Raw genomic sequence first — 524,967 nt, forward strand, 5'->3', positions numbered from 1 at the left:
TAGCAATCATAGGTTTATTTCTCTCTAGTTTTTTTTCTTGCAGTGGTTGTTTTGAAATCACAGCCTAAATCTGCAATAAATTCTTAATAATAAACATAAAAATGAAACAACTGTTAAAGGGCCACTACCTTTCCGAAATGGCTTTTAATTTTTGAAATAGGAATGTAAAACGAGATCAATAATTTTGTAGAGTCGCAGAAGTTATTAACTATGCGTTTACTAGCACACTTATCATCACCTTCAAAACTGTTTAATTAGAATAAATAAATTGTTAATTTTCATAACGCGGGTCGTTTTATGTTTCCCGCCGTCGTGCTAAATGCCGCGCGGTAGTTGACTATCACAGCGGCAGACGGCAAAACAGCGAAATGAATCTCCACTGTTATCGTACATTAGACAGGAAATCTTACATATGTTTGGTGTTATAACCTCATCTTAAGCCATCGATATATATTTTCTTTTGTTATTAATGTTTTTAAGAAACCTTTAAATTTTGCTCCGGAAAGGTAGTGGGCCTTTAAAGATGCTCCACCGCTGACAAATGTTTTTTTTACACTATCAAAAACAGGAGCAGACGATTTTGTATTTTTCTTCAGTTAAAAAAGTTACTTACTTTACACCATTACCACCATTGAAAAGTTTGAGCTTCTAATTTTACTTAAGTTAAAAATATGAAAACTAATTAATTGCAATCCGAAAAAATTCCGTGGCACTATATCTTATATAGAATGAAGTAACGATTGCGCATGCACCAAAGGCAAAACAAATTATGTTAGTTTTTGTGTTAATTAGGCATATATATACACGATTAAACACTAATTATTGTTCAAATGATGAATATCATTTATGCTCTGTCGGCGGTGGAGCATCTTTAAGTTGTAGAACTAATAAGCTTGCTTCATCTTTTCTCTTCTTCCTAACTGACTTTATCTTCCCTAATGCCTCCCTTGGCACCGCCTCACTTTTGGCCTTGAGTTGAGCGTTCGCCCCTTTGAGGAAGGCTCTGGGTTCTGTCCCCTGGCCGAGACACACCAAAGTCTATAAAAGTGGTAGTTTCAGTTTCTGCTCCTGCTTAGCGCTCAGCACACAGGGAGTGGGACGACTGGTTCGCCCGTTGTCAGTATAATGTGACCGGGTGGGGTTGCTTGGTGTCTTCGGCGGCATGCTTCAGTGATATAGCACTATAAAAAGGGCAATAGTTCCACTATACAAGAAGACACAACATGAGCATACCGCAGTCTCCCAAAACACGCACCTCGCACAACACACACGCAACACAACGCATACATGGGAGGCCGTCCTTACATGACCATAGCTGTTAATAGGACGTTAATTAATCAAACAAACAAACAAACAAAAGCTTCGAGAATTCGAGGTTCTATAGCCGAATATTCCAGCTGTTCCAGTACGAACCAGGGGTTCCATTATATGCAACTGCGTTCCACTGAAAAGTTGGAGAAATACGGCGGTTTGAAAAAGGTTTAAAATGGGCGACATCATGTTGTAGAGTATCCTAGCCTTCCACGTGTCCTTTTTACAGAAATCGCGATGGGTTTGTATAGTGTGAGACCCCGGGACTCACCCGGGATCCTTTAATATTCGGACAAAGTATATTGGTTCAGGAAAATACACAGTTAGTACGTTACAAGGATTTATACGTCCTTGGTTCGTTATGTCGAGATTGTTGGCACTTTTGGATCTCAATTTCCGTGTAAAGTCGTATTTGTAAATGGAGAGTGGACATCCGTAACGCAGATTTCATTTGCCTAACAAAATAATCCTACTTTTAATGGAACTACCAAAACAATTTCTGTCCCCATGGCACTGATTGACAAAATGGACATACACGACAAAGTGATCAAACAAAAGTCTCATAGTGATGATGGATTCAAACTCAAATTTTATTTTTGATACTTCTAGGCATCTCATTCAGTAGGTTTATCCTCATTCAACTTCGTCTATGTTTATATACCCGGTAATTCCCCGTGCTTTACTACACAATAGGATTCTGCTCTTAACGAGAACGTCTGTTAACATAAACTCCATATCCATTCGTAAACCTGTGAATTATTAACCACAGTTTAGAAGTCGAGGCGGGTAAGGTAAAAAAGATTCCCCCTCCTCTGTGGTTATGCAATGTTGTAATGACATTGAGGATGAAAACCACTTCAGTGTTTAAGTGTTCCGTTAACTCTACAGTGAGAACAATATCGATCCTTTTTGTATGTGATGCAAGTAAGCAAGAAAGCAATAAAGTTGAATTGTAATCCCTGCAATATGCACGAACATAAAGAGAGAGGGGAATAGAGAGAGAAAATAAGTATATAAGACACCCGAAATAAAATTCAAAAAATAAAATAAAAAAACATGAAGCAACTGATCATGATTTTCTTACTAATATCAGTAATTGAAATTCTGTGATAATTCAATCGACTGAATACGTAATTGGTAACTGTGTGGTGTATGGACCAAAATGAAACACATACCGTGAATTCTACCGCTCTATCGGCCTATAGGATCACAGTGGCGTAGGAAGATGAAACGTAAGGGGGGGGGGGGGGCAAAGGTCCTCAATATTTTGTACCCCCCCCCCCCCCCCCCCACCAACAGGAGGAGATTGATTAATTCAACTCCCAACCATATATGCCTTATGTGCATTTTTCATATATCATTAAATTTAATCCTTGTTATAGACAGTGGGGTCGCTAAAAGGAAATTCACGAATACGCAAACTGGCCAAATTAGCGTGTGAGCGCCGAAGGCGCGAGATTTTGGTGTTTTAGGGCTCTGAGGGTGACCCCCGTGGAAAAAATATTGTAATTTAGAATCGCTGAGATGAGTTTTACAATGTATTTTGATGATATTGCGAGCGCCTAAAGCACGAGATTTAGGTGTTTTTTGGGGGGCCGGGGCCTCCCTCGGGGAAAATATTAGAATTTAGAATAGCTTAAATGAGTTTTGATGAATTTGCGATCGCCCGAACGCGCAAGATTTTGGTGTTTTGGGGGTCCGGGGGTCTCCCCCGGAAAAAATTACGATTTAGAATGGCTTAGATGAGTTTTACGATGTATTTTAAAGATTATAAAGCGTTCTTAACATGGTAATTTTTCGATTTAAAGCTACCTGCATTTAGAAATGACAATTGTGTCGTCATAACATTATGCAACCCTACTCGATCTGAATATACTGGCTTCACACCATCGGCACATTGTTATGTAACATAAAAAATGAATTAATTGTCTCATTAAAACATAAACAAATTGATGTTTTAAGAGACATTTTATTTAAATAGTACATAGAATCCCTTGATCGACATTTTTAGTCTAGTTCGTGTGTATTGAATTTTTACTATTTAAGGTTTGACAATATGTATTAGGAAATTCGCCGCGCAGCAGAAAATTTTCTAGAATGAAGTACGAAAAATGTGCAGGAGGACCCTTTTTCTTTCAAATAGCATTTTTAGAAAATTTCAAAAAAAATTTCGGCGAAAATGGGGGGGGGGGGGGGGGGGGGGGCAAAAAGACATGTTTGCCACCCCGTCCTGCCCCCCCCCTCCTCCTCCGCTTCCTACGCCCCTGAATCATAAGCATAAAAAATATCGTTTCACTCATAAAAGGTTTGTCGAAATGGCTTGTGTTATTCGGTTTATAGAGTGAGACAAAAGCCAAATGGTCTGGTCAATGCCGTCGTGTTTAAATATTTGGGCAACGCGCTCTTCTTTACTTATATCTCTGATAGATATCAATATAGATATATCATTACAATTAGTATGTATTTAGGTAGCCAGCAGCTACTACACCAGGCTTAGCTTCATCAAAAAAATAACATGCTGTCTGTTCACATGTTGTAAGAGTTACTTCCCTTCAATCATTTTGCATATCGGTGGTAATTTTTCATCTATTTGTTTCCATACAGGCTGCTAACGATTTAATGCAATTTCCAGCAATGTGAAAAAATGCCCATGTGCTATGTCGTATAATGGAAATTCGACTATATTTTCAAAAGTAAAATGTATACATTTTTATACATATGTACATGTCCATGTAGTACATACAATGTACATTGTACATGTACGCATACAATGTTTGTGTTCTTGTTTGTTTCACTCAGTGAAAGTGTTATTATCAAATTACACTTATTCCAAATATGGTTAATGGAAATATAATCGTCAGTTGATGACAGCCTCGCCGGACTCTTCGATAGTTTAGGTGTATCGACCAGGCACGTTGCCATCAATAAAAAGTGTATTGTTTACATCGCCATTATAATAGCAACAGGAATTTAAAAGCTATAGTCAGTTTCAATTTTATTACGGGTACAGTCCGGGTCACATCTACCTATAAGTACCTGCATGGCGGTGTACACTGGGGGCAACAGGCGGGCCACATCGTTATTTTTACACTGGCGTCCTCTAAGTCTGTCCCGACCACATATGGTTTGTCAGTGAAACAATTGGCAGAACATGTATTTTTACACTTCTATGTCGCTCTCCGTACCGTCCGCTTTACGAATTTTTACACCTGGCTGGCTTAATTGTCCTCTAAGTCTGTCCCGACCACATACTGGTTTGTCAGTGTCAGTGAAACAATTCTATGTCGCAGAACTATGACATATACTATTTTAATTGATGATGTGTGTGTGTATATATATGCACTGCCCTCCAAAAGTTCTGTTACATATGATAAAATTTGCTGACAATTTATCTCTTTTAGAAAACGAGTTAGAGAAGATAAATTAGATGATAGATAGTATATACTGATGCTTGTAATAACAAGGTTTACAAATTTTCGTACTTTATGGATAGTTGTTAAAATGCATATGTAACAAAACTTTTGGAGGACAGTGTATATCAACCGCGGTTAGCCGAAAAATCGACAGAATAGTTACCGTAGGTTCATGATATCCTTGATACCCCAGGGGTTATTACTGTCGTTACCTTCCCCTGGACTATCTCATAGTAAAACCGAAGGCAGATCAGAAGAAAAAAATCTGACCAATCACTGATTCACAGGCCTGCAAAGACTGTTTTTGAAAACTATAACAGAGAGAGAGAGAGAGAGAGAGAGAGACGCCGAACTTCAAAGGCACCAAGTCAACCACATTGTACCGTCATAGGATTATGTTGATGTATATCAAAATATTACATGTTCTGTTCTGTTGCTTCCAGCTTTACTATGATATACATGTAATGAAGGGGTGGATATAACGTCAGTAATTGTAACCCCTGGAGTATCGAGGATGGTTTCATGAAAATCGAGACCGGTTCGATATTTGTTCAAGAAAGTGGGATACACACGAAAAGTAATTATTAAATCCCATTAAATCCAACATTTAAACAAACTTTATCCATTTCACAATACAAAAATAATCTATATTCGTTCTAAATCAGTTTCCTGTTTCTGTCATTATAGCAATTTGTAGGCAGACGCTCAATGTTACATCTAACAATTTTCTCGGCTTGTAGGGCGTTAGAATTGTACAGGTCTGCTGTCCCTATGTCATGGGCAGCATCGTAAATGACAACTTTTAGGGTCTCATCTTTTCTCCTTTTCCTTCTTTCTAACGTCTCTCTTGACACCGCCTTACATTTGGTTTTCAGTTGAGCGAACGCCCATGTGAAGCTCTGGGTTCTGTTCATTGGTCGAAACACACCATATAGTCTATAAAAGTGGTAGTTTCTGCTCTTGCTTATCGCCCAGCATTAGGGTGTGCCTCGCACGTTCTTTGTATGTCTTCGGCGGCATGCTTCAGTGATATATACCACAGCCTCCCAAAACACGCACCCCATATACACTTCAGACATTACATGTACGTGTAAGACAACACTGATGCACGGCCGGGAGTGCTTTCTAAATCATCACGGCATAAAGAAAAAAAAGTTTAATTGTTGATACCATTCAACACATAAAAAGGATTAATTAATGACTTAAAGTTAAGCCCAGTGATATTTAACGCTGGGTAGATTTTGCGGAGTATTTTGAAACAGACTATAACTCACCTGTATGAAATCCATGTGGACTTGTTTAGCAGACGGCTTAACTTGTCGCTGACAGTTATTTAGTGTTGTGACGAAACGGTGACAGGTTTTTATTTAACTTCTGCATGTAAACATGGGATTTTATCTTTAATTTCTTCCATCGTGACACTACAAAACCGCCATGCCGGAGGAAGGGTAAGTGCCGGAGAGGTTTATGGACATTAGGGGGTTTTCTGAGAGATATATTACTGTAATACACCCGGGGTACAGGTACTCGTATGTGGTCTGATTGTCAGTTCGATCAAGATCTACGTTATATCGTGAACGACTTGGAAGTCAAAAGGGTAGCATAGTTCTATAACTATATCCGCTTAGATTACATAAAAATGGAATAGTAAAAGATAATTTGAAACAGTAAAACCTTTATGTCTATTAACATAACGCAATTATAGAATGCCCCTTTTCGGTATTTTAAGTACAATAAGATTATGAAGACTTTCAATGTGTAATAAAAATACATAAATATCTTTTCCATATCATGTCAAGAAAATCTCAATTGACGTTTTCGTCAAATTAGTCTACATGCTCTTTGTTTTTTTGTTTTTTTTTCTATGTGAGATTTATTAAGATTCCTTATTGCCTATTTATAAGTCATTGTAAACGTCTTACCAATAAATTCTGAAAAAAACCATATCTACATGTACAATTCATGTAACATCACCTGATGACAGAAATAATCAAATGTAGATACATATACTGTATACATGTACATATACCTGGTATGTGTGTCATTTAAAATACAAAAGTTAACATTACAACAAATGTGTATGTTCAAAAAAATGTGATCTTGAAAAATGAAAGTACATTTACAAAATGTTAATCAAATAATATGTAAAACATATTGAAATGTCCTAATGATAAGTATTTAAGTATTATCAAAATAGTAGGCCTAGCTGTGTAGATTTGCCACTGTGCCCATATCATATCGACAGGGTTTTCCCTGATGCAGGTTGTCTCTGACACAAAAAGTGACTGGGGACTCCTGAAATAAAATCATGGGAGGCTGTTCGATTTGAGAGATATTTAAATTACAAAGTTATTTGTCAATCAAATGAACGAGTAACAATTACCACTTTGACATTTTTTTTCCAAAATGATATTTAGTCATTACAGTATTCTGTATAACACATTCGTGCACCAAAAATTTTATTTAGCAAAATGGACTCCTATAATATCGGGACTCTAAAATTTCAAGCGTATGAGTCCATTGGACCTCAAAGTCACAACTAGAGAGAAAACCCTGGTTGAGGTGAAAGTTTCTAGAGGTGGTAGATTATGATAATTTGATTGGAAATAGCAACTGCCCAGGTATATTGGAGTAGTGGAGTTGGAAGAATGTAGGTGATACATTGTGATATATCACGTTGGATATATGATGGAAGGATCAAATACGATTTCATCAGAGCAGGATAAGTTTCTATAGAATATGGATGGTGATGTTTACCTGCTAGTATCAGGATCCAATGATTGATCAGAGCACCTGTTCATCAAATATGGATAAGACTAAACAGCCATAATCAATTTGATTTTCACATGATAGTTTGTTCTCTGCTTGATCAGGGGTGTAGTGTATACCATTTCCTGATATCGATCCTCACTATAAAACAATGGTAAGGATATCCTCATTATTCCAAGAAACCTATGGCCATGGAACATTGGCATGTTATCGAAGTTTCAGACAGTGCTATTGAAGTTGTACTACAATGGTCAATAAAATGTCTCTTGCCTTTATAATGCAACGTTATTTCACACTTATTAATTTTCCAATGCTGCTGTTTACTCAGTAACTGTATACATGCATGGCACATTTGACCTTGAAGTTAACTTATTACAGCTATACAATATTCAATTCAAAGTATATAATTCCAGATTTTCATGCAGCTTTATGAGGTTCATGGATCTGTATCAGAATGGTTTTACATCTGTTTATAAAGATTTGATGCCAGGTTGTACAAATCTGTAATACTTATATGGTGTTATAGCCTATATTGTTGTTCGGTTACATTCTTGTGCAATGAATGAACAATTTTCTAGGAATTTTTTTTACCATCAGAAGCTAGTTATGTTGATCTCACTTAGGCAGCACCCTCAAGTCTTATTGTTAAGTGTGAGTGTAAGTTATATAGTGGCGCTATAGTCATTGGCATGGGAAATTTGGATAATTCCACTTTGTGCAAATTTCATGGCCAACTGTGCAAAAAATAAAGAAGTTTGTTAGTATACCATTTCCTGAAATTGCTATCAATGTGCAGAAGTATAGTTGTCTACTAAAACAACTATATGGCTCCTTTAATTTGGCCACCTCAGATTCAATGTCCCTTTGCGACTTGTTAGTAGCCTAGGCTATTACTTAAACCATTGTTGTTGATGGTCAACATTTCTGTTCAGTTTGAAATATATTATTAATGAGTATCTGGCTGCTGTAATTATAACCACACCTGAGCCTTGGTGTTACAGAACAATCCCCAGCACTGTATCATGCAAGATAAATCATGATTTCACTTCATGTGATAAAGAAATTATAAGAAAATTAAAGAAATCTTGGCAGGAAGCTGAAGTCATAGACTCAGTCTGTTATGCCCAATACATGTATTATATTGATGATTATGTTTTTATAAGAAGCTTAACTACCCCTACTTGTTCTGGAAACTGCTAATAGACAGTAAATGTCTTGTTTATGTGAATTACCAGTAAATGGGTGTATGGTAGTGGACGGGTATGGTAGCCACTACAGGTGCTAAAAGGGATCAATTAAACGACCAGTCAGGATGTCTCAAGGAGACACCAACGGTCAGATTACAGTCATTTTAGGATGATGTCAAGGAGACACCAACGGTCAGATTACAGTCATTTTAGGATGATGTCAAGGAGACACCAACGGTCAGATTACAGTCATTTTAGGATGATGTCAAGGAGACACCAACGGTCAGATTACAGTCATTTTAGGATGATGTCATGGAGACACTAACGGTCAATTACAGTCATTTTAGGATGATGTCAAGGAGACACAACGGTCAGATTACAGTCATTTTAGGATGATGTCAAGGAACCAATGGAGACTTGGACGTCAGATTACAGTCATTTTGGTGATCAAGGAACAAACGTCAGATTACAGCATTTTAGGATATGTCAAGGAGACACCAACGTCAGATACAACATTAGGATATGTCAAGGAGACCCAACGTCAGATTCATTTTAGGATATGTCAAGGAGACACCAACATCAGATTACAGACATTTTAGGATGATGTCAAGGAGACACCAACGGTCAGATTACAGTCATTTTAGGATGATGTCAAGGAGACACCAACGGTCAGATTACAGTCATTTTAGGATGATGTCATGGAGACTCTAACGGTCATATTACAGTCATTTTAGGATGATGTCAAGGAGACAACCAACGTCATTGATTAAGGACACAGTCATATGATGTCAAGGAGACACCAACAGTCAGATTACAGACATTTTAGGATGATGTCAAGGAGACACCAACGGTCAGATTACAGACATTTTAGGATGATGTCAAGGAGACACCAACGGTCAGATTACAGTCATTTTAGGATGATGTCAAGGAGACACCAACGGTCAGATTACAGACATTTTAGGATGATGTCAAGGAGACACCAACAGTCAGATTACAGACATTTTAGGATGATGTCAAGGAGACACCAACGGTCAGATTACAGTCATTTTAGGATGATGTCAAGGAGACACCAACGGTCAGATTACAGACATTTTAGGATGATGTCAAGGAGACACCAACGGTCAGATTACAGTCATTTTAGGATGATGTCAAGGAGACACCAACGGTCAGATTACAGTCATTTTAGGATAATGTCAAGGAGACACCAACAGTCAGATTACAGACATTTTAGGATGATGTCAAGGAGACACCAACGGTCAGATTACAGTCATTTTAGGATGATGTCAAGGAGACACCAACAGTCAGATTACAGACATTTCAGGATGATGTCAAGGAGACACCAACAGTCAGATTACAGACATTTCAGGATGATGTCAAGAGACACCAACAGTCAGATTACAGACATTTTAGGATGATGTCAAGAAGACACCAACGGTCAGATTACAGTCATTTCATGTTGTCTCAAGCAGACACTATGCATTTAAATTAAATTAGCTTTTCCTTTGGCATAGCTTTTAAGTTGGAAAGTCAAAGTTCAAGGTCATTTTAACTATATATGTTAAATATCTCATCATTTGGCCCCATGAAACTCAGTTTTCATGCAGTCCTTCCTGATTACAAATGTCTGCATTGGATTGTGTGAAGGTCAATATTAATGACTTACCATATTTTTAAATTTCCTTGTAATATTTCTGGTTTCCTTGGGCCTTTCAAACCCAAACTTCATGTAGTGTTTATTTACTGACAGTGCCTGGTGACCTCTGTTTTATACCCATCACTACCTTAGTATATACTACTGTACTCTACAATGATAAAGTACAGTTTATTTACGTATATTTTTATATTTACGTATTATTTTTTATATATTCAATTCTTATAGTTAGAAATTGTGTATATATTTGCTAATGTCACAAAATAGATTTCATTTACTAATTGTAGTATTCTTAAGTAGATAATTGATAAATATACATATATACAGTGTAGAGATATATATTAAGCATGCTATTGCTTATTTATAAGATACTAAGTATATTAATTATATCTATTTTAAAGTACCTAATGTTCATATATAAAGATACTGTCTTGTTAAAATTTTAATCTATTTTATTGAAGTATTTTATGGAGTTTATAAATATAGTCTGTATTCAACGTCTCTTAATAATTCATTAATTGAGTGGCTCTTACATGGTCTATGATATATACCTGTTTGAATGTGATGCATTGTATTTTATGTAATTGGAGTTTGAGACGTTAATAAAATAAAAAAAATGATACTTCCAGTGGATATAAAGTTGGATTGACAGAGGTTGTGAGTGGACACATCCATGGGAACCTCTGTGGAACTCTTGTTGATCGATCACTTTTGTTTTGTTTGCAGTTTATACAAATCTAGGACAAGACTCGAATATATACCATGTATACATCTGCTTGGTTTAAAGTTGAAGATTGATAATAGGTTTTCATCATGGTTGGAGTTTCTGTAGCTAGTTATTCTTTTTTTTTATATTTCAGGGTAAAGGTTGCCGTCCGGGTTCGGCCCTTCAATCAAAGGTAATTCATCTTTGGATATATTCTCTTGTCAAACGGTATTTTAGATAAATCAGTAATTCAACATTTATCCATTACATTAAAGATTCAGTCGGCATTCTTCCTGCAAGACTCATCAATTCAGGTGTCAAACTTTTAAGTTACAATTAGTCAACCCTAATTTTTCAGGGAGAAGGACCGGAAAGCCCAACTTATGATCAAAATGTCCGGTCAGATGACGACGATATCAAATCCAGAAGCCCCAAGTAAGTACATCTGTAAATACAACCCCCTACACATGTAAATAGTGTTCCCTATACATGTAAATAGTGTTCCCTATACATGTAAATAGTGTTATTTTAGACCAACAAATTTTCTTTAATTTGATTTATAAAAACAGGTAATTTAGGATTTTTTTTCTGTAAATTGATCTATAGAATGGGGTAGTTGGAGTTCAGAATTTTTATCCCCCGCCCAACGAAGTTGGATATACAAATGGGTTCCGTCCGTCCGTCCGTCTGTCCGTCTGTCTGTCCGTCTGTACGAATGGTTTCCGGAGCATAACTCTTAAACCAGTAGAGATATTTCCACGAAACTTCATACACAAATTGGTCTTATGGTCTAGTAGTGCCTTTTGCTATTTTTAGGTTTTCATTTTTTGCATTTTTTCCGTAACCATGGAAACATTGCTGAAAATATCATATTTTTGTACCAGGTTCGTTTCCAGAGCATAACTCTAAAACCAGAAGAGATATTTCCACGGAACTCCATAGGCACATTAGTCTTATGGTCTAGTAGTGCCTTTTGCTATTTTAAGGTTTTCACTTTTTGTACTTTTTTCTGTAACCATGGAAACATTGCTGAAAATGGCAGATTTTTGTGTAAGAATCGTGTCCGGAGCACAACTCTAAAACCAGCAGAGATATTTCCATGAAACTTCATAGACACATTGTTCTTATGGTCTAGTAGTGCCTTTTGCTATTTTTAGGTTTTCACTTTTTGTGCTTTTTTCTGTAACCATAGAAACATTGCTGAAAATATCATATTTTTGTAGCAGGTTCATTTCCGGAGCATAACTCTAAAACCAGCAGAGATATTTCCACTTCATAGACACATTCATTTTATGGTCTAGTAGTACCTTTTGTTATTTTTAGGTTTTCTTTTTTTGGAAATTTTTTCCTGGTTTTTTTCATACACATAAGTCTCCACAATCACACTTACTTCAGCTTTGATATGTCCATTGGCGGGGGATCTGAATGACTATGTCCTTGTGTTCTTTAAAGCTATTTAACAATTATATTAAAACATGTAGGTGCAGAGTTATTACTGGACATGAGTATCTCACCTAATTCAACAATGTTATTTATGTTATCAATATGGATCAGTAGCCTATATTTGAAGCAATTTCCATTGAGAATGTCCTTCATTGTTGTAAGGCCCACAGAAAAAACACTGACACTATTTGGGTATTGTTTGGTCTTAATTTACCTGTCAAGTCAGTCAAAACTTGTTGCTATATTTTCAATTAAAATTTGACCTATTGAACTTTTACAGCAGGGTAACTAATGATTTTAAATGGCAATTAGTTTGAGCATGAATTACAGATTATTATATATTTCTTTTTTTTATCTATCTTCAAAGATTTACTAAGGTTTACTCTTGCTGTGTGTTTTGCCCTCTCCTAATTAAATCTGAGAAAGGCTTGTTAAGGTTATCAGCCATTAACACAAGTGATAAACAGTCATATGTCATGTATTGACGTTTTCACAGCTCAAGTTCAATTTAGCTTAGTATGACACCTCTTCATACCAAGTATAAGTCTTAACATACAATCAAGTTTGAATCAACAGCTTATCTAAATCACTTACATTAAATTCCATATCTACCCAATGCTTAGCGGTTACCACCAAAACAAATATTTCTCTAGCTGTAAAATTAGCATACCAGGGACAAGTGAGTTTAAAGTCAAGCAGGAGGTTGGCCGTTAGATGGGGACTGAAAGCACTTTGGTTTATATCCACTTATACATTTATTTATCGTAGATAGCTGGTTCGAGTTATATTGGTGCCCGGGGTGGGACTAGAAAGTAATTTTGAAATTTATATGTATGAGGGATTTGACCTGGGGGCGGAGAGTCAACTGTATTTGTATAGAATGGTAAGTGTAATAGAGTGTCATCAATAATTCAACACTGTAATAAAAGTCTAGAGACAGTCGAGATAAGTCCGCAACGAAACATTACACCGGGTAGACCATAAGAGACCGCAGAACCAAATGATTTCGCTATATACGATATATTAACGTTTGCCGCTGTCAAGGTTAAATGGAGTTTTCAAGTCTGGTCACCTGTCACTAATTTTGAAGAATGGCATCTCGCATACCTGTGAATAAAAAGAAATAAAGATCTACCATCTTGCTAAACTTTTATGTGGGGGGCGCCATCTTATGTTGAATTCCACACCAAAAATTGACCAAAATATTCATGAAATTCTAATATTGATTACCTCCCCCTGTCAGACACACACTTGACAGAATTTTAAAATTTCTTTATATATTTTACATCTACATGTATTGCCCAACCCACACATTAAACATTTGAAACTGATGCACCCTGGATACCCAATCAGCAGGCTCCGAAACATTCACCTCTCTATGAAATCTTGTGCCCAAAAGGGGATTTCCAAGAATCTATTTTTGGTTTGATTCTGCGGTCCCTAATACACTATCAGAGAGGGGAATTACCACTTTTCATTAGAATTGTGCTCAGAGTGCCTTCAGAGGGGGTATTTATTAGGATAACAAATTGATATTTCTAAACAGAATTTTTTACAGGTAACATTAAAGCCATATTATATCACTATCATAAAACAAAGTGTGTAAACAAATCGAAAAATGACTAATTTTTTTACAGCATAATATATAGTACTGGAGTACTTCAGTTTTTTTTTCATGAATAAGACCGTTTAAGACCTTGACAGTTAAACCAATTATAAAATTTGTCTCTAAAGGAATTGAAAAAATATGCATTCATATGGAAATTAAGGACTGGTAATTTTGTTAACAGTATACTTATGTAAAGTTCCTGAAAAAGGACTTCAAGAACTATCTTCAATTATATGTCACAGAAGGCTAATAAGATACCCTATTCAGCAGGTTTTATCTGGTCCTCTGTATTACCAAAACATTCCTAGGTTGGCTGCATGCATGATCATAATTATCTAAGATCAAATAATTCACTGCAACAAAAATAAAATCCTGGCTGGATTTGAACCAAAGACCTCCTGATTGATCCAAATAAATCTTAGTTAAGATCTCAGAGAGAGGTGTGTTGTCTCTATAGATCTTGGGGAGATGGATGTTGTTTCCAGATCTCGGGGAGGGGGGGTACCGGTGTTGTCTCTAGATCTCGGGGAGGGGGATGTTGTCTCTATAGATCTTGATGGTGATGTTGTCTAAATATCTCAGGAAGGGAGATGTTGTCTCTATAAAGCTCGGGGAGGGGGTGTTGTCTCTAGATCTTAGGGAGGGGGATGTTAATTGTCTCTAAATCTTAGTCAGGGGATGTTGTCTCTAGATCTTAATCAGGGGAATGTTGTCTCTAGATCTTAGTCAGGGGGATGTTGTCTCTAAATCTTAGTCAGGGGATGTTGTCTCTAGATCTTAATCAGGGGAATGTTGTCTCTAGATCTTAGTCAGGGGGATGTTGTCTCTAGATCTTAGTCAGGGGGATGTTGTCTCTAGATCTCGGGGAGGGGGATGTTGTCTCTAGATCTTAGTCAGGGGGTGTTGTCTCTAGATCTTAGTCAGGGGGGTGTTGTCTCTAGATCTCGGGGAGGGGGATGTTAATTGTCTCTAGATCTTAGTCAGGGGGATGTTGTCTCTAGATCTTAGTCAGGGGGATGTTGTCTCTAGATCTTAGTCAGGGAATGTTGTCTCTAGATCTTAGTCAGGGGATGTTGTCTCTTGATCTCAGGGAGGGGGATGTTGTCTCTAGATCTTAGTCAGGGGATGTTGTCTCTAGATCTTAGTCAGGGGGTGTTGTCTCTAGATCTTAGTCAGGGGATGTTGTCTCTAGATCTTAGTCAGGGGGATGTTGTCTCTAGATCTTAGTCAGGGGGATGTTGTCTCTAGATCTTAGTCAGGGGATTTTGTCTCTAGATCTTAGTCAGGGGGATGTTGTCTCTAAATCTTAGTCAGGGGATGTTGTCTCTAGATCTTAATCAGGGGAATGTTGTCTCTAGATCTTAGTCAGGGGGATGTTGTCTCTAGATCTTAGTCAGGGGGATGTTGTCTCTAGATCTTAGTCAGGGGATGTTGTCTCTAGATCTTAGTCAGGGGGATGTTGTCTCTAGATCTTAGTCAGGGAATGTTGTCTCTAGATCTTAGTCAGGGGGTGTTGTCTCTTGATCTCGGGGAGGGGGATGTTGTCTCTAGATCTTAGTCAGGGAATGTTGTCTCTAGATCTTAGTCAGGGGGATGTTGTCTCTAGATCTCGGGGAGGGGGATGTTGTCTCTAGATCTTAGTCAGGGGGATGTTGTCTCTAGATCTTAGTCAGGGGGATGCTGTCTCTAAATCTTAGTCAGGGGGTGTTGTCTCTAGATCTTAGGGAGGGGGATGTTAATTGTCTCTAGATCTTAGTCAGGGGATGTTGTCTCTAGATCTTAGTCAGGGGGATGTTGTCTCTAGATCTTAGTCAGGGGATGTTGTCTCTAGATCTTAGTCAGGGGGATGTTGTCTCTAGATCTTAGGGAGGGGGATGTTGTCTCTAGATCTCGGGGAGGGGGATGTTGTCTATTTATCTCAGGGAGGGGATGTTGTCTCTAGATCTTAGGGAGGGGGATGTTGTCTCTAGATTTCAGGGAGGGGGATGTTGTCTCTAGATCTCAGGGCGGGGGATGTTGTCTCTAGATCTTAGGGAGGGGGATGTTGTCTCTAGATCTTAGGGAGGGGGATGTTGTCTCTAGATCTCAGGGAGGGGGATGTTGTCTCTAGATCATTGGGCGGGGGATGTTGTCTCTAGATCTTAGAGTTGAGGATGTTGTCTCTAGATCTTGGATAGGGGATGTTGTCTATATATCTCGGGGAGGGGGATGTTGTCTATTTATCTCAGGGAGGGTGGTGTTGTCCCCTTGCATAAACATAAATACATATTTATTGCGTGACCTTATGTTCAGGGGCTGATAGGTGTAGTGAATAAAGGCTAATTATCAAATTACCGAGGCTTATGGGTCTGTTATATATTACTTCACTTACTAAGTAAAGATTGATACTGATCCAAGTTACTCTTATATCTATAAGTTGCTATAATAACACTCTGTCATGACATATATCCATGTAAAAAACATTCTAAATGAGGTGGCAGCTGTATAAAAATTGAACTGGAAATATTAATAGTTTGGCAAAAACATATACATGTATATAAAATAAGTGCAGCCGGATAGTTGTAATAATTGACCACACTTTTCTGTTTGTTACAACATTTAAACAGGGAGAAGGGAACCTTAACTCAGTCCTAGCTAATGTTTATAGAGACACACAGGGTATTGTTATACACTTCAGTGCAAACTCTCTCAGTTTACCTACAATACACAAAGCCTTCCAATACATCAATACTGATGTAAAACTACCACCGAGGATCCAATGGTTCGTGGCCTTTACAACACTGTTACTGCCACTAAACATTAAGTCTATAAAGTTGTGTGGAGCACAGCCTCTTTGTGTGTAAAATAAGAGACCATACTGTACTGAAACTTCTGAAAGTCTATAACTTGCTAAAAAGGGTATTGATCCAAGATCACAATTAATCATTGTACCCATTTGAGAATGGTTCATGGAGTTTATGAAGGTATAAACTTCTCTCATGTTCTCAGAGTCACATTCAATTGTTGCATTGTATACCAGTTGTAGTTAGAAACTAGGTTACTGTTACTAAAAATAGAAATAAGCATTTTTTCCCCTTTATTGCTTCATAAATCTTACTACTGTATAATACAAATGGGTGCACTGCACATGCAGCATATCATGTAAAACTTTAGTATGGCAAGATTTTGCATATTGCAAAGAATTTGACCGTCATTTAAGGTGACAAAAGTTAATGTAAACCTCTTGCAATGCCATTGTACTTGGTAACCAAAAAGAGTTCTATTTGAGACCTGATTTATAAGGTGTTTTTAGCTCACCTGGCCCGAAGGGCCGGTGAGCTATTGCCATGGCGCGTCGTCCGTCGTCCGTCCGTCCGTCGTCCGTCCGTCAACATTTCCCTTAAATCGCTACTTGTCCTAGAGTTCTGCATGGATTTTAACCAAATTTGGTCAGAAACTTCCTTAGGGGAAGGGGATCAGATTTTGCATAAATGGTGACCCTGACCCCCCTGGGGCAGGAGGGGCGGGGCCCAATAGGGGTAATAGAGGTAAATCCTATAAATCGCTACTTGTCCTAGAGTTCTGCATGGATTGCAACCAAATTTGGCCAGAAACTTCCTTAGGGGAAGGGGATCAGATTTTGCATAAATGGTGACCCTGACCCCCCTGGGGCAGGAGGGGCGGGGCCCAATAGGGGTAATAGAGGTAAATCCTATAAATCGCTACTTGTCCTAGATTTCTGCATGGATTGCAACCAAATTTGGCCAGAAACTTCCTTAGGGGAAGGGGATCAGATTTTGCATAAATGGTGACCCTGACCCCCCTGGGGGCAGGAGGGGCGGGGCCCAATAGGGGTAATAGAGGTAAATCCTATAAATCGCTACTTGTCCTAGAGTTCAGCATGGATTGCAACCAAAATTGGCCAGAAACTTCCTTAGGGGAAGGGGATTAGATTTTGCATAAATGGTGACCCTGACTCCCTGGGGGCAGGAGGGGCGGGGCCCAATAGGGGTAATAGAGGTAAATCCTATAAATCGCTACTTGTCCTAGAGTTCAGCATGGATTGCAACCAAAATTGGCCAGAAACTTCCTTAGGGGAAGGGGATTAGATTTTGTATAAATGGTGACCCTGACCCCCCGGGGGCAGGAGGGGCGAGGCCCAATAGGGGAAATAGAAGTAAATCCTATAAATCGCTACTTATCCTAGCGTTCTGGATGGATTGTAACCAAATTTGGCCAGAAACATTCTTGGGGGAAGGGGAACAGAACTTGTATAAATTTTGGCTCTGACCCCCCTGGGGGCAGGAGGGGCGGGGCTCAATAGGGGAAATAGAGGTAAATCCTAAAAATTGCTACTTGTCCTAGAGTTCTGCATGGATTGTAACCAAATTTGGCCAGAAACATCCTTGAGGTTAACAGAATTCGTATAAATTTTGGCTTTGACCCCCTGGAGCAGAAAGAGTGGAGCCCAATAGGGGAATTAGAAGTAAATATTCAAATTCCTTTAGAAAAGAAACAATGAACTTATATTCAGAACATTACATAGCATTACAAACCAGGTGAGCGATACAGGCCCTCTGGGCCTCTTGTTTAATATAGCTTTGTCTTTAATGTAATCTTTTGGCACGATCTACTTTACACTTCAATGCCTAATGTCGACTCAAACACTCTATAACAATTAGGTAATTGAATAGATCACTGCATGGTTCCATTGGGTAATTTATAATACATGTATATAACAAAACATGGTTTGGCATTAACATTGAACTGTTATCGCGTATCAGACTTCCTGATTTGTAGTCTGAAGTAGTACCTTCCAAAAATGATTTTGCAATGTCTTGAATAGCAGTTGTTGATATTATTGTTATTTTTGCTGATGCATAATTATATCTGAAACATTGAAAGATTTGAAAGATACCTATTGTACATTCCAACTTCTTATAACTATATTTTGAATCCGAAATAGAGTATGTTAATTGGTCTAGAAGTATGTAAAGAACTAGTATTTTTATTTCATTTACTGGTCAAAGAATCTCTTGACCTAAATCAAAATCCTTTACATTAGTGTTTCACCCAAAACAAATGCCTAGTACCATGATATATCATATCCACATGCACATTCCCTCATTATTTACATTTTGTAACAACAACAGTTGGCTCTTTTTCTTGATTATGTTTATTAAAAAAAAACAAATGCTGTTTTACAGTATAAGCAATATGATATACACTAAGGATGTGAAATGGCCACAATATTTACTGGCTTTAAAACACCATTCATGAGGGTTAGCAGGGTATATGTTATCCTCAAAAGTGCCCCTTTAATACCGATTATTTAGTTGTCATGGGCACTAATTATATTGATTAGGGTATTAGATTAAGGTTTTAGATCAGCTGTATGTATCCTGTCATATCTTTTGTCCTATATATGCTCTGGCTTTAAATGGAAACCAAATAAATATAGGTAATCAATATACATATTTATTTGTATTGATTTGTTAATTGTTAATGCAATCTATTGTGTTTCAGATGAAGAGCCAAAAAAGGTAAGCACATGTTTATACCTTGATTCATTATACATAGGAGATTAAATTCATACTATGAATGAATATCAGTGTAATTTGTAAAACTGTTTCGATGAACATTTTTAATCGGGAGGCTTGCAGACCTATGTTAAATCAGATCTGTAGCCTATTGAAGTGATACTGAAATTTTAAATTTGTCATGCACTTAAAATTTAGAAGGGATATAGAAAATTAAAATTGCATTATGTGTTCCTGGTTGGTGTGTATACACATCGGTATATAACAATAAGGTGGTTATTATAGGACTGCATGTCTGATTACCCACGCAGTACAATGTTACAATGTGTATCACACTGTCACCTAGGAACAGCCTCAATACACTGCAATTAATTAATTATAAATAAACTGGTTATGAAATCTATCACTTAGACACGCTTAACCAGGTGGTATTAGTTTTATGCATCATAATGTTAGAAGATATTTTTTTAATTAACTATTGATTTTAAAGTTTGTCCTAACACGATTAGTAATTAAAATCTGATCTGGTCATCAGGTAAGTTTGTCAGTAACAGAAACATTGTAAAGTTTATTTTTATATTCATCCATGATATTTGCATGTAAATAGAGTAGTTATGCTTATTTACCAGGTGTATTGTTAGAGCCTGAGTCAGTAGCTTTGTTATAAATTAAAATTACTTTTAATTTTCCAAACCACTAAAGCAGAACAATTGACACAGATAAGGCTAGAGACTTGAACATGTTCAGTCCTCAGACCACCTTCAAACTTCTAACGCTAAGTGACCAAATCAACCACCAAAAAAAAGTCAAAGCAAACATGAGTAAAAAGTTGTAAAGTGATGAGGGGGCTTTTTAGGTCATCTGACCCGAAGGGTCAGGATGACCTATAGTCATCGTGATTCGTCCGTCGTCGTCCGCCGTCCGCCGTCCGCCATGCGCCGTGCGCAGTGCGCCGTCCGTCGTGCGTAAACTTTTTCCTTTAAAACGCTACTCCTCCTTAACGGCTAAGCGGATTTCATCCATATTTGGTGTGAAGCATCATTAGGGAAGGACAATCATATTTTATATAAATGAGCTTGGTCCAACCCCTAGGGGCTGAGGGGTGGGGCCCCAAAAGGGCAAATTTCCTTATTTTAAGCTTTAAAATCCTACTCCTCCTTCATCCTTGGGTTGATTTCATCCATATTTGGTGTGAAACATCATTAGGGAAGGACAATCATATTTTATATAAATGAGCCTGGTCCGACCCCTAGGGGCTGAGGGGTGGGGCCCCAAAAAGGGCAAATTTTCTTAATTTTAGCTTTAAAATCCTACTCCTCCTTCATCCTTGGATGGATTTCATCCATATTTGGTGTGAAACATCATTAGGGAAGAGGACAATCATATTTTATATAAATGAGCCTGGTCCGACCCCTAGGGGCTGAGGGGTGGGGCCCCAAAAAGGGCAAATTTTCTTAATTTTAGCTTTAAAATCCTACTCCTCCTTCATCCTTGGATGGATTTCATCCATATTTGGTGTGAAACATTATTGGGGAAAGACAATCATATTTTATATAAATGAGCTTGGTCCAACCCCTAGGGGCTGAGGGGTGGGGCCCCAAAAGGGCAAATTTTCTTATTTTAAGCTTTAAAATCCTACTCCTCCTTCATCCTTGGGTTGATATCATCCATATTTAGTGTGAAACATCATTAGGGAAGGACAGTCATATTTTATATAAATGAGCCTGGTCCAACCCCTAGGGTCAGAGGGGCAGGGCCCAAAAAGGCAAATTTTCTTAATTTTAGCTTTAAAATCCTACTCCTCCTTCATCCTTGAATGGATTTCATCCATATTTGGTGGGAAACATTATTGGAGAAAGACAATCATATTTTTTATAAATGAGCTTGGTCCGACCCCTAGGGGCTGAGGGGTGGGGCCCCAAAAGGGCAAATTTTCTTATTTTAAGCTTTAAAATCCTACTCCTCCTTCATCCTTGGGTTGATTTCATCCATATTTAGTATGAAACATCATTAGGGAAGGACAATCATATTTTATATAAATGAGCCTGGTCCGACATCTAGGGTCAGAGGGGCGGGGCCCCAAAAGGGCAAATTTTCTTAATTTTAGCTTTAAAATCCTACTCCTCCTTCATTCTTAGATGGATTTCATCCATTTTTGGTGTGAAACATCTTTGGGGAGGGACAATTATTTTTTATATAAATGAGCTTGGTCCGACCCCTAGGGGCTGAGGGGTGGGGCCCCAAAAGGGCAAATATTCTTAATTTAAGCTTTAAAATCCTATTCCTCCTTCATCCATGAATGGATTTCATTCATATTTGGTTTTAAAACATCATTTGAGAAGCACAATCATATTTTATATAAATGAGATAGGTCCCACCCCTAGGGTCAGAGGGGCAGGGCCCCAAAGGGGCAAATTTTCTTAATTTAAGCTTTAAAATCCTACTCCTCCTTCATCCATATTTGGTGTGAAACATCATTGGGGAAGGACAATTATTTTTTGATATAAATGAGAAAGGTCCGACCCCTAGGGGCTGAGGGGTGGGGCCCCAAAAGGGCAAATTTTCTTAATTTTAGCTTTAAAATCTTACTCCTCCTCAACTCTTGAGAGGATTTCATCCATATTTGGTGTAAAACATCATTAGGGAAGGACAATCATATTTCATATAAAGATTTTAGTATTCCAAGATGGCCACTGGCCCACTTCCTGTTTTCAGTCTTCAGTATCTGATCTCAATGAAAATTGGTCTAAAGGGGTTTTAAGGGATGGCGAACAACATACAAACATTTTTATAAAGATTTTGGTATTCCAAGATGGTCGCTGGCCCACTTCCTGTTTTCAGGTTTCAGTCTCTGATCTCAACAAAAATTAGTCTGTAGAGGTTTAAAGGGATGGCGAACAACATGCAAATATTTTCATAAAGATTTTAGTATTCCAAGATGGCTGCGAGCCCACTTCCTGTTTTCAGGTTTCAGTCTCTGATCTCAACAAAAATTAGTCTGTAGAGGTTTTAAGGGATGGCGAACAACATGCAAACATTTTGGTAAAGATTTTGGTATTCCAAGATGGCCACTGGGCCAACTTCCTGTTTTTATATTTCGGTCTCTGATTTCAATGAAATTTAGTATAAAGGGTTATAAAGGGATGCTTATCAGTATGATAAAAATTTTGAAAGATTTTTGCTGGGCAAACCTCCTGTTTTCAAATTTTCGTGCAGCAATATTAATTCATTGCATGTAAAAGTACCTCAAAATTTCTTTCAAAATGTTCATACACTGTGCAACTGCATTCTTAATTTGTTGCAGGTGGAGATGGGGAGGGGGAGGGAGAGGGTCATTTGGGGGATTATGTATTAGTGTCCATTACAATGAGTACATGTAATTGTTTTAGCTTTAAAATTCTACTCCTCCTTAACCCTTGAGTGGATTTCATCCATATTTTGTGTAAAAGAACGTAGAGGAAGGGCTGTCATATTTTATATAAACAAGTTAGGTCCGACCCCTGGGGACAGAGGGGCGGGGCTCAGAATGGGGAATTTTGATTAAATTTTGCTTTAAAAGCCTACTCCTTCCTAACCCTTGAGTGGATTAATGCATCCATATTTTGTGTGAAACATCACTGGAGAAGGACAATCATATTTAATATAAAAGAGTTAGGTCAGACCCTAGGGGACAGAGGGGTGGGGCTCAGAAGGGGGAACATATTTTATACAGGACGAGGTAAGACCCATGGGGATAGAACGTCAGGGGTCCAAAATGGGAGCTTTGCTGAAATTTGGCTTTGAAATCCGACTCCTCCTTCATCCTTGAATGGGTTAATACCATATATGGATGAAGGGCTACCAAGTTTGTTCAACAAATGACCTTTACCTATTTCAGAAACTTACATATTCAAAAAAGGAGTTCCTTGTATTGCTTATAATAATTGTTAACCACTCCATTATACTGTGACTGTTGTTTTGTGCCATGAGTCAGATGACCGTTAAGGCCCTTGGGCCTCTTGTTTACCATCAGGATCTAGTTGCAAGAGACCTGATCATGAAACAAAGAAGGACTTATAGCTTAGGCTTATTTGTCAGTCAAATAGGGTGTGAGGTATAAGACTATAGTTGTTAGGGGGTGAGTTTATGGCTAGTCTATAGCCATAGTGCACATCATTAATTTTGTCAACAATTGACTAATCTATATTACTGATAGGAATTCAGCATCCTAAACTACTGCGACCTCCACACCCCCTAAATACTGTTAATCATATGCAGAAGTGAGAATCAACTCCCTAATGTCTTTAATAGCTTTAAGGAGCTTTAAATTTGCTATGCTTGGTCACTATACGCTAATACTAGCCGATTTTGTTTACCATAACTGCATGGTAACATTGAACTTTGAACTTGCGTATGAAAATGTTCTGTGCAACGTAAAAGGACTACTTTTTTTAAAAAGAAACACATGGCTTTGTTTACATTTTGACGCAACATTACGTATATATTGTTGTTTTTCATAGGATTTGGGAAGAATGTAAACAAAATAATACATGTTTTATATTTATATATGATTCAAACAATTTTTAAATTAACAATTTTATAAAGAAACGGAAAAATATCCCGACCGGGGCGACGTGCTTTCATTTTTGTTAAAAATGATGAGTGTCAAATGTAAACATTACCTCTGTGCCTATGTTCGTCCTACGATCGAGTCTTTGAGGTAGACGGGCGTGAGACCCTCTGAAAGAGGTCAGTTATAAACATATCCTCTTGTCTTTGTTCTTTGAGAATTTAATCATGTGTATTATAAAACATGCACCGCTAATAATCCACGTGTTGACAGTTACGCGTCACCACAAATACATTGTATCCATCTAATACAAGTGAATTTGTTTCATCTATCGATGGCGATATGAGCGTAGATTATATAATCACATGGCTCCCAAGGATGTAATATCGTCAAGTCAGACGACATCTCAAACACATTGAGCTACTTGAAAATCGGTGTTTTGACAACTCCAGTGTGTAAGCGTGCGTCAGCTTCGCCTCGCTGCACAATAACGGTCTCCGAGTACACACATGTGACCGTGTACAAATTCTTTATGTTATTACGCTATATATATTAACTTTTAGCAAAATTGAATATATATTTAAAGTTCTGATCTGATTAAATCAAATTATCTCTGAAATTGACTTTGTTTGTCATGTTTATTTTACAATAAAATATTGAACTTTTTGTCGTCGCGGATGAATAATTCTACCTTATGTGAAGAGTCATCATTCGCTGTTCAATTGAGTAAGCTCCTCCCACTTTTGACCGACTTTTATTGAATAATTACGTCACATTCAAATGACGATTTTATTGCATAAAATATAAATGAAAAAAGTAATGTGAGTGTAAATATAGGGATTGGATTTCGCTTTTATGTTAACCATGCTTGTATGGAGCAATTCCTCTAAGAATATATTCAATATGGGGCGCTAACGCGCCCCATAGAATATATTCTGAGAGGAATTGCTCCATATAGGGATTGGATTTCGTTTTTATGTTAACCATGCTTGTATGGAGCAATTCCTCTAAGAATATATTCTATGGGGCGCGTTAGCGCCCCATATTGAATATATTCTTAGAGGAATTGCTCCATACAAGCATGGTTAACATAAAAACAAAATCCAATCCCTATATTTACACTCACACTACTTTTTATTTATATTTTATGCAAAAAAATCGTCATTTGAAAGTGACGTAATTATTCAATACAAGTCGGTCAAAAGTGGGAGGAGCTTACTCATTTGAACAGCGAATGGTGACGCTTCACGTAAGGTAGAATTATTCTTCCGCGACGACAAAAAAGTTCAATATTTTAGTGTAAAATAAACATGACAAACAAAGTAAATTTCAGAGATAATTTTATTTAATCAGATCAGAACTTTAAATATATATTCAATTTTGCTAAAAGTTAATATATAGCGTAATAACATAAAGAATTTGTACACGGCCACATGTGTGAACTCGGTGACCGTTATTGTGCAGCCAGGCGAAGCTGACGCACGCTTACACACTTTAGTTTGCCGAAGTTGGCAAAACACCGATTTTCAAGTAGCTCAATGTGTTTGAGATGTCGTCTGACTTGACGGTATTACATCCTTGGGAGCCATGTGATTATATAATCTACGCTTAGATCCATATCGCCATCGATAGATGAAACAAATTCACTTGTGTTCGATGGATACAATGTATTTGTGGTGACGCGGAACTGTCAACACGTGGATTATTAGCGGTGCATGTTTTATAATACACATGATTAAATACTCAAAGAACAAAGACAAGAGGATATGTTTATAACTGACCTCTATCAGAGGGTCTCTCACCCGTCCACCCATAAGGCTCGATCTTAGGACGAACATAGGCACAGAGGTAATGTTTACATTTGACACCCATCATTTTTAACAAAAATGAAAGCACGTCGCCCCGGTCGGGATATTTTTCCGTTTCTTTATACAATTGTTAATTTAAAAATTGTTTGAATCATATATAAATATAAAACATGTATATATTGTTTACATTTTTCCAAAATTTCTATGAAAAACAACAATATACACGTAATGTTGCGTCAAAATGTAAACAAAGCCATGTGTTTCTTTTTTAAAAAAGTAGTCCTTTTACGTTGCACAGAACATTTCCTTACGCAAGTTCAAAGTTCAATGTTACCATGCAGTTATGGTAAACAAAATCGGCTAGTATTAGCGTATAGTGACCAAGCCTAGCAAGTGTAAATATACAAGCATGGTTAACATAAAAACGAAATCCAATCCCTATAACATAAACAAATCCATATGCAGAAGTGAGAATCAACTCCCTAATGTCTTTAATAGCTTTAAGGAGCTTTAAATTAACATTAAAAAAAAAGTCATTATATGTTATCTTCCAATACTTCAGTTTGAAGAAGATTGTTAATCATATACTTTTTATTTGTTTGTTTTCATTACCTGCTGCTGCTGATGCTTTTCCATGCAGTTTTCGTTCGATTATTCTTATTGGTAAGTAAAAAGTAAACTGGTAATGGAATGTGTTTAATCAACTATAAGGAGTCATGTAAAAAAAAAATAAAATGATACCTTTATTGGGACCATAGTATGAATTTATAAGTAAAAAGCATAAAATTGAGATTGTCAATCAAATAATCACTATAAAAGTAATTTAATTTTCAGCGGAAATTTTATGTTTAGCATTGGTCTTTTTGCACCAGAATTTTTTGTGTTAAAAATGTGATGGCAGTAATTGCATTTTCTGTGTGGCCTTGATATGGCACGGTTGGAAATTGCCAAATTCGTTTTTGCTCTTTATGACTGTAACTGGTTTATAATTGATTTTCTGCTACTCGAGTGCCATAATATTGATCCCTTGAAGGTTCCTTGTTTTATAATGATGTAGTATAATCATAATTTAGTGCTTATTTTCACAAAAGAAATTTGAATGAAACAAAAGCATGACATTAAAGCTAATGTTTATTAGAAATTAATTCCATATCAATCAGATGTTGACCTTGATTAATGTGGATCTGAAATTGAAATTTTAAAAAAAAAAAATTTTCAGCTTTAAGGTTCAGTGATTTATTTTTTGTCTAGTGCTCTTCTTTATAATCAATATAAAGTTTATATCTTTCTACACAGGTCCCATGATGGAATGGTCGAGTCAGCAGAAGGCCTATTTGAGCCGACACCTGGATCTAACTATGCCAGTCAACGTAAAGTGTTTGAAGATCTTGGTCAGGGTGTACTTGATAATGCATTTGAAGGTAGGTTGATTACCTTAGAATTAGCCAAAGTTGAATTAGTGTGATTGCCTTTGGTTAAACTTCCTATGTTCAACTCTTTATGTTATTTGTACCAAGAATAGGAAGAACCATTTTAAGTAAAACCGATGGTTGGAGAGCGATTTCATCTCTTTGGTACACACAAATTTTTCTCAACTTTATATTTTAATATATATCTGGGAGCCTACCTATTTATTAAATGGCTATCAGGAATTTGCATCATTATTGAAAAAAAATTGGTTTTTCCTTTCAAACAGGCTTTAATAAACCCTCCCTAATAAAAAGATGATTTACTGTTTCAGTTTTCAATTATCCTGCATTGAACTTTGTATACATGAAGATGAAGTTTGCAGTATGTTATTGTTGGCTGTGAGCGGTTTACAATTGTAGGATGTGGTTAAGAGATATTAGGTAGATAGAATAGGCCTTTAATATTGAGAAACATACTGTGTAAATGGACTTATTGTGTAAGCCTAAACAATGTACCGTTATTGTGGCCAGCTAGAGGTTATCAGAATTAAATCTCAGGTAGATGTATTTGTATGGTGCCATTGTGCTTTTTATATAAGAATTGAAGGGATATTGTAAACATGATTGGTCTGACACGCCCTACGACATGTACTCCTTTACAACTTTATATAACGACTTACCAAGTGCACGTAAACCGCTGTTCAGTTTCAGTCAATAACACTATGTAATGAAAGTTGTTTATTGTAATAAAATTGTTAAGTTTATTTAGCATGATTCTTTAAATCTTTATGAACTATGGAATGTGTAACAGCAACAAATAACTGCATTGTATCCTCTGCGGTTTCCAACAGGGGGCCCTGCTACCTCTATACAGATTGATGCTCTAACCAACTAATACATGTATACAAGTTCAGACCTATAGTGCTGCCGCGGCGGAGTGGCTAAGGTGTTCTAAAGCCACAATGGCAGAGTGGACAAGGCATTCCAAAGCTGTGTGGCTGAGTGGCTAAGGTGTTCTAAGGCCGTGGTGGCAGGTGGCTTAGGTGTTTAACATAATACTGTTCACTTGCCCTTCATCTCAGAGTTGCAAATTCAAAACCCATGTAGTAAGGCAGCTAGTTGCCAGGCACTAATTGTAGGTCAGTGGTTTTTCTTGGTGTTCTCTGGCTTTTCTCAACCTCCTACACTTAAATGATTCCAACTATTCACAGAGCATAAGATATACCTAAACAATCTGGAAGGTGTGGATCTGCCCAAGTTTGACTTAAATGTATTGATGAACTAGATATGTCAATTCATTCATACTTTCACATTACATTTCAATCAATGAAAGTGTTTCTTTACACTGCCATTTGAAGCTTATATACCTGCCAGGGGCATTGTGATATATTAGGTCAAATGAGGTTGTCCTAAGGATTTATATAATGCTATAAATCAGAAAGAAAGGATTTCTTATATTGATATTTTCAAGGTCACAAATTTACCTCTTATCTTGATTTAAAATTTAGACTGTATTACCATTAAAACCTCTACAGTCATGCTGGCACACTTTGTATATCCAAATATATAGGAATTTACAGATTAAATCCTATATTTCAATAGCTACTGGTATTAATCTGATTACTTTTATCATGACATATTAGCCTTAACCCATATCTAACTTCCTACTATCAAACAGTGAAATCCTTAAATTCATAGCAATACAGGCCCTTGGTACCTCTGTTGGAATCAATGTTACATTATGTTTTTGTTCACAATCGTATAAATTATCTCCATATTGGATCTTTAGAAAATAAAATAATAAGACAGCCTCCTTATGGATTAACACTTGTATATTTGTTTATGCCTGCCAAAGTAGATTTTATTGCGGTAAATAGCATAGCATATATTTAACGATGCCAGCCGAAACCTGGCACTTTCCATTGATTTTATCGGATAGTGTGTATATTATATTTACCTGCAGCCATGGTAAAGGACAGCCTATATACTGCTATCGTCGTTGTTTGAATTAAATATTCACTGGTCCCTAGTCAACCGTGAATTATAGCTGAACAGGAATTATAATATTTCTATTGATATAAATAATGCATCAAGGACAAGGCTTTTTGGAAAATTATTGTTTCCTCATAGTCTTGAATGACAGTTTTTAAACATTTGTTTTACATTGTATGTGTGTATTATGGAAATATCTTCTGACTTTCTGCCACTAGTCTTCCACTTCTGAGTAGATATTGAAACCTACCCATACATTGGGATGGGCAGTTGTCTTAAGTACTATTTAAAACTACTTAAAAACAATATAAACTGTTTTAATCTGCAAACACATTTGATTAGACAGTCTCTATGAATGGCTCCACTAGTAATATGGCAATTTTTGTGTCATATTCAGATAAGTCTGTGTAAGAAGGAAAACGGGATGGGGGTTTCTTATTGGATCCAGTATTGTTTTGATAATTATAACAAGAGATGCAGTGATAAAACTGTTGTTCCAGCAGCATCACAATTTATCATATTTCTCTCTCATGAATACTTTCATCGTGTTTACTGTTTAACAGTAAAAACAAAGTAACTTGATTAAACTGTTCTCTTGGTGTTGTGTTTCTATAATCAAAGAATAATTGATCCATTGAAATAATCAGAACTAGATTGATTAACTACTACTGGATCGGGTAGACATGACTTTGATGTTGAGTGGATGTATATAGCTGTTAGTCTGGTGTAATTTATATATAGTACTGACGTCCGGGAGCCGACACAGTTGACGTGATATTGATGTCCTCATGGCTGTGTCACACGCAGGTCATGTGATATATGTATAAGCCCTACTCTTCCTTCATGTCTATATAATTCATAGGAATCAGGATATCAAGACTAATCAATATGGAAATAGTCACGACTGTGTCCTGGTAATTCAATAAACTTGTATTTGCTATATAAATTACTGTTTCATTTCTGAAATCATGCCTTGTCGGAGTGCTTTATTAGATAAATTATATTGTGGTTCTATTATGATTATTTCCACTGATTATGAAAATCTTACAAAAAGGCAACAGGCTTCCTGTCAATCAGTTGATCAGGTTGAATTTCTATTGATAATATGATTATAAAAAATCCTACCAATAGAATTAATTATAGACTGTTTCAGCTAATGAACTGGAAGATTCCAATACCAAACATGTTTCCAATGGTGAATGAGTCTATACAATTAATTGATTGGAAACTGATATAATTTCATGATGATAAAGAATTCATTGACATTACCGTTTTCTGGAACCCTTCTTGTTTCTGAACAAGAATCATTTAGATTTCTAGCTGCTTTAGAATTTTATTTTCAGTAAAATTCAGGAGAGAGACTTTTTTTCGAGGGTGATTATGATATATATCTGTTTTGATGTTGCTAGGACAGGTGTGACAATAGATGTGTTTCTCATCAAAGCTTATTGATTAGCTCGGTTTTACCTTGCCTAGTCTAGACATCTGGTCAATAACCTCACATTGGAACGCTATCTGGTCTGGTCTAACTAATGTGAGCTGATGTTGTTTGCAGCACACCCTAGAGTTATAAGGATACCATCATAACATAGTAGGCTTATGTCAGTGGTCCATATAATTTATATTGACTGATAGGTGGCCATATTTGATATTAACAATTGAAGTATATGATTACTTATTTCTCTAAGTACTTAACTTTTGTCCTCAAACCTCGTTTTATAAGTTTTAAACATGGCTGACTGACTGGTGATGTTCAGTTTTAAGAACTAAATTTATATTCACTGTTTCTTTCTCTAGTTTCCTATGAAGATAATAATTAAGACTTTATAGCTGTATGGGTCTCCTTTTGGAAAGTTTCAAAGATACATGTACATGGTAATTTTTTTTTTGGTTGCTATTGGTAAATATTCAATTTCAATTCTTAAACAAATGTGGCTGACATTATCAGAACACATAAATTAAGACTTTTGAGATTTGCTACCTCTATAATGAGATCATGATTAGTTTCTTCAGGTAATGATGTGGTTTTGAAGAAACAGAGAAAGAAGGGGAAAAAACCCCAGTGTTTCATTAAACTGATATTTCAATGGTAAGAGTCCGATGGGATCATCAATGTGTTATCATTCTATATGTCTGACAGTAGTGAGTTTGAGGATCAGAATTGTGAAATTATATACATGTAATCTGTTTTCAGCTAGTTAAAAACTGTTCCTCATGTTATTTTTCCAGGTTACAACTGTTCTCTATTTTATGTTTCCAGGTTACAACTGTTCTCTATTTTATGTTTCCGGGTTACAACTGTTCCCTTTGTTATGTTTCCAGGTTACATCTGTTCCCTATTTCATGTTTCCGGGTCACAACTGTTCCCTATTTTATGTTTCCAGGTTACAACTGTTCCCTATGTTATGTTTCCAGGTTACAGCTGTTCCCTATTTTATATTTCCAGGTTACAACTGTTCCCTATTTTATATTTCCAGGTTACAACTGTTCCCTATGTTATGTATCTAGGTTACAGCTGTTCCCTATTTTATGTTTCCAGGTTACAACTGTTCCCTATTTTATGTTTCCAGGTTACAACTGTTCCCTATTTGCCTATGGACAGACAGGTTCAGGGAAATCCTACTCCATGGTGGGATACGGTGCCAATCGGTAAGGCTAAAATTATTATTGGATAAATTCACCAACATATCACCCGCAAAAGGGTAATTGTTCTATCATTTAAGCTGATGCCATCATTTAATGTCCATTTCTCTGCCTTATATCAGCATTTGCAAAATACAAGCTATGTTACATTGTCAAGAACAATTCCATCATTAGTCATAAGGGATTCCATAATAATTTAGGGTATCATGGAGTTGTTCTTCAAGTGTACAATGAATGAAAATGACCTTTATATTAGTATTCTTTTGAAAGAGACATCAAAAAGTATAGGAAGCTAATTTGTACACAATATTTCAATAGAACTTGTGGGTAGCAATGAGCTTTTGTCATCGCAAAGACATGCCTGAATAGAATTTAAACAGCTTGCTTCTTTTGGTTGTAACATACACTGTATATACAATATATATGCATCAGACAATGTTAACTCAATTTATTTCCATGTGTGATATTATAATGTCTTTTTCACAGGCAAACAGAAATCAGGGAGAATTCAAAGATTACCAGGAATTTAAAGCATATGCATCAGTTCTTTTAGTGTCATTATAAAAAATCATTAGATTTATTGAAACCATTTGACAACATCTTACCTAAACAGTGTTTTGCATGAATTGCAACACATGTCGTCCTTATCATCAGACAAGATTTTGAAACAGCAGTCTGACTGAGTTTTTAAAAGTGTGGCCCTTTCATACAAGATTATCTGAGGCCTCTAACAATGGTTCCCATTAAACTTATCCTAGATAATCCCTGATATATTTGTGGTTTTTTGTTCTTTCAGGGGGATTGTACCCATTACCTGTGATGAATTATTTAAAACCATGTCTACAAATACAGATACAAATAAGGTAAGTGATGAAAGTCCATTGGTTGATAATCTTCTAATCATATTTTACTAAATTTCACTTGGTATGCCGAAACAACTAAACCAATCTTGCCATATCAATGATATTCATACATGTCTTCACTGAATCTAGTTTTGAATACCACACCTGTTGAAATTTAGATGACGATTTCTTGTTGGAAATAGTTATAACTTTTTTTGTTGTTTTTGTGTTGTAGAGATTTGAGGTGACCTTTTCTATGTTGGAGATCTACAATGAACAGGTACGAGATCTCTTGTCTCGTGAAAACCCAAAGGGGGGGCTTCAGGTCCGCCAAAATCCCAAACTAGGCTTGTTCTATGTGGAGAACCTTAAGAAAGTTCCAGTTGGCAGCTATGTTGAAATTGAAAAGAGAATGGATCAAGGTTTGTGTTGGAATTCCATTTTAGTTTATTTTATTAATATATCTGTATAACAGTATCATTATGAAAGTCTATAAAGATTTGAGATATTGGATACTGACTGTCATCTTTCAGAATTCCAACAGATACAGTGTAAGCCAAATAACCAAGTAATAAGTTTTCAAAAGCTTTATAGTTTCAATTTATTTTCTTCCAAGAAATAGTTATGAAAAGCAATTGAAAATCAAAAGTAAATTTGTTTATCCATGGACTCTGGTGATGTTATTAAGATTTTTCTGGGGTTGCTATCATATTCCTTTGATCATTGAGTTTTCGTTCTATTCACTGTTACTGAAGTGCCAAAGGTTAATTTAAGTTTGTTGTTTTATCAGGAACGGCCAATCGTACAGTGGCCTCGACAAACATGAACGCCACAAGTAGTCGGGCTCACACCGTTGTCTCTATAACCTTCGATCAGATCATCAAGAGTGATTCGGGCTCAGAGACAAAGAAGAGCAGTGTAATGAATCTTGTGGATTTAGCTGGTAAGTCGTGTAGAGGTAGCCAATACTGAATAGATAAACGTTTGTTGTATAGAATTGTTTGTTGTTTTTGTAGTTGCTAACTGACCACAAATGTAAAAAGAATGATATAAATTTCTACCTTGATAAAGGTGTTTTAACATTTTAAGAGAGAAAACAAAGTGTTTTGAGAATTCCAAAGTCCAATGGGTATATGTACTTAGTTGAGTTTTAAATAGAAAGGCTGCTATAGACAAACTTCTGTGTTTATAAACAGCTCTAGTTTGAACTTTTGGTGGTGAGTCTGAAATCTGGGCTACATTTGAAGAAAGGTAAGCAGTCAAAAACTACATCCTAATTGTAAACTTTTGTATTTCGACTATAAAATTATGTATAGGAGGTTCTATCTGATGATGGCTCTGACTAGATTTTCTGAAATGTATATTTTGTCCCTCTCAGGTTCTGAGCGAGCCGACAGTACGGGGGCGACTGGAGACAGATTGAAGGAAGGTGCTAACATTAACAAGTCCTTGTCAGCGCTGGGTAACGTCATATCAGCATTAGCAGACCTGTCCACTGGATCAAAGAAGAAAATTGTCGTCCCCTACAGAGATTCTGTACTGACAAAACTACTACAGAATGCTTTGGGAGGTAACAGGTGAGATTTCCACTGCTAAAATCATGACATTAAGTGTGGTTAATTTTTTAAAAGAACTAAGAGACATTAAGTGTGGTTAATTTTTTAAAAGAACTAGAGAAATGGATCTGATATGTTGTGCTATAAGCCCACTTAACCATAGATGTTAGAAGTAATATATCATTGGAATTTAGCTGCACCCTCCAAATGATCAGTTAACCAATGATGTTGTAACACAAATAAATGTTTCTTTTGTGTATTACATGAGAGTATAGCCATTTATTGGATTGCATGGGTTATAATTTACTCATCAAGGTCCACGTTATTTGAATACTGATTAGAACTAAACATTTCGATGTTGATTTACAGTAAAACCATTATGATAGCTGCATTATCACCGGCTGACATCAACTATGACGAGACCTTGTCAACACTACGGTATGCTGACAGAGCCAAGAAAATCAAGAACAAAGCCGTCATCAATGAGAACCCCATGGACAAACTGATCAGAGAACTTAAGGTAGGGGTTCACTTGGTAGCCATCAAGTGAATAAGACAAAACGAGTCATGTAATACATTGACCAGCTGTAAAAATCTACTGGGTTAATTGTCTATGGTTCAATGTGGATGTCACCGTAGACACTCTATTATTTGATGAGTATGATGTCATTGTTTTGGTTACCAATATCAGAATTAACTTACAATATCAATTGTTTACAGTTAGTAGTTTGGCACTATCTTAGAGAGACCACCACCAATATATACTGCAGGCCCCCAAAACACATCATTCCCAAATCACCTTGATAATGAGACTTCATCGTGTGGTTTTTAAAGAAATCTGATATTTTGCTGATTACAGGAGGAGAATGACAGGTTAAAAAAGGCCATGGAGTCCGGTGGGATGATTGAAGGATCGGCAGGAATGAGTCCAGAAGGTGTGTTCAATTCTTCCATCATCTTCTTTTGTGTTGATGTTTCGTAGTTGTCTCTGTAAACACAAGCTGAGGACAATACTGTACTGATGTTTATATTTTAGTTAATACCTCTAAAGATCTTAATGCTATACATGCTTCATGTCTATACATTTCTTATGGAAAGTTATATATCTTTTAATGTACACATTCAAATTTGGATATCACCACTTATGAGTCACCATTTCACTTGAAACTTAAAATTGATATCACTGCTTCTGTCTGGCTTCAAATTGCACAGCCAGGGAGCATGGAAATTGAAATCAGCAAGTGAAGAACCTTTAGAGAAACAGCAATAATAAACTGAAGTAAAGCTACGATAATATGATAAACCTGAATACCGTATTTTCCTATAGAGTTGGAGCGAATGAAGAAGGAAATGGAAGAAGAAATCCGTGCCCAGCTGATGGCCAACCAGGCAATGTTATCAGAAAACGACTCCAAAGAAGACTGGGATGCCAAGGTCATACATGTTTAAAATATTAAGTCTTTAGAGGCTAAATCTAAACAAAAAAAAAACCAAAGAACACAAAACAACTTCTTTGTGTGACAAAAAAAAACAAAAAAAAACCCACCTAACTGTCCTAGAGTAATGATGCATGGACCAAACTTTTTTTTTTTCAAAGTATGATGTTAAAAATTATTTAATATTAATATCATATTAGTTTTGAAATTAATGAGTTGTTGGTCTTTTGTTCCTTTCCATTGGAAGTTTAGACATTTTTTGTTATCTTTGTGAAATCACATCTAGGTAATGAAAGATTTTAATGCTGAGCATCACTAATGAGCCCTAGCCCAAACTAAGGTGTATTTGTATAATGCTTTGTTTACTCTATTTTATGACATTGTTGACAGTATATAGATCCATAGTATTATAAGATGAATGGTGTCTGTCGTAGTCATGGAAATATACATGTCTTTTGGGCCTCTTAATATTGTTGGTTTTCTTTTTCCTAAACAGTTGAGGGCTGCTCAGTCAGAGACAGATGAACTTAAGGGTGTTGGATCACAAGACAAGAGAAGATCTAAAGACCCCTACCTTATCAACCTTAACGAGGATCCTATGCTGTCTGGTGTCATCTGTCACTTCCTCGACGCAGACAAAACAACGGTGGGGCGCAAGGATGCACAGCCCCTACCCAATGTGTGCCTTAGTGGTCTTAGTATTCAGAAACTACATGCAATCCTTACCAATAAAAACGGCAACATAGAGATATCACCTGCTCCTGGGAGTGCGTCTAAAACAAAGGTCAATGGGTTGCCCCTCACTGACACCAAGGTTCTCTCACACAAAGACAGGATTCTGTTTGGTAAGCATGGCAACCAGAAACTTTTCTATCAGTTGAGATCGTTTGTTATACGTTTTGATCTTGCACTTATGTGTACTTTAACTAAATTATAATTTTGTTAAAAAAAAGCAATTGCTAGAAAGTTTTGCAGCTACCAGTATGATAATAAAACCCTGATCCAGATGAAACAAGGGCAAAGTTATAGATTTGTATATTAACTCAGTGCAAGGAAAATGGTTTCCTCCAGGGGCAAATTTAAGACACTTTTACAATGACTATAGGAATAATGAACAAGTTGTTTCTCACAACACAAAAGGAAATTAAATATTTCTTGTTGAAGACTTGACAGAGCTAGACCATAACTTTTATTTCCTCCAGGGGCAAATTTAAGACACTTTTACAATGACTATAGGAATAATGAACAAGTTGTTTCTCACAACACAAAAGGAAATTAAATATTTCTTGTTGAAGACTTGACAGAGCTAGACCATAACTTTTATCAACTGCATCTGTGGAACCAGAGTTTTATGTTTGAAAAAGTATTTATAGCTGTGCATACTTAATCAGGAATTTTGTGACCTTTATATATACTAAAATGTTCTGATTTCAGGTTCTAACCACATGTATGTGTTAATGAACCCAAAGAGGACAGATACTGCTGATAAAAGCTTGCCCAACATCATTGACTGGGACTTTGCTCAGAAGGAAATTGCTGAAATCAAAGGATTTGCTACCCACTCACTAGGATTAACCAAAGGTAGGCTACCATCTTTTAGAACTGTACTTACTAAAGGAAGATTTTTATAATAGATTATGTCGTTGTTTTCTTTTATTTTATTCCAGTGATCGTAACATCTTGAGATATGAATAATCTTGGTGTTTTTAAAATGCTGTGATTCAAATATTCATAATTAACATAAAGCAATATAGTAAATGAATGATAGTGTGCAACTTGAACTCGTCATTTCATCAAAAGCTGCAATTTTAATTAATGCTGGAAAAGAAATTTACTGTCTATGTACAAACCTAAAAGATAAATGGAAAGCTTACTAAGCAGATAGTCCAACTGAGGTTTCTCAAAGTCTGTAACTATGTTGCATGTCAAATTCTGTTACAGATCAAATGATTGCTCAGGAACAAGTGTTGGAGATGTTGCCGATGGTGTCAGAAGTAAACGCGGTGTCAGAGGAGCTGGACAAACGGAAATCATTTGAGGTTGTGTTGATATCAGCAGCGGCTCAGGAGGGAGTGGATGTTAGCTCCAACAACGGAACAAGGTACCTCTCTCTCCTCAAATCATAGTCAGTAGGGTGTATCATAAAATCATAGTCAGTCGGGTGTATCCTCAAAATCATAGTCAGTCAAGTGTATCCTCAAATCATAGTCAGTCAGGTGTATCCTCAAATCATAGTCAGTCGGGTGTATCCTCAAATCATAGTCAGTCGAGTGTATCCTCAAATCATAGTCAGTTGAGTGTATCCTCAAATCATAGTCAGTCAGGTGTATCCTCAAATCATAGTCAGTCGGGTGTATCCTCAAATCATAGTCAGTTGAGTGTATCCTCAAATCATTGTCAGTCAGGCATATCCTCAAATCATAATTAATCAAGTGTATCATAAAAACACAGAAATTTGGGTGTATAGTTTGTATTAATAGTAACAATGAATTTGATTATTCATTTTATTCTTGATTTATTGCCATTCATAGAGGATCCGACAAAATCACTCAAGAAATCATGTTCCTATGATCTCGATACTCTGTATTTCAATTTGAATAAACTAATCAAAATTTTGGGAAGAACTGGTTTTTTTTTACAATTTTTTAAGATCAGCTGAAATAACGATGACAAAACAGTTCTGGGAGATTGTCTCATATTGTGGTATGAATGTTTCAGTTGGATACCAAGGCAAGTTTGGTAACATGACAGGATGTGTTGAAACATAACTGTTTGTGTTATATAGCTGGATTGTGTTGGTCATTCTCAGACCATGGGAGATAATTAAATATTTTTCTTAATTGGGGAAAAATGATCTCTCTAAATTGGAAAACCATTATAAAAAAGGCCAACAGAAGTATGTTTTCCAACAAAAGGAAGTAACTTAAAATGTTTTTAAAGTTAACAAAATGGTCTGAAGAATTCTACAATATTTCTGAGAATGTTTACAATAATAAATATCTGTATGATCACCAACATAAATCCAGTTGTATACTTGTTTTTGTCAGTACGTCTCACAATAGTATTGTAACATACCACTCGTCATCACGATATGTGGTACATTGTATTTGTAATTTACAGGAGTGTGATTGCAATTTAATATAAATACAATAAAACACCCAGTAAATTACACTGCGTTTCTTGGGTACCTTGGATTTCAAGAACTGTTTGTGCCACAAATGCTGTAACTAACTGCTGGTCAACAGCTGAGGCAGACTACCTAATATCTCTTTCATTGTACAACAATGAAGCTGGGAAGACTTTAAGGCCTGGACTTTGGAGTTGGAGTTTTATTGTAAAATGATTAACTTAACAATATTTATATAGATGTCTGTGATCACAGTGTCAAATGTTTGAAATAACTTCACTGACTATATTGTGTAACACCACAACACAAAGTAATATGTTATATGTGGGGATGTGTTGAAAAGATTGTTTTTACTTTGTATGTATGGCAACACTGACCACTACTAAGATCTTATTTTCAAAGATAAAATAATAAGTTTAAAAGCATCAGAAATATGTCAAGCAATTAGTAAACACCAGACAAACATGCTTGTATTATGACTGTTTATAAATGAGTGATTTTTGTTAATTCATTCTAACATGTACTAGCATTGAAGTGCAATAAATACCCAATAAATATAGTCTGCATAAAATGACCATTATATATGTAAAAATATATATCAATCTTCATTAGTCCTTGATTTAATTGTAAGAAATATGTTATATTGTCAATTAGTATCACCTATGTTCTTTGAATGCCTCTCAAATATTATTTTTTACAACAAAATAAACTTGAAAAATAGCTATATTTTATTAATATATAGGTATATAGGCAAACCTCGGGTTTTACCACATTTTATGACCCCTGAGGTGGAATACCCCTATCCTCCATGTATCCATATGAAAGAATCTTATATTCATTGGCTACAATTTTTTATATTCTGTAAGATTTTGGTTTTGATTTTTTAACCTGTGAATGATTGTCAAAGGTTTATCTATTTTACACTATAAGGTGTACGTATTAAAATTGAATTGAAATAACTGAATCTTAATTACAGATATGAAGAAGGCACAGCGGTGAGGTAAAGTCTATCATTGTTAGACTCATGTTGCAATAGAAACCTATTGTTTATTTTGTTAGTTTGTGGAAATCTGACTTGTACAAAGTTCATGGTTTGTTTATTATTTTTGCACATAGATTAAGTGAAGGGAAATATGTATATATCTATTGTCTTCAGCTTGACATACCATCAAAATACAGGCCATCGAACACCACTAGGACTTTTTTTTAATTGCGCCATTTTACCTTTATGATATAAAAGTGATTGATCATAAAGGTGATTGTTTTAGCTATTGCTTTCCGTGCTGATAAGTAAATTCCAATCTCTTTAGTGTCAAATGTAATTTTATGTAAATTATGGTAAAAGGTTTAAACATGAACTCATATTCATATGACAGAATATGAAAACAATGTCAAATTCATATGCATTTGTAATTGATTTAATTCATCAATAGTAGTTTGAAAGTTTACTGTTTTTTGGTTGATGTTTTTATTCAAATTACTCTGTGCAATATTTTATCTTTAATAAGACTTAATAAATAAAAGAATTCACATTTGAATGGTTGTTGTTTAGCTAGCCTGTATAGATCAGCAAATGCCCTACTTGCCTACCAAAAATATGTTTTACATTTTGGTTTAAGTTTAAAATGATAATGTGCAAAAGTAATAAATAAGTCAGACTTTGAGCCAACATTGGTAAATATATGTGGATTTTTGTAGTAGTCAGCTACATGTTAGATGTGATTTCCTTTGACAGCTAATGTTGCTTTTTTTAAAGAAGGAAGTAAGAATTGGCAACACTGTGATGGGCTTGACATGCTCTGAGGATTGTGAGGCCGATTTCAACAAGGAAATCTTGTGTTGTTCACAAATGGACATGGATGGAATTAAAATCAGTTTTATCATGCTGCCTTAGTGATCTTTTCAGAGTAAAACTGAATTCTCAATAGCAGTGCGCTTAGTTTCATCTTAAATCAAAATTTGGTTTTCATTGTCTCTTTTCTTTGTATTTTTTTATTTCACTTCAAAATATTGAAAATTGGACAGCTACATATACCCACTTTGTCTTACTCTCACTTTGTTTTTGTCTAGCTGTGTGTGCTAGCTTAGGTCTATTTTTATGATTTCCTGAAAAGAAATAATTTGTTTAATATCAATATTTAACAACAACTATCAACAGCGAATTTCATTCCACACAAATAAAATAGGCTAAAGTCTTTAAAGTACTTCTTGTCAATACTTGGTATTTATTAAGAGACCTAAAGACCTGATATTGGACCTGGGATAATGGGCTACCATAATTTTAAGGTCTTAGAGGTCAAACATGTAGATGAAAATCTTCAGACAACTTCTCAGTAAGATAAAAGTCTACAGTATTCAGAAAGTTGACCTGTAGCATGCTGGAATAAGCACTTTAAATGTTCACTTTAATGACTTTGATCTACTATATAAAATATATAAGAATCTGACAATTTCATCAAAAGAGTTCTTCAGTATACAATGTCTCTATTGTTAATCTAGGAAAAGAAGAACACTTTAAGCCCATTTGGTGTTTTGTATTTTATCCATTGTTTTCTATGACTGTGTGCTTCTTCTATGTGTTGAATTGTATGTATTAATCGTCAGATGACTTTTAAGGCCCATTGGGCCTTTTGTTCAAACTGGTTACTCAAACACTGTAGATTTTATATCATATAAGTGTGAGTTAAAAGTTAAACATTTGGTTCATTTGGTAAAAAATCTAAAGTTTGAAAGGGAACAACCAATCGGAAATCTCCAGTTTGACGGCTTTCGACCCTTGACAGTATGATGTTGCCAACCACAAAATGAGGTTTATACGATATACATATATTGTACAGTGTTTGGCTCCATGTCTTAGATTATCTTTATTGTTTAATTAGCCTTGACTCAGTTGAATTAAAAAATCAAACTGATGCATGATTTACAAGTTGTTAAAAGAATGTGATCAGACTTAGGCTGTGAATGTAGTTCTTACTTCAAGTTTTCCTTCTGCTTGCAGAGTGATGGTGAAAATGACCAACTTGCTCAATGGCAACACATGGCTATGGCAGCGTGGTAAATTCCTTAATAGACGTTATCTCATACAGGTAAGTAAATATATAAAAACCTGTATTCAAATTAGCTAAAATGTCCAGCTATATTCCTTTCAGTGGTATTGAGTAAGGGCCAGTGTCAAACTGACTGACTTTGAGTGATGTCCATTGATTGACTTTGAGTGATGTCCTCTTCTGTCTGTTTGGGTAGGATCTCTACCAACGATTCCTTGATGGGGACGATCTGTCCAAATTGTCCAAGGAGGATGATCCATTCTGGGAGCCTCCAGAGGAAGTTCTCATTGGTACTGCCAATGTCTTTCTTCAGTCGCTGTCATATGCCCTGGACTTTGATGACCAGCTCATGATCACGGACTACAAGGGACAGGAAGAGGGCACTTTGACCGTTACCGTGGCACCATGTGATGACAAAGGCAGACCTTTAGATGAGGAATTCTTCGTTGAAGATCCTAGTGAACTGCTCGGCAAACCTTTCTATTACAAGGTAGCAAACAATTCCTCAGTCATTGTTCTGTCTAGAGGTACCTATCGCTGTTGATTAATTAAGAAATAAAATAAAGCATAAGTGATAATAATCAGGATAGTTTTAAAAATAGGTTATTTCGTTAATAACTCTTGATTATGTCTTACTATATATGAGGAGACCTGATGCCATCAGAAAAGATTTCACTGACAACCCCTACAACTTTTACTTCTTTTTACAGGTGTTAGTGAGAGAAGCTGAAATTAACAAAAGCAGATTTTCAAGAGGAATACGTGTTCAATTCACATTACCTTTTGTAAACAAAAAGGAGCCAGAAGTGGTACAAACGCCTGTTATTAAAAACACTTTAAGTCCTGCTTTTAACTTCTCAAAGGTTTTGACAATTAGCAAAGTACAGAAGAAACATTTGGAATTCTTTGATAATGGCTGTTTAACGTTCTATGTATATGGGGTACAAGAGGATACATTACCTGAACCCAGCCTGTCCAAACTCACAACCAAGGTAAGGTCATAAGGTCAAGGTGCTAACTCACAACCAAGGTAAGGTCATAAGGTCAAGGTGCTAGCTCACAACCAAGGTAAGGTCATAAGGTCAAGGTGCTAACTCACAACCAAGGTAAGGTCATAAGGTCAAGTAGCTGCAATATTGTAGCTCAAAAGACTTTAGACAGAAAATGGTGTCGTCTTTAGAGCTACATTTGGTGCCTATTAATGCGAATGGAGCAAGGAATGATTATGCAAACCATTATTAAAACGATTGTAAGCAGTTTATCATACTTGTTATATACCTTTTACCTACTAGATTATAAAACTGAACTGTATTGAATATGAAAATCTCAGGGACACATTTTTTTTACATATACATATGAAGGTCTTTCTGAAAGGATTTTATGTGATAAGTCTACAAACTGTGATTTTCACGTCTTGTGAGCGGGATGATAAATATTAAAAATTGTAATTATGTTTGTTTTTGACAAAAATTATATATAAATGCATGTATACGCATAAGTATATAAGTATTGAAAATTGTGCCCGAGTGATTCTCTGAGCCACTGTTCTACTAGGACACATAGGCACCATTTCATTCCCGGCCGAAAGGTATAGTAAGCTGGGTGCATATATATTATACCGTCGCGTAATGTCGACAAGGGCGAGCTTGTTGGACCAAGTAAGTGAATGAAAACCAACAACATGATATGAATTGAAAATGGCCGTTTATTATGATAAACGACGAGATATGACATAAACATAAAATGATTCTTTCAATCATTTTTATAAAGCATATAAGCAAACTTAAGATATAGTCCAAGGTGGGGATAAAAAGCGCCCCATCCATAGTTAACGAAAATTCTTACATAAAGTACAGTTATACCTATTAAGTAAAATATGAAAAAGAATCTTGATATGTGTCATGGTCAAAAGCAAGATACAACTTGCAAGGATGCAACTCGATACAAAGACAACATGTGGTCAAACTATAATATTATATTAAAGCTATTCCGTAACGAAACCTTTTAGCCACAGAATTGAGGAAGGTCATGGGGAGGAGGTGGGTGCTTATAAAATATTGAAAAATATCAGAAAAACTGACCTTGATCTGTGTCCATCTGGTGATAAAGTGGCTAATGAAGCTGACACACGCGCACTGGTCAGTAGATAATACTACGCGTGATAAGACCTTGACCCAATTACCTCTTACTTGCCCCTTGACCCTCCTCTCAGAAAAATAGCACAGAATATAACAACATACAAAATATTAATATGAAACACTAATATTTAAAAAAAAAAAAAAAAAACTACTTGCCTGTATAAAATACATTAAAATTGAAATTTTAATTTACCATTATACCGTCGCGTAATGTCGACAAGGGCTAGCTTGTTGGACCAAGTAAGTGAATGAAAACCAACAACATGATATGAATTGAAAATGGCCGTTTATTATGATAAACGACGAGATATGACATAAACATAAAATGATTCTTTCAATCATTTTTATAAAGCATATAAGCAAACTTAAGATATGGTCCAAGGTGGGGATAAAAAGGGCCACAATGTTTATCAGAAACTCCTTATTTACTCATGAGTCACTGATAAACATACCCCACCAAAGCCGACATTGAATATTTGATCTAGTTGATAATATGTATAATTGTATAGAAAAACCTGATGAAAAATTAGGCACAGCAAAAGAAATATTAAAACGACAGTTGAACTTTCTCTGAATGTTCACATCTACTTAATATGTTTTCTATAGACTGCCATGGTAACTATTGAAATTCAGGAATACATACATTACACTACTGCATGGTTTTGCTTCTGTCTGAATTCAATCTTATTTCAAGTATAATGCCTTTTTGATACAGGAATTACGACAGAGGAATAACATGAAGGAGAATGCTGACACTTCAGTACGTAGGAAGACCTTGTTTGGTAATGATGTTGCCTCTGACCAATCTCATCTAAAGGCTGAGGTTGTTTTACTTCAGCGAAAACATGACAGACTTGTACAGAAAGAAAGACGAATACAGGTATTGTGTCTTAAAAATGTCAAAAAAGTACTAACATAACAAGAGGCCCAAAGGGCCTTAACAACTATTATTACAATATATCACAGAACTGAATTACAATATAAGTCCTTTAAAGATTGTAACCTATTTGACACCTGTGACCTTGAATGATAGTCATCGTCATTCATTTGAACAAACTTTGTAGCTCTTCATCCCAGCATGCTACAGACAAATATTGTGTTTGTATTTATAGTCAGATGAGCGTTAAAGCCCATGGGGCCTATTTTTCACCTAGTAATTGTTTTGTAGAGAAGAAAGTTGTTTTAGGATTGACTGTCAAAGCCATTTATTTTAATATCATTTGTAATTGTTGTTATAGCTCTAGACTAAGTAGCTACAGGTCAGGTATCAAATTTCTTATAGGATATAGTTTATGTTATATACAGGAAATATGTAAGGAATGGGAGAAGAAGCAGGAATCAGAACGACAGTTTGATCCTTTCTATAGGGCAGTATCAGCAGCAGCATTTAGCACAGGGACCAGGCTCAAGACACGAGTACAAATGCTCAACCAGGTAAGACTGTCAAATAACCAACCAATCACATACAAATACACACCAGCCAATCATATTTCAATATACAATCCAGCCAATCGCATTCTTATATAAAACAGCCGATCACATTGTTATTCAAAACAGCCAATCAGATATGCAAACTGAATACATAAACCAGCCAATCACATATTAATATACAAACCAGCCAATAACATGCCAATACCATTCTGACGAACTTTGTTTTAAATCTACAAGGTGTATTTGTAATTTTGATATATTACATTGCATTATGATTTTTATTCAATCAAATTTTGCGATCTTGATCGACTTGACTTTGTCTTTTTGTTTTCAGGTTTATTTACTTATAACACAAAATTTGTTATTTATTTTTCTATTTTCTTATCTGACATTTATGAAAATTTGACTATGTGATTGTTGGGTACTTTATTTATGAAAATCTATCAAAATCCTAACAGTTCATATTGCCAATATGAAAAAACTCTTAACATTTACTTTCTTATCATTTCTTTGAATAATCAGATACCGTATATATGAAGATTGATTTTCTCATAGAATTCCCCATCAAAATGTTGGAAAAATGGACCTATGAAATTCGTCATACAGAACGTTGCACAAAGCCTTTTTGTTTTAGTATATGTTCGTATGAAAAGATGTTAATTATTTTTACTATGTGTGATGAATTTATTGTTTAATTAAAAAGTCATGTGGATAAATTCACATACATGTACAATGATGTTAAAAGTGATTTTTCTCCTTATATAACTGGGGTCAGTAAATGACCCCACTCCCAATGCCAAAGCCCCTTATTTTTTCCCCAATTACAATGAAAAAATTCCCAAATCAAACTGCTGAAAAACAAATAAAACTATCTCTCCCTTTGTTGTTTAATCTCAAAACAAATTACCAATTTGTTACAAAAAATTTCTTCCCAAAATACCCTGAAAAATCACTATTGAATAAACCAGAAGAAACTTATATTTCCACATTCTGCATACAATTTCTCATCCTGGATGTAGGCGTTACATCATGGAACTCTTATTAACGTCACCTTTATATCTGTATTAACATGTGCTAACAATTCAACTTTTATTTCAGATTTCTTTAAATCTATGAAGAATCTAATCATGAAGTTTCTAGTAATAAATCTCGTTTTTGTTCACATATAGTCCTGGAGAAATGTGCTGTAGCTGAATTCCTGTGTGACTATTATACTGTTGTTTTTACTGTATGGATAACCATTCAACCCCTCCCAACAACCCCCACCCCCAAAACAAGTTTGATATTTTAGAGTGCTATAGAGTAGGTAATGTGACAGGTAACATACTCTTTTATGGACAGTTAGGGATGCACATCACAAATTAAATATGGTCATTAAGTGTCCTTCTGGTCTGTATCAATGTCAATCCCCTGTACCCATCCACCCAGACCAACACGCATGACTATTGTTAGTTGTGTAAAGCTGTATAACATGTTTGCCATGGTTAAGAATTGTTTTGTTTTGTTTTGATTTTTCAAGATGTCTTGCTGATAGTGTGTCTGTGTAAGAATACAGAACATTGTGCACATGTATGTCCATTTTTTAAGTTTTCTCAAGAACAGTTTGTTATAACAAAATATAAACAGACATGCCTTGAAATGTGTTATCAATGTTTTTTCTTAACAAAGAGCAACAGAGAAACTTAGTGTACATTTGATATATGAGAGTACCATTCCTATTTGAATTTAAATGCTACTTTCTTTCAGATGTTACGGTTACAAAGAGCAGTTCAATTAAAGGATGACAATAGCAACCCCCCACAATTAAACTCCCCTGTTGTGCCCCCAGTAAGGACACTGTCTTTAGATGTTACACATAACTACTCAGCATTAATTATGCATTTTTTTTCTTTTTGTTGCTGTGTGTGAATGCTTCAATTTTCAAATTTTAATGTCCCGAAATTTACCTTCATCAATTGTATTACATTGTGCAGTTTACAAGTAATCTGAAGATATGATTGAACTAGCTTATACAGGCAATTCCCCAATGTCTGAAATGGTTGTACACTGGTCAATTGTGTTGTCAAAGAAGGATTGGTGCTTCTGAGAAACAAGACTTCCTTCTCAGCTTTTTTTAAAGGGTCTGACCTCTCACCGGATGGCGCTCTGTATTACTTTTGAATATAAATTTCCAGCTTTTACTATATATGCCATCTGAGCAGGACAAAATCTGCTTTAACCAGTGCTGTTCAAGCTATGACTGACTACTGAATCATTGCTGTATGAGCTGTGACTGACGACAGTATCTACTGAATCATTGCTGTATGAGCTGTGACTGACGACAGTATATACTGAATCATTGCTGTATGAGCTGTGACTGACGACAGAATATACTGAATCATTTCTGTATGAGCTGTGACTGACGACAGTATCTACTGAATCATTGCTGTATGAGCTGTGACTGACGACAGAATCTACTGAATCATTGCTGTATGAGCTGTGACTGACGACAGTATCTACTAAATCATTGCTGTATGAGCTGTCACTGACAACAGTATCTACTGAATCATTGCTGTATGAGCTGTCACTGACGACAGTATCTACTGAATCATTGCTGTATGAGCTGTGACTGACGACAGTATCTACTAAATCATTGCTGTATGAGCTGTCACTGACAACAGTATCTACTGAATCATTGCTGTATGAGCTGTGACTGACGACAGTATCTACTGAATCATTGCTGTATGAGCTGTGACTGACGACAGTATCTACTGAATCATTGCTGTATGAGCTGTGACTGACTACAACATCTACTGAATCATTGCTGTATGAGCTGTGACTGACTACAGCATCTATTGAATCATTGCGTACGATAGTGTGACTGACTACAGCATCTATGAATCTTTGCTGTATGAGCTGTGACTGACACAGTATATACTGAATCATTGCTGTATGAGCTGTGACTGACGACAGTATCTACTGAATCATTGCTGTATGAGCTGTGACTGACGACAGTATCTACTGAATCATTGCTGTATGAGCTGTGACTGACGACAGTATCTACTGAATCATTGCTGTATGAGCTGTGACTGACGACAGTATCTACTGAATCATTGCTGTATGAGCTGTGACTGACGACAGTATCTACTGAATCATTGCTGTATGAGCTGTGACTGACGACAGTATCTACTGAATCATTGCTGTATGAGCTGTGACTGACGACAGTATCTACTGAATCATTGCTGTATGAGCTGTGACTGACGACAGTATCTACTGAATCATTGCTGTATGAGCTGTGACTGACGACAGTATCTACTGAATCATTGCTGTATGAGCTGTGACTGACGACAGTATCTTCTGAATCATTGCTGTATGAGCTGTGACTGACTACAACATCTATTGAATCATTGCTGTACATGAGCTGTGACTGACTACAGCATCTTTGAATGATTGCTGTATGAGCTGTGACTGACGACAGTATCTACTGAATGATTGCTGTATGAGCTGTGACTGACGACAGTATCTTACTGAATCATTGCTGTATGAGCTGTGACTGACGACAGTATCTACTGAATCATTGCTGTATGAGCTGTGACTGACGACAGTATCTTCTGAATGATTGCTGTATGAGCTGTGACTGACTACAGTATCTCTGAATCATTGCTGTATGAGCTTACTGACACATCTTCTGAATCATTGCTGTATGAGCTGTGACTGACGACAGTATCTTCTGAATGATTGCTGTATGAGCTGTGACTGACGACAGTATCTTCTGAATGATTGCTGTATGAGCTGTGACTGACGACAGTATCTACTGAATCATTGCTGTATGAGCTGTGACTGACGACAGTATCTACTGAATCATTGCTGTATGAGCTGTGACTGACGACAGTATCTACTGAATCATTGCTGTATGAGCTATGACTGACTACAGTATCTTCTGAATCATTGCTGTATGAGCTATGACTGACTACAGTATCTTCTGAATCATTGCTGTATGAGCTATGACTGACTACAGTATCTTCTGAATCATTGCTGTATGAGCTGTGACTGACGACAGTATCTTCTGAATGATTGCTGTATGAGCTGTGACTGACTACAGTATCTACTGAATCATTGCTGTATGAGCTGTGACTGACTACAGTATCTTCTGAATGATTGCTGTATGAGCTGTGACTGACGACAGTATCTACTGAATGATTGCTGTATGAGCTGTGACTGACGACAGTATCTCTGAATCATTGCTGTATGAGCATGGACTGATACAGTATATACTGAATCATTGCTGTATGAGCTATGACTGACTACAGTATCTTCTGAATCATTGCTGTATGAGCTGTGACTGACGACAGTATCTTCTGAATGATTGCTGTATGAGCTGTGACTGACTACAGTATCTACTGAATCATTGCTGTATGAGCTATGACTGACTACAGTATCTTCTGAATCATTGCTGTATGAGCTGTGACTGACGACAGTATCTTCTGAATCATTGCTGTATGAGCTGTGACTGACTACAACATCTATTGAATCATTTCTGTACGATATGTGACTGACTACAGCATCTTTTGAATGATTGCTGTATGAGCTGTGACTGACGACAGTATCTTCTGAATCATTGCTGTATGAGCTTTGACTGACTACAGTATCTTCTGAATGATTGCTGTATGAGCTGTGACTGACGACAGTATCTTCTGAATGATTGCTGTATGAGCTGTGACTGACGACAGTATCTACTGAATCATTGCTGTATGAGCTGTGACTGACGATATTATCTGCTGGGCAACTGCTTTTATTGTCCTCTTCCTTTATTATTAGCGTTTTCTGTAAATGCACATTGTGCTACACTTGAATAAGTTTGATGGGGACCACACAAAACATACGGAGTATTTAGCTATCAACTGTACATATCAGTATGTCCTGGTATACAAGTTGCAGCGTATTCTAAGTTGAAGCATTTCACCAACAGCATAGTTTTGTGGTATTTACTGAAGCTATCTCACATCTCATACTGTGTATTATTGTTGCTTGCATTTTGATTTAACTGTTCTATTTTTCTGACTTTTCTAAACGCTTTAGACACTATGTGTGAGGCCCTGTGTCTGTAGAGAGGAGGTTTCGGTTGATTAGGTGGCTTAAAACTAAAACATTTTTAACGTGTTAGAAGAAATAAATATTGAGCATGTTGATAATTTTGTAATGTTTGCTACTAAATTGTGTATAAATAACCTTAAAATGGGAACTGTATGGTGTGTTTATAACATTTTATTGGTTTCTTTAAAAATGCCAATTTGACTTGTTGGTTGTGTGCCTGAAACGCTTAAACCAAATATAAAAGTCATCTTGTTGATGTTTATATAAAAACACATCTAAACTGTAGAAATGTCCCTTCATATTATAATGAAAAACAGAAACGCTGCTGAGATCGTGTTTGGTTTGTCCATTTTATAACAGGTATAGGAAAATGACTAAAATTAATTGTGATCTCAGAAATGTATCTGATTTGTTTAATGTATGAACACGGGAGAAGTAAATGATATATAGGCTTTGTTTAAAGGTTGTACACATTATGTAGTATTTTGGGGAATGTAATTTGTAATTCCAAGTCAGTGTTTAGATTAAAAAAGTGATGCTGATAATGACAAGAGCAAAACAATTATAGCCAGTATGTATTCAACAAAGAACATGTTTCCTTTTTCACCCTGTCTTTAATGACCAAACATGAAAATTCATTGATATCATTATGTATATTTTTTTCCCCCTTTTTCACTGCTTTGATGTATAATTTGAAATGTTGACCCTGCACTTATCAGATGTGGTCTCTTTCTGAAGCACCCTATACATGATACGTTTTGAAGGGACTATTCATTCAAAAGACTAGGACAAATATTACTAAAAGTCATAAACCTGTTGTCTAATGGTTGATGTCTAATGCCAGAAATATGGCTCTTAAAGATGCTCTACCACCAACAGAGCACATTTGAACAGTAACTGATGTATAATCGTGTTAAATGTATCTGTTTTGCTTTTCGGTGCATGTACAATCAGTACTTAATTCGATATAGGGCATGGTGTCATGGATTTTTTGGGACCTAATTAATTATTTTTGATATTTCTGTCTTTAATTGAATTAAGGATCTTAAAGGAATGGCGGTAATGAGGTAAAAAAAGTTAAGTTTTGTAACTGAAGAAAAATACTGAATTGTCTGCTCTTGGTTTTGATATAGAAAAATACCATTTGTCGGCGGTGGAGCATCTTAAATAAAACCATATAATGGACATCAATAATTTATTTTATTGCAAAAATTAATGAAGTCAATGATAATTCATTTCCCATAAAAATCTGCCTACTTCTTTTTAAACAAACTATTTATATTGAAGTAGTTTTTATTTAATATTATTTAAATCATCAATAAAGTCTAGAATCTTGATAGCTTGTTCAAAGGAAATGTAGAGCTGTAATTTTTGGGACATTGTATATATAATAAAATCACTAAATAGTCCCTTTAAAATGCTGTTTACAATTTTTAAATTTAGGTTCAAATTTTGATGTCAAAGCTCAAAATTACACGCCAAAAGCACCGGAAAAATTAAGTACTATCTGTGAACATATTTTCAATAAGTATATATTTATATGTGCTCTTTTAAATTGTTTAAATGTAGAGTATGAAAAAGGCAACATTTTCGGATGTAATATGGTTTTAATAAATCATAATACAGTATATGAGTTATTCACAGGTCACTATTTGTGAGTTTATCTATCCCTAAGAGTTATTCACAGGTAACTATTTGTGAGTTTATCTATCGCTAAGAGTTATTCACAGGTCACTATTTGTGAGTTTATCTATCGCTAAGAGTTATTCACAGGTCACTATTTGTGAGTTTATCTATCGCTAAGAGTTATTCACAGGTAACTATTTGTGAGTTTATCTATCGCTAAGAGTTATTCACAGGTAACTATTTGTGAGTTTATCTATCGCTAAGAGTTATTCACAGGTAACTATTTGTGAGTTTATCTATTGCTAAGAGTTATTCACAGGTCACTATTTGTGAGTTTATCTATTGCTAAGAGTTATTCACAGGTAACTATTTGTGAGTTTATCAATCCTAAGAGTTATTCACAGGTCACTATTTGTGAGTTTATCTATCGCTAAGAGTAATTCAAGGTCACTATTTGTGAGTTTATCTATCGCTAAGAGTTATTCACAGGTCACTATTTGTGAGTTTATCTATCGCTAAGAGTTATTCACAGGTTACTATTTGTGAGTTTATCTATCGCTAAGAGTTATTCAAAGGTAACTATTTGTGAAATTATCTATCGCTAAGAGTTATTCACAGGTAACTATTTGTGAGTTTATCTATCGCTAAGAGTTATTCACAGGTAACTATTTGTGAGTTTATCTATCGCTAAGAGTTATTCACAGGTAACTATTTGTGAGTTTATCTATCGCTAAGAGTTATTCACAGGTAACTATTTGTGAGTTTATCTATCGCTAAGAGTAATTCAAAGGTCACTATTTGTGAGTTTATCTATCGCTAAGAGTTATTCACAGGTAACTATTTGTGAGCTAGTTTATCTATCGCTAAGAGTTATTCACAGGTTACTATTTGTGAGTTTATCTATCGCTAAGAGTTATTCACAGGTAATTATTTGTGAGTTTATCTATCGCTAAGAGTTATTCACAGGTAATTATTTGTGAGTTTATCTATCGCTAAGAGTTATTCACAGGTAATTATTTGTGAGTTTATCTATCGCTAAGAGTTATTCCCAGTTAATTATTTGTGAGTTTATCTATCGCTAAGCCATGAGGTCACCTGAATGTTAAATCATTAATCATTCATAGGAAATGCATTGAAAGTTAAAAAAAATCAAAGTAGGCAAAATAAAATAAAAACCAGTATATTTTTTCTAATTTACATGTATCTATTATTTATAATTTCATGATTGTTTTTTTTTTTTACTTTTTTTTAAAGTACCTGTTTTTATTAAAAATATTATTGAGGATTTACCTCCTTGTCACAAGAAACATGCGATTCTTATCATAACAATTTATTGCCGTATTGATAGAGTGTATTTTGTTGTGATTGAGGTACTGAAAAGCTAGTCATTTAATGTTATTTTATAATTGTTTGATCAGTTGCCACTGTGTGCTTTTATGTACTTTATTTCCTTGATTTCTTCTGATTTTTATTTGTTTATGTAACCATTGTTGAATTCCTTTTTAGATTCTCCGAACAGGTGCTGCCCCAAGTGGCATATCCCGACAGAAAACAATGGACCCTTCCATCGTATGTCCCTTGAGGCTTCCTTCTCAAATCTTGTGTTGCTATTTGCACCATAACAAATGTATAACTGACAAACTGACATTGTATGCCAAAAGCTTTTTGCGTATTTTTTTTTCATTATCATTCCTACTGAAAATTGCTCATTATTTTTTTACGGATGATATTTTTGATAAAATATAGAAATCATCGGAATTTTTACTTCTGAAATTACATAATTCAAATCAGTTTCCTACATTGTCAGTTTGGTCTTTTATCTCCAAACATGAGCTCTTTTTTATTTTTGCTTTTTAAACAAATATATACCAACCTGACTAATCTGAGTGACTCACTAAAACACTGAGCTTTAACGGAGGCAAATCCAGCGTACATAGCAATACAGAGACACCTTGTCAGTAATGTCTACTTCTCAACTCTGCTGCATTAGATGAGATTTTTAATACCAGGAGAGGACTTTGTAGCTATTTAAATCGATTGAAAAGGAGTCATATCTTTGAATATCATCGAGACAAGTAGTTTGCCACCCGAACCTGCTGCTTTTTACCTGTGTTTGCTTATTAGATGTACATTGTAATTGCTTTTCCAGATATGTTTGTTTCACCAGGTTATCATCCATTAAGATAATTTTGCTTTTCACCCGTTTTCTTAGCTTACGAATTGGCACATTGCAGTAATTAAAGGAACACCCTAAATCTATGAAAAGGCAGCTTTGACAGTATTTTTTTTAACAGATTCCATAATTTTGATTTGTTCCTTAATAACACCTGTTCAAAGTTCTTGTTTCATCTGTTGATTCATTTTAACTTTGTGTGATGTGATCTTGACTACATTTTGTTACTTATTGACTAGTCCAAATATCTACATGAATTCCATTTTGTGAGATGTTATGAGTTTGTATACAGCACTATTGTACCTATTGTAGACACATGACCGCTATTGGCTAGCTGGTGAAAAAAAGGCTAACCGTCCATAAGGAGCTAAACTTTACTTTTACGTCCTAACAAGCTGACAAACAACACCATCAAATGGTGTCAGATCATGTTTATGATTTGACAAACATGGTATGTCTGTCATGTTTCAGCAGTTGTATATCTTGTACTGTTGACATTCAATGCCGAATATGAGCATCACAAAAAAGGTTGTGAAATTGATCAATTCTGCAAGCACATTTAAACAATTAAAACAATTTATCATTTGAACGAAACACATAAAGGTAAGTATGGGTAATCCAACTTCTGAAGTGGAATCTATTTAAAGACACAGAATCTACCAGATTCTGTATAATGAACACCAGGACGAACCGTTGCTTAGTGATATTAACAAAACACGTGTATTTTATGTAACCTTATAATGTCATTCTGTGTTCTGTCTTTTCTTGCACAGGTTTTACAAGGTCAAAAATTTGTGCGCTCTTTGCAAAACGGCAGTGATGTAAGAATCATTCACTCAAATTAGATTAATGACTAACGTTCACTGATCCCCAAGTAGCAACTCTAACCTAGTTTTACCAATTTAATCCCTTTAATCCCTTTTTGATGGTATCTGTGCTATCAGAATGTACTGTATTTAACATGTTTTATTTGAAGTAGGAAAACTGTTGGGAAAGTTTTTCTGTAATTAGTGTAATTTTGATGTTGTTTTAGGATTATTTTATCTTGGCTACGAAGAGGACCAAATTCATTATATCTGATCAATGACATGGTCATCTGTTGTGGTGACCATTGTTGCTTTAGCCTCATATTAAAAGTGACGTTTTCGTGTGAATAGACACCATATATTGATAGATAGCCTTAGAAAAAAAAAGAAATTAATTCCCTCAAAGTGTAAATACGTATATTTTTGCTATGACATTGCCAGCTAGAGTACTGTTTATTTTCTTCACCTGACACGATAGAAATATCAAATCTTCAATACAACAAAAACTGAGTTTGATAGAAACATATTGTAGTTATGGGGAAACTACTCTATTTTCTCATAAAGCCAATCATTACATTACTCAATAAAAATTATAAAAAGACAAAAAAATGATGATAATAATAATAATTATGGAGTGCTTTAAAGTTTAATGGTTTAACCGCTAATTGAATACAGTTACATGATAGGACAGATACCATCTCTGTTAGAGCCTAAATGGGAGTTGGATGGAATGGATTGTTATTGTGTGCAAATGACGATTACATAGATTGAAAATCAAGTAGTAAACATAAGTTTGATAAGTTTGAAAGTAAAAATGAATATAAATAAGAAATATGGAAGATTAAAAAGAACAATATCAATTTTATTCTATTACAGAAAAAAGAATGATGTACATGCATCAGCCGTTTGTGTTTCAGTTTGAACTTAAGTGCATTAACAAACAACCATTCCTTCCATACTATCAACCATGCAATAACCTACCAAATATTAGATGCTATACCGTAACTTTTTAATGCTTCATAGGTCATTGCGAACTGAACATGAAACCTCACAACAAACTGGTTAAACGTAGACATTTTCAATCTTTTGATGCGTTTAGATTCTAATGACTTCATTTGCTAATAAAATTAAATTTGATTTGACATCAACCTTAGATAATTGATTAGCTTTGACGAGTCCAGACATATCCATTTCAGTTTAGGAAAATATATCTTTGGTCATATGAAAATCACGTTCATGGCTTATTCAAATGGATGATACAGTTTCACATTAAGTTGATAATTGAACACTTGAAACACTTTCTCTTGCAACATTATAATATATTGATACAAGTAGACATTATGGAAAATGTGTTTCAAATCATTAAATAGCAATGAAACCAGTGTGTAAGGTTCCATTGAGTTTGTATGGCGGTTTTCTCTCAGGTTTTCTGGATAGTGTCAGTTGGAGCATGCTGGACTGGTACTGGAAATTAACAACGACTAAAGCTTCGCTAATCTCTAACATTGTAACTCTGTATATAGCTCTGTAACCAAGTGCATGCCTTATTTTACCTTCCAGGAACAGAACAATGTAAACAACAACAAAAATGTACATAAGAATGATGACGACACCGTCAGTTTGTTTGTGTTCGGGGAAGAAGAGAGCGAACTCGCGACTGAGGCGGACAAAAACGCAGGCGTGGTGCCATATCACAAAGTGGCTAAACATCACTATGCAGACTTACCTTTGCATAGCGGGAAATCTTATGTAAGCCCATGATACAGGTCTTTTGTCGCATGACGACTATATAGTAGCACACTGTCACCTTTTGTTTGCTGCGGCTGATCACTCTTCATTGTTGTGGCCTGCCCGGCTGTAGTACTGCTGTGTCCATAAAGCTGTGACTGTAAATGTTTAGAGTTGAAAATGTGTTAGTGTTCTTAAGTTGTGGATTGTAGAATCTAATTTACATACGTCTACTTTATGAAGTTTCCCTATTTGCCTCACTTTTACAATCAGTTGATCAAGATTAGATATTACTGTACGTTTGATTAAGAAGAATCTGCGTGAAAATTTTAAATTTTTGAATTGTTAGATAAAATAAGATAATAATAATAGATACAATAATGATAGAGGGGAGGGAGAGATTTGTTGGAAAACTACATGTACGTTATCAATAATAGATAAAATAGTAATAGAAAGGGGAGGGAGAGGATTGTTTGAATGTCAATAATAGATAAAATAGTGATCGAGGGGAGTGAAAGGGTTGTTTGAAAACGTTTGTACGTTATCAATAAAGGACATCTTTGTCTCTCGTGTGACAGATCATGCTAAATGCTTTGTCTTAATTGGTAGATTTGCTGGCTTATCATGCCAGGCACCAAGTTCGATTCATATTTGGGATACTCAGCAGGAATGCTCTACTCTATATCTGCAATTCACCTCAGCATTAGAGGCAGTTACGAGATTACAATAACGAAATTGTCTTTAGTTTTAGTTCTATATGATGTGATCTTGTTAGAGTGGCATCTAAATAACAGTACATCAGATGTGATCTTGTTAGATTGTCATCTAAATAACAGTACATCAGATGTGATCTTGTTAGAAAGTCATCTAAATGACAGTTCATCAGATGTAATCTTGTAAGAGTGCTATCTAAATAACAGTACATCAGATGTAATATTGTTAGAGTGTCATCTAAATAACAATACATCAGATATGATCTTTTTAGAGTGCTATCTAAATAACAGTACATCAGATGTGATCTTGTTAGATTGTCATCTAAATAACAATACATCAGATGTGATCTTGTTAGAGTGCCATCTAAATAACAGTACATCAGATGTGATCTTTTTAGATTGTCATCTAAATGACAGTTCATCAGATGTAATATTGTAAGACTGCTATCTAAATAACTGTACATCAGATGTAATATTGTTAGAGTGTCATCTAAATAACAGTACATCAGATGTGATCTTGTTAGAGTGCTATCTTAATAACAGTACATCAGATGTAATATTGTTAGAGTGTCATCTAAATAACAGTTCATCAGATGTAATATTGTTAGAGTGTCATCTAAATAACTGTACATCAGATGTAATATTGTTAGAGTGTCATCTAAATAACTGTACATCAGATGTAATATTGTTAGAGTGTCATCTAAATAACAGTACATCAGATGTGATCTTGTTAGAGTGTCATCTAAATAACAGTACATCAGATGTGATCTTGTTAGAGTGCTATCTAAATAACAGTACATCAGATGTGATCTTGTTAGAGTGTCATCTAAATAACTGTACATCAGATGTAATATTGTTAGAGTGTCATCTTAATAACAGTACATCAGATGTGATCTTGTTAGATTGTCATCTAAATAACAATACATCAGATGTGATCTTGTTAGAGTGCCATCTAAATAACAGTACATCAGATGTGATCTTGTTAGACTGTCATCTAAATGACAGTTCATCAGATGTAATATTGTAAGACTGCTATCTAAATAACTGTACATCAGATGTAATATTGTTAGAGTGTCATCTAAATCACAGTGCATCAGATGTGATCTTGTTTATTGTCATCTAAATGACAGTTCATCAGATGTAATATTGTAAGACTGCTATCTAAATAACTGTACATCAGATGTAATATTGTTAGAGTGTCATCTAAGTAACAGTACATCAGATGTGATCTTGTTAGAGTGTCATCTAAATAACAATACATCAGATGTGATCTTGTTAGAGTGCCATCTAAATAACAGTTCATCAGATGTGATCTGATGTCTTTACCGACCTTTGAGACAGTTGATTTAGTCTTGTGTGAATCTTTGTGCTACAAAGATGGATGTGGAATAATCTGTATGGTTAACACCATAATTAGGAGGAGCTTAATTCCCTTTTTATAATTGGATATATTTATGTTTGTTTGGTTATAAAGAGTGTCTTCCTGACTTTGAGTTACGAGTGTGCTTTTTTAGTTGCCACTTTTTAAGGAGTGTTATCCACCATATTGTTTGGCTGGTTGCTTTTCACATTGTGATACTTGTATTCTTCACTCATTTATACCTGCTGCCATTAAATTACATCAAATTCACCCTAGCAGCACTTAAATCACGTGGTTCAAATGTGATGTACTAAAGTATAATTCAATTACATCAAAGCTCATCTCAACAGCTCTTAGATCACGTGGTTCAAATGTGATGTACTAAACTATAATTTGTCTCGAGCCCACTGCAAGTCTTTCCTTATGCTCACGCATCCATCTTTCCGTGACAATGTTTGGGTTACGCCTCATTATTTATTACTGGGCTTAAATCTCGTGGGTTCAAACGCTTATTAAAATCGTTTGTCTGTGGCTTCATAAGTACCTTCCTCTGCGTTAAGATATAAAGGGTAACATAAGCCAATGATGCTAACAGATCCGAAGATATTCCAAGGCACCATAACAATAGTCGAGAATGGTCTTATAACCATCACTTTTAATTATGTATTGAAAATTACAAATGGGGGTCACTGTGACCTTTATAAGTTCGTGGAGAATTAAACATTATAGTGTTATCTCACAAAGATATTTACATAAAATTGTGTAAAATTAAAGCAGATATTAAAGCGTCTGTGACAGGGAAAAGACAGAACTTCGGAGAAAATGTATGTTGATTGGGGATGATACTTCTTCGACAATTATTTCCTTTTAGTTATAGAGGTTACAAAAATGTCACTTGTAAATGACGTAGTGTGCATTAAAGCAAGTCCTGTATATACATTCCTTCTGCCAAAATTAGTATGGTGTTGACAAGCGTGTGATGCTTTTTGTTCATTTCATTTTTTAGTTTTAATTCATTAATGCAACAATCCACTGTCTGTGTTGTTATGTTTAGATATCGGAATATATCCACTTACGATATGAATCATAAGCTGAACAATATGACAATAGATAACATTAATTTGTTCACAGTTGTTCATTGAAATCCAAATATTTCTCGTATTCAAATTTTATTTAACAAAAATAATTGATATTAATATGTTCTGGTAAATATAATTGTTAGAAAATTATGGTTTTTGTATTTTGCTAAAGGAAATATTTTATTTTACAGCACCAATTTTATGGCTTATCAAAATAACACAATTTAGTATTACTCGCCCGATCAGAAGATCAAGGATAAACAAACGTATGCCTTACCTTGGTCCGTATGTTAAAAGTCGAATTCTTCATAACCACTCATTGAAATAAATATTGACTGGAGCACCCCTACGTGAAGATAAAACATATGCAGATTATGGTAGGGGTCCTCACAGAGCATGAAAGTGGAGCTAAAGTAGGACAGTATGGTTATTTTGATATGAAAACGTAATCTAAGCAAAAGATGGTGTTCTTGTTTGATAGCAACCCTACATGATATGAACATGAACTACCGGAACTGAACATCAGTCTATGGTACGCCAAGGCTACGTTAACTAGAACAATTAAGCCATTGATATCGTTAGAATTTGCCCAAAGGAGGAGGATTCAAATTTATAAAACGGGCTGAGTGCCCTGAGTGATAGATAAAAAAAGTGCAGAATAGTATAAATATGTCAATCGGTGAAATATCTTAGTGAACAATATTGAACATCTTCTAATAAAATTGACGATTAACAATCAATTTGAAAAGTTTAATAGATTTCATAAAGTATAATAAGAAGAAGTTATCCACTGACCATGTATATAACTACCGATCTTTTCCCATAGAACTGACTTGCTGTTGTTGTCTCCTGTAGAAAGAAACCGTTATTCAGAGAGAGGCTACGCAACAGTCTTCACTCGGGGATCGCGATTCACTGGCATCTGTAGATCTTGCTCCGTATATGAACAATGCGGATAGCAAACGATCCAAATCTGACAGTTCCATCGCCAAACCCTATCATACTAACACCAAAGTGAGTTTCCTATGGCATTTGTTGTCGAAGGTGATGTCTGTACATGGTTTGTGAGCTATCCTTTGGCTAGTTGTGTGATCTCTTTTGGTTGCAAGTAGTTTACCTTTTCAACAGTAATGCACACCTGTTATAAATCGTACATTGAAGGAAAAGCAAGAATATTGTTAATTGGTAGTATTACATGTAAATGTTGAAATGTGAAAAGATTTTAATATAAAAGTTATTTTAATGAAATAATGAAAATTGTAAAATTGAAACACAAACCATTTTTTCGATACAATATTTATTTTATGCTTTTTTTATTAGATTAAGTGACTGTGTTTAGATAAACAAATGTAGTAAACATTTTAAATGGTTAATTTTTCTATGTAAGTGCTCGAAAATTTTAAAAATAAGCTCATGAGGGCTTATTTTAGGAGCTGTTTTTTATATATTAAACAATTTACTAAATAAATTTATTTTAAAACACAACAGAACCAAATAATTTCTATATTTATGAATATCGTTTTGCCTATACAATGTAGCAGTTAAATGTCTTGATATTATTTATATGAAATCCCACATTGGTTAAAACACACTATTCACCCATCAGTATACCTCATTCACACTGTAAACCAACCCTTCTTACTTTCCCTCTGTAGTTCTCTACACAAGCTACCTGTTTGTCCCTTCCCTTGTCCTGTTTAATCCTGTTTCATCCTAGTAAGTAACCTTTGTCATAAGTATATTGGAAGACATCAAGTGAGAATCCAGTATTACTTCAGAACTCATTTTTGATGAGAATAAAGCAGGGATTAAAGATGGCCAACAGGAGGCTCCTGATTGTGTGATCATTTATTGAAATACATGGTACTAATACTTCGGCGTTACTATGATGATGGCAGTTTCGCTTGAAAACAAAAACATTGAGTGAGACTTTCAAAACATGCTGGCTTAGAATTCATGGTGAGGGGTTTGTTATATGTAATCCAGAAGTTAATGAAATTTGGAAAGTTAAAGAACTTTATAGTTTAATTGGCAGTTTGCTTGATATACCCAGTGCACTAAAAGGTCAGTTCTGTTATTTTTCTTGAGAATATCTATGCACCATCCTTTATTATGTTGTTGGTATTTTCTCTCTAGTATCCCTCAGTTTGAATCTTGACAGATTTCTCTATCGTACTTATCAAACTAATGGATTTTCTATGGCATGGCCTTCATCTTACAAACGCGGAAGCTTTTTAGATTGCTTCTGCTTTTTCTGATGGTAACACTTTCTGTAGAGATTTCCTTTCCTTTCTTCTTTATCAAGTTTTCCGTTTGTCTCCTTTTCTGATGTGCATGCCTAATACAGAGATCCCCTTTGTCTTTGTTAATGTGTACACAAATTCTTATGCAATTTTAGATATACAAGACAACTTTTAAAGCTGTTCCAACCTTTTCAGGCATGAAACACACTATTTCGATATCTCGAGAACTTTATTTCTGGGTTCCAAATCATCTCTAGAGATCTTTAGAGAACAGCTTGTCACATCTGTGAGAATTCCTAATCTATACCATCTTTAAATTTGATATAAATTTACATTCCGTGTTTTAGTATGTCGTGTTACCACAATGACCTGTATCATGGTCGTAAGAATTTTCTCTGTCCCTGTATTAATTATAATGATTTCATAGTTCACTTTGTGTTTGTGAATATTTACCTGAATAAAGGTGAATGATATGTTGTTTTTTTCTATGCCGTATTAATCCACTTTAGACACATTTTACGGACATGCTGGATGTTGCTGAAATATATATTTATAGTATATGGCTGATTTAGATTGCGAGTCAACATCTTGACTAACTGTGTCCAGTGACCATTTGTCAATATTTAATTTTTCATAATTAGAAAACAGATCAGCCAAGTATTCTTGATCATTGGAATGGATGCCTTACAAGGCATGAAATATTCATGGCAATAGGGAGAATCATAGGTATCTTAATTACAAAATGTTGATCATTTTGGCAGGAAGATCACGTATTTTTGTGGAAGAAACAATGCATATCTTATTTTTATCTTTGGTTTTTGTCGCGCACTGGTAAGTTTTTAGGTCATCTGGTTTTTTTTAATTTAAAGTTGGTGAACTTTTACCTTTTGAAAAATTATTTACGACAATGAGGTGCATACCATGTCGTACAACTACCAAAATATTAAATGTTGAAATATACAAATCCTGGATGATCTATGTCAAACCCATTCCAATGTACACCGCCAGGCTGTGGCAGATCCTGCTACATATCAGTACTGTTGTGAATGACTGGTGTCTTAGCCTTTGTGTGCGATTGTCCTGTAAAAATTTCAGAATATCAGTGCCAAATTCTATAAAAAAAATTACCAAGTATGGTTTTGTTATATAAATAACTATTGTTCATATCATGTTCATGTGAATTTTAAACAAGACTTCATTTCCATACATTTATCAAAAGTAAACATGAACAAATTCAGTCAGGGAATTTAGGAAAGGCAACCTTTTTTAGGCTGCAAAATCAAACATTTTTTTTTAAATATATATAAATGATATTTCTTACCATTAATGTATGTTCAGGATTAATGTCAACATAACTGAAAGATAAAACTAAAATGCATAGCGAGTGGAATTCTCGGAGATATACATGAATTTTGTCTTAGTGGCTAGCTCTCTTTGACAGCTGTTCGAATTCTGGTAGTAGGTTCTTATAAGGTGTAACCCATTTGATGTTGTTAGTAATGATAGTTGGATTGTGGCAGGTCTCGTAAAAGAATATGCAATTCCATAGAGGTATATACCATTATTCTTAGGTAGTCTGTCCCATTATAGAGATGCATGGTGAGGGGATTAAACCAATAGGTCTCATTTATTCGTGAAAAAAATTGTGCACATTTTGATAAAAGCATGAAACTTGGCACAAATATACTTAAGCATATAGGAAACAAAATAAGGACCCGGGCCACCTCAGATTTTTTCTAAATATAGAAATAGCGGCCATTTTCCAAGATGGCCGCCAATTTATAAGAAAAATCACTATATCTCCTATGTATGACTATTTTTTGTTGGACTTTAACATATTAAGTGGTATTTTTACTGAAGTGTTTCAGCAATTTGAATTAGATCATAAATTTTTGCTTTTAATCCCATAAGTTGACTTATGGCATTATAAAAGACATTTTCCAAGATGGCCGCCAATTTATAAGAAAAATCACTATATCTCCTATATATGACTATTTTTTGTTGGACTTTTACATATTTTCTGGTATTTTCACCGAAGTGTTTCAGCAATTTGAATTAGATTTTAAATTGATGCTTTTAAAGATTTTAAATGGATGCTTTTAATCTCCATAAGTTGACTTATGGCATTATAAAAGACATTTTCCAAGATGGCCGCCGATTTATAATAAAAATCACTATATCTCCTAATATATGACTATTTTTTGGTGGACTTTGACATATTTAGTGGTATTTTTACTGAAGCATTTCAGTAATTTGAAATAGATCTTAAAATAATGCTTTTAATCCCAATAAGTTGACTTATGCAATATAAAAGACATTTTCCAAGATGGTCGCCAATTTATAAGGAATAAGGAAACATCATTATATCCTATGTAATTGAGAATATGTGTGTTGTACCTTGACACATTTGGTATTAAATTTACTAATGGACATACGCATTTATTTAAGTACAAGGCAGTCTCTAATTGACATTTTCCAAGATGGCCACTAGTTTATAAAAAAATCTGAAATTGTTATGTATATATCTATTAAAGGTTAATATCCTTCATATATATATATATATATACTAAAGGTTAATATCCAAAAATATCCAATCCAACAGGAATAGATATTTGCAAAACTTCGGAAGTGAGATTTTTATGAAAGATATTAATGATACATTTGTTCAATATGTTTCAATCGTTTAACTAGCCTCCCGAGGATGGGGGGGGGAGTAGTTATCTGTATTATTAAGTGTTTTGATAGGTAGGAACAATCATTTTAAGGAAGAAAATGCCGAATTTTGATAACTTCAAGATGTCCAATGGGTCGAAATACTAGGTTAAAGTTTTGTTGCATGTTGTGAAATGCTATACATGCATTATCTGAGCAATGATATGGATTTAAACACAGATATTGGATTATAAGTATTGTTTTCGGTATGGGCAAATATTTAAAGGTAAAAAGTAGAATTTTGAGAATTTCAAGATGCTCATGGGGCCAATCTGTACTTTACTTTTCCTCACCAACTGACATTGATTTCTGCATTGGTATATGGTCTTAGGATTACATTATATGTTGTTCTGGATATAAGCAATCATTTAAGGGATAAAACATATTATTTTTAGAATTTCAACTTCTTCTCTGAAACTAAGCATGAGATAGCACCCATAATGTAATGGTAGCTTCCTTATAAGGTGGGGATTCAAAATTGTACAAATGATGGGGCTGACCCCCTGGGGGCCTGAAGGGCGGGGTCAAAAGGGCTCAATGTGGCTTTTTCCATATAAATGACTTCTTCTCTGAAACTAAGCATGGGGTAGCAATCATAATGCAATGGTAGCATCCTTATAGGATGGGGATTCAAAGTGTACAAGTGATGGAACTGACCCATTCGGGAGCTGAGGGGCGTTGTCAAAAGGGATCAATTTGGCTGAAACGACTTCTTCTCTGCAACCAAGCATGGAAGAGCACTCATAATGCAATGGTAGCATCCTTATATGGTGGGGATTTGAAATTGTACAAATGATAGGGCTAACCCCCCGGGGCCTTAGACGCGGGACCAAAATGGTCAATTAGGCTACTATTTTCATATAAATTACTTCCTCTCTGAATCTATGTATTGGATAGCATATTTGTATGGTATCTATATCATCATTAAATGGTTATGATTCAAATGGTGTCAAAGGAGACGTTAGGAAGAAAAAAGATAAGATCCTAAATTGAGTCGCCTTTTACGGTCGTGCAATAGGGGCAGCAGGTACAATTCTAACGCCCTTCCTACAGGGCCATATTTGCGTCGTCGTATGTACTGAAACTTTATAATAATCCCTTTGGTAAGAAGCTACACCAGTGATAAGGTACCTAAACCTTCTTTGTGTTCCTATTTGGAACTGTTATCTGGTATCCACCTTTGATCCCTCTGCCGATACATCTTACCATTATGAAATACCTACAGGACGTTGGAAACCTCCGCCTTCTATTTTATTTGGGACAAAGATGGTGAAATTTTATAAAAAAAAGTTGTGATTTTTCTCCAGTGATAAGTCATTCTCTAAGAAGGGTATGCTGTCTGTACCGAAAAATTTCATTGCTTGTTATGAAAATGGATTATCCATACCATAGATCACACCTGCAAGTGCCTTGACATCTTATAAGTAGAAAACTTGATAATGTGTTGTCTTGTCGTCGGATTTTTAGTCTTTTTCAGTTTTTAAATTAATATACATGTTCCTATGATTCAGCTTCTGCCTTTCCCTTAAGGTAATTCTGATTACTACTAGGTATTTCTAATGAGCCTGATAGATGAATAAAGCATATAATTGCCTTTGTTATGTCTTCACTCTTAATTTTCTTGTCTAAGATTTTCTTCACTGAAAGATGCTGCCAAAGACCCATTAAACTGCAAATGGGGAAAACCAGTCGTCCCATTCACTTTATGCTGTGTCTTAAGCAAGAGCAGAAATATCGTTTTTATTGACTATAGTTGAATCTTCCAATGACACCAATATGTCGTATGAATAAAGAGAAATCAGTAAATAGTGTATTCTTAAGAAATGATGCAACATAAATTTGAAAGTTTGATTCCCAAAGTGATCAAGGAAAATAATCATCACATGCTTTTATGATATGAAAAATTGCATTGCTTATCAACACAATAGCTAGTGTAAGTTTTTTTTTAATTTCAGTTAGGAAGCAATGCGCAGACAATAACTTTTTGGTAATGAGTCTGCCTTCAAAGAAGGGACAAAACTTGCCTGAATAATGACATATTTTAATGAATAAATGTATTAACAATAAAAAGCTAATTTGAATCATAGTAAAAATTAAAAACTTATATGAATTCAATTAGATTAATTATTTACATATCACAAATGAGTTCTGATACTCCTGTAATAAGCAAAATGAGTGTGGCGGCCATATTGGAAAATGGTCGCCATGACGTCATAAGTTATTTTTGGAAATGACCCAGGTCCTAAAAAGTTTCCTTTGTTTGTATTCTTGATGTCAAATCAAATAAATTATAATTAAATCTTTAAATAAATTTTGATAACTATAACTTGATGCTTTTGGAATGTACATTAAAGTAATAAGTGTGGCGGCCATATTATATAAGCAAAATGAGTGTGGCGGCCATATTGGAAAATGGCAGATACGACGTCATAGGCTATTTTTGGAAAATTCTGAAAAGTTTGGTTTTGTTGTATTCTTGATGTCAAATCATAATAAAATATTTAAATCTTAAATGAATTTTGATAACTATGACTTTATGCTGTTGGAATGTACAGTAATAAGTTATATGTGTGGCGGCCATATTGAAAAATGGCCGCCATAACGTCATTGGTTATTTTTGGAAATGGCCCGGGTCCTAAAAAGTTACCTTTGGTTGTGTTCTTGATGTGAAATCAAATTAATTATATTCAAATCTTAAATAATTTTGATTACTATAACTTGATGAAAAGATATGCGATAAGTAAAATGTGTGTGGCGGCCATATTGGAAAATGGCCGCCATGACGTCATAGGCTATTTTAGGAAATGAACCGGGTCCTAAAAAGTTTCCTTTGGTTGTGTTCTTGATGTCGAATCAAATTAACTATTTTTCAATCTGAAATAAATTTTGATAACTATGACATGATGTTTTTGGAATATGATAAGTAATATGTGTGGCGGCCATATTGGAAAATGGCCGCCATGACGTCATAGGCTATTTTTGGAAATGGCCCGGGTTCTAAAAAGTTTCCTTTGGTTGTGTTCTTGATATGTGCCAAGTTTCATGCTTTTATCAAAAAGTGCACAATTTGACCAATTTTCTGCACGGTGAGGGGATTAAACCAATAGGTCTCATTTATTCAATTTCGTCTGTCCATTTGTAGAGGTACGTGGTGATGTCTTGTTGAATGGATATGTCTCTTTGTAGAGGCTCATAGTGCTAAAATTTAAAATGAAATAATGGAAAACAAAAAAGTGGGGAAAACCAACATATTTTCATGTTCATTATATATCAAAATATTTTTTTAAATTCATTTATCATATATATGTACTGTAAACCACTTTCGAGCAAACTATATTACTCGTCTTCATCATTTTCAACACATTAGCAAATCCGTAAAATAGCGATCAAGAGTTGGATGTATACTATATTTCGCGAAAAGCCTTGCTTATTGTTACATTATGCGTTGCATATATTGCGAATGCCGAATATGCAGCCAAATCGGTAACCGTCGGCACTTGCCGTAAAAGATTTCGCTCGCGTATACCATACTCACAAACACAATACAAAGCCTGTACTTGTAGACTAACCTTTAGGTATTTGACAGATTTTATACTAAGCTTTAGGTATTTGACAGATTTTACTTGATACTAAGCTTTAGGTATTTGACAGATTTTATACCAAGCTTTAGGTATTTGACAGATTTTATACTAAGCTTTAGGTATTTGACAGATTTTATACTAAGCTTTAGGTATTTGACAGATTTTGCTATTTCCAGTTAAATTAAAGCTTAACGATCATATTGTGCGTTGACAGTTAATGGTTGAAAAAGAATAGTCTTCATGCAATTATATGCGAAACATCTAGATTCGCGTTGAGTTCTCGCGAGATTACGCACAAATAGGTGGTTTACAGTATTTTTCAATATACATGGATAATCGATAACAAAACACATAGTGATGATCTTTATGTAAGAAGCACATTTCATATTTATACCTAAAAGCATATGTGGCATGAGACTATATTTTCTATTTTCAGAAGGAAATTTCCAATTTGTTGGATGCTTTCTGAATCCGTGCTGCTTATTTTGTATTGTGCTTGTGTTTCCTATCAGTATCCTGCATAGTACACGTACACATACATGTAACGATTCCTCCCGACTGTTTTAAAATAACTGACCATTAATCAATTCACAGCTCGTCGAGAGATCCTGTTCTCATAGTGTTTTTGTTTACCGGTTATCTTACAGAGATTACCCCCCCAAAATAAATGATTAATATACGTATTTCTCCTGATGCATTATGCTTTAGATTCGTTTACACATTAAGACCACCCTGTGTTTCAAACATAGCATGCTTACTTCTGGTCCACAATACATGTACTTATATTAAATGCATTTTTTTTTCTACGCGTATCTTTTTCACTTTTCTAATCGACAGTTTTGATTAAGAAACTGTATACTGAGAAAAGGTAAAGCATTTATGACAGTCACTTGCCTTGAACGTTGTATTAGATCGTGACGCCATTTCCGTTTTAACCCGCCAATGTTGCACTGATCTGACCTCCAGTTTCACACCTAATTCGTTTCTTTCTTGACATATGTATTGTTTTCATTTGTGTTGTTTTCCGTTTTTGTTTTTATTTCATTACTTTATTTTTTCAGAAGATATTGATTTATAATGATTAATTAAATACAATATATACATTTGCGTTGTAGTCTAGAACTGTCTTACATCCTGAATATGCATGCATTTTTCATATTGCATGTGCATGACGAAATACTAACAAACACATATGCATGTAACTTTTATGTTTAAAATAAGGCTAGAGCTCAAGTCATTTTAATTAAAATAAAATTGAATCTTCTGAATTCATTAAGGTTTACTGTTTTTGACATTTTCATAAAATAATCGGTATACATGAGCTGATAATTAAACATAGAAAAGTTTGAATCCATAGAAATTTATTTTCGTTCTATATTTGCATATTATTTAGATTATTTAAGAAATTATTTTATATTCATTTTTTATTCTTTTTCTCATAGCTTTCAAACAACAAGCCTACAGGAGGAGGTGGAATGAAACGACCAACTTCTGCGGGAGGCAACCGTGGTGATGGGAGCAAGGCTTGCGTAATCCAATGAGAAGCTAGATGGCAGCTTTTATAATCCAATAAAAAACTAGAAAACAATCAGCAAAATTTCATATTTATATACAACAATGTCAAAAAGATACAGCCATATGCATATTTTGTAAAGCAGATCTGTGCTGAATCTTGTTTTTTATTGTAAAATTTACAGGACAGTGGTGAAATATGGAATTTTTAAAATCATTTTGGTTAAGAGATTTTGTATTCAGTGTAACGTATTGGCTACGATCAATATGATTTTTCAGTTTAAATTTGAGTTAACGAGGGTCAAACATGTCTATATCATGTGTTAAAGAGGGTCAAACATTATGTCTCTATTCTGTGTTAACGAAGGTCAAACATTATGTCTATACCCTGCGTTAACGAGGGTCAAACATGTCTCTATCCTGTGTTAACGAGGGTCAAACATGTCTCTATCCTGTGTTAACGAGGGTCAAACATGTCTCTATCCTGTGTTAACGAGGGTCAAACATGTCTCTATCCTGTGTTAACGAGGGTCAAACATGTCTCTATCCTGTGTTAACGAGGGTCAAACATTATGTCTATACCCTGTGTTAACGAGGGTCAATCATTTTTTCTATAACATGTGTTAACGAGGGTCAAACATGTCTCTATCTATCCTGTGTTAACGAGGGTCAAACATGTCACTTGTTCCTGTGTTAACGAGGGTCAAACATGTCTCTATCCTGTGTTAACGAGGGTTCAAATTTATGTCTATACCCTGTGTTAACGAGGGTCGATCATTTTGTCTATATCCTGTGCGTTCACGAGGGTCAAACATTATGTCTATACCCTGTGTTAACGAAGGTCAAACATTATGTCTATACCCTGTGTTAACGAGCGTCAAACATTATGTCTATAACATGTGTTAACGAGGGGTAAACATTATTTCTATAACATGCGTTAACGAGGGTCAAACATTATGTCTATACCCTGCGTTAACGAGGGTCAAACATGTCTCTATCCTGTGTTAACGAGGGTTGAAATTTATGTCTATACCCTGTGTTAACGAGATTCAATCATTTTGTCTATATCCTGTGCGTTCACGAGGGTCAAACATTATGTCTATAACATGTGTCAACGAGGGTCAAAACATTATGTCTCTATCCTGTGTTAACGAAGGTCAAACATTATGTCTATACCCTGTGTTAACGAGGGTCAAACATTTTGTCTATACCCTGTGTTAACGAGGGTCAATCATTTTTTCAATAACATGTGTTAACGAGGGTTAAACATTATTTCTATATCCTGTGTTATCGAGGGTTACACGTTATGTCTGTACCCTGTGTTAACGAGGGTCAATCATTTTGTCTACATCATGCGTTAACGAGGATTAAACATTTTGTCTATACCCTGTGTTAACGAGGGTTACACATTCTGTCTATGTCCTATGTTAACGAGGGTCAATCATTGTGTCTATAACATGTGTTAACGAGGGTCAAAACATTATGTCTCTATCCTGTGTTAACGAGGGTCAAAAATTATGTCTCTATCCTGTGTTAACGAGGGTCAAACATTATGACTATACCCTGTGTTAACGAGGGATAAACATTATTTCTATATCCTGTGTTAACGAGGGATAAACATTTTATTTTCATAATGTGTTAACGAGGGTCAAACATGTCTATACCCTGTGTTAACGAGGGTTAAACATAATGTCTATACCCTGTGTTAACGAGGGTCAAACATTTTGTCTATACCCTGTGTTAACGAGGGTCATCATTTTTTTCTATAAATGTGTTAACGAGGGTTAAACATTATTTTTCTATATCCTGTGTTATCGAGGGTTACACGTTATGTCTGTACCCTGTGTTAACGAGGGTCAAAACATTATGTCTATACTCTATGTTAACGAGGGTAAATCATTTTGTCTATATCCTGTGTTAACGTGAGTCAAACATTATGTCTGTACCCTGTGTTAAGGAGGGTTAAACATTATGTCTGTACCCTGTGTTAAAGAGGGTCAAACATTATGTCTAAGTAACCCAGTGCGTGTGCTGTAGTTTTAATTATATCTGTCCTGTTCTTTCCATTATCATGTTAAATTCAATAATGAAAAATTACTGTCCAATTCATGATATATTTAACATATACATGCAATACTGCATTAATATCAATGCAGTATGAATCCACGAATCGCAATATGTACATATAATAAAAAGGGAAGATAAATGTATTTAAGAGTTTTGATTGCAGGTGTGAAAAGTGTTCATTGTTATTTTCATGGGACGATGATTGAGGTCCATGGAATGTTTCCTGACCAGTACAGTGTGTTAAATAAGATCATGTAAACTGTATGTGGAAAAGTCCTAAATCAAATGGCATTTACTTGTAAGGTATTTCGTAAGCGTTGAGTGGAAAAGAGATGACAGAAGAAATAATATTCAAATTTTTAATGAATTAACTGATCTATGTAAACTAGCTGAAGGCTTCCTGCTGAAATGTGTTGCCATTTCCATTCAACATTCACATCTATCATGCTTTAAATTTGAACTTGAAGTATAAATATAAGTATACACAAGACAGTTAAAGTACTTAAATATTAAGTATAGTAAATGTATTTATATGAGACTTTTTAAAGAGCTTTATATTGCATTTAGAACATTCTAAACATTTTTAGAACTATGTGGGTTCATTTTGTTTCTCTATTCTATACCTGTATTTTAAGTCGAACGAATAATATAAAAAAAATCTGTATTCATTTTGATACGATTGGATAGACATTGTGCTGTACGTATCTACATCTACATACCAGTATGTGAAGGTTTAAACCTTGAGGGTTTTTACTGGTGTTACTAGTAATATACGTAAAGTACTCTTACCTGTTTCATACTCTTCACTGCACAGGTGATGCAGAAGTCATTATATCGGAATAGACTAGTATTAGGTTTCATCATTTAGAGTGATATCAAGATATTTTTTAATTTCAAAATCACACGATGTACTAGTATAGTTTGTTCAAATATCCGTCCGTGTAAATTGTAGGTTATAGCATTGGCCAATTAATCAACTTTACATATTTTACATGCATGTTGCAATGTAAATTTTGTGCACATTTTACAAATATAAGCATGTTTTTTTCAAGATCTGCTGGTACAGACAAAATGATGCATTTGTACTTTGTTACTGTAATATTTATATGACAATAACTGTATATATATATATTTATATACTCATGAAGAGGCAATATTTTGTATATATTGTGTCAGTTTTCATGTTTATGACGTTTGTGATATTTGATGAGCAATATTCCTGTTACACTTTCTACATATTTAGTGGTAACATTATTTAGCCATTTTCACGTTTAATGTATTATGATGATAACTGCACTTGGTTGGATGTTTTTGAGTCATTTAACCTAATTATATTTCGATCTATTGACTCCAATTCTGAAAAGTACACATTGACAGAAATTTGTGTTACTCCTATTTGAAATGAAAAAATCTTTTGTACTATAAATAGAGAAGTGTCCTTGTCTTCAACCTATGTAGGTATTGTTATAATGCAGTTATTCCTAGGGCATTTCAATAAAAACTAATCATAATGGTTATGTTTTTTTAACCTGTATGCGATAAAATATTATATGTTCAGTGCACTGAATTAATGTAGAGAGTGAGATACAGCTTACAGATCAACCCTGGCCACCTAGATCAATCTTGAGAGAATTCATCATTCATTTAAAACATGTAGAAGTGAAAATTTTTCCTGATTTTTCCTGCTTTCAGTATTTTGGATACATTTTCACACATACATCTATATTGTTGGGAAGTAGGTTTCTTAGGGCTTTTGTAAAAAACACTTAATTTACTTATTTTTAGATTGGACACTTTTTTCACGCTATTCATGATGGAATGGAAGATAATGGTCGGGGATAGCTGTTTCTTTATTTTTTTCATATGGATTTTACTTTCAAATTTCAATTTTTTGAAGTTTGTGATAAATTGCAAATAGAATTTGTATTCATTTCTTATGAGATTTTAAAACTGAACAAGTGAAATTTTCTGCTTATCAATTCTAGCAAAATTAGAAACGTTAGAAAAATTGTTTCATTGTTTGTATAAAAAAAAACCACTCTACACACACCCTTGTAATATAAACTTGCAATATTTTCAGTTGTTTTTTGTATTTTACACACGTGTTATTGAAATTACATTGATCATGACGAATCCCAAATTAATGTATAATATAAAAACTACGTCTGTGATAATCATTGTGTCAGCCTAATTAATGTATCAGTAATCATTTTATTTCAGTGTTGTTCACTGTGTGGAAAGCAATACGCTGAAATAACATTTGTCCAACTTTTTTGATTGCAAAGTTTTTTTTCAACTTCATCACTGCATGAACTTGATTAAACAGTTTATTTGAGTGCACTTTACCAATAGCATTTCTATTATATAATGCAGATCTTGGAAACTATATATTTTGTGTTCTGTACGCTTTCACATTAAAGAGCACATCAGGATAAGTTTCCAACATACTTACCATAGTACGAAACCAGATAGACATGTTGTGTGGTGTTATTAATGGTGATTAACCCATGTTGACTGCTGACCTGAAATAAAGTCTAAATTTGTCTTCTCTTGTCTTTGTTTTATATTGAGTTATATAACAAAATTATAGCTCTAGAGACTTCTAGGAACAACCTGTGTTCGTTCTAATCCAAAATATGCAATAATCCATAACAGAACAACAGAATTCGGTTTAATGATTCGTCGAGTTTGACTGTCGAAACATTTTGTTAGAGCCTATTTTTAACTTCTCTTCAGGATTTGAAAAATAGCGATACAAAACTCAATTTTCTTTTTCTAAATTCATTATCGCCATCTTTCGGCTATTATACAATCAATCGGTAAACCAGTTCTAAAATATATAATATAAAACAATTATTAATTTAAAAATCAGCGAGTGGGGGTGAGAGGGACGCTTTTGAAAAGAACAGACCGATTTAGAAGATTGAACAAGCAACACCACTTAGCTCTGTATAGCCAAGTATATCACAGACCACAACAGCTAACTGGTAAGGAAATACCATATTGGCGACGAGGTTTATTGTTTTGGAACGGGGTGACCAGAGGGATACTCAGAGGAAAAGTTTGGACTAAAAACACCTCGCCTATATCCCTTTGAAACGATATCGTGTCGTTGTACCAGATTACGTATATGGGGATAATATATGTTCCTGGTTATCAATATCAAAAAGATCGGAATTTTCTTTCTTCAACAAATTTGTTTGATATTTTAACAAATTGATTTTTGCAAATTTAAGCGATAACGTGAAATTTGCTCAACAATTTTTGGCTTGGAGTTTTCCCGCCATACTGTCACTTGACAGCACGGGCGGTGACGTCATTGTCATTGAACTTCCGGTGTAAACAAACCGTATAACAAAACTTGGCTATTGTTTTGGAATCGATTTTCGACCAAAACGTTCCAGCACACTGTGATAACATAGTGTGGTTACAAGTTCAAAACAAATATTATATCTGCGTTAATTTCATTAAATAATTTTCAGAAGAATTTCATCACAAACCTTCAGCATTTGTTAATATTTGAGTACTGGATCCTTTGTTAATATTGGTAGTCTGTTATTTGACTGATAAGCGACATCGCTATTGGTTAACATATTATAAAGAATCATTGATAGACTGTAATGTGACTGATAAGCGACATCGCTATCTGTTAGAAGTCTTATTAACATTGTCGTTAAAAAAAAAAAAAATAAATAAATAATTGTACAATTTTCTTTGAAATAAATTTCCTTTTCATTGTTTCATCTTGTTTCTTACACACATTACAACATGGCAAAAGTTCGCATTAATTTCTGCAAGGCGACAGATTTACTAGCTCTACCTAATGTTGGAAGGAAAGTGGCAGACAATATCGTAGCGTTTCGGAGAACAATAGGAAACATTACTTTCGATAATATTTTCACAATTCCGAGACTACGAGTGGATGCAGCTTTTTTAGGCCTGGTGGATTTTACGCCAAATAGACATTTTGGGAAGCTCAAAGAATATACCGACACCCCAGCCACAGACCAGAAACAATTTGTGGAGGATGTTTTGGAATTTTTAAGGTACAAGGTCAACACCCTAATCTGCACCTGGGTTTAAATCCATGTTGAATAACCAACGAGACGATTATGACGATTGTGAGCTGGACAGCAAGGGCCAAACCGAATACGGTTATGAATCTGAGGAAGAGGAGGAGGACAGCTATAATGCGTCTTCACACCAACAACAAGGAATGACACCACGAAGAAAGCAGGTTCATAGGAGGGCAGAGGAGAGAAAGCCAGTACGCTCTCAGGGGTTTAAACCGTTGACACTTCCGAAGAATCTCCAATTTGATGGACGCTCCAGTTGGCTTTTATTTCGCCAGAAATTCACAAGTTTTGCAGATACTTGCAATTGGAGTGATGAGGAGAGGAAGCATGCACTTTGCTGGAGTTTGAGTGGTAAGGCTGGCGACTACTACAGCCTTCTGATGGAGATGAATGGGGACATACCCTATGGTAAACTAATGGCAGAGTTTGATCGACGGTTCAAAGTAGATGAACTACCCGAGACATTGCAAGCGAAATTTTCCGCAGCATGTCAGGAGGAGGGTGAACCTCTGCAAGAATGGGCGGATAGGGTACTGACCTTGGCAGTGAAAGCATACAAGGGAATGCCTGATAAATGGGTTCGAAAAACCGCTGTAATGCAGTTTTGTCTGGGATGTACGGACAAGGCGGCCGGACAACATACATGCATGAAGAAGCATAATAGTATAGAGTCGGCAATGGAGGAAATAGAATGGTTCCAGTGTATCCGACGTTCAAATAAAGGGAAGCACACCACCAAGTCTAAGGCGGATCCAATAAGTCCGTCAATATACCAAGCCAGGTGTGAACCGGACAGTGAGCTGGACTATGAGGCGGAGGAAGGCGCTCCAACATATGTTAGGGAGGTGAAGCAAAAGAAGCCTAGGGAAAGCCAGAGGTCAATATTACCTCCTATCCTTAAGAAAGGGGATGCACGAAGCAGCATGGAAAAAAGAGTGGATAATTTGGAGAATGTGGTGGATTCCTTAAAGGCAGAATTTCAGAGATCTTCTGGGAGAGTGGAGTATCAGATGGACGCATTGTCTGCCAAGATGGATAATTTGCTCACCGAAATGAGGAGCAGGAGACGATCTCCAAGCCGAAGCCAATCGCCGGATCGGACCCAACAGAGGGAGGGATGTTTCCACTGTCACCAGTCAGGACACTTTAAGAAGGATTGTCCAGCCTTGCAAGAATCAAGAAGAGTGCAGTTTAAACAAGAAGATTTAAACGACAAAGGGTTGGTATCGACGGCCGGATTACCGACCCAATAGTAGGCAACATGTCCATAGACATTAAGGCCATTTCAGAAAATCTTGACACAACCGATTACGGGGTGTCACATTCTTTGACTGTTGAGCAGGAGGAATCGGAAATTGAACAGACAGGGTCAAGTGTGGGCTCCACCACCAGCTCGGTTGTCGGTAGTGAACAGGAAGAAAGGGAAGTGGTAGACGCACCAACAGATAAGGAGAGTAATGAAGATGTGGGGACGCTTGTAATTAACCGTGTCAAGTCAAACGCACTATATCACACTACAGTACACCTAGTAAACAGAACAATTGACGCAATTGTGGATACAGCAGCGGAGTCAACTATTATCTCCGAGCAAGTTTATGAGTCATTGGATCCTAAGCCACCTACGCTATGTCAAATGAAGTTCATGACTGCAGGAAAGGACATGGTTATGCTAGGCCGCAAAATAGGACCTGTGGACGAGTTGGATCAACGGTGTTTAATGAAATTATACACGTGGCACCAATAGAGGATGACATGCTCCTAGGTTTCGATTTTTTAGTTAGGCAGGGCGCTAAGATTGATATGCAAAATCACCTGTTGACGGTTGGAAAGAACACGACGTCACTTAGAGTTGGGAACATCGACCACGAGCCCAGAGTATGTAAAGTGACCATAGCAAAACGACGAACAATACCTCCAAATTCAGTAGCCTGGGTTAATTGTCACATGCAGGGAACGTTACCGGACTATTGCATTGAGTCGAGTGGAAACCCAAATTTGATGATTCCTCGTACAGTACATTTAAGCAGAGAGGAGCCAGATATCTGTGTCCTAAATGTATCAGAAAACTTTGTAGTGGTAAAGAAGGGCCAGGAGGTAGGATCAGCTGTTGAGGCAGAAATCTTTCCTGAACCTGACCAGGAAATCGAGGTAGAACCATGTGCACAGATGGATAATCACCAAACATTCGGACCAGTGGAGATTCCTGAGCATCTGAGGAATATGCTAGAAACTTCTAAGGACCATCTTTCAGAAAGGGAGTTCGGGCTTTTGACTAATGTCATATGTGGTTTCCAAGATGTTTTTGCTTCCCATACATTTGACATTGGGTCTTTTAAAGATATTGAGCATACAATCGAAACACAGGGTAAACCGATTAAGCAACGCATGGGACGGACCCCTTTACATTTTGCGAAAGAAGAGGAGGATGAGCTCAACAAGATGCTCCAAGCTGGCGTAATTCAACCATCGGTCTCCGAGTGGGCCTCACCACCTGTTCTGGTGAGGAAGCGAGACGGTTCAGTGAGATTCTGCATCGATTATCGAGCTCTCAACAACATAACAGTTAAAGACGTTTACCCATTACCATTGGTAGAGGACTGTGTGGACACCCTATCAGGAAACAGATGGTTTTCGAAGCTAGATGCTATTTGGGGATACTGGCAGGTTAAGCTTGCGGAACAAGATCGGAAGAAGACAGCCTTTATTACCAAGTACGGCCTTTTTGAGTTTATCAAGATGCCATTTGGTCTATGTAATTCGCCATCAACATTCTCCAGAGTAATCAATTTGGTTTTAAGGGGTTTAAATTGGAAAATCGCACTTGCGTTCCTAGATGATATTGTGGTACTGGGAAAGAACTTTGAGGATCATTTGACCAATTTAGTGGAAACACTGTCGCGCTTCCGGAAGTATGGCTTGAAATTAAAGCCAAAGAAGTGCATTTTCTTCCAAAAGAAGAGTTCCTAGGAAGGATTGTGAGCGAAAACTCCCTTGAGATGTCGGAGACAGACATATTAGCCATAAAGAATTGGAGAGTCCCGTCCAACTCCAAGGATGTGGAGCGTTTTCTGGGTTTAGCAAATTATCACCGGTTATTTATTAAAGACTTTGCACACATAGCGACACCGCTGTACAACATAACAGGGAAGAAGAAATTTGTTTGGGGACCCGACCAACAACAAGCATTTGAGGCTTTGAAATGTAAGCTCACACAACCCCCAGTCCTAGCTTTACCAAACGCGACGGATGATTTCATTCTAGACACCGACGCTTCCAATGAAGCTATTGGTGGGGAGTTGCTACAGCTACAGGAGGGCAAGGAAAAAGTGGTTGCGTATGCTAGCTATGCTCTAACACCTGAGCAGCGACGTTATTGTACCACTAGGAAAGAGTTATTGGCGATTGTAAGACTATGTAGACAGTTCCGACATTACCTTTTTGGGCAGACCATTCAAAATACGAACTGATCACAGCAGTCTGACGTGGCTTCTGCGGTTTAAGCAGCCCCAAGGCCAATTAGCCCGCTGGATGGAGGAATTGAGCCAGTACAACATGATCCTAGAGCATCGGAGGGGTAAGCTACATGCGAATGCCGATGCATTATCCAGATGCTGGGCTGACCAGAGTCACTATGTACACGGTGTGCCATTAGAAAATCTACCATGTGGTGGGTGCAACTACTGCCAAAAGGCACACTCCCAATGGGCTGATTTCATTGAAACTGTGGATGACATTGTGCCGATCTCAGTGATGGACACTGATGGAAGAGAGTGGGACCCTGGAGGGACAGAAGACAGGACCCCGGTAACTGTGGAGGTATATAACCAACAACCGGCAAATGGAGAGTTTGGTATACGGAAGGTATCCATCCTGTCGGAGACTGGTTCGGTAGTGTGGATGCTACAATCAGAGAACGGCATGGAAGCATGTTGGGGGTTTTCGTGCGAGGAAATTCGTCAAGAGCAAGAGAAGGATCCAGTACTCAAACCAGTACTCAACTGGATGAACAGTCAACAGACTCCGTCCGAGAGGGAACTATTTCTTTCTAGCCCTGGAACCAAGTTTTTCTGGATAAATAGAGATCGACTTCGATTTCGGGACGGAATTATGTTCATCAAAAAGAAAAACTCAAATGCCCAGGATTTAGTACTCCCTAAAGGATTGATAGCAACGGCCCTTCATTTGCACCATGACCTACCATCGGCTGGCCATCAAGGAATATCACGAACCCGTTTAAAGTTGCGGGAGAAGTTCTTCTGGTATGGAATTACCAAGGATATTGAAAATTATGTTGGTTCCTGTGAGGTCTGCAACCGAAATAAAAAACCGACAAAACACGCTAAATATCCTCTGACGGAGTACCATGCGGGAGCACCAATGGAGAGGGTACATATAGATTTCCTTGGGCCTTTACCAAAAACAGAACGTGGAAACGAACACATATTGATGATGGTCGATCAGTTAACCAAATGGGTCGAAATAATTCCAGTCCAATCCCAGGTAGCGGAAGTAACAGCGAAAGCAGCAGTAAACAACTTCTTCTCACGCTTTGGGATGCCCTTCCAGTTATTTTCAGATCAGGGGCGCAATTTTGAGAGTAACCTGTTCGCAGCTCTTTGCGATGTGCTGCATATCCACAAGGCGAGAACGACTCCGTATCGCCCTTCCTCAAACGGACAAGTGGAAAGATACAACAGAACTCTCATGGACGCAGTAAGATGCTTCGTTGGGAAGCGACAAACTGACTGGGATATATTCCTTCCGCAACTAGCAGGAGCAATGCGATCGACGGTGAACCGGAATACTGGCCAAACACCTAACATGATGATGCTCGGCAGGGAAGTTAATCTACCAGCAGATTTGATGTTCGAACATTGCGGAAGGACAATACCTCAAGAAGTGGCACCATATGTGACCCAACTTGTTGCGTCTCTTAATAGAGCCCATGATCTTGCCCGTAAAAAGTTACAGGAGACTCAACGAAGGATGAAAAGGAATTACGACCTACGCATTCTGAAGAAATCCTACGACAAAGGGGATAAAGTGCACATCCTGGATGACAGTGCGCAGAAGGGAAAATGCAAGAAACTCTGCCCACTTTGGAAAGGACCAGGTGTTATAACAGAGAAACTTACTCCCTATCTGTTTAGGGTGAAATTACGAAATAAGGTTATGGTTTTAAATCACGATAAACTGAAACCGTGTCGCGATAGGCAATTGCCCGCGTGGCTACGTAATTTCTCTGCTGATGATATCCCTGTTCCAGACACTGTTGCCGACAACGGAACATACTGCCTGTGTAGAAAACCGTGGGATGGTCAGTTTATGATCCAGTGCGACTACTGTGAGGAGTGGTTCCATGGCTTATGTATCAACATATCACCCTCAGATGCTCTGGACATAGACAAATTTAAGTGCACGAATTGCCAACAAACAACCCCAATGTAATGTCTTTTTCTTTTACAGAAAAGATGGCAAGTAGGAAGGTGAAGCAAGGAGAGAATATCCTTGTGTAGGTGGAGCAGTCGACAGCGAAGGCTCGCCTACTGGACCCAACCACTTTATTCGGAAAGCTGTTCAACGACACAACGCTAACCACAAAGCAGTTGGAAAGTGTTATCCAAGGCCAGGATGCAATAGCAAAAGAGAAGGGGAGGAAAAGCTGGTTGAGGGAGGCAGCAGAATGTGCAAAATCCTTGTTCTCAAACAAGTGGGTGTCCGAACATATCTGGAGGCAAAAAGAGAGGTCAATTGCCCCAGTCAAGGACGATGTATTCCAGACCACCACGGACTACAGGAAGAAGCAAGACCCAACCATTCAATCTGTGACAGTGGACCTAGGGAACCAAGGAACCGCGTCTGCTAGCAAGACATTCAGTCAAGCAGTAGCAGATGGGACGGAACCACCAACGGAAACGCCTGGTTCCCCGGTAGTAACGACTCCGTCTACCGCTGAGCTTCCTGGAACCCCTCCAGTGTTGTCCACCGATAACTTAAAGATACAAATTTCGGCAAGCGACATCGCATCCGATTTTGAATCCCCAAAGACGTCGTGGTCCACAGAAAAAAAAAGAAAGGCACGGCATGACACTGATGTGGGAGCGAACCCAGAGAGAGGGTCACCGTTGCATGGACTTAGCAAAAAGCAAGACACTCAAAGGACAGTGACCTACTTTGAGCCCCAGAAGAAGCGGGTGAAGCGACAACGCGAACCTAATCAAAGAAAAAGATCATACAAGGAGACTGGGGAAAGGCATGGAGGGAGTGGAAAGAGTCGTCGAGCCATTGAATGTTTCATCGGGGGCTGTGAAGAGAGAACGACGTATCCAAAACACCATCTGGTCCAAAGACATGTCCCAGCGATTTTCGCAGACTGTCTTCCTTTGTCTCTAATGGTGAGTTGCATGCTGGACCAGATATACCTGTCTGTCTCTAATGGTGAATTGCATGCTGGGGCCGAAGACAACATTGCGCGACCTGGTTGACCACATTAACAGGAACCACCTGATGTATCCTGGATGGGAGGTAACCCCGTTGCAGCAACAGGCTATGGAGGATGTCTGCCGGGTGCAGGGATGGGAGATTCCAGGAGAATTTAGTCTGGATCCTGTGAATTCTCCAGCAGCCCTCATTCATTGGCGCTGTTTGGTGGTGGTCGCAAACGCCCTGGCAAAGTCTACCTTGGATGAGTTTCGAGCGAAATACGCAGAAGCTATCCATCAAACCACCGAAACCAGGACAGCACCTCCCGAAGAGGATGCAGGGGCGTCAGACAGTAAGGGGGAGATGGATGGTTTCCAACAGGTGATGTTCGCTTTTGACAGCCATTTCCACCTAGATCGTCTTCGGAATAAGCTTCAGCTTAACAGCAGGGCAGTGGTTAGCGACATCGTGACCAGATTGCCCGAAACATCTGCTGAGGTCAGGGTCGAAGTGGCAGGTGCAGTGGCAGTATATTGTGATCCAAGTACCTACCCTGAAGAGGAGGAGATCCAACTGTTGCGACAGGAAAATGTCAGGGTTGTCGTAGGGATTCACCCTAAAAAATATCTGACTGCAGAGGACTTAGATCGGCTGAAGGTGCTACTGACTGTACCCGGAGTTGTGGGACTTGGTGAAGTGGGAATTGATCATACAGTTCAACCACCCGAACACTGGTACTACCAGGAAAGGCAGCTTAAGTCCCTGCTTCAATTCCTACCAAGCGACAAGGTCCTGGTTCTACATATCCGAGGAACCCGGGGGGACAAGGCTGGAGTTGAGGCCTACATGAGGTGCCTGGATATTCTTGAGGCCAGGGTGGACCGCCATCAGAAGATCCAACTCCATTGTTTCACTGGGACGGCACATGTTGTGGAGTGCTGGCGTATTGGCTTTCCCAACACCCATTTCAGTTTCTCTGGCATTATGGCCCAGTTTAGCGAAGAGCAAAAAGAGGGACTCCGATCGATTCCGAAGGAGAACCTTCTGATTGAGACAGACGCACCATACTTTCCACTATGCCAGCAACATCAATGGAGTGCCCCTCATTTCCTGAACAGGACAGCTCAGGCTGTGGCAGATGTCCTTGAAGACATGACTGTTGAGGAGGTGATGGAGTTAACGGAAAGGAATGGTGTCCGATTTTTCGGTCCATGCTAGGGTGAGAACCGATTCCGGGCTCCCCTACCAAATGCGCCAATTTTACCTGGAGCGACATCGCATACCAGCTACCATTAGCAATTCCGCATATGACATTGGGAGCGACAACAACAGACCCACTCTTAGCGACATCGCAGGAAGTTCAGGGTATGTTATCCATTCTGGCCAACAAGATATTTACCACAGATCAAACTTATTGCCCCCCAGCATCCCAAAAAGAAAATTGGGGAGAGTGTGGTATAATTATGGTAAGGCCAATAGAGATCAAGCGTCCGAGTGAGAGCGAGTGGGGGTGAGAGGGACGCTTTTGAAAAGAACAGACCGATTTAGAGATTGAACAAGCAACACCACTTAGCTCTGTATAGCCAAGTATATCACAGACCACAACAGCTAACTGGTAAGGAAATACCATACTAGGTCAAAGGCACTCATATTCCCTTGTAACAAATTTTGTATGCATTCATTTCACTTTCTGGTGATATTTTCCCATTGCAAATACAAATAGGCTATCTCCGATAACGCTTTCATTAATTTAATCCAACAACTAAGCGAGGAATCACAATTTTTTTATCCAGCACTCGACTCTTGTTCGTATAATCCGCCATATTGTAATTGATGATGGGTACCATTTTAGTGTACTCGCCCTTACCCGCTACTGCACTGAAATTCTGTACCCAGACTCTGTATAAATTAAGTTTCATGGTTAAGGTTCTTAGAAGTACCTTTATTTGAAATACACGTATCATTAATTGAAGAATCTAACTTAAGTCGAGACTCTAATCTTTACTTTACCGTTACCACATTAATATTGTAGCTTTTAGTATACAGGCACTGTGTATATGGGGTTTCCAGTTCGGGTCCGGGTATGGGGTACACAATATCCACTCAAACGTGTTTAACCTAGATTTCAGTGGACAAGCAAAACGACAGCGAGGAAATCTGACTGCATTTTCTACGTTCATAGTTAAATAAAGGTATGTTAATATATCATATCGTGATTGAAGTTGTGTTTTCCATGTCGAAAATTTATTTTAGAATGTATTGGTATTGTATATGTACATATTTATCCATATTTGACGGAATACGGGCGACTTTTGTAGAGGCAGGTGTACCTCTTCCAAGCGAGTCGTTGGTTCCCTTGTCCTTTTATATAGTATATAGTACACATGTATACACAACAGACTTTCTTACAACCTACGTTACAAGTCCCTGTGGTCTAGTTAGGAATCTGACAACAGGTACGATGTTTAGGCTAGTTATCCACCCTTCCATGTGGATTTATAGTTCTTTGTTATAACTCCTACTTCACGTATTTTTACGGTCTCTTTGTTGGATGCGCGGGTTTCCCAATCGGGGGTTTGATAGTTCAGAACCAATCTTATTGATCATATATAACTTGTTTTCCTCATTCTCTAACAAGGTGCTTCTTGGGGTGGAAGTTGCTCGAAATGTCAAACTTATTTATCCGCCTCCACGTCACACATTTTCATAGCTGAGGAACGTGTAGTTCACAATTACATAAGTAACTCTTTTTCCTATTATTGTAGTATTTTTTTTATTTGAAACGTCTGTATCTTCTTACCACCTACGGCATCTGGCACTTAGGTAACAGACCAAGGAGGCTTAGTATTACATATAAGGGAGGACAATAGTCGACCAAGGTCACACCGGGGTAGTGGTATAGCTATGAACTTGACCATCGTAACTAGAGGTGGTGACTGTGAACATCACCTTAGTAATAGAGGTGGTGGCTGTGAACATCACCATGGTAATTAGAGGTGGTGGCTGTGAACATCAGCATAGTAACAAGAAGTGGTGGTTGTGAACATCACCATAGTAACTAGAGGTGGTGGCTGTGAACATCAGCATAGTAACAAGAAGTGGTGGTTGTGAACATCACCATAGTAACTAGAGGTGGTGGCTGTGAACATCACCATAGTAACTAGAGGTGGTGGCTATGAACATCATCATATTAACAAGAAGTGGTGGCTGTGAACATCACCATAGTAACTAGAGGTGGTGGCTGTGAATATCACCATAGTAATTAGAGGTGGTGGCTGTAAACATCATCAAAGAAACTATATATAGTGGCTGTGAACATCACCATAGTCACTAGATATTGTGGCTGTAGACATCATCAAAGTAACTGTATAGTGGCAGTGAACATCGCCATAGTAACTAGATATTGTGGCTGTGAACATCATCAAAGTAACTAGATATTGTGGTTGTGAACATCACCATAGTCACTAGATATTGTGGCTGTAAACATCATCAAAGTAACTATGTATAGTGGCAGTGAACATCGCCATAGTAACTAGATATTGTGGCTGTGAACATCATTAAACTATCTAGAGGTGGTGACTGTGAACATCGCCATAGTAACAAGAGGAGGTGGAAGTGAACATCGCCATAGTAACAAGGGGTGGTGGCTGTGAAAATCAACACAATAACTAGAGGTGGCGGCTGTGAACATCGCCATAATAACAAGAGGTGATGGCTGTGAACATCGCCATAGTAACTAGATATTGTAGCTGTGAACATCATTAAACTAACTAGAGGTGGTGACTGTGAACATCGCCATAGTAACAAGAGGTGGTGGCTGTGAACATCGCCATAGTAACTAGATATTGTAGCTGTGAACATCATTAAACTAATAAGAGGTGGTGACTGTGAACATCGCCATAATAACAAGAGGTGGTGGCTGTGAACATCGCCATAGTAACTAGATATTGTAGCTGTGAACATCATTAAACTAATAAGAGGTGGTGACTGTGAACATCGCCATAGTAACAAGAGGTGGTGGCTGTGAACATCGCCATAGTAACTAGATATTGTAGCTGTGAACATCATTAAACTAATAAGAGGTGGCGACTGTGAACATCGCCATAATAACAAGAGGTGGTGACTGTGAACATCGCCATAATAACAAGAGGTGGTGGCTGTGAACATCGCCATAGTAACTAGATATTGTAGCTGTGAACATCATTAAACTAATAAGAGGTGGTGACTGTGAACATCGCCATAGTAACAAGAGGTGGTGGCTGTGAACATCGCCATAGTAACAAGAGGTGGTGGCTGTGAACATCGCCATAGTAACAAGAGGTGGTGGCTGTGAACATCAACACAATAACTAGAGGTGGCGGCTGTGAACATCGCCATAGTAACAAGAGATGGTGGCTGTGAACATCTCTATAGTAACTAGATATTGTGGCTGTGAACATCATCAAAGTAACTAGATATATTGTGGCTGTGAACATCATCAAAGTAACTAGATATAGTGTGGCTGTGAACATCATCAAAGTAACTAGATATAGTGTGGCTGTGAACATCATCAAAGTAACTAGAGGTTATGGCTGTGAACATCACCATAGTAACTAGATATTGTGGCTGTGAACATCATCAAAGTAACTAGATATTGGGGCTGTGAACATCACCATAGTAACTAGATATTGTGGCTGTGAACATCGCCATAGTAACTAGATATTGTGGCTGTGAACCTCACCATAGTAACAAGAGGTGGTGGCTGTGAACATCGCCTTAGTAACTAGATATTGTGGCTGTGAACATCATCAAAGTACAATGTAACTAGATATTGTGGCTGTGAACATCATCAAAGTAACTAGATATTGTGGCTGTGAACATCACCATAGTAACTAGATATTGTGGCCGTGAACATCACCATAGTAACACGAGGTGGTGGCTGTGAACATCACCATGATAACTAGAGGTGGTGGCTGTGAACATCGCCATAGTAACTATAGGTGGTGGCTATCATAACTGAGGGCATTTTTATACGTTTGATGATATTGGCAATGAGTACCATAATTTCAGGAATTCATTGTCAAACAATTTACAAATGAATTAGAACAGAAGTACAAGGTTTAGCGATGATATCATTTTATTGTCAATATGAACAAAATGCAAAACTATGATTGTGATCTCTCAACTTTCTTCTTGTACTTTTTTCTACAACCGATACTTTGAGTCGGCTCGCGATAATGAATTAATGAGCAAAGTATGCACAAAAGTATGTGTGAATCGATTAAACCTGTTAACAGTACATAAATAAACAATGAATGTAATGTTTCTATTCTATACTGATATCATGAATATATATCTCATGACCAACTAATGATCTCATGATCTGCCAATTAAAATAATTGGAAATATTGGCATATTCACATTTCTTTGCATCTTGGAAAAAGATACAACATAGAAATATTTCACCACAGTTTTTAAATGTTTTAATATCATTATGATTTTTTTATCATGATAGTCACTACTTCTTCTAATCTAATTTATGATTGTGATAGCACCTATATATAACCTTCCAACTGCATTTCATTTTACTCACAATAAACTTGATTACCTGTATGTTTACCAAAACATTTCAGAGATAATTATGACATTACAGATATTATCAACACTTAGTTATTTATTAAGTTTATATCATCAACCCCTTAATATGGCTTTAGCAACATTTATGTGAATTTCCTATCTTTAAAGATGGCAACTGTTTGACGGACAACCACAGTATGGCACAAGTACTTATTTTACAAAATACATTCAGCATTACATATAGCTAAGCCCTGTTATAACCAGTTGAATCAACACTGCTTTATCTTAATGTAAGATATACTAGTTTTATTCAAATCGTAAAGAGAAAAATTCAGAAAATGTGTGGTTTCGACAAAAATGTAGGTTTTTGAAATTGTGTTGTTATTATCTGAAATTTCAAGGGGCTCATGTTGATAAGTTTCATTTTTAACAAGGCCTGGAAAAATAAAACTTAGAATTGTCTCAGATATTAAATCTTGAATGAAAACAACTCTTGAAAATAAAAAAAAATTAAAAAAATATTCAGCATATTTTAGATGGTTTTAGCAACATTTATGTGAATTTCCTATTTTTTAAGATGGCAATTGTTGAAGAACAACCACGGTATGGCACAAGTACTTATTTTACAAAATAAATTCAACATTACATCTAAGCCTCGTTGTAGGAAATTCACATAAATGTTGCTAAAACCATATAAAGGTCCCAACAATAAGCAGAAGAGAAAAAAACATCTGACTGCAATGCATGTGTTTAACAATGATAACAAGATAGAGACCTCATTTAACATTTTACTTAATATACATGAGTTGGTATATATAACTTGGAACAATAAATCAATAGCGTTAGCTCAATACTTTTAATGGAAGGAATGATCATTTATATACGGGCTATATTAATTTCGACTCCAGGAAATCATAACTGTTTTCTAGTGATCATTATAAAAACATGTCCGCATTTCAATACAAAATAATATCTAAACACAACAAATATAATAAATGTCTAAATTTTTTTCTCAAATTAGACACATACAGTAACAAAACAAAACAAAACTTGAATTGAAAGTGGATAATACCCTGGTATCAAATCTATTTTTCATTTACACCTCCCAGGTAGAACATAGCTACAAACAATGTCATTATAAATGTTTTTACATCAAACACAATTACCTGACTCTAAATTTGACTGCTTGCATGAAAATCATTTGAGAAACATACTGCTCATTCTTGTAAATCCATCAGGTTTGGTTACTTACAAAATACAATTTGTTGCATGAGCAAACACGAACAATAATATGCCCCTATCAAACTGTTTGCTACAACATTGTATGTCGCATGACAATTAAGACTCGGCACAATGCTGCTACTAAAATGTGATTAAAACATAGCTTTCATACGATATGATAGGACTATATTAAAATAATCTTTTATAATATATATCTGGTACATACCTATAGGTATACAATATATACCGTAACCTTTTTTTTCTGAATTATACTTTATTCTTGATTCCTTCAACAAGATCACAGTTTTAGATTTGTTGAAATAACCTCTGTATTGTCTATAATCTTACTTTTTACACTTTCTTCAATGAACACAGACACTTTTATAAATAGAGAGTCAGATAATATTAATGTTTCTTTGGAACTAATAAGGTAACAGTTAAATCAATGACCCTCGGTAGCAGGGAAGACCTTTGGAATCAAAGTCTTTCCAATTAGGGCCAATGATTTTACTCCGTTAGTACCACTGACACATTGTAGAACATTACATTCATCATTCTACTTCAAATCTAACATATCTACGCAAAACAATAGTACTAATATTATCGATATATCAAAATAATGTATATATGTACACTTTTACTTGATTTTTTTTTCTCATTATGAAACCAAAATTATATTACAATGTATTTTTCTTTATTGAAATTTTGGTCAAAAAAATAGAAAGGAAAGGTTTGGTCTTCACAATACCCTAAACTCATCATTTTCTAATTCAAATATTAAATCAAGTTTCTGTAATATAATTATAGCAAATAAAGCAAACTTTAATCAAAATGCTTTCCTGATAATTTCAACACATGAAATGTTAACAAGAATTTTTTTACCTTATTTTGAGAGAATGACTATAGCTACATAAAATAAAAATGTATGACTCAAGCTTAACTACAAAGAAGTTATCACAGTTATATAGTTCATCCACGAAAACATCGGAGTATGTTACAGTAACAAGAATAGAAAACAATGTAGGAGGCAAATACATGTTTGATCCACCAGGCCAGGGTTAACGACTCAATCTCTAATCACTGCAAATGTTATTTAAGTCTATTTAACTTAATTCAGTTCACATGACGTACAGTATTTCTCACCAAAAGCTCGAATTCTAAAGCGAGGAAGATGACAACAGACAACAGAAAGCTTAGGGCTTTTCAGAAGCGGTCTTTTATAGGCTGGCCTTGTCGCCCAATTCCTATTGTCATAGCATCAGATATTAGTAATTTTTTTTTTCCTTTTCATACCAAATCCAACTTTGATTGGCAGATTCTTTTTCTTCATATACTATATCCGAGAATGGCTCAAAAATCCAACATAATCAAGTCATCACAATAGAGACATCGATATTGCGTATTAATTTCAAAAAATAATCCATTGAAAAATCAATGAAATAGTATGTTTAAAGGTATTTTATGTTATCAAGTAGTCTGAAAAGTTAATTATAAGCATTGATGTAACTATTCTTTACCTTCATCAGGTTATGAAATAAATTTTGCTTGCAAACTTTTGTGAGAATCTGCTTTAGTTTTGCAAACAAAATAAAAAATATTAACATCAATGCTTTAAAATGAAATATTGTATTTAACCCAATAACTAAACTGTCATGTGACTCCAATGATTCTAAATATCGATAAACTATTTCATTCCCTATGATTATACATGCCCAATAACCTAGATCCTACTTGGGGTTAATTTGTACATAAAATGTAGGTTTGATTACAATACTGTGGTATTTTGTTGTAACAGAACAGTATATGTTTACCACACCAGGGTACACTCGCACCATGTAAGACTGACCAATGCCTTTAGACATTATCTATTTAGCACTTACACTGTAAATGTATTTGGGTACAAAATTAAAAACTTCACAAATATGACAGACTGGCATGCTTCCATTACTAAAGAGACATGTGTAATATTTTAATTATGGCATTTATTACACAAAAATTTGATGTCAAATTAAGGCAAATGTTTTCAAAAAGTAAATGGTCATCAACTTCTCCCATCGTTTGCAATAACAATGCTGGAATAGTTACTACGGCAAGATCTTTACACAGCAATCAACCGAAATGGAATGTTTTTGTTGTGGCTTCATGAATTAGAATGAAGTAATTAAGATTGACGTGAATAATGAGTACATTTGCATACAAAAACCTGGTGAAAACAGGCAACATTTATTTGAGCCCAAAATTTATTTAGAAATCATATTTTAACTTTCCCAGTAGCTATGATGTAATATATCAGATTTTGACAAACTTTCACAGTTCAATTGCTTGGCTCCAGCGAAAAGTTCATTGATATAAATATAGCCAGATTAGCTCCATTTGACACTGCCTCCGAGGCCCCTTGCTTCATGAAGTCTTTGATTCTCCTGTGGACAGCATAACTTAACTGGCACACTTGCTTTAGACTACACACTTGCTTTAGACTATGTCTTCAGAACCTCTTTTGTAGACAACTGTCTCATCTTGACTTAGAATACAAATCTAAGATGAGTAAAAGAACTAATGTGTGTGAGATTCGTTGTAAATATAGATGGATGATAAATCCTGTGGGTGAAAAACTGCACCAGGCTTGGCAGACGATATTATAATGACAGCATGATTGGCAGTGAAAACAAATTCTAGCACTAAAACGCGTCTCTTCGGGAGTACATATGTTAACCCACAGGACTGGAGGTTACACATCCAAATGGATAAACTTACAGAGACAGAAGCTTTGTGCACCCTCAGTCCCTTACAGTATGTTCCTGAGATATTTGAACAAGACTGGTTAGTCTGACAATAAGCTGCCATCCATCCTGGTTCACATGACCATGACTGCAGCATCCTATACAGTATCGTAACCTGCCCAAGGCACAGTGGCTTAGATCACATTGTCAGAAGGGGCACATCAAAAAGGTCACATGCTCCTTCACTATCGTCAAGGTTGAAGTAGTAATCCCGATCACTAGGTGGCGGACTTAATCTCAAAAGAGGTGCGAATGCTGTGAACAAAACAGTTTATCAAATACTGAACTTAACTGAATCTGGTTTTGAACACGTGAGCAAAAATGTTGGTCATCCTTTAGTAAGCAAATAAAAGAAACTTATTGGATTCATTATCCAGCATTATTAGATTTGGGGGCAATTTATTGTTTTCAACAATTCTAAAATGTCACTGAATTTATGATAATCTCCATATAAGTCCCTTACCTCTTACAGGGTGTAATAATTTTCTCAAAGAGGAGGGCATTAACAGGAGAATATTATATAACAACAATACTATCAACTTACCTTCAGATGACATCAACTCTTCTATCAAATCCCCTTCCATATCACCTGTTGATAAATTTAACATACTTTTTAACCTGTGGTACAAACATTATTCTACTTAACTTGTGCTACAAATATTATCAAAATGTTTCATTGCTTTAATAAAGGCAACATCTGAAGAGGACATATTCACAGTTGCCTTTTAGTGTTAATCTATATTAATGTCTCTAACCATACAGAGTGATACTGCCTTTCCAACATGCAATGATTCAGCTTCACATTGTCAGTTATGGACTTTTCCATTCTAAGACAAAAGTAGGTTTTGTTTAACCAGATGTCATACAACAATGACAATATGGTGTTCTTTTGAGTCTTCTTTATCAACTTTAATCCAAGACTTCTACATTAAAGGCAATAACTGAAAACTGCCATGTGATTACATAGATAATATTTTTACCAAAAGTATGTTTTCCTAGGTCAGAGCGGTACGGATCCAAAAGAACATCACTGGGGGGCGTATCCATTGATGGTGCTGCTGATGTTGACGCTAAAACATAACAGTTTTGTGTTAGTAATTTTAACACCAAGAATAACCTTTTCAATTTTGGCTCTTACTAGTCAGGAACACCATCTCCCCAACCCAATGACACTCAATCATAATGAAAATTCACCTCAGAAAGTAATTGAAAAAACAAAGAGCAATAACTATTGATGAAAAATACAAATACTACACACTCTAGTTTTGCAAGGTTTTAGGAAAAACATGATCTGCTTTCCTAGAATTTTCTGTTATTAAATCTACCTGTTGCTTTGTGTGGTGATGATCGTGTTGCCATTCGTGTGGTTGGAACTGTTACATCTACAACTGGCTGTGACTGTTGCAAGGGAGATTTTATAGGGGAACGCTGAAATTACAAGTAAATCATTACAACTATGGTGAACTAAAAAGATACTCACTAAAGCTCAAAATTTGAAAAATGTTGAAAAATGTTGCTAAACATGGTAGCCACATATAGCCTACATACTGTATGTATCTTACCTTTTGCAGAGATTTTCCGTTGCTAGACACTGTGGAGTGGTTTGGATCTAGATTTTGGTTTTGTGCAGCGGTGATCTGACTGGCAGCAGAATCCTCTTTTGGGGGCGGTACTTGTACCACCACAGGACTTGTGTTGTCTGTATCTTTGTTTACCAATAGCACATGAATCGGTCCTGACTGACTTTTCAAATGTATTTGATAGTTTTTCTTAAAACCAGGTCCCTGAAAAGCAACAAAGGGCATTGTTAAATAAACTGATATTAAATTCTGTCAAAATCATAATACACACAGACTTTTATGTCTCGTAAACTATTGCTTTTAAGCTTTTATTCATTGCCACCAACTATCTTGAACATGATGAATATGAATGGATATCAAAACAACTTGGAATAAATTAATATTAAGGATGCCTTGGATAAATTTAAAGTGGCAGCTAATTTCATTTTTAGAGTTATTGTCCTTTAATTTTAAAAAACAATGTATCACAAATTGAAATTAAAAGAGAGTTAAACTGAACAGACACTGACAAATGATGCTGCACTGTAGCAGTGCCATTAGGGCAAAGTGTGTACAATGAATGAAAACTTACAATTTCTGGAATGGGAACCTCAAGTTGTGTTCCTGAAGGTGCTTGGATAGCAAGCAATGTGTCACCTTTAAAACACTTGCATATATCCTCATGTGTTACATACGCTAATCTGACACAAGTTAAGGTTTCAACTCAGTAATCAGGTCTTAGTGATATTTGTAAAATAAATGTACCGTATTTTCCGGAGTATAAGCCGCTACTTTTTTACCTGAAAATCGGTAGTGCGGCTTATACATCAGTGCGGCTAATCCGTGGACGAAAACAAAAATCTGACCATGTTTTTGCATGATTACGTCGTGATTCACATGTGAAAATCTTTAGTTTTACTCGCCAGTTTTGTTAAGTTATACATCGACCAAATCACTGTAAAAAGTGTTTAAAAGATTAAATATGCAATGAAAATATATTAAAGATGAAAATAATTACGTATCATATGCATGTTCATTCGTAAAATTGTTTTAATTCATGGCAAATCGGCCGACTGAAGCGTGGTTGTCAGTCACAACACAATGGCGGTTTAGTAAAGTTATACATCGAAAAAATCACTGTAAAAGTGTTTAAACGATATAATATGTGATGAAAATATAATAAAGATAAAAATAATAACGTACCAGATACATGATCAATGGTAAAATTGTTTAATTCACGGAAAATCGGCCGACTGAAGCGTGGTTGTTTACAGTCACAACAAAATGGGGGACTGATTTCGCTATCAATTTGCTGCAGGATTGTTACCAAGAAAATAACAATTAAAACGTCAAAATCATCAAATATCAATCAATAAGTTAAATATATTATTTAAATATTATGTGTGTGCAAGAAATGTTCGCGGACAGCAAGAAAACGATCTTCTGAATGACTGCTATTGCTAACTTACACACATGTTACACTCGGTCAACATGTGTATTTCTCGGAATCCTGTCGCTGTGATTTCAATGAAATAATCAGCAATCAAGTGTATTCGCGTGTTTTGCATGTTATATAGAACATTATATCAATGATATAAGCATCAAATAGTCTATAAAACACCATTTTATCGATCTCTGTATCGGCAAACACCACGAGGTCATAATCCGGAAGTTTACAAAAATAAGGCTTCGGTGAATTGCATCATGGGATACCTAGTTTACAAACAGTGGAAGAACACTCTAAACGAAGTCGATTGATACAGTAACTCTTTTCACAAAGATATGTTTAATACATGAAATATATCAAAAAAGATATATAATCCATTCCTATGCATAACGTTACCGAAGAAAGTATTTTATCGGCGTACTGAAATATGAGCGAGAGTAAGCATGAAAACAAACTTGTACACGTGTTTCACATATGTGGGTCAACACGGGAATTTCCCAGAATCCTGTCGGCGTGATTTTAATGAAATAATCAGCAATCAAGTTTATACACGTAAATCACATGTAATTTAGAACTTTATACCGAGTGTAAAACACCACAGAGTCATATAAATATCATTTAATTGATCTCTGTAGCGGCAAACACCACGAAATAATATCCGGAAGTTTACAAAAATAAGGCTTCGGTGAATTGCATCATGGGATGGCAAATTGACCGAGAACACTCTAAACGAAGTCAGTTTCAGGTTAATGATGCAAGCCTTGATAATATAGTAATCCTTTACACATCAATATAATAAATACGCGAAATATATCAAAATAGAGATAAAATAAAATCATATCCATACTGAAGAAAGTATCTTAACTGGCATGCTGAAATATGAGAGAGAGTAAGCGTGGATTCGTACGGGCCCATGTTTGTTTACACACAAGTAGCTATAGGCTTACGTAATGGCAGAACAAACAACGAACACAAACATGACCAAGTCCATTTTGCTAAAGATATTTACACCATAGTGAGTTTTTATTTGTTATATATTTACAGTATAAGTTTACAGACAGTTTTCGTGATTATAAACATCGATAAGCATTACCGTACTTCAATTGAGATCGATCGTATCAGAAACATGAAACACAGATGGTTACGTGGGTGCATGGGCCTAACTTTTGGGTGCGGCTTATATTACGGTGCGTCTTATACGTGTACAAAACCTGAAAAAATCGTAAAAAAGGCCTCTGCGGCTTATACACAGGTGCAGTTTATTGTCCGGAAAATATGGTAAGCACAATCATCTGATCTATCTAAAATCTGTCCTCCCCTTGTTGGAAACAGATGGAGCATAGATGTGAAATTGGCGAAAGAATCAAGTTACTTGCATTAAAAATAAATTCACATTTATCTAAATTTCATAATATAAAGGCTAGTCTACTTGTGTGGTCTAGCTCATATAATGTATTTGTTCATTGCAGTGCTAAGAATGCTAAGTTCTAATACATGTCAATCAAAGAACCAAAGGATACTTTGTGTTAGTGACCTCGTCTGTGACGTTCTTTATACTCTGTTGCACCCATATCTTGTGCTGATCCAACTCGGCCTCCTGCTGCTCTAACTCAGCGATTTCATCTTTCAGATTCCCAAGCCTGTCCGCAATCTCTCTTGATCCTCTACAAGACAAATTTCCATTTAAATGATCTACAGTGGAACTCGGTTAATACGAACTCGAAGGGACCGACATAAATCTTCGAGTAATCAGAGTGTTCGAATTAAGCGAGTTTTCATGTCTATTGACTATCTTTAAGCGAGTTTTCATGTCTACTGACTATCTCTTTACTTAGTATATATTGACAAGTTCCATGTCTTAAAACAATGTGAACAAGAGAGATGTCAAAATCGTCGATGCTAGTTGCAAATTTGTTACAAGAAAACCAAGATATATATTTTGAAATGCTGTTCTACGCCAGATTTATGAAAAAGAAACTGGCATTTTGGCGATCTTGTCCAAAAAATCTCATTTCAAATAGTAAGAACATTTTATATATGATTTTTGTCATTCAGGCCAAAATTTACTTTGTATTATCCGAGTTCTTTAAACAAAGATAAGAGGGGATTCGGCTGGGACCATCCAAGTACTTCATATTAAGCGGAGTTGTCAAATTATCCGAGTTCGTATCAACCAAGCTCCATTGTATAATTAAAAGAATTGCTAAATATGGCATCTATATTTTCAGTAGACCATATTCATTTTGCATCTTGATTATCAGTTCTGAATAATGATATTTGACAGTTGAAATTACATTTTTTTCTGACAAAAATAATCTTGCTTTTGAATTTCTAAATGTTATCAAAGTTCAACTGAATTTGCAGTTATTCCAGACATCGCAAAAGTTGAAAAAAATGGCCGGACATTCCGACCTGCAAGGTCTGTAAGCCGGACCAAACAAATTTTGCTGGACCGAATATTAATGTGAGTTTTTGAAGTTAACATAACAGATTACGTTTTTGCCATGTGAGTTTTTGAAGTTAACATAACAGATTACGTTTTTGCCAGGTTCGGCACCTGCATAATACTTCAGAGATGCAGACACACAATTTCTACCGAATTTCGATTATCAATAATTGCTGGACGGTCGGCCCAGACAGGATTTTAAAATAGGCGGTCCGAGTCAAATTTTGCCGGACATGTCCAAATTTCGCGATGTCTGTTATTCACCAGCAAAATCGATGTTTGATCATACACCTGCTACCAAACAATCATATCAATAAAATAAATCTTCACCTCTCTGGAGTATTTGGTATACCATCAACTGTTGGGTACCCAGGGCATGATCCTCTGAAAAATATAAGTCGTCATATAGAAATACAATTTATAATTCAGCATTAAAAAAATATAAAATGAAGTCAATTTGCTGATTTCCTAAATTTGGCAAAACATTTTTATAAAATTTGCCATTCTTTGTGTGATTGGTGCTGTTTTTTAAGTTTCATGGTGGGAGGTTCTTAAACCAAAGGAAAATTATATCTTTGTGCATTTCTTCAGTCTTTTCTTTATACTTACTTCCATTGTATACTGTTTTTAGATTTTTTCTCTATTAGACCAATTCCTTCTAATACATTAGTTATGTCATAAATTCTTCTCTTTTGTCGTACTGCGAGGGTATCAGCAGCCTAAAACAGAAACAGTTTGTGCAGCCATTGCTGTAATCATACCAATTTTATTCAGGCCCACCCTGTGAAAACTCAAGAAAAGGATAAACAAACAAAAGGCCCATGGGCCTTAACGGTCACCTGAGTTAAAATATATAATGAAACAAATAATGAAACAAATTAAAGACATATAAACACTATATGCTGGGCCTTGAAGTTGGTCAGTGATTTATAAATTTGACTTTTTAGACTATGAAGAGTATTTGCTTCCATCAAACCTGTGAACTTAGAGGTATTTTTTGAAATTTTAATTATTTTGACCCTGTTTGGTCCTGCCCCTCTGGTCCCCCAGCAGGGGGTCTTCGAGGACGGATATGGATGTTAAAATACTATATCTTAGGCTAATAATTCTAATCAAGTTTGACTAATTTCCTACGAAAATTGGGCAAATACTGTTCACAAATATGTTTTTCCTATATAAACTAAAGTAAACTTGACCCCTCCCCAGGGGGAAACGTGAGACCCCAGGGTCATATAATTCACAATTTTTGTAAAGAACCTTAAGACCTTTCTATTTATGAAAAGTATTTGATTAAAGTAAACTTGACCCCTCCCCAGGGGGAAACGTGAGACCCCAGGGTCATATAATTCACAATTTTTGTAAAGAACCTTAAGACCTTTCTATTTATGAAAAGTATTTGATTCTACCATTTCCAGAATTTCAGAAGAAGATTTTTGAAATTTTAGCCTATTTGACCCTTTTTTTGTCCCACCCCTCTGCCCCCAAGGGGTCTGCCAGGACCAATGTGGATATGATATTAAAATGCTACCCCGCCCCTCTGCCCCCAGGGGGTCAGCCAGGACCAATGTGGATATGATATTAAAATGCTATCTCAGGCTAATAATTCTAACCAAGTTTGACTCGTTTCCAATGAAAATTGAGCAAAAAATGCTCATAAATGTGTTTTCCCTATATAAACTATAGTAAACTTGACCCCCTCCCCAGGGGGAAATGCGAGACCCCAGGGTCATATAATTCACAATTTTTGTAAAGGACCTTAAGACCTTTCTATTTAAGAAAAGTATTTGATTCTACCATTTCCAGAATTTCAGAAGAAGATTTTTGAAGTTTTAGCCTATTTGACCCCTTTTGACCCCGCCCCTAAGGCCCCTGGGGGTCAGTCATAGAAAATTTGTTAATAGGATTAAATGGCCATCTCATACTGATTATTCTGACAACATTTGACTCATTTCCTATTGCAAATGACCAAATAATGCGCAAAAATGTGTTTTCCCAATATAAACTATAGTAAACTTAACCCCCTCCAAAGGGGGAAACTAGAGACCCCAGGGTCATATAATTCACTATTTTTGTAAAGGACCTTAAGACCTTTCTATCTATGAAGAGTATTTGATTCTACCACATCTGTGAGTAGAGAAGAAGATTTTTGAAATTTTACTCAATTTTACCCCTTTTGGCCCCTCCCACAGCCCCCTGGGGGGTGGGGACCATATAATTCACAATTTTGATTGGCCTTATGCCTTAGAAGGTTTGTGCAAAATTTCATTGAAATTGCTTCTGCTCTTTTGGAGAAGAAGTCGAAAATGTAAATTGTTTACTGACATACGACGCACGACGACGGCCAAATGGCGATTAGAATGGGTCATAGATATCCCTTCGCATACTTCTGAATACCAACACTACTAACAGTTATCTCCAGGTACCAGTTATCACGAACGCATTTGTACAATTACCATACAAAATGTCAATAAAGTCGTCTTTTGATATAAGACACTATAGCTACTATGCTGATTTCTACAAAACTTATAATACAAGTACACCTGAGATGGCGAGAATGGGTACTCGGCCAGAACTGGTCGCCTGTATTGATCATAGTGAAATGAAAGGGTCGGATACTGGCGTTATCACATTCTATGACAAAAGCGGGCTAGCTGATATGTGTGAACTCATTAAAAAAATATTACATTCTGTCATTTAAAAGGCTAAATGCATGCATATATCTTTCTCAATTAAATGAATACTTAATTCAAATTTAATTATCGTTTTTTGTGTGCAACATCAACATTTTTCATCTCGGATCGGAGTAAAGTTCAAACCGAAAGCGCATTACGTATACGTCACAAACGCCCATGCAACGTACATTACACCAAATGTTTGTTAAGTCTCGCCACAGGTCTGTTGAGATCCGATTACTGCCTGAACAACTGTTGATAAAATTTATCTAAGTAATCTGCAAATAATGTGTTTTTCTACTTTCGCATAAAATTCAAAGAAAATTGAAGACATTTAAAGGCCCAATATCCGTATCTTTCTTATTTTTTTCATGATTTAGAAGAATGTTGAAAAAAAATCCTGTTGTAAATCATGCAGAGATAGGACTAAATCGATATTTTGATAAAAATCAAATAAATATTAAACATCGCTAGGTGGGTCCCACTTAGTCAAACAAGCCGAAGTTAGCCGACACTGTAATGTCGTTGCCGAGAACGTCATGTGACTACAGTAACTATGTAACGTCTGTCCAAACTCTTCCGAAAACAGATCTTGAACTTTCCGACTTCCATTCGGCAATAATCATAACTTCTATGGCAACCAGTTTAAAATGAAGGCATGTTTACATTATCGACTTTCAACAACTGCTGTACCAAAGTTATTGAAAAAAAATCATAAATATTCTTTAATAATTAATATCTTAATTTCAACTACATCTACAAATACTAACAATATCAGAGTCGAATTTAACTTGAATTTTAGTTGATAGCGTGGCTTTAATTTTGATATTTTAAATTTATTTATAAACTCCTGGTCCATTATATATATTGTAAACCCATCGCACCGAAAACTCCCATCCCCTTCTTCAACAAAAAATAATGAAAATTAACGTTACCCATATTGGCGATAATAATGTTACAGGTTTACATATTCCCTGTGGTGTGAATTTGGACAGTGTCATATTTTTTTTTAAAATATTCGATGATTGTCAATGACACAAGTGAATTTTATTATGTTTTAATATCCAATTGACGCAGTACAACACATGTATCGTTTTATGTCAGATTTGAATTAGGCTCATCCACCTATAGGGTTAGGCCTAGTTTGATGCGGTCTAAACAAAAGCATAAACATTGCGGCACGGAGTAACTTTTTGGCGTACAAAGAATGCAATGAAGAAAAGGATAACATAAAATCCTATATCACCTACCACTTTCAGATCTAGAACACCATCTTTTGCTTCTTGCAAAAGCGAAACAAATTTTGTGGTTAGGAGTCCCAAGCTTTTCTCGTGTCGACTCGGGGTGGAATGGTCGGCCATCGTGGTTTTGCAGCCGTTGGGACTGAATGCTGGGAAATATCGCGAGAGTAAAAGCGAGAGACATCCGGGCATTTAGTAACCTGGAGGCTACTGTCGTAATCATATAAATGCATTGAAATCGCAACTAACTGCATATGCAAAAGGCGGAAAGCGTTTATGTTTCAAGGTGTCATGGACGCGACTCCAGCAAAGCGTAGGTTACTGTACATGGGATATTCTAAAAAAAACAAATATGTGATAACGCACGAATTCAAACGCAATGGTAAGATGATTGATATTGATATTTAGAGATCGAACGTATATAAAATTAAAAATTACTAGATCATGTTTACGTTTGAATTATTTTAACTAACGTTACAGACCCCAAAAAGTAGGGCAGTGTCGACTCGAGGAGTCAAGCTAACTAGGCATGCTAGTGCAGAGCATAGTTTTTCTCAAACAAAAGTAGGCTAAATGCTGTGTTCACGGTTGGTTTTAATTTCACAGTCAACAAAGTCTTCTTTAAGTATCAAGGACTGGAGTAAATTTTATTGTGCTATTTAATGTCGTGGCCACGCCCCCTCCCTATGAATATGATATTGTAGGCCCAAGAAGAAATCTGAAATGTGTACCAATTCTGGCCATATGTAATTACATGATCACAGACGAATTTCGAGACAATTTTTTTGTGGAAATCAGCTTGAAAGTGTTTTATATCAGAAGAAGGCTTTATTGACTACATTTGCGTGGGAATCGTACAGATACAGATGTGTCATAGTGAGAACTGGTTGCCTGACAGTTTTCTTCCTGAATAAGGCAAAATCTCAACAAAATTTGAAAAAAGATTGATCTATAGTTATATTCACAAAATAAACAGTATGTTGCTTGAATGCACAAGGATGCTTTATTTGTGAATTATTAAGTATATGTGGTAAATAAACAATAAAACTGACAGTAAATTATACATATCATAGGCATCAAATAATGGTATTTATATTTATAATTCTTCCTCTTATTTCAGATGTGAGATAACTGCATAACCCTAACAATCAAACGTGCTACAGAGACAAGATGAAGTCTAAGTGTGACCATTACCGTCCCAACAACTCGTGCTGGGGGTATGGACAACAGATGGACAACTCGCACTCCACAATACAGAAGCTAAGTACACTTTACTGCGATCCGGAAATGAGCGACCTGCAGTTGGTCGTCAGTGATAAGGTGTTCCACACACACAAACTCATCTTGAGCATTTCCAGTGATGTGTTGAAGACCATGCTGACCAGCCCCACATGGCCTGAGTCATACAAGGACCTGATTGTGCTACAAGAAGATCCAGAGTGTGTTGAGGTGTTCGGAGATTTTTTACATTATCTCTACACCGGCCGCATACACATGAGTCATCTCACTGTCTTACCAATTTTGTCTCTTGCCGATAAATATAATATCGGAGACCTGTCATCATTATGCATAGAGTACATGTGTTCTCATTGTGTTGCTACCAAACAAAACAGTCGTGTATTGTCCTGGTACACATATGCAACTATGTGTGGACACAAACAATTGGAACATGTGTGTGAAGAGTACATTGTTTGGAACTTTCAATTTGTCATGGAAACTGAAGACTTCTTGTCAATATCAGCTGACATTCTGTTGCATTTCTTCCAGTCACCAGACATTGTTGTAAAAAATGAGCTGTCTTTATATCATGCTGTTAAGAAATGGGTTTTGAAAAAGCTTGGAATTAAGGAAGAAAGTGAAGTAGATGATGTGGTCAGAAATATAGGACAACACACACAGTTCACATTGATGAGTTATAATGAGCTGACATCACTACAAGAAGACAGCTTAGTGAAGACTTTTCCTGGTGTCTTAGAACCAGTTATAACGGCAGCTTTACATGTCCACATTGCTCAAAAAACTTGTTCTCAGCAGACTGACACTTCTTTTCATCAATCAGATGGTAGCTTATCATCGTCACCATCATCGTTATCATCAACGTCATCATTGTCGTTGCCATCATCGTTATCATCAACGTCATCATTGTCGTTGCCGTCATCATCATATCAAAGTTTGCAGCCCATCAGTTGTACGATTCCATCCAGTATCCCTTTACAATGTGAAGGAAAACCTTCAGATGGCAGCCATTTTGGATCAAGGCATCTTGATTCAATTCATAACTGTGATAGTGCTAAACCAATGTCAGTTAACATTGATGAAACAATACACACAAATAATGACAATGTCCTATTTCCTAAAGATTTTTCAAGCAACAGCGTGCAGACAGAGTTCAGTGCTTCGAAAAAACGTATTTGTCCCAGAATATATACATGTGATGCATGGTGCACAGAAATGGTTGTGTCTGAGTTAGACGAAGTAACTCCTGGTGACGTCCTTGGGGCGTTTTTCTCCACACCTGTAACAGGGTATGAAGCAGACGACAGTTGTTATTGGGACTGGCATATTGACCTTTATCCAAAAGGCGTGGCCTTTAAAAAGTTTATGATGATTGGCATGCTTGAGAACAGGGAGATTGATGAAGTGCTTTATGAAACTGTGCGACTAACAGTCACTTCAAACAGTCTGGAGACCCGGAAGGTTAAAATCAGCGTGATGGTCATCGGGGAAGAGGATGGTCTGGAGTATGTTGTGCGTGGTTTAACAAAAACTTGTATTTTTGATGGTGATCATGTTCTTCTCAATATAAGTGACATTGTTCCCTATGGTATTCTCCACAGTGACGATCCCCTCTACAAGACTGGCAAGAAGAGAGATATTTTCAAGATAACTGTCGCGATTCGGCCTGCTTTAATAGTCTAAATACATCATATACATAGATGAACATTTTATGCTGTTTAAATTACAATTACAATCATATATGCATTAGTTACTTACGGTTCATACAATCATACTGTTGCTATTACATATTATATTATACAATTATCGACCTATTTCCAGGTGGATACGGTGAGTTATCAACTTGCCCGAGTAAGTGATATATCCCGAGGCTGGAGGCCGAGGGTTATACCATTTTCGAGGGTTGATAACTCACCGTATCCACCTGAAAATAGGTCGATAACTGTTTTATTATATGTTCAAAAAGACTTACCAAAAATAAACATGATGATATTTCCAAATGTTCCTTATTTCAAAGGTAGTTTATAAATCTATTACATGTAGTAAATATATATGGTAAATATACAAATACTTCTTCTTGCTAATGTTTTAGACTAGTAATACCGGAATATTTTATCGCTGCATCAACTTCCCGTCTGGAATTCTCGAACGTTTTCCATAAATTGAAGTTTGCAGTTGAGTTTCCCTCGATCTATTTTAGACACAGGTTACTGGACTCGCGAGAGGTATATCTGGACTGAGTCCAGTAACCTCGCGTGCTTTTCGCCACCGATTTCGGGGTTGATATCGCAGTTGATGAATACTTTTGAGAAACGTATCGGCCAATCAAAATACAGCAAAAACACCAGTCATATAATAAATATGTATGTATCATATGTAACATTATAGATAAATAAGTATCAGAAAAAAATGTCAAGCTCTAGATTTATTAAGCTTAGTAATTAAACAACACAGTGTATGAAATATAAGAATGATCATTTTATGCATTTACTGAAAAGAAGTATGAACTCATCAACAAGCATCGACCAACAGATTAATCAACAGTATATATTCAGCTTTGTACAATCACCATAGCTCACATTTTAAAATACGGACATGTTGTAAATTTCCTTAGATGATAAATATACGATCAGGCAAATATTAATCTTAACAAAATTTTTGGGATTGCCAATATAAATGAATATAGGATTAAAATCTGCTCACACAAAGGATATCTTTATATAAATATTTAGAAATGCTCAGATAAAAATGAAATTTTGTAATATATGTAATGGCAAAATTGCGGATATTTATAAAATTTATCCAGAAAATATATATATCATATCATTACTTTTGTGAAAAACTTAATATTTCATCCATTGAAAACAGAATTAGAATATACATGTATATGGTGTTAAACATTTATAAATAGTAGCAACAACATGACAATTTGCAATGAAACCCACAATTTTAGCTTGGTTATTTTTGTCTTTTTGTGGCGACTATATATAGTCTATACACTTGTTTGAGAGGAATAGAAGAAAATAAAGAACATCATATCTAATATATGTATAGCTTGGTTTGTAAAAACATAATAAATTGTACAATATAAAATATTTCTAGTAGTTCTATTTTTGAAATGGAGTTGCTCCCCCTTAATCCATAGGAAGCTTGTATAATATTGAAGATGCTCCACCGCTGACAAATGGTATTTTTTGCGCTATCAAAAACAGCTGCAGGGGATTTAGTATTTTTCTTCAGTTACAAAAGTTACTTACTTTACACCATTACAACCATAGAAAAGTTTGAGCTTCTAATTTTACTTCAAGACAAAAATATTAAAAATAATTAATTGCATCCCGAAAAAACTCTGTGGCACTATGTCCTATATGGAATGAAGTACTGATTGTGCATGCGCATGCACCAAAAATAAAATAAATCATTTGATATAATTTTTTGTGTTAATTAGACATATTTATACATGATTTAACACCAATTATTGTTCAAATGATGAGTATCCTTTATGCCCTGTCGGCAATGGAGCATCTTTAAAGATGCTCCACTGCCAACAATTGGTATTTTTTCACTATAAAAAAAATAATTATAAGAAATAGTTAATAGCATCTCGAAAAAATTCCGTGTCACTATATCCTATATGGAATGAAATACTGATTGCGCATGCACCAAAGCAAAATGAATTATTTTATCATATTTTTGTGTTACACATATACATGTATAAACATGATTAAACACCAATTATGCTCCGTCAGCGGTGGAGCATCTTTAAGAAAAGAAAAAAAAAGCGCCTTATTATATAGGTAGGTTTAGCAGACTATGTTTGAATTACATGTACTTCTGTACCCCATATAACAGTTGCTATGACTATATATATTTTGTTCCATATCTTGGTATTTGGGTGGGGGGGGGGGGGGCTGCAAAAATCCTGACTACCTGTGATTATCCATTCCTATATATAACATAGTGAAACTTATTGGAAAGTTACACAGATATGGGTGAGGTCTCCAGACACGATCCTTAGTTACAACATACAGGTAACTAACAAACAGCGAAGGTCAAGTTAGATTTGACCCCAATATTGTTATTATTTGCAGATAGAGTATATCAATAATATTTATATTGATTTCATAGTAACTTTGGTCTGGGGCAGCTGTTGAAACTCCACGCTTGTAAACATGCACTTAGCTATATATGTTAAATACTTATATGAATCTTTATCAAAATTTTGCGAATCATAACAAACCATCTTTACTTCGATTTAGCTTGACCATACACGAAATTCAAGCCACGTTTTGGTCATGATGTAGTGCATACTAGAAGAATGTTATGGTCCGGCACATAACGAATATAAACTTATGTCATGATGGTAACATGTATGTAATGTTTGAAAAAAATGGGATAGAAAAATAATAACGTAAACAAAAGTTTACGATGGACGTTTACTTAAAACATTTTGGTTGGCATGCTTATGCGGGCATCAAAGAAGATAGAATGGTCAGATATTTCCAACTAAGGCGTCCCTCAACGTATCTAAGCACCGTGCACGGGAATGTCTTCCCGCGTAATAGTGAAGATGTTAGGACGAAATCAAGGAGGATCAGGAACACGACTGACCGTGGTCTTACACAAAGTATACTTGGCGGCATAATGCTGAAACGTACGTATAAAACACGTGGATATTTGGGGTAACGTTCAAACCAATTATTCCAAAATGCAATTTCTTTTTGTGTTCTTTTTGCTTTGCGACATGTAAAAGAAACATTAGTTCGTACTTTCTTTCATGGGCTGGAACTTTCAAATCAATTTGTGGATAGATTATATTCTTGGTTAGTTATTGGAAGTATGTGTTGAAAAAACTCTCTTGTTCTTCTTTTCACTTGTACCAGTTTTGTTCATAGTGATCAACAGAAAGAAATATATTCTGGAATGATTTTACAACTATCGCAATTTGTATTGTAATGTGGCATCGCCAGCGATAGTTAGATTACCAGTTGTAGTTCTACCGTATGTCCCTTTTCAAGTATGCTCAGTAGATATATCTCGATCAACCTTTGGATAATATCTAATGCCTTACCATATTTAGCATTCAAGCCTATTGTAGTCACTGGAAGGTGTTGAACGCTTCCGAGTGTATCCAAAATTAAAAGACATTTTCTATATGTAAAATTTTTCTCGTAACGGCAAATGAGTACAACCTAGAAATAAGCTAATGAATATTTTTCCGCCTTCGCGTGTAGCGTGTAAGAGAATGTATTTCTTTCTTGTCGTATGAATTCAGTTGTACTGTTTGATGTGGTGAAACCAGGAACTCTAACGAGGTTGAATATTAATTAGTGACAATCATAACAAAAAATGTTGAAGGTACACCACCGAAGTTTTATTCCGAAATTCTTTGCGAACGCGTTTTCAATGTATCCAAGTGATCGCAGGGTTTGTAAGTTATACTGCTTAGTTTTCTTCTCTTAAATCGCTACTAATAAGTGTAATACAAGAGACTGTCACATTCGACGGATACATTCAGTTCTGACTGCAGCTTTTAGTATCGTCCTCTTTTGATAATGCCAATAGCAACACAGTTTAGTATATATAACGATCTACAGTGTCCCCTTTTCCTGGGAATATATCTAGCTTCATTTTAATCGAATAAGGAGAGTATGACGTATTTTCTATTTTCAGACGACCCCCTGTTTTCGCATATATATATTGCTTTCGTATATCGAAAATGGCGGTTTTTGTTGGCTAGTACACAGGTACAGATTTCTGTTGCATTTTGACCTTCCGTTCACTTAAAAATGTGTTACCGGAAAGAGTATCTACAAAAGTTCGTGACTGCGTCTTTCAGCAAACAGGAATCCCAGCGTTCACTGTATCAATGGAATTAACTTTGGTCGTTTTTCAATAGAATACAGGTGTCTACTACAGGGTACAACAATAGCCGTAACTCAACGAAGCCACCATTGGTTCATCATACATTACTGTATTTTCCTTATCAATGAGGCTGAGTAACATGCTAGTACCGCTAAGTTAACAACGGTCTTGCAATATATGCTACAATAACCACTTCCGGTTCCTATTTCCACTCCATCAATGGAATCGCTAGCGACCGCCCATTTCTGGAACCGTTGGCGGTACCTTACTAGTATTGAGACTGCTATGAGCGAGACAACTAACAGAAAATGTAGTTTAACAGAATGTGTCAGACTCTTCAGTTAATGTCGAAACTTCTGGCGCGAAAAGGTTCTACTTAAATAATTTGCGTAATCTTATAAAAATCGTATCGGTCGCTGTACTACGTTTATGGACGTAGTGTATTATTTTAATTGGAGCGTCATATACAAACACATGATCGAAATAGGTTCGAGAAGGTACATTTAATTTTGTCTCTGTTCACTTGGCATTCATTTGGGCTATGAATGCCAACTGAAAGACGTTCAATGTTCATATTTACATTTAGTTAAAATTTTATGTTGAAATACAAATGTACATGTACTAAGGGATTTTGCATCTAGAATTAATCATTCATTATCGTCAAGGATGGAGCAGCCATTTGTGGGACTGCAGTGAAAATGTAAATATTTCAACATGAAATCTGAACTCGAGAATTTGTAACAGTTACAGTGTTTATTTTGATTCGTTTCCTCTTATCTTGTTTGGTACTTTATCTTACTATCAGATCGATAGCTGGTGTGTATTCGCACGGTGTTTGAACGGTGTTTCAACTGTAGACAGTTGACCACGCTAATCGATATAGCTGTGAGAGTCTTGTTTTACCTAGAACATTATGGTCAATAGAACAGAATGACCCAGGGATCGATGGACATCACTTCTCACAGCGGTAACAGCTTATTGATTACTGAACACTTAGAACCTTGATCACTGTGACCTAATTAACAAGCTAAACAAGTCACTTCCGGCGGGCAGTACTACAAGGTCAGCAGCCGATTTCCGGCGAATACTGAAATGAACGCCTTTGTCAATTGTTGAGATTAAGTCATAAATGCTGGCTACAACAAAGTATCTCTCTATCGATCAGCACTTGTTTTTCATCGGGTCATATATATGTACAGCTTTTACATTTTCCATATTGCAAGGTTGAGATCGAACAGAACCTACCCTAAACATAAATCACACCTATCTGTCTGGATAAGTTAGTTAATCTAGGAACTAAACGATCGATGGATTTAGAGGAAGTAGCTGACTTTAATTTATAAAACTGTAAACTGCGCCAGGTTTATCACAATTGAATACGTTTGACCTGCTCATAGATGCATACAAATTAACCTTTGCATTGGCATTCACCATAATTAATTCTTTTAAGAAGTATTTCCTAAATTAACGCCGTATCTTTTGGTATGCTCTAAATTTGAATTTTCTTTATTTTTAGGTTTCTACTAAGCTCACACCTTGATGTTTGGTATTTTTCATTGACGTCAATTATGACAGATCCTGAAAGTTGATTCCATATGTTTGCTGTTAGGACATTTCAGGAAAGAGCTGGCATTTATCACAACCCTGGTTGTTAATAGGAAGTTTATTAATCAAACAAACAAACAAACTATTCTAAAATTAAACTTGCAATCATATCACATGCCTCAGTAGAAGACAGAAATATTTGCAATGGCAAAGTGATGACGGAATAAAACATTCGGCATCCTTATGCACGTGCACAAGGATGTTACGTGTATCTAAGATAGCTGTAACGTTACGTCACATGTAAACAGCCTCGGTGCCAGTAGGACGTCTATTTCTGTACCTGTGTTTATGTTGTGTAAAGCAACATTCCTCATCCATGTTTTAATTCCGAGGCACCAAGCCAGCACCTCTACAGGTTCCACTACTACACTCATTCACTGGCGCGACTTGAGTAATACCTTCAGAATCTAGGCCAACCACATTGTTGGCAGGGACAGTGGGTACAGCATTGTAAAACATTGAGTAATGTACAATGCATGTACTACGTGCGCCAGACATTGCGCGTGCGATGTGTTATCCTGTTTATTTTGTTTTCATATCGCCTGCAGAAGAGCACAAATCAAGAACTGCAAAAATAGCTATGATCAAGAACTGCAAAAATAGTTATGTGAATAACCGACTCATAAAGTTCGTCTCAGAAATATCAAATAACTTTGTGACGCATTCCCCAAAAGTACGGAGCACGTGTACATGTGATGCATTCAGATTACTCTCAAATGTCTTTTACTGTCAACTGAATAGAGATACGTTTCTTTCTTCTTTCGTATGCAAGTTACTTTTGCGATTTTCACGATCATGAACGTTCCTAAATGTGACTGGATAAATCACTAGAGGCTTGGTCATACTAATATTGATTGTATCTTAAAGGAGAAAATTATTGTTTTATTGCTCCTTCCAGTTATCTATAATTAATTTTATTAGCTGTCGAGGCTGCTGCAGTTAATCAAACGGTTAAATCCTTGAACTTGCTAAAATCTGATATGCAAAGCACTTGGTAAGGCCTAGGTATGGTTGAGCTCTTTGTAAGTTTGTAAGTCTAATTTGACGTGTGCTTAGGTAACACAAACAAGACATCTGAAGAAAAAGTTGCAGGGCACCTTTCTCATCCATTGACAACATGATATGTGGCAGGAATTAAGTTGTTTATGTCTGCACTCATGAAGTGGGCATTCATTCTTTGCTCTTCAAACATTCATTTAGGATATCTGAAATGCTGACCTACATTGTATTTCAATAACCTTGCTGTTATTGTCCAATATAATATGTATAAAAAATAAGAGATTAGTTAACTTTGTAATACTTTTATTCACCAAATTTGTAACAATACATGAACAAGTCTTATTTGATATTTGATCAAAAGTACATCAGATAACTTTGTAATATTTTATTCATCGGATTTTTAACAATACATGAATAAATCTATGAAAGTTGAACATACTTGTAGCCTACTGTCAGCTTTTAAGTAAGTGACAAGGGAAGAAATCTAGACAGGGAGTTATCTGCCCCTGACAGCATACACCAGTGGCTTATAATATCGTGAAAATATTGGAACAAATTGAAAAATATCAAGAAAATTGCTCCTTTTATCATTATGTCTGCACAAAATATATATATATTTTTTTTTTTCTTAAATGAAATAATCAAAATGGTTGCCAGTGGAAACAAGAAAAATTTATCTGTATTTTTTGCTATTCCAATCTGGCACAGTGTGTCTGTGTTCATATAACGATGGCTACTGAATGAGACATGAGAAAACGCATAACAACGCATTTTAATGATGGAATTGGTCAACATAGTACATCACCATGACAACAGATGGAGGGGCGACACTGCCACCCCCAGTACTACATATAATGTTAGGAGGTGATAAGCTAAATATATATAATAATATATATAATTTTTGATAATTCACAAAAAATGGTATTGTTCTCTAAAATATCAGACAAATCCCATGAATCATGATATTAACCACAGTACTACAAATATAACAGTTTCACAAAATACTTGTTCTTCACGCCACAGGATGTTAAAAACATATTAAAAGTTCCTTTTTTGAGGCACTTGACACTCCACATTAAATAAATTTTGTGATGTTATTGCAAAAAATGATTACAAAGTTCGTTACTGAAGTACTGATCTGCAACAACGGCTGTGAACCCATACCCTGTTTACAATGATATACATTGGGAGAACACACCATACTCTGATTGATGTGGCTTGAGGACAATCGGTCAATACCTATCTCTTAAACCATCACTGTATATAGGCTGTTTTCTACTCTATGTTTAGAGGGTATTATAACTCTTCATTTCTACCAATCATTTCGGTAAACTTTCCGATGATTTTCAGAATCATCAGTAAAGGACTCAAACTCATTCAATTTTAACCATAAAGGTGAGGAATACTATAGGAATTATCTCCCTTTCAAAATTGGCATTCTACAATAATGAAAAATGACATGGATTTAACCGTAATCTAAATCTTAATCTAATATACGGTACATGATAATCTAGATCAAAATCATCATTTTCAAAACTACAGTTGTACAATATTTTGGAAAGGAAATTGCAAGATTGACCAGAAAAGAGAAAAATACTCAGGTATGCTTAAATTACAATCGCCTTTTCTGGATTGAATACTATTTTTTCAAGTGATTTTTTTCCCTTTTCTTGAACCATGTACATTGTCGCTGATGTGAAACAAGTGAATTCCTGAGATGTATAACTAGACGGTTACAAGCCTACACACAGTCCAACAAATGACTTGTTAGTGTAACAAGGTTAGAAAGATCCATCCAATCAAGTGTGATTTCTATAATTGTTTTATTTAGTACATCTCCAGTAATAACATAGCACTTTATGTGTAAATCTATCAGACATACTGCACACTTTACACTGTAATGAGGACCAGTCACCAACATCATCAATAACAAGGTCGTTTTATCTTGTCATTAAATCACCAGATGTATCATTAATTATTTTGTGATATTCAAAGTTCACCAAAAGGTTATTTAATTAATAAAGGTTTGATAGAGTTCCATCATTGGATCATTTAGCATTGACAATATGCTTTGTCCAATATTTATTTCCTGATCAATTCCATTATTTTGATGATTTGATCCACAGGAAATAAATTGGTGTAAGCTGATCCCCTAACTATGACAGTGTTAAGGTGTGTACAGTTAACAAAGTAGCACTTCAAGTGAGAGAAATCCTTGACATCTGAAGGAGTCTAATATATTGAATAATATGTAAGCACTTTCTGATCGCTGTATTAATGACGGCCCCACTTTGCTTGGCAAAGTTTTAACATGACCACTGTGTAGTTATAATATATATAATCACAAGATCTCTTCCTTCCTCTTTTCTAAGAAAACGCATCCACACACATAACACAATTATCAACCACACCAAGACGCACATCCAACAACAAGTTTTGAATATCTAGATTTTTAACAATCATTATTACACACACACTCTTCCAGGCACAGCAAAATTGTAGTACCTCTGTACTGCTCGTTAGATTTAGTGACAAAAACTTTGAGCAGTGTAAAATATCATTACACAGGTATATACCTCTTGAAAGTAATATTACAAGAAGAATCCCTAACTATATTAATTTCTAATTGGAAAATCACTTCATCATATTATCTAATTGTGCCATTTTTGAAGAAAATTTATTGTTGTAGTTACCATATTACACTGTTTAAAAATTGTTTAGAGACTTAAAAGATCTCAACCCCTAGATCAGGAAACAGATGGACTAAAATACCGCTCACCAGAAATATTTAAGAAACTTTTCATTTTGGCAGCTTAATGGTATTAAGCAAAACCTTGTCAACAAAACACTACCAAAATGTGCCCCTTACATTGACCCTGAACATGGAAACATTAAAAACATGTGGAGTAAAACAACTTGCTGTAAAATGCTGTGCCGTGGACTTAACAGGTAAAACAGTATCACTTTAATATTAACATATCACAGATGACAACAGGCATTAAAAATACAACAGCTGCGTCCAACATTTAAACTCTAATGGCGGATGAATCTGGGGTCGATGAGGATGCGTAAGTAACAATGTTAAAGTGACCAGATAAACCAACGAATCTGATTTCTATATACAATATATCTTTATACACGGCTCTATGCCATTCACAGATTCTAACATATCTACTGCACACAAAATCACATGCCACCAGCAACTCACTGGCATTTCTAGTTGACAACCATTACCATGGCAACACAACTTGTGTAAACCTGGCAATGCTGTCATTGCTGAACAAATGTGAGAAAGTATGTACCGTGGCTATGTATCAGGAAAGACAACATTTGAATATGTTGTCCAGGTGACTATGGGAACAGAATAAGAACATGGTAACAGTCAAACTATCACCATGGAAACTGTACATGGGGACTTTTTCGTTATTTGTTTATCATGAGAAACCCTGAGGGACATGTGTCCTTAACCTCAAGTTACATTATGTGGACAAAACAATCATCTTAACATTGGTGCATGTAAAAGGCCATCTCATGAAATTATTTTCGACACAGGTTTTTCCCAACAGGAAATAAACATTTCAACAACCAACTATATTTCTATCTTTCTCACAAGAAAAAATTAAATCATTTTGATTTTTTTCATAAATAGTGCTAAAAATAGACACGAGAACCAATACACAACAGGAAGTTGACCAAATATATCACGAGATACCAAGTCACTAGATATATAAAATAATCCATAAAAACAGCAATTCTTATATTGTCTTCTGTGTATACCAATTCATTACAATCGGATCATATCCTTCCTTCATATTGCTGCACAGAATTAGACTTTCTAGGTAATATTTTTCTCATAATTAAGACAGGGGTCCAAGCAGTATCGTAAAACTGTTAGAATTTTACCAATTTCATCCAGAGATAAACATCATGAAATAATACTGAAGAAACACAGAACTATCTACTACTCAGCCTAGCAATCAATACTCCCTACAGCTTAATTAGAAAGCATTATTTACATGTCTTTAACGAGAGTAAACAGCCAGGGATAAAGTATTGAGGATGACGAGGGATCACATTGCACTTTTTCTGATATACTTAAGCCACTAGACCTAAATGAATACATCAAAACGAGCAGAAACAAAATGACATGTTTAGGTTACAGTTTGATAACATGTAGATTGCACTACAACCAACAATAATGAACAAAGAGTTGGTAAGAAGTGAAAGGAGATTGTTGACATCCGTGAAATATCACACAGTCTGGCGTACAAAGTTTGGTTTTGATTATTGATAATATGTTGACTAATTATCGGTATATTTTACTGTAACTTTATCTCGCACCGCTTGTACAAATGTATGTTATTTCCAACAAGCCAATTTTTATCCTGGTGATGGTAATTGAGAATGGGACAAAATTGAGCTGTGACACAATGTACTTGAAAATTATACAAGATTGTAAATTTGATTGGTATGTAGTAATTAATCTTTTCTAGTCTGTAAGTCAATACAGATAATGTGTATAGAGTAAAAGAATAGAGGCCGTCACACTAAGATGTTGATACTATTGGACTTAACCAGAAATATTTGATATGTTATATATATTGTTATGTGTGTCAGATCTCCACTCCAATCCACTGATATTTGCCTGATTGATCAGCCAATTTTATCAGGGATTTTTACCAGTTAATTGTGCATTAATTCCTAATCAAACACTCAAAATAATCAAAATACTTCATAATGTTACCAGTGAGAAACCAAACTAACCACAGAATTACCTTAAAATATTTTTCTACATCAAAAGCAAATCATAATAGAAAGGTTTATATAGTTCATATGCAAATAACAGATGTATAAATGTGTGTACTTGATCAGATCTCTGGATACAGCAGTGTCAAATATACTTGTGTAAGGGAGGTAACTAGAACTGGACTGATATGGTGAGCAGGAAACACAAGTCACCGGGTTACACTCTACACACTTCCTCTGTTATCTACAGATTTCTTCATTTCTCTGTGCATGTAATTAATAGCATTTTAGCTAATTGGTTGAGTAAGATTTTTTAGAGTATGACTTATTGGCCATTTATAGCAATGATAATGAACACACTAGTAGCATGTAAGAAAATCAGGAGCAACTAAAAATGTTTAACCTAAAACATAATTGCATTGAATAATGGGAAAAGGATGAGACACAATATTTACATAGCTGACAGAAGCTAGCTTACATATTGCGTCATCATAAATCAAAGAAACTACATATACATCAATGCAAGGAGCTGAAGTAACAAGTGTCACACTGAACCCAACGTTACAAGAGTCAACCAGAGCCGGATCAATATCTGGGTCACTATAACTCTTGTTTTGGGTAGGCTGACAGCATACATCAGCTGGTAAATCTATCACTAAGCAGCCATATAAGTCTCTCACATCACAGATAATGCTTCAATCCTTATAATGCTTTTATCTATCAATCTTTTGGCAAAACAAAATATTTAATATGCACCAGGATGATGTACCCACCGGCAGTCTTGTACGACTTTTATAATTTTAAAATACATTTAGCTTGATCTATGTAAACCTAAGTTGAGTCAGGTTGTACATTGTAATCTAATCATACCCATTCAAATGGATATTATTATGTTTGTGGGAGACAGGAATGTTTAGACCCCCAAGGCCAGGGTGACACTTTTTACATCTCCAGATTAACAGAAGCAGATGAGCAGACAAAACAATTTGTGGGTAACATTCACAATGTTAAATAAAAGAATCCATATGAAAAGAAATTGTGTCGTCCTAACAATAATAAAAATTTGTTCTGATATTGATCTGGTAATTTAGGACTAAGCTTGTTTTTTTCCTGGCTCTGTGATTATGAAAAAATCTGAAACTCAGTTTCTGTTCAGCCAATCAAAAATCATACAATTTTATTTTTATGTCAACTGTGATTGGTTGAGTAAAGACCTGAATATGTTAAGATTGTTTCAAGATCTTGGGGCCGGGTCATTGTGAACACTGTCATTATTGTGGTCGGATGATGACCAGTGACGTTTTCTCGGTGGCCTACTGTCCACCATGTGCTGGTCCTGATTGGACTCTGTCGATGTGTCCATTGGAGAGTTCTGTTTGTCCACACTGTCAGCAGTTGATACACTCAGATACATTTCACTCTGACTTTGTGAACACTTGTTTATAGACCGGGGTGCTTGGAACGTCAGTGTAGGAGACTTGTTTTGCTGTAGATGTTTATTCTCTTCCTGTTGGCGTAACTGTTGCTGTGACAGCTCAGCACCACGTGCGGTGACCTCCTTGTGCGTAAGAGATATACAGATATCCCCTACAGACAGTCTATGACACTCCAAGCCGTACCGTTCCAGGGTCTTGTCGGGGTCGCAGGAGGACCAGCCTTGCCCAAACACAAAGAACGGGTGTTCCACTGTCGCTTCAACAGTTACCTAATAACAGAAACAATATAACTGTTTCACAAATCGTCAGACAGATCACATATAAAATGGAGTCGATGACTATGCCAGAGCACCTGCTGTATCCTTACATATTCTAAACCATACAATCACTTAATACAGCATACTGTATTAATTTTAATTAGTACCTTAAACTTTCTATGGATTATAAATGCCACTATTTAAAATTTTTGATATCTTTGACATAAAATTTCTTTTTATACCTGGTATTTGGATTGACACAGATGATGGTATTTGGTCTTTACACATAGTACATTACATATCAAGCAATACATTGGTACCTCAGGCACTAATTACAGTGAATACAGCTAAGCCTAATTAGTTGGACATTATGAGAGAGTCGTTAGACACCTGTGGGTAGATTACACTGGCACATCTTCAGTCACAAACTTAAAACCAAATCATTTCACTAGGATTAATACAATTCATAATTAAATGTGATTAGTGACTTGGGAAATGAAATTGAGGTTTATCGAGGAGAGAAATTGAGTGTGATAAGGTGAGCCTATGATGTGTGTGTACATCAGTCACAAGTCAGTAAATATACATTCAATTAACCAGCTAATGGGCCAAAACATGATTACTTGAAACATCCTCATACAACTGACTAGGTCTGAAATTCTGTCATCAGCACAAGTTTTATCAAATCATGGACCCTACATCTAGTGCTTTAATGTTTTTACTACATTACATCAGTATATATGGAAATGTCAGATGAAGTTTTAGTTTTATTTTACTCAACATCCTTTCAACATCTAAAGTCAATTCAAAATGGTCTCCCCTGAATATGATAGCAAAATCAGCTGAATGAGAGGACAGAGACTAGCTGAGTGGAAAAGACTAGCTTCGTGACAGAGACTAGCTGAATGACAGAGATCAGCTCAGTGACAGGACTGAGTAAAAGAGACTAGCTGAGTGATAGAGACTAGCTCAGTGACAAAGACTCGCTGAGTGAAAGAAACAAGGAGCCGCAAAGCTTGGCTGAGTGACAGAGCCTAGCTGAGTGACAGAGACTAGCTGAATGACAGAGACCAGCTGAATGACAGAGACCAGCTGAGTGAAAGAGATTAGCTAAGTGATAGAGCCTAGCTCAGTGAAAGAGATTAGCTCAGTGAGAGACTAGCTCAGTGAGAGAGACTAGCTGGATGAGAGACCAGCTGAGTGAAAGAGACTTGCTGAGTGACAGAGATTAGCTGAATGAGAGATTATATTAAGCTCAGTGATACGGACTAGCTCAGTAACAAATACCAAATTTATACCGTGTCACAAGACGAGTGCATGTACTTATAGATGAACATGAATGTAAAAGTATTAGTGCAGCAGGTGACAAGACAGACAATATGTTATTTTTGATCAATTATTGATAATTATTCAAATTGTGAATTTTTTCTTTCAGTTCATGTTTATTTAATAGTGATAATTTGGAAATAAATGAAATGGCATGAAAAATTGGCCAGTTAAAATCAGTGAATAAATCTGTCTAATTTTTCCTCAATGTATACACATGGATAACGTATCTTTGAAGACTACAATTAAACTGACATTAAAACAACAATTATATTTATACCTGAAGCTTGTGTATTATAGCTTTCACGTGGGTATCGTGTATGTCAGCATGCTAGTTTATAGATTAAACACATGTCACTTGTTTACAATCGTTTAACTAATGCTTGGCACAAAGAGACAACTGAATGCATCATTTTCTAAGTAATTGTTAACAACTTATTAAGTTAGATTTAAAAGGCAATAAAAGAATTAAGAACTTCATTTAAATTTCATCCTACTTACACTTAATGTAAGTGTAACAGTGTGGCTTGAACATTATTCACCATATGTGTATCTAACAATTATGAACATTTTTGTCATTTTTATTTACAAAAAATGTATTTACCGTACTGTAGTCACTCAACCAAGTTTTTGATATCATTTTGATGCACAAGAAAGACGGGATATGAGAAATTACTACAATCCTGAGCTAGTATGTGGGCCTTGTACATTCACTTTCACACAACCACTAAAACCAAAACCTTCAATAGTTAGCTGATATCATGTCTAACTTTTACACTACCACTAGACAAAAAGAATATCCCCTCTAACCTGTGGTAGGCAGCAAACCTCCACTTTAACACTACCACTAGACAAAAAGAATATCCCCTCTAACCTGTGGTAGGCAGCAAACCTCCACTTTTACACTACCACTAGACAAAAAGAATATCCCCTCTAACCTGTGGTGGGCAGCAAACCTCCACTTTTACACTACCACTAGACAAAAAGAATATCCCCTCTAACCTGTGGTGGGCAGCAAACCTCCACTTTAACACTACCACTAGACAAAAAGAATATCCCCTCTAACCTGTGGTAGGCAGCAAACCTCCACTTTAACACTACCACTAGACAAAAAGAATATTCCCTCTAACCTGTGGTGGGCAGCAAACCTCCACTTTAACACTACCACTAGACAAAAGGAATATTCCCTCTAACCTGTGGTGGGCAGCAAACCTCCACTTTAACACTACCACTAGACAAAAGGAATATTCCCTCTAACTTGTGGTGGGCAGCAAACCTCCACTTTAACACTACCACTAGACAAAAGGAATATTCCCTCTAACCTGTGGCGGGTAGTAAACATCCACTTTTACACTACCACTAGACAAAAGGAATATTCCCTCTTACCTGTGGTGGGCAGCAAACCTCCACTTTAACACTACCACTAGACAAAAGGAATATTCCCTCTAACTTGTGGTGGGCAACAAACCTCCACTTTTACACTACCACAGGTAAAAAGGAATATTCCCTCTTACCTGTGGTGGGAAGTAAACCTCCACTTTTACACTACCACTAGACAAAAGGAATAAAACCTCCACTTTGACACTACTACAGGTAAAAAGGAATATTCCCTCTTACCTGTGGTGGGTGGTAAACCTCCACTTTTACACTACCACTAGACAAAAAGAATATCCCCTCTAACCTGTGGTAGGCAGCAAACCTCCACTTTAACACTACCACTAGACAAAAAGAATATCCCCTCTAACCTGTGGTGGGCAGCAAACCTCCACTTTTACACTACCACTAGACAAAAGGAATATTCCCTCTAACCTGTGGTGGCAAACCTCCACTTTTACACTTCCACTAGACAAAAGGAATATTCCCTCTAACCTGTGGTGAGCAGCAAACATCCACTTTTATACTACCACTAGACAAAAGGAATATTCCCTCTAACCTGTGGTGGGCAGCAAACCTCCACTTTCACACTACCACAGGTAAAAAGGAATATTCCCTCTACCTGTGGTGGGTAGTAAACCTCCATTTTTACACTACTACTAGACAAAAGGAATATTCCCTCTAACCTGTGGTGGAGCAAACCTCCACTTTAACACTACCACTAGACAAAAAGAATATTCCCTCTAACCTGTGGTGGGCAGCAAACCTCCACTTTAACACTACCACTAGACAAAAAGAATATTCCCTCTAACCTGTGGTGGGCAGCAAACCTCCACTTTAACACTACCACTAGACAAAAGGAATATTCCCTCTAACCTGTGGTGGGCAGAAACCTCCACTTTTACACTAGGAACATACACTACCATAGACAAAAGAATATTCCCTCTAACCTGTGGTGGGCAGCAAACCTCCACTTTAACACTACCACTAGACAAAAGGAATATTCCCTCTAACCTGTGGTGGGCAGCAAACCTCCACTTTAACACTACCACTAGACAAAAAGAATATCCCCTCTAACCTGTGGTGGGCAGCAAACCTCCACTTTAACACTACCACTAGACAAAAGGAATATTCCCTCTAACCTGTGGTGGGCAGCAAACCTCCACTTTAACACTACCACTAGACAAAAGGAATATTCCCTCTAACCTGTGGTGGGCAGCAAATCCACTTACTCCACTTTAACACTACCACTAGACAAAAGGAATATTCCCTCTAACCTGTGGTGGGCAGCAAACCTCCACTTTATACACTACCACTAGACAAAAGGAATATTCCCTCTAACCTGTGGTGGGCAGCAAACCTCCACTTTAACACTACCACTAGACAAAAGGAATATTCCCTCTAACCTGTGGTGGGCAGCAAACCTCCACTTTTATACTACCACTAGACAAAAGGAATATTCCCTCTAACCTGTGGTGGGCAGCAAACCTCCACTTTAGTTACACTACCACTAGAATCTTTTGTCTTCATAGCATAATATGTATGTCTCATAAATAGTATTGATCAAACTTTCAAATTGACAGTTACATTTTTTTTCTGAAAAAGTGCTTGCTTTCTCCCTAAATACATTTTAAACAGCCGTATATTATGAATTGATGTGACACAATGAAAATACTATAAACTAAGCACCAGTGTTACTATCTGTAGATGGCCTTTGATCCATCATGAGATTACAGAGAGTAAAGTGAAAAACAGCGACAGGTGTGTAAAAGTACAACATCAATATTCATAATGTCTGAACATGAACTAACTATATTTACATAATTATTTAAACATTTAAAAAGTCAGTACAATTTCAGTACAGACAGCAGGGATATCCAAACAAATTATATGGATAGACACTGACTTCTGAGTTGTCTCTCCTTCTATTGTTTAAATTCAATGGGAAGAACAATTAAATACCATTTCATTGAGATAAATATGCTGTTCTATCATCGTAAAATAAACCAGTCCAAGAAAAAGACAATCTATCTAATGATTATTAGGCCGTTTATGACTAATATTTTTCAACTCCACACGCTAAATAGAAATACTCATTTTCAGTAAAATCAACTGCATCATGTATCTTAGTGTTCAAGGTTGCAACATCATATATAACAAGCACATACCATTAGATCATCCTACCAAGAAATATCTTAGATAACCCAATCAATCTGAAGCACTCACCTGTACTTTGTGTTCGCCCACCACAAAACCAAGGACGACGGTGCTGCTCTTTTCTTCCATGCGCACCACGGTACTGGAATCTATTTTGAGATCACTACTGATATCAGCACTTTGTCCAAAGTCATCTGTTTGCAGATCTTCTACACGTTTTAGTTCGCCATTAGCTAGTTGTATGATTGACCCTTTCATGAAATGTGGAGGGTAGTGTAGATTTGAGGAGGACTGTGGAGCGCCCGCGCCGACCTCAGCCCCACCCTGTTCCACACCATGGGGGTTAACTATGGGCAGTGACACTCCGTAGCCTGCCTTTGATCTTTTGGGGGACGGTTGATCTGATGATCTATTGCTGCTATGTGAGCCACTTTGTACGTCTATGGAGGAACTCTCTACTGCACTGTCTGATGGGCGAGTCAATATTCGGTGTTTGCGACTGCCTTCCTTCCCACTAGGCACTTTATAGTCACTCTGATCCTTACACAGAGATTCGTGACGGGGAGGCAAGTCTTTAAAGGACACCGACTTGCCCCCGCTGCCAAGTTCGATGGATGAAAGACTGTGTGTTCGTTCCTCTTTGTAATGTGGTGAATATTCACGACCCCCTGAGTGCCCCTCCAAGTCACGTTCATACTTCAGGGGGGATTTTATATCTCTAGCTGCTGAATCCCCAGAATGCTGCCCAGTCGCAGGCGAGTGACGAGGGGCTACCTGGGGGCCAGGAGAGGTGGACACAGAGAGGGATCTTTGATTGCCGCCAAGGATCGAGTACTGAGGTAACTGACCGGGTAGGTAGGAGTTTCGAGGTAGCTGGGTTTGAGAGGCATGCTGGACCTGGCTGCCCATACTCTGAAGAACAGCAGAGTAAGATTCTATGTGTGGGTAGTGGCCAGTCAACATTGAACGATGTGTGTAGCCGCTGTGGGATGGAAACTGGGGATAGAAAGCACTGTACTGAGCTGGCATGTGTGAGCCTGGTGCAGCCACCACTGCCGCTGGATGAGCCCCATGTAAGTTAGCGTAAGATAGCGGCGATGATCCTCCACCGCCTCCTCCTCCACCTCCACCTGTTGAAGAATAAAGAGTAGAAAACTGACTTCCTGTCGACAAATGCCTTTGAGTGGAATCTACATGAGTTGCAGGGGTTCGGAAAATCCCAGACAAGTTGGCCGGGGAACCTGCGGATGCTAACATGGTTGATGTGTGAGTTGAGGATTCGTGACTAGCTGGCTGGCCACTCAGCATGCCTTGGTGAGGCTGCCGAGTAGGACCCCCACCTGGACTAACTGACACATCTGATGTCCAACCGTCTGTACTGGAAGTCACAACACTGCCATTAGGTCTACTAGAATTCCTGTTATGTCCATGGCTGTTTGCATTCATTCGTTTGTCCTGTGCGTTGTCATCTCCAGGGCATGATACCCCTTCAACGTCATATGTAATATTATTGTTTTCCTCTAAAAAGAATTTGTCCGCCTTCGATGGGGACTTAGCTGGTAGCGTGGTAAAACCATTCACACCAGTAGGATGACGTTCAAGGAGCTGACACAGGGTCTTGTTTGACAGACGAGTATCTGGCCATTTACTCGGGCAGCCATTTTCTTTTTTAAAACATGCCTTGCCTGGCGAAAGCCTTCCTGTATACGGCACTTGATCTGTTTGTTCTAGTTCTGAAAAAACAAAATAAGAGCCATTAGTAGAGCAAAACACTGAACTGGATACAAAGATATAGATCACATTTCCCTTACTGTTTCAGAAATTGCACCAACAAAAAATAGCGTTTCACTAAAATCATTAACATATATTTCATAAACAGGGCAAGAAACTTATTTTGAAAACCACTTGCCCGAATTTAAGATTTCAGTCAAAGTCTACCCAAAATAGGGTAATTAACATTAAAACCGGGTAAGTTTACACCAATTTTCACTTGCCCGGAAGCATATTTTACTGGTCTCCGCCAATCGGACCTGGGATATTTCTTACCCTGATAAACCATTTATTTTAAATACCAGATTCATTTGCATCCATTATTCAAAGATAAAATTTTACAGTGTACTTGTAGAAGATGGATTTTCACTTCAATTAATCAACAAATGGAAAACCTCCATTACTACATTTTCTAACTACTTTATGAAATATATTAATAGTTAGTGATTCATATATTTTTTTTACTTGCACCAAGTAAAAGTTTAGACTACTTTGTAGTTTTAAAATGAAAGGTGACATTTTAGCCTACAGAAGATGAGACTTCCATATTGGCATAGTCATGCCATAGTTGTAGGAGAGTGAAGATCAATATTGATAGTCTTTCTAAGTGTACCTACCTCCAGGTACACACATATCATAGTAGTTACAAAAGTCACTATACATTTAATTTATTGTCATATCATTTCACCAAGATATTGATTCAATAAAAATCAACTCCATTATTGTACTTATTAGTTTTTCTATCCTTTTCACACTTCACAAAAACAAATGCCATTTCTTCCCAATAGCAAGTCATTACATAGTCTTACATACTCATGACCTTAACTATGCATACAGAACTCTGTGTAATATGAGATACACCAATCTAGACTAGATATCACACTTATTACCCTGTATGAGTTTGAATTCTTCTGGTAGTTTTTTGAGATTAGCCATTTGTTTGGAATTAAGAATGGATGAGGAAAAGGTTAGGCAACTGGGCAACACTTTGAGTACCGTTTATGCCTTCCAAATGCAAGGCAAAGGGGGCAAGAAAATGATGTGTCAACAAACAGTGCCAAAACCTGTCTAAAACAACACTTTGTGATACTAAGCCTTTAAACATGTTCAAATATAAACCAAATACCTATTAAAGGTATTAGACCTCTCAGAAGTACAAGGATAATATAACCAGGTGTTCAGGAAGACCTAGCTCTAACAGGGACACATAAATCTAGGTCAATCGCCTAACCAAGTGGCGACAACAGTTCTACATGGTACATTGATTTGGAGTAAAATACACATTGTCTGTTGACTTCCTCATAAATAACAGAAATCTTCGCCCTTTTGACAGAAATCTTAGTGTACCAGCTCAAATCACACATATTGAAATCATATTTACTAGTAAGGACCGTTCAGACCAGATCACTTTGCCATTAAAACATTCTAGTATTGATTGTTCATATACCGCTAGCATTTACTGTGTCAACAGCTTTAGGTGTACTTCAGCGTAGGGTCAGCACAAGAAAAAGCAATTTGGAACTTCATCAAACCCTGCTACATCACAAAATCTTTTATTGATTACGGAGAAGTTTCATTATCAAACAAACGATAGCACTGTGACAATGTTGGTGTGATGGTTATATTGCATTGTGTATAACTTATAAATTACCTATCATGATTCATCACATAATTTTAATGAAATCCTACTGTGTCAACAAAGCCTGTAAGACAGACATGTTCAGCCAACAGGCCCAAATATATTTCTAAATGTTCTTAAATGATGACTACAGTTGTTGACATGCTTGTCACAAATAATCACATAAATGTAGCAATAACTACTAGCTGTAATTAACATATACCTTCAAGCTGTAATGCATTTATATAGACAGGGTACCATACCTGTGTTCTGATCACACAATACACAACAATAGAGTTGCACATTCAACACATATCTGGTCCACACACACACGGATTACGAATGGAATGCCGATTCTCTGCCTGCTAATAAGATTGATGGTCATTGAACATTGCTGGCAGTGTCTGGTACAGCCTGTTAGACACATACAGTACAAACTCATGTGAGGAAACAATTACCTTCACTCCTGTATCATGTCTCCCGAGTACTAACGATCCCTCATAGGTAAACATTTCACTCATCTGTCGTTAAAATGTTGATTATATATATACATATATACTCTCCTGTGCATATAGATTGACACTGGAATACACTATAGCTACACCAGCAGTGGTGAAGGTGTGTTATCTCGTTATCACAGGTAAACTACACACAGGTACGCTGGTTATATGGTACTACAGGGCCAGGGAAACATTATGATGACATAGCAAAAGCCAGTTGAATACTACTACAACTGGGCGAGTAAGATAGAGGTCAACTCCACGAGTTCTTTGCCAAGTTTCCACCAATCACTAGAGACTTGCAATAAAATCCGACCAGGTAATACCCGACACAGGTGGATCTTTTGTCAAACAAACAAACGTCGCAGTCTCACACTGGGCCAGAAATCTCGCAGGTTTTGACAGTGACACCGTCAAACTTTTTACTCTCAAGGGAAGTTATTCAAAACATTACTATAGGGCTGAGCCAAGATTCTTTTGTTAACTTGAACCTAAAGACTTGTTAGCTGGGATGGAGAAGTTTGTGTAAATGATAATCCTCTCCTCTTGTATAACTGTGCTAATTGTAACCAGATTATGGTTATGTTTGCTTATAAAATAGATCCGAGAATGCATTGAATAGTTTAGCCAAATTCTTTTGAAGCCATTAACGATGCGACAGGTAGTCACTGTGGAGCTGGCGATAGGGGTTTCAAGTACACACGCACACGCCCACACATCACGAACACTTGGTCAGGTGACAAGACTGCCTTCCCAGTCATGTCAACCTGGTGACAAAGAAATCTATCACCAATTACCATTGTCTTTGTGGTGTAATTAATTTCATATATGTGGTGTAATTAATATCATAGGCATGCATGTCACATTTCGGAGGACCAATGAGCCTTGGGCTTGTATGTGGCCTTATCGACAGTGTCCCAGACTTGTGTATTGCCTGGCGTAGTACAAATATTCTACCTGAAAGGAATTATTATGCAAACTCTCGCCTACACCTTTATGTTTAGTGGTTGACTTTGGAGTATGGCTATAGAATTGTTGAGCTGCCTGCTTTCAATGGAAACACACAATCACATAATTACACATTACCGCCGGTGTATTTGTATAAATTCACCATTTTAGAATTGTAAGCACGTAGACAGAGAAATTCTTATCAGCAAATCTATGCAATAAACAAGAAATAGCTGGGTCTTGACTCAAACATTCTACTATAGAATTCCATGCAGATTCCACCAGATTAGATTGGCGGTTTAGTCCTACTTTGTAACACCACTCCACAGGTATGTGCAGCACTCAATATGTTTTAGTAAAATGTTCCTTTTCTAAAGCAAAAACAGAGAAATGTAGAAGTCACTTGATCCGAATGGAAACTGATACCCAGCAGAATTCCATTTTAACCAAGGATAATTTTTGTAGAAGCTGGTGGCTACATATCTGTTCTATTATATGAGAGACCCATTTACTGCATTTCAACCACAGCAATGGGTGTTGATATATATTCACATATACATCAGCAAAGACCAGTACATTTCTCAGATGGCTATTGGAAGGTAACATTCAGTAAAATTCTGCCCTGAGGTTAACATAATGTAGATGGCCAAAAACGATACTGTATATTTGGATAGTTTGTATCAAGAGTAACATTGGCTAGTAGAACCAAATTTTGGCAGATTTTGTTTAAGCTAAAATACTGATTCAAACATTCTGATAGGTAAATGATAATGAATTCAGAGAATGAAAACATCCACAACAAGCAAACAAAGTGTTTGTAAAAGCAGCATTTTGTGAATGGAAAACATGCGTGTGATAGTTGGCATTTATAACGCATAACAACACAAAAGTGATGTCAGCACAGAACTGGCTGGGCCGATTCATCCACACAACATTTCAACGTTATGTCACAAGCAAGTCGATATCTTACAAAAGATATATCAAACATATCCCACCGACACCAGGCACGGATCAATCCATTGACTGGATGAGTCATGCTGGAGCTCCAAGTATAATTACATTAGCTCTACATATCTATAGGTGTTGCGTTGCCCAGTCAGGTCACACTAAACATGTAAATATATCTAGGTTCCTCAACACCATTCACCTTTGGGTGTGGTTGCATGCATGTCCTTCAAATACCATACTGATTTATGAAAGGAGTTTTTTCATATGCTATTCCAGATTTGTTTAAACAGATTCCTTATTCAATACCAAGCAGAGTATCAAATACTAGCTCACCAGAGCTTCAGATATTTAGTCTGTAAGACAGAGTTATCCCCCTTCATGTTCTAATTAATACTCCTTGCACACATTCCTTCACACAATTAACTTGTGCATAAATGAAGTACAATTAAGTTGAAGAATGATTTCCCAGTGTTTCAGTGTTCCAGCTGCAACACCTTACACCAAAACCAATTACATTATATTATTCCTTATAACATGATGTAATTTTTCCAAAAAGAAAATTTTCTTTGATCATCAATTTTTTGCTTACAATGCAGTAAAGCATATATGCACAGGAGAGTGCAGCTTGAGGGCTAATTTGATTAAGCATGATCATTCTCAAAACCAAGGACTTGTGTACTTTCAGTCAGAGTCTATTACCTACGTGTATTAACCAAAATCCTATATGACATGACTCCAACCCTGGACCTGTGAACCCTAGACTTAGGACGTTTGAACCTTAGACTCAGGACTTGTGAACCCTAGACTCAGGACCTGTGAATCCTAGACTCAGGATCTGTGAACCCTAGACTCAGGACCTGAGTTCATGAATCCTAGACTCAGGACCTGTAAATCCTAGACTCAGGATATGTGAACTCTAGTCTCAGGACCTGTGAGAATCCATGAATTCATGAATCCTAGACTCAGGACCTGTGAATCCTAGACTCAGGATCTGTGAACCCTAGACTCAGGACCTTGGAACCCTAGACTCAGTACCAGAGTACGTTAACTCTAGTCTCAGGACCAGTGAACACAAGACTCAAGACCTGAGTTCGTGAATCATAAAAAAGACTCAGGACCTGTGAACTATAGACTCAGGACCCAAGTTCGTGACTCCCAGACTCAGGACTTGTGAACCCTGAACTAAGTACCAGAGTTCGCAAATACTAGACTGTCTGTGAACCATAGACTCAGGACCTGAATTTGTGAATCCTAGACTCAGGACCTGTGAACCTTAGACTCAGGACCTGTGAACCTAGACTCAGGACCTGTGAACCATAGACTCAGGACCTGAATTTGTGAATCCTAGACTCAGGACCTGTGAACCTTAGACTCAGGATATGTGAACCTAGACTTAGGACCTGTGAACCCAAGACTCAGGACCTGTGAACCCTAGAGAAAGACTCACTCTTTCTCTCTCAGTCAGTCTGTTCTTGTACAATTCTGCTAGAATATTCTGTATAAGATAAATTTATATTTTATATTTTGACTTAAAAAACACCCGATACATTAAACATTATTATAAACATTATTTATACATTAACAGAAAATGTCTGCAGTCATAAGATTGACTGTCCATTAAGCCATGCTCCCTAGAGAGAGTTTTTACATGTCTAATTAGCATCCAGCTTACAAAGTGGCAAATTGATATAGATATTTACATACATCAGGCAGAAAATAGCATCAACTGTACACTATATTGGTTTACACTGTGGTCACCAGAGCTGCCACGTCATTATATTGTCACCTAGTAACTCTCCCACCGTCGCCTGGTAACCCTCCCACGTATGGAGGGATATTTCTAACTATTTATGGTTTCACAATTATTTGGTGCTACCTATTCTCTGTTGGCTAATGTCAGCCAAATATAGCAAATATACCATAAAAACGTCACCATAACGTTATTGCAGGAGTTTCCAGTCTCAATGAGTTAGTTCTATAAAGGTCCAACTATTTTGGTTTAAACTGTAATGCTATCAAATGAACAGGGCAGAATTAGTACTAGAGCTTAAAATTAGCTTGAACTTAGTACCACTGAGAATAGAAGGGACTTATGTACCGTCAATCTGTTACAGCCTGTAATCTGAGCTTGAGAAGCAGACTTAACTTAGTATATCTCTTGTATTATATGGAGCAAACGAAAGGGTGACAGTAACCCATAGACTTGGTGTAGGAAATATGACAAGAATAATTTTGGGATATGATGAGAGATATGTTTAGACGCATGCTCTAGCTGTATAGTTGTATCTGTTACAGTGAGTGAGATGGACACTCCACAGCTGTACACTTAGTACACATTGATATTAACTGGGCAGATGGACAGTTGTGGCCAGAGCAGGGCCAGTTGTATCTTATAGGGTCTGACAGAACTAGTGGTGAACTTGACGAACTCACTTGGCTTCTTAGTACAGGGTAAAAAGGTCAAGGTCAATTCTCAATACAGGATATATCTACAAAGATTCAAGGTCAAAGTTCAACTGGAACTGGGGTAAAGGTGTTTAAACCTATAAAACAGTCAATGTCAAATATGTGTGTGAGTGTGTTAGAGAGCTATCTAACTGTGACATAGTAACCATTGATTACACAAATCTATATACCCTTCATCATCAGCCATTGATAGTCATATTACAATCTCCTCGCTATCATCCAGACCGGACTTCCTTTCATGCACCTCTTAACTAATACCTAACCACTGAGTATGATATATTTTTAGAATAGTCAATAGTGATTGGGATCTGAGCAGATTACATTTTGGACACACATCAGAGCTAACAGGAAAGATTTAGATCTGTCTATAAGCACAACATTACATGTGACTTAGACAGGGACTCTCAAGTGTAAATGTTGTATAAATGGTCAGGTGAAAACTCTGTACAAGCCTAGGAGAAATAAAATCCTTTATGATATTCGATTTGATTTTTGTATCCATGACCCTTAGTTTCAAATTAGAGGGAGATAATCTATAAGTACTCACACATCCCTTAGTTTCAAAGTAGAAAAAGATAATCTAGAAGTAGACTCAGGTAAAAACAATTCTTAGCAAATACATACAGTATAGTGGTTAGTATAGCTAAGCAATAAAGTCATATACATGGTCATAGAAAAAACTATACCTACTAACCGCCGAAATTAGACACATTCTGAGTTACACTTATTAACACCCAAACCTACCAATACCAATGGCTTGCTCAGATTTAATGAGACTCTGCAGGGAGAAAGAAGTATACATGCTGCTATGGTTAATTGTAAATGTTTGAGGACAATGACAGCTATCTGTGCATCCCTAATCACAGATCCACAGGTCACAAACAGCTCACAGAAATGTCAACGACTCCTACACCAAGACATTGATCGCAGCCATTACAGCCTGACAAGCCTGCTGGCCTGCTGCTTCCGAGGTTGACAAGGATGAAGCCAGAAGAAACACCAATAAGCTTACCATTAAGGTGTCAGTAATCTACTCTCTACATGACCTATATTCTCTCCAACCAACACTTTGATTACTGTCTTCTATCTACGCTTTTTCCGCCTTTGTAGATTTACTTTTGCACTCTATATATTGTAGTATTCTGATGACAAATCAAGTCTTCAGTAGAATAACCAATAAATAACTTGTACCTCGGTGACAGCTATTACTATAGTGGCTTCATTAAAAAATTCTTCTGTGTCTTCCCAAGGAATTAATAAAGAGATTTAAGGTCTATCCAATATACATGGTTACTTAAGGACGTGCAGCTGAAAATCATTTGACAGTGATGTATTTGACATTTAAGTCATCAACACTTCATCTAATATTTCCATGTAGCATGTCTTACTCACTAGGTGTCTTGAACAATTAAAATCTTGTCTTCAGAAAATGAAAAGTGTTGTCCGAGGGTGTTTTGATTCTGTTCAAATCTAATATTCAACATTCCATTTTTATGTCAAAATTATGCAACAAGTTAATTTCTTATTTTATGGAATCGTATCATTTGTTAATAATATGACACACAGTACACTGTAATGGTCAGTCGTGTACCAATAACATTGAACATCCATGTAGGCCAGTGCAGTAGGTATGGAAACCATTGTGATGATTCTGGGAGATACAACTAGAGTTCCCTGTCCTTATCATCTTGGTAATCCTGATAATACAGATATCAATAAGACTCACCAGACTAAATCTGATGTACAACCTTCCCTATATAGATCTATAAAAATAGTCAACCATCATACTAAATATCTCACAATCTGTATTGTCGACACAAGTTTCATATTTCTGTGTTTATTTTGACATTTATTATCAAGAAATGTAGGTTAAATGAGGTGTATTGGATTATGTTACCTTTCTTGCTACAGATTAGAAGACAAACTCTAGGTATAAATATCCAACAGAAAAAAAAATTCAGGGAGTGATTATCTCCCCTTGTAGTCATTAATTTATTTCATCCAGAAAGAGCTAAGATTGCCTCCCCTTGCAGTTGCCTTCCCTAAAGGACAACAAGTGTAAAACCACCATTTTCAATAAGGGATCATAAATTTATGATTACATTATACAAATTTTCATCACTATCTTTCCTGTTCTTAAAAAATCTCAGTCCTTAATTGAGACATCAAGTTTTCCTATTATCTTATTAGTGAAGAGCCTGTCTGAGAGAAATACGATCCAGCTTCAAACTTTATATCTTTTAAATCTTTAATCATGATCTAACAAACATTATGCAGGATTTTTATGACAATATTTTCCTATTCTACTCACAAACGTGATAATACTGTACGCGCTATCAACAACATCCTAATTATCCTCAAACGTTCTGGTGTCTAAGCTGTTTTTAATCCATGGAATTATGTCATTTCAAACGGTACACATTACTATATTATGAGTGATATTACATGTTTTCTGTATAACTACCCTGTCATCAATCTATAACAGGTCTGTGTGGTTTCCTGTAGATTTGTTAAAAAGAATTTTTCAAAGATGACATAACTGATTATTTTTTATGACTAGGCCAACTTTTTTAAAGTCTCTAGAAAACTGATATCTTGTTGAAGCATCATATCATATTTACATAGCATGAGTTAAAATTTAGAATTATGTACCAGATTATTAGTGAAGAAATAATTTGTGAATAATTTAGAAAAGAATGAAGTGGAGAGAATTTCCAATATGAAATGCTGAGCTAGTGGCAATGTGATTGTCCAATAAAACCTTGGCTGATACATCAGACTTAGTGTGGCCCTCAGGGAGCCAGAGCTTGGCACTACATTAATTTACATAAAGTTAGATGATTGGTGGAGCGATGGCCTTGGGCCACTGACCAGGCTATAGCCACTACTGTCTACTTCCTGGTTTTTATAGCCTTGACTGAAACTAAACTGATCTTACAACTTTCTGAATTCTAACTTACCAGAAACACCACCTTAGAATAATGTCTTTTTAACAAGATTTTCAATGTATGTGCTGTACCAGATATAGGAAATTCAGGAAGTTTTTATTCTTCATCTGTTGTTTTTATTTTTCAATCTTTTCTAGTACTCATAAAAACAAGAATATGATTAGATATTGCCAAATTGACACAAAATATCACTGATATTATAAGAATGGGATTGATTAAATAATGCTGTGAAAAATTTGCTCTATGCCAAAAACCATTGTGTGCAGGAAGCACAGAGATTTGTGAATGAACATAGACAGACAGAGTTTACAGCAATAGTTGAGAGCTAATCTATACATCTGGCCTAAACAGGAATCTGGAATTTTTGTATGATCAAAGATGATCGTTTAGGATTATCTGGACAGCTTGCTGTGTGTTTGGTAATTCTAAAACCAGACATAAAACACATAGACGCAAGAGGAGTCCGAACACAGCTGTGGCAGATTTCTGGCCCTTGTTATCAGGTGTAAACAGCCAAGAACAGCAATAGTTGTGAGACTGCCAAGCAACTTTCATCAGAGGAATTAGCCTAAATGTGTTAAACACCATGATGTGGTTTATTTATAGACAAGGGCTAACACTTCACCAAAGGAGTTCCCCCAACTCTGTATCCATGGTCTAGTTTAGGTACATTCTGGTTACTATTTGTAGACTGAGACTGACAATTCACCAAAGGAGTTCCCCAACTCTGTATCTTGGAGTGCTAACACTTCACCAAAGGAGTTCCCCCAACTCTGTATCCATGGTCTAATTTAGGTACTTACTAGTTACTATTTATAGACAAAGGCTAACACTTAATGGTCTAGTTTAGTACATACTAGTTGCTATTTATAGACTGAGTTTAACAATGCACCCTTGTTCTAGTTTTGTTAGGTAATTGGTTGTTCTGTATCTTTGAACTAATGAAGGTATTTGCTTAGACAGGATTAACATGTAAGAGGAACTCTACCACCTCCATCTACTTGGTATTTGTTAGATAAAAACATCAAATAATACATCTAATTCAAGATAACATTATCTAAAAGTCAACGACTTTCCTCTTGTACATTCACCATTTCATGATGGCTCTTCAGGAATCTGAATATATATATCTGAATATAAATATATTTTTATTTGTCTTTACTTTATTTTATGGCCAGCATCAGAAATCAATAACTGCATGTTTTAAAACCAAACATTCTAAAAAGTAACAGCACTTACCTGATTTGGAACAAGATATAATTCAGTATCTAAGACCTGAAACCTAATAATGGTGACTCCAGCAGAACATGTCACCAGGAAAAAGCCCCCTAAAACTACTCAGACATGGAACACATACAAGTGTGGCTGTTGAACTGATAAATTTGATAATTTAGGCATATAACATCACATTATAAGAAAAAAACTTCCACAAAATATGTAATGGTTGGGCAATTTTGTGAGTATACTAACTATGGCTTCTGTATAGTGCTGTAATAGCATCTATAAAGCCAAACTCTAATAAACCTAGTTAGCTTCTAATGGTTTGTCTCAGAGATTTCCTTCTGTAAAGAACACCACCTTTATTTCACCAAGTCTCTCATAACCTTCCATAATAATAACAATGAAACCGTCAACAGAATTTTTATAAAGCATTATTAATCTTACTAATATTATACTGATTTAGTCCTACATATATACCTACATATATAGTGAGACCTTGTCATCATTGTCCTCAGTTCATTTAAACCATGTTTTTCAGCATCGCTAAATTAAGTTCATAACTAACACCCCCTCCCCCCCACTATCATTAGGGGACATTGCAGAACCCTATATAGTTTACTCAACTCCCCTTTATGTCAGGGTTCTGTGAACCAAACGTTATCAAAATCTGTCCAGTAGTTTAGGAGGAGTTTGCCAGACAAAGTTGTATCTACAGACAGACACACAGACTGACAACCCGATTGTCCTCCTCCCCCCCCCCCCCTTAACTTCGTTGCAGTGGGGGTGGGGGTATAATAAAGTCAATGATGCATGTAGATGCATGTAGATCAGCCATTGTAATTTAATTTGAATGATTGCTTTTGAGCAGTGATAACAAATAACTATGTTAGTTTCTCTCTCTTTTCCTTTAGTTATTTGTAAAGAACCAAAAATTTTTAAAACCGCTTTTAGTAGTCAGGAGACAGTGCCTTTAATTGGTCTAGTAACATAGATCTATATCTACATGTTATCTGGCACTATCCAAAACCAGAACGAAAATCAGAGAAAAAACAAACAAATCCAGACACCCAGAACAGCGGAATCTGATGAAGATTGAGAAGATCGAGTGTAGCATCAATGGGTTTTGTTGTGGTGACTGGACAAGGACAAAGACATCTGACCCAGAAGGAAACCCAAACCACAGTCATTGATCTCATACATTGCATAATGAACCAGATGAACCTTGGTCTATATGTGACTGTACTTCCACCCTGGTTTTCCCAGTCGCCTGGTGTTATTGTTGATTGTGAAGGTGACAAACTACCATGTTGTGATAACCCTGATTACTAGTGTATCTGCTCCATTTCTCTTTATTCTGCATTTTTCATTGGGTTTTCCCTCATAATTTTCACACAAAAAGCAATTTTATCCCATCATCATGATCTAGGAGAGAGGATGAACATCAAAGAAGGATCAATGTGAGGTAAACATCAATTTTCTGTTCTCTAGATCTCACCGATATTCTTCAACAATGCACACAAACCCTGCGTCCAATCACGCCGTATTTCCATGCCAGAGTATAATAAATAAGAGAAAACGTATTACATATATATCCAATGTGATGTTATTGGTATACATGCATTTTTGTAATACCAATTGACGATTTGTTGAGAAGTTTCGATGATGCGGTCTCCTTGTTACTGAAGTATTATAGATCTATAACCTATTGTTAAATTCTCCAGCACGAACTCGCAGCAATCAGGCAAACCTAATTCAATATCTTGTCTGCAACTCTATATATGTCTCCTTAATACAAAACAAGTTATAGGTAAACTACAAGTCTAGGAGGAATATTTACCATATATAGATGTTTCTGAGTCATACTTATAAAACTGAAGCTACTGCCTAAATACAACACTCTGATCGCAGTTCCAAAGTGTCTAAGCAGCTCTTTTATTTGAGAAAAATGTTTTTTCTTGTAGCTTATTCTATTAAACTTCCAATGAAGGATAAATCTGACTTTTAAATTCCCTTTCATATAGCTACAGAGTGCACAATCTCTGTATCAAAAGCCTTACGCCTTTAAGAGATAATAAAATGGAATTAAATGTGTGACAAACATGTACCCGGTATGTAAACTGCTGTCAAACAGGATATAACAAGTACTGAACTGAACTTGACTTAAGTGATTGGGTTGATATTTATTATAAACATTGTCTTAAGAGCTGTAAAATACTGCTGCCACACATATGGGTTTCCCTGGTGGCTATCACACAACATGGTAGTACTGGTGGCTATCACACAAACTGATAGTATCTGGTGGCTATCAGACGACGTGATAGTATCTGGTGGCTATCACACGACCTGGTAGTATCTGGTGGCTATCACACGAACTGGTAGTATCTGGTGGCTATCACACGACGTGGTAGTATCTGGTGGCTATCACACGACCTGGTAGTACTGGTGGCTATCACACGACCTGGTAGTACTGGTGGCTATCACACGACGTGGTAGTACTGGTGGCTATCACACGAACTGGTAGTATCTGGTGGCTATTACACAACGTGGTAGTATCTGGTGGCTATCACACGACGTGGTAGTACTGGTGGCTATCACACGACGTGGTAGTACTGGTGGCTATCACACGACGTGGTAGTATCTGGTGGCTATCACACAACATGGTAGTACTGGTGGCTATCACACGAACTGGTAGTATCTGGTGGCTATCACACGACATGGTAGTATCTGGTGGCTATCACACAATGTGGATTGTACTGGTGGCTATCACACGACCTGGTAGTACTGGTGGCTATCACATGACGTGGTAGTACTGGTGGCTATCACACGACGTGGTAGTACTGGTGTCTATAACACGACGTGGTAGTATCTGGTGGCTATCACACAACATGGTAGTACTGGTGGCTATCACATGGCCTGGTAGTACTGGTGGCTATCACACGACGTGGTAGTATCTGATGGCTATCACACGACGTGGTGGCTATCACACGGCGTGGTAGTACTGGTGGCTATCACACGACGTGGTAGTATCTGGTGGCTATCACAAGACGTGGTAGTACTGGTGGCCATCACAAGACGTGGTAGTACTGGTGGCTATCACACGACGTGGTAGTATCTGGTGGCTATCACACGGCGTGGTAGTATCTGGTGGCTATCACACGAGGTAGTACTGGTGGCTATCACACATGTAGTACTGGTGGCTATCACACGACGTGGTAGTATCTGGTGGCTATCACACATGGTAGTATTGGTGGCTATCACACTGGTGGTTACTATCACACGACTGGTAGTATCTGGTGGCTATCACACGACTGGTAGTACTGGTGCTATAACATGTGGTAGTACTGGTGGCTATCACACGACTGGTAGTACTGGTGGCTATCACACGACGTGGTAGTACTGGTGGCTATCACACGACGTGGTAGTACTGGTGGCTATCACACGACGTGGTAGTACTGGTGGCATCACACGACGTGGTAGTACTGGTGGCTATCACATAGTACTGGTAGCTATCACTGATGGCTATCACACGACGTGGTGGCTATCACACGGCGTGGTAGTACTGGTGGCTATCACACGACGTGGTAGTATCTGGTGGCTATCACAAGACGTGGTAGTACTGGTGGCCATCACAAGACGTGGTAGTATCTGGTGGCTATCACACGACGTGGTAGTACTGGTGGCTATCACATGACGTGGTAGTACTGGTGGCTATCACACGACGTGGTAGTATCTGGTGGCTATCACACGACGTGGTAGTACTGGTGGCTATCACAAGACGTGGTAGTACTGGTGGCTATCACACGACGTGGTAGTACTGGTGGCTATCACACGACGTGGTAGTACTGGTGGCTATCACATGACGTGGTAGTACTGGTGGCTATCACACGACGTGGTAGTACTGGTGGCTATCACACGACGTGGTAGTACTGGTGGCTATCACACGACGTGGTAGTATCTGGTGGCTATCACACAACATGGTAGTACTGGTGGCTATCACATGGCCTGGTAGTACTGGTGGCTATCACACGACGTGGTAGTATCTGATGGCTATCACACGACGTGGTGGCTATCACACGGCGTGGTAGTACTGGTGGCTATCACACGACGTGGTAGTATCTGGTGGCTATCACAAGACGTGGTAGTACTGGTGGCCATCACAAGACGTGGTAGTATCTGGTGGCTATCACACGTGGTAGTACTGGTGGCTATCACACGATGTGGTGGTATTGGTGGCTATCACACGGCGTGGTAGTATCTGGTGGCTATCACACAACATGGTAGTACTGGTGGCTATCACACGAACTGGTATTATCTGGTGGCTATAACACGACATGGTAATATCTGGTGGCTATCACACGATGTGGATTGTACTGGTGGCTATCACACGACGTGGTAGTACTGGTGGCTATCACACGACGTGGTAGTACTGGTGGCTATCACACGACGTGGTAGTACTGGTGTCTATAACATGACCTGGTAGTATCTGGTGGCTATCACACAACATGGTAGTACTGGTGGCTATCACACGGCGTGGTAGTACTGGTGGCTATCACATGACGTGGTAGTATCTGGTGGCTATCACACGATGTGGTAGCACTGGTGGCCATCACAAGACGTGGTAGTATCTGGTTGCTATCACATGGCCTGGTAGTACTGGTGGCTATCACATGACGTGGTAGTATCTGATGGCTATCACACGACGTGGTGGCTATCACACGGCGTGGTAGTACTGGTGGCTATCACACGACGTGGTAGTATCTGGTGGCTATCACAAGACGTGGTAGTACTGGTGGCCATCACAAGACGTGGTAGTATCTGGTGGCTATCACACGTGGTAGTACTGGTGGCTATCACACGATGTGGTGGTATTGGTGGCTATCACACGGCGTGGTAGTATCTGGTGGCTATCACACGTGGTAGTACTGGTGGCTATCACACGACGTGGTAGTATCTAGTGGCTATCACACGACATCGGTGTACTGGTGGCTATCACATGGTGGCTAGTATCAGGGAGCATATTACATGGAAGCATCACATAGAACGACCCTACATACAGTAGGTCAACAGTCCCTACACAAGATTAACGATAATAAGGTGGACACATCAATGTGGACACATCAACCATAATAAGGTGGACACATCAATGTGGACACATCCAAGAAAATAAGGTGGCCACATCAATGAGGACACATCAACTACAATAAGGTGGACACATCAATGTGGACACATCAACAACAATAAGGTGGACACATCAATGTGGACACATCCAAGAAAATAAGGTGGCCACATCAATGAGGACACATCAACTACAATAAGGTGGACACATCAATGTGGACACATCCAAGAAAATAAGGTGGCCACATCAATGAGGACACATCAACTATAATAAGGTGGACACATCAATGTGGACGCATCCAAGAAAATAAGGTGGCCACATCAATGAGGACACATCAACCACAATAAGGTTGACACATCAATGTGGACACATCCAAGACAATAAGGTGGCCACATCAATGAGGACACATCAACCACAATAAGGTTGACACATCAATGTGGACACATCAACAACAATAAGGTAGACACATCAATGTGGACACATCAACAAGAGGCCCAGAGGGCCTGTATCGCTCACCTGGTTTGTAATGCCAAGTAATGTTCTGAATACAGGTTCATTGTTTCTTTTCTGAAGGAATTTTATTATTAACCTCTAAATCCCCTTATGGGCCACACCCCTCCTGCACCCAGGGGGTCAGAGCAAAAATTTATAACAAGTTCTGTTCCCCTTCCCCCAAGGATGTTTATGGCCAAATTTGGTCACAATCCAAGCAAAACTCTAGGACAAAACCTGATTTATAGGATTTACCTCTATTTCCCCTATTGGGCCCCACCTGTCCTGCCCCTGGGGGCCAGAGCCAAAATTTATACAAGTTCTGTTCCCCTTCCAAAAAGGATGTTTGTGGCCAAATTTGGTTACAATTCATGCAGAACTCTATGACAAGTAGCGATTTAAAGGATTTACTTCTATTTCCCCTATTGGGCCCCGCCCCTCCTGCCCCCGGGGGATCAGAGCCAAAATTTATACAAGTTCTGTTCCCCTTCCCCCAAGGATGTTTGTGGCCAAATTTGGTTACAATCCATGCAAACCTCTAGGACAAGTAGCGATTTATAGAATTTACCTCTATTTCCCCTATTGGCCCCCCCCCCTCCTGCCCCGGGGGGTCAGAGCCAAAATTTATACAAGTTCTGTTCCCCTTCCCCCAAGGATGTTTGTGGCCAAATTTGGTTACAATTCATGCAAAACTCTAGGACAAGTAGCGATTTATAGAATTTACCTCTAATTCCCCTATTGGGCCCCCCCCTCCTGCCCCCGGGGGTCAGAGCCAAAATTTATACAAGTTCTGTTCCCCTTCCCCCAAGGATGTTTGTGGCCAAATTTGGTTACAATCCATGCTCTAAAACTCTAGGACAAGTAGCGATTTATAGAATTTACCTCTAATTCCCCTATTGGGCCCCGCCCCTCCAGCCCCCAGGGGGGCCAGAGCCAAAATTTAGACAAGTTCTGTTCCCCTTCCCCCAAGGATGTTTGTGGCCGAATTTGGTTACAATCCATGTAGAACTCTATGACTAGTAGCGATTTAAAGGATTTACCTCTATTTCCCCTATTGGACCCCGCCCCTCCTGCCCCCGGGGGACCAGAGCCAAAATTTATACAAGTTCTGTTCCCCTTCCCCAAAGGATGTTTGTGGCCAAATTTGGTTACATTCCATTCAGAACTCTATGACAAGTAGCGATTTAAAGGATTTACCTCTATTTCCCCTATTGGGCCCCGCCCCTCCTGCCCCTGGGGGATCAGAGCCAAAATTTATACAAGTTCTGTTCCCCTTCCCCTAGGATGTTTGTGGCTAATTTTGGTTACAATCCATGCAAAACTCTGGGACAAGTAGCGATTTAAAGGATTTACCTCTATTTCCCCTATTGGGCCCCGCCCCCCCTCCTGCCCCCGGGGGGTCAGAGCCAAAATTCATACAAGTTCTGTTCCCCCTTCCCCAAAGGATGTTTGTGGCCAAATTTGGTTACAATCCATGCAGAACTCTATGACAAGTAGCGATTTAAAGGATTTACCTCTATTTCCCCTATTGGGCCCCCCCCCCCCCTCCTGCCCCCGGGGGGCAGAGCCAAAATTTATACAAGTTCTGTTCCCCTTCCCCCAAGGATGTTTGTGGCCAAATTTGGTTACATTCCATTCAGAACTCTATGACTAGTAGCGATTTAAAGGATTTACCCCTATTTCCCCTATTGGGCCCCGCCCCTCCTGCCCCCAGGGGACCAGAGCCAAAATTTATACAAGTTCTGTTCCCCTTCCCCCAAGAATGTTTGTGGCCAAATTTGGTTACAATCCATGCAGAACTCTATGACAAGTAGCGATTTAAAGGATTTACCTCTATTTCCCCTATTTGGCCCCGCCCCTCCTGCCCCGGGGGGGTCAGAGCCAAAATTTATACAAGTTCTGTTCCCCCTCCCCCAAGGATGTTTGTGGCCAAATTTGGTAACAATCAATGCAGAACTCTAGGACAAGTAGCGATTTAAAAGGATTTACCTCTATTTCCCCTAATGGGACGCCCCTCCTGCCCCCGGGGCGTCAGAGCCAAAATTTATACAAGTTCTGTTCCCCCTCCCCAAAGGATGTTTGTGGCCAAATTTGGTTTACAATCCATGCAGAACTCTAGGACAAGTAGCGATTTAAAGGATTTACCTCTATTTCCCCTTTTGGGCCCCGCCCCTCCTGCCCCTGGGGGACCAGAGCCAAAATTGATACAAGTTCTGTTCCCCTTCCCCCAAGAATGTTTGTGGCCAAATTTGGTTACATTCCATTCAGAACTCTATGACAAGTAGCGATTTAAAGGATTTACCTCTATTTCCCCTATTGGGCCCCGCCCCTCCTGCCCCTGGGGGATCAGAGCCAAAATTTATACAAGTTCTGTTCCCCTTCCCCCAAGGATGTTTGTGGCTAATTTGGTTACAATCCATGCAAAACTCTGGGACAAGTAACGATTTAAATGATTTACCTCTATTTCCCCTATTGGGCCCCGCCCCTCCTGCCCCCGGGGGACCAGAGCCAAAATCTATACAAGTTATGTTCCCCTTCCTCCAAGAATGTTTGTGGCCAAATTTGGTTACATTCCATTCAGAACTCTATGACAAGTAGCGATTTAAAGGATTTACCTCTATTTCCCCTATTGGGCCCGCCCCTCCTGCCCCTGGGGGATCAGAGCCAAAATTTATACAAGTTCTGTTCCCCTTCCCCCAAGGATGTTTGTGGCTAATTTTGGTTACAATCCATGCAAAACTCTGGGACAAGTAGCGATTTAAAGGATTTACCTCTATTTCCCCTATTGGGCCCCGCCCCTCCTGCCCCCGGAGGGTCAGAGCCAAAATTTATACAAGTTCTGTTCCCCCTCCCACAAGGATGTTTGTGGCCAAATTTGGTTACAATCCATGCAGAACTCTATGACTAGTAGCGATTTAAAGGAAATGTTGACGGACGGACGGACGGACGGACGACGGACGACGGACGCCGCGCCATGACATAAGCTCACCGGCCCTTTGGGCCAGGTGAGCTAACAACAATAAGGTGGACACATCAATGTGGACACATCAACAACAATAAGGTGGACACATCAATGTGGACACATCACAATAAGGTGGACAAAAATTTCAAACTTTCACATTTAACTGATAGGTCTGATATCTACCACCAGTTTCATACTTAAGTACCTAATCAACATATATCTAACCTAATACATCTACACCTATTTTATTTGCATAGATACAAATGAGATACAGTGTAGTTATAAACTCACTATCCATATTTTCAATACTTTATATACTGTATATATATAAGTTCTAAATCCTAAACTATCTCGAGGCTATTGATATAACAGTTAGTTCCATTAATCTGATAAAAAATACTGCATAAAATGAAATAATGGCAGATGAGTAAGTTTTGTTGTGGGTCAATTGTAATGATGTAGTTTTGTTGTTAAGTGAAACCTTGCAGTTTTTATTATGTACATAGACACACTCAAGTGATGATGATGCTAATAAGTAGGTGTGGCAACTTTGGGAACATCTGTTGTAAAACTTTACCCAAATTAAAGATGTCTGATCTATATTGACAGATATGAGCTGGCTGAAGGAAGTTTAATTACAGATTGTATAGGTAAAAGTCCAACAAACCAACAACAAATCGATGTATTAATAATATACAGATGAAGGTGAGACAGGTGTTACAAGCTGGCCCCTTAAGATGTAGGTCAATACATTGCCTCAGAATTATTTATATATATATATATATACAGTTACTTCTAGCTGCTTACGTATTTATAGGTAAATTCATCAGTTAACAAAGAATGAAAAAATAACATGCTTTAAGTTACATGTTATTACATTACATTAAAAAGCTTAAATGTACCGATGATATAACTCAAATGATCTACTTCACATATAAACCAGTCATGCATGGAATACTATGTAATAACACATGATTGTAGACTTCATTTAATATATATATAGTTCATTCCCAGGAAATTGTTATTGTCAATCTACTTTCAGGTATATGCTTTGTAATATACATATATATACATACAAGTGTTATATGTTTGTAATATATATAGATTAATTAGTCACCAACCTCTAGAATATTAAAATTGTCATTTAAAGTGAATAGTCGGGCAAAGAAAACCAGTCTAAATGCGTTCATTGGCCTTCCAAAAGTTCTCACATATTAATACGACGGTCAAGTTCTGCTTAGTTTCCCAGTTCTGACCATTAAAGTAAAGAAAAGTTAAAAGCATTGAAAGCGAGGCTGCGTGGAAATGTAACCACGGACATAGTGAGCCGGGAGGACGTTTTAGAATTTCCATACTTTAAATTAATTTCTTCGTATGCAGACATATTTTGACAAGAGATTTTATTTTTCCATTTCATAAGAAATTATACTGGATACATTCACACCATTTTTACCGACTTTAGCCATCCTTGCCCGACTGTTCACTTTAAATTTTAGCAGCGATGCAGCCTATACTGAATAGCCGATAATATCATTTCTCAATATTTTGCAAATCAAACTATCACTTCCATATCATTAAATGTCTTAGGAAACAGTGATATGTCACTGCAGAAATTGTCAGCTGTATGTTATATATGTAATACAAAAGTTACTTTATATTAAACTAGTGTCTCAAAGTCTTGCTGAGGCTTGTCTAAATATCAGGCCTTATTGCACATTCTAATAATTAACCTAGAGCCAACACCATGCAGTGATGAGAGTATATATACCCATCAAATACATGGATTTCATTTCAGCCCGCCAGACAGTCAGGTATTTAATTAATAATTATTTGGACTAAATCAATATTGATTTCTAAAATTAGCATCAGTACAATGTCCATGAGGCTTGTTGATTGATTAACAGAAATCTCGTGTTGGGTATACTGTATGGTGTGGTGTTCAGTCTGATCAAATAATATATACCTGTAATACCATCAGCTGAGGCAAACTTATAGTAGGGAATTTTTGTGATGGACAAATTCCATTCTTTGAATTGAAAATGTATGTAAAGCTGGACAGGGATTGGTGTAAGGTCAGAGTTCAGAGGACAATCATTGGTGAAAGGACAAAATTCACTAACAAAAAATTCAGAGTTCCTTGACTTCGCGACTGATATTAGGTAATGACACTAATAACATAGTATAGACAAATAAATTTTTTAATGAAAACAATGTGATGAAGATAAGGATTGTTGGTAAACAGCCAATAGAGAAATGATACTGAACATGTCTTAGGTCAATGCTTGAAAGTTGGAGGGGTCCCTGCATTATGGGCTTAGTTGATACTGGTCTCGGCTCAATTAGTATGTATTTTTATGATACAGTTCAGAGATGAAGTGTATGCTTATCTAGTAAGAGAGGGGAAATGCACAGTCACACCAAGGTTTGAACCCGAACCCTCCAAGCACAAGCCCAATGCTCTACAACTTGAGGTGCTTGTGATCGACCTGATCCAGAACTGTTATTGACTTACTATAATAAGGCTTTTACACCCAAGTATACCTAGCATAACAAACATCCAATGAGGAGGAAATCACTAAGATTGGACCAATAATTGTCTCTGGAGTTTGCGTTACCAGTGCTGAATGTTGATGCGTCACAAAACATCCATTAAGTTTTAAAGAATCAATAGAGGAGATTATTAGCTTGTTGACAACAAAATGGAGACGTTTGTGTGTACTGAACTCAACCAGACAACAATTGGTGATCAGCTTTAAAATCCTGTCAATTTTCAAACATTGTTACAATGTACCTGAAAAAATTGGCCATGCATCAATATACACAGAGAAAACAGATTGGTATGGAGTGAAGTGGACCATAATAATGCCTGCAGCTAACACAATACACTCTCACATTCTCCACAAATTACAAACTGTTCATTTTATAGCACTCTTCATGCAGACTATCCTAATACGCCCATCAGAAAGTCATAATGAAACAAGTCACACAAAGTTTAGAGAACCACATGTTTGAATAAAACATCAAATTGATTTTATGTGTGTCTACATGACAAATGTTAATTAGCAGTCTATAAATTTAATAGACATAATGTGTAAACGCAGTAAATGTTACAGTGATCAAAAATCCTTTGTACTCTCTGAATTAACAGCATATATACTCTATCTCACATGATAAATTATCATACTTAGTGTTGGTAATTTTAATTCCAAACACAACATGTTAACTAAGGTATATGACCTTGACCTTTCATCAAGGACAGTAATTCCTTCAATTTCATCTCAAATGTTAAATGGAAGCCTGACCTTAAAAGTTATTGATGGTGGTACATTTGCAAAAATCCCCTGTATCTACCAAAAGATAAAACTTAGGCTTGAGAAGCACTATACAATACATTATAGTGAAATATTTAAAGTATGGTGTGATATATTTGTATATTTTCATACAAACATGTTATAAGCAGATGTTTAAACAGGAAACAATTCCTGTTTCAGTCTCATTACAACAGTATATAACAGCATACATCCTGTAAATAACTGAATATATGTATACACATCTCCTCCATGTACCTTTCATGTATGCCAATTATGGCTATGACAGTTACATGTAAAGCACAAAATAGAAAGCTGTCACATGGCACCAAAACAACCTGGCAGATTCATTCTAAACCTGTTTCTTAATCAAGCGAAATGAAAACTTCCTTCATCTAGGACACAACCTGTTATCATTAAATGTAACTCTGAAAAACAGATCTAATTCAAAAACTTGTTTCCCAATGGCTGATGAAAAAGTCTGTCTGAAAAGTCTAAAACTTAATCACATCACTCTGTGTGCGAGTAAAAACGCAAAATTGTCACCACGTTTTCATGAGAAACTAGAGAAACATTTTAACCCAGAAAAGATTACATCTGAAACCCACCTTATCTATTAAGAACCAAATGAAAAGTTTGAACTTAATATGTAATGTATGAGAAGCCAAATATTTGGCACTCACCTCTGAGGAGAACCTAAATCCTTGTTGTTGTGCTTTATACAAATCCTACTACAGTCGCACCTAAGTTAGTAAACCAGATTTCTGAATGCTGGGCGACACCCTAGCTCTAACAATGATCATACATTCCTTCAGATAAAAAGTCATGTACTTACCACTTGAATTATCACACTGTCAGCATAAATATGCTAAATTTGGCCACCAGTAGAAATCCACTTATGGTGAGCAAACCAATCCGAGCAACATTTTTGAACTAGATTAGCACATTATAATATCCAGCTTAACCTGAAAAAATGTCAAGCCAGTTTTTCTTGGTGAAGTTCCCAAAATGTTTTAGAAGTCAGTTGCTGGTTCTTTGTGTACACCGACAAACAGTGTACACAATGTAAGATAAGTCTGAACCAGTTTGTAAAAGCCTGGTCCACAGCCCGATTTAGATCCTGTGTATAGTACCCTGAATACTTGCGTGTGACCTGAACCTTTTTATCTATATAGGTATACACAGCAGGTAATTGAGTAAAGCGTGTCAGTCACAATGTAGTGTAAGCCAACCATGTAGACTAAGCCCCCTCCATGACCCGGCAAGGTCAATTGGTACTGACAGTTATCAATCACCTACACTATTTACTTATCCACCACGGCCTCTACACACAAACTCAATGGTTCGCCTGGTAAACTTTACCTGTGCTAATTAATATTTCAGTCTGGGCCTGTAAACTATACTTGTGATTATTAATATTTCAGTCTGACAGCCGAGGTGGAGTACAGTGTCACAGCCCTATTAATATTTTACTGTCCCCCTCATCTCTCTCTCAACAACCAACCCTATTGATGTTTCCATATGTGTATATATAATACCCTCGAGTTAAATTTAGAAACTGATGTAGTATGTATGCTAATTCTCCATGAACTTTTACAAGGAATAGACTAATACATATTCTGCTTTAGTATCTTATTATGTTATCGCCCCAATAATTGTCTCGTTAAATAACTTTCAGAATCACAACCATCCGGTGAATATGGCTGCCATAAAACCAAGTTGCCATATAGCTGTGTCTGAATGATCATCAATTTAGCTCTATATTAGTATTTGGATTACTTTCATTAATTATTATCCATTATTGAATCACATAACAAATGAAATATTACTGGAGATGCAAAAGCCTTATTGTTATGAGTTGACAAGAAGTTTTATAATAGTTTTAGTTATTGATTCCTAAGGTGTGCTCATTTCATATACTATACAACTTATATATTAAATATGTCAGGTGATATCTCACTGCTGATTGGTCTACAAAGATTCATGAATGGAATAAGAACACTGCTGGTTGGCCCAGAAAGATTCTTGGTTGGTATAAGAAGGCCGCTGATTGGCCAAGATAAATTCATAGTTGATATAAGAATATCGCTTATTGTTCTACAGAGATTCATGGCTGGAATAAGAAGATTAGGCTTCTGATGGGACAATGTTACAATCAATTCCTTTGTCAAGTTTCATTTTGAAATACACAAATAGACCTTTTTACTCAGCGAAAAGTAGTAGAAAAAAGTATGACCGTAATAAAATATCTGGTAAGTAAATCTTATCAACCTTTGTAAATATGTTCAAAAGAGTAATATTCTGTATATAGTGTAAATTTCTTAAAAGATATAAACATTTATTTTAGACTGTTTAAATGAGTTGCCTGCAGAATAAACACTTCCACAAAGGAATGCTTATTTTTATAGAATAAACACTTTCACAAAGTAATGTTTATTTTTACAGAAATACAATAACAGCTGCACATTGAACAGACCTTGAGGGATGAGACATTATCACGTATAAAAAGCTGTCTTCTTTCGCTTAATTGGCATAAGTTTAATGCATCTCGTATCTACCTAAAATGTCAGTCAGTACTTATTTTAATGTGATACTTAGATCAATTTTTTCTTCAAAGTTCTCGATCATTATACTTCTGTTCACTTAACAATTAAACAATTGTTTATTTTCCCCTTGTAGTTGTATGTACCTTATCTAACACTAGCCAATCTACTGATGTGCACTCAAGCAAAATACCAAGCATACCGACCATATCAGCTGCAATCAAATCTGAAACCCTTCCAGTCAAATCAAAAAACAATTTCTCAAACATGAAAATATTGTCAGGAAAAAGATGTCAGTTCATTTGCATATACGTAAACAGTTGCTTGTATCAACCTGTTCATCAAGTGCTTGAAATCATTTAATATCTTGTACTTTAGGGCCCAGAGAAGTATGAGAAGTCGGAGTTACATGATATTAGTACAGTTTCCTGGTGCATACAGGGTCAAGCTAGTTATTTTTGTCTCCGTCCCGGACCTTGGTTCATTTCCCTTCCACTTCACATCCAAGAAAGTATTCTCTACTCATATTAGATTGAGAAATAATATACATTACTTTCTAAAAGAAACAATGATTTTAAGTATATTTGATAATAACAATGATGTCAACTTTGACAAGAGGCTACATGTAGAATTGAACAATAAAGGTCACCTACCCTAAGGTTTCTTGAGAGCAGATCAATTTACAAAATTTGGAGTGGAATATCTGGCATACTTCTCCTGCTATCTTTATGTGACACTAAAGAAAAGAAGGTAGTGTTTGTAGGTCCTTACACACACGACACACGACACAGAGAGGTCGGAAATGCTGAGGTCGGAAACACTACAAACACACAGCAATAAGATGTATTTACAGAGTGGCCAGATTAAGTGTAATATTTGTCTGGTATGCTGCCGAGACATAAACAAGAAAGCTATGGTTCCATGACATCCTGTTGAGTGACACATGATACCAAGGGTCATACATACTTCACAAATACTGCTGTATTGTCTCAACATCTACCGGATTTTCCCAGCAGCTATTATCTACCCCCTGCTGAGGCTAGGTTAATATTGTGTTTTTTATTGTAATAACAAGTATAAATGAAATGACTGATAAAAACATCATTATGTACAAAGTACATGTGAATCACTGAGACCAAGTGATTATAGCTACTACCATTGATACCTCAGCCAGTCTCCAGATCATTATCTCCCTAGTTCATACCCTTCCCACATGACAATTTTCACCGGATCTTGCAGGATTTTCTCTGGATCAATAGTATCAACACATGATGCTATGTCAGCAAGGTTAGCCCGCTATATAGCACCTATTACACAACCCTATATCCCATGCTGAAGAACCAAATATGACCTCATTGTGGTCTCAGTGACCCAGATCATTGACCTTATATTGGCTCAGTTAATGACTGACTAATCATTGTCCAAGATCAACTTAATACATTATAGTGGCCACTTGTGTGACTGGTCATGTATGTAGTAATTTGTGTAAGAGTGACCTCAGGTTTGTAGGACTCAGTTATTATGTATAACTTTGTGTGGTCAGTAACCTAGTTAATTGGGATTAATTTGTCTGAATGGCCTAATATTTGTAGCACGGTATAACTTGTCCAAACCAGCCCTTGTCTTATCTGAATCCCTCTCTATTCCAGTGTTGTAGTACATACATTTTTCTTATTAACTGATAATAACTAAAATCTTAACATCTGGAAACCATCACTATGGTTGAGACAAGTTACACTGAGCATTTGTAATTTGTTTGTGAGTGACCTAGTTTGTACTAATTTGTCTGAGAGTGAACTTGTATATAGTAATTTATGTGATCAGTGACCTAGTTTATAATAATATGTCTGAGAGTTACCTTGTATACAGTAATTTTGGTGATCAGTGACCTATTTTGTAGTAATTTATGTGATCAGTGACCTAATTTGTAATAATTTGGCTGAGAGTGACCTTGTATATAGTAATTTTTGTGATCAGTGACCTAGTTTGTAGTAATTTATGTGATCAGTGACCTAGTTTGTAGTAATTTGTCTGAAAGTGACCTTGTATATAGTAATTTATGTGATCAGTGACCTAGTTTGTAGTAATTTGTCTGAGAGTGACCTTTTATATAGTAATTTATGTGATCAGTGACCTAGTTTGTAGTAATTTATGTGATCAGTGACCTAATTTGTAGTAATTTGTCTGAGAGTTACCTTGTATATAGTAATTTATGTGATCAGTGACCTAGTTTATAATAATATGTCTGAGAGTTACCTTGTATAATTTATGTGATCAGTACCTCGTTTGTAGTAATTTGCCTTAGAGTGACCTTGTATATAGTAATTTGTCTGAGAGTTACCTTGTATATAGTAATTTATGTGATCAGTGACCTAGTTTATAATAATATGTCTGAGAGTTACCTTGTATAATTTATGTGATCAGTACCTCGTTTGTAGTAATTTGCCTTAGAGTGACCTTGTATATAGTAATTTATGTGATCAGTACCTATTTTGTAGTAATTGTGTGTAAATGCCATAATTATGCCTGCACTGCAGAGTATTCATTTTTTTAACATTCTTCAAATCAGTATCCTGTGAATGAACAAGCAATGACCATTTCCCTAATTTGGCTATTCATCTCATTAATGTGAACCACAACAGTATCACATAGGTCTTACACTGTATCTGTATGGATGAAATGAATGTTTATAACATCATCATGGAGAGGGTTTGTTTTTGTCTGGGCTGTAAACAGTTACATTCCTACTAGAGGATTTATCTGAAATGAGTCACTTCCTATAAGTTAACCAGTAAATGACAAGTTACAACAGATAAACATACTGTTCACTTCTCTATTTATCAAACCAGCATTATTGTGGATTGACAGTAGATATTCCTTAAGATAGGCTGGACGTATATAAATAATCAAAAGGCAGTTATCTACAGGACATTGTATTCAAAACTAGAAAATAGAAATTTGCAGATCTTTTTGCAAAAATGTACACACATCTATGGATTTAATGAAGCTCATTATTTGATCTTTACTTGATACCATAGCTCTATTACACCACAGCAAATAATTAGTTCCAGTTATCAGCATGTGTAAATACTGGCTTTTAATTGTCAAAATAAATTTTCAAACCTGAGGTTGTTCACTGATTGAATGTCTCTCCTTTCAGTCCTACTATCTATAGCATTAAGCCCTTAGAAATCCATTATATGTGGCGATACTATCTCCACATTTTCAATTTACAGTATAATATCTCGCCATAAATTTTTTTCTTCTGATCTTGATATGCATAATGATCAATACCGTACGTTGAACATCGTTTTTGTGGCAATGCACATGTGACCTTCACTGGAACTGACAGTCTAGCGTGACAAATCAACACTCTTATCACAGACAATCTTATGGTGTAAAGAATTTGAAATTATGTGGTTTTCAATAAAAAGAAGATTGACAATGAGAATGGCGGGAGAGATGTAGAGAATAATCTTTATTTTATCTTGTATCCGTATGTTCTTAAATCACTTGCGAAATCCTTTAAACTATGGCTAGGATCTGATTTACAATGTCACAAATGTTCAATTTACATCCATAAAACTTCACAAAATATTTCATATAAAAAGCTTATAATAATGTGCTTTATAATATGGGTTCACTTTTGCAGAATCATTTCAGTTATTCTTTTTATTTAATCTTATTTTGTTGATGCAATGTCAAAAGTTAATATTTTGAAGAAGTTGAAAAGTTTTTCATGAAATTTGATCTTTACTTGATATCATCGTTTTAATATAATCAAAACGTCATTTCATAGCAGATAAATAAAAGAAGTATAGAAATTTTCTGTCCAAATTCATCACTGTTTATTTCCCTTTTCATTAACGACTAACACTGATATTTAAGTGTAGAACAGAATATCCAAATACATATGACATAGCTTGTAAACACTGTGCACTACGAGACGTAACATCTGCTAGTCTAATTGAATCACACTTTTCTCTATTCCTTGATATGAAAACAATTAACAGGATTTGATCCTAACATCTACCGTTAGCCATCTTCTGCTTTTAATTCAGGTTTAAATTTGTTTGGCTGTTGTTGCTTATTGGCAGAAATCTTAAATATTTGCTTTCTGATGACTGGTTACAGGAATTGTGACAAAAACAGGAACAGAATATATCATTTTTTTGCATTTTAAACCTTCCATATATATATATATATATCTGCTGATGAGTACCAGGTTAATTTTTCACTGTTACGAGAGTTATAATCAGAGGACAAGTGATTACGGTATAAAGATCACTGCAACAGTACACCCACTCAAAGATGGTACCCATGACAATTACAATGACCTTCAAATATTGATTAAATTGTAAAACCATTGGAAATAAGATATTCCTCTATAAATAATACAAGTCTAAATATAACAAATCTTGTCAGAGATAGAGTGCAAATGTACCAATTTTAAGAGGAAGTTTTTTTTTTTTATTAAGCTCTGCATGGCAACCAACAAATTACATTTTCTGATTACTTTATATGCAATGACAGTAAATACTACAAAAAAAATATTTATAATAAAAAAAGTCAATTCTATAATGTTATTACCATATACAAATCAATTAACTCTTCGATAGCCTGTTGGAACATATCCTTGTCATAGCAAACTTTCATCTGTTGTCACATTTAAATCAGAATTAAATCTAAAATTAAAATCAAGGAAAAAATCCATGTCTTAATTTCTCAAAAGAATCATTTCAAGAGTGGTATAAAAATGCCTTATATATCTGAGAAAATGATTTTGAAAATAAATCCAGTCTTAATTTGCTAGAACCCTTAAAACACAGCACTTTAAGCTAAACTTCTAACTCATCTATAGGCACAATCTGAAATCACAACACTAAGATGTATTAGGGGTGTTAAAATGGTGTAGTATAGAAAGAGAGGGGGTAATTTGATGTGGTGGTTTATGGGTCTGTAACATCCTTTAGGGACTTACAGATTGTTTACCATGTCTGTACAATCTACTGAATCATTGATTTCCACAAGTAGGTAATGTCAGTCTTCATACAACATATGGTCTCACACTTAAAAACTTTACTCGATTTTCCCCATCATAAAATGCTTATATATGTAAAATCTTCAAATGTTGCTGGGTTTTTTAATGACTAGGATTTTCTGTAAAAAGTATGAAAGAATATCAGATTTGTATAATAATTTGGTTTGATTAGGGTATTTCTTTAGTGCTATACTGATTCAACAGATTTACAGACAAATCAAACATCAAAATATCATCATGCATCAATTACAAATAGCTAGTTTCAAGTGAAAAACTAAATAGTTTTGGTTGAGCTTGACCTTGATGGTGACCTCAGCCAAATCTAGTTTTTACTTGTAACATTAATGATGTGAAGGAAAACCAGACATGCTTAATTTGCCTGGCAAACTTTTCACTGATAATGTCAAGTACTCAGGCAGGCAGGGTAAAACATTAAGTCAGGGTCACCGAGTGGAAACCATGTGTGTAGTAAGTCTAGATATATTCAGTTTTAGTACTATCCCCAGGCACACACACAAGGTCCTTTGAACTGAAGGTTTCAAAACTTGGATTCAGTTCCAGAATCTGTTCTGGTGACACTATAGATTCAGTTCAAGAATCTGTTTAGGTGACACATGTACATTTCTGACAATTCAAAACTGATGGATTCATTTCAAAAATCAGTTTCAAGGGCAAATTGTACATTTCTGACAAATTATCTCCAGTGACTGCAGTGAACTATCTGGACTTGTTAGTATTGCATACAGAGCAAAAGGCCCATAGGGCTTTAGTCATATAACATTATCGCAATAGAATATAGAAGTGATGTTAATAATTAATTCCCAATTACAATCATATCACTCTTTGATCCATTTTCAATTTTTTTCATCTTTTGTTATGTTTTGTAAACCTGGAATGTTTAAATCAAGCAGGAACTATTTGTTCAACATAATGGCTGCAGCAGACACTGTATAATGTTACAAAAATTTACAAGGATATCATGTTGGTAGGGAAAAATACAACTATATTTACACAAACGGAAGGGGTAGTGTGGGGGGAGAGCTTACATACACCAAACAACTTCATCGCTAACAATATCTACCTGGTCTTTTGTTACGCATAATAATGAATACTAGTATGTAAAGGTATAAACTATCATACAAAAATTATAAACAACAGAGCATAATTAACAAACCCATGGGTATCAATTAATTAAATTGTCATGCCTACCAATCAGGAATGATTTCCCCTCAATGTTTCCCATCAAATTAACATCAGCCTTCCATTGCAGAGATACACAATGGCTATATGTCACACTTGTAAATAAGTTATAATGTTTATATCTACACAATAAATTTTCCCACTGGGATTACTCTCTCTCCTTTTTTTTTTAATTCAAATTAGTTTTTTCCCCCTGATGATTATCAATGTGGGTTATTATATTTCTAAGCTAAGCCCTATTAACCTGGTTGTCTCCCTTGATTTTAACAAATACCAAATATTTTTATCCTAACAAACATTAGCACTATGCTAATTAGTAATAACATGAATAAATATAAATCTCTACTAAAACAATATAAAATTCAATGTTTTTTATCACTGACATTGAAATTGATCTTCAAATCTATCAGACCTCAATGACACAAAGTTTTTCCTCTGATGTTTCCTGTTAAACATCCCCAGTTTTATAACCTCCCTTCAGCTGAGCTTCATATCCTTTTCAAACACTTCCTGGTATTTGTTAAACTTCCTAATAGGAACCTTTTCATTTTCTATTTAATTATGTGATTTATCATGTGAATGTCACTACTTTATCTACCTTGGTCTATAGATATAGATAATGACAAAAATATGATAAACTTGATCAAAATAATCAAATTTTGAAGCAATTAAATTAATTTCATTTTTTTTTTTACACTTTTCCGATTTTTTTCACTGTCAAATAAAAATTATTAAATTATGAAAAAATAAATTGTCTATTAAACTACTCACTGACAAAACAGAGCAAACTTATATATAATATTTACATGGTTTCTACTTATAGCGGTAAACGCCTCATAAGATACAGACAGAAAATCTGAAAATGATCATTAAAGGCAACCTGAAGAAACACGAGGTCTATAAGAAACACAGCCATATCAAGTGTACCGAAGTGACTGGTACAAGATGACTATCATTGAAATGCAAATTTAAAAGCAAGTTATGTACAAAATGCTTTTAGAATTTTAAGTATGTATGTGGCGTACTAAAACAACCGCGGCAATACATCAGTGTGTCCAGGTAACGACTTGGTCTTAGCTTTTATACATAAATCAGAGTAAAATAGAAATTACACTAGCTATCACTGAAATCTAAACAAAATTTACGCTCTTTTATTGCATTATTGAGATGAAAAGGCTAGATCTTATTTTTCCACATCAATTTAACATACATTAGCTACTTTACTGTTAATTCATTGTCCATTAGTGAATATCTGTTGTAACAAACATAGAATTATACAATTGTAATGATGCTATCAAAATTTGCTTGCTGTAAAATAAAGCTGGATTATTAAACCAAAGTTTTAAAATGATAATCAGATGACAGAGATCACACATCAGATAGAAATTTTGTTTGGATTGGGTTTTTTTTTGCTGAATGAAAATAAACTTGCTTTTAACATATATTCAAATGGAACTATAACTTAAAGTTGCTTAAATGTTCAGCAGAATGTGTCGTCCTGATCTTCCTAACACAACTGTGCCCTGTTAACAGGTCCTTCTTCATAACAGAGATCAGACAAGTTCTGCACACCACTGCAGGGCAATGTCAAACTGATATCAAAAATAAATCTTATCTGTTTGAAAATTAAAATTTAATTTTAAATCAAACAATAATTGTAAGTGTTTCCTGAAACGTTAAAACTGTCACCTAGGTACTTACTTTTAAAGCAGAGAGCAAGTCAAATGAAATTTGGCTAGTCCTCCTTCCCTGTAAAACTACACACAACACAAGAGTGGGTCTGTCCTACAAAATCGTAGTGGAATTCCAGCCTACAGCTGACTGGAGTGTGTGGAGGCGTACTAGGTGATCACTGTGGACATGTCTGGCAGTATGGCCCAATACTGTCATCACATCAGCCAGGTAAGGCACCCCAGGTATTAGTGCATCATCCCCACAGGTATCACACATCTAATAACCCGCCACAAAACCACACAACCACACTCCGCCGCTATTTTACACAGATCTTTAAACCTTTTAAATGTCACAGTTCTCCCTCTTCATTGGCCACCAGTTATGTAATGAAAACATAGACCGATAAATAAATGTTTTGCCTTAGAGACACGAACACAGGTCTTCCATTTTTGGATGATGTTACACACTATTGGGCTGTGAAAACCATGTGCTTACTCACGCTTTCACCGTTTTTTATCAGCGGGATATTTTTGGCTGAGGGTGCCCCACTCCATTCCTACAGCATATACTACTACTTAGGGCTTTACTATATAGTATATACCCCCCTTACATACACACTGCATGAATCATCATAGTCCAGAAGGCCTGTGTACTGCCTTCCACAAGCCTTGGCACACTTTGGGTACACATCTCCTACATGATTCATACTCTATAGTAACATTCCAAATTCCATTTTGCTTCATCAATACTGGAATTCTTCTTTCTCTCATCATCATCAACAACAACAAGTGGCTGCTATTTATGGGACACAGTGGCTGAGATACAAACCGCAGGATTACAACACTATAGGTAGAGCATCATTACAACACTATAGGTAGAGCATCATTACATGTTCAGATGCTCAATATAATAGGTAAAGCACTGTGATAGGTTGAGCTCAGATTCTCAACATAATAGGTAGAGCAGTGTTATAGGTAGAGCATCATTACAATATTCAGATGCTCGATATAATAGGAAGAGCATTGTAATAGGTAGATGCTGTACATTGTTATGCTTATATGACAACTGTAGGTTGTTATGTTTACATGACAACTGTAGGTTGCTATGTTTACATGACAACTGTAGGTTGCTATGTTTACATGACAACTGTAGGTTGTTATGTTTACATGACAACTGTAGGTTGATATGTTTACATGACAACTGTATGTTACTATGTTTACATGACAACTGTAGGTTGCTATGTTTACATGACAACTGTAGGTTGATATGTTTACATGACTACTGTAGGTTGATATGTTTACATGACAACTGTATGTTACTATGTTTACATGGCAACTGTAGGTGTTGACATGTTTACATGGCAACTGTAGGTTGACATGTTTACATGGCAACTGTAGGTTGTTATGTTTACATGACAACTGTATGTTACTATGTTTACATGGCAACTGTAGGTTGACATGTTTACATGGCAACTGTAAGTTATGTTTACATGACAACTGTAGGTTGCTATGTTTACACAACAACTGTAAATGTTGTTGTATTTAAATAACAACTCACTGAACTGTGGGTTACTGTTTACATGGTAACTGTAGGTTGCTATGGTGATATTGTCAGTTGTGACAATAGAAGGGTACAGAAGATTGGATGACTGTGCCCTGAGCTGTGTGAGCAAGATAATCACTATAACATGCAAAGCTGAGATAAAATGTCAACACAGAATTGATAGTTGACAGATATTACACACATCATTTAATATGTTGAGTAACTAAGCATTTTTTCCTTCCTCAGCACCCACACTTTAATGAAATCTGCACTAATCTACACCACACATATCACATGGATAAGGATGTAATTTCAAGTAGTCCGCCCCCATAGTCATGATTATCAATATTTATACAGACACAGTAACACAGTCATATTCCACATTTATAAAGCAGCCCATTGATGGTAGGGGTCCTATATCATAGATTTATTTTTCAATTAACCCAAGATAAAGAGTTATTAAGGTATATACGCTTACAAAAATGTTTTATTCACATCAAAGCAGGAATATTTGTTCTCTGGTTACCTTACATGGTTGAAACCTTATAATTATCGTAATCATGTTTGTGAAGTTTACCCCAGGGTCATTTTCTATCGGGGTCAGTCACTCATATAGCTCATGGCTACCTCATAAAAACTTGTGCAATAATATACAAAATGGTTCGGCATATCACCAGAGGACACAACCATGTCAGCACAGACTGGTCCATTGCTCATTTCCTAGAGAAATATAGTCTACCATTTGGTAGGCTATCATAAAGCTTTGTATGTTGCTATGTAGCTTGATCGACTTATCTATCATAGCCCAGGAATTTCATTTCAAAGAATGAGATAATCTCCATATGAAATTTTAGTTTTTTTCATCATTGACAAAATTTTAATATCGTGACAATCCATCCTCCACCAAGAAACATAATTCTTTATAAACCAGATTAAATGACATTGTACACATATTCACTGTATCGTTAAAGTTCAATTGATGGATATTGATTCATAAGTCAGGACTCATTAAAATCCAGATTAATGAATGAAATAGTTTGATCTGAATGGAAATATATTACTTAATTAATAATACACTAAACCTTCTCAAGTAGATCCCCACCTATTTCCACAAGATTGAAATAATCCAATAGTGAATGAAATGTTTAATATTATTGAAACTTTATTTTTAAGTTCAAATCAACTGTACATTATTGGTAGGCGAAATTAAGACAATAAGAGGAATGTTTTTCAGGATTAAGGGCACATTCAGTTGACCTTGTGAGTCCATGATAAGGTCACAGTGAGAAATGTATGAAAAACTTTAAATGGATGGTTAGCTTAATGCCTTCAATTTCTCCCTCTCATTTCACAATATCTAACAATATTATTTCTATGTAGGCTACAAACTTATTTAATTGTCCAAGGTACCAGATCCAGAAGCTTTTTTCAAAACTCTCCTTGTTGTCATCATTGTTGCTTTTTTTTTTTTTTTAATTGTAAATGATTTTAATGGATTTACCCTGACAGTGTGACGACATGATGTACTATAGAGATGAACTATTCTTTATCCTAGTGTGGGCGAGTTGTCTATAAGTAAAGATGACAGTGCAGAAAGTTGTATGTAGGAGTCCTTCACCATTAATAAACCTGTCTCATACCAGATACTAATACAGAACTGTACTCTTAATGGCACTAGAGAGATCTTAAGACCTAGCACTTGTGTGTTTTCAGTTGATCATATCCAACCATTTAAATGTGCATCATCACTGTGAAATTTTAAAAGTAATTGACAAAACCATATCACAAAAAACGTCAGAAGTTCAAATCATATTTTAAAACCCTTTAAGGAATGGAAGATTATCTTGACTAGAATCAAGAGTTTAAGATAGTGGTGGTGTTCATGCCAAGTCTTACCGACAATTGGTGTAAGTTAATAGTGTTGAGTAGAACACCTTTAGAAAGGGGTGTGAGGAGGGTGGAACATCAAGAGGTTAGAACCCTGGTATACCTTAGCATACCACCGACCTCAAGTGAACTGGTTTTTCAATGTTAATCCTATTGGGCCTCTGAGTTACTGTCATATCAAGGTTGATCCTGTACCCCTGATGTCCCCCCGTGTACCATGGACTTCTGGGTTACTTTCTTATCAAGGTTTATCCTGTACCCCTGATGTACCCCTGATGTACCCCTGTGTACCATGGACTCTGAGTTACTGTCATATCAAGGTTGATCCCGTACCCCTGATGTCCCCCTGTGTACCATGGACTCTGAGTTACTGTCATATCAAGGCTGATCCTGTACACCTGATGTACCCCTGTGTACCATGGACTCTGAGTTACTGTCATATCAAGGCTGATCCTGTACCCCTGATGTACCCCTGTGTACCATGGACTCTGAGTTACTGTCATATCAAGGTTGATCCCGTACCCCTGATGTCCCCCCGTGTACCATGGACTTCTGGGTTACTTTCTTATCAAGGTTGATCCCGTACCCCTGATGTACCCCCGTGTACCATGGACTTCTGGGTTACTTTCTTATCAAGGTTCATCCTGTACCCCTGATGTACCCCTGATGTACCATGGACTTCTGGGTTACTTTCTTATCAAGGTTTATCCTGTACCCCTGATGTACCCCTGATGTACCCCCATGTACCATGGAACTCTGGGTTACTTTCTTTATCAAGGTCTATCCTGTACCCCTGATGTACCCCTGTGTACAATGGACTCTGAGTTACTGTCATATCAAGGTTGATCCCGTACCCCTGTTGTACCCCTGTGTACTATGGACTTCTGGGTTACTTTCTTATCAAGGTTTATCCTGTACCCCTGATGTACCCCTGATGTACCCCCGTGTACCATGGAACTCTGGGTTACTTTCTTTATCAAGGTTTATCCTGTACCCCTGATGTACCCCTGTGTACAATGGACTCTGAGTTACTGTCATATCAAGGTTGATCCCGTACCCCTGTTGTACCCCTGTGTACTATGGACTTCTGGGTTACTTTCTTATGATATCAAGGTTTATCCTGTACCCCTGATGTCCCCCCCTGTACTGTGGACTTCTGGGTTACTTTCTTATCAAGGTTGATCCCATACCCCTGATGTACCCCCCTGTACTATGGACCTCTGGGTTACTGTCATATCAAGGCTGATCCTGTACCCCTGATGTACCCCTGTGTACCATGGACCTCTGGGTTACTGTCATATCAAGGCTGATCCTGTACCCCTGATGTACCCCCCTGTACTATGGACCTCTGGGTTACTGTCATATCAAGGCTGATCCTGTACCCCTGATGTCCCCCTGTGTACCATGGACTCTGAGTTACTGTCATATCAAGGCTGATCCTGTACCCCTGATGTCCCCCTGTGTACCATGGACTCTGAGTTACTGTCATATCAAGGCTGATCCTGTACCCCTGATGTCCCCCTGTGTACCATGGACTCTGAGTTACTGTCATATCAAGGCTGATCCTGTACCCCTGATGTCCCCTGTGTACCATGGACTCTGAGTTACTGTCATATCAAGGCTGATCCTGTACCCCTGATGTCCCCCTGTGTACCATGGACTCTGAGTTACTGTCATATCAAGGCTGATCCTGTACCCCTGATGTACCCCTGTGTACCATGGACTCTGAGTTACTGTCATATCAAGGTTGATCCCGTACCCCTGATGTACCCCCGTGTACCATGGACTTCTGGGTTACTTTCTTATCAAGGCTGATCCTGTACCCCTGATGTACCCCTGTGTACCATGGACCTCTGGGTTACTTTCTTATCAAGGTTTATCCTGTACCCCTGATGTACCCCTGATGTACCCCCGTGTACCATGGACCTCTAGGTTACTTTCTTATCAAGGTTTATCCCGTACCTCTGATGTACCCCCCTGCACCATGGACCTCTGGGTTACTGTAATATCAAGGTTTGTCCTGTACCCCTGATGTACCCCCGTGTACCATGGACTTCTGGGTTACTGTCATATCAAGGTTGATCCCGTACCCCTGATGTCCCCTCGTGTACCATGAACTTCTGGGTTACTTTCTTATCAAGGTTTATCCTGTACCCCTGATGTACCCCCTGCACCATGGACCTCTGGGTTACTGTAATATCAAGGTTGATCCTGTACCCCTGATGTACCCCCTGCACCATGGACCTCTGGGTTACTGTAATATCAAGGTTGATCCTGTACCCCTGATGTCCCCCTGTGTACCATGGACTCTGAGTTACTGTCATATCAAGGCTGATCCTGTACCCCTGATGTCCCCCTGTGTACCATGGACTCTGAGTTACTGTCATATCAAGGCTGATCCTGTACCCCTGATGTACCCCTGTGTACCATGGACTCTGAGTTACTGTCATATCAAGGTTGATCCCGTACCCCTGATGTACCCCCGTGTACCATGGACTTCTGGGTTACTTTCTTATCAAGGCTGATCCTGTACCCCTGATGTACCCCTGTGTACCATGGACCTCTGGGTTACTTTCTTATCAAGGTTTATCCTGTACCCCTGATGTACCCCTGATGTACCCCCGTGTACCATGGACCTCTAGGTTACTTTCTTATCAAGGTTTATCCCGTACCTCTGATGTACCCCCCTGCACCATGGACCTCTGGGTTACTGTAATATCAAGGTTTGTCCTGTACCCCTGATGTACCCCCGTGTACCATTGACTTCTGGGTTACTGTCATATCAAGGTTGATCCCGTACCCCTGATGTCCCCTCGTGTACCATGAACTTCTGGGTTACTTTCTTATCAAGGTTTATCCTGTACCCCTGATGTACCCCCTGCACCATGGACCTCTGGGTTACTGTAATATCAAGGTTGATCCTGTACCCCTGATGTATCCCCGTGTACCATGGACCTCTTGATTACTGTCATTCCTGATACACCAGTAATAATTTTGGAGGAAGGGGAGAAGGAGGTGTTAATACATGAGTCGGTCCAACAGGTACAGTGTGACATCTCCACACAAAGGCTGTTACAAGATAACACTGTCAGTCTGCTATTGTGCTCTATGAATGGGATGATGTCAGCTGTTTTTATTATTATCCAAGCTTGTTACATATCAGCTTTTCGGATCAGGACCAGAAAGACCCACACAGACATTCCATCCTGATAAAGACAGCTGATAGGGACTCCATAGAACACAGTGTGTATGAAATATCTTTTACTGGAACATGCATGTCAATTTTATTCACAGTATATCAATTTTTTATGCCTCAACAATGTTTTAAACAGAAAACTTAAATTTAGGTCTTTCAAATATACATGTATGTACAACTGCTTATACTTTTTTTCTTCTTTAAATTTCAAACTTAATGTTAAGAAATGAAATCTATCATTCATTTGACAAGTGTCCTGTATTTACACTATGCTATAATTTGGGGTGATCAGACTAAGAGTTTGACATGTGGGTATTTGATGTGAACTACAGCTACAGTGGTCCATTGTGGGTGTGGTGGTTTTAGAGGTCACAGTGCACATGTGGATCAAGGCAAAAAAAATCTGTAGTTTTGAAAGTGCTTACATAAACTCCTTTATACGGCTACTTTTTATCAGTGATTGGAAGAAGAGTGGGAACTGCTCGTGTACACTTAGGGCGTGGTTACTTAAAAGTCACAACAACCTGTAGTGGGGTAAATTTGGTCAGCAGGATTTACTTTGTTTTTTAAAGTGTTTAATCGGTGCTGTTCCTAACATTAAATAGTAATGAAGTATGAAACGTACTATGTAGACTAGAGTGTTTTAAAGGATTGATCACAGGGACCTGGCACGATTTTTTTTAACTAACAGTAAATATATTATAGTATCAAGGGTATGAACTCGGCGGTCGAGACAAATGGACTTATTTTTTTTAAAACTGTGATTATTTTAATAAATGGGTTCTATACACCATTGACGCATATCTTACCTTAAGGAGAAATAATTTATCTTTCCATCGAGTGCTTGATGAACAAAATTGGCCTAGTATTGACGAAGTAATGGCTTAATGAATCAGGAAATTTACAAAAAATATGATAGGTAGACATTTCCCTGTCCGGTCGAATTGTCGTCTCGCCTCTAATGGGTAACTAAAAATCCAAGCCAAAATCACAAAATCTACGCTTGTGGTGGTAAACAGTACCCATAACTGTGTTGATCCATAATCTCCTTTGGAGGTGTCATGACCCGTACATTGTAGAATCTCCATTTAAACATCGTGTAGCTCACTTACTTTAACCGTCACCGCCATGTTCATTTTTCTCTCGGAATGCCTCTCGATTTTGCATATCGTGACTTCATTATGCAAATTATGTAGTGTTGTGCTTGTCGGTAAAATCGATAAGTGTTCCGAAGAACAAATGAACATGGCGGTGATGGTTAAAGTAAGTGAGCTACACGATGTTTAAATGGAGCTGCAGAGTTCATACCCTTGAAACTATAATATACATATATGTATACTGTTGGTTAAAAATTTTCGTGTCAGGCCCCTGTGGAATTGATATAGTGAATATCAGGAATCCTTGAACAAGATTCTGCAATTTTCAACTTCTTGTTAACAGAAGTACAGACTGGACTGAGCACTGCCTCTAAAATATCTAATTAACTGGTCTGTATGAATACAATGTTTCAAACTTTGCCTTGGAAATTTGTTACAAACTAATTACTTGTTTTGATTTTTGTTTGGAATGACTGAATGACCTCCTGTCATTTCAATAATAAAGTCTCAATTTGCTCTATTCAAAATTGCCAAACTAATGCTATTGCACTTCATGTGGTTATTGAAATATATGTGCAGGTTTTTGCACTGCATGTTATTATTAAATTGTATGTGCAGGTTATTGAACTGTATGTAGTTATTGAATTGTATGTGCAGGTTATCATACTGTATGTGGTTATTGCACTGCATGTGGTTATTGAATTGTATGTGAAGGTTATCATACTGTATGTGGTTATTGCACTGTATGTGGTTATTGAATTGTATGTGCAGGTTATTGCACTGTATGTGGTCATTGAACTGTATGTGAAGGTTATCACACTGTATGTGGTTATTGCACTGCATGTGGCTATTGCACAGCATGTGGTTATTGCATTGTATGTGGTCATTGCACTGCATGTGGTTTTTGAATTGTATGTGCAGGTTATTGCACTGTAAGTGGTTTTTGAATTGTATGTGCAGGTTATTGCACTGTAAGTGGTTATTGAATTGTATGTGCAGGTTATCACACTGTTTATGTTTATTGCACTGTTTATGTTTATTGCACTGTAAGTGGTTATTGAATTGTATGTGCAGGTTATCACACTGTATGTGGTTATTGCACTGCATGTGGTTACTGCATTTTATTTGGTTTTGCACTGAATGTGGTTATTGCTCTGTACGTGGTTATTGCAATTTATGTGGTTATTGCATTGGATGTGGTTATTGAATTGTATGCGCAGGTTATCACACTGCATGTGGTTATTGCACTGTATCAGGTTATTGCACTGTATCAGGTGGTTATTGCACTGTATCAGGTTATTGCACTGTATGTGGTTATTGCACTGTATGTGGTTATTGCACTGTATGTGGTTATTGCACTGTATCAGGTTATTGCACTGGATGTGGTTATTGCACTGCATGTGGTTATTGCACTGTATCAGGTTATTGCACTGTATGTGGTTATTGCACTGCATGTGGTTATTGCACTGTATCAGGTTATTGCACTGTATGTGGTTATTGCACTGTATGTGGTTATTGCACTGTATCAGGTTATTGCACTGGATGTGGTTATTGCACTGCATGTGGTTATTGCACTGCATGTGGTTATTGCACTGTATCAGGTTATTGCACTGTATCAGGTTATTGCACTGTATGTGGTTATTGCACTGTATCAGGTTATTGCACTGGATGTGGTTATTGCACTGCATGTGGTTATTGCACTGTATCAGGTTATTGCACTGTATGTGGTTATTGCACTGCATGTGGTTATTGCACTGTATGTGGTTATTGCACTGTATCAGGTTATTGCACTGTATGTGTGTGGTAGTTATTTCACTATATGTGGTTATTATGGTAATGTTAATGTGACCTTCAGACCTGACCATGTGGACGGCTGGTGAGTACCCATAGGGAGGACTTAGTGCATTCTGTGCAGGGTAAAAAAATGTCCGCAACAAAGGACACATAGTCAATCAGCAATGCACTGAATTTAACCCCAAACATTATATGGGAGCTAAATCTGTCTTTCTTTTATAAGAATGAAGAAGCTCCTCAAGTAAAACAGTAGTGTATATTTCTCTTACACAATTACAGAACAATGACGATAATGAGTGTTGGGCTGAACAGACTATTGTGCACGTCAGCTTTGTCAGGAGGTGTACCTTTTGTCATCTAATCACAGCCGCCTATCTCTGGTAATCTGGACAATTTCTACACAGTTGTAATTTAGAAGAATGCATTCAAGATATGGCACTCATAACATAACATTACAAATTGGACTGTTCAAAAATTTAAACTTTGTCGACAAAAGACACCAAGGAGCTGTGAATGAATAGTATTTAGTATGTTGTAATCGACGATCAAAGAAGTTTGAGGACATTATTTATTGACATTCGACACTAGTTCCTTCAATGTGTATGAGGTCTGGTAATAGCAGCGAAGTGCTATTCTGTCAGTTGTACCTGGTATTCAAGTCTCCAAACTCATTGTAGTAGCTTGTATATTGTAGTAAAACGTGACAATCCAACAATAAAAGTTCAACAGGTCACTCCATTTAAATCTGCACCCTATAATTAAGCCATCACATTCAGAAACAAACGCTATTCTCAGTCTATAGATATTTCTAACCTTATAATGGCTACAACACACGATTTTGTGTTTGATTTTAAGGTAATGTTAAACTTTTAGCAAAACATATATTACTTGTACAGTATAAAGATTCTATTTATGAGAAATACTTTAAATCTTTATATGTCAGTTCATAGAAATGTATACCATCTTTTTATGTGCCTCACAAAGAGTTTGCTGACCATTTTTGATAGTTTTACTGTATACAAGAGATAGCAGCCATTCTGGTAACAGTTTATAAGCAAGCTGCTTATTTCCACGACAATTACAAAATGAATGTTTTCTGCTATGAAGTTATTTTCCGGTTTAATAAATATTAGTCCTAAAAACAAAACAAACTAACATCCATTCCTATGACTATGCAAATATCTACAATGCAATTCATGTTCAAAAAAAGTGTCTTAGTGGCCACAAAAAAAACACGGAAATGTTCACCACGACATCATATTGAGTATTGAGGGAAATAAAAGTCTTAACAGGAAACTCTGAATCATTAAACTCTGAAAAAGGACAAGAAAACTTTTATCTACAGAAACTGCAGCATTCTCTTAGTGTTTCTTGGTCTTCATTACTGTCCTTCTCATTATTTGTTGATGTCTCCATCATATGACAATAAAACCAAGGCGAAAATACTAATCAAAGATACCAAAATGTGATATGCATGAGGTCCAATTATGGAAAATAACCTCTTTGACAAGTTGTAGTTGTAGTAAAACGTAATTATCTATATTCTGACATTCATCAGGTTCATTAGCGGTGGGCGACATACATCTGGCTACAACTCTCTCTACTAAACAATGGGGAGATGCACCAAACATACCGCCTTTGAAATTTGATCCAAATAATTTTTTATCTAATCTAAAGCATATACAGATCTAAACATGAAGGACTCTAGAGTGAAGTTTCTGGGTTCCAACAGCTATAGGTCTACTAAAGGCAAAGAATTATATCAGAGTGGTACCAACTGTTTTAAATCAAATCTTTCAGCTAGAGCTGTCATACTTTCCAGCAAAACGGTTCACTAGTGTTCCCTTAAATGTTGTATCGTAAAAATGATGATAGTATTCAGATGTGGTAAATCTATGGCTGACCTGCAAAACTTAGTGCTTGACATCAGTGTAATAGGCAGGACTGGATTCAAGCATAAAGAATGGAATAAAAACTGGCATATGAAATCCTAAATAAAGAAACTTGAGAAAGAGATTCAGACACTGAGTGGGGCATCACATCCAAACACCAAAAAGAGTATTTATTCCACAGTATAAGGCATCATATCCACAAACAGAGTACAGATTTAGTTCCAAATTGGAGCAGGAGATCCACACATCAACTTGAGTAAGAGATCCAAGAGATAGACAACATGGAGCATCAATAATCAAATATCAGTATCAGTAAGCTAATGCCTATTTATCAAGATTAAAGTATGCTTGTGGAAAATAGCAATAATCTGTGAGGCACTACAATACAGACATTTTCTGATCTTAACCTTAAAAGTAATATAAAGAAAACATTGATAGAAACATTGATTCTTCCAGTTTCTATATACTTGGGTATATCCATGATAATCAGGTTATAATATAGTCACACTAATGCTCTTCTGGTTCCTTCTATTGTGATATGCTGCTTTATGTATCATACAGTAATAGGGCCAGCACCAGCCTATAAATAGCTAGGGCTGAATAGGTTATTGACAGATTTAGATGGACTTGAACAGGCAGGGTAGTAAATATGATTACTATATATCATATATACAAAAGGCCCTAACAAAGTTTTGTTATAATATTCAACATTCAGTTATGCATGGTGTTTAGTCTGTTACTGCAATACAAATTCAAAAGTTAAAAGCTCACAAAAGAGTGTTTACTACAAAATATTAATGTCACTGTTACAGCCATTTAGTAGTTATGTTAGTTATCAACTAAACAACAGAACCATTCCAAGACAGAATCCAAATGTAGTAGCTGATGGCTTCTTCAACAAACAACAGTTTATCTATTGCATGCCCCTTGACAATAAAGCAAACACGAAGAATAAAACCACAAAATTACTGACATTAACATGAGCAAACCGGAAAATACAGCCAGGGAGTTGTCGGTTGAATACACCGACAACAACATCAATTTGGTTGAGAATTAAAGCTACTTCATCATTCAATAACACTCTATTATTTTGGTCTGAATCATCCATCATATGATTATTAGACTAAGGAAATTTCACAGTTAATTGGTTTTAATGGAGCATTGTTGGAGGATATCTCCACTATCCCAATATCTCCATCACGCAACTTAAAAAGCATGCCACCCAATTGCTCTGTACTGTTGCTATTAATACATCATTGTAATGATGGTTAAAAATTTATGCTAGTTTGCAGTCCTGAATACTGCAGGCCTCTGTGATCACATATATTATCTTGGTTGCAAAACGAGTTCCTCTAGTTTTTGTTGTCACCGTCCATAATTTTAGAGGTGTACTTGTGTGCCTAGGATGACATTTCCAGTGCCATATCTTTTTCAAAAGTCACCCAGAAAAAGAATTCAAGTTTACAGATTTCACATTTTATTAAATGGAAAATTCTAGAGTCATTTTTCAATTTTATATGTGGGAATTGTAAGTTTGTGTAAATTAACTTGACTCCTAATATATCAATAATCAATTCCAATTAACAAAGCTTAAAGGTTAATATGGGCTCCATGTAACCTGGTCACGAGAGGTTTGTGTGGGCTCCATGTAACCTGGTAACCAGAGGTTAATGTGGGCTCCATGTAACCTGGTAACCAGAGGTTACTGTGGGCTCCATGTATACTGGTCACCAGAGGTTTGTGTGGGCTCCATGTATACTGGTCACCAGAGGTTTGTGTGGGCTCCATGTAACCTGGTCACCAGAGGATTGTGTGGGCTCCATGTAACCTGGTAACCAGAGGTTAATGTGGGCTCCATGTAACCTGGTCACCAGAGGTTTGTGTGGGCTCCATGTAACCTGGTCACCAGAGGTTTGTGTGGGCTCCGTGTAACCTGGTCACCAGAGATTAATGTGGGCTCCATGTATACTGGTCACCAGAGGTTTGTGTGGGCTCCATGTAACCTGGTCACCAGAGGTTTGTGTGGGCTCCGTGTAACCTGGTCACCAGAGATTAATGTGGGCTCCATGTATACTGGTCACCAGAGGTTTGTGTGGGCTCCATGTATACTGGTTACCAGAGGTTTGTGTGGGCTCCATGTAACCTGGTCACCAGAGGTTTGTGTGGGCTCTGTGTAACCTGGTCACCAGAGATTCATGTGGGCGCCATGTATACTGGTCACCAGAGGTTTGTGTGGGCTCCTTGTAACCTGGTCACCAGAGGTTAATGTGGGCTCCATATAACCTGGTCACCAGAGGTTAACATGGGCTCCATGTAACCTGGTCACCAGAGGTTAACATGGGCTCCATATAACCTGGTCACCAGAGATTAATGTGGGCTCCACATAACCTGGTCACCAGAGGTTAATGTGGGCTCCATGTAACCTGGTCACCTGAGGTTTGTGTGGGCTCCACATAACCTGGTCACCAGAGGTTAATGTGGGCTCCTTGTAACCTGGTCACCTGAGGTTTGTGTGGGCTCCACATAACCTGGTCACCAGAGGTTAATGTGGGCTCCATGTAACCTGGTCACCAGAGGTTTGTGTGGGCTCCATGTAACCTGGTCACCAGAGGTTAATGTGGGCTCCATGTAACCTGGTCAATAGAGGTTAATGTGGGCTATATGTAACCTGGTCACCAAAGGTTTGTGTGGGCTCCATGTATACTGGTCACCAGAGGTTAATGTGGGCTCCATGTAACCTAATCACCAGAGGATTGTGTGGGCTCCATGTAACCTGGTCACCAGAGGCTAATGTGGGCTCCATGTATACTGGTCACCAGAGGTTTGTGTGGGCTCCACATAACCTTGTCACCAGAGGTTAATGTGGGCTCCATGTAACCTGTTTACCAGAGGATTGTGATGGCTCCATGTAACCTGGTCACCAGAGGTTAATGTGGGCTCCATGTAACCTGGTCATCAGAGGATTGTCTGGGCTCCATGTAACCTGGTCACCAAAGGTTTGTGTGGGCTCCAAGTAACCTGGTCACCAGAGGTTTATGTGGGCTCCATGTAACCTGGTTGCCAGAGGTTAATATGAGTTCCACGTAACCTTGTCGTAAGAGATTTCCATATCTAAATAGCTCCAGGTTACAAGGGTCTATGGCTGAAACACACCTTCAGTATTTTTTCAAGTTATAGATTCCCCCATTAATTTAAAGAGGTCAACATTTTATGCACTCAGCTGATCTGCTATCTCCTAGTGGATATTGATTAACAATAAAAATTTGTTTTTCTTTTAACAAACTGTTATTTTCCAATGACAAATGATGTAGTCAGGATATGCCTGTGAATACCACATATGAACAAATACTGTCTGTTTTGGTATTGACTGTGGCCTTTCCTTCAAACTTTTATTCAATATGACATACAACTGCAAATATTACAAGTAATGTATGTTTGAACAAGTTGTGTATAACTCTTTGTAATTTATGGAAGATCAACCTTGCTAACTGACCACAGTGTAAACCTACTAAAGTGACTTGAGGTTAACCATTGCAGACAGGTAAAATATAGACCAACCTTTGATATTCTCATGATTGATTTGGATTAGTTTGCTTGACTAAATACACTGACTTGAGAACAAACCTAATTGAATGATTATCTGTAAGCCTCATCAACCAACATAAACTTGGCTAACACATAGTTAATCTAGGTAAAACTTCATGCAAACCTGGTTAAGGTGAACCTAGTTAAACAACTGAATTATCTAGTTTTATATATACTTACAATATTTCCTCCATATCAGAATCAAAACTTATATGGTATACTAACAAATACTAACCTTGTTATCTAACTTAAAGCTAACTGGTTAACAAACTGGTTACTTCTTGTTAAGTTACAAGATACTTATACCGTCATCTTGTGAACTGAACACAAACTGAACAAAAATCCTTGCAATGTCTAAGAAAATATCTATTCCCTGCCTCCATATGTAATCAGATAGGACTGCATCGGTAACACTCATGTTAACTGAATGTTACTGTAAAAAAATTAAGAGTAAGTTGCACTCTTTTATTTCAATAAAAGAATGTTTCAAAACACTATATTAGGCTGTGTTCTAAATGACCTTTGTTGTTTTTCAAGTCTTTAATGGTGCAGGTGTTCATACACACATGAATTAACATAATAACCTCCTCTTTTACTTACACTGACAAGTCAGTCAACAATCACAGGAGATACAGCCATCACGATTCCTGTGTATTACACCTAACAGAAAATCAAGGTTGAGAGAAAACCTGAAAGGCTGACCCTAAATGTGTGTATACATCAGTGTAATGTGGTTTTATCAGACACATTAAAGTTGATTTTAAGCCTTGTTTGCAAAAGTTTAAGATTTCTATCTTACACATGCACTTGCAATATGTAAATGTTGAAAACATTCTCAGACATCTTTGCAGAAAAAGTTGACGAGTTTTCACACAGGACAGGTGAGAATGCACCTGGAAAGGTAAGCATAAGGAACCAGCAGATATAGCCCATACACCTGCGGTACAGGTAAATACTACAAGTCCCTGGTGTGAAAATATCCTCAGATTACAGGCATAACAACCATAAATTTTACCGCAATATCAGTTTACAGACATCATAATACTGTAAAAATACTCTAATTATATGGCATTTTTATATACCGGCTCAGAGACATTTCTGGTACGGCCTCACAGAAAAGTATTCAGATATATAATATACGTTATCATTCCTAGTCTCTAAATGCTGCTGTATTTAGAGTCACACTTACTTCTGTTGGTGAAATTAAACATATTTTATTGCTGGGTATTGATTCAAGAATATTATTAGGAGCAGAGGATGAGAAAACTCCCATCTGATGGTGCTATAAAATGCTGGTTTATTTGTCCTTTATATGACCCTATTACCCAATACAGCATCAGATTTCATGGTAATCTGTCCTTTATATAACCTACCACTATCAGCAGTCATCTCACCAATACACAACTCATCTAATGCTACAGACCTTCTTCTTAAGTCCCCCTGAAGTTGTGTTTAAGTTATTTCGTCCTATGATTGAATAAATATCAAAGTTGATAGTGTACTTTGTTATGATGCTAAAGAGGCGACTGAGAAATTATTTATAGTAGATGTTAGAGAGTAGATAGTGTAGATGGTGAGAGATGATAGTAAAGGTTAGAGAGTAGATGATGAGAGATAATAGAGTAGGTTAGAGAGTAGATGGTTAGAGATAATAGTAGAGGTTAGAGAGTAGATGGTGAGAAATAGTAGTAAAGAATTAATAGAGAGTAGATAATTGGATAATAGTAGAGGTTAGAGAGTAGATGATAAATGATGATAGTAGAGGCTAGATAGTGTAGATGGTGAGAAATAATACTAGAGGTTAGATAGTAGATGGTGAGAAATAATAGTAGAGGTTAGAGAGTAGATGATGAGATTATAGTAGAGGTTAGAGAGTAGATGAAATTATAGTAGAGGTTGGAGATTAAATGGTGAGAGATAATAGTAGAGGTTAGAGAGTAGATGATAAATGATAATAGTAGAGGCTAGATAGTGTAGATGGTGAGAAATAATACTAGAGGTTAGAGAGTAGATGATGAGATTATAGTAGAGGTTAGAGAGTAGATGATGAGATTATAGTAGAGGTTAGAGAGTAGATGAAATTATAGTAGAGGTTGGAGATTAAATGGTGAGAGATAATAGTAGAGGTTAAAGAGTAGATGATGAGAGATAATAGTAGAGTAGGTTAGAAAGTAAATGGTGAGAGATAATAGTAGAGGTTAGAGAGTAGATGGTGAGAAATAATAGTAAAGAATTAACAGAGAGTAGATGATTGGATAATAGTAGAGGTTAGAGAGTAGATGGTGAGAGGAATAGTAGTAGAGGTTATATAGTAGATGGTGAGAGATTATCAACAGAAGAGGTTACAGAGGAGATGATGGAAGACTTAAGTTTATATATATATCAATAGTAGGTCAGAATAATAAAGGTTAGTTTGAAAGGAGATTGTGAGAGATTATCAATATCAAAGAGCTGATGGTAGAATATAAAGGATCCACACCATAACTGGAATAATGAAATGAACCAACTTACCTTGTGTGAGTGTCAAGCTTCTGTGGTCTTCCACCTGATGCTAGAGTTTCCAGGAAATATCAACTACACTGTAGAAATGTTTAATTCTGTAGCAGTGAGGAAAGTTGTGAAATAATGAGAGGAAGGAGGTGTGTATTATGTCCAGTTTAATCAATAGGTCAGTACTGAACCTGACAGCAGTCTGTAGAAGACAGTCCTGGTCCCCCAGCCACTTCCTCGGCACCACTGGAGCAACAGTGGGAAAAGATACTACCCCCAGTGTAAACTGGGCCAGGCTAAACACTACAGCACCAATCAGCTGTCCCTATAGTAGTGCTGTACTGTATCCTGGCTAGCTGGCAGACTGACTGACTGACTGGCTAGGTATGTAGTGAGCCAGTGTAGTAGTAACAGATTGTTGATGTGTACAGCGCCAGGTCAGAGTTCATACAGAAAGGTTAGAGTTCAGCCTAGAACGTAGAGGTCAAAGGTTGTTCACACAACTTGCTTACTCATGCTGCAAACTATAATGTGCTTACTATATTACCTATAGCCGAGAAATGAGGCCAATGCAAGGGTAACACTGGATACCAATACACCATGTAGCAAGTGTGAACCACAGCCAATACTTAATAAAACATATCTCACAACCCTGTTAGTGTGTATATATATATATATATATATATAGATCCTGATAAATAAGTAGATCAATAGATACACTATTGCATTCTGGTCTGTACAATCAATCCTATAAAAACTTTATAGTTAAAAATGTCAAAAGCTTGTCAGTGTACAAATAAGCAAACAAAAGCAATTAGAACAAACAATTAAAGAAAACTTATTTTCATTTCAGTGGCTTCATTAATATTTCACAATTATGATCAAAATGTCAAAACACAGCATAACTAACTTCATAAGTTTTAGATCTTTGAAAAAAAAAGTCAAGAAAAGCTAAATGTTCAGATCCTGTCTGATCTAAGAAATCAAGTATCTCCTTATAATCAATGATCAATGGTATAACCATCCAGATGCAAGACAATTAATTACAAAATTCAACAAACAATTAGTTGGTTCAGCAATAAATACAACAAAAGATATTTTGGCCATTTTTCCTTGTTATTACTTGTGATATTGTGAGGAAGACAAGGAGACTGTTCTGTGTGTGGATCAGGTGAGGCTGGGTTAACATGCACTACAAACACACTCACCACTTTTCAATTTTTAAATTCAAAGAGTAACCTATTGCATTTTCATCATTTTCAAACCTGTAGACAAAAACAATGCTATTTTGTTATGTAGTAATTCTTTATCACTTTTTGTGTATCTTACTATGGTAATGTCTTACAGTTTAGTTAGAACTGCATGGTCAAATATCTTCCTAGCATTACCAAAAGTAACCAAATATCTCAGGAACAGGTATGAATATCAAAGCCATTCAATGAAAACTCAAGAGATGGCTAAGAATGACAAACATTTAATTTTAAAGGATTTCCAAAAGTACAGTTCAAAAATCACCAGGGAACTTGAGGGGAAAAAAGATAGGTGTTCAGAATTATGCACAAATGTCAAACATCATCAAAAACCAATCAGTGTTTAATATATACAAAAAACTTCTAAGAATATCAATAATTGCAAAGCATGCATGTTTCTATTAAACTTTATAGGGATTCATGTTTTAAAATGCAATACATTATAATTTTGGTGAGCATATAAAAGAAATTAGATCTTTAATCTTCATCTTGAGAAATACATCTTAGCTACTTGTCCAACACATAACAGGTACAGACAAACTTTAAAGTGAACAGTCGGGCAAGGATGGCTAAAGTCGGTAAAATGGTGTGAATGTATCCAGGATAATTTCTTATGAAATGGAAAAATAAAATCTCTCGTCAAAATCCGTCTGCGTACAAAGAAATTAATTTAAAGTATGGAAATTCTAAAACGTCCTCCCGACTCACTATGTCCGTGGTTACATTTCCAAGCAGCCTCGCTTTCAATGCTTTCAACTTTTCTTTACTTTAATGGTCAGAACTGGGAAACTAAGCAGAACTTGACCGTCGTATTAATATGTGAGAACTTTTGGAAGGCTAATGAACGCATTTAGACTGGTTTTCTTTGCCCGACTATTCACTTTAACAAGTAAAACATTTTCCGTCACCGATAAATAAGCAATGATATACAAATACTTCGTGTAACATAAAGACGCCCAAAAGGAATTCCGTTAAAACTTGTCATACAAGGGTTTCTATGACAATTGAGCAGTAGAGATGAAAGTATTTCTGTACATTTGAGGAAAGCTAACATTCCAAGTTTGACGCAAATTGTGTTAGAACATGCCGTCACATTCCATTGAAAATTGTCTTATCATTTCACTTGTCACTTCAATCTAAATATAGCAAAAAAATACCTTCAGACAACTAAGTGATAATGATAGAGCTGAGGACTCTGTTTACAGTAGAAACAAATACTGAAATGTGCTGCACCAGAATTCTCTAGGGAATTGTAGGTAAGTAAAATGCTTCACCTGGAAAGATTTGGTACAAGTAATGAAACAGATATTGACAGCTAGTAGATCCTATCTCAGGCTACACTGGCACATCTCCAATATTAATGAACTGTTACAGGCAAAATACAAACAATCCATCTCAAAACCTATGTACATTACATGTTCAAAGACTTCGTCACCAGCCTGGTATGCTGCTGCAGTAATTAAACTTTATAAGGAAAGCGATATGCCACATTAATTATGCTTCATCAGCACTGTGATACTGCATTAATTGTACTTCATCTAGAAAGTGGTACCAGTATACCACATTGAATACACTTCATCAGTGGAGTGATACCACTTTAATACTTTCATCTAAAAAGTGTTAAAGTGAAGTCACAAACGAATTGATACTACGGTAATTACATTTTGAATTACATGTATAAAATAGAGCTTTATCAAGACAGTGACCTACATCATTAATTGTACTTAAATCTAGAAAGTGACATGCTCTATTAATTATGTTTCATTATTTAAATTACAACAGAATGTTATTCTTCATCTATAGGAACTCTTCATAGTTGCCATTGTAATTAGCCTATAGTAACACTGGTATAAGTAATAATTCACTAATGTTTATTTTATTTACAATCAGATTCCGTTAATGATGTAACTTTATGCATCTTAAATCCAGATTAGATCCGATTTCGTGTCTGGGTTATGCCATTACTTTGTGTGGATCAAGTCCTCCTTAAGCTATAAACTAACTTATATGACCTTTCCATTTTTATGACGGCTAAAAAATGAGGTGCATGTAAGACATCTAAGAAACATTCAGATGAAGGACTATAATACACAACGCGAGGTGTATGACTCATAGCTCCAGCATGATCAATACTCTGATACAGTACAAAATATTGATAAAGGGAGGTAACTCAATAACAAAATCATCTTATTCTTTTTATCTGATAGGAAAGAATGGTTAATTTGTTAAGGATTCCAAATAAAGAATCTTCATGAAATAAAGCCATGTTTTATTTTATAGCAATGCCTTATCCTGGCATCTCTTCGTAAGCAGTGTATCCTTAATCAATACTGAAGATATCATATCCGCACCATGAAAATATTGGGAAAATTGGTTTACCTTGCACACCAAACTTTGTGGGTATTAATTTCAAACCCCTTTTTTTTGTTATTAAATGAGACATATATTTAAGTAAGTGTGTATTAACCACAGAAATTTTGATTGATTTGACATGTCTCACAATGTAGATACTTTCTCAAAGGAACTTCCTTCTGGATTAACTGATGAAGCTGCGCATTTGTAGATTGTTCTTTAGTAAACAACAAAAGTGCTTGTGTTGCTGTATGCTGTGTAAGACTTGTTGCGAACCATTTGGGGCCAGACACTTTTTGCCAACATTTTATTATAGAAGCCACCCTTACACCACTGCCACAAAGTACAAGTATTAAATCAGTGTATGGCTGACACAAGATGTGACAGCCAGTACATCACGGCCACCTTACTTGGTGCTGCCGCGTCAGACACTGGTGGCAGGTCTCATGTCAACCTCTGTACTCGCACTCTTTTTTAACGCAGCCGCCACTAGGGTAGTGTGTACTGAATGTCCCCAGCGCTGCCCAACTAATCCACATGTATTGATCCGAATTCTCAGGCCCAACTTTACGATATAATTTTCTTTCATATATCTAAGTAACTTTTCTCCTGACAATTACCAAAATAATGCTGCAGCTGACAGGAGCAGGCAATTTCTTTGATAATGTCTCACTAATTTGGTGCCACAGCCGATTCCTTGGGTGTGCTATCAATCTCCACTCGTTACAGATTTCAATACCAGTATAATTAAAACAACATTCACATCCCTAACGATCACAGTATCATAATGTTTTTAATCTTACATCTGTGTTCTAAAGAGACAATGGCTGAATATTTTAGTGTCATAGCAACAGTCTGCATGGAAACTAGGTCACTTCAGGTTTGTGGTGTCCCCAGATTTGAGTTTGTCTGGATAAAGTTGAGGTCAAATCTGGGATTTGTCAGAACACAACAACTTGTTATTTTTTTTATAGTAGTAAAGTATAGCATTTTGATAAAAGTTGTGCTGTTGCCAATTTCATTAGACAATCACTACATGAAAGCCTGAATACGTTATAAAGGGCCTTTCTGAAGTATTAAAAAAGTAAAGTAATTTTGCATATCCTTGACATTTTAATTGTGATCCCTTGTGTAATTATTTTCATTGAGTATTGAACCTTTCAGTGTGTTCAAAGGGCTTTTTATTGTCATGTATGTTTAGAGGTACATATGTACTCAATAAAGTCAATAAGCATGCATAAGGATTTTTATTTACAAAACACAAACGAAGGCTACTCTCTACTGTGGAAGACCTTACTATCAACATTGAAATTCCCACAGACATATCGCTAATTGTTTTTATTCAAACACCAATCAAAATCCTTCAAACATCAATAATGACACACATAAATATTGCAACATAAAGTCACATTGTATAAATTCATGAGGGACTTTCTTTTAAGGAACAGTTTTCAATTACAGGAGGTTCCGAACACACTTTCATTATATATGTCCTGTTCATTTCTTGTTTATTGATACTTTGTCTCCAATATCATCATTTATTACAGATGTAAGACTTTTGTTGTGCCTAAATCTGACGGTGCTTTTTGTTAGAATCATTTTGCATTTGTTTGCTCGCAGAGAGCATACACATGTATTTGAATAAAAGTTCATTGTTTTGCAAATATAAGCATTGACCTGACCATGTGTCTACAACATAAAACTGTTTGTATTCACCATGTATAGTGTATCTTCATGGATATGGATGATTGTGAACTAGAACCACTCTACATAAAGCTCATATAAAAAACAAAGCTGTCACTGTTATTTTCCAAATATTTCATGAGCAAAGCTTTGGCATGGAAATCTCTGTCAATAAAAATCTAACCGCTGGTTTATATATCATTTTCGACACAGAAATTTCAGTCCATTTGAAAAAACAACTAATCCTTATCTATGATATTCGACATAGATATTCAATTCACACAAAAGAGCTTATATTTATATGGATGAATCTGATGTGACAAGACCATTATCATCTTTTTTATGTGGGGAGAGGGGGGGGAGCAGTCAAAATATGATTTGAGTAAATCTCATAGTGACTGAGACAGTGCCTTTTTGTTCTATTTTTCATTTCTTCTTTAACAAAAATCACTGTATCAAAAACACATTGGTTTAAGCAAGTCTGCTGATGTGACAGGGCCAGCACCTGTAAATAAATAGCATGTTGTAGACTGGGGAGGCGGTATGTGTAAGTGGTTGTTCAGCCTTACAAGGTGCTGATCCAGTATTGATCCCTTGAGCAGCATCTTACCTTCTCTGGCTTCACCCAGTATTAAATACCAGGGTTCACCACATGTAATGGTAGCCCACAGTCAACCTGACCTCATTGGAGAGAGCTAGCAGACATGTCAAAGTCATATACATTTCTCTGACAGCTATAATACAATTGGGAAGACACTTGTCTCTAACACAATACACTTACCTAACTGAAATTAAATGAACATAAACCAAGTAGTGCTACAGCAATATCTGGAAGTATGAAGGTTATGGAAATTTACAACGAAATTTTGTTTTTCTATTTTATTTCAAAATATATATGACACAAGAACAATTGAAATTTTCTTTTGCTATCTTAGATTTTGTGATAAAAGACACCCCTCTTTCACCTTATAAATTATATTACCATTTACCACCAATCCAAAATTAAATCTAGATTATAATTTCACAAAAGAATTCTACAAGGCATGTCCCTACGAGGTTTCTCTCAATAAATCTTGATGAAACACATAGCATTTTGCTTTTTAAGAATGACCCTTCTCTATTACAAAGCACTAAGTGTACTCCATCCTCTGTAACCCAGTGTCAGCAGTGTATCATTTACTCATATTAATGCTAGTGTATTTATATATCGCCTAGGTTATTGAGGATGAGTGCAATCAGAATCAAGATAACCTTTGACCGAGAAATAGCAACATTGACCTCAAGACAGTTAAAAGTTAGTTTAATTCCTGGCACTAACTTTGCTTTATTATGTCAAAGAAAGATATCTACAAAAGTATATGACCTTGGCATTTAGACGTTTGTGTTTAATGACCTTGACAATTGGTCAATTGACTCCTTATCTGTGTAATCTAGATGTCCATCATGAAATTTAAATGGTACAGAATTTATGACTTAACAAAAATTGTACAAATTGTAATTCATTGACCTTTCACATTGAGATCATGGTAAAGTTGATCTAACTGCAGTGCCTAGTATATCATCAATTGTTTAGAAAGAAGTTGCTGCTTTTTAATTCTTATCTTTAAATCAATGCTTAAATAAAGGATGAGATGAATTAATGCATAATCAGGATTTACCTGTCTAAATGCATTACACTCCTAGGTCAAGATATGATTGACAGTTCTATTATAAAATATGCACAATTAACTTGAATAATCAACCAAGCTTAATATGTGTTTGATAATCATTCAATATCAATCAAGATTCCACACTAAGTAATCATATTAAATACTGAATCATAGATTTATTTTATCATATCTAGTTACAGTCAGCTCACTTGCTACCTGGAATAATGATAAATATTCTATGCTCATTAAAGAAAATTTGAGATTTCATTTTGACAAGCTAGGAAGGTTTGAAGGTCAAGGTAATTCATAACAAAGTTGGAAGCACTTTATCCCAGCAAGTTACATGTCTCTATGCCTTGTAACTATTTACAAGAGGCCATCAAAGTATTCTAGCGTAATTGACCTTGAGTGAAGGTCAAGGTCATAATTTGAATAAACCAGGTAGCCCCGTATCACTGCATGCCACATACTCAATATAAGGTCTCTAGGCCTCATTATTGACAATCAATCGCCCAAAGATTTTAGCCAAGTTGATCTTTATAGACGTATCAACATAACTTTTTTTGAGTTATCGCCCTTTGTAAAGCGATAGTGGCGCTGGGAGTAAAGCAACTTCCGGTTTACATGGACAGAGCATTGCATGGTAGTAGATGTCAGCTGATCTTTCGCGTAAAACACTTAAATTACGAAATTTTAGAGGTACATGTATGTTATGTTTGGATTTTGAACTGCTGTTTAAACCACGTGAAAGAATATAGTTAACTGTCAAGTCATATTCACTACAAAAACTACCGACTCCAAGTCGCCGGTAACGTGATAATGGCGGTATTACACTGGTTACATATATATACACGTACCTTTCGCGTAGATACATTACTGTTGACGGTGATTTGACAGCTGTATTAAATGTACAGATATGACGTCTACATATCCTGTTTGTTTGTAAGCATCTGTGATTTAATTCTAACACTTAAAAGTACCCGTTTTCAGTGAAATAGGTCAATAAATATTGTGTCTTCGACCATAGCACATGAAGGAGTTTGACGTCTCACGATTTGTATACATCCTACAGTATCGACATAAATATACCACTCTATGCTATAAAATACCATGCTTATGCTAATTATTATTAACAAAACTTATGTTTTTAAACTGAATAAAGTATTTAATGTCACCGTAACAACATTTTGTTAATTTGTGTTATGTACTTTAATTGTATGTATGTAAATTAAAATAAACATTTCCCACTATCATAACCATATTGGAACAGACTACAAATATGAACCTGTAGACTGAATTTGTCTTCTAATAAACCATCTAAAAACATGCTTAATGTAAATAATTAAAAGAATGTTGTTACTACAGGTATGTACATCATAACATGTTTAAATGTAGATGTATACAACATTCAAAAGAGTATGTTTTTGTTTTTACAACAATTACATGTACATACAGGTATCAATCTAGCTCTGATTTAGAACCGTTAAGGTAAGTTCCCCTCAAGGATTGAATCCCCTCTAAACTTTAAAAAAATCCCATTTGAAGCTAAAACTGAACACTTTTTATGACAAAAATCCCCCTTTGTCTTATTTTTTATCACATTTTAAGCCTTTGGTTGTAAATGTCTTCATGTTTATTATACATCTGCTACATATATCTATGATGATGGAGCTTAAAAATCTGTTTACTGAATCCTGCAATAACATTCTAGGTGTTATAACACTTCAAAATGATTATTTCTACCAAAATGAGAATGGTCAAATATCCGATAATGCAGCTATTATAAATTTTTCCCAATTTTGAAAAGGACCATAGTTTTCCCCACAACCTAGATTTGATCCCTGGTGTATATACAGGAGAAAATGTAGCGGCCAGACCTGGATTCGAACCAGGGACCCTCAGAACACTAGCCGAGTCCTCTACCAACTGAGCTATCTGGTCACCGATGATCGCCCCAGTCTAATCCCGCTCCAAATATATAATGCATATTTGGTTATTACAATGTACATGTATGTTTACTTCTAAGACTTTGGTTTATACTAGTCCTAAGACAATGTCACAGCCAGCTGAAAGCAATAAAATCTTCAAACCAAGGGCTTGAACACTTATAAACTAACCTGAAAAATAATTAACCATTTCTGGAAGAAATGGGTGGGAAAATGTCACTGATTAGAAAAAGATCATAGGTTATGTCAGAAAGTGGACTTAAAAGAATCGTTTTCTCATAGATTTCTAATGTATTTTCCATCTGTATTCCAAATAAAATAAACAATTATGTCTTCAAATTCTCATACAATCATCATTATTTAGGATGTTCGTTACATAATACACATAGTGTAATTTTTTTGGCAGTTTTCCTATGTGTCGCTGTCATGGCCATATCCCTTACTAAAGAGACAATGCAGTGAGGCTAGATACACAAGATTTCTGTCAGCTTGAAAAAATAATTGCAAATATCAAGATTTGAGGATAGTTTTCTTTTGGTTTGGGCAGTTTGCTAGCATCAGTAATTTCACAAGAAATTTACAATAAAAAATCTCCTAAGATGCATATCAATCACTGAAGAAGTTTGATTAACCTGAACCTGAGTGTATTGTACATGTATTTATATCCAACAAATAAAAAATATATATACAATACATGTAACATGTGTATATAAGCCAGGTTTTCTTTCCAGTTTTTTATATATAGGATCTCCGATTCTGTGTTTCTGAAGTTTGAAGGTACCATTCTGGCTAAAATGTGATTAATGTATAGATGGATTTCTAGCATAGTTACAATGTACTATGTTCTAAAAAGTAAAAAAAAAAACAAAACTTTATTATATGCATTTTTACATCAATAGCTGCAGTATCATGCATCATCAAAGTGTATTTGTAACACAGTATGGTTTGATGTATATGAATTTATCATTTGTATATAGTTAGCATCAAATTATAAATAAATAATAATTTGCTTAATTGCTGACTATCTACTCTAATATATAACCACATAAAATGAAAGAGATAACAGTTTAACTTCTTCATGAAGGCGATGGAATACAATTCACATACACAAACGCATATAAGTACAAACATGTACATTCTTTCAGCTTCCTCATCATTTAGACAGCAACACCTACCACTGATTATGTTTTGTTGTCATCAGCTTATCAACTTTTTAAGATTTACACGTAGGTCAATTCAAATTGGTTTTATTTGAAACAATGTGCACGTACAGGATTCATACATGTATATTTAAATAAAGTGCTATGAAGTATGTGTAAAGAGTGCATGTACATTTCATTTTGAATATAAATAATAATAAATTATACATTTATCTACCTAAAGGGATCATGATATGGCATTAAATATTTCTGATTGGAATGAAAAGACTATCATCATTTACCAAGTCTTTCAGAAGAAAGCAAACATTTCAAAGTACTAGTCAAATAATCCATTTAAGATTTGTTTTCACATAAACAATTGTTTCAAACTATTCCAAGTAGCAGAAACATTGACAAAACAGTGATGGTAAGTTTTAACAGTTTTATTTCCAGATCCAAGGGTGCAGAAAAGAAATCTATGTATACACAAGTGTCATCCTATTTAGACTTTTGGATTGAAGGGTGCTGTTTATAATGAGAAAAAAATCCTTAATCTACAGTATATTCTCTCTGTGTCCACTTCAAATACAGCAACTACACAGTATTCATTTGTTTAAATGATCGACACCTACAAGATATGGACAACTTGTATTAGGTTTTGAGTAAATATAATTCCAAGTGACATAAAAGAATCCTATATTATAATAGCCATTAATTGCCTATAATCAATGAAAGGTACATGTCCATTTCTACAGTACGTTCTAAGTTGTCAGTTACTAATTTGGATCGAATTATGGTAATCCCTTAGCCATTCAATTTTGTACCCAAACAAACTCGTACCCACATTTGGCGAACTCGCAATCAATCATGGCTAACCCGTACTCATGGAATTTGGCGAACTCGTACCCATCATAAAATATATAGTTCATGTATTTGTGATTGATATATATAAGACTTAATATATTCGTGTTCGATCAGATACTACAAATAAGCTCGTATATGTACATGTTCAAAAATATATGTTTACTCCTTGGTTTATTTGACTTCCTCCTTTGATAAAAAATGATGACCTATTTGCTTCATTGGTTTTTTTGTTTACAAGAGTGTCAAACAAAATGGAAATCAGCCTTTATAATTATTGCATGTGGAGCATTTGTCGTGTAAAGTCACAACCGGCTCGGAATATGTTTTAGAATTATATTTAACTTTGACAAAATTATTACAGATGTTAAACTTTGTAAAATATACCAACTTGAAATCCATGTGTATGTAAATGTAACAAGCTGATTAATTGTTTTGTATTGTATTTGTGATCATGCACTTATGAATTACTTTTAAATGTAACCATCAACTTGCACTACATGTATAACAAAAACCAGTGACCATTGCACTGATCAATAGGCCAAAACAGTTTGCAGAGGGACATCATAATTTTCAAGTTGCTAGTGAAACCACAGAGTTCTTTTTTAACGTTGATTTTTTACAGTGATCAGTGGATATTATCACATGCTAATTTCACCATGCTTTAATACAGTCTCGAGAAAGATGGAAGACGTAGGATAGGACTCATGAAGTCGAATTGACCCTCCACTAAAACTTTTAATATCGGCCACGCCCACTTAAAAAATGAACGAAAAAGTGGGGAAACTATCCAATATTTACGAGAAAAAACACATACATATAAAAAAAATATGCAGTCCAAACAGTATTACCAACAACACGTGTCACAAATCGGGGAAAATCGTTTCAAAGTTACTCAAAAATGCAGGTAGTTGTAAGCTGTTTCTATATTGCGCAATGAAAACCGGAAGTGTCTTTACTCCGATCAAGGGGAGGATAACTCTAAAATTTCAAGATGGCGGATTGATGTTGATACGTCTATAGCCTTGGCTGAAGGTCAAAGTTATTCATTTGAACAAAATTGTAGCCCTTTATCCCTACATACTATAAATATCATGTCTTTTTAGGACTTTATTGACAAGAAGTGTCAGGTGACCTAAAGACACAGATAAATAAGTGGAAATATCTGTTAAAGTAAATCTCATGTTTTGAAGTCTATTATTTGTTTATTTAGGTTATAATATCCCATAAACTTGAAGCAGGATTTCCGTGTAGTATTAGGTGGCTACCTGACAGAACAACATACTGGAGAGTTACGTCAAAGTGGGATACTATCCAAAGTAATCAGAGTAAATTGCCTTACTCAAAGACAAAGATTGACAGCAACGACCAGTCTGTTTCTCACATTTTGAAAGGAAGGCATTGTCAAACCAGACACCTAAGATCTTACCTTGAATTAATATGGGTTGTTGTAACAACTTCCATTTAGATACACTACTATAACTTATTTATGAATAACCATAACTCACAATTGTTTGATTAAGTCATAAATATTAAAACTATACATATTTAACCCACAATTGAAATGCTAAAACTCTCAATGAAGTACACAAAGTTCATTTAAGAGAATCAGTACTTGGTACATACTACATGTCTTTATGACAACTTAAAATTTCTGTTCTTTTTTTCATTTGAATTTTTTTGTAATATCAAAAGTGATGGTGTGAGTGTTTTGAACAAAATTGCTCTGAAATATTTTCAATCATGTTCAAACTTGAAGGTTCCAATTGTTCTTCCTCTATAAAGTTTCAGAGTGGCTGTGTCATCTGTTTTCTGGCTTTGACAGGCCATTACATCAAATTGACAGCTTAATATTTGCTCCTGAGCATTTTTAATCAAAAGTGGTCTTCCCTGACACTTACATCCATTTAGAAATGTTTGTATAATCAATCAAACACTATCAAATATATGTTTTCTATCTTGTATCTATAATATTTATCTATTTTTCACATCATGGAAATCATCTTTTATTCATCATAAAATTTTTCAACAAAGTACAAGATTTTTTTTTAATCAAACAAGTAGCTGGAATAGAGTAACCATAATTTGGATTTGAGCTAACCTAGACTTAGCTCAACCATACAGTTAGATAAAATATAAAATACATTTATCAATTATAAAAACTACTATCCTAGATTTTAGAGCAAAAAGAGTTACTTCATTTTAAATTTTTCATCAAATTATAGGAAATAAAGTGAAATAACACTTGTAAATAAAGCTATGCAAAACTGCTCTTCAGGGCAAAAATATTTCATATTAGGTGGATTAGTAGGGGCTGATTATCAAAACCATCCAAGTTTCAAATGAATCAGTAGAAAACTGCAGAAGATCTGGTTTAGTTTGAAGTCTTTTCACAATTTAACATCTTATCAGGGTCATTGAAGGGCATGCCAGGTTTAGATGGTGAAAAAAAGGTAGAAAATTCATCGACCAGCGATCAGTGGTCAGAACCTGACAAAAATGCCCCACATGGGATTCCAACTTGCGACCCAGAGGTGGGGGGCTGGTGATATGCACCTCTGCCCCTCTGCTGAAATTCTATAATCAATTTATTTTGGAATATTGTATAATTACAGCATACAATGTACTTTTGAACATGAAATCTAACTATCACATAGATTAAACATTTTTTGTAGTAGTAGTAGCAGTAAAGAAAGAGAGGAAATGAAGAAAAAAAACAACCAAGTTCTTGCATTTAATTTCTATACCATACCCCAAAATATCTAGCAAAATGTCATAATTTTATATTTAGAATCAAACTGCACTTCAGGAAAAATTATCATTATAAGGAAGTCAATGAAATCAGATGAAAACTGCAGATCTTCAGACCTTTATTTTTTCTGATACAACGCTATTACATATATATATAATTTATATTGTTTAAAAATGTTAATTCTACAAAAGGTATACAAAGATGAGAATCTTTTATTAAAATGGTTTAAACATAAAGTGATTTTAAAAGTACTTAAAATCCAATGACAGAAATCATTGTTGCCTTGAAATGCAGCTCTTGTTATGGACTTTACACTGTCACAGATCAGAGTTTGGATTATTGGTACTGTCACCATGGCCATGTAAAGTTGACCTATATCAGGATTCAGCAATATGAGATTATCTGCTCTACTGTTGGTGGAGTAGCCCATTGTCAATTCATTTTCCCTCTCAATCAACACTTATCTCTAACCATCAGCAGTAATTTTACCCGGCCTGATGTTGCGCCCACACACAACACGACAAGCCAATCCAAGTGTAATAATCAATTTAGCTTTGTAGTCAATCTGTAATGATTTTTTTATTTGTCACATTAAAACCAATTACAGGGATTAGATAACATCCTATAGCTTCCATGGTCAAGGTGACTTTCACCTGTAGCTGCATATCAAAAGTTTTGTCATGGTTACCAGTATGTTACATCTATGCATGAATTGAATTCTGCAGACAAGTCATACCTAGTAGAGATCATGTAGACAGTTAAATATTATGATTTAGATATATCACTTGAACAGAGATCATTCATTTATTAATATAACACAATGAAATCACACAATTCAATCTTTATGAGAATTTTACTAAATCTGCAACAATGACATTTTTCAGGTGCCTAAGCCTTAAATCTCTGGAGAAAATTTGCTGTATTTACCCAAATTGATAGATAAATTTGACCAAATAAAAAAAAACCACAGATAGTCATATGTATTTATAGACTCATTGATAGTAACCTTTCTCTTGGTAAATAGTTGTTGAAAAAAATATACCAAAGCACTAAGCAGTGTTTCGGAAGCCTATTACCTGTAATCTGGGATATTTTTAACCAATCTGAGAGAAGAGAGACAACTCTTAGATTAGTTCACACTTTTTTGAAAACTATTCATGATAATGACCTAAAAACTCAAGTTTTAAGAAATGTGCAATTAAGGTGTACAGACTACAGAAGAGATCCACATTTCATACACTTAGTTAAAATAGACTTGTGAACTGAAATATAAAAATTCAAAATGTCAATATTTCAATTCACATTAAATGTCAATATTTCAATTCATATATAAAAACACTAAAAGTTTAAATAAAAACATCTAACAACTTACTGATTTCCATAACTGCATACAGTCTGTGTCAAATTCAGCTTAGGTGGACAGTCCTTGACAGAAACGAAGATGCCACATCACTGCTGTAAGTAAGGAAAATACTGTATTAGGTTGTTTGTTTGATTAAAGATGCTCCACCGCTGACAAGTGGTATTTTTTCACTATTAAAAACAGGAGCAGACGATTTAGTATTTTTCTTCAGTTACAAAAGTTACTTACTTGAGACCATTTCCACCATTGAAAAGTTTGAGCTTCTAATTTTACTTCACGTCAAAATTATAAAAAATAATTAATTGCATCCCGAAAAAATTCCGTGCCACTATATCCTATATGGAATGAAGTACTGATTGCGCATGCACCAAAGACGAAGTAAATTATTTTATATCATTTTTTGTGTTAATTATATATATATATATATATATACACACGATTAAACACCAATTATTGTTCAAATGATGAATATCATTTATGCTCTGTCGGCGGTGGAGCATCTTTAATTAACGTCCTATTAACAGCAATGGTCATGTAAGGACGGCCTCCCATGTATGCGAAGGAAAGTACTTTACTTTGATTGCCAGAGAAGGTGAGAATCAAATTCCAGTTGTTCTCTAATGGCCCTTCTAGCTCACAGCTTACTGACAAGTGGTTTAATCTGTTTGATATCCAACACTAACCAAATGATTGATATATACTTCAGTGCCTAAAAATATTACAGATATAAAATTACATCTTTTATTTTTATACTAATAACATTGTTATTTTTACAAATTTCAAAAATATGTTTTTAAAGGATCCTCATAAGCCATGGCAGTTGCATTTTGAATTTGGCAAGAAAATTGACAACATGTTTCCAGACAAGAAACCCCAGTTAGACTTTATAATTAATTACCAATTTGAATTGTGGTGTTATAGTTTTGTACATAAACTACATTTTTGTATATGGACTACATTTCTCAACAAATTTCCTAAGACCTAGATAATAAATCACTTATTGATAAAATCCATTCTACAGCACCAAACAAGAGGTAAAGAGGATTCGAGGTGAAAATTAAGTTTTAGATTGGTGGATATCAATGGCTATAAAGTTTTGATGATACATTGATATGGGCATTTCAGCAGCATAGTTCAATAGCTGCTCTTGAATACAATGTAACTGACCCCTAAAGTGAATGCCAGACATATTGTTTCTATAGCAGGGATTGTACAAAGTATGTGTTTTATGTGATTATATATTGTGTCATGATCCAGTGTTAGCTATTTATCACAGTCTATAAAAGTTGTAGTTTCTGCTCCTGCTTAGCACTTAGCATTGAGGGAGTGGGGCGACTGGTTTGCTAATTGTCAGTATAATGTGATAGGGTGGGGTGTCTTGGCAGCATGCTTCAGTGATATAGCATTATAAAAACTTAAAGGCAACAGTTCCACTATACAAGGAAACACTATAAAAAGGTCAAGATTTCCACTATACAAGACAAGAGTACACAACACGAATATACCGCAGTCTCCCAAAATACACACCATGCACTACATACAAGCAACACACTGCGTACATGGAAGGCCATCCTATTAATTGACCCTGGCAATCAATAGGACATCAATTCAAACAAACAAACAAACAAACAAAGTGTTAGTTGTATAAGTGTATCATATTATATCATTGTATCAAACGCCTGTGCTTTGGATTGTTTTTTTACATGTCAATCGTGCATGTATTGTTACTGTCATGTATATAGTTCTGTAGATTTATGTGTGGTGTTCTGAAAGATTAGAATTGCACCAGATAGGAATATAGAGCTGTGTAGTATTAGGGAGGATGGGGGAATGTTTGTTGATAGTATGATATGGGTCTATGTAGAGTAAAATGGGGTTGGCAGGGAATATTTTGAAAATGTATATGTTTTAGTATTGTTATTGTTGGGTCCAGTATGTATTGTCTGGTAAACCTTCCAATGTGTTCCTGTATATAAATATTGTCACATGTTGCAAGTTTCTGTCTAAAGTTTTCTTTCACCGAAAAATCCATCGAACCCGTGATGACAGTACACACACATGTAGAGGGCTGCATGTTAATTATTTGTCGTTATACAAACAATTAAAATAACTTAAATGGGTGCATACAATAATGCATTAAGAGTTGGAAAATGTGTGCTCAAATCCCAATGTGCATTATGAAAGTTACTATAAAATAGGTTTAAATCATGAAGTTTTGGTCACTTGGGTTTTTGTCAGATTCGCAGATATCTGTTTTACTTGTCAGTTCTTTTTAACTGGGAAATACAAAACTAGATGGTTAGATTGTAGAAAATAGAACAAGAAAGCCACAATGGAACTAACAAAATGTTATTGTGATAATCAGACATGGCATTGTTTATCCCTTACAGTGCAGTACTGTACTATACAGGTTTCTTAAAAAATCGTCTGCTAAACTTCGTCGAGACAAAATGTCCATTGAATTTTACATTATTTAAGCCTACTGCAAGATACCAATCAACAAATCCAATAACACTTCTTTTGCCTCAAAAACGTTGATCTTGTTGTCATTATATAATGTTAAAAAAATACATCATAAATAGATAATATCATCACTTTTCCCTTAAAATACCTTCGTTTTCCCTCTCCGAGTACCGGCTTTGTTCCGGTTCTACAGGGCGATCTAATACGCTGTTTGATTGGTCGATTTTTATTTACCGTGGGAAAATTGTCCAATCAGATACGCCCTTGCCTGTTCCTTGAGAAACCGGCTGAACGATCTACTTCCGGAACTTCATCAAGACTGTTTACGCTACTAACATTTGGAATCCTCTGACATCTGTACAAAATAAGAACATATCGAAGTTACTGAAGATGAAATCGTTTCTAGGGAACTTTTTCTTATTCTTATTACTCGTATTACCATCAACTTTGCTGCTATGTGGAAATGGTAAGTGTTTGATGATGGTTGACACTAGCCGGCTGATTAAATTTTACCTACGTGGCACCTGTTGATGTTACGATTCTGGATGATTTTACATTTATTGGTCCGTTTTCATCTTGATGCGAACTTAAATAAGCAAATCATTATCACTTGTTGGCCCAAATATCATAAAATTATTGTGATTGAATCCCTTAGATATATGTAATCCGTTGCAAACATTATATTCTAAGGAAGTTGACAAGTCAAGCTGATAGGGGAAAGTAGTCAAATTTCGGACACCTTAATTGTAAAACCTTTGTATGCTTGAAACCTATCCACATACCCCCATAACTGAGGTATGAGCAGAAAGAGAATTTTCTTTTCTTGCATTTATCACTTGAAACTCGACACAGATACTAAATTTGTGTTATATCAGGCCAAAGTAATCAGCAATGTATAACTGTTCGAATTTCAGACAGGGGTGTTCATAATTCGGACATAGGGTGTTCAAATTTCGGACAGCAATTAAAAACCAATTAAAATAAGTATGATTTTCATATAAAACATGTATATTGTTACATAATCATGAATTTCATGTGAGCAAATGTATATGCATTGAAATAAAAAGTTTGTTGAGTTTGTTTAGTTAATATAATATATATCTTTTGTAACTTTCATCATATATACCCAGATTTTGGGCTCAATGTGTAAGTACCCTTAAAGGCTTTAGCTGATAAACATGTTCCCTTGTCTACTTGCACTTTTATTTCTAGGATATAACTGGTTACCCTAGTTACTACTTTTACATTTTTATTGATTTTATGACTAAGGAAAGCTCTGAATTACTAAAATCCATTCAGAACTTTACAAATGTTATGAAAATCGAACAATATTTAAGTATTTATTGATTATTTGGACTGTTCCAAATAAGGAAATTTTCATATTAGTAATGGGTGTTCAAATTTCGGACACCAAACTTTATATAGGTATAGTGATGGTTAATTCCCACTGTATTGTTTATTTTTTACTCAAAATACAAAAAAAAGGATATGTTTAACAAAAAAAAAAAATAAAAAGTTTAATGAACACACTGAATAAGACATGTTTGACATGGAGTTCAATATTGCGTCATTTGACAAGTTCATTTTTGTATATTAAATCGCAGAAAAGGTCGCAGTCACATATTCACATTCAAACTTACCATACAAAATATAATGCTCACATATCTGTTCTTCAATCTTGTTAATTTCCAATTTGAAAGTAAAGCATAGGTCAGTTACAATGACTTTTTATTAAATATCTGGACTATTTTATGAGTTTTTAAGTATTTTTTAATTACTGTCCGAAATTTGAATCCGTCCGAAATTTGACTACTTTCCCCTAGTGATAATCCATATTGTTGGAGAAGGCGTTCCGATCAAAATACGTTTTGACATCTTCCATATGTTTTTAGTGCTCCTGTTTCCTTTGCTGCAGCTCTTGTTAAAATATGCATTTCATGTTCATAAAATCTGAGATATTTTTATCCTTATTGTACTCATATATTGTACTTGTAGAAAGAATGTTGATCAGCATTACTAATTTACTGCTAATAAAATTCTCATATCTCCACGACTTGTAAAAGCAACTCCTTAAAATTATTTAATTACACAATTGTCACTGCACAAACATATACAATGTGCATCAAAATCATAGCAAAAATACAGTTGGAACATAGATTTGATTGATAATATCTCATTAATTTGATGCTTTGATTTGAATTACTTTACTAGTCTCCTTTAATGTGGATTTGGATTCATGCAGCATAATTTGCTATTAGACAAAGCTTTCACCATGGCTGTGTATAATAAAGAACATGCCGTTTTAAACATTGCCAATCTAACTGCAGTGGTCATACCTTTCAATTCATTGATTTGATTCTGTTATCATTTCCTACAGACATGTTGAGGAAAACCATTAAGTTGTGTATCATATGCAAACTGGAGTATTGTACCCCAATTGAAGTATAGATTTGTTACTGAAATAGATAAAAATGCTTTAGAATGAACTTTTTCCATATATTTTCACAAATCACATTTATTTTACTATGAAACTATACACAAATGCAAAAATTAGATTCCTTTGCATGTCAGAAAGTATTGAAAAAAGATGCAATACTTTGAGAAAAGTTGCATCAAGATCCAAATTAACAAATGCTACTACTGCACAAAAATAAGTAAATTGCACCTTATCTTGGCATACATTAATGCGATTTTTTTTTAAAGTTTAGCAAAAGTTGAGATTTCAGTGATTTAGGCTATTTTTAGTAACAAATCCATGCTCCAATTTGGGAATAATACTCAAAATAGTTTTAGTGGTTTTCCTCGACCTGGTATAAAGAAACCTACATTTCAATACTCTTTACGCAATTGTCACTGTTTTCAGGTAATACAGGCAGTTTAGTTGCCTATGCTGAAGAAGACCAAGGAGATGCCATGGAAGGGGAAGAAGATGATGATGCTAATGTAGAAACTGAGGATGCTGGAGAAGATGATGGGGCAGCAGTAACAGAGACAGAAAAGACTGATGAAGAAGAGGAAGAGGAAGCAGAACAACTAAAACCATCTGAAGATGCTGATGCTGTTATTTTGTTCACAAAACCAGTTGATTCTACAGGTAATTTAACTGGCCTTTCTGAAAATGTAGAACATAAATCTTAATTGAAGACATATCTTGTGCATGTTATTTCAATACACACAGTTCTTCTTAGGGCTTAGATGTTTTGAAACAAGATTTTTTCCTACAATACTGCCTGATTTATAACTAGATTAGCTTTGTTAAGATTTTTTTCTAGGTAAAAAAGTACCATCACATGCAAATAAAGGTCTTCAGGAGGAATGTGTTGAAACTATTGAAATAAGTAGGCTGACATATTATGACCTTACCAATAGGTACCATGCCTGGTAGGGCTGGGTATAGAAAGAGCTAAAATGATATGACACACTATATGACAATACACTGAAACTATACACAATATGTATGGGAGGTACAGTTGGGCACTTTTTCAAAATTCAATTTACCATTATTATTTTTTTAATGTTGTGTCAGTTGGTGACAGTTAGACATTTTTGATGAAAATCCTGAAACTGGTAAAAATATAACCAAACCTTTGATCTGGTTTTTCCCATTTACGTTATCATTTGAGTTAAGCTGTCAATATTATTCTGGTGCAATTAGCGGACACAGATTCTTCCTTTTTTTTACAATTGCTCTTACCTGATGTGCATTTAGAATTGAAATCTGATTTGTACTAGTATATCAATTCATTGATCCAGTCCTTAATGCCAGGACAGCCTGACAGATATTTACTGAACACATGGCACTGAAAAGTTTTACAATTGGTAGCCTCAGAAAATGTGAGACACATGGATAATACAGACATTGTTGACTATGAAATGAACAAAAGATAGTCCTACTGTATATTATTTGAAAATTATAAACCTGTCAGATTGTATTGAAATTTTCTTAATTTATGCCCGTTTCTAAATATCCATCATTTATCTGGTGTAAGTACATTCCACATTTCCAAGATATTCAGAAGTTCATTTGTTAATATAGATTAATTTTTTTATTTATTTTTTTTTAAGATCTTCCTGCTGGTCAGTTAGTGAGATTCCTGGTCGGATTTACCAATAACGGAGAAAAGACATTCACAGTAGAAACCCTGGAAGCATCCTTCCGTTACCCACAAGATTACAGCTTCTATATCCAAAATGTAAGTAATGACTGCGATTCGTTGAACTGCCGGTATAATTCTAGGGATTTGTGTGAGCTTTGTTAGGAGCTATGATGGTTTCCAAGAGGTAAACATATTGTATTATGTAATGGTAAATTCTATATTGTTATTGGTTTAACATTACAAGAGAATTAATTTGATATTTGCTGTTTAAACTATAACCACTCACTAAAGCTATTTCCTCTGCTGAAAGGTTATTTGTTCCAAAGCTGAAACCCTGTCATGCAGATCTGCTTTCTTAACTGATAGTGTATTCTATTGGGGTGATTCATGATATGAACTTGTAACCATATCTTTCCTTTGATTAGGAAACATGTACTGAACAGCTAGTCTCAACATGCTAATAAAACTGTGCTTTTGTTTGACCTTAGTTTACCACTGCTACCTACAATGCCGAGGTGGAAGGGAGCAAACAAGCCACATTTGAATATGGATTCACACCAAGTGACACATTCGCATCTCGACCTTTTGGACTGACTATTCTTTTGAACTACAAAGACGAAGTAAGTTTGTTATAGAATCAGAGAATACTTGATATGCAAATTCCAGCAAGCAGAAGTTCATTATAACTTTTAGCTTTCCTTGATATTTGCTATATTAATTTGAAAGAAAAGTTTGAACTTTGTTTTCAATTTGTGAAATTGAAGTTTAGGATCTTTCAAACATTACTAAGTATTTTTTATCCAATTTTATATGTACCTGGTATGTAAAATGTGCCATATTTTATTAACTGAAATGTACTATCAATATCACAATGTATTATTTTTGGAAAAGTATTACTAGTAAATTTATTATGGTTGAATTTCATTACTTTGTATCTGTTTTTGACTAAAAACATCACTGTATAATGTGTATTACCAAAACTTTAGTTATCTTTCAAATAAATATAAAGATTCATGTAATATTGACAAATAAATATTAAGGATTCATGTAATATGATATATATATATATTCCCCATTGTTTCTTGCTCAACAGGCCGGAACCCAATTCCAACATGCTGTATACAACGACACAGTAAACATTATAGAACCTGATGAGGGTCTTGACGGAGAAACGTAAGCAATTAATCTAGTCCTATGATTCAATTTTAGAATCTAGAATTTTGATGGTTCATCCTTTCATCATTTACCCAATAGTCATGGTTAAAAGTAATTTCAAGTATTGATCATTTTCACTGCTCTTATATTGGATGTAGATTTGTTGTCATGGTCTTAAAATTTCTCTTGTGGAAATTTGTAAAATTGTCATTGTTGCTATTATAGAAGTGTTATAAGTAATGACATCCCAATTGCCTGTCTGATTGTTTTGTTTTCTTTGAGCAGATTCTTCATGTACCTGTTCCTTGTGGCTATAGCTATCCTCCTCATCGTTGTAGCCCAGCAGGTTTTAGGGTCTGTCACAGTAAGTTCTACAATCATCATCTTTTTTGGAATAAATCCTAATAATTTTAAAGGTGTTACAAATTTTTCATATATTATTTCCCTGCCAGTCTGAACATTTGTGAACCTTGAGTAATAAGTCAATACAATTACACATACAGTCAAACCTCGATGTTTCAAACTCACATGAATCAAATTTCTTGCTGTATCAAACTGTTTGCTCACTTACCAATTTCTTCACTATATAACATTACTTACAAACCCATGTATGAATCGAAAATTATAAATCAAAGTTCTTGATGTATCAAACTGTTTTTCATGGGCCATTCAGGGCAAGAAACTTATTTTGAAAACCACTTGCCCGAATTTAAGATTTCGGTCAAAGTCTACCCAAAATAGGGTAATTAACATTAAAACCAGGTAAGTTTACACCAATTTTCACTTGCCCGGAAGCATATTTTACTGGTCTCAGCCAATCAGCCCTGGGATATTTTCCTACCCTGCCATTTGTAATAGAATCATAGGTAATTGACACTCAATGATTTGAATAAACCTGTACAAATCAGGTGTTTGTCGATGCTCGGCAGTATGCTGTCACACCAATCTCGTGAAGGCCCTTCGCCGGACAATAGGGATTATGACAGCTTGCTCGATATCATCAGGATAATTGATATTACTGATTAGGCCAACACCCAGCATTTTGTTTTTTACAAGATACTTTATTAAATCATTAGTATAGTAAATATACTGTTCATCATTTTTGAAGTTTGCCGCTGCCATTGTTAGCAGTTTGCAGAAATTACAGAATGGTAAAATAGCAAGCCACATAATTAGAGATGTCTTTACTCATTCTCACAGTGTTACATACCAAACTTCGGCATAAATAGTGGAGCAAATTGATCATTCTAAATCTAAGCTTTTTCGAAGTTTTTCTGTTGGTCCCTTGAACTTTGATACATCGAGGTTTGACTGTATTATCTTTTTATAAAAAAAAAGTTTCAAGGAAATTGATTTTTTTCTGCCGTTGGGAAAACCTTTGGATGTTCCTACTTAGTGTCATAATACAGTGTATAACAAATTTATAGTGTCATAATACAGTGTATAACAAATTTATAGTGTCATAATACAGTGTATAACAAATTTATAGTGTCATAATACAGTGTATAACAAATTTATAGTGTCATAATACAGTGTATAACAAATTTATAGTGTCATAATACAGTGTATAACAAATTTATAGTGTCATAATACAGTGTATAACAAATTTATAGTGTCATAACACAGTGTATAACAAATTTATGTTACAAGAATGAGGAATGAGTAAAAGTCTTCTTCACTATTGTCTACCAACAACTATTTGTATTTACAGTTAATGATTTATAGTAATAATTTCGTTTTGATTTGCAGAAAAAGCGCCTTATCAAGCCTCGGCAACCAGTAGAGATGGGTACACAGAACTCCGATATCGACTTCGACTGGATCCCAAAGGAAGCACTTCAAATGAGTAAGTTCCAGTAATCAATTCCAAAGCTATTTTATGGTGTATTTATCAAGAGTATAAACTGTCCTTTCTGTACAGATACTTTTATACCGAGATCAAATTATATAGTCAATTGTACCAAGTGGAGTCAATGAGTCTGTCCTTTATAGACAAGTGTTCCTTATAGCAGATTTATCTACTTGTAAAAAATTAACCAACAAATTATTTTGATTTTCGAATTTAAAGTAGTTGATACTAATATAATAGTGCTCAAAATAAGGGATGCTATGATATAATGTGGATTTCTTAGTACAATTATCTAACAAATAAATCCCTTTTGTGATTTCATTGATGAAAATATCCCTTTGTGATGTATTTCAGACACCTCCCCAAAGCGATCCCCAAAGCAATCGCCGAGACAGAGGAGGAGCAAGAGGACCGCCGGGTCAGGCGAAGAGTAATGATAGAACTCCTCTGTCTCATGGAAGTCGCTCTCCAGTTGAGATCACTCCTACCTGTACAGCGAGAATACAACAGCTTCATCGATTGTAAAGCAGTTATAAAATTATTCACAAGAAACCATGTCTACCTTTAATTTGCTGCTAAGCTCTAGATCTCTTATAAGCATTTTCTTCAGGTGATGTAAGGGTGTGAGGAAGTAAGGTGATGATATAATAACTTGTATTTTGAAATGGATGAAGTGGTTTGGAGTTTGTGTAATGATATTGATATTAATAGTATTGTGATGAAAAATTCCAAGTCCTCATTCCAGAATGCTTTTACTTTTTGTTTTTGCTCAATCCATTGTGATGCTTTAAATTCAAAACCATTGGTCCTCACTTTTCTACTTCTGTATGTTCTATCTTAACTAGTTAAAAGTGCTATCATTTTTTCTCACCTTCATAATTTAAAAGTGTGTGCCATTTTAAAATACAATAGAATGAAAACCTGCACAGCTACAAAGCAAATTAATGTACAAAAGTAAATAAGACAATTTCATCACCAAGATGACACAAACTATGCAATGTAGCATTTCAACAGTGTCTAACAAGTGAAATAGAACATTTGTGTTTTATAAGTATTCTGTGACATTCTTTATGATGTGGGATCAGTGGTGTCTGAATCATTTGAGTGAGAGATTGTACAGTGAGTCCGTGGTTATGGGAACATGCATGTGTAAAATAGCTGTGAAAAATGGTAACAGGGATAACTTGTGTTTTGTAATTTAATCTTAACTTGTGATATATTTAACTTTATGACAGTTGTTATGTTTAGTACAGGTTTATAAAAGGAATATCCATACAAAACTGCAATATTTACTGTCTACATTGATTTGACCATCTTTTCCGATATGATGAACTACCATTTTATGAGCACTAATTTGTTTAAATTCAAATGTTGGTAGTTTGAATCCATCAGATGAAAAGATGATGAGTTTTGTATCATTTAAAGGTACATTTCATGTTTAGAAATTGCAAATGCTGGAGTTGGTTTCTTTGATGATTTTGATAACTTCTAGTCTAAAGCTGTTTATGTTGGTAAAGGAGTGACGAGAAAAAGATGCCAAGATTAAGACTTATAAAACCTAAAGCTGTAAGTCTTATAAAGTATTTTGTATTATTCCATATTTCTGGAAATAAAACATTTTTTCATAAAAAAAAACCCATTTGTTTTAATGATTAGTGAGAAATTCTTTAATTGCAAAGGGCTTCCACAAGGGCTATTTCATCACAATATAATTCCCAGTACTAAATGTCTCCTATATCGATTAAGTACCAAGGGGTAGAAATAGTACTAAATTTTGACTAACATTTCCCAAATGTATTGGACAGAGTAATCCATTAAACAATTTGCTAAAGGAAGTCAAATGGAGAAATCTTCATGGATTTCATAGTTTGTATTTAATTCAATGTAAATGAAGTTGAGGCCTCAAAAATGAAGAGGAGTGCACGTCGGTTCGAATACGGTAACTAATACAACGTACATTTCATGAAGGAGTATGTACTAGTAAGAATGACCCAAAATGTTGCCTATACAAGTTCTGGACAAAGGATTACATGTAAAGGCCATTCAAAGTTAGTATGATCATGGAGTGAGAATATCATTGCCCTTGTACCATACATGATCGGGACAATAGATCATAGGTTCTTTGAAGTCTGTGTGAACTAGGAGTGTTTGAGATAACAAGAAGTGCTTTTCAACGCTCTATGAATGAATAAAGTTGTAATGAGAGCTACATGTATCAACTTAACTGATGGTAGTGGTAATCAGTATCCTTCTACAGGCTATCTCGAGTATTTCAGGTATTATTATACCTGGCTTTCATTTAGAATGTTCTAATTGGATTAAACTTGATCACATGACATTGAATAAGTTTGATATCTCCCCAGAATTGGGAGGCAAGGGAAATAACCCCTGGGAAGCTCTGTGCACGACCGTAAGTGGACGTCGTCTTCAATGTCAACCAACAAAGACAATGCTGTTGCTTATTTTTCGCAGTTCAATGAATTTAGCAACGTTGTTGGTAAAACTTTTTTTTCGAGTTCTTTAACAGACAAATAACAAATTTATGAATTATTTTGAATTTTGTTCAGTATAAAATAAGCCCTCGAGAAAATAACTCTTTCCAGGGAGACAATTCTAGAGTATCCCTCCACAGAGAGCCATAATTGTATATTGTATACCAATATTCCATGTTGTGTATTGGGATATCAAAGGCTACTGACCGACCTTTTCAAGTTTTCAAACTAGAGTTGCTTCCCATTGTATACTGGATTTTTTGAGACCGTACATGTTCAAGCTCATTTTAATTTACGAGTTTGTGTTCTTTTCATCATCAAGTTACCCATGTTATAGCTATCAAGTCACCACTTGTCAAATTGTCCAGCTATCAAGTCACCACCAATCCAGTTGTCCAGCTATCAAGTCACCACCAATCTAGTTGTCCAGCTATCGAGTCACTACCAATCAAGTTGTCCAACTATCAAGTCACCACCAATCAAGCTGTCCAGCTAACGAGTCGGTACCAATCAAGTTGTCCAGCTATCAAGTCACCACCAATCAAGTTGTCCAGCTATCGAGTCACCACCAATGCAGTTGTCCAGCTATCTAGTCATCACCAATCCAGCTGTCCAGCTATCAAGTCACCACCAATCAAGTTGTCCAGCTATCTAGTCATCACCAGTCAAGTTGTCCGGCTATATAGTCACCACCAATCCAGTTGTCCAGCTATCAAGTCACCACCAATCAAGTTGTCCAGCTATCAAGTCACCACTAATCCATTTGTCCAGCTATCTAGTCATCACCAATCCAGTTGTCCAGCTATCAAGTCACCACTAATCCATTTGTCCAGCTATCTAGTCATCACCAATCCAGTTGTCCAGCTATCAAGTCACCACTAATCCATTTGTCCAACTATCAAGTCACCACCAATCCAGTTGTCCAGCTATCAAGTCACCACTAATCCATTTGTCCAGCTATCTAGTCATCACCAATCAAGTTGTCCGGCTATATAGTCACCACCAATCAAGTTGTCCAGCTATCAAGTCACCACCAATCAAGTTGTTCAGCTATCAAGTCACCACCAATCAAGTTGTCCAGCTATCAAGTCACCACCAATCAAGTTGTTCAGCTATCAATATTCACTTATCTAGTTGTACAGCTAACCAGTTGACCTCAAGTCAAGTAAGTTAGTCTATTTTTGGTATTTACTAGTTGAATGAAATCAAAATCTTAATTATGTTGTGGGGGCATATAGTGTTGAATACCCCACAAGATCCTCAGATGGATGTTGATAACCAAATTTAATGATTATGAATTTCAACCAATATCCTGTCACTTTGTGAGTCATGTTTTATCCTGTTACCCCTTGTTCTGTGCCATTCTGTTCTGATTCCATATGAGCGAGGCTTAGAAAATACAACAGACAAGTCAATATCTAGCCGAATATGTTTTATTTTATACTACAACTGTCAGGTCTTATACAATATGTCAAGTTCCATTTCTCATCATTAGCATCAATTTCTGGTAATTGTTTGGAAATCGAGAATCTTTGTTACATAAGTAAAGTAAGATTTTTTTTTCAAATTGAATTTCAAAAACATGGGCAATTTTTTTTTTAAATGTTTGAAGTTCATGTAATTTATATTCATAAGTAAATTGCAATTTTTAGCAGTTATCCTAAAACCACAAAAGACATCCAATTCTATTGCACATTCATAGAAATTTCTTATTTTAATCCCTTGCTCTGCATAATACAATAGTACAACTATGAATACCTGAAGTATTCTACCTACAAATATGTCATATCTGTTATTGTCTTGAATGTTAAACAACACAAATACAGCTTGTAGGATTGGAAAACTGTAAAACAAAGTTACTATACCATTGGACGCTTCAAATATATTGGAGTATTGAGAGAAACTTGTAACAATCTGACAACCAACAGAGGTATTTTAACAATACAAACTACAATCAATGGTAAATGCTACATATGTACAATACATGTATATATCTAGTTTTTGCGTCCCCTTTCAGAAATTTGTTGGACCAGCTTTGTAAAGAACCTTCCTAAACTTTTTTTCAATTGATGTAAAAACTTTGATTCCCATTTTAGATCAGAGGTGCTCAGCATGCTTAGAATCAAAGACATCAGTATATGTTTTGTATTTTGCATGTGATTAGAGTTGTCTGTTCTTGAGGTAGGGTAACTTTATGTCTGTGAGCAAAAATATTGTTTTCTCACAAGGATTCACCTACCCACAAGAGCAGATAACTTATGTACAAATACTGAACAAGTTACCACTATCCTAAATGATCCTTGACTTAAAGCATGCTAAGCACCTTGAAAATGATTAACTAGGTATATTGGTAAGTCATGTCACCACACACTTATTGTACTGGGAATTCACTACCACCACAAAAATCTGGGGTCTATAATACAAGCATAGGGTTGGAAAGTGGAATCTAATGTCAAGTATTTCACACTAATACAAGCACAATTTTAATAACTACTTGAATAAGTTTTATTATTTACAATATAGAATCTCAAACAGGAATCTGATGCCAATTTCCAACCAATGATCTATATAAATATACTGATAATACTACCCCGGTTATATATATATATATGTCAACCATAAGTGGGAAATTGTGTCAAACCCCTGTGGTTAAAAATTCATAACATGTTGTATTAATTATAGAATAGAGTTGGCAGTTGTGTCCACACTTGTACAGAAATAGGCAGGTGGATCAGGCAGATTCAAGATCATAGAAAAAGAAACATAAATGAATTAAATGCTACACTATAATGTAAAATGACAAATATGGAGGGTAAGGTAACGTGTACAAAACAAACCCGTTCTTTATCAACATAGAAAGACATACAGTACTGTTGTGTGATAAAAATAAAAATAATCCCACCACAATCCTTTTTTTTCACATTTAACTTTATAGAATATAAATATTTGCATATAGAGTAAAACACACTTATAACAAACCTCTAGAGACCAATACAAACCTCAGAGACCAACAATATCACTTTGTTATAAGCATAGTTTGTTAAACACATTACATATATCTTATATGAATTAAATTTTAGGGGAATAAAAATTACTACATTATAACCACGACTTTGTTGTAGGTGTGTACTTTAAATTACTACATTATAACCCCCACTTTGTTGTGTGTTCTTTAAATTACTACATTATAACCCCCACTTTGTTGTAAGTGTGTTCTTTAAATTACTACATTATAACCCCCACTTTGTTGTAGGTGTGTACTTTAAATTACTACATTATAACCACGACTTTGTTGTAAGTGTGTTCTTTAAATTACTACATTATAACCACGACTTTGTTGTAAGTGTGTTCTTTAAATTACTACATTATAACCACGACTTTGTTGTAAGTGTGTTCTTTAAATTACTACATTATAACCACGACTTTGTTGTAAGTGTGTTCTTTAAATTACTACATTATAACCCCCACTTTGTTGTAAGTGTGTTCTTTAAATTACTACATTATAACCCCCACTTTGTTGTAAGTGTGTTCTTTAAATTACTACATTATAACCCCCACTTTGATGTAAGTGTGTTCTTTAAATTACTTGGGGCCGCGGTGGCCGAGTGGTTAAGATGTCTCGACATATTACCACAAGCCCTCCACCTCTGGGATGCGGGTTCGAATCCCATGTGGGGCAGTTGCCAGGTACTGACCGCTGGTCGGTGGTTTTTCTCCGGGTACTCCGGCTTTCCTCCACCAACAAACCTGGCACGTCCTTACATGACCCTGGCTGTTAATAGGACGTAAAAATAAACAAACCAAACAAACCAAACTTTAAATTACTACATTATAACCACGACTTTGTTGTGTGTTCTTTATAAATGTGCTTTACTGTATATAGCTAATATACCAAGATTCTGTTTTAAATAAAAGTTAAATCCACAAAGTTTATGGTAAACATAATTCTTAAATTACAATTTGTATCAATATGTTACCAACATCTGATGAAACTCTGAATATTTTAGCTGAACTATTAAATCAACAAAACATAAACACACACTATGTTCCACAACACATTAAGATGAACTAGTTACACACTATGACTATGAAAGACGTTAACGTGGCAATATCTCTGGTAAAACAATAATACACTTATTTGCAAAACAATATTTTCATTAATCAAAAGTGTCCTCCAACAAAACATTTATGTAAATGAAACCTTGTTAATCAAGAAATTGTTTCAGGAAATCTTGTTTTCAAGCCCCAAGACCATAAAACAGCCTTGCCCAAAGTCTGAAAGACGTGATAAAAAGTTACATCATTTTTGATTGGCAATACAATAACTATTAGTTACAGATTGTTTCATGGTCCTTGAGCCTTCCTTTCAAAATGAGAAACTGCCTTTATGAGGACAACAGATAAAACTATCTTCAGATTTTGTTAACGCTAGTTAAGCTGGATAAACATAGTATCATTATATTTAACGCTAGGTAAGGTGGATAAACATTGTATTATTATATTTAACGCTAGTTAAGCTGGATAAACAAGGTATCATTTTTATAAATGGAAGGGAAAGTAAATTAAAACACATCTCATTGTGTCTATACATCATCTCAATCACTCCCAAAATACCACCAGGTACTGCTAACAAGCTGCTGAACAGACAAAATACTAATGCCACTTTTGTTTTGAAAGTTTCTACACAAGTTATATTTGGATAAAGTGTATAATGCATACCTGTAAAACCAAATCTGGCCCCAGAAAAGAACTAAAGGTTGCTTCAATGAACTCTAATGCGAAACATTTAAAATTGTTAAAAACAAATGTATATTGTTCAGTGACCAACCAAAAAACCTATAAAACTCATTTTGTTGACTTCCTTCAAAACTTTAAAATTACTTCCCCAAGCTCCTGGAAAAATAACTTATTCATATCAATAGTAAATTTTAAAACATTTAAAACTTTTTTATGTAATATATCAAAATCCTTAAAAATAACATATAAAAATCTCGTTCTCCTAAAATCCTAACTAAAACTCTTTCCTATCCATATACCCTTTTACATGTAAAACTGCTCCATTGATTTTAATCATTAAAAATTTTCTCTTAATATTTTTTTTCTCAGTAATTAATTCTTTTTTTTTTTTTCAAGGTAACGGTTCACTGGGGGCAGATATGGACTTACTGTACATAAGTGAAAATAAGAGGAATACAATGGAAGCAACATAATGAAGACAAAATGTGTGAGCAGATATTATGAGGAGCTAATTAGCACCATGATGAGTCTCATGTTAATGGTTTTAGACGCCAGCAGTTTATTACACTCCATAGAGTTGTGTATTGGCAAATTGTTATACTCTGTTTCTGGGTTTTCATTGGAAAACTCTTGACTATAAACCACTGGGTTCATCAACATCTCCCCATATGGTCCCTTGAGAGCGATGAAACTGACGTTGATCGGCTGGCTGGCCTTGCCCTTGAGGACCAGCTGATATGACATGCTACGATCTGTTGTCAGTGCGGGGTTCTTCTGGTCATTATTGATGCGTGCTTTGATCACCCACTGGTGATTAAAAGCAGAGAAGCGACTGGTCTCGTAGAATAACTTTGTGATAAAGTCATCAGTTCTATACGGCTTCAGTTGTAGATCTAAAACATAAAATTGGTAATTTTAAACAAATTTCTTAATTCAGGTAAAAACTTTGCCTTTACCAATAATTATATTCTTCTTTCTTCTTATGAGTTATCCATGCTATCAATAACGACCATTATGTTGTAATAACTTAATAAATTTCAGACCTCACTATGGAGTTATAATTCAATGAGGGGGTTCTTCACACAAGAGGAGAAACATGTTCCCACATGGGTTTGTAACATTCACACAAGAGGAGAGACATGTTCCCATATGGGCTTGTAAAATTCACACAAGAGGAAAGACATGTTCCCACATGGGCTTGTAACATTCACACAAGTGGAGAGACATGTACTCTTAGGGGCTTATAACATTCACAAAAGAGGAAAGACATGTGTCAACAGGGGCTTGTAATATTCACAAAAGAGGAAAGACATGGGCTTTTAATATTCACACCAGAGGAAAGACATGTACCCACAGGGGCTTGTAATATTCACACAACTGGAAAGACGTACCCACAGGGGCTTATAACATGAGTTTCTGGAGATGGGGATGCTATATGTATACTACATACAGGACTTGTTGAATGAAATGGTTGTCGGTGCATGTATTATAAAAGCACCCTGATCTCACAAAACCCATGTTATTCTGTATTTGCATATTTACAGATTTATCTGCTCATGAGGGTAGGTATTGATTGTGATGTCATGTGTTTGCGAGCGTAATGTCATGCTTTTCAGATGAAATGATGTACATTTTGCCCACAAAATAATGACATCACAATTGATATCTATCAACAGGGGAGGTAACTCGGTAATATGCAAAGAGAGAATATACCTTGTTTATGCTTATTACATACCATTAAAGGTGATTTTTTCACAAGACAGGAGAGAGAAGATTCTGCTATAGAGCCGGGTCTCGTCCTTGACCTGTTGATCAAGGCAGGCCACAGCCTCCATGATATCATCTCCCGACTTGTGGGGGTGGTGACAGCCCTTCTCATGCTCCTTCAACTCATGGTAGGGGCCCTTCCAGGGACAACCGATGCGTGAGTATTTACATGTTGACAGCCTAGAAAATATGCAAATGGAAAATGTACCATCTTGTTACGATTGTGGTAACAGCTGGACCTGCAAGAAAATGGTTTGTTTGGATTAGTGTACTTACCTTTATTTAATCGATGAAGCTAAAAAAATGAATACAGAATGATAAAATCCAAACGGCTGCATGACCCTGGCACGTTGTCACACACAGGTTTGGGTTAATAATCCTCTTCTTGGAGCATGTTTAGTTTTAAAACAGTTATTCTCAAGTGGTGTTATTTCACCATATAATTCCCAGTATATCCTGTTCAGAGGAGCCACAATGTATGATATACTGGCACTAGTCACCAGTACTCCAGTAGGTGGTGCCTGTTGCACCACTGATTATCACTAAATATATCCAGATTATATAGCACCACATGTGGTGCCAGGATCAGATCCCCACTAGGACACACCAACACAAAGTTATCTCCACTAGTAGGGGGTACCACATCTGGGTCAGTAACACAACCTATAGATGATGTATATACCACAACTCCGGTTCCTAAGTCTTGTAGCCACACATCATCAATTATAGGTAACAAGTTAGTGCAATAGGTTTCACATTGTTTTAATGTATCCATTTGTTCATTTTCTTAATTTAAAGGGCACACCACTATAATCTTATCATTGTATTAATCCACTTAACTTTGACTGAAAACCTTTAAAAGTCAACAATGGAAAAAACACAACAACACACACAATGCAATATATCTTTATTTTTTTTCTTTGTAAATCTCCAAATTCATGAAACTTGTAGAACAAACATATGAATTAAAACACCTGGACCAGTAGAGTTAATCTCCAAATTATACCAAAGGATGCTGTGCAGTCAAAATGTCAATATTTGATAAGGCCAAAAATTTTGACTGGTCTGAATCAACATGTACAATATTCAACATTTTGTTTTGTGAGCTTAAACTCACCATTTTATATATCAATATGCAATTTTATACAAATATCAGAATTTCCAGTCCTTTTTTAGCTTTAAACACAAATGGCCAAACCAAATGGTTGAATTTGATAATCATCCATGAACCCTGTTATTAACTGAACTTGTCTATAAAGGAATTTAAGGAGGATCGAACATGATCGGAACAGAAAACTGACACAAAAATATTGCATGCTAACTTTTACTGCACCTTGAAAGATATGAACATACTTGCCGCCTTCTGACTCAAGTCACTGTGGTCAACTTCTGAAAAAGGCACTGACCCGCTGGTACCAAAAGTGACCGTGAGGACACAACTCCATCCGTCCTGATCAGGAACAAAAGACAAAAGTGTGTTTCTAATTATTAAACATGTTAATCAACAACAAAGAAGAAAGCAGCTGGACAGTGGGGCTGCCCCATCCCCTCCATACAGATGCTTTCTCCTTTGTGTCGGTCAATAGGTGAGTTAGAGAATAACGGTGTGTGTGGGTGTGTGCGGTAGAGATCTAACTAAGCCTTAATTACGGAGGGCTTACCCGAGACCACTCGAGACCTACCTCTCCTGACACAGCTCCCTCTCGTGGTGGTGGAGTTGATTACGGGGGAGTAGACAGGAACAGAACTGGCAGGTGCTAGGAAGCTCCGAAACAGCTTTCTCCACAGCCAGGTTCCTGGTGCATGACGACTTGCTGATCTCACAACGACAGTTTGGGCAGGTGGAGGTCTCATCCTTCAGACGTCCGTCGGCAAGAAGATGGTTAAAACAACCAGCACACATCAGGTGACCATTGGTACACTACAACATATGAGTAATGAAATGAGGTTATCATATTGTGGAACAAGAGACACAATAGGCCTATATCTAAGCTGATTATGTTGTAACAGGCATTTATTATAAGGATACCTTATGGACTCATGTTAAATTACTGACATGCACTTGATTCCACTAAATTTGTAACCAGACACGTCTATTCAAAAAAATTAAGTTAAATTATTTTTCTGTGCTTGATACAAATATGAACTTTGTCAAAATTTATCTTGATACAAAAATGAACTTTGTCAAAATGTATCTAACCCTAACCCATCTGGATCTAGGATGCATTCTCTTGATGCCAAATGCAAAGTCTGATGGTTAATTAAGACCAACCTTACTATATATATATGGTATAGATTTATATAGGACATCAGTAAATCAAAAACACACTACTGCATAGACTATATAAATAACATAGTACAAACACCATACAATATGTGCTAAATTCCTCAAGTCATATTTTGAATTACATTTTTTTTATTTACACTTGATTTTGTATTTATCAATTTATTTGTTTTGTTTTGACAAGGTTAATATTACCAGCAATATACCACATTTATAAACATACATGTATTACTGTAATTTTAGAAGCTGATATCATGATTCCGAAAATAGCTCGGATGCAATTACATAGTCTATTCAACATACCAGGGACCACACATCTGTCGACTATAGTCATGTGATACGTTAATAACTAGTTGTGTATCATGTTAGCCTGCAACACTCTGGCAAACTGCCAAGTATGTTAACGGCTCTGTGACCAGTTTGTTATTGAATAAGGTCAGCTGATCGTGTTCACGTGACGCAGACATACGGATCTGTCAGCATATGTTATGATCTGTCAGTTTATGTAGGTCATGAATGCAAACCAAAGGTCACCCAATACATTGTTGTATAATAACCCTACCAGTACTGAACTGCAAAATTATCTGTAATTAAATGTTAAGATTACGATTTATGGTCGATTGAAAAAGTCACATAAATTATAATTATCTACACCTATATTTTATGATGAAATCACCAAATACGGCAGGAGATGCTCTCCCAGTTTCTGCACAAATGCAATCAGAATAATCAGTTGAAAGTCTAATGCATGAATAAATTTAGTTTTACAAATTAAAGATGCAAACGATAGTTCATATCTCGTTTAACTTTTGATTTGCGGGGAAAGTAATCAAGAAAAAAAGTTTGAAGTGACAGATTGCTGTCGGAAGAGTTCTACCTGGAAACATATTCGTGGCAGGTCCAGACAAACTGCGCAGCACAGAATTCCGCTCAGCCGATCTTCTAATCTTTGATCTTTTTCTGTCGATGGAATATCTAATTTTACTTTCTTTTTCTCTGGCTCGAATTCTATGTCCATATTTTCCTTATTTTCAACATTTTCTTGCAGGACAAGGGTCGATGGGCCAGGAATGTCAGCCATCTCGTTTGTTTACGTTCTGCATTTGTTGACGTTTTCGGGCTAACTCGACTTTGCCTTGACGTCACGGTCATCCAATCAGAATACAGCTACTATAAATAACTAACCAATCCTTATCCTTGTGCGAAGACTCGTGTAAAGGGAAGTAACTATGCACAGAGATACGACGACACGCCCACACTTGTATCAATATAAAGACCAATGTTCAGTCGAAATGGTGTCATTCAAATTGCATTATGTAATTATCTTAATAAACAGATATTGAACATTTTCCTAGATATTAAAGCATAATTTAAACAAAGAAATAGAAAACTGAGACATGTCTTGGCCCTATTTCTCATTATCTAGGAAGTCTGGTTAACTTGTAGTATATTATTTTTATGCCTAATTGCTAACCATGAACTTCAAAGATATTGCCAGAAATTATGATATTGGTACTGGATCGACATTCATACTGAAAGTCACTTGCATACAATTCGTATTATATGCAATATATCAAAAATAGTTTTAACTTATGGGCCGTGTTTTTTCAGGTGCAATAAACCAAAATTAAAATAAGACATATATTTACACATCCTCGATACTCCAGCTAGGGTTTTACTTTACTTGTAACTAATCTCATAGTAAAACTGAGAAAAAACTGATCCAATCACAGGCCTTCAAAGATTTTCTTTGAAGACTAAAGAGAGGGTGAGGTCCAACGTCAAAGCCTCATGCTCTTTTAATGAACACCAAAGGACTAGATTACATGTTCTGTTACTGATTTACTTAATAGTTTTAAAAATACATGAGAATAAATGTCATATGTTACAAAAATTCAGAAATTTTCAGAAGGTTTGAGTACAAGTTTGGAAAGAAGAAGAAAATCTTTTAGCTTTTATAAAATAAAATAGATTTCCGGTTTTGAACACAGGGACAATCCTTGTAGTTTTGAATGTCTGAGTTTCGAAAAACCAGGTAAAATTGGTAATTTTCAAGCTTTCAAAAATCATATTAAATCATATCAATCGGGACAATTAGTCAATTCAAAACATAGTATAATGTTTAAACCTTGTATTGATGGAGAAATATCACGTTTAAAAAAATACGCTTAAAAATAGTTATAGCCAAGGGGAAATGGTTATAAACTGGAGGTCCATCTGCCTGTCAACAAAGGAGTATCCAATATCTATGTATATTATATCTTTTCGAAGATAGCACTATATGTTAGTCCAGGGGTGGATATAACGTGAGTTATAGTAACCCTTGGAGTATTGAGGATGACATCCACAAGAGTGGAGTATTGAGGATGACATTCACAAGAGTGGAGTATTGAGGATGACATTCACAAGAGTGTAAACACCAATTACCATTCAAACGAGTGAACATCGTTTATGCTCTGTCGGCGATCGAGTATACCGTACATAGATATATATATATATATACGGAAACATATTAGGCCAGTGATATTAAACTGATCGGTAGATGTACCACTGTATGTGCTTAGGGGTTTTCAGATATACTCATAGTTAAATACAACCGATTAACTTTGATATGTTACAAAAGTTAAGTAGTTTTCAGATGGTTTGAGTACTATTTCGGAAAGATAAAACATTACTTATATATATACTAATAAAACAAAATGCACTTCGGTTTTAAATGTCTGATTTTCAGAAATAAAAACAGTTAAAAATTGCTTTATTTCCATACTCTGAAAAATCATTATTATCGGGGATACCGGTTACTTTATACCAAACCATTATATATAATGAATGAACAGAATACACTAAAAGTAGTCAGCCAAGGGGAAAATGCCTATAAACCGAAGGTCCTTCTGCTTCGTCATATGCTTTTACGTATTTTTGGCTGGTGTTCTTGTAAAAGTAATTTCGTCATTCATCATCAAAATTAGTAACATATTCACATTTATTGAGTTTAAAAAACCAATAATGTACAAGTTTATATAACAAAACCCAATAAATCATTATCCATAATAATAAGCACCATTTGATGTATTTATTGGAAAAGACACTGTGGTGACAATACCGTGGTGCTTTCAAATCAAATCCTTTTGGACAGGAAATCCCAATGGTGGTACCAGGGACTGAACATCCAAATGGCGGTCCCCACATACAGAACATCCAAATGGCGGTCCCCACATACAGAACATCCCAATGGTGGTCCCCAGAGACTGACCATCCTAATGGTGGTCCCCAGAGACTGAACATCTAAATGGTGGTCCCCAGAGACAGAACATCCCAATTGTGGTCCCCAGAGACTGAACATCCCAATGGTGGTCCACAGAGACTGAACATCCCAATGGTTGTCCCAAGAGACAGAACATCCCAATGGTGGTCCACAGAGACTGAACATCCAAATGGTGGTCCCCACAAACAGAACATAACAATGGTTGCACCAAGAGACTGAACATCCCAATGGTGGTCCACAGAGACTGAACATCCAAATGGTGGTCCCCAGAGACTGAACATCCAAATGGTGGTCCCCACAGACAGAACATCCCAATGGTGGTCCCCAGACACAAAACATCCCAATGGTGGTCCCCAGAGACTGAACATCCAAATGGTGGTCCCCATAGACAAAACATCCCAATGGTGGTCCCCACAGACAAAACATCCCGATGGTTGTCCCAAGAGACTTAACATCCAAATGGTGGTCCCCACAGACAGAACATCCCAATGGTGGTCCCCAGACACAAAACATCCCCATGGTGGTCCACAGAGACAAGAAATCCCAATGGTGGTCCCCACAGACAGAACATACAAATGGTGGTCCCCAGATACAAAACATCCAAATGGTGGTACACAGAGACGGAACATCCCAATGATGGTCCCCAGAGATTGAACATCCAAATGGTGGTCCCCAGAGACTGAACATCTAAATGGTGGTCCCAACACACAAAACATCCCAATGGTGGTCCCCAGAGACTGAACATCCAAATGGTGGTCCCCACAGACAGAACATCCCAATGGTGGTCCCCAGACACAAAACATCCCAATGGTGGTCCCCAGAGACTGAACATCCAAATGGTGGTCCCCAGAGACTGAACATCTAAATGGTGGTCCCCACACACAGAACATCCCAATGGTGGTCCCCAGAGACAGAACATCCCAATGGTGGTCCCCACAGACAGAACATCCCAATGGTGGTCCCCAGAGACAGAACATCCCAATGGTGGTCCCCACAGACAAAACATCCCAATGGTGGTCCCCACAGACAAAACATCCCAATGGTGGTCCCCAGAGACAGAACATCCCAATGGCGGTCCACTGAGACAGAACATCCCAATATTGGTCCCCAGAGACTGAACATCCCAATGGTGGTCCCCCCTGAGACAGAACATTCCAATGGTGGTCCCCACAGACAAAACATCCCAATGGTGGTCCCAACACACAGAACATCCCAATGTTGGTCCCCAGAGACTGAACACCCCAAATGGTGGTCCCCTCAGACAGGTGGTCCCAAGACAGAATATCCGAATGGTGGTCCCCACAAACAGAGAACATCCCAATGGTGGTCCACACAGACTGAACATCCCAATGGTGGTCCCCACAGACAGAACATCCCAATGGTGGTCCCCAGACACAAAACATCCCAATGGTGGTCCCCAGAGACTGAACATCCAAATGGTGGTCCCCATAGACAAAACATCCCAATGGTGGTCCCCACAGACAAAACATCCCGATGGTTGTCCCAAGAGACAGAATATCCCAATGGTGGTCCCTAGAGACTGCACATCCCAATGGTGGTCCCCACGCACAGAACATCCCAATGGCGGTCCCCTGAGACAGAACATCCCAATATTGGTCCCCAGAGACTGAACATCCCAATGGTGGTCAACAGAGACAGAACATCCAAATGGTGGTCCCCACACACCGAACATCCCAATGGTGGTCCACAGAGACAGAACATCCAAATGGTGGTCCCCACACACCGAACATCCCAATGGTGGTCCACAGAGACAGAACATCCCAATTGTGGTCCCCACAGACTGCACATCCCAATGGTGGTCCCCACGCACAGAACATCCCAATGGCGGTCCCCTGAGACAGAACATCCCAATATTGGTCCCCAGAGACTGAACATCCCAATGGTGGTCCCCAGAGACTGAACATCCCAATGGTGGTCCCCTGAGACAGAACATCCCAATATTGGTCCCCACAGACAAAACATCCCAATGTTGGTCCCCAGAGACTGAACACCCCAAATGGTGGTCCCCTCAGACAGGTGGTCCCAAGACAGAATACCCGAATGGTGGTCCCCACAAACAGAGAACATCCCAATGGTGGTCCCCACAGACTGAACATCCCAATGGTGGTCCCAAGACAAAACATCCCAATGGTGGTCCCCACACACAGAACATCCCCAATAGTGGACCCAACAGACAGAACATGCCAATGGTGGTCCCCATAGACAAAACATCCCAATGGTGGTCCCCACAGACAAAACATCCCAATGGTTGTCTCAAGAGACAGAATATCCAATGGTGGTCCCCAGAGACTGCACATCCCAATGGTGGTCCCCACGCACAGAACATCCCAATGGCGGTCCCCTGAGACAGAACATCCAAATGGTGGTCCCCACACACCGAACATCCCAATGGTGGTCCACAGAGACAGAACATCCAAATGGTGGTCCCCACACACAAAACATCCCAATGGTGGTCCCCAGAGACTGAACATCCCAATGGTGGTCCCCACAGACAAAACATCCCAATGGTGGTCCCCACAGACAAAACATCCCAATGGTGGTCCCCAGAGACTGCACATCCCAATGGTGGTCCCCACGCACAGAACATCCCAATGGCGGTCCACTGAGACAGAACATCCCAATATTGGTCCCCAGAGACTGAACATCCCAATGGTGGTCCCCAGAGACTGAACATCCCAATGGTGGTCCCCTGAGACAGAACATCCCAATATTGGTCCCCACAGACAAAACATCCCAATGGTGGTCCCCACAAACAAAACATCCCAATGGCGGCCCCCACAAAGAGAACATTCCAATGTTGGTCCCAAGAGACAGAACATCCCAATGGTGGTCCCCACAGACAAAACATCCCAATGGTGGTCCCCACACACAAAACATACCATTGGTGGTCCCCACAGACAAAACATCCCAATGGTGGTCCCAACACACAGAACATCCCAATAGTGGTCCCAAGAGACAGAACATCCCAATGTTGGTCCCCAGAGACTGAACACCCCAAATGGTGGTCCCCACAGACAGGTGGTCCCAAGACAGAATATCCGAATGGTGGTCCCCACAAACAGAGAACATCCCAATGGTGGTCCCCACAGACTGAACATCCCAACAGTGGTCCCCACAGACAGAACATCCCTATGGCTGTCCCCACAGACAAAACATCCAAATGGTGGTCCCCACAGACAAAACATCCAAATGGTGGTCCCCACAGACAGAGAACATCCCAAAGTGGTCCCCACAGACAGAACATCCATATGGCTGTCCCCACAGACAAAACATCCAAATGGTGGTCCCCACAAACAGAGAACATCCCAATGGTGGTCCCAACAGACTCAACATCCCAATAGTGGTCCCCACAGACAGAACATCCCTATGGCTGTCCCCACAGACAAAACATCCAAATGGTGGTCCCCACAGACAGAGAACATCCCAATGGTGGTCCCCACAAACAAACAAAACATCCCAATGGCGGTCCCCACAAAGAGAACATTCCAATGGTGGTCCTAAGAGTCAGAACATCCCAATGGTGGTCCCCACAGACAAAACATCCCAATGGTGGGACAAAACATCCCAATGGTGTCCCCACACACAAAACATACCATTGGTGGTCCCCACAGACAAAACATCCCAATGGCGGTCCCCACAAAGAGAACATTCCAATGGTGGTCCCAAGAGACAGAACATCCCAATGGTGGTCCCCACAGACAAAACATCCCAATGGTGGTCCCCACACACAAAACATACCATTGGTGGTCCCCACAGACAAAACATCCCAATGGTGGTCCCAACACACAGAACATCCCAATAGTGGTCCCAAGAGACAGAACATCCCAATGTTGGTCCCCAGAGACTGAACACCCCAAATGGTGGTCCCCTCAGACAGAACATCGCAATGGTGGTCCCAAGACAGAATATCCGAATGGTGGTCCCCACAAACAGAGAACATCCCAATGGTGGTCCCCACAGATTGAACATCCCAATAGTGGTCCCCACAGACAGAACATCCATATGGCTGTCCCCACAGACAAAACATCCAAATGGTGGTCCCCACAGACAGAACATCGCAATGGTGGTCCCAAGACAGAATATCCGAATGGTGGTCCCCACAAACAGAGAACATCCCAATGGTGGTCCCCACAGATTAAACATCCCAATAGTGGTCCCCACAGACAGAACATCCATATGGCTGTCCCCACAGACAAAACATCCAAATGGTGGTCCCCACAGACAGAACATCCCAATGGTGGTCCCCACAGACTGAACATCCCAATGGTGGTCCCCACAGACAGAACATCCCTATGGCTGTCAACACAGACAGAACAATCAAATGGTGGTCCCAAGACAGAACATCCCAATGGTGGTCCCCACAGACAGAACATCCCAATAGTGGTCCCCACAGACAGAACATCCCTATGGCTGTCCCCACAGACAAAACATCCAAATGGTGGTCCCCACAAACGGAGAACATCCCAATGGTGGTCCCCAGAGACTGAACATCCCAATGGTGGTCCCCACAGACAGAACATCCCAATGGTGGTCCCCACACACAGAACATCCCAATGGTGGTCCCCAGAGACTGAACATCCCAATGGTGGTCCCCACAGACAAAACATCCCAATGGTGGTCCCCACAGACAGAGAACATCTCAATGGTGGTCCCCCACACACAAAACATACCATTGGTGGTCCCCACAGACAAAACATCCCAATGGTGGTCCCAACACACAGAGCATCCCAATAGTGGTCCCAAGAGACAGAACATCCCAATGTTGGTCCCCAGAGACTGAACACCCCAAATGGTGGTCCCCTCAGACAGAACATCGCAATGGTGGTCCCAAGACAGAATATCCGAATGGTGGTCCCCACAAACAGAGAACATCCCAATGGTGGTCCACACAGACTGAACATCCCAATAGTGGTCCCCACAGACAGAACATCCATATGGCTGTCCCCACAGACAAAACATCCAAATGGTGGTCCCCACAAACAGAGAACATCCCAATGGTGGTCCCCACAGACTGAACATTCCAATAGTGGTCCCCACAGACAGAACATCCTTATGGCTGTCCCCTGAGACAGAACATCCCAATATTGGTCCCCAGAGACTGAACATCCCAATTGTGGTCCCCACAGACTAAACATCCCAATAGTGGTCCCCACAGACAGAACATCTTTATGGCTGTCCCCACAGACAAAACATCCAAATGGTGGTCCCCACAAACAGAGAACATCCCAATGGTGGTCCCCACAGACTGAACATCCCAATAGTGGTCCCCACAGACAGAACATCCTTATGGCTGTCCCCTGAGACAGAACATCCCAATATTGGTCCCCAGAGACTGAACATCTCAATGGTGGTCCCCACAGACTGAACATCCCAATAGTGGTCCCCACAGACAGAACATCCCTATGGCTGTCCCCACAGACAAAACATCCAAATGGTGGTCCCCACAAACAGAGAACATCTCAATGGTGGTCCCCACAGACTAAACATCCCAATAGTGGTCCCCACAGACAGAACATCCTTATGGCTGTCCCCACAGATAGAACAACCAAATGGTGGTCCTAAGACAGAACATCCAAATGGTGGTCCCAAGACAGAACATCCCAATGGTGGTCCCCACAGACAGAACATCCCAATAGTGGTCCCCACAGACAGGACATCCCTATGGCTGTCCCCACAGACAAAACATCCAAATGGTGGTCCCAAGACAGAACTTCCAAATGGTGGTCCCAAGACAGAACATCCCAATGGTGGTCCCCACAGACAGAACATCCCAATATTGGTCCCCACAGACAGGACATCCCAATGGCTGTCCCCACAGACAAAACATCCAAATGGTGGTCCCCAGTCCAAATAGTGGTATAGTGGTGCCTAGAGACAGAATATCTCAATGGTTGCTCATCTAAGATAATTGACATCCTAATCCACTTTAAGTGTCAGAAAGTCTGGGTTCCTTAGATGTAGGTCAAAGGTCATACAGGTATATGACACATTACCTTGTCAGGATAAACCTGTGATTAAAGCAAACAGTTCTGGTGATTGGTAGAAAAGAAGATGAAGCCTAGAGAAGACGATATATATAGAAGGAGGGATGGAAAAATGAAAACAAACAAAAAATGCAAAAATAGATAGTTCCCTAATATCCCATTGGACATAAAGAGTTCTTACATGTTTTGTTATTAACTTATTACAGTATATTTGATAGGCCCAGAGCTGCTGAAACTGGATACCAACACATATCTTAATGATTGACTGATCTGTAAATAGTTAAACAACAAATACTGGTACAACACCTTACAACCACTCCCAACTCATGATTATATATACAGGTAAGATATTAGTTCACAAAGACATTTTTGTGTCAGTCATTTCTCAATACTAAATACATTTTTAAAGCTTTATTAGATAATTATTCCAATTGTTACATTATATGTGATAAAGTATCGGAGCACAAACAGCAGCAACTTGAAGTTCCCAGGGTGACAGATAATTTGTCTCTGGTCATGGAGAAATATTTCAGTGTAACTAAACTTTGTAACATTCTTTTTTTATTTCGGAAAACAAACCTCAACAAGCAAATGTTTATCAAAGATCTCATATTACTTTAGGTCAATTACTTAAGTCGGTAAGACTTTTTACTCAAATATATATACATGATTATCATATTGCAATAACGAGTCAAGCTTGGTAAGAGAGGGTCGTCTAATTTGATTTGCCATCTTCTACTTCTAGGAAGTAATTTACAATCACTAAATCTGTAGCTTTTCTGATTCTGGAACCTCTTTAATCTATAAGCTAGAAAGTCTTCTGAGAAGTTAGCCTAATCAGAGAACTAATTTGATTGTCTCCCTTGTACTGTTAATTGTAAAATCCAATACAACCCTTTTAATGCTGTGATAAAATGCTTACACATGACTAGTTTCAAAATATTTTGCATTGCAATCAATTCAAAATATTAACACTAAAATCACATTTGACAAATAAGAAATAACCCAATTGATTTTATGATTCGTCAAAATCATCAAACAAAATTGATCAATTATATGCTGATAACCACAGATGTCTAGTCCATAGATGTCAACAAATTACAATCAACCAAGAAGTTAATTTAATTGGCATCTTTTTCATCAGATAAGCAGATTTTTCAATGTACTTTTAAGAATAAAACATAGCCTTTACTAGTATATTAAAATGTTGATAATGACAAGTTTTATTAGATGTTGTTTTGATCCTTTACAAAAGTTCAGCACCACAGACTTGAGGATGATATCAGTTTATCAGTTTTACTGATTTAAGCATAGAGAGTTTATGTTTGATTTTCTCAGGCACATTTGGTCTGATTCATAATTTCATTGGGCAAGTACTAAGCTTCTTGTCCAAAAAGACAAGCACTTCAAAGCGTTTTTGTCAGATCCCATGATGAAGTTTCAAAGGTGCTTAAATGTGTCAATGTTCAGCACAGCTAAAATGCCATAGTATCTGATACGAGATTTTAGTATGAAAACATAAAACTTGTATTTCATTAATCTGAATTCTGTCGCCACAAGCGAACATGTCTAATAAAAGTAGAATCACACTACTGTGTTTCATCACACCTTGTCATCTTCTCTAGAGAGCCAGTTTAAAAAGTGTATTGCCAACAATTAAAAAATAGTGTAGGAAATCTACTTTTGGAATGTCCAGTAATTTTCCATCAGAACCAAAAAGGATGCCAGCACCTGCATACACGACACAGGCTCCGAATCCAAACCAGTTTTTGTTTATAACACACAGTGTTGCCATGGTGAGGATAGAAAATCCTGACACTGCCTGAGAGCAAAGTTCTCTGTTCTTGGGTGGGAGAAACACTACAACTAACAGAATACAAACAATGAATATTGATATCTTATTGGCCAGTGCTGCAGATCCGTATTTATAACAAAACACGAGAGCAATCAGGGGGACACCAACGGCACCAGCCAACCAGGACAGGAGTTTGTGAGCTTTATAGACAAGTGTTCCCTGAGGTTGTTCCATGGCAAAACGGAAGATCCCCATGGAGGCCGCACAGCCTTGAATGAACATCCCTATCGCTGCATTGTGGTGTTTGTGTTCATACCAGTGATGGGAGACATAGAAGGCAGAGATCGCAAGCATCAAATCTGACAACGATGTACTCAGCTGGCGTGGCATTGTCTTTAAACTTTGGTCTGCAAATTACAAGGCAGAGAAAATATTTAAAAGCCATTAAACTTAAATTTATAAACATATATTCCAAAATACTTCACAGGCAGATCTAGAAAGTAAAAATCAATTAAGGAATATGTATACCAGTATAAGCTATATACATGTACTATGTTTCAATTCAAACATGTATGTGTAAAAGATACACATGTATATATTTACATTTTCACTGCAATCCCACTATGTAACTTTACCAAGCGCATTTTGCATTCATATAGTCTATGAACTTCAAACACTTTGGTATTATGACATCATTATCATTGTGACGTCAAAATTGTTGTGTCAGCAATCACGGAAAATGGCTGTTCTGAAGGCTGTTCAATCTATGACAATAACAAATACAATTAATATTCATCATTGATGCATGGGATTTCATCATAAAATTGTACCCAACAGAATGTGTTTAATCAATCTCAAAGTTTGACCAGGCAGCCATAGTGGATGGTTAGATGGTCATTAAAGTGTAGCGGGATTTGACTGGGTCGATCATCTGTGACCAGGTAGCTCAGTGGGTAGAGCACTCGGCTAGTGTTTGGAGGGTCCCTGGTTCGAATCCTGGTCTGGCCGCTACATTTTCTTCTCTCCTGTTACAAAATTTGCCCTCAAATAAATAACCCATGGTGGCGATGTATTAAAGGGTCTCGTATGTCTTTGAGGGCGAAGACTTCGAGAAAGGTCATTAAAGTGTAGCGGGATTTGACTGGGTCGATCATCTGTGACCAGGTAGCTCAGTGGGTAGAGCACTCGGCTAGTGTTTGGAGGGTCCCTGGTTCGAATCCTGGTCTGGCCGCTACATTTCCTCCTATTCTGTTACACAAGGAAAGCAGAAGTACGGGGGTGTTTGCTTTAATTGTATACATATTGGTTAACATATTAATTTGTAGTGATCTGCATGACAGAATTTGTACACAAATGGACCAGTTCCCCTATGTTATACTTCTCGTTTGGTGTCTTTTGACAATCGATTATGCTGATAATCACCATGGCGCCAAGCCACCTTTTCCTCATTAAGGATTCTACAATCGATAACGGTTGATTTAGTTGTTCAGGAAGGACTCTTCAAAGCTAAACTGACAACTGGATAATGCTGATGTATCAGAATCATTAGGCCTAATAGCGATAATCTGTCGTTGAACACGGTAGTTACAATCACACATATTCGTCCTGCTGACGATTAAAACATTCTATAATTTACACAATGTCACACTCACCCTGTTATTCTTCCTGTTACTGTTGTCCCGAGGCCTTGTACACACCTTCCTTTTCACACCACGCGCCTAACACTACAAACACAACAGTACACACACGCAAGGTCAAGGGTCATAGGTTACAAGGTGCCCTGGACTAGAGTTCGAATTATACCTTTTACAACAGTTTGTCGTTTTTTTTCCTTCTTTACAAAAACATCATCTAATGCCCCAGAAACGTGAACGCTGCTCAAGGTTGGGGAATTTACAACTAGAGTGTCTCGAGAGATATTTTTTTACACATTTTTAATGTTGCAGTAACGTTACGAAATACATGTATTGTTTCTAATCAAATGTTCTGAATGAAGTTAGCATACAACAAAATAGATACAGATCAATTTCCTTTTGTGAGTGTTAAAGTGCAAGCTAAAACGTCCTTTATCATATTTGTTTAAAAATAACTGTATATAGCATTGATGATAACGAGAGTGTTTAGTTTCGTTTTCCATCTACAATGTCACTCTTCTATACTGTAAACCATTTAATATTCACGTATGTAAATAGATCTACTTAATATGAGAATCTATTTTAAAAAAAAAATATGAAAATAAACGATTAAAAAATAAAATAAAAAAAAAATAACGACGATAGGACCTAGCGGGACATTATTTTACATACATGGATAAATAGATGAAGTTACACGTTCTACTATAGTCTGACATTGTTACATGTAAGGCAAAAATTAAGTACAATATCAAAAAACATATTTCCTATATGAAGAAAAAAAACCTAAGGCTTTCTCGCAAAATAAATAAATAAATAAATAAAATATCCTGCATATTGTTCAAAATGCACACGGGTACCACCTTATATTTGTGCCATTTTCAACTGTGGAGTGAAAAAAAGTCCAGCACAGGAAATGCTAAAGGTTTTTAGTTGATATGTAGCTCTAAAATACTATTTTGACGATAGGCCTACAATACTGTATAATTATAATCTAACAATGGTTGAACTAAGACAAGACAAACTGAATGCCCAAAAAGAAATTTATCATGAAGCACAAGCAAAGCCAATTAATCTTAACACATACACATTATTTTCATTATTATCTTTTTCATAAGATGATGATGAGTGTAGTATTAACGGTAAGTTAATAACTTTTGCGATTCTACAAAATTATCGATCTCGTTTTACATTCCCATTTTAAAAGGCAGTATGCTAAAAATTTTACAATATAAAAAAAAATAATTACAGGCTGGCGCCCTGTTCATTTTGTTAAACTTTTTGACCAAGCAAAGGGGAATTATGTAATTAAGATTTTATCATATATATATATTTAAAAGGAGGTATGACCTTTAATACGTAGATTAAAAACACACAAGTCTTTAGAAACTCTAACCAAAGTGGGTATTTACAATGTACATGTAGATCCCAGTTTAATTAACTTTTATCGTTATTATGAACTGACTTTTAAATATCATGGAACTTTGATATGAATTCCTTGACTTTAAAATGATCGCTTTACTTATAATCATATTTCAAGATTAACGACCTTATAATTTGCCAGGCGTGAAAGTGTTGAAGGCAGGAGGGGAGAGCTTGAATGAGAAATCATTTTTGACCAATCACAGCTCACTTTACATTCGTGCTCCGACACAGTTTCCGATCAAAATTGAAAATGGGCAAAAGGAGAAAATCACCAGACACGATCAACATTATGGTTACGACATGAAATCAGGCAAGTTATATGATCGAAGCGATAGCTGATATTTTTTCGTTTACTAAGAACTTGAAGCAAACGTATAGACGATATAAAACGTCAAATGTACTCGTGTTGTTAGACCAACTCCACCGATAAAAAGTGTAAACACGACACGGTGCGAGTTGATAAGTTGAAATGCGCGCGCTTAGTTGTGAAAGTGTTAGGTTGTCTACTTGCGTTTACAGTTTTGAGTTTAATGATTTTAAGTAACGACATATTCATATGCGATTAAAATAATATATTGGTTACTATTTGATTGATTTTGAAAAAAAGTTACTTTTATTACGTGCCAAAATATTAGCTGTTTAGGCCATGGTCACGGTGACCTCTCAACTCTTACTGATAGAAACAGTTTTACACAACAGCCTACTGAATATTATGCTAAAAGATATCCCAGTCTCAAATTTTGGAAACACATTCATCCCCAGTGTGACATTAAAAACATTTAAGATATACTTCAGTAGATTATAGACTATTGCATTGAATGATCAACATTAAGATAATTTCATAATTTATCTGCTTAACGTTACCTCTTTGGATTTTAAAAGATAAGATGGTAAAACATTTTAAATACAACTTCCATTGGACAGAAACCTATATGCTATGTATATTGTATCATAAAATGTTTCTGCATATAATTGTATGGATTTTGACCACTGCAATGGACATGTATAGGAAATAAATTACAACAACAAAAATACAATTTAACATGCATATGACATTAACAATACATACAGAGTACAGTAAAGAGGATTCTCCCTGAACTTGTGTTCTGTCTTCTGCTTCTTCTCCCGTTTTGAGTATCCCCAGCCAACGTTCTGACTATTTTCATACTTTGCGTGAGTGCAGACATCGCGGAAGCTGAAAAAAATGGTCGGCCCTTCGGACCGACAAGGACTGTGAGTAATCCGAACTGAGCAAGATTTTGCCGGACTGGAAATTAATGTGAATTTTTGGAATACACTACTTGTAGAAGAAGAAAAAGAAAAAGCCACATTGAAATTAATAGGGTTGAAAACATAGGGTTGATGTTTAAAGTTTAAAAGCAAAGATCGTGTTGGTTTCTAGATGGACACGTAGAGGGGAGTAATCTGTTATTAGATCAATAGCGACTAAGTTGTTTTGGATTTTGTACATCATGAATAGGCGGGCAATTTTCCTTTGGGTTTCTAAACACGGCCAATCTAAAATTTCCAGGATGTCGCTAACACTAGATCTATTCCTAGGTCAATTTAGAGTAAAACGTGCACCTCTACGTTGAACCATTTCAATTTGGGAGATGTCACTTTCGAGATGAGGGTCCCAAACGGTACATGCATATTCAACAGATGGTTTCACTAATGATTTAAATGCCTGTTCTTTCATGCATTTGGAGTTAATTTTTAAGGTTTTGTCATAAAAAGCTAAGAGTGTTGTTTGCCTAAGCCCTTGTGACTGATGTTTCCAATATGCTTCCCCCAGGTCAAGTCTGATGTTAAGGTTACACCTAGGTACTTTTCAGAGTTTACATGTTCTAGAGTGTGGCCATGTAATGTGTAAGCAAAGTTTTTTGGGGAGCGACTACATGTAATAGATAGAACATTACACTTGCTCGGATGAAGGGACATACTCCAGTCTTTTTCCCATGCCGCCAACTTATCAGGGTCAGACTGGGGACACTAAGCATCCTGCTCAGATGATATAGTCAGGTATACTATTGTATCATCAGCAAATAATTATATAATCTTACTCTAGATTTAAACCAGTAGCCAAATCATTTATATAATGTAGAAATAGACTTGGTCCTAAAACAGATACCTGGGGTACTCCGGACTCTACTGGCATGTAAGAAGAGATTTCACCTTCACCTGTACAGGGCAGCTTGTTTTTGACCTAAAAGAACACAAACTTGAAACATAATAAAACATAGTTATTGTAATTACTAGGCCTACAAGTGAAGTTTTGGTAGACAATTGCAAGTGATTAATTATAATTATAAAAAAAAATAAAAGTAGTGAAAAAACAAAATTGATATCAATAGTGGAAATGCATTTTAATAACATGCTGAATACTTTTTCCACATGAAATCCCTTTTATGCTTTGTTGAGTAGGTAAAAGATATTTGAGTTTGAGTAGATACTTGATTATGTAATGAACATTTTGATGGAAACCAATGCTTAAGTTGATCAGGTTCAACTGCTTAAGTATGCTGTAGCTACATCCAGGTGAGAAATAGGCATGACTTCTTGTTCTCCATTGATATTGATGCAGTTTTTGTTGAAATTAATATCGTAACACATCATTAAGCATTGTTTTTAATTTCAGTGTACAATGGATTCCAAATTATCAACAAGTGATGTGTTTTCAACATCAATTGAGGAGCAGCAGTTCCGTCCACTTGCTGCATCCACTGCTGCACGACAAGCGTGAGTGTAACCTAAAGATGAGACATAGAGATTTCATTCTATCCTAGTTGTCTACTTCTGGACCAATCACCACTGACCAATATGCTTTGACAGATTTATTGATGAATTTAGAACACATGCCATAGTTGGATGGTGCAGGGTTTTTTAGTCATGAAGACTAGAACATTTAGACTAAGAAAGCCAAAATTTTAGTTGAACCAAACTCTCAATCCCCTCAGATGGAAATCAGTGGATATGTACAGAAAACAGGCGGTCTACTTTTTCAATCATTGACAAATGTAACCATGAGAACATTCATTATGGTATATTACAAACAGAAATTGCATCCATAGCAAACAGATTTGAAATCAATTAACTCTTGACAGATTAGATGTAATGTTATGGTAGAATTGATAAAACTCATTGCTCATGTCTATCCCATCATGCTTTGTCCTTTACTTTGTCATTCAATAAACTCCTGTCAAGTTCCATTTTTCTGTATGGATACAAGGGCATTTGAAATAGTCTAGAAATCCAAAGTTTAAGACTAATAACTTAAATTTTATATTGGCTGTTCCAGAAAGCCACTATTGGGTCAGTCAGTTAAAGGTGGCTCCTTCTTAGACGTGGATGATTCCACTTCATTATCAACAGACTTCGATCTCCCGCCACAGGAACAGCTGAGATTATCTTTTAATCCAACTCCAAAAACATCCCCTCCGTAAGTATCTCCAATATGTCCAAAATCATCCCCTCTGTAACTCAATCTCCAATATCTTCAAAAACATCTCCTTTGTAAGTCTATAGTACATCTGTTAAAGTCTTTCCATGGTAAGTCATTTGCAGTAATAATGAAGTCCAAAAAAATCTCCTTTGGCAATATGTGATGCATGTCTCTGAAAATCTCTCCAATGTAAGCCAATGGCAGTTGTGCATCTCTGACAGTCTCTCTTTGATGAGGTTTTAAAAGTCAAAAATATGTTGAGATTTTATTAAGGATAAGGTAAGTTAAGGTATATACCATGTCAGGAGTAATAGAAATGACGAAAAAAAGGTTCAGGAACATTAATACAAGAAAGAAAAAGTGATACTGATAAAGACATTCAAAGTTAGAAAACGTGATACTGATAAAGACACTCAAAGTTAGATAATGTGATACTGATAAAGACACTCAAAGTTAGATAATGTGATACTGATAAAGACACTCAAAGTTAGAAAATGTGATACTGATAAAGACACTCAAAGTTAGATAATGTGATACTGATAAAGACACTCAAAGTTAGAAAATGTGATACTGATAAAGACACTCAAAGTTAGAAAATGTGATACTGATAAAGACACTCAAAGTTAGATAATGTGATACATGATGACACTCAAAGTTTAAAAAAGGTTCAGGAACATTAATACAAGTTAGATAATGTGATACTGATAAAGACACTCAAAGTTAGATAATGTGATACTGATAAAGACACTCAAAGTTAGAAAATGTGATACTGATAAAGACACTCAAAGTTAGATAATGTGATACTGATAAAGACACTCAAAGTTAGATAATGTGATACTGATAAAGACACTCAAAGTTAGATAATGTGATACTGATAAAGACACTCAAAGTTAGATAATGTGATACTGATAAAGACACTCAAAGTTAGATAATGTGATACTGATAAAGACACTCAAAGTTAGAAAATGTGATACTGATAAAGACACTCAAAGTTAGAAAATGTGATACTGATAAAGACACTCAAAGTTAGATAATGTGATACTGATAAAGACACTCAAAGTTAGATAATGTGATACTGATAAAGACACTCAAAGTTAGAAAATGTGATACTGATACTGATAAAGACACTCAAAGTTAGAAAATGTGATACTGATAAAGACACTCAAAGTTAGAAAACGTGATACTGATAAAGACACTCAAAGTTAGAAAATGTGATACTGATAAAGACACTCAAAGTTAGAGAAATGTGTGATACTGATAAAGACACTCAAAGTTAGAAAATGTGATACTGATAAAGACACTCAAAGTTAGAAAATGTGATACTGATAAAGACACTCAAAGTTAGAAGATGTGATACTGATAAAGACACTCAAAGTTAGATAATGTGATACTGATAAAGACACTCAAAGTTAGAAAATGTGATACTGATAAAGACACTCAAAGTTAGAAATGTGATACTGTAAAGACACTCAAAGTTAGATAATGTGATACTGATAAAGACACTCAAAGTTAGATAATGTGATACTGATAAAGACACTCAAAGTTAGAAAACGTGATACTGATAAAGACACTCAAAGTTAGAAAATGTGATACTGATAAAGACACTCAAAGTTAGAAAATGTGATACTGATAAAGACACTCAAAGTTAGAAAATGTGATACTGATAAAGACACTCAAAGTTAGAAAATGTGATACTGATAAAGACACTCAAAGTTAGATAATGTGATACTGATAAAGACACTCAAAGTTAGAAAATGTGATACTGATAAAGACACTCAAAGTTAGATAATGTGATACTGATAAAGACACTCAAAGTTAGAAAATGTGATACTGATAAAGACACTCAAAGTTAGAAAATGTGATACTGATAAAGACACTCAAAGTTAGAAATGTGATACTGATAAAGACACTCAAAGTTAGAAAATGTGATACTGATAAAGACACTCAAAGTTAGAAAATGTGATACTGATAAAGACACTCAAAGTTAGAAAATGTGATACTGATAAAGACACTCAAAGTTAGAAATGTGATACTGATAAAGACACTCAAAGTTAGAAAATGTGATACTGATAAAGACACTCAAATATAGATAATGTGATACTGATAAAGACACTCAAAGTTAGAAATGTGATACTGATAAAGACACTCAAAGTTAGAAAATGTGATACTGATAAAGACACTCAAAGTTAGAAATGAACGATAAAGACACTCAAAGTTAGAAAATGTGATACTGATAAAGACACTCAAAGTTAGAAAATGTGATACTGATAAAGACACTCAAAGTTAGATAATGTAATACTGATAAAGACACTCAAGTTAGAAAATGTGATACTGATAAAGACACTCAAAGTTAGATAATGTGATACTGATAAAGACACTCAAAGTTAGAAAATGTGATACTGATAAAGACACTCAAAGTTAGAAAATGTGATACTGATAAAGACACTCAAAGTTAGAAAATGTGATACTGATAAAGACACTCAAAGTTAGAAAATGTGATACTGATAAAGACACTCAAAGTTAGAAAATGTGATACTGATAAAGACACTCAAGTTAGAAATGTGATACTGATAAAGACACTCAAAGTTAGAAAAACTGAAAATGTGATACTGATATAAAGACACTCAAGTTAGATGTATAAAGACACTCAAGTTAGATAATGTGATACTGATAAATACACTCAAATAGATAATGTGATACTGATAAAGACACTCAAAGTTAGAAAACGTGAAAATGTGATACTGATAAAGACACTCAAATAGATAATGTGATACTGATAAAGACACTCAAAGTTAGAAAATGTGATACTGATAAAGACACTCAAAGTTAGAAAATGTGATACTGATAAAGACACTCAAAGTTAAAATTTTCATTGAGAGTTAATTCAGCATTAAAAAAAAACTGAAGAATAACCAAACATAACAATTGCTTGACAAGTTGTAGAATGTTAGCACATATCTAATACTAAAAGTCATGATTTTATGAGATCTAGTCTGCACTTGATTACAGAGAGAAGAAGGACAACTATGCTGTCAGCAGGAACTCATCTTTAGGTCTTGTACACCTGGACAGTATGACTGGTAAACACATATTTATCTTTAAACTTTTTTTTGTCCTATTTCAATTTGAAGATTTCAAGTTTTGCACAAATTTAGATTTTGAGATTTATAGGTATAAATCCATATTTATATTCCATACAAATGTAAAATTTCACTTTCATTAAAGGCATTTTGCTGTTATATCCCTCATGACATCTGCTGAAGCAATAGCTGCAATCAGATAATTGTTGGTTTTTGAACTTTTAACACTTTGTGATTCAGAATTCAAACCAAAAAAACAACAACTTTGTTTAAAGGACCACTACGCTTCCAAAACCAATGCTAATTTTTGAATTTCAACTGTGAAATGAGTGATAATTTTGTAGAGTCCCTAAAGTACTGATTACACAGTAGTTGACTATCACTACACCTGGTCTTGTATGTTTCCTGGCGTTGTACTAATTACACAGTAGTTGACTATCACTACGCCTCGTCTTGTATGTTTCCTGGCGTTGTACTAATTACACTGCATTTGACTATCACTACGCCTCATCTTATATGTTTCCTGGCGTTGTACTAATTACACAGTAGTTGACTATCACTACGCCTCGTCTTATATGTTTCCTGGTGTTGTACTAATTACACAGTAGTTGACTATCACTACGCCTCGTCTTATAGGTTTTCTTGGGCGGCGGTGGCCGAGTGGTTAAGATGTACCGACATATTACCACATGCCCTCCACCTTTGGGTCGCGAGTTCGAATCCCACATGGGGCAGTTGCCAGGTACTGACCGCTGGTCAGATGACCGTTAAGGCCCATGGGCCTCTTGTTCATGTAACATGATTGTGCAAAAGTTTGACCCACAGATTACACATGTATTTAGAAATTATAATGAATTAGTTTATGAAAGAAAGCATAATATGTCCAATAAAATTATTAGAAATCAGTCTGTATGTTTTGGTTGTTTAGTTGGAAAATAAAAAGATCCTTATTATTCTGTGTAACAAGTATATATATAACAGTTGTATGTTTATGATAACAGACTTATCGGCCAGTATGTTTAACCTGAACACATCACCACGAGAACCTGTCGCACAGCCACAACCAAGCAGCAGTCGCAGCTCACAGAGCTCTTCACAGACATGGCTTCATCCGGACATTGACACAGTGAAAAAGAAACCGACAGTGATGCCTATGTGTGAGCCAGTAGGGGAGGTGCGACAGTCACTGGTGTTTAGTGAGGCTCTCATGGGAGGTGATGCTGCTGACATTTCCGTCCCAGAGATAAAATTTATGGATGACGAGCTGAACCAACTGGATGCTGACTTCAGTTATTTTGACGAAGGCAATGTCTCCGACAGTGATGCAGAGACTCCTGGCAAGAAAAGTAAGCTTTATAGAACTAACATTCACTAATTAACATTATCAACATCACATCATTAACTGTTAATATCAACATTACCTAAACATAGTTATGTTAATGTTAATGCTGCTATTTAAGGAATATATTTTGATTTTGTAGAAGTTATGAGAGTATAATAATAATGGAGCACGTGTAAATTATGTAACCCCGGCAAAGCCGGGTTATATAAAATTTACACATGTTCCATTTTTCTCTCCTGTCATCGTCAACAAATTTGATTGTACAGCTGATCGGAATAGAGTCATTCATATGTTCCCACCAAAAGTGGGGTCATGACACCATGTTGCTACGCCAGCGACTTTTCCTGTAACAATAGAATCACCGCACATGTTGTACTATCATTATACACTGATAATGATAATACTAGAAAGCATGGTTATTGAGTCCATATCAGTGCAAACTGTAAATATAACTTTTTAACTCCAGTTAATAAAAAATCTGATTTTAAGGAAGCATATTCAAAGTATTATTTATTTATAATTGAAATCCTTTCAGTGTATTTTTGGCCTTGATTGCTAAATAGTAAAGATGTGCCGATATTCTACCATTAGCCCTTTACCTCTAAGTTCTTATTAATAGCTTGGTTACATTTTAATACAATATTTTCTGCATGAAATGCACTTGCATTATGTAATGATGAACATAACAACTTTGATGAATCACTATGTAAGATAATTTTTTAAAGCTTTTTACAATAAAATATTTAAAAGACCCATCCATGAAATTTGGGTGCATATAAAATTAGTTTATGTCTTTAAAGCAGACATATGTGATATTTTGAATAGTGCTATTTCAATTGTTTAAATCGTTTAGTTAATTTTACATGTTCAGCACATCCACAGGTGTAAGAAATTTTACAGATGAAAATGACAGTAATAATCATCTGTGATAAGGGCTATTCTATGTAAATGTTAACCCAGGACTCGAAAAAGAGCTCTTTTGTGTATGACTAAGCTTCTTTCTTCTGGTATTTCAATAATATACAGTATTGTATAGTCTACAAGTGATACTACCAGTCGGAGCGTAAAGTCCTGGGTTCGAATGGACATCTTACTGGAATAGCCCTAAGTACATACCAGGTATATGCTGTTTCAGTTTTTCATTGTTACACTAACCTGTTTATGTTTTACTAATTAACAGGAAGTTCTGTTGTTGGTGAAGGAAAACTTGACCCTAAATTCTTACAGCCTTCTTCACCTCCTCCTTGTGAAGGGGTAGCTGATGGCCGAATGGACCCTTTTCCTAGTCTGAGCAAAGTGACTTTGTTTGAGGGTACGTCAGCCAGCACTAAACATTCAGAATGGGTTGACTTGTTAAAAATAATAGGAAGTAAAGTTAAGTTCAACTTTGTTAAAAGAAATTTTGGTTTTATCCGTTACAAAACTTAACATGTATCATTGAAGAGTTTTCACATCACTATGATTATGTTTTGCAGACAAGTGAATTTTCTTGATGCTTCGAATTCTAGACTGTCTAACAAATATGACCATGTTGATTTATGCTTTTAATTTATTTAAAAAGATTATCATAGTAAATGATTATGAGTCTTCCATGTTATCTGTATCTTTGATTATAGGGTATTGCTTCAATTTTTTAGCTTTTTAATTAGATGGCCAATGGTCCCAGAGACCTGATATTTATATTGAGCATGCCGAGGGGAAATATCACCATGTTTGTTAAAATGAAATAATTCTGACCTGCATTTAATGCCTCTGATATCATTAACTCCTGTTAATCTGAGCAGCCATTGGGTTTATTTTCAGAAAGGGCAAATTTGTTAAAATGAGTAATAATGAATTTTACTCTTATTAAATTTACATTCGTCAATTATGCAAAAATATTATGAGGAAGAAAAAAAGTAAAGACTCTTGTATATATGGTATGTAAAATGTTAGGGTGAAGAATTTCTCCATAAATGACCTCAGAACCTTTGTTGAAGTATAGCGATATACTAGACTATAGAACTAGGTAGGTTACAGGCTTTATTAACCTTTTGTTGTACAGATTGTGGTAGTACAGAAGATCTAGCTCCTTTTGTGGCCAGTCATCAGACCAAGCATCTCCCGAGGATGGAGAGTCAGGACAGCTGTAGTGAGATAGATACAGAGGATGAATTGGAAATAGCAAGAAAGGTGAAAGCATAACACAATTCCAGATACCACATTTGACTCAAGTAGCACCCAGGGCAGTTGAAAAATGAAAAATGAAGGGCACTTAAAATTGGGCTTCTATTTCACAAAATTACTGCACAGAGTAGGCCATTTATCCAAAAGAATTAATACGGTATATTGAAACCTACACAGTTTTGTAGTTAAGTCAATGTTAGGATAATTTAGTCCACAAAAGGGAGAGTGGCACTTATAAGGAAAGGGATGCTTATTGGGTTGAATACGATACACAAAATGTATACCGCATTATCAGGGAAATATCGTGAATCTTGAGGCACGGGAAATATGTTTTAACATTAAGCTAATACTTCTTTATTAGCTTTGAATATGTAAAGTGAGACATTCAATTCTTTAACAAACTTATTGTGATCTTTGATAAATTTTGTGAATGTTTAATGGAACCATTTCAGGTTTTAGCAGGGATGTTGACTTGTACGTACATATTGTAGTGTATGTGTATATTGTATTGTGTATATTGTATTTTGTATATTGTTTTGTGTAGGCGATCGGTCAGGAGGAGAAGGAGCGCTCGCGTACCATGGGGCAGAGTCTGGAACAAGAGCCAAGTGAAAGTAGACCTGGTCAGTATCAAAAATCAATGATAACTTAACGTTTTATATCTTGATCAAGGAGGTGCTAGTTTTCAACAAGCCGCTATTAAAAGTAAACATGTGTTTTAGCAGTATTTAAATAGATTTCCACCCTCCTTGCCACAAAGGAACACTGCCAGTATTAGTTTTAATAGTAGAACTGTTTATATTCAGTTGTTTTTTCTGCTGTTGGTACACAGGTAGACAAGGACTACAAATTCACTTATTGAAGTTAATTCATTATGTCAGGCATTTATTATATAATGAATTGTGTCAGTAATGACATTTTAATGTGTTCAATGCAGGTCTAATGGAAGGGGAGGATCTTGCTTCAAGTCAACAGAAATTCACGATGCGTCAGTCTGCAGAGGGAGATGTAGTTACCTCCCCTGTCCCAGGAGATGGAGGAGGAGGCGGGGATGGAAGCAGTGGTTCAGACAGGTAAAAATAGAATAACACACTTTATGGTGTTGATACATGATACTTTCTTCTGCCTATGTAGCCATAACTTTATATTTACATCTTTCTATTATTCGGTTTATAGTCTGATTGTGTATACATTAGGGTAAACACAGTGTATTTAGCCTAGTTATACCATGGCTGCTGTAGTTACCAGCTTTGTTCTGTCTAAAACCTTAACAGGGATGCAAATATAAGGATTGGTCTTTATTTTGACAATGTATACAGTAGTATGAATGTTATTTAACAGGGTGCAGGATTTACAATAAATTTAATACCTGCCTCTGCCAGGAATCAAACTTGGGATCTCTGGATTACTAGTCTGATGCTCAACCGATAGCGCTAAGGAGAAGTTCTCTCTAGCCGAGCAATATATTGCGGCTTGGTTACATACATACACTTGAATTGAACATTCTCTCTTTATATATTTGTAGCGAGGATCAATCTCGACGTTGTAGATCTTCACAAGCTCAGGAATTTCTGGCACAGTTCCAACCAAGTTTTCAGTCGTCTCAAGGGAAGATGGTTACCAGTCATGATCCTGAGGTGAGCACAAGAACAAAATTATAATAATATTTCAATTCCTTTATTACTTCCGGCCTATCAGTGAATCAGTCATACAATATACATGACACTGAAATCAAGCTTACTCTTAATGGTAGCTGTTTTGGAAGCGAGGTGGTGTTGCTATGTCAAGCAGTAAAATCACTGGAAGATGCATGCATGACAACTAAAAATAGTTTGACATTAAGTAAACTTTGTGACACTAATAAAGCAGAACTCCAGTGCCGAAATTGCTGTCAGTGTTTGATATGGGCACCGTAACAAGACACAGCTCATGACATTAACCATCGAAGCTTTGTAATACGAGCTGAAATGGAGAATGCATGTTAACTGATGGCATCAGTAGACCAATAGCTAGCTATTAAACTGGGTTTGAGATAACCATATAAATGAGATGTAATAATTGCTTGGTGTCAACAGGAACAGCGAGTCCGTCCCATGGGTGATGACCTGCTGACAGAGAAAGGAATTAATCGGTATTCAACTTTCCAGGTAAATTACCTTTATATACAATGAAATAAATCAACAAAGTAAAAACAAGAAGTCAACAATTATGGGCCTCTTGTTAAAAATTATGTTAGATTTTGTATTTTTCAAGAGAGAAACATTCATGAACTTGTAAACTCTGATACACATTTGCAGCTCACTGTACACCGTCTTATCTTTTTCAGGGTACAAAACCTCAGAATGATTGTGTTTTGGAGTCAAGGTTTTTAACTGCACAGCCAACCTCGGACACCATGGCTATGGCGCCTTGTTCTGCACTTAATGACAGTACATTTGTTTTGGATGATTTACAACAGAGTCGAGCAGTCACTGGTAAAAGTCAGGGAATTACTGACCAGTCACCAGGAGATCGACTAGAAGCTTCTGGATTCAATGCTGATGATGCTAATGTAATTGTTGAATTTATAGACTGTTTAATTAGAAGATTATAATTAGAAGATAATTGTACAGTTTCAAACATGTAGACTTCTCTGTTTAATTAGCAGTGATTTATTATCCATACCAAAATTTACAATGTGTCTATAAGTACACTTGAATACATGCATAACTCAATTTTACAAAAGTCCCACTGACATTGAGTTCATTACGTTACTGGTATAAACTTTGCCTATAAGCTGGCCATCCCCATTAAGCTGCCACTACCTCCCTGTAACCTTGGAGTTCTTTTGGACCCACAGTTTACTTATGATTGTACTATTCACAGGACGATAATCATTGAACTCAAATAAAGATATAGAGGCTCAAAACTGATACAACTCTGGAAAAATAAAACAAAATGAAATGTACATTTTACATTGTGTATATATATGTCAAAAACTAATCTTGAGCTCAAATACATGGAAATCCATTTTCAGATATACAAATGATATGAATGTAATAGATGTGTTTCATTGTGTTTAGCCGAAAGATGATGACCCATTTGGAGGTTTGGCTTCCTCGTTTGGATCATTTGGGACTAGTCCAGTTCCTGATAGAGGAAGTGCAGGGAGTTCTGTGTGGAAGGAAATGCATGCTAGTCCGATGAGTCAGCGGATGAGTAACGACAGTCGAGTGCCAGGCAGTCCACAAAGGACTGGAGAAGGGGACCAGTCATCATTTAGTAAATGTGACCTCCAAGGTCAGTGACAAACATAAGATATGCAGGGCCAATACTTCTAGTCCGAATTCTAAGATAGCCAACAGACCACAGCATCCCAAATAGGTTTACTCATATTTAAGCAGAATTATCAAAAATTGATGAAACTAATTACCTTACATAGAATAAAAACATATTATGGGCAGTCATATTAAGTGAAAAATAAGAGGATTAAATATTTCAAGAGTCCCATTGGACCAAAACGGACTTGATTTTGTTAGTAAATGCAGCCAGAGGTGAGCTGTACTGTTTTTAAGCAGCTCTTGTAGGATAGATACTATATAGAGAAAAAAACAGCTTGAGAAACCATAAGGTTGATATGTAAAGGTCTGACCACATGAGACTCCAACGTGGGTTAAGGCTATATTTTATTCATAGGTGAACCTGCAGGAGGCAAGGGAACTTTATTCAGGGATGACGATTTGGAGACTCCATGTGGTATTACATTCTCTGATCAGGATTTTTTAGATGCAGGTACTTTTCTTGTTTTTTAACTCTTAAGTATGACTAAAGAATTGGCACTTAATTTAAACGTCTGTAAAAGGTTTAAAATGTACCAGTATAAAACTGATTTAGCTAGCACTTAATTTAAACGTCTGTAAAAGGTTTAAAATGTACCAGTTTTAAAATGATTTAGCAGGATGAAAGAACAGGTGAAGGTTTTTCATTGTTTCTATCAGATTGAATTGTATTTCATGACACTTTGATAAAAATAAGTAAGATATATTGTAAATTTACTTTTTAGGTGAAGTGCAAAACATGCTTGATGCAGATGAACAGGAGAATAAGAAAGAACACATCTTTATGCAGGTCAAGTATAATTCATACTGGAATGTGATAAGATACATCCTTGAACATTTTAAAGGCTTAATGATCCACATTGATCCCTGTAAAATGAATTTCGATGTGTAACCAAAAAGTGTTGAACAATATATATCAATAATCTATATAATGCTTGTAATTCTGAATGCGATATCAGATATGAATACTTATTATTTATCTCCTGCCAGTAATTCTGAATTTTGAACCTTTTGAATTGTGCCTGTTGAACCCCTCTGATTGTGTGATTTTGTGTCACAGGAGGAGGTTTTCACATCCGATGATGTCCCTGCCTCTGATGTATCATGGACTTTCCGTGATAATATGTCCATGTCCTGTCCATCATCTCTACAAGGTTCAGAGGACTTCTCTCGAATCTCTGTAGGAACTTTCATGAAAAGTCGGTCAGGGGCACTTGGGTCCATAGACGGTGTTCCCGATCAGAGAGTAAGTTTCACACTATAACTTGCAGTGTTTTACTTTCCTTGTCTAATACTAGCACTAGATGTAGTATACTTCATTTAAATAGCACTCTGTGACCACATCCTGATGGATAACATCCACTCTATAATTCACTGAAAGAACACTATATGACCTGATGGATGACTTCCGCTCTATACATCAGTGAAATAGCACTATATGACCTGATGGATGACTTCCACTCTATACTTCAGTGAAATAGCACTATATGACCTGATGGATGACTTCCACTCTATACTTCAGTGAAATAGCACTATATGACCTGATGGATGACTTCCACTCTATACTTCAGTGAAATAGCACTATATGACCTGATGGATGACTTCCCTCACTTCTATACTTCATCATGAAATAGCACTATATGACCTGATGGATGACATCCACTCTATACTTCAGTGAAATAGCACTATATGACCTGATGGATCCACTCTATACTTCATGAAATAGCACTATATGACCTGATGGATGACTTCCACTCTATACTTCACTGAAATAGCACTATATGACCTGATGGATGACATCCACTCTATACTTCACTGAAATAGCACTATATGACCTGATGGATGACTTCCACTCTATACTTCAGTGAAATAGCACTATATGACCTGATGGATGACTTCCACTCTATACTTCAGTGAAATAGCACTATATGACCTGATGGATGACATCCACTCTATACTTCACTGAAATAGCACTATATGACCTGATGGATGACTTCCACTCTATACATCAGTGAAATAGCACTATATGACCTGATGGATGACTTCCACTCTGTACTTCAGTGAAATAGCACTATATGACCTGATGGATGACTTCCACTCTATACTTCAGTGGAATAGCACTATATGACCTGATGGATGACTTCCACTCTATACTTCAGTGAAATAGCACTATATGACCTGATGGATGACTTACCACTCTATACTCAGTGAAATAGCACTATATGACCTGATGGATGACTTCCACTCTTGTACTCCAGTGAAATAGCACTATATGACCTGATGGATGACTTCCACTCTATACTTCAGTGAAATAGCACTATATGACCTGATGGATGACTTCCACTCTATACTCTCAGTGAAATAGCACTATATGACCTGATGGATGACTTCCACTCTATACTCAGTGAAATAGCACTATATGACCTGATGGATGACTTCCACTCTATACTTCAGTAAATAGCACTATATGACCTGATGGATGACTTCCACTCTATACTTCAGTGAAATAGCACTATATGACCTGATGGATATATGACCTGATGGATGACTTCCACTCTATACATCAGTGAAATAGCACTATATGACCTGATGGATGACTTCCACTCTATACTTCATGAAATAGCACTATATGACCTGATGGATGATTACTATACATCATACTATGAAATGACTGATGATGACTATGACTGATGGATGACTTCCCACTCTATACTTCAGTGAAATAGTGAAATAGACTTCCACTATATGAAATAGCACTATATGACCTGATGGATGACTTCCACTCTATACTTCAGTGAAATAGCACTATATGACCTGATGGATTGACTTCCACTCTATACTTCAGTGAAATAGCACTTTATATGAAACTGATGGATGACTTCCACTCATTCTATACTTCAGTGAAATAGCACTATATGACCTGATGGATGACTTCCACTCTATACTTCAGTGAAATAGCACTATATGACCTGATGGATGACTTCCACTCTATACTTCAGTGAAATAGCACTATATGACCTGATGGGATGACTTCCACTCTATACATCAGTGAAATAGCACTATATGACCTGATGGATGACTTCCACTCTATACTTCAGTGAAATAGCACTATATGACCTGATGGATGACTTCCACTTCTATACATCAGTGAAATAGCTATTGCCTGATGGATGGATGACCTGATGAAATAGCACTGATTGACTTCCACTCTATACTTTCAGTGAAATAGCACTATATGACCTGATGGATGACTTCCACTCTATACTTCAGTGAAATAGCACTATATGACCTGATGGATGACTTCCACTCTATACTCTCAGTGAAATAGCACTATATATGACCTGATGGATGACTTCCACTCTATACTTCAGTGAAAATAGCACTATATGACCTGATGGATTAGGACTTCCACTCTATTACATCAGTGGAAATAGCATTATATGACTGATGGATGACTTCCACTCTATATCAGATGAAATAGCACGATATGACCCTGATGGATGACTTCCACTCTATACTCAGTGAAATAGCACTATATGACCTGATGGATGACTTCCACTCTATACTTCAGTGAAATAGCACTATATGACCTGATGGATTGACTTCCACTCTATACTTCACTGAAATAGCACATATATGACCTGATGACTGATGGATGACTTCCACTCTATACATCAGTGAAATAGCACTATATGACCTGATGGATGATAGCACTGAAATAGCACTATAACTGACTGATGGAGGACTTCCACTTATACTTCAGTGAAATAGCACTATATGACCTGATGGATGACTTCCACTTTATACTTCAGTGAAATAAGCACTATATGACCTGATGGATGACTTCCACTCTATACTTCAGTGAAATAGCACTATATGACCTGATGGATGACTTCCACTCTATACTTCAGTGAAATAGCACTATATGACCTGATGGATGACTTCCACTCATATACTAATCAGTGAAATAGCACTATATGACCTGATGGATGACTTCCACTCTATACTCATCAGTGAAATAGCACTATATGACCTGATGGATGACTTCCACTCTATACTTCAGTGAAATAGCACTATATGACCTGATGGATGGACTTCCACTCTATACTTCAGTGAAATAGCACTATATGACCTGATGGATGACTTCCACTTCTATACTTCAGTGAAATAGCACTATATGACCTGATGGATGACATTCCACTCTATACTTCAGTGAAATAGCACTATATGACTGATGGATGACTTCCCACTCTATACATCAGTGAAATAGCACGATATGACCTGATGGATGGACTTCCACTCTATACTTCACTGAAATAGCACTATATGACCTGATGGATGACATCCACTCTTATACTTCACTGAAATAGCACTATATGACCTGATGGATGTCTTCCACTCTTATACATCAGTGAAATAGCACTATATGACCTGATTGATGACTTCCACTCTATACTTCAGTGGAAATAGCACGATATGTACCTGATATGACTTCCACTCTATACTTCACTGAAATAGCACTTATATGACCTGATGGAGGACTTCCACTCTATACATTCAGTGAAATAGCACTATATGACCTGATGGATGACTTCCACTCTATACATCAGTGAAATAGCACTATATGACCTGATGGATGACTTCCAACTATACTTCAGTGAAATAGCACTATATGACCTGATGGATGACTTCCACTCTATACATCAGTGAAATAGCACTATATGGACCTGATGGACTTCCACTTATAGCACTTCAGTGAAATAGCAACAATATGTCCTGATGGATGACTTCCATCACGTATACTTCAGTGAAATAGCACTATATGACCTGATGGATGACTTCCACTCTATACTTCAGTGAAATAGCACTATATGACCTGATGGATGACTTCCACTCTATACTTCAGTGAAATAGCACTATCTATGACCTGATGGATGACTTCCACTCTGGACTTCAGTGAAATAGCACTATATGACCTGATGGATGACTTCCACTCTATACTTCAGTGAAATAGCACTTATATGACCTGATGGATGACTTCCCACTCTATACTTCAGTGAAATAGCACTATATGACCTGATGGATGACTTCCACTTTATACATCAGTGAAATAGCACTATATGACCTGATGGATGACTTCCACTTTATACATCAGTGAAATAGCACTATATGACCTGATGGATGACATCCACTCTATACTTCAGTGAAATAGCACTATATGACCTGATGGATGACTTCCACTCTATACTTCAGTGAAATAGCACTATATGACCTGATGGATGACTTCCACTCTTATACTTCAGTGAAATAGCACTATATGACCTGATGGATGACTTCCACTCTATACTTCAGTGAAATAAGCACTATATGTCCTGATGGATGACTTCCACTCTATACTTCAGTGAAATAGCACTATATGACCTGATGGATGACTTCCACTCTATATACTTCAGTGAAATAGCACTATATGACCTGATGGATGACTTCCACTCTATACTTCAGTGAAATAGCAACTATATTCCTGATGGATGACTTCCACTTTATACTTCAGTGAAATAGCACTATATGACCCTGATGGATGACTTCCACTCTATACTTCAGTGAAATGACCTGATGGATGACTTCCACATTTATACACAGTGAAATAGCACTATATGTCCTGATGGAGACTTCAGTGAAATAGCACTATATGACCTGATGGATGACTTCCACTCTATACTTCAGTGAAATAGCACTATATGACCTGATGGGATGACTATTCCACTCATATACTTCACTGAAATAGCACTATATGACCTGATGGATGACTTCCACTCTATACATCAGTGAAATAGCACTATATGACCTGATGGATGATAGCACTCTATGACCTGATGGAGGACTTCCACTTTATACTTCAGTGAAATAGCACTGATGGATGACTTCCACTTTATACATCAGTGAAATAGCACTATATGACCTGATGGATGACTTCCACTCTATACTTCAGTGAAATAGCACTATATGACCTGATGGATGACTTCCACTCTATACTTCACTGAAATAGCACTATATGACCTGATGGATGACTTCCACTCTATACTTCAGTGGAATAGCACTATATGACCTGATGGATGACTTCCACTCTATACTCAGTGAAATAGCACTATATGACCTGATGGATGACTTCCACTTTATACTTCAGTGAAATAGCACTATATGACCTGATGGATGACTTCCACTCTCTATACTGGAAACATTCAGTGAAATAGCACTATATGACCTGATGGATGACTTCCACTCTATACTTCAGTGAAATAGCACTATATGACCTGATGGATGACTTCCACTCTATACTTCAGTGAAATAGCACTATATGACCTGATGGATGACTTCCACTCTATACTTCAGTGAAATAGCACTATATGACCTGATGGATGACTTCCACTCTATACTTCAGTGAAATAGCACTATATGACCTGATGGATGACTTCCACTCTATACTTCAGTGAAATAGCACTATATGACCTGATGGATGACTTCCACTCTATACTTCAGAAATAGCACTATATGACTGATGGATGACTTCCACTCTATACTTCATCAGTGAAATAGCACTATATGACCTGATGGATGACTTCCACTCTATACATCAGTGAAATAGCACTATATGACCTGATGGATGACTTCCACTCTATACTTCAGTGGAATAGCACTATATGACCTGATGGATGACTTCCACTCTATACTCAGTGGAATAGCACTATATGACCTGATGGATGACTTCCACTCTATACTCAGTGGAATAGCACTATATGACCTGATGGATGACTTCCACTCTATACTTCAGTGAAATAGCACTATATGACCTGATGGATGACTTCCACTCTATACTTCAGTGAAATAGCACTATATGACCTGATGGATGACTTCCACTCTATACTCAGTGGAATAGCACTATATGACCTGATGGATGACTTCCACTCTATACTCAGTGGAATAGCACTATATGACCTGATGGATGACTTCCACTCTATACTTCAGTGAAATAGCACTATATGACCTGATGGATGACTTCCACTCTATACATCAGTGAAATAGCACTATATGACCTGATGGATGACTTCCACTCTATACTTCAGTGAAATAGCACTATATGACCTGATGGATGACTTCCACTCTATACTTCAGTGAAATAGCACTATATGACCTGATGGATGACTTCCACTCTATACTTCAGTGGAATAGCACTATATGACCTGATGGATGACTTCCACTCTATACTTCAGTGAAATAGCACTATATGACCTGATGGATGACTTCCACTCTATACTTCAGTGAAATAGCACTATATGACCTGATGGATGACTTCCACTCTATACTTCATGAAATAGCACTATATGACCTGATGGATGACTTCCACTCTATACTTCAGTGAAATAGCACTATATGACCTGATGGATGACTTCCACTCTATACTTCAGTGAAATAGCACTATATGACCTGATGGATGACTTCCACTCTATACTCAGTGAAATAGCACTATATGACCTGATGGATGACTTCCACTCTATACTTCAGTGAAATAGCACTATATGACCTGATGGATGACTTCCACTCTATACATCAGTGAAATAGCACTATATGACCTGATGGATGACTTCCACTCTATACTTCAGTGAAATAGCACTATATGACCTGATGGATGACTTCCACTTCTATACTCAGTGAAATAGCACTATATGACCTGATGGATGACTTCCACTCTTATACTTCAGTGAAATAGCACTATATGACCTGATGGATGACTTCCACTCTATACTTCAGTGAAATAGCACTATATGACCTGATGGATGACTTCCACTCATGAATACATATTCACCTGGGAAATAGCACTATATGACCTGATGGATGATTTCCATCTATACTTCAGTGAAATAGCACTATATGACCTGATGGATGACTTCCTCTATACTCAGTGAATAGCACTATATGACCTGATGGATGACCACTCACTCAAGCACTATATGACCTGATGGATGACTCCACTCTATACTCAGTGAAATAGCACTATATGACCTGATGGATGACTTCCACTTTATACTTCAGTGAAATAGCACTATATGACCTGATGGATGACTTCCACTCTATACTTCAGTGAAATAGCACTATATGACCTGATGGATGACTTCCACTCTATACTCAGTGGAATAGCACTATATGACCTGATGGATGACTTCCATTCTATACTTCAGTGAAATAGCACTATATGACCTGATGGATGACTTCCACTCTATACTTTAGTAAAATAGCACTTAGCACTATAAAGTTCATATTAGTTTCCAATATTTGGAGTTTTATTATAAACAGCTTGTTTGTATTTCTGACAGCCGGAGTTTGGGTTTGTGTGTAAGACTCCTCCAGAGAATAGGAAACCTGTAGCCTTATTGGATGATAGGGATGAGAGCTGTGTGAACCGTACAGCAGGAGTTGGTAATGAAGAAGGTACTGTATAATCAGCTAATATTTGCAGGGTTTTGATTTTGCTAAGTTCACAGATTTATCCTAATTTGCAAAATTTGATACCTCGCAAAATTGATCAAAATTATGGTTTTACATATTACAGTCTAATGTATGAATGACGCTTTCAAAGGCTACATAAATCATTTTTGGAATAAACTCCTATGAATAAGTTTAAAAAAAGTAAATTCATAAATTTATAAAATTAAATAAATAAAAAGGAATATTTAAGATTAAACTATTTTCCTATGGCATCTATGGTCTATATAAATGCCAGAGCTTTGCAGACAATCAGCATTATGAGGTATTTAATATTGTCTGCAAGGCTCTAGCATCTATGTAGACCATAGATGCCACAGGAAGATAGATTAATGCTTATATTTACATTATCAACTCATTTTAGGGTCTCTGCATTAACAATATTTAAGCTAGACCAGGAAAACCGTTTATCAACGACGATTTAATCCACAAGATGGAACAGCCATTTTGATGGTGATCAGTTGACGTCACCACGTCAACTTTAGTGACGACATAATGGTCATGCTTTGGATGTCAGCTATACCATCATATACTTCACTTTGCCTTGGTTTAATAGTTTATATAGTAGAAGTGACAAGTAAATGTAAATATATGTATATAAGTGTTATATCTATAATATAAAATAAGTACAATTTGTAACGTATATATTTATAGGAGATACTACACTGGTTAGCCAATCAGAGATGACCATGGCTGAGTTGGCAGGGTCAAAAACTGGGGATGACACCCCGCAGGATCAGTCTGCCTCAGAATCTTCCAGTAAGTACTGAATTACAACCTCATCAAACCCTATATCTTGTTCATAAGCTAACACTGTGACAATCACCTTTAGAAAATGTTAAAATGACAGCAACAATATTCTTGACGCTTTCTGAGAACAGTATTTTCATAAATGTTTTTGTCATCCATATCATCCATTGGAAGAAATATGTAATGATATTTATCTTAAGTTTAATTATTTTGTGTCTGAGACAAATATAACGGAATACAAAGTAAGGCTGAATGTCAATTACTTATTTGGTTTTAGAGCAACTTTAATTTATTTTACAGCAACCCTCAATATCAGTCAAATCAGCAAAGCTATAGCCAGTATGAGATCATCGGCCACACCAGAAGAACTTGTTCAGATCATTATGTCTTTACCTAAGAAAAAGAGAGGTCCTTCCTCCAGTCAAGCTGAGACAATGCCAGCTTCTTCACAAAGAGAAGAGACTGAAGGTCATTCTTTGAGTAAGGCAGAAGACCGGGAGCCAAGGGTTTCAACAGAACGTAAGGAAACTGAGGGAGAATCGCAGCAAAGTCCTAGAGATCAGCTGAACAAGAGCAGGTCTAAACTTCCAGTGAGGAAAGGCTCAACAGTAGATTCAAAGCGACGATCACAGTCTTTCTCGGACTCGGCGAGAGGATCATATGATGGAGAAGAAGTAAAGCAGGATGAAATCAGCATTAAACCTTCTCAAGGAAATGACTTCCATATGGAAAAAACGATTCAGAAATCAAAGCCTGATGGTGAGGAATCAGAGGATGAGTTTTCAGTAACACATGCTAGTGCTAAAGGTAGGAGAGTGTCTGATCAAGACGAGGGAGTGGCTAGCTTACCCTCGGATACTCAGGCAGACAAGGATTTGTATCGTTCTCCAAGACTGAGCATGGCTTTCTCAAGGAGGTCAGAAACACAACAGGAATCTAGTGTTAACCCCTCCAAAAGTCTGACATTTGATGAAGATGCTCCACATCAGGGAGGCCCTATTGTGTCCCTGGAGGGCTCTCAATATCAATCTAGGGGTAAACAGCCAGCAGATGGTCAGGCCTCTCGGATGGAACTTTATGTACAGACAACTCATACCAGCTCACCCTGTCCTCTCTCCTCTGCTGGACTACCCCAAAACAACTTTAGTAAGATAACACAGCTGTCTACAGATGATGCTGCAAGTAGAGCCCCAGAGAAAAGTCCCAGGAGTAGTAGTTCTACAAGTCTAGGTTTGACGGGTCACCACATTCCTGATGGTACAGAGTACAGCTTCCAGGCAGACATCGGCAATGTGAGTAGCAGGAGCAGGTCCAGGGAGGACTTGGTTGGCACTGCTGACATCCAACTGGCAGATTCCAGGGGATTTGATCTAATCAACAATAGAGAATTACTTCATAATAACCAGAATTATAAAAAACAATCCTCTCGTCCAGACTTGTCAGGGAGTGATCAGGGAGTTGTGGTAGAGAAGCAACAGGCATATCCAGAAAGTGATGCATATCAGCAAAAAAGTTTAAGCATGCAGAGAAATAAAGGAACAGCTAATGACACAGAGGAACTTGTTGATATTCACCCGGATAGTTTTACTCAAGTCAGTGAAATGGGGCCTTTATTCAGTCAGACCAAAGACTCTTTGTTTTCCTCATTCAAAGACAGAACTAGTGACAGGGACAGACTGAATGCATCTGAAAAGCTGTCAACAGATGTGAAAGAAGACATTAGACCAACTTCTCGGCTTGACTCTCCAGTAAGGCGGTCTAATAGTCGAGGAGGAAGTGGCAGAATAGATTCGCCTGTGAGGGGGTCAAATAGCCGAGGAGTAATGGAGAGTTTGTCGCCTCCAGTTATGGATAATGTGAGTCAAGGAGCAGATCAACTGAAAACAGTTTCACAGTCAAGTAGCAGAGATTTGAGAAACCCTGCAAAGGATGAGAGTGAGAGGTGTAATCGGATGACCAGTAGTCCTGAACTCAGTAGGAATGTTTTGGATAGTATGGCCATGCCTCCTCCTGCTATACCAAGTTTTAGACATGACTTATTGTCTAAGAAACCAGTGGCACCATCAGGCAGTGGAGAAAAACCTCTCCTTCTCACCTCTCAATCACTGTCCACTACAGACTTTGCCCAAGAATATCTTCAGCGGGATATTCCCGGTCATCTCATTACAAACCCTCTGTCGTCTGGGAGTTTACACGGACGTGCTGATACTCGTGGAATTCCACGGCCACATTTTCGTGACTCTAATCTAGATGACATATCTCATCGTCACCTTCATCAACAAACACTTCATGGTTTAAGTACTCTGGATAATGGTCCAGTCTACCAGAGCACGCCATTCTCAAAGGGCAATAACTCCACACAGTTCTTCCCTATCGACGAATTGATCACGACATCAAGCAACATGACAATGAGGATGTCGACAGGCTCTATAAATGATTTTACTCCCGTTCAGCATAAAAGACAGGAATCCCATGCCAGACACTCTGACACAGACGGTAAGACAAAATGTATTCTTGTACAGTTAAGCACCCAATATACATATAGAAAATATTTTGTGGTTTAGAAATAGAAGTATAGATAAGTATTCAGAAATCAGACTTAAACTGTGTAAAACTGATCATGAAGTCAATATTGTTAAGATTCTTTGGGTAGAAAATTCCAGAATGATGCAAAATAGTTTGATTTTATCTACTTTGTCAGCAAGTTGATGATCTTTTCTTAAAAGGCAATGATATTAAATGTTGATATAGGGTAATAAATAATCAACATGTGTAAAAATCCCCATATAAATGGATCCTTGAAATAATACGATAATATAACACGATACATTAATGAATGGATGGCAGATATTACAGCGCTGTAAATGGTCTCATGCTGTAAACATTCCTATTTCATCGGTAATATTTTATTACTATTCATACTGTCTTTGTAGCCCTAATTCATGTACTGCACTCAAAGTAAAAATGGTATTTCTGATATTTAACCACTGAATTAGGCTTTTACATATCCGAGTTAATAAATCATAGTTTATCTCAACAGTTTTTCTTAGGGAAAAAAAATTGCAAAATTGACTGCGCAAAAATAAGTGCCTATTATATGTTTATGCAAATACCAATATTTTTAGTTACATTGATTTAGTAGATATTGATTATTACAGCATTTAAATTGTATAAATTCAAGGTAGTAAATACAGTTAACAGGTCCTATGGACCTCTTGTTTTTCACATTCTAATCTGTTTTGTCATTATTTTGAAGGGCTGGTGTTATCCAAGAAACTTCAGCCTGTTGAGGCCCCACTGGTCCTGAAGTTCTCCAGTGTGTGCTGTGTTGGGATATCGAATAATGCCGTCCTGCCAATGACCAACCCAACATCCAGCTGGCTGGAGTGTCACATAGAGGTCAAGTCACTCAGTTTGGATGGACATCCAGTGCCATGTGATACCAATTTTCCATTTGAAATGAAATCCAAGGTCATCATTGAACCCCACAATACAGAGGAGATGATGGTAAGACACAAACATATTGTCTCACACTCTTTCTTCACACGTAATTTTTTTTCAGCTATTTTGCTGAGATCCGCTATTGTTTACTTGAAATCTAGAAACTGTTATATATTTATTAAATGGAATTATTAAAAAATGCATTAAAGAGTTTATCCATTTTCATCAAAAGTTGAGTTAATTCTGTCATTAATGCAAAATCATGTGTGTTTCCAGGAGAATATCTCTCTACTAACAATACCTTTAAACTAAATTTAATCATCGTAAAATAGACTGAAGTTATTCTGTATCCCATTGCAGGTGATATTTATGCCCAAGTACCCCGGAGCATACAAAGCCGAGCTGAACATTTATTCACACTTGTTTTTGCGGGAAAAAGATGCCGGGGTGAATAAGGTGGAAACCTTTATTAAAATAGTGGCTGAGGCAGAGAAACCCCAGATACAGGTACGTGATAATTATCTTTAAGATACAAGTAGGATAGGAGATTTACCTTTAAGATATAGGTACAAGAGGCGATTTATCTTGAAAATTCAGGTACATCAGGACATTTATCTTTAAGATACAAGTAGGATAGGAGATTTACCTTTAAGATATAGGTACAAGAGGCGATTTACCTTGAAAATTCAGGTACATCAGGACATTTATCTTTAAGATACAAGTATGTGAGAAGATTTAACTTTAAGATACAGGTACAAGAGGCGATTTACCTTGAAAATTCAGGTACATCAGGACATTTATCTTTAAGATATAGGTACAAGAGGCGATTTACCTTGAAAATTCAGGTACATCATGACATTTATCTTTAAGATACAAGTAGGTGAGGGGATTAACCTTTAAGATATAGGTACAAGAGGTGATTTACCTTGAAAATTCAGGTACATCAGGACATTTATCTTTAAGATATAGGTACAAGAGGCGATTTACCTTGAAAATTCAGGTACATCATGACATTTATCTTTAAGATACAAGTAGGTGAGGAGATTTACCTTTAAGATATAGGTACAAGAGGCGATTTATCTTGAAAATTCAGGTACATCAGGACATTTATCTTTAAGATACAAGTAGGTGAGGAGATTTACCTTTAAGATATAGGTACAAGAGGCGATTTACCTTGAAAATTCAGGTACATCAGGACATTTATCTTTAAGATACAAGTAGGTGAGGAGATTTACCTTTAAGATATAGGTACAAGAGGCGATTTACCTTGAAAATTCAGGTACATCAGGACATTTATCTTTAAGATACAAGTATGTGAGGAGATTTACCTTTAAGATATAGGTACAAGAGGCGATTTACCTTGAAAATTCAGGTACATCAGGACATTTATCTTTAAGATACAAGTATGTGAGAAGATTTACCTTTAAGATATAGTTACAAGAGGCGATTTACCTTGAAAATTCAGGTACATCAGGACATTTATCTTTAAGATACAAGTATGTGAGAAGATTTACCTTTAAGATATAGGTACAAGAGGCGATTTATCTTGAAAATTCAGGTACATCAGGACATTTATCTTTAAGATACAAGTATGTGAGAAGATTTAATTTTAAGATACAGGAATGTGAAGACATTTATCTTTAAGATACAGGTACTTGAGGAGATTAATCTTTAAGATACAGGCACATGAGGAGATTTATCTTTAAGATACAGACACATGAGGAGATTTATCTTAAAGATACAGGCACATGAGGAGATTTAATTTTAAGATACAGTTACATGAGCAGATTTATCTTTAAAAAAAATGTCATACCCCTGCTATGAAATTAGAGCAATAGGCATATAGTGTACCCATGTCCATCCCACCACATCCTATGGTAGTTTCCTAGTCACAATACATGTGGAGATGGGGCATTTTCATGTATATTTTAGTTTTAACTTCACCCAAATATTGTTATAGTACTTATTTATGTTCAGTAAAGTTTGGCAAAAATGAGGAAAACTGTAAATTATATGATTGATTAGTGCAGATATAAAGTTGAGCAATTCAATTTGGTTCAAACCGGAAATACGCTTTAACAAAATTTAGCGCTGACCTGAATTAGCACCACTTAAAAGACAGCTGCAAAAAGTGCTTACAATATGTTGGGATACACAAAAGTTTTGGTATTAATACATTTGATGTTTTGGTATTCATACATTTGATGTTTTGGTATTCATACATTTGATGTTTTGGTATTCATACATTTGATGTTTCATACATTTGATGTTTAGGTATTCATACATTTGATGTTTTGGTATTCATACATTTGATGTTTTGGTATTCATACATTTGATGTTTTGGTATTCATACATTTGATGTTTCATACATTTGATGTTTTGGTATTCATACATTTGATGTTTCATACATTTGATGTTTTGGTATTCATACATCTGTTGTGGTATTCATACATCTGTTGTGGTCATCAACCATCTAGATAGCTTACCTTTATGTGCCTCTAAACCCTTTGTCCACAGGTGGTAGCTGATGGTCATCGACACATGGACTTCGGCCATTTGTCCTGGGGAAGCACCTGTGAGAAATATCTAAGTATTGTCAATGAAGGAAAAGCTATGGTCCCAATTCGCCTGGCCATCACCGCGGTAAGTTTGGCAGCCATCAGACTTTAACCCAATCAGAATTCTGCTTTTAAGTTTTCACAACCTTTTTGCTGATAATTATATATCCATAGCCAGAAATGTGAAGCCTTCATGTGGCTTTATCGATTCAATGGCATCTTAAAATTAAAACAATTCTTACAATCCTGGATCATATAACAATGAAAAACACTTCCGATAATGATTTATTGTCTCAATTTGATAACTAACCTATTCAAACCCATTGTGTGACAAATCATCAATAGTTTCTTAATAAGTGCTTTATAAATTAAAATTTCAAATGAAAACGGCAAAGACGATACTAGATGAAACATGACTGATCAATAAAAACACTCAAAAAGTGCAGAATCACATACTTTTGTAGTAGATTAATCAAATAATTGCCATAGTGTTTCCTCCAGTAGCTGTAATATTGATTTATGAAAATAAATGAAAGTCATGAAGAAGTTCTTACTATTTCTTGAATTTTATTTCATCTGGGTCTCTAGGGATTTGTTGATTGTCTGGCATTGTCTTGATTTCAGAGTAAGAGACCTTGGCATTGTTTTGAGTTTGATAGTAAGAACAGTGCAGCTGATGTGTCTGTGATATCTAGAACAAGTCGGCCACAGACTCAGGCCCTAGGCAAGACTGTCATTACCATGTGCCTACCAGGCAGACGGAGTGGTCAACTGAACCAGCCTTGGGATGTCAGTATTTACTGTCGACCTCCGGAGAAACACTATGACAGAGGTATACCACTTCACAGACAAAGACATGTTAAATTCTATGTATGTCATAATACAATCTATGGAGTTATATATGTATCAGGATATTATTGCCCTAAATGACCTTGGCTGTCAATGGGCTGTAAAACTCAAACTAAGCAAACAAAAGGATATTTTGGCTGAAAATGCTTGTGAAGGATGTACACTGAATTGTTATTCTCAAAAAATTTCTTGTGATATATTGAAAACATTTTGTGGTGGCAGGTACTTTATGTAGAATTCTGTGTTCTGTGGTAACACTACTCTAAGGTTTACTTAATTTAACACAAAAAGGAAAAGTAGTACTGTATTCGCCGTAATTAGCGCCAAGGGTGCTTGAAAAATTGTATTAACAAAAGGGGCGCTCATTAGTGAATGAAAATCTAAGTTGTGGACAAAAAATATTAGCTTTTTGTGGACAACAAAATATCAGGCATATTTTAGATCTTCTGTACTCATGACACCTATTAAAATATATTACTGTAAACATTCATACCGTATTTTTGACCTAATAAGTGCCCAGGGCGTTTGAAAAATTGAAAAAAAGGAAAGGTGCTTAATAAGACGCAATTATTTCAAACATATACAGTTTTGATAGTTTTGGTCTTATGCTTGGGCTTTGAAGTGAGTCCTAAATAAGGGGAGGGGTGCTTATAGGGACATAAGCATTTATTGGGTCGAATACGGTATGCAAATTTAACTTTGAGACACTTTATTATGTCATGATCACATTTAAAAGACTCGCAAATTCATGTATACAATGCTGATGTTAGAGGCATCACATGTTATAAAGGGTAGAGGCACTAATTATGATGAATACGGTAGATCTATTTAGTTCATTTCAGCAGAACAAATGCTTTTAGTAGTCAAATTAAAGTCTACTTCAAATTACAAATATAATTGAATACATTGTGAAGAGTTTAGTGGAGACTAGCAAAATACCTTGATCAGGATTGACTGTATATCTAGCAGATATAGAGATATCAGATCACTGTTATATATTTACAGCTATGGCCCAACTCCCTCCTGAAGAGATGATGGCTAGAGTGGAAATGGAAGTGGACACTCCCTCCTCTCACATGCCGCCTCTTTTTTCCATCAAACTAAGTGCTATAGTGGGAATGGCTAAACTCCACATTGATAGGAGCTTAGATGTAAGTGTTCTGTCAGGAAAGCATAGTAAGGCAACAACCATCTGTTAACAATTTGTCTTCATATGCGCAATAAGTTTTGAAACAATCTTAAAAAACGTTATGACGGAGATGCTGTTCTGACGATGACAAGCAACCATTTAGAATTCTAACTGTTGAAAGGTTGGTTGTTGAGAACAGTTTTTTAAGCCTGTTCCCTTTGATGATTTGGTATGTATGATACATTTTTAAGCTAATCTGAAAACCATATGTTGGAAAGGTTGTCCGGTTGATGGCTCCCATTGGCAAACAAGACAGCCAGAAAGTGTCGTTGAAGAATGTAGGAAACATCAACATGGAGCTAATGCTGTATACAGCGACCGATGGTGATGAACTCATTGTCACACCTAGAAGGATGATAATTCCTCCTGGAGAAAAAGTGGAATCCAACATTAAATTTCTGCCGACAAAAAACGCTCTTACTGAATTTGAGACGTATGTATTTTAAACGGAGTGGTAGTTAAACTAATTCATTAGTAATATTGATGTGTATCCTACCTGACGACTCTAGGATGATTGTAGGGTACTATTGATGTGTGTCCTACCTGACAACTCTGTATTATGATTGTAGGGTACTATTGATGTGTGTCCTACCTGACGACTCTGTATTATGATTGTAGGGTACTATTGATGTGTATCCTGACTCTGTACTATGATTGTAGGGTACTATTGATGTGTATCCTGACTCTGTACTATGATTGTAGGGTACTATTGATGTGTATCCTGACTCTAAACTATGATTGTAGAGTACTATTGATGTGTATCCTGACTCTGTACTATGATTGTAGGGTACTATTGATGTGTGTCCTACCTGATGACTCTGCATTATGATTGTAGGGTACTATTGATGTGTATCCTGACTCTGTACTATGATTGTAGGGTACTATTGATGTGTATCCTGACTCTGTATTATGATTGTAGGGTACTATTGATGTGTGTCCTGACTCTGTACTATGATTATAGGATACTATTGAAGTGTATCCTGGCCCTGTACTATGATTGTAGGGTACTATTGATGTGTATCCTGACTCTGTACTATGATTGTAGGGTACTATTGATGTGTATCCTGGCTCTGTACTATGATTGTAGGGTACTATTGATATGTATCCTGGCTCTCTAGTCTCTACTATGATTATAGGGTACTATTGAAGTGTATCCTGGCCCTGTACTATGATTGTAGGGTACTATTGATGTGTATCCTGGCCCTGTACTATGATTGTAGGGTACTATTGATGTGTATCCTGACTCTGTACTATGATTGTAGGGTACTATTGATGTGTATCCTGACTCTGTACTATGATTGTAGGGTACTATTGATGTGTATCCTGACTCTGTACTATGATTGTAGGGTACTATTGATGTGTATCCTGACTCTGTACTATGATTGTAGGGTACTATTGATGTGTATCCTGACTCTATACTATGATTATAGGGTACTATTGATGTGTATCCTGGCTCTGTATTATGATTGTAGGGTACTATTGATGTGTATCCTGGCTCTGTATTATGATTGTAGGGTACTATTGATGTGTATCCTGACTCTGTACTATGATTGTAGGGTACTATTGATGTGTATCCTGACTCTGTACTATGATTGTAGGGTACTATTGATGTGTATCCTGACTCTGTACTATGATTGTAGGGTACTATTGATGTGTATCCTGACTCTGTATTATGATTGTAGGGTACTATTGATGTGTATCATGGCTCTGTATTATGATTGTAGGGTACTATTGATGCGTGTCCTACCTGACGGCCCTGAGTATGAACTCCCAGTGGTGGTAAAAGTGGTGAAGGAACAAGTGAACAAAACACAAACACTACTGTCCGACAAACATTTCCTCTGTTATTGTGGTGTTCCTGTGGGCCAATATGTGTGAGTATGATTTATTAGATTTTATACTGTTAATATGTAAATGGTTTTGTGGTTCTCCACCAATTCATTCTTTAATCCCTGTACTATTATAACTTTTAATAACAAAATCAGTGAAGTTATAGTTAATAAAACATGATACTGCTATCTGTAGTTTGAATCACACAGGAAGAAGCTATAATGAGTTTTTGATACGTTTGAATATCAATAAAATACTAGTTGATTATTCTTTACTAGCCAAAAGAGGGTGAATGTGATGAATAAGTCAGATGAACGGTGTCGAATCAGAATGTCAATACGATCAAGTTCCCAAGATTTTCAGGTAAGTTTTTACATCACTTAAGATGAAGCCTAGCAGTACACTTGTGGTCCCCCAACTGCAAACGACGCAAGTATGTAAACCCCTACCGCTCAACAGCTGACTTGTATAGAAATACTGTTAAGAGCACTGTAGTTGTGCTATTTATAGACAGCGTTGTCACACACATGACACAAGTAAATCAGTACTGCTGTTACGCTCAGGGACCCTAACTAAACAACTAACATGACACAGGTAAATCAGTAATTATTTTCATTTTTACTATATTCTTATTACATATTAAACCTTTTAAACACTTTTACTGCAATTTTTTTATGTATAACTTTACTAAACTGACGAGTAAAATGATGATTTTCGCATGTGAATCATGATGTGATAATGCAAAAAGCATTGTCAGATATTTGTTTTCTTCCAAAGATAAGTCTCATTGGTTTATAGGTCGCGCTTCCGATTTTCAGGGCGAAAAGTCACGATTTATACTTCAGGAAATACAATACTTGCGTCATACACAGTTGGGTGAGCACGAGTGTAAAATGTGATTTAAAAAGTCTCATATCACAATTTTGTTGACACTTTGCATCTTTGGAGAATAGACCAAATCCATCTGTGCCAATTTCGATTCTCTATTTATTTGCATATTTTCTTTTGGAAACTTCAATGCCATTTAGATTGATTCCTCTGTATACCATACAACTGTTGAGCTCAGTAAATAACATTTTTTTTGTATCTAAAACAACAACAATCGATGAAATGTGGTCACCAACATGCCATCTAAAATAACAAAAGAATTGAATAACAGATTCTGATTTGTTGTTAATAAGTTTACTATTGCTGTTTGTCAATTTACTGTTGCTATTTGTTTGTTGTGGATATTTGTCTGTTTACTGTTGCTATTTGTCTGTTTACTGTGGATATTTGTCTGTTTACTGTGGATATTTGTCTGTTTACTGTGGATACTTGTCTGTTTACTGTTGCTATTTGTCTGTTTACTGTGGATATTTGTCTGTTTACTGTTGATACTTGTCTGTTTACTGTTGCTATTTGTTTACTGTTGATACTTGTCTGTTTACTGCTTTGCTGATATTTGTTTGTCTTTACTGTGGATATTTGTCTGTTTACTGTGTATTTGTCTGTTTACTGTATATTTGTCTGTTTACTGTTGATATTTGTCTGTTTACTGTTGATATTTGTCTGTTTACTGTTGATATTTGTCTGTTTACTGTTGATATTTGTCTGTTTACTGTTGATATTTGTCTGTTTACTGTTGATATTTGCCTGTTTACTGTTGCTATTTGTCTGTTTACTGTTGATATTTGTCTGTTTACTGTGGATATTTGTCTGTTTACTGTTGATATTTGTCTGTTTACTGTGGATATTTGTCTGTTTACTGTGGATATTTGTCTGTTTACTGTGGATATTTGTCTGTTTACTGTTTACTGTTGATATTTGTCTGTTTACTGTTGATATTTGTCTGTTTACTGTTGATATTTGTCTGTTTACTGTTGATATTTGTCTGTTTACTGTGGATATTTGTCTGTTTACTGTTGATATTTGTCTGTTTACTGTTGCTATTTGTCTGTTTACTGTTGATATTTGTCTGTTTACTGTTGATATTTGTCTGTTTACTGTGGCTATTTGTCTGTTTACTGTGGATATTTGTCTGTTTACTGTTGATATTTGTCTGTTTACTGTTGATATTTGTCTGTTTACTGTTGATATTTGTCTGTTTACTGTTGATATTTGTCTGTTTACTGTTGATATTTGTCTGTTTACTGTTGATATTTGTTCTGTTTACTGTTGCTATTTGTCTGTTTACTGTGGATATTTGTCTGTTTACTGTGGATATTTGTCTGTTTACTGTGGATATTTGTCTGTTTACTGTGGATATTTGTCTGTTTACTGTGGATATTTGTCTGTTTACTGTGGATATTTGTCTGTTTACTGTGGATATTTGTCTGTTTACTGTGGATATTTGTCTGTTTACTGTTGATACTTGTCTGTTTACTGTTGCTATTTGCCTGTTTACTGTTGATATTTGTCTGTTTACTGTTGATACTTGTCTGTTTACTGTTGATATTTGTCTGTTTACTGTTGATATTTGTCTGTTTACTGTTGATATTTGTCTGTTTACTGTTGATATTTGCCTGTTTACTGTTGCTATTTACTGTTGATATTTGTCTGTTTACTGTTGATATTTGTCTGTTTACTGTTGATACTTGTCTGTTTACTGTTGATATTTGTCTGTTTACTGTGGATATTTGTCTGTTTACTGTTGATATTTGTCTGTTTACTGTTGCTATTTGTCTGTTTACTGTTGATATTTGTCTGTTTACTGTGGATATTTGTCTGTTTACTGTGGATATTTGTCTGTTTACTGTTGATATTTGCCTGTTTACTGTTGATATTTGTCTGTTTACTGTTGATATTGCTGTTTACTGTTGATTGTCTGTTTACTGTTGATATTTGTCTGTTTACTGTTGATATTTGCCTGTTTACTGTTGCTATTTGTCTGTTTACTGTTGATATTTGTCTGTTTACTGTTGATATTTGCCTGTTTACTGTTGATATTTGCCTGTTTACTGTTTACTGTGGATATTTGTCTGTTTACTGTGGATATTTGTCTGTTTACTGTTGATATTTGTCTGTTTACTGTTGCTATTTGTCTGTTTACTGTTGCTATTTGTCTGTTTACTGTCTGTTTACTGTGGATATTTGTCTGTTTACTTGACTATTTGTCTGTTTACTGTGATATTTGCTGTTTATATTTTCTGTTTACTGTTGATATTTGTCTGTTTACTGTTGATATTTGTCTGTTTACTGATTTTGTATTTGTCTGTTTATGTTGACTATTTTGCTGTTTACTGTTGTATTTGCCTGTTTACTGTTTACTGTGGATATTTGTCTGTTTACTGTGGATATTTGTCTGTTTACTGTTGTCGTATGTTGTGCCTGTTTACTGTTGATATTTGTCTGTTTACTGTTGATATTTTGTTATGTTGCTTGTTTACTGTTGTTTGTTGTTGATATTTGTCTGTTTACTGTTGATATTTGCTGTTTACTGTTGATATTTGTCTGTTTACTGTTGATATTTGTCTGTTTACTGTTGATACTGTTTGTTTACTGTTGATATTTGTCTGTTTACTGTTGATATTTGTCTGTTTACTGTTGATATTTGCTGTTTACTGTTTATTTGTCTGTTTTTCTGTATATTTGTCTGTTTACTGTTGATATTTGCTGTTTACTGTTGATATTTGTCTGTTTACTATTTTCTGTTTACTGTTTACTGTTGATATTTGTTTCTGTTTACTGTGATATTTGTCTGTTTACTGTGGATATTTGTCTGTTTACTGTTGATATTGTCTGTTTACTGTTGATATTTGTCTGTTTACTGTTGATATTTGTCTGTTTACTGTTGATATTTGTCTGTTTACTGTTGATATTTGCCTGTTTACTGTGGATATTTGTCTGTTTACTGTTAATATTTGTCTGTTTACTGTGGATATTTGCCTGTTTCCTGTTGATATTTGTCTGTTTTCCGTCAATATTTGTCTGTTTACTGTTTATATTTGTCTGTTTACTCTGGATATCTGTTTGTTTACTATTAATATTTTATTTACAGCTACAGAATGGTTTTGATTCTGAACAACAACAAATGTCAAATCGTTCCCGTGATGTGATATTGCACCCCATGGAAAAGTACCCTATACACATTGTTTATGCCCCGACTTCAGTTTGTGAATCAACAGGCAAACTTTGCCTCAAGTATTCAGGTTCAGCACATACATTTTCGGTAAGGATATTTTCAAAAATGTGTATATTTGAGTAAATGCTAATTAAGTCTTTTTATCTCTTGAGAGAGTGGGAGAGCCATATAGTGCAGTTCATCACATCTGTCCACAGTTGGTTTACAGAGAGTACTCTCTACTTAATGCCCTTAGAAATCAATAGGTAGCTATCGTGGTCCCAAGAGGGGTCAGTATTATCAGATTTCAATTAATAGCAATGTAATTGGCACAGTTTCATGAACATTCCTTAAATTTATTGAATTTCTTAACTTAAAATTCTCCATAAAAAGCATTACAGATTTTAAGGAAGCTCTTCTTAACTTAAGATTTTCCTTAACTTCTGTTATGCTTTCCTATTGCGGATTTAAAGTTAAGAAATGTTCATGAAACTGGGCCCTGGAGTTCTTTGTAACACTAAATATAATGGTCATAGTTTGAAGGGGCTTGGAACATGCTTGAGTAAAGTATGATATGGCCTAGTGTCATTCACTTGCTAAGGCCTTTTCTGACAGGTCAAGATATGTCTTGTTATTGATTATAATGTTTAATGGTAATAATTTAACTGACTGTAAGATAATATAACAAGGACCCAGACAAAAGTGGATTTTATTTTCTTATCTGATGATGAGACCCTCAGGCCAGAGATAAACCTGGCAAAGTTTGTTTGTTTAAAAAGATTATTCTAATTGTTTAAGTTACAATCAATGACAATTTGATTGAAATACAGATCTTAGTCTCACTGTGTTTAATTGAGGATCTGACAACATCCCATTAGGGGTCACATTCTTGTGACCTTTTGAATTGGCCAGTCAAATTGCTATTTCTGAATTATTGACAGGGACAAAATGGTGTGTAAAGCTGTCAGAATCTTTTTTTGTGTATTTAGTCATTTCGCCCACAGATTACAATATATAGCTATGCATATATACATGCTGTAACGAAATGCTGTTTTGAATTGATTTAGTCAGATGGGGATCATATTCAAGTACAAAAGGTATAGAGGTCACCAGAATGTGACCCCTAATGGGATGTTGTCTGATTCTCTAGTGAAAGCAGTGAGACTTAGGAAGATTGAATCATTGAGTTTGATCAAATGTTATTCTCTCATACATTCATGATTGTCCTATTTTGATAGGATTTAAATAGATATCAAAAATATAAATCCTGCATTGTACCAATTTTATTGCAAATTCTTGACTTAGGAGTTGGAATTCTTGACTTTGGAGTTGAAATTCTTGTCTTAGGAGTTGACATACAGTACCTGTACTTGACTCTAAAATGTTTTTTGACTAGATCCCACTTAGAGGATATGGTGGAACAAGCAAAGTTATCATAGAAGGTGCTCAGGTATCCGAAAAGGACCACTACTTTCTCAACATGGGCGAGATGTCTGTAGGTCAACGCATTGTAAAACGGGTCACCATTCGTAACATTGGAGACAGAGCAGCATACATAAGATCAGTGTGTTGTTCTGGTAAGTGGAGGCTTATCGATGGAGTAAATTTGTCATTAATCTATAAAAAAAAAGCTGAAACTTTATTTATTCTACATTGATTGCTGTATAAGATATATAACTTACCATATTGACGCTCAAGGTATTTTCTCAGGGATATATTTTCAGGATTTCATTAGAAATTGCTATGATCACGCAAATTTAATATGCAAATTATTTAGACATGGTTCATTCATATAAAACTGAGTGCTAGATTACAAAATTTGTGTTTTACATAATCACAAAAATTTTAATCACATAAATAACCATCTATACAGTATACAAAACAGTTTCAATGGCCTGGATGTAAGTGTGGGAGAGCTCATTGAGTTCAGAGGACTCTATGGAAATTATGGAGAAATGATCGAGCAGGTGACCCCTAACCTTATCATGTCAATGCTTAGTGAAAGGGATATGACTTAACCATCACGAAACTTGACCACCGCTATTGTCAGCTTTTCTGTGAATATAATCAAAATTATAAATGGACATTAAATTAAGTTCTATAATATTTGTAAAAGTTGAATACAAGGTGTAATCCATTCGTATGTTTCAGATCTTCAATGTAAACAGTTTCTTGTTGCTGGTCGAGTTTTAGTGGATCCTAATGAATTTGTACTGGGTGTTCAGGACACACGGGTAAGTAATATAAGACTCTTTCATATGTGGATATGAAGGATAGGGATTTTCTACCCGAGGGTCACAAAATGTAGTAAAACCCGAGGCTTGCCTAGGGTTTTGCACCATTTTGTGATCCCGAGGGTAGAATATCCCTATCCTTCATATCCACTTATGAAAGAGTATTTTTCTTTCATATCTCGATGTTTTATTGCAATTTTACAACTATAATATCCTGCCATTTTGAATTAAATTCGAAGAAATCCACGACTGAAAGTCAAGTTTTTATACATGAAAAATTACGTGATATTTTCAACAAAATCCCGTTTTTTGCATCAAGTTTGTGAAAAAAAGTTAAAATTTTACCGAGTTAATAGAAATTCTGTTGACGCCGTGACGTCACAAGGCTTTATTGCATGGGTAGCCATGCAATACAGCCTCAGGCGACATGAGTGTATTTCCCTAGATCAGCCAGTATTACACCCGTAGGTATGAAAGAAAGGACATTCTTTCATACCTACGGGTGTAATACTGGCTGGTCTAGGGCAATACACTCATGCCGCCTTAGGCTGTATTGCATGGCTACCCATGCAATAAAGCTTCATGACGTCACAGCGTCAATAAATTTCTATTTCCTCGGTAAAATTTTAACATTTTTATTTTTTTTCACAAACTTGACTGGTTTTACTATAAAAGATGCAAACAACAGAATTTAAGTTGAAATATCAAGTAATTTTTTATGTATGAAAAATTGACTCTCAACTGTAGATTTCTTCAAATTTATTTCAAAATGGTGGGATATCATTGTTGTAAAATTGCAATAAAATGTCGAGGTATGAAAGAAAAATACTCTTTATATCCTTCATATCCACATATTAAAGAGTCTTATAATATCCACTCTTTTTATGCTCCTTCACGTTCTTGTTAATACCAGCCTTTCCTTTTTTGGTCTGAACCACCATTGATTCTTGCTGAATTTTGTCTGATATCTACATTACACCGGTATCTTTTTCTGTCCTAAGCTAGCACCGAGATTGACTTTTAAGGCCTCTAACTGAAATCACTTTCAAAAATATATTTTGTTCAATTTGATTTGTCATCACAAAATCCTACTGTGGGTAACAATTCAGGTTGACAATCAAACAGAGGCTTCTGATTGGTCAACTATAATTTTGATAAATACTATGGCAGCGATAGTTTTGTGGCCAAAAAAAACAAAAGGATATTTAGCAGCTTCTATTTGGTAAAATATTTGATCAAAGTTTAAATATTTTATCTATTGGAATAATTTTCACATTTGCCAAGGCGTTTATGGGGAAGAGCTATGTTTATAACAATGTGTATTTGTATTGATACAGACTGTAGTGATCATGCTGAACGCCACCCACAGAGAAAGTGCCCTGTGTCTCGACCACAAAAGTATGGTTGGAGTTGTCACCTTCTTGTATGGTGATGAAATCAGTCGACAGAAATTGAGAAGGTATGTCAAGTATTCTACTTAAAATATTGATATATCTGAGGTTCAAAGTGAGCAAACATTTCTGTAGGATCTGAGGTTCAAAGTTAGTTAACATTTCTGTAGGATCTGAGGTTCAAAGTTTGTTAACATTTCTGTAGGATCTGAGGTTAGTTAACATTTCTGTAGGATCTGAGGTTCATAGTTAGTTAACATTTCTGTAGGATCTGAGGTTAGTTAACATTTCTGTAGGATCAGAGGTTCAAAGTAAGTTAACATTTCTGTAGGATCAGAGGTTCAAAGTAAGTTAACATTTTTGTAGAATCTGAGGTTCAAAGTTAGTTAACATTTCTGTAGGATCAGAGGTTGAAAGTAAGTTAACGTTTCTGCAGGATCTGAGGTTCAAAGTAATTTAACATTTCTGTAGGATCTGAGGTTTAAAGTTAGTTAACATTTCCGTAGGATCTGAGGTTCAAAGTTAGTTTTCATTTCTGTTGGATCTGAGGTTCCATATTGGTTAACATTTCTGTTGGATCTGAGGTTCCATATTGGTGAGGTTCCATATTGGTTAACAGTCTGAGGTTCCATATTGGTTAACATTTCTGTAGGATCTGAGGTTCAAAGTTAGTTAACATTTCTGTAGGATCTGAGGTTCAAAGTTAGTTAACATTTCTGTAGGATTTAAAATTTATATTAAAGATGCTCCACCGCCGACAGAGCATAAATGATATTCATCATTCGAACAATAATTTGTGTTTTATCGTGTATATATATATGCTTAATTAACACAAAAAATAATATAAAACAATTTATTTTGCCTTTGGTGCATGCACAATCAGTACTTCATTTCATATAGGGTATATTGCCACAGATTTTTTTCGGGATGCAATTAATTATTTTTCATATTTTTAACTTAAGTAAAATTAGAAAGTAAAATTAGAAGCTCAAACTTTTCAATGGTGGTAATGGTGTAAAGTAAGTAACTTTTGTAACAGAAGAAAACTACTATATCGTCTGGTCCTGTTTTTGATAGTGAAAAAATACTATTTGTCAGCGGTGGAGCATCTTTAACCTATTCTAACTACCGCCTATGCTGTATGATGTAAAATTTGAAAAATTTGTAATCTGGATGCTTTTTTCTGGATTATTGAGGATCCAATGTATATTAAAGTAATATTTCTCTGCATTGATTCAAGTTTTGTGAGTACTTCTCTGGGCTATATACCGGTACGTTACGTTCACAAATAAACATATTTGAAACTGTAAATGCCTTAAGTAGATGTTTTAGGTAATGATTGTATTAAGTTAGAATCTACGAGTGCAGAAACGATCTGCATCAATGACGAATATCTTTGCCGATGCATATAAAAAATGACAAGCCGTACGAACACTAAAACGTGTTGAAGTGTTCATGGAAACAAATATCGGCGTATTTTGTTGAAAATAGCCTCCGATTAAATATAAGCACTGTTCACATTTCGTAGTTATTGATAATTAAATCACCCGTGAATTAACTTTAATTAAATGACAAAAATAACAAGCACACAAACAGTTCTTTACTACGTGATTTTTCTATGCCGATAAAATAAACAAAAAAGTTCCGATACAAAGTCATTTTGGTGATATTTTTAGCCCACCATCATCAGATGGTGGGCTATTCAAATCGCTTTTTGTCCGTGGTCCGTCCGTGGTCCGTCCGTCCTTCCGTCCGTCCTTCCGTCCGTCCGTCCGTTAACAATTCTTGTTATCGCTATTTCTCAGAAAGCACTGAAGGGATCTTTCTCAAATTTCATATGTAGGTTCCCCTAGGGCCCTAGTTGTGCATATTGCATTTTGGGACCAATCGGTCAACAAGATGGCCGCCAGGCAGCCATCTTGGATTTTGATACTTAAAGTTTGTTATCGCTATTTCTCAGAAAGTACTGAAGGGATCTTTCTCAAATTTCATATGTAGATTCCCCTAGGGCCCTAGGTGTGCATATTGCATTTTGGGACCAATCGGTTAACAAGATGGCCGCCAGGCAGCCATCTTGGATTTTGATACTTAAAGTTTGTTATCGCTATTTCTCAGAAAGTACTGAAGGGATCTTTCTCAAATTTCATATGTAGGTTCCCCTAGGGCCCTAGTTGTGCATATTGCATTTTGGGACCAATCGGTTAACAAGATGGCCGCCAGGCAGCCATCTTGGATTTTAATACTTAAAGTTTGTTATCGCTATTTCTCAGAAAGTACTAAAGGGATCTTTCTCAAATTTCATATGTAGGTTCCCCTAGGGCCCTAGTTGTGCATATTGCATTTTGGGACCAATCGGTTAACAAGATGGCCGCCAGGCAGCCATCTTGGATTTTAATACTTAAAGTTTGTTATCGCTATTTCTCAGAAAGTACTGAAGGGATCTTTCTCAAATTTCATATGTAGGTTCCCCTAGGGCCCTAGTTGTGCATAATGCGTTTTTTGGATCGATCGGTCAACAAAATGGCCACCAGGCAGCCATCTTGGATTTTGATAGTTAAAGATTAATATCGCTATTTCTCACAAAGTACTGAAGGGATCTTTCTCATATTTCATATGTAGGTTTCCCTAGGGCTCTTGTTGTGCATAATGCGTTTTTGGATCGATCGGTCAACAAAATGGCCGCCAGGCTGCCATCTTGGAATTTGATAGTTAAAGTTTGTTATCGCTATTTCTCACAAAGTACTGAAGGGATCTTTCTCATATTTCATATGTAGGTTTCCCTAGGGCTCTTGTTGTGCATAATGCGTTTTTGGATCGATCGGTCAACAAAATGGCCGCCAGGCTGCCATCTTGGAATTTGATAGTTAAAGTTTGTTATCACTATTTCTCAGAAAGTATTGAATGAATCTGTCTCAAATTTCATATATAGGTTCCTCTATGGCCCTAGTTGTGCATATTTCGATTTGGGACCGATCGATTTACAAGATGGCCGCCAAGGAGCCATCTTGGATTTTGATAGTTGAAGTTTGTTACTGCTATTTCTCAGAAAGTACTGAAGCGATCTGTCTCAAATTTTATATGTAGTATGTTTGCAAAAGTTTGAAAAGCAGAGAAAAGATCCCTCTTTCCATTGTCAGACATAGATCATTCTTTGGTGGGCGCCAAGATCCCTCTGGGATCTCTTGTTAATTACTCCATTGCTCAAATCCATCATCCAGAAAACTAAAAAATAGTTCGGGGGTCTTATTTGCAGACATCCCCCCTAAGTCTGAAAATGTGTCAAAATAGGTGGGGGGTCTTATTTGCGGGAGGGGTCTTATTTGCGGTGAAATACTTCTCTGGGCTATATAGATTTGGTAATGTGTATCATAGGTTCAAATTTGGTATTGTTTTCTATGAGGTGTTGACCGTGTAATATTAATTTTCCATCTTTTACCTTACAGGGCAGTGGAGCATTCCAAGCCAGTATCAACAACTGAGGATGTGGTATTGAAAACAATAAATTTCTGTAACCACTATTTGGATGAAGAGGAGTATGTACCAACAGGTAAGATTATGGGACCAAATACTTGGTGGAAATTTAGAGGGACATATATATTTACAGATGGTACTAATTTTAATGGTGGCCGGTGGAAAGTTAGAGGGACATATATATTTACAGATGGTACTAATTTTAATGGTGGCCAGTGGAAAGTTAGAGGGACATATATATTTACAGATGGTACTAATTTTAATGGTGGCCAGTGGAAAGTTAGAGGGACATATATATCTACAGATGGTACTAATTTTAATGGTGGCCACCTCTAATTTTAGTCTCTTTTAGATTATGATGGTTCTATTCAATTGGACTGTGAACAAGTTTGATAAATAATTGTACACAGAAATTAGTTGGTTTATAAATAATAAAAGGTGATATTGTATGGTAACATAGATGTGTTCATTATGATTTTCACAATGTCAAAAATTAGGAGAAATAGGGATGTTTAATTGGATATAACAATGTATAAAACATAGATGCTGTTGTAAATTAGCAACATTGTTAACAAGCCCTCCATATCCAATTCTCACAATTGATTTCATTGGTCAGATACCTAGATGACTAGTTTACGTAGTGTTACTGTTGGTTACAGATGAATTGGTAATGGCCATGCAAAAAGACACAGACCTATTCTTCTCCTCCATGCAGCGTGTAAAGGTGTCCCTTATAGGGGAACCAGCACATGTTGTAGAGACGGTGACGCCCGCGATACACAGACCATTGAGAACACTCGACCTACAATCCCTGGAGCCTCGCTATAACATCACACAGAAAAGGTATGGAAACTCTAACATTCAACTGGCTAGTTGGTGAAATGACTCTCCACTGTTATCATATATTACGCAGGAAATCCTGCATTTCTTTGGTGTTGTAGCCTCATCTTAGGCCATCGGTATATATTTTCTGATGTTATTAATGTTTTAAGAAACCTTTATGTTTTGCTAAGGAAAGGTAGTGGGCCTTTAAACTTAAGTAAAGGATAATTGTGAATAAAAATCACCATTCTGGCTTAAATAAGATATCCTGAGCTCAGCTCAATTTGCGCTCTTTTGATAACAGAAGTCTTTTCAGAAGATCTTCCACCTTATATATGGAAGATCTATCAGAAGCAGAAGAGCTTTAAATATTTGAAATCGACTGACAGGAAGTTAAAGTCTAGAAATAGAAGAGGGAAAATCATGTTAGACTCAGGCTAATCTTTTCATGTTGTTTTAAGTGTCAGCTTAACGGCTCAGTTGATCTATCTGAGTTTTCTATGTGACTTTCCAGGGACTCAACTTCCATGCGCCATACCATGCCCGAGATGCCAGCACCAGTATTTTACAGTGAGACCGACAAGGACCATTGGGCCCTACAGCCAGAACAAATCATCCTCTATGTTCCAAACAAACGTAGGAACTCATGTGAATTAATTAGGATATGTTATAAACGTTTCTAACCACTTTCATTTCATTGGTGAATTAGGATATATTATAACCATTTCTAACCACTTTCATTTCATTGGTGAATTAGGATATATTATAACCGTTTCTAACCACTTTCATTTCAATGGTGAATTAGGATATATTATAACCGTTTGAACCACTTTCATTTCAATGGTGAATTAGGATATATATTATAACCGTTTGAACCACTTTCATTTCAATGGTGAATTAGGATATATATTATAACCGTTTGAACCACTTTCATTTCAATGGTGAATTAGGATATATTATAACCATTTCCAACCAGTTTCATTTCATTGGTTAATTAGGATATATTATAAACGTTTCCAACCACTTTCATTTCATTGATGAATTAGGATATATTATAACCATTTTTAACCACTTTCATTTCATTGGTGAATTAGGATATATTATAACCGTTTCTAACCACTTTCATTTCATTGGTGAATTAGGATATATCATAACCATTTCTAACCACTTTCATTTCAATGGTGAATTAGGATATATTATAACCGTTTTCTAACCACTTTCATTTCAATGGTGAATTAGGATATATTATAACCGTTTGAACCACTTTCATTTCAATGGTGAATTAGGATATATTATAACCATTTCCAACCTCTTTCATTTCATAGATGATGTTGAATTCTACAGTTTGAAAAATCTGAAACATCTTCTAACTTATTAAAAAAAAATTGGGGAGGGTTGTGTGTGTGTGTGCTTACAGCATGTTACCTATGTCCTCTTGTTGCGCCAACTATTAGACCAACCTTCAACTTGAATACATATGAATACATGAAATATATATTATATATAACATATAATAATTATGATACTTGTTTTATTGTACAGGGGATGAAAAGCTCCAAATCCAAAAATTTGTGATTACAAACTTTCTGAACAGGAAAATGACGTAAGTACAATTGGATATGGTTTATCTAATAATTTACTATAATGATTTCAGCATATTAGGAACTGTCAGAGTTGATTGATTAATTAAGCTTAACCTCATTGTTATAACCAAGTCCTTTTATCATGTTCCATTATGACACATATTATTGTTATGACTGTATGTTTAAGTGATGATCTTTTCTTTGTTTATCATTTCCTTTCATACATCTCGATTTCCTTATAGGTATGAGCTGTCATGGCCAGCACACTGGATAAAGATAACCCCGGAAAAAGGCACAGTTGAATCAAAGTAAATAAAATCTAAGTTTATGTGATACAAAGATAAATAAATCCTTCCATTGTAAACTTTCTTGAAATCATGTAAAGGAATGTTTGAGAAATCAACATATTGAGTGTATTTATGTATGTACGGTGGTACACTACCATGAGTCTGTATGTCCAATTGGTTTTTCCAGGAGTAGCAGCACAGTGTGTCTGAGTCCTAGTGCCGCAATGTTTCAGAGCTTTGATCAACTTCCCTGGAGTGGCAAAATACTAATCAACTGTGACAACCAGTACAAGGTATGTTCTGTCAAAGGATTGTACAGGAAATTTCTATTTCCCACATAATTTATAATGTATAATGAGTTCCATTGTAAACTGGACTACACTAGCAGCAGTTTCATCTTTCTAGGACTCATCAGTGATATTAGGCAGTTTTGTCATAGGACTTGTCAATGATGTTGATCTTTCCATTTAAATGTTTATGTTTTAAGAAATATTTAATTACAAAACTATGAATATTAAGCAGTTATTTTGCTGGATGGAATGATTTGATGGTATTGTGTAAAATTCACAGGAACTTCTTGTTCAAATACGAAATGACCTTGTCCTGGATGGCAGTTCATTGGTCAGCAACAACACACTTGTGCCGCTTTCTGCTACACTGCCCACTCCATTAGCTATAAATGGGTCACATGACATGCCAGCTGGACTGCAGGCCTTGACAACAACGATAACATTCCCACCAACAAAAGTTGGAGAACAATCAGGTACACATGACTTGGCATCTTTACTTTGACAAATGTTTGGGAACAATATTCAAGAAGTTTGAGAATCAGCAAAGTAGGGGAAAAATCAAATTGCACAGTGTTAACAGTGTAAACAAGGCAAATTGTTCTATTTGAACTTATCTTGGTTGTTTTACTCAACACAACTAGCTGTACAGAAATGAAACCAAGGTTTGGTCACTTTTAATACACAAGGAATAGGTAAATAACTTTCACATTAGGCAACATGGTATCAGAGTACTATGATACAAATATGGATAATATAACAAGAAATGACCAAATGGCAGCTTCTGCTGGATAATTGTTGTAACCCATTTTGCCATTTAGACTCTTCGAAATGTAGGTTCTTGTATTTATGTGATAAAAAATTATCTTAAATTTGTTAATTTCATATCCGATTTCATGAAATCTGTAAATTTATGTTAATTTCATATCCGATTTCATGAAATCTTTAAATTTATGTTAATTTCATATCTGATTTCATGAAATAAGTCTTAAATTTTCATATGAAATGAACACTCTCCTTATGGGTAGGTATTGATTGTTATGCCTGTGTTTGTGAGTATAATGTCATGTGTCTCAAAAAAAAAGGCTTAAAATCCACTCGGACACTCATGACATAATAATTGATATCTATCCGCAAGTGTTGATAACCCTGTAATACACTGTTGGTATTAATGCAAACTTAACTTGGCTGTACATGTACTCGACAGAATCGTATATAGACCTGATCAACTACTCCAGACACACAACCAAATGGATTCTGTCTTCCTTCGCTCCACCGTACGTCAAGGTTAGTATATATTTAAATTTTAGTTGAGATATATTATCGTTTTATTCAGAGCTATTTGAATTTGTATTGTATTGAATGAAAGATATGTATGGAATAGAACGTTCTAGAGGTATATTTAGAGCTTGTTGATTTTGCATTTCAGGGAGCAGACAATTCCAAAGATGTGTTCAGAGCCACATATAAGGTGTTTGAGTTTGCTGAGAAACGTGGACAGGTTGTTGGGCATCATTTCAATATGGACCCATACTTGACCATAATTTGTATGGTGGGTGTCAACTGTGAAGCAGAGAATGTGCCAAATTCCTTTCTTGCATTTATTTTCAGAAATCTCTGTACAGATTTGATAACATGTTGGCATTTTCCTTTGTCTTATGGGTTATGGTTATTATATGCTGTTTTTAGGGTCTTTTTGCGACATGTTGGTGGCACCAGGAAGCAAAGGTATATTCTATAGTTTTACTGTAGTAACCCCAACTATATAATATTCATATTTCATACTCTACAGTAAATTTTAGGCATCATTTCAGTATGGACCCATGCTTGACCATAATTTGTATGGGTGGGTGTCAACTGTGAAGCAGAGAATGTGCCAAATTCCTTTCTTGCATTTATTTTCAGAAATCTCAGAAAAATGAACAGATTTGATAAATGTTTGGCATTTTCCTTTGTCTGTCTCTTTAGGGTCTTTTTGCGACACTTGTTGATGATGGTTTTGCACAAACATTTCAAAATTATTTCTAAAAATGTAGTGTAAATATTCAAATTCCTACATGTATCTGGATACAACCGTGATTTTTTGTAACAAAAAAAAAAAAAAAATTTCCAGGATATACTGTGAGTAAATAACGTACAACCTTTTTCATTGTTTTTGTTTCTGCTTCAGCTTCAAGTACAATTCATACCAAGATCTAAAGGGATGTTCTCTCAGCACTGGGATATTCAGTCTTCATCAGAGAAACCTAACAAATCCAACAACACTCTGCGTGTACAGCTGTGTGGGGAGGTAGGCCATGGGCAACATAACTCATCAACAACATACAATTTGCTTGACATGAAAACCATCTAGCTTGCCAAAACTTTCATCATTTGTTATTTATATAAAAAAAAGAAGAGTGAAAAAGAGAAAATAGAGAAAAGCATTTTGTCTTGCATAGAATCTGATATTAAATTGATTTGTGGCCGGATGCAACACAAATCTTATCTAGATTTTCTTGTATTGTTAAACTTTGGTTTAAGTGTAACAGTTTTACATGGATTAAAAGAAGATATAATTGTTACATTATTTGAAGGGTTTGGAGAAGGAGGGATCAGGCGTACCGGGTACTGTCAGCAGAGACATCACATCAGACACTAGAAGTATTGTGCCAACACAGAGATTTTCAGCGACTGCAGACTCATTTAAATCATTGAGTACCACAGGAAAGTCGTCTCTGTCACCAAAGATGGAATCGCGGAGCAGGAGCAGATCCACTCGTAGGTAAGTATTTATATTGAAAGGTTAACATGGTTTTATTTATTCCACTCCATCAAAGACTCTGCTTTGAACAACAACAGAGACATGCTAGCACACACACAAACTGTGTGTTCCATTTGCAGATTCGCACCAGTTGTACTAAAGTGATACGGCACAGACAAATGGAACGCGTTGGGATGTTTCCATGATGGCGGCACCCATATGAAAGATACGCATCGAATATACAAGCCAAGTGTTTCCAATGTTAACAATAGCATGGATATAAAAGTAATACCTCAACAGTTTTGGCATACATCAAAATAAATAATCCATGTAATTTCATGTAATTTTATGTATACTCTTTGATTTGTTTTTTAACAAAGAAAACATTTTGGTGACAAATGAAAAATCTCTGGTCTGCCATCTTGGATACAAGTGACACGCTTCTGAAAAGGAACCACTTGTACCAGTACAGTTCTTCTGGTACGGCGCGTTCCATTTGAGATACAGCAGATTCGTATCGATACAACTGGTATGAATCAGCAAAGAGAAAATAGAGTACACAGTACATGTACCGTAATTCGGACAACAATATCGTGTATTGAACTGAAAGGAAATATAGCATGGTTCAACTATGCCGCGGTAAACTGTATCACCCCTACTAAATGTTAATTGTAACTTTGGTTGGTACCAGCACATTCATTGAATAAGTATTGTTCTGGGTGTCAGATTTCGGGTTAATTTTGTGTTACTTTTAATGATAAACACTAATTAAGAATACTTTGTATAGATCCGACAAGGACCAGAAGCTGGATAGATCCAACAAGGACCAGAAGCCAGATAGACCTGACAAGGACCATAGGCCAGTTGTGCTGAAGGATCACGGCAGTGATATCCAGTTCCGTAGCTGTAGACCTAATGCTACTGTTGTCTGCAAAATCAATCTTAAAAACGAGTCCAACACAACACACACTGTGAGTGTTTAACTGTTTTGGTTTTGTTGTTTGATTTGAAAGTCTCGATTCAAGTTTTGATTCAAATTGCTAAGTTATTTTCTGGACCATATGTCTGTATAACGTTGCTCTTAAAATCTACTGAGGTTGCTAATGACTGACACATATATATTAGATGTCGAGTTGGTAGATCTGGAATTTTTGCCTCACCACTTAAGAATTAACAAATCCAATGCATTTATAGAAATGAACCTTGATTTCCTGCAATGTTACACAATGTAACTCATAGTTCCTTTTACATTAGGCTGTGAACCTATGTTAGTGCAGTCAAATTTTAGTCTGATTTTGAACGTGATGATGAATTTGTCATTGCTCATATACAGAAGTTGGTTTGTTAATGTCATACTGCAAAGGCCTGCAAAGATTTCCTTTGAAGACTATAGAGAGAGCGACACCCAACTTCAAAGTCACACAGCCAACCACAGTGTACCGTTATACGGCTCTTTTGATGTACATCAACCGACTAGATTACCTGTTCTGTTCTGTTGCCTCCAGTTTTACTATGAGATAGTTCAGGGTTGTAGAGATCGTAAGTCATCGGAACCCTGGAGTATCCAGGATGGAATAAGCATGACCTAGATATATACTGTTCACCACATATACATATTATATGTTAATTGTTGTTTGTTGCAGATCGAGATCAAACAGCTCTCACTACCGTTTAGTTCCAAATACACCAACATAACTGTTCGGTAGGTAACAACAGACAAAATAGTAACCAATGTTGATATGTGTTTACGCTGTGCGTACACTTTTCACATTTTGAACTTCATCTCAAGTTCTTCCAGTGTGATTTTGCTGAAACTTACCTGAAATGACCCTGACATGGTCCCGACAAATTGTTGTTATTGTCGTGTCAATTTGAAATCAAAGATGGCAACCACAGCCGCCATCTTGAAACCCATTTGAACTTCTTCTTAACTTTCAGCAGATCGATTTGGCTGAAATTTGCCTGAAATGATCCTGACATGGCTGACAAACTGTTTCGAGTTGATCCCAAATAAAAAAATGGCCAACACAACACCATATCTAATTAATTTCCTATACAACTGTTGCCAAGGTACTCAGATGACTGTTAAGACCCTTGGGGCTCTTGTTTATGTTTCCTGCTGTAGGAAATGTTTTTGAAACTCTTCAACTAATGGTATGATATAGTTATCAAATATTGGCATTATGTATGAAATGCATTTTGTTTGTACTCATTTATGAACCATTTATCAAATTTGAACCACTTTGAGATAAAATTGTGGTTTCCTGTAGAGCACATGCCTCCTCTCAATAATCAAAGGGCCCAGATATCACCAATGCTACAAGGGTAAATTCAAAACTGTTACATAACTTCTTATGTTTAGCAAATAGACCAGATAAAGAGATATGACTTGTTTATATTTTTGTTGCAGCCCCAGAAACTACCTGCGGTTTCCAGTGGAGTTCTCACCACAAAGTGTTGGTCACTATACAGAAAACCTGGTGTTAAATGTGGACTTGGGTTACAGTTTGACAATTCAGTTGAAGGGTCACTGCACGTAGTTGTTGGTGTGGTGTAGTCCTATTTATGTCTGTGATATACTAACCTACCGGATCTCTAGTGTGATATGTATGTATTTACCAGAACTCCAGTGTGATATGTACGTATTTACCAGAACTCCAGTGTGATATGTACGTATTTACCAGAACTTCAGTGTGATATGTACGTATTTACCAGAACTTCAGTGTGATATGTACGTATTTACCAGAACTCCAGTGTGATATGTACGTATTTACCAGAACTCCAGTGTGATATGTACGTATTTACCAGAACTCCAGTGTGATATGTACGTATTTACCACAACTCCAGTGTGATATACATATTTACAGGAACTCCATTGTGATATACTTGTCTAACGGAACTCCAATAAACAATTATCTGTGATCACTGAAGTAGCTCTTTACCCTTAGTGTTCATAGAATATTCCAGAAAATCATTTTTGTTGGAGAATTTTGTGTCACTGGATTTGTTGTACCTGGATACAGTGTCCTTTGATACAATATTCTTGGATCTGTTGTCCTTTGATACGATATTCTTCGATCTGTTGTCCTTGGATACAATATTCTTGGATCTGTTGTCCTTGGATACAATATTCTTGGATCTGTTGTCCTTGGATACAATGTTCTTTGATCTTTTGTCCTGGATACAATATTCTTGGATTTGTTGTACTTATGATGCGTTTATCTGTCTCAGTTTTAATGATTTAATATCTATCATTGTTTGTCTAAAACTGTTCTAAATAGTAGGGCGGGCCGTTTTCATTTATTTAAAACAAGCAGTTTGACTGTTTTTTAAAGTAAAGATCTGCAGGTTTTGATACAGGCCTATGAGGGCTTCGTCAAAGCTCGTCTGAAAACAATATTAAGATCTTCAGATTCATCTTTAATTCATAAACGAACAACTAGGTCCAACCAGTCGAACTATATAATAGTAAACTGCCTAGAACAGTCAGTGATCACGGAATGAGTGACCTCTTTTTTTTTTTTTTTACTGTAAACCAACATTCTTTTTCGTGCTATTTCAGGATCCAAGCAAATCAACGCTTCTGATAGGAAAATCTGGACAATTTTAAAAATCTGTGAATATTAATCTTCATGAACTTGTTTTTAGGTCACCTGAGACGAAGTCTCAAGTGACCTATTCTAATCGCCTTTTGTCCGTCGTCGTGTTTCGTCCGTCGTGCGTCGTATGTCCGTAAACAATTTACATTTTCGACTTCTTCTCCAAAACTGCAGAATCAATTTCAATGAAATTTTGCACAAACCTTCTAAGGTATAAGGCCAATCAAAATTGTGAATTATATGGTCCCCACCCCCCAGGGAGCTGTGGGAGGGGCCAAAAGGGGTAAATAAAATTGAGTAAAATTTCAAAAATCTTCTTCTCTACTCACAAATGTGGTAGAATCAAATCCTTTTCATAGATAGAAAGGTCTTAAAGTCCTTTACAAAAATTGTGAATTATATGACCCTGTGGTCTCTATTTTCCTCCTGGGGAGGGGGTTAAGTTTACTATAGTTTATATTGGGAAATCACATTTTTGCGCATTATTTGATCATTTGTTATAGGAAATGAGTCAAATGTTGTCAGAATTATCAGTATGAGAAGGCCATTTCATCCTATTAACGAATTTTCAATGACTGACCTCCAGGGGCCTTAGGGGTGGGGCTAAAATTGAGTCAAATAGGCTAAAACTTCAAAAATCTTCTTCTGAAATTCTGGAAATGGTAGAATCAAATACTTTTCATAAATAGAAAGGTTTTAAAGTCCTTTACAAAAATTGTGATATATGACCCTTGAATCTCACGTTTCCTCCCTGGGGAGGGGGTCAAGTTTACTATAGTCAAATAGGCTAAAACTTCAAAAATATTCTTTTAATATTCTGGAAATGGTATAATCAAATACACTTTAAAGATGAAAAGGTCTTTAAGTTTGTTTATAAAAATTGTTAATTATATGACCCTTGGGTGTCCTGTTTCCCCTTGGGGAGGGGGTCAAGTTTACTATAGTTTATATAGGAAAAACACATTAATGAACTTTTTTGCTCAATTTTCGTAGGAAATGAGTCAAACTTGGTTAGAATTATTAGCCTGAGATAGCATTTTAATATCATATCCATATTGGTCCAGGCCGACCCCCTGGGGGCAGAGAGGCGGGGCCAAAAAAGGTCAAATAGACTAAAACTTCTAAAATATTCTTTTAAAATTCTGGAAATGGTATAATCAAATACACTTTATAGATGAAAAGGTCTTAAAGTTTGTTTGTAAAAATTGTTAATTATATGACCCTGGGGTGTCCTGTTTCCCCTTGGGGAGGGGGTCATGTTTACTATAGTTTATATAGGAAAAACACATTAATGAACATTTTTTGCTCAATTTTCATAGGAAATGAGTCAAACTTGGTTAGAATTATTAGCCTGAGATAGCATTTTAATATCATATCCACTTTGGTCCTGGCCGACCTCCTGGGGGCAGAGGGGTGGGGCTAAAAAGGGGTAAAAATGATTGAAATTTCAAAAAATACCTCTAAGTTCACAGGTTTGATGGAAGCAAATACTCTTCATAGTCTAAAAAGTCAAATTTATAAATCACTGACCAACTTCAAGGCCCAGCATATGGTGTTTATATGTCTTTAATTTTTGCTACACGAAACTTTCTGTACATGTTAGGCTAGTGCTCTAGTTGTGCCTTTTGCTAATGGTAACCTTTCATTTTCGATACTTTTTCTGTTACCATGGAAACTTATTAAAAAATACCATATTATTAAAGTTTCCTTTCTATTCCGGGCAATAACTCGAAAACCGTTCAATTTGGCTACACGAAACTTTCTGTACATGTTAGGCTAGTGCTCTAGTTGTGCCTTTTTCTAATGGGAACCTTTCATTTTCAATACTTTTTCTGTTACCATGGAAACTTATTAAAAAATACCATATTATTAAAAGTTTCCTTTCTATTCCGGGCTATAACTCTAGTTGTGCCTTTTTCTAATGGGAACCTTCCAAATACCGTTCAACTTGGCTACACGAAACTTTCTGTACATGTTAGGCTAGTGCTCTAGTTGTGCCTTTTGCTAATGGTAACCTTTCATTTTCGATACTTTTTCTGTTCCCATGGAAACTTATTCAAAAATACCATATTATTAAAGTTTCCTTTCTATTCCGGGCTATAACTCGAAAACCGTTCAATTTGGCTACACGAAACTTTCTTACATGTTAGGCTAGTGCTCTAGTTGTGCCTTTTCTAATGGGAACCTTCCATTTTCATACTTTTTCTGTTACCAGAAAAATTTATTAAAAAATACAACTGGCGCGGGGGATAATGCCAAGCTTTGCGGCTCCTTGTTTGTTTCCTTATTTGTTTCATTATAAATTCTAACTCAGGTGACCGTTAAGGCCCAGGGCCTCTTGTTTAAGTAGCCACGAAAGAAAGTGGGTTACAGTAGTTTTTTCATGGGAAAAACCTGATATGATATTTTTCAGTTAACTCATTTATTTATTAAATGTTTTTGAATGCCCAAAATGTAATTTGGTGCTGAAGTCAATCATGATATTTTAGGATTTGAGTGTGGCCACTAAAAGTAAATTCCATACAAGGTGTTCATTTCCTTTAGTGCTTCTTGTGCCTTTAATTCTCAATACAAATATTAGTTTAGTGGTCTTTGAAATTCTGAGTTATTGCCCTTCATATCGTTGATATTGCATCTTTGACCCATGCGGATATAAATAGAAATTTCTCAATTTTTTTTAGAATCTGGAAACCTATGTTAATGAAAGTGTAGTGTCTCCGACAACATTATCATGATGACTGTTAAATGTGTAGTACTTTGTAACTGGTAAAATTTCTTATTTTTATCATTGGAAATTTCCTTGTTTTGGAACCCTTACAGTTATAGCATAATGTTGTGGTAATATTATTGTTTTTTCTGTGTTATTATGTAAAGAATTCAAGTCAAAAACATTTGTTACAAAGTCTTCCTCCTCAATTAAGATCTTGTCTTCCTATATTTTTTACAACCAAGATGGTCTAGTGATGTCGGTAGACATCAAACAGACATAACAGAGACGTCATGCTCAGAATGCTCTTGTTTCTGAATGGAGTGTGGAGCGAAATGTAATTCCTTGTGAAAATAAAAGTATTGTTATTTTCTGTAAATGTACCTAAGTGTTCTTACTAAGCGAGGTTGTGTCCAATATCCATGTTTTTTCTTTGCTAGCTTTATACCAGTTGTACAGGGGTACATTTACCAATTCTATTCAATTTCATTTCATTATATGTCCAGTACCTATTCAGAACAACTGATGCAAAGCTTTTAAGGAACACATACTATATTACCCTTTGATTGTGTTCGTTTATATTGATGATAGTATGCAGATTGTATAAGCATTATAGTGTGTTATTTAAGCCTATATACATACTGGTAATATTGTAATGTTTTAGCAGTGAGAGTGGGGAGAGAAAGATGTACAAGTAGGAAAAACCCGAGTCTGTTGGTGATATCATTGTCTTTGTTTCAAATATTCTGGAGCGGTTGATAATTTAATTATAATTGAAGTACTGATAAACTTTTATCATGTTGCTGCTACTTGAGATAGACATGTATAAGTTTGACATATTGTAATCTTTGTTTTATGCACCTTTAAAGAGGCCCCTCTTGCTGGCATGAGGGTAGGGCATCCATGTTTAAATAACATCGAATAACTACCAACATATTTAGAATTTATTAGTGGAAAGGTATTGTTAGGAACTCTCAATTTTTATAATTATCGAATGAAGTAACACTGTGTGTGAAATAAAAGAAGACTGTTTACATTCAAGAAAGATACCGGGTATTTGACATTTATCATGTAATTGCTCTATTATAACACAACAGCTTTAATTCTTGAAACACATTCAGAATTCAAAATTCATTTAAAAAATCAATTCTGTGTGTAAAAAGTTTTAGAAGGTTCAACAGGAAATGTATGGTTGTAAATCGTGCAAAATTAAATTGCTGATTCAAAATTCATTTAAAAAAAAAATGAAAATTTCTAAATGTAGAAAGTTTCAGAAGGTTTAACAGGAAATGTATGGTTGTAAATTGTGCAAAATTAAATTGCTGATCTAGCATGTTAGATTTTTGATTAGATTGATGAACTCTTGCTCAGTAAATGTTATATCAACCAGTCTCCGTGTTTGTTAATGTAGAGAAACTAAGATTTATTGATTCCTTGTGTTTTAAACCCAATTTAATCAAAGTTATTTATCCCTGAATTTCCATAATACGCTGGTCTAGTCTTTGATTTAGAAGAGCCTAAATGTTCCTTCAGGTGTGAATGAGTTTATAGCTGATGGCGATGTTTAAAGGGCCACTACCTTTCCGGAGAAAAATTTATAGGTTTCTTAAAAACATTAATAACAAAAGAAAATATATATTGATGGCTTAAGATGAGGTTACAATACCAAACATACCGGGTATGCAAGATTTCCTGTCTAATGTACGATAACAGTGGAAATTCATTTCGCTGTTTTGCCGTCTGGCGCAGTGATAGTCAACTACCGCGCGGCATTTAGGACGACGGCGGGAAACATAAAACGACCCGCGTTATGAAAATTAACAATTTTATTTATTCTAATTAAACAGTTCTGAAGGTGGTGATAAGTGTGCTAGTAAACGTATAGTTAATAATTTCTGCGAATCTACAAAATTATTGATCTTGTTTCACATTCCTATTTTAAAAATTAAAAGCCGTTTCGGAAAGGTAGTGGCCCTTTAAGGTTTGAGGGTACCAGACAGCTGCCCTACTCAAGCTGTTATTGGATACCTTATTCACATGTCAACTGTAACTCCGAGGTTGTGGAATATTGATGGAATGCCACACACCTAAAACACCATGCCTTGAGTAACCAACATGACGTGTGTAAATGTATATAGAATGATGGGTAGATCTGTCCAGGTGAGTTTGAGACAGTACATATATATTTTTATAAGCATTTCAAATACATTGTAACTGATATTATGTAGCATGTGAGGTCCACTATAAATATGATAGAGAGCCAGTGTTTATGCCTGAAATTAATATTTGTTATTTAAAGAGACTTAAAATCAATATTTAAAATTAAAATGGATAAAGACTTTGTCTGCTTTCAGTTGTTTTTGTTTAATAAAAGACCTCACACATCATAGCATTTCTACCAATCACATAGCTCACCTTGCCTGAATTACCATGCGAGTCGCACGGAGGAACACAGTAGCTCGTCATATGAACCCATATACCCTGGTTTTGTTTGTTTAATTTTTTTATAGATCTTTGTAGCTTATATAATTACACATGTACTAGCAAAGTAATAGTTTTACTTACAAAATATATCTGCATATCCAGATTAGTATCACAAACTCTCAAAAAAGTTGACTGGAAACAAGAATGTTACATTTAGTTTGGTACAATCAAATTTCAGAGCCAAAATTTATTAATTTATACAAACTATGTTCCCTTTCCCCCAAGGATGTTTGTGGCCAAATTTGGTTATAATCCATGTAGAAATCTAGTAGGGATTTAAAGAAAATGTTGACAAGACAGACGGATAACGGACGCCACTCAATGACATAAGCTCAACAGCCCTTTGGGCTTGGTGAGCTAAAACCCCGAACATGGTCCATTAGGCAGTGCTGTATCAATTTAGTTCAACTGACATAAATCCACAAAACGAACTTCATGAAAATTTCAGTTTGGTCTCTTGTGAATATTCCAATTTGTAGTATGGAATATAACTTATAGATTCAACAATTAGAAGTGTGTTTATTGTGTACATGTAGTTTCAAAGGAGGGAAAGATTAGTGCCTCAAAATGCCCTCATCAAAGGTAGAAAAAAAATGGGGAGCGGGTTGGTCGTAAGGAGAGGTTTCACAGTACCAGGTCAATATAACGGCATAATAATCCAGGGTTAATAATTGATTACATATTTCAGAAAAATTAGAATAGACATTAAATATCTGTGTACAGTAATTCATCACCACTGTAACAAAATAATGACAATTCATCATCATCGTGTTATTTTTATTTCAACTATGCACACAATTTCATACATTTTCATACACAAACAGATGCACTTTTACCCCACAACTTATACATGTCCATACATTTTCTTCAGTGATTTTATATATACTTAATTTGTGTTTGTTTCAGCAGCTGAGATCCTTCTGAGTTTCAACACAATCTTGTGTCCATAGCAGACAGTAAATAGTCATCTTTACTTTTATTTTTTCATTTTTATGTAACCATCTCAAATTAAGAGGTTGATTGTAGCAATGTTTAGCAAAATTTCTTTGCAAAAAGAAGTCTCATTTCAGTAAACATTTTAATCTATTTTTCCTCTTCAAAATTTACTGATTGAGATGAAAACTGAAACAGGTCATCATCAAAATACTCCTCTTCTAATTCCTCTGAAGTGTCCTCGTTATAAAAGGTTGGCATTGGTGGTCCCTCGCCATCCTCTTGCCTCCTCTTCCTCAAGGTCGTGTCGTAAATCCTAGTATAACAGTGATTGGGGCCTGGCAGCACTCCCTTTAGGTACAGGATATTGTACTTAGTATTGATCCTCATTATCTGTAACAAAATAAATACAAATGTGCTTATATTCCTCAAAACAGGCACAACACAGGGACAAACAAGCTTACACACGTCCCCTGTCCTCAATTATAATTTAGAATCTATGGCAAGTTATAATTGCTTTGTTATGCTATAATTGTGTAAAATTTGAAAAATTTTTGTTGATGTGTTCTTAAGTTATCGTTCGGAAACTAAAATTTGTGAAACAATCCATTTTCAGTAACAGTGACCTTTGTAGTCGACCTTTTGACACCAAATTCAATCCAAAACTGTATTTTCCCATATGCTACAGTGTGAAGTTTGATTAAAATCCATCATTTTGTTTTCAAGTTATCTGGAAACCAAATCGTCCCATCTGGTTTCACCAGCAGGGGATTAAGAAGTAACAACACCGTGGCAAGTGAAAATATAGAGACAAGTAACAACATGGGTACAAGTAACAACACAGGGACAAATAACAACACAGGGACAAGTAACAACACGGGGACAATATAGAACACAGGGCTAAGTCACAGCCCCAGCAGGAAATAACTTGATAACATACCTTGATCCCTTTCTGTATATTCCAGTCCATGCCCATGTGTCCCGGCATTTTCTTCCCTGGCATAACTCGTGAATGCCCCTGTAATAAATAAATAATTTCAATATATACATACATACCTCATTTTCATTTTAGTTGTAAATGTGCCAGTATTTAATTATACAAACATTTAATTCTATACGTAACATTATGATATACAACTACTCGAATGTCTTCAAATTGCACAAGAATGTAGAGAAGGTAGTAGCCTATAAATAAGTGCAGCAGCTACTGGGGTTATCTCTGTTGAACCAACTAGTAAAAGCAGGATTGGAAGAAGAGGCCCAAGGGCCGTCATCTGACTACCTTGTCAATACTCATATAGGAAATTAACAAGATATAGTGCCATGGTAGCCATCTTTGATTTGGGATCAACCAGAGATGTAACAACACTTTGTCGGGACCATATCAGGATCATTTCATGTAAGTTTCAGCTAAATCGCACCGGTAGAACTTGAGAAGAAGTTCAAAATATGACAAGTTAAAGCACAGCGCACGGCGGACGACGACGGATGAAACATGATGACTATAGGTCATCCTGATCCTTTGGGTCAGATGATCTAAAAATGTTATAAGCATGACATGAGCCTTCTGTTCATCATGCGTCAATCATTACCATAAAGTAAGGAATTTTCTTCCTGTCCAGAATCCCTCTTATCAAATACTTTAATTGACATATCCATTTATTATTGCGGAAGAGTTAAAAAAAAAAACACCAAATATTGGCAAATATTTTCAGCTTTACTATGTTCCAATTTTATAATACAGGTTCATTTTTTCCTGTATTGTTATAATTTACCTGTAATCCAATCGCTCCAGTTCGTCGTAAACTCTTGGTGTTACCATGGGATTTTCTTCCTCCAGTGAATCCCCATCGTTTTACAACACCTTGGAAACCATGACCGATGCTGAAAAATACATTGTTGATAAGCACTTTACCTGAGCACTTTACCCACTGCTAACTTATGTTTCTCCCCGGTTACATTTCTTCAAAAACTACCATTGTTTCAATGAATATTATACCAGTTAACATATCAGGAAGAGATAGTAAGAGCCAATGTCGTAAGTATCTTAGGTTGTGGTTCCTGCAATCCTCCACTGAATAACCAAGGGTATTCGTATGATTGTAAAATAGTGAAAGGTGATGACAATCATAACAACTTCAGAGTGATGTAGGTTTTATTTTGTCAACCGGTTTTGCCTGTGTATAGGGCTTCTTGATCTGAAGAAGCCCTATACACGGGCGAAACCGGTCGACAAAATAAAAACTTCACCACTCTGAAGCTGTTGTGATTGTCTTCACCTCTTGAGTTAACATATCAAATGTATTTTATGATTCATATTGTTAAAGAGGCATTACTGTATCCTGACATCAGAAAAGTATGGAATTTTTAAGTGTAAAATGAATACCAGTAGATTACCTGGAAGATCGATTATTCTTTAGTTCAAAGGGAAGACATTAAATAATGCATATATATCTATTGAATGATGGACTGGTTACTTACGTCTTGGCCTGTACATCTACATAGTCTCCAACTCTAAAGTGCATCGCTGATAATGGTGTACCTACAAACACAAAGAACAATCTAAACGATCATGATATCTGGTATCTTTCTCCTCCTTCACTTCCAAGTAAATCTGTGATTATATTCAGCTTGTAACATTGTTCTGGGAGACCAGGCAGACTTTACTGTGATTTCAAAGAGCGAGATAATCCTTAAATCCATGAGCAGAATTAATCTTTATGTCATAAACTGTCGCCGATTCCAGCAGACTCACCTGGCTGTATAGCAGCGTTGGGGGTAACTAAGAACCGTGTTAATTTCCTTTTTGGTGGAACGCCTGCCTCCAGAAATAAGTTATTGTACTCTTTTCTAAACTGAAATTTGATGATAAAATACTTAATTAGATATTTATGGAAACAATTCATCTAATGATTAATATTAATCTTCTACATCAATGAAATTCTATCAGTGTAAGTAACAAACATCATATCAACATATACAATGTACTATCTAACCTGCCTATAAAGACCATCTACTTTCTAACCTGCCTATAAAGACCATCTAAGGAATAAAGAAAACATATCTTTATACAAAAGTAGTCTTTCTAGACAGATGTGGTTACTATTAATAAAGGCAGATTTACTATCTTGAGGTTTGTGATGTGAAAAACTACTATAAGTAGAGCCCAGTAAAATTACTACTTAATTATGTTACCACAGACTCACCTGATGTGGGTATGAGCTGAAGGCGCCAACAACAACGGAGCCAAATTTATTCCAGAATGGAGTAGTTCCTATTGATGTTCTGAATTCTTCAGGTGGTAAATATCTAATTACATGATTGTCAATTATCTACAAAAGACAAAATAAATTCCATATTTCTTGTCAAATTGATTATGTTTTAAACAAAATTGTCAATATCTCAATAGGCTCAATTCTTCTGTATATTGTATTTTAATAAATAAAATGCTGGGCTTGATTTGAAACTGAATTACTAGTACAGAGTCAGTGATTTTTTAATTACATTTGGGGCCAAAAAAAGGCCCCTTTATCTTAATTTTATATAAATATTTGTTTTCCAAATAAACAAAAACTTTTTCTAATGATTATGAAATGTAGTTGTTTCCCAATTTAAGAGGTACAGGCCCTGGAATTATTGAGTAAGAAAACCACTGATGGTGCATTTTGAAGTACATGTATTGCAGATTTATACTCCATATTAAAGATCATATCTGGCAAATAAACTACCAGTCAGGTACGATAGTAACAACAACAAAAAATCTGCAATTTTTCCTAAATTGTTGTTTTAACACATGAAATAGTATACAGAATGTATATAGGCAGCAATAGATGGGTAGACAACAAACCTGGTAGAGTGTCACATTCACTTTCTCGCCATTTTTCTTCCACTGAAGCATACTTCCAATCTTCAAAGCTAGAACCCCTGTTCTCCGTGTTCTAAAAAAAATTGATTTTTTTTTTTGTGAATAAAAAAGTCAACCATACATTGAAAACTCAACAGAATAAAACAACACTGTTTCATGATATATCATTTATATATAATGTTGATCCTGTCATTGTTCTTATGCGATCTTTGTCAAGGTCATTCCATCTTTGACATAGTTAATTTTTCTATATCCTTTGACTATGTAGAGATTTATATAAAATTACACTCAATTTGTTATATAATTTATATAAACATTGAACTATGAGTGACATGATAAATTGTCCAATTTCATCACATAACAGTTAATTATACAAATATTCAGAAATACATTAATATGGATAATGAACTGAAAATGATATTGTCAAAGGGAAACAAAATTATTTGATTTTTGGGTCTCTTCATGAAGTTTTTTCTGCAATATGGATAATATTCATTCACAATCAGTTATTATCATACATGTATTCTACATGTATACAGTCTTACGTTTTGGTCCATTCTCCTCTTGGCCAGATGTCTTCCTTAAGCGGACTGGAAATCTCTTTAAACTTGTGTTCTGCCAGCTGCTTGAGGAGATCTCTGTTGTCTGGTGTCAGTTGATCAAGTGATATATTACTTTTCTTTTTAACATGCCAAGCTGGTGGAGCACTTGTTCTTTTCCTCTCACGAACAGGCTGATAACAGGTCAGTATCCTAGTTCATACAAAAAAACAAATTCGCTTTACTCTACATTCCCTATATATTTCATTAATATTTTATGTTCAACTAAAATGTGACTTATGGAACAACAACTGAGTTTTCATTGCCTTTGATGCTATATACTGTAAAGTATCTGTGAACATATATATCAGGTCAGGAAAAAACCACCAACTTGCGTATTATAGCATACTAGCCTATTATAGCCCAAATGGAGTATGGATTTGTTCCTAAAAATAGTATAAAATGCTGAAATCTTAACTTTTGCTATACTTTTCAAAAAATCACATTAATATATGCCAAGAGAAAGTACAATTTTCTAAAATTTGTGCAATAGAAGCATTTTTTACTTAGGAACGTGAAGAAACTTTTCTCAAAGTATTGTATCTATTTTCAATACTTTCTGACATGCAAATAAATCTAATTTTTGTATTTGTGTTATATTTCATAGTAAATAAATGTGATTTGTGAAAACATTTGGGAAACTTCAAAGGTTAATTTTCAAGCATTATTTTCTGTTTTTAGTAACAATTTCGTACTCCAATCGTGCTATAATACTCTAGTTTGTGTATAATAAGAGCGCAGCTCTCTGTGCGGCTGTAGGCCGTGTAGAGCAAAGCTCTACTAACCATAACACGTGTGTGAGCATATAGATTCCAATACATTCCAGTACCCTTTGGACTTTGAAATTGTGTCCTGCGGGAAAAGTCTTGCGCCTTCATGTAGGCAGCCATGTTTTAATCCTCGTTATAAGCACAACGAGATTTGAAATTTTCTGTACTAGACGAAATGTGTCATCGGGATACGCTTTAAAATTGCTGTATGTAGTTTTAATTTACATATATACAAGAACAACGCAATAAATGTACTGGTCCAATATATACTGTGTATGTTCTCAAGCCAACGGCACTGTCAGCAGTGACGTCACAAAACCTGACGCCAAAGTAACGGCACAGATTCCGCACATATTTTTGATAGCATCTGCATCTGATAAAAACAAGATTGAAGTAGACATCTATATTGAACTAGATCTATTCCATTTGGATTATTTTGAATTCTCTCTAACTATCGATAGTATGTGCATGTCAGTGAAATATTTTATTGTTAATCTCGTAGAAAAATATAGACAATATAAAGTTATGATGTTATAATCTTTTACATGTAGCTGCGCTCTTCTGAGGCTTTGCCTTAAATTCATATTACGCAAGTTAGTAGTTTTTCCCGACCTGTAGGCCTTAGTAAAATGCATCTGAAAACAGAGGACAAAAATTCTCTGAAATACGAGGACATGTTAGATAATCATTAATGGGTATCCAATGCATAATCGCATGCTCAAAGATATCCCTAACATCTGAATCAATGCCATAAGCTTCAGTACATTAATGGTGGGACCATACAAAGAATACATGTATAACGTTACGGTCTCTAGGCCTATTTATTTGACATGTTTCTTTCGTCCAAGGACACAACGGTGAAAACTACATCGATCGAAACAAATAGACTAGTTCAAAACTATACTACAAAATCAAATCTATCATTCCTAGCGATACATTACCTAGTTGTCGTTAGGATATCTTTAAATAAAATGCTTTGTACAACACAATTTGACGCAGTTGCAAGCACCTGTCCAGCCTTCGACATGGAGGCCGCCATTTTTGTGCCGCTTACATCAAACCAAATAAGGATTATATCAAATTTTAGATCAATATACATATTAACCAAACAATTAATTGAACATTATACTGAATTTAGATATAAATATAATTTCATGCTATAATATATAAACGTTTCAGTGTACCCAAAGTCGACAATAAAACATACCACTTAAATTTATTTTTTTGTGAGCACAAGCGGCATACAGCATGACAAGAGGCTGACAAAAATGAGCCAACAACAATTTTCACGTTTAAAGGAAGAACAAGAAAAGGCAATCCACGAAACAAACATCAAACTTGAAAAATGGTGACATCTCTTTCAAATATTCGTTTGAAATCAGATGACAAATCATATTATCCATGTAATTTGTCTGTAAAATAACTCTTATAAAAACAGCTAAACTGTCTAAGGTGTAGGACCAGGGCGCATTATTACATGAACAAGTTGAACTCTCCGACATGTACTGTTTGGTATCGGGCAAAGTCGTAAGGAAAGTCATATTAGTAGAAGTTATCCTTAAGACTGGAACAATTATCTCCTTCCCATAGCAATTATTGGACCAAGGCCTATACTGTCTTACTACTCTCTTAGGCCAACAAGTGGTTATGTTCTACAACCATATGTCTCTAGATTTTTAAATCAATTTCTATCTGTTGACAGGGAACAGTTCCGATCAGATTATGTAGCATTGAAGACACGACTTAAAACTCTGCCTGACAAAGTCTCACATGATGTAATGGTGGGTATTCAGCCTTCAATGGGAAAAAATATCAATTTCTAAAAACCAGCAATATCAGATGTAGGCGGGGGTGACTCTTTCTGAATTTATCACTTAATCATTTATTTAAGTGCTGATGTAGTGGATTCTTAATTAGGGCAATGTTTGTTATCTGACTGAAAGGCTATGTTGTGTTAATTGAGTTATTTAGACCCTCTGGGCCTCTAAGGTAATTGTGAATCTGAAATTGAAAGGTATGGAAATATTATGTTTACTTATCTTTGCTGTGTAGAAAAGTTCAACTTATTACATACAGAATAATTAGGAAGTAAAAAAAAAGGTGTGAAATTTTAAGATAAAGGTATTTCAAAGAAAATCCATATTGTCATTTCCAGGTTCCGTTTGGTTCTTTGGCTTTTATGCCCGGAAAATTAGTACATACCAATGAAGTTTTGGTGTTGCTTGGTGACAATTGGTTTGCTGAACGTTCGGCTAAACAGGCAGCTGCAATCGTAGATAGACGTCTTAAAGGTAAGTACATGTATGTAGAGTTTATGATACATATGTAACAACACGAAAACTTCCACATTTACAGTACTTCTGTATGCTACCTATTTGTTGTTGAAAATTATAAATACAGATATAGGTATATAATCATAATTCAAATTCCAAAGTGCTTCAAAATTCATGTACAAGGCATAAGTAGATTTATGTGGAGACTTCTTATGCCATGTTTAACTGTAACTTCTCGGTGTGGTAAATATCAATTATGATTTACTATATCAAGCACCATAATGATGTTTACCTGGTATATGCTAATTTGTATTTTCATTTTAGATGTTGAAAAACAGATAGAGGGACTGAATGAACAGAAAAAGATACTGTCACCCAGACTGGACTTTACATCAGATCTGGCACAGGTAACTTATAGATTTATTTGAAGAAAAAAATAAACCTGACAAAACTAATTGTACGTATAGTAATTTACTTTATAAAGTTTATAGCACTTTGTGTTTAGCAACGAGGATCTAGCACAATGGCTATGTAATGTGAAGTTTATAATTCAATGATTTAATTTGCAACAGATCTTTATACAAGTGTCATAGATGATTATTCGATAAATTTCATTAAACCTAGGTACATTCTGATAACCATAAGAGGGATATAAAATACTACAATGAACAGAAACACAAACATTTACAGTACAATTGCATCACATTTATAGTAGCATAGTAAAAAGTTTTCCATATAATTACAAAGGGGACTTAACTCACTTATACAAAGGGGCCTTAACTCACTAATACAAAGGGGACTTAACTCACTTATACAGAGGGGACTTAACTCACTAATACAAAGGGGCCTTAACTCATTAATACAAAGGGGCCTTAACTCACTAATACAAAGGGGACTTAACTCACTTATACAGAGGGGACTTAACTCACTAATACAAAGGGGCCTTAACTCATTAATACAAAGGGGCCTTAACTCATTAATACAAAGGGGACTTAACTCACTTATACAAAGGGGCCTTAACTCACTAATACAAAGGGGCCTTAACTCACTAATACAAAGGGGACTTAACTCACTAATACAAAGGGGCCTTAACTCACTTATACAAAGGGGCCTTAACTCATTAATACAAAGGGGCCTTAACTCATTAATACAAAGGGGCCTTAACTCATTAATATAAAGGGGACTTAACTCACTTATACAAAGGGGCCTTAACTCATTAATACAGAGGGACTTAACTCACTTATACAAAGGGGCCTTAACTCACTAATACAAAGGGGCCTTAACTCATTAATACAAAGGGGCCTTAACTCATTAATACAAAGGGGCCTTAACTCACTTATACAAAGGGGCCTTAACTCATTAATACAGAGGGACTTAACTCACTTATACAAAGGGGCCTTAACTCATTAATACAGAGGGACTTAACTCACTTATACAAAGGGGCCTTAACTCATTAATACAAAGGAGCCTTAACTCATTAATACAAAGGGGCCTTAACTCACTAATACAAAGGGGCCTTAACTCACTAATACAAAGGGGCCTTAACTCACTAATACAAAGGGGCCTTAACTCACTAATACAAAGGGGCCTTAACTCACTAATACAGAGGGGACTTAACTCACTAATACAGAGGGGACTTAACTCACTTATACAGAGGGGACTTAACTCACTAATACAAAGGAGCCTTAACTCATTAATACAAAGGGGCCTTAACTTACTAATACAAAGGGGCCTTAACTCACTAATACAAAGGGGCCTTAACTCACTAATACAGAGGGGACTTAACTCACTTATACAGAGGGGACTTAACTCACTAATACAAAGGGGCCTTCATTTCAGATTTTTTTTTATAATTAAACATAATTCTAACAGTATGATTACAAACTTGATACTTTGTGTTCAGTATGAAGTGTTGAGTCTTTTTCACAGGAACATGGTGTGGTAGATATTACAGAGGAATATGATGAGGAGAAAGAGAAACTCTGGAAACGTGAGTCCTGTTGTCAGTAAAAACCAAATTCTCTACAGTTGGCTTTTCTCTATTTCTTTGCTGTCCGTTAACAATTTTTGTTATCACTATTTCCCAGAAAGTACTCAAGTGATAATTCTCAAACTTCATATGTAGGTTTCCATAGGGCCTTAGTTGTGCACATTACGTTTTGGGACCAATCAGCCAACAAGATGGCGGTCAGGAAGCCATCTTGGATTTTGGTTTTTAAAGTTTGAAAAGTAGAGAAAAGATCCATCTGACAATTGTCAGACGTAGATTAGTCTTTGGTGGGCGTCAAGATCCTCCTGGGATCTCTTGTTAATTTTGCATACTCATTTTCTAAGCTAGACAACTGTACATCTGCCAATATCATTAAAAATGTCTGAAATATATGTGCCTATCTTGTATTGATAATCAATATTGGTTAAAGGCCCACCACCTTTTGGAAACGGCTTTTAATTTTTAAAATGGAAATGTAAAACGAGATCGATAATTTTGTAGAGTCAAAAAATTTTTTAAAGATGCTCCACCGCTGACAAATGGTATTTTTAGCTCACCTGGCCCGAAGGGCCGGTGAGCTTATGTCATGGCGCGGCGTCCGTCCGTCAACATTTCCTTTAAATCGCTACTAGTGATAGAGTTCTGCATGTTTTGTAACCAAATTTGGCCACAAACATCCTTAGGGGAGGGGAACAGAACTTGTGTAAATTTTTGCTCTGACCCCCCCGGGGGCAGGAGGGGCGGGGCCCAATAGGGGAAATAGAGGTAAATCCTATAAATCACTACTTGTCCTAGAGTTCTGCATGGATTGTAACCAAATTTGGCCACAAACATCCTTGGGAAAAGGGGAACAGAACTTGTATTAATTTTGGCTCTGACCCCCCGGGGGCAGTAGGGGTGGGGCCCAATAGGGGAATTAGAGGTATATATTCGAATTCCTACAGAAAAGAATTAATTAATCAGTATTCACAACAGTACTTGGCATTACAAACCAGGTGAGCAATACAGGCCCTCTGGGCCTCTTGTTTCTCTATCAAAAACAGGAGCAGATGATTTTGTATATTTCTTCAGTTACAAAAGTAACTTACTTTACACCATTACCACCATTGAAAAGTTTGAGCTTCTTATTTTACTTCAAGATAAAAATATTAAAAAACATTAATATGTATTAATTGTATCCCGAAAAAATCCGTGGCACTATGTCCTATATGAAATGCAGTACTGATTGCACATGCACCAAAAGCAAAAAAAAATATTTTGAAATATTTTTTATGTTAATTAGACATATATATATACACTATTAAACACCAATTATCGTTCAAATGATGGGTATCATTTATGCTCTGTCGGCGGTGGAGCATCTTTAACTTACTGTTAATACTACATTTATCATGACCTTCTGAACAATTTTATTAAAACAAATTAAATGTTAATTTTCATAATGCTGGTTGTCTTATGTTTCCCGCCGTCATCCTAAATACTGCATGGTAGTTGACTATCACTGCGCCATACGTCAAAACATTATTACGCAGGAAATCTTGCATATGTTTGGTGTTATATTTTATAACCTCATCTTAGTCTATCAGTATATATTTTCTGATGTTATACATTTTTTGAAGAAACCTTTATATTTTGCTCCGGAAAGGTAGTTAAGTGGCCCTTTAAAAGACATTCCATGACTATATTCATAATTTAAGCACAGATTTTTCCTAGAAATGGTCTTTACTTGCATTTATTGTTCTCATATAAGTTAAAGAAGATTATTAAATGGTAATAACAGGAAAACATTGATAAGTCGTTGGGACCAGGTAAAATAATTGACTTATCCAATAGTTCGACTCAACCATGTTTCTATAACAATGTAATATATGACTGTACATGTATATCAATTTGACTTGAGTTACCTTCGATGTTTATTGGATACATTTTTAGAAGGATTACAAGGGCACGAGAAAGCAATCTTTGACATTTAATAAAATAATAAATATGTGTTTTTAAAAAAAATAAAAACAATCTATGATAGAAAAGGTGACACATAAGTATGGCAAGCCGTTTGGGTTTTGACCAGTTGAAATGAAGATATCTGTATTCAAAATAAAGATAACTATATTTCTACAACAATTAGAGATATCTGTATTTGAATTAGAGATATCTTTAATTGAATTATAGATATCTTTAAGTAAATTAGAAATATCTGTATTTGAATTACAGATATCTATATTTGGATTACAGATATAGAGATATCTCTAATTAAACACGAAATAGAGATATCTCTAATTCAAATACAGATATCTCTAATTGTTGTAGAAATATAGTTATCTTTATTTTGAATACAGATATCAATTAAAGATATCATTATTTCAATTAGAGATATCTGTATTTCATTGTAAATAAAGATATCTGCATTTAAAATAAAGATATCTTTAATTCAAATACAGATATCTCTAATTCAAATACAGATATCTCTAATTCAATTAAAGATATCTCTAATTCAATTAAAGATATCTCTAATTCAATTAAAGATATCTCTAATTGTTGTAGAAATACAGATATCTTTATTTTAAATACAGATATCTCTATTTGAATTTAAGATATTTTTATTTGACATGAAATAAAGATATCTGTATTTAACTATCAAATAGGAAAAACGACTGCTCTCTAGACTCTCCGTTTTGCGCATGATGGAAGTAAAGCAGTGGTGACGCAAAATGGCGGGGAATGCACACCGTTACAAAGTATCCGCTTTCAATATAATACAATTATAGCTGCAACAGTTTGCTCTGTTTTCCGGAGAGCAGTTGCCATGTTTTGTTCTTGAGAAATCCCCTCCAAATAGCAAGTTTATCGGTTTCATAGATCTACGGTTATCATACATGCATATGGATTCTTAAAATCCAATTTGATTACAAGCGTTTCATTAACATTGATCAAGATTAGGGAGTAATCATTATTTTCTTTGTGTTTCAAAATTAATCTTCGTACTGAGTCAACACGTGTAAATACAGATATCTTTAATTCAAAGAGATATCTGTATTGCAAAGTAATTGCAGATATCTCTAATTCAATTAAAGACATCTGTATTTTAAATAGAGATATCTGTATTTGAATTAGAGATATCTGTATTTTAAATGAAGACATCACTATATAAACAAAATTAAAGATATTTTTATTTAAAATAGGGATATCTTTAATTCAAATAGAGATATCTCTATTTTAAATAAAGATATCTTTAATTGGACAATAATAAAAGATATCTCTATATCAATTACGATTAAAGATATCTGTAATTCAAATAGAGATATCTGAATTTGAAATAGAGATATCTGTAATTTAAAAGAAGATATTTCTATTTTCAGTAGAAATAGAGATATCTGTATTTAAATATGACATATCTTTATTCAAATAGAGATATCTTTATTTAAATTACAGATATATTTAATTAGATAGAGATATCTTCATTTTAAATCGAGATATCTTTAATTAAATAGAGATATCTTCATTTCAATAGGTAAAAACCCAAACGGCTTGCCATACATAAGAACGGATGTATTTATGATGGATGTTATATGCATCTACATGTAAAGTCAACAGACAGTGTATATATAGAAATAGTAAAACATAAATAGGTTTAGGGCGGGATGAAGTACTGTAGTTTTGTGTTATTATATCTGTCTGTCCATCCTTCTGGTCCAGGGTGTGTCATCTTGTCATATTTTGTGTCTAAGTTGACTTGTGCAAGATCATGTTTTGCTTATCTAAATCAATTAATTCTAAATTGCCATATTTATATAAGAGCATTGATAATGCCACAAAACAGTTTCATACAAGAATACTGATAAATTCTAATTTCAGAACAACACTGGAAAAGAGTACAGGAGCTGAAGAAAAAGAAAGAAGCATTGAAAAAAGATGACAGATCGAAAGATAAATCAAAACATCAAGAAAAGCCAATGACTGATGAGCAGTTATGGGCAAGGCTGGATGAACTGGAGAGGATAGAAGCTGAGAGGAACGAGTTAGAGATGTAATGTTGTTATGGAAACTTGTGATGGTGATGGTTATAGAATTGAAGGCTACATAAGCAAAAAGGATTTAGAAATGTATTGTTGTTATGGTAACCATTAAGATAGAAGCTGAAGTGAAAATGAGATAGAATATGTTGTTAAAACGACCAAAAAGATAGATACAGAAGGATCAAATTAGAAATGTGATGTTGTTACAGTGACTATAAGAGTAGAAGTAATGTGTAAAACGTATCATACCTTTTCTCCCTTACTCTTACCTTCAAAGAAAGTCTTTTGAACAAGATTTGTTGATGTTTATTCTTTCCTGATGGCATTGTTTGACAGAAATACTTTAATTACATGTCCAACAGAAGAACTTTTACTGTGTGTTTTAAGATGTATTTTAGTCGAAAATGAGTTTTCTCCTTCAAGGTTGGATACAGAAGATGAGATCAAACTTTCTCTGCCTCCTGGGAGTGATGAAGATGATGATGAGAAAAATGAAGATGATGATAATGATGATGATGATGAAAGTTTGTCATCTGCCTCTGATGGCAGTGACCTTGAGAATAATTCACGGATAACCTTTACACATACCAAGGTCAGTTGATTATAGGTCAAGCATGTCTTCTTCAGATTATAATCAATCTTACTGTGGCCCTTTATCATCCTCGATATTGCAGGGGTCACTATCACTGTTGTCATATTCACCCCTGAAATATGTAATAGCAAAACTGATATTTATTAACCTTGTTGCATTGAATCATTGTCACTTAACTTTTAATGTTAAAAATAACTTAACAAACAGAAGATTAAAGCATGCATGATTTTTGTCCTGTTTAATTTGTTTTATCATCTTCAGGTGGAGGAGTCAGAAGAAAAAGAAAACTCTGGTAAAATTGTAAGTCCCAGAGACATTTACAGACGGTTCTGTGGAGCAAAAACTAAATCTATATTGAAATCAAGCACAAGTGATGAAGGGCAGAAATCAAGGGTGAAGAAAAAGGTGAAAATGAAGGAAGATATATCATTGGAGGAAAGCAGACAAAAGAGGGGAATAGTTCAAGGCCCTTTGGTGAGTTTGTATATAGGTCAAGGTCCTTTGATGATTTTTTAAAAGTCAAGGTTATTTTATGAGTTGAGAAATGTCAAGATTGTTTGGCATGTTTATAAAAGTCAAGCTAATATGGTGAATTTTGGAAATTACAACACTTTAATGTGAAAATTGTAAATTTTAGCGCAACTTTGTGAGTTCATAAAGAATTATAAAAAATCAAGGTGATTTGATGAGTTTAAAGAATTTTTAAAAATCAAAGTCATTTGATGAAACAGCTGGATAAAATGTTTTTAGTTCTGCAACACTAGACCTAAAGTAATTGAGCTTATTCATGTATTATGGCTTAGAATACCTAGTCTTTTTCGTTTTTCGAATCAGCTTAATATCTACATTTATATTCTATTTTTCCAGGCGTTTTCTGGAGCAGTTGTTGAGAAAAACACAGATGATGTAATAAAAAACATTGAGGAGAGAAATTCTGATAAAACTGTAAGTGTTGGAGAAATGAACAGCTTGAGTTACAGTGCTAGGACACAAACAGGACTGGCAGGAGCAAGTGTAAACCAAGCTAATGTTAAGGACAATACACAGCCTAGACGCGTGTCAAAGTTCAAGGCAGGACGACAGCGTAACACGGATCCTACTTAACGCCACAAACGCCTGTTTAGTTGACCATCCTGTACTTTATTGATACCTACTCTGTTCGACTTTCATGCAGAATTTCTCTGATATACTTTATCAATATTCATAAGGTTCATAACTATTCATTAAGAAGTGATTTTATAATGAAAATCAATACAGTCTCATTAAAGCATTTTTGTGTAACCTCGGAATTCATCCAGAATATTTCCAGGCCTGTCAACATCAAACTGTTAGGAAGAAAAGAAAGATATATATATAAACAAATAAAAAATAGAGAAGTAAAACGATCAGAAACATATACAGATATTATATAATATATTAATGAAATTTTGTGTTTCTGAACGATGTATTCTTTAATCTTAAAAAGGATTATAGAGTTCCTTGATTAAATACTAAAATCAGAGTACAGATATATGTAATTTGTAATATAATGTATGCCAGCACTTTTACATGTTTATTTGTTTTTAAATAAGAAAGCCAGGTATAAATCTGTATTGTGAGTATGCATCATGATATTGTTTATTGACTAATCCTAGATGATGAGATTTACAAATATTTACCATGTATTCTCAACTCTGGTGTAATCTCAAAATCAAATAGAGTTTAAAATAAATTAATATTATGCTTTTATTTACTCTGATATCTGCACCTTTAAAACTCTTAAATCACACTATTTTATGTAGAAATAGCCATTGCATTACGCAATGGTCAACTGGTATAAAGGGCAATAACTCTTTGATTGATCGCTACCCAGAGTTGTCATTCCTTTCCTATCCACCTGATTACAAGTTCAGATATTTGGTTGTTGTTTCTAAAAAGGTACGAAACGTTGAACGAATAAAATCTTTGAACTTATATGACGAACAGAAAAATCCATTTTTGTCAATAATTCAACACCATTTAGTTTGAAATTGATCCAGAAAAAAAAACTTATCGCTTATACCTTACAACAGAATGGCCACCAGATCAACTTTCTCAGCAGAGTTCTTTACTAAATGATCTCCCCTTAATTTGAAACCTAGAATCATTATTTTTGTCTCTACTACATGTATGAAGCCAAATTAAGACAAAAATAATCAGACAGGGGGGAGGGCAAAGGTCCTCAATATTTCGTAACAACCCCCACTCGGGCGCCCCGCACCCACAGGAGATAATTTATATACTTTTTCATATATCATTACATATAATCCTTGTACATTTTTATAAACAGTGGTGTCGCTACCAGGAAATTAATGAATACGCAAATAAAGGATATCCCCTGAGAAATGTTATGATAAAGAATCACTGAGATGAGTTTTACGATGGAATTTGAGGATTTTGCGAGCGCCGAAGGCGCGAAATTTTGTTGTTTTGGGGGTCCGGGGGTCTCGCCCGTGAAAAAAAAATACGATTTAGAATGGCAGAGATGAGTTTTACGGCGCATTTTGTTGAATTTACGAGCGCTGGAGGCGCAGGATTTTGGTGTTCGGGGTGTCCGGGGGTCTGCCCTGGGAAAAACTTTGGATTTAGAATGGCAAAGATGAGTTTTAGGACGCATTTTGTTGAATTTGCGAGGGCCGAAGGCGCGGTATTTTGGTGTTTCGTGGTCCGGGGGTCTCCCCAGGGGAAAAAATTAAGATTTAGAATGGTTGAGATGTGTTTTATGATGTATTTGTAAGTACCGGAGGTGCGGGATTTTGTTGTTTGGGGGGTCCGAGGGTTTCCCCCGAGAAAAAATATTACGATTTGGAATGACTGAGATGAGTTTTACAATGTATTTTGCTGATTTGAAGCGTTCTTAACACGGTAATTTTTCGATTTAAAGTTACCTGCATTTAGAAATGATAATTGTGATTTCGTCATATCATTATGCAACCCTGCTCGATCTGAACATACCGGATTCACACCATCGGCACATTGTTGTGTAACTCAAAGTAATAATGAATTGAAGACATATAAACAAATTAATCTTTTAAGAAGCATTTTTTAAATAGTATAATCCCTTGATGGACATTTTTAGTCTAGTTCGTGTGTATTGAATTACATTATTAAAGGTTTGAACATTACGTGCTTGAACGTTTTAGGAAACGCGCCGCACAGCGGAAAATTTTCTAAAATTTAAGTTCAAAAATGTGCATGAGGACCCTTTTTTCTTTTAAATGTGCATTTTAAGAACATTTCACTCGGCGAAAATGGGGGGAGGAGGGGGCAAAAAGACATGTTTGTCCCCCCCCCCCCCCGTCCTGGGGAACGCCCCCCCCCCCTTAATTTATTATGAAATTAGGTAATTGCATATGTAACTTTGTGTCTACGAAATTTTCGGTTCTGGACATTACCCGGACCTTATTTTTTTCTTATTTTGATTCTATGTTTTTAATAATGATATTTTAATTCCGTGGAAGTCAGTCATGTCGTATCTTTAACGTATTAGGCAAAAAACATATCGTGGCCGTACAAACATGGTTTTCAGTAATCTAGTAACATATATACAAAATATAGTTTCTGAGTAATCCAATTGAGAAAGTATGAAGCCGCTTTTTGTGGTCAAAACGTTATTTAACACAAAAAATGTCATTCTATATTGACGATGTAATTGTTCCTGTCGGGGTAACACTGTACAGCTATTCGACAGTGACCACATGGAATCGACTGTCTATATTTGACATGGTGTCATGGTAACTGTACATATTGCCAAATCAATGCCACCTGCTACTTTGGCAGGCCCATGTGGAAAATAGCGCGTGAGAGGAGTGCTGATTTACGTGTATTTCCTGTCCCCGTGACGGAGATGGCGGCGAGTTACGTAGTCGGGTTTTGTCCGACTGTGTTGCCTCGCACAGCCCCGACAGCGGATCACAGTGGACTATTAGCGACCCATATTCAATTATCTACGTACACTTGTTGACATGTCTTTGTGAAATTTATGTCGAGGAAATTATTAATTGGTAGTTTCTCGATATACAATTAGTCATGTTACGTAAGTGACCTATTAAACTATCGATCAGGTTTATGACTCCTGATCAGGTCTAATCACTAATACTTGTCATCAATGAGTACGTGTTGCAAGTTAGAGACCTGTAACAAGTTAGCCGTTTATATGTACAGAATGGTTCTTTCATAGCTAACCATTCCGGGAGCCAGCTATACATGTAAACATAAACCTACTATAAACAACTACTTTGTAAATTCTATAAAAAAGGAGAGGAATGTGCTAGAGAAATATTTCAATATAACACAATTTAGCGTTTTGGTGTATACTAAAATATTAATTGTGTTATTTGAAGGTGTACGCTAAGGTGGCGATTTGGTCCTTCATGTTTTAATTCACACAATGTTAGCTAATTTTAACTATCGTAAAAATGTTGTTTTTTTTTTGTTTTTTTTTTAAATTGGGAATCAAAAAGAGGTGCATTTTTTCCGAAGACAATCTGAAAATGATTGTTATAATTTTGTTTTTCTGCTATGCAAATTTAATTAGCAATGACAGATACACGTGTAAACAGTTCAGGCTACCATTGACCCTTTTGAAAAATAAACTGTTCTTATTTTCGCCTTGAGGACTAATCTAATTTATCAGATATGAATGTTTATCTCTCAGGATCTTGTGTCCGATACCACAAACATCTCCACCAATAACCTCCCAAGGCCACTTCCTTGATTTTTACAATTCTTTATCGACATGTTTTATATACATGCATTTAGTTATATTTGTAAAAGCTGCATATCTCGCCTTAATTGTTACAAAAGCATTGATCAAATGTCAATTTCATTTGGAACCACGTTATTATATAGAACATTGACTCATTAAACAGTTGCACGTCTTTGAGATGAAGCACAAGCTAGACTCTTCTCCGACCTTGTTCATTAAAACCCCGAGGTGTTGCATTTAGATAATTTCAATCAACGGAAAACACAATTTTAAAAAAGGTTTTCTAAGGAAAAAATCGTAGACTAGTACTTATTTCTCTTGTGTCTATTGTTGTTTACTAAGTAATTAAGATGACAAATAGTCCAGTGTTAGTTGCCTTGGTAACAGCGTCACCTATATACTGTAATTCCTCGCAGGTGATTTGTTACAGTCGTAAAAATCTTTCCGTGACCCCGGGGAGCTTTGTCCACTGTTTTGATATTGCGTCACCTGTTGCGTCTCATGAGAGGCCACACTAAGGGACTGAGTCATTGATAAATACATTTAACTGCTCTTTGTTTATTTCAAGACCATTCTTTACGTTACAACAGGGAATCCTGTAGTGTACATATACTTTCTAAGTCTCTCTATATGTGGTTATACAATGTAATTAAACGCTTTCAAACTATTTTAAGCAATTCATATCTTTACGTCTGTTATTGCATTAGTTTGTTTCTGAATATACCAATATCCCCCATGGGCCTCTTGTTTGTTTTAGCTATTATATACGTATTATCGCTGAAGGATATTCTGTCCCTTATCCGTAAATAAGTCCGGATATTTCGGCCGCTGTCCTGACGCTTGGTGTCAAACAGTGTCAGCATTGACCACTGATGGCCGGAGTAGAGGGTATACGGTCAAGCTGTGTGGTCAAATCAGGGCTTTAACTGGGGGAATGTTGTGACTCGTGAAATTTGATCTAGTAATCGATTCTTGACTTATTGCGTATACAACAGACACGTAACCTGTTCGTTGCGCATCTGCCGTCCGGCTGGAACGTGTCAAATACTACAATCAATGACCAAGCGAACTTCGTTGATATGGCTTACATGAATTTGCGAAATAAATGTATTTACGCAAATCTTTGAGATCTGCCGTCCGGCTGGAACCTGTTAAATACTTCAATCAATGACCAAGCGAACTTCGTTGATATGGCTTACATGAATTTTCGAAATAAATGTATTTACGCAAATCTTTAAGATTGTTTTGCTCATATGATATGAATTTACTAGTACAGCTAGTTACTAACAACGGATGGATTTTTTGGTTCCAATCATTAAGCTTTGACTTCCAGACACCCATTCGCGAGCGAGGTGTCCGCGCCATAACCCGATTACGTCACGGGTCAAGAGCCTCCTTAATCTCGGTAGATATTACGTACACAAACATTTTCATTGGGTGGATTATGTCATCAACGACTAGGTAATGAACAAGTGTTTTGGGACATTGTTTAGCTAATGTAGTTCTAATCTAGTCCAGTAAATCCGGTCCAGGAGAGTCGCCAAATATCCCGTAGCGCATCAAAGGTACCGGAAACTGGCACAGTCACCTGGACAGGTAGCGCATTAATATCAGGTGTCAAAGTGACAAACTGTGGCAGCAAAGGTGTGGCGACTCCCGGAATCCCATAAACAGTTTAAAAGTAGGCATCGGGGGACTAGAGGTGGGGGATAGGATTTAAGATAGGTGAATAACACGCCTAGTCCAGCATGCATATCCAAAGTCCGTCTGAGATTTTGGTTAGATAACCTTGCGCGTTTTGTCGCACTTGAACATTAAAACATTTGTTAAAATCACAATAACATGGCATAAAGAAAACTGTTTTGTCCCAAGAGCTGTCTTATGTAAGAGGCCCGTTAATGTTCTGTTGTTGAGATCGCACAGACAAAGTTGTTACGGATCTCATTGTCACGATGTTATATAACGTTTAGAGTATGGTGTTGTACATGACTAAGAAATTCCTTGTATATATGTTTATTTGCAAAAACGACGATTATTGCCTTTCAATCGGTATGCTGCATATATGTATAACATGATAACTTAACCTAGTTACTAGCTACAATTTTACTTTGACCTTTTAATTGATACTGCATGCTTTGTGTACTTGATGGTCTTTAGACTTTCAATCGGTATAGAATATTATGTTAACCTTTGGGCCAGTACTGCATTTGCGAACATTATCATGACATTGGTTTTTTATTCATTATTGAATTTACGAAGATAACGTTCCTGACCTAATTGTTCTTTACTGTGGGGTTAACCTTTGCCCTTTGAATTGCACTGCATTTACAGACACGGTGACCTTGACCTATAAACTGGAAGCATTTGCAGAAATTATACGTTGACCTAGCAACTGAACTGGTGCTGCATATGTGAATAGCTGACTAAAACAATGTATTCTACTCTACGGATGTGAGTTGTGGCAATTAAAGAAAAACCAGGTATACATGCTAGAAAAAAACACAAAATTTCATTGTCAAATCTATACAAGGTTTTAATATAAGAACGAGGACAGATATGTCCACATCATTAATTGGTTGGTTTTCCATTGAAGTGTATATTAGTATCAAAAATTGTTGTTCCTTGGTAGAATATGTTCCATGGATAACTGGCGAAATTTTCGTAAAACTTTTCGAATTTAATTTGTGCAGTTTTAACAGAGGATTTATCCCTGACATTGTCCAACTTTTGAAAAAATATTATTTGTATTTTCAAGGACTTATAAATCCTTGGTATTTTGTACTGGATGGATTTTTAAAATGTGGTACACTTCCAAACAAATGCAAATGGAAACGTTTAGTAAATACCCATGTTAAAAAACATGAACAGTTTCAACTTTGTGAAAGGATGAAAGCTGATATAGACTCTCGTTTTTCTCTTTTACATGAAAGAATAGAACCATATGCAACATGGAAACTTGCTTTACGTTTTCCACAGTATAGTTCATGCATTAAACGAATTGTTAAAATATGCGTAGAAATGTGCGATAATGAAAATTTATATTCGTGTCATTTTTGTGGTCTAATGTATAATGATCTCATATTGCACAGTGTAATTGAATGTAGCCACACTGAGAACTTTCGAGACCAACTGTGGTGTATTCTCAGTACTGTGACACTTTAAATATGTTCAACAAGACATTTAATAGATATTAGAAACACGAAAAGAAATTCTTTTACAATTAGTTTGAGGTTAACCCTATTTTTATCATAAAATAACTGGACGATTAAGTGCGTTCTGTGACTGAAAGAGCACCTCGTTTGAATAAAACTTGAATTAAATCTTGGGATATATAGGCTCGCTCGAGATCTATTGGAGCTGAAATTTGGATATTGGAATTGAAATTTGGAGTGTTAGAAAATATTGGTTATAATTTGTCAAAGATTTATGAGAATTACGTCTTTGTATAAATTTGTCAAAGATTTATGAGAATTACGTCCTTTCAAGGAAGGGCTATAGATATTGTTGATAATTTTTGTTACTTGGGGCTAGTTTTCAATTATAATGGGAGATTTACTCTAGCGCTTAATACTTTAGCATCACAAGGAAGAAAGTCATACTATCTCCTTAATAGTAGAATGAAAAAATACATGCTTAATGTTGAAACAAAATTATCCTTATTTGATACTTATGTTTCATGTGTGCTTAATTACTGTTGCGAGGTATGGGGCTCGCACCCAGCACCTAAGATTGAATCTGTACATCTTTTATTCCTGAAGAGTCTATTGAATGTGAAAAAAACAGTCAATAGTTCTATGGTGTATTTTGAGACTGGAAGGTTTACTTTACATATACAGCGTAAAATAATGGTGATGAAATATTGGTTAAAGCTATTAAGAACAGTAAACTGTATTTTAAAGTCATGCTATAATGCTCTATTTGAGCTCATTATGAAAAAGCCTAATTATAAATTAAATTGGTTGTATGATGTAAAAAATGATTTAGGCAGATGTGGTTTCAACAATATTTGGATTGCTCAGAATGTAGATAATGAAAAACACTTTTTGGAATTGTATTCACAGCGCTTGCATGATATATTTATTCAGGAACTGCGTTGCGCATTTGACGTGTCTCCTAAATGTGAAATTTATAAACATCTTGTTGATAACTTTGAAATTCAATTTTATTTAAAGGCCCATTACCTTTCCGGAGCAAAATATAAAGGTTTCTTAAAAAACATTAATAACATCAGAAAATGCATACCGATGACCTAAAATAAGGTTACGACACCAAACATATGCAAGATTTCCTGCGTAATATATGAAAACAGTGGAGAGTCAATTCGCTGTTTTGCCGTCTGGCGCAGTGATAGTCAACTACCGCGCGGTATTTAGGACGACGGCGGGAAACATAATACGACCCGCGTTATGAAAATAAACATTTTATTTATTCTAATCAAATCGTTCAGAAGGTGGTGATAAATGTAGTATTAACGGTAAGTTAATAATTTTTGCGACTCTACAAAATTATCGATCTTGTTTTACATTCCCATTTTAAAAATTAAAAGCCATTTCGTAAAGGTAGTGGGCCTTTAAAGAAGCCTTTGAAATCTAAAACTAAACAAATATTGAGTAAATATCGCATGCAAGCCCACTCTCTGCAAATTGAAGCTGGCCGTTATAACGCCGTTCCCAGAGGCGATAGACTTTGTACTGTTTGTGACAAAAATGATGTAGAAGATGAAATGCATTTTGTATTACTATGTCCTGCTTATTCTGGGTTACGTAAAAAGTTTATAAAAACTTATTACCACAAACACCCAAGTGTATATAAATTAATTATGTTATTTTCATCTAAAAATGTAAAGAGCTTAAATCTGTTGGGGAAATATTTGATCCACGCAACAGAAAAAAGGAAAATTATCATTAATCAGCAGTAGTATATATATCATACTCATGTATTAATCATTTTGTTTAATTTGGTATGAAGTATATCGGAATTATCCTCCGCCATCTTGAAACATAACAACGATCATTGTATTATGTATTTGTGTATTGGTTAAACCTATATGCTGTATTGCATTTGGAAAATAAAAAACTTGAAACTTGAAAAAAATGAGAATTACGTCCTTGTAATTATCCATGTATAATGGTTAGTTTTATAAGTTGTAAGCCCGTCGGTCTGACAGTGTGATTCGGGAACAGCATTATCGGAGTACCCGGAGATAAACTGCCAGGCTATGGTTAGAACATGGCTAAATTGCCTTACTTGCGTACTGAACTCTCAGACTGATACCCGGATGTCGACATACAGTGACAAAATCATAAAACATCTACAGTTGCCCTATAACCAGATAAAACATTAGATTAAACCATTATGGCGTTTCTACCCCCGGGTATTTGTTGTGACCCACTTACAGTAGACTATAGGCTCAAAGACGGACTAATTGCTAATTTATCTTCCACGTTAAAGTTCTGGGTACACACAATATAGGGTCATTCCTCTTTATTGTTTGATTAAAGGCTAATCTCCATGAAGAAGCCTGTACGAAGAAAATAGAAATAATATTAATGTTATGATTCATAAATCGGACAGTGACATTCCTACCCTAGGCGTCTTAAGTCGGAATTACGTTATCCACCCCGGGTGTCACACTATCAGCCCGTCCATCAGTTGTCCAACACGGCTGACCAGTCAAATGACCATCCATTTATTTGGCCACAATATCATGTCAGAGTTACTGTTAATCCAGACAGGCCATCAGATAACGGACAATGATATCTACATTCTCGACTGGACGTCTTCACATACTTAATCTATGCTATCTCCTTACAGACAGGCTATAGAGATGTTGTATTCTCGTGTTATTCTTGTGACAGGCATTCTAATGATACCGTTGTACAATTAAATACAGATAATGCTAAATTAAATGTTTAATTTTGGATATGATTTGACGGTAGCTTTATTTTTCTTAAATACTTTTCTACATATTTAGATAAAACAGTAGTCGGATTCACATGGACGTGGCACGAATATTTTTAACTAACAGTATACAAGACTATAATATATATATATGTATGCTGTTGGTTAAAAATTTTCGTGCCAGGTCCCTGTGGTCGGATTGGATAGGTTGGTGGTTGAGGATTTGTGCACAATAGTCTACAGTCACGAGTTTTATACAAAATCGGCAAATGTTCTTGTCTTCTAACGAATTTCAAAGTTTGTGTTTAATCTTGGTCCAGTTTGTAACTTGTAACTGAGCTTGTTCTGTACATGTACATACAACTCGCTTATAAATCCTTGATGCTCATAAAATTTGTATGTATGTCCGACTATTTTGATGTAGGTTAGATGTTGTTAGATCTGGATGAAAATAATGATGCAATAAAGCTTAACCTGATGGTTTAACAAATTTCAGGATGGAGGTACAGCTTTCTAAGTCGTTTATTATTCCTCTGAACAATTTCTACATGGAAAACAATGAATTAAAACACAAATATGCGATAAATAAATTATTGTCATCTTATCACTCAATTTTGGTGCAAAATGCTATGAAAACTCGAAGTTGCTGTAAAAACGTCCAGTAATAACACGTGTTTTGTCTACAAATTACTACACAATCACCCACCCTACCAGTAGGGATACATCCCATTCAGCTGGTATTAGATCTATTATCGCCTCGCCAACAATGTAGGTTTTGCCATTTGAGCATATTTATATACAGTAAATTGAGTTGACGCGTTATCCTTGGTCTCACGGTCTCTCAGTGACGTAAGCTTAATTAGGGAGTAAATACGATTTTGTAATGATGAAATTCGTTCTAATCGTGGTATGCTAATTGATATTGTCACGTGGTTTAGGCACGCGTTACTCTGCGGTTGATTGGGAAAGCGCGGGAACTTAGACTCTCCCAGCTCATGTTTATGATTAAAAAGTAAATAAACAAACTAGGGCCCTAGTAACAAATGTCTAATTATAATGTTTATCAAAAACAAAAAGAGTGGCTCAAATATCCACTTTCCTCGATTTTAGAATTTAGAAATACAAATAATTGTTATTGCATTAAGCCCGAGGCCCGCCCCTTTAGTAAATCGTTGACATGTGGTGTTTGTAAGCCTGGGACAAGTGCCACACCCTGGGGCACCCACGCGCGAGGCTTTGTAGATAGCGGAGCTATCATTCTCTGTCCGATCAAAGGTTCGAGCGCAACCAGCGCTATTTAGTAAATGATTTCGGGTACACCATAAATGTTTTAGGGCGGTTATAACAAAGGAAACGGTTACGTATACAAACCCGGACATAAAGTGCCGATTATCTGGTAGATGGCCCGATTTACCCCAAGGCAAGGTTTTCAAACAGCAATGGTACTACTGCATTAATAGTGGTTCGTGTTACTAAATAAGTCTCATTGATACTGTTTTTGCCTCTTCGATTTGTCTGATTTTGGGGAAACAATTCCGTGTCGATTAATAATTTTGTTACCATCCGATCATACAACAAGAAATACATGATTGGAAGTGTCCAATTATTAAATTACCAAAATATGCATTGCTTCAGTTAAGACAGACAAATTTGATTGTGTCAATAGATTCAATTCTGTACGGACAACTTCCAATCATGCACATGATCAATTACAAACATAATTAATAACAAACAGTAGAAAATTAATTTAAAACATTTATTTTTTGCTGAAGTTACAACATACCCTAAAATATTCACGTGTTTAAAACATTGGTTGGTCCCATATTTGGACATATCTGGTCCCCGTGATAATGTTTGGGTACTAATTACCATCTAGTAATGTAAATTGCTGTGGAGGATACTCACGAAAGAAACCTATACAAAACTCACAATGCAGTATTGAATACAAAACTTTTTACTATAAAAAATAATTGTGTATGTTTTATCAGTTTATATTCATGAAAGGAATGCCATGTTATGATCCACTAACTTATTTGCTGTGTAACATTATCATACATTATGACCTAAAAGCAAATAAAATGGGGCTACAGTGAACAAAATTATGATAATAAACTCAGCATCTGTGTAAAACAAAATTCAGATCTAGGTTTTAGACACTGTTGAACGGCTCACTATTTGTGGTGTTCCAGCAGTTTGACTTCTTGAATTCAAAATCCATTGACAAAGTGTTAACACCGTTTTTGTTGTCTCAAAAGGACAGGACGTTTTTAACAATTATTGTTGCCATTGTCTTTAGAGCATGAGGGCTTGCTCAAGTAAAACAAGCAAAATACATTTTTTCATGACAAAATTTGATGTATGCTCAGTTTCTACAAAGATAAAACTTATATGAAACTGAGGAAAATATTGTGTGATCCACAAAAGGGGTTTTTCTTTACAAAATTAAAATGGAGTGAAAAAAAAATAAATAAAAAAGTTTTAATATGCTGAAGCTCTACCCGATATCCCAGCTGAACCCTTTGTGGTCAAATACTGCATTTGTGGGTTAGCCAGGTAGGCTGGACCGGTCAACGCTTCCGGATATAGATTCAAATTAAATAAATTATATATTAACATTTTAATTCAGATTACTATCAAGTAATAATCAGAGCTACAAGTGAAATTAAAAGAACTATGTTTTAGGATATAAATAGCATAAATTACTTAATTTAATTACACAAGATAAATCATTACTCTTTAAATATCTGTACAATATTAGGTCCAAATGTGGATATCTATTGAGCCTATAAGCATTAGTGCAGCTGTACTCTTCTTATTTGGACTATATCAACAAGTATTTTGATCAAATCATTACACATATGTTGAAATAATATTGACAATCCATTGGTTTTCAAGTCATGAAATGAAAATACAAAAATATATTTCTGACGAGAAATAAAATTGCATGGGTTTTGTGACATGAACCCTGAAATTATATGACAATAATCAGATTGTCTACCCGAAATATATATATATCTATACAATGCCTTCTTGTTTGGTGGCAATATCGATCCAGCCCTCCCAATCTAGTATAAATCTGCCCTTTTCTACCTTAATGACTAGTGATATAGGCAGTCACATAATCCTGCACACACACCCACTGAAGTTACTTCAGCACAAGCTACACATTTTAAATAAAAGCTTCTATATAGACACTCATATAAAAATATAGATATGTTTACTTAACTAAGCATTAATTGAAAAAACAACATTGACAATTTCATTATGGATTTAAATTTTTCCACTGTACATGTCTCCCATACTCTATTTTACTGTAACATTGTATTGCACATTTACTTAAGAACTATTATTTCCTCAAGTAAATCTTCAGGAATCAATATCTATCTCTGACTCGAGAATCAACCCAGGAATACCCATATAATCAGAGATATTGGGAATGACTTGTCAAAAGTTTATGAAAAGTACAAAAACTATGAATGTGAATTAAACATTACTATTGTACAAACAGCTAATTACTAAAAATTTGGACATGTAATAAAAAATCTCCCCAATTTAAACATAGTGAAGGTGGATATTAGGACAAATTAATTACTGATAACTAGAATTACATATACATGTGTTAATTATGTCAATTTTGATCCATAAAGTTTACTGATAGAAAATCATATCGGAACATTTGAAGTATGGGGTGCAGCATTACTACACTAGTTTATAACCAAGAGAGATCAACTACATCAGAACACAATGGTGGGTTGTGGAAATGCCATCATATAAGAACACAATGGTGGGTAGTGGAAATGCCATCATATAACATGGGAGTCCTACACACTCTCATCTAGTCACACAAACGTATAATTATCAAGTGGCATCATGGTTATGCAGAAGAGTATCAAATCATCAAATTTAACAAATCTCAACACCTTTGTACAAGTAACAAGCACTAATAACATCCTGATCAGTTGGCCATTTATAATGATAAAAGTTCTTCTCAAGAACATTCTGAACACAGTGGTGACTTGTAAATATGATCCCTTGGGGATATTGCTCAAATCATAGTAAATGTATATGTTGCAATTGCTCATCTCTCGCAAAACAACATTCATCCAAATCAGTCACTCTGAATAAAATACTACACAGTTCTAACTTCTGATGCATCCATACTATAAAGCAGTCACACTGATTCTCTCACGACATGTGTCCATTAATATCTGTGCTTTGAAGGAATGAAATTATCTTTCCATCACTGCACAAGTCCCAATATTTATTGCACATGATTAGAATTAAATTTCATGTTTGTTCATTGTCTTTTCCTTCAATTCAGAGTTTCACTGTATTTGTGGACATGGTAGTTTCAAATTTTTAGTATTTTGCACTATCTCTTGTAAGAGTCTGTTATTGAAAGTCGTACAGCCCATCAGTCCTAGTACATTTAACAGTCAAGTCATTATACCCTTATAGAGCCTTTAAACATGTCACATCTGTTATATAAATAGCACAATAGTCTGTAAGGTGTCCATTATTGAGCGGTGTCAGTTGCAATCCTCATCTGTCTGGTTCACGGACGACTCCGAGTTAGGCGAGGACAGTAAATGGTCAGCGTTTGGAGAGGACAGTAACTGGTCAGAATTTGGTGAGGACAGAGGGTCCATAGAACTACTTGTCTTTTTGTTACTGTGAGGGGGAGTTAGTTGTGTGATCACTTGAGCCTGTAAGTCCGGACTTCCTGCTCGCAGAGAATTAAGCACTTGCTCCTGTCTTTCCTGGGCCTTTTCCTGAAGAAGAAATTAATATAAATAAATTATGATTGCAATATCATATGTATGTATACTATGATTGCTATTCACTTCCACTAAAAAGTAAAAACAACATTTCTCTTACTCAATTGTCAGACTGTAAAATACTTTCATTATAAATTGATACGTTGACATACCAGTAGATTGAGGTCAAAGGCATGTGTTTGGATATGGTGACTATCCTCTGGAGCCACGTTCGGGAAAAACTTCACCTCAGCAGGGCCAGACTCTCGGGTGGTTATAGCGAACGGAGCCATCCAGCTAACACACTTCAGGATATCAGCCCAACTGAAGCCTAAAGGAATGACGATATGAATTTTTGAAAAATATTTTCATAACAAATTCCATTTTGTTTTGTAGGTACTCAAATTGCTTCTTACAAGTTAAGATGACTTTAAAAATACTAAAATGTTGGAGTTAATCTAATAGGGAAAGAAAAATATGAAACCCATTATAAGATTTTTATTGTACACTGGAAGATAAATTTACTCACCAGAGACAGAAAGAGCGATTTCTTTGGTTGTGAGATGGTACAGAGCAGAGGCTGCTATTACACTGTAGGGAAACTGCAGGCACCCCGTATCCAGGATACAAAGGTCAACGAGCTGTAAACAAAGTGTAAACAATCAATAAAGGTGTAAAACCAGCGACCCAAATAGATAAAATATCAATGGATTTATAAAATATGGATATGGATGGAATATCAAAATTATGTTTTACAATGTTTCCTTAATGTAAATAAAATGTTGAAAAGCATTGTTGGAACATTGTCTTTATATACAAATGGTAAAACTAATTTAAATGCTAAAATTCACACTTCTTTAATATAGAAAAATTCTTACCCTTGCAATCTGTATGAAAGCGTGTGAGGAATACTGAGGGAATACAAATCCATGTTCTGTTTCTACTATGTGTTCTATATTGGCCACTTGTAGGTACAGGTTTAGCCAGCCGTTAGTGGTCAGCGGTGACAAGTCCCAGTTTAATGCCTGTAAAATGAAACATTAAACAATCACACCTGAATTCTATAACAATTTATTTTACATCTAATTAACAACAAGGGTCTAAAGAAAACCTCAGACCTAGTCAATACCTGGCAAATTACTTTGCCTAGAGCACCATCTATCATGGAAAAATTTATCCGAATACAAATGAGTATAATAATGTATACAAGCAGATTAGTTTGGTTACCTTCAACATGATCAGCTCCTGGTCCAGAATCTCATCCTCAGTACAAGCCCCATCCGTTACATAAGCAAACTCTGCAATCTTTGGTGGGTAAATTTCCTAAATGATTGAGAAAAAAAATATGTATATTTATGTTTTGTAAATTTAAATGGGTTGTATTTTTCAGTGTACATCATTTGATCACAATGAACAGAATTCTTTGAACCTATTCTTCAGATTTCATGAGACGTAAATTATGCAATTCTGAATTCAATTAAGTTAAAATTGAAAATTATGGTAAGGTAAGCAAACATATTAAGGTTGTAAAAGTTATACCTCTAATTTTGCAGCAATAAATAAGGATGTGATGCCGATGAGTTGAAGTTGGTGTTTCTGTATGTCTTTACTCAAACTCAAATAGCGGTCCACAAAGTCAACACCGAGGTAGAATGTCTCTCTGTGTAACCGATACACCTCACATACCTGACGTAACAGAAAAACAGAATCCATGAATTGTATACACAAGATAGTCATAAAATTTAAAATTTATTTTTCAAAAATTATTGTTTTTCAAATGGTAACCTTAAGTTTTGGACATCAAAATGTAGCGAAGAAGGAGACATCCTTGTCTGAATCATAATCAATATTTTATTAGACTGTAGTGCAAGATATAATTGATTCTAAGATTGGAATTAATGAAACTCTTCCAAATCCCTGCAGTTAATTACCTCAATTAACCAATCAAGCAAAATTGTCCTCATCCTAGACTGTAAGGCTGGGTGTTTCTTGAACATTTCAGGATCTCTGTTGTAATGTGATTCCTTCTTCAGCATGAATTGCCATACTTCTCGAGAATCCGCCCAACTTAACTTAGGCAGTGGTGATGACCTGTGTGTCGATATGAAGTAGTTTCTAAAGCGAAATTTAGAACCCAAAATTATTTCTTTTGATGGTTTCTTTTCCTCACTTTCAGGTGTGGGCGGATGACTAGGTACCAAAGTGCATGTTGAAATTGAGGAGTTTTCTGAAATTGGAATCCACTGGGTCTGCAAAGCAAAAATGGTTAAATAAATACTGCGAAAGTAACCAGTTTTCAAAGTCTTTCAAAGTTAACCTACAATTTTTTTTTTCAATTTGAGAGACAGTTAATATTTTTTAGTAAACCTTTTTTTGTTCATGTACATCATTGTATTTAATATTGTATTGTAATCTTTTCTACCAATGCTACCATTGGAAATGGTGACTTGATTGTACCAACTCCAGTAGTGTTGTTGCTATGGCTTGTTGATCAAACCAAGCTAATTACGTTTGAAGTTATTGACCCCTTCCGCCACTCAAATGTTAGTCACTCACTCGATTTGGAAAAACATATCCATTGGGAAATCAACCTTTGAAGTCCCTTGTAACAACTTTCTGACAGCTTGGGAGACTTATCTTATGACTACATACCACCTGGCTTGGGTCTCCAGCAGGTAGTCAGCTATGAGCTTGTGTTTAGTTGTTTACAGATTTGTTTTCTGAGCCAAAGTTTGGACAAAATGTTTTGACAAGCCTCAGATATAAATGCTTAATTACACTAAGTTCAAATTCTTTAGACAAACATGCTTTACAATACATGTCACATGATAAAATTTCACTGCTAGAGCTCCTAGTAATTATATAAATTATTTGTTGCGTCATTTTGCAGAAAGAAACTTATTTAGACAAACATTTTTTAATAAAGAAATCTACATTCTTATTAAATATCATTTTACTAGAGGAAAAATAAGGAATAGGAGATATCGCATCAGTTATATGATCATGATTTTCTGTATATTAATTATAGCTCAAATATTTTTTTTAAGTTCTGAATATTCTATATGGGTTTTTATTTATATGGAACACACCTTCACCAAAAGAATTAAAAAAGTTAACTACACCTCAAGGCACATTTGGACGATTTTTTTTTATTGTAAACAGGTTCAATTAATTATGAATAAATTATTAATTAATCTCATTAGACAAACTAGTTGGATCAAAGGTAAATTGTATGAGAGTGAAGAGATGGGCTAAATGAGAAAATAAATGGTTCGATATATATATATATTTGTTTGAGTTGACCTAATTACTCTTATGCATATTCATAGGGTTCGCCAGAAGAAAACATGGAGGCAGCAATATGAGGTCAAATACGAATGAATGAAAAAAAATTAAGAAAAAATATTTCTCATTTTCAAGAAACTAAGAAATTGACTGCATATTGCTAAACCTAAACATTTCTTAACTTTCAATCAAAGAAAAGTGTTTATAAACATTGCAATATCTGCGAATGCTATCTGAAATGAGCGTTCTAGCTAATCGGGGTCAATGGCGCCATTTCACATTTTACTAAGTTTACAAAGTAATCACACAATGTACAATATTTTATACTCACTTCAATCCTGTAAGTCTTAGATCTCTTAATCATTGCTGTGTCTTCATCTAAATCCTGAATAAAGACAAGTACAAAATTTCGTTAAATACGGCAAATGAAGTGGACGTCGAATGAATGAACAAAGAAAGATCGGCCATATTATTGCAACGTATGCCGTGGGGTACCGATGTTGTATAAATGAAATTTACCTCCTCAGCCTTTCTTTTCCGGTTCACTTTTGTGCATGGTGCAGTCTCTTCATCACTTTTGGTTCTTGATAACAATCGTGCACTGAAAATGATAGACACGTTTTATTTTTTGTTCACAAACATCAATGGAAATGCCGACATGTCAAAATGGCGCGGGTTGACAGCATAACGAGTAGAGAAGTTTACAAACCTTTTTCTAGACATATTCGACATCGGGGCACCAGGATCGACAAAGCTGTGAAAGAAAAAATATCTTATTACAATTTGCATTTAAAATATAAACAATCATAGCAGATGATACCGACATATTTTGGCGGTGAAATATTGGGTCCTCCAGCGCATTCCAACAAAAGGAAGCCATTCAGCTCGACACAGCAAAGTTTCTAAAAGTTTTAAAATATTTACCTGCATTACTAATATATATCACTGATGAGCAAGATATCCATATTTTCACAATCTTGGTGATCAAAAACCATTTTTATAAACGTATTTTATAATATTCCTCGCGCCAGTTTGGATTAGTCGATTCGTCTCAGCGTTGTTTCCGATCCATCAGAGTGTTTCGTCAAAATTCCAATGCAAATGTAATATCCGATCTAAATCCAATATTTAAACGAATTTTCATCAATAAACTTTCTTACAGCTAAGCGATGGCTTTGTCGTAGTAAATTTCTTCATCTAAACTTCATTTTGTCTGACACCGACGTTCACTGCTCAAGACCGAATGATCAACTGAGGAACTCTCGCAGCTGGCCTGTGAAGGTAATCCCGAGATGCCCCCTACCCGCGCGCCAACCCGCCAAAGGGCAATGAACAAACAATGATTTTTGATATTATTTTTTTACATTGTGAAAAACGAGTTTTCTCATCACCGGTTTATCAAGTATTTACTTATTTTTACGATCGAAAGATAAAATAAACTTACATTGAAAAATATGTCATTAATTCTGACTTCCGATATCGGTATCGTCACTTGAAAATAAACAAGGCGCGAAAAACGACTTTAAAACAGATATTTTATTTCCAAAAACGAGTTTAAAAGCAATATTTTATAATATATCAAACAATGAGTTCATATTTTTGCTTATAAATGGAATAAATTTATTTTTTTATTATTTGTTTACAGTTTGAGATACACACGTGGAAATCAAAAAAAGAAACCCGGAGATGGGTACGTATGGAAATCGGAATGAAACAAGAAAACCTCAAAGTTTTCTTCACATTGTCGCATACCATTTTAAAGATAATTTATTGATCTCAATGATTAACACAATTTAAAATGTTTTCGGTATTATAATTAAAAAGAAAAATACAAATTTACAGTTGTAAACACTGCAATATTGCAATACGCGGGGCATGCGCAAAGCGGTTGCCCTATTGCCCTCGCTATTTTATACTCAATTTTGATTGGCTCGTATATAAGGACCGCCTCTTCATCGGAACTAGTTTGTAGCTTCCGGGCGCTAACATGGAGAAGTTCACATCGCTATTTAGACAAAAATCCAATGTTGTTTTGGGGATGATACATTTGAAGGCATTGCCAGGTCGGGTTTATTATGCTTATGTTGTATGATAAGACCAATTAAGATAATTTTGTGAGCGAAAACTACTGCTATTTAACACTGCTACACAAGTCTGTGTATTAGTAATGTAATATGAAAGTAGACTGCATGAGCCACGCCCCCTTTCTAGCTCTAGATGCCTCAGCCTCTGAATTCTACAAGATACAACATGATATCTAATGTATTTGCTCTCACAAATCGATATACTGGTAACTGGCTCTTGATCTATTTATAAATACCTGGGAATATAGGGAATAGATTCTGCACTACATTGCTATGTAATGCAACTAAATCCATGGTTATAAATCATATTTTTCTTGAAGTTGAAATATTTGTGCAAGATTTTCATAATACAAACGTTAACTGTTAGTTTTATAGGTTTTTTTTTTTGCATTTAGAAAAAAAATACCCACAACATTTTCTGAACCATGTAATGGCCCAATTATACCGGTAGGTAAAAATATTCTGCAATTACTATGCAATTAAATCACATCACAATTGACTTACTTGTAAGAGTACCAGTTGAAATGTGGACAGTAAATAAGATATCCTGTTGTTCAGGTTAATCAGATCCTTGATATTTTCAATAACATATAAAACACGACCCTGTAGGGTACACAGGTATGCAATGTGCAATTAAGTACAAGTCTCCTCTATAGAGATTTTCATTGGTTGATGAGGGGCTCTGAAGCAAATTGTTTATTTCTAAATATAACATGCAAATGAAACCTATTGCTATTTGCATACAAGTATGACAAATATGCATAAATTTGATTATCTACATAAATAATAAGCTGAGTAATAAACATATACACATGATTATGGTGTACATGGACCTGTATTATTGTGATTTGATGGTGATGAGAGGTAAAAATCAATAAACTACGAATATTCATGACAGAAGGTAATGTGTATTCGGTCTGCACAGGTGATGTGTATTGACATCCGTGTGAAGATTAATTCTGCTCTCTGACAATTTTGTTAGGCTAAACAACATCCTTATAGAGATAGCATATGAATGTGCTAAAGCAGCAGATACCACTAATATTTCCTTTGATGGTTGCTTGTAACTTTTCAAAACAAATTATAAGATGTTGTGCATCTGTTTTTTTTTGTTTTTGCAATTAAATCAATAACAAGAGTTGTTTGCTAATTGGCTAGAGATAAGAATGGGTTTTTTTGGAGAGTGTAGGCTGTCGATAATAATATAGAGTTGGTGCAACCCTTTTAAGGGAGTTATAATCAAAGGGAGCTAATACTTATAATGGTGATATAACTTCCCTTTTAGGATGCCCAAGAAACAGCCTAAGTGTTGGAGAGATACAGAAAGCAGCCTGTTACGAAGCACAACTGTATAAAGACTTAGGGCTGGTATGTGTGCACAAATGTTAAATAAGCAAATTTACATATATTTTGAAAGATTGATTATAAGTTATTCAGTTAGTGCATGTCTGTGTTGCATATTTACAATGGAATTTCATCATTGAAAGGCAATATACTAGTGCATTATTTGAAGTATCGCAGTTTTTGCCATTTTTATAAAGTTTTAAAGAGAACAACATTGATAGAGGTTCACTGTAGCACATTCTTGCAAAGCTTGTATTTTTTCTTAGTTAAATGACATGGAAAAAATGACAGCAGCCAAGGAAAACTGTTTTTACTGGTATATCATACCTATTTTCATATTGTTATATGATAGCACATATTTGCTGTTTATATATATATTTTGTTAGGCTATGAAAAGAAAAATGAAATCAATGAGAATGTTGCATTATATACATACAATAAATCATAAGAATATAAGAGCACTTTTGTGTTTTTACAAAAAAATTAAAGTGCATAACAAGACAGCGTCTTTCTTGGTATTATAAAGTATGATATAGAATTCTTCTTCTTATATCTTTGGTATTTTCTGTATCAAAGACTAACTTACATGTTGTACACATTATAAATAATTACTTACTATTTTTTCCTCAAACAATATCTGCCTTATAAATCAAACGTGTTGTTTACTTCCTGACTGTAACTATTTTTGTGTTTGAGTTTTATAACACACATGATTTTATTGTTTAGTTTTATTGTATAGATTGTCTCTAACTTTGGCAGCATTACCTCTCACCTGTGACATTAATTACAGGTATGATTACCTGTTTGTATACCTGTCCACACCTTAGGTATAATATCACATGACAAAGCTGTTGAAAGTGCCATTAAATTATGACATGAAGACATTTTTTGTATCTTAAAACTTTTATCTCAATCCATCAGACATATCTGAAGGCTATAGCCACTGGCCTTGGATTTATATCAAATTTTGTTTTGTGTGGGTTTTTAAGAAATAAATAAGCTATTGATGATATTAATCCACTAATAATGTTGTAAAGTGCTTCTGGGGAGACTGTACAAAGTGTGGGTAGAGTTGAAGTAGGGTGGGGGTTGTATGGGGAGGGGCATCCCAAATCATATAACATAGACAGTAAACCAATGGTTATCAATATAAATATAAAAGTTTAAGACTTGAAACTATAGTTTGGTAGATGGTGGAAAACAATTTAAAAAAACCCAGGATTAAATTGTAGTTACCATAATTAACAAACAAACAAATTGATAAAAGATTGTTGAAGATGACAATTTTTTTTTTTAACTATTGATGAATTTAAAAAAAAATGTTTTGGAAATGCTCAAAATGCCAAAATATCTTATGTATGTGGAGAATCCTTAATATGTTGCAATGTATCAAAGGTTTTAAGGTGAAAATGACAAATTGGAAAATGATAACTATAAAAAACAAAAATGTCAACAATTATGATTTTTATCAATAAAGTCCTGTTGTTTTTCTTATTTGGAATGCAATCAATTGCACATTACACAAGGGACCATTTATTGTATTTAATTAAACAAAAACATTTTAAGGTCATTAAAGATTAATTTATAAATATCTAACCTTGGTTGTTTGCACAGTTAATTATTTAAAATCAGTATTTCAAATAAATGAAATAAACATAATATGAAAATAACGAGATAAAGATAATAATGATTGAATGTTGGTGTTTAGAAAGAGTCATACACAAAAAGGATCTGTCAACACCTAATTTCTGTAAAATGTGAGTGCATGTAGTAAATTGGTAGCAAAGATAATGGTACAAGGGAGTGAACTCAAGCAGAATTATGGTGTAAGAATAAAAGCTTGAATATATAACTTTTTTTATAATAAATTGATAATTATAATTCATATTTGGAAAAAAACCTTTTTATTCCCTGCATGTCTATGTAAAGCTGTCAATTATAAAATATTTTGGTTGTAGCATCTGTGTAGAAGTTAAAGATGCTCCTCCGCCGACAGAGCATAAATGATACCCATCATTTGAACAATAAATGGTGTTTAATCGTTTATATATATGTCTTAATTAACACAAAAAATAATTTAAAATAAATTTAATTTTAAAAGTAAAATTAGAGGCTGAAACATTTCAATGGGGGTAATGGTGTAAAGTCAGTAACTTTTGTAACTGAAGAAAAAAACTAAACCGTCTGCTCCTGTTTTTGATAGAGAAAAATTACTATTTGTTAGCAGTGGAGCATCTATAATTAATAAGCTTGTGTAGATACTGTTGAGACAAGAATAAAAAATCAGATAACGATGAAATAATACCATGCTACATGTACCTACATTTTTTCATTGCCGTTTTTTAGGGTTAGACATCGATAGGTCCGAGGGCTGTTGGGGAGTTTGTCCACCACATCAGGGATTACACTTCCTACACTTTCTTGGATAAATTGACTCTGATGCTGACCACAGGGTAGGGGGTCAAACTGACCATTGTCCGAATCTGGACTTAATCCTTCCTCTAGTCTCATTGTATCTCTGTAGGATGGTATTTCTCCATTGTTGTCTGTTGTCGTGGCGATCTCCACAGTCTCGCTGACCTCGCCCCAGTATCCTCCCACGCCGCTGTAGTAACTATTACAGGCAGGGTAGTAGGCAGAGGATTCGCTGTGATACAACATGGTGTCTGACCTCTGTCATAAGGTTTAACAAAATTTTGTCTGTTAGTCACAGTTAACACTTATACATATACTGTACTTTAAAAGTATGAATCTAATATATGTGATATATTGTTGAGATAGCTGTGTATAGCTGTTAAGTCAATGTATCATGTAGTTAACACATGTACCATTTGTACTTATATACACTTTGTAACATTATATATACTGTGTGCACAGTAGCTGCTCTTTGAGAGGTGGTCAAGCTTGACAAATTTAGACACCTGAGCTGATCAGGTACATCCTTGACCAGTGTCCATCCCCTATTGTCCACCTAGGATTGGCAGATGGTATTACTAGATTACTGTTTTACTGTGACAGGGCTTGGGTAAGGGAGCTGACACCCTCTAAACACCCTGGGCACACCCCAGCCATGTTACTATTGTCTATATACATAATTCACACTTATGTGATTGGAAATGACTTCCTATTTCACTCTTCTTTAAATGTTTAATTGGATTGATTAATTTTCATGGTCTGAGATAATTACTTGTTGACAAATAATTACCATTTTGACAAGGAAAGATTAAATGTCGTAATTAGACAGGTTGATCACATTTATCCAACATCAGGCATGTCCTAAAATACTTTAAACCTATATTATACTGTTTATTTAACAATTACAAAAAAGATCATTCTTAAAAATTTATCATGAAACTTTATACTACAATTAAAAATTCTATACATAATTTACATAGTTACTGCAGAGAAAAGTATCTTGATTAATCAGTCTGTTCTTCAATGCCTTCTGATTTATCATTTATTAAAACTGAAATGATATGAGGTTTATAAGAGAACATTTGCTGTATTTACTACTATTATAAATATTTATATTAATCTACTATCATTAATTCTTCGTCAAGTAAATATGAGATATTAATGCATGTGTTCCTAGTTGATTTCAGAATTTGATGAAATTACACAAATTGTTTTGTTGAAAAAAAAAATATATAATTTTTATTAAAAATAGTAAATTTCATCTATTTTAAGTTGGTTTGTAATGCAAGTACTATTTATTGGTATACATTTCAAATAATATAAACCATAGATTGAATCTGTAATGATATCATCGATTATTTCCCCACTACAATTAAAGTAAAATTCTATAAGTTACACATAAACCTGATGACTATAGCATATCAACAGAATTGTTCTTCAGCCACCAATATCAATTACACAATGCAAAAAAAATCAGGAAAAATATGTCATACGTAAACTGATGTTAATCTTGAAATACACTTTACTTTCATTCATGACAAATAAACAAACTTATTTTATTAATTATTTATTTATAATTATTTATAACAGTTAATCATGACAAGCAAAGCTATATTTGTTTCTTCTTCTGAAATTGGATTATCTCCCCTTAATCATTCCAAGTAATAAAATAAAAAGAAAGAACACAAAAGAGATAGTATTCTTTTTGCTTAACTATGCATGAGTTAATCTTATTGTTATATAACTGTAGCAGCATATTTTGAAATGCTTGAACATGGAAATAAAAGGAGGTCAGGTAAAGTATGTGTGTGGTAGTTCATTTGACACCTATCTCACAATTTTATAATGATATCTTTCTAACTAAGAACTCCATAGGGGTTGTATGCAAAGCTAGGAAACTGTACTACATAATGCACACAATATGAATAATAACACATCTTCACAATTTCTTGGACTATATTAAAAACAATGACATCATAGATAGATGACCCCGTAACATGCATTTTGGCATACAAGAATAAAATGATAATAAAATCTTAAAACTCAAAAACCAAGTAAAGTAAAGGTACATGTATTCCTCTGTGACAACAGTTTATTTTAAAGAGATCATTCTGAACAAGGTTTGTTCTCTTCAACCTTAAAACTTGATTTGTGGAAGGCCTGTTATAGCGATAGTTGATTCTTACAGTACTGTATGATTTCTTGTTTGTGTAAGTTTTCTGCCACAGTTATTTGTAACAGGACGGCGTGATTGTAGAGAACATGCATGACGTGCCCTATCAACACAGTACAGCAGTTGGACCAGAAGTCAGCAGCTGTATGGCGGTCATCAGTTCAGCAGTCAAGTCAGTGATGGGAGAAACACCAGTAGGTGTACAGGTGTTGTCCGGCGCAAACCATCAGGCTCTCAGTGTAGCAAAAGCTGCAGGTAAGGAATCAATGAGGTTTATGGAGATTAGGGTGAGGGGGTGATCTTTGGACAGGTGAGGGTATGGATGTAACCTTAGGACAGGTGAGGGAAGGGATGTAACCTTAGGACAGGTGAGGGTAGGGATGTAACCTTAGGACAGGTGAGGGTAGGGATGTAACCTTAGGACAGGTGAGGGTAGGGATGTAACCTTAGGACAGGTGAGGGTAGGGATGTAACCTTAGGACAGGTGAGGGTAGGGATGTAACTTAGACAGGTGAGGGTAGGGATGTAACTTAGGACAGTAGAGGGTGAAGGATGTACCTTAGGTGATAGGGATACCTTGGACAGTAGGTAGGGATGTAACCTTGGACAGGTGAGGGTAGGGATGTACCTTAGGACAGGTGAGGTAGGGATGTAACCTTAGGACAGGTGAGGGTAGGGATGTAACCTTAGACAGGTGAGGGGGATGTAACCTTAGGACAGGTGAGGGTAGGGGGATGTAACCTTAGGACAGGTGAGGGTAGGGATGTAACCTTAGGACAGGTGAGGGTAGGGATGTAACCTTAGGACAGGTGAGGGTAGGGATGTAACCTTAGGACAGGTAGTGAGCAGAGGGTAGGGATGTAACCTTAGGACAGGTGAGGGTAGGGATGTAACCTTAGGACAGGTGAGGGTAGGGATGTAACCTTAGGACAGGTGAGGGTAGGGATGTAACCTTAGGACAGGTGAGGGTAGGGATGTAACCTTAGGACAGGTGAGGGTAGGGATGTAACCTTAGGACAGGTGAGGGTAGGGATGTAACCTTAGAACAGGTGAGGGTAGGGATGTAACCTTAGGACAGGTGAGGGTAGGGATGTAACCTTAGGACAGGTGAGGGTAGGGATGTAACCTTAGGACAGGTGAGGGGGGATGTAACCTAGGACAGGTGAGGGTAGGGATGTAACCTTAGGACAGGTTGAGGGTAGGGATGTAACCTTAGGACAGGTGAGGGTAGGGATGTAACCTTAGGACAGGTGAGGGTAGGGATGTAACCTTAGGACAGGTGAGGGTAGGGATGTAACCTTAGGACAGGTGAGGGTAGGGATGTAACCTTAGGACAGGTGAGGGTAGGGATGTAACCTTAGGACAGGTGAGGGTAGGGATGTAACCTTAGGACAGGTGAGGGTAGGGATGTAACCTTAGGACAGGTGAGGGTAGGGATGTAACCTTAGGACAGGTGAGGGTAGGGATGTAACCTTAGGACAGGTGAGGGTAGGGATGTAACCTTAGGGACAGGTGAGGGTAGGGATGTAACCTTAGGACAGGTGAGGGTAGGGATGTAACCTTAGGACAGGTGAGGGTAGGGATGTAACCTTAGGGACTAGACAGGTGAGGGTAGGGATGTAGGACAGGTGAGGGTAGGGATGTAACCTTAGGACAGGTGAGTGAGGGTGTAGGAGAGGATGTAACCTTAGGGACAGGTGAGGGTAGGGATGTAACCTTAGGACAGGTGAGGGTAGGGATGTAACCTTAGGACAGGTGAGGGTAGGGATGTAACCTTAGGACAGGTGAGGGTAGGGATGTAACCTTAGGACAGGTGAGGGTAGGGATGTAACCTTAGGACAGGTGAGGGTAGGGATGTAACCTTAGGACAGGTGAGGGTAGGGATGTAACCTTAGGACAGGTGAGGGTAGGGATGTAACCTTAGGACAGGTGAGGGTAGGGATGTAACCTTAGGACAGGTGAGGGTAGGGATGTAACCTTAGGACAGGTGAGGGTAGGGATGTAACCTTAGGACAGGTGAGGGTAGGGATGTAACCTTAGGACAGGTGAGGGTAGGGATGTAACTTAGGAAGGTGAGGGTAGGGATGTAACCTTAGGACAGGTGAGGGTAGGGATGTAACCTTAGACAGGTGAGGGTAGGATGTAACCTTAGGACAGGTGAGGGTAGGGATGTAACCTTTAGACAGGTGGTAGGATGTAACCTTAGGACAGGTGAGGGTAGGGATGTAACCTTAGGACAGGTGAGGGTAGGGATGTAACCTTAGGACAGGTGAGGTAGGGATGTTAGACAGGTGAGGTAGGGATGTAACATTGGAAGTGAGGTAGGATGTAACCTTGGACAGGGAGGGTAGGGATGGACAGGTGTGAGGGTAGGGATGTGACCTTGGGACAGGTGGTAGATGTGACCTTGGGACAGGTGAAGGAGGGTAGGATGTGACCTTGGGACAGGTGAAGTAGGGCTGTGACCTTGGTATAGGTGAAGGTAGGGATGTGACCTTGGTACAGATGAAGGTAGGGATGTGACCTTGGTAAAGGTGAAGGTAGGAATGTGACCTTGGTACAGGTGAAGGTAGGGATGTGACCTTGATACAGGTGAAGGTAGGGATGTGACCTTGATACAGGTGAAGGTAGGGATGTGTCCTTGGGACAGGTGAAGTAGGGATGTGACCTTTGGGGCAGGTGAAGGTAGGGATGTGACCTTTAGGGCAGGAGAAGGTAGAGATGTGACCTTGGTACAGGTGAAGTTAGGGATGTGACCTTTGAACAGGGGAAGGGTAGGGATGTGACATTGATACAGATGAAGGTAGGGATGTGGCCTTTAGGCAGGTGAGGTTGGGATGTGGCCTTTAGGCAGGTGAGGTTGGGATGTGACCTTGGTACAGATGAAGGGTAGGGATGTGACCTTAATACAGGTGAAGGTAGGTATGTGATCTTGGTACAGGTGAAGGTAGGGATGTGACCTTTGGACAGGGGAAGGGTAGGGATGTGACCTTGGTACAGGTGAAGGGTAGGGATGTGACCTTGGTACAGGTGAAGGTAGAGATGTGACCTTGGTACAGGTGAAAGGTAGGGATGTGACCTTGGGGCAGGTGAAGGTAAAGATGTGATTTTGGGACAGGTGAAAGTAGGGATGTTACCTTTGGGCAGGTGAAGGTAGGGATGTGACCTTGGGACAGGTGAGGGTAGGGATGTAACCTTAGGACAGGTGAGGGTAGGGATGTAACCTTAAAACAGGTGAGGGTAGGGATGTAACCTTAGGACAGGTGAGGGTAGGGATGTAACCTTAGGACAGGTGAGGGTAGGGATGTAACCTTAGGACAGGTGAGGGTAGGGATGTAACCTTAGGACAGGTGAGGGTAGGGATGTAACCTTAGGACAGGTGAGGGTAGGGATGTAACCTTAGGACAGGTGAGGGTAGGGATGTAACCTTAGGACAGGTGAGGGTAGGGATGTAACCTTAGGACAGGTGAGGGTAGGGATGTAACCTTAGGACAGGTGAGGGTAGGGATGTAACCTTAGGACAGGTGAGGGTAGGGATGTAACCTTAGGACAGGTGAGGGTAGGGATGTAACCTTAGGACAGGTGAGGGTAGGGATGTAACCTTAGAACAGGTGTGGGTAGGGATGTAACCTTAGAACAGGTGAGGGTAGGGATGTAACCTTAGGACAGGTGAGGGTAGGGATGTAACCTTAGGACAGGTGAGGGTAGGGATGTGACCTTAGAACAGGTGAGGGTAGGGATGTAACCTTAGAACAGGTGAGGGTAGGGATGTAACCTTAGGACAGGTGAGGGTAGGGATGTAACCTTAGGACAGGTGAGGGTAGGGATGTAACCTTAGGACAGGTGAGGGTAGGGATGTAACCTTAGAACAGGTGAGGGTAGGGATGTAACCTTTGCGCAAGTGAGGTTTGGATGTGACCTTGGGACAGGTGAGGGTAGAGATGTGACCTTGGGACAGGTGAGGGTAGGGATGTGACCTTGGGACAGGTGAAGTAGGGCTGTGACCTTGGTATAGGTGAAGGTAGGGATGTGACCTTGGTACAGATGAAGGTAGGGATGTGACCTTGGTAAAGGTGAAGGTAGGAATGTGACCTTGGTACAGGTGAAGGTAGGGATGTGACCTTGATACAGGTGAAGGTAGGGATGTGACCTTGATACAGGTGAAGGTAGGGATGTGTCCTTGGGACAGGTGAAGTAGGGATGTGACCTTTGGGGCAGGTGAAGGTAGGGATGTGACCTTTAGGGCAGGAGAAGGTAGAGATGTGACCTTGGTACAGGTGAAGTTAGGGATGTGACCTTTGAACAGGGGAAGGGTAGGGATGTGACATTGATACAGATGAAGGTAGGGATGTGGCCTTTAGGCAGGTGAGGTTGGGATGTGGCCTTTAGGCAGGTGAGGTTGGGATGTGACCTTGGTACAGATGAAGGGTAGGGATGTGACCTTAATACAGGTGAAGGTAGGTATGTGATCTTGGTACAGGTGAAGGTAGGGATGTGACCTTTGGACAGGGGAAGGGTAGGGATGTGACCTTGGTACAGGTGAAGGGTAGGGATGTGACCTTGGTACAGGTGAAGGTAGAGATGTGACCTTGGTACAGGTGAAAGGTAGGGATGTGACCTTGGGGCAGGTGAAGGTAAAGATGTGATTTTGGGACAGGTGAAAGTAGGGATGTTACCTTTGGGCAGGTGAAGGAAGGGATGTGACCTTGGGACAGGTGAGGGTAGGGATGTGACCTTGGTGCAGGTGAAGGTTGAGATGTGACATTGGGGCAGGTGAAGGGTAGGGATATGACCTTGGTACAGGTGAAGGTAGGGATGTAACCTTGGTACAGGTGAAGGTAGGGATGTGACATTGGTACAGGTGAAGGGTAGGGATGTGACCTTGGTACAGGTGAAGGTTGAGATGTGACCTTGGTACGGGTCAGGGTAAGGATGTGACCTTGGTACAGGTGAAGGTTGAGATGTGACCTTGGTACGGGTCAGGGTAGGGATGTGACCTTGGTACAGGTAAGGGTAGGGATGTGACCTTGGTACGGGTAAGGGTAGGGATGTGACCTTGGTACAGGTGAGGGTAGTGATTTGATCTTGGTACAGGTGAAAGGTAGGGATGTGATCTTGGTAAAGGTGAAGGTTGAGATGTGATTTGGTACGGATAAAGGTAGGGATGTGACCTTGGTAAAGGTGAAGGTAGGGATGTGACCTTGGTACAGATGAAGGTAGGGATGTGACCTTGGTAAAGGTGAAGGTAGGAATGTGACCTTGGTACAGGTGAAGGTAGGGATGTGACCTTGATACAGGTGAAGGTAGGGATTTGACCTTGGGACAGGTGAGGGTAGGGATGTGTCCTTGGTACAGATGAAGGTTGAGATGTGACCTTTGTGCAGGTGAAGGGTAGGGATGTGACCTTGGTACAGGTGAAGATAGGGATGTGACCTTGGTACAGGTGAAGGGTAGGGATGTGATCTTGGTTCAGGTGAATGTAGGGATATGACCTTTGGACAGGGGAAGGGTAGGGATTTGACCTTGGTACAGTTGAAGGTAGGGATGTGACCTTGGTACAGTTGAAGGTAGGGATGTGACCTTGGTACAGGTGAAGGTAGGGATGTGACCTTTGGACAGGGGAAGGGTAGGGAGGTGACCTTGGTACAGTTGAAGGTAGGGATGGGACCTTGGGACATAGTATGGTAGGGATGTGACCTTGGGACAGTTGAAAGTAGGGATTTGACCTTGCGACATGTGAAGGTAGGGATGTGACCTTTGCTGTTAACAAGTATTGTGGTGCATCAACTATTGTAGTAAAATATTTATAAAATATAAAATATTTATTAAGTAAATTTGTGTGTTACAGGATTGAACTTTATCAGGGCTGAGGGGTTTGTGTTTTCCCATGTTGCTGACGAGGGAATAATGAATGCCTGTGCTGGAGATCTGCTGAGATACAGGAAATACATAGGTGCTGAAAATATACAGGTGTTTACAGACATCAAAAAGAAGCATAGGTAAGACATACCTACTCGTCCCTAAATCATTGTCTAAAATAGTTTGATACAGCAATATCCCTATCCTGTATTTACATTTCACTACATAAATATCATTTCTAGCTAAGAGTTGCTTCCCTTTGCATTGTATATTTTACCAGACTGACACCGTTATTTTATGAAAATACTGTAGTCTAATGTAGAGTAGTTAAGGGAAAGTTATTGTATTCAACCATATTTTAAGGACTTAGTTGGAATCCATTGATGTACTCCCATGAATATTGACCATTCACTATGCTTAGGATGGTTTTCAAAATATAGTGATTTCAATCCTACACATAAGTAATTGCAAATACCTTGTAGAACCCAAATATGCAGGATTCTGAATGAAATGGCATTTTGCTAATATAAAGTCTATCTTAATTGTGATACTTTGATAACCTTAAGCTAAGTTGTTTCCACTATCAAAATATTTTTCAATAGGCCATCATCCAAGGTCAACTTTCTTTTTGTTGATGCCTTGTAAATTATCATTTGCTTTTTGTTTCTTTTATAATTACTCCAAGAGTACAGGAAATGATATTTCTTCTTTTGCCAGATGATTTTGTTATTTTTTAGTTATAGAACTAAAGTCTTGGGCTGTGGTTTATCTGCCTGATACAGCTGTACTCATACATTCTGTACTCATACAATACATTCTGTACTCATACAATACATTCTGTACTCATACATTCTGTACTCATACATTCTTTACTCATACATTCTGTACTCATACATTCTGTACTCATACATTCTGTACTCATACAATACATTCTGTACTCATACATTATGTACTCATATATTCTGTACTCTTACATTCTGTACTCATACATTCTGTACTCATACATTCTGTACTCTTACATTCTGTACTCATACATTCTGTACTGTACTCATACATTCTGTACTCATACAATACATTCTGTACTCTTACATTCTGTACTCATACAATACATTCTGTACTCATACAATACATTCTGTACTCATACATTCTGTACTCATACATTCTGTACTCATACAATACATTCTGTACTCATACATTCTGTACTCATACAATACATTCTGTACTCATACATTCTGTACTCATACATTCTGTACTCATACAATACATTGTACATTCTGTACTCATACATTCTGTACTCATGCAATACATTCTGTACTCATGCAATACATTCTGTACTCATACATTCTGTACTCATACATTCTGTACTCATACATTCTGTACTCATACAATACATTATGTACTCATACAATACATTCTGTACTCATACATTCTGTACTCATACATTCTGTACTCTTACATTCTGTACTCATACATTCTGTACTCATACATTCTGTACTCATACATTCAGTACTCATACATTCAGTACTCATACATTCTGTACTCATACATTCTGTACTCATACATTCTGTACTCATACATTCAGTACTCATACAATACATTCTGTACTCATACATTCAGTACTCATACATTCAGTACTCATACATTCTGTACTCATACATTCTGTACTCATACATTCAGTACTCATACATTCAGTACTCATACATTCAGTACTCATACAATACATTCTGTACTCATACAATACATTCTGTACTCATACATTCTGTACATTCTGTACTCATACAATACATTCTGTACTCATACATTCTGTACTCATACATTCTGTACTCATACAATACATTCTTACTCATGTACTCTCATACATTCTGTACTCATACATTCTGTACTCATACATTCTGTACTCATACATTCTGTACTTTTACATTCTGTACTCATACATTCTGTACTTCTCATACATTCTGTACTCATACATTTGTAACTCTTACATTCTGTACTCATACATCTGTTCATACATTCTGTACTCATACAATACATTCTGTACTCATACATTCTGTACTCTTAAATTCTGTACTCTTACATTCTGTACTCATACATTCTGTACTCTTACATTCTGTACTCATACATTCTGTACTCTTACATTCTGTACTCATACATTCTGTACTCATACATTATGTACTCTTACATTCTGTACTCATACATTCTGTACTCTTACATTCTGTACTCATACATTCTGTACTCATACATTCTGTACTCTTACATTCTGTACTCATACATTCTGTACTCATACATTCTGTACTCATACATTCTGTACTCTTACATTCTGTACTCTTAAATTCTGTACTCTTACATTCTTTACTCTTACATTCGTTACTCTTACATTCTGTACTCATACATTCTGTACTCATACAATACATTCTGTACTCATAAATTCTGAACTCCCGTATTATGAAATCTGATAAAAGATCAAATGACTCACAGGACTGGACCAGAAAAATTTTGATTTAACTCACCATATTTTTTTCATTCTAAGTTTTTAAAGACTGCTCGATTTGGTGGTTTCTATAGAGTCATGATTTTACTTCATTTTGAGGTCTATCAGTGATTTAGTTCCTTGTATACGCTAACTTACCAAAGTCACTCTCTTCTTTAGATCGGTATAATGTTTCTTCTGAAAACAGTCAGTTCTATTTGAAGACAATCAGCCATTTTAGTGTCTTCATAAAGATTTTCTGCTATTTTCTAATATAACTGTCACTGTTTTGGTTCTTTCTGAAGACAGTAAGTCATTTCTGGCATTTGGAAGACTCTGAAGACTGCTGCCCTCTTTATATATATGTTATATTTCAAAATTAAGTGACACATTATTATCCCATTTTTGTGGCAGCCTCACAGAGGTTTCTCACTGAGGTACAAAATTAATTGTAACTGTACAATTAAAACATTTTCTTTTGTATAATAACTCAAGTTTCCTCGGGTCAATGAAAACTTCAACAATCCTAAACAAACTTCATAGATTGCTTTTAAGTTAAAGCTCAATATCATTGTTACTAAAAATAGATTTTTTAGTTGCCTTGTGCCAATAACATCATCTTTCCCACAGGGACCTGGCACGATTTTTTTTAACTAACAGTATACATATATATATATTATAGTATCAAGGGTATGAACTCGGCGGTCGAGAAAAACGAACCTATTTTCTTAAAACCGTGATTATTTTAATAAATGGGTTCTATACAACATTGAAGGATATCTTTCCTTAAAGAGAAATAATTTATCTTTCCATTGAGTGCTTGATGAACAAAATTGGCCAAGTATTGACGAAGTTATGGCTTGATGAATCGGGAAATTTGATAAAAATATGCTAGGTAGACATTTCCCTGTCCGGTCGAAATGTCGTCTCGGCTCTAATGGGTACCTCAAAAACCAAGCCAAAATCACAAAATCTACGCTTGTGGTGGTAAACAGTACCCATAACTGTGTTCATCCACAATCTCCTTTGGAGGTGTCATGACCCGTACTTTGTAGAAACTCCATTTAAACATCGTGTAGCTCACTTACTTTAACCGTCACCGCCATGTTCATTTTTCTCTCGGAACGCTTCTCGAGTTTACACACAAGCACAACATTACATAATTTGCATAATGTAGTCACGATATGTAAAGTTGAGAGGAGTTTCTACAAAGTACGGGTCATGACACCTCCAAAGGAGATTGTGGATGAACACAGTTATGGGTACTGTTTACCACCACAAGCGTAGATTTTGTGATTTTGGCTTGGTTTTTGAGGTACCCATTAGAGCCGAGACGACATTTCGACCGGACAGGGAAATGTCTACCTAGCATATTTTTAGCAAATTTCCCGATTCATCAAGCCATAACTTCGTCAATACTTGGCCAATTTTGTTCATCAAGCACTCAATGGAAAGATAAATTATTTCTCTTTAAGGTAAGATATCCGTCAATGTTGTATAGAACCCATTTATTAAAATAATCACGGTTTTAAGAAAATAGGTTCGTTTTTCTCGACCGCCGAGTTCATACCCTTGATACTATAATATATATATGTATACTATATTGGTTAAATTTTTTCGTGCCAGGTCCCTGTGTTCTTTCCCAAAAGAGTTTACTTTGAATCGTTTATCCAGTATGCTGCTATGTTGCTGTGCAATGTAACTCCACTTTTATGGACCTAACAAGCACAAATGTCATGTGACGCTTATTTCACATAACTTCTTATTTTCCTTTTTAAATTTCAAAGTAAGTATATACATAAGTATGGGATAAGGGCCTTGCTTATAAAAGGAACCATCACAGAGGGCATGTTAATGTCTTTCCTGGAATTCTTGTCAGTATTAGTCCTACCATTGTTGTACAGGAAAGCTTTCTGGACCATACGTCATAGAAAATTGATCGAAAATTGTTTAAAAAAGATGGAGTCTTTCATTAAATGATTCAGTTTATTCTATGGTTATAACAATGAGAATAATTAATTTCACTTAAGCTGGCCAGCCTTCCATATCACCACTTGGTGGGGGACATTTGGCAGGCATGCATTATGGACAATTGACAGATTCAATTAAAGGGGCAGCAGGAGCCTGAGTTAATCCGTGTTAAAATCATTGCAGTTTCCTGTAGAAATAGCCACTCTGTACTGGACGACTAATCACGCTTTATTGAGCTCACTGGTGTCTTCATGTTTGTAAACATTTCAACGCTATGTCCGTTTCCTTTGAAATGATATTGTATTGATTTATAAATAAGGTTTTATTGTTCTATTAATTCATCTTTAAAGCAGTTTCTCTGAGTCTGATAGATTGTAAAATCTCTCGAACATTTTTTTTGTCATTGGAGTCCTTTGATCCTGTAAGAGGATTGTGCTGTCATCAGCGTTCGATGCTCTGCTGATACGGTGCTAAAGAACTCTGAGGGATTTTCTTGAATAATCACTCTGGTGATTACATCATTTCCATGGCTTCCTGGCCTAACCATGGTTGCTATGGCGATAGAGACCAGGGATGGCTCTGGTCCAGTGAGTGATCACTGATATTGCCTCCTATGTGTGTAGCCAAGTTATCATTGATGTGCCCATCTGATCACTGATTGGCTAATAACATGAACTCATCTGATCATGTGATGGTTGAGTGATCTACCATATTTGGTCTAAAGATAAATAAATTAGTTCACTAAAATCCTCAGTATTGATTTTCCTCTCAAATGTTTTGACATATTGTCCAATTAAGATTTTTATTCCTCTTATTAATTGATTAAGGTTTCATGGTACCGTATACAGTGATTTTTCTCCTTATATAACTGGGGTCGGTAAACGACCTCTTTCCCAATGCTAAACCCCCCCTATATTTTTAGGTCATCTGACCGAAGGTCAGGATGACCTATTGTCATCGTGTTTCGTCCGTCGTCGTGCGCCGTGCGCCGTCCGCCGTCCGCCGTCCGCCGTCCGCCGTGCGTCGTGCGTAAACTATTTATACAAAAGCCTACTCCTCCTAAACCCTTGAGTGAATTACATCCATATTTGGTGTGAAACATCCTTGGGGAAGGACAATCATATTTTATATAAATGAGCCTGGTTCGATCCCTTGGGGCTGAGGGGTGGGGCCCCAAAAGGGCAAATTTTCTTAATTTTAGCTTTAAAATCCTACTCCTCCTTCATCCTTGGATGGATTTCATCCATATTTGGTGTGAAACATCATTGGGGATGGACAATCATATTTTATATAAATGAGCCTGGTCCGACCCCTAGGGGCTGAGGGGTGGGGCCCCAAAAGGGCAAATTTTCTTAATTTAAGCTTTAAAATTCTACTCCTCTTTCATCCTTGGATGGATTTCATCCATATTTGGTGTGAAATATCATTGGGGAAGGACATTCATATTTTATATAAATGAGCCTGGTCCGACCCCTAGGGGCTGAGGGATGGGGCCCAAAAAAGGGCAAATTTTCTTAATTTTAGCTTTAAAATCCTACTCCTTCTTCATCCTTGAATGGATTTCATCTATATTTGGTGTAAAACATCGTTGGGGAAGGACAATCATATTTTATATAAACGAGCCTGGTCCGACCCCTAGGGGCAGAGGGGCGGGGCTCCAAAAGAGGAAATTTTCTTTATTTAAGCTTTAAAATCCTACTCCTCCTTCATCCTTGGATGGATTTCATCCATATTTGGTGTGAAACATCATTGGGGATGGACAATCATATTTTATATAAATGAGCCTGGTCCGACCCCTAGGGGCTGAGGGGTGGGGCCCCAAAAGGGCAAATTTTCTGAATTTAAGCTTTAAAATCCTACTCCTCTTTCATCCTTGGATGGATATCATCCATATTTGGTGTGAAACATCATTGGGGAAGGACAATAATATTTTATATAAATGAGCCTGGTCCGAACCCTAGGGGCAGAGGGGTGGGGCCCCTAAAGGGCAAATTTTCTTAATTTTAGCTTTAAAATCCTACTTCTCCTTCATCCTTGGATGGATTTCATCCATATTTGGTGTGAAACATCGTTGGGGAAGGACAATCATATTTTATATAAATGAGCCTGGTGACCCCTAGGGGTAGAGGGGCGGGGCTTCAAAAGAGGAAATTTTCTTAATTTAAGCTTTAAAATCCTACTCCTCCTTCATCCTTGAATGGATTTCATCCATATTTGGTGTAAAATATCATTGGGGAAGGACAATAATATTTTATATAAATGAGCCTGGTCCGAACCCTAGGGGCAGAGGGGTGGGGCCCCTAAAGGGCAAATTTTCTTAATTTTAGCTTTAAAATCCTACTTCTCCTTCATCCTTGGATGGATTTCATCCATATTTGGTGTGAAACATCGTTGGGGAAGGACAATCATATTTTATATAAATGAGCCTGGTGACCCCTAGGGGCAGAGGGGCGGGGCTTCAAAAGAGGAAATTTTCTTAATTTAAGCTTTAAAATCCTACTCCTCCTTCATCCTTGAATGGATTTCATCCATATTTGGTGTGAAACATCATTGGGGAAGGACAATCATATTTTATATAAATGAGCCTGGTCCGACTCCTAGGGGCAGAGGGGCGGGGCTCCAAAAGGGGAAATTTTCTTAATTTAAGCTTTAAAATCCTACTCCTCCTTCATCCTTGAATGGATTTCATCCATATTTGGTGTGAAACATCATTGGGGAAGGACAATCATATTTTATATAAATGAAATAGATCCGACCACTATGGGCAGAGGGGCGGGGCTCCAAAAGGTCAAATTTTCTTAATTTAAGCTAGATCCTACTCCTCCTTCATCCTTGGATGGATTTCATCCATATTTGGTGTGAAACATCATTGGGGAAGGACAATCATATTTTATATAAATGAGCCTGGTCCGACCCCTAGGGGCAGAGGGACGGGGCCTAAAAAGGGGAAATTTTCTTAATTTAAGCTTTAAAATCCTACTAGTCCTTCATCCTTGGATGGATTTCATCCATATTTGGTGTGAAACAAACTTTGGGAAGGACAATCATATTTTATATATATGAGTCTGGTCCGACCCCTAGGGGCTGAGGTGTGGGGCCCCAAAAGGGCAAATTTTCTTAATGTTAGCTGGCCCACTTCCTGTTTTCAGATTTCGGTCTCCAATCTCAATGAAAATTGGTCTATAGGGGTTTAAATTAATGCCGAACAACATGCAAACATTTTCATTAAGACTTAGGTTTTCCAAGATGGCCGCTGGCCCACTTCCTGTTTTCAGGTTTCAGTCTCCGATCTCAAGGAAAATTGGTCTATAGGGGTTTTAATTGATTCTGAAGGGGAACTTTAGGTGAGGACAATCATATTTTATAAAGGACCGAGCTAAGACCCATGGGGATAGTATGGCTGATGTCCAAAATGGAAGCTTTGCTGAAATTTGGCTTTAAAATTCGTAAATGGGTTACAACCATATATGGATGAAGGGCTACCAAGTTTGTTCAACGAATGACATTTACCTATTTCAGAAACTTACATATTCAACTAAGGAGTTCTTGTATTGTTTATATTAATCGTTAACCAATACTTTATACTGTGACTTTGTTGTTTTGTGCAATGAGTCAGATGACCGTTAAGGCCCATGGGCCTCTTGTTTTCTCTGTAAAAAACTGTTTAACATTTCTTGTTCTCTAAAATGTATGTATTTGTAAGAGATTGCCAGCCAGGCGATATTGTCTATTATTACCAATTTTTTACTTATTTTTCGAAAAAATGAGGGTAGCTAGCAGAGACTTTTGCATGATTATTCATGAAAATACATATTCCAGGCAGCAATAGCAATTATGATGAACTCCTTGCTTAATTGTACGTCATAGGGACAATCATAAAATGCTACATTAAAGTTTTAAGTCTCCCTTTATTTAAGAAAATAGCAGAGTAATAGCCTAATCCTTTTCCATACGCCAGGGGTTACTGTCACTAACATAATATCTACATGTACCCCTGCACTATTTCATAATTAACTTATCGCCAGCTGTCAATCAAACCGCATTGTTTATTCCGACATTGAATAGAAACATGTGTGTTTGGGGGTAGAGGCGTAGCTATATTACACCTGGCAATCGGTCAATGAAACTGCAGGCAACAGAAGACACAGGTAATTAGATCATTTAACGTACATCAAAGGAATTGTATAATGTGGTTCACTGTACATATGTGTTGGTTTGAAGTTGGGTGTCACTTTCTCTGTAATCTTGAAAGGAAGTCTATGCAGGACTCAGTTTTGAGGTCACCTGAGACGAAGTCTCCAGTGACCTAATCTAATTTTGCAAAGACCTTTCATGGCCAAAGGTCAATCAAAATTGTGAATTATATGGTCCCCTAGGGACCCGAGGGTTGGGGCCAAAAGGGGTCAATTAGGCTAAAACTTCAACAATCTTCTTCTAAAATTCCGGAAATAGTGGAATCAAATACTCTTGATAGATGGAATCACGTGGGGAGGGGGTCAAGTTTACTATAGTTTATTTAGGTAAAACACATTTTTGAGCATTATTTGGTCATTTGTAAAAGAAAATGAATCAAAATTATCAGTATGAAATGGTCATTGAATCATATTAACAGGGGTGGGGCTAAAATGGGTCAAATAGGATAGGCTTAAACTTCAAAAACCTTCATCTAAAATTCTGGAAATGGTAGAATCAAATACTCTTCACAGATGAAAAGGTCTTAAGGTCCTTTACAATAATTATGAATTATATATGAACCTGGAGTCTCATGTTTGTCCCTCGGGAGGGGTCAAGTTTACTATAGTTTTTATAAGGAAAACACATTTTTGAACATTATTTGGTCATTTGTAATAGAAAATGAGTCAAATGTTGTCAGAATTATCAGTATGATATGGCCATTGAATCCTATTAACAAATTTTCCATGACTGACCCCCAGGGGCCTGAGGAGTGGGTCCAAAAGGGGTTTCTTTTAATTCATAAATGCTTTTTAAAGATTTGAACCGACTTTGCAATATTCTTTGTGTATCAACACTCAGATGACCATCAAGGCCTCTTGGGCCTCATGTTTTCTTCTGAACTGCGTCCAATTTTACTATGAGATATTAGTCCATGGGTGGATATCACGTCGGTGGTAGTAACCCCTGGAGTATTGAGGATGTAGCCAAAAATGATTTCTGCAAGCCTGTGATTGGTCAGTTTGTTTCTTCTGAAGTGGATCCAATGTTACTATGAGATAGTCCAAGAGTGGATAGTCAGTGATAGTAACCCATGGAGTATTGAGGATGTAGCTTAAAAGGATTTTTTCACTTTTTAATTACATTCCTTCATTGGTGTTTTTATAGACAATCAATTAAATTGTATCTTTCAGGTTAACTGCCAGTATATATTATACAATGAACTACCAAGGTTGTTTAAATAAATAACCTTGACCTTTATTCAAGGTCACAGGGGGCAAATAGACTAAAATCCTTAAATGACTTCAAGCTCTGGTATATTTTTAGGTCATCTGACCCGAAGGGTCAGGAAGATCTATTGTCATCATGCATCGTCCGTCATTGTGCGCCGTCCGCAGTCTGCAGTGCGAAACTTTTTCATTCAAACGAAAGGCCCCGGGTACTGATATTTGGCCTGTAGCATGCTGGGATGAAGGGCTACCAAGTTTGTTCAATTGAATGACCTTGACCTTCATTCAAGGTCACAGTGGTCAAAAAGGCTAAAATCTTCAAACGAATCCTTATCAAGAACCAAATGGCCCAGGGTACTCATATTGGGTCTGTGGCATGCTGGGATGAAGGGCTGTCAAGTTTGTTCAAATTAATGACCTTGACCTTCATTCAAGGTCCCAGGGGTCAAATAGGCTGAAATATTTTAAACAACTTCATGTGAATAACTAAGAGGCCTAGAGACCTGATATTGGGTCTGTGGCATGCTAGAATGAATGGCTACCAAATTTGTTCAAATAAATGACATTGACTTTCATTCAAGGTCACAGGGGTCAAATAGGCTAAAATCTTTAAATGACTTCATGTGAATAAGTAAGTAGCCTAGAGACCTGATATTGGGCCTGTGACATGCAGAGATGAATGGCTACCAAGTTTGTTCAAATGAAGGACAATGACCTTCATTCAAGGTCACAGGGGTCAAATAGGGTAAAATATTTAAACAACCTCTTGTGAATAACTAAGAGGCCTAGAGATCTGATATTGGGTCTGTGGCATGCTAGAATGAATGGCTACCAAGTTTGTTCAAATGAAGGACCTTGACCTTTAGTCAAGGTAACAGGGGTCAAAAAGGCTAAAATCTTTAAACGATTTCTTCTCAAGAACCAAAAGGCCCAGGATACTCATATTAGGTCTGCGGCATGCTTTGATGAAGGGCTACCAAGTTTGTTCAAATAAATTATCTTGACCTTCATTCAGGTCAAATAGGCTAAAATCTTTTAAACGACTTCGTGTGAATAACTTTAAGGCCTATAGAGACCTGATATTGAGCCTGTAACATGAATGACTACCTTGAGACTAGATATTGGATTTGCAGCATGGTGGGGATCGAGGGACCTTCATTCATGGTCTAATTCATTAAATATATCAGGACCTGGACTTCTTCTAATAAAAGAGGTTTTTTATTGCCTTAACTGTGTGCCACTACTTTATTCTTTGAGATGTTGTGTTGTGTCAATAGTCAGATGACCGTTAAGGCCCATCGGCCTCTTGTTCCCAATTACAATGAAAAATTCCCAAATCAAACTGCTGTGACAAAAATGGCTGTCCTGATAAAAGATTATTTTGTTGATACAATACAGGTCCATGTAAAAACAGCATGTTACATCAAATAACACAGTTTTACAATATTTTATTACCTATAACATCATGTTCAGTAATGGGTAACTTTTCCTAAAACCCCTCTTTTTGCGATTAAAAATTCTCAATTTGTGTCCAAAATGTTTTTCCCAAAATACCCTGAAAAATCACTGATATATTGATGGTCAATTTGTGGGAAGGCTTTTATTAGGTCATCTGACCGAAGGTCAGGATGACCTATTGTCATCGCGTTTCGTCCGTCGTCGTGCGCCGTCCGCCGTGCGCCGTGCGCCGTCCGCCGTGCACCGTGCGTCGTGCGTAAGACTATTTATACAAAAGCCTACTCCTCCTTCATTCTTTGATGGATTTCATCCATATTTGGTTTGAAACATCATTGGGGAAGGACAATCATATTTTATATAAATGAGCCTGGTCCGACCCCTAGGGGCTGAGAGGTGGGGCACCAAAAGGGCAAATTTTCTTATTTTAAGCTTTAAAATCCTACTCCTCCTTCATCCTTGGATGGATTTCATCCATATTTGGTCTGAAACTTTATTAGGGAAGGACAATCATATTTAATATAAATGAGCTCGGTCGGACCCCTAGGGTCAGAGGGGCAGGGCCTCAAAAGGGCAAATTTTTCTTAATTTTAGCTTTAAAATCCTACTCCTCCTTCATCCTTGGATGGATTTCATCCATATTTGGTGTGAAACTTCATTAGGGAAGGAAAATCATATTTTATATAAATGAGCCTGGTCCGACCCCTGGGGTCAGAGGGGCGGGGCCCCAAAAGGGCAAAATTTCTTAATTTTAGCTTTAAAATCCTACTCCTCCTTCATCCTTGGATGAATTTCATCCATATTTGGTTTGAAACATCATTGGGGAAGGACAATCATATTTTATATAAATGAGCCTGGTCCGACCCCTAGGGGCTGAGGGGTGGGGCTCCAAAAGGGCAAATTTTCTTATTTTAGCTTTAAATTCCTACTCCTCCTTCCTCCTTGGATGGATTTCATCCATATTTGGTGTGAAACTTCATTAGGGAAGGCCAATCATATTTTATATAAATGAGCCTGGTGTGACCCCCTAGGGGCTGAGAGGTGGGGCACCAAAAGGGCAAATTTTCTTAACTTTAGTTTTAAAATCCTACTCCTCCTTCATCCTTGGATGGATTTCATCCATATTTGGTGTAAAACATCATTAGGGAAGGACAATCATATTTTATATAAATGAGCCTGGTCCGACCCCTAGGGTCAGAGGGGCGGGGCCCCAAAAGGGCAAATTTTCTTAATTTTAGCTTTAAAATCCTACTCCTCCTTCATCCTTGGATGGACTTCATCCATATTTGGTTTGAAACATCATTGGGGAAGGAAAATCATATTTTATATAAATGAGCCTGGTCCGACCCCTAGGGGCTGAGGGGTGGGGCCCCAAAAGGGCAAATTTTCTTATTTTAGCTTTAAATTCCTACTCCTCCTTCATCCTTTGATGGATTTCATTCATATTTAGTGTGAAACATCATTAGGTAAGGATATTCATATTTTATATATTTGAGATAGGTCTGACCCCTAGGGGCTGAGGGATGGGGCCCCAAAAGAGCAAATTATCTTATTTTAAGCTTTAAGATTCTACTCCTCCTTCATCCTTGGATGGATTTCATTTATATTTAGTGTGAAACATCATTGGGCAAGGACAATCATATTTTATATAAATGAGCCTGGTCCGACCCCTAGGGGCTGAGGGATGGGGCCCCAAAAGGGCAAACTTTCTTATTTTAAGCTTTAAAATCCTACTCCTCCTTCATCCTTGGATGGATTTCATTTATATTTGGTGTTAAACATCATTGGGGAAGGCCAATCATATTTTATATAAATGAGCCTGGTCCGACCCCTAGGGGCTGAGGGGTGGGGCCCCAAAAGGGCAAATTTTCTTAATTTTAGCTGGCCCACTCCTGTTTTCAGGTTTCACTCTCTGATCTCAATGAAAATTGGTCTATAGGGGTTTTAATTGATGCCGAACAACGTGCAAACATTTTCGTAAAGATCATTGTATTCCAAGATGGCCGCTGGCCCACTTCCTGTTTTAAAGGGGTTTTAATTGATTCAGAAGGGGGAACTTTAGGTGAGGAGAATCATATTTTATGAAGGACCAGGCTAAGACCCATGGGGATAGTACGGCGGAGGTCCAAACTGGGAGCTTAGCTGAAATTTGGCTTTAAAATCTGTCTCCTTATATTAATCCTTGAATGGGTTACAACCATATATGGATGAAGGGCAACCAAGTTTGTTCAACAAATGACATTTACCTATTTCAGAAACTTACATATTCAACTAAGGAGTTCCTTGTATTATTTATATTAATTGTTAACCACTACTTTATACTGTGACTTTGTTGTTTTGTGCCATGAGTCAGATGACCGTAAAGGCCCATGGGCCTCTTGTTTATTTTTTATATTTTAATTAGCCAAATAACAAGAATATTATAATCTACACTTATCACTATGTCGAATGATTGGTAATAACAATTTGATAAATTTAATTTTATCAAAAGCATGAAAATATTTTACCCATGGAACAACCAGCTACATGATGGTCAGTATATCAAGGGTGCTATGCCTTTCTCAGTAACATATTTGAATAAAGTTTTCCTTAAAGCATAACTTCAAATGACAATTAACAAGATAAACTTCAAAATAAGTTTATGGAGATAAATTTTCAAATAACAGAAATAGAATTGTAATACTTTTCAGTATGTGACAGTATGATATTGTTTAGTGTAGATAAACCTTTGTGACTTTTCTTTTATTTCAAAATTTGATAAAAAGTTGGTTTAGAATGTCTACCAACTACTACATGGTGTAACACAGTGACGTGTACACATAAACTATCCACCTGTTAAAGGGACAATTCGGTCTAAAATAAATTAAAATTTGCACATATTTCGGAAAAAACCCAGTTCTAATAGAAATTAGATAAGTTGGTTTTACTGTGATATGCCAGAAAAGCCCATTGTAGCGAAATGTAGGTGAAATGTTCAAACTCGCTTTCTGTCCCCCATTACACATAGTGGTAATACAATTATACAGTACTGATCCATTAAAATAACATCAGAGGATTTTTGTAATACTGATTTTCATTAAATTATCATATCCTTTATATGACTTCCCTGGCACTATGGACATATTTTCTGACATCCTAAGAAGTGTTAAATGAAAATAGGAGTGGTGATGTATGAGATGCACGAGGGCTTATTTGATTGAATATGGTAAAGGATTGGTTATAGTTTATGTAGTGTGTCCTTTACAACTAATATGGTATTGATTTTTCATCAGCCATTTTTACCACGCTCATTATACGTCTTTTGTTTTACTAAGACTTCACACAAACTGCCTGACACCATTGTGTTAATCTTAAAAAATATTGATTGCGCTGTGATGAGAACAAATTTTTATTATCTTTCTTGAGCATCGTTCACTAATTATAATCTGATGTTTTTGTTTGTTCGTTTGAGATAACGATTAAGGTGTTTGTGTACATGGTGTTGTCGTTTTTGTGGCTATTACCACTTGACATTTACATCACAGATTATTGATTTCAGTATAAAAATGTTAGAATTCGCAAACAGTCCTTAGAAATGCGGCTTTAGATCTTATTTGCTGTTAAGGTGGGATACCACATGCAGTACATTGTATCTTGGATGTTAGAATTCTCAAACTGTTGAGATGAAGTTGTTACTTACTTAACAGTCCTTGGTAGCAAATTGTCTGAAGTCAATGTTCATGGTAGCAAATGTTCTGACATCCGTTTCCTTGGTGGCAAATATTCTAAAGTCAGTGTCCTTGGTGGCAAATATTTGAAAGTCAGTGTCCGTGGTGGCAGTACTGACGTCAGTGTCCTTGGTGGCAGTACTGACGTCAGTGGCCTTGGTGGCAGTACTGAAGTCAGTGGCCTTGGTGGCAAATGTTCTGAGGTCAGTATCCTTGGTGACAGATCTACTGACCTCCGTATCCTTGTTTGCAAATCTTCTGATGTCAGTGTTCATGGTGGCAAATATTCTAAAGTCAGTGTCCTTGGTGGCAAATATTCCAACGTCAGTGTCCTTGGTGGCAGCACTGACGTGTCCGGAATGGGCGGAGCTTACTTGGGATTCTTCTTTATTGTTAAAAAGGGGGAATCTAGCATCATATACTGCTGCTCTAGTACGATACGAAAAGTTACGCCGAAAATACTGTCCAAGGTCGTCGATTTTATTCTCCAAAGATTGGACTTGATGATGCATAGCCGTTATGCCTAGAGTGTTAAGCAGTGCTTCTTTAAACAGGGCATTGTCCATTAACTGGGTTACTACTTCCTTCACTAGCACAGGGTCTCGTAGCTCAATGATAGCCTGGACGCCTTTTTTTCACTTTACCCGTCAGTTCAATAGACCACAAATTGACGTCCATGTTGTTTGACCACTGGAAGTCAAATATTCTAATGTCAGTGTCCTTGCTGGCAGTACTGATTTCAGTGTCCTTGGTGGCAAATGTTCTGAAGTCAGTATCCTTGGTGGCAAATGATTTGACATCTGTGTTCATTGTGGCAAATGTTCTGAAGTCAGTATCCTTGGTGGCAAATGATCTGAAGTCAGTGATCATGGTGGCAAATGGTCTGAAGTCAGTGTCCTTGGTGGCAAATGTTCTGAAGTTGTTCTGACATCAGTGTCCTTTGTGGCAAATCTTCTGAAATTAATGGCCTTCGTGGCAAATGTTTTGAAGTCAGTGTCCTTGGTGGCAGTACTGACGTCAGTGGCCTTGGTGGCAAATGTTCTGAAGTCAGTGTCCTTGATGGCAAATATTCTGACGTCAGAGTCTTGGTGGCAGCACTGGCGTCAGTTGCCTCGGTGGCAAATGTTTTGAAGTCAGTGTCCTTGTTGGCAGTACTGACGTCAGTGGCCTTGGTGGCAAATGTTTTGAAGTCAGTGTCCTTGGTGGCTGTACTGACATAAGTGGCCTTGGTGGCAAATGTTCTCAAGTCAGTATCCTTGGTGGCAAATATTCTGAAGTCAATTTTCATGGTGGCAGTTCTGACGTCTGTAACCTTGGTGGCAAATGTTCTGACATCAGTGTCCTTGGTGGCTAATGTTCTGACATCAGTGTCCTTGGTGGCAAATATTCTGACATCAGTGTCCTTGGTTGCAAATGTTCTGAAGTCAGTGTCCTTGGTTGCAAATGTTCTGAAGTCAGTGTCCTTGGTGGCAAATGTTTTTAAGTCAGTGTCCTTGGTGGCAAATGTTCTGACATCAGTGTCCTTGGTGGCAAATATTCTGAAGTCAGTGTCCTTGGTGGCAAATGTTCTGAAGTCAGTGTCCTTGGTGGCAGCACTGACGTCAGTGGTCTTGGTGGCAAATGTTTTTAAGTCAGTGTCCTTGGTGGCAAATGTTCTGACATCAGTGTCCTTGGTGGCAAATATTCTGAAGTCAGTGTCCTTGGTGGCAAATGTTCTGAAGTCAGTGGTCTTGGTGGCAAATGTTTTTAAGTCAGTGTCCTTGGTGGCAAATGTTCTGACGTCAGTGTCCTTGGTGGCAAATGTTTTGAAGTCAGTGTCCTTGGTTGCAAATGTTCTGAAGTCAGTGTCTTTGGGGGCAAATGTTCTGACATCAGTGTCCTTGGTGGCAAATATTCTGAAGTCAATGTCCTTGGTGGCAAATATTCTGAAGTCAGTGTCCTTGGTGGCAAATGTTTTGAAGTCAGTGTCCTTGATGGCAGCACTGACGTCAGTGGTCTTGGTGGCAAATGTTTTTAAGTCAGTGTCCTTGGTGGCAAATGTTCTGACATCAGTGTCCTTGGTGGCAAATATTCTGAAGTCAGTGTCCTTGGTGGCAAATGTTTTGAAGTCAGTGTCCTTGGTGGCAAATGTTTTGAAGTCAGTGTCCTTGGTGGCAAATATTCTGACGTCAGTGTGCTTGGTTGCAAATGTTCTGAAGTCAGTGTCTTTGGGGGCAAATGTTCTGACATCAGTGTCCTTGGTGGCAAATATTCTGAAGTCAGTGTCCTTGGTGGCAAATATTCTGAAGTCAGTGTCCTTGGTGGCAAATGTTTTGAAGTCAGTGTCCTTGATGGCAGCACTGACGTCAGTGGTCTTGGTGGCAAATGTTTTTAAGTCAGTGTCCTTGGTGGCAAATGTTCTGACATCAGTGTCCTTGGTGGCAAATATTCTGAAGTCAGTGTCCTTGGTGGCAAATGTTCTGAAGTCAGTGGTCTTGGTGGCAAATGTTTTTAAGTCAGTGTCCTTGGTGGCAAATGTTCTGACGTCAGTGTCCTTGGTGGCAAATGTTTTGAAGTCAGTGTCCTTGGTTGCAAATGTTCTGAAGTCAGTGTCCTTGGTGGCAAATATTCTGAAGTCAATGTCCTTGGTGGCAAATGTTCTGGAGTCAGTGTCCTTGGTGGCAAATGTTTTGAAGTCAGTGTCCTTGGTGGCAAATGTTCTGGAGTCAGTGTCCTTGGGGGCAAATGTTCTGACGTCAGTGTTGATGGTAACAAATGTACGGATGTCAGTGTCCTTGTTGGCAGTTCTGACGTCATTGTCCTTGGTTGCAAATTTCTGAAGTCAGTGTCCTTGGTGACAAATATTCTGACGTCAGAGTCTTGGTGGCAGTACTGATGTCAGTGGCCCTGGTGGCAAATGTTTTGAAGTCAGTGTCCTTGGGCGCGAATGTTCTGAAGTAATTGTCCTTGGTGGCAAATGTTCTGACATCAGTGTCCTTGGTGGCAAATGTTATGAAGTCAGTATCATTGTGGCAAATGATCTCAGTGTTCATGATGGCACTGTGTTAACTAAACTTTTTAATCTTTAAACCACCTACATATCTGTTTTATCATACAAATCTTACTGTGGATAGCTTTTAAGGTTCAAAGGTCAAAGGTCTAGGTCACAGTCGCTAAAATTAAAAACAAATGGTTTCTCTAACAACACGTTCATTGAGCTGTTGGTCATTCAAATTTTAAACAAATCATGGTGACCTTTCTTGCTGTAAGTGCTTATTTGGGATTTCTTTTCGGGTCCAAAGGTCACTTTTATTATAGATAAAATATTTGGTTCTGTGCAATTTTTATCCCCCGCGAACCGCGTTTGCGAGGGATATTGTTTTGGGCTCCGTCCGTCCATCCAAGATTCCTTTCCGGACTTTAACTTAAAAACCGTTCAACACAGCTCCTTGAAACTTTCTGTATACATCAGACAAGTGCCCTAGTTGTGCCTCTTGCTACTCGCGGACGTGCCCTGTTTGGTGATTTTCTGTTCCCAAGGAAACGTAGTCAAAAATACCTAATAACTGGTGTGTTTTTTTATTCCGGGCTATAAGTCAAAAACCGTTCAACGCAGCTCCTTGAAACTTTCTGTATACATCAGAAAATTCCCCTAGTTGTGCCTTTTGCAGACTTTCCATTTAAAAAAAAAACCTGTTACCATCAAAACTTCGTCAAAAATACCAAATTACTGTTTCCGGGCTATAACTCCAAAACGGTTCAATGCAGCTCCATAAAACCTTTTGTATTATCAGGTTACTGTTTCTTTTTGTTACCTGCTGGTAATACACCCACTTTGGTGGGATTTCTGTGTTCTATAAACAAATCTGTGTTCATTTAAGGACATGTTTTGCTTTGCTTTAGAGGAAACCTGGAGTACCTGGAGGTCTAGTGGTTGAATTGTAGGACTCTTTAAGCGCTTGCTACTGGTTATTCTATTTAATACTTATGCCATATTGAAAATTTTCTTGAAATAGCGTATTGAATGTGATTTATCTGTAAATGAACTGTGATGTTTCTAATTCATGAATACAATAGTGCTTCATCCAGCAGAACACTCCAGACCATATATTTGGGTGGATGATAATATTGTTGAATGTTTTTGGTAAATGTTTAACATGCTCCTGGACTGTGTATAGACCGGATATCTTCCAAACTATTACTTACCCACAACATATTTCGTTTTAAAGTAACTGGTGACACAAGGATACTACAGCTCGGGATGCTTAATATCATATTATTGGCTACGGTTGTCTGTTTGAGTGTTCGAGTCTTCATATTTTATAAGTGTAGATTCAGGGTTGAATTGTCACTCTAATCATGTTTGTTTACCTTTCAATCTCAACTTCACCTAGTCAGTGATTTCTGTGTTTCTCCATTCTACCTGTCCATCTTTGTTTCTCAGCTGATTTAAGAGATCATTTGTGAGGTCTTTTCTCCGATAATTGGTCTCTCAAGTATTTCTTTTAGAGTTTTTCGCAGGTTTCTACCTGTTTCAAAAAATATATCCTTAGAATGTAAAATATCATTACGTATCTGATAACCATACTCTAACAAGGGGCCAGAGGGGCAGGGCCAAAAAGATCAAAATGGGTCAAATTTACTATAGTTTATATAGGGAAAACACATTTATGAGCATTATTTGCTAAATTTCCATAGGAAATATATCAGATGTAATGTTCAAATACTCTTGATACATATTAACCTCGTTACTTACTGACTTTAAGAGCCGGATGGGCCAATATATATTATATGTCTTTGGTGACTCAGGTGACCGTAAAGACTCATGGGCCTCCTATATTCAATATCTTATTGCCAGGGCAGTTCCTTACTAGAGATTCTAATTAATCTCTGATAAATACAGTTTTTGTGTGTTGATGCTCAAGGGATTTTCATTATGCTTGGATTAAAAACAACTGTGGTCCTTTTTTGTCACTGCAAATGGAACTTTAGATTAAATCAGAATTTGGATAAAGACGAGCCTCTTTGTTATGTAATGAGTTCCTCTGATTATGCGTAGTCATTGTAAGACAAAGATAACCTATCATTTTACTGTCTAATGGTGTCTGCTTATCTGTTCTAATGAAAACCGCAAGATTTATCAAGAAATATAAATCAAAGCCTTGTTCAATCACATCCTATCAGATATGAATTCGTCTAATTTTGAGATAAACAGACGCCATTTTTTCCAGTTCCCATGCAATTACTGCAGATGTGAGTATCAAAGAGACATCTAAAGCCGCAGAGTTTTTCCTTAGCGACGGGGTGATTATTACAGGAGGCGCCACTGGACAGGAAGCTGATGTCACGGAGATGAAAGGTGAGGACTTAATATTCCATTATCTGACTGGACCTAAGGGGATAATTAGGGAGTTCGTTAGGGTAGCTCATTTGTTTGATTTAAAATATCAATTTTTGTATCTAAAGAAATCCATTGAAGTCTCTAATATTGTGGTATCGACATCTAAGGTTGTTGGTTAACAGAGATTTACCTTGTCACAGAAACTCAAGTATCTGGTACTAGGTATGTCTGTCTTATGTCTGTTTCTTTTCAAACATTATTCAGTGAGATAACACTACTAGTATACTGGCAGTTTTACGTGATAGGGACGAGTGAACAACTATAGATATTTGGCAGTAACTTTCAGTGTGTTGCCACTCTACTGTCTCTGGGTGTCCTTCTCCACCTCTTGGCTGTTTGGTCCAGTGAGATAGAGATATAATTATATGATCATACTGATATCATATACCTTATCAGCGTGAGGACCCAGATATCACCAGAGGACCCGAGGACAGATAAGGGGGGTAACATAACTCGACGGCTGATTAGGGTCGTTAAATCTACCTTGTAAATCGTGACTTTTAACTGTGTGATGTCACCTTTGATTGGGTGTAATATCACTTTCGTTGATGAGATGTGATGTCACCTTTGATTGGGTGTGATATCACTTTCAAAGGGATGTGCTATCACTTTTGAGGCGGTGCGATATATATTTCAAGGGAAAGGATGTCAATTTCAAGATAATGCAGAATATGATCACTTTTTCCGAGGGTATACGATATCGCTTTAGAGATTTTGTGATATTTCCCGCGAGAGCAGGTGTAACATCACCAGAGATATATCAACTTGTGGATTTTTGAGATTTATAGGATATACATAACGAGTGATAACAGTTGCAAACATGTGTTAAAGAAGAACACATGCAAGTATAAAGTTATATAAAAACTTTAAGCACTAGTGCGATGCCAATGACTAGAAATTTTACAGCCAGACTAGTGCCAATTGTAATGAAATAATCCGATTGGACTAGTGGCCCCCCCATTCGAATGCTACATTTACAAGAGTGTGTTGCATTTCTCAACACATTTTGAGTGCATTCTTTATGCAATTATTTCAGTTCGGATGCATCATTTTGTGAGAATTTGTGTTCACAGAAGCATCCAGACTGCAATTTGGGTAAAGCATTGTAAACTGATCATGACTGAATTTGCTGAAGCAAACAGCTGTATAGGTTGACTAGTAAAAAGGGTTTCCAAATGACTAGCAGCGAAAAAATTACCGTCACAGACTGTGATAAGGAGGATATGTCCTGCTGAATACGTATATGTTTGACAGTATGATTCAGTGAAATTGCACTGTATAAACACTGTAAATGGATAATACAAACACTTGGTAGATACAAGGATTCAGTTATCTAGTTAGTCATCAACATTATCACTATCCCCTTGTGAGAAACTAGTCTGTCATTGGCAAATTGGATGCATTCACTTTTTTCATCGAATGAAGATGATATTTCATTGTTATCAAAAGCCTTTTAGGTACTTTTTATGTCCCGTTCACATTTATCATTTCTGATCAATACTATCTTTTGTTAATCATCTTTCTTTTGACAACGTGTTGGGTTCATAGCAAAAGTTTTTTTTTCTGAATGAAGATGACCTTTACACATCCACTATATGGATGACTAAATACTAGGATGATTACGATCATTAATATCCTCCCTAATGAATGGTATCTTAATCGCCTGTCACTGTAGATATATCAGTATAACCACTTAGTATGATTCACTATTGTATGGTGATCAATTTTTTTAAATTTATCGATTTTTCCTCATTAGTATATTAGGTTATGATAGCAACTGAACATTAGTTTTAGCCAGAGGAACTACCATCTATTCCCACTTCTGTAGTCTGCTGGGCTCCATATTGCTGTTAACATGGATATTTATGGGAAGTAATTTATGCTAGCGATGCTTATTTCTCCAGTGTGAATATTATCCAACTTTTGTCTAATTTTTAAATATTTTAGCCTACCAACGTTAGATTATGGGTTACTCAAACCGTCATTCGTCTGTGGTCCGTACATTCATCTGTTCTACCATCTGTCCCTCTGCATTGTTTTTGTCTCTCAGAAAGGTTCTTCCTTAAATTTCATTTGTACCGGTAGGTTCCCCTTGGTACCTAATTATGGATATTGCATTTTGGTACCAATCTGAAATCAAGATGGTAGATAGACAGCTGTCTTTGATTTTGACAGTTGAAGTTTTTTTATATGTTTCCCATGAAGCCTAGTTATGCATACTGCAATTTGGGATTGATCTGAATAGCATGAAGGCTAGCATCATTGACTTTAACGAATGAAGTTTGTTATCGCTATTTCTCAGAAAGTACTGGGGAGATTTTTCTTAACTCCATATTACTTTTTCCAAAAATATTCAAGGGTTTCTTGAAATTTTGAAATTGTGCTATCGGCTCTGACAAACATGAATCAGACAACATCGTGTTGATCTTGTTGTTTTTTTGCGTTGGGACATACTGAGAGTATCATTCATTTAGTGTTTCACCGTTAATCATACATATTGGTATTATTGACAGATGTAGCAGAGGCGATCAGTATCCCTGTTTTGATTGGCTCGGGAGTCACCAAGGACAACTTAAAAATGTACTCCTCAGCCAATGGACTGATTGTTGGATCTCATTTCAAAAAAGACGGACACTGGGAAAAGGAAATTGATCCCTGGAGGGTAGAGGCCTTCATGGAGGAGGTACGGAAACTCCGAGAATCAGATACTTACAAATGATCAGAAGGATGCCAAAATTATCATTTGTGAGAATGTCTTTGATGTTTTGTGTATGTACTAATTGAAAGTGTAAGCATTGATTACCAAACATCGGAGCATCTCATTGGATCACAGAAGCTAAGCTAGAACAGTTTTTTGATTTACCCCTTAGTAAGATTTTGGAAAAATTTATGCTTCAAAAGTCATTCTAGATGCTGCATTTATAGAAACATAAGTAGTATTAAACAGTTACCAGTAATTCTCTGTAATGAACTTTCCCAGCATTGAAAAATATATTGCCATGAAAAAAGTTAATGAAAAATATTTTTGTAATGCTGTGTAACTTATAACTATCGTACACCACTTTATATTGTGAGATACTAATTTTCGATTAATTTTGCGAGAGAGCTAGAACGTGAATCTAAATACAGTAAACGTGCATTCAAAGACAGTGCGAAAACTACTAAAATAGAACGTTCACAATATTCCATGAATACACAATCGTCAGTAAGTGGCATTGATCACAGATTTATGTATTCGCAAATATGATGAAGATAATAAAGACGCAAAAAGATGTGGTTTACAGTATACTGTAAATGTTTTTCATTTTTAATCCTGCATTCGGCCTATAAGTGCCGATGGTGCTTTTTCCTCCTTGTGCATTGACAAACTAAATGTGTTTAATCTTAAGTGGGATTTACTATCAAATCTGACTAAAGATTGATAATATGTGAATATAAATACTAGTATTCGCACATATATATTTTATACAAATGCATTGTAGATATATTTCAATGTCATCCAGTATATTCATAACAAAAATGTAGTATTAAAAGAAAACAAAATAGATATTATAAGTGAGAGAATTAGAGTGAAAGAGATGTTTCTTTTGTATTTGTTTTTGTATACTGTAAAAAAAGGTTGATAAAAATGTGTTTCAAGTGAAAAAAAATTGAATGGGACCAAATTAGACTTTTCACAATGTTTTGCACAACACAAGCCTTAAATCCATATTTGGAAGAGATATACATTATAAGAACTTTATTATATTTGTATATTCAGTCTTCATTTAGTTCAGATTTAAATTCAAGGTACTTTACTAGAAGCCAGAAATATGACTATTTACACAAATGTTTACGTATAAATGCAAATCCTCATTAACAAGTTTAAATGTATTGCATACATGTTGATATCCTTTATATTGATATTGATTGATATGGTGCTAAATTTTATTATTATCTTTTTTTATTCTAGTCCCCCGATTTACATGCATGTATGGTTGTCCATTGATGATTTTTGACCCTTTTTACACCAGTGGTTAATTTTACCAGAAACATATATACATAGAGATTGGCAACTTCGCCATTTTTACGATAAGCAGATAGTACCTCTGTATGTCCCTAGTGGCTTTCAGATAAACTCTTAAATAGTTAAATACAGCAGAATAACTTTGATATGTTATAAAATTTAAGTAATTTTTAGATGGTTTGAGTACGATTTTGGAAAGAAAAAATAATATTTTAACTTATATATTAAAAAAACAAAATGCACTTCCGATTTTGAATGCCTGATTTTCGAAATACCAGGTAAAATTGGTCATTTTCATACTTTCGAAAATCATTTTAAATAACATCAATTGGGAAAACTGATCACATCAAACCATGATATAATGTTTAATCTTTGTGTTGATGCAAAAATATCATGTTTAAAGAATACACTTAAAAGTAGTTAGCCAAAGGGAAAATGCCTATAAACTTGAGGTCCCTCTGCCTGTAAACATAGACAAAGAAGGAGTTTCAAATCTCTATATGTATATATGTTTCTGATTATACAGACATATTTTTACTGTATTGTTGCTTTTATTTGCAGAGGATTAGATTTTGCTATATCCCCAGTCAAGTTTATTTACACAAACTGAAATCTCTCCTCTAATCCAATAGACAGAAAGTATTCTTTCCCAACTAACGTGTAATACTGTAGCTTATTTTTCATGTTTTATTTTTAATTTGCTTAAATTGATTAAAATTTGCTTCTTTTTCATTTTTATTTAAACCTGATAAATTCATTATGATGAATTAATATGTACAATCTGTGTATGGTTCTACTGCCAAATCTTTTTCTTTGTAATCATTAATTCTTTGAAGATTCATGTAGAAAAGACACCTTTAATAAAAAGACATGTATATTTATCAGACGAATGTATTGATGTGCCAGAGTAAATAAACTGTTGATATTGACGCCAGTATTGAAGTGTGTTTATATGGCCTCCTCTGATATCAGGAGACGTCCGATAGATTTCATCCCTGACTGGCGTCAGTCCCTTGTGTTATAAGTAACCTCCAGACTCGGAGATGATCCGGACAGCTCCGTTGATCCCTACAAACAATCAGTTCTGTAGGGAAGGGTTTTAATATCTTTAAAAGTTTCCACTGTCACGTCTAAATATTTTGATTAATGACGGAGTAGTTTGTTTTGTTAGCTGTGAAGTAAAGGATGTCAATCCGCGAGAGAAACAGTTTAGCAAAGATGACATTTAATTCATCATGCTTCACTTCTGGTCGATCTTCTTGTGAGTCAGGGAAATTGGGTTCAAATCCCTTGATCCGTCCCGGGTTAGGATTCTCACATGATCAATTTGCTGCGTATGGAATATTTTCTGATTCCATAAGACATCTTATGAATCCCTTTTCTGTATGATCCTCGTCATTGTAAATGTCTGCGGATTACTTGTTTAGAAGATAATGTATTTTGTATTTAAGACAAAAGAGATGAGACGTCACACTTTTCAGAACATGAAAATATTACAAAGTATCTCAATAGCGAGAACATTCCCCTTATCTTTGCTGGGTGTCGTCCTCTAACTAGTCACGCCAGGTTACTGCAGACTGGTTGAAATTTGTATGAGCGAAATCATGTACTAATCGGCAAAAACATCATGTTCCCCATACAGTATGATGTCAATCTGAAATTTTACTTTGTGCCTCATGAAATGCCTCGTGGACCGTTTTCGCATTTCAATTCTCAGATGATTCATAATGTGGACTGAGTCGAAGCATAGGACGCTTTCACTTCAGAAGCATATATTCATATGATTCTATTTGCCCTTTATATTTTCAGGAGTACAAACCTATGATTAGTATAGTTTGTTTTTGGTAAGCCGCTGTATTTGGATTATAATTTTCATTTTAAATGTCGTATCGGTTATTTTTTCATCTGTTGTCTATAAAGAAAATAGGTTCAGTATTTTAATCTAGGTTTTGATATTACGAACTAAAATGTAAATACCAACGTAAAATAGAATCTCAATCTGAACTCGGTGTCAGTATAATCAGAGTAACACAAATAAAATGTAGATATACATTTGACCACCTCTGCTTCTTGTTAATTACACAAAATTAACACAGCTTTAGCATTAAAAAATCAAACTGTTTCAACTGTCTTCTGCAACAATAGTTACTCTACTCAGTGTATGTATAGAATGTGGAGGTTAGCTCCAATTGGTTCTCGACATCACTGATGAGTTCTACACAGACAAAATAACTATTAGTACAAACACAGGTATCTTCTGACAGACAGACACATTCGGTACTATTCAAATACTGTAAGCCAACTTTTTCGCAGCTATTAAATTTCGCGATTTCCATTTAAAACCAGTTCGTGAAGATTAATATTCGCGGAATTACCATTGAATGATAATTCCTATCAATATAGATGATGTAAATATTAATTCGCGGAGATAAACTTTCTGGATTCTGGAATTTACTTGGATCGCGAAGTTCACGAAAGTAAAGGGCATTGTTGGTCTTAATTGATCATACTTGATTCACCTTGTATGGATGTGTAACGAGTATTTCACACAAATAAATATACTATCTGGCAAATAATTAAAAATCGGATATTTTGTTATTCAAATTTAAAGTGTACGGGTATTATAAATATTGCTATTTTGTAAATATAAAAGGCTCATTAAGTAACTGGTGTTTTGTCTTAAAATGAAAACTATTTTGTAAATTCTAAAAAAATAACCTGTATATTAGTATCGGAGAACATTTTAAAGAAAATTTTGCTCAGACTTTGTTTAAATATTCTTGTAAAATGACACTCATATATTGTCTGTATAGCAAAATCGAACACATGGACATATTTTTGTTTCATTTCCTGCGATGGATAAAATCCCTGCTACAAAACAAAATCAAACGAGAAAAAAAGGTTTGATAAGAAACCTTTTGACTTCACAGAGATGTGTGCGCCTTATCAATTAAATGAATGCTTTATAACACAAACAATCCGATATGGAGATACACATGTTTGGGAACATCCGTCGAGATATCGTAAAAAAGATAATAATTTTTGTTATTGAAAATATCTATAATACCAATAAATACTTCGCGCGGCCAGGATCATTGAGGATATTTTATGAATATGAGATAGAACCTGTCCGAATGATTTATATTTGAAAAAAATATATAATTACCATATTGAGTTGTTGGACTATTTCTACAACAAACCTTATTGAGGTATCGACGGTTGTTCAAGAATGTTTCAGTTTGTCTAAACACGACGTTCTACTCCTATGGGAATGCTTATGGAATCTCTTTTATGATCAACATCAATAGATTTATTTATTTCTTATCCGTTTAAAAAGACCCCTAGCAGAAGGCAATGCTCTTAACACAACGCATGAAACGATAGAAGTTCTGACGTGATGGACACGTAATACAGTCTGAAGATGTTTCAAAAGTAGCAAAGCATCCGAGTGTGCCAGGCAATGTCAAGTCTCTAAGGATAATGAAAAAAATACATAATTTTATTAGATTTGCAATAGTTGTTAACGGTCAAGTTAACTGCTGACATGGGGTATATCTATACTCAGTTCGAGGGATTAATTAAAAACGCTTATGGTCGAAAGAACTTGGATAAACATGTTTCCAGTTGCGATATACAGAATAGACTTAGTTGTGCCGTTCTTGGTATGTGCTGTGATGCTGTTTCGGAAGTGCATTTTCATTTGACTTTGATTTCGACCCAACCTTCTATAGCAGAAGAAAGAATGCTTACTCCTCCTGGACACTTGGTTTCATTACTTTGTACATTGTCAGGGATATACGTACACGTGGATTCAAATTGTGTTTATATTTTGTCATTGTTAATCATGTCAAGTTTAGATTCCGACCAATGTCTTTTAAACTTTATACATTTATTGTCCTAGAGTGAGAGAGACATGGAAATTTCTTTCCCCGAGATAAATAATGTTTCCCGAGGGCGTAGTTACTAATATACGAATGTTTCGTCCGTGAAGTTATGTACCAGAAGATAGTTAAAGACGGAAATCAATACAGATAAAGCTATTTGACAATACACTGAATGGAAAAGTATCAAAGACAAAATAAGTTAAAAAAAAATTTACAAAAATACCCACCACCCCACAAAAGAAAAAAAATACAAAAAAAAAAAAAACCAAACAAACAACAGCACCAAAACATTGTTTTAAAACTGTGATTAATGATTTTCAGAACACCGTTCTAACCATTCCGATTCAAAATGAAGGTTACGATAGTACTGACACTAATTTTTTAGAAGGCAATCATGTAACAATAAATTGTATTTAAGGAATAGACCATAGTTGGTTGTTGTAAAAACAAAATCCAAAATCAAGGTACGGTTGGGGGCATATCTTAATGATTTAAAGGTTAAGTGCGCGTCAAAGAGTACAAATGTACTTAACGTAAAAAAGAAATGTATTCAAAATTTGAAATTGTAGGTTCCTCATCTATCTTCTAGAAATGAACTCGCTATTTTCTGTTTCTTGTCCTCTGTGCTTAGTGGTGATGTATTTTCATCAATCAGAAAGTTATTGTATTATCCTCGGGACAATATAGTCTGGAGGCCCTACCCTTAATTCCTAGTCGTGGGTTAGGACCTCCATGCTACGTCACAATACTGTCCGTCCGAAAAAAATATTGATATTTCTAATAACCTTCCAAAATCGATAAGACAATGGTTTTTACAGATCTTCGAATGTGTAATTCTGATACGGACTCACGGGAACATCAGGTGCGTTATTACTACGTATAATAGAATAAACTACTGATTGAGACGGTGTGTCAGCCGTTACCAAGCAAGGAAAATATTATACTGGGAAAGTGAATCTAATAAATTTGTCTAAACTCTTGGTTCGTTAAAAGGAAGAAATAGCTAGCTAAAGTTATATACACTGAAGTTGATAAGTTCTCGAATATTTTGACCGGTTGTTTTTTCATCAGAAATCTTTCGAAATCCACAAGTTTTCATGAAAAGCATCTGTAGAATTCATTAAAAGCCATTGAAAAATCTGTATGATGCTCTTTAAGCATACATAAAATCCTTTGTTTCATGTGCTTTATGCATGTTTAAAGGGAAATACATTTCCGAATTTACTTTGAAAACCTCTTAAAACACTAAATGTAAACCAATGTTATTGTTAGTATTGCAATTCCCAAAACATTTGATACTGAGTACCATATTTAAAGTTCTTCTTGAATTGTAAGTATGAAAGTTATGGCATGTATAACATGACTTTGTCACACAATTTGTGTGTTGTTCGAATGTTTAATATTCAAATGGTAATAGTCTAACGGAAAAGCGGTCCTTCGTTTATATATAAAAGTCAGAATTGGTGAAACAGATAATGTAATGTAAGTTTACAATATGTTGAAGAAAATAATCTTCACTTGGACTATTTATTTTGCAATTCATGTATATCAGTCTCCCAAAAAATGCCACACCTCTTGAACATGCCCGTATGACACTGTATCAAAATTTTGAAAAGTCCATAATGCTACATTTTAATCTATCGTCTTAGACTAGTTTCAATAATCTTAAACTTAATGCAGTCCGTCGTCGATATAAGTTGTAGATTTTCTATTTCGATAAGTAAAGTTAAGTTAAGGAATACAATATCTCACAAAGAATTGACAATAGCTTCAAAATAAATATAATTCGCACTTCCCAAAACTTTTGTTTCGGGATAGCAGCCAATACTTGCTTTAATTAAGTATCAGGGTACATGTAGCATCACCATGGACGATCATAATCTAAAGTCGTCTAAATTGGCGATAAAACAGTATTTGGAAGAGACATTCAGTGATGTCGTAAAAGAGACTATTTTCTGCAATATCTACACCACACTCTCACGTGTATTGTCGTACTTTGTCGTGTTTCTTAATGTACAGTAATCAGCTCTATCGTGTTTACATTACATGATTCTGTCATCGACGTGAGAATCATTTTAAGGTGGCATGCTACAATACTATCACTTTTAAACATTGTTCCCATTCTAGGTCATTGATTAACGTTCTGTCTTTGAAGTTTAACTCGAGAGTCAAGCTTTGTGGTTCATGATAATTAACACATTGTTATCTAGGTTTCACCACCGTCATTAATAATGAGCGAGTCATTAAGAGTGTATACCGTTCAAGTAAGCGTGTGAAAGACTAAAAGAAGACCGGTGTTGGTGATAATTCATACAAATTTCGGTTAGGTAATATATCCAAACGTTTTTAGCTAGAAAGTGCATTGTATCAAATCAAATTAAAACACATACAATTCTGTGTCAAAACGCACCTGCGTTTTATGGTTTCATTTATCACTCATAAAAAACGTTATACGATATACGTGTATATGAAACACAACAAACTTCTGCAAACAAAAACACAAATTAACATAAAAGTTGAACAATTTATTTGCAAGTGCTCCTCTTCAAACAAGATTTCAAATGAATGAGTAATGTCATTAATAATACAAGATCATATTTCTAGTTTATCAAATCTCAAAATGTGTTGACACCTAGCTGGTCAATGGACATTTTGATTAAAACAAAGATATTTCTAAAACGTTCACAGCACCGTGTCTTTCTTCTATGGTCAGTATTCCGGATGTGCTGGAGAACAAAAGAAAAGTGTCTTTTGTTCAAGTGACTATGGCAATCGTTAATATACATGTTTATGGACGAACACAAAATTAATAATAGAAATATTCAACCTAGAATGACACACGGACAAATATTGTGAATATACACTTGGTGTTATGTCAACTAAATCGTATTGAAACAATATTACGTTTTTTTCTTATAGATCAAGAAGGCTTGGTCATGATATTTAAAAAAAATATCGATTATATGAAAAGCACGTGTAAAGTGTGAAGCACGTGCTCTTTTAGAATAATATATCACACTACATTAAAACAGCACGACCTAACACTGAGTTACTATATTGAGCAATGTATAGAAAAAGTTGAGAAAATAGTAACAAATATCAAAAGAGAACTGTCAGTAGCTACAAGGAGTATTCCACAACCATTCATCCAATCAGAATACCCTCTATCAAACTACAAACATTTCAGCCACTCTATCACACCGACACACCACAGTACATTTCATCAAATGAAAATCCTCATTCACACTGCGGAATACTCGACTTATTATCTTTCATACACATAACATTTAGCCAATCAGAAAACTCCATGGACACTCAACAAATTCAGCCCGTCACTGCCGCATATCCATCCAATCAGACTTCTCTATAGCACAAGTAAAAATCAACCATACAGAATACAATTTATCTAACCAATTTAAATCTTCTGTGACATTGCTGCACTTCTCATCCAATTAAAATACACAATAGCACTACAACTCATTCAACCAGTCAGATGTGCGTAGAACATTTCATCCATCCAATCAGACCACACAACGGTGCTACAGCTCACTAAACCAATCATAGATAAGTAACACATTTCATCTAATCACAGTAATCCTTAGTCTTACATTGTTTATTTTTAAACACAAATCGATGGTATGTGAAACACTGTTTATTCGGTTATATTTAGTGTATTCACTACTCTCAGATACAGATTTAATAAATAAATCAACATTTTTTTGCGATTAAATAAGGTTAAAGTATATAATTAATAAGAGTGAATGTTGAAACAAGCATGTAACAAAATTATTTCGAAGAACTTATATAAAAGATGTAGAACAGAAAAAATAATCAATAACGAATGTCACAAAATGATATTAAATTCATCAACCATTTAGTGTTTCATTAAAACTACATTAATTACATTTTTAACCATCATTCACCATGCACAAATCCATCATTCACCATGTACAAATCGCTTCTCACCAGATGCAGGTACCATTATATGGCAACATATATTTAAAAATCATGGAATTTCTTCCGTAAATATATATGTTAATAACGATATTCCCACACAATAAGTATCTCCACTGCTGTGAAATGCATTGTTAATTTTAATGATATAAATGAGACACTAATGTAGATTTATACAGTAGAAATAAAATTCACAGTCTCGTAATTGCCTTGATTTTTGTCACTTCAATTTAGCAAAGAATCCGTTGATACGGATTGTTTAAGCAAAGTAAACATCGTTAAAACAACGATAACCATCGGAATGAATATGTAGTTACCATCGCCATAGTAACGATCATTTACCATAACAACAAGGATTAAAATATTAATATTATAATATTGATGCTTTTAACGATGACTGGTTTCCAAAGATTCTATGAATATCACACAATCAAAGTCATAAAAGTTTATCAGTATACTGTTGTAATGAGCCTTGTAGAAGACAGGAATTCGTCATTGTCACTGTTTACTTTTTGTAAAATCGATAATTAATTATGTATACTTTAGATATTATTTTCCTCTTTATCCTTACCGACACATATCACATGAAATAAAATTCGAGGATAATTTATACTTTTTGGTAAATTGGTGAACAGAATTAATTTGTTGAAAATCTGATGGTTCTGCTTCCGTGTGCGAATTTGCTTTGGAACAAGTCAATCAACCAAAATTAATAATTCAAGAAAAAGAGCGGAAACGTATAACAAAGTAATGATGAAATATCTATGTCCCTTTACTGTTTATGGCTTCGATATTTATATAGTATAACTCGTATACTGGTTTAAAGATAATGTACAGTTGAAGTCTCCTTAACTATCTGAACAGTCGGTGCTCAGTTTTTTGTCCGGAGAAATGGCTGGAATTAAGGCCTCGTAGGTTTGACTGGACGAGGGATCTTCTCGTGTATTAGGGTCAAGATGTTCGTACGGATGTGAACTTTCACCCTTACTCAAGTTTGTATAATTGCCGGCTACATTGTCATTATTTTCATCTAAAACATTAATATATTGACTTGATGAGTCACATTGCTCCATCTCTTCCGGTAAAGGGGGACAACTTGGTGTTAATTTGGGAGTGTCTACACTAGCCTCACCAACTTTAATCTGACTACTGTCTATATTGGAATCTTTGACATTTTGTGACGATACGGAATCACTACACTCAGAGCTATTTTGAGTTTTTATATCACTGAAGTCTGTAAGGTGGAGAAGGTCTCCCGTCTCCTGTGTAGCGCCGCCATTATTAGACTGGGACAGAAGCCGGTCGGCCATTATCAGATTCCCATCCATTGGTTGAACAGGCTCTGTACAACAAATCGGTTTGGTCTCCTTTTGATCGCAGTCAGTTCCTACGTTGGCAGGCAAGACGCCATTTTTATGCGGGAGTGAATTTTCTCCGACAATTTTAGAGCCATTTTCCACAGAATCACAAACTTTATCGAATATGGGAAGTTTTTCCTTTTCCCATTCTTGGTTGACGTCACATATTTCCTCATATTCTGACTCGACAAGTTTAAGATCGTCACTGACGTAATCGTTCTGTCCAGCACTGTCCATATTACAACCAGTCTGCTCAACACCTGAAAGAAAATAAAAATGCATCTTAATACACTATTCTCTTGACCAATGCTTCACATTGCTATTCAGATTTTATTTTGTAAGATGGTAGACGTATTTGTTGCTATAAGTACTTTTAACTTTGATATAATAACTGTATTCTATAGCAAAATAATATTTAGAAATTTTAGAACAAAAAAAATGATGTGAAACAAAATTGACCAAATAGTATTTGTTTTTGAGAGTTTTATATCATTCATTTTTGCTATGGTTATGGTAAAAATAGAATAACACATTGTGGACCACATTATTTTCCTAATAATTATTCATATGTTTGCGTGATAACGAATTTTTACGAGTGATTAACTGTTATAAGTCTGGATTTTAAGAACCTGTTTCACAGGACTATTGCACGACTGTGAAATTTTAACGCATGTGAAATACATGGAAATTAACCAACTGAACAAAAAAATCCGTTGGTAGTAAAACGTTACCATTGGTTGCTTCATACACATCCTGACTTCTGCTCCAGAATATAAAACTGTAATCGGAAAGAAAACGATATTATACACAACATCAAATGAAGACTGAAGTAGTAAATCAGAAATCGGTTGTATTTTATTTGGTTTTATTCCATTGCGTATGTGCGTGTTTTTGAAGGTGTTATATAATAATTGTGATGACAATGATTTAGATATTCATCAGTACTGGTGTTAGCTCTAGCACCAGGTATGATATATAGTGTTATGTACTCACAGACTAACACCATTTATATGATTTACTCTTCATCGTTATTGATGACCCATGGTGAGAACTTCCCATACCAGATCAATACTTTAGCACGGCATTGTCAATATCTGTAATGATTTCAGACCAAGTAAATATGATAGCTTTGATACAGCCTCGCACAGGAAGCAGACGAGATCGCTGTTTGTCTACGGTTTGTTTGGGCTGGTGAAATGATTTTATTTAACATTCTGAACATTGTTATTATAAAATATGAGAGACATCCGTGATGATATAATGGAGTGTTGTTCGGTAAGTCAACACTGGGGAGTAGTATTCACTCTGGTGCAAAAATACTCGCAATTAAATCTCAACTGCTTTTTATACTCTTAAATATTGATCCCAAATATTAACCTACGGATTTAATGGTTTTTTGTTTTACCTGCTGCCGGTCTTTTGTGCTTTTCACAATAGAAATTGATTGGGTTTGGTGGTTTTGCTTGACGAAAGTAGTTATTGATTATGTGCATTTATGAAGCACCTGTAATTATATTCTTAGTATTTACCTGCACTTTCTGCATCTCCCTATGTCTATAGTATAAGGTTAGAATGAGAAAAAAAACCAGCTTAACATGGTATGACTATCTGTCTTAATCGTTATAACCATTTTCTTATTGGTTTGATAAAAAATGTTAATTTTACCTTGCATTATTCTTTTTTGAAATCTGCTATCCTTGAGATTCATACATTTTTAACAATTAAATAGCCTTGTCTAAACTGTTTTATTCTCCTTGTATTTACCTCGTACTAACTGTATACAAATGATAATGTTACCTATTCTGCTTGTGCTAAACGTTCCATTGTTCGTAAAAAAGTATCCTTTAATGTCACAAAATCAAGAGTATTGAACCTGGGATTCCTAAGAGAGAAGTTAAAACATCTACAGGAGGAAAAGTAGATTGTCTATTGATTTTCGCAGAAGTTAAAAAAAAACTTAGTGGATAACAATTTGTTTTGTTTGGGGATTCAAACTCTAGGAGAATAAAGAGTCACAAAGGGGGTGTTTGCACTAGCATATCAGCATTAAACAATAAATCTAATACTACAATAGATACCTTATAAAGTGAGACGTCGATGTGGGTCGTATGTGCATGCAAGAATTCAATGAAACAGCACTTGAAACCTCTTTGAACAAGGGAAATTTGTTACCGTAAGTGAAATGAATCCAACCATTGGTCGTGGACAGAGTAATGTATCAACTGGCGACCAATAGAAGGCACTGAGTACCACGTGTACTGATGACATTAAACATTAATCCAGGGCGAGGAACTCAGGTGCGTTCGGTTCTCGGTTGTCTATATATTTAGTGTGTGGACTTGTTACTTGAAAACAATAGAAGAGTCTGATCCGTGGTTTAATGGAATTTTGGTGAGAACTAGCCTACACACGCCATCACACAGACGACTCGTATAGTCAGACCAACACTTGATTGCATGTTACAGTGGACCAGGATAAATAATTCAAATAAAGAACTTAACAAAATCAACAATAATGTAGGACCTACGTTAGGGTTTACCAAGATCAAAAATGTAAGTGAGAGGTTTTCGAGATCAGTAATGTATGTGAAAGTTACCAAAACCAAGCATTTGAGCTAATTGCAATGATAAGTATTAGTATTGCAAGAAATAATTAATGAAGATCAGTTCAAAGTTCTACAATAAGAAAAGGAGTTTTCCAAGATCAACAATAAGAAAAGGAGTTTTCCAAAATCAACAATAAGTGGATCGGCAATGGCAATTGGAGTTTACCTGATTAAAGAATGCAAGTTAAGATTTAAAGCAAAAAAATGTGATGGTAAACCAGTCACGACATTATACATTTAGGAAATATCGTAGAATGATTTATAGGTTTAAAACCACCATTTTCTCATCCCTATATGGATTTGGTAGTTAGCTGACTGGCCATGTTTTATCTTTAAAGCACCATTAAGTCCAAACATTTGGCATTCATCGTTCTATATCTCTACGTAGCGAAAGCAAATTGTCTTTTGCATGTAAGGAACAAACATGTTGTCTATTTCATTTAGCATTGCTATTTGCCAGAATAGCTGATCGATTCATGTACATATTTATGCTTGAATGTGAAATGTGATGCTTGGTAATGGTATGTATTATTCAGAAGTCATGAAATAAGCTTCAAATTTTAGTGACGGGATTTCTGGATCGAGACTGTACTAAGGTGCAGGGTAAGTGGGCGTGATGGAAAACTGTCTACAGGGGCCTTCTAGTTAGCGCCATCGGCTAGATATTTAACTATAGAAACAAAGAAGTCCCTAATTCGAACCTTGTGGAGACATTGATTTAGAATTATTTGAGATGCATTAAAATATTATACACAATGTATATTTAAACTAATTGTGTAATGTACCGTTGTGGTCTTCTGATTAAGTTTTGTAATGACAGAATTGTTACGTAATGGACACAGATGTAGCGAATTGTGACAAGATAGGCGGACGTCTACTAATCCTTTCATCTGACTGCCTTTTGTGTACAACTTTGGCTCGAACCAAGTTCGTGTCCGTAGTTTTGTGAAATCTGGAATGCCAAACAGTTCTTTGATGGCAAGCGATTTTAATGTCAGAATTATCTTTGATGTGAAACATGTTAACATCAAATATCGCTGTGATTTCAAACATAGCCATGGTAAAAGACATATCTCCATTGCATGTACGTTGGAATCAATCATCAACAATATCATTTTTAAAATCATATGTAAGCCAAATCTGAAATCATGTTTGACATCACACTGACGTCACATTTTCATTGCTGCACACATTCTCTGTATTGATTGTAGTAGAATAGAGTAGATATAAACGGCCATCCCTAGCTAGACGGACAAAAAGATTTTTATTGAAAATCTATACATTTCCGTCTGAAACTAGGGTAAAGATGACGTATCTCTGACACACTGCACGAATACAGCATGCTGCTCTATTTGTAAACGTAACCAAAAGATGCCATCTTTAAAATCACGTGACTGATCTCCAGGGTAATCCCCGGACAGGAATAACAAGGTTTTCCCGTCACGGAGATAAGCTACCGACTACTTCTATAAGGTGATTGACGGCGGTCTATACATGTCTACCATGTATTCCGGGCTTCTAATGGATTTTTATCTTGTATCGATAATCTCCTACAAAGATTTTACCAATCATTCCACTGTTTTGTCCATTTACACAAAAGGATCACAATCTTTTTATGATGCATTTCATTCCGTAATGAAGTGACATTGTGATACAGTCAATACATTATTGTGCCTTTAAAAGCAAAAGCGCAATCTTACATGACATAATTTGTAACGGTTCTATGATTTAAAGTGACATTTTATCGTGTTATTTTCTACTATTTTGTATGATAAACTATCAGCTTGATTGTGGGAAGATATGGGTGGAACAGTGACAGTGCTATCATGGCGTGTAAAACAACAGTTCCCCAAAGACATGGAGCTAGTTTAGGTGATGTCTTTAAAGATACCTAACCAAAGCAAATATGTAACATTGTACATTAGGCAGACACTGCACTTTAAGTACAAAGAATTGTTGAGGTGTTTGACAACGAAAACTTTATTACGGATACCAGGTTGAGCATAGGATATCTTAAAATGGATTCATATTTATGTCGATCGTACTTTAATAACAATATTACGTTTGTCATTTATTCCCAAATAAACCACCAATGTGGTCAGTATTATTGAAACCATGTGTATTTAAGATAGTCTTTTTTTCATTAGCTTGTAAATTTATTATAAGCCCCGTACATAAAAATTGCCCCATCGTTTGTAACGTTTTGTTGAATTTTGAGATTTAGGCGTGTGATTCCCATTAAAAAAAGCTAGTTTAATTAAGACACGGTAAATATCTTCATCAAAGTGTTTCCATCATCAAAAGGATGATTTGTTTTCTCAAAAATACAAAATTAATTCCAATAGTTTGTTTGCCAATGCAACTATCACAGTGTGTCTGTGTCTACTGTTCATGACTGCTTATCTTTACCGTATCTGATCTTGCCCCCAGTTTCAGAATTATGAGGGTTTGTACCGTACCTTCTCCTGCGTTTGTGACAGAAACTGATGATAAAGACGAGGCCGATGATGATGAGGACAGCAGTGGCTGATCCGAAGGTGATGGCCAGGAACCTCTCATCGGACTCATTCAGTCCATTACTACGGGCAGCGGCTGTAACATCAAACCACACTGATAAAATATATTAGTTTAAAATGCAATTGAGTTAAACTATCCATTAAACGCTATTAAACTTTGATTGCCCACTAATATTATTTAACTCTCGGTAAATTAAAATCATAAGTGTTAACCTTTCCTTCTGATTATTTAAAAGAGATAGTAAAAAGCAACGGTGCCCTCAAAGAATGGAGATAAAGCCGGGTACTCATTAATAACTCTGTTAATAGTATAGATATCTTGTTTGCCATTAAATTTCATAAGAATTTAAAATACCAGTTAAAATACTTTCAATTTCAAATGGTTAATAAGAGTAAACTAGTCATTAAAATGTATTAGATGTGAAGTAGCTGTGGTATTAAAATGGATTTCATCTTAACTAACTGTTCAACCCTATTAGAATTAACTGTCGCAAAACAACACTGTTAAAACAAATCTAGTCAGTCAGTTGTATAAGGCATTTCCTCATAATAAGGTCACACGATAGTCCTGAAACTGACATCATTGAGCTGGAAGTTATTTCTTATTTTGCAACTGAGCGTTTGATTACAAAATAGATTGATTTATAGCTAACATCAAAAACTAATCATTACTATTTTATGTCTGCATTATGAAGCAGTTTCTTTAATCAAAATTTGCAAAACAACCCGTTTTCGGTATGATGTATGAAATAATAAATGACAAAATATTTTATGAGAAAATCTTGCTAGGTCTTTGAAGTCTGAGTACTATTGTAATATAACCTTTTCTATTGATTATTAAAACGAGATAGTAAAAATCAATGGCGCTCTCAAAAAATGGAGATAAAGCCCGGTTCTCATCAACAACTCAAATCATCATAAGGACTCTTAGATATTACAAAACTTCACTTCAGAATAGAATAAAAAATGAATTTCAGTACAATAGAAAGAAAACTTTTTACAGGAAATACTAACAGTAGGATTTACTCGGAGAAGGAACATCTTGTATTGTCATGAACTTTAATTACTGTACCGACATTTGTATATCAGAATAACATCAATTGCGATATATCATCTCAACTCGGAAAATGATTATCCTGTCATTTGAACGTGGCCGAGAGAAGTGTTTCTGACAAGGCTGTCAGTCCCAGACGAGCCGGAGGCTGTATGATACAGAGGTTCTTATTTACATCGCGATTACGACGATCCATTACACTCATTAGTGACGGCGTGTCCTGGGAGGACATCCTACCTTTATTCTCATCACCACTACTGATAACGCATACCCGATAGTTCAACCATCTATCATTTTATACATGATTGGGAAATTAATCGTTTCATCAATAAAGTTTTTCCAATCACTGGGCAGCACATTGATGGATAGGGAGGGAAAGAAAAATATGATTACGCGAGTCTGGTACAGTTATGAATACTCTGTGCAGGAAATGAAAACGAGCCTGAAGCTCCATCCAATTTGTTTTAAGAAGTTAATCAGTGTAATTGGTCGTCCATTGTCGCCATGTTACTAAGTAGGTTTGGTGACACATAGGGACACCAGTGGATATCATGTTTACAGAGCAGGAGGGGATATCTGTTATCATAGCAGACGGGATATAAGGGAGTAATATCCAGTCCGAGACACAGAATGAGGGAATGTGTGGGCATCATGTTGTCTGAGGATAAAAGGTCGGGATACTAAAGTGGAGGAAATGTGTATCGTATGGTTATTAGATGAAATGTATTATGAGGAATTTTGATATTATATAGCTATCAATCTGATTAAAAATATAGATCGTTCTGATAACTCCGGTTCTTTATATGTGAGAATCCCTTGTGATCTTTATTTTAATTAGATTGTATAGCTATGCGAGATATGAACAATTACGTAATAAACAAGTTTTTGGTTCCTTATTGTTAAAGCATAGATGCATGTTTATATACACTATTCCTATAATGCTCTATACAAATTATAAAAAAAGTTTATATTACGACATGGTGATCTAACTTAAGGTAGAAGGTCCCTTTTTTGACCAAATATGTAAAAAAGAATTTAGAACCAAGACGAGACCTTAAACCTTAATATAACGTCCAAAATTCCGTCCTAAAACACACACATATTTCATTCTGTAATGCTGGATAATTGCGGCTACAATTGCTAGAATACGATATTTGTTATACGAAGGATGCGTTATAATTATTCAGTGGTTTCGTAGTTATATGACAATTAGATATACTTTATGTACTTTAGATGACACAAAGGTGAGCGGAGGACTGGCGGAGGGTCGTGAACGAAGGGAAGGGAACTAGTCTAGGACCCCACAGATAAATGTTTGCGAGAGAATAACATACTGAAAGCAAGGTCAGCTACAGAGATATTGGGAGACAATGACATGTTTCCATCGGTAGATATAAGATGGATGATCAGATTATTGAGTGATCATCAGTGTATTGTAATGTTATATGAAATCGTCAAGCCAAAAGTTACCACCACCAATCTGAATAACCACGTACTGGTTGAACTGCTAAGCTATGTATATAGCACTATATTGGTATAGGTTTGTCATTATGCAATTTGATCCCAAAGGACATGCAAAGCTGGCTAAATCATCTTTAGAGATTGGTATATGCTGGTATCATATCATGTGGAACTTTGCCTACAAGCATGCTTTACTTATGTTCGGTATATATGTGTCACAGTCAAACGTATAACTAGTTCTAAGTCGAGATAAATTCATGTTTCTGGTATTGTGCGACGTTTTCGCTTGAAAAACGGAAGACCTTGCCGGAATGTAATTGTAGAGAAAATTGATGTGCTAATAAATTGATTGTCCTCCAAAGCTAACAGAAAAGCGATGGAGGACACCACGTCGTTATACTGTCTGTTCTACACAAATGTATATTTGAACCACAGGAAGTAACACAGGAAGTGCTTTTAGTCATCGCCTAATCTCGAATTTTCTAGTCCTTGAATGTTTTGCTTTGTCGCATTTTAAATTGATAAAAGACATTTCACGTGTAAAGCACTTTCAACAAATCGATAAAATCAATTTTTGTAAAGTGTATTACACAATTATGTCATAGCCCGTAAAAGATGTATACAATAATACAATAATACACCGTTACTTATTCATGAACCAATATTAAAATTGAGTTCCGGAACCTTCCTTAGCTTCACATTCACAGTCAGATCTGGCGACTGGATTCTACAGTTAATTCAATGAGATGTATAAACGCAATATACGGGTTTTATAATATTTTTATCTACAGTAGATACACTTCGTCATTTAACTTTAGGGAATCTACTATTTACCAGTATGTAAGCAAGCGTATTGTGGACGGAGACCGACAGTACCCGTATGTTGGAGACTCATGTTGGAGATGATACATCTAGGGGATAAGATATGTGCTGGTAAAAATCTATATCAAAAGCTGTGTAGTTAAAACATCCTGTCACACCTAACGATATTAAAATCCTTGACTAAAACTTTTCTGAAGGACTGTGTGACATTGCGGATCAATTCAACGCGCATCATCGGAGATCCGTAGTACGCTACGCTAAACTTATCTCATTTATCATACACACTTATGTATAAAGTGCATGTGATAAGTGCATCTTAAGCGTATTGAAATTATCTGTTGGTCACCGAAGATGGTCTCCTTGTGAAAAGTACATTATGAAATCAACCCATTGTACATTATCGATACTTTTATGTTTAGCATCATTGACGACAAAATAAAGGTCGTGATGCAATTGGTAAAATGTTCTGATGTATTAAATGTGTTGTGTAAATTCCTTCTATGTCGATGTGAAGTTTTCAATGTATATCAATCTGATGGACTTAGATGTAATTTATATAAACACTATCACACATAAAGTCATTCAATTACGAAAAAAGGGGGTATTAAGGAGTGTTGTGTTTCCAGTATCATAAGCTTTTTCTTTCAATGCTACTTTCATCTAAAAGTTTAGAAATTCTATCTCTGACGGAAACATGTTGATTCCTGGTTTCATTTGCTTTGAAATTTTGGCACCAAAATTTAATGAAGATGAAAGAAATGGAATGAAATGTAAATAATTCAATCCCATGTTGTGAAATGTATATTGAATAAATTGATGGGAATGGTTTTCTAGTTATCTTTCATTTCCTTGTGATGAGTTTTAAAGCCGATTGATTATAGCAGGTAAACAACCAATTAAAAACCACGTGATTATTACGCCGGATAAATGTTGGGTATTTGGTGTATACTGGTCGGGGTTTTTTCCTGAGGGGATGGTGTGTTCTGTGTAAAGAAAAGTATGGGTGATCAGGAGATGTACGGCCAAACATGGAAATGGAGTAGTTCATTAGTATTATGTACCCAAATCAGTATTATAAGACGATTTTTTGCATCATGCGGTGAAGGCTAACCATGTTAATGCATAGTGTTTACAGACGGTCCTTGTTATATGTGTTATATGGAAAAAGACTGCGCCACGTGCACGGTACCGTAGCGTTAGAAGGTTTAGTATTGTTTGTGCCTGATCTTCGCTTTTAGGGGAAATGGTGTGATTTTGGTGGCTAACCCAGGACCTTATAAGACAGACCTATTTTTTAGGGTTTTTGAATGATTCCGCTATACCATTGAAGTCACGTAGCCATATTTGAGATCGTTTGACTTGTTGCTGAGGTTGTATTATGCAGCTCTGAATTAGCATCGCAAGGAATCGTGTAAGTTGGAACTATCCACGGTTTTATAAAGCAATACAAAAGGAATTATTCTCCAACTTTTATTAGTTTATGATCAATTATTGAATTAACTAGATCTTTGAAGGAGGACGGTGAAGAAAGGGATTGCTACAGGGATTTGTTTCAGCAATGTGTATCATCATATCCAAAAACTAATAAGATTAGGATCGTACTAATTAAAATCATCTCTTTCACATCAGTATTAAACAACAGATGGTATCTCTGTAGTATATAATACGTACCGTGTTTACACTCCGAATCGTGAGGACAACACACATACTCTGTTCTGTACGTCCAATCACGACTCGGGAAATTAACAAACTCTGTCCTGAAAAAAGAAATAACATGATTTTTATTAATTTGGAATAATAAGTGAATTATTTAACATACTTAGAATAACACCGATTGGATTAGTTCTATTACATTGAATTGCGTGTATGTAAACCGTGCGACGATGGGAGTATGATAATGTCTTACCACTCATTATCATGACTAAAATGGCATAAGGCAATCAGGAGTATGGTTTGTAATTAATATTTATAGGCCAAGTATATCGTTTTATGTGTTCAAATACAATTAGTGTATATCGAAAATGTCAAAAGAACTGTTTTATTATTTAATAATAGGTTATATGTACTCATTCATCCTTTGCTGGTCATACAACATTAACAGTAGTTACAAATATAACAGTAGTTACAAATATGACATAGTTTAGAGAGTACCAATGCAAATTTCTGTGTGTCATGCAAACGAAACAGAGTATGTTTACATATCTAACATACTATCGTTTAGAATATAAAAAACAGCACCAAGCGGAAGGTGACAAAGAACTATTACTTCTAAAAAAATCTCGTGGAGTAAAATGTATATGTATGCATCAGATAAGACTGGGTATGCAGAAAATATAAATCTGCATTATAGTGAATCGTTCTGTTACAGCCATGGTGAATTAATATAGCTGTACATATTATAAATGTACCGATAGAACTGTATGTAATTGGTACCCAGCCCCTCGCACATGTGTGGGGGATCATGAGGCAGAGATTTGTACAGGATTTAAACATCGTACAGAAGATCCCGTACGCATTAAAATAGTCTCACTAGTGATGTTTTTCATTTGAAAATAAGATTGTGTTTTCAGCAATGCCCTTTACGCTATAGACAACTCCCACAAATTAATGCAGAACATGCATCCAATTAAGCCTACAGAAGGCTGCGTCTCGGCCAGTGTTTTACAGGGCGATGGAGGTGTGTGTTTAAACACTAAGAAGGGAATTCGAGCAATAAACAGCGAATACATTTCACATTCCACGTGAGGATGAAGAAAGATTTAATAAATATTACAGGTACCGCCATTTTGGAACATCATCAAATGAATATACCCCAGTCGAGGAATCTGATGTTATGTGTTTCTAGCTTGATTACATCGGAAACCTAATATGCTACATCTCTTTCACAGAATTATGGTGCATCAAAATGAAAGTAGTTTATCACATTAACAGTTCCTCAATACCATTTTGCCAAAATGTTAAAAATATTTTTTTTAGTATAAATACATTAATATTTTCTGTATTGAAACGTGTCTATCACGTCACCGTGATGAGTAAATCTGTAAGGAGTGTCGGTAACAACGTTTTATGTATGTGAATTCAAGTCTTATTTTGTAATATATACCTTACAATATTTTAATGACTAACACCTTCGCTGCAAAAGTACAGCAATATGTCGACGTATATTAAATATGTAGAAGATTCTATGATATTAGATTCTTTCACTAGTAATCAATGTCACGTGATGTATCTAAGGTTTTTATATGATGTTCTATCTGATGTGTGAAGCTCGTTTCCTTCTAACTAGACCAGGCCTGTGTGTTTGAGCTTCATTACAACCTTATGGTGCTTCTAGTCACTCGTTTTGAATTCATACATCAAAAAAATAAAGATGCAAGCATACTTGTGTCTTATGTCAGAGAATCTTATAAGTACATTTATATAACGATTTAGAATAGCTCACTCAGAAGGTGCGGTTTAAAATGTATGTGTTTCATGAATATTTGAACGTAAATCTATAGTATTTGGCGCATTTTTCTGCGTTGAATATCGAGAAGTATCAATCACGAATTCAAATCCCTGTTGTTTATTTGATCTGGAAATATAAACCATATACAACAGCCACATTGAATCTGTTACCATGGTTATTTGAAAAGTTAGCTTGCGAAATAACGTATTGATGAAGTCAAAGTCATGAACAGAAATTATTTCCTCGTTAGTTTGGTATACCGAGTTATGACAGGGGTCAGCTAAACCTAAAATAACTATGAACGACTTTGGAAACAATGCAGACAAAATAGGTCAAAGCTTATATAGATAACGATCAAGTTAAGACATTAATTATTGCTCTATAATAGGTTTTGACAAAATGATAACAGCAATTTATAGAGTTTACACTCAACCAATCGACATGGGACACACCATTCTCACGAGTTCTAACGAGATATCGCGAACTTCTCAAGAAACACATTAAACCGAATACTTGTGTGGCTTATTTGGACGGAAACAATGTCAATGAAAAAGTGTATGTTAAATACATTTATCGTCAGCCATCAACAAGGGATTTGGGCTTGGAACAATAAGAATGTACATGTTTTATACATTTATCGTTAGTTACCAACAAGGGACTTCGGGTTATGCTCATCTCCTACAGTAGTGTTTAATCTCCCCTCCCTCTGTATACCTCATTATACTAGAGCATTCCTCCCAGATACCGCCATATTGATTGGTGCATGACGGTATAGAATTTTTTGATATCTAGTAATAGAAGTAACGTCTGAAGATGGTCAGTGGAGATTTGGGCCTATTAGAAGCTGTCAGGCTTGCTGGAGGAGTAACGGCCGTAAGTGTGATATGTAACGATGGAGAAAGACTTAACTGTATAAATATGTATATTGGCTATCACGAAGTGTGATGCCCGTTTTTCCCCATGGAATGTAACATAATATATCCGACTTTTCCATTACACCGAGCACAAACCTCGGCGGACCCGCAACAAAAAACAGAAAGGATGAGGATATTTATTTACCGAATTGATTTCTTTACAGGCAAGAATTGGTGTAATGAGTTAATACAGTTTCGTCTGGTGAACAGGCTTCTCCACACACACAAATGGCACTTCAGCCCGCACCATCATAGGGGTCAGTAGCACGATCTGAATGGAGGCTTCATACGACTACACAACGGGACGAGCAGGCTTTACGCGTGGAGCCAGAAAGCAATCTATTGGTTTAGCAAATACACCAAGGACATTGTATTACTGTCCTAATCATAATAGCTTATTGGGCGATCCTTGATTAATGGCACCAACAAACAGCGTGTTGTATGGCCACGAGCCATTTAGCAGAGCCCTATCCTGATTGTGCTTAAGTCTCTCTCTCTCCAAGAGAGATTAGTAAAAGGTTGTCCCATCATGCTGAAAGCTTTCCTGATGATAACGCCACTTGATGTCTCGGCCTTCTGCTCAACCCCGTAGTCAATACAGAGATTTAGAATGAGTAAACATGGCGGAGATAGAGAGAATCTACAGCTGATACGCAAAACTTTTGGTTTCATTAGATATCCGCCTAACTTCATCCTGTATAATCATTAAGAAAAATATATTGATACCAATCCTTTGACTTATCTGGATGTTTAGGTGCCACACTGCCAGGAGAGAATGATGAATTGTTTCGATTAATATTATTTCCTGGAAAAATAACGGTATTGACAGGACTAAATAGTGAGTAAACGAATAATCTTCATTTTATGTCAAAAATATTTTAAAACCTACTTTCACATTCTTTTGAGAGAAAAAAACCCTTTCAGTCATAGAGAATCATTGACAAGCCTAGAGAAGGAATACGTTGCATGTTGTATGCAAATCCATTGTCAATTCCTATGTGAAACAGCTGTTTGGTGATCATTCGTTCCTATATATCTAACTTATAAGATAAAACGAGGACATAGTTGTTTTTGAGAACGTGTATGGAAATGAACACCACGCGCATGCATCTCGAAATTAACCCTACGTGAACAGCTATGTTTAGGGTATCAAAATCATCGTTTGAAGTGTGACACTTTATGAAGGTGTATTATTACGTTTATAAGTTATTTAAGATATCAAAATAGTGACATTTGTTTCGCTAGTTCATCTCCTTAAGCGTGCATGGTAAACGGCAAACATCAATTAATTTACATTATCGTTAAATACAGATTTGCATTCAGGCTTAAAAATTACAAAATTACAACTTAGAATATAACCATGTGTTCTAGAAGAGTGAGCGTTCTCTGCTTCATAGGCGACACCCACTATATATCTAGTTCACACCTTGGTCAGGTTATAATCAGGAATGGGAGTTTTATGGCGACAGCGGAACAAAAAGAAGAATTAAAAACTCTGACGTCATTTCTCTTTGAATCTGATTGTTACGACTATGACGTATTTCGTAAATTTCACTGTTTGTGATAATTAAAACGTAATCATGCAGGTTAACGAAGTAATTTTAAAATATTGCCAAACTTTAAAACCAAACACATTATGTAATAATGAAATTAAGTCATTTACAAGACAAACATATTTTGTGTACATTTCAGACGAGACAGTCCCAGTTTATAAATACAATCGAGTCGATCAATCTATTACTATGGTTACGACTCAAGGGACGAGCATATAATACGAACTGTCCATTATAATGAATCAAAACAGTTTATTTAACAGTTCTGTTTAAAGGTAGCGATCTCTATCTCAGAAATACCCATTACCAAAATGAAATTTGAATTTGTTTATGACGCCAAATCTAATTATGCCACCCGAAATAAGATTTCCGGAATCTAATTTCAAAATTTGTCAACAGTTCCTTGAGGCTGGTTTATTAGATGAAATTTTGAAATAATTATCGGAGCGGAATTTTGTTAATCAGCGTTATCTATTCAACTGAATATGACAGCTGGGCCTAACCGTTTCTATTAGGTGTCTTTATCTTCAGAGCATATCAAGGAATGTCTGCCATGTCGCCATGGTGCTGCACAATTAAATGCCTTTAAACGACATAAACTAACAGTAAAGCACAAATAAAGAAATTTTGGCCAGTTATATTGCTATGGAAACTGCGCAGTAATGTTCATTTAATTATTTTTATGATTCTAATATTTCTGGACACATTTTATATCAATGGGCTTTTTATAGCGTGCGATTTGATAATCGAGTAGCAGGCACCATCATTATTATTTTGATTAAATTAGGGTTTTTACACTTTTAAAATGATTGCGTTTTAAATTTATCTGCAAATTTTATTTTATTCATTTAATGATTTTGACTAAATGTCCTGGTGTACACTCGTATGTGAACTAGCATGTACAAACCACTTCCATCTTCCATTCATGCGATGAAATGTGTCTTTTACTTCCCCTAGCTAAAAGAACTGACTCGGTCCAGAAGTATGAGCCATCAGTACGCATGTCTTGTTATCCAGGACAAACCTCGAACATCAAATTAGCTGCTTTTATCAAAGCATATCTTAATTGAGCTGTTCTTGTGAAACATCAATGATGAACTAGGCATCACTGAGTCTGGACCATCAGTCAGGCCATCACGAGCACTGACTGATTAGCCTGGTAATATGTTTACAACATTAAAGAATGCTTTCAATTATTAACAGGTAGTTCCCGTATCGATCATTCGTTAATTAATAATATTTCAAGTTCACTTCTGAAGACGGAGATGTTTATTTGTTTTAGCGTCGTTTGTTTTCTATGTTTCAATAAAAGACAAATCCCCATTGACGGTCAGTGTAACTTTATTGGATGCATATCCAGCATGTTAGAAGGGAGAGAGGGCAATCGTAAGTTGGTTATCCTATGAATATGATACAAACTTGTAGAACCAAAACTGCTAAATATTGATAATTAAACTTACAGTGATTACGCTAATTGGAAAGGTTGGACCATGCATTAAATGGTAGAGCTTCATTTAGTTTCTATATCATGAAACATTTCCTGGAAAGGTGTCAGTCTTATATAGAACTCGAATACATGTCTAAATAAGCCTTGCGGATCATACGACGCCACCATAACTTAATTTAGAATTGTTACTTGCCTCGGACTAAGATCTGTATGAAAGGGCGCCTTTGTCAAAGTAAACAATGCTTATTCCTCTGGAACTCCTGGCTCTATTTTCACTGTAATTTACACGCGTCCTCACACAAATATATATTTTATCTAGTTATCATTTTAACGATTTTTAATTTGGATAATGGTTGATTGCTATTCAAGCCATCGTAGTGAAACTTTCAGTTCCATGATATTTAGTAACCTCAAAGTTACTTTGAGATCCAAACATTGATCATGCATATCATATATATTTTTTATAATGTTACAAGTATGCAAGTTCAGGTATAGCCAACACTTCCCTGTACCATCTTGATTGTAGAAAAAGGTAGTAAAAAATAATGCTAATTTGCTAATCATGGAATCTAACAATAGAATGGTCTTGTTTCCTATGGATATCTATTGTATCACAGGTTATGACAGATTCACCAACCCTTCGATTTTTTCGAGTTTTAATTCTTTTCATACTATCCTATTCTTGACAGCCTTCCAGCTAGTCTTTGTGTTATATACACACGTAGTCGTAAAATACTATCTGACTGGCAAAGTTCTGGTTTAACTTCAACACACAAAATCGATATTCCTCACACAAACTCGATGTTTAGAGGATATTGAAGTCTTAAGATAACACACAATACTGTGGTAAGTAGTGGGGGAAGTGTTTTATATCATAGCATTATAGCCTTTTGATCAAATTGATATATGAGTTTGAGAAAGATTATTAACCAAGGATAAAGTTTCTTTACACTTTAAACCCCATAGTCTAGACATACATGTTATTATATTATTCCATAAAAGAAATATTGTTATGGTCTAATCAAGATATTGTACATAATGGGGCAATTTTAATACGGTACTAAGTAATGTATTTTCAGTAATATTTTTATAAGAAAACAATTAAGTTTGCTAGTACCCTTCTACCAGTCTTATTTTGCATTTAAATTGAAATTGTATGGCTTTTCTGACCAATCGGAAAGCGAAAAGAGACATGTTTTGTAATCAAATTTAATAAAAAAAAATTGTAATCTACCTGTAGACTAGACTATACCCGGATTTGATGGATTTCAAGGGTATCTTTTTAAAGTCGGCGGCACAAAGTATGTGGAAGTACTTCAATGTTCATCATTGTACCACAATTATATACAATTACTTTCATTCTATTATTATCGGTAATTTACCATCAATGGGTAAACAAACCACATTACGCGTTAAACTAGAGTATGTTGACGGTAAAAAGTGAAATCGTTTGTCCTTTCCACCAATATTTCGTCAACGGCTTAATGTCAACATAAAAAGTCAATGCACCATAGAGTTCTGTTTTATATCTTAGGTTACACCGGACCAAACGTTTTACGTTAATTTCAGTGGTCATTTAGTTGGTTTTATACTTTTTTGGCAATTATTTACAGTAGGATCAATTTCATTCATCTTTCCTCAATATAGATGCCTATTGGGGCGCAATTCTTGTTTTTGTTGTTGTTTTTCAATAGTATATGTCCTCTTTAAGCTACTCTGAAGATTTTGCTCTAAGCACAATTATCTACAAAACTGTGTATTTGTTTCTTTTTGTTACCACATGTATTTCGCTTCCCTCTGAGGGAGCTACATTTTGGTGCTGATAACTTACACATATTTGGTTCCACAGTCGATCTTGGTGAGCCACACCCACGACCGGTCCCAGTTAGAACACTGGGCCGGGATTCTCCGGATCATCGGCACTCTCTGCACATTTTTACCGGCCTCAACACTGAAACAAAAAAATATTCATAATGATAATTATGTAATTATTTTTAAAACTCGTGAAGGACTATTTATTTTGTCTTTCTTTGTCAATATTACCAATGGTATATTCGGTAATTTCATAATGCTATATTACGTGGAAATCAAATCATACATCCTCTGAATCAGAAAGGAATTATAACCAAAAAACTTTATACGGATGTTAAAAAGACATGGCAAGATGTCTATCATATCAGGTCTATCGTCTAGGTAAACTGCTATTCAAAAATATATTTCTTTATTTCGGGATCATTGCTATGGGGATGATGCATAAAACTGACATATCCTATACTAAAATAGATATATAAAGATATGCCGAAAAGTCTATGATTAGTGGAAAAGAGCAGTAAATTGATAATTAAGAAAATATTAGATAAACTTCATAAAAATTCATAGCCTTTAATAAGCCATGCTATTCCAAATCAAAAGCAGTATGTTGATGTGTTACAAATTAAGATAATGGAATTTTAATGAAATTACCTCTGGCAGACCGAAAACATTACGCAATAAAATACATGTACTGTGTTTATCCTTATACCATGCTGCTCGTGATAATGGTCTGCTTTTTGAGATCTGCAACTGTAAGCCGTTATTATTTTTGGTAATTTGGTTCATCCTGATGACCTCCGTGATAGAAATATATAAAATAACATTGGTCCTGAGACATAAAGCTCTATTAATACCGTCACATTTAGTAGTGTTTCTGTGACGATATGATTAATCAAAACGAGACTAGAAAGGTTTGATGTTTTATTCAGGAGCTTTACTACGATAGCGTCCTGTCAGGAAATGGTCTGCAATTAAGGCCATCAAATGATACACACCATCGACAGAAAAGGATCTGTTATGTAGTGAATCTGTCCTGTACATGGACCGAAACATATCACGTGACTAGATAAACATCTGTTGACTCAATCCGCTCAGAGGTTGATGGAATTAAAAACGGTTGCCATAACAACCGGAACTTTGATTTCCCTTTGATCAATTACAGATGTACATGGCGATTCAATCATATCATTGTGCAAATTCAGAACTGTCACTTCATTTATTCTGTTGTGCTTATTATATTAATTCTATTTTAATTAACTGATATAATGTAAGGGACGGGGTTTATATTGGCTTAGTCTACCAGTCAATGTTAATCTTATTAAATGGAAACAGTGTTCAATCAATTTTGAGTCTGGGTTAAGACTTTGCTATCGTAGATGTTACTTTTGTAAAACGTGCTTTCCAATTCATTTACAACACTTGAAATTGCCGCCATATTGTTTACTAACTACAGTACAATGGTTAAGTGTAAGAATATCATTTCTCTTCTATCATACAAAGCGCGCGTACTAGATTTACTTGCAAAATGAATTAAGTTAAAATAGGAATAAAATCCATATCGTTGCTTCAGTTATGGTAGGATACAAGGAAGTGTTCTCATGAGTTTTGATTTTAGTGTAGCATGATTCACTGTTTGGTGATACCCTTTGCCGACATAATCCCCGATTACTAAACCCTGAAATGGAGCCCGAGTCTAGTCCGTGTTTATTCACCCTCCCCAAACAGTATCCTACTGAGCAGGTTTACTACCGGGAATTCATCTCTTTCATCTGGTCTGTCAATAGGTCTATTTCACGGGATTGACAATAAGCCCCGGGGCTTACGGACTTCTCTGGAACATCTTAGATACACTGACTGCTGCGGGTCTTTGTGCCGTCCTTACTTCTCGGTTTTATGTAGAAGATAAGATAGTTTAGATATCCCAACCCCGTTCTGGAAAGGTCAATAAGCACATTTTGGAAATATGAATATTATTTTATTATAAAGATGTTATGAGAGGAATGATAGATTCTGTGAAAAGATTTTGTTTCAATGATTTTGTACGGTTACCAAGAAGGGCTTTTGAAATGTTTTGTGGGCGGAGTTTACATACACAGTATTTATTCTATTTTATTGGCAACATAAGTATTTATATTACGATGCAGATATGACGTTTTCTATCATAGCTCAAATGTCTTTATTATTTATTCTAAGATGTAAGATGACGCAATAACTCAGTTTGTACTATGATTGTATCTCGCTTTGGATACTATGATGTACTATAAAATACATACACGTGTATATGTCTAAACCTTGCAGATGTCTAAACTTTGCAGAACAAAATATTAAAACATATCAATCCCTGTATCGCACTGGGCGGTTTAAGGTGTCGCTACATCGCCAATTACTGTTGCACCAAGCTCGGCTTTATATAATTGTCTGTTTTATCTGGCAGGCGTATAGATTCTGGAGACTTGCTTAATGTTACACACTAAATGTTTTATTCATAACTATGGTGATTATCTTTGATAGATACATATATTTACATCCGGATTCTCCAGGAAACTTAGCTATCTTAATCACACTAGGCTACATCTACTGCAGATTATTTATCATTATGACAAAGAAAGCTTTCAAAATGACAATTGGATATGCATATATCTTTCTATATAATAGTATCCTACTTTACTTAATGGCCTATTTGGTGTATTTTATATATGCTCGATGATTCTGTTATTTGGAATTTACTCCATGCCATGCGTTACCATGAAACATAACGAATATGCCAGAAAGTTGTTACATAGTTTCTGATTATTTATTTCTTATTACTGAAATTTTTAAAGTATATTTCAAAAACATCTTTTACGCGAATTTCTCACAATAAAAATGAAGTGCCTTTTTGTGTTCTGACAAAAGGTTATGTAATTGTCTTAAATAAAGCTATGAAGCTAACAAACCACGGGATCTATATAGAACGAGAAGTGATTACTCGCGGTAGCCTTCTTTCTTCTGATACCTTGCAGTATAAATATATTGTCGTGAACAGAGTATCAAAAGTATAAAAACTGTTAAGTACGATGACGAGACTTGATACTATCAGGGTAATGGAAATAAAGATAGGTTTTGGCTTGATTAATAAGATATGAAGTTTTAAATTTCACTGAAAACGTGTTTTTGATATTACCTTGGTAACAGCACGATCATTATCTAATATCAAATTGTAACTTTTCATTGTTACTTTACTTTTGTCAGTTTATTTTCGGAAAGGGACATGTGCTTGCAATCTTACAATCGTCTTATAAGGTGAGGAATGAGCTGCACATCATCAGTTACAGATTGTAAACACGATTCGATTTCACTGCCGAAATTAAGCTGACCATATGACCATGCCCCCAAACGTCTTTACACAGAGACCTGGATATTTTATTCATGGTGATCAGCTGTGGTATATAATGCATGGTACAATGGCGAGGCGATTGTGTATTCAGACAAGGTTTACCGGTAAATAGGAATATCGTTACTGAACAGTCGGGCGCTACATCGTGTCCCTAAGGAACCCGGCTATATAATAAATGACAATCATTCGGGAGGAATTCTAGGATATTTACACAATTCCCTCAAAACAATTGATCATATTTGACAATTGAAAATAACCGCATTCCGCTCAGAATATCGAAATAGCCGGGTCTGACACACTGGTTTACGTCTTCAGTCAGTCGGCTGTATTCCTCGCGGACTCATAAGGACCATTTACCGTGAGCACTTTGGCTTGATCAAGTTAACTAGACTGCTTGACATACCCAGTAATTTCCATGTTGAAAACAAACCATGATAGTATGGGGATAAAGAGAAAGTGCTTTATTGATCGCTACACACAGAACAATGGAGTTTTTGTAGAAATATAAAGAAATAAGCTTACCGTGCCGAGCGTGTACAAAGCTGAGCTTCTGTCAGGCTGATTAGAATCGGTAAAATCCCAAACTGAACACTGAGATGAAATATTAAATTCCAGGTGCCAGATTCCATTGTTTGTGAGGTGTTGTTTTCAGTTCATCCAAGAGTCGAAGTGGCGTCCCTCATTCAGATAGAGATAGTTGCTGCTGCTGAACTGTCACCGCTGCAGCCCGCTGCCTCTCGCGTTCCGCCTGTAAATAAACATAGGAACATCATGAGACAGCGTTTGTATCTGTGTGCGCTGATGATGAGAGAGGATTTTAACACAGATAGCCAGAGTGCGTCAATATTGAATATTAGTATCTCTCACTGCTGTTCAGGTTGATCAATACAGCAAACAGAGATCTTCACCCAACGTGGATGACCGGCTCCATTACAAAAAACGTTTACAGGTACACGATAAAATATTGACAATTTAACTAAATAATATTTTCTGTGTACAGTATGAGTAACCCTGACAAACAAAGGTTTAATACAAATCCAGGGCCATTCACTCTAAAACAGGAATAGAAGTATACAATGACAACACGTCATGAATCTTACTTAGTATAAGGCAATAAAGATTAAGTTGATTGTAATTGTATACGGCTCAATGTAATTACTTTGAATTTCTGAAAGGCTACTAGCCGCAGCTAGAGACACAAAATGTGAAAAAAGACACTAATTCGTTGAAAGATACGATTCACTTCATACGTCATTGACAAAACAGAATCATTAAATTCTGCAAAACAAACACATATACAAAGGGATGCATGTCATACAAAGAGGGGCGGAGACTACACAAAAACAACAACATAAAACATTCTGTAACACAGTCAGAATGACAATAGCAGGGAATTTTACAATGCAAAAACATAAAAAATATGCAAACAGATAATAACGAAAAGTTAAAGGCATTTTGAATATCGAGTTTCATAAAATCTATCGACATAAAGAAAATCTGAAAACGACAACTGGAGACGCGTGTTACCGTAACATCACCTGGCTAAGCTAACACGGCAGATTTAGCAAAGCTCATCACACGGTTTCTGAGTAGAGAGAAGATCCCAGTAATCAGTATCGGTTTGATAACAGGTGTTAAAACAACATCGCTACTCAATTTTGATTGAACATTAAACAGATCGATAACCGGTCAAACATCCCAACAATCAGCGTTATCGTGTGTTTTATTAGCTGGTAAAGCCAAGGTGCTACCTAGAGAGAGGAACCGGAGCAGGAATATCAATCCCGGAGTGTTAATCAACCTCGCCACACGATTCAGGCTTTACCAGCGATGTCTGTATTGAAAACCTGATATTGGTATTGAGGCTTGGAATGATTCAAAGTAGGGCACGAACTGAGCAACATCACTCATGCATTTTTAAAATATTGGACATGGTAAAAATAACATTGATTTGATTCATGACGACATTTAAGAGCATGAAAGAGACGGAAACCTTCAATAATTCATACGAGAAACAAGAACGGCCCAGATATTGGTTCTGGAGCTTAGAAAATACACCGAGTCATTTGAAGTCTTGGTTACACCGCCATGGCGTGAAGCTACGGTTCCCAGGTGTATCAGACTTTAATGCGGTTCCCGGTTCAAATGTAATTAATATTGTATCCGGAATAAAATAATATATTTTACATCGATTGTGAAACAAATTATACAGCTTATACACGCACCAGGAGTCTTAAAACCGGAGGAAACCGGAGTTCCCGAAGAATAGAACTTTTTCATATCCGTGCCGAGAGCGAACAAGGTGTAACGTTGAAAATGAACTCCCGCTGAAAAATGACCCCGAATGCCGTTGAAAACTGAACTTAAGCGCACGTTTCATACCGACCCGATGAAAATGGACCCCGTTGTAAAGTGACCCCATAACAACTGGTGTCTCATTACGAACACCGGCCCAATTGACACCGGCCCAGTCTTCTTATCCAATAGCAAATAGTTTGGTACATGCTTCCCCACTGTCAAATAGTTTGGTACATGCTTCCCCACTGTCATATGGTGCAAACATACACTACTTGAACTCGAAACTATGGTGATGCGTTATTTTGAACTATAAAACCCGATACTCTGAGATGGCCGTTACTATATGGGTTCATATCAGGTTTTTTATTCCCGTTTTTGGACTGAAATTTACCGGCCAGACCTATTGGCACTGGTACGGGGAAATCATATACATGTATATTTCTACTGAAATTATGTTCGATGTTACCATGAATTATATTTAGTTCCTAGAATGAAATCATTATATTGTACTAGAATTGGAATTAACTAGAATTCGGGACTGAAAGGACCGAAAACATTACAGTTTCTTTGTCTAGAATAATGGATAAAAATGTAAGCCTTCCTATCAAGAAGAATAGTTTATGTCGTACACGGAATCATTAGCACTAGAAATCAAATTTACTTCATTTAATTTCTGTTAAGATTAATTTCTAATACGAATACGGAGTTCTTTGGTTTCTTTAGCTTTAGCAAAAAATAAAATATTTTTCACAGAATTTAGGTGAAAGATAATTTTGATCCGCTATATTCCTCTTCAAACAGCTATGCCTGTACACCCCTGTGCCATATGCTTGTTTTGTCGTACTGCACTACCGATACGCCCGCGTCTCTAACAACAACAATTAAATTCGTGATAAATAGCAATTTTAAAATTCGGAACCTTAAAACGATAATTTTCGTATTAAGACCGATTTTTAAAGATGCTGCAGAGTCCCTAATTATTTTTCCAAATCGGGAATAAATCTATAATCTCATCAGCGTGAATAATTGCTTGTCCCCAAACAGATTGACTAGAGTGCGAACACGCTAACTACACTGCACTCTAACGATAATGCAATACCTTAAATCACCAAGGAGGGCAGCGAGACTAAGCCGCGTAGTAATATTTCTGATATCCGGTTAGCTGTTGTCGTGTGTTAATTACCCATTAGTAAAATAACTTTGCGCATCAATTGCTTGTTATTAAAGTTTCCCTGCTTTTCACTCTAGAATTAAAGATAGATTTATCAGCAAATTAAAAAAAAAGCCATTTTATAATTCATGAAGTTATGAATCTCTTGTACTTTTTCGTCAATCTTGGGATTTATCGAGTTTTATTTCATCTATTTGAATTTCAGGTTTTGTTTTCCAGCATGAATTTATAACTTGCCATGATATTATCACTGACGGAGTTGTGCTAGTATTCAACTACATTATGTCACTTGGAGTCGGAGGAAAGCCAATGTTAACAAATTCTATAACAACATCTAACTAATGGCATGGTCTGATAGTGCTTGTTTAGCCCTAAATCAAAGTAGAATGGCGAACAAGATATATTGTGCCGTATTTTTAAATGTTTTTAAGATGTAGTATCTTGTGTGTTTCTTTTTGCAATCCTTCATAGCACAGTGGAGTTCCATGTCAGTGATGATCAGTGACTATTCGACCTATCAACTCGCTCATTCTCTTGATAAGGTTGACTGGAGTATTGGTTGAGTTTGTTTTAATATCATTTAATTCTAATAGGTATGGCTGGTGAATCGTCAACTTTTCTCAACAAATAAAAGTGGTTTTTTTAAATATTATTTTTTGATACAATGTAATTATTTTTTAAATATTGTGAGTATTCTGTAATATTTTACGATTACATATGGTCACTGATAAGTTTCCAATGACTATTGATGACACTGGCCCTGCTGACAAGCCATCATAACCCTGCACTTTTAAGTGCTATCTCACTGAAGCGCATTGTCCGATCAGCTCAACGGTTTTAGTCGCAATGATGCTGTATTCAATTGTACTTTAGTAGATTAAATACTTTTAAGTTTCGATTTGCCACACGCTAGAAGTGATTAACTTTAGATGAGCAAAAACAAACCTGATGTCGAATTATTTTTGTAGGTAGATTCCATGAAGAATTGTAATTGTTTACACCATTAATCAAATAAGCATGATAAGACTACATAAAGAGTACACCGTTTTGAGTTTGATAGAAACTAAACAGCGTCTCATTTGGTAGGTTTACAATCGATCTAGTCTGGTTCATGTAATTTAGTTGTTGTAGGTTCGCCAATATGCCCTGTTAACGACTCAATTTACTTGTAGCTTTTTCAATAACATCGACTAACGACCCGCTGTTTTGTAAAGTGTGTCCATTACGTGTTTGGAACAGAATCTTTAACTGCAAAAGGGGACTGAAATAGGAGAAGCGAGATTCTGCGAGAGTCTCGGAGGACACGAGATCCCATTCCAAACCTCGTACAAACTGAGAGAGACTTCGACAATGACGTGAATAGTACGTCTGAGAGGTACTTCTGAATACCATGGTGGGTGATATTTCGTAAAAGCACATTTAAAACGTGGGAGCAGACCTTTGAATTGGTAGTTTTTCTCACCAATGATGTCGTGCTTGTGAATTATTAAACATTTTGTTGACAATTTTCTACTCTTCTTCAAAAATGTATTTTTTTTAATTTCACTCTTTTGCTTTCTTTATTGAATTTTAATGAAAAAATACTTGCTTTGGTGTATAGTTGTGTATGAGGGGATCAAATGTCCGTGATAGCTAATCTGAATTGCTCTTTTACAGTGTGTTTGTCGATTCTTTACGGAGTTTAGAGGAACATTTTCTATTATTGAGATTTTAAATTATTACAAGGCTTAAAAAAGTCCCTTAACTCATGCTAATTCTTCTACATAACCAAGAAGCAAAACATGGCATAAATGTATTTTTGTACATTTCTCATGAAACATATAATATAAAATATTGACAAATTCCACGTCATTGTTTTATTTTAATTGATACCGTTGTAATTACAAATCGTTGATCAATATGATTAAGCAGGTACAATATGTACGTTGTACCCATACCCGAGCCAAAGTCACGCACGTTAAACAAATAAACTACATAACCACTGTGGAAGTGGTATAATGATTTTTCAGGCAAGACAATTCACCTAATAAGGTAAACACACTTCTGTCAGAGCGATTTGAGCAGTTCTAGACAAAAGTAGCATTATCAGTAGCAAGGGACTGGGTTCGGCATATAAGATGTTTGACCACAATGTGTAATGGCGGACAGCGAGCGAGTTTGAACATTTCACACGCATTTCACCACCATGGGATTTTCTGACATATCACAGTAAAACCGGTTGATCTAATTTCTTTTAGAACTGGGGTTTTTCCGATATATGTACAAATTTTAATGTTCTCTCAGAATGAATTGTCCCTTTAAAAAAGTCTCTTAACTCATGTAATGTCTGTAATGAGTTGTTGAATCCCGTAAAGTGAATGTTTATGAAACTAATCCCAGACCAATTTCTACATCCTTACATCTGGAAGAAGACGATTTTGTTGGTGGAACGTAAGGTCACAGCTACATAATGTATAGAAACTACGTATTGATGATTCCCCGCCCTGTCGAGTCAAGTAACACCCGACGAGGTCAACGCACCACCTCTCAGGGATGGCATCCTTTATTGACGATATGACAAACTGTCTAAAAGGTGGCCCTGCATGCACGTGGTCCTGTACAGGAAGTGTGACCCATGTCGGTAGCAGACGACACCTTTCACCTGGCCTGTCTAAAACGTCAATATAACGCTATCTCTCCCTAGCATGATATCAAATGATGTTCTATAGATCAATAAGAAATATATCATTGCCTATAATAATATACTTCACTTTTACATCTACTCGATACTCAATCAACATTCTCATCATACTTGCCGAAAAAACATGTCTTTCATAAGATCTTGTAATATCGATTGTTTTCATTCATGTCTTTTAGTTCTTTATATCGTTTGACCCCTGACCTTTGTTGGCTGCGGGACGATGACGCTTGTTGTCGCCAGAGACTGCAGGTGCCTTGGATACCAGCAGTGAATGTGTCGGGGCGCCACCTATTACTTGTAGCCGAATAGGACTTGTGCCAGAACAAGTAATAAAATACTAGTTTTTCGTACAATTTCTATGAATTGTTACATAGAGCAGTTTCCCATAGCCATGTCAAGCTAGGGCTCGTGTTTGCTAAGGAATAATATCAGAATAAAAAGAATTGCAGCAACCATTTTGAAAATGTCTTACTTTGTTATTAAATTTACTAGTAGTACTTTGGATGAAAAAAGATAATATATTTCTAAATTGTATCTTAGAATGAAAAGTTACTACGAAAAGAATTAAACTATGCTTCTTACTCTTTCCAATGCCATTGCCATTTGGTTGCTTAGTGATCAAGCGTTTTAGACAATGGGAAAACAAGCCAATCTGTTGTCACTGTCTAGCAGTATCATTGTGTCTAGGCAAGGTATGTTTGGAAGCTTTCTACGGCATTATATATTGGGTAGTACTATAAATTAGGAAAGTGTAACACGAGTAGACTACATCTTACAATATAATAATACAGACATAGACGACTTCATTGTCCATTCCATTGGAGTGTTGCATTCCAAATAGGCTAGATATGTCAACATTTCAAGTGAGTGATGATCGCGCATGCATGTTATACAAGTCGCTCTTAGAACAAAACCACTGCAATTCATGCCTCTTTTTATACCACCGTTAAAATGTCAACTCCACATTTAGAATAAAATTCATCACCATCAAATTAATATTACACGACTTCACAGAAAAATCGGCCAAATTTCGATAACATTTTTATTGTGTTGCAAAACAGATTTTAATGAGCAGGTTATGTGAAACCATGCTTATCAGTTATATATCTGCCTTTGTAGCTCAGTTTGAAAATTAAAATCAGTCCGATTGTTTGATCAGAGTCTATAACAGTGGAACTCTAGACCTTTTTCATGAGGCTTATCGTTTCCTGTTATGATGTATGTTGGTTGGTGACTGCCCATGCGTGATATCTCTTCGCGTCCCTACGTATCTAAATCAAACATGTGCAAGATGGCGACAGTAAAGGTTAATTACCTCCCTTGTAAATATACCGTGGTTGATTTCACTTGTCATTTGGTAGGAAATTAAGAGCCGCATTATCGGTGGATCTGTGGGTAATAGTCAGTTAGAACGCAACCAAGGCTAGGAATTAGGAAAAACGTTCACACGTTCGTCATGCCTTGCACGTGCCTGCACGCGAAGAAACACCCCATGACATATATAGTGAGCATATACCCAGTCTATATATAGGAAGGTCCCTATATTGCATCTGTAAATCATTGTCATGCCTTGTGATGTATATATGTCTACCGCGGTTCTGTTGTTTTGTTATCAGTTGTGAATCATAGATAAACTTGAGATTTATGTTTCTGCGCAGGCATTCAAGACATCATATATTCATAAGATATCCCATCTAAACTAATAAACATCTCTCTTCGTATAAAGATTAATCCAGAGATTTACAATTGTCGCAACTCTGCATATAAGGTATGCTCCCCAGAGCTTGTCTCGGTTCCTAGCAGATCAAAGACGGAAACGGAAAATAGATTCTAACACGAAAATGTAATCCGGAAAGGGGTGTGAATATTGACTGGTAAACTGGATCTGATGAAAGGATCGGCTTTGACTGTTATTGCATGCACTTTCCCAAAGGTGTTCAAATCCAACCAGGCAGACGATGTAATCTTAGATAGAAAAATCCGTTATTGCAGCAAAGAATCGAAATAAATTACACAACTTATGGATCGATGTCAAGATGTGTGCACCTTACAATACAAGTAATTTCGCGCAATAGATATGGGCGAAGCTTGATGAATGTGTTTACTGTGTTTAGAATATTTGTATAGTTAATAAAATATTGCTCTTGCTGATGTGAAAGTGTCCGTATTCCACACACTTCCTCCCAGGTTTATAAATACATTCACTTCCCCGTTAGAAGTTCCATGTCCACTGGCCATGAATATCATGTATGTCTTAGTTCACGCGCTGTCTTCCTCTGCCCTTTGTTTTCACATACTTCCCAAGACACGGTTAAGTAAGGCTATCGACCTAGCCAACAGACCCCAAGGGTCTGCTCCGGTCTCCTTTATTTGTCCGCGTCATGCAACTCTTGGACTGAAATATGACCAGACTGTGCCCCGCCAGTGCCCAGTAGGGCTGGTATAATGAAATCAGACGGAACTGTATTGGGACGTCTAATGCTACTGTAGTCTCTTCTCGTGAATTGAATGTCCAGTCGTCATGCAGATGCGATCACATGCAAATAAGCATGTTTGTCATGCATGTCAATATTCTTCAGGATGATGTATACAACTGTAAGAAACCTTAGTGTCCATAAAGTGTAGCTCTTTGTCATCGGCAAATATTTCCCTAACATCTGCACGATTAATTTACTTAAACTGCGAATTTTTGTATTAGTTCCTGTAGAGGTCACCATTTGATAATATTGTTTTCGTGTGATATAGACCAGTATGGCAACAGTATGGCAATCATGGAAACTAAAAATACTGTGTTCTGAAGACAAAAACAGACTGAAAAATGAAAATGACAAAGACCCCATGCAAGGAGGAAGTTTTGATGTCGAGGGAAATACATTTTAAACCAGGCACACTTAACATTATACACACTGTTCCCAAATACTATCTCAGAAAACATCACAAAAAATGGTCCGAGGACGAAAGGAGAAGCCATCTTTGATTTGATGGTACGCCACATTGCGAGTTCAGTGATTAGCCATGATAATGTAAGAATGACGAGATAAATTGACCCCAAATACTGACTGGTCATATACAGTCTGACTGGTCATAGACACGCTCTACACGGGGCAACTCAGGACAATAACTATGGACCGTCATGTCTACCAGGTCATCACTGCGAGAGAAAACACGAGTATCATCACTGGAGGAGAAAACACGATTATCTAAGTATCATCACTGGAGGAAAAAACACGAGTATCTAAGTATCATCACTGGAGGAGAAAACTCGAGTATCTAAGTATCATCACTAGAGGAGATAACACGAGTATCTAAGTATCATCATTGAAGGGGAAACACGAGTATCTAAGTATCATCACTGGAGGAGAAAACACGAGTATCTAAGTATCATCACTAGAGGAGATAACACGAGTATCTAAGTATCATCATAGGGAAACACGAGTACAGTATCACATGAGGGAAACACGAGTATCTAAGTATCAGGCATCATCATGGAGAAAACACGAGTAGTTAAGTATCATCATTGAAGGAGAAAACACGAGTATCTAAGTATCATCATTGAAGGGGAAACACGAGTATCTAAGTATCATCACTGGAGGGGAAACCACGAGAATCTAAGTATCTTCACTGGAGGAGAAAACACGAGTATCTAAGTATCATCATTGAAGGGGAAAACACGAGTATCTAAGTATCATCACTGGAGAAGAAAATCACGAGGGGATATCTAAGTATCTAATCATCACTGGAGGTATCATCACTGGGGGGAAAACACGAGTATCTAAGTATCATCACTGGAGGATAAAACACGAGTATCATCACTGGAGGGGAAAACACGAGTATCTAAGTATCATCACTGGAGGGAAATCACGGACCGAGTTCATTACTGGAGGGGAAAACACGAGTATCTAAGTATCATCACTGGAGGAGAAACACGAGTATCTAAGTATCATCACTGGAGGGGAAAACACGAGTATCTAAGTATCATCACTGGAGGGGAAAACACGAGTATCTAAGTATCATCACTGGAGGAGAAAACACGAGTATCTAAGTATCATCACTGGAGGGGAAAACACGAGAATCTAAGTATCATCATGAGGGAAAACACGAGTATCATCACTGGAGGGGAAAACACGAGTATCATCACTGGAGGGGAAAACACGAGTATCTAAGTATCATCACTGGAGGAGAAAGCTCGAGTATCTAAGTATCATCACTGGAGGGGAAAACACGAGTATCATCACTGGAGGAGAAAACACGAGTATCATCACTGGAGGGGAAAACACGAGTATCTAAGTATCATCACTGGAGGAGAAAACACGAGTATCATCACTGGAGGGGAAAACACGAGTATCTAAGTATCATCACTGGAGGAGAAAACACGAGTATCTAGTATCATCACTGGAGGGAAACACAATCTAGTATCATCACTGGAGGGAAAACACGAGTATCTAGTATCTCACTGGAGGGAAACACGAGTATCATACGGGAGTACAAGATCATCACTGGAGGAGAAAACACGAGTATCTCACTGGAGGGAAAACACGAGTATCATCACTGGAGGGAAAACACGAGTATCTAAGTATCATCACTGGAGGGGAAAACACGAATCTAGTATCATCACTGGAGGAGAAAACACGAGTATCTAAGTATCATCACTGGAGGGGAAAACACGAGTATCTAAGTATCATCACTGGAGGAGAAAACACGAGTATCTAAGTATCATCACTGGAGGGGAAAACACGAGTTTCTAAGTATCATCACTGGAGGGGAAAACACGAGTATCTAAGTATCATCACTGGAGGAGAAAACACGAGTATCATCACTGGAGGGGAAAACACGAGTATCTAAGTATCATCACTGGAGGAGAAAACACGAGAGTATCATCACTGGAGGGAAAACACGAGTATCTAGTATATCACTGAGGAGGGAAAACACGAGTATCAAGTATCATCACTGGAGGAGAAAACACGAGTATCATCACTGAGGGAAAACACGAGTATCTAAGTATCATCACTGGAGGGGAAAACACGAGTATCTAAGTATCATCACTGGAGGGAAAACACAGTATCATCACTGGAGGGAAAACACGAGTATCATATCATCACTGGAGGAGAAAACACGAGTATCATCATCACTGAGGGAAAACACGAGACTGGGGAGAAACACACTACAGAGTATCATCACTGGAGAGAAAACACGAGTATCATCACTGGAGGGGAAAACACGAGATCTAAGTATCATCACTGGAGGGGAAAACACGTATCTAAGTATCATCACTGGGGAAAACACGAAAGTATCATACTGAGAGGAGAAAACACGAGTATCATCACTGGAGGGGAAAACACGAGTATCTAAGTATCATCACTTGAGGGGAAAACACGAGTATCTAAGTATCATCACTGGAGGAGAAAACACGAGTATCATCACTGGAGGGGAAAACACGAGTATCTAAGTATCATCACTGGAGGAGAAAACACGAGTATCATCAACTGGAGGGAAAACACGAGTATCTAAGTATCATCACTGGAGGAGAAAACGTCACGAGGTATCTCACTGGGAAACGAGTATCATCACTGAGGGAAAACACGAGTATCATCATCACTGGAGGAGAAAACACGAGTATAAGTATCATCACTGGAGGAAAACGAGAAATATACACGAGGGAAAACCAGTATCTAAGTATCATCACTGAGGAAACACAGTCAAGAGAAAACACGAGTATTATCTCACTGGAAAAAACAGTATCATCATGGAGGGAAAACACGAGTATCTAAGTATCATCACTGGAGGGGAAAACACGAGATCTAAGTATCATCACTGGAGGGGAAAACACGAGATCACTGAGGGAATCTAAGTATCATCACTGGAGGAAAAACAGACACATTTAGTATCATCACTGGAGGGGAAAACACGAGATCAAGTATCATCACTGGAGGAGAAAAACATCACTGGAGGGGAGTACATCCTGGGGGAAAACACGAGTATCATCATCACTGGAGGGAAAACACGAGTATCATCACTGGAGGGAAAACACGAGTATCAAGTATCATCACTGGGGGAAAACACGAGTATCTAAGTATCATCACTGGAGGGAAAACACGGAGTATCATCACTGGAGGGAAAACACGAGTACTAAGTATCATCACTGGAGGGAAAACACGTAGTATCATCACTGGAGGGGAAAACACGAGTATCTAAGTATCATCACTGGAGGAGAAAGCTCGAGTATCTAAGTATCATCACTGGAGGGGAAAACACGAGTATCATCACTGGAGGAGAAAGCACGAGTATCATCACTGGAGGGGAAAACACGAGTATCTAAGTATCATCACTGGAGGAGAAAACACGAGTATCATCACTGGAGGGGAAAACACGAGTATCTAAGTATCATCACTGGAGGAGAAAACACGAGTATCATCACTGGAGGGGAAAACACGAGTATCTAAGTATCATCACTGGAGGAGAAAACACGAGTATCATCACTATCATCACTGGAGGGGAAAACACGAGTATCTAAGTATCATCACTGGAGGAGAAAACACGAGTATCTAAGTATCATCACTGGAGGAGAAAACACGAGTATCTAAGTATCATCACTGGAGGGGAAAACACGAGTATCTAAGTATCATCACTGGAGGAGAAAACACGAGTATCATCACTGGAGGGGAAAACACGAGTATCTAAGTATCATCACTGGAGGAGAAAACACGAGTATCATCACTGGAGGGGAAAACACGAGTATCTAAGTATCATCACTGGAGGGGAAAACACGAGTATCTAAGTATCATCACTGGAGGGGAAAACACGAGTATCTAAGTATCATCACTGGAGGAGAAAACACGAGTATCATCACTGGAGGGGAAAACACGAGTATCTAAGTATCATCACTGGAGGAGAAAACACGAGTATCATCACTGGAGGGGAAAACACGAGTATCTAAGTATCATCACTGGAGGAGAAAACACGAGTATCATCACTGGAGGGGAAAACACGAGTATCTAAGTATCATCACTGGAGGGGAAAACACGAGTATCTAAGTATCATCACTGGAGGGGAAAACACGAGTATCTAAGTATCATCACTGGAGGGGAAAACACGAGTATCTAAGTATCATCATTGAAGGGGAAAACACGAGTATCTAAGTATCATCACTGGAGGGGAAAACACGAGTATCATCACTGGTGAAGGACTCCCCATGGTGAGTAGGCTGAAAATGCTGACATTGCCAACACATGCATGCAGAAGGGTCAGAGATGACATGATAGAGGTGTTCAAACTAAAGAGTTACTTGTACTATAAAGAGGCGAGAAATTTCCTCAAAATTTGGAGCAACAACATATCAGGACAGGTAATAAGAGGTCACTCAAATTTTTTTAACAACATAGCAAGTTGAATGCTTGAAGTAGCTTTGCTAATGGTCAGGATATGGACCGACCTCCCAGAAGAAGTGTTATCAGCAACAACAATAAACCTGTTGAAGAACAGACTTGACAAACACTTGGTGGATCATGATTTGTACCATAATTATACAAATCAGATATAGCCTAGCTAGATTGGGAACTGTCACAATTACTTTTTATTCTAACAATTACTAAGTTTGACATTTGAGTCCAGTACAGAGGATCTTACGTCGTGCACTGGTAAAGAACTTTTTCGTCGATGAGTACATCAAAGCAAATACGATGTAGCAAATTCGTAGGTGAATGAAATCGATGCGCGAGGTACGAAGAAAAGAAAGTCTACAACAATATATTTATTTTATGTCAGAATTTTTACTATTTGTATATTGTAACGTACATTTATTTGAGATCTCCAAACCAATAAAGACAAATTGTAAATGAATAAACTCAGACCCATTAACGACTGACAACAAACGGTCAGATAGAATTACTCCAAACTATAAACATTTGTTGATGGTACCAACTTCCTGATAAATACACAGTTAAAACGTGCCTTACGCCGATATTGTAGATAGGGTCGATACAAAGTCCAGTAATTAAGACAAGTAGTTTGGATTTGATGTCTAAGACATGCCATAAACAAAACGCAATTAATCAAACACGATGTCGTGTCAATATAAACCGCATGTCCATTTGGCGTTTAGGATGCGCTCGTGAGAGAATGTACACGACACGTAGGTCGACAACAAAGCGGTTCTAATATCCGTCAGGAGAAATAAATAGTCCTCGATATTTCATTAACTGAGCAATCACAGGTATTTGTACAAAACTTGGAGATAATTGTGTAATAATCCTTAGGGAAGGCAGAATTACTGTATCTACAAATCTCTAATGGTGCCACTTAAGGTGTGCGGTCGGGCCAGTCCGCGCGCGAAGTGACGCTTCAGATCGATTCATCAATAGGTAAACATGGCTGGACGGTACCTTGATAGGGGCGTGATTTGTACGATGATGGAGTAATTGTCACTACTTTAGAGTTTATCTTCAGCTCGTCAGACAAACCTGTCTACTCGTGTTAGCAGGTAAACCAAACTGGAAACGATCTTTAACGAGTAGTGTATCATCTGTCGCCGTTCACAGTGCAACAAACTGGATACGAGACATGTAGCTACAAAATGTAGTACGAGTTCTAGTATTCACATCTCATTGAATTTTTTGAGCTTTAAATTTTTAAGCAAAATATTATTGGGTTCTAAGCTTATATTACTGCACATTTCCGTCTGTCATAGAATTACACCACTTTGCTTAGGTTGAGGTACACTATTATGATATTTTATTAAGTACTTCTGAAATAGAAGCAAAAAGTCATCCGACCAAAATGTCAGAAGTTCGGCGGGTGTACCCCAAGGTGATGTCTTATGTCCATTGTTTTGACATTGCAAATTTCGAAATTATATAATTTTTATTTATATTAGCATTCGGTTTGTCTAAATGATTTATTTATTTTTGTCATGAGGAGTTAAAACGTAGAAAAGCGGTCGAAGAGCCGCCATTTTTACATACAGCGACGGTCGTATCCATGGTAATGGCGAAGGGTCATGACTCCGTCGAAGTTGATAGCTATCACAGCAGTGTCAGATATTAATCTATACCAAACAAGCATTGTCTTACTCCGACAGTATTACTTATATGTTATAGATGTCACTGGTGATTACGTCATCCACGTCTCGGGGTGGGATAGGGCAGACGGCATGACAACACATGCAGAGATTTTTGATCGGAATATAATGATGAGATTGACGTTTGAGTATTTCATTCCAAAATTGCCGTGAAACCCTATGAATATTTTAACACGAAATGTGTCGATAGTGTTTGCCGAAGCATCATCGCTATTTGTTTTGGGATAAGATGACTTCGTTTCTGACAGGAGGCGCTTCGCTTAGTCTGTGCACCACGTCATCGATCTCCGATGGCGTGTTAAACTAATGTCTGAAACGAACACGGATAAATAATCATACAAAGCGACCATCGGGGGAGTAATTAAACTATTTTTAAACTAAAAGTCGACGAGGACGTGCATTTAAGTGGTAGTAGGAGGATAAAAGGTGAGATGTAATTACAAAACGTAATCGGTTTGTGTGAATCCGGAGGTTAGAAACGATATATTCAGACAAATAGTATGACATCTCTTTAGATCGATAAGAAATGGCTTTTACTCGAAAAATTTATCATCGACAGGAACGAATAAATAATGAGAGTATTGAAATATCATAAATACCATAACAGAGTTATTTTATATTGTTACCTCAGTTTATAATCATTTATCTTAAAAACTTTTAGTTTGTTTTATAAGAGTTTTTTTATCACGGATACCGAATCTGGGTCCGACACCATAAAACTATTCTCTGGCAGATTTTTTCACTCAAGTCTAAGATTTTACTCAAAGTTGAGAATTTCTCCTCAGATAACATCATAAGAAAATGCTTTCGGAGTGTTTGACTGTTATATAGAGCATTCTTTTATTTGGATCCTACTAATAAAAATCCCTCTTGATTTTCGAGCGCTTTGTTGCTTCTTATGTCTACCAAGGTTGCAATTAAACGTTTCTTAAAACGTGCATGAATATAAATTACAATGTTGAATCAAGGATAGAGTGGTCAACCAAAGATTCATAGTTATAGTTCTGACATGAGAGCCAGTCACGTGATTCGCCGCCGTAGCATATAGCACTGGGCGCCAAATACGAGACCGAGGCTGTATCTTGACACGAGATACCACAATACAGTAGCAGTTACATCAGCCATCTTGCCGGACACGCACAAGGTCGAGATCGCGTGCGCGCGTATGTAAATTATACGTCAATGTCCGTTAATGTATGAGATAAGTAAAATACATGTTTCCATGTAATTAAGTTAAGCGTTTGACGGACTTTGATGTATGGTATGCATTGAATATATGTAAACACACTGTCTCCTGGTGATAGAAGTCGACGTAAAGTCCCGGATGGAATAAGTTACATGACTGGCCCGGATGTCAGGTGTTGATGGACAAGCGTCATTACGTGACTAGATCTATTCATACGAGCAAAACCATTTTTCTTCAGTGAATACAATTACGCAAACATGGTCCGACATTGTTGTTAACAATTAACAAGTAGAAAAAACGATTATAACATATTTCAACCACATAGACTAGGATTTAGCATGAAATGATTCAGATTTATGTATAAAAAGCTGACTGTAATAAAGCACATATTGAGCAACTCCGACTCCGCTTGGTTAGTGTGAAAGATGGAGGTTTCTCGGTGCAACAGTATATATAGCTAGTATACCATGACATGAATTATATTTCATGTTCGAAATACCAGTGCAGTGCAGTCAGCCCTATTATCTAAAGATATATCTTTATGACTGAAGGCGGTGTCTGGTTACTGACCGCCCGAGGACCAAACGACACAATATAACCCTGTAACGGAAGGCAGTTTCTGGTTCAGAACGGGTGAGGACCGAACGCCACACCTAAAGCCGACAGAGGACCGTCCTACAGCTTTGTTTTTCCTTCATGGAACGGCAGCAGACGAATTCTGGGGATAATAAGTAAATCTATGATAACTTCTCTGTCTGGAGAAGTTTGAAGTAACAGACACGATCACAGCTGGGTACCAAACATAGCGGAATGTTAGCATGACTCGTTTACATCAAAACATTTATCAAATCTGTGGGGAATTAATTTAAAGGAACGACTGAGTTATATTCTGATTTCCGGTGATGTTTTTACCGATCTAATTATTAAAACATATTGCGCTCATTTGTTTCATACCATCAACATATATTTAAAAGCAAAGTCGTCAAAATAGCGTGTGTTACATGTACATATGAATATACACACGTATGATAAATGTAATAATAATGGGACATGCAATTTCGATTAGACCCAATCAGTTATCTGTCAAAATCAATCGGACATCCCAATCAACTTATGTTCCGGATCTGTATGTATTGTATACTTCTTTCTATCCCAATGCTCTTTTCAATGCTCTTTTATTTGATGTGCTTCAATATTTGTATTAATGATTGAAAACACTCATATTTCATTTAAAATGAAACAAACATAACTTACGTTATTTCCTAATGTAATAGGCATAATCATAGATATCGTGCTTTTTGTGTGACAACAAAGTTTTCTGGTTTCCTTAGTTACCAGACAGACATACATCGATTATCCGAAATCCTTCGGTAAATTCCGTCATAATTCGGACGTCACGACTTTTTTAGTCCATATTGTTAAAACAAAATTTACTATAGCATCTTTAAAATTTAGAAACATCATTTTAGATTATCAGCATTCTGAAAATAATAACACATATCTCGGTTACCATGGCAACACAGAACACGCGCGATTGCCTGTTAATATAGAGATGTGCCCAACTTGGAGTCAGTGGGAATCAGGAATAGAGAATAAATCATTACTTAATGCATACAAACAGCAGCAATAATTCAATTAACCCGACCTAACCCTAATGCATTACTGTTAATATATGTCCCTCCAATATCTATTAGTACGTGTGCTAGTTTGGAATAGGAGTTGAGGGGGTTTGACAGACATTTGTTTAGATTTCTTAAAAATAATTCTGTCAAATAACCAATGTATTTTGTGAATGTGGGCTTCGAGACCAAGGACACCATTCCTTAATGGAAGGAGTCGATCGATAGCCATATCGTGGAAACATGTTATCAAGGTTTTATAATCAGTTTGTAAAATACATTACCTTTCAAATGAAAGATATACCTGTAAGATTATGTATATAGCCAGTATCATTATTGGTAGATGTTTTAAACTCCATACTGGATTTGGAGAATTATTTTACATATAAAATATATCTTCCATTCTAGTGTCAGAAATCTAATTACACACACGAGATTTACGAAGTTAGCGAAAAGAAATCACCGACAAGAGATTTTGTACAAAGCAAAGTCACATAAACAGGAACAATTAAAGATTTTGATATAAGTAAAATTGTTGCTGTGAAGCTCTGTTAGCGGTCGTCTGAGACGTCATCACACTTAAGTACTACCCATAAACGCCGCTACAGAATCCACATCTCCACATAATGGCGACCAGATTTGTCACAAAGTAGCACTGTAAATTTTACATGCATGTTTTTCGAAAATATTTTCACTACAAATTGCTTAATATACCCATCATAACACTATAAACACCTATTGTTTCTGAGGTATATATCATTATCCGATGTAGCTTCGTCTTCTATTGTCTTTTTACTGGCTATAAACCGTAATGTTACGGCAAATCACTGGAGATATTCACCCGATACTACAATTAACGGTAGTTTCAGAGACATACTAATAGATAATTTCTCTCTTAAAGAAAGATGCTTTATTCCTATTCCAGGTAATTTAAATCTTTTATATCTTTCGATTGTCCATAAATTAGCATTTTAGCAATAATAAATAGGTATTATGCTTCGGAGATATGATAACATCACGTGTACTTTTGACTACGTATCTTGATCACGTGGAGCTCACATCTGTATTCTAATCTTACAACCTGTGTTCATAAGTTCCCGAAATCCGTATCAATACATTTCTGTTTATGCCAGTTTCAACAGTAGATGTTAAAGAAATCACCACGAAAAATCAAACAAACAATTTTGTACCAATATCAAAAAGGCGAACTAAGTTTCGTGTATGCGCGGAATCATTTCCGAGATCGAGTGAAACGGCCTTCAAATTCCGAAAATGGAAGCTAACACGTAATAATAAATAGTTCCGGTAAGATGATATAATATAATGTGACAAAGGGAGATAACTACAATATAATACACGTGAGGATATGATGTTTTCTGTCAGCACTATCTGCTGTTGTTCTCAGAGAAACTTATCTCATAAAAAAACAACATTTTCGTGTATGATTGAAGGAATTCTACCACTCCAGTTACTGGTTATGCAGAAAAGGTTTGTAGACGGCGATGGGTACATACGTGTTAATATAAGCATTTAAATATATCATTCAATATACATTATAACGAAATACACACATAAGTTATCACTAGTAGTGCTAGGCATTAGGCAGCAAACACCTAACATCAAAGCTACCGATTTTCACTTCAATAAAGAAAAACGGAAAAAATACAGTAAGCATTACTTTGTAGACATCTTGTTTTATCTGAGGCAGATTCATGCATTTCTCACATGTAATGGATATGAAATTAATATGTAATACATGTAAATGTATAGGGAGTAAAAAACTCGCCAACGAAGAATGTAACACTAGTATTGATGAGGAAATGCAATGCCCTGTCAATTTAAATAATCAAATTCTGTTCATTATAAAACATAGCAATTGGCTTAAAAAAGTTTTCTTGTCACAATATAAATCACTCCGCCGCTTGTTACACTGTTTTTGATTGGTTGAAACAACGGCGCAGCAGTGTATGTTATAAAAGAGTCTACCAATAAAAATCAGTTTACTACGGGATTTTGTAGATATAGAGATATTAAAATATGCTACAGTTATATTTCTATACTTTTTCTGGTATTTGTGATACTAAATCTAATAAACGAGCTTTTTAAATTTAAATGCAAATGATTCAATATTCGGTTTCGATTGACAAATTTCATTTGTTAATTTGTCATCAATTTGTTGCTTGCCCATAGCATGTAAAAGTAGGTAATATCAATATTTCGTCAGTGAGATAACAGCTGTTTATGTTTGAACGAGATCAATCATTAATACAGGACTCCCAAGATTCATTATTGTTTTCTGGTTTATAAATGAAAACGTGACATTAATTTTTGTTCAGCGTTGTTAGGTCATTGAGTTATATTTACCAACGTTGGGCTGTTCCATTAAAAGGATAACCGAATACCAATGCTTGTCCTGCTTCCGAATGATACGCATGCGTGAATGGAGTGAGTCGAGACAGTCAAGTCAGCGTTTGACTATCTACCAAGTGTGCGCGAGTTCCTTACTTTTCTGCACAATACTAGTAATCATATTACGACGAAATAGAGTTTATAAACTTCACTACTACTAAACGTCAAAATAAAAGTTACTTTAGCTAGCGCCCGAAGAAGATCATTGTCTTAGTTAAGATATATATTTATTGTTGCAAAAGGATTATACTCTAACTATGATGCCCCCTCCACTTCTATGATGCCCTCTCCACTTCTATGATGCCCTCTCCACTTCTATGATGCCTTCGCCACTTATATGATGCTCTTTCCAAGGCATAATTTGGAAATTACCTCGATGGACGCAAACAGTCAGTGTCGTGTGAGGACAACAGTTTGTGTGAGGGTCCAACAAATCATCTGTTGCCCGAGAACCTAGTCGATAAATGTTCTGTTATACCCCATTGTAACGTCACTCCGGTCCAACAGCACATTTTAACAGTCGATTTTAACAGTTATTTGGACCGCTCGACGGAACAATTCATTAATTTGCATTTTTGTCAACAGAGTTTATATAAAAACTTTTTTATAGGAGTATAACAAAAATTACGTAATTCACGGGGCAAACTTTCACAAACGGCAAGCATGTCACTTGACAAAGATCATCATTTAAAATTATGTGCAGGATAATCACTTGAATGTTAACATGCTGCAAATGCACTTGGTGAACAAAAATCTTTAAACATATTTTTTTATACATTTGATAACCTTTGAAAAAATGACCTTTCAAATGTAACAAAAAGTTGACTTCAGATATTTAATATTCCAATATTTGTGCCGGATCTTAGGACCTTCTATTGTATTTTAGGCATAGATAAAACCAACAGAGCACAGGTTCCACTAATGAATGCACAAGGTACCCTGACAGTCTGGCTAGTATTTACACGGCATGGTTAATCACCACCTGTACACTGTCAGCTGTTGTACAGGCGAGAAACTTTCATCAGGAGCCGAGAAGCTTCTGATGCCAGGCAGACACCTACAGAGACTTTTAAAGGTTCCAGGATTAAAATGTCGTACACACAAAAACGTTAGGTCGGATACAAAGTAGAAATCGATACCGAATTCTTAACAACGAAACATTAAAAAGTGTTATACTACCTAGGAGCAATGATTACCGTGTAAAAAAACTACTTCTGGGAGTGTATGATGACATTCCTGTACACAGTGGTTGTGCGGTCTCCAACAAGCTTCGACAATAGGTCATCGCGAAATATTTGATAGCCAGAATCAAACAGGTTTTCTTAATTTCTGTAAGAGTACCTCTTTAGGTATTTGAATTTCACTAAATAAAAAAAGGGAGGGGAAGAAGTACACAAGTTAAATTGGTAAAAGGGCATTACTTTTCACGATACTTTGGATCCGGACACTGCAATCTGTCAAATGGATAAGCATACTAATAAAACTGAATATACTATTTACAGTCACGATTTCTTTCATGGAAAGTAGACTTGGTCTCCACTGCTAAAACATGATAAGAAAACACAGAAAATATCTCGAAATTCGAAATCCACGTGTGGTTCGGTTGCCAGTTTGTGACCGCATGTTAGTATTTTTTCTTTAGATATATCAGCTTCCATATGCCAACTATACCTGGAATGTCATATAATGACCCTTGCTTTTGATATGATTTAAAAACAATAAATGAAACCAAAACCAAACTAAACATAAAAATAAAAAAACAATGTCTGATTTCGTTTCTTCCTATCTCATTTCCTTTACTTAATGTGCCTTATAACAGTGACAGCTGACACAGGCCAGCCTGTACCACTAATTGTCTGTTTATGTCTCCTACACCTTACCGAGCTTTACAAAGTTAGATATGAATAATCTATGGAAATGGTCTTAGGGCTGTTTTAACTAAGATAGCATTAGTCATTATGTAGATAGGGGCAGTGAAGACTAATTTTTATTGGATTTCTTCAAGCCCTTCCCACGAGGGAAAACTTTATGTGTATGCAACACTAAAAAACGAAACCAATAATTTTTATGCAATCGTTCGTTAAGTCCGTTTAGCCATTTATCGCCGTGTTCCATTATCAGAACTTTAATCTTCGGACGAACTATTTGATCCGCGGACGAAATTCGCAGTCACGCGCCGGAAATTGAAGAGGCTCTCCGAACATCAATGTATCATTGAGCAAGTTGTTGATTGTTGGTTACCAAGAAGTAGCCTAGTTACGCTCAAGTAGAATATGTTCTAGGTATCTAAACAATAGCAATGAAACGATATGCTTATTGTTTGAAATGTTTACTATTAATCAAATAAGAATTTTATAATCTACTTAAAACATCCAACGATGACATATGACAGTTATATTCTGAAAATATAATCCCGAATACTGCGCAAATAATTTCCTATCCATTATTTATATTGCAGTCGACATATTTTGTAAACTTCAATGTGCAACATCATTATGCTTAGAAAAAGTGAAAGTAGAAACGCTTCCATAACGTTTCCCATTAAGCACACTTCTAAATATACATCGCTGATGTTGGTCAAGTGAGGAAATCGCCGTCTGTCGGGAGTGTAACTAGTCCCAATGTTTATAAAGACTCTATCAAATGGTTTTTATCCATTAATGGTCAAGCAAGCGAAATGGCGGTTTACGGAAAAAAGTAATCGGCAAAGCCGGTCATACCATAGTTCTGGTTGTAAATGGCTGACTGCGTGCTGAACAGGATCAGTGGTGAGGATACGGGCGTTTATTATGCTTTAAATCATCGTATTTTGGATTGTCATACTACAGATTCAGTGTTGTGGAGATATTTGTTGGAATGGGTTTACAATGTAACCTAATTTATACAATCTATCATTTTTCATTTCAATTTTATTTCACATAGAATACTTAAACATAAAGTAGGCAATGGATAATGTAATTCACGGAGGTATACAGTCATGCGCGGTCTAGGATATACTCACACAGCAAAGACTCTACATTCAAAAGCGAAGATGGTTAAATTGGTGTTTTTTAGGTTTTTTTTTTTTTTTTTTTTTTTTTTTTTTTTTGCTACGTTGCTTCGTCTCCATTCCGTTTGTCCATGAAAACTTGATTGCCATGTCCTCTGGAACAGAATGTAAAAATCGTTTAAGCTTCTTTTGCATCTCCTGCCGTTCATTATATTGTCATTTTGTTTTATGCTTCAACGTTTGCGTTTTAGTAATTCCCCATTCATATACTTTGGTTAGCATCACTGGTGAATCCAAGAAGGCCGGTTCGGCAATAATACATTACAATGACATTAAACAGATCGTGTGTGTCTGCTGTTTATTCATTTATTTATCCCGTAAGAAATTTATTTTTTATTTCAGAGAACATAACGTTAAACACAGCGATCCAATGAACACTGCTCAGATAAATGGGACGAGGACGTAAAAATCTATATCGCAGATGTCAACTCGTAAAGCCATCACGTTTGTGTGTGAAGAAGCTTTTCGATGATAAAGACTAAGCGCCGTGTGGACAGGGATCAGGAGCTTCCGATACCGTGAGGAACTCTACGGAAATGAGACAAAGCCGTAAAGGAAGGTTCCGGCTAGGATAAGTAACGCAGCTACTCCAGTGACGAGGAGCCGACTATATTTATCCGGAGTTTGCTCTTAACGAGACCTACAAAATCGCATAAAGATATCTATATATCTAGGACTCAACGTTACAAAATCTAATGTACATTGGAAATCCCTCATCATGTGTGAGCTTGCTCGAGTTCTGGTCTCGCTTGTTCAACCCCTCTAAGTTAATATCGGAGCTATTTTGTAGTTGTTTCTGAACATAGTTTGATAAATTGCTAGTTTCCTCACTGCATATTATTGTCCCATGGATTAAATCATCATATTTGGTCATATAAGCCGCGTGATGCATTTGTATAAACAAAATGACTATATTATAATGACAAACTATATCTTAAACTCCACATTGCTCTATAGCCATTTTGAAATGGTCCGTCTGTTAGATTGTGGTTTACATAGGACTTCGGATTTCACTCTGGTTTACGAATGTTGGGACAAATGGTTTGGTAAATATTTGATGGTAATTGACGTCTTTAAGCAGACGACATGTTTTCTTCTAGAGCACATGTGTGCATTATCCTACTTTTTTAGGAGTCTCCAGATACTTTGTTTATCTTTTTACAATAAACATTCGTTTAATTTATTTTCATTGAGATTGTGGTTTCATCGTGAAGTCGCCATCATTCTACAGCGGTATTCATAAGTGACAGAGGAGTGAAATAGCTGGTATTATCTCCATTGTGCAATGTATTTGATGACGTGTGTGTTGGCTGTACGTGCATCTAAAGTGATGACCTCACCTACCAGAATAAATGTACTTAACACGAGTCAAAGAATTGTCGTCTGCAAAGCGTTTATCTGAATTCTTTATTAACCAGAGTCGAAATGTTCCAAAATGACACAAATTGACATGTTTTGCGTTTGCTGCATACAAATTCCCCTAAAGATAAATTAGTAAGCGGTTGACTATGTCATAAACCAGATATCGACAAATTTTAAAGTCAGCTGTCATATTTGTTTATTATAGTTGTCTAACCGAATGCGATTAAATCACTATCTATCAGTGTATAATCCATCCGATATTGCTAGAATTGCACTTTATGTAGAATACTACACGAGAAATTGGTGTCAGAACTCGTTACATTCTGTTTTAAAAAGCACCCTAAGTTCTGTGTCTTCTCTCAGACCACTAGTTAGGAATTCAACAAGCGTTGTTCAAATTTACATAAATTTGGACAGAATCGGAAAACGAATTTAAATGAAGACGTCAGAAAATAGAAAATACAGTTATGGAGATTTGTACCAGAATATTTTACCATTTTAGTTATTTTAGAGGAGCTCATGTAGAACGGGAGATTGCGAATCCCCACCAGCAAGCTGCACCAAAATGTGTTTTGATTACAGAAATAAATCTCAGCATTCTACACACGGAGGGGAAATGAGAGAAAATAGAGACAAAATAGCCACAGGGGTCGAATTCTTCGCATGTCATCAACCTCATAAAGCCGACGTAATTTCGGGGAAACCGTACAACATTCAAAATAGCCAACCATGCGCATCCAACAACATAGCGTAAGCAATACACACCTAATGTAATAGTGTCGACATTTCAAACCATGGACACGATCTTTAATATTTCCTGCTGGGAATGCTTGATTACGTGCTTATTTGTGTGAAATACAAACTGTTTACGATTGTTTGAATTCAGAGCCTGTGACAGAAACCATTTTAAGTAGACCCGACAACTGTTTGGAAATGCGATACTGTTCCTGGATGACCTTTCGCCTATCCGGATAACTGATTTTTTATTTATGATATTAGGTATTTTCTCGGAGACGTGCAAAAGTCCTACATTACTATTAAGTTGCTTGCACTTATAAAATAACAAAAAAGAACGTATATGTTTCTCCCATTTCTTATAATTTTAATGCTTCATGCGGCTCAATATAAGATGATTTTAGATGCCTTACTCTACCAGGAAAAGTGGTTTTTATTGGTCTGTACTTAAGTTATTTTCTCACGATAAACTTCTAATGCACTCTTTTTCATTTTGTTTGCCATAAATCATGTTTGTGTTTAAGTTTTCCTCAACCAGCATTATTTGGTCCTCAGCAGCTCAATGACATGTCCTAGAAGTACAATGGCAGTTTTATCATGCGATCTCTTTTTATTTAATTCTTTGTTTACACCTTATGTTTCGTTGGCATAAACCTTTGAGCCACCTAGAAAGCTAAAGGTTTCCCCTCCGAAGGCCCCATTACAGCGATGACATCCCGTACATAGGAGTGTCCTAGAATAAGAATTAATTGAAATTTAGATGACTCCTGAATAGTGAGATATTGCAAGACACAAAGTTAAAACCCCTAAAAAATTAAAAGAATTGTAGCTTGAATATTGATTATGTTGGCGAAATATTCTTCTAGCATGCAACTGCAATGAGGAGAGTGAGTACAAAGTTGTGCCATGGAAGCGAATCAATCTCGCCGGGATTAGAGTTCAAACGAAGTACCTTAATCATAGACCCCAAGTTAGGTCTTAAAGAAATTCCGGATTTCCACTTTTGGGAATCAAACAATACATGTCAGTCCCGTCAGGTAAACTTCGGTTGCTTCACTATTCTTTTGGTATTTATTCTTCTCCTTTTAATTTGTTACTGTGAGATTTTATGTATAAACCAATCTATGTCTTCGGTCTGTGGCAGTTTAATTATTGTTTAGTTGATTGTTGTGGCATGGCTGATTAAAAAATCTGGTTTTTGAAGATAATCTATTATGGCAAATTAATTCCAGTACATCAGATGGAAAAAAGTGATTATGAATTCTTGGTTTATAGAAAAACATTTTTAGGACAGGATGATAATATTGATATTTTTTTTTCACTTTCATGATTAACAAACACATAGCGATGTTAAAGAAGAATGAACGGTTCCAACGTCATTAAAGATATACGCAGTTTAAATATAGGCCAGAATTAATGTCTTAGGCTAAACAATCCCACAGTTTATTCTATGATTCTTTCGAAATTCATCGACAAATAATTGACTTTGTCCAAAATTTGTAAATGTTCATCCTTAACAAAGTACATATACATCTTTTGGCATAATTTCATAATTTGATGTCCTCTAACATCTATTTTGTATCACTTGAATACCTTTGAATCTTGGATAATGGATAAACGAGTAATAAAAGAGCATCCTAATGAACGGGACAGATGTATGATGTATTCTTTCATTTATTACCTTGTGTGTCTCTTGTGCAACTCAACAGTAAAATACCAACTATCTCCTCTAACTCTGCTGGTTTTTATGTATTTTTAGCGTGCTCATCTCAATTGATCGCATCACCAACAGAGTTTAGAAAAAGTTATTGCTTTAATGAAATAAAATTCAGAAAATGGCAAATTTTCTACTAAAAGTTCCATAAAAATGATTGCATATCAACGTTAAGGAGAACGAATTAGGTTCAACCCCATTAAACTTGTATTTGGTATTAATTGTAAATCATCTCAGAAAACGATCCATTCATAGCTGAAAGTACATCCAACTTCGGCTTGTTATTAATGATAAAAAACATCATCTCTTCACTCACTTTACGGATAATGTAAATTATATTTAAACATTACCTTAGGATCAGAACTGCCAAACAAGATCCGCAGATCTGTAACATATTAAACTAGAGAGGCCCTGGGGCAAACCATATCAAAACAGAATAAAGCATATTCGTCGGTGTTTAATCAATTGATTTAATTTTGTTGCACAAACAGATTTCTGTTTACTTTAACGAACTCGTGTAACAAAATTGGTTGCGTAATTACAGCTTAAAGTAGGATTACCGTAGCGTGTTGTATTGGTCTTAACAAAAGATTTCGATAGCGAAATCGATGTCTTTCATTGAAAGCTCTCACGAGTTTTTTGTTCATCAGTAGATATAGGGCTTCTGACTCTTCAGCTCAAAAACAAGCCATCTAATGTAATTTAACTAAGTGAGCTCTTTTAGTCAGCTTCATTTATGTCTTAGTTGGCTTTCAGGAATCTTTAACAACAAGCAACCTCCCCTGGTGTGGGTAAATGTAATGTATAAGAATACTATTTGAACTGCTTTAAAATAACTGGGTTGATTTGACATTCAGCCCATTTAGCTACATAACGGTTCGATTAACATCGACTACAAATAGGGTTATAGAATGGTTCAGTGAACATCTCTCTTTTTAAAGGATTAACGAGATTGCTGTTTTTATCTGACCGGAAGTAATGAGGATCAAGCTAAACTGATGAACCAAACAACAAATTAGGCCCGGACGTTTTGCAACATCGTACGGATGCCCATGTAAGCTTTTTATGGTTTCATTTTCATTATATGATCAGAAAAGCTTTTGAACCGAGTAAAAATTTATCGATTATCTTAGTTACATCCGGTTAGATTTTAGTGTCATAATTAATTACAGAATGGAAAATTACGTAACTGTTCCTTGAATGTGTTCTGACTGTTATAGCATATCTGGAACTCCTTTAAATGAGATGTTACTTTCATTTTGGTAGCATTAGTCGCTTGTTTTAATCTTATTGACTTGAATAGTTTGAGAGGATCATTGCCGTCATGACCGGCCCAAAATATAAATATGAATTATATTTCTACATTAAAATAAGTGCTATATCTCGATGAAATGTTCTTAGACGGCGTGTGATTACTATGTAACAGTCTAAAGCTCATTAACGGTAATGTTATATGTACGTTTGCTATACATTTACAGCATAGACGGGAGATCAATAGTGATATAGTCTTTATTTCGTAGATGTAAGAATGCCAAAATCGTATCCAACTTATACCAGTCGTAAATGTAAATTGTAGAAACATGGGACAATCATTTTTGATTTAGCAGAAACGATATATATAAAATATCCAAATTAATCCAAAGTAGACGAGAGGTATTTAGAGTATGCAGAGATCAATGTGATTTTAATAACCTTAGAATGATCTTTTGTCGTACAAATAATAGCAATACCAATCAATCTGAGTTCATGCATCTCTAATTCGTAACTAAAAGAAACCTATAAAAACTACGCTGCAAATCAATCCAGAACTTATGTAACATTGAGGATCACAAATTCTACTTTTTTGTAATAGAAGTAGTTAATATAGCGTTTTTATTTTAGCGTTCTTTAAGCTGATATTAATTCGCTAAAATACTGGTATGAAATAGAAATATGATAAACCTGGGTATTTTGCGCATAATTGCTTTCCTGTTTAATGTTGTCTAAGGAAGTAAATATAAACGGGGCTTCACTAGTTCAGTTATGCGCTAAAATATAGACCGCCGGAATAAGTCCGTTTGCAGTTACTGTCAAATGGCCTGGCTTATACCGATGGTAACAGAAACAAGCAGGAAAACCACTACAAACACGACGGTAAATGACAATACCACTTACAGAATAATTCAATATCCAAAGTAACTAATTGATTAATGCACCTTCCATCCGATACTCTAACATAATTCAGATTCTGCATTATTTTTCTTGTCTAGATTTCCCAACAAAAATGAGGAATAAATCCCCAAGATAAATGAACATTTGTTATTCATTATTTGTCATTTTGGGCTGTCTATGGATTAAAGTATTAAATAATACCATTTCACATTTACTAGCATTATGAAAGGTTCGTTGTAAGGCAAACTAAATGTATTCTACAGCCCTGTCTCACAGTGGGTTCCTTGAACCCTCTTTCGTGTATAAACTTTGGCTTGATTTGAGATTAAAGACCATTCCGATAGCTATATAAGAGGACTCAAGGGAAGTGTATGTATGCATTTGTAAACCGTATATATGTAAAAGGGAAGTGTATGTATGCATTTGTAAACCGTATATATATTTTCAGAGACAGCAGTTTGTCTCCTTATGATTGTAGGAACTATCAGATGCTGTATAGTGTGGTCCTAATGAAGTATACCATCGAAAACACCGAGCAAGATTACTGCTGAAACAACTATATGAATATGATGTGAACCAATTTGTCCGTTCCCTTTTACCTGAGCTTTAAGACTCTTCCATCTCTCGACCCGTCGAAAACACAGCCGTACTCAAAGAGAGAATGCATTTATGTATGACAAAAAAGAAAAATGGTAAGAAGAATGTCACTTAAGGGAGGAAGGATAACATCGTTATTGGGGTACCTACAATATCAAAATGTCGTATTCCTTTACTGGGTTGGATTGAGATGATACGTGATTAGCGGCTGTATTGCGCACCCTATACGTGACAGAGAAATACATGATAGGTATATTGGTGTTCTTTGGCAGTAATAAAATATACTGGGGTTTACTATGGTAGTAAGACCTAGGATTACAGCACCCCAGAGAGTTCAGCCTGGCAATAAAATCCTTCATGTCACCTGTAAGGACTAGAATTTTAAATCAGCAACAATATATATATATATATATATATCTAAAATCTAATTACGTTTTATTTAAATCACTAACATTTGAAAATATATCTTATTTCATTCTCCGTTTTCATATTTGTAGCTTTGTTGTCATGCCTACCAAACGTTAAATTCACCTTTTGATTGCTCAAGGATGACACTAACCAGAATTATCAGTAGTACCTTACGCTCTGGAGATGCAACCATGCAATCTTTTCTCGCTGGTTGTTCTTTATAATTTAATTATGCTGAAAACAGATGGCGGTGTATCTATCGCTATTGTCTTTCTTCAAATATGTTAAGAGCCAAGTGAGAAATAAACCAACGGTACATAAAGAAATATTTTGGCTATTCTTCGCTACATTCGGAAACTCAGCAATCAAATAAATATTGCCAACGTTGAGTAAAGAACCATGTTTAATGCAGGTTCGAATTAGGTGTTATAAATTATAGTAAAAAACACGTATGTCGAAATTAAATAGAATCCACAAAAAGAAAATAAAAAACAGATACGAAATATCGTATGGTATGAAGATATAGACAATTTGCATAAAATATGCCATAACGAATTCATGTTGAAGGACGCTCTAACTTTTAGAATCTAAAGAATTACACTTAAGGCAAAAAGATAAAAGATAAGGGAAATGGAGAGATATAACAGAATACAAGGTATTCAAAGTTACAACATTAACTCATGGTTACAGCTCACTAGTATTGATACTGATCGTATCAAAATACACACTGATGTAATTTCATTGTTATCCTGAAAACTCTACTGTCGTCGCTGGCTTTTAACGCCTCTTATGATTGATTAATGTTGAAGCGTATGAATTTCTCAAAGAGAAAGAAGTCCTATAAAACTGGAATATAGGAGGGCTCTTTACTGAAAATTCAGTTATCAGTAAATATGGGAAACCATACGTTAGGAGCATCTATTTTCTAAGTATTGAGATTTGTTCTGTTTTATCGTTCATTTTGAAAGGCTTAAAGCCTATAAAAAGACTAAATTACACATAATTAAACATCAGCAACAATATTATACCAAAAGACAAAGGCAACATTAGTCTAATAAAGTCGAACGTAACATAGAAACAGTTTCTGAATCTCAATGTTATCCTTTCGGTACCTCTCCATGTTGAGTTTTACAAATTACAAAAGAGATAATTATAACAAAATGAAACTGTCCTATGCTGGCTGGAGAGCTGTGCGGGTTGTCACGGCGCTGCCTAACCCAGCCCAGTCTCCATGACTCCGCTGATTGTCTCCGGTAACCAACGAAAATGGCCTTTCTTCGAATTACCAAACAAAGATGGCGCCTGTTGAGGAGTTTCACCCTGTAAATATGGCGGACCTGACGGTATTTCATTTTAAATTAGAAATGGTTTTCGTAGCTGTTCTATATTGCACGTTACCAAGTTGTTGGAGCATACACTTGTTTTTGTGGGTTTTTTTTGTCTTTTTGAGGATAAGAAAAAATTCATCTTGGTGTAAACATCTTCAAACTGAGGATTAAAGTCGTGTTAAATATTTTTAAGATTTTATGAACCTCCGTTAACAAATTGCAATGTTCGGCTTAAGCTATTTCTTGGAACAAGATGTGAGCTATTAAACATGAGACGTTTTGGAGTCGCAACTTGTATTTTGTTTTGGAAATACATATATTTTTTTAAACGAGTCAAGGTTTCTGATCGAAGCCCCACCAAAGATGAATATAGAGTTGTAAAGTGAACAAATATTATTAACTAACCTACACGTAAGGATTATAAAATGAAAATTTTGAGACTTTCATTTACCTGATTAGTTTTATAACTGATTTGGGAAGCTATATCTAAATAAAACCATACATAAGACTAATTTCATTAAAAATAATATAGGATATACTATTTAAAGCAATATTACATTAGTTTACCTTCCGGCTTCAAATTTTTGCATAAATCTAGCGAGCAGAGGAGCGAAACAAAATCGCTCGTTAAATGTAATTGCAGAATGATGCGGGATGACTTATCTATAAGATGATGTTGCAGAGTTTTGCTAACAGTGCTGCAAGCTTTGAATGCCACACGTAGCCTGACGATAATCAAGGATGTACTCCTCTGAGTCTCTGTCTCGATTCGACCTGGAAGTTTTGAGATTTTTTAATAAAAATTATCAAGCTATTTGGAAATGTTGTCAAAAATTGACTTCTATTAATAGTAGACATTTTTATGCAGGGTATTAAGAAATGACTCATTTGGTTGCCATTTGGAAAAAGAGTTTTTCTTCGCTTTGAGTTTGGACGAATTTCTCCAATTTTACTACCTATTTTGGTATTTCACTGCGACAATATATTTAACTTTATCGAGCTAATTTTACTGTGAATATATACTAAGTTCATTGTTTTTGAAATATTGATGTTGGGAATGATGCAGTATTGTAACCCATTTTTTCTATTGAAGTAATTTGAGAACTTTGAATTTTTATTCTAAAATACTACTAAAGAATACAAAATATTAAAACGGGGCATAATGTAAGGACTTAAACCCCCGTTTTTCTGTATGATTTAGAAAGAAACCTTTTCCCCATTGATGTTTTTAAAAAACTAATATCAGAATTTTTTTCTATCAATGGTTAAATCTGGCAAGAACGGCTAATATGGTGCTCAATGTTATGTATGTTGCTACTCCCAGAGAAAAAAAGTCTTATTATTATACATAACTACTATATTTGTAAAAACGACACCTATACAATAAATTCTGTAGGCATTCAGTTACGGTTTTATTTATAGTGTATATGGTAAAAACGGCAAAGTTCCAACAAAATACATTATTTTTAATGAGTATCTTTGAGTTGCAATAGCTCAATGACGAGCACGCGGATATGTTTTTCTCCCTTTTACTTCTATGGTATGAACTCAGGATATTTCCAAAAATCTATTAAAAAAAAGTTTATTGCAGAAAAATTTGGACTTCACAGAGGTGTTCACCCTTAAGACGATTGTTGCATTTTAGTGCTCAAGTAAATCGGGATAATGACTTAATGTGGAGACATTGATGAAACAACGGAAGGGGATCTGGAACAAACCGGGAACTTCATTCGTGTGATAATATTATTGATAGCAAGAACTACATGTTAGATTGAATCGTGGACTTGTCATTTTTTTCGTATTCCATGCTCACATGCAGATTTCGACACCATGACGAGTAGTTCACAATCGACTCTACTACCCAGATATATGTGTTTAAAAGATCATACTGTAATAACATGTACAACTCTATGCAGTAGAGTACAAATTGAATTTCTACATCGAAGAAATGAGCGTATCGTTATCGATGTTTCCCTAAACCTCACAAATTTGATATTAACTTGATCTCAAGTCTCGGCTTCCACAGTAAAATATCGCTAGCAGACAGTGTGTAATATTGTGGTAGGGCGTAGAACCTCTATAAAACGAAGCCATCCAATTGTCTGTGTGATGTACACCAATCTCCCGGAACAGACAGCCCGATCTTCGGTTCTAGATGTTATAGCCTATACTTGCCTTCCGTTCACGCTCAAAGGTTCTCATTTCACCGAGTTTGCGTTCACATTGTATCGTGAATTATTGTGTCGTAGAAATTCGTTTTGGTACTTCAGATTATCAATACAACGCATGGGCAATGATTGCTCAACAGGCGCACGCGATCACGCCAAGGGCAACGTTTCCTTCTCAGAGACATATTGGTCCACGCACGTGCCGGTCTGTCACGCGTGTCCGACCTATAAACGCCACAGCACGTGCTGGTCGGTCGGGCGTTGCACGAAATATCGACATTTAATGGTTAACTTATAATACAATTTAGCATAGCATTGTAAACTTATTGGGATTTGTAACCTTTATTATGGTCCAGTGTAATGAGACATTTACCGTCCACAAACCGATTGGATGTATTATGAAGTGTCCCCTAGACGTATGCAATACATTGACTATCGGAAATTTATACAATAACTTTGTGGCCCGCTGATAGTTTATATGGGTATCGGAGGCAAGTGTAACAGTATTTGAGAAGTATTCAGAGAGATGTATTGTCTGGACACTCGTCCACATAAACTGAACAATTGTAGTCATTGCGAAGGGTAGTTCTATTCCAAGCATTGCAACCTCACATAAATGCAGAGTTCACTTGCTGTCATCGACTAAAGAATCATGTTTTTTTTCTGATAACGGTTACAGCTTACATTAACTTCGTAAATCTTTAAAAAACAATATTTTCTGCCTCATTACCCCCCAGCCCCACCCCAACCCCCATCCTTCCGAAAGGTTTTGCCGCTCACTTGTTATACAATCTTTTATATGCATATGGCTTGAAACAATGTCTTGCATTTCTATTTAATTTTCACGTTTGATAGTAAAAAAAGCTTAGGTGATGAGTATCCAGATTATTGTCTCTAATGACCAGCCTATAATCATCTAGGTCTAGGCCCTTTAATAACACGTACATGGTATTTATCTACCAAGTTGTACTACTAGACAATTAGGCAAACGGGTTCGCGCAAGGCGCTATTTGATTCGATGTGTAAACAAAGAGCTTGTTTTCACTCAATAAAACCCTACTACAATACACGGCTATAGAGACCCGGCCAAGCGTTCGCTTGGGCTTTATGCTGTTGTTTTGTTTTGGTGAAGATATCGACTTTTCCTGGATAGAATCTCGGTTCAATTGAATAGGATACAAAAAGAAACGCTGCTCTTCCTTACAAAATGAACATCCGTTCAGAAACGTTTACGTAAAGAATATTTTGCATCTATACGTTCAATGTTATTTTGCTTTAAATTAAAATTGTCAGTTTGGTTAATCTAGACCTTATACATTCACAATCCCACAAAGCCAGTGTTAAGGTTTTTGAAAACAAAATATAACCAATACCAAAATGAACAGACGACAACAGATCCTTACATGTTTCTAACAACACGTGACTTACCTTGTCCTCGTGCCTAAGTTCTATGTTATGGAGACTCCTGTCTGTATGTACCTATAAACCAATTCCATACACTACACTTCTGATTTTTTCTTCAGCAGCTCCCGACCCGAGCTTGTGTTTTACCACAGAATGAAGCCTGCTCCTTACATTCAGGGAGAGCTCTCCTCTGCTGATATTTCCCCCTGTATTGATCTACGTTCCACTATTATATCTCCTGTTTCTGTTGTAATTCAATCAGCTATAATGAGTAAAATATTGTGAGGCCAACATTTATATCAACTATTATCATAATACCGCGCCTTTCACCCTCCACCGCACATGCGCCAGTCCTGATGAAGCTGGCGGACAACACACAAAGTCACCACAAAGCTTTTAATAATACTTTCGTTCGAGTGCGTTTCATTATTTGGATTCAGGAGAAACATTGCTTTGATAAAGGTCTCCATTGATCTGCTTATCACTGCCATTACATCTGTGCCGATCTGCGTGTTAGGGGTATTAGCTTTTAATTTCCGCCATCATTTACCGATCCACTATTAACAAGAAGGGGGTTTCTGCTTATATCACAGTCATTGTATATGTATGGCAGACCGGCAGTGGCGATCAGGATACAATGCATAATTAAAGTAGATATGAATGTGAGAATTAGCGTTTAACAATGGGATATGGACTCCTTGTGTTAAACTTTGACAGCTCGTCACCACAGAGTTTCACTCCGTGCTCTCGGACAATCACGCGGACACGAGTTTTCTATTAGCACCGGAAGCAAGGACATACCCTCCAATATTGGTCTCGGATGTCCGATAAGTGACGCCGAGTTAGGGACAGGATAAATTCAAATATTGGATAAATACTATATAAATACCGACTTTATATGCAATATTTGTATAAATTGTTGTGATGAACCTACTTATCAGACTGTAAAAATGCATGTCGATTTGATAAGCGTTCTTATTATTTTATTTTAGACAGCGAAGATATGTGCTTTAATGTCATTTTTTTATTTTCTAATATATTATATTTGCCATTCATGACTTCGGCGATGTCCAAGTCCACTTTCCTTTTACGGTGTTGTCGTGCCACCTTATTACGAAAATATGAAAATAATTCATGTTTGCTAATTAATAACTCTTCTTCTTTAGCAGATGCCTTACACCCAAGGTTTCACCAAAACAGGATAATTGAATCATGTGCAGAGCGATAAAGGCAATGGCGATGATTATAATTTTGAATTCTTAATTTTTTCGATAGCTTTTTATGACTATTCGCAACTGGGTGTTTTTAGAGCTGCACATAAAATCAGATTCGAATCAGTTTTCATTCAGAGCTACTTCAACTTTACTTGTGTTTTAGAGGTTAGGAAAGTGCATAACATTATAGTTACATTTTGTGTACTATTTTGTGTTGCGTTTTGTTATATGTCGGCAGTAGGTACTGCTCGTCTCGTTCAACCAGACCCTTGTTGACTAGTATAAAGGTACTGGTAGATCCATCCAGGATTTACAATCACGGCTGACGGGAAATATATTTCTCGAATTATTTCATGTTCTCTTGATTTGTAATACTGAATTGTCTACTAGATCAAAAATGAGAAATACGAAATCTTGCAAAAGAAGTACATGTGTAAGTCAAATTCATATGGTTTACATACTACGACATGGTAACAGTTTATCTAAAGAGACACTAAAATGATGGTTGATAAAAAAAAATGCATATGACCTTAATGAGCAGATATTTGGACATATTGAAAGCAATTGAAAGCTGTTAGCATGTAGCATGGTATAAAGGAAGTGAAATTTAGAGCATCATACCACTTACGTGGATTAATCTTTATCGCATATTCATATAAAAAATAAATAACGTAATACGTTTTACAGCGAGATTAAACTTGTTGAGAAATATAGTACTACACTTAAAACCACCGAACATCGGAGAAGATGGTAGGGAAACAGTGTAGTCAGCTCTTGATATCTGGAGAAACCAGCGTTAGTGGAAGATTTGTTTCTCTCTGACAGGTATTAATGTCAGTGAACCAATGACTGGGTAACGGAGCTGAAACACGATAACAAATAATCTCCAGATACATCAGACACAATCACGCTCATATAACAGATAAGGTTTAGGTGCCAAGTTTAACGAAAAATAAACCGCGCGTGTCACTCCCCCTAGGGATTCGCCTCAACATGTGAATGACATTTCTCCGAAAACCCAACACCTTTGTATCTCAGGGATTTCACATCGTGCCTCTGATATAACAGTGAGTTTAAAAGTCTTAGAAAGACACTGTCAGCTGAGGAAATGATGCGTTAAAACATTAATATTTCACTGGTTTATAGGATTAGGTTGTATCCATATCTCTGTGTCAGGCGCCAGAATATTACCAACGAGACCTTAATTTTAGACTTCTGGAGTACTGATAAACTCAATTATACATTGTTTTATTGAGATTAGAAAAAAAATATTCATGACTGGTTTGTCCGTAGTCAGTATAATATGACCGGCTGGAGTGCGCTTGTTCGGTGTCCTCAGCGGCATGCTTCAGTGAGATAGCACTATAAAATGAGCAACAGTTCTACTATTACAAGGAGACACAACACAACAAAACAGTCTCCAAAAACATAAGACATTCACACATCGCAACACACCGCACTTATAAAAGAAACTATGATGTATCTTGTCATTTCTTTCCTTTTTAAAGATTGGCTATACATAAAAAACATGTCTTGAATAAGGTCAAAATTAATCACAATATCATGAAATACAAACAAATAACTAGTTTTATTGACTTTCAAATACAATGTTGCTGTTGTAGGTTACCAATCACATGCTTTATTTAGAAACTTAATTCTACAAGATTGGTTAGGTCTTGTATTATATCCCCTAAGCTAAGATACATTTACAGCTGAATTCGGTAGGGGGGAATTGCAATGCCCCATATACTTACATGCAGATGAAATGGAAATCAGTATATATTTTGATTTAATGTTCATGCCGAAATATTTCAAAGTTTAGATTTTAACTTTAGTCTACAGGTATTGGTCGGTTTTAAGTGACATACCTCAATGACTACAGTTTGTTAGAATCATTAGAGCATAACGACTCAATTCTCCTTAGAGCAAAAGTATTGATGGCTAGAAGGGACACATTACTCAAAAATATAAAATGGATTAAACTAGATATGGATAGGATAGTAAAAGATGGAATAATCAATAATTTTAGTTCTGTATTTTTAAGGAACAATACGCGCTAAAAGTTATTTGGGATTCTTGACAAGCTTGACAACCATGCCATGTATTTCAAATCGTTATACAATATATATATGAACAAACATTTCTGTATCATGCAATTGATTTTTGTCTCGGAATTCGTCAGTGACATAAAATATAAAACGACCGGATACAGAATTCACCTGTATCTATAAGCATGTTGTTGCTACATCAAGTGGAAGCCTGAAACTTAGAGTGTGTCTATTGAAACATTGTGGATGGAGTGTTCCATCAGTTGTATGTTCCACTTCTATACTTATATTTATGGCGTAACTTCGTGTATTACAGAACGGTTATTGGTTTTTATTTACTGTATGCGGAGGAGGCAGGAACATTGTCGACAAAGAATATCATTTTTCTTCATTTCAATATCGAGCTAGAGCACGCGGTGCTTCCGTAATGTTATAGTTCAGTGCCATAAACCCGGAGTCGTAGCTCTCACTCATATACATGTAATACATTTATCATCTGAACTGATCAGCACGTCATATATAAACACCTGATACATACGTATAGCTTCTTTATAGTTTTGTTTCTACCTAATTCTTCAAATACAAACAACATAAGAAAGAATCATAAAAAAAAAAAAAAAAAAAAAAAAAAAAAAAAAACCAACACAAACCAACAAAAAAGATTCTAAATGGTGCCTATAAAGACATTCATAGCAGTAGGTATGGGTCGAGTTTAAGGGTTTCGTATCCGAACTTCATTTACATCGATTTACACTAACCTTCCCGTATTTCGTTTTGAAGGGCACGGTTTACAATGTTACATTCTGGTAGCCATACAATTGAATAAAAATGCCACTAATTTGTTATAATGATATCAACTTTCTACTTTTATGTTCAAAATCAACCGTCTACAAGGTCGCATTGTCTTTGTTGTGAAACTGTATCGATCACATTGATATTCATTTCTATTGGGAGAAAAACTGTGTAACTTTCGTCCATTTGTGTTCTGAATAAATTTCTATTCGCATCCATGATAAATGATCTTAATGTGAATCAGATCTCGCGAGATTTTGTGTGTGTGTGTGGTGTAGAGGACAGTGGACGAATAGAACGTTTATTTGTTACTGTTAGTCACCCGTTATTGACCGTTTAATGTGTGGTAGACCTTCAGACAAATTACAGGAAAGAAGACGAGTTTATGATAGGGGTATACCTCACATAGGTAGACCCAAGAGACGGCCATGTCAGACAATCGACTTATTCTGATGTTTTTAAGATATGTTTTTTGTCTCTTATTGTGATATCATCACTTGAATGAAAAAAGATGTATTTAATTTTAATTAGGTTCAGGAAATATTATGCTAAGTATTCAAGGCGTTCTTTTCACAAGTGTACATGTATTCTTTTGATGTAATGAGCTGATTTCTCGTGTTGAAGGTACACACTCAAACTCAATAATAGAGTGCAAATGAAGTCGCCGTTAAAACAGAAAAATACAGTAAGCTGCAGTATTGTTATTTTTATTGACATTTATGCTTGCCATCCCTGACGTAGAAAACCAAGAAAAATATCAACAGAAATTCTTCATTTTACTCTCTTACTGTTAATAAAGAGCCTAAAATATAATGTTCGTTACTGTCGCCATTTAACCTGTCTGTATTCAATGCGTATTTAAATTGTGATACAAATGGTCTCATACATTATGTTTATCTTAGAATATATTATAATACATTGAAACATCGTGTTATATCAGTCGAAACATCTATTTCATTATTAGAGGTTCAAAACACAGGTTTAAATGCTGTCGCTAATTCCAATGTAACGTTCGTTACGAAATTAATATCGGGTTCAAATAAATACCCATTGTTGTTGAAATTTATCACAACGTTAACGTACGTTTCTGCGAGAGTGTCTTTTCTTATAAAATGACCACTAAAACATACACTATTATAATGAATCAATGATAATTCTGCGTAAATCATATTAAAGGCCCATTAACTTTCCGGAGCAAAATATAAAGGTTTCTTAAAAAACATAAATGACATCAGAAAATGCGTACCGATGACCTAAAATAAGGTTACGACACCAAGCATATGCAAGATTTCCTGCGTAATATATGAAAACAGTGGAGAGTCAATTCGCTGTTTTGCCGTCTGGCGCAGTGATAGTCAACTACCGCCCGGTATTTAGGACGACGGCGGGAAACATAATACGACCCGCGTTATGAAAATAAACATTTTATTTATTTTAATCAAATCGTTCGGAAGGTGATGATAAATGTAGTATTAACGGTAAGTTAATAATTTTTGCGACTCTACAAAATTATCGATCTTGTTTTACATTCCCATTTTAAAAATTGAAACCGTTTCGGAAAGGTAGTGGGCCTTTAAATATGTTGAATAGCGTAGATATAAGGCTGTAATGTTCGTTACTGTCTAAAAACAGACAACATTTCCATTCACCAGTTGAAATTGTATGAGCCTATGGAGACCTTATAACTTCAGTATAGAAACAGTAAAAAGGGAGTTTCTAATCGTATTATTAAGCTGAATATTCGAATGGACATGTGATTTTGAAATGTGCGTTACCGAAATGTTCGTTCCTGTGATTTACGAAACTACCTACAATGTATATACTGAATCGACAGCTATACCTTAAATGGAACACGTGACTCGAAGTGAGTGCCCGCCATCATTTCAAGGTGAAATATATTACCGGAAAGGCTGTTGAAGACATATGGCACTGTTTTGAAAAGTTTGACGGGTGAGTACCTATTTCATACACAATTTTAAAGATTATGCTGTAGATATGGTATATGTTTCAATGTGCATTGTAGTTATTTAATGTCTTAACATCTATTTTAAAGTGAAAATTTCTTCAAGTGTTCGATAGAATAGTGGTCACAAGTGATTTATTACATTGAAATGTTCGTTACGCTTGGTAACGAAACGAACATTTTAGCTATTTGCATGCTCTTTCTTGTAAAAAGTTTATTAAATTAGGCAAGCACATATCAAAAATGTTTATTTCTATTATATAACCGTCATTATAAATACATAATGCACAGTAGAAAATGTGAAATAGTCTTATTAAAAACCTGTATGTCATATAAAGAAAAATGGATAGGATTTTAATATCACAGTGTTTATAGTCTGAGCGGTACAATGCTTTAAATCGACGGTATCCTAACAAAAAAAAAATACTTATGAATACACTCGAAGCAACTAATTGCTAACTATCATTTTAAAAAATAATCTTTGCAACTTATTTCATTTGTCGTATTGTTTTCCTAGGTAACGTACATAACACATGGAAGTAACGAACATTTCATCATGATTATTACATTGTAAAATACGATAATCGTGACTAATTGACACTTAGAACACATAAAACTGCAACATTTGATTGAAGTTTATGTTAAGACTGTACCTTGTGTTTCCTAACCTTTGCCTTTTGTATAATATCGACTATTTTGTTTTCATTATCCGAAGGGTATTTTCTATTATATATTTTCCTTTTTAACAGGTAAATATGGCAAAATCGAGAGCAGAGATTCAAAAAGCTTATCGAGAGAGACAAAAAGCTAAAAACAACGAAGAATACCTGAGAAAAGAAAGAGAAAGAAGAAAAAAACGCTATGTACCTACTGACAAACTTACCAAAAGGGAACGGTTAAGACGGAATATAAAAGGCAAAGAGGCGGTAAAACGCCATCGAAAACGGAAACGTGATGCAACCATTGCAGTATTAGAGGTTGAAGATCATCGTGAAGAAACAGAAACGAGTGGATATGAAATTATGGACAGAAAGTACGATCTACGTTCTCCTGAAGAGCCTGGCCCCAGTCACAGCTCTCCCAGTCAACTTCTGGTGCGAATGTCTTTTTCTAACAGGAAGAACGGTCCACGGAAGAGAATCGCAAGAACACTGGCGAAAAAATCAAGACAGGTATCAAAATTAAAGCAGGGTTTAGAAAAGCTGAAGACAAAACACAATACTACACAAAGGAGGTTACAGCGACTTCGTCGAAAAGTATTCAGCAAGGAACCGATGACGCCTAACAGCAAAACAGAGGCCCAAATTCAAGAGGCTGGATTAGATAAAAATCAGGCAAAGAAAGTAAGGAAACAGCTGTTAGTGAGCCATGTTGTCATGGATGAAATGAGATCAGCTAAGGAGAAGAATAATCCGGGAAAAGCCAGGATTCTTCATAACGTGGTTGCAGGTGGCATTGTGAAAAAGTACAGGTGTGCTAGTGTGCTCAGTAAATGGACAGGTTTAAGTAGAAATAAGTTAAACAAAGCTGGAAAGATGAAATCAAAGACACTAGAATATACAAAACAAAAACGAGTGAGGGAAGTCGTGAAGTTTAAGCGGCATGTCATCGACTTTTTGGAGAGTGATGACAACAGTCGTAACATGCCTGGAAAAGCGGATAAGATTAAAACAAACACACACGAAAGTACCCAAAAGCGGGTGCTTACTGATTATCTATCAAATCTTCACACAAAGTTTATGAGCGAGAATCCCACCATCAAACTCTCCTTGGCATCATTTCAGAGAATAAGACCAAAATATATCCTGACAACCTCCTTCATCACTCGGAATTCATGCTTATGTACCAAACATCAAAATGTGGCTCTCATCCTAAAGGCTGTACGTCAGTTTGGTGCTAGTGTCCCAGCCAACCCGGAAACATACGCTGCAAATCCTCCACTTCAGCAGATACGGGATCAAATCGACGGTACAGAATTTACATTTGAGGAATGGAAGCGTGTAAGTGTCGAGGACAAGGGAAAGCAAAAAATGGTTATGAGAGTCGTTAAAGTCACCAAGACAACGGAAGATTTCTTGGACTATTTGGAAAAACAAACAACCGAGTTCTCGGATCATGTAGCCAGAATGAAAGAACAGTATACCCAGATTCGCATACTAAAGGAAAAGCTGCCAGTCCACCACGCCGTAGTCCATATGGATTTTGCGGAAAACTACAGTTGCAAGAGCGTGGAAGAAATCCAATCCGCCTATTGGAATCAAACTGGTGTCACCCTTCACCCGACAGTGATCTACACACGACCCACAGACGAGTCTGAAATGCAGCATCAGAGCTACGTCATCATATCGGACGACCAACATCACAACGCAACTTCTGTTGCAACATTTCTGAAAACGATTGTCAGTGATGTAAAGAGCCTTGATCCAAATGTAAGCTGCATTCATTACTGGACTGACAGTCCAACATCTCAGTACCGAAACAAAACCATCCTGCACCTTGTTGCAAATCACCAAGAAACGTTTGGGGTGTCTGCTAGGTGGAACTATTTTGAAGCAGGGCACGGAAAGGGTCCATGTGATGGCCTTGGCGGATCGACAAAGCGAATGGCAGATGAGGCTGTTAAGTCAGGAAAACTAATCATCCAAGATGCAGCAGACTTTTTCGCCTAGACCCAATCTATTCACTGCACCATGAAACAGGTCAAATTCCGCTTTATCAAAAAAGAACAATGTCAGGAAACCGAAAGAGAAATAGCACTGTGGAATGCAAAACCAATAAAAGGGACTATGAAGTTGCATGCCGTGGTAGGAAGGGGTGCTAATAGTATCCTGGTCGGGAACGTGAGCTGCTACTGCGCTCAATGCTTAGAAGGAAGCAACTTCTGCGACTTGTGGAAAAGGGAAACAACGAAATCCGACGTACATGTATCAGCTGCAGTTGCACCGCTCTTTAACAACCAACCCCAAATACTACAAGTTGGCCATGACGTGGAGTCGCTGACGCTGCAAATTCAGTCACCATTTAATGGAGCTGCACAGGCAATTGATGATGGTTTATCGACACCTCCGCCGGCATCTGTCAATGAAGATTCAAGCGCTAGCAACTTAAATGAGCAACATCCAGATTCCCCCGACATAGATGATTTTGTCGTTGCGCTCTATGAAGGCAAATGGTATATTGGCAAGATCATAGACGTAGACCCAGATGATGAATTCCAATTTCACATATCATTCATGGAACAGAAAAAGCGCATGTTTGGGTGGCCTAAATCTCCGGATACCATTTGGTACATGTGATCAGACATTTTGTTCAGAATATCGGAGCCACAGCTGTCAGGGAAGTCAAAGAGATTGTTCGGTATCGGGGACGAGGTGTGGAAAAAACTCGACACTCTACAACTGAATGTGTGAGACGGTAACGAACATTTCCCTTTGTGAACAGAACATTGTGCGATTTGAAGGTGTGAATACGTTTATGGTCTTTTCAATTGATGTTTTCGTTGTGTGACAATTTATGTTATTCATTTGAATAGGTCTGTGAATGATGAGGACACACGGTTTAGTATATCGATATAACTGCACACCGTAACGTACATTTTCTCACAAGTAACGGAACTTACAGCGTATTATTCACTAGAATTATATAAAAATGTACAAGTTCTCCATGTCAATCTTTGTATGTTTTTCGAAGTATTTGTATAATGATGGCCATTGAAAAAGAGAATTAACTAGGCTTCGTCAAAGTTTTTTTATATGTAATTTTTCCTTAATTGTCTAATTGCTCTTAAAATGTGTTAAAATTACATACAAATTTTTCATTATTCATTTGATATAAGTCTTTACTTATTCTAAATGAAAATTCTGATGATTGAAGATTGTTTGCGTTTGTTAAATATTTTTTTGTCAACCACCCCATTAGTCCATAAGACAATGAAGATAAATTGTTTTTGATTTTCATTAGCGTAATGTTCGTTACATTTACAACATTGTTTTCATGATGGTTTTTGGAAAATCCAGATTACCATATGTGTCGAATACATGTCATTTCTGATTTTACCATAATAAATTCTAATAAAATGTTCTACTTACTCAGTGTTATTTGTGATATTTTAGATAAAATAGTTTTCGTAATAGTATGTTCCAAGACGTAAATTGAGATTTCATAAATGTATATTTGGTAGACATATTTTCAGCAAACCAAGATAACAAATGTATCTCAAGTATATACTTAAAATATAATTAATCTTATACATACATCAGTTATCTCATAATAAAACATAATTTGTTATGATTGGTACCGTAATAAGTTCCCATGTCAAGCTTAAAACGACAGTGGGTAGCTATGTAACGGATATTTCAGGGCTCCCTGATCACTTAAAAATAGCCAAGGTTTGAACCGAGCTCACCAAAAATATATTTGATCGATGTTAAAAAACTTTGGAAATTATAAACTTCAAATATTCATCTTTCAAAAACAAAAAGACTCAATAGGATAGATAAACATTTATATTTTTTCCTCTGTCATCCTGCGTTGAACCTCTTTATTGAGTTTGAGTGACAACGGAAGGACGGGAAAAATAACAATACACGTTGCATATTGGACAAATTTTATTTAAGTTTTAGAAATCATGCTGATTTGATTTCTAAGTGACGATGGAAATTGCAGATAATGCAAATCATGTTGTTGAAAACATTTTAAATTCTGAAAAAATGCTGATATATCAACTTTTTTTTCAGTCTGTTATTACCACAAGTCGCATGATTTAGTGTCATCAACACTCACTGAATTATACATCATCGTTCACTGTTGATGATGTTTAAGGATCAACATCACCTAACGTTTTGTTTAACGACTTCTATTTCTCCTGACAATAAATGCAATTATATGACGCACACGTTTAGAGAACGCAATATATTATTCCATTTCCCAATTCAAAGCGAGATCTCACGAGACCAAATTCGCGTCTAATTCTATGACAGCAAGTGCCCGGATCGCCAGCACGTTCGTCTCACCATGAAGGCATTATGTATTTGTAAGCGACAACAGGGGTTTATTAACATCACAAAAACTCTCCACAGTTTATTGGTTCCGGTATTGACACAGACAGTGGTAGTGATCTGTTTCAGCTTTTCTTGGCCATGTGATTAGGATATATCAGTTATCTGCCGTAAACTTTTCCAGATTACAACGGATTAGCGTAAATTGAAAAACACGGTATTCGAGGACTAAGAAGTTTGGTGTAAGACACACAAGTTTTGATTTTCTGTTGTTTTCCTAAATTTTGAAGAATATTTATCATATTAAAAGCGCAACCAAACATAACATTGTTTTCAAATGCTTAGAGGTTAATTACATAGAAATAAAATAAAATACAGTTAGTATGGCAGAATTAAAAAAAAAAACGTTAAAGTTTCGAAATGATCAAACATGACTCTACGAAATATAATAAGACAAAACTAGAAAATCAAACGATTAAACTTAAACAAAATCTATAATGAAGTTATCAGTACAAATGGTTTTTTACTAGAGAGGTAAGCCTGCTCGTCGTATAGGTGAGTAATGGGTATAATACATTAAAATGGAGACAACCAGAAAAAAGTAACAGCATTAAATGGAATATGTGGTATTCGGCCATTTTAAAACCTGCTGGTGTGGATTCATTAAGGTCATCTGGGTGTTATCAAATAAAGTTCAGTTTTATTGAACAAATGATGATCAGAAACTAATCTTTCGGCCAAGGACACTGCTCAAAAGTAAGTTAGACTTTCATCAATAGTAACCTTGCAGTCATAACCGGATATATTCTTCCTTCCATTACACATGGCCGGAAGTTTTACAAGGGAGATAATGCTGTGATACCATGGCTGTAGGCAATCATGGCGTTGTGATAGATAAAATATCTTAACTTACAGTTGTCGGAAATGGAAGTGAGTAGATCTCTTCCGAAAGGGGATCCATGACAGGACGGAACCGGAAATGGCAGCTCTCATACACCATGTAAGTCTGCTATTCAGTCAAAAGAAAAGGCCGATGTAAATTGCAATGACAAATTTTAACAGTAAATATCATCTTAGTGAGTGTCGTCGTGTTCGTTTTCTTTTTTCCTGAGATTTTTCAAAATTTTTAAATTCAAAATTGTAAAACGTTGTCTGTTATTTATGTACATATAACTGAAATATTTGACCTTGAGAAAGACACCTGCATCGACTTTGAAGACGGGCACAACTATATTGAGTACTGGTAGTATATATATCTAAATGTATCCTTTTATTTCACACTTCCATAGATGAAGACAAGTCCGTTGCCGTTAATGGAGCTATGCGAGAGCTTGGCACGTGATACTCCATATTTTACGAGGCTCTATTGGGGTATGAAGCTAATCTCTGACCCTGGGCTCTGTTTATCGTGTCAGGTGAAAATGTTTATTTTCAACAGACAACGATTTGATGTGTTTTAAAGAAAATTCCATATCTAGAAACGCATTAGCGTCCCTCTTGAGACTCTGAAATCGCCCAAATCTCCAGGAATCATGGCGAGAATTCGATGGTTATAAAGTCATGAAACGCAATGCCATTTATTTTCTCGAAACGGAAACCGCTGCAATTACTTTCTTCTCCGAGACAAATGGCTTTTCACTGCCGTGCGGGTTCTGAAAGACTAGGATCAAAGGTCACGACCTGGTTGACCCCGTGTTGGCAGGGATGCATTTTGGGGGCTGAGTGTTATGAAAATCAGCCATCGAAATTTCATTTAATTTATGTGTTATTTTAATCTTAATTACTTAGCGGGCATTATTTTAAAATTCTTACTGAATGGGTTGCCGGATAATCGGGATGTTTTGCTATTTGATTTTGTCAGGAAATTCTACTACTGATAGCTACATTGGAAACACAATGCAGTAATTTAGTACCAATATAAGTTCTTTAAACCATTTGATTCCTTTCGTTAGTGAAAGCTTTATATAGGAAAGTTAATTACACAAAGACAACGATTCTAATATACCACTGAACAGCCCTGAAACTAAGATTGGATTTTATCGTAGTGAAAGTTGTCAGCAAATCATTAGTTTGTACGCGTTCTTATGGCCTTCGTTATACTAAAAACAATGTTTGTTTTCTATATATGCAAGATCTTCTTACTGTACGACAACATTCATCATTTCAAATTAGATTTAAATGTGATTTAAATTCGAATCATCACTACGAGTGGAACTTGATGTCTTTGGTGGTCATCAATAATGGAACTACATGTAGTTTTTCGTTTTTACATACGATGAATGCAGTAAGGAAGGAGAAATCAAAACTCAAAATGACAAGAGAATTTCAAACATGTTACGCGTTCTTAGCTATCAATTGTTGTCATCATCGTCGTTTGAATGTCGATAGTTGAGCCTACATAGTCTTATCTCACCAGGAAATAAGACTAAATATAGAAATAAGATAGACTTCAAACTATATCTCCACCTGGAGGAAATAAAGTTTGTGATGATGATGATGATGATGATGAATTACATACAGAACAATGCTTATCATGCCTTATAGCACTAGTAGGTGATTAAAGAGGTTAGATAAGGATATTAAGAGATATCTGGAAAGGCAACTGTCATAGGATTGGATTTGAATCTGTGAACTATCTATAAATTAATATTCATATCTGTGATATATTTATATTTCTACAATACTGGAATGAGGAAAATAAATGTAATTTTAATGTCACTATTCAGCATGTTACGGTCAATCTCAGGGACTACACAGTTATATATTATCGTCTGTAGTCTCATGGGTAAAAAGAAAAAAAAAAAAACAACAACAACTACAGTATGAAAGCAAATCAAGAACACTAAATACAAATTCACGGAAAATCTTACAGCAAGTGGATCAATCCACAAGTTCTGATATGATGTTCCCATCGCCAACACACGAATTACACACCTGTCTCGCGTGAAACAATATTCGAAAAATGTTCCGTGTAACGCAGCGTAGTAGTGAGCCAGGCCAATACATGTATATCGATGTTATCAGTGATCATATGTAATCATATAGGAGTTGGGGAAATTAATTTCGACATAGTTGTTAGGGTGAATTTACACGGTATGTACACTGGTAGTGGTGTGTGTACATTTGTTTTTATATTCACGGACATAAACCATAACTTAAATGATATCCTTTATTGATTTGAGGACATTCACACGTAAAATTCAGTTAAGCGTAAAATTCCACATGTATGAATATTGGACCTTTGTCGATATCATCTTTCCTTGGTATTGACTTTTTTATACTCGATATTAACAGTACACTTCTACAAAAACATGCACATAATCGAAAGTCATTAACTTAATTAATTAACAGGGATTTTTTCCAATTTGCATCCTTCGCACGGTATCTCCCGAGGGAATTCTTTACAAACGCTTTTCTGTGATAACTCCCGAGGGTAGTCCTATCTAATAAATATCCATGCGGATCTCATCTGACCTTAATCCTCTAACATGCCCGATGGAGTGCTGTGTAAAATAATGATGAGACACAAAACGAGTTAGAACCCTTCCTCCCCGTGGTGTACAGGATTACCTTAATCAGTACGGATGATAACAACAGTTCCTGGAAGTCCTAGTCAGGTATCAACAGCATCATGGTTTGTCATCACACAACTATCCACTCTTTCTGTCACACTAGTTCGGGGATGAAATATGATACTTTCATTCCCATGTCGTTCTATGTGTTGAAACCTTTTTTTTTTTAATGTAAACTGAATTTTGTAATCTTAAAGTTTTTAAAAAGTAACACTTGCTAGTTGTTTTTTTGTATCCTCCAAAACAGCTTCAACAATTACATGAGTATTCATTTTGTCAGTCTGACTATCTAGTTTTAAAGACACATGCTGGTGTTAGATGAGGTATACAATGTTCTAGAGGTGAGAATTAAGATATCAGAGCTATCATTTTGTCAAGACTCATATAAAAAAAAACGCACAAAAATAACAACAAAACAAAACAAATAAAACACACACACAAAAAATAACAACACACACAAAAAATAACAACCCAAAAACAACAATAAAACATACAAATATCTTCACCCTCGTACGTAACCTTTATGATTTACGGCCATTTTCCCATACTCACATACTTCCTACCTTCAGATCTACTACACATTTAATTTGATTTAAACATATTTCATTTTTATCCAATAAATACAATGTTATCTGGCACAAGTTGTCAAACCTATTTTAAGTCCTCTCCCAATACAGTTTAATAAATACATACATACACAGTAAGATGGCAATACATTTACATATGTACACTTTTGGAGAGGGAGGGATAGACGGAGAAGGAAAGACAATTTAACTCGCGCTTAGTGGCAAGAACAACAATTACATACACTATTGGGTTTCCTTTCACTATTGATATTCATTTTAATAATAAACATTACATACACAGTATTTTCCTCAAGTATATTTTCCTCAACCTAATAATATTCTTACACTTTTCACTCCACTTCCCATTCAGTATGCACACATACCCAAAGGTCATCACTTAGCAGCACATTAGTATTTCCTCTACTTCCCCATCTAGTTTGGCCTACTCAAACACATACTTCTATATCGTGACATACATTTACACGAAATTCTGCGGACATTCCTAAGTTACATTTTACAACTAAATTTCATTGTTCAAATTATCAAGGAAGTTAATGATGTTAAATATATAACTGCTCCCATGTAACATTACAAAGTGATTTGTAAAGCTATGAACTGTCAATATAGTAAAGTAATGCTGCATTATTAAAGATATACCTGCAAGAAATAAATGTTTTATTACATCGTTACAGCAATTCCAGAAAACAAAACAAAAAGTAGTGAATCTCTTAAAACAGAATCCAAACATATTAGTGGGAAGTCATATCTTTGTGAAATTAGCATAGCTCTCATAGCAGGTTTGAAAACAAAAGTCATTCTTCTTCCATTGGAATTATGAAGCCGTCAATAATCGTGATACCGATAAAAGGCTGGGGACTTACTTATGCGCAGCATTAAATGGACACGTTGTTAAAAGCGAATATTAAGGAAGATGTCACATAACTCAAATATTAGTCGTGGGCAGCAGCACTGCCATGGAAACCATGTTTGGAATCATTACATAATCAGAATGAGAACTTGAGTATGAAGCGACACCAGCTAACACTCCTCAGTACGAAAGCCGAATACTATCACATAGATTATTAAATAAAAGAAACGCATAGATTATTAAATAAAAGAAACAAACTCGAAACAAATACTTGATACTATTCGGCTGTGGTACTCCTGACATGTAATATTAGAAAAATATAGTAAAAATAGCCAGGCTAGCCGGAGACATATCAATGCCCATAACTCATAGTCAAAACATTTTCCTTTGTCATTTCAAAACATTAGGAGATTTTCTTTCTACAAGTTTTGTTTCTCCCACATTGAGTCTTTTGTTCTTATGATACTATTTAAAAGCCTGATAGTCAAATCTTAATGCAACGGCAACTTGTGTATGCAATATGCAAAACACCGGACCTGTTTCTATAGCAACGTAACGCTGATCACAACATACCCAAACCCCATTACAAAACATTCTTCAAATGACGTCACTCTGAACTTACGTAATAGTAAAAGCTTTATGCAATTCAAACAAGTTTTTTTTAGAATTATTATCGCGATCTAAAGTCATGATATACAATAGACGTAATCGTTACCAGGTAACATTAAGCTTATAGCTGACTTAAATGAAATATAAGTAATGAGGAATTAAAGGTCCGTATAAAATCAGATTGTTTATATAAAAAGTAAGATTTCATTAGTGGCATATACCGTATACTAAAGACTGTCCTTAGAACCATACACGCTTAACCTACAGAATGTCTGATTCCATTGTAAAAATAATTTTATATCCAGAAAATATCGTCTTACGCTAAGGGAAGAAAACAATCCAATTCCACGATCCGGCGAGCAGAACAACGTCCAAGTGCCGGTAATCTTAGCAACCGACTGGAAATTAATTATCGCACAATAACTGCCATTTCTACAGGAGAAACCAATTTCCTTTGGTCGTGTCGACTGATTAACGCAGCACACAAACAGGTCTATTCATAGGCAGGAAAAACTTAAACTCCCATCTCATCCGACATAATATTCGGAAAATTAGAAATTGATTAGAAAAGAATTCATTATCTCGATATATAATCTCGCAGGTGTACTTCTCGTAGCAACCATAGCCTGTTGACTGCCACTTGGAATTGGTGACAACCATACAGTTAGGGGACGTAACTCCTGTCTGTGTCGTCAGGTAAATGATTTTGAAGATTTTTTTTTTTTTTTTTTTTTTGTAACCATTGAATAAGACAAGTTCAACCTGGTACTTTCTTCCGCCGATCCGGTCGGCCAATGAGACAGTCAAGGCTGTGAGGAAGAAAACAGACCGTAAATGTCGTATGTTATTACGTCAACACACTATACCAATACTTTTTGTAGGTTAATACGAGGAATTGTTAAACCTGAGAAAGGTGATATTCCTCGAGGCCGAAGGCCGAGGAAAATATCACATTTCAAAAAACTTCAGAAAACGGCAAAACTCACAGTCATGTAACAAATCCCGTTATCAGCGCTGACCCATCCTTCATACTCCAGGGGTAACTATCACTGACGTTATGTCCACCCCTGAACTATCGTATAGAAAAACTGGAGGCAACAGAAGACACAGATAATTTGATCTTTTAGTGTATAATATCAAATGGACACTGTGGTTGACTGCGTGACTTTGAAGTCAGGGGTCGCTCTCTCTGTAATCTTCAAAGGAAGTCTCTGAAGGCCTGTGATTGGTCAGTAATTTCTCCTGAACTGCCTCCAGTTTTACTATGAGATAGTCCGGGGGTAGATATAACGTCAGTGATAGTAACCCCTGGATTATTGATGATGGTGTTGACATTGATATGCTAGAAAACTCTTTCATAAGTGGATATGAAGGATTGGGATATCCTACCCGAGGGTCACAAAAATGTAGTAAATCTCGAGGCTTTATAATCCTAATAGTCCGCTATTATAAGAAATAAGGTCAAAGGAAATACGTTCTTGTGTGATATTTTAACTGAAATCGCGTTGTTTGCATTCTTTATTGTAAAACCAGCAAAGTTTCTGAAAATTACGTTAAATTTTACCGAGAAAATACTAATGTTGTTTTGAATGGGTAGCCATGTAATACAGCCTCAGACGACATAAATGTATTGCATATCATATTATTATATGATAATTCAGTATTACACGCGTAGATATGAGAGAAAGTATATTACATGTATACTACTTTAATCTATGTCAATGTTTAAAAAATGGTTGAATTAAGGACCGAACCTTCCTTCAAGAACAACAATTATAGAATACGAACACAATGAAAAGGTCTGTGTTCAACTAAGAATCCATTAAAGTAAAACAGTAAAGCGTTATGAATAAAGGAGGGAAAATAGTATTAGACCAGATACTCAAGAGGTGAATGCGTCTTCAGATTATCAACCATCACCAACCAAGTTACAGTGTACTCGGGAACTGGTAGATCTACAGCCAGACTCTAGTACTGGTAGCAATATATATATATAGACCACCCGTTACGAAGTTACAGCCAAACTCTGGTACACGTAGCTATTTTTATAGTCCATCCGCTACAAAGTTACACCATACATAATTAAGGCCACAGGGACCTGGCACGAAATTTTTTCACCAATAGTATACATATATATATTATAGTATCAATACTACAATATATATATATATGTATACTGTTAGTTTAAAAAAAGTCGTGCCAGGTCCCTGTGATTAAGGCTACTGCACAAGATATTACAGCGAGAGACAGTGGTAAGGGAGACAAGCCTTATAGAGCAATCTGCCTTGACTGTTCAGTGTAACAATACCATTGGTCAAGTAATTACGTTTCTTTTAAACTTTTCATCAATTAAAACAATGTTAGAGATATCGAAAGATTATTGCTTGATTTAGGTCGTTTGAAAATATTGCCATTCAACTTTTGACTACATCGATATCCCTGTGATAGTTACATATGTATCATTATGATCAGTATGGGACAAGGAAGTAATTCCAACCGCGTGGACAAAACTAAATTGTCAAATTTTCGAGGCGATCTTCCCCTTTATCAAGACATACAAAACGAACACGATTACATAATAGGATGCGAACAGTAATGCGGGACAAAGTAGACAAATATTAAACTATACAGCACAATGGAGCAGTATATATACATGTGATGGAATTTAATTGATATCGTAGTGTTAAAGAATTAAACCTATTTATAAGCTAAAGGCCCGGTTCCACTGACGTTTAGGAAGATTTACGAATGCATTGCGCACAAAATTAGAGTTTAATAATGTCATACTTTCATACATTTTAGAAGTATCCCTATTATATAGACACAGACTAACTACTAAGAATGCATATTCTGGTATCGTTGATATATAGAATATCCTCTTGTATTTTGTTGACTATGCTAAGGATTACCATATTTATGATTTACAATGAGTTTGTTCTACATATATTGACCATGTAGTCCTTATTGCACTTAATACATCATCAAGGATGTGACATTAAGGGTCTGCTCTGCTGAGGTTTCAGTATCGTTGAAGTCTCATTTCAACATTAACCAAAGAGTTTTTGTGATATTCAAAAACTGAAGTGACTCAATTTGTAGCAAGTTTCCATATACAATGTATAAAATATGACAATAAATTAGACTTCTGTTGCTTTCAAGTTTTTTTCATATACAAATTTTAAGTGTGAAATTAGAAACTATTGGTTTTTATTTTTTACATTTCAGTGAAGATAACGCAACGTGATTTTAATTTTTAACAATAAATGCTGAAAAACAACAAATTTTGTAACTGGACAAAACATCAAGCACACTGACCACCAACCGTTTTCTTCTGAAATGCAAAACTTAAAGATGCTCCACCGCCGACAGAGCATAAATGATATTCATCATTTGAACAATAATTGGTGTTTAATCGTGTATATATATGTCTAAGTAACACACAAAAAAAAAAAAAAAAAAATAAGATTATTTTGCCTTTGGTGCAGACGCAATCGGTACTTCATTCCATATAGGATATAGTGCCATGGAATTTTTTCGGGATGCAATTAATTATTTTTCATATCTTTAACTTGAAGTAAAATTAGAAGCTTCAACTTCTCAACGTTGGTAATGGTGTAAAGTAAGTAACTTTTGTAACTGAAGAAAAATACTAAATCGTCTGCTACTGTTTTTGATAGTGAAAAAATACTATTTGTCAGCGGTGGAGCATCTTTAAGAAAAAGTTAGTCATCAGAATATTTTCTGTGAAGTGTTGAATCTGTCAAAAAGTGTTAAAATCGATGTATTTTCATCTTCAAAATTTAGTGATAGGGATAACATATACAGCTCTTCTGAGCAAAAATAATGGGCTTACTGTGTGTCATTATTATTTTCTTAAAGAAAACTTTGGTTATGTCAATTTTGCAAATATTCATACTTATCAGACATCTAATTTGCAAAATATTGCTTTATTGCTACATGTATATTGTCGTGGTAAGCTCAAAACAGTGAAAACGGTAAAATCACAATTTATGTCAGATAGCTATCTCTGATTCATAATAGCTCAAAATTAAGCACACCGCCATATTATTTTTTTACATTTTAAACTTTGGTATGAGTTCCTATTTCCAAAAATCTATATTTAGAAAAAAGTCAATCATCAGAAAATGTTTACTTAATTTGTCATGCTTTACTTTGTGTTATATTTTCTACTGATGCACCCATATTTCTGATTCCATTGTGTCATGGTTGTTTGATATTATATATTTACAGTAGTTGCAGTATAGAAGAAGAAAACAACTATTTCAATCAAGCAAATTTAGCAAAATATCAGAAAAGTCAGAACTTTTTGTATGAAGTTTTGAATCTAAATATTGTTAAAACAATCTTCAAAGTTTGGGGGTTGGGTAGCATATGCTGCAATTCTGAGTGAATATAATGGGTGAATGTGTGTTACTATTATCTCTTCAAAGAAAAGACTGGTTTGGTCACGTATGCAAATTATACCTATATTTATACCAAACAAATAATTTGAAAGATATCAGCTTTGCCTGTCGTGCATAGTGTCAACAAAAAGCTATTTTTGATTCACAGTAGTTAAAACTCATAACACTACCATATAATTCTATTCAATTTTCTACTTTGGTATAATAGATAAGATAAAAGAAAAAGGTTTGTCATTATAACGTTTTGACTTCTCAACAGAGAAGATTATTAAAAAATAGTGTTCACACAAATAATTATATACACATTCAAAAAATATCTTCTTTCAAATCTTTACAGGTTTGCGGGAACTCTTTAAAACACTAAAGCCTGGTGTCAATGCCTCAATGTTTGTGACAGCAGTATTGTGGTCTGACTGTGCTGCCAATATGTAGGGGGTTTAAATTACAACATATAAATACACCTACAAAGTGTACCTCGTTTAACATATAGCAAAGATATGTCACGAAATGATTCAATGTGGTTTTTTTAAGACAGTGCGTCACTGGAAAAACCAACTGTCTCCATAGCGCCAATGTATGTTTACACCACTAACACAGGTTAGACATCATGCATACAGCGATTATTGGAGAAACATGAAGATATGTCTTGCATGCAGGGATTGTGTGTCGTCTGAATGTCAAATCAAACGTCTCCGTATGAGACGTTCTGAAGCCTTTCTACTATAAACATGTAGTTTCGACGTCACGATCCAATCGACCAACCATTTTGGATCAGGAAGTCTGCAATGACAACAAACGTTTAAAGCATAGCGTTAATATGGCGGACTAACTTGATCAGTATTGGTAAGTGACAAACCAAGGCGCGGAAGTTCGGGGAACAATAGAGCCATATAAATGTAAGAGGAAAAGTGTCTGTTATAATGCACGGAGTGAAGTTTTGAAATAGTCCGATGTTGTTATATATAATCCCAAGGCATTGTCTTTCGAAAAGACGATGCTCAATAATGGGGACAATAATTACTGTTGTAGCGGAAAACACCTGAATGGAAAGTCCATCAGTAGTAAACTATCTGTCCCGCTACAACAGTAGCTATTGGGGAGACATGTATTGTAATTGTAATGTATATATATATATTTGTCAGTAAATCAATCTACATGTAATTTTTTGAATGTGTACGGTTTATATCATGACAAGAAAATAACTCATTTTTTCAGTTTCAAAATAACCTTAGTCTTTTTATCATAACCTTTGTATCAATATAAAACAGGTTTTTGTACCGCCGCATTCAATGCTTATAATGATGTTTGTTCTTATGTTAGAAATTAGTTGTTGTTTAGAGGAATTCCGCTTAATATATTGAAGTATTTCTAGGTGATAGATATTCCCAATTATGGATAAAATATGACTGAGGCTTTGTGAATATTTTTCACATTACACTGTTGTTCATATTGGTTGTATGATCAAGTTTAGACTTGCATGCTACGTCTAACCAGGAAGCTGTGGCGTGCATACAGACTTATATATATATATACAAACACATACTACTTAAATACAGTTAATAGTTTTCAGTGATTCAGAAAACAAATACAACATTCTTTTTCCTCTATTTCAAGCTTTCGTTTTTTGTAGTCAGACTGTCTCATATTAAAACAGTATTAAAGTCCCATTATGTTTTCGTAATATATCTAATCGGAAAAAAATACAAAATTTCGTCAAATGATAGAGTTGATATCCTTATGGCGATATTTCTAAATTAAAAATGTCGTAGTTAATCAGGATCACATAACAATGATGGGGAATTCCGTTGTTACGCTCTGTTGGTGCCACAGTCCACACGTCTCACATATGAGAACCGCTTTGTATAAATTTTGACCAAAGGTATGTTTGTCAACTAAGAGATATTGACAGACAACGCTAATGCATTGTCGTCTTATTTTCGTCATTCTATAAATGAGTCTCTTTAAACATTAATTAAAATCCTACTTAAAATGTTTAAATCCTTGTGAATAAGTAAGTATTAAGCGAACAAACAGTTTTGCACGATACCTTACAATGCACTCTAGCTCTACACAGGTAAGAGCGAAGCGAGTACACGCGCTCGATTAAAAGGCAATTGAGGGTATTCTCTTCTTAGTAATACTTCGCTCTTTTGTAGTTTTGGCGTACAAGTGCGTGTTTAAAGTCGTGTATTCCTTCTGAAGTATTGTGTTATATAATACGTCTCATACCGTTTGTAATTTATTCTAACGTCCCATACCGTTTGGTATATATTCTAACGTCCCATACCGTTTGCTATTTATTTTAACGTCCCATGCCGTTTGTTATCTATTCTGACGTCTAATACCATTTGTTATCTATTCTAACACCCCTAACCGTTTGTTATCTATTCTAACGTTCCATACCGTTTGGTATTTATTCTAACGTCCCATACCGTTTGTTATTTATTCTAACGTCCCATACCGTTTGTTATTTATTCTAACGTCCCATACCGTTTGGTATCTATTCTAACGTCCCATACCGTTTGGTATCTATTCTAACGTCCCATACCGTTTTGTATCTATTATAACGCCCCATTAGGTTTTATATTTACACTAACGTCCCATACCGTTTTATATTTACACTAACGTCCCATACCGTTTGTTATCTATTCTAACGTCCCATACCGTTTTATATGTGCATTTACGTCCCAAACAATTTGCTATTTATTCTAACGTCCCATACCATTTGTTGTTTATTCTCACGTCCCATACCGTTTGTTATCTATTCTAACGTCCCATACCGTTTGGTATCTATTCTAACGTCCCATACCGTTTGGTATCTATTCTAACGTCCCAAACCGTTTTATATTTACACTAACGTCCATACCGTTTTATATTTACACTAACGTCCCATACCGTTTTATATTTAAACTAACGTCCATACCGTTTTATATTTACACTAACGTCCCATACCATTTTATATTTAAACTAACGTCCCATACCGTTTTATATTTACACTAACGTCCATACCGTTTTATATTTAAACTAACGTCCCATACCGTTTGTTATCTATTCTAACGTCCCATACCGTTTTATATGTGCATTTACGTCCCAAACCATTTGCTATTTATTCTAACGTCCCATACCATTTGTTGTTTATTCTCACGTCCCATACCGTTTGTTATCTATTCTAACGTCCCATACCGTTTGGTATCTATTCTAACGTCCCATACCGTTTGGTATCTATTCTAACGTCCCAAACCGTTTTATATTTACACTAACGTCCATACCGTTTTATATTTACACTAACGTCCCATACCGTTTTATATTTAAACTAACGTCCATACCGTTTTATATTTACACTAACGTCCCATACCATTTTATATTTAAACTAACGTCCCATACCGTTTTACATTTACACTAACGTCCATACCGTTTTATATTTAAACTAACGTCCCATACCGTTTTATATTTAAACTAACGTCCATACCGTTTTATATTTACACTAACGTCCCATACCGTTTTATATTTAAACTAACGTCCCATACCGTTTTATATTTACACTAACGTGCCATACCGTTTTATATTTAAACTAACGTCCCATACCGTTTTATATTTAAACTAACGTCCATACCGTTTTATATTTACACTAACGTCCCATACCGTTTTATATTTAAACTAACGTCCCATACCGTTTTATATTTACACTAACGTGCCATACCGTTTTATATTTAAACTAACGTCCCATACCGTTTGTTATCTTTTCTAACATCCCATACCGCTTTATTTTTATACTAATACAACTCGTTTGTTACCTATTCTAACTTCCCATATCGTTTCATATTTACACTAACGTCCCATACCGTTTTATTATATTTACACTAACTTCCCATACCATTTTATATTTACTCTAACGTCCCATACCCTCCAACGTCTCATACCGGTTGGTCATTATTTTAACGTTACATGTATTTTTGTTATTTATTCTAACGTCCAACACCGTTTTTATTTATTCTAATTATTATAAGAAAATGGCTTGTTGGTTTTTATTACCTTACGATAATCCATCTTCGTTAAGTGGATCTTGTTTTGATTTGTATTATCGATGTTTGTTTTTCAGATTTAAATACAATTGATCATAATGGCATCAACAAAACGATACGCCACAGACAATGAAGCCCGTCGTGTCCACAACGAACTGGCTCGACATCTACATCAAAATGTAAAAGGCTTCGAACCCCTAAAAGAGCTATTCAGAAGGCCCCCGATTTCTCCAAGAGATCTTAACAATATCAAAGATATAACAGATCTATTTCAACAACTTGAGAAAGATGAGAAAATATCTGTTGGAGAGTATAGCTTTTTTACACAACGATTGAGGAAGATAGATCCTAGTCAAGCGGCCTATGTTGAAGAAAAGGAGACAGAAATTTGTGAAATACTGAACAGAGGTAAGAACAGGTGTAGTCACTCAGCCATTATGATAATTAATTACTCAGCTTGGGGTGTATCTATAATTTATTTCTATTATGTTGTTTTATTTATATCTTCAAGTGCAAAAGTATACTTCAGTTTGGTAGCTGTAATTTTACAGGAAAAAAACCTCTACATGTCAGATCTCTCGCCAACTTGATAGTCAAAAGAAATATTATAAAACATAGAAAAAACATCAATCATCAATCATAGAATATTAGTGCTGCTTTGGTCTCCTTGATCCAAAGATGACCTGTACGACTTGGAATTTGCTCACTACCTAAATTACTTATGTTATATCTATACACAGGCATAACCGAAGGGTTAGGGTGACCTGTAGGTATCGTGTTCCGTTTGCCGTTGTGAACTTAATTTAAATGACCTATTTCAATAACCGAAAGGCCTGAGGAACTGATACTTGGCCTACATAATTCTGGGATAAGGGCTACCATACATTGACTTTCATTCAAGGTCTCGGGGTCAAATAGGCTAAAATCTTTAAACGAGTTCTTGTGAATAAATAGGCTTCGAGAACTGACATTGGGCCTGCAACATGCTGGGATAACGGGCTACCAATTTTGATTAAATGAATGACTTTGACCTTCATTCAATGTCATAGGGGACAAAGAGGCTGAAATATTTAAACGACTCTTTCTCAATAATAAGAGGCCTAGAGACCTGATTTTGGGTCTGTATCATGCTGAGATGAAGGGCTACTACGTTTGTTTTTTTCAAATGAATGACCTTGGCCGCCATTCAAGACTGTTGTGTTGTCTAATTGACAAATAAAATACTCAACGCCATCTTCACAGTAACACATGTATTCAGAAGACTGCAAGACCCGGATCGGATCATACATTTTACAGATTGGACAGTACATACGGAACGCACTATCATAACATGCGGAACGCACTACAATAACATATACAACATCTCCCCTTTTTAGTAAAGAGAGATTATCAACATTTAAACTTAAATGTCTTTTCAAAGAATATTTTCTATATTCTTTTAATTTAACCATTTCACCATTTAACATATATTTATCAAATGAGCACAGTTCTATAATTATGATTTCAGAAAATTAACCACGTAATCGCGAAACCTTTCTGGAATTCTCACTTGTCTTCCCGCGCGAGTCGCGATAGGTTCTGTAACACTCTCATCATTAGAACTAGTACTGTTTATATGACCATTGTCCGAAGGCTCGCTGTCCAAGTCAGATGGCATATATGAATCCACGAATTCCTCCTCCTCATCTGTTGACATATGATCATCATTTGTTGACACACGATCATCATCTGTTGACACATAGTCATCATCTGTTGACACCGACTCTTCGTCCGATAGAGAATCTTGAAATTCATCGTCCCCTATTTCCTCAGTTACCCTTTGTGGTTGTGAGGGCGTCAAATGAACTCTGTTCCTCCTTAATGTCTGTCCATCTGTTGTGCGGATAATACAAGACCGATCCCCATATAGATCAACAACTGTAGCCGTTTTCCAGTTTTTCATTCCCTGGTTTTTATATTTAACAGTGTCACCCCTCCCTAAAGGTGGGAGTGTTTTCGACTTCTGGTCATAATATTGTTTATTTTTTTGTTGTTGTCTCTCCATGTTTTTGAATGCTTTGGCATTACGATCGCGACTTGACGGTTTAAGTAGTTTCGATGACATTGGTAGAGACGATCTTAACCTACGTCCCATCAACAGTTGAGCTGGTGATGAACCTGAATCTCCAGGAGTATTCCTGAATTCCAGTAATGCTAAGTAAGGATCTTTCCCGTCTTTCATCGCTTTCTGGAGCATGTTTTTGACAGTTTGAACCGATCTTTCCGCCATGCCATTACTTTGAGCGTGGTGTGGACTACTCGTTATGTGCTTAAACTTCCAGCTCTGGCTGAATTCCTTGAAATCCCTTGAACTATATTGAGGACCATTATCGGATACTACTTCCGTTGGAATTCCGTATCTAGCAAAGATTGATTTCATGTGACTGATTACTGTAGTCGAGCGTGTATCACTCAATATTGACATTTCTATAAACTTTGAGTGGTAGTCAACAACCAACAAGTATGAATGTCCATCAAATTGAAACAAGTCTGTCCCTATCTTCTCCCACGGTCCAGCAGGTATCTCGTGAGGTTTTAAAGGTTCCCGCGTATTGGCGTTTCTGTAGGAACAGCACACGTCACACTTGGACACAAAGTCCTCTATTTGACTATTCATACCAGGCCAATATACTGCTTCACGTGCTCGAGCTTTACATAGCTTCATTCCAAAATGACCTTCATGGATTATTTCGAGTATCTGTTTTTCTCATACTCACTGGCACTACAATACGGTCATGTTTGAACACAATACCTTCATTTACGGTAAAGTCAGCTTTCTCATTAAAGTATGGTTGAACACACTGTGGAACTTTACGTTTGTCGTCCGGCCAACCAACCTGAATTACTTTGGTGAGTTCTTGCAAAGTAGTATCCTTGAGCGTTTCTCTCTGAAACTCCTCCAACTTTGTAGTAGTTACAGGTAAACTATTCATCACGAGATGAATTTGTGCCTCAACATCCTCTGTAAGGTCATCCTCATTTTCACAATAAGATAATGGTGATCTTGACAACTGATCTGCGATATGCATTTCTTTGCCTGGCTTGTAAACAACCTGAAGCTGATATCTCTGTAGTCTCATAAGTAGCCGTTGTAGTCTAGGAGATGTCTCCCCTATGGCCTTTTTAACTATAGTCACCAGAGGTTTATGATCGGTTTCCACCAAAACCTCTCTGCCATATACATATTGATGAAACCGTTCACAGCCATAAACAATCGCCAGTAGTTCCTTTTCAATCTGTGCGTATCCTCGCTGTGCATCATTGAGAGTTTTTGACGCATATTCCACTGGTCTGTCCATGTTGAAGTAGTACAGCTCCTACCCCGTACATAGACGCATCTACAGATAATGTTACAGGTTTCGATACATCATAAAACTGTAAAACTGGTGCATTAGTAACTAAAGCTTTCAGATCCTTGAATGATTTTTCCTGACTTGCTTCCCATACCCATAGCACATCTTTTTTCAACAGTTCACGGAGTGGTGCAGCAATTGTTGACAGATCTTTTACGAATTTGGCTAGGTAGTTTACCATGCCTAAGAATCGCTGTAGTTCTTTTTTGTTGTTAGCAGGGGTGTAAAAATCCACTAGCCCGACGCCCGGGGCTACCAAATTTTCAACTTGGGCTAGTGGAAATTTTAGCCATACTAGCCTGGGGCTAGTGACTTTTTTCAAAGATATTTCAAAACGAAAAACATCAATATTAAGTCATAATAACACTTTAAAACATTGCAATTCTATGTAATATTCGTATCTCTCTTTAAATCTTAATCTGGAATCATGTTGTCTAATTTGTTGACGACTGTAGACCTCCCGATCACCACAGTGTATATAGTGATGCATAGCATTTCATGTGAAAGTTACGTAATTTGCAACTCAAGTTCTAGACAAACAATATACAAACCATCAAATAAGTCATCTCAGCTATCAGATCAGTAAATTTTAATAGTTACAAAAACGATGTTAAAGAACTGGAATCTATTCCTTAAAAAGTCGACAGCAAAGCCATTCCTGCAGCAAGCAGCCATATTTGTCATGGTTATTCTAATATCCGGGTCAAAGGTCGGGAATCCAGATTCCGGTTTCAGGATTAAAAAAAAATCTAAAAATTATGTTCTAGAAATATCACAGATCAAAGATTTTCTTGATGTTTATTTGAATTTAAATAAAAAAAGTAGATGCAAATAATAAAAAAACTCGCTCAATTAAAGAATATTTGAATTTATACAGTGTAAAAAATACTGGCCCTATTATAAATTTTCTATTTTTTTTTTTTTGGGCTGGGCTAGTAGATATTTAGGCCGGGCTAGTGAAATTTTGGTGTCTACTAGCCCTGGGCTAGTGCTTTGAAATAAATTTTTACACCCCTGGTTAGGCGTCGGCATTTCCCTTATAGCACTGACCTTGGTATCATCTGGCTGTATACCTTCCCCAGAATATTTATGTCCAAAATATACTACCTCTGTGAGCCCTATTTGGCATTTATCTTTATTCAGACTCATTCCTTTGTTTGTAACCGCCTAAGGACTTGTTCCAGTCTACTGTCGTGTTCTTCACGTGTTGTTCCCCATATGAGAATGTCGTCGATTATCGATTTAACACCTGTAATGCCATGCAGAATGTTACATATCATCTTGTGAAAAACTTCTGGTGCACTTTTAATTCCGAACGGCAACCGTTTGAAACAATAACGCCCATATGGTGTATTAAAAGTGGTCAACTTTGAACTTTCAGTGTCTATTTTGACTTGCCAAAACCCGCTGCTAGCATCAAGTTTACTGAAATACTTCGCACCTGCAAGCAAACTGCTTACTTCTTCTGATGTTGGTAAGGGATAATGTTCACGACGAATGGCAACATTAAGATCTTTAGGATCTAAACAAATGCGTAACTTGCCATTAGGTTTTTCGACGACAACCATTGAGCTAACCCATTCGGTGGGCTGATCTACTTTCGCTATCACCCCGAATTTCCTCCATTCGTGAAAGTTCATCAAGTACACGATCCCTTAATTAATGCTACAGGTAGGCGACGCGGTGCATGAACAACAGGAATCACTGATGAATCCACTTCAATATGATGCTCACCAGGTAAACAACGTAACTTGTCGCTGAACAAATCACTGAACTTGTCTAGTAATTTCGAATGTTTATCAGAGTTGACTGCGTTGACTGTAACTTGCTGTACTAAATTCCACTCCTCACAGGTTTGTTGTCCTATGACTGGCATAGAGTCTAGTTTCACCACTAAGAATTCCACATTAGCTGTTCTGTTTTTGTTTTTACACAGTAGAGTACATTTACCTAACACAGGGATACCTTGGCCAGTGTAGGTTGAGAGTTTGGCGTTGGATTTTTGTAGTTTTGTCTTCCCTTTAACTTGTCGGAACATTTTCTCAGGTATCACATTTGCCTCAGCACCGGTGTCTAACTTCAAATCAATCATATGATTGTTTACATTAAGCGTAGTTTCCCAATTCCGGTTTTTACTTCTCCGTCTGTTTACCACACCAATGAATAGATGATTGACAGTCTGACCTGTATTTGTCGTCGTACCTGTAGACCTGCACATTGACTTGTAGTGATTTTTAACACCACATTTGTAACATGTCCTACCAAATGCTGGGCATTGTCTGGGTGGATGGTCTGTACCACATTTACCACATGATTTCCCTCTGTGTGAATTGTTAGGACTAGGTTTTTGACCTCCTTTCCTCTGATTAGAACCATTTTTAGATTTTGGATTCCCTGTAGACTGACTTGACTTCTTCTGTTTGACTACGTGAACTTTGTGATCATCATGACTAGTCGTTTCATTCAAGTCTTTTAACTGTGCACTTGTTGTCTCCGCAACACGACAGATATCGACTGCTTTTCTTAATGATAGTTCAGGTTCCCTTAACAATCTGGCCCTAACCGTGTCTGACGTAATTCCCCCGACAATTCTGTCCTTAATTAGACTCTCGTATAAGTCTGCAAATTCGCATTTTTTTGCCTGATTTTTTAACTCTATGACAAATTGGTCGATTGTCTCGGACTGTCCCTGGGAGCGGGAAAAAAATTTATGTCTCTCATATGTAACATTTTTTAACGGAGCACAATGAGCTTCATACCTTTGTAGAAGGGGCACGATTTTATCAACACCTTCATCCGGAAATTGGAATGTGTTGAAAACTTCTATCCCTTCATCTCCGACCACGTGGAGTAGCAGCGAAGCACTGTAGTTTTTCCGATTTCTTGTCAGACTCCGTGGCTTCTAAATAAAACTGGAACCTTTGTTTCCATTTTCTCCAGTTCTCTGCCACATTCCCCTCAAAACTCAAAGGCGGCGGTGGTTTTAACGTCTCCATTATTCTGACACCATATTGTGTTGTCTAATTGACAAATAAAATACTCAACGCCATCTTCACAGTAACACATGTATTCAGAAGACTGCAAGACCCGGATCGGATCATACATTTTACAGATTGGACAGTACATACGGAACGCACTATCATAACATGCGGAACGCACTACAATAACATATACAACAAAGACCACCGGGTCAAATAGATTAAAATCTTTAAACTACTTAATGTGAATAACTAAGAGAACTAGATACCGAAATTGGGTATGTAGAATGCTGGAATAAAAGACAACTAAGTTTGTTCAAATATATGACCCTGGCCGCCATTCAATGTCACAAAAGTCAAATAGACTAAAATCATAAAAGCTAAACGACTAAGATGCCTAGATACCCGATATTCGGTCTGTTGTGTACTGGGATAAAGGGCTACCAAGTTTGTTCAAACGAATGACCTTGGCCTTCATTTAATGTCACTGGGGTCAGATAGGCTAAAATCTTGAAAGAACTTGTTAATATCTTTGAGGTCCAGAAACCTGATATGGGGCCTGTAATATGCTTGGACGAAAGGGAATTAAGTTTGTTCAAATGTATGACCATGACCCCCATTTAAGGTCACAGAGGTCAAATAGGCTTAAATCTTGAAACGACTTTTTTTGAATAACTAAGAGTTCTAGAGACCTTATATTGGGTCGGCAGCTTGCTGGGATGAAGGGCTACCAAGTTTGTTCATAATAGTAATATATGGTCATGACTGCTGCCATTCAAGGTCAAAATGGTCAGATTTTAAACGTTTTAAACAACTTTTTGTGAATATCTTAGAGGTCTGAAAACATCATAATGGGATTGTAATATGCTTGGATGAATGGGTATCAAGTCTCTTCAAACGAATGACCTTGAACTTTATTCAATGTCACAGGGGTGAAAAAGGCTAAAATCTTTAAGTGATATCTTGTCAATTACTAAGAGGCTTAGTGACCTGATATTAAGCCTGTAGCATATTAGGATTAAGGGCAACTAAGTGTGTTCAAGTGAATGACCTAAATGTTATTTCAAGGTCGCAGGGCTCAAAAAGGCTTAGTTTTTAACGACCTTTCATTGTAACAGTGTAAAAACTATGTAAAGCATTATGCCATGACACCATAATTCACCACATATTAAAACAGACAGCACATTATCAGAATATGTCTTTAAATCAAAATAAATTTGGAAGAAAAGCATTGCTTTCTAATGGGCGATAAACACTTAGTCTCCAATCATCGACAATTACACTGTTGTTTTACATTTTACGTTAACAAAGTTTTTGAAAAGATTTGTTTTTGAATATACATAGAATTACTTTCATTCATTATAATTCTCTCTTCTTCTATGAGAAACAGTCTGGTTTTATTTCATGTCACTAAACAATACACCAACTTATAAAAAACGTATCATATTTATCGCTCTTTAGAAGAAAAAAACCGTATCACGAGTGAAATATTATAATTTGACGAAGCATGATCCACTCCCCCTCTCATGATCCCCCCTCTCATGATCCCCCCCTCTCATGATCCACTCCCCCTCTCATGACCCCCTCCCCCTCTCATGATCCCCCCTCTCATGATCCAATCCCCCTCTCATGATCCACTCCCTCTCTCATGACCCCCTCCCCCTCTCATGATCCACTCCCCCTCTCATGATCCACTCCCCCTCTCATGATCCACTCCCCGTCTCATGATCCACTCCCTCTCTCATGACCCCCCTCCCCCTCTCATGATCCCCTCCCCCTCTCATGATCCACTCCCCCTCTCATGACCCCCTCCCCCTCTCATGACCCCCTCCCCCTCTCATGATCCACTCCCCCTCTCATGATCCACTCCCCCTCTATTGACCCCCTCCCCATCTCATGATCCACTCCCCCTCTCATGACCCCCTCCCCCTCTCATGATCCCCTCCCCCTCTCATGACCCCCTCCCCCTCTCATGATCCACTCCCCCTCTCATGACCCCCTCCCCCTCTCATGATCCACTCCCCCTCTCATGATCCACTCCCCCTCTCATGATCCACTCCCCGTCTCATGATCCACTCCCTCTCTCATGAACCCCTCCCCCTCTCATGATCCACTCCCCCCTCTCATGACCCCCTCCCCCTCTCATGATCCACTCCCCTCTCTCATGACCCCCTCCCCCTCTCATGATCCACTCCCCCTCTCATGATCCACTCCCCTCTCTCATGATCCACTCCCCTCTCATGACCCCCTCCCCCTCTCATGATCCACTCCCCTCTCTCATGACCCCCTCCCCTCCATGATCCACTCCCCCTCTCATGATCCACTCCCCCTCCCCCTCATGATCCCCTCCCCTCTCATGACCCCCTCCCCCCTCTCATGATCCCCCTCTCATGATCCCCTCCCCTCTCATGATCCACTCCCTCTCTCATGACCCCCCTCCTCCTCTCATGATCCACTCCCCCTCTCATGATCCACTCCCCCTCTTATGATCCACTCCCCCTCTAATGATCCACTCCCCCTCTCATGATCCACTCCCTCTCTCATGACCCCCTCCCCCTCTCATGATCCCCTCCCCCTCTCATGACCCCCTCCCCCTTCTCATGATCCCCCTCCTCCCCCCCTCTCATGATCCAATCCCCCTCTCATGAATCCACTCCCTCTCTCATGACCCCCTCCCCCTCTCATGACCCCCCTCCCCCTCTCATGATCCACTCCCCTCTCATGATCCACTCCCCCTCTCATGATCCACTCCCCCTCTCATGATCCACTCCCTCTCTCATGACCCCCTCCCCCCTCTCATGATCCCCTCCCCCTCTCATGATCCACTCCCCCTCTCATGATCCAATCCCCCTCTCATGACCCCCTCCCCCTCTCATGATCCACTCCCCCTCTCATGATCCACTCCCCCTCTCATGACCCCCTCCCCCTCTCATGATCCCCCACTCATGACCACCTCCCCCTCTCATGACCCCCTCCCCCTCTCATGATCTCCACTCCCCCTCTCATGATCCACTCCCCCTCTCATGACCCACTCCCCCTCATGAATCCACTCCCCCTCTCATGATCCACTCCCCCCCCCCTCTCATGATCCACTCCCCCTCTCATGATCCCCCTCCCCCTCTCATGATCCATCCCCCTCTCATGACACTCCCCCTCTCATGACCCCCTCCCCCTCTCATGATCCACTCCCCCCTCTCATGACCCTCCCCTCCCCAGATCCACTCTCATGACCCCCCTCCCCCTCTCATGACCCCCTCCCCCTCTCATGATCCACTCCCCCCTCTCATGACCCCCTCCCCCTCTCATGATCCCCTCCCCCTCTCATGATCCCCTCCCCCTCCCCTCTCATGATCCACTCCCTCTCTCATGACCCCTCTCATGACCTCCCTCCCCCTCTCATCCACTCCCCCTCATGATCCTCCCCCTCTCATGACCCACTCCCCCTCTCATGATCCACTCCCCCTCTCATGATCCACTCCCCCCTCTCTCATGATCCCCCCTCCCCCATGATCCCCCTCTCCATGATCCACTCACCCCCCTCTCATGATCCACTCCCCCTCTCATGATCCCCTCCCCCCTCTCATGACCCACTCCCCCTCTCATGATCCACTCCCCCTCCCTCCCCCCCTCTCATGATCCACTCCCTCTCTCATGATCCACTCCCCCCTCTCATGATCCACTCCCCTCTCATGATCCACTCCCCCTCTCATGATCCACTCCCCCTCTCATGATCCACTCCCCCTCCTCATGATCCACTCCCCCCTCTCATGATCCACTCCCCTCTCTCATGACCCCCACTCCCCCTCATGACCCCCTCCCCTCTCATGATCCACATGATCCACTCCCCCTCTTCATGACCCCCTCCCCCTCTCATGATCCACTCCCCCCTCTCATGACCCCCTCCTCCCTCTCATGGAACCCACTCCCCCTCTCATGATCCACTCCCCTCATGACCCCCTCCCCCTCTCATCCCCCACTCCCCCTCTCATGACCCCCTCCCCCCTCTCATCCCCCTCCATGACCCCCTCCCCCTCTCATGACCCCCTCCCCCTCTCATGATCCACCCCCCTCTCATGACCCCCTCCCCCTCTCATGATCCACCTCCCCCTCTCATGATCCACTCCCCCTCTCATGATCCACTCCCCCTCTCATGATCCCTCATCCCTCCATCCCCCTCTCATCAAGATCCCTCCCCTCTCATGATCCACTCCCCTCTCTCATGACCCCTCCCCCTCTCATGATCCACTCCCCCTCTCATGACCCCCTCCCCCCCTCTCATGATCCCACTCCCCCTCTCATGACCCCCTCTCTCATATCCACCCCCCTCTCATGACCCCCTGACTCCCCCTCTCATGATCCACTCCCCCTCTCATGATCCCCTCCCCCTCTCTCATGATCCACTCCCTCTCTCATGAACCCCCCCTCCCTCCCCCTCTCATGATCCACTCCCCCTCTCATGATCCACTCCCCCTCTCAATGATCCACTCCCCCTCTCATGACCCCCTCCCCCTCTCATGATCCCCCTCTCATGATCACCCCCCCCTCCCCTCTCATGATCCACTCCCTCTCTCATGACCCCCTCCCCCCCTCTCATGATCCCCTCCCCCTCTCATGATCCCCTCCCCCCCTCTCATGATCCACTCCCCTCCCACTCCCCCCCCCCCTCTCATGATCCCCCTCCCCCTCTCATGATCCACTCCCCGTCTCATCATCCACTCCTCTCTCATGACCCCCTCCCCCTCTCATGATCCCCTCCCCCTCTCATGATCCCCCCCCCTCTCATGATCCCACTCCCCCTCTCATGATCCAATCCCCCTCTCATGATCCACTCCCTCTCTCATGATCCCCTCCCCCTCTCATGACCCACTCCCCCCTCTCATGATCCACTCCCCCTCTCATGATCCACTCCCCCTCTCTCATGATCCACTCCCCCCTCTCATGATCCACTCCCCCTCTCATGACCCCCTCCCCCCTCTCATGATCCCCTCTCCCCCTCTCATGATCCACTCCCCCTCTCATGATCCCCAATCCCCCTCTCATGATCCACCTCCCCCTCTCATGATCCACTCCCCCCTCTCATGATCCCCACTCCCCCTCTCATGACCCCTCTCCCCCTCTCATGATCCACTCCCCCTCTCATGACCCCCTCCCCCTCTCATGATCCCTCCCCCTCTCTCATGATCCACTCCCCCTCTCATGACCCCCTCCCCCTCTCATGATCCACTCCCCCTCTCATGATCCACTCCCCCTCTCATGATCCACTCCCCCTCTCATGATCCACTCCCCCTCTCATGAACCCCTCCCCCTCTCATGATCCCCTCCCCCTCTCATGACCCCCTCCCCCTCTCATGATCCACTCCCCTCCCCCTCTCATGACCCCCTCCCCCTCTCATGATCCACCTCCCCCCTCTCATGATCCACTCCCTCTCTCATGACCCCCTCCCCCTCTCATGATCCACTCCCCTCGTCATGACCACTCCCCCTCTCATGACCCCCACTCCCCCCTCTCATGATCCTCCCCTCTCTCCCACCCCCCTCTCTCATGATCCACTCCCCCTCTCATGATCCACCCCCCTCTCATGATCCACTCCCCCTCTCATGATCCACTCCCCCTCTCATGATCCACTCCCCCTCTCATGATCCACTCCCCCTCTCATATGATCCACTCCCCCTCTCATGATCCACTCCCCCTCTCATGATCCACTCCCCCTCTCATGATCCACCTCCCCCTCTCATGACCCCCTCCCCCTCTCATGATCCACTCCCCCTCTCTCATGATCCACTCCCCCTCTCATGACCCCCTCCCCCTCTCATGATCCCCTCCCCTCTCATGATCCACTCCCCCTCTCATGATCCACTCCCCCCTCTCATGATCCACTCTCCCCCTCTCATGATCCACTCCCCCTCTCATGATCCACTCCTCCCTCTCATGATCCCTCCCCGTCTCATGATCACTCCCTCTCTCATGATCCACTCCCTCTCTCATGACCCCCTCCCCCTCTCATGATCCCCTCCCCCTCTCATGATGACCCCCTCCCCCTCTCATGATCCACTCCCCTCTCTCATGATCCCCTCCCCCTCTCATGATCCACTCCCCCTCTCATGATCCACTCCCCGTCTTATGATCCACTCCCTCTCTCATGATCCACTCTCCTCTCTCAAGACCCCCTCCCCCTTTCATGATCCCCTCCCCTCTCATGATCCACTCCCCCTCTCATGATCCACTCCCCCTCTTATGATCCACTCCCCCTTTCATGATCCACTCCCCCTTTCATGATCCACTCCCCTCTCATGACCCCCTCCCCCTCTCATGATCCCCCTCTCATGATCCCCCTCTCTCATGATCCACTCCCCCTCTCATGATCCACTCCCTCTCTCATGACCCCCCCTCCCCCTCTCATGATCCACTCCCCCTCTCATGACCCCCTCCCCCTCTCATGATCCGATCCACCTCATGACCCCCTCCCCCTCTCATGATCCACTCCCTCTCTCATGACCCCCTCCCCCTCTCATGACCCCCCCTCCCCCTCTCATGACCCCCCTCCCCCTTTCATGATCCACTCCCCCTTCTCATGACCCCCTCCCCCTCTCATGACCCCCTCCCCCTTCTCTGTCTTTCTCTCTCATTCATCTAAATTGGCAATACATTTTTATTTTGTTTCTCCATCAATGTCTCTATAGACGTTTATTTAATAATTATGAAAATATTTATAACACTATATTATATTGTACATGCATATTTAATATATAAATAATTATTTGTGAGGAAAACACTTTTTCCATTGTAAAACTTGTGCCCAATCCTCGTTGTTAATTTTGACTATAAAGATATGTTTAAACTAAACTAAAAAGCATGGGTTGAGTTTTCGGTGAAAAGACGGCTACTTGAGGTCACTAATAACTTGATTGGCAGGGGACATGCATTGATTCAGCAATACTCTGAATACTTATTTATTTAATCTGATGTCTTGTTAATATTGTACATATATGATGAGTTTAACTTGTCTCTATTAGGTTAGGGCCTTATGGAATTTCCCTCACATCGGCTTTGGTCTTCGCATTAGCATTGGTTAAGGTTTGATGCAAGCTGAAAAATGTTTTTCAGTAACAACTGTAAAATAAGACAAACACGAAATTTTGAGAATTTCAAGTGGCCGAATGGGCTAAAAGTGCTAGCCTAGGGTTAAATTTGTATGCAACATTTCTTTCGTTGGTCAATTGATTCAGTAACGGTGAAAAATTATGGTATTCATAAAAAAGGAAATGTATGCATTATAAGTATAACAGATAACCTAGGTATTAAAACAGGATGAGACATATTAAACAGTGCTAGGTATTTTACTTTGGGAAATCCCGAAATGATTGTGAACCTCATACATTTGGTAAGATCGTGCTAACAATGTACAGTAGGGAGAGATAGTTTAATTTTTCCTTCCTATAATAAACATAGATTTTCTATGAACTACACTTAGGCTATACACTTAGGCGATGCGGACTAGGACTATCACATTCATGACTCAGTGTATGATGTTAACACTTTGAAATTCTCTTCATTAATATAATTAATATTGTAATGCTTTGATTTAATTTCAATATTTGTAAAACGACCTATGAAAATTGTCTGTGTTTCCATAATATTACAGATAGTAAACAATAATTCAGTCCGTGTTTCCATAATATTACAGATAGTAACAATAATCCAGTCCGTGTTTCCATAATATTACAGATAGTAACAATAATTCAGTCCGTGTTTCCATAATATTACAGATAGTAACAATAATTCATTCCGTGTTTCCATAATATTACAGATAGTAACAATAATCCAGTCCGTGTTTCCATAATATTACAGATAGTAACAAAAATCCATTCCGTGTTTCCATAATATTACAGATAGTAACAATAATCCAGTCCGTGTTTCCATAATATTACAGATAGTAACAATAATTCAGTCCGTGTTTCCATTATATTACAGATAGTAACAATAATTCAGTCCGTGTTTCCATAATATTGCAGATAGTAACAATAATTCAGTCCGTGTTTCCATAATATTACAGATAGTAACAATAATTCAGTCCGTGTTTCCATAATATTACAGATAGTAACAATAATTCAGACCGTGTTTCCATAATATTACAGATAGTAACAATAATCCAGTCCGTGTTTCCTTAATATTACAGATATTAAAAATAATCCAGTCCCTGTTTCCATAATATTACAGATAGTAACAATAATTCAGTCCGTGTTTCCATAATATTACAGATAGTTAACAATAATCCAGTCCGTGTTTCCATAATATTACAGATGGTCACAATAATCCAGTCCGTGTTTCCATAATATTACAGATAGTAACAATAATTCACTCAGTCCGTGTTTCCATAATATTACAGATAGTAACAATAATTCAGTCCGTGTTTCCATAATATTACAGATAGTAACAATAATTCAGTCCGTGTTTCCATAATATTACACAGATGGTCATAATAATTCAGTCCGTGTTTCCATAATATTACAGATAGTAACAATAATTCAGTCCGTGTTTCCATAATATTACAGATAGTAACAATAATTCAGACTGTGTTTCCATAATATTACAGATAGTAACAATAATTCAGTCCGTGTTTCCATAATATTACAGAATAAAACAATTGTCATTAATTCACCGTGTCATAATAATTCCAGTCCGTGTTTCCATAATATTACAGATAGGTAACAATAATTCAGACCGTGTTTCCATAATATTACAGATAGTAACAATAATCCAGTCCGTGTTTCCATAATATTACAGATAGTAACAATAATTCAGTCCGTGTTTTCCATAATATTACAGATAGTAACAATAATCCAGTCCGTGTTTCCATAATATTACAGATGGTCATAATAATTCAGTCCGTGTTTCCATAATATTACAGATGGTCACAATAATTCAGTCCGTTTTTCCATAATATTACAGATAGTAACAATAATCCAGTCCGTGTTTCCATAATAATTACAGATAGTAACAAAAATCCATTCCGTGTTTTCCATAATATTACAGATAGTAACAATAATTCAGTCCGTGTTTCTCCATAATATTACAGATAGTAACAATAATCCAGTCCGTGTTTCCATAATATTAAAGATGGTCATAATAATTCAGTCCGTGTTTCCATAATATTACAGATCGGTCACAATAATTCAGTCCGTGTTTCCATAATATTACAGATAGTAACAATAATTCAGTCCGTGTTTTCCATAATATTACAGATAGTAAACAAAAATCCATTCCGTGTTTCCATAATATTACAGATAGTAAACAATAATCCAGTCCGTGATTCCATAATATTACAGATAGTAACAATAATTCAGTCTGTGTTTCCATACTAATATTACGGATAGAGTAACTAATAATTCAGTCATTCGGATATCCGTGTTTCCATAATATTACAGATAGTAACAATAATTCAGTCCGTGGTTTCCATAATATTACAGATAGTAACAAAAATCCATAACCCAGTCCGTGTTTCCATAATATTAACAAGATAGTCCAACAATAATTCAGACCGTGTTTCCATAATATACAAGATCGTTCCAATAAATCCCTTCCCGTGTTTCCAATAAAAATTGTACATATTCATGTCAAAATAATTACAGGATCCGAGGAGTTTCATAATATAACATGGACAAGTAACCATAATCCGAGTCCCGTGAATTCCATAATTAATTACAGATATGAAACAGATAATTCAGATCCTGTTTTTCCAAAATAATTACAGATAGTAGACTAAAAATTCATTCCGTGTTTCCATATAATATTTACAGATGGTCATAATAAACCAGGATCCGAGTTTCCATAATAGTTACAGAAAGACAATAATAATTCAAACCGTGTTTCCCCTAATATTCCAGAAAGAAACAATAATTCAGTCTGTGTGTTCCTTAATAAATCCAGATTTTCATGGACATAAGACTACAGGTTCCGTAGTTTCCCATAAAATTTACAGATAGTAACAATAATTCAGTCCGTGTTTCCATAATATTACAGATTTAGTAACAATAATTCCAGACCGTGTTTCCATATAATATTACAGATAGTAACAATAATTCAGTCCGTGTTTCCATATTATTACAGATGGTCATAATAATCCAGTCCGTGTTTCCATAATATTACAGATAGTAACAATAATTCAGACCGTGTTTCCATAATATTACAGATAGTAACAATAATCCAGTCCGTGTTTCCATAATATTACAGATAGTAACAATAATTCAGTCCGTGTTTCCATAATATTACAGATAGTAACAATAATTCAGTCCGTGTTTCCATAATATTACAGATAGTAACAATAATCCAGTCCGTGTTTCCAAAATATTACAGATAGTAACAATAATTCAGTCCGTGTTTCCATAATATTACAGATAGTAACAATAATTCAGACCGTGTTTCCATAATATTACAGATAGTAACAATAAATCCAGTCCGTGTTTCCTTAATATTTACAGATATTAAAAATAATCCAGTCCCTGTTTCCATAATATTACAGATAGTAACAATAATTCAGTCCGTGTTTTCCATAATATTACAGATAGTAACAATAATCCAGTCCGTGTTTCCATAATATTACAGATGGTCATAATAATCCAGTCCGTGTTTCCATAATATTACAGATAGTAACAATAATTCAGTCCGTGTTTCCATAATATTACAGATAGTAACAATAATTCAGTCCGTGTTTCCATAATATTACAGATAGTAACAATAATTCAGTCCGTGTTTCCATAATATTACAGATGGTCATAATAATTCAGTCCGTGTTTCCATAATATTACAGATAGTAACAATAATTCAGTCCGTGTTTCCATAATATTACAGATAGTAACAATAATTCATTCCGTGTTTCCATAATATTACAGATAGTAACAATAATCCAGTCCGTGTTTCCATAATATTACAGATAGTAACAAAAATCCATTCCGTGTTTCCATAATATTACAGATAGTAACAATAATTCAGACCGTGTTTCCATAATATTACAGATAGTAACAATAATCCAGTCCGTGTTTCCATAATATTACAGATAGTAACAATAATTCAGTCCGTGTTTCCATAATATTACAGATAGTAACAATAATTCAGTCCGTGTTTCCATAATATTAATATTACAGATGGTCATAATAATTCAGTCCGTGTTTCCATAATATTACAGATGGTCACAATAATTCAGTCCGTGTTTCCATAATATTACAGATAGTAACAATAATCCAGTCCGTGTTTCCATAATATTACAGATAGTAACAAAAATCCATTCCGTGTTTCCATAATATTACAGATAGTAACAATAATCCAGTCCGTGTTTCCATAATATTACAGATAGTAACAATAATTCAGTCCGTGTTTCCATAATATTACAGATAGTAACAATAATTCAGTCCGTGTTTCCATAATATTACAGATAGTAACAATAATTCAGTCCGTGTTTCCATAATATTACAGATAGTAACAATAATTCAGTCCGTGTTTCCATAATATTACAGATAGTAACAATAATTCAGACCGTGTTTCCATAATATTACAGATAGTAACAATAATCCAGTCCGTGTTTCCATAATATTACAGATAGTAACAATAATTCAGTCCGTGTTTCCATAATATTACAGATAGTAACAATAATCCAGTCCGTGTTTCCATAATATTACAGATGGTCATAATAATCCAGTCCGTGTTTCCATAATATTACAGATAGTAACAATAATTCAGTCCGTGTTTCCATAATATTACAGATAGTAACAATAACCCAGTCCGTGTTTCCATAATATTACAGATGGTCATAATAATTCAGTCCGTGTTTCCATAATATTACAGATAGTAACAATAATCCAGTCCGTGTTTCCATAATATTACAGATGCATGGTCATAATAATTCAGTCCGTGTTTCCATAATATTACAGATAGTAACAATAATTCAGTCCGTGTTTCCATAATATTACAGATAGTAACAATAATTCAGACCGTGTTTCCATAATATTACAGATAGTAACAATAATTCAGTCCGTGTTTCCATAATATTACAGATGGTCATAATAATCCAGTCCGTGTTTCCATAATATTACAGATAGTAACAATAATTCAGACCGTGTTTCCATAATATTACAGATAGTAACAATAATCTAGAGTCCGTGTTTCCATAATATTACAGATAGTAACAATAATTCAGTCCGTGTTTCCATAATATTACAGATAGTAACAATAATTCAGTCCGTGTTTCCATAATATTACAGATAGTAACAATAATCCAGTCCGTGTTTCCATAATATTACAGATAGTAACAATAATTCAGTCCGTGTTTCCATAATATTACAGATAGTAACAATAATCCAGTCCGTGTTTCCATAATATTACAGATGGTCATAATAATCCAGTCCGTGTTTCCATAATATTACAGATAGTAACAATAATTCAGTCCGTGTTTCCATAATATTACAGATAGTAACAATAATTCAGTCCGTGTTTCCATAATATTACAGATAGTAACAATAATTCAGTCCGTGTTTCCATAATATTACAGATAGTAACAATAATCCAGTCCGTGTTTCCATGATATTACAGATAGTAACAATAATTCAGGCCGTGTTTCCATAATATTACAGATAGTAACAATAATCCATTCCGTGTTTCCATAATATTACAGATAGTAACAATAATCCAGTCCGTGTTTCCATAATATTACAGATAGTAACAATAATCCAGTCCGTGTTTCCATAATATTACAGATAGTAACAATAATTCAGTCCGTGTTTCCATAATATTACAGATAGTAACAATAATCCAGTCCGTGTTTCCATAATATTACAGATAGTAACAATAATCCATTCCGTGTTTCCATAATATTACAGATGGTCACAATAATTCAGTCCGTGTTTCCATAATATTACAGATAGTTACAATAATCCAGTCCGTGTTTCCATAATATTACAGATAGTAACAATAATCCAGGCCGTGTTTCCATAATATTACAGATGGTCACAATAATCCAGTCCGTGTTTCCATAATATTACAGATAGTAACAATAATTCAGTCCGTGTTTCCATGCTATTATAGATAGTAACATCAACCCAGTTGGAGCTGACAGATTCAGTCAGGTGATGGAGTCTTGTATCTCTGGTGCCGCCCCTGATCAGACCGGAAGTTGTACACCAAGCGAGAACACGGGAGCAATAGCGATCCCGGAAATCACTTCTGGAGCAGTGACCAATCCCACAACTGACAATCAACGTAAGGATTTATTTTCTGCGTAGACTGTGTTTGCTTATTAAATTCTCACAATTTGAATGGTTTTATGTCAATTTGGATTTTTTTTCATCATAATCAAATAGAAATTACAAAATATTTATCTAAGGTCAAACATTGACAATCTTGAATTGGCTATCGTAAGCCATTTTTCTATCCCTATTCTTTAAAGCATTACCTCAGTTTGTTATCCACTGAAATCAGTCGCAGCAGAATTTGATCCCCCAGTGTATATCAATCTAATTCTTGTTTCAGTCACCTTCAATTATACTGATCTCAGGGAATATAAAGATGAGATTAACATAGAGACTATGAAAGTAACTCCATAACCGCTGGTCGGATTTCAACAAAATTTGACTGGTAGCTTCCTTATGGGCTACTAACTGAAAATTGTACAAATGATGGGGCTGACCCCCCAGGGGCCTGAGGGGCGGGGCCAAAAGGGGTCAATTTGGCTATTTCCATTTAAACGACTTCTTCTCTTAAACTAAGCATGGGATAACACCCAAAATGGAATGGTAGCATCCTTATAGGGTGAGAATTCAAAATTGTACAAATGATGTAGCTGACTTGCTGGGGGCCTGAGGGGCGGGGTCAAAAGGGGTCAATTTGGCTATTTCCATATAAACGACTTCTTCTCTGAAACTAAGCATGGAATAGCATCCATAATGCAATTGTAGCATCTTTATAGGGTTGGGATTCAAAATTGTACATATGATGGGGCTGACCCCCCGGGGGCCTGAGGGGCGGGGTCAAAAGGGGTCAATTGGGCTTTTCCATATAAATGACTTCTTCTCTGAAACTAAGCATGGGATATATATATATAGCACCCACAATGCAATGGTAGCATCCTTATAGGGTGAGGATTCAAAATTGTGCAAATGATAGGACTGACCCCCCAGGGGCCTGAGGGGTGGGGTCAAAAGTGGTCAATTTGGCTATTTCCATATAAACAACTTTTTCTCTGCAACTAAACATGGCATTACGCTCATAATGCAATGGTAGCATCCTTATAGGGTGAGGATTCAAAATTGTACAAATGATAGGACTTACCCCCCCTTTCCGGGGGCTGAGGGGCAGGGTCAAAAGGGATTAATATGGCTATTTCCATTTAAACGACTTCTTATCTGCACTTAAGCATGGGAGAGCACTCATAATGCAATGGTAGCATCCTTATAGGGTGGGGATTCAAAATTGTACAAATGATGGGACTGATCCCCCCGGGGGCTGAGGGGCGGGGTCGAAAGGGAGCAATTTTTGCTGTTATCATATAAACGACTTCTTATGTGCAACTCAGCATGGAAGAGCACTCATATGAAATGAAGAGACGTAAGGTACGATAACAAATGTTATCGTTCCTTTGGAACGAAATGTTAACACGACAACTTTTAGCTATCAACCCGCTTATAACCGCGATTTGAGTAATAAGGAAATCCAACGATGTATTTTGCTGAATTTTTGAATGTGAGCTAATCACGGCGTGATCTATCGATTGATATAATCACCTTAGCTGTGAAAATTCAAAACGACGAGTTATTTTGGTGTAAAACCCCCAAAATCGGCATTTTGACCACTGATTTCTGTTTAATCTATCCTAGTAAATAAATTAATAAAGCTGAGAAGCTAGAACTCTACATATAAAAAGTCCTTGTAATTCTGAACAAAACGGTAGTTCTTACTTTTGGAAATGTTATATACAACGGCTACAATACAGCCATGAATAAAGGTGGTATTTCGCAGGTTCTCGGTAAATTTCCACAACCGACGAGATATTTCGGGGTCCCAGGCGCCTTCCTTCTGAGCTATTCTGAACGATTGGACCGGCAAATGTACCATTTAAAAATGAGTGATATTTTTGAAATTTTCTGTAGAAGTGACTAACCATTATAAAATGAGTAAATAATGTATGCACTAATCATCAAATTTATGTTACAAAATGCGCCCAACAAGTGCAACAATGAAATGAATCTATTTGTAGTGTCTCGAACGCACAAAATCATGGCGCAGACTATCGCGCCCCCTATAAGGAATGTGTATTGTTTGGTATCCGGTTGAGTAAAAACGTTGAAGCCGCCTTGATGTTCAAGTTAAATCCGGCATTATCAGGTAAGTAATTGTTCATTTTACTTGTTATAGACATCAATATCATTATCGGTGGATATTAGTATTATCAGATATATTTGATTGTTTTTGTAGGCCTGCAAATATAAACGTAAGGTACTGTTTACAGTCTGTTTATGATCATCATCGCGAGTGACTGTCTGACAACAGAACCATGCATGTGTTCTAAATCATGGCTTAACAGCACGTAAACTGACAACTGTACCGACTTTGAGGCAGATGCCGTTTGAATATATATATCTCCTAATATACTGTTTGAGCATATGATTAAATTGCTAGTAGTTAAACCATAAAGTCATGCACATATCGTTTCGGTAGTGCGTAGGCTCACATGTAACGTACGTAACGTTAGCTTCGTTACATGTCATTTCGGTACATGCGGAAGTCTTTTCGGTATCATAAAGTGAACAGGGCGAAATGACTTTCAGAAGGTACCGAAACGTCTTTGAGTAATCTGAATATTCGACAACTAAAGAAAACAAACCAGAAAAAAAAAAATGGTAACAATGTTAGGTTGACAATGGATATGATCAACATTATTACATGTGCATGTAGATATGGACATTTGTATGCACGGGGGGGGGGGGGGGGGGGGGGGGGGTGTTGTGTTATGAAATTATGAAATATTGAGGACCTTTGCCCCCCCCCCCCCCCCCACGTTTCATCTTCCTACGCCACTGTCCTGTCAGAATCACTGAAGTTTTGACTATGTTTTGATTAATACTAGTTATGTGATAAATAGAATCTTACACTCATGGCTACATCATTTGAAATTTATTAAACTGAAATTCATAAAATTTGAAATACCAGGAGCCTTTAAGGATATTTTGACATTTTATTTCCAAAATACCAAGTTTTCTTTTTTTTTTTTAAAAATATCATACAGTATCTAGGTAAAAGGAGACCTAGTTATAACATTCACTATACAGTAGTGAATGTCAAACTTGTAACAGCCTCATCAGCTTGAGAAAGGTTTTCAAAATGTTTCTAAATCAAAAAAACAATTTAAAAAAAAAATTGATACATTGAAAGCCATTTCGGTTAAGGTATAGACTTTTAAATATATGATTTGCTTGCTGTTGACATTTTTTTCATCTGTGATGAATAACACTTGGAAACAGTAACTATTTTAAATACTAGTACCTATATATATATATATGTAGATAATCTTCCTCAATATAAAAATTAAATATGATTAATAAAACAAAAGACTGAAGTATGAAAGATGTACCAATTAAGTAATTCATTTCTGCGTATGAATAAAAGCTACAAATAGATCCTTTAATGTGATGATTTATTTAACTGATTTTCATATCATTCAGCAGTATCAAGGATTTAAAATAATTTAATTACCTGGTACCATATGTGTTCCAATTAGGATGTACAATTCGGATGTAGAATAGAGTTCTCTTTTTTTATTAGTTTAACGTCCTATTAACAGCCATGCAGGGTTATTTAAGGACGTGCCAGGTTTGATGGTGGAGGAAAGCCGGAAAACTCGGAGAAAAATCACAGACCAGCTGTCAGTACCTGGCAAATTCTCCACATAGGATTCGAACTTGTGACCCAGAGGTGGACGGCTTGTGGTAATATGTTGGGACAACTTTACCACTTGGTCACCGTGGCCCCACGAATAGAGTTCTCATAAAAGGTCTCATAAATGTTATGATAATTAGAAAGATTGGCACCTAATATAACTCATTACCCTAATTGCCCAACATGAAATTTGAATTAGCATTATACATTTCCAAGGCATTTCTTGATTAAAGCACTATATTGTTAAATATCTTATGCAAGTACATGTATGATCAGATGCATGTATACCATCAAACAACTGACTTACTTGTAAAAGGGTACGTGGGTTTTAAATTAAAAACTTAATATTCTTTAAATGTTCATATGAACAGTTTTCATTGGGATTAGATAAAGGGAGGTAATTGGCTTATTATTTTTTAAGGTATATTTTCTAGCAAAATGCTCAATATCACTAAAAGAATTGCAAAAACAGAGAAATGTAGGTTTTGTTATGGATTGAGTATTCGGTCAGACCAATATTGTCTATATTTTGACATTTTTTTTATCTACATGTGGAAAAACAGTTTCTTATTGATAAAATGGGGGTAGCAGAGACTTTTACATGATTATTCGTGATGTACATGTATAATTACATGATATTTTTCAAATCTTTGATGCCGTGTCATTATGAAACGATATAATCCATATTAAATGAATCCTGGTTATTTTATTTTTTTTTATAATTTTTTTTATTTTTCAAGACATTTTATAGTACATAACATAATACAGGCATATACACATTCACTCCGACATCCCATATACAATATACATGTATGTATAGTAATTGCAATCATATGAAGTACATACATACATTTATACATCTGTTACATATATTTATACATTTTCTGGTTATTTTAACTTGATTATAGCAGTAGTTTTATTTTGTTTTTATTTCTCTGTAAAAAACTGTTTAACGTTTCTACTGTTTAACGTTCTCTAAAATGTATGTATTTGTAAGAGATTGAGTGCCAGCCAGGCGATATTGTCTATTATAACCATTTTTTTACTTTTTTTTCGATAAAATGGGGGTAGCTAGCAGAGACTTTTGCATGATTATTCATGAAAATGCATATTCCAGGCAGCAATAGCAATTATGATGAACTCCTTGCTTAATTGTATGTCATAGGGACAATTATAAAATGCTACATTCAAGTTTTAAGTCTCCCTTTATTTAAGAAAATAGCAGAGTAATAGCCTAATCCTTCTCCATAAGCCAGGGGTTACTATCACTCAGGGGTTGGTTTGAAGTTGGGTGTCACTTTCTCTGTAATCTTGAAAGGAAGTCTATGCAGGACTCAGTTTTGAGGTCACCTGAGATGAAGTCTCCAGTGACCTAATCTAATTTTGCAGAGACCTTTCAAGGCCAAAAGTCAATCAAAATTGTGAATTATATGGTCCCCTAGGAACCTGAGGGTTGGGGCCAAAAGGGGTCAATTAGGCTAAAACTTCAACAATCTTCTTCTAAAATTCAAGAAATAGTGGAATCAAATACTCTTCATATATGGAATCACGTGGGGAGGGGGTCAAGTTTACTATAGTTTATTTAGGTAAAACACATTTTTGAGCATTATTTGGTCATTTGTAATAGAAAATGAATCAAAATTATCAGTATGAAATGGTCAATGAATCATATTAACATATTTCCCATAACTGACCCTCAGGGGCCTGAGGGGTGGGGCTTAAATGGGTCAAATAGGATAGGCTTAAACTTCAAAAACCTTCATCTAAAATTGTGGAAATGGTAGAATCAAATACTCTTCATAGATGGAAAGGTCTTAAGGTCCTTTACAATAATTATGAATTATATATGAACCTTGGGGTCTCATGTTTTCCCCTCGGGAGGGGTCAAGTTTACTATAGTTTTTATAGGGAAAACACATTTTTGAACATTATTTGGTCATTTGTAATAGAAAATGAGTCAAATGTTGTCAGAATTATCAGTATGATATGGCCATTGAATCCTATTAACAAATTTTCCATGACTGACCCCCAGGGGCCTGAGGAGTGGGTCCAAAAGGGGTTTCTTTTAATTCATAAATGCTTTTTAAAGATTTGAACCAACTTTGCAATGTTCTTTCTGTATCAGCACTCAGGTGACCATCAAGGCCTCTTGGGCCTCTTGTTTTCATCTGAACTGCATCCAATTTTACTAAGAGATATTAGTCCATGAGTGGATATTACGTCAGTGATAGTAACCCCTGGAGTATTGAGGATGTAGCCAAAAATGATTTCTGCAAGCCTGTGATTGCATGGTCAGTTTGTTTCTTCTGAAGTGGCTCCAAGTTACTATGAGATATTCCAAGAGTGGATATTACGTCAGTGATAGTTACCCATGGAGTTAGTATTGAGGATGTAGCTTAAAAGGATTTTTTTCATTTTTTAATTACATTCCTTTATTGGTGTTTTTATAGACAATCAATTATATTGTATCTTTCAGGTTAACTGCCAGTATATATATTATACAATGAACTACCAAGGTTGTTTAAATAAATAACCTTGACCTTTATTCAAGGTCACAGGGGTCAAATAGACTAAAATCCATAAATGACTTCAAGCTCTGGTATATTTTTAGGTCATCTGACCCGAAGGGTCAGGAAGATCTATTGTCATCATGCATCGTCTGTCATCGTGCGCCGTCTGCAGTCTGCAGTGCGAAACTTTTTCATTCAAATGAAAGGCCCAGGGTACTGATATTTGGCCTGTAGCATGCTGGGATGAAGGGCTACCAAGTTTGTTCAAATGAATGACCTTGACCTTCATTCAAAGTCACAGGGGTCAAATAGGCTAAAAGACTTTAAACAACTTCTTGTGAATAACTAAGAGGCCTAGAGATCTGATATTGGGTCTGTGGCATGCTAGAATAAATGGCTACCAAATTTGTTCAAACAGATGACCTTGACTTTCATTCAAGGTCACAGGGGTCAAATAGGCTAAAGTCTTTAAATGACTTCATGTGAATAAATAAGTAGCCTAGAGACCTGATATTGGGCCTGTGACATGCAGAGATGAATGGCTACCAACTTTGTTCAAATGAAGGACAATGACCTTCATTCAAGGTCACAGGGGTCAAATAGGGTAAAATCTTTAAATGACCTCTTGTGAACAACTAAGAGGCCTAGAGATCTGATATTGGCTCTGTGGCATGCTAGAATAAATGGCTACCAAATTTGTTCAAACAGATGACATTGACTTTCATTCAAGGTCACAGGGATCAAATAGGCTAAAATCTTTAAACGACTTCATGTGAATAAATAAGTAGCCTAGAGACCTGATATTGGGCCTGTGACATGCACAGATGAATGGCTACCAACTTTGTTCAAATGAAGGACAATGACCTTCATTCAAGGTCACAGGGGTCAACTAGGGTAAAATCTTTAAATGACCTCTTGTGAATAACCAAGAGGCCTAGAGATCTGATATTGGGTCTGTCGCATGCTAGAATGAATGGCTACCAAGTTTGTTCAAATGAAGGACCTTGACCTTCACTCAAGGTCACAGGGGTCAAAAATGCTAAAATCTTTAAACGACTTCTTCTCAAGAACCAAAAGTCCCAGGGTACTCATATAGGGTCTGCGGCATGCTTGGATGAAGGGCTATAAAGTTTGTTCAAATAAATTATCTTGACCTTCATCAGGTCAAATAGGCTAAAAAATTTTAACGACTTCGTGTGAATAACTTAAAGGCCTATAGAGACCTGATATTGAGCCTGTAACATGAATGACTACCTTGAGACTGGAAATTGGATTTGCAGCATGGTGGGGATCAAGGGACCTTCATTCATGGTCTAATTCATTAAATATATCAGGACCTGCACTTCTTCTAATAAATGAGTTTTTTTGGATTGCCTTAACTGTGTGCCACTTCTTTATTCTTTGAGGTGTTGTATTGTGCCAATAGTCAGATGACCGTTAAGGCCCATCGGCCTCTCGTTCATAACCTAATGGAATTGGTCCCGTTTAAGGGTAACAACAAGAGTTATCTTCCCTTTCTCTTCTCTTCATTTCATCCGCGACACTCCTTCAGGTGTCGCCCAACTAGTATGAAATGAAGAGATAGAACGACAACTCTGTTATAACAGAGTTTTCGTTCTAGAACGAAATGTTAACACGGCTAAATAAACCTATCAACCCGCTTATTTTCGCGATTTGGGTAATAAGGAAACTAACCGATATATTTTGCTGATATTTTGAATGTAATTTAATCTCAGCGTGATCTATCGATTGAATTAATCGTGTCAGCTACGAAAATTCATTAAAGGTGATATTTTTTAGGTCAAACAGGCAAAAATCGGCATTTTGACCACTGGTTTCTGTTTAATTCGTCGTAGTGAAATAATTAATAAACTTAACAATCTGAAACTCTACATAGAAATAGTCCTTGTAATTCTGAACAAAACGGTATTTCTGGTTTTTGGAAATGTTACATACAACGACCACAATACAGCTTTGAATAATGGTGGTATTTCGCAGGTTCTCGGTAAATTTCCACAACAGACGAGATATTTCGGGGTCCCAGGCGCCTTCCTTCGGAGCTATTCTGAACGATTGGACCGGCAAATGTACCATTTAAAAATGAGTGATATTTTTGAAATTTTCTGTAGAAGTGACTAAACATTATAAAATGAGTAAATAATGTATGCACTAATCATCAAATTTATGTTACAAAATGCACCCAAAATGTGCAACAGTGAAATTAATCTATTTGTACTGTCTCGAACGCACAAAACCATGGCGCAGACTATCGCGCCCCCTATGAGGAATGTGTATTGTTTGTATCCGGTTGAGTAAAAACGTTGAAGCCGCCTCGATGTTCAAGTTAAATCCGGCATTATCAAGTAAGTAATTGTTCATTTTACTTGTTATAGACATCAATATCATTATCGGTGGATATTAGTATTATCAGATATATTTGATTGTTTTTGTAGGCCTGCAAATATAACGTAAGGTACTGTTTACAGTCTGTTTATGATCACCTTCGCAAGTGACTGTCTGACAACAGAACCATGCATGTGTTCTAAATCGTGGTTTAACAGCACGTAAACTGACAACTGTACCGCCTTTTAGGCAGATGCCGTTTGAATACATGTATCTCCTAATATATTGTTTGAGCATATGATTAAATTGCTAGTAGTTAAACCATAAAGTCATGCACATATCGTTTCGGTAGTGCGTAGGCTCACATGTAACGTACGAATACTTTTGGCACGGCACTGTAGCTTCGTTATATGTCATTTCGGTACATGCGGAAGTCTTTTCGGTATCATAAATTGAACATGGCGAAATGACTTTCAGAAGGTACCGAAATGACTTTAAGTAGTCTGAATATTAGACAACTAAAAAAACAAACTAGAAAAAATGGTAACAATGTACATTGTAGTTTGACAATGGATATGATCAACATTGTTAGATACATTTGTATGCACTGCAGTTTTACATGACACATAATAATTGCTTAGGCTTAAGTTACTGTACAGACTGGGTGGGTGAGGTCAATAATGTTAAAGCCACACTATATACGTAAATATCAACAAAAATTCAAGTTAAATTCGAGTCCGATATTGTTAGTGTTTGTAGATGTAGTTGAAATTAAGATATATTAAAGAATATTTTAGCTTTAAATTCTTTTAATAACTTTGGTACAGCAGTTGTTGAAAGTCGATACATGTAAACATGCCTTCATTTTAAACTGGTCGCCATAGAAGTTACGATTATTGCCGAACGGAAGTCGGAAAGTTCAGGACCCGTTTTCGGAAGAGTTCGGACAGACGTTCCGTAGTTACGGTAGTCACATGACGTTCTCGGCAACCACGTTACAATGTCGGCTAACTTTGGCTTGTTTGACTAAGTGGGACCCACCTACAGATGTTTAATATTTATTTGATTTTTACCAAAATATTCCGAATCATAATTGCTCATCTTGACTTCGATTTAGTCCTGTCTCTGCATGATTTTCAACAGAATTTTTTTTTCAACATTCTTCTAAATCATGAAAAAAATAAGAAAGATACGGATATTGGGCTTTTAACAATGAAAATTCATTTCACAATTTTGCTGTGTTGTGTTATAGTGATAGTCAACTACTGCGTAATAATTAGGATGCCGACAGGAATCATCAGATTGACCCGCGTTGTGAAAATTAGCATACATGTATTATATCACACTGACCCATTTAGCAATGTTAAACACGGTCATGTCATAAATTTTGTAAGACGAACACTATTGTGGCTTCGTAGTTATTAATGACGTCTGTGATGTTGTAACTTGTATGATTATCTCGGTTGACACGTCGAATCCAAGCCTGATTTCGCCACTCTTACATAAAACAGAATTGATAGTAATCAAAATTTTGACCCAGAGCTTAAGCCCTGGCTATTCTCTCAAGGATTCAATAGATCTAGAATTAAATAAACAATGTTCAAGAAAATTTGTAAGATTTTTCCTTGTAAAGGAAGTTGTTGATATCTTCTTGGTGCCCCTGGACTCTGATCTGGTGGTCATTTATTGAGGTCAAGGTGCGCTTTAAACTAAGCATCATGGATGCCCTTTTTTCCTGTCAGAATCACTGAAGTTTTGACTATGTTTTGATTAATACTAGTTATGTGATGAATAGAATCTTACACTCATGGCTACATCATTTGAAATTTATTAAACTTAAATTTATAAAATTTGATATACCACGAGCCTTTAAGGTTATTTTGACATTTTATTTCCAAAATAACAACAGTTTTTCTGTTGGTTTTTTTTAAATCATACAGTATCTAGGTAAAAGGAGACCTAGTTATAACACTCACTATACAGTAGTGAATGTCAAACTTGGAACAGCCTCATCAGTTTTAAGCATTTTAGAAACCAGATAAATTATAAATTTGAGAAATGTTTTCAAATTTTTTCTAAATCAAAAATAAAATCTAAAAAAAATCATAAATTGAAAGCCATTTCGGTTAAGGTATAGACTTTTAAATATATGATTTGCTTGCTCTTGACATTTTTTTCATCTGTAATGAATAACACTTGGAAACAGTAACTATTTTGAATACTAGTTCATGTACCTGTATATATATATATATATATATAGGTAATCTTCCTCAATATAAAAATTAAATATGCTGTGTTATCTATTCATGTAAATGATTAATAAAACAAAAGAGAAGCATGAACTTGGTATACCAGGTAATTCATTTCTGCATATGTATAAAAGCTACAAATAGATCCTTAATGTGATGATTTATTTAACTGATTTTCATATCCTTCAGCAGTATCAAGGATTTAAAGTGATTTAATTACCTGGTACCATGTGTGTTTCCAATTCCGATGTAGAAAATAGTTCTCTTTTTTTATTAGTTTAACGTCCTATTAACAGCCAGGGTCATTTAAGGACGTGCCAGGTTTGATGGTGGAGGAAAGCCGGAGAACCTTGAGAAAAACCACAGACCAGCTGTCAGTACCTGGCAACTGCTCCACATTGGATTCGAACTTGTGACCCAGAGGTGGACGGCTTGTGGTAATATGTCGGGACATCTTTACCACTCAGCCACCGTGGCCCCACGAATAGAGTTCTCATAAAAGGTCTCATAAATGTTATGATAATTAGAAAGATTGGCACCTAATATAACCCATTACCCTAATTGCCCAACATGAAATTCCAATTAGCATTATCCATTAAGGCATTTCTTGATTAAAGCATTATATTGTTAAATATCTTATGTAAGTATGATCAGATGCATGTATACCATCAAGGGTTGAAAATGACAACTGACTTACTTGTAAAAGGGTACGTGGGTTTTAAATTAAAAACTTTATATTCTTTAAATGTTCACATGAACAGTTTTCATTGGGATTGGATAAAGGGAGGTAATTGGCTTATTTGTTTATTTTTTAAGGTATATTTTCTAGCAAAATGCTCAATATCACTAAAAGAATTGCGAAAACAGAGAAATGTATGTTTTGTTATGGATTGAGTATTCGGTCAGACCAATATTGTCTATATTTTGACATTTTTTTTTTATCTACATGAGGAAAAACTGTTTCTTATTGATAAAATTGTGGTAGCAGAGACTTTTACATGATTATTCGTGATGTACATGTATAAGTACATGCTATTTTTCAAATCTTTGATGCCGTGTCATTATGAAACGATATAATCCATATTAAATGAATTCTGGTTATTTTAACTTGATTATAGCAGTAGTTTTATTTTGTTGTTGTTTTTTTTTCTCTGTAAAAAACTGTTTAACATTTCTTGTTCTCTAAAATGTATGTATTTGTAAGAGATTGAGTGCCAGCCAGGCGATATTGTCTATTATCACCAATGTTTTACTTATTTTTCGATAAAATGGGGGTAGCTAGCAGAGACTTTTGCATGATTATTCATGAAAATGCATATTCCAGGCAGCAATAGCAATTATGATGAACTCCTTGCTTAATTGTATGTCATAGGGACAATTATAAAATGCCACATTCAAGTTTTAAGTCTCCCTTTATTTAAGAAAATAGCAGAGTAATAGCCTAATCCTTCTCCATATGCCAGGGGTTACTATCACTGACATAATATCTACCCCTGCACTATTTCATAATTAACTGATTGCCAGCTGTCAATCAAACCGCATTGTTTGTTCCGACATTGAATAGAAACACTGTGTTTGGGGGTAGAGACGTGGCTATATTACACCTGGCAATCGGTCAATGAAACTGCAGGCAACAGAAGACACAGGTAACTAGATCATTTAACGTACATCAAAGGAATTGCATAATGTGGTTCACTGTACATATGTGTTGGTTTGAAGTTGGGTGTCACTTTCTCTGTAATCTTCAAAGGAAGTCTATGCAGGACTCAGTTTTGAGGTCACCTGAGATAAAGTCTCCAGTGACCTAATCTAATTTTGCAGAGACCTTTCATGGCCAAAGGTCAATCAAAATTGTGAATTATTTGGTCCCCTAGGGACCTGAGGGTTGGGGCCAAAAGGTGTCAATTAGGCTAAAACTTCAACAATCTTCTTTTAAAATTCCGGAAATAGTGGAATCAAATACTCTTCATAGATGGAATCACGTGGGGAGGGGGTCAAGTTTACTATAGTTTATTTAGGTAAAACACATCTTTGAGCATTATTTGGTCATTTGTAATAGAAAATGAATCAGAATTATCAGTATGAAGTGGTCATTGAATCATATTAACATATTTTCCATAACTGACCCCCAGTGGCCTGAGGGGTGGGGCTAAAATGGGTCAAATAGGATAGGCTTAAACTTCAAAAACCTTCATCTAAAATTCTGGAAATGTTAGAATCAAATACTCTTCATAGATGGAAAGGTCTTAAGGTCCTTTACAATAATTATGAATTATATATGAACCTGGGGTCTCATGTTTTCCCCACGGGAGGGGTCAAGTTTACTATAGTTTTTATAGGGAAAACACATTTTTGAACATTATTTGGTCATTTGTAATAGAAAATGAGTCAAATGTTGTCAGAATTATCAGTATGATATGGCAATGTGAATCCTATTAACAATTTTTCCACGACTGACCCCAAGGGGCCTGAGGAGTGGGTCCAAAAGGGGTTTCTTTTGATTCATAAATGCTTTTTAAAGATTTGAACCGACTTTGCAATGTTCTTTCTGTATCAGCACTCAGGTGACCATCAAGGCCTCTTTGGCCTCTTGTTTTCTTCTGAACTGCGTCCAATTTTACTATGAGATATAAGTCCATGGGTGGATATTACGTCAGTGATAGTAACCCCTGGAGTATTGAGGATGTAGCCAAAAATGATTTCTGCAAGCCTGTGATTGGTTGGTTTGTTTCTTCTGAAGTGGCTCCAATGTTACTATGAGATAGTCCAAGAGTGGATATTATGTCAGTGATAGTAACCCATGGAGTATTGAGGATGTAGCTTAAAAGGATTTTTTCATTTTTTAATTACATTTCTGTATTGGTGTTTTTATAGACAATCAATTAATTGTATCTTTCAGGTTAACTGCCAGTATATATTATACAATGAACTACCAAGGTTGTTTAAATAAATAACCTTGACCTTTATTCAAGGTCACAGGGGTCAAATAGACTAAAATCCTTAAATGACTTCAAGCTCTGGTATATTTTTAGGTCATCTGACCCGAAGGGTCAGGAAGATCTATTGTCATCATGCATCGTCCGTCATCGTGCGCCGTCCGCAGTCTGCAGTGCGAAACCTTTTCATTCAAACGAAAGGCCCACGGTACTGATATTTGGCCTGTAGCATGCTGGGATGAAGGGCTACCAAGTTTGTTCAAATAAATGACCTTGACCTTCATTCAAGGTCACAGTGGTCAAAAAGGCTAAAATATTTTAACAAATTCTTATCAAGAACCAAATGGCCCAGGGTACTCATATTGGGTCTGCGGCATGCTAGGATAAAGGGCTGCCAAGTTTGTTCAAATAAATGACATTGACCTTCATTCAAGGTCACAGGGGTCAAATAGGCTAAAAGATTTTAAACAACTTCTTGTGAATAACTAAGAGGCCTAGAGACCTGATATTGGGTCTGTGGTAATGCTAGAATGAATGGCTACCAAATTTGTTCAAATAACTGACCTTGACTAATGACCTTGACTTTCAGTCAAGGTCACAGGGGTCAAATAGGCTAAAATATTTAAACGACTTCATGTGAATAAGTAAATAGCCTAGAGACCTGATATTGGGCCTGTGACATGCACAGATGAATGGCTACCAACTTTGTTCAAATGAAGGACATTGACCTTCATTCAAAGTCACAGGGGTCAAATAGGCTAAAAGATTTTAAACAACTTCTTGTGAATAACTAAGAGGCCTAGAGACCTGATATTGGGTCTGTGGTAATGCTAGAATGAATGGCTACCAAATTTGTTCAAATAACTGACCTTGACTAATGACCTTGACTTTCAGTCAAGGTCACAGGGGTCAAATAGGCTAAAATATTTAAACGACTTCATGTGAATAAGTAAATAGCCTAGAGACCTGATATTGGGCCTGTGACATGCACAGATGAATGGCTACCAACTTTGTTCAAATAAATGACATTGACCTTCATTCAAAGTCACAGGGGTCAAATAGGCTAAAAGATTTTAAACAACTTCTTGTGAATAACTAAGAGGCCTAGAGACCTGATATTGGGTCTGTGGTAATGCTAGAATGAATGGCTACCAAATTTGTTCAAATAACTGACCTTGACTGATGACCTTGACTTTCAGTCAAGGTCACAGGGGTCAAATAGGCTAAAATATTTAAACGACCTCTTGTGAATAACTAAGAGGCCTAGAGATCTGATATTGGGTCTGTGGCATGCTAGAATGAATGGCTACCAAGTTTGTTCAAATGAAGGACCTTGACCTTCACTCAAGGTCACAGGGGTCAAAAAGGCTAAATCTTTAAACGACTTCTTCTCAAGAACCAAAAGGCCCAGGGTACTCATATTGGGTCTGCGGCATGCTTGGATGAAGGGCTACCAAGTTTGTTCAAATAAATTATCTTGACCTTCGTTCAGGTCAAATAGGCTAAAATCTTTTAAACGACTTCGTGTGAATAACTTAAAGGCCTATAGAGACCTGATATTGAGCCTGTAACATGAATGACTACCTTGAGACTGGATATTGGATTTGCAGCATGGTGGGGATCAAGGGACCTTCATTCATGGTCTAATTCATTAAATATATCAGGACCTGGACTTCTTCTAATGAAAGAGGTTTTTTTGGATTGCCTTAACTGTGTGCCACTACTTTATTCTTTGAGGTGTTGTATTGTGCCAATAGTTAGATGACCGTTAAGGCCCATCGGTCTCTTGTTCATAACCTAATGGAATTGGTCCCGTTTAAGAGAAACAACAAGAGTTATCTTCCCTTTCTCTTCTCTTCATTTCATCCGCGACACTCCTTCAGGTGTCGCCCAACTAGTAATGAAATAGTAGCATCCTTATAGGATGGGGATTTAAAATTGTACAAAGTATAGGGCTGACTACCTGGGGCCTTAGACGCGGGGCCAAAAAGGTCAATTAGGCTACTATTTTCATATAAATTACTTCCTCTCTGAAACTTTGTATTGGATAGCATATTTGTATGGTATCTATAGCATCATTATATGGTTGTGTTTCAAAATTAAACAAATTTTGGAGTCAATTTTACTAATTTTCCCAATTGTAAGAGTCTTTGTGATAATTACAAAAAAAAAAAAAAAAAAAAAATAACCAGGTGAGCGATACAGGCCCTCTGGGCCTCTTGTAAGATAAACTAATGAGGATGTTTAATTTTCCTTCCTAAACATAGATTTTCTATGAACTACACTTAGGCTATACACCCAGGCGATGAGGACTAGGACTATCACATTGATGTCTCAGTGTATGATGTTAACACTTTGAAATTATCTTCATTAATATAATTAATATTGTAATGCTTTGATTTAATTTCAATATTTGTAAAACGACCTATGAAAATTGTCTGTGTTTCCATAATATTACAGATAGTAACAATAATTCAGTCCGTGTTTCCATGATATTACAGATAGTAACAATAATCCAGTGCGTGTTTCCATAATATTACAGATAGTAACAATAATCCAGTGCGTGTTTCCATAATATTACAGATGGTCATAATAATTCAGTCCGTGTTTCCATAATATTACAGATAGTAATAATAATCCAGTCCGTGTTTCCATAATATTACAGATAATAACAATAATTCATTCCGTGTTTCCATAATATTACAGATAGTAACAATAATTCAGTCCGTGTTTCCATAATATTACAGATAGTAACAATAATCCAGTCCGTGTTTCCATAATATTACAGATAGTAACAATAATCCAGTCCGTGTTTCCATAATATTACAGATAGTAACAATAATCCAGTCCGTGTTTCCATAATATTACAGATAGTAACAATAATCCAGTCCGTGTTTCCATAATATTACAGATGGTCACAATAATTCAGTCCGTGTTTCCATAATATTACAGATAGTAACAATAATTCAGTCCGTGTTTCCATAATATTACAGATAGTAACAATAATTCAGACCGTGTTTCCATAATATTACAGATAGTAACAATAATTCAGTCCGTGTTTCCATAATATTACAGATGGTCATAATAATTCAGTCCGTGTTTCCATGATATTACAGATGGTCACAATAATCCAGTCTGTGTTTCCATAATATTACAGATAGTAACAATAATCCAGTCCGTTATTCCATAATATTACAGATGGTCACAATAATTCAGTCCTTGTTTCCATGATATTACAGATGGTCACAATAATCCAGTCCGTGTTTCCATAATATTACAGATAGTAACAATAATTCAGACCGTGTTTCCATGATATTACAGATGGTCATAATAATTCAGTCCGTGTTTCCATAATATTACAGATAGTAACAATAATCCAGGCCGTGTTTCCATAATATTACAGATAGTAACAATAATTCAGTCCGTGTTTCCATAATATTACAGATGTTCATAATAATCCAGTCCGTGTTTCCATAATATTAGATAGTAACAATAATCCAGTCCGTGTTTCCATAATATTACAGATGGTCACAATAATTCAGTCCTTGTTTCCATGATATTACAGATGGTCACAATAATCCAGTCCGTGTTTCCATAATATTACAGATAGTAACAATAATCCAGTCCGTGTTTCCATGATATTACAGATGGTCATAATAATTCAGTCCGTGTTTCCATAATATTACAGATAGTAACAATAATCCAGGCCGTGTTTCCATAATATTACAGATAGTAACAATAATTCAGTCCGTGTTTCCATAATATTACAGATGTTCATAATAATCCAGTCCGTATTTCCATAATATTAGATAGTAACAATAATCCAGGCCGTGTTTCCATAATATTACAGATAGTAACAATAATCCAGTCCGTGTTTCCATAATATTACAGATAGTAACAATAATTCAGACCGTGTTTCCATAATATTACAGATAGTAACAATAATTCAGTCCGTGTTTCCATAATTTTACAGATGGTCATAATAATCCAGTCCATGTTTCCATAATATTACAGATAGTAACAATAATCCAGGCCGTGTTTCCATAATATTACAGATAGTAACAATAATCCAGTCCGTGTTTCCATAATATTACAGATAGTAACAATAATTCAGACCGTGTTTCCATAATATTACAGATAGTAACAATAATCCAATCCGTGTTTCCATAATATTACAGATAGTAACAATAATTCAATCCGTGTTTCCATAATATTACAGATAGTAACAATAATCCAGTCCGTGTTTCCATAATATTACAGATAGTAACAATAATTCAGTCCGTGTTTCCATGCTATTATAGATAGTAACATCAACCCAGTTGGAGCTGACAGATTCAGTCAGCTGATGGAGTCTTGTATCTCTGGTGCCGCCCCTGATCAGACCGGAAGTTGTACACCAAGCGAGAACACGGGAGCAATAGCGATCCCGGAAATCACTTCTGGAGCAGTGACCAATCCCACAACTGACAATCAACGTAAGGATTTATTTTCTGCGTAGACTGTGTTTGCTTATTAAATTCTCACAATTTGAATGGTTTTATGTCAATTTGGATTTTTTTTCATCATAATCAAATAGAAATTACAAAATATTTATCTAAGGTCAAACATTGACAATCTTGAATTGGCTATCGTAAGCCATTTTTCTATCCCTATTCTTTAAAGCATTACCTCAGTTTGTTATCCACTGAAATCAGTCGCAGCAGAATTTGATCCCCCAGTGTATATCAATCTAATTCTTGTTTCAGTCACCTTCAATTATACTGATCTCAGGGAATATAAAGATGAGATTAACATTGAGACTATGAAAGTAAGACATGCTGTAAATTTATCCATCGGGGACATATTAAACAGTGCTAGGTATTTTACTTTAGGAAATCCCGAAGCGATAGTGAACCTTATACATTCGGTAAGATCGTGCTAACATTGTACAGTAGGGAGAGATTGATTATTAGCTCACCTGGTCCGAAGGACCAAGGTGAGCTTATGCCATACCGTGGCGTCCGTCGTCCGTCGTCCGTCCGTCCCGTCCGTCCGTCAACAATCGACTTCTTCTCCATAACCGCTTGTCGGATTTCAACAAAATTTGACTGGTAGCTTCCTTATGGGCTACTAACTGAAAATTGTACAAATGATGGGGCTGACCCCCCAGGGGCCTGAGGGGCGGGGCCAAAAGGGGTCAATTTGGCTATTTCCATTTAAACGACTTCTTCTCTTAAACTAAGCATGGGATAGCACCCAAAATGCAATGGTAGCATCTTTATAGGGTTGGGATTCAAAATTGTACATATGATGGGGCTGACCCCCTGGGGGCCTGAGGGGCGGGGTCAAAAGGGGTCAATTTGGCTATTTCCATATAAACGACTTCTTCTCTGAAACTAAGCATGGGATATAATATATAGCACCCACAATGCAATGGTAGCATCCTTCTAGGGTGAGGATTCAAAATTGTGCAAATGATAGGACTGACCCCCCAGGGGCCTGAGGGGTGGGGTCAAAAGTGGTCAATTTGGCTATTTCCATATAAACAACTTTTTCTCTGCAACTAAACATGGCATTACGCTCATAATGCAATGGTAGCATCCTTATAGGGTGAGGATTCAAAATTGTACAAATGATAGGACTTACCCTCCCCCCCTCCGGGGGCTGAGGGGCAGGATCAAAAGGGATTAATATGGCTATTTCCATTTAAACGACTTCTTCTCTGCAACTAAGCATGGGAGAGCACTCATAATGCAATGGTAGCATCCTTATAGGGTGGGGATTCAAAATTGTACAAATGATGGGACTGATCCCCCCGGGGGCTGAGGGGCGGGGTCGAAAGGGAGCAATTTTTGCTGTTATCATATAAACGACTTCTTCTGTGCAACTCAGCATGGAAGAGCACTCATAATGCAATAGTAGCATCCTTATAGGATGGGGATTTAAAATTGTACAAAGTATAGGGCTGACTACCTGAGGCCTTAGACGCGAGGCCAAAAAGGTCAATTAGGCTACTATTTTCATATAAATTACTTCCTCTCTGAAACTTTGTATTGGATAGCATATTTGTATGGTATCTATAGCATCATTATATGGTTGTGTTTCAAAATTAAACAAATTTTGGAGTCAATTTTACTAATTTTTCCAATTGTAAGAGTCTTTGTGATAATTACAAAAAAAAAAAAAAAAAAAAAAAATAACCAGGTGAGCGATACAGGCCCTCTGGGCCTCTTGTAAGATAAACTAATGAGGATGTTCAATTTTCCTTCCTAAACATAGATTTTCTATGAACTACACTTAGGCTATACACCCAGGCGATGAGGACTAGGACTATCACATTGATGTCTCAGTGTATGATGTTAACACTTTGAAATTATCTTCATTAATATAATTAATATTGTAATGCTTTGATTTAATTTCAATATTTGTAAAACGACCTATGAAAATTGTCTGTGTTTCCATAATATTACAGATGGTCACAATAATTCAGTCCGTGTTTCCATGATATTACAGATGGTCATAATAATTCAGTCCGTGTTTCCATAATATTACAGATAGTAAAAATAATCCAGTCCGTGTTTCCATAATATTACAGATAGTAACAATAATCCAGTCCGTGTTTCCATAATATTACAGATATTAACAATAATCCAGTCCGTGTTTCCATAATATTACAGATAGTAAAAATAATCCAGTCCGTGTTTCCATAATATTACAGATAGTAACAATAATCCAATCCGTGTTTCCATAATATTACAGATAGTAACAATAATTCAGTCCGTGTTTCCATAATATTACAGATAGTAACAATAATCCAGTCCGTGTTTCCATAATATTACAGATAGTAACAATAATTCAGTCCGTGTTTCCATGCTATTATAGATAGTAACATCAACCCAGTTGGAGCTGACAGATTCAGTCAGCTGATGGAGTCTTGTATCTCTGGTGCCGCCCCTGATCAGACCGGAAGTTGTACACCAAGCGAGAACACGGGAGCAATAGCGATCCCGCAAATCACTTCTGGAGCAGTGACTAATCCCACAACTGTCAATCAAAGTAAGGATTTATTTTCTGCGTAGACTGTGTTTGCTTATTAAATTCTCACAATTTGAAATTACAAAATATTTATCTAAGGTCAAACATTGACAATCTTGAATTGGCTATCGTAAGCCATTTTTCTATCCCTATTCTTTAAAGCATTACCTCAGTTTGTTATCCACTTAAATCAGTCGCAGCAGAATTTGATCCCCCAGTGTATATCAATCTAATTCTTGTTTCAGTCACCTTCAATTATAATGATCATAGGGAATATAAAGATGAGATTAAGATTGAGACTATGAAAGTAAGACATGCTGGAAATTTATCCATCGGGGAACAAACAGTTTTACCCCAAGGTTTGTATGAAAATTTTATAGCATTGAATACTTTCGGAATTAACTCAGTATACTCGACAACTGATGCTGTAATATACATTGCTTAATCTGATTAGTTTAAGATGAAATTTTGGCCTACCATTATCAAATCACTCAAATTGCTTCTAGTCTATAGTCCGTCTGTCCTTCCAGTTAGTTAGTAAACAACTCTTGTTATTGCTTATTTAAAACTAAAACTCGAATTTCATGATTAAGTTTCAGTTGGACCTTAAATGTGCATAGTGTATTTAGAAACCAATCGACCAATGATATGGTCGATAAGCTTCCATCTTAAATTTTCTGTACATGTGTGTTACTGTCATTTATTAGAAAGTACTGTGATGTGTCTAAATTCCATAATTATATATGTAGGTCGGCAATATGGCAATGAAAAAAAACTAAAGATGGCTTACATGCAGGTGCTCTCCTTGATTTTGATGTTTAAAATTTGATATGCTTGATATATCTCAAGAATTACTGAAAGTATCTCTCTGAAATGTCTTATACCATATTTGTGGTTGAGACGTGTAACAAAAATAAGTTTTTTTAATTACTAAATGATAAACATTTCGCTCAGTTGTCCATAGCTCACCAAGGTGAAACTGAGGTCATGAGTCAAGGTTATTTTTTCTGATGAATATTATCTTATGTTATCATGAGGCAAAATTGTTAAAGAATAAAGCCAAATACTTGTCTGACTATAGGTTAGTGACAGTTGATCACAGGCCAAGGTCATACGTCAGAGGTCAAGGTGACTGGATCGCTGTCTCTGATTTTAGGGTGAAAATATCATGAGCTGAGAATTGTTGGTATGACTGTTAAGCTGTGAGTCTAATATCCCGTAGGTCAGTCAGTTAGGGGGCCCTTCATGGCAGTACATTAGAATTTGGTGTTTTCTTATGGTTCTCTAAGTTTACGTTAACGTGACGTGACTGAATAGGATAAGTGGAATTGATTTGAATGTAGAACGTAACATATACGAAGCTTACGTTTGAAAATGGCTTCAATTGATAAAGTTTCCATTGTACAACTGTGTTTCTGATTGTGTTTAATGCAATTTATTGATTTTATAATTTTCAGTTGTGATTATTAATTTGAATAATTGTTTGGTTTACCAACGTTTCCAGAATTTATTAAATTAGAAATGTTAGGATCTATATGTATATGTTTCTTATTTTCTAGGTAGTCCTTCTGACACAGAGCATTCTAGATCTGCAGCTAGCTCAAGTCATGCCCAAGGTAAGTTTCACATGCAAAAAGTAGGATCTATATATATATTGAAATATTATTGAGCATGCAATATAATGTGACTGGATAGTTACATACACAATGTACAAATTTTTACTTCTTAGCCCACTATTATCAGATGGTTGACTATTCAAATCGCATTCACCCATGGTCCGTCCATAAAAAATCCTGTTACCGCTATTTCACATAAAGTACGGAAGATATATTTAAGGAATGATTTATTAATTTGTGTTGTTTACTGGTATGTAAACTGCATTTGTTGGACAGATATTTAAATGACGCGCGTTGAAATATCTGTCCAACAAATGCAGTTTACACACCAGTAAATAACAAAAAAAAAAAAAAAAAAAAATTCCTTATATTTACATTTAAGCCGACTATTTCTTTTAAATTTAGTCTTCCGATAAAATAAATCTTCGTTTTCTGAACATTATACGATTGATGTAACAGCCGGTCAATTGATGGAATCCCGGAACTGCTGATTCCGATTTGGCGGGAAATGTTGTCAAAATCAGAAAGTACACCAAATATAGTTCCACAATAACACTATCTTTTTCATTCCATTGATGCAATATTTCTCAAATATTTTATTTTCTGAAATATAATTTTAATATAATTGTAATTCATTACATTCAAATTGTTTCATTGAAAAATTAAAAATACAGAAACAAAATAAGTCAAATCAGATTCGCATTAACACTACTTGCGGATGTCAGCGTTCCGGTGTACGTATTCTCACGCGACAACCGACGAGTGTACAGGATTTCCCAGTTGGAAAGGTTATATAGCAAAGAAAAAACGGAAATGTAAATATTTCTCTTTATTTCATACATAGGTTCTTCTCTGACCATTGTTGTGCATATTGCATTTTAGAACGGATCATCAATCAGATGGCCGATAAGTGGCCTCGTAGAATTTGAAAGTTGAATTTCAAACGTTATTGTCCTAGAAGTATTGAAGCGTTCCATCTGATTTAAGCTCCTTTTTGGCCCTAACTTGCATTTAGTTGCCGATTGGTCAACAATGTGGCTGACGAGCAGCCATTTTGGATTTAGTTGCTTGAAGTTTGTTACTGCTATATCTCAGATATGTTTGATGAGACTAGTCTTAAAGGTGCTCCACCTCCGACATAGTGTAAACGATACCATTAATTTGAACATTAATTAATGATACTCAACCCTCATACATATTGAACTCGATATTTGAAATTCAACAATGTAATCAGTTAAGAAACAGCTTTGAAAAGGACTATGTATGGTTTTGGCACTTTTTGGATCCCAATTCCATCGATTTTAGGTCATCTGACCGCCGTGCGTAAACTTTTCATTCAAACGACTTCTTCTCGTGCAGGTCGTCCTACCACAAGTACAACAAAGAACAACATTGAATAAATCAGTAATTTGTTTAAAATAGAGCAAAAACTTGTGCGATACACTTGATGTGAGATGTTACCCCATTTGTTAACAGTGAAAAGATCCCGTGTCGCAAACGCAAAAAACTTCTGAAGATATATCCAAAACATAACAAAGAAGCTTTCGACAATTTAGTTACTGGTGATGAGACATTATTTACTATCTCAAACCAAAACGGAAATGTTTCAATCACTTATGGGCAACCAAAAATGCAGGACGCCCAAGAATTGCAAAGCCACTATGAACGATCAATGAAGTTTTGTGTGCATTTTTCTTCGATAATAAGGGTCCAATTATGCAAATACCAGTACAAAAGGTCAGAACGGTCGCAGCAACATACAACGTGCTAAAAAAATAGTTTTGAAAAAAATGAGGGCTTGCTACAAGATTCGCCTTCCCAAATCAAAACCCAAGTTCCTTCAGCTTTTGCATGATAATGCCCCTGCTTATAAGGCACGGCACGCCTTGTGACCGAGTTTTTAGAGTAGGAAAAGCTACCGTCCCCATTATTCACCCGACTTGGACTCCTACGATTACTTTCAGTTTCAAAACTAAAATTTCAGCTGTCAGGAAAGGAACGTCCTTATGTATGTTGTTTATCAGTATCTTAATTGGCTATCTAAAAGGATGTATTCGGGCAGCTGATGAGTATATTGAAGCACAGGGAAAATTAAAATTATCAAACATTCACAAAAATGGAAAAATAAGGCAGTGACATTACTTTTAGAACACCCATCGTATGTTTAATTATATTGTGAAATTGTATCATATATATATACTTATGCGAATCTCGTATTTTACAGAGATCCATCCCGACCTGGTACCCATGATAGGTGAGTTTCTATTAATACACTTCATTGTGCTGTATATACCGGTAGTCAGTTTAAATTAATAACACTTTCTTTTCTAGGATATGTTATCTAAAATTATGTTTAAATATCACGCTTGTGGATTTTGAATTAATTGTTTCGTATTCTTCAACAGAGATGACCATTCAAAGGATTAAAATAGAAAAAGAGAAAAAGTTCCTAGAAACCAAAGCTTTCCATGACGCTCAAAAGAAGCTCCAAACGAACAGAATCTTAGTTATCAAGGGAAACACGGGCGATGGCAAAACTTCTATCGCCTTCCAACTTCTTCACTGGCTGACCACGCAGCAACAAGCCAGAAAACCCATTCGGATTCATGCAATTGAGAAATTAGATAGGATCTCTCCAGATTCCAATCTTGTTTGTATAATTGATGATATATTCGGTGAGAAAGATTTAGGTAGAGTCGATGAACAAGAGTGGAACAAAAGACTGAACGTTGTAGAAACACTTTTTGTAAATACCAATTTATTGCTGATTACAGTACGAAATGAAATATTCAATGCTTTGGCCAAACATTCATTAGGGACAGTTTTCACAGAGGAGAATATAATTGATTTGAGTACATCAGATTATAACATTTCCGACGAAAGATTAAAGCTTTTAGAGATGTACCTACCAGACAAGTTTTCATGGACAGAAACAGAAAAGGATAAGATTAAATCTAATTCTCCGGCTATCGGATTCCCGCAATGCTGTCAGCTTTTCTCAAATTCACCAGAATTGCAGGAAAGACGAGATAAATTTTTCGAGAATCCTATCCATTTTTTCATGGATGCATTGTCGAAATCACCCGAATGTTTTGCCATTGTGTTCCTCTTCCTCAATGATGGGATGATAGAGGTAAACGATCTAGACCCAAATGGAGATAAGGTAGACAAAACTTTGCTAGAGCAGGTATTCAGTATCAAGTTTGGGGGGAGTGAAGCTAGAGGTAACATGGATGATAAACTAAAAATAGATCTTATCCGAGAAAGTTTAGATAAACTCTTAGGATATTTGGTGAGTAACGAGAGACAGTTATTTGACTTTGGTGAAACGTACAGATTCGAGCACGATTCTATATACTCAACAGTAGCTCTTTTGTACGCAAAAAAGACACTGGTCGGTTACATACGACATTGTCCAAGGAAAGCCCTGAGATATATAACAACTGCAAAATCATGCACGGACAAGGTTTTCATGTCAACTGATCATTATACATATCTGTGTAAACGTCTGCTCCGAGAGTTTGAGTGCGAGACCTGGTCTTATGGTTATATTGGCTCTCTAGAAGTGTGGACAGACCGTTCATTTGTTGAGTCCTTCGATTGTCTATTGAATGAGAGAAAAGTTAATAAACTGCACGTGTTAAATCAAGCATGTCGATTTGGTGTGTTAAGATTTGTTTTATATCTTCTGCGCAAGGGAGTCCAATACGACAAGAATACGCCACTTTTGTTGCTGATTACTGCGGGTTTGCAGTGTAGTGAAAATTTGGATATACTTAAGGAAATTTTTATACACTTGAGTAATGATGCAAAATCTGATATTTTTGAGACAGCTTGTAGAAAGAGTTTAGTAAAAGAGGCTGAATATCTTCTGAGAGAGGGAGTCAAACCTACCGATGACACAGATTGGTGGAAATTGATAACAAATGGCGATGAGGATGATTATGGAGATGTGGATGTACTTGAGAAATTTTTCATGTACATAGACGATGAGACAAAACTTCATTTGTTTGATAGAGCGCACCGTTCTGTATCAGTAGAGTGTGTTTTATATCTTCTAAGAGAGGGAGTGAAGCCAGACAAGGACATCAATTGGTGGAACTTAATAACACATTATGATAAGGATGATGATGAAGAAGACATGGAATTTCGTGAAGGAGACGTGGATATACTTGAGGAAGTGTTCATACACTTAGATGATGAGACAAAAGTTGATTTGATTGATAAAGCGTACAGGTCTGCATCAGTAGACTGTGTCTGTTATCTTCTGGATGAGGGAGTTGAATCAAAACTCGTTTTTGATTGGTGGCATTTGATTTCAAATGGTTATATGTCTGAAATGGGAGATGTTATTAGGCTTTCCCAAGTTGATGCATATTTGAATGATGAGATAAGACAAGACTTATTTATTAATTATGCTTGTTATCATGGTTCAATAGACTGTGCTTTATATTTTCTTGAAAAAGGAGTCAAACCCAGCACGGCAGATTTGTGGCATTTGATAAGACAAGTTGATTTGCATGGTGAGAGCAAAACTGACGCACTCAGAACAGTTTTTGGATTCCTGGATGATGAGAAAAAGCTTGAATTACTTAATGAAGCATGTGACTTTGGTTCAGTAGACTGTGTTATCTTTCTTCTAAGTAAGGGTGTCATTCCAGATAAAGACAAAGATTGGTTGGAATTGGTTACAGGAGAAGAAGGGCGTGTGGGTGGAAGTTTACATGTCATCCAGAAACTTGTTGCGAATTTGAATGATGAGGGAACACTTGACGTGTTAAATGCAGCATGTGCTTATGGTTTAGTAGAGTGTGCTATATACCTTCTGGGTGAGGGAGTCAAACCAGACTCGAACACTTTTGTAAATGTGGTAGGTGGAGGAAGTATGATCTTGTATGATACCCTGCTAAAGTACAATGTCACTCCGACAGCAAAGTATGGGAATAGAAATTGCAATATCCTACATTATGCCTGTGATGTTAGGAAAGAAGAGATAGTGACAGAGTTGTGTAATGCTTACCCGTTCATGGCTCATGAAATGATGGTGGATGGGATGACACCGCTTTGTGTTGCGGCTTACAGGGGAAACTGTTCTTTGTTCCAGACAGTGGAAAGAACTGTACTCAAATCTTTGTGTAGGGTTGAGGACGAAAAGCACAAGTGTGAGACAGTAGAATGTCGTTTAATACATAGGAGTTGTGTGTGCAGTCAGTATATGTCTCAGTTGATTGACATAGAGGGAAGAAATGTGCTGCATTTGAGTTGTAAGGCGGGGAACAGTGAGGTTTGTGTTTATTTGTGTAAAACGTATCCTGCACTGTTAACAGCTGTCGATCATCGCGGACGTCATTGTCTTCATTACTTAGCCGAACACAGACAATATGACATATTCGTTGAGTGTGAGGGGTATGTGAAACAATACATGGAATCAATACAACAGACGTATGATATTACAGCCATCGTGGACAAGAAGGGGAAATCGCTTTTAGACATGGTAACAGTGACAGATTGGTTATTTGATTTTGAAGACTTCGAGGAAAAATTTGCATTTTATAATGAAGGAAACCCTTTGTATACATATATCGAAGAACAAATTGCTTCTGGAAGTATAACATAGAATAATATATTAAAAAAGACATATATAATTCCATAAAACAATGTCCAGATACCAAGCGAAAATAAATTATCTTCCTTCGGACAGTGTATTAATTTTATGGAGTCATTTCAAACATCAAAGGTTCCAGATATGATCCTTCAGCCCGGACTGGATTTGATACGTCCAGAACATCTTTTAGTTGTGGTAAGAATATTTGTGGAAACAGTAAATTTGACAGAGTTATCTTGTGAAAAGATAATGATTTCTACGTCATTTGTTTGTGGTAAAAACGTCCTTTTCAAATCCTTGTCATACTCTATACAATTAGCTAAAGGCTTGTCATTTAAAAGCGTATGTAAAAATGTAGCAATACACTTTCCTACCTACATGAGTAAGGCAAAGTCTGTAAACGTGGAAGGTTTAGTGGTGATATCTGTATTAATATCCTAGTTCGCGGTATCACGGTCTTGCTTCGCGGTATCGCCATATCGTAATATCGAGTTTTCTCTCATACCTACACGTGTAATACAGGCTGGTCCAGGGCAATGCACTCATGTCGCCTGAAGCGGTATTGAATCCTCGTGACGTCACAGCGTCAACAAAATTACTATTTTCTAGGCACAATTTTAACAATTTCTTTTTGAAATTAAGCTGGATTTACTTTAAAAGACACAAACAACGGAATTTGCGTGCAAGATATTACGCAATTTTTTATGTATGGTAATTTGACTTGCAGTTACGTTTTTTCTTCGAATTTATTTCAAAATGGCGCAAATTAATAGCAGTATAATTGCAAGAAAACGTCGAGGTATGAGGGAAAAAATACTCTTTCATACGCGGATATGAAGGATAGGGATATTCTACCCTCGGGATCACAAAATGTTGTAAAACCCTCGGCATGCCTCGGGTTTTACAACATTTTGTGACCCACGGGTAGAATATCCCTAGCCTTCATATCCACGTATGAAAGAGTCCTATGATATTACACGACGCGAAATGACGATGTCTCAAATCAGCAATCATACCAGTATCCTTTTTTGCATGTTGTTAATAAGCTACTTAGTATTACATGTATTAACAATCGTTAAATAATTAATCTATGTGGTATTTCTTTTGTTTAATACGGACTGTTTTCAAAATCACTGGCATGAATGACTCTTATCAATCAATGATGATATGCAACTGTATTTTGTACAAATGTATTTTCTTACAATTAATTTTGATATATTATATATGCATTGTACCTATCATTGTGTAAACATAAATGTGCCTTTTTATATATTAAATATACCCACTATATTGTATACATGCATATATAAACAAATGTCTCTTGATATAACTGTTGTATTGTTCCATGTATACCAAACTGTGATAGTGTATATATATACATGCTATGGATCGGTTTTTGTTAGCTATACTAACTTTACTATTGAAATGTTAAGTATTATAAAACGAAGTATCAAATCAAAACATTTACCTCTGAGTTGTTTGCTATGTACAATTTATTTTCGTTGAACATTTTCCAAGTTCTGAACATTTTCTGCAGACCTCCTAACTATATCTTATTGTTTCTTTTTCGTATGGGCTGAAATACTGAGTGGCACACATCTTGGAAAGCACAAATAGTTGAATATCTGACGTTCGGCATGCCAAATATAGATGAAAACATTAAAAGAAATTGCCTACAAAACATCGATGTATTAGATCTATCAATTTATTGTATTCGTGATGACCACTGTCAAGTTTGATTTGATATTTTAATTGCGTAATGATGATTGTTTTCTTTGAAAATATCACATCTCGTTTGATGTAAATGACAAGAAATCAGATTGGTTCGTAGTTTCTTATGTTGCTTATGCCGTGCGTTTTGAGTACTATGAGATATGCGACATAAGTGAGTATTGTTTACTTGGAATTATGTATTGATTTTCATCATTATGTATATGTAATGTAGTACAAAAACGCACTATAGATAACCTGCTTATATATTTCCATTTCTTCCACATTGTGCTTGCATCAACATTTTATGACAATGTTGATGCTTCAAATATTATCAAATGTTTCATTTTATTATTTTATTTTGCTGCAACACTTTGATAAATTGTAATATAATTTGTACATTTAAACGGACGTCATCCATTTGTTTGGACATTACTGCTTAAGCTTTATTCTTAATATCTTTTGGGTTTATGAAGTCATAAACACAAAACGGACGGACATTTTTATCCCCCGCCCAACGAAGTTGGCGGGGGATATACAAATGGGTTCCGTCCGTCCGTACGAATGGTTTCCGGAGCATAACTCTAAAACCAGTAGAGATATTTCCACGAAACTTCATACACACATTGGTCTTATGGTCTAGTAGTGCCTTTTGCTATTTTTAGGTTTTCATTTTTTGCATTTTTTCCGTAACCATGGAAACATCGCTGAAAATATCATATTTTTGTATCAGGTTCGTTTCCGCAGCATAACTGGAAAACCTGTTGAGATATATGCACGGAACTCCATAGGCACATTAGTTTTATGGTCTAGTAGTGCCTTTTGCTATTTTAAGGTTTTCACTTTTTGTACTTTTTTTCTGTAACCATGGAAACATTGCTGAAAATGGCAGATTTTTGTGTAAGAATCGTTTCCGGAGCACAACTCTAAAACCAGCAGAGATATTTCCATGAAACTTCATAGACACATTTTATGTAGGACTTCTAATTTTGTATTATGCTTTACTTTTTATTTAATATGCATGCAGTAAAACTCAGATATATCAAACTCAATTACTATGAACATTCACTTAATTCCTATGTAACTCGTCGCTGTTTAAAACAAATCAAAAATCGCACTGTTAGCTGCTGAACTTTGTTAAAGCTAAGATCAATTCTGGTATTTTTCAAAGAAGCAAATGTTTTCAAAGTTGGTTTCACTTTGTTAAAAAAAAACATAAATATGTTTTGTATATATTCTTCAATTGCAGTTGGGTTTTAAAATACTTTCCCTATACTCTTACTTGCATATAAAATTAATGCATTAATTGATTTAGCTCTCCTTTGGCGGGGGATCTGAATGACAATGTCCTTGTTTCATAGACGCTTTGGGTTTATGAAGTCATAGAGACAAAACGGACGGACATTCTTTTTCATATACGCTTTGGGTTTATGAAGTGATAGACAAAAAACGGAAGGACATTCTTCAAAGACGTCTATCACTTCATACACCCAAAAGATATTGAGAATAATGCTTATAATTTAATTGAGATACCTCAATCAGGTTCTTATTTGACATACATTTCCGTGTTTTACTTAACTTAACAATAAATCAAATGGAGCTGTGGCGCATTGATATCTTATCCAATAGTTCAGTTTGGCCAATGACTGTACCGCTTTTAAAATATCATACGAAATCGTTCTGTATATATGCTGTCGCAATACAAGACGTACAAGTCTTTCGGTCTATGGAAAAATAAACTCAAAGATCTAACCAATAAAAATGCGTGTAACATATGAAATTAAATTATAATATTGTAGCTCAAAAGACTTTTAGACAGATAATGGTGTCGTGTTTCGAAAAGAATAGTAGGTCGGTTACGTATAATCGTTCTAGACACTACTAGGATTTAGTGTTGTGATCATATATATACATTGTAGTTAGCATACTAGACAATTACCATGTGGCATATCCGTGATATCATTATTATGGAATGATTACGATTGTAGTTTCAGCATAAACATAGCATACATTGCAATATTGTTTTTAAATAACGAGTGAACATAAACGAGGACTTAATTAAGTTTTCGCAAATTCATGAGTGTCCCAATGATATACAGGTTTCCACACCCTAACGTCGATTCAAATAAAGGAATGTCCAATAAAATGTACCGGATGATCGGAGTCTTATGTTTGATTGTTATTTCATTATAGTTCATTTTAACCGTATAATTTTTTTGATATAAGTATTACCCAAATTTATCATTTTGATGTTCTAATTGTAACATCTCTTATTTATCATTTTGAAATAACGATATAATTATCAACTTATAGAAACTTATAAATAGCCATCATGAAACTGTAGCAAACAATACCGGGGATGTTTTATTTTTAACACCTACCTGGTTTTATTTTGACTACTTCTTTGTAAACACTGGCCTTATCCTGGTAGCATCAGTATGGGTAGTTGATACAATATTGTACAAAGGGCGAGAAAATAGGGACCTGGATCTTTCCAGGACGTAGAAATAAAATGTTTCTTATCTGGCTGATTCCATATTTTTTGCGGCGAGACTAATGTGGTCAATTTTATTATAAACTTGAACTACATCTCCACCGTGACATTGTCTAAAATCCATAATATCAAATTAGGGTATGTCTTTCATTAAAGGCCCACTACCTTTCCGAAACGGTCTTCAGTTTTTTTTAATGGATAATTTCAAAAGTTATCAGCTTACCCTTTATACTACACTTATCACCACCTTCTAAACAGTTTAAGTACAATAAAGTAAACGTTAATTTTCATAACGTGGGTCGTCTTATGTTTCCCGCCGTCGTCCTGAATACCGCGCGTTAGTTGACTATCACTGGGCGAGACAGCAAAACAGCGAAATGAATCTTCACTGTAAAATAGATTACGCAATCTCATCTTAGGCCATCCATATATATATATATTCTAGTGTTATTGTTGTGTTTAAGAAACTTTCAACTTTTGTTTCGGAAAGGTAGTTGGCTTTTAATTTTAATATGTGTTACTATTTTTTGCTATTTTAATTAGGGGAAGGAAAAAAGGGAAGGTAAGAGGTTATTGGCATGGGTCAATGTCCTCACACGCGTAGTAATTACCTAGTGAACAAGTGCGCGTGAGTCAGCTTCATTAGCCATTTCACAACATGATAGACACAGAACCAAGTTAGCTTTTCTGATAATATTTATATTTTTTCATCACCCACATCCCCCCTTGACCTTAATTTCCATTAAGTTTGCAGGAATTTCAAAATAACTATGTACCATGCAAGTATGTTGCTTGCTTTTAATGCATAACAAGCATGTGTGTTCTATATTTGATATGTCTAGCAAATTTTATATTACATTATTGAATATTGATGCCAACAATAGCCTTACCACAGACCAGCATATCAAGTTTATTCTTACATTATAATATATGTCTCAAGATATGATTACTTTACCACACGTACCTAGATTGAAAATCTAGGTCTTACGTACGACGTTTTATATATACTGTATGACTGTAATTGCCGGTTATTTGTGACTCACTTTTTATTCCCACTTCTGATAACATCTGCATTATATACACGTGTATATATATGCTTTATAAGATATTTGATTAATAATTTAATGTTCATTTTACATTTCATCGTTTTTCTAAATAAAGGCCATTTTCAATTCAGATCATGTCTTTTGATTTTCATTCATAATTATCTTGGTCAGACAAGTTAGCCTTTGTCGACTTTGCGTTCCTGTATAGAATATAACTCAACGACATAGAAAACACACCAAACCGTCACCCTAGCATTATAAAGTCGTGTTGAAAGTTTTATGGAACTATGTGAGAATACTAAATGTAAATTTTATGTGATTTCGATGAAATTTTCCAATCGATAGAATAGACTCAAACAATTTGAACGAAATTTGATAAAAAAAATGCTTGTTACTATAATTCCATGTTTACTTACATCATTTGAACATTTCCAGTGTATATTGGTTTATTCCTTTTGGCACGTCCATGAAAATTTAAGAAACAAAAATTTCTTCAATCACTGAAATAATTTTATTTCTACACCACATAATCCATATATATTTTCTATCTAACTTTCACTCCGGAAACATTGTTGAATTTATTATTGAATGACACAGCACAGTCACAGTCTGTCATAGTGTCCTTTCTCTGTTTAATAATCTTTTTATAAGATAACATTGTATATGTTCTGATTGTTAAAAATATACAAACAATAAAATAACATAAACACAAAACCAGAACAAGTAAGTCACTAAGTCGAAGTGAAAGCGTTCCACTGACACGATATAAAGATCATTCGAGGATGAGGACGTCTGCGCACTGCCGGAAGGTGATGGGGAGGGTGTTTGTATTGTAAGTGACCTCAAGGATGTAAGCAGGACTCTCACTGAGTTGAAGGTCGCGGGGAATGTGTACGTCAGCCATATATAGGGTCAGAGAGGTCTCTGCAGTGTCCGGTATGGTCGCCAAGGTTCGTGTGTAGTAGGAAAAACTTGTCTTGTGGTGGAGGCTGATGTCAAATGATCCCGGGTCCGTGTCGTTATGGTGATCCAAGTTCTTCTGTAGGATAACTGTATAGTTCATCCCACGTTTGTAGATGGACATATTGTCTGGATCACTCATCCGCCCGCCACATTCACCTTGGGTTAAGTAGCAATCTTCAGCAGCGGCCTTATTGAACCCGGACAGAGAGCCTCTCTGTCGAGGACTCAGGAGACATAGATGGGCAGAGCAGATCTCTACCAAACAAATCGTAACCCCCAGACAAAGTAAACCCTTCATGACAGTTGTTCTTCGAGGGGCTGACGACCAAATGTTACATGTGTCACATTTGTAATCACTTAAATAGAGTGTCATGACAAGGACGGATAATGGAGTCAACAGGAGAGATAAGGCATGAAATTCTTACATAAGGTCGTATATAATAGGTCAGGCGTAATAATTCACAACGGGCGGGTTCTAAATATATGTCCATTGTCTATGTTCATATTAGAGCAGTGTAAGAAAGTTAACTTCGAAGAGCAATCTGCACTGTAATAACGAAAATCGGAGGTCAAAAGAAATTATTTCGTTATAAGCATAGTTCGTTATATGATAAACGTCTTATGTGAATTCTGACGGAGAATGAAAACTACAACGTTATAATAATGACTCGTTGTAAGTGTATTCATTATAGACGTGTTTCACCGATTTTAAAAAAAAGATACATACAGTTCTGTTCATATCTACTTCTGGTAGGGGTGTTTCTGCACGCAGGTCTTTATTCAATAAAGAAATTCATATATAATTAAGTTATTAAGTTTTGATCCCAAAGATTGATAATTTTATCAGATGTTTGGACTTATGGTAGTATTGTCTACGGCAAAACTAGGGTTCATGAAATAAGGTCAAGCAGGCAGCAAAAATGATAAGAAAACGTAAAACTTTAAAAAATCTTTCTCTGCAATAATTTATGTTTCGATCAAACAAACATTACACGTATTCCGTTAACCGGACCAAACCAGCAGGATGAAATACAGCTCTACTAATAACTAGCATTAATCGAAACTTAGTTGAACGACCTTTTTGCTTAATTGCATATTTTCGAATAAAACAAATTTCGAATGCCAATTGCAATCTACATCAGACAATTTCCGATAGTCTTTCCAGTGTAAGCCTATCAGGAAGATGCCGATCATAGTAAATTGTGATAGATACAAATGAACTTTACAATTGTTTTTTCATGTTCTGTTTCAAACACATTTTTTAAAGTAAATTATTCTGTAATTTTCAAAGTAAAATTGCTGAATGAATATGCGCGTCGAATTTTGGTCCTAATCGTTCTACACATTTTACTGAATACATTTATATTGTGCATAATGGGAAGATATTCAGTACATTTCGCAGTTTGATTGAAATGCTATCTAAATATCTCCATATACAAATACGCTATCGGTTCCAATCACAGATGGAACACCTGTGTACCGTTACTTAGCTGCCTTAAAATATCCATTATGACAGAGACTATATAATGTTTATAACGGTGATGTTTTCCAATGACCGTACGCGTGTTATCTATTGTATGTCTATTGTATATCTATATCATGGCCTTTGTATGCCTATTTATATTACCAGGCTATGTTAAAAACTGTTTTGACAGGACATTTCATATCAATATTTTGCATTAGCTTGATGGCTTTTATAATATTGTAGCTCAAACCACGGTTTTGTATCATGTCGATATGTGCCTTTTAAATAAATAGTTTTTATGGTGAAGTTTTTTTTACGCTTTTAACGCTGAATATTGTAAAGCAACGTTCTTTCGCGTGCGATTTACTTTCACGATCAAGGTAAACTCGTGAAAGTTGATCTCTGAGATTTACATTACATTACAGCAAAGAAATCGTGAAAATACTGATATAGGAGCAACAAAATCTACGTTGTGTGGCTACGTCTGTAAACACACCATTCTCCGTATGTGAAAGATGCGGAACGGGAAACATCAATCATTATATAGTATGGAAGTCTGTGATAACAAAATACACAACAAACGTCACATAACTCATTAAAAAATGGTTAGTTAAGTCACTTTTGTTGACATCCCCTTGAATATAAAAAGATTATGTCAGATTTTATATTTTATTTCTCTTTTTATTTCTTTTATTTCAAGTGTTCGGTGCCTAGATCCATTGACGAACTGTCAAAAAAAAAAAAAAAAAAAAAAACAAAAAAAAACCCAACAGAATTACAAAATCATTACTCAATCTGTAATCATTAAAAAAGGAGAATACAACAGAATGATAATATTCCTGGTTAAAGCTTTACTTTTCACATTACCAACTTTTATCATCAACTGGCTACCATCTAATGATCACCAGTGCAGGTGTAAACATGGAAAAACTTCATTGGGTAGGAAATGGATAGGAGAAAATATATCGGAAAAGTTTACATAAAAACTTTTTCACTCCATAATTAGCTGAACAATTTTATGATTTAGGTGCTCTAATGGATTCTTTGCTTTATTGACCATCCCGGCAACGCAAATGTGATCAATATATCGTTAGGCTTATTAGTCAAGACTTTAAAGCTAACTGATATTTCTACTTTCGTGTCATCGTTGTCTCTATGATTCCAAGCATAATCTCAGACCGATAGTTTGACAGTCACGTGAATGATTCCCACATATTAAGTAGAGTTAAGACTGCCAGGAACATAAGATAAGAGCATTTCGTGTTATTAAATTCCTGTCTCTCTGTCCTCCATGGCCACTCTATATAAAGTACGACAAATTATTCTTACCCATACTACATGTAACACATTGGATGTTTTTCATGTTTCCAGTTAAGAGTTTAATATAATCTTTCACCCCAAATGGGTGAGGCAGGAGAATCTCAACTCGAGGAGTAAGATTCTTAAGTTGTCAAACACGAGGCTTTGCCGAGTGTTTGACAGCTTAAGAATCTTATCCCGAGGGTTGAAATCTCCCGTCTCACCCAAAAGAGGGTGAATGATTCTTTTTCTCTTACCCCGTGCACCACTTTGTGTCTCTAATAAACGTGTCACTTAGGCAAGCGAGGATGACGTGACCTCAATGATTCGCCGTCTGACGTCATTTCAATGTTGTGACGTTATAATACTATCACCGCGACGTCATGATACTGTTGTTGTTGAGCACGTGCGAAGATCTCGTGTAGCTTGTCTTTACCCTAGGGTGAGATAGAAAAATCTTACACTGGTAAAACTGTCGATATCCCTGTCTGGGGTAAGAGAAAAATACAATCTAATTGGCAGATATATGTTTTTCTTTCATATCTACGGGTTTAAATAATTACTGGTCTAGGGTAATACACTCATGCCGCCTGAGGCTGTATTGCAAGGCTACCCATGCAATAAAGCCTCGTGACGTCACGGCGTCAACAAAATTTCTATTTCCTCGGTAAAATTTTAACATTTTTTTCACAAACTTGACTGGTTTTACTATAAAAGATGCAAACAACGGATTTTTTTTTTTGAAAATGTCACGTAATTTTTCATGTATGAAAAATTGACTTTCAGCCGTGGATTTCTTTGAATTTGTTTCAAAATGGCGGGATATTATAGTTGTAAAATTGCAATAAAACGCCGAGGTATGAAAGAAAAATACTCTTTCATAAGTGGATATGAAGGATGGGGATGTGGATATGAAGGATGGGGATATCCCATGAAAGAGTCTTATGATATTAGGGTTGCCAAACCGGTCGGAATTTGCTAACCGGTTAATCAATAAATTTAACATTGATATAAACAGCAGTAATTTAAGAAGCTCTTATACATAACAAAAGTAATAATTTAATGTATTTGCGCTACAGTCTTAGCGCGTTCAAATAAAACCAAGTCCATCTCGCTTTTTTACTGATTTTTATTTAACTCCGATACTTCTGGATAAATGTCTTAGTATATTGGTAGCTAAATTCCATATACATGTCAATGACCACTTTTTAAAGTATATAATCGATCAAGACCTCGTACATGATTACAACAGGAGTTCTTTGTTGAACTAATTAAGCTGTTGCAGCGAGTCGTGAAAAGCTTATGACAGAAAATTAATCCACAGTAAACTTTACATACATTATATTCATGTATTCAACTACAGTTTTATCATCCAACTTCGAATTGACCATGTTAGAGGAATCTGTAAATACTACCTAGTAACATCATAACCCAAGTTTGGAATCCGAAGCATGTCTCAAATAAGATGCATTTTGCAATACATTGTATGATCTCCAATGGTCACCAAAATGTGTATTAAGGACAAGCGGACGCGCTGTGAAATGTTTTCGCCACATTAACCAACAGATAAGTGACGATGGCCCCTGATACTGATCCGACCTGTGTCATTGCTCCACACCACAGCAGCGCCCTCTTCCCTTCCTTCCGGAACAACGTTGCCAGGGAGACCTTGGAGAAGACCATGAGGAAGGCCATCACTACCCATACCGTTACCTAGAAACAAGAAATGGAGGTAAAGTTGATTATTGTGTTATTGGTCAAGTAAAAAGGGGTTTTATTCTAGACATAAATGTTAATTTGGTTCTCCCACCATATAAAGGTCATTTGAAAGAAAGCACAGAAGATTTGGGAGGATTACACAGATTTTTTTTTCTAAATTCAGTGGACTAATAATAATACATGCATGTATCTTACCACAACATACGGTCCTGCCGATTCTTCATACAACACCGGGGAGGGGCTTTGGACAGCCGTAACAACGATGAAAGTCGACAAAGCCGTTCCAACGAAGGTTAGAATACTGATGACGAGGCTTGTCGGAACCGGAAGTAATAAAGCCACCACACAAGCCGACGGGTTAGCAATATTTGCAAGTGTCATCGCGAGGTGGTAGGCATTGTAGCCGTAGGGAAGACACGAATACGTCTGGATAGACGGGAGGACGCCATTGGTAAGAGCATTAATCCAAACCACTAAACACAAGAAGTAAAGATAATTCTTAGTGGACATTGAATGGTGAGGAGCTGGTGGCGCGTTCAACACCACATCGCTTTCCAGACCATGAATAAGAGATTCACCCACTTCTGTTGGCTTATCGTTCCGTGATTTAGACGTCTGTAACTCCATAGGGTCTGTATTGCTGCAGAGTTTCTTTCTTGTAACATGTTCCTTCTTGAAGTACGGTAGGTAATTCAATAATGAAAATGCCAATCCACATAATATCATCATAGCAAAGAGAAACAAAAAGAAATGTTCGACGGGAAAATAAGGTTCTTGATAGATGGTTTGGATTTCGAATGAAGACAGGTTAGTCGTTGTGTCCATAATAGAGACATTTTTACACGATATTTTCCCAACGCCTTGTGCCAGGGCAACAAGACTTGGTATCAACCCACTCATGCCTTCTCCAATGAAATATCCGGTCATATATTGCACTCTAAATAAGGACATGAATGGCAGGAAGAGGACGGATGATGTGCAGTCGACTACGGACAAGAAGAAATGTAAGGTCATCAGGGCAGTGCTGTGTTCCTCTCCTGCCACTACGGAGGTATTCTTCCAGAAGAATGACAGCAGAAGACAGGCAAGAGCTCCGATTGTGAGGATGGTATATATAACCACCTTCTCGTTTAGTTTATCATTGGTAAGTATGTAGGCCAGAGTGACAAAGATCGGTCCAATGTTGGCTGGCTGCATAATCATGATCAAATACGAGGGTAAGGCCCAGCCCTCGGGCAGGTGTGGTACGAGGACAGGTAGTTCTATTAATAAACCATTGACGGCTACCCAGGAAGCCACGCCGAATAGGATCACGGTTAGGTACAGCAGAATGTTGATTTCCCCATATTGACACCGTCTTCCTCCAGGCATTATGAACTATGGTATAGTGTCAGTAGACTCTGTACCAAACCATACACTGCAATCCATTAAAATACAATTCTTTATGTGACTTTTTGGAAATGTATTTAACATATTCCAAAGTCATTAATATTACCATACAATGTATATTATTTTGTTTTTTTCTATTAAATGCCTTTTTTTTTTTTTTTTTTTTTTGTAATTCTGATCGAAAGTTTTATTGGGAAGAACCCTACCGCCACGTTGATGATAGTTAACACAGGGAATTTTATTCTGAAAAATACCTCTTAACGGTGAGGAACGACAAGAATGTGATAAAATCAATAATAAATTGTATATAAAACTATATAACTGAATATCAATATTGAAATCTAGTTTTTGAATCAATTCAAAATTAAAGCAAAATTTCGTGAAGCAATAAAGAAATCACACAACTATCTTAAAACAAAGATCATTTATGTTTAAAGATTAGTAAACGTATTCGAACTTGATGTTTTAATGCAATAAATTTAGTTTTTTTTTTTGCTTTTCGTTCCGTTATCTTCTACATGAGAGAGCTAACATCTGATTCCTGGTAAACCCTGAGAGTGTAAAACACAATCGACTATTACTTGATATAAAATATATACTTACCAACAATGTGCCTGTACCAGTGACGAATTAGATATGACCAGCAGGTGTTCCACACTAACATTAAATATTGATGATATATTAAAGCAGTGTAAATAAAACTAGACAAACTACAACATAAAATACGAATTTATCATCAGCACCATTCACTAACACACTAGTTCCTCACACTTATCATCAGCACCATTCACTACCACACTAGTTCCTCACACTTATCATCAGCACCATTCACTACCACACTAGTTCCTCACACTTATCATCAGCACCATTCACTAACACACTAGTTCCTCACACTTATCATCAGCACCATTCACTAACACAGTAGTTCCTCACACTTATCATCAGCACCATTCACTAACACACTAGTTCCTCACACTTATCATCAGCACCATTCACATTCACTAACACACTAGTTCCTCACACTTATCATCAGCACCATTCACTAACACACTAGTTCCTCACACTTATCATCAGCACCATTCACTAACACACTAGTTCCTCACACTTATCATCAGCACCATTCACTAACACACTAGTTCCTCACACTTATCATCAGCACCATTCACTAACACACTAGTTCCTCACACTTATCATCAGCACCATTCACTAACACACTAGTTCCTCACACTTATCATCAGCACCATTCACTAACACACTAGTTCCTCACACTTATCATCAGCACCATTCACTAACACACTAGTTCCTCACACTTATCATCAGCACCATTCACTAACACACTAGATCCTCACACTTATCATCAGCACCATTCACTAACACACTAGATCCTCACACTTATCATCAGCACCATTCACTAACACACTAGTTCCTCACACTTATCATCAGCACCATTCACTAACACACCTAGATCCTCACACTTATCATCAGCACCATTCACTAACACACTAGATCCTCACACTTATCATCAGCACCATTCTATCCTCACACTTATCATCAGCACCATTCACTACACACTAGATCCTCACACTTATCATCAGCACCATTCACTACACACTAGATCCTCACACTTATCATCAGCACCATTCACTACTCACACACTAGATTCCTCACACTTATCATCAGCACCATTCACTACCCACACTAGATCCTCACACTTATCATCAGCACCATTCACTAACACACTAGATCCTCACACTTATCATCAGCACCATTCACTACCACACTAGATCCTCACACTTATCATCAGCACCATTCACTAACACACTAGATCCTCACACTTATCATCAGCACCATTCACTAACACACTAGACTAACTTACATCAGCACCATCTACACATGTCTCACACTTATCATCAGCACCATTCACTAACACACTAGTTCCTCACACTTATCATCAGCACATCACCATTCACTAACACACTAGATCCTCACACTTATCATCAGCACCATTCACTACACACACATAGTTCCTCACACTTATCATCAGCTACACCATTCACTCAGCCATTCACTACACACTAGTTCCTCACACTTATCATCAGCACCATTCACTAACACACTAGATCCTCACACTTATCATCAGCACCATTCACTAACAAACTAGTTCCTCACACTATCATCAGCACCATTCACACACAAACAACTAGTTCCTAACACATACACACTAGTGCTAATTAGTTATTTTTCTATCAAAATCAGGAGCACATGAATCAGTACTTTTCTTCTTCAGTTACAAAAGTTACTTACTTTACACCATTACCGCCATTTAGAAGTTTGAGCTTTTTATTTTCCGACAAAAGTCCGTGGCACTATGCCCTTTATATACATGGTGTACTGATTGCGCATCCACCAAAAGCTAAACAAGTTATTTCATATATTTTTTGTGTTGATTAGGCATACAAATACATGAGTAAACACCAATAATTGTTTAAGTAATAAGTATCGTTTATGCTCTGTGGGAGGTGAAGATTTTTCATAGTTTAGAAAATTTGATATCAAATGTAGGAATGCAACCGTCCAACAAAGTCCGCAAGAAAATTATACGATAGGGCCTTATACACTTGTATCGGGGTATATTTCATATGTAAAGTCATTTTAAATATCATGGTGCGAAGACTGACGATGAAATCTTACTATACACTAAATTAAAGCATAGGCCTCTGCAACAAGATAAACACACAGAATCACATCATTTGTCCCAAAATTATTTTTGAAGTATTAGATCAGGAGTTTAGGATTTGTAATTGTTGATAAATGAAACTTGTTGTCATTGTAGATTGCAAGATTTCAAGATTTATTATTTACTCATGACAGGTCACAAAAAATTAATAAAGGAAATAATGTATGGACACAACAATCAATAGACAAATCGAGATACATAATAATTATATTTTTCCTTATATGTTTAGAAGCCTAATTACTCTCTGAATAAAACAACTTACTTTACTTAGTAAAGTTGTATTGCACATAGCGAGCATGCAAACAGCGACGCCAAACTTCAAGGTTACACAGTTGACCACAATACACCGTCATTCAATTCTTTTGATATATACCAAATATTGGCGACCTCGTTCATTTTGTAATTTCGAAATAAACTGTCAGACCAGTAATATTTTTCTTGTATCATTGATTTTAAGTCTTTAAAGTCTAATTTTCTTGTAAAAAGACATATTTTTTTGTAATATACTCCAGTGGACCCCATTCATTTTCACTCCATTATGGTTCTTGATTAATGTCTTTGGGGACAAATCACAATTCTCTACTCAGTTTGTGCCATTGTAATGCCTTTTCTTGTCGGGGAAACCGGAGAGAGCTTTTGTGTTTGTCGCCGTCTGTCTGTCTGTCTGTCTGTCTGTCTGTCCGGATTTGGTTTCCAGATGATAACATGAGAACGAATTGGTGGATTTTGATCAAACTTCACACCATGGCAGCATATGAGAAAATACAGCTTGGGGTTGAATTTGGGATCGAAAGGTCAATTAAAAATGTCACTGTAACCGAAAATAGATTTTTTTCACAAATTTTACTTTCCGGGTGATACTTGAAAACACATCAACCGAACCAATAGATGTTTTTTTTATCAAACTTCACACAATGATAGCATATGAGAAAAAACAGCTTGGGATTGAAATTGAGGTCAAAAGGTCAACTACAAAAATCACTGTTACAAAACATAGATTGTTTCAAAAATGTTAGTTTCTGGACAACAACTTGAGAACACTATAACAGATTTGTTCAAGCTTCATACAATGATAGTTTTGCTACAGGTTTACGACATAAAGTATTTTTAGTATTTTTTTTTTTTTTTTTTTTTTTGCGCGCGCGTCGTAAACCTGTGGCTTTACTAAGTAATAATAACTTAGATAAGGAAGTGTAATTGACAATAGGGGACGTATACGGCGGCGTATTAAGGCCACTACAAAGTTCTTGTACGTACAAATTAGTATCTTGTACGTACTAGATACTAAGTTGTACGTACAAGATACTAAGTTGTACGTACAAGATACTAACTTGTACGTACAAGATAATAACTTGTACGTACAAGATAAATAAAATTTTGTAGTGGCCTTAATACGCCGCCGTAGACGTACGTGTCACTGAGTTGCTTGCAATACTTACTGTAAGCTTGTTTCACAAAGTATTTTCTTTAATGTTTCTCTAAAATTGTCTCCCCATTATTCTTATAGGTTCTTTTTTCTTTGTCTCTACGGCTGTTTATCGATTAATCCCGTGTAATGCTTGTACTCGAGGTTTTCGAAAGCGATGTACCATTTATTCATTTTGGACAAAGTGCCGGTAGTAATCTTGGTCAAACTGCGTTTCACCATGCGGTGTTTACTTGTGTGTCCAGGCACGTAGCTACCATAGACTCCTGTACCCCCGTGCATCCACATCATTTTCATGTTCATATTAAAATCAATACATCCTCTATACTCCATGGGTTCCGATCACTTACCATCTCTTCACCCCTTGAATATCTCATAGTAAAATTGGAGGCAACAGAACAGGTAATTTAGTCATTTGATGTACATTAAGAGTACACTGTGTACATACATGTAACACATTGGATGTTTTTCATGTTTCCAGTTAAGAGTTTAATAGAATCTTTAACCCCCTTTGGAGTGAGACAGGAGAATCTCAACCCGAGGGATAAGATTCTTAAGTTGTCAAACATGAGGCTTTGCCAAGTGTTTGACAGCTTAAGAATCTTATCCCGAGGGTTGAAATCTCCTGTCTTACCCAAAAGAGGGTGAATGATTCTTTTTCTTTTACCCCGTGCACCACTTTGTGTCTCTAATAAACGTGTCACTTAGGCAAGCGAGGATGACGTGACCTCAAAGAGTCGCCGTCTTCGCCGTCTTTGTGACGTCATTTCAATGTTGTCGTGACGTTATAATACTATTACCGCGACGTCATGATACTGTCGCATGACGGCATACCCTTGTTGAGCACGTGCGAAGATCTCGTGTAACCCTAGGGTCAGATAGAAAAATCTCACACTGGTAAAACTGTGGATATCCCTGTCTGGGGTAAGAGAAAAATGCAATCTAATAGGCAGATATATGTTTTTCTTTCATACCTACGGGTTTAAATACTGACTGGTCTAAGGCAATACATTCATGCCGCCTGGCTACCCATTTCTATTTCCTCGGTAAAATTTTAACATTTTTTTCACAAACTTTACTGGTTTTACTATAATGATGCAAACAAGGGATTTTTTTTTTGAAAATGTCACGTGTTTTTATGTATGAAAATTAGACTTTCAGCCGTGGATTTCTTTGAATTTGTTTCAAAATGGCGAGAAATTATAGTTGTAAAATTACAATAAAACGCCGAGGTATGAAAGAAAAATACTATTTCATAAGTGGATATGAAGTATGGGGATGTGGATATGAAGGATGGGGATATCCCCATCCTTCATATCATCATATGAAAAAGTCTTATGATATTTGGGTTGCCAAACCATTCGGAATTTGCTAACCGGTTAATCAATAAATTTAACATTGATATAAACAGCAGTAATTTAAGAAGCTCTTATACATAACAAAAGTAATAATTTAATGTATTTGCGCTACAGTCTTAGCGCGTTCAAATAAAACCAAGTCCATCTCGCTTTTTAACTGATTTTTATTTAACTCCGATACTTCTGGATAAATGTCTTAGTATATTGGTAGCTAAATTCCATATACATGTCAATGACCACTTTTTAAAGTATATAATCGATCAAGACCTCGTACATGATTACAACAGGAGTTCTTTGTTGAACTAATTAAGCTGTTGCAGCGAGTCGTGAAAAGCTTATGACAGAAAATTAATCCACAGTAAACTTTACATACATTATATTCATGTATTCAACTACAGTTTTATCATCCAACTTCGAATTGACCATGTTAGAGGAATCTGTAAATACTACCTAGTAACATCATAACCCAAGTTTGGAATCCGAAGCATGTCTCAAATAAGATGCATTTTGCAATACATTGTATGATCTCCAATGGTCACCAAAATGTGTATTAAGGACAAGCGGACGCGCTGTGAAATGTTTTCGCCACATTAACCAACAGATAAGTGACGATGGCCCCTGATACTGATCCGACCTGTGTCATTGCTCCACACCACAGCAGCGCCCTCTTCCCTTCCTTCCGGAACAACGTTGCCAGGGAGACCTTGGAGAAGACCATGAGGAAGGCCATCACTACCCATACCGTTACCTAGAAACAAGAAATGGAGGTAAAGTTGATTATTGTGTTATTGGTCAAGTAAAAAGGGGTTTTATTCTAGACATAAATTTTAATTTGGTTCTCCCACCATATAAAGGTCATTTGAAAGAAAGCACAGAAGATTTGGGAGGATTACACAGATTTTTTTCTAAATTCAGTGGACTAATAATAATACATGTATGTATCTTACCACAACATACGGTCCTGCCGATTCTTCATACAACACCGGGGAGGGGCTTTGGACAGCCGTAACAACGATGAAAGTCGACAAAGCCGTTCCAACGAAGGTTAGAATACTGATGACGAGGCTTGTCGGAACCGGAAGTAATAAAGCCACCACACAAGCCGACGGGTTAGCAATATTTGCAAGTGTCATCGCGAGGTGGTAGGCATTGTAGCCGTAGGGAAGACACGAATACGTCTGGATAGACGGGAGGACGCCATTGGTAAGAGCATTAATCCAAACCACTAAACACAAGAAGTAAAGATAATTCTTAGTGGACATTGAATGGTGAGGAGCTGGTGGCGCGTTCAACACCACATCGCTTTCCAGACCATGAATAAGAGATTCACCCACTTCTGTTGGCTTATCGTTCCGTGATTTAGACGTCTGTAACTCCATAGGGTCTGTATTGCTGCAGAGTTTCTTTTTTGTAACATGTTCCTTCTTGAAGTACGGTAGGTAATTCAATAATGAAAATGCCAATCCACATAATATCATCATAGCAAAGAGAAACAAAAAGAAATGTTCGACGGGAAAATAAGGTTCTTGATAGATGGTTTGGATTTCGAATGAAGACAGGTTAGTCGTTGTGTCCATAATAGAGACATTTTTACACGATATTTTCCCAACGCCTTGTGCCAGGGCAACAAGACTTGGTATCAACCCACTCATGCCTTCTCCAATGAAATATCCGGTCATATATTGCACTCTAAATAAGGACATGAATGGCAGGAAGAGGACGGATGATGTGCAGTCGACTACGGACAAGAAGAAATGTAAGGTCATCAGGGCAGTGCTGTGTTCCTCTCCTGCCACTACGGAGGTATTCTTCCAGAAGAATGACAGCAGAAGACAGGCAAGAGCTCCGATTGTGAGGATGGTATATATATAACCACCTTCTCGTTTAGTTTATCATTGGTAAGTATGTAGGCCAGAGTGACAAAGATCGGTCCAATGTTGGCTGGCTGCATAATCATGATCAAATACGAGGGTAAGGCCCAGCCCTCGGGCAGGTGTGGTACGAGGACAGGTAGTTCTATTAATAAACCATTGACGGCTACCCAGGAAGCCACGCCGAATAGGATCACGGTTAGGTACAGCAGAATGTTGATTTCCCCATATTGACACCGTCTTCCTCCAGGCATTATGAACTATGGTATAGTGTCAGTAGACTCTGTACCAAACCATACACTGCAATCCATTAAAATACAATTCTTTATGTGACTTTTTGGAAATGTATTTAACATATTCCAAAGTCATTAATATTACCATACAATGTATATTATTTTGTTTTTTCTATTAAATGCCTTTTTTTTTTTTTTTTTTTTTTGTAATTCTGATCGAAAGTTTTATTGGGAAGAACCCTACCGCCACGTTGATGATAGTTAACACAGGGAATTTTATTCTGAAAAATACCTCTTAACGGTGAGGAACGACGAGAATGTGATAAAATCAATAATAAATTGTATATAAAACTATATAACTGAATATCAATATTGAAATCTAGTTTTTGAATCAATTCAAAATTAAAGCAAAATTTCGTGAAGCAATAAAGAAATCACACAACTATCTTAAAACAAAGATCATTTATGTTTAAAGATTAGTAAACGTATTCGAACTTGATGTTTTAATGCAATAAATTTAGTGTTTTTTTGTTTTTCGTTCCGTTATCTTCTACATGAGAGAGCTAACATCTGATTCCTGGTAAACCCTGAGAGTGTAAAACACAATCGACTATTACTTGATATAAAATATATACTTACCAACAATGTGCCTGTACCAGTGACGAATTAGATATGACCAGCAGGTGTTCCACGCTAACATTAAATATTGATGATATATTAAAGCAGTGTAAATAAAACTAGACAAACTACAACATAAAATACGAATTTATCATCAGCACCATTCACTACCACACTAGTTCCTCACACTTATCATCAGCACCATTCACTACCACACTAGTTCCTCACACTTATCATCAGCACCATTCACTACCACACTAGTTCCTCACACTTATCATCAGCACCATTCACTAACACACTAGTTCCTCACACTTATCATCAGCACCATTCACTACCACACTAGTTCCTCACACTTATCATCAGCACCATTCACTAACACACTAGTTCCTCACACTTATCATCAGCACCATTCACTACCACACTAGTTCCTCACACTTATCATCAGCACCATTCACTAACACACTAGTTCCTCACACTTATCATCAGCACCATTCACTAACACACTAGTTCCTCACACTTATCATCAGCACCATTCACTAACACACTAGTTCCTCACACTTATCATCAGCACCATTCACTAACACACTAGTTCCTCACACTTATCATCAGCACCATTCACTAACACACTAGTTCCTCACACTTATCATCAGCACCATTCACTAACACACTAGTTCCTCACACTTATCATCAGCACCATTCACTAACACACTAGTTCCTCACACTTATCATCAGCACCATTCACTAACACACTAGTTCCTCACACTTATCATCAGCACCATTCACTAACACACTAGATCCTCACACTTATCATCAGCACCATTCACTAACACACTAGTTCCTCACACTTATCATCAGCACCATTCACTAACACACTAGATCCTCACACTTATCATCAGCACCATTCACTAACACACTAGTTCCTCACACTTATCATCAGCACCATTCACTAACACACTAGTTCCTCACACTTATCATCAGCACCATTCACTAACACACTAGATCCTCACACTTATCATCAGCACCATTCACTACCACACTAGTTCCTCACACTTATCATCAGCACCATTCACTACCACACTAGTTCCTCACACTTATCATCAGCACCATTCACTACCACACTAGTTCCTCACACTTATCATCAGCACCATTCACTAACACACTAGATCCTCACACTTATCATCAGCACCATTCACTAACACACTAGATCCTCACACTTATCATCAGCACCATTCACTAACACACTAGATCCTCACACTTATCATCAGCACCATTCACTAACACACTAGATCCTCACACTTATCATCAGCACCATTCACCTAACACACTAGATCCTCACACTTATCATCAGCACCATTCACTAACACACTAGTCCTCACACTTATCATCAGCACCATTCACTACCACACTAGATCCTCACACTTATCATCAGCACCATTCACTACCACACTAGATCCTCACACTTATCATCAGCACCATTCACACCACACTAGTTCCTCACACTTATCATCAGCACCATTCACTAACACACTAGATCCTCACACTTATCATCAGCACCATTCACTAACACACTAGTTCCTCACACTTATCATCAGCACCATTCACTCACACTAGTTCCTCACACTTCATCAGCACCATTCACTAACACACTAGTCCACACACTTATCATCAGCACCATTCACTAACACACTAGTTCCTCACACTTATCATCAGCACCATTCACTACACACTAGTCCCAACTATTCCTCACACTTATCATCAGCACACATTCACTACCACACTAGTTCCTCACACTTATCATCAGCACCATTCACTAACACACTAGTTCCTCACACTTATCATCAGCACCATCACTCACTCCACACTAGTCCTCACAGTTCCTCACACTATCATCAGCACCATTCACTAACACACTAGATCCTCACACTTATCATCAGCACCATTCACTACCACACTAGTTCCTCACACTTATATCAGCATCAGCACCATTCACTAATCCTCACACTTATCATCAGCACCATTCCTAACAAACTAGTTCCTCACACTAGTGCTAATTAGTCATTTCTCTATCAAAATCAGGAGCACATGAATCAATACTTTTCTTCTTCAGTTACAAAAGTTACTTACTTTACACCATTTAGAAGTTTGAGCTTTTTATTTTCCGACAAAAGTCCGTGGCACTATGCCCTTTATATACATGGTGTACTGATTGCGCATCCACCAAAAGCTAAACAAGTTATTTCATATATTTTTTGTGTTGATTAGGCATACAAATACATGAGTAAACACCAATAATTGTTTAAGTGATAAGTATCGTTTATGCTCTGTGGGAGGTGAAGATTTTTCATAGTTTAGAAAATTTGAAATCAAATGTAGGAATGCAACCGTCCAACAAAGTCCGCAAGAAAATTATACGATAGGGCCTTATACACTTGTATCGGGGTATATTTCATATGTAAAGTCATTTTAAATATCATGGTGCGAAGACTGACGATGAAATCTTACTATACACTAAATTAAAGCATAGGCCTCTGCAACAAGATAAACACACAGAATCACATCATTTGTCCCAAAATTATTTTTGAAGTATTAGATCAGGAGTTTAGGATTTGTAATTGTTGATAAATGAAACTTGTTGTCATTGTAGATTGCAAGATTTCAAGATTTATTATTTACTCATGACAGGTCACAAAAAATTAATAAAGGAAATAATGTATGGACACAACAATCAATAGACAAATCGAGATACATAATAATTATATTTTTCCTTATATGTTTAGAAGCCTAATTACTCTCTGAATAAAACAACTTACTTTACTTAGTAAAGTTGTATTGCACATAGCGAGCATGCAAACAGCGACGCCAAACTTCAAGGTTACACAGTTGACCACAATACACCGTCATTCAATTCTTTTGATATATACCAAATATTGGCGACCTCGTTCATTTTGTAATTTCGAAATAAACTGTCAGACCAGTAATATTTTTCTTGTATCATTGATTTTAAGTCTTTAAAGTCTAATTTTCTTGTAAAAAGACATATTTTTTTGTAATATACTCCAGTTGACCCCATTCATTTTCACTCCATTATGGTTCTTGATTAATGTCTTTGGGGACAAATCACAATTCTCTACTCAGTTTGTGCCATTGTAATGCCTTTTTCTTGTCGGGGAAACCGGAGAGAGCTTTTGTGTTTGTCGCCGTCTGTCTGTCTGTCTGTCTGTCTGTCTGTCCGGATTTGGTTTCCAGATGATAACATGAGAACGAATTGGTGGATTTTGATCAAACTTCACACCATGGCAGCATATGAGAAAATACAGCTTGGGGTTGAATTTGGGATCGAAAGGTCAATTAAAAATGTCACTGTAACCGAAAATAGATTTTTTTCACAAATTTTACTTTCCGGGTGATACTTGAAAACACATCAACCGAACCAATAGATGTTTTTTTTATCAAACTTCACACAATGATAGCATATGAGAAAAAACAGCTTGGGATTGAAATTGAGGTCAAAAGGTCAACTACAAAAATCACTGTTACAAAACATAGATTGTTTCAAAAATGTTAGTTTCTGGACAACAACTTGAGAACACTATAACAGATTTGTTCAAGCTTCATACAATGATAGTTTTGCTACAGGTTTACGACATAAAGTATTTTTAGTATCTTTTTTTTTTTTTTTTTTTTTTGCGCGTCGCGCGGCGTATTAAGGCCACTACAAAGTTTTATTAATCTTGTACGTACAAGTTATTATCTTGTACGTACAAGAAGTATCTTGTACGTACAAATAGTAACTTGTACGTACAAGTTAAGTATCTTGTAACGTGACAACTTAGTATCTTGTACGTACAAGTTAGTATCTTGTACGTACAAGGCGTATTAGGGCCACTACAAAATTTTATTTATCTTGTACGTACAAGTTATTATCTTGTACGTACAAATTAGTATCTTGTACGTACAAGATACTAAGTTGTACGTACAAGATACTAAGTTGTACGAACAAGATACTAACTTGTACGTACAAGATAATAACTTGTACGTACAAGATAAATAAAATTTTGTAGTGGCCTTAATACGCCGCCGTAGACGTACGTGTCACTGAGTTGCTTGCAATACTTACTGTAAGCTTGTTTCACAAAGTATTTTCTTTAATGTTTCTCTAAAATTGTCTCCCCATTATTCTTATAGGTTCTTTTTTCTTTGTCTCTACGGCTGTTTATCGATTAATCCCGTGTAATGCTTGTACTCGAGGTTTTCGAAAGCGATGTACCATTTATTCATTTTGGACAAAGTGCCGGTAGTTAATCTTGGTCAAACTGCGTTTCACCATGCGGTGTTTACTTGTGTATCCAGGCACGTAGCTACCATAGACTCCTGTACCCCCGTGCATCCACATCATTTTCATGTTCATATTAAAATCAATACATTCTCTATACTCCATGGGTTCCGATCACTTACCATCTCTTCACCCCTTGAATATCTCATAGTAAAATTGGAGGCAACAGAACAGGTAATTTAGTCATTTGATGTACATTAAGAGTACACTGTGTACATACATGTAACACATTGGATGTGTTTTTCATGTTTCCAGTTAAGAGTTTAATAGAATCTTTAACCCCCTTTGGAGTGAGACAGGAGAATCTCAACCCGAGGGATAAGATTCTTAAGTTGTCAAACATGAGGCTTTGCCAAGTGTTTGACAGCTTAAGAATCTTATCCCGAGGGTTGAAATCTCCTGTCTTACCCAAAAGAGGGTGAATGATTCTTTTTCTTTTACCCCGTGCACCACTTTGTGTCTCTAATAAACGTGTCACTTAGGCAAGCGAGGATGACGTGACCTCAAAGAGTCGCCGTCTTCGCCGTCTTTGTGACGTCATTTCAATGTTGTCGTGACGTTATAATACTATTACCGCGACGTCATGATACTGTCGCATGACGGCATACCCTTGTTGAGCACGTGCGAAGATCTCGTGTAACCCTAGGGTCAGATAGAAAAATCTCACACTGGTAAAACTGTGGATATCCCTGTCTGGGGTAAGAGAAAAGTGCAATCTAATAGGCAGATATATGTTTTTCTTTCATACCTACGGGTTTAAATACTGACTGGTCTAAGGCAATACATTCATGCCGCCTGAGGCTGTATTGCATGGCTACCCATTTCTATTTCCTCGGTAAAATTTTAACATTTTTTTCACAAACTGTACTGGTTTTACTATAATGATGCAAACAAAGGATTTTTTTTTTAAATGTCACGTGTTTTTATGTATGAAAATTAGACTTTCAGCCGTGGATTTCTTTGAATTTGTTTCAAAATGGCGAGAAATTATAGTTGTAAAATTGCAATAAAACGCCGAGGTATGAAAGAAAAATACTATTTCATAAGTGGATATGAAGTATGGGGATGTGGATATGAAGGATGGGGATATCCCCATCCTTCATATCATCATATGAAAAAGTCTTATGATATTTGGGTTGCCAAACCATTCGGAATTTGCTAACCGGTTAATCAATAAATTTAACATTGATATAAACAGCAGTAATTTAAGAAGCTCTTATACATAACAAAAGTAATAATTTAATGTATTTGCGCTACAGTCTTAGCGCGTTCAAATAAAACCAAGTCCATCTCGCTTTTTTACTGATTTTTATTTAACTCCGATACTTCTGGATAAATGTCTTAGTATATTGGTAGCTAAATTCCATATACATGTCAATGACCACTTTTTAAAGTATATAATCGATCAAGACCTCGTACATGATTACAACAGGAGTTCTTTGTTGAACTAATTAAGCTGTTGCAGCGAGTCGTGAAAAGCTTATGACAGAAAATTAATTCACAGTAAACTTTACATACATTATATTCATGTATTCAACTACAGTTTTATCATCCAACTTCGAATTGACCATGTTAGAGGAATCTGTAAATACTACCTAGTAACATCATAACCCAAGTTTGGAATCCGAAGCATGTCTCAAATAAGATGCATATTGCAATACATTGTATGATCTCCAATGTGTCACCAAAATGTGTATTAAGAACAAGCGGACGCGCTGTGAAATGTTTTCGCCACATTAACCAACAGATAAGTGACGATGGCCCCTGATACTGATCCGACCTGTGTCATTGCTCCACACCACAGCAGCGCCCTCTTCCCTTCCTTCCGGAACAACGTTGCCAGGGAGACCTTGGAGAAGACCATGAGGAAGGCCATCACTACCCATACCGTTACCTAGAAACCAGAAATGGAGGTAAAGTTGATTATTGTGTTATTGGTCAAGTAAAAAGGGGTTTTATTCTAGACATAAATTTTAATTTGGTTCTCCCACCATATAAAGGTCATTTGAAAGAAAGCACAGAAGATTTGGGAGGATTACACAGATTTTTTTTTCTAAATTCAGTGGACTAATAATAATACATGCATGTATCTTACCACAACATACGGTCCTGCCGATTCTTCATACAACACCGGGGAGGGGCTTTGGACAGCCGTAACAACGATGAAAGTCGACAAAGCCGTTCCAACGAAGGTTAGAATACTGATGACGAGGCTTGTCGGAACCGGAAGTAATAAAGCCACCACACAAGCCGACGGGTTAGCAATATTTGCAAGTGTCATCGCGAGGTGGTAGGCATTGTAGCCGTAGGGAAGACACGAATACGTCTGGATAGACGGGAGGACGCCATTGGTAAGAGCATTAATCCAAACCACTAAACACAAGAAGTAAAGATAATTCTTAGTGGACATTGAATGGTGAGGAGCTGGTGGCGCGTTCAACACCACATCGCTTTCCAGACCATGAATAAGAGATTCACCCACTTCTGTTGGCTTATCGTTCCGTGATTTAGACGTCTGTAACTCCATAGGGTCTGTATTGCTGCAGAGTTTCTTTCTTGTAACATGTTCCTTCTTGAAGTACGGTAGGTAATTCAATAATGAAAATGCCAATCCACATAATATCATCATAGCAAAGAGAAACAAAAAGAAATGTTCGACGGGAAAATAAGGTTCTTGATAGATGGTTTGGATTTCGAATGAAGACAGGTTAGTCGTTGTGTCCATAATAGAGACATTTTTACACGATATTTTCCCAACGCCTTGTGCCAGGGCAACAAGACTTGGTATCAACCCACTCATGCCTTCTCCAATGAAATATCCGGTCATATATTGCACTCTAAATAAGGACATGAATGGCAGGAAGAGGACGGATGATGTGCAGTCGACTACGGACAAGAAGAAATGTAAGGTCATCAGGGCAGTGCTGTGTTCCTCTCCTGCCACTACGGAGGTATTCTTCCAGAAGAATGACAGCAGAAGACAGGCAAGAGCTCCGATTGTGAGGATGGTATATATAACCACCTTCTCGTTTAGTTTATCATTGGTAAGTATGTAGGCCAGAGTGACAAAGATCGGTCCAATGTTGGCTGGCTGCATAATCATGATCAAATACGAGGGTAAGGCCCAGCCCTCGGGCAGGTGTGGTACGAGGACAGGTAGTTCTATTAATAAACCATTGACGGCTACCCAGGAAGCCACGCCGAATAGGATCACGGTTAGGTACAGCAGAATGTTGATTTCCCCATATTGACACCGTCTTCCTCCAGGCATTATGAACTATGGTATAGTGTCAGTAGACTCTGTACCAAACCATACACTGCAATCCATTAAAATACAATTCTTTATGTGACTTTTTGGAAATGTATTTGACATATTCCAAAGTCATTAATATTACCATACAATGTATATCATTTTGTTTTTCTATTAAATGCCGTCTTTCCATGTTCTTTTTTTTTTTTTTTTGTAATTCTGATCGAAAGTTTTATTGGGAAGAACCCTACCGCCACGTTGATGATAGTTAACACAGGGAATTTTATTCTGAAAAATACCTCTTAACGGTGAGGAACGACAAGAATGTGATAAAATCAATAATAAATTGTATATAAAACTATATAACTGAATATCAATATTGAAATCTAGTTTTTGAATCAATTCAAAATTAAAGCAAAATTTCGTGAAGCAATAAAGAAATCACACAACTATCTTAAAACAAAGATCATTTATGTTTAAAGATTAGTAAACGTATTCGAACTTGATGTTTTAATGCAATAAATTTAGTTTTTTTTTTTGCTTTTCGTTCCGTTATCTTCTACATGAGAGAGCTAACATCTGATTCCTGGTAAACCCTGAGAGTGTAAAACACAATCGACTATTACTTGATATAAAATATATACTTACCAACAATGTGCCTGTACCAGTGACGAATTAGATATGACCAGCAGGTGTTCCACACTAACATTAAATATTGATGATATATTAAAGCAGTGTAAATAAAACTAGACAAACTACAACATAAAATACGGACTTATCATCAGCACCATTCACTAACACACTAGTTCCTCACACTTATCATCAGCACCATTCACTAACACACTAGTTCCTCACACTTATCATCAGCACCATTCACTACACCACACTAGTTCCTCACACTTATCATCAGCACCATTCACTATTACACACATAGCACATTCCTACACACTTCCCCATCATCAGCACCATTCACTACCACACTAGTTCCTCACACTATCATCAGCACCATTCACTACACACTAGTTCCACACTTATCATCAGCACCATTCACTAACACACTAGTTCCTCACACTTATCATCAGCACCATTCACTAACCTAGTCTCACACTTACATCAGCACCATCCTACACATCCTCAACTTATCCACACCTTCACTACCGCCATCCTCACACTTATCATCAGCACCATTCACTAACACACTAGTTTCCTCACACTTATCATCAGCACCATTCACTAACACACTAGATCCTCACACTTATCATCAGCACCATTCACTACACACTAGTCCTCACACACATCAGCACACTAATCCTCACACTATCACACACCATTCACTAACACTTCACATCATCAGCACCATTCACTAACACACTAGTTCCTCACACTTATCATCAGCACCATTCACTACACACTAGATCCTCACACTTATCATCAGCACCATTCACTACCACACTAGTTCCTCACACTTATCATCAGCACCATTCACTAAACACACTAGATCCTCACACTTATCATCAGCACCATTCACTACCACACTAGATCCTCACACTTATCATCAGCACCATTCACTAACACACTAGATCCTCTCACACTTATCATCAGCACCATTCACTACCACACTAGTTCCTCACACTTATCATCAGCACCATTCACTACCACACTAGATCCTCACACTTATCATCAGCACCATTCACTAACACACTAGATCCTCACACTTATCATCAGCACCATTCACTACCACACTAGTTCCTCACACTTATCATCAGCACCATTCACTAACACACTAGTTCCTCACACTTATCATCAGCACCATTCACTACCACACTAGTTCCTCACACTTATCATCAGCACCATTCACTACCACACTAGTTCCTCACACTTATACCATCAGCACATCACCATTCCTAATCACACTAGTTCCTCACACTTATCATCAGCACCATTCACTAACACACTAGTTCCTCACACTTATCATCAGCACCATTCACTACCACACTAGTTCCTCACACTTATCATCAGCACCATTCACTAACACACTAGTTCCTCACACTTATCATCAGCACCATTCACTACCACACTAGTTCCTCACACTTATCATCAGCACCATTCACTAACACACTAGATCCTCACACTTATCATCAGCACCATTCACTACCACACTAGTTCCTCACACTTATCATCAGCACCATTCACTAACACACTAGTTCCTCACACTTATCATCAGCACCATTCACTTCCACACTAGTTCCTCACACTTATCATCAGCACCATTCACTAACACACTAGTTCCTCACACTAGTGCTAATTAGTCATTTTTCTATCAAAATCAGGAGCACATGAATCAATACTTTTCTTCTTCAGTTACAAAAGTTACTTACTTAACCGCCATTTAGAAGTTTGAGCTTTTTATTTTCCGACAAAAGTCCGTGGCACTATGCCCTTTATATACATGGTGTACTGATTGCGCATCCACCAAAAGCTAAACAAGTTATTTCATATATTTTTTGTGTTGATTAGGCATACAAATACATGAGTAAACACCAATAATTGTTTAAGTGATAAGTATCGTTTATGCTCTGTGGGAGGTGAAGATTTTTCATAGTTTAGAAAATTTGAAATCAAATGTAGGAATGCAACCGTCCAACAAAGTCCGCAAGAAAATTATACGATAGGGCCTTATACACTTGTATCGGGGTATATTTCATAGGTTAAGTCATTTTAAATATCATGGTGCGAAGACTGACGATGAAATCTTACAATACACTAAATTAAAGCATAGGCCTCTGCAACAAGATAAACACACAGAATCACATCATTTGTCCCAAAATTATTTTTGAAGTATTAGATCAGGAGTTTAGGATTTGTAATTGTTGATAAATGAAACTTGTTGTCATTGTAGATTGCAAGATTTCAAGATTTATTATTTACTCATGACAGGTCACAAAAAATTAATAAAGGAAATAATGTATGGACACAACAATCAATAGACAAATCGAGATACATAATAATTATATTTTTCCTTATATGTTTAGAAGCCTAATTACTCTCTGAATAAAACAACTTACTTTACTTAGTAAAGCTGTATTGCACATAGCGAGCATGCAAACAGCGACGCCAAACTTCAAGGTTACACAATTGACCACAATACACCGTCATTCAATTCTTTTGATATATACCAAATATTGGCGACCTCGTTCATTTTGTAATTTCGAAATAAACTGTCAGACCAGTAATATTTTTCTTGTATCATTGATTTTAAGTCTTTAAAGTCTAATTTTCTTGTAAAAAGACATATTTTTTTGTAATATACTCCAGTTGACCCCATTCATTTTCACTCCATTATGGTTCTTGATTAATGTCTTTGGGGACAAATCACAATTCTCTACTCAGTTTGTGCCATTGTAATGCCTTTTCTTGTCGGGGAAACCGGAGAGAGCTTTTGTGTTTGTCGCCGTCTGTCTGTCTGTCTGTCTGTCTGTCTGTCCGGATTTGGTTTCCAGATGATAACATGAGAACGAATTGGTGGATTTTGATCAAACTTCACACCATGGCAGCATATGAGAAAATACAGCTTGGGGTTGAATTTGGGATCGAAAGGTCAATTAAAAATGTCACTGTAACCGAAAATAGATTTTTTTCACAAATTTTACTTTCCGGGTGATACTTGAAAACACATCAACCGAACCAATAGATGTTTTTTTTTATCAAACTTCACACAATGATAGCATATGAGAAAAAACAGCTTGGGATTGAAATTGAGGTCAAAAGGTCAACTACAAAAATCACTGTTACAAAACATAGATTGTTTCAAAAATGTTAGTTTCTGGACAACAACTTGAGAACACTATAACAGATTTGTTCAA

At 36.4% G+C, this 524,967-nt stretch overlaps 18 protein-coding genes, 1 long non-coding RNA gene and 5 pseudogenes across 39 annotated transcripts; 10 read left to right on the plus strand and 14 right to left on the minus strand.

Moving 5' to 3' along the window:
* The first annotated feature begins 6,008 nt into the window (after positions 1 to 6,008).
* On the plus strand, positions 6,009 to 70,864 carry LOC138315131 (kinesin-like protein KIF28). 9 transcript variants are annotated; one of them, XM_069255907.1, is made up of 27 exons: positions 6,009 to 6,172; positions 11,192 to 11,230; positions 11,396 to 11,472; positions 19,595 to 19,611; positions 26,606 to 26,628; positions 27,262 to 27,386; positions 31,937 to 32,015; positions 32,806 to 32,872; positions 33,087 to 33,273; positions 33,642 to 33,794; positions 34,230 to 34,428; positions 34,777 to 34,927; positions 35,267 to 35,342; positions 35,735 to 35,841; positions 36,340 to 36,688; positions 37,278 to 37,424; positions 37,785 to 37,944; positions 39,947 to 39,970; positions 41,969 to 42,056; positions 42,214 to 42,507; positions 42,728 to 43,009; positions 44,871 to 45,035; positions 45,461 to 45,589; positions 47,333 to 47,413; positions 53,792 to 53,854; positions 55,232 to 55,279; positions 70,123 to 70,864. In XM_069255907.1, exons 1-27 carry the CDS (start codon positions 6,159 to 6,161, stop codon positions 70,219 to 70,221), a joined length of 3,243 nt encoding a protein of 1,080 aa, XP_069112008.1. In that variant the 5' UTR covers positions 6,009 to 6,158; the 3' UTR covers positions 70,222 to 70,864. The 9 variants fall into 9 exon arrangements, with proteins under 9 accessions (XP_069112008.1, XP_069112005.1, XP_069112011.1 ...); XM_069255904.1 differs by lacking the exon at positions 55,232 to 55,279 and adding an exon at positions 56,825 to 57,013; XM_069255910.1 differs by lacking the exon at positions 55,232 to 55,279.
* Positions 70,865 to 82,842: 11,978 nt separating this feature from the next.
* Positions 82,843 to 83,976, plus strand: LOC138316594 (uncharacterized metal-dependent hydrolase YcfH-like). Its single transcript, XM_069258274.1, has one exon. It carries the CDS (start codon positions 82,843 to 82,845, stop codon positions 83,974 to 83,976), a length of 1,134 nt encoding a protein of 377 aa, XP_069114375.1.
* A 3,880-nt stretch (positions 83,977 to 87,856) lies between these two features.
* Positions 87,857 to 101,887, minus strand: LOC138315133 (transcription factor E2F5-like). The gene is made up of 10 exons (XM_069255916.1): positions 101,690 to 101,887; positions 98,377 to 98,486; positions 98,098 to 98,151; positions 96,842 to 96,985; positions 94,467 to 94,575; positions 93,878 to 94,099; positions 93,641 to 93,743; positions 93,296 to 93,385; positions 92,860 to 92,904; positions 87,857 to 92,570 (listed from the first exon to the last, which is right to left on the minus strand). The coding sequence occupies exons 1-10, from the start codon at positions 101,870 to 101,872 to the stop codon at positions 92,455 to 92,457; spliced, it is 1,176 nt and encodes a 391-aa protein (XP_069112017.1). The 5' UTR covers positions 101,873 to 101,887; the 3' UTR covers positions 87,857 to 92,454.
* Positions 101,878 to 105,959, plus strand: LOC138315132 (uncharacterized). Of its 2 annotated transcripts, none has more exons than XM_069255914.1 (2): positions 101,878 to 102,062; positions 102,801 to 105,959. In XM_069255914.1, exon 2 carries the CDS (start codon positions 102,851 to 102,853, stop codon positions 104,597 to 104,599), a length of 1,749 nt encoding a protein of 582 aa, XP_069112015.1. In that variant the 5' UTR covers positions 101,878 to 102,062; positions 102,801 to 102,850; the 3' UTR covers positions 104,600 to 105,959. The 2 variants fall into 2 exon arrangements, with proteins under 2 accessions (XP_069112015.1, XP_069112016.1); XM_069255915.1 differs by having other exon boundaries at positions 101,884 to 101,993.
* Positions 105,960 to 111,671: 5,712 nt separating this feature from the next.
* Positions 111,672 to 192,569, minus strand: LOC138315134 (ataxin-1-like). Its single transcript, XM_069255917.1, has 4 exons — positions 192,526 to 192,569; positions 189,924 to 190,006; positions 122,751 to 124,414; positions 111,672 to 117,836 (listed from the first exon to the last, which is right to left on the minus strand). Exons 2-4 carry the CDS (start codon positions 189,931 to 189,933, stop codon positions 117,366 to 117,368), a joined length of 2,145 nt encoding a protein of 714 aa, XP_069112018.1. The 5' UTR covers positions 189,934 to 190,006; positions 192,526 to 192,569; the 3' UTR covers positions 111,672 to 117,365.
* Positions 192,570 to 192,652: 83 nt separating this feature from the next.
* Positions 192,653 to 201,113, plus strand: LOC138315137 (translocon-associated protein subunit alpha-like). The gene is made up of 8 exons (XM_069255920.1): positions 192,653 to 192,843; positions 195,241 to 195,471; positions 196,443 to 196,570; positions 196,963 to 197,094; positions 197,568 to 197,647; positions 197,915 to 197,993; positions 199,379 to 199,475; positions 199,833 to 201,113. Exons 1-8 carry the CDS (start codon positions 192,768 to 192,770, stop codon positions 199,910 to 199,912), a joined length of 903 nt encoding a protein of 300 aa, XP_069112021.1. The 5' UTR covers positions 192,653 to 192,767; the 3' UTR covers positions 199,913 to 201,113.
* A 1,796-nt stretch (positions 201,114 to 202,909) lies between these two features.
* LOC138315138 (uncharacterized) lies at positions 202,910 to 205,285 on the plus strand. The gene is made up of 2 exons (XR_011207464.1): positions 202,910 to 205,174; positions 205,224 to 205,285. It is a non-coding gene; the product is annotated as an uncharacterized lncRNA (long non-coding RNA).
* Positions 203,388 to 211,902, minus strand: LOC138315136 (zinc finger TRAF-type-containing protein 1-B-like). Its single transcript, XM_069255919.1, has 4 exons — positions 211,636 to 211,902; positions 210,157 to 210,395; positions 208,443 to 208,654; positions 203,388 to 207,600 (listed from the first exon to the last, which is right to left on the minus strand). Exons 1-4 carry the CDS (start codon positions 211,837 to 211,839, stop codon positions 207,206 to 207,208), a joined length of 1,050 nt encoding a protein of 349 aa, XP_069112020.1. The 5' UTR covers positions 211,840 to 211,902; the 3' UTR covers positions 203,388 to 207,205.
* A 1,378-nt stretch (positions 211,903 to 213,280) lies between these two features.
* Positions 213,281 to 216,034, minus strand: LOC138316595 (uncharacterized; annotated as a pseudogene).
* Positions 216,035 to 216,041: 7 nt separating this feature from the next.
* On the minus strand, positions 216,042 to 217,482 carry LOC138316596 (uncharacterized; annotated as a pseudogene).
* Positions 217,483 to 217,496: 14 nt separating this feature from the next.
* Positions 217,497 to 220,289, minus strand: LOC138316597 (uncharacterized; annotated as a pseudogene).
* Positions 220,290 to 221,227: 938 nt separating this feature from the next.
* On the minus strand, positions 221,228 to 223,614 carry LOC138315139 (transmembrane protein 276-like). Of its 3 annotated transcripts, none has more exons than XM_069255921.1 (2): positions 223,476 to 223,614; positions 221,228 to 222,230 (listed from the first exon to the last, which is right to left on the minus strand). In XM_069255921.1, the coding sequence occupies exon 2, from the start codon at positions 222,211 to 222,213 to the stop codon at positions 221,650 to 221,652; it is 564 nt and encodes a 187-aa protein (XP_069112022.1). In that variant the 5' UTR covers positions 222,214 to 222,230; positions 223,476 to 223,614; the 3' UTR covers positions 221,228 to 221,649. The 3 variants fall into 3 exon arrangements, with proteins under 3 accessions (XP_069112022.1, XP_069112023.1, XP_069112024.1); XM_069255922.1 differs by lacking the exon at positions 223,476 to 223,614 and adding an exon at positions 223,246 to 223,469; XM_069255923.1 differs by lacking the exon at positions 223,476 to 223,614 and adding an exon at positions 223,202 to 223,469.
* A 1,487-nt stretch (positions 223,615 to 225,101) lies between these two features.
* On the plus strand, positions 225,102 to 279,407 carry LOC138315140 (centrosomal protein of 192 kDa-like). Of its 2 annotated transcripts, XM_069255924.1 has the most exons (46): positions 225,102 to 225,189; positions 227,518 to 227,618; positions 228,178 to 228,318; positions 231,331 to 231,401; positions 232,403 to 232,747; positions 233,924 to 234,055; positions 234,788 to 234,915; positions 235,454 to 235,532; positions 235,847 to 235,982; positions 236,435 to 236,546; positions 236,985 to 237,056; positions 237,236 to 237,460; positions 237,972 to 238,188; positions 238,585 to 238,680; positions 238,952 to 239,016; positions 239,287 to 239,472; positions 246,596 to 246,710; positions 247,419 to 247,523; positions 247,815 to 250,010; positions 250,771 to 251,021; positions 251,316 to 251,462; positions 253,473 to 253,598; positions 254,138 to 254,345; positions 255,368 to 255,513; positions 255,770 to 255,984; positions 257,276 to 257,425; positions 257,660 to 257,744; positions 261,361 to 261,531; positions 262,820 to 263,000; positions 263,575 to 263,657; positions 264,995 to 265,116; positions 268,492 to 268,595; positions 269,179 to 269,362; positions 269,856 to 269,977; positions 270,884 to 270,944; positions 271,167 to 271,232; positions 271,399 to 271,504; positions 271,782 to 271,974; positions 272,706 to 272,785; positions 272,928 to 273,006; positions 273,210 to 273,226; positions 273,669 to 273,788; positions 274,075 to 274,262; positions 275,029 to 275,212; positions 275,885 to 275,943; positions 276,652 to 279,407. In XM_069255924.1, exons 2-46 carry the CDS (start codon positions 227,524 to 227,526, stop codon positions 276,779 to 276,781), a joined length of 8,094 nt encoding a protein of 2,697 aa, XP_069112025.1. In that variant the 5' UTR covers positions 225,102 to 225,189; positions 227,518 to 227,523; the 3' UTR covers positions 276,782 to 279,407. The 2 variants fall into 2 exon arrangements, with proteins under 2 accessions (XP_069112025.1, XP_069112026.1); XM_069255925.1 differs by lacking the exon at positions 233,924 to 234,055.
* Positions 279,408 to 283,793: 4,386 nt separating this feature from the next.
* Positions 283,794 to 290,257, minus strand: LOC138315142 (large ribosomal subunit protein uL3m-like). The gene is made up of 9 exons (XM_069255926.1): positions 290,140 to 290,257; positions 288,375 to 288,581; positions 287,812 to 287,902; positions 287,171 to 287,296; positions 286,720 to 286,819; positions 286,446 to 286,506; positions 285,740 to 285,848; positions 284,905 to 284,982; positions 283,794 to 284,357 (listed from the first exon to the last, which is right to left on the minus strand). The coding sequence occupies exons 1-9, from the start codon at positions 290,235 to 290,237 to the stop codon at positions 284,115 to 284,117; spliced, it is 1,113 nt and encodes a 370-aa protein (XP_069112027.1). The 5' UTR covers positions 290,238 to 290,257; the 3' UTR covers positions 283,794 to 284,114.
* A 178-nt stretch (positions 290,258 to 290,435) lies between these two features.
* On the plus strand, positions 290,436 to 299,794 carry LOC138315143 (unconventional prefoldin RPB5 interactor-like). The gene is made up of 9 exons (XM_069255927.1): positions 290,436 to 290,546; positions 290,901 to 290,979; positions 291,354 to 291,489; positions 291,796 to 291,878; positions 293,401 to 293,461; positions 297,314 to 297,485; positions 297,898 to 298,066; positions 298,328 to 298,540; positions 298,934 to 299,794. Exons 1-9 carry the CDS (start codon positions 290,467 to 290,469, stop codon positions 299,168 to 299,170), a joined length of 1,230 nt encoding a protein of 409 aa, XP_069112028.1. The 5' UTR covers positions 290,436 to 290,466; the 3' UTR covers positions 299,171 to 299,794.
* A 10,641-nt stretch (positions 299,795 to 310,435) lies between these two features.
* Positions 310,436 to 319,396, minus strand: LOC138315144 (G1/S-specific cyclin-E-like). 3 transcript variants are annotated; one of them, XM_069255931.1, is made up of 11 exons: positions 319,324 to 319,396; positions 317,445 to 317,489; positions 317,255 to 317,336; positions 317,067 to 317,120; positions 315,382 to 315,699; positions 314,990 to 315,136; positions 314,678 to 314,773; positions 314,329 to 314,475; positions 313,980 to 314,091; positions 313,624 to 313,781; positions 310,436 to 313,465 (listed from the first exon to the last, which is right to left on the minus strand). In XM_069255931.1, exons 2-11 carry the CDS (start codon positions 317,465 to 317,467, stop codon positions 313,223 to 313,225), a joined length of 1,380 nt encoding a protein of 459 aa, XP_069112032.1. In that variant the 5' UTR covers positions 317,468 to 317,489; positions 319,324 to 319,396; the 3' UTR covers positions 310,436 to 313,222. The 3 variants fall into 3 exon arrangements, with proteins under 3 accessions (XP_069112032.1, XP_069112029.1, XP_069112031.1); XM_069255928.1 differs by lacking the exon at positions 319,324 to 319,396 and adding an exon at positions 317,896 to 318,033; XM_069255930.1 differs by lacking the exon at positions 319,324 to 319,396 and adding an exon at positions 317,660 to 318,000.
* On the plus strand, positions 318,673 to 355,927 carry LOC138315145 (uncharacterized protein F13E9.13, mitochondrial-like). The gene is made up of 6 exons (XM_069255932.1): positions 318,673 to 318,798; positions 320,105 to 320,187; positions 324,820 to 325,006; positions 330,600 to 330,750; positions 350,823 to 350,950; positions 353,506 to 355,927. The coding sequence occupies exons 1-6, from the start codon at positions 318,723 to 318,725 to the stop codon at positions 353,709 to 353,711; spliced, it is 831 nt and encodes a 276-aa protein (XP_069112033.1). The 5' UTR covers positions 318,673 to 318,722; the 3' UTR covers positions 353,712 to 355,927.
* A 5,467-nt stretch (positions 355,928 to 361,394) lies between these two features.
* On the minus strand, positions 361,395 to 420,821 carry LOC138315146 (uncharacterized). 3 transcript variants are annotated; one of them, XM_069255935.1, is made up of 7 exons: positions 420,579 to 420,821; positions 385,725 to 385,950; positions 381,846 to 381,965; positions 374,324 to 374,409; positions 369,259 to 369,391; positions 364,926 to 364,972; positions 361,395 to 364,454 (listed from the first exon to the last, which is right to left on the minus strand). In XM_069255935.1, exons 2-7 carry the CDS (start codon positions 385,829 to 385,831, stop codon positions 363,685 to 363,687), a joined length of 1,263 nt encoding a protein of 420 aa, XP_069112036.1. In that variant the 5' UTR covers positions 385,832 to 385,950; positions 420,579 to 420,821; the 3' UTR covers positions 361,395 to 363,684. The 3 variants fall into 3 exon arrangements, with proteins under 3 accessions (XP_069112036.1, XP_069112034.1, XP_069112035.1); XM_069255933.1 differs by lacking the exon at positions 420,579 to 420,821 and adding an exon at positions 386,070 to 386,209; XM_069255934.1 differs by lacking the exon at positions 420,579 to 420,821 and having other exon boundaries at positions 385,725 to 386,189.
* Positions 420,822 to 427,326: 6,505 nt separating this feature from the next.
* Positions 427,327 to 429,981, plus strand: LOC138316598 (uncharacterized; annotated as a pseudogene).
* Positions 429,982 to 442,117: 12,136 nt separating this feature from the next.
* LOC138315147 (uncharacterized) lies at positions 442,118 to 498,573 on the plus strand. Of its 4 annotated transcripts, none has more exons than XM_069255937.1 (9): positions 442,121 to 442,503; positions 445,707 to 446,037; positions 465,075 to 465,248; positions 483,260 to 483,433; positions 485,820 to 485,993; positions 486,218 to 486,331; positions 487,532 to 487,588; positions 489,813 to 489,842; positions 489,994 to 498,573. In XM_069255937.1, the coding sequence occupies exons 2-9, from the start codon at positions 445,728 to 445,730 to the stop codon at positions 493,203 to 493,205; spliced, it is 4,245 nt and encodes a 1,414-aa protein (XP_069112038.1). In that variant the 5' UTR covers positions 442,121 to 442,503; positions 445,707 to 445,727; the 3' UTR covers positions 493,206 to 498,573. The 4 variants fall into 4 exon arrangements, with proteins under 4 accessions (XP_069112039.1, XP_069112038.1, XP_069112037.1 ...); XM_069255936.1 differs by having other exon boundaries at positions 442,121 to 442,450; XM_069255938.1 differs by lacking the exon at positions 465,075 to 465,248 and having other exon boundaries at positions 442,118 to 442,450.
* Positions 498,574 to 498,931: 358 nt separating this feature from the next.
* LOC138315148 (uncharacterized) lies at positions 498,932 to 499,742 on the minus strand. Its single transcript, XM_069255941.1, has one exon. It carries the CDS (start codon positions 499,702 to 499,704, stop codon positions 499,216 to 499,218), a length of 489 nt encoding a protein of 162 aa, XP_069112042.1. The 5' UTR covers positions 499,705 to 499,742; the 3' UTR covers positions 498,932 to 499,215.
* Positions 499,743 to 503,290: 3,548 nt separating this feature from the next.
* Positions 503,291 to 505,966, minus strand: LOC138316965 (solute carrier family 52, riboflavin transporter, member 3-B-like). The gene is made up of 3 exons (XM_069258598.1): positions 505,882 to 505,966; positions 504,085 to 505,306; positions 503,291 to 503,883 (listed from the first exon to the last, which is right to left on the minus strand). The coding sequence occupies exons 2-3, from the start codon at positions 505,258 to 505,260 to the stop codon at positions 503,686 to 503,688; spliced, it is 1,374 nt and encodes a 457-aa protein (XP_069114699.1). The 5' UTR covers positions 505,261 to 505,306; positions 505,882 to 505,966; the 3' UTR covers positions 503,291 to 503,685.
* Positions 505,967 to 510,962: 4,996 nt separating this feature from the next.
* Positions 510,963 to 513,618, minus strand: LOC138316966 (solute carrier family 52, riboflavin transporter, member 3-B-like; annotated as a pseudogene).
* A 5,533-nt stretch (positions 513,619 to 519,151) lies between these two features.
* LOC138316967 (solute carrier family 52, riboflavin transporter, member 3-B-like) lies at positions 519,152 to 521,837 on the minus strand. 2 transcript variants are annotated; one of them, XM_069258600.1, is made up of 3 exons: positions 521,753 to 521,837; positions 519,950 to 521,171; positions 519,152 to 519,748 (listed from the first exon to the last, which is right to left on the minus strand). In XM_069258600.1, exons 2-3 carry the CDS (start codon positions 521,123 to 521,125, stop codon positions 519,551 to 519,553), a joined length of 1,374 nt encoding a protein of 457 aa, XP_069114701.1. In that variant the 5' UTR covers positions 521,126 to 521,171; positions 521,753 to 521,837; the 3' UTR covers positions 519,152 to 519,550. The 2 variants fall into 2 exon arrangements, with proteins under 2 accessions (XP_069114701.1, XP_069114700.1); XM_069258599.1 differs by lacking the exon at positions 521,753 to 521,837 and having other exon boundaries at positions 519,950 to 521,734.
* Positions 521,838 to 524,967: the final 3,130 nt, after the last annotated feature.

Source organism: Argopecten irradians, chromosome 2 (assembly GCF_041381155.1).
Source record: "Argopecten irradians isolate NY chromosome 2, Ai_NY, whole genome shotgun sequence".
NCBI lineage: Eukaryota > Metazoa > Mollusca > Bivalvia > Pectinida > Pectinidae > Argopecten > Argopecten irradians.

Coding starts and splice junctions, on each gene's coding strand:
- LOC138316967 (XM_069258600.1), bottom strand. CDS start 521,125: ATGCCTGGAGGAAGACGGTGTCAATATGGGGAAATCAACATTCTGCTG. Junction 519,749..519,949: donor CGGCAGGACCGTATGTTGTG/GTAAGATACATG, acceptor TCTGGTTTCTAG/GTAACGGTATGGGTAGTGAT.
- LOC138315143 (XM_069255927.1), top strand. CDS start 290,467: ATGAGCCAACAACAATTTTCACGTTTAAAGGAAGAACAAGAAAAGGCA. Junction 290,547..290,900: donor AACATCAAACTTGAAAAATG/GTGACATCTCTT, acceptor ATCTGTTGACAG/GGAACAGTTCCGATCAGATT. Junction 298,541..298,933: donor GAATAGTTCAAGGCCCTTTG/GTGAGTTTGTAT, acceptor CTATTTTTCCAG/GCGTTTTCTGGAGCAGTTGT.
- LOC138315139 (XM_069255921.1), bottom strand. CDS start 222,213: ATGCCACGCCAGCTGAGTACATCGTTGTCAGATTTGATGCTTGCGATC.
- LOC138315134 (XM_069255917.1), bottom strand. Junction 117,837..122,750: donor TGGGCGAACACAAAGTACAG/GTGAGTGCTTCA, acceptor TTCTGTTATTAG/GTAACTGTTGAAGCGACAGT.
- LOC138315146 (XM_069255935.1), bottom strand. CDS start 385,831: ATGGAATCTGGCACCTGGAATTTAATATTTCATCTCAGTGTTCAGTTT. Junction 381,966..385,724: donor CTTTGTACACGCTCGGCACG/GTAAGCTTATTT, acceptor TTTTTGTTTCAG/TGTTGAGGCCGGTAAAAATG. Junction 364,973..369,258: donor TGTCACAAACGCAGGAGAAG/GTACGGTACAAA, acceptor TTCCGATTACAG/TTTTATATTCTGGAGCAGAA.
- LOC138315144 (XM_069255931.1), bottom strand. CDS start 317,467: ATGTCGAATATGTCTAGAAAAAG. Junction 317,337..317,444: donor TCGAATATGTCTAGAAAAAG/GTTTGTAAACTT, acceptor TATCATTTTCAG/TGCACGATTGTTATCAAGAA. Junction 317,121..317,254: donor GGAAAAGAAAGGCTGAGGAG/GTAAATTTCATT, acceptor GTCTTTATTCAG/GATTTAGATGAAGACACAGC.
- LOC138315145 (XM_069255932.1), top strand. CDS start 318,723: ATGGAGAAGTTCACATCGCTATTTAGACAAAAATCCAATGTTGTTTTG. Junction 325,007..330,599: donor CAGTGTAGCAAAAGCTGCAG/GTAAGGAATCAA, acceptor TGTGTGTTACAG/GATTGAACTTTATCAGGGCT. Junction 330,751..350,822: donor GACATCAAAAAGAAGCATAG/GTAAGACATACC, acceptor CATTTTTTCCAG/TTCCCATGCAATTACTGCAG.
- LOC138315133 (XM_069255916.1), bottom strand. CDS start 101,872: ATGCCCGGATGTCTCTCGCTTTTACTCTCGCGATATTTCCCAGCATTC. Junction 98,152..98,376: donor AAAAACAGTATACAATGGAA/GTAAGTATAAAG, acceptor TATATTTTTCAG/AGGATCATGCCCTGGGTACC. Junction 92,571..92,859: donor AGAGTTGATGTCATCTGAAG/GTAAGTTGATAG, acceptor TTTTGTTCACAG/CATTCGCACCTCTTTTGAGA.
- LOC138315140 (XM_069255924.1), top strand. CDS start 227,524: ATGGATTCCAAATTATCAACAAGTGATGTGTTTTCAACATCAATTGAG. Junction 228,319..231,330: donor ACTCCAAAAACATCCCCTCC/GTAAGTATCTCC, acceptor ACTTGATTACAG/AGAGAAGAAGGACAACTATG. Junction 231,402..232,402: donor ACACCTGGACAGTATGACTG/GTAAACACATAT, acceptor TTATGATAACAG/ACTTATCGGCCAGTATGTTT.
- LOC138315147 (XM_069255937.1), top strand. CDS start 445,728: ATGGCATCAACAAAACGATACGCCACAGACAATGAAGCCCGTCGTGTC. Junction 446,038..465,074: donor TTGTGAAATACTGAACAGAG/GTAAGAACAGGT, acceptor ATGCTATTATAG/ATAGTAACATCAACCCAGTT. Junction 465,249..483,259: donor TCCCACAACTGACAATCAAC/GTAAGGATTTAT, acceptor ATGCTATTATAG/ATAGTAACATCAACCCAGTT.
- LOC138315148 (XM_069255941.1), bottom strand. CDS start 499,704: ATGAAGGGTTTACTTTGTCTGGGGGTTACGATTTGTTTGGTAGAGATC.
- LOC138316594 (XM_069258274.1), top strand. CDS start 82,843: ATGTATCCTGGATGGGAGGTAACCCCGTTGCAGCAACAGGCTATGGAG.
- LOC138315137 (XM_069255920.1), top strand. CDS start 192,768: ATGAAATCGTTTCTAGGGAACTTTTTCTTATTCTTATTACTCGTATTA. Junction 197,994..199,378: donor AGGTTTTAGGGTCTGTCACA/GTAAGTTCTACA, acceptor TTTGATTTGCAG/AAAAAGCGCCTTATCAAGCC. Junction 199,476..199,832: donor AAAGGAAGCACTTCAAATGA/GTAAGTTCCAGT, acceptor GATGTATTTCAG/ACACCTCCCCAAAGCGATCC.
- LOC138315132 (XM_069255914.1), top strand. CDS start 102,851: ATGAAGTCTAAGTGTGACCATTACCGTCCCAACAACTCGTGCTGGGGG.
- LOC138316965 (XM_069258598.1), bottom strand. CDS start 505,260: ATGCCTGGAGGAAGACGGTGTCAATATGGGGAAATCAACATTCTGCTG. Junction 503,884..504,084: donor CGGCAGGACCGTATGTTGTG/GTAAGATACATG, acceptor TCTTGTTTCTAG/GTAACGGTATGGGTAGTGAT.
- LOC138315131 (XM_069255904.1), top strand. Junction 32,873..33,086: donor CAAATACAGATACAAATAAG/GTAAGTGATGAA, acceptor TTTGTGTTGTAG/AGATTTGAGGTGACCTTTTC. Junction 33,795..34,229: donor GAATCTTGTGGATTTAGCTG/GTAAGTCGTGTA, acceptor TGTCCCTCTCAG/GTTCTGAGCGAGCCGACAGT.
- LOC138315142 (XM_069255926.1), bottom strand. CDS start 290,237: ATGGCGGCCTCCATGTCGAAGGCTGGACAGGTGCTTGCAACTGCGTCA. Junction 287,297..287,811: donor TGAATGTGACACTCTACCAG/GTTTGTTGTCTA, acceptor TGTCTTTTGTAG/ATAATTGACAATCATGTAAT. Junction 284,983..285,739: donor CTGGAGCGATTGGATTACAG/GTAAATTATAAC, acceptor TATTTATTACAG/GGGCATTCACGAGTTATGCC.
- LOC138315136 (XM_069255919.1), bottom strand. CDS start 211,839: ATGGCTGACATTCCTGGCCCATCGACCCTTGTCCTGCAAGAAAATGTT. Junction 210,396..211,635: donor TGCCACGAATATGTTTCCAG/GTAGAACTCTTC, acceptor CATATGTTGTAG/TGTACCAATGGTCACCTGAT. Junction 208,655..210,156: donor AGGGAGCTGTGTCAGGAGAG/GTAGGTCTCGAG, acceptor CATATTTTCTAG/GCTGTCAACATGTAAATACT.